The following is a 576,716-nucleotide window of genomic DNA, read 5'->3' as shown; positions in this document are numbered from 1 at the left end:
CTCGTGTACCCACACCTGGAAAACCAGGCAGATAACAGTGTTAGCATGCACCAAAAAAAAAAAAAAAAAAAAGGGGGTAAAGAAAATATCTCCACTGCATTTTTTCCCCTTAGCAAGGTCTCATTTTACCAGTTTGTCATGGGGATATTCAGTAGATTTCAGAGAAACAAAGTGGGGAAATTTGGAAGAAAAGATACAATCCAAAGGCAAGCAAATAAAATAATAAATATTCTCAGCAGCAATGAATGCTGAAGACATATAAATACATTTGACCCATGACTTGAATGTTAAATTCAAATTTATACACGAGTAGTTTTGCAGAAACACCTTTAGTTTTACTTCCAGGGAAGCACAGATCTTCAGAACTGCTTACTAAAGAATACGCAAAATAAAGGAACATAAAGAATAAAGCTGTATGATTATTTACTTTACATTATAGAAATTCCACAGATGTAGCAAACTACAGGAAGCCTTATAAACAGAATTTTGAATTTTTATTGTCATGAAACATGTAAGTTGTACACAATCTATTTGGTGTCAATAGGGGAAGAAAATAAATGATACAAACTGCTGCAGGTTAGAGTAACTACTGCAGAAAGGTATACTCCCTGTCATCTTAGAAACAAGAGTATTTTGAAATTCCCTAAGACTGAAAACTACTGAAATGCAATCAATCAGAAAGGTTCTTAAAGTAAACATGAAGCAATCTTGGGTAAGATTACAACCAGATTTTCTACAAAATCATCTGAGCATATTTTCCAACTAAGGCAATATTTTTCTTTGACAAGGCACTTCATACTGTCTACTTACATTGTTTTTATCTCAAATCTGCTCTAATTTATAGAGAAACCTAACTCTATTTGGTAATGCAGAGGAAAAAAACAAAACAAAAACAAACAAACAAACAAACCAACCCCACAAAACCTTGGTAGATTTAGACTTGCTTATTCTTTCCGTCACAGCCTGCTGGTTTACAAAACTGAGCACAATACTTTACAGAAATATTTGAAAATATCTCATAATTACCTACAGAATACAGCATACAATTACTACATCCTTAACTAATTTGTAAAATGGTCATCATAGGTCCACACCAAATTGAAACAAAATTGTCTGTTAATTCATTTTTGAAGGTCATAAGCAAGCCTGTAAATTGGGGGGAAAAAAAAATCATACTTTCCCTTACATAGTTGTATAAATATGTAGGTGGGAAAAGCCTAAGTCTCACTGATAGGTACAAGAAACCACTTAACTCTGCTGTACTGAAATTCGTTACCATATGCAAATTTAAAAATTAAGTTGTCTTTTATTAACATTTTCTCCTTTTTACTGCCTGCATGATTTAGTCTAATGCACAAAATAGAGGAGTCTTAATTTAAGTCCAGAGGCTTAGTACTTCAGAGGTAGAACAGAGGCAATTTTAGCCTGGTTTATTCTTCATATCCGTTCAATTAACCTCTGAGAGCTTTAGAACAAAAGTCAGCATGATAAGTGCCATTTGAATTGAACAAATGCCATATAGCTGTCAAAGTATTGACTTAAATCAGCCACTCCAAGCCAAGACCAGGATTTGAAATGAGATGGACAAACTACGAGGCATTGCGAGCTAATTGTTGGTATTTCAGAAACCTTATTTCAAGACTACAAGAAGCTTGGCATTTGACAAGCTCTTCCAGCTCGTCTGAAGCTATAACTCTTAATATGCCCAATGTTATTTATAAAATAATTATTTTACTAATTTGTCCCCATTTTTGGGGGACAGCACCTTGCTCTAGTGATGGGCTTTGGTAGTTCTTAACTGAGCAGAATAGTCCTTGCTTCATGTTCAAGGCATCTACGTGTACCAGACAGCAGGAACACCCAACAGTGGCTTTGTGAGTTATTTTCTATTCACCATTTTTGCCTTTGCCTGTGCAGTATTTCACCTGAAACCAAACGAGGACAGTTTTGTCATCAACAGAGTGTGACATTTCTTATCTTCTTCTTGCAGGGGAGAAGACAATTTAATATAGACTTTTGGATTCACCTGTTTCTAATACACAAATGATAATCAAAAGTTAATTTGTACCAGAAATCAATGGTAAGGCTCACATTTAGTCCAAGAGGACTAGGATTTCAGTTTTTCTATTTCGTCATTTAAGGTTCTGGAAGTAGTACGTCCTCTTATGTGGTGTCTCAAAAATTCTTGTATCTGGCACGAAATATGCATGAAAATGCTCTAGACTCCCTAGCTTCTTCATGACTTTCTGCTAGGGACAAGAAGTGGGAATAACACAAACCACAGTGGATCACCTCCAAAGTCCATCTCCATCATTCCCAGCACTGTCAGTGGGCAGTATGAAGTGCTCGGAGAAAGTGGCAAGAAAATCAATAAGGGAAACATTGTCACATGGTGAGATTAAAAACACGATTAAAAAGACCTAACAAACTATTTCACTTTTCCCCTCATTCTTCTCATATTTTTTCTTCTACAAAAAAGTACATATACGGCTATGCAAAAATCAAAATCCTATCAAGCTTGTCCTAGACAGGGAGCAGCAGGAGTGAGGTATGTTAGAGGGGAAGGAAAACTAGGAACTGAGGTAGGCAGGGACAGTCCCCTTCATGAAGAAGGGAACAGTCCCATAGGATCTGAGCAAGAAGAGAAGAAGAGGTTTAAGAATGATAACTGGGGTCAGCCAAGAGTCCAGATCTCCAGAAAAGCCCATAGCAATGAGTTAGGCCCAAGTTAAGCCAAGAAGTCAAGTAGCTCTGTGAAAGTCTGGCTTTGATCCAGCAGTGGGAGAACAGGTAAGACGGAGTCCCCACAGCCATCAGATACACACCTAGTAAGAAAATAAGGCCAAGAATCAGTGGTTCCAAAGTCATCCCCCAGTTCTTTCTGACACAGCTTTTTCACAGCACTCAGATCCAAGGTTTCATGGCTGTGCCTTAGACAGAGGCGCTCAAATGCCCAGAGAAAGTGCTGTCAGGGCCATGACAGGTCCCAGCACTCCCTCAGGGCATGTAAGTTACTAGCTCTTTCTAAGTAAAGTGGAGCTGAGGTTTTTCTATTTTGAAATCTGTTTTTCTTTCTATTCCACATGAGCATGATTTAGAAGAAAGTGTTTAAGCTTTATTTTTATAAGGTTTTGATACTATCGGGTGCTTTTTATGTCTCTCAGATTGGTCAACCAAACTGAGGCATACAGAATTATCTATTAGTTTGGTTTCTCCTCATCTGTGAGCTGAAATACCACAGCTTTTTAAAAATCCCATCTTTTGCTAGCTCTGTGAGACAATTCACAAGACTGCCATAAAAGATGCTGTTGGTAATTATACTTTATGTATTCAACATCAGCAACAACCAGAATTCTGACTCTGAAAGTCTGAATAAAGAAAAAAAATGAATATTTGAGTTAGTGTAAAACTTGTACTTTCTTAAATGACAACTGTTTTTCTGTGTCTTTCCAAAGGATTGAAGGAGTTGAAATTCAAGTTAAAAGAAAGAAACTCATTTTCACTTCAAGACTTCAGAAAATTTGGACTTCACATCCAGAGCTTCTCTAAATGTCTTTGTAATGGAAATTCAAGAATAGTTTCCAACACAAAACAAAAAAAATGTCTCCACACAGAAAATCCCAATACACTGACAATGCCTCCTAGTAGGAAATTACATCCCAAATCTTTGTTCTGGAGTTATGAACAAAACTCTAGAGTTACTGAACTTCTTCCTGGAAACTAAAACTAGAGCTCCAGATACTAATACATTACAAAAGAAAAAAAAAAAAAAAAAGGGGTTGGTTTGGTTTTCATTTTGGTTTTCTTAAAATGTCACATCACGTCTACATTACAGCTGGTTATAGGTTTGTCTGTAACTTAAGAGGCGGAGGTAATTTCACCCTGTGAAGAGTTTTCCATTTCCAGACTTTTGGAATGTTAGACTTCAGCTGCTTGGAATAGTTGAAGCTTAACTAAAGCTTCAACAAAATGAAAATATTGATTCAAAATTTGTATGGAATAACACTGATAATTTTATTAACTAATTATTGGCATTTTGGTTTGAAAGTACATAGAATATCTGCTTGAAAAGGGACCACAAGGATCATCTAGTGCAACCTTTCTTGGCAAAAGCACGGTCTATACAAGATAGCCCAGCACCCTGACAAGACGAATCTTAAAAGAGTCCAGTGTTGGGGAATATACTACTGCCCTGGGGACATTATTCCAACGGCTGATTGTTGTCATTGTGAAAAATTTCCCTCTTGAGTCCAATCAAAATGTCCCAAGGATTAACTTGTACCCATTACACTCCATCTTTTCCTTGGGACTCCTTGTAAAAAGGGAGTATCCACCTTCTTTGTAGCCACCCTTTAAATACTGGAACACAGAGACAAGTTCTCCCCTAAGCCTTCTTTCCTCAAGGCTGAACAAGCCCAGTTCTGTCAGCCTTTCCTCATATGGCGGCTTCCCAGTCTTTGGATCATCTTTGTGGCCCTTCACTGGACCCTCTCCAGCCTGGCCGCATCTTTTTTGTATAGTGGGGATCAAAACTGAACACAGTATTCCAGGTGTGGCCTGACGAGCACTGAGTAGAGTGAGATAATGACTTATTTATCTCTGTGGGTGACGCCCTTGTTGAAGCAACCCATCATGTTCTGTGCCTTCTTTACTGCAGCAGCACTCTGTTCACTCATAGTGATCTTGTTGACCACAAGGACGCTCACGTCCCTTTCTACAGAACTGCTCCCTAGCCAGGTAGATCCCAGCCTGTGCTGTACTCCTGGATTATGTTTTTCCAGGTGCAAGACCTTACACTTGTCCCTTGTTGAACTTCATATGGTTCTTCTTGGCCCACTCCTTCAGCCTATCCAGGTCTTCCTGCAGGGTGGCTCTCTTTTCCAAAGTGTCCACTTCCCCCCTCAGTTTGTCACAGGCAAGCTTCACCAGGCATTAAGATATTAAATAATGTTGGGACCAATATTGATCCCTGGGGAATCCCACTGGTGACAGGCTGCCAGATTGAAAAGGAGCCATCTCCCACCACCCTCTGGCAACAGCCTGTCAGTCAATTCCCCACCCATTGCACAGACCACTTGTCTAGATCATAATGTATCAGTTTCTCTAAGAGGAAGCTATGAGAAACCATATCAAAAGCCTTGGAGAAATGCAGGTACACAACATCCACCACATCAAACGAGTAGGTTACTTTGTCATACAAGGTGGTCAGGTTTGTCATGCAAAATTTGCCAGTGGTGAATCCATGCTGGCTTTTCCTAATCACATGCTTCATTTGACTTGTGACTGCCTCCGGAAAGATTAATGTCATTACTTTGGCAGGGACTGAAGCAAGACTGATGTGCCTATAATTACCTGGATCGTGCTTTAAGCTCTTTTTGTAGATGGAGGTTACTTTAGCCTTCTTCCAGTCTTCCAGGATGTCTCCCAAACTCCACAACTCCTCGAAGACTATGGCAAGTGGCCTCTCAATGACAGTGGCCAACTCCCTTAACACCCTCTTATTGTCACGGTGATCAATTTGTAGGGGTCAAGCTCCTGTAATAGTTCCCTTACCAGCTCTTCCTTCACTGATGGTGGGTTTGCATTAGCATCAACTGAGACTTCTGTTCCTTGGGCCTGGGGCCCAACAGTGCTGGAAAAGACAGAGGTGAACAAATTGTTGAGAACCTCTGCCTTTTTGGTGTTGGTGACTACTTTACCTCTGCTATTTAACAGCAGGCCAACATTTTTATATAAAGTACCTTAAAGCATCAAAGTAATTTAAAAGATTAGATTCATTATACTTCTATTTGTAAGCTATCTTCTCTTGAAATCAAATGAATATAGAGTAAATGATGCTTATTAACAGGAAATGTTCTGACACTACTTGAGGTTCATGTCTTTATTAATTTTGAAACTGACATCAGAATCAATTTGTTTGACCCTATATTAATTTGTCATTATAGGAATTTAACTTGCACCTTCTTTCCACTGAAGTGAAAAGTGACAGCCTCCATGTAAAGAAAAATGCTATTTTCATTCCTTCTGATTTTGAAAACACCAATGCTTCATACATATATTTTGTAAAAATAGTCGTTATTGTACAAATATTGCAGAATAAAGTGATAAAGCTTGGCTGAAAATTATGCTAATGTTAGAAATGTATGTAGAAATGCAGCAATAGGTCATACCATAGCACACAATGTGTATGAAAGGAGGACAGCACTATAAATGCCCTTTTATTTCAAATTGTCATTAATTAATCTGGAGAGTAAATGCAGGGTCATTTATAAGTGAAGAAATTACTACATAGTTGCCCTTTGTTTACAGAAGAAGCACAGAAATCCCTGAAGAGATTTCCTGTTAACATGTAGTACTCCATCTGTGTAAACAGACAAATAGAGCTTGAGAGTCTAGCATTCAATTATAAAGAACAAATAAGAAGATTCACATTCAGGGAGTGAAGACCAAAAATGCATATTTAAATGAAGTGAACTTGCTGCAAAGATAAATTCAAGTTCTATAATTTGGAATGCTTTGTTCACATAAATTATATTAATTATTCCTAATATTGTTTATTTCCAGCCTGTTTAGAATTAAGGTACAGGTGCTACAATTTTCAAGAGCAGGGGTCACTGTTTGGATGTTGTTATGAGTCTCAATGCCAGGTAAATGTGCCCAGAACACTAAGAACAGTGCAAACAGGTTTGTGACTGCAAAATAGTTTCCTTCAGTTCCAATTTGGCTTGCTTAGGATATTCCTACTAATTAAAATTCATATTGATAGATTTACTTTATCAAGCAAAGAAGTCCATAAATTAGTTTTATCCATTGATTACTCAGTATGCCATATTTTTCAAATATCTTTTTTTTTTCTTTCTTTCTTTGTCCTCCTCCCCATCACCTAAATCTCAGCTTCCAAAATTTGGCCTTCAAATACCATAAGCTTTGCCACTGAGACCTCACAGGAACCCCTGGGAGAATTGCAAGTTATTGATTAAGTATAATTCATTACTGTAATTTGAGCCAGTAACTGTGCGCATGCGTTTGAAATCACGAGTGGAGGAAAAACTGCCATTGAACATGATAAGCAGGTTATTGCTGATGAGAACAGGTGAGGGAAATGCTTTCCAGAGAAACAGACAGATGTTTGCCAGAGGTTGGAACTCTCCAAACAAGACTCATGGTGCTCGTTGGGTTTTAGAACATAGGACTGTTGTTTCTGCCTCATCATGGTTACCCTGCAATGACAGCTAAAACAAACACTATTCAGGGTCTATGCTTGAAATTGAACATTTCATGAAAACTATTCCTGCAAGCTCATGGGAAATTCGTTCTGCTGCCAAGGTCCAAGCAAACACAGCAAGACAGAAAGTAACACTCTGGATGGAAATATGAGATTGGACCCATGTGCAAGAACTTGTTTCATTTTCTGTTATGGATGCCTGCAGCATGTGAATTCTGTAAAGAAGGTAGGAAAGAGAACTGTCAGTACACGAACAAAACAACAAGGAAAGCCAGATTTTCAGAAGTCGTTGCTCTTTTTATGCTTCTGAGTGAAAAGCAGTCTGTTTCTACTTTTTTTTTTTAGTGTTTTTGATCTTTCACAACAGAATTACTCTACTTAATTGTTTGTTTGATTAATTTTCCTGCAGATATAGAAGCCATTGCAAAATCAATAAGAAATTTTGGCCTGTGTGAAAGATTTAAGTAACTGTAGAAATCTTCAAAATATAAGGTAACACAAAAAAAGAGAAGATATATAACAATAAAATTAGATTAATTGTTGCCATATCTGCAGTGCAGCATTTTACAATTCAATAACCATAATTTTATTACAAAAGTGCAGAACAGTGAAGGTACAAATTTTCCAAATAATGTTTAAATTACTATCCTTGCATCAAATAAGAAAAAAGATCAAAATGCATTGAAACTTCTAATATGACTTTTGCTATTCATTACTCCACTGATTTCTGAACACAGTCTCAGTGCTCAGCCTCTTGTCCCCTCACTTTTCCCTCCTTCTAGATAAAAATGGTCTGAAAACATGTTCTTACTCTGAACCTTAATGCCTTCTAAAAAGAGGAGGCAGATCTCATAATATGATAACATTTTTCTTCTGTTTAAATTATTTGCCCCCCAAAGATATACTTCCTGTGCATATCAGAATGGAGATAATTCAGAAAATACGAACACTTCTCTACTTAGTTAACACCAAACTTCTACTATCTCGTAATTTGTTAATTTTTTGAAAGAGGACAATTTTGACTCTTAACTAGATGTTTAAAAGAGGCAGTTTAATGCCATTTTCAGCTAATTGGATATCTCCTCTGTAAGGAGACTGTGGTGGAGGTGGAGCAATTTGCTTGCTGGCAGGCTTTTTTGAACCTGAAAAATTATCCCACACTCAAAATATGTTGTCTACCAGAAAGGATGAAAGTTTCTAAGGAAAATTTGAGGAAAAGTCTATAGAAAAAGGATATGGAGGTCTTTGGATGGTGTTACATGTTTTAGGAAGTGGGTATTTGAGGTCTTTAAGTATAGAGAATGCTCTTTTTTTCAACTGAAAACTACGAAAGCCTACGTAGTTTCTGAAATCCTTGGAAAGTGCACTTCCAGTCTAGTTATCTATCATGGAGTAAAAATCTGTTTGTGCAATTTAAGGATGTATATCTTTAATATGGCTTTCTTGCTGTGCTCCTACCCTTCCATGAAAAATGACAATGGGGGAAAAAAAAAATCACTGGAACCTTCTGCATCCTTGATGAAGAGATTGACTGTTCTAGAAGCACCCACTAGCTGTTTTTCTCTATTCTCTTTCTCCATTTGTCATGGTTTGATCGCGGGGAGACAATCAAAAACGGCGGCAGATGTATTTTCCTTAACCCTCTTCCCCCCTCCCGTTTTCTGCCCACCCCCCGCCCCTTGCCCCTTTTTCACTAAGGACAGGCGATTTTGAGAGGAAAGGAAAAGAAGGACAGCGAGAAGAAAGCTGGAAAATTTGAAAACATTTTACTAACGCTACTAAATAAATAAAGAGAAAAATAAAGCAGATTACAGAATTACAGAACCAGTCTTGCAATTCCCAGCAGCTCAGTCCGGCAGGAACCTTCGGCCAACCAGAACTAGATTCAGTCTTTCACGAGGCCTCAGGTTGCAGGGATGGCAGAAAAGAAAGCAGAGACAAAGCAAAGCAGCAGGAGACCCAGCAGAAGAGAGAGAGAGTGCTTCTCGTCCACCTTTTATATCCAGGAAGCCGCAAATGGGATGGAATATTCCATTTGGTCAATCCGCGGTCACCTGATTCAGACCACCTCCTCTCGTTGCTCCCCGCAATGACCCAGGGCACCATTCCATGTCTGAATATTGAGCTACCCTAAGGCGGATGAAGGGACAAGAAGCTGCTAGCAGGGTTACTTCATGTTGCTTGCCAGACATGTCCTACAATGTACAATACTCCAGCAAATGCCTGGGATGGAGGCACAGGTAAAATTACTTGTTGTTAGCTGTTTCAGGGATCATCCACTAAACTAACCTCTTCATCCACTATACTAACCTCTGTGGTGTAATTATAGCTGAAAAACTGTGCAGCCATATCTGTATTAAGCCATATCTTTTGTCCTTGTTTGGAAAGACAACTGGGAGAACTGAAAACTGTGTTATCTTTTGAGTTGGGCTAGTCTGATAAATTTATCCAGTAAAGTTCCTCTCTGAGGCTGGATTGAAGGAGGATATGAACTTTATAGGAATGTTGACATACTCCAAATTAAGATTCTCACTCAGTCATTTTAAGTTCAGAAACTAAAATCATGATTTAATGTAATAATTAATACATTCTAAAAACACATTTGTGCATGTTTTTGCCACATAATTTTGCAATTTTTTTTTTCTTTTTTTTTTTTTTTCCTTTGGGAGCATTAATACAGACCAATAGTGACATGGATAAGAGATTTCCAAAGAATCACAGAATGATTGGGGTTGGGACCTCTGCAGATCATATAGTCCAACCCACCTGCTAAAGCACGTCCACCAGAGCAGATCACGCAGGAATGTGTCCAGGTGGATTTAAATGTCTCCAGAGAAGGAGACTCCACAACCTCTCTGGGCAGCCTGTTCCAGTGTCTGGCACCTTCAAAGTAAAGAAGTTTCTCCTCATATTCAGATGGAACCTCCTGTGCTTCAGTCTGTGCTCATTGCCCCTCATCCTATCATTGGGCACCACTGAAAGGAGTCTGGTCCATCCTCTTGACACCCACCCTTGAGATATTTATAAAGATTGATGAGACACCCTCTCAGCTCTTCTCCAGGCTGAACAGACCAGCTCTCTCAGTCTCTATTCATAAGAAAGATGTTTCAGAAATACAAAACCACTACAGACATACTGTGTGGCTTTGCCAATAATGCACGTGTACAACCAGAAAAAAGTACTTATGCATCTCTGTTGATTGTTTTTATGGTTTTGGGTTCTTATGTTTCAACAATATGCCTGGCATGGCAAAAAATTACTATGCTTCTGTTCCTGCCTGTCTTTTTTTTCTTCTTCTTTTTTTTTTTTTTTTAATATTTTCCTTTCATGAGTTATGGGATTCAGTTGCAGGTTTTCACAGCAATAGTGCAAAGAGATAACTTCAAAGAAAACTCTGCACCTTAAGGGTTAATATCAAGCAGAAAAAAAATATAAAATCTAATTTCTGTTTCAACTTATTTTTAGCAGTGCATGTCTTGCTGATGCTGAGCTTTGATTTCTACACAACCCCTTCACCAGTCAGTTTATTTTTATTCTGGTTCTCATGGTAATTCAATGTTAGAAGGGGTTTTTTGTTAAGTGGAATATTTGTAAGAATTGGCTTATAAAAAATCTATTATTACGGAAGAGCCTCAACTTCTTTTCTGCACAGTTGGTGCAAAAGAAATGTAGAACAGTGCTGGAATATGAATCATTTTAGCAGTTGAAAACTTTACTGCAGAACAGTAACAGTGGAGGTTAGCCTGCTCTGGTTTCTGCTGAATTTACATTTATTCTGCAAAAAGAAAGGAATTTACAACACATTCTTCTTTGAGAGGGACTTCAAATCTGAGGTGATTTGTGTGAGAATACTCTTATGATCATGCGCTGCAGGATGTGGTAGCTTCTGGAATATTTCTTCCCTTTTTCTTTCACTTTCTGAATGCTTAAAATGATGATATAAAGATATGACTGTCTTATGCATCCTCTCTCATCTCAGAATATCTAGCTAAATTACTCACTTTGATGGTGCCATGTTCGTGATGTGTTTATGTGACACCGCTTGAACATACTTACGTAGACCATATTCATATTATTCTTACAATGCAGAAATGCTGTATCTTTTTAATAAGACTCTGCATACTTAAGTAAGGAGATGGATACATACACTGTGAATATAAAACTGTTGTTTGCTTGTGTATTGACAAATGCACCTTACCTTCAGGTTCCCCCACCCAAGGCTTAATGCATTGCAATTTCAGATAATTGAATACTTGTATTTATATATTTTGAAATATATTTCTGAAGATGTGACTGTTTAGCAAACTTTCTATTTTACTTGCAGCTCTAATATTTTTCTACTCTATGCCCAGATGTGATGACAATTGCAGTGATAAGCTGCATTGTAAAAATGTTCATGGGTTTTAACAATTACTTAAGCTATTCTGATTCAATAGTTTTATTTAAGCAGTGCTTCTTGGGCTCACAAACAGTATTTATCAAAGCTATAAAATAACATCTACGGTCAGCATCTAAAAATGAATCTCTGAAAAAAAAATTTTATTTTCCAATCTCTCTGATCTCAATCTGAAAAGACAACCCTGTTTTTAAGTATTCTGTTTTACTTCAATAAGATTTTTTTATATAAAGAGAATTTAATTGTATCAAAGCCATATTTAGAACTAGAAACAAGTAACAAGGTAAAGTCCTAGAAAGATGCTTTGCCTCCCAAACATTTAAAATGCTTTCTTATTGTCCCAGAAGTATGCAGAAACCTGGCTCTTTTACTTCACCTAGAACTGCAGACAAGTATATTCAATTCTAAATTCATGCTTGGTCATAAAGGGTTCTTTTGTCTTTGAGGTTTGAGGGTTTTTGTTACAGATTAAGATAACACAGCATTTTAGTTGTGTGTAATTTAGCAGATAAAATGCAATGCATCATGATCCAGTTTTATATCCCCTGAACTTCACTTAAGCTTTGTGGCACTTTGTGAACAATTGCCTGTGTTAGGGCTCTCAGAGTTTTTCAGGCAGAAATACATGAACAGTTCAGATGATCGTCACATTTACACTAATTGGGTTGTACTGCACACATCAACTTTACAGTGAGTCAGTATAGAGCACTTGCCTTAAATCAGAGGCAAGCTGAACACGATGCCCCTATGGAGCCTGTGATTGCCAACACAGCATATATGATAACAGTGCATATTGTAGTGCTAGCTGTATCTAGGATTGCCTGGAGTAATTGATAAACTTTGTAACATAGGCAAATCTTGGGTAAATATCTGAAGATTTCGGACTCTACTCAGAGATAATTTCTGAAGGTAGAGGGCTTGTCCAGGAAAAAATAACACTGTAAGTACCTCTGTGTGCCACGGTAAATCCAACAAATCAGATTTTCCATCTCTTTGTTGCCTGTGAATGTGTGGCTTTCTAATGGAAATTGCTGCCTCCACTTATGCCATAGTGGTGATAGTGAAAAGAAAGATAGGAAGGGTTCCTTACATTTTAATCCCCCTCAGAGAAATCTGACAATTTAATTAACGTATTTTAAAATCAGAATAAGGGTTAATAACATCAAAGAGTAAGAAGAGTGAGTTCATACTAATTTTGCTATTCAGTTGTGGGTTTTTTTCCCCATTCTGATCTTAATACATAGTATTGCACTAAGAAAGGAGATTAGGTCTGCAAACTCTGAGCTAAGGGAGCTGAATAGAATGACTACTAAAATTTACATATGAGTGAGGGGGTGAGTGACTGACAGCAACAAATTCAGTGTTCCTATTTTGTAAGTGTGTGGAAATATGTCTAGTGCCTATAATGATTTCCTGAGTGAGCCAATGAGAGAACACTTTGACTTGGGCATTTTAATTTTTCCCATTCTGTGCACTCACTTCAAACTTCCAAGTATCTAGGAGCTACATTTTTCCATAATTGCAAGTGGAAGAAACTAATTTCTGTGTTTATCATATTATAAACAGCTGAAAGATGAGTGATGATTATATTCTTAATTTGTGAATGAGTTGCTTTGGATTTGACTAGAATTTTAATCTCCAATGATTTACCCTTAAAACCTTGCCCATTGAGTTTGTTTCCTGGTTATGTTCTACACAGGAGAAAGTGTGCCTATTCTTCATCACCAGATCTGCCAAAGCATGCGGAGTAATTTCCAGCAAGGAAATTCATGTTCACCAGAAACTTGAGAGTTGTCAGATATATTAATGATTATTTTAACCCTTATATGAAACTTTTTCAGTTCATCACCATGAAAGTTATTTTAGTGCCATTGAGGTATTGTCATACAGTGCTATCCTCTAGGCTTATTGAGTCAAATAAGGACTTTTGGTACAAAATTTTTACCACCTTTTATCCCTGTTGACTCTGCATAGTTGTGTGTTAACTCAGGTCTTTCTTCCAAGTGTAGGAGTACTCTTGCAGCCTTTTGCTCAATCAGAAGGAACTTCAGTGAGAAAGAGTTTCTAAAGTAACCTTTTTTTGGGCAAAGCATGATGAAGTAAAGCAGACTTTATCTCTCCCAGTTCTGATTGCAGGTGAATAATCCATGTAGACTTTTTTTTAAAAAAATCTAAACGACAGGATCTTGTTTACTAAATTTCAATTCAGACTCTCAATATCAAAGTGAACATATAAATAAAATGCTCTGCTCATTTTTACCAATAAAGAAATCTCTCTTTCTGGAAGGTAGTTCTATGTGCACTTTCTCATTCATAGCTAGAAGAGCCCTGGATGAGTTACTCTCATTGAAAAGTTATGATCTTTAATTATTTCTGTTACAGAAAAGCACTAACAGATCCCAAGCAATTGGGTTTTTTTTCTGGAGTTTTTTCAAACCAATCTATTTCAAGACATGCTTGTATCTCATGATGACATAATATCATTCTGCAACTTAATTGTACTTATAATATGTACTTTTGCTGAGCAAAAATCCTCTTAAATGGGTGATACAACTGTAAGACAGAAATGCATAGTATATAATGGAAAAGAATAGCAACTTTTTTTACGAATAAGGCAGTAGGAAACAAAGTGGGCACTGGATTTTTGTCAGAATAATTTGCGTTTCTGATCAATCAAGCCAGTAAATGGATATGTCTGAACCTTTTATAAATGTGTATGCCATGGGGAAATGTGCATTTGGGTATTGAGGAACAGTATTCAGAGGAAGGGTAAAATTAAGGAAAATGCAGGCAGTTGAAGACGGAAGATTGGACAAATGTCTTCTTGGGGAAGAAGGTGGACAGAGTGGGAATGGAAATGCTGTGTGAATAACTGAAGACAAAGACAAATCACCAGTTGTGAAACCTTGAAAATGGCCATGCAAGACAAACAGGAACAGCAATTCAAGAGTAAAAGAATGTCTTCCTTACATTCAGTTCTTGTTGTCACATTTCCAGAATATGTACGGTCTAACTTTTTTGGTGACTTAAACCAGAATAGAAATGTAATTTTTCAGACACAGAAATGAAGTCTTGAAGATAGTGTCATAAAAAGAGGATGAAAAAGTGAAGAGGGATGAGGAGCAAGGAAGGTATTTCCAGATTCTGGCTAAACTAGACTAGACTTGTGGTTAGGCTGGTTTACATTGAGTTACAGGGTCTTTTATCCCTTTCACCAGAGTCTCTAGGATACCAAGTGGACTTCTGCCTTCACTCAAAATCTGCTTAGAGTGTTGAAGGTTCACTGAAATGTAATCCATATTGCTGGAAACCTGATGGATTTCAGATCTGCATGAACTTCCAAGTCTAAATCATTTTCTGATAGTCACGTTTCTGAGCTGGTCTTAACTTTGACACTGATTGCAATACGGTTAGGTTTGCAAACACAACCATTTGTGTTGCTTTATTTGTTTAAGCACGTCAAGCAGTTCAGAAAAGTTAGTTGAAAGTCTGAGGAGGGAAAGCATAAATAAGTATTGATATTCATTTGATTATAATTTGGACAAAATGCTGTTTACAGTAAAAAGATTATTGTTCTATTCACTAGAATTGCTACTTGATTGTTAGTTATTAATTATTAATAAGTATCATTAATGATTAATAATTTACTAAATTATTAAATGAATAATGTTGTATTTAAGAAATATCATTATTTTCTTTGTATTTCCATAGCTAAAGTTTAAATTAAAGCAAGCATATAATTTTATTTCAAAAAATTAATCTACGTTGTATTTAGGTCCAAGTTCAGACAGTATTTTTCCTCTGACTATACCTCACTATGTCTTGGATAGAAGAATAGAATGCTACAAGATAGAAGAATAGATGCTACAAGAAAGGTTGCTGTCGTAATAATTCTGGCAACAGTAGATGGAAAAGGGAATAGAAATCTCACAGACTTTTATTGTGGAAAATCTGCTGCAGCCTGTGCAAATCTTATAAACTTCAAGGAATTAGTTGGTAGTAGTTTAACACAGTATTACATATGCACAGCAGAATTACTTATACAGATCGTTAGATTGGTGTCATGAATTTCTATTCATAATTTAATAGTCTTACGTAAAATGAATATGGAGCTATTTTTACAGAAACCACTCTGCACATCTTAACATCTGCAGTTAGCTAATAAAAAATGGCATTTCCTATTTAATACTTACTAGTGTCAATATACGTAAAGTATTTTTATATTACTATTAACACTGAATAACAACAAGTGAATTAAAAACATTTATTCTGAAATTTTAACTTTAGTTGTAGTTTCATAAGAAAATGCAGTCATGTAAGATGCAATTATTATAAGTAGTAATTGTTTTGAAATGATAGGCCATAGCTGATAATTATTTGGAATCAGAAGCTACATAAATTCTTTGAGGGTGCAACTTCGTTTGTTTGTTTGTTTTTTTTCCCAGAAGGAAGGGTGTTTTCTAGTGTGAATATTCTATGTTTTATTGCAATGATGATTTGCACCACTTTTGAAATTTATGCAAGATTTTTTTTTTCTGAAAGCTATTTTAAATTACTAAGATGTTAAAGAAATACCATGGAATATATAATACAAGAGTTTCAAGTTTCTTTATTGAGAATCCGTAATGAAAGAAATTGCAGAGTATGGGAAAGAGTAAAAGGGACTAGAGTTGTATGGGTGTTTGACAGAAGACGGAAAAATAACGAACAACAATTGCTTATACCTTGAGAGTCTTGGATCGAAGTTTTTACCTATTCATTTTATTAAGGTAAAGATGGTTATAAATTTCACGATGTTGCTACCCAAAAAATGAAGTAACGTAGCATTGCCTTTATTAAATATTAGTTATTGTTCCCAAGTACTGTTAATAATAAATTTATGTTTATTTGAAAATTCACAATATATAAAATATTTCCCAGTCTTTCTAATAAAGATTCCTACTGTATGGGCTTTAAGGCAATGTTTGACAACATTAAACTCTTCCAGCAGAATATATAAGTACATAAAGCTTTACTTCACATTTAACTTTCTTTTCACTAAAATAGTTTAGGAGTTTTGATTAAATGTTATATTCCATTAAAGTTTAACGTGTGTGATCAATGCCTGGAAAAAGCTAAGAACCTCAGAAAACAATCAAGGTAAGAAGTATTTAATCTCTGCTTAAGACTTTCAGCTCAGTAAATATCAAATTGGACGTGTTTCTAGTTTTATCCAAAGCCAATTTTTCATTTATTGGTAAACTAACTCTTCAGAATTCAGTAGTTAAAAGTTTGTGTTTTATTGGAACACAAGGTTTGAGGTTTTTACCTTTGAATACAAGTGTTCTATTCAGATCTCTTTTTTAGGATCTGAGCTTTGAGATTAATGGGTGTCAGTATGGAAAAGTCCTTGTACAAATCCAATAATTTGTTGTAAGTAGAGACATTCAGAAAAGAATGGATTCAGGTAAGGTGATTTTTTTGTTTGTTTTGGTTTGTTGTGGTGGTTTTTGTTTGTTTTTTGTTTGATTTTGGGGTTTTTTTGTTTGTTTTGGTTTTGTTTGTTTGTTTGTTTGTTGTTTTGTTTTGTTGTTTTCTCAGTCAGATCAAGAAAACACCAAGATAAAAACGTTCCCAACGTCAATTCCAAGCATTTATTTAACCAGTTTGAGATTCTCTGTGATACACACAATGTAACTCCTAACTTTACAATGTCAGAACTTGAGCTTTTATAATTTCAGTAGCAGATGTTTCAAGAGAATGGAAGTGCTATGTCAAAATCACAGATTTTCATAAGGCTTTGCCCCAGCTTCTAAACTGAAGGAGTTTAGGAGATAAGGATTTAAATTTGTCAGGTCACAGTAAAGGGTTTCAGTTTTCTGAGTGTTAATTTACATCTCCTGATGTTAAGTCACACGCTACTTATAAAATAAGTAATCTGTGAATTTGATTTTGTCCCCATTCCAGTAAGCTACCTATACTTAAGTGTGCTATTATTATTAATGTCTTCAGAATTAGAGGCTTGTTTCCTCTACACAATACTTTCTTTCATTTCTGTTTGCTATTTACTTAGAGAAATGAGAAAACTGCTTGGGAAATGTAAGACTAGGATTAGGAAGGGAGCAATCTTGTTTTCATACACTCTTCTATACTGTATGAAAGAATTAAAATATGCGTCTTGCTTGGCTGGTTTTAAAATTATTTTTTCTCATCCTTTTATTAGTGCAATGGGCGGATCGTGACAACACCTTTAGGTCTCAAATATGCTATTTAATGTGTACAGAGAATATTTTGAATAGTTTTTGCTCATGTTACAGGAAATGTCACAGTATTTTAGCTAATATTTCAACTTTTTACTTAAGTCACTTTCTGAAAATTGTCAGAACTTCCATCTTCTCAGATGTACCTAGAGTTAAAATCCTTTTTGAATTAATTCAAACAAAGTTAATTCAATATTAAAGCCTGAGTTACTTCTTTAGAATTACCTCTTACCTCTTTAGAGTTACCTCTTTAGACTCTTATCTCTTCAGACTTCAAGTTGGTATTGCAGTGGTAAAAGGTGTGAAATGGAAAGAATACAAGTTATTCCCTCATTTTCTGCAGGTGAAAAAATAAGGCTTTGCATCTTTAAGCATTCAAGCTTGCAGTCTGTTTTTATTATTTTATTTCACTTATATATAATGAAAAGGCTTCTATTCCTAGACCTGAATAGAACATATCTTTAATTAATTGTTTTAATATGCTGCTTCTTTCCTTCAGGAAATCTGTTATTCTCTGAATAACTGTTCAATCTGCTAAAACGATTGGGTGCAAACATCAGCATATAAGACGAAATAAAATTGCAAATAAAGTGCTTGTTTAAAAGCAGTTTCTTAATCAAACTTGTCTGTCCTCCTGCTTGCTTGGAGTATACTGACTGTAACTTCAAATCATTTTAAGATTTGGGATGCTTTCAAGTCTTACTTTTGTGCTGAATATTTGGCCAAGTGCTGTATGTGTTTTGTTCCAACTTGGTGAACCAAGCAGATGAATCAATGCAATTAATCTTAAAGTAACTGAAAGGGCAGAGTGTAGCCACAAACAATAACACAGCATTGCTTTCCTAACTGCATGATAATGAAGTATTTCCACATGTGTACTATTTCAGGTTCTAATGAGACTGATAACTCCTGAGTTTCCAGGAATAGAGAATGAGTCTCTGTAAATGAAGGTCCATGTTGACACTGTCTACAGTTCAGAATTGCCATGTTACATTAAGCAGCATTGTGCTGTTGTACCTTATTAATTATGGAGCCTCTCACTGACTCTGATAGTTTTTTCTCCAATGTAGCTCTTCTTTCAAAAAAAAATCTGTCACACTGAAAGCAGCTCATTAACTTTGGTCTTCCTCTCTATTTGATATGACAGACTTCCCTAACTAACTTTAAATGTGAGCTAATAAAGTTTTATCTCTTTTCATACTTATTCAAGACAGCTCATCATGCACTTCACTTGCAGACAGAAAGCTGAACAGAAATGAGCACATCAGGAATCCTCTGTACATCAAATGCCCACAAAATTCTAATTTGAATGAGGAAAATTACTTTGATAAAAACTCAAAAAATGCTCATATTGTTTAGAGATAACAGGATTTTTCTGCCACCATCCCCCAATCTTCTCAATTTGGAAGGGCTGAAATTTTATGTCCTGCTTTTTTTTTTAGCTCTTTCCATGCTCATTACACATGAGGCTGGACATGTCTGCAGGAGGCATCATGTTAGACAGAGAGAAGGTCATGGTGTATTCCCATAACTTTAAGAATAGGCTGTTCCCAAGGGTGTGGTGTAGTGAATAAAAGATTAATTAAGCAAAGAAGGAAGTTTTGTATTTCTCAATTTTTTTTTTTTTAAGTGTAGATTGAAATAGCATTAGAGCCTTATTTGGCTGTTTTCCTTAGTGAGTTTTGTTTCAGAGAAGTAGTGCAGCTTTAACCAAGTCACCTTATTGATTCCATTTATTAAACGGTGTTTTGGACCTCAGTGTTTAGCACAGGTGAGCAGTGTTCATTTTGGAAAAAATTCAGTCAACAGCTTTGCTTCAGAAGCATATCAAGGCGCTGCTTACAGCTTGACATGTTGGTCAAAAGATAGGTATGCCGTCTAGTATATATCCAACAGCACACAACAACAGAAGGGTGTCATTCAAAGTTCCCTTGACATTCAGAAATGGTTCCCATGCAATATGAAGAGTCAAATGTTGTGTATATCCCCCTAGCTGCTAGTTACCATAAGCATTTATCTGCTCTTGCAGCTTTCTCCCGCTTCTTCATCTTCCATCTAGGCTGCAGGTCTTCCCTGTTCTTATTCTACCTTCATTGCTGCCCTTTTTTTCAGAAGTACTTATATCTCTGATTGAAGGATAAATGGATTACTGGTCCTCTGTTTTTCAGTTTCCTCCTTCTAAGCTTAACCTTGTGCCCGGGCACTAGTTATCCCTAGATTAAGAAAGAAAATATTCAGAGAAGCTGCCTCAAGACCCAAAATTATAACATCATTCACTAATCTCTACCATGAGAGAACTAGAAGATTTTAGGCAGGGAGGTGTCTTAATAGCACCATCATGAGATTTTTTAAGGTTGTTCCAGCTGCGGGCAGTTCTCTTGTGTTTCATGGTAATGCTTTGTAAAACCTGATATGATGAAGGTGGTGATCCTGAACTAGAGCAACAACAGTTTCAGAGTAACCATGACTTACCCACATGTACTATACAGAGTTTTCAGGCAGAAGTGCATTACTGAGTCAGCCTTGTGTTTGGCTTCTGTGCTTCTGTCTCTTGATGCTGATATCTCCATACGGCATACCCTGTGATTTCACTGCAAGAGGCAATATGGTGGCAGTTGCCCACAATCCTTTATCCTACCTCTGTGCAGGCAGGGAGAAGAGTTTGCTGAAGAAGATTCATCTGGAGAGGAAGAAGCAGCCTCTCAGAACGTGGCATTTCCAGGAGAGGAAGATTAAATGAACAGAGTTGTTGTGGCTGTTGTCAAAAGGCTCCTCCAGGATGCTCAAGAGAGCTGGCAGTAGTTCTGGGATAACCAAGATACCCATCTGGCAGAGGCTGAGGAGCAGGAGGCTCTGGGAAGCTGACAGAACCCACACTCCTGCAAGAGACTCCTTACCCTGCTCTGAGGTGCCAAGCCTTGTTCATCAGTAGAGAGTTGTGGAGTCCAAAGAAAGACAAGGGTCAGTGGCTCCTAAGGGAGAGCCCTCAGCTGCCCAGTAACTGATGCAATCCCAGTATGGGTAATCATCATCCAGGTGTCTACAAGTACTGCGCCCGACACTTTGACTAGCCCCTGTTAGCCTTGCTAGACCTGAAGCAGCTAATTTAAAGGATCACAGAGTTTTCCGTCCATCTACATGTATAATGTCTAAGTTTTTTGCAATTTTCAGGCTCTGATTGAGTTAAAGTTTAGGACAAAATCTCGGAACAGTCCTATTAATTTGGTGAGAACAGGTTCAAAAAATGCCCTACATTTTCCTAAATACCACTACTCCTAATAAAGGCCTCCTACTCAGTTTTACAAAATCATATTGGGCCCACAAGAGAATTATCCTCACCCCACACCTTTTCCTGAGCATCTTGAAGAATGGGGACCACACTGACCATGTAAATGACCACAAAATTCTATTTTTTCAATATTTTCAGTGCTCCATTGTTATTTAGCCATTCTATTAGTTTAGAATTCCTTCCATTCGTCTTCTTTGTCATTGCCTGAAAATACACTTTTTTAAGAATCAGAAAAGGAAAAAAATAGAGTTTACATGTTGTGGCCATGTATAAGGTTCTACTTACTCCTTGAATAACACCTTTTGAGGGAAAACATTTACAACAAGAGTTCATTTTTTGATTACTTCTTGTGGAGAGGAGCAGAGACAGTTTCTGAGATGGAAGAAACCCTCTCAAGCATCAAAGAGTTGGCCATAGAGTGTGGCCATGGTGAGGCTGCAAATTTCTGCCAGCTCTGAACAAAGGGCTCGAGGATGGACAGGCTCAGGATGAGGACACATGGGTGGGTTATCTTGAGAGTGGAAAAGAGGAGATAAGAGTTATATAGAAAGTGATCAATGATTTGGGGATTTGAAACAGAGATTCCTTTCTGTGCTCAATGGTTTACATGCAATTAAAAAATGCTTTTTCTGTAAACAGAAAGTAAAAGCTGAAAGAGTAATGGACTAAAGCATTTGCTTGATGTGTCAAGTCTTTGTCCTGATAATCAAAATATACCATATGAAACAGTTCAAAAGACACAGAGAGTAGGCATGGTCTTCTTTGCACTCTACTATGGGTCTTTAAACCAAGAGGCCTCTCTGGCTGGTAGACGACTGCAGCAAGCTACTCTTTGCAGAGGACACAGAGTAAGAACTTTTTCATCTATAAAGAACATTTCTCTCCAACAAATTTTACGTAGGCAATTTGATTTTACTTCAATTATTTTCCTGAGGCACGAAACCTGCTTCAGAAAAGAATCCAGATGTAGTTGGAATTATTTTTGTAAATAACACATGGTGCAATTTATTCTTTTTCTATCAAATTGGCATTATTACAAAGTGCTGCAAGCTTTCCAAATTATGTGACAACTTTTCTGATGCTTGGAAATAAAGACCTCTTTTCTCTAGGAATATGAAATAGTTTATATCAACCAGGAAAATAGATAGCTTTTACATTGGGCTACCATGCCCACTACCTTGCTTATGGGTGTATACACCAGGGCAAAAAAATGTATTATATACTATTTTTGAATTACTGTTTGTGATCCAATTTAGCTTGGAATAGGCCAGCATGCCCTATGCCTATGGGAAATGCCCTGTTATTTTCAATCTGTTCCATTTAACAAATTGGCACTCTGTGGGAAAGCTAGTTTGATCGTTCCTTACATGTTGCTAATTTGCATAAAGATGAAATGTCCCTTTGTAAGTCTTTTGAAGGGTGTTGGTTTTCTCCCTGTTCAGTGCTAGAATATCGTCAAGCATTATAATCCTGCACCACATTATCTCTCTGGACTTTTATTATCTTTTCTTGCTGTTTGAATGCTTCCTTATGCTATAAGGAAAGGAAGTAATAAATAAGTATGTGTTCTTAATGAAACTTTTTTTTCTGTTAAAGTATATACAGCTGTCATAAAATGAATAAAAATTCAAGTATCTTGCAAACAAAACAGGCATTCTTACAAATAACACAAATCATTCTATTTCTGTATTTTTCACAAAAATTACTATCACTTCTCTAAAATTTTGCAGTCTGGTATCATGTGACTGTATGAGAAGGCTTGCTTCTGGAGACTGAATAAATACTGCTTTAATCTTGTTAAACTAAACTCAGATGTGGTGGTCTTCAAGCAGCAATAAATACGGTCACAAACATTATAGGGAATAAAGTCTAAAAAGAGCAGCAAACATTTTTTCTGTGACATAATGCCTCCTAAGAAAGAAGACACTCTGTAGATCAACACATTATTTGGAAATTAGATAGTAGCCTGAATGTAACATCTAAACAGCAGATTGGGCAAACAACTACAAAGGGCCACAAAGATAATCAAAGGATGGGCAAGTCACCATACAAGGAAAGGCTGAGAGAACAGGACTTGTTCAGCCTTGAGAAAAGAAGGCTTAGGGGAGACCTTGTCCGCATGTTCCAATATTTAAAGAGTGGCTACAAAGAAGATGGAGAATCTGAAAGGAAGAAGCAAGGAAAAGGAGGAGCTGAGGGAGAACTACTTACTGTTAAGATGCAATAGTTAAGTGAAAGGCTGGGATATCCTATAATAAGTAGAAAAAGACAGGGGAAGTACATACATGCTGTGCAAGAACTAGGCAAAACAATTCAACCCATCAGGGAAAGGCAGTAGGTGTTATACATCTGTTTTTAACAATAAGGGCAATTTTCAGTTTCTAATGTCTTGCTTGATTTCCATTATTATGTGTGGATTTTTATTCCTGTGAGAAGTATAAGCCGCTGTAATTCTTGACAAAGTTGTTCATACGACTTTGCCTGAGTTAACTTCAGCAGAGTTCAGCTTGTACTTCCACTCTAGGTTGTAATGATCTGCCAATCAAAATGTTGAAAATATCTATTCTGATACAAAACATCACTGTGTAAATCAAAGACTTCTGGAAATTTCTATGCAGTTCTCACAGCTTAATAGTATAACTAGCACATAAACTAAACTTTCACTCTAAATTCTTATATTTCTGTATCTCTAGATCTTCTTCAAAATTAAAAGCACGGATGCATTTGATAAGTGTATGACTGCTATTGAGCTTTCCTTTAGTCTAGTTGACAGATGAGACTAAGACTTATAATAATAAAAGGTTCTTCAGGTTTGCAATTTCAACATCATGGATCATACTTCCAACAGATGTGACTGTACCATATTCAAAATTCTGTTGCTTTAAAAATAGCAACATCTATTTCATATTTCATATGACCATGAGTTGTTCAAAATACTGAATGGTGCTAAAGAAGCTCCATATTGTTATACCATAAAAGCAAAGAAATAATTTTGCTATTTAGACATATAATAAAATTTCCCTTCTTGTTCAGATTCATCTTTTCATTGTGAGTGGCAGCCCTAAGATTTTTAACTTAGGTCTGTCTCAGTTGAGCCTTATGTTCATTAACATAAGTTCATTTGAAACTCCACAGCTCTATGGATGGTGGACATAGCAGGAATTTACTATTTTTGTCTCACTTCCTTGCAGATTAGCTATATATATATATGTATTTTTATTTTTTTTTTTTTCCATTCCTGGTGATCCTTTGTACACAGTAATAGAATCTGCTGATTTCATATATTTGCTTTTGGAAATCCAAAGTACTTACAAAATCTCAGTTCATCAGATACATATCTCATTATCCATTAGATGAAAAAATTTCATCAGAAATAGTATCTGAAACTTATCATGGTATTTGATAACAATCAGTATAAGTAGGAAAAATATTCCTCCTGTTTACAAAGGATAAGTGTTAAATTTCAAATTGATCATCTCTATACTAATGTGCCCTGTCAACGTGCTAGTTATTTTTCAATAAGTAAGGCTGGTTATTAACTTTGGCTGTGGCTAAGGGTACTTTGAAGGATGAAAGGAAATATTACTGCCCCTTACTTTCTAGGAAATGTAGTCTATTCTCTTGGTTGTACACAAAATTATACACAGGGCACAGTCATTATTGTTTCACCCTGTTTAACAGGTTATTGACTAAGTGAATAGTGGCATAATTTCTCTGTCTCATTTGTGAATCGTGCCTAAGAGTACTCAAAAATAACTTGTACAGGGAAGCAGATTACTGAACATGGCTCCTCACCTGGCTGCTTTCATCTGTCAGCAATATTGAGGTTAAACTGTAATGCTGAGCATCAGATGAGAAGTCCCGATGAGAACAAAATATTCATGCAGTCTGAAAGAAAAATTCTTATTTTAATTTCTTCAACAGTTCCTTTGCCTTGCTGCACCTATTTAATTTTTCAGGTCTGTTGCAGATGTGTAGGAAGGAAGGACTATGCCTACCATGTTTTTAGCTTTGTGTGCAGCTACTTCATACCTTAAAAAAACAAAGAAACAAACAAACAAACAAACAAAACATCATGTAGCTAATCTTCTGCTTGCGATGAGTTGAAGTGTTGAAGTGAGATTCTCAACATCATACTCTCATTGTAGATTTAGAAGATCCATTGCATGACTTCTGTTGTAAACCTGCTGGTATAAGCAGGAAAAAAAACAATGCTGCTATTACAGTATGTGAAAAAAAATACACAGATAAATATTCTTATTAAAGAGAACTTATTGTCATTAAAATATACCTTTCACTTTTCGGCTTTAAGAAAAGATAACAATATATTTGGAACCATATTTTCCCAGAAGATTAAATTACACTGAAAATAGGACAGGGTTTTGACCAATGTTCATTTGTGTCCTCTTCGACATTTTTATTGACCAAAACAGGCAGCGCTAAAAGAAACTATGAGAGGATTCCCCTAACAGGACATTCGACTTCCTTCCTCTGGCTTGAAGAGATGAATGCTTTGCAGACAGCCATCAAGAGAACTGCTCTTCACTCCAGCTGGGTAAGCATTCCTAAGCTTCCTGCTTTATACAGAATAGAAGGGATGCTCTACTACTGGCATGTTCTCAAGAGCCCTGCATTGATCTGCATCACAGCACCACAGCCTCCACAAGCATCCAGGGGAAAAGTTCATTTTGTGTGCGAATTCATCTACTAGGACAAACTTTTCACACTATCTGAAGGCATATCCTGCAGCACTACAGCTACCTTTGGATTTCCTCAAGGGACTTCAATAACCATTTTTAAAGAAAGCTGAACCTATAGCAGCCTTTAGATGAGGCTTTTTCATGATTCACATCCTCAAAGAATTCCCCAGGCCATTTTCTCCTTTTCTAGATGGGAAACCAATGAGTTGGAAATTATATGAGCACACCTAATTTTCAAACATTTCAACCTTGTGCTTTTTATTGCTCCAGTAAGAATTTGAATAAATTAATCATCTTCTCTAATATTGAGATTTCTGGGCACATTTCACACTAAAACTACTCTAATCCTTCAAGTTGACCTTTCAAGTTATGTATTAAAGTTGATTGTATTTTGTGTCGCATCAAGCAAATTAATTCAGTCAAGGTAAGAACATTTTTTTGAATCTTTTTTCATTGCTTCCATGGATTCAAATTTCAAACTTGGAAGGGGGGGATGCTCAAGGCTCAATAATACACTTGTTAAGGTTCTGTTTCTCCCTGTTTACCAAGAAAGGCAGACTATGCTGAGATTGTACAGTGTATTAGACCAACAGGGACATCTGAGACTTAAAAATTTTAGACTTAAAAATTAATGTGTATTTCAGATATTTTTCCTCTAAAAGCAATATTTTGTGGCATATCTGGATCATCTGAAATTGCGTAACAAAATGTTATTCTGTCACACGTTTCCTATCATGTCTCATTTTACAGCTTTCCTCCAAAATTATGCCAAACACCAAAACAAAAAATAAAATAGGTAGGAAGGTCCAGAACCCAAAAGTTCTACTAAGGGTTAAAGAAACTCCCTTACCGAGAGAGGGAATGAAAATGCACAAAGATGGGTAAAAAAATCACATATTAGGAAACAAAAGAACATGAGGACATTGAGTCTGTTTCTCACAAATGCATGTGAGTATTCAGTTTTTACAGTACTGAAGAACTATGTGGTTTAATTAATATGCTACTCATTGAATATTTGACTAAATTAGAGTTACGGCATATTCTGAATTCTCATGCAAACACAAGCATTGAAGTGATGTGTTCGTCACAATCAGTTACAAGCTTTATTTAATCCATACTTGTAATATATCTGTTTCAATAATTAACAACACTATAGCTTAAAGCCTTAACACCACTGTAACCTGGCAGGTACAAGTAGTAAATATTGACCAGCTACTGGCAATGTGCAAAGAAATGGCTGAGTAGGAAAACTTTAAGGCAAACAGTGGAGGAACTGCCAAAGTTTTAAAAGCAAACTTTCTATGGCTTTCAGGTTCCTGTAAAGGACAGTATAAAAAAATAAGAAATTTTCCATAGTATTAAAATACTAATAAACTGAGAAAGGTCAGCTGTCTTCCAAGAAAACTGAAGACCAGAAGGATTCTCTAGCAATAAGCCTACCCAAATAGTCCATGTGTGACCATCTGTATAAGCAAGTGTATATATTTATATAGATATTTATTTTATCTCTCATTAACTTAGGAGTTCACCATAAACAAGACTGGTTTTTCTTGATTGTATATGTCCCTCTAAATTTTATACATAAAACAGAAAGGTAACATCTTTCTTCTTTTGTCTTTTGTCTTCAGATTAATCTTTGTCATGTGGAAAGAGAGTCCCAACAGTTTTATTTTGGTTAGTAGTTTTTCCTTCACCTTCATGGTTACAATGTACTCTCTTTTGATAGTTATGGAAACCCATAATGACAGTGTGAAAGCAGCATTGTTCAGGTTTGTTTTGTTCTTGTTTTGTTTTGTTGGTTTTATTTTAATCAGCTTCATATTGTCATGCCATAGCACCCTTTTCTGTTCTTACATCTTTTAGACCAAAATGATGAGTGCTTTTCTCAGAATCACTCTAAGATCATTAACTCTTAATAATTAACAATAATCTGAATCAGATGTTGTGTTTAACTGCAGGTTCACAGTGAAATCAGTGGGTTTTGTATCATTAGCCTGTTAGTCCTTTTCTGCACTACTAACATTAAATGAGTCAGGATCAGAAATAAAAGGGACTGAGCAGTTTGTCACAAAATAAACACCCATCCTTGGGAAAGTTTGGGGAGTAGATGAAGTATCAGCAAATAATTATTCATCATTCGTGTTCACACATTGTTTGGAAATAGTCATCTGCATACTCAGCTAATACAGATAGCTGCATATAGTTTAAATAATATGTAGGCAATGTAGTCTAAAACATATTTTTTTACAAATAACAACAATTACATACACTGTTTACTGGATTCTATATGAATCCACTAATCACCATCTAAGTAACTACTGAAATTTGTGCTAAGTTATATTGATATCTCCTTTAAGTATGTTCTTGTCAACCAGAAAGCATATGGTTACAAGGAAATGCTTTTCAACTGTCTTTCAATAACAAGTTGCTACAAAACAAAAACAAATCCAAAACAAAACAGAAGCTAAAAATAAAATACGGACAAGCAAAAGGGAAGTTCACTTTATTCCCCTGTCTCTGTCACCTCCTTGGGAAGAAAAAAGAAAAAAAAAAAAAAAAAGAGAATGGTAAAGTACTGATAAACTGAAATTTTACACATAGCTAGTTTCTAGGCAAAATAAAGTAAATTGAACTCCTTGATGCACTCGTTGCATCCTTACTCTTCTGCATAATCTCTTTAGACAGGACTTCCCTTGTAGGTGGAACTTCTGCCTGAGGCATCCCCAGCATCAGCTCTGTTGGTTCTGAATGTCAGACCCTGCAAATAGCAAAGCTCCATCTTTAGCTCACTAATAAATCCAGTTCTCTTCATACAGCGGTGCACCTTTGTACTTTAAGTTACTAGTTTAAATTGATTCATCTTGATGCATATCACATTTTCACACCCATTTAATGAAATGATTTACTGTTATCCATAGGTCAAAGTCTCACACGCCAAAAAAAAAAAAAAAAAAAAAATAGATTGTGTGACTATTGATCTTTAGTACTAGAAGAACTGGGTGGTCACATACCAGACTGCTGCTAAAAGAAAATGGTCTAGTACTTAATGAGTCTCTAATGGCTACTCTGAAATCCAGCATGAGACTCCAGTCCATTCTTCTCAGTGCAGATGAAAGATACGACAATTCCAAAATATTAACATAGAAACAGCTTCCTGGAATGTTCAGTGCTACGATATCAGGCAGTTTAATTTTTACTACAAAGTCTTCTTGTTTAATAGCTCAAACAAATCAGCTGGGTGGGCTACTATAAACACTGGAAAGAGAAACAGATTTTAGGAGAGGTAACCTTGACAAATTAACTCTTCACCAAGTTTGAATATTAACCTGTATTAGATTACTCCAGGTCAGACTGTATAGTAAATAAATGACCAAAAGTTCATGATACTGTAGCAGTAGCTTTTCATTGTTTAATACGATGCAACACCTTCCATCACACACCATGTGATTTTTAGCTTTCATTTTTCATTTAGACAGGAAACTTTCAGGTCCTGTTATTATGTGCATACCTTTCAGCATGTTTTCATTTAATGTCTAGTCTTAACATGTTTTCATCACTCAAATATAGCTTCATCACAGTGAAAAAGTAGGAATAATATTTGATGAGAATAACTTTACATACTATTGGGGTTTGGTCTTCAAGGCATTGCTGTCATTTAAAATAATTTCTGTGCTTCAGTAGGATAGCATAAATCTTACTCTCTTCTTCGCAGAAGTAGCATGTTCTTCTCTTCCTAAATATTTCCCCCCAATGCACCTCCAAGAATCTGAGTAAGGAATCATCTCCTTTGTAGAAGAGTTTTGTGGTGGTTTCAGGGTTTACTTTCTCCAGAAGTTCATGGGGAAGAAAGCTACCAGAAAATGTTGTCTTACTGGATAGCTTATCCTTTTACAATTAAGGACTGTATTGATGGTTCTGAGTGCATAAATGGTTTTATATCTCATTGTAAACTGAAAATTCAATTCATAAGTTATCTTCAGCATTTGATGATGGTCCTTCTGGACCCAAATAAATTTAGAACATTTGTAAAAGTAAATTTATTCCTATAAAGATTAACAGAGGGAGAAGTAATCTCATTACTCTATTGTATTGTGTTGACACAGGAAAAAGGAGGACAAACTTTAGACCTACTTGTTACTCATGTCAAAACAAAATCTTTCATAACTGTTGATTATGAGTGGGCAATGAATATATTGTGTGTTCATGAGTTTTGTGTATGTGTACAATTTAAGCTTCAGCTCCTTTATGATTCAGCTTCCCCATGTTATCCTTGCTGAGACTAAACAGAAGACCATATTGGAGTCACAGGAGTAAAAATCTTAAAGTTTTCCCTTACAAACATGTTCAGAGGTCAACAAAGAAAAGAACTACTGAGAAATGTGGCCAAGGATGGAGGGGATGGGAAGATGGAGGGATGGGAGAAGGTATTAAGCTTTGTTGACAACTAGGTAAAAAGGACAATAAAATGATTAATTTTGTCACATTTAGTCATATAAACCAAAGCTGGAGTCACCCATAGAGAGAATGCTTAGACTGGATAGAGAAGGTTAGATTTCAGATGCTGGTATCCTACAGGTACTTGCCCACTTTGTGAAACAAAATGTCCTGGACACACATTATAGTATAACTTTTTAAGGTGCAGAAAATATTCCACTGTGGTTTGGAGTTGTTCTTTGTCTGCTGCAGGGAAAACTCGAACTGTAACCACTCAGCAGTGGTAATTCCTGACTAAGAGTGATCTGACATGGATGGCAAGAAGGTCTGACTGCAGAAGGCATGAAACTGTCTGGAAGTGGGGATGCCAGGGAGAGAACAAACCCTGTTAGAGTTTGCTGGTAAGATAAGAAATGCCACTGTGATTTCTTGTAGCTATCAATCGTGCAATGTGAACACTCGGGGACCACATTTGGTCAGCAGACATAGTGCTGGTGGGTGAACCCAGCATTGGGCTGATGTGCCTGATGCCATTGCTGACATGATTGGTGCTGGTACAAGTGTATATAAGGAATCAGCTCGTGCAACATCTTATATAGATTGGCTTATGGTTGTAGGACTCTGTCAAATGCATTGTATTTAAACATGAATACGGCAAGACTGGGATATACAGAATACTAGGATGCCTTTGTTTCTAAGGAGGCAGTGTCTTGCTGGAACTCACTTGCCTGAACTTGCCAATATCCACTGGTGCTGAGGCTGAGATGTTTCATACTGGTATGTGTCCATCTCACAGTGGTCAAATGAAGGCAGGTCTGTTTGGGGATGCAGAAGGGAGCAACAAAAGTGAGCTGAAAAATGTAACTGCAAGAACCAGTATTTTCTTCCTGCTGAAAAACCTCTGCTAATGGAAATTCTTAAAACCGAGTTAAAGCATTCTGGAGTACCTGACTCCACCTTGGACACTCATCTACTCTCTTTAATCCATGTCTTAACAATATATTTCTATGAACAAAGCATGGAGAGCTCTTAGCTAAAAGGTAGACTTGTGAAAAATGACAGAAAGAGATAACACAATCCTTACCAGTCCAGATTGCCAGGGAGGCAAAGAAATCCAAGTGGGAATTTTAATGACAGTGAAAAAACAACATGATCAAATTCACACATTTGTAAGATAATTTTCATTATATATAAAAAGAAATTCTACTGAATAGACTAAAACTGTAAATATGGTTTTCAAACTGGTATAGAACAATTTTTTTTTTAAGTATTAAAGGATAATGTGACAAACACTAAAGGTAAAAGAAAAAAAAAAACAAAAGAATTCTCATTGCAAAAATCTTCCTTTTTGTATTACTGCAGTAACTCAGCATACTTCACTACACTCTTTGGACAATATTCACAAAATTACATTAGAAGAGCAGGTTAAATAGGCTAGGAGTTTCATTTACATAATACTTGACATTTAGCAAGCTCTTCCAATTAGTCAATCACTTAAGGCTTCTTGCATTGCAAAATGGCTTCCTGTAAAATTAGAAGTCTTAGTTGTCAAGCATTAGCTAAGTATAATTCAATTAACAAGTAATAAAACTACATTATCATATTAAATGAAATATGATGTGCATTTTTGCCAAGGTCACAAATTTTCATTCTTTAGAACTTGGTAGTGTGTGACTGTCAGATTTTTTTTTTTTTTAGTGTAGACAACATTTTAGTAGTTTGCATTTTCTAAAAGGAAATGTTCTGCCCTCTGCTAAAGCAACTGAACAAAGCCTGGCTATCTACTTAAGATTTTGTTTCTTAATGGCAAATTATGGTGGAGTCTGTTTTCTATTCTGCTATTAGAGGCTGCCAGGACAGCATCTTACTGCTCAGATGCCAGTGCATCAATGACCACACTTTGGAACCTGGATGTTTCACCATGGGAACGGGACCAGCTTTTGCATAACTTCAGGCTCTATTTCTGCCTCTCTAATTCTGCAATGGCTCTAGTTTTGAGTGTCCAAATAATTTGCCTGTATTATCCAGATGTTTATGACTCTCACATCCATTCATTTTTGAAGAAGAGGAGTATATTAGTTTGCTTAAAGGACACTCATTTTCAACAGAATAGTAGGAGATATCTCTGCAGACATTTACATTAGAAATTCAAATTACCTGCTTTTTCTATAGGACTTTCCTCTACTATAAAAGGCTATTGTTGATGATAATTTATATTTTGAATAGGCTGTCACATGACCATGTAAAATAAGCAACTAATTGGAAGAACAGAACATTCTGAGTGCCACAGGTACTAAATTAACATTTTTGTCTCAGAAGGCTGTATCAGAACAATATTTAGCAGATTCAAATAATTTATTTTTCTGCTCTGTTGCACACAACCTTTTAAAGTACATGGAGCACAGATATAGTTTTCTGTATGAATTGCAAATGACCTTTTAAAACTTCAAGCTGTAGCTTATCGGTAGCACACCTGCTGTAACATCTTTGCAAAGTTATAGAATTTTAAGCATGTTTCATCCACCTTTCATTAACTATTTGTTATTCTTTTAAAGTAACAGACCTACAAATCTGTGTATTTCAGAATGTTTCTTCTGTTCTAGGAAAAAACTTATCAGAAAAAAACAAACAAACAAAAAAATCCCCAATGGTGGCTTTAATGATTATTTTTCCAGTTTTACTTAAGTTTTTCATTCAAAAATAAATACTGTTAAAACAAATGGTACAAGACATCAAGTTTAGTTAGCACCTTTAGAGGGAAATTTGTGTAGTAAAAAAAAGGTACATCCCTCTTTCCAGATTCACTAGAGCTGATGAAGCCAAACTATGTAATTCTTAAGGGTTATTTCCACTTTCATACAAATACTGCCCATACAGAACTGTTTCTCTGTATTGCTCTTGGTAGTTTTGACTGGTGTCAGAGTTGAGCATCTAAATATTTTTTTAAAATTATTTTTAAAATTCAAGTGGCTATGCTCTAACGATGTTCACTTGACCAGGAAAATACTGAAATAAATTCTTCCTCAACACCACAGCAAAGAGTTGAAAAGAGTTGGGGGCAGGAGGTAATACCTTGAAGATTTTCAGCTGGTATGGCCTTTACATCCCTTGCTGAGGAGTTAAAACTGCACAAAGCACAAAACCTAACTCTGTCAACTATTTACCTATATTTTTTCTGCTGTGTATTGCTAATTAAGAAGTTCATATAAAGGACCTGATAGACCAACACTTTTGTGCAGCTGCAAAAGTGGCGAAGGACTGGAACTTAAGGACAAGTTTCAAGTTGCTTTCAGCCATCTAAAGATGAGAGGCTGCTCAGTGTTAGCATGTTTATAACAATATAAATGAGTGTATTTTTAATAAAGATACATCTCAAAGTAGTGATTCCATTTTCTTTAAACTTCCCCTGGAATGGCCAAGTTCTATTAGTACACTTCAGTTTCCTCCCAAAGCATTCCTGAAAAAGATTATAAGGACAGGAACAAAAAGCAACTGATTGCAGAGCAGCTCTGCAATCTTAATCATCAAACACTCAGTGTAGTAAGATTTTCAGGAAGACTTTGTGCAGCGCTCTAGAATAATGTGACCACTAAGTTAATGGCCAGATGCTCTCACCCTGTTATATGGGCATGAGATAATGTAGGTACACCTTATAGATACATCGTTAGACTTTCATATAAATGAAGGCCCCATCATGAATGGGGGAAATATATGGGGAAAGAGAAGGAGAAGGAGAAGCGGAAGGAGGAGGAGAAGAAGTATTAAAACTTGTTTCCTCTTCTGCTTCTGGAATTGTTGTTATCATCTGTAGCAAGAAGCAATCGAGGATCTTGTACAGCATTCTGAATAACCTGTATACTAATTAGATGATTTTGATTGAAAGTGGTCCCACAATGTAGGGAAATACTGTTTCATCCCTCCAAACATTCACCAATAACTACGCACGATATAATAAACTTATCTCCCATCTCTGCTTAGTAAATGATATGACAGTCACATCATAGCTCTTCAGTTCAGACTGTAAGAAACACTACATTTTTGTCAGAAAGCTATAAAATTAAGAAGTGTGTGGAATAAAAAAAGAAACCACTCATTCAATGACTACCTATACTATTTACTAGGAAAGACAAAAGAGAAATTGAGTTCAAATTTCTATATCTCTAGTCTATTCCATAATCACCTTTTCCTGCCAAATATAAAAATATTAGAGTTACAACTACCACCACTGCAAATAAAGCCATGACCTATAATCATATTACAGAAAGCAGGAAGAATGCTAAGGTGATAATATTCTAGTTCTTGCCAATAAAATATCATACTCTAGTTAAATTGCCTGCACCAGGAGCCTGAATATCAAGTAGCTCACTAAAACATGACTTTTCCAACAGTTTTTATATTTCCAAAAGACAAAGTTAATGCCTTTTGATAATGCCGAATATTTAGCATATTTAAGTAAAGATTGAATTCATCATCCATTTTAGTAATTGTGGGAAATTACATAATCTTGTTCAAAAAGGCAAAAAGACAGACAAGATATTTCTGATCTTCAGGTTCCAGAAATGGAGGCAAGGCATAAGACACAGCATGACCTATAAGCACAGAAGATAATGATTGCAATAAATCTGACTGTATGTTGAATAACTAATGTTAGTAGGGTTTACAAGGGCTTCCACTCCTCCCCTTTTCCTGATATGTAGTAGAAGCTGTTCTTTAGCAGTGTAGTAAAAGCAACGCAAAAGAAGAAAAACAAAATAAAAAATAAAATAAACTTTCCTGTATTTTATCATATTATGTTCACATTTAATGAAAGGGTAATGAGAAAATTTCTCATCCAATATTTTTCCTTTCTTTGAAGAACATTTTTCAAACTTACTAATGTTTAAGGAATTCTTACTTCGTTTTGGTATTGGATAGAAATTCTGTAGTTTTTACCACGAACTCTACATAATATTTGTTTCAGTTTTCAGTTTTCAAGTCAACATTTCCATTGTGAAGTTTTTGCTCTCATTCGAATTTCCTAAATCAGAGTGTTCTGTCTTCTATATTTTAGTAGGTTTTCCCTGTGTTTACTCATTATCTGTCTTTTCTTTCTTTCTTGGCCTTACATGTGGCATTCAGTTTTAATTTCCTTGTAAAATTTTGGTTGTCCAGAGTATGATTTACTTGATTTCACAACAGTAACAAAGCTCTAAAGAATGAATGAAACTGATTTTAAAGCCATAGAAATTATAGATGGACAAGGCTTTTTACATTGCCTGGTGAATTCCCACATTTTTGTAGGTCAAATGAATTTTTGAGTATATTTTTAAAATGATCTGCAGTGTGCCCTTTCTCAGAAAGACAAATGGTCATTTATCACTCGTCAGTTGTGTTCATCGTACCTAGTCATCAAATATGTGTTCAATAAAATTCAAAATATTAAAACTTTTTTCAGGTCTGTGACTATGAGGTGCTTCTACAAGGTGTCTTAGCAACACATTCCTCTAGCATCTGGTCTAAGAATGCAGGTCCCTGGTCAGGTCTCTGATCAGTTGTATGCATAATATGCCTAAGAGACATCATACTTAATTCTTCCCCCCACCTCTCCCTCCTCCTGCCCCAGTGGCAGTACTTTTCTCACTCCTTCTATATTTCATTGCCCTCTTATATCTCTGTCCTTATTCACAACTTCTCATTTTGCCACTTGGAGTAACCTTTGCCATGCCATAAAGATTATTGATGTTCTTATTTTCTGGAGACTAGGAGAAAAATCTCCAAATTCTTAAATCATCTTAGTCATTTTTCCAATTTATAAGTATAAGACACCTTCTTGGGAGTAGTTAAGAACTATCAGGTATTGCACTCAACTGCATTTTTTCTATACTAGAAATGGAAAAAGAGGAGTAGACTTTGTCCAATGGAAAACATAATAGCATGCAAAAATTAAAATATGTTGAGAAAATAAGGAAGGGAGTGAAAGAAGAATATGTAGTACATTAAACAGTACTTAAGAAAGTTACAGACTTACTTTCGTGTAGACAAATGGCCTGGAAGTTATCCTTTATAAGCAGCTAAAGTCTAACACTTTATTTCTTTATGGTAGTCTGGTTTCAATGAAGAGAGCTTAAATTTATGCAAGACTCATTATACCAAGAACTTGAAAATTAAATTTTAATTGAAAACTGGTAACGTCATTACCATGGTGAAAAAAGTTATACACTTATACATACAAAAACAAAACAACTCTCGCTCTTTAAAATGCGCATTAAAAACATATTATGGCCTCAAAATAGGTAATATGGGCCATTCTCTTTTGAGGAAAAATTTGGTTTTAATGATTATTCCTGGTTTTCAGCATAGCAATTTGTTGTAACATTTGTAATGAATTGTAAATTGAAAATGTCTCTCAACAATGGGAGGTAGAGAACAAGAAGTAGAGTCTGGCTGTGAGAAGAGCTTAATTTTCATTATACTAATACATCGTATGTGCATTATTGAGAGAGATGGAAGATCTTTGTAGGATTATATGTTGCTGATTTTATTGAAAAGCTGTGAATAGTGAATATTTCAGGCAGATATCTCATAAAGACAAGCCAAACCCGCTAAAGTTTTAGAAACTAGTTGAAATTGTGTATCTTTTCCATGTATATTTACAAAAGTCCTATTGGTATAATAGCGCATTTCAATTTTGCATACCAGTTCTGTTCAAGTTTCATAGAACATTTTGCAAATTCTGTAAACCTCAAAACAGCCCTATTGGAAAGATTTTTTCCACCATTTAAATGATAAAGGAACAACAGCACAAAGGGCTTCCAAAAGTAATGTCTAAATTTTTGTACCTTAGAAACAACATTAAAAATCAGAACAGCCTTAAAAACATTGTAGTAGCCCACTTGCCCATGAATACAGCAACCTTCATTACAAAATCAAAACTAGTGATCATATGACCTGTATGTTATTTGTATGTTTTTACTTCACCCTCTCTGGCACATATTGCCATTTGTTCTTGCACGCAGTGGCATGACTGTGTGGCTTTGCAATTGTGACCATTCTTTTGGGGCAGTTTCCAACTCCAAGCCTTTGTGCTATATAAGCACAAAACCATCTTTACTGTTACATATGAGAAAGTATCTTCCAGACGAAGCATCAAAAAATTATTTGTCTTTATGGTAAGATTTCTTTTGAAATATAAAGTATATGACCTTTATATTGCATCTGTTTTCAGTGCTGGTTTTTTTCCTTGAACTGGAAAATTGGAAAAGTGATGACAACTGAAATGATTCTTTTTGATCCTCTGTACTGTAGTTCTTATGCAAATCACTGGAATGTACTTTTATTGTGTCTCCCTTTATGTTCTCTTTAAAATAAACCAGCCATATCTTTTCAATCTCTCTTCAGAAAAGAGTTTTTGTGTTTAAGTCATTCTAATCATCTTCCTCTGGATGGTTACACTATTCTGATGTATCTTTTCAGAACTGGAATACACAGAATGATATTGCAGATAAGGGAAAAGTGACTGATTTATATTGTGACATTATATTTTCTGCTGGTTTCCCCATCTTGTTCCTCACACATCATTACATTTTGTTTATTTGTTTTTACTGCTGTTGTACATTGCCCAGACAATGGTGCCAATCCTAGACTATTAGATAGTTTCTCCCACAACATTTTGTTCACTTTATTATTCTTTCTTGATATTCCTGCAGTGTATATCTCTACTTTTTGTTTTTGTTGTTGTCAGTATTGTTCTTTCCTATCTCCAGAAAAATATGGAGTAATTAGTATCATTTTATTCAATTATTGCTATAACTTAGTACCTCTTTACATTTTTATATTTATTTGGTTATATTCAAACAAATAAGAAAGCAGCACCTTTAGGTTTTGTTTTTCTTATTTTAATGGATGTGCTTTATATTTTGTATAGTGTCCCATTGTGCTTAGGTGGCTAATAATTACAAATTGTACTTTGTCCAACAACTGTGTTTTCAAAAGAGTGTGTGTCCTAGAAGTTTCTTTTCCTTTTGCATGCCTATGAGTAAACCTGTTATACAACAGTCAAAAAGGAAAAGGTGCAAATCTCTGCCTCGTAGAACAGCTGTCAATGGAGTTTGAATATTAGTTGGTGACTAATGACTTCAAAAATAAAAAATATTTATATTTAGCTCATGTTGTATAGCAAAGAAATCTACCTGGGCCATGCATCAGATACTCTATTGCCAAGGCCTTGAAATGACTACTCTAGTCTCAACAAGATGAATCAGACTGTTATGAAACAATCAGATGAGATTGTCCCTTCCCTTTCAACATGTGAGGCAGAGGAAAAGGCAGAAGCAATACCTTCCCACTCTAAAATTGAGTGAGTTGCTTGCAATGCACTTAAGAGAATATTACCCCATTAAGGATAATGACAAAACTTTAAATGTCATGGTTTTGCAAGGAATTTCTTTATGCAGTCTTTATGAAGACTGCACTCACATGAAATTGAAAGAAGAAAAAAAGAACCTTCGTTTCTAGAGTGGCACATTTCCAAACAGTAACTTACTTTATGTAGAAAAGCACAACTGTGCAAACCCCAGATTTTCTTGCCTTCAACTCCCCTCTTTATCTAAATCTCTCTTCTGGGTGCTTTGTCTCTTTCTGGAGCAGAAGACTTGCTCCTTAGCACATCTCATTCTTGCCACCCTACCGTGAAAAATGCTAACTGTTTGCTTCGTATTTGTTTGACTGTGAAACTAAATTAAAGAACAATCCATATATGAAGTCAGCAAAGCATACTGACGCCTTTCTTGCCTCTGCCATCCTGTTGGCAGCATCTCAGTAAACATGCAATAAAAGACTTCGCATCTTCCTACTTGCTGCAGAGAGATGCCTGATATTGCTATTACTGTCACCATCCACAGAACATCCAGTTTTACAGCTAAGAGGTGCCAAAACCACTGAAGATTTTGGCAACCCAAAGTAACATTTTACATATTTGCACTGTGTTCATCACAGTGACAGCTGCTCAGACAGATTTCTGGGTCTTTTGCACCACTAGTGCACCATGTATTTCTGTCCTTGGCAATCCTTTCAAGAGAAGAAAATACCAGCTGTTACTCCTGGCCACCAGAGCAGCAACAGCCTTCTTTCCTCATCACCTCGAAATAAATAACTGAAGCAGGCAACTAAATCTAGACTGAGGAATGGCTTCCATTTCTAAATTGGACTGATAAAATGATATTAAGTCAATGGGGCTCTGTGAGTCTTCAATGAAAAAAACCCAGCAAAAATGAAAATTATGTAAATGATTGTGATTGGGGGTTTTGGGGTTTTTTGTTTCTCAAATTACTTTTAACAACCAATGTGCTTTTTCTCTCTCTCATATTGAATACTCACATAAAACACTGGTTCAACAATACCCCATATCTATGGAAGACATATAAAGATACATTTATACAGGGTCATCCAAAAAGATGACTGCAGATCCCAAAACCAATGGTTTCAAAATTCTGCAAATGTCCATGTCTTCTCTGTTGTGTATTTCAACAGGATATATTTTCTCCCTCCTTATTTTTCATTGTTCAGGTTACACAGTTGGACTACATCTGTACGTCATCACTTGCGTATTAAAGGTACTTGTAAAAGACACCTCAGAGGGTCAGTCACAAAACAGACACAACTAGAGGCGAAAGAGTTAATTTCCAAGTGTCCCCACATATAGCAGACAGAGAAAAGTAAAATCACATATCCATCACTTTCCTATTTTAATTCCGCCTTGAAGGTCCCTGGCTGGGATGGCAGGGATGTGTGGTCACAGTCTCAATTAGTTTGTTTCATCACTGATATCTATGTACTATGGGGCTGCTGTAAACCACTCTGTCATGATTATGCCCTTCTCCTCCTGGTGGATTTTAACCTTTGAGTTCTTCTTGTAACAGCTCAGGTATTTCAGATAGGACTTCTCATTCGTGACCTGTTTGCATGACAGTTTGCTCAAAAAGACCCTAACTTGACTACTAATTAGATTTTTGTAGTGGTTCCTATAAATATACTTTAATATTTGCTTTAGTAAGTATTTATTATTGCACCAATGTTTTTCATAGAAGATACTGTTAAGTCGATGACTATACTGATTCCAGTTACTGAATAAACAGGTGATATTAGTCCTGTTAAGACGTTAAACAGATTGGGGGGATAGTAGGGAAAATTATTAAGAGTGAATTTTGTTCAGTTAAGATACCTACTAACAGTAATTTTTAAAGTAGGCAATTAAACACCAGGAATCAGCAGAACCTCTACATATATGGCAGTAGTTACAAGAAGTGTGTCCTCCAAAGAGTCCAAGGGATAGTTTTTTAATATTACATATATCTGCTATTCCTGTAACAATAAAAAAAAAAAGGAAAGAAATCTCCTTATGCACGTAAGCTGAGTAGCAGGTTTTCTTCAGCTTGCAGTTCTGCAGCTCTTCTGGGATTAGAAACTAGCCCTGAAAATAAGAGCATGTCAGAAGTCTAAGTTACTATAAACCCTTCACGCATGAATAAACAATTCTTCTCCACTTTCTTCATCTCCCTTTTTCACAGCAATGTGACGTTCAGATCTTGAACCTATCTCCTGGCATTATACCCTTTACAGATTGTGATGTTAATGTATTGAATATTCAAATTGCCACTATTTGCTAAATCTTTTTTTTTTCTTTTTCTTTTTGTTTTTTCTGCATTACATATAATTCCTCAGAAACAGCTCACTCAGTCAAAACTTTTGGGTTGCAGGGCGTGAAGTTACTTTTTTATGCTGTTGGTAATAGAACAGGGGCAATACTTATCATAACATATAGAAGCTACACATTTGCAATACTTCTGCAGTGCTATCTGTTTATGTGAGCTTCCCATTATATCATAGGATATCATATCACTCAGTTCTGCCTTCCATAAAGAACTAAAGCATCACTAAATATTACCTGTTATCTGCCATCCAATACTCATTCAGAAACTGTGTGATTAAGCAGTCAATAAAACTGAACCATTTTTTCTTATTATTGGAGAGTAAGAATGGCTTTATAACAATTTTAAGACAGATGCAGGGAGACATAAAACTACCTAATTTTGAGTTTAATTTACAACAACAAATTCTGACTTTAACTATGTATACCATGTCTGCTCTAACAAATGCATAATGCTACTATTGTAAGAAAATATATATTAAAAAAAAGCAGTTTTAGAAAGAAGCAAAATATGCTTTTACACACTTTAAATGACTCTTCTGGCATTGTTTTGAGATAAATATTTTTATGCTTCAATTTCATTTCTTTGTAAGACCTTATTTTAAAATATAAAAATCTATGAAACCTTGGAGTGTAAGCAGGGAAAATAAATCCAAAATCTAACTTCCGATTTAGCTGCATTGTGTCCTACCACACAAGAGAGCCTTTTCTCTCAGGAGGTGAAAACCCAATGCGCAGGTATTAATAGCAAACTTCAACTGAGTTGCAGGGTTTCATGATATCTGTCTCTTGATACGCAAGATAACAGCAAACTGAAATGCCACAGAGATAATGTACTTTGTCAATGCAACCAGGAGCAGGAGACTGAATTTAAGAGGAAGCAACAAATCTTACAGATCATATCCTTTCCCAGGTGAGTGGATGATGTAATTAGTATTCAATAAGTCCTGGCAATGGAAGAATGCAGGAGAGAGATAACCAGTTGTTGCACTGATGGGTATCAAGTAGTTTCTAGATAGTGACTCTATGTAAAACATAGCTGAGGAGAGGGAAAGTCTTGTGAGCACCTGAAAGATACTGAGAAGTTTGATTCTTGGTTTTCATACAGCTAGTATAGTTCTTATACAGGACACAGCAAACACTTTGACACACTTAATAATTGGCTTTATTTGTCTTTATTTTAGTCATTTTCAGCAACTTTTCCAGTCAGTGAATTCACTGAGCATGGGGACTGAATTGACTCAGCCCTTGTAGATGTTCTCATCTTGGTTGTTAGGTCTTGGGCAAGTTTGCAGCCTGAATACTATAGATTTGGACCTAATAGAGACAGATCTGGTCACTCACTTGAGAGTGACCATAGAGGCTAAAAGATACACTTGCTGGGATTTATATACTAGTAGATGTCTATGCAGCAGTAGGATGTAGGGCTGATTCTTAAGAATAAACTGAAGGCTTTGACTTTTGTACTCCACAAAGATTCTACCAAATGTTGAGGTTGTATCACAGTATGAGTAAGAACAGTTGTTATTTATCACTAAATTTAGCACTTTCTGGCTTCTCGATTAAAACTTCATCTGAGCTTGATTTACATTTGCTGCTTATCTGGATCAGAACTCCCAGTTTGCCTCAAGTAGAGGGGCAGGGATTTGCATAGTCTCCTGCAGTTACTGTAATGACCCAGATTTTGACATAACACAGTAAAGATCATTTTAGAAATGCAAAGTTAAGCTGAAGTTAAACAGGGAACCAGAAAAGGCAGCCTAAACAGAAGTGCTTTTCCCAGAAAAATGAAGAAAGAATAAAAAAAAAAAATAAAAAAGGGAAAAAAATAATAGATCCTTCAAAGATCTGATAATATTATATATGTAAACTAGAATATCTGTCTTTTTTATTTTTATCACCAAAGCTATGGAGTTCTGTTCACAAATTTGAAATTGCATAGTATTTATACATATTTAATGTATGTTTTGTAGCTTTTTTGTGTGCCCAGCTTTCACATGATTTTTACAGGTAAAAATGGTTTTGTTTTTTTCTAGTGTGAAAGTACATGTTCTGCAAACACATCAGGTCCTTAGACTATTTTCTGACAAAAGAAATCCTAGAACTCCTTGATACAAACAGCTTTCACATTTGAAGAAATAACAGTTGTAATTTGAAAGAATTCACAGACAGGGCACATTTTATAGCAAAAAATCTGAGTTGCCAATATTTCAAGAAACAGAATTTGTTAACCAAAATTAACACTCTTTATATATGAGAAATGCCCGTAACTTCCATTAAAAGAGACATTTGATCATTTTTAGAAGCAATAACACAATCTTAGAATTTCTTCTTGTTAATTGTATGTTAGTCAACCTGTTGAATAACATCTAAGTTCTGCACTGCACTTTTGGAAACAAGAAAAAATGTTTTCTTTGTTTCATCGGTTGAAATCTCCTTTCAGATCATGAGAAACCTCTGAAGTTCCTATAGTGACCAGTTTTGCTGAAGTTCTAGGCACAGGATCTTTTAATGTTCTAAATCCGTAGTTGAACCTGTAGCTGAATTTTCAAAAGATGTGAGTTATAAACTACATATAGCTGATAAGTATAGGAAAAATCATATAAGATCCATTTGTATACAAAAATAGAATAAAAAGTCCTCCATATACTTTTGGAATTTCTTGAACAAGTGTGATCCCAAAAAAAACATAATAAAAGCAGTTATTTGACCGCATCTAGCTGATGTAACACACACACAAAAAATAATTCCTTTATTTTCAATGAGTTTGAATTTGGACAATAGTCCTAAGAGGCCTCGGTTTTTTTCTTTTCTTTTAAATTTTTTTTAAAGATCAGTAGAAAACAGATTTGGGATGACTGCAAAAACTAGAGCTGTGAGATTTGTAGAAGACCTAGCTGGTGAGCTATAAATTCTTGAAAATGAAAACAAAAAGTTGTCAAAGACCAATTAAGCCTACGGGGAGGAGGCTTAATTAGTTGGTGCAATCCCTGTGATGTTTGAAAGAAAGAAGAAAAATCCAAGCAAAGCTACCTTTTGGCAGACAATTCGGTATTTCTCTTTTTGGCACACAGCAGCATTTCACTGTTTCTCCTGTTTTTCCACTCTAAAGTGCTGAGAATAAAATAGAAATTTTTTGAAGCCTTATCTCTGCAACAATGGCGGCGTTCTGGGGTTGTCCTGCGCCGTGAGAAACTTCTTACATGTGGCTCATTGTGTGAGCAGGAGGAACTTGTTCCCAAACATTGGCACTTCGCGTTGCTATTTCTCACACTGATCTTTGTGGCTTCATGCAGAAACCACAGATCTCTCCAGACACTTAAAATTTTGGTAGCTTCTAAATGTTGGGTCAGGTTTCTAACTGCAAAATGGGAGACAATATAGAATTTTTTCTAACCAAAGGAATACTTCATTCCTTAAATTGTAAGCAGTCAGCGAAGGCACCATTCAGGATTTCGAAGTCTGTAAGAAAAAGGGCATGGCCCTACCACATATGTTAATCACGATTCAGAAGTACAGAAAAGAAACATTATTATCCATATTAAAGTACTAAAATTTATTTCCCCACTCCTAAATACTTTCTGGTTTTTGATATGTTGAGTCAGAAGCCTAGGAACAGAAAACAAAAAACAAACAAACAACAACAACAACAACACAAAAACCAACCAACCAACCAACCAACCAAAAAACCCACACACACATTAACTTACCTAGTTTAGGTAGTGCCTGCCTTTGATAAAATTTCACTATGAATTAGGTTTCTGCCTCCAGACAACACAAATAATGACTATCCAATATTTAATAACTGAATATTTCAGTAACAAGTTTTTACTTAACAGATTTTACAGGAAAACCTCCATTAACACGAACAAGTGCTTCTTTATTTTTTTTATCAAAATCACAGATCATTTTTCATCATCTGCATATGTTGTTACAGAATTCTGTTCACCTGAGCCTTAGACCTTAAGACACCTCCCTGACATTTTTAACCTAGTAATAGCAGTTTGACGTTCCTTGCTTTGAACAGAGGCTAATAATTTAAGGGATGCTGGAGAGTGCAAGAGTCTTTAAGCCCTCAGAGGCAAACACACATCTGAGCTATGACATGTTGGCAGATAGGCATAAAATGATGTCGCTGATTGGATTTTGTTAGGTAATTCACTGCCAAGGAACACAAGTTTTTGTGATATTGGCACAGAAATTATAGAGCATCTTTACAGAAAGTCTGAGAGACTGGTAGACTATGGCTAATGGTGAAGAGGTACATCTGTATTAATCAGGATGAGCACTGAGCAAAATAATGTTTTCTGTATTTCTCAGGCCATGACTATGTATTCCTCCACAGGGCAGTGACTGAGTATAAGAAGATAGAAAAAACTCTTTTGGGCATCCCCCACTGCTATCAGAGAGGGCTTCAAGGATGGAAGAGTCAAAAGAACAAAGTAATATAAGCCCTTCTGCCTGCCCTCTGTCAAAAATGACTAAGTTATTCAGTGTATTTTGTACCCAAGAATCAGGCAAAGCTCAAGAAAGTTCATTTTTGAATCAGCTATTTGGTAAGAAGGAAGTGATACAAATTTGAAACTGAAAATTTAGGACACGTGATTGTGTAACTGAAAAGAGCTGCCAGCTTTCATTTGTTTTATACAACCAGTTTACTGGAATAGAACTTTCAAAAGGAAGAGTATGAAGGATTCAAAACTTCACTAAGTGAAGACATTTCTCCAGAGTACCTCTGGTTGGAAAGCTTCCTTATCTCCTCTGAAAACACCAAGCAAATCATGAAATGTGAATTACATGGTTCATAGGAGATAGGATTTTCTCGAGTTTTTAGAAAATCTCGCCAATTTTCAATGAAGTTATTTATGGAAATACCAGTAATGTTTATGAGAGCTGAACTAGAACAAAAAATTACTATTATTAATTATTATTGTTACTTATTTGTATTATAACAGCACTGTCCAGACATGGAACTAAAAGATAACTTTGATCTTGATTATTTATCTCTCTTTGAGTAGGTAGTCTAATTAATTAATGTTGTGTTCTTCCAGATGTTCACACAATAGAATTAATTTTTAATCAGTGTTTTCACCTCTGTTTCAGCCAGGCCTAAAGTTATGCCTCAAATTACTGCTGTTCTGCTATCCCTACGGAACAAAGAGAAAGAAAAGCAGCCACAGTAGTTCATTAACATGGCAAAATAAAAGATTAAAAAAACCTTGTATGTGTATACTTAACATGCACTGCATTTAATATTAGATCCCATGCTGGGTAAAACACAATAATTCGCTGGTGTTTGAGTATCAAAGAGGTAACTCTACTTTTGTTTCGAACTCGGAAGACAAACAGCCTTGTACTGTGACAGAAACATCACATGAAGATCGTAGGCTGGAAAGTACTTGTTTGGTAGGTATCGGATGTCTGATAAAAATCTTGTCACTGCTTCAAGGAAAAAGAAACAAAAAGAAAATATCTGTTTGATAATGCAACTATAACAACTAAGCCATGATGACTATAGATAATGAATGATGGTAGTGCTGAACATGCAGCTGAAAGAACAAGATCGTACTGTGAAGTGCATGATTTGTCCTCATAACTTTCCTGTATCACTTTGAGTGCTGTCTGGTAAAAAACAGTATAGCAGTTCTACACGGTCATTTTGCTGATGTATAGCACTGAGTTTAAGATACTACAGCTTCCTCCCAGTCAAGCAGCTCAGCAATTTTTTTAAGTACCTTATTGTAAAGAAAATGAGTGCAATTGATGACGAAAGTCATATATATCAAGCTATTTCCTTGCACAGAGTTCCAGGTGTTATCTTCCCCATTGTTTGGAGTCAGGCTGAGGTTGAGAACAGAGTATTAATTCATCGATCTATTTTTTTATCTTCCTATAAAACTTTTTTTCCCAACAGATATAGATGCTACCAACATTTATTTCACTCTGTTCCTTGAGGAATCTCCTTTAAGAGTGAAATAATCCTTTCAACTGCTTCTGACATCCGATGAACCCAGCATTAAGAAAAAGAGTTTCTAATTCCTGCAAAGATATTGTACCAACTGTCAAGGTTTGATTGTAGGGTGACAATAAACCATGGCAGATGTATTGTTAGCCCTCCCTCCCCCCTTTTTCTCTTTTAGCCTCCCCTCTCCCCTTTTCCCACTAAGGACAGGTGATTGGAAGGCAAAAGAAGGACAGAGAGGAAGAGCTGGAAAAAATTAAAAGTGTTTTACTAATGTTACTAATAAAATACAGAAAATAATACAAAATATACAAAACCAATCTTGAAAGTTCGGGCAGCTGCTCCGGCAGATGTAGGGCCGGCACCCGAAGTCCTGGACTGGACTCTGCAGCCAACCGGAGCTGGATTCAGTCTGTCACTGGGCCTCAGTTCGCAGGGACGACTCACAGGGTCCTCTGCTAATGTCGACCATAGGGAAAAAGGACGAGATCCTCGTGATCCCCCACTTTTATATGACGTATCACGTCAATGGGATGGAATGCTTTAGTGTTTGGTCACCTGTTTCGGCTCACTGCTTGCCTCTCTCGTGGGATGTGCATCCTTAGCAGCAGCCTTGCACTCCACTGCTATGTCTACCAAAACATGTATCTAGCTTTCAGAAAAGCGCAGTTAGGAAGAAGACTTCAGCTGACAGGAAAACTAACCAAAAGAGAAACTTGTTTTTAACAAAACCAAGACACCAACAAACTACAAAAAAACATTCACAGTAAAACCAAATACACCTGTAAATGTAAATAAATGTAATGTTTTGGACTCATGCAGACATTTTCAGAGTTGTAAGCCCTTTTCAGCTTCTTTTGAAAAAACAATTTGCTGAAGGGACTTCATAGGTTGCAAATCAAAGGTTATGGCTTTGGATTCAAATAAAACTTCAAAATTTTGAATGTCAGAAAATATCTGCATAATTTATCAGTCCCATTAACCTCATTGAGGAAACCATAATTGTATTGAAGTGAATGGGAACTTTGTAATTAATTTTTAACAAGACAATATAATTAAGTGGGAACTACTGCAAAACCATGTACAGGAGAACAAGTTTGATCTGAATTTGAACCTCAGGTATTCATGCTTATACACTTTGGGAAACCAAAATAAGTCAGGGTTTTTTGGACCAGTGTTGTGTACTTTTTGACAGATAGGGAGAACATTGAAGTGTCTAGAATCATGTGTAAAGTAGTAACACTAAGAGATGACATGGATGCAATGGCAAAAAAATAAGGGTTTATGTGTTGAAAGGTGTTATCTTTGGTCTGGCAAGTAATCTACCCTTTATATGTGCAATGTGCTTAATAGTATATGTTTAGTCTTTGCTAACTTGTAAACAGAAATAGAAGCAAAATGAAATTAAAAGTTTTAGTGAGAAAAAAACAGTACTGCAAAAGTTTTCAAAATCTCGAGTCAGGGCAATAGAGGCAGAACAGCAGGGCAATGACTCGTCTTGCTATTGTAACTGTTTAACTTGTTGGACTTTAAGTTCATATCACTGAGCATGAATTCAGGAAGGAATTAAATGTTCATACGTGATTTTGTTATGTCAGGCAGGAAATGCCTTTCTTTGGTAATCAATATCAAAGACAGCAGCTCTGCCAAGGGAATGCAAATCCAAATCACCTACTCAGAGGTCATACCAGCAACACGACAATTTCAGGCTTCTAGCTTAGTGGTGACAGTATGTAGCAGTGCCTACTACCCTTGAGGGATTTAGTGGCATGTGACCTTAATGACAGAAGAGATATTGAAAGAGAGATTTGGCCAAGTATTTATTTAAATATAAACAGTGACACTGTTCATTATAAAGTAATTTATTTTCCTAAGTGTTCCTAGTGTGGGGTTAAGAAGAGAGATGCAATCGCCTCAGACAAAGGTTTTCAAGGAAAGTGTTATTTGAATCAGAAATGCTTAAGATGTATTATCTCATTGATAGATCAAGGGGTTTGCTTTTTCTACAGGTTAATTCTTTTCTCCCCAGCATATGTTCAAGAAGATTTTATTGTCCATGAAAGCGAAGGTCAGACCATACAGAGACCAGCTGAACACAGTTTAGGGAAATGAGATGCATAGTTAATGATGTACGTAATTCCCTGCACACTATGGTAGCGACAGGGAATCTCAGGTGTGAAAACACTCAACATCCCATCTGTTCCAAATGAACTCCTTTCCTGTAGGGAGGGGTACAGAAAAGTAAACAGGCCTTTAACTTTCAGTCCAAATCTACAGTGTCATTTTTGTTATAGAATTTCTTTTTTTAAAATGATGGAAATAGACTTTTTCGAGGACTATGAAATTGCAAAGAGACTAAGAGCAGCTCAGGATCCAAATTGTCCCCAGAGAGTGTTCTGTGCATTTAATTTTTTGAAGATTTCTAGAAGATCTCAGAAGCAGTGCTTATTATGGGAATAATATGTCTATCTGCATTGCATAGAAGGAAAGGCTGGTGCTTATTACTTGGCAAAACTTGGCCAAAGAGATCTGATTACTTGATGTCCCTTAGCCTATGACATCTATATGCAAGAGAGAAAAGAGTGATGCTGGACTTCAGTTATGTGTTGGCAACAGATTGTAATTGTAGGCAACTTACACATGCTTTTTATTTGAGCCCTTTGAACTAAAATGCCAGATCTTGTCCAAGAAATAACTTTGTATAATAAATAGATTGAATATCTTATTCAAACACTCTCAGCTGTTTCAGGTGCCATAAGAAGTACAGATATCTCACCATAACTACTTTGGTGCAGAACAGAAAAGTAGTAAGCAGATTATATTGATTTTCTACCCAAAAACCTCTAGAATATTAAAATTTGTGTTTGTCTTTTTTCCCTACCTAAGATTAGGTTTCAGTTGTACATTTTTTCTTATTGGGCTGTGGTTTAGAATGGATATTCTATCTATTTAATGTACTTTAAAGTATTTGTTTTAATTAGGTTTTCTCTTTTGGCCAAAATTCATTCAAAAATATTTTCTAGATGTTTTGTTTGTTAAATGTATCTGAACAGGGCTTTTTGCTGATGCCTAACCCCAGTCTGAGTTAGTTCTTGGTATACAAAAAATCTAGGTTATACTTGAAGGTATCTTATGAGTTGCTTATGTCTAGGATTGAGTGAACAGCAATCAATAGGTTTTTATTAGCAATAGAATCTGCAGTTCCTGATACAGAAATTTAGCTTCTATTTTAGGGTCTTGTCCAAGTTCTCAGCTAAGTTTCTAGTGACAGTCTGCAGCCTAAACGTCACCCTGCTTTTACTAAATTTGCTTCTCTCAGGTCTTTGAATAATAATGAACTTTTAAAGCATAAACTATGACGAAAGCTAGCATTTCAAATACACATCTACTCCTAATTAGTGTTTTTATCTCTCTGCCAAATGTTGGTCTAGAAGAATAGGAAGGAAAAATACATATTAAAAGCCATGAAAGGCTTTCATTTGCTATTTTTAAACACATCAGCAAGAATCTGGCTGCTTCTGCCACTTCAAGCATTTATAGATATTTTGTCTTCACTTAGAGATATGTTACAATTGTTTCTACAATTCTGCTTTGTGATTTTCTCAAAGGTATTTCAGGGTTTTTGTAAGACATCAATGGGATACCATTTTATAGTTCCATTTTTATGAAAAACGTACTAATATGAGATATGTATAAACACTCAGAGGAAAACTATCCATATTCAGAATTGAAGGACTCCTAAGTTAAATTTGGAGAATCAGAAGCAAACATCTTTTAAGTACTAGAGATACAATTCTTTTACAATTTTAGCTTGGCTCGAAGTCTGTCACATCCAGGAAAAGAGCCCATCTATCATATGATGCAATCCAGAGTTTAAACATAAACATTCTTTTCTCTCCCATTTGTCTTATTCATAACCCTTCTGTACATGAATAAAGCAGGAGTCCTAGGAAACAAAAATATGTCATCAAATAAGAAAAGGCTGTCTGTCAAGCTGGATTAAAAATGACAAACAAATCTCATTCTAGGATCTGAGGTCTTGCTGAACAACAGGAATCATGAACTATAGTAAATTAACACCACTATCTAATGTATTCCTAGTCTCTGACTGAGCGAATTTTCTTTTGGGCATAAGCACTTTTTGCCAGTCACTTTACCTGAATAACATTAACAACCATCTAGGAAACCACAGTCTTTAGAGGTCATGGTAGATGGGAAAGTTTAGAAACAAGAGAGTGCAATCACATTCTGAATTATACTGTTGAAACTAAGAAAAACATTTTGAAGCTTATTATAGAACATTTAAAGGCTTAAAGTGTTCTTTTTAACTTCATTAACATATCCGGAGAGATTTAAACAGCTTTTTCTGGTTTTGGTGGTTTAGGTTTTTGTTTCATTTTGTTTTGTTTTGTTTTTTCCAGAAATCTCTACATCTTATTTTCCTAGGAAAAATAAAAACAAAATAAAAAAATCTAAGCTGGGTCAAAGAGCATGTATTTTTTAACAGTAGGAAAAAAAGATGAAAATAGATGAAGTTTTCCAGAAAACCCTAGCAAAGTTTCTATAAAAAAACTTATTTGATGTTCTTGAAGAGTGGAGAAAATAAAACACTTGAACAAGTTACATCTCATTGATTATGTGCCTGACAATGGTTTACTGTGGTGTACTTAGCTGGCTACAATCTGCAAAAGATAATCTGATAACAGGAATGAAAATAAGTGTATCCTCAACACCTGTCTGACTGTCATCAGCACTTTTGTGTCTCTTGAGCTGCTATGATGATGACTTCAAACTATGAAGTAAAATTTGACTGAGAACAGTTTCTAAAAGAGGAAATCATCCAGCAGTCTTACATGCAGTAATCAGTGCAAAGGAAACTTATAGAAAAAGTTGAAATTGTATGCAATCTTTTAGAGTCTCAATATGAGTGCCAAGGAGATAAAAAGCTATGTTTTCCCAGATGTCTGTTATAAAAGCATTCTTAAAACTTATGAACATGGCTTACATGCACAAGTATGGCTATTTAAAGTAAAAATGTACATCTTTTGTATTTTCTCACTGGTCAACCCATATAAGAATTCTTTGAGTATGTAAAAGAATCTTGAGATAATAAATCTATGATTCTTTTATGAAAAAATGAAAAATAGTTGATATTCTTAACTTTGGATTATTAGCAACCTACCTTTTTACCTTTTTTTTTTTTTTTGGCTAAGCTCTTCTCAAGAAGTAGCTGTCTTTCACACTGCCGGTTTCTTCTGAAAAAATGGTGAATGGACATTTTGTGATTTGGAACAATTACTTGGCTGCATGCATTACTGTAACAGACACATTGCTTTAAACTAAGACTGCACCATCTGTTCTGCTTTCTAATTACAAATACAGATACAACATAATTCAGAGTTCTGCCTTGTAATATAAGTGATTTAAATCCATGCTTGTTCCTTTATGCAATAAATAAGATGTGCATCTGGTATATTTTTTTGCTTATAGTTTCAAAATTAAGAGAGAAATGTTTTCTAATAATATGGACAATATTCAATGGTTATAAGATTTCGAATTTAGAGGTTTATTTAACTATTACTTTCGAAAACAAGCTACGATAAAAGCAGAAATATACTAAGCATGTGTTCTCTTGTTTATTTAAACGGAGAAAGACATTCCAATAGTCCTAACCTTTAAGGTACTGGAAGAACTAGAAGATGGACTGATAAAACTTCCTTGTGATTGAAAGTCTTCAAAAGAGAAAAAGACAAAAGACTACAAGCTGGCTTTGAGTTAAATATTTTTGGAGGGGTATCTGTAAAGTTAATGTAATATTCACAGCAGTGAGGTGAGTCTTTTAAAAAAAAATGCAGAAAATAGGTGTAGTGCCATCAGGGATAAAGGTGCAGGGAAGAAGACCAGTAGGAGACATGGCCAGCTGGGAGGAGAAGCAGCAGTACATTGTCATTCTTGTAAGCACAGGCTGCTTTGTAAACTGCTATGCTCCAACTCACCCCATCAAGCAAAAGTTACTAACAGAATGTAACAAACTGGCACCATGTGGACAATTATTTAGATCCTCCTGAAACCCCTGATCATTAGCATGTCCCTCGGCCTGCTCCTACTCCATTTGTCATCTCTAAATCTGCATAACTACTGAAATGTAAAAAGTCTTCTTTTGTTCTTCTCCGATTTGCTCCTAGTTTCTGATTATTTTCATTATCTTCAACATTCACATGCTATTTAAGGACACCTGCAATGGTTAGTGATGTCTGGAAGATTATTCATAGCACCTTTATTAACCTCCCGCAGAATTCAAGCCTAAAAATAACTTCTGCAATATAATCAGTTTATCTTCTATCTAAATATCACTTATCTGTGGCTTAAAGAGGTGCTAGCCTCTACTTTTTGGTATAGTGAATGAATATTTACATTACTCATAACTGTTTTTCTGTATATTTTTTTAAAAAAATTAAAGATAATTTTTTCATAACTCGAACTGTCAAGTGTTAGTTACAAAACTGAGATTTGCTGTAAAGTAGGAAAAAGAGTGCTATTAGATACTGCCTGAAGTAGTCATCATAAGACATATCTGTAGGTATGCATAAAAATTAATCAATAAGTTGCAATACATGTTTATGTGCACAAGTATATATACAATTCATAACACCAAGTACACACAACCAAATTAACTTCTAGACCACAGAAACCAGACTTTCTCTATGGTTAATGAAGTTCATTGCTAGAAAACACAACATTAAAACAATAACACTGGGTAATATATAGCAAATCTTTATTAGCTCCTTTGATTTCCCATTAGAGCAGGACTAAACATTGAGTATTTCCCTATCATTGTATTCTGCCAAGAATACTACTACAGTAAAACAAAATGTTACTGCAGAAGCTGGGTAAAACATCCAGAGTTAAGAGCACAACAGCCAGCACTAAATCTGCTGAGACACAGCCAGAGCTTAAAAATACAGATCTTTAATGTTCCTACAAAAATTAGCAAATACCAGAGACATGGGCTTTGTGGGAGGGAGCAGGACTTACGTACAATTAACTCACATTTTGAACACAACCTCTGTCTAGCATCGAGCAGTCTCTTTCAGGCTGGTTATGGATAAAGAGGTATTGCAATTCAAACAAGTCCCTGACAGAGATAATTAGTCTCACAAATATACTAATTTTACTTAGCTAACTAGGTGACAGAGCTTAATAATAGAGGAGATTTCAATGCAGTGCGGTTTTGTAAGGCTTTAGAATGTGCTTTAGCAAGAATCAGGTTTTAGCCATTAGGAAAAAAAATAAAAAAATCAGTGACCACTTCTGTATAAAACAAAAAAAGACTGGAATTCTTCAAAGAGGGACTGTTATGCTAATTAAAATAAAGTAATTTTCAAATTCTAGGGTTGAGATTGTTTTATTAGTGATAGGTGATCTGAGAAAAGTTCAGCAATTCATTGTGTGATCAGAAACTCAAGAAAATGCCTTCTTGTTTTGGGGCCTTATATCCACCATCCTCTATATCTCAACAGAAAGCAACACCCCAATCTGTACAAAAGGGACATTGGAACACTTAAAAAATATCTGTCTCTCTCCTCTTCCACAGAAAAGCTCTGTCGTAGATATGGCAGGTATTTAGCCAGCTCTGGTTTCTATAATGCATTCTAAAATAAGTAAGAAGTACTTTAAGAAATGATTTTTTTCTGTATGAAATTCATTCTGGTCAAAAGTATGTTGTTGTTGTTGTTGTTGTTTTTCCTGAAATATTTGGAACTTTTTGTCATGTAGTATTTAAAAATGTCAGTGTCTTCTCTAGGATGTCTCTTAACAAGAACTAGAGAAGTCAAGAGTAAGAGGAACTTGTCAGGAGTTAAATGGATATCCAGGCAGGAAATGGAATAGAGTAAGAATAGGAATCTGAAAAAAAATAAACTTTGCGGGTGATTTTGCTTCGTGTGAACTAGCCATCCTTGTAAGCAAACAGAAAATAGAAGAGTACATATGGCAAAATGGCAAAAGCAGTCTAGAGGAGGTTTGGATGGATGTTGAAAGAGGCTGATGCTTAACTTTGTAAACCTTATTTTTCCCTTCTTATTTCACTATAGTTGTCTTAGGTTGCCATATTAATGCGCACCTACTATTTTTTAACTAAATATCATACCTATTATCAGCTTTACCAGGAGCCCGCCTCTCCGGATTTTATTTCAAGACTGAATCTCATTGGACATTGGGCAAATACTGCTATGACTCACTGAGGTGTAAGGGACAAAAACAAACCTCTAAAAAACTTAAAGTGTGTATCAGAATGGGGATGGCTTTTCTTCTTGCAACGAGTACAATAAAACCCACTACCAGGTGCACACAGGGCAGTCTTGTACAAAACTACAAGGAAACCTCCCTTAATCTTTCATTTTCTTAGACTTTGGACTTTTACTTTCTTCTCAAAATAGCAGAAATTAAGTAAATTTATAAGCTTATAATATAATGAATAGACTTCTGGTCAGTGGAGCACAAGGTGTGGTAGATGACCTCTTTTGGGTGCATATGCAGGGCACTCACGTATTTCTCTGTGCATGCAAAACTTTCTGCCTCTTCACATTTTCAAAATTGCAGCTTAGACCTAAGACACCTTCCCCAAAAAAATGCTGTCAAAACACAGCATGATGTTGCAAACCAGCGTTTCAGCAGAGCCTGTTTCATCACAAAATTCCAAACTAGTGCTCGTAAACAATCCTGTAATTTTTCATGGCATGTCAACGAGCAAAGGCTTTGATAATTTTATTTTGACAGCAAACAATAGTGAGGAATTAAGTTCATAAAACTCGACTTAATTGTGGATAAAACCCTGACATACAATTCTGCTACATTTCAGAAGCCAATTAAAGTGTTTACAGATTAGTCAACATCTATCCATCCAATTCACATCATCATTATGCAGTCTGCAAGGGAAATACTAAATAGAAATAAACAAATGCCTGTAATTTATAGTTACAGAAAGTTGTTATTTGCTTCCCTCAACTTAGTGGTCTGTCAAGATTTCTGTTCTAAACTATCATACTCAAGAAAGTTTACATATTGCCTTAGAATTTGTCTAGTCAAATATTTTTCTAAACATTATATCCTCGCAAAGACTGGAATGTCATTAAATAAAACAAAGACCTTCTCACACTTGGCCCATATCTACAAATCAAACTAGGTCATTTTCAATCTTTTTTTTGAGATTCTGAAGTGACCTGATACAAATACTTTTCACCTGACCATTCAAAAGGTCAGCTAGACCTTTCTATTCATAACGAAAAAGCAACAACTCATACAGCAAAATTTAAAGTCCAGAAATATAAAATCACTAACAGAAAGGAACTTGTCTGGAAAAAACACTTACTTTGCCATTAAACTTTAGTATTTTCTGGCATAAGATAAATTCTTAATAATATTATATAGTCCATAAAAGGATATTTTTGATGTTGAGTCAAATGAAATAAAAATTTTAATTTATTGTTATTGACATTTAAAATTACAAATTTTAAGTTAAATATTCTTTTAGTTCATCAGGTATTAGAACACCTACCTTAAATAGTGATTAGTTTATATTTTAATAAAGAGGAACAACTTTATTTCATTTCAGCACATAAAACAATTACTAATAGAAAACTTCTCTGATGATTGTATCATGATGTCCAATTTTTAGTCTTGGAGACAGGACACTAGTGTATCAGAATATGCTTGGTTTGGTCTGGGGTATCTTATCACAGCCCTGAGGCAATATTCTGTGAAAGCCAACTTATGGCAAAATAAAAACAGCAGAGCAATTTTGCTTATATTTTGGATATTTTTTTCTGCATAATAATCAGTTTTAAGTTTATTGACCTACAGTTTAACCTCCCTCTAATAATATATTAAAAGACAAGGAAAAATCCCAGCCTGCATGGCATAAAGACTTCAGGGTTTTTTTTTTGTGAAGATAAAAGTTGTTCTACCCTAAGAACATCAAATAATCAAAGTAACATGAGGATTCTTGAAAAGATTCAGCTTGTATTTTTACTTTGTATTGAACTGAAAACCCACACTCATATACCATATTCTCCTGTTTGTGGGAAAGAAATCAAAAAAAAAAAAAAAAAGAAAAACCAAAAGGGAAGTAAGCTGCATAGAATAGCAAACCATTGGCTTTTTATCAAGGTTTTTCCTGTGTTGAAAAGAGAAAATATTTCATAGATCTGCATGTAAAGAAAACTAAGAGGGCATGCCCCCTCTTTTTGTGAGTGAATGCATATTTCTACAAGCAAGAGATATGACGTGGTAAGAGACAACTTCATCTTCTCTATGCAAAGATACCACAAATGTGAGAGAAACACTTACATGTCCTGGGTATCCTCTGCTCACACTTCAGCCATGCCTCAGGTCCAGTACCAATAACAGCATGAGTTTCTAACTTTTCATAATCACTGCTATAGTGAACTGGCACTTCCCTGGAGCTGGAAAGGAGACTGCATCAGGGTAGCCAGAGTAAAACCAACAGGCTGGAGAGCTCATGGGGAAGGTAGGAGTTGAGGTTTTGCTTGTCCGACAACAGGAACTCAGCTGTTTCCTCTGGGGATAATAACCAGTTGCCTGTTAGCTTGATCCATTTTCTACAAATAAACAAGTTATTCATTGGGTCCAGTGGAAAACTGGATCCAGTTTAAAAATAAAGCTTATAAATCAGTTGAAGAACCAAAACAAATGGGGCTCAGTTTCAGGCCAGCCTTCCTGTACAACCCAGGAAATTTATATTATCTCATCCATATTTCAGTTCTCTATTGTTTCCTAAAAAAACAATGGTGATATTTCTCACATTTGTGTTATGAGATCTCCAGGGCACAGGCTCTCTTTTACTCTGAGATTGTGGAGCGCCCTACGTAAGGAGGCTCTTTCCAGCCTGGGACCTGTTGGTGTCACCATGACAAGAAAAGCAGTAGAGAGCAGAGGGTGGTTTTGTGGGACTTAACAAACATTTGCAGGCCATCTGGATTGGACTTCTCTCAATATATCTGGGAATCCTGTAGGAACCTCATAATTGATGCAAAGATGCAAGTATGGCTTATTAACTTCACTCAGGATATTAGGAAGTAGACTTGCTACAGCAGAGAGAAGCAGTAGAAAGAGAAAAAAGAAAGTGCTGGTAGTTTACATAGTATAATAGTTTAAATGGGTCAATATATGGATTTGTGCAAATAAATGAAGCAGTAGCCACCTCTCAAATTGCTCCCTTGAAGGAATAACACAACAGGATGATCACATAAAAAGCCCACAGGGCATTTGTCTCCTATTTTGCTGTAATTTACAGTTGAGAAAAAAAGGGTACTAAAGTCCACTGAAATGCTTTTAAGCTGGAATAATACCAAAAGAGAAGATCATAAGAAAACCTCTGAACTGGTAATGATAAAGTAATATTGATCTAAACACAACTATTTAAAAATAACAAATAGATGATGGATAATTCAAGAAGTCAATACACTTTGAAAAGTAACCTTTGAATCAGATCTATCTGTTGTTTTGGTTGGTTTTGGTTTTGTTTTTCTCTTCTTCCAGCTTTTGAACAGTACCACAGGATTTTTATATCAAAGAAAGAAATAACCAAAGCCACAAAATACGTAAATGCTTTGAAATATTACTGGAACAGGCTGCCTAGGGACGTGATTGTGTCATCATCCCTGGAGGTGTTTAAAAGATGTGTACATGAGGTTCTTAGGGACATGGTTTAGTGCCAAAGTCAAGTTAATGGTTGGACTTGATCTTGATGGTCTTTTCCAAGCAAAATGAGTCTATGATTCTGTGAACATATTATCAGGAGCACAATACAGTGTCCACATCTGTAAAAGAAATTGAGGATAAAAAGTAAAAAAAATTGTGACATCTAGGGGAAAAGTACACACTGGATAAGCCTATAATAATCACTGTGGACATCTCAAAATGCAGAATCCTTCACAGCTAAAGTGACCTCAATATATCTGCATGTCTTGTAAATAATGACAGGAAGGTTTAAAAAAATCAGATAATTAATGTATGTAACTCTTTCATTCTGTATTAAGGGGAAAGATCATTAATGCCTGATAGCAGAAAAGAAAGTATTATGTCATAAAGAAAATTTGGTTTCCAAGACCATTTTTAACTTTATTAGTCTTTTATAGTTTTTATTGGAATAATCTCTAAAAATTACACTGCCTCTGCAGATAATATGTAAATTAATTATTATTATCAGGAGAAAAGGGTTTTTTTTCTATCAATGACCAGAAGATTAAAGTCTGCCCTGTGTCAGACTTATTTTTTCACTTCTTGAAATCCTAAACTCAGAATTCATTTCTTGTGAGTTTTCTAATCCTATCTTCTAGAATATTTTACTAAAAACATTGCATTCAAAAGATTCTAATAAAACCATTCAGAAAAAAAAATAACCAAAAACAAATCCCAGAAAGTACACAAAAAATATTTCCTTGCAAGTATCCAGGAAATAAATATTTATTCTGGTAAGTATATGATTATATACCCTATGATATTTCTATTATCCCAAAATAATTGTGAATCAAAGCAAAATGCAGCCATTTAGAATTGCTGAAAATCATAGTACTGTATCTATTAATACTTTGCATATTTATCTTTCTCTAGTTACACACAAAAGTAACTCATGAGCATATTATGTTTTCTGCAGCTTTGGGTCATAATTAGTAGATCAACTAACTATAGATGAAAGTAGGAAATCACAGCCTGCTTTTAAATATCAAGGATGTATTTCATAAGCAATGTTACTCTTGTATAGTCAATATCTTAATAACCAAGATATTGGGTAGTGAAATGTCATTATTGCTCAGATTTGTGTTCTATTGTTGCTTAGATGGCCATCTTACAGTGACTATATGTCTGGATAAATCACTAGCAGAAAAAGAAATGATGCAAAAGCTTTAGGTTTAACTGAAGAGTGAGAAAAAAAAAATTGTGTGTAAACTTTTAGAAGGGGAAATTAAAAAATAGATTTCATGTTAATGTGTCGTAGTTCATTTTTGGAAGACATCAAAACATTCAGTGCTGTTCTTTATTGGTTGCAATAAGCTGTAAAACATTATTTATAAGACTTTTTATTTATAAATCACTACAGGATATATATTTCAGGCAAAAGTGTAGGATGTCATACTAAAATAATAGCTGGGGGGAGGGGAGGTTTTAGCTATCCTGTTTAAAATGTTGCTTAGTATAGATATTTTATTCATAAATGATGGTACAATCTCCTCATGACATTTTATGAAGTAGTAGTTCTGTCAACTTTTATCAAGAAGAAAGGTTTAGATTCAGCAAAATGCGTGCGAGAGTGGCTTTATAGCCTTCAGGTACCAGCAGCCACCTCAGAGGTGTTCCTTTCCCATTCAGCACGCACAAGCATCTTCAGGGAAAGAAACTGAAAACAGTGTTCCTTAAAAACAGATAAAGCTATCACTAAGTCATAAGACTCTATTAGGCAATTCTTATCCTTCCCCAGAGAGCTTTTGTGCGAGGAAAGTTTATTTTGGCTAGTGAGGTGGAATGGTTACTGACATGCTTCTCCAAAGACTACAAAAATTACCAGAATCTCCTGTGTTAACCACATTTTTCAGTGCATTCAATGCCCTTCCTGATTACTCACTAGCTTTTCTCGATGCAGATCCAAAATCAACTTCTGATTTTCCAGCACCTGGAAAAAATAAAATGAAAATATGTGTTTGAGATTGTAATTTTATCATAGAAAAAGAACATTAAGTTTCTCTCTTTTGCTTAATGCATATTCTGATGCCATGTCTGTTCATCATTTGCCAGATCTTTGGCACGTGTGTGAATACATCAATGTATCTTTAAACACAGGCAGAAAGCATACTTGGCAGAGGTCTGTTTTGTTTCTGGAAATAAAAGTATGACTTTCAGTTCAGCTTCCATTAGAAGTGTTTAACTTTCTACTAGTATTAGTTGATCAGACTGGAATCCACTGAAGGAATTATAATTTGTAAAACTTTCTCACTTTGTCTTTCTTTCTAACTTCTGTGATCTGTCCTGGCTTTTTCTCCATAGTTAGCTGACTTGTTAGTTACAACAGCTTATTTTATGTGGACTCTATTGCAATCACTCACATTTTACCATCTCAAAGCCTAGTTTACCAAGCGTTCAAATACAGTGCGTACAATTATAACCTTATTTTTGATGTTACATTAATCTATATTAAGATTAGGTTGCACCTGTGGAGAGTTACAGCAACAGATTCTACACTCTCATCTGTTCAAATTAAGACCATTTGTTGAATTTACTAAAATTTTAGTGGCAAAAAGAAAGAGAGGTCCAATACCTATTAATCGTTCCCTCATTTGATAAAAAAAGAGGTTTTGAAAAAAATGTAGTACTGATATTATGTTATTTCAGAAACTTGGTAAAATCTGTTTTGATGAGGTATAAGATGATTATTCTGGAAAAAAAAAAAAAAGCTGAAGATTTTATGCTACTTTAAAAGTGTATAGATCAAGATGCTAGTGATGAAGTCTAAGCAATCTGAGCCCTAATCCTCTAAAGGGCTGTTCCCTGTAATCACTTCTGCATTGGGTGTGATTACACACTATTTTTCAGGGCAGTATGAGCTAGCAGTACTTTATATTCCAGATCACAGGAACTCAAACGGGTTCTGAAGATAAACCAATCCTCAGCAGAACATACAGAAGCATTCCAAGCATCGTAATGAAATGGAGTCCACACATTATACCAAAAGCTGACACTTGGCTGTTTTGGGCAAGGCTTGCTTGCACCTACTCAAAATGTACTTGTTGTATGTTGTCATTTTTTGTTTTGACTCCCATACGGTTCCTCAGCAAACATCTTCTATAACGGTCTGCATCATCTAATCTGTAACAGTCCATACTGGGTGCAGTCAAGGTGAATAAGTGAAAAAATGTGTCAGCTCCTATTCCTAATGGTTACAGACTTCAGCTGTTGAAATTTTCTTCCCCAGAAATCTGAGTTTATTTTTTTTAATTATTATTATTACTATTACTTTTTACAAGTTTGCATGCTTCTGATAATAAATTAAGAGAAAAATCACCCTTTCCATTCATTACTAAAACTAATTTAGTCATTTTAGTGAAAAATTTCAATATTTCCTTGCCTGGAACACGTACTGAAACTAGGCAGAGAGATCTGAAGTAGATCTTGATAATTCACCACCAAAATCCATCCCTACATTACCTAGACTAATTCATTCCTTAAAGATGGTAAATACCCAGTAAAGTCATACTCCTTTGACAGACAAATTCTCATGTAATCCAAATTTAGAGGCAGTTAGCCTAAGTTTTCGACTTTCTACTATGCTTTTTTTTTCTGCAGCATTATGGACATTAGGCAATTTTACATTTCACATACATACAGTCCCTGTATGGCTATAGAAACCACCCAACAGAGTTGAGTTAGAAAAAAAAACAGGCATAGATTCTTCAAGGATTTAACGTGAGAGTACAGAAAAACTTAAGGGAATGAGAATGGAAAGAAACTTCTGAAGCATTTGGTTATTAAAAAACATTAAGCTTGAGGGTGCAGATGAATTTTTGTTTATGTTAATGAATTTGAGCATATTTAAGCCTGCTCTGAGGAAAAATAGGATCCAATATTTGTCAGATTTGCTTAGTAGAAATTACCAAAAACTCAGCATTTTCTTGAAATCTTATGAAGTCATTCTAAGTACCTGTCATAAGTCTTCTTTAGGGGTACATTAAACACAATCCTACATCACGCCATATTCAAGAACAAGGAGTGAACTACAGCAATTTGGGCTTTTTCAAATAATGATGTTAGTGAAACTGAAACAGCATTTTTGCACATTTTCTGTATGTAATCACTTTAGTTATTTTATGTAATACTTGCTCATATTTCATTTGTACCTCTTTGCAGAGGCATGAGCTGAAATGTACTAGGCACTTCTAATTTTTTCTAATGAAAAAAACACAATAATCGCATATTCCTTATCTCAACAGCCTTGCATTCAAAACGTATGGTAACAGACAATGGATTGAAAAATAAATAGTGAGTATTACATGAAGTATAAAATGACAATGAAGTGATTACAATGAAAAAAATATTGTGTCAGAACCAAAACCAGAACACTTGAATTGTGTTTATTTTGTTAAAACTACAAAAGTCATTTCCACACAGTACTATTGTAATATATTTTGACCATGAGGATATTCAGTGTTTCATGATGTTTTTGCTAAGACTAGATAGAGGTCAATACATTTTATTGTGTAATGAAACAATTCAGGAAATAATATTTACATTACAATGGATGAACTGGCACCCAATGCAGAGAAATACTCTGGTAAATCTTCTGCCCTAAAGTAAAATAATTTCAGTACTGCATTACTTCTTTTCTTTTCATGAGCTATGGATGTGTGACTGTTTCTTACTGCTGTAAATGGATTTTTTTAATCATAAACAGTTTTTCTTTCCAAGTGGTGTAATCAGAGGGAAGAAAAAAGGAAATAACACATTGAAGAACAGGTAAGTAGTGTTGGAGCAGACAATTTAAATTTAAATTCTTAGCTAATATGATATACCCAAACCAGTGTTTATGATGAAGAAAAGAATGAGATAAAGGTTTAAGGCAAAGTTATGCTGAGGTGAAGTCAGTGTTTATTTTCATAGCTGCTATGAAAATAGGTGTCAGAAAATGTGTCCTTCCTGACTGTAGCAGCTGATTTAATGTTCCAGCTCATAATTTTCTTTGTATATAATACCATGAAGTTCTGGTCCACAGTAAGACCTGTAAGCTCCATACTCTAATGAGTTTGTTTCAAATGGTGACTTAAGAGTGTAGCCTTGGATGTATGGTCTAGCCAGAAATCCAAGAAACAGGTAGGATGGTATTTGCAAAAAGTCAAAGCAATCTCAAGTGACACAAAATAACAGAAGGATGACTGTGTTCTGTTTGTGCTTGTTCATTGCTTACCTACAGGAAATGACTTTTCATCCAGAAGTATTTATTGGAATCTATATTGTTGTTGTCTGGGGAAAGTACAAGAGCAGTGTTCACAGAGTTCTACCTGAAAAGTTCCGCTTACTAAATGTTTTCCTTCTCCGCCCTTGAACGGAACTGTTCAGTAGTCCAGGTTTAAAGGAAGAGATAGTTAACTTACAGGCTGGTGAAAGGAGCAAGCCCTTTAAAAAAATAGGAAGCATGGCTTTGAACCTGCAAGCTCAGATAAAGGGATTCAGATGCTGACCTTTCCATCAGGCTGCAACTTCTTCTTTCTCATAAGTTTTAAAAGAAATTACAAATACTTCTCCATTCTTTTCGTGCTCAAAAATGATGGAATCCCCACTTCAAATCCTGAAGCAGGAATAGATTTCCAGTGCTTGATGTCTCCTGGTGAGGAGAGCTGGGAAATGTTCAATTTAAGTGATGTACTTAAAGCTTTGTGTATGTGAGCTGGTGGGAGCTATCTGAGGATGCAAGCCCAGACATCATGGTTTTGGCTTTGTTTGTTTGTTTGTTTGTTTGCTTGTTTTCCAAATCTACATATATATTCTTATTTAAAACTTTGTTATTTATGGTGGAGAGACCAATATTGTTATTCCTAATTTGTATTTAATGCAGTTCTGACTTACTTTATCACGTTCACCTCTTGCTAGTGTATGCAGACATCTGCACTGAAGTCTGTTCACAAATGAGGTATTTTGACAATGGCTTCTTTCTAGTCAGAGGTTTAAATAAGTGTTTTTAGTTAACTAGCATGCAACTGAGTGCTTAATTTCAAGGAAACTTTTCCTTAGCTGGTAGGATTATTTAAAACCTAAAATCTACAAAGCATTGATTATGAAACTGATACCAATTGAAGTGCTACTGTGCTTAAGTTAAGCATGTGTGTAAGCACTTTGACAGATTGGGTTCTGATCAAGAAAACAGTGAAAAGCACCATCTGTTCAGTGGCACTTCACAAGACAGTGAAAAAATCCTGAAGTCTGCTCTTCGGTGGAGATGAAAAAGAGATCTGTCCAGAGCAACAAGCTATCACAAAATTAATTTATCAGCAGAAACAAGCAATTCCTCCACAGTCCCAGTCTCTTCAGCTTCTTCACATTAATTTTGTAGATTATAAGAAAAATAAGTTATAATGTATCCCTGCTGCAGGCACAAAGCTCAGTGAGGATGAGAAAGATGTGCAATTTTTTTTTTTCCCATTCTGTGGTAATAGTGGTGAAAGAAATCAGAAATCTCATTTTATGTCTTATTTATGAGAGCCAGATCCAATCATTATTACTTTTTCTATAGTGAGAATGACATGACAGTAAGTTGCTGCTTTTTCTGATTAGTCAACCGTGTTTCTGAGAAACATCCATCCCACACACAGTCAGTTGTTCTTAGGGATGAAATCTATCTGACAAATTAAATGGTTGAGAGTTGAAAAAACTATGTATATATCCACACGTTGCCACATTTCTGTGGACCAAAATTAAATAAATAAAACCACCAGACTGGATTAATGGATTATATGAAAGACACCAGTGCTTGAAACTGAAAAAGGAATATGTTATCTGCTCCCACTCTCATCATGCACTAAAAAAAAAAAAAAAAAAAAGGCAAAAAAAAGCAAAGAATAAATATTATTCAATAGTCAGATGAAAAATATGACAAGTTGACAGAGATTGATCAATGTTATCAGGTTCAAAATCCTCCATTGTTGGTTAGCCTCTGGCCCAAACACTTTGCATTTTGCAAAAGCGGAAAGTTTCAGCAACCACAGAAGCAGAAACATACCAGCTGGAAATTGGCAGACAGTTAATTCCTGTGACTCACTGTGTCTGGCACCAAGTGTCACATGTAGAGTGGGAAAAAAAAACAAAAAAAGAAAAAGGGTGGTTTTTTTCTGGCATTTCTAGCCAACCAGGCTTGATTACAAGCCTTGTGTCATTCAAGATGTCAGCATAATATATCACTAATAGAATGAAATATGCACTGAAGTGTACAGAGCTTTATGACATATTATTCCTTACCTTAATGCACTGAATACCAGGCTATCACCTAAGGTATTTTTTCTGTTTCTATATATGCTTGGTCATCAAAGAGCTGTACTTAACAGCTCAGCTGGCATAACAGAGATCCAGAATAAATGATATTAATAAAATGAATGCGAGAATTCATGTCCTGCAGTAACTGCTTCTGATTGTCTGCTTGCTCAGGCAAACACCAATGAACCCTTTTCTTCTTCCATTCATAGCACAAAAGTTGTCTTCATGACTATGACTTCAGTGGCTATGAGCTGGAATCAGCTTGTTGAAATCAGCATTGGTAGGATTTACAACACTGAGTGATTTGTTCTTAGTTTTAAATGAAGGATTAGACTTCAAAACGCAGGATACCATGTGTCGTGAAAGCAAAATTCGGTCTTCTCCTGTCCCACTCCAAAATATGAGGTAACTCTGCTGAATCTCAGCTGAGGATATCCTAAAACCATTAAAACTGCACTTGCTTCATTACATTTATCCACCTAATGAGCAGTATTACTCTGTAGGTTGAAGAGCTGATATGAAAATAATCCACATAGCATCTTCATTTGCTAGCATACCAGTGATCCATCACAAATTATATAACAGTAGCTAGCTCATCCAAAATTAGGCAGAAAGGAGGAAATTTATGATGGATAAAATGTCTTTCAAGATGATGTACCTCACCTGTAATTATTACAGCAGGTCTTTAGCAGCTATAAGCCAACAAAACGCCTAAATTCAGTGAAGCTCTGTCCCTATTGACTCTGCTATTACAGATTTGTTACACTTGACTGGTGGAACAAAGTGTCAGGATAAGACCATTTAAGACTAATTATTTTGCAGCAGAACTGATTTAATGGTTCCCAGATTCCCACATTGTTCACCCTCTACTGCTGAGTTTGGATTTCAGGAGTTTGGAGTGGGAGCATTCACCACAGCTTCCTACACCAAGAAGGGTTTTGGATGGTGTACCAGCCCTCAGAAACCAATTTATATAGCAGCAAATGTGATACTCTCTTAAATTGTGCAGAAGGTCTGGCTCAGCACAAGACAGACTCTTTAATTGAACTATGCACTCCTCAACAACAACCTTATGTCCCTGCCTTGCCCACTTCAGCTAAAGAGGTCAAATAGTTTCTCCATCATTGCTTAGAGAACTGCCATTAGACTTGCTAACAAGCTAAGTGTCAGAGATATTTGAATATTGTCCAACTCATTGGATATCTGTCAGTAATAAATGTGTGACTAAGTCAAATCAAATTGAAAATAGAAAGTTTTTTAGAATATCAACTATTTGCTAACTTGACCAGCATCATTATATCTCATCAGCTGTAACCCTCAGCTAGTTGAAAAATGTTGCAATGTATATGTAGCTCAAAGAAAGATATGCAATAATATATTAATGTTTTTTTTACCATCTGGATATCTCTTAACCAATAAAGAAGCCTTTTGATTTTTCTGTTTGTTTTTTTTTTTAATCTTCTAAGATTTTAGTTGATATTGTACACTCATAAGTTTAGATTTCAAAAAGATTAATCACTGTCATCATTTTGTAAAGATACTATGTTTTCCCTGTATTAATTTAACCCTCTGACCCAAATATCTCTAAATACATGATCCCAGAATAACCCTCTAGCCTATATTAAAATGGCAGAATATTTTTTTTGTCATTATTACTGACTATAGCAGCGGCTATTTAGTGACAATTTTATCCTCCCCTTAACAAAATTAAACTTGCTGATATATATTTGGTTTTGCTATAGCTTCAAAAAGAAACAATATTCTTACATAAAGTTAGTGACCTCATGCAGCATATTAGCATTTTCTTATATGATGATTTAATGACAATAAATAGTTGGAAACTATTGTTTATAAGAATTCAATATTTTAAAGTTTTATGGATAAGTTAAAGCTTTCATATGTGACAGTGGGAATGAAATATCTTCAGTTTTTACAAAGTCTCGGATAGAAAACCAAAATCATGAAATACTAGTAACTTTCAAATCATGTTAGTGCTAAAGCTGACATATCTAATAAGCATGTTATATCATCAGTTACATATTAAAAAATGCAGATTTTTACTACTTTCACTCCCATATAAAGAGGATATAAAATCAGTTATGTTAGTGATGTGCGTTAAAATCACACTAGTTATCAATGCATGTCTCTATATGTTTCTAAACAGAATACACTTTGTTTATTCATTGTGATAGAATGCAAAAAGCTTTGCTTTATACAAAAGTTGCAAGAACAGTCCTTCATTCAGGATAGAGCCTCTATGAGCTGAGAATATCTCTTCCTCAAAAGGATGAAGAATAGACGGGAACATCATCAGATGACGCTTGGCACTAAGCCAGAGGCTGGTCACACATTCAGGGTGTACAGACCCTTTCCTTTCACTGCAATTTCCATTATAAGGGAGCTAGAAGGGATCATTGCTGGCTACGTGTAGAAATATGCTCTGTTGTCCTTCTCTCCCTCAAAATCCTAACCAACAGTTTTTCCCTATTTAACAAAATAGCAAAGGTACCTCGCAGTGGGGAGGAGCTCTTCCCATGCTCTTCCCAGACAGGATGGACTGGGCATCAGTGGGTGACAAGAATTACATAGTTGACAAATAATTTTTAATATTCTGGAAATATGTGAAGAATAGCTTGCTTTATAGCTACTTTCTAGCCTGCCTTGAGCTATTTATGAAAACATTCACAAATCCTCCAGGACCTATGAATTACATAATAAATTATTATCTGACCAAAAGCTTACACTAAAAGTGCAATATTAATTATTTACCACAAATCTATAGATTAAAATGTTGCCATCATCTAGTCCTGGGATACAAATAGTGTCACATGAGGTAGCAAATCTGAAATTGACAATTCCAGCCAGCGTACATTTGAAGTGAGCAGTATAAGGACAATCTACAAGGCTCAAATGCAATGTGTACTTCATAACGCTAAATAGATGAATATTACATAGTTCAAAATAGTTTCTGAACTACTTTTCATATATAATAGCATTGCCAAAATTGTTATTTCAGGGCCATGAAAGATACTGTGTGTAGTTCATGCTAATACGTTAAAGAGCAAGCTGGATGCCCCAAGTTGATGTGCTGGTTTGTGGGGAGAGTTTCTTTCTGCTGCCACTAGGTGCATCAGTTCCCAAGTGACACCAGAGGTCATCCTGAGAAATACTGCTGGGAATGAAAAATGAGTTGGGGCTGGGCACAGCTCTATGTGAGCTGCAGCTGGGGGCAGGGGACAAGCAATTTTGGGGCTGGCTCCAGGCACGGACCTTATACAACAAAAGCAGGGGACATCTGTGTCCACCAGAAGTGGTGGCATTGGCTCTCAGTCCCACCGCACAGCCTCTGAGCTGGTGGCTGTGTCACCCTGGATGAGGAGAACCTTCCTCCCAATGGGAATATGGGGATGGGGGTAATTTCTTGCAGAGGAACAATCTCCCATTATCAGCCCTGGGATGAGCACCAGGCAGAGCCTACCTTGTCCATGCTGAGCACCAGGAGGAGCCCACCTTGTGCATATCCTCTCAAACCATCATTAATAATTCAGCTATTAAAGAGGTTGTGCAGAGTCCCTTTTTTTATGGAGTAAAACTGTTGCAATATTCCAGAGTTCACTTATTTATCTCTTTAGAGAATAAATCTCTGTGATATATAATACTAAATGGAAATGACTGTCAGGAATTCAGGATTTATGTCTGGTTTCTCTGTTAACGATGTGACATGAAAACCACATGCATATCAAAATTTCAAGTACTCCATGTATTTTGGGCTTTTTTAGATTTTCAATTCAGAAATACAGGATATACACATCCCACAGTCTAAATAATGAATCTTTGTTTCTTCTAAGTTTATTATACTCCTTTTTTTTTTTTGAGTTCAGTTTGAACTATAGCTGGGAAAAAAAATCTCTTTACACAGAAAGCTCTGAAACTTGATTAACAAATAAAGATATTTGCATTTCATTTCAGTCATTCCGTATTTGAACAACACAATGCTTAAGTCATGTTACTTCCAGAAATGAGATTACAATGTCTGCTATTGATTGCAAGAATTTTTTTTTCTCTTTAAAAACGTAATTTGCATTTATAACTTATTAGTGTATTTTTTACTTCCTTAACTCTTTACACAAACTGTTTTTCACATTACATACATTCTTATTCTTAAACATATATTCACTACCTATACAAATTGTGTAGTTCAGCAGCTTAATTGAAGTTATCGATGCACAATTCACACTGTAGTTCAGAATTCAAGTGAATGGAGCTGTTTCAAATAATGAGTAAGGAAACGTTAGAGACGGCAAACTCTCTGCTTCACCTAAGCAGGGAAACTACCGTGCTGGTTCAGGACCATCAAGGAAAAGTAGCCATCATAAAGTTATATATCCTTACAGGGGATCTGAAAAGGGTTTGCATAATAACATGTTTTGAGAAAATATGATATAAAGGATGCTGATACTGATATTTAGATATATAGTATAATGTATTATATGTATATATGTATATAATTCCTACTTGTATGCCTCTTTTGACCCCTGTTCCTTAGCTAAAAGACAGGCTTGAATGCTGCTTCTCATGGCTTAGGTCTGACTGGCTGGTTGTAAAGCACAGGAGTGTGTAATCATGCAGAATAAGTTCCCCAGAATATGAGAAAACAAGCATTTTCCTTTTTGTTTTTCATAAATGCCTCACAAAGAGCAGCAAGAACACAGGGTCATACGCGCAAGCACTAAATATCCATGAATTTGTTTAAGTTCTCTGACTGGTAAACATTGACTATGAAACAATTTTAGCATAAATATTAATAAGTTAATAGAATTATTATTTCAAATTAAGTACTTCATCAGGGAGAGAATTTAGCAAGTAGTATTCCGGACCTGTTAATCCTCAAATATGTCTTCAAACATCAATATTTTTCAGCTAACACTATATACTAACCAACTGAATCTATATTAATTGTGCAGAGAAAAAGAATTGTAATAACAAGAAGTGTTTTCACACCCATATATATTTATTTATAGATGGCTACGTATTTGTATATGGATAGTTATAAGTATGTCTGGATATAAATTGAAATGCAAAACCAGAGAAGCTTCCTGAAACATACAAAGTTTAAGTTGTATTTCTTGTAAATATTCACCACTGTTAAGAACTGATTTGCTGTCTTCTTTTCCTCTTTTCTTTAAGCAATATAAAATGAGTGATACTATTCTTCCTGGAATTCTAGATAAGCTCTTTCAAAATTACCACTTGTAATTCTGCATGAGTCTCTAGATGTCTTAGTGAGATAAGGACAGCATTCTAGAACTTTTTAAAACACACTTCCATCATTTCATCACGTCTTATGTTTCATCTTAAGAAAAACAACTTTTTTGAGCAAATTAAGAGAAAGAATTTATTTTCACATTCATATATATATATATATATAAACAAAATGTGTCTTAAAATGATCTTAAACATGAAACACACAAAATTTGTACCTTGGAGTAGTTTGCCACAGTTCAGGAACCTTGATTTTTATACGGATCTTTTCAAACAGGTAATTGCTCAGCTCCCATAGACTGGACTAGTAAAACTGTATTATCTTCAAAATGAAATACAATTTATTTGAAAAAGCTTGAGCCAGTTCATGTTTAGCTTCTAACTGGGTATAAAGGGCTCAGATTTCTGTGGATACATTCCATAAATAATGACTTTCTCTTGTCATTTTTACAGCTTAGTCCTAAGGGTTAGAATTATGGTTTAATTTTACATTTTCTCAGATATAGGCACTTTCCAGAGACAATTTTGTGAAGGGTAACTAAGCAAATTTCACACAATAAAGTGTCTTTTCAAAATAATACCCAGATTGCCTAAGCAATTCTACCCTGTCATTTCTGTAAATGAAGGCATGGTCACAGCTCTTTTTACCAAATGGAGTAAAAATCATTTAGGAGCTGGCTTATAAATTTCTCTCTGCTGGTGCAAGTATGGAGAGTAGGGCAATTTAGTATTCTGGCAGATGTGCAGCTTTTTTCCTAGACCATTGTGAAAATATGTGATGAAAGAACAGCAGTTTTTACCAAATATGAGCCAGGTGAAACTGCAAGATGTCAAAAAGTAGTGGGAGCAAGCTGCTTGGAGAAGGACGGCAAAGTCAGCATTGCAGCAAGTACCTTTTTGGTAATACACAATTTCGTTGGATGAGAAAAAATGAGGAGTATTTTTCCTTTGAGTGGTGACTCTACCTCCCTAATTAACAGTCTTGAATTTAGTAGCTTTCCTGCCATTTATCTATCTGTCTAGGTATCTAGCTATATGCTTATTTATATAGAGATATAAAATTCAATTCCCATAACGAGGTGGTGGTCAGCACTTCCCTACCTCAAGCCAGGATCCAAGGACTGAAAAACTCTGCATGACTGTCTTTGTCCCTTGAACAAGTTAGTTCTTTAAAAAACTCCTCCTACTACAGAAATAGTCTTCAAATGTAAGTTCAAAGAACTTGATACACAAGAGAACTTAAAATATGGCTCTGACTCCACAGTAGTATAACACTGTCTCAGCTACTTTTAAACTAACTGACTTACGGACTAGCAGTAGTAGCTATGGTGCAACAGGGCTTAGTGTTATGCTACAGTGATTATTTCTAGTAAAAATTAGATGCATGCCTTTTCAAACATCAGGAAAATACTATCCCAATGTTTTCAGTTTTCACAAATGTTTTTGTAGGCAAAAATAAATACCATTAATTTAATTTATACATACAGTTTAATTTCCATTGCTGCCTTCTTTGCTGGATTTTTTTTCTTTCCCAAAACTACTAGAACTAGATTCAGGAAATCATATTTCACTGTTATAAAATTAGAAGTTCAGTGGAAATAAATTAAATTGCTGATCAGCATACCTGTAAATAAGAATGGGTAGGAAACACAAAAGACTTGCAAATTATAGCAAATTATATGGCAGAAAGTGTAACCTCAATCCTCACTGCTCTGGAATAACAACTACCTCTGTCTTTCCAGTAGTACCTCAGTATCCTTGTTCTCTCTCTATTTCAAAAGGTACAAAGTTTTCATTCTATCTCTTTTAGTATATGGCAAGTGTCAGGGTGAATTCCAGTCTACCAGAAATTCAGTCCACAGAGGGTTTTTCTAGGTAACTGACAATATCTGACTGATTTAAAGTTGGGTAGGACAATGTAAGGTGTATTACAATTTAATATACAGCCATATCTAAAATTACACAGGAAATACGTGTATAGGTGTATTTTTAAGTGATACAGTTAGAAATTACAATTATTATCTTTCAGGAAGGATACTACTAGTGCTACAAAGTTGGTGAAGGTTTTGGAGAGGAAGATGTATGAGGAGCAGCTCAAGTGATAGGGTTTGTTCAGCCTGGAGAAGAGGAGAATGAGGGCAGACCTCATGGCGGCTACAGCTTACTTATAAGGGGAGCAGGAAGGGCAGGCGCTGAACTCTTCTCTTTAGTGACCAATGACAGAAACTGATGGAATGGCAGGAAGATGTGCCAGGGGAGGGTCAGGGTGGACATTAGGAAAAGATTCTTCACCCAGAAGGTGCTGGATGCTGGAACAGGGTCCCTAGGGAGGTGTCACGGCCCCAAGCCTAGACAGTGTTCAAGAAGAAAGAAGAGACTGGGCAACATCCTCAGATACATGGTGTGAACTGTGGGGTTGTCCTGTGCAGGGACAGGAGTTGGACTCGATGATCCTTGTGGGTGCCTTCCAACTCAGGACATTCTATGTTTCTATGATTCTACAAATGTGCATGTGGATGTGTGTTTTGTTTGTCGGTAGGGATTTGAAAGCACTGTTTCCCAAAATGCTTAAATGTTGCAACTTCTTTCATTCATTGATTCTGTCACTTTTGTCCACACCTAAGAGTGTGTCAGTCCATCACTTGGCCTCAGTGTGGCTAAACTTGGAACCCTGAGGCACTTTCCAACTGCAGATGCATGCATTAGCCTCTCCAAATTTCATGGAGGGATCCGGATGTCCACCTGATCACTAGAGAAAACCTCTGCAGAAGAATAAGTTAATTGGAGTATATCCACTGCTCTGGATAACACAGACACTAAAAGGAATTTTATTTGGCATTTTAAAATATACAATATTACAGGATGTTTACCAAAAAAAAACCCCACCTATGGCACTGTGAAGCTGCATGAAGCTAAAAACAAGTCAGTAGAAAAAGGCACAGCATCTAAGACGTTTGACCTGAATTCACTTCGTGTTTAAGTTGGTAACTTCTATGAAAATAGTTTTAGAGCTGTTTTACTGTTGATTTTGACAATGTCACAATGAGAAAGCTGAAAATTCACTGTCTTCCCTGGGGAGGAAACAGAAGTAAAACAACTCTAATGTCAACAACAACAACAAAAACCTCTGTGGAGTTACTGGCTTTTTTAGAAATACATGTGCTGAATAATATGAAAGGAGTATCTCTGCAAACATATCTCCATAAACTCTGATGGTGTATGGATATAGTTTTAAACCTACACATTTACATAGTACCCTAGATGACCTAGATGGCAACTGAAAATCAGAGAATTAACATGGACTGCAAAAAGCGTGGGAAAGTTTTTTTGTAGAAGTTCTTGTAGACAGACAACTGGGCTGTTAAGTGTATAATGAGAAGTATCTTGAATCTTACCAAAAACTGCAGGGACTAGGAATGGCCCACATGAGAGAGAAATTCAACAGAAATGTGTATATGAACTGATCAAAGAAATGCCCACACCTAGAAAAAATTGTGAAACTTTTCATGTATTTTGAGATATCTCTAAAATCTCTCAAGATCATAAGTATTCTTCAGGGATTTTAATATATTTCTTAAACTAACCTTAGTTTCAAAGAACTTGGACTTCTAAGTCAAATGGCCAGGTTTTGGAAGGGTTTAGAAGTGTCTGGAGCATTGAGCTAGATGAAAATATCTAGTCAGGAGACTCCCACTTGCCAGATTTACAGCATCTTTGTGCTGTGAAAGAATCAATATATATGCTTGCTGTTATTAAAAATATTTGTTATTGTTTCCTACTGACACTTAAAATTCATGATGTGATTGCAAGAAAATATACTGAGAGTTGTATACACTGGACAATCCTGAGATACAAATAGCTATGCACAGAATCTTAAAACATTGCAATGACTCCCTACCTTGTCAAAAACTGTCCTTCCTATTTTCTTCAGAAGTCTACTGTTTTATAGTGTTCAATTACTGCACTTTAAACATTTCTGGTTTCAGTCTTAACTTCTCTGTGATATCTTCCTTTTGGTTTACTCCTACTGTTTGTTTTGGTTTGTTTTGTTTTGTTTTGTTTTGGTTTGGTTTGGTTTGGTTTGGTTTTGTTGTGGGGTTTTTTTTGGTAGCAATTTTTTTTCCATCTCTCTCTCTTTTTTTTTTTTTTTTTTTTTTTTTTTAATGATATAATAATTCTCCACTTCCCAAGGGTATTTTGAAGCTAAATTCATTAACGTGTATGAGGGGTTCCAACTATAGTGATAAGCACCACTGAGGCTGTATGTATGCATGTGTGTAGATATCTCTACAGAAACACATATCTACACACATATATTTAAATCAGTGTTTTTATCACTAACGGATTGTCAGAGTTTGATTGCAGGGCGACAATAAACTGTGGCAGATGCTTTGTTAACCCCCTTGCCTTTGCCCCTTCCCCAGCCCCCCCGCTCCACTAAGGAAAGGCAATAGGAGGGCAAAGAGAGGCAAAGAGAGAGAGGACTTGCAAGGTGGAAAAAGTTAAAAATGTTTTACTAATGCTACTAATAAAATAGAGAAAATAATACAAAATACACAAAACCAATCTTGAATTTCCCGGCAGCTCAGCACCGGCTGCTCCGGCAGCAGCAGCGCAGGCACCTGGAAGTCCTGGATTGGACTCTGCAGCAAACTGGAACTGGATTCAGAGATGCAGGGTCTGTCACTAGGCCTCAGATTGCAGGGACGGCAGACAGGGTCCTCCCCAGGTGCTGGCCGTAGTCGAAGAGAGCAAGACCCTCGTGATCTCCCACTTTTATATGAAGTATCACGTGGATGGGATGGAATACTTAGTTGGTCAGCTTTAGTCACCTATGCAGTTCGCTCCTCCTTGCCCCTCTCACTTACTGGACATGCATCCTTATCAGCGACCTTGCATTCCATTGCTATGTCTGTTTACAAAAATATGTAGCCTACTTCAGAAAAGTGCAGTTAGTTAGAAGAACTTAGCTGAAAGGAAAATTCACTAAAAGATAAACTGGTTTTGTTTTTGACAAAGCCAGGACACGGATATATATAACTCTGACATGAATATGTGAATACTTTGCATTTCCTCTGCATTGTTTTCTCCCACTCCTTGATCAAGGAGATACATCTGCTATTCAGTTGGCTGTGCTACATTTGTCACTGTTACTATTAGGCTGCATTGTTGAAGGTTATGTCTATGCAGAAATGTGGGAGCACTCCATAGCATAGCTCATACTCTTAATTCCTGAGACATTTCCACTGGCACCAGGGCCAGAGGTCATGGTGGTTCTTCTGCAGCCGGCCAACCATCCACCTTTTTTTTTTGTCTGGTTTTGGGTTTGTATTTTTTATTATTATTTTTGTGTGTGTGTTTGGGATTATTTTGTTATTTTGGTGGGTTTTGTTTGGTTTTGTTTGTTTGTTTGTTTGTTTCCATATTCACAAAGTATGTGACTCCATTGCATGTCTAGGGCTTGTTTCAATATGGAAAGTGCTAGACTGTTTACAAACCAAGAGTTAAGGACTCCCAAGCCCATAAATTTTTCATGTCTCTGATGAGTTTGGGTCTTGTTTTTCTCAGCATTATACAAATACAGAAGTCATAAGACATGCATAGTCTAAATATTAAGCATAGAATGTGAAACATGTGAATTTATACTTTCTCCTTCATAGACATGACTCTCTAGTTTTTTGACAGTAAAATTACTCAGATATTAATGTTATATATTCACTGTATTTTAGGTACAACTTCCTAATATTCAGACCTTCAGGCATGGCCCAGGATATAGTGGGCATCCAGGGCATGTTTGAGCTGAAGTGTATGCCTGTGCTTGCAGAGGTCTGTATCTGCCTGAAGCTCAGATGCCTCAGACACTGTTGTCACAGCTGTACTAAGCCACCACCACACGGCCAATACCATCCAGGCAAGAAAAATCTTGGATTTCAGACCAACCTAGACCTCACAAACTTTGGGCATTCTAGGCCTGACTTAAATACTGATTTCTAACCCAGAGCTACAGAAATCTCAAGCAAATTGAGCAGAGAAGCACCCACTGATATCTACGTCTTGTTAGGATTTGCATAAAAGATATCCTCATCTTCGCCATAGCTGCATCCACAGAATCCAGAATCATAGAACAGTTTGGGTGGAAAGGACCTCCAAAGCTCATCTAGTCCACCGCCCTGGTCATGAGGAAGGACATCCTCAAGTACAGCAGGTTGCTCAGAGCCCAGTCCAGCCTGGCCTGTGATGTCTCCAGGGATGGGACATCCACCACCTCTCTGGACAAGCTGGCCAGTGTTTCACCACCCTCAATGTAAAAAATTTCTTCCTCATCTCTAGCCTGAATCTCCCCTCCTTTAGTTTAAAACCACCACCCCTTGTCCTATCACTACAGCACCCGCTAAAAAGTCTGCCCCCATCCCTCTTATAGGCCCTTTTTAAGTACTGAAAGGCTGCAATAAGGTCTTCCAAGAGCCTTGTCTTCTCCAGGCTGAACAACACCAACTCTCTCAGCCTGTCAGCAGAGCTGTTCCAGCCCTCGCATCATCTTGGTGGTCTCCTCTGCCCCCTTCACCCTCGGCCAGGTCCACGTCTGTCCTGTGCTGAGGACCCCAGAGCTGGATGCAGCACTGCAGGGGGGTCTCACCAGAGTGGAGCAGAGGGTCAAATTCACCTCCCTCCACCTGCTGGCCATGCTCCTTGTGATGCAGCCCAAGATACAGCTGGTCTCCCAGGAGGTGGTGCAAGGATTTCCCATAAGTTCAATTTTGTGTGCTCGGTGCTCTCACTGGTCGTCAACCTGACTTCAGATCTGTAATTCCTCCAACAGACAGAAAAACACTTTTGTAGAAATCTACCTCTGTCTGACATGGCTCTGTATTTTTCCCTGTAGAAATGTAGCCTAAGTAGTCTGAATTACAACCTAGTTAACTAAAACAAACTTATTCTTTGTATCTGTACGCACACACCTCACCCTTGTTTCCTCCAGGTAGCTTAATACATATGTAAATTCAGAATTTTGACACTTACTTAGAACTTTAATAGAGAATAATTTTAATGTTACATTTTAAACAGAGAACTATGCACATTTTAATACTTGTTTTAAAGCACTATAGTTTGTTATAATGGTTGAAAAGAATCGTCTATACAGTAACATTACCAAGAATATTTTAATTATGTGTCAGAAATGTACCATTTGTTGTCATTCATCTGAAAAGTAATGAACTGAGAATTGTTTTGGAAGGTAAGACTGGCTTTTCCAATTATTTTTTTAAGTATAGTTATAAACTGAGGGCTGTTTATCTAGTAACTTTCTTTAAATGTTACACATTGTACATATAATGCATAAATTCAAGTCAGTACATTAGCTGTCAAATGCAATGGAAATTTTAAATGTAAGATTTTGATACTATAAGTCTGTATTATTATGAAAAGCAGTCTATTTATTAGTAATTCAAGGGGCCAGATGGACCACATTGATTTTTGTGGCTCACCTGAAGATCCAAAGTCTAATCTAAATTCCCATCCAAACAAGAAGTGGGTTGGTTGACACATCAAACCTCGTGATGCTGTGCATTTCTTCAAGTCTTGCAGTGACCTTTATGAATGAACAAAAATCGGAGAAGATGCTGAGGGAACTACAGAGAGGATCTGTGTACCTTGTAGAGAAATATTTTCATCACAGTGTGTATGAAAACATATTAAAGCTGAGGACCATAGAATTCATCCATTGACAGTACAAAAACAGTTTAATTTGCATTTGTAATCTTATTAATTTTTCAGTTGCTGACTCATTAGTAGCTGAAAATCTCTCACTCTATTACATTCTTTGTGAGTGAACTAGATATTCATATCTCTAGCTAAAGTAATGAAAAAATGTTACATTTAGAGCAGAAAGCCCGCTTCTGAATAGTCAGTATTTGTCTCCTGAAAAAAATCTGGAGCTTTAATGAGGTTCCTTTTTTTTTTTTTTTTTTGAGATCTCTTGAGATCATTATTTGTACTTCTAGATACTTTATGCAGCAAAATTGTACTTGAGTTCTAACCTAGTCTTTTCATAGACGTCCTACTACTATGTGTCATTTAAAATAAGATGATGCTTTACAAAGTATGGTATTTTCAGAGAAATATACTCACCTTAGAAGGCAGCAAAATATAACTGATGGTAGTTATTGTATTTCATATGACTAAATTCTCAAAGTGAATAATTTAAGCATATGTGGTCATAAGTAACTTAGTCACACGATTCAAGTTTTAGAGTTTATCCAAGTAGTGTCACCAAACAATGACAGCCACTGTCACTGAACAAAATACACCAGAAGTAGCCTGTGTCCCCTGCAATGGCTATGGCATAGAGATCTGGAAAGGAGGATAAAAGTAAGTAAGACATTGGAAGAATGAACTGTTGTTCTAGAGCAATTGTCTACATCCCTGCGCCTGGTCTCACAATGCAGCAGTCAACCATATCATATATTATATTCTTCAATTTATCAAGCTGCAAATTAAAGCTAGTTAGGGTTTTTGTAACTCTTTTGTCTGAAATGTAAGACCATATGTGTTGTTTTCAGACATGGGGTTCAGCTAGAATTCACTTTTTTTTTTTTTTTCTGTTCATAAATATCCTTCTCTCCAGAGGAAAAAACCCTTTGTTATCCTACAAGATCTATATATGCATTTTCTTCCTATTACTGAATGCCAGCCCATTTTATTTCTCTCTTTCCAAAAGCATTCAGTTCTTCATGTATCATTTTATAATCCTTCCTGCATGAATAGTTCTTCCCAATTTTGTGTCATTATGCAGGTTAGCTATGAAAACTCCAGTTTGTGTGCCAAAGTCTAAATGAACACGGTAAATAATGTCTAGTATTTACAGTCCTTGTGAAACTCACTTTGGTGTCCTTCAGCCACACTCTCCTTTCAACACAATCTGTTGCCAATCCTACTTTAATTTCTTCCCTAATTCACATATATTTGTACTCACAGTTCTTGTACTCATCATCTCTGTTTCAACAAGTAATTACCCAAGTGGTTTGTAAATATTAAATTTCTAATAGTGGCATAACTCCCTTCAATATTAATTGTCTGATATTATTGAAATAATTAGATCAAAACTTGAGAATTAGGAGCAGATTTATACATCACCAGCAGAAATTCTCACAATTCTCCCTAAAGAGTTTTAACTCAAAATGTTAAGGTTTCTATTACGTTTATTTAACTCATTCATGCATAATGTATATCATCATCTTTCCCTGGATGTGTTATACACATATTTCAAACCTAATTGGCATTTCAGTACTTCTCTGTTATCTTTCATCATACCTTCTACCAGGAACAAAAATGATTTCATTTAGTTTTCCAGCCTCACACAAATATCCCATTTGTTTCTCTGGTTTCACAAAGTTCATTAGGTTGATTAGTCCCCTAGGTGTCTTAGTTATTTATCCCCCCTGCTCCCATGAGTAATGACTTTGTCTTTATTGACCACTCGCAAGAGTTTTGGGAAGAATATAAGGCTGTTGTCAGAGGATGTAAGGAGGCAACTAGGAAAGCTAAGGTCTCCTTAGAGTTAAATCTGGCGAGAGGGGTCAAGGACAACAGAAAGAGCTTCTTCAAATATATGGCAGATAAAACTAACACCAGACGCAATGTAGGCCCACTGATGAATGGGGTGGGTGCTCTGGTGACAGAAGATACAGAGAAGGCAGAGTTACTGAATGCCTTCTTTGTCTCTGTCTACTCTGCCGGAGGCTGTCCTGAGGAGCCCCGTACCCCTGAGGCCCCAGAGGAAGGCAGGGCAATGGAGGAGTTTGCCTCAGTTGATGAGGACTGGGTTAGGGACCAGCTAAGCAATTTGGACATCCATAAATCCATGGGTCCAGATGGGATGCACCCGCGGGTGCTGAGGGAGCTGGCCAAAGTAATTGCTGGACCACTCTCCATCATCTTCGCCAAGTCTTGGGAAACGGGAGAGGTGCCTGAGGACTGGAGGAAAGCAAATGTCACTCCGGTCTTCAAAAAGGGCAAGAAGGAGGATCCGGGCAACTATAGACCGGTCAGCCTCACTTCCATCCCTGGGAAAGTGATGGAACTCCTTATCCTTGGTGCCATCTTAAGACATATCAAGGATAAGAGGGTCATCAGGGGCAGTCAACATGGCTTCACCAAGGGGAAGTCGTGTTTGACCAACCTCATAGCCTTTTATGAAGACATAACAAGGTGGATTGATGATGGCAGAGTGGTGGATGTGGACTACCTTGACTTCAGTAAAGCATTTGACACAGTCTCCCACAGCATCCTTGCTGCTAAACTGAAGAAGTATGGACTGGACGATCGGGTAGTGAGGTGGACCGCAAACTGGCTGAAGGAGAGAAGCCAGAGAGTCGTGGTCAATGGGGCAGAGTCTGGTTGGAGGCCTGTATCTAGTGGAGTGCCTCAAGGGTCAGTTCTGGGACCAGTGTTACTCTCATTCTCTCCTGAGGTGACTTTTTCCCTCACATTGTGAAAAAGAAACTAACCTTATAATCTTTCAGAACAGTACAGCAAAAAGACTGTGTTTTACCATAATACAACGAAACTTTACCACAAAGCTCTAACTACACACCAGTGGAGTCCCTCAAGGTACTAGGATCAGTATTATTCAATATATTCATCAGCAACTTGGATGAGGGAATTGAGTGAACTATCAGCAAGTTTGCTGATGACACCAAGCTGGCAGGAGTGGCTGACATGCCAGAAGGCTGTGCTGCCATCCAGTGAGACCTGGACAGGTAGGATAGGTGGGCGGGGAAAAATTTAATGAAACATAACAAGGGAAAATGTAGAGTGTTACATCTGGGCAGGAACAACCCCAGGTTCCAGTATAAGTTGGGGAATGACCTATTAGAGAGCAGTGTAGGGGAAAGGGACCTGGAGGTCCTGGTGGACAGCAGGATGACCATGAGCCAGCACTGGGCCCTTGCGGCCAAGAAGGCGAATGGAATCCTGGGGTGTATTAGAAGGGGGTAGTTAGTAGGTCAAGAGAGGTTCTCCTTCCCCTCCACTCTGCCCTGGTGAGACCACATCTGGAATATTGTGTCCAGTTCTGGGCCCCTCAGTTCCAGAAGGACAGGGAACTGCTGGAGAGAGTCCAGCACAGGGCCACAAAGATGATGAAGGGAGTGGAGCATCTCCCTTATGAGGAAAGGCTGAGAGAGCTGGGTCTCATGAGCTTGGAGAAGAGGAGACTGAGGGGTGACCTCATTAATGTTTATAAATATATAAAGGGTGGGTGTCACGAGGATGGAGCCAGGTTCTTCTTGGTGACAACCAACAGTAAGACAAGGGGTAATGGGTTCAAGCTGGAACACAAGAGGTTCCACTTAAATTTGAGAAGAAACTTCTTAGTGAGGGTGACGGAACACTGGAACAGGCTGCCTTCTCTGGAGACATTCAAAACCCGCCTAGACACCTTCCTGTGTAACCTCATCTGGGTGTACCTGCTCTGGCAGGGGGATTGGACTAGATGATCTTTTGAGGTCCCTTCCAACCCCTAACATTCTGTGATTCTGTGATTCTGTGACTCTCTTAATGAGAGAGGATTATTGATACTCAGCACCTTGCAGTATGCTCCATCTCTTGTTCCCTTGATGTGGTGGACCTGACAGCTCCCAGAGCAGAACTGCAGCATGTCTCCAGCTCTGTCTCCAGCTCCCTCTCCAGCTCCATGTCCTTCATATTACTCAGTAAGGGAGCTGGGGAACAGCTGACACTGACTGACAGTGTTGTCATCACTTAAAGGAATGAATCCTGTCTGCAGTTGATAACCTAAAGATATGTAAATCCTTTCAGTTTTAAGTCAGTCTTGGCATTAGCTTTAGCTTGATATTCCTGCTTGATTAGGGGCCAGTGATACGAGCTGGTCTTACTCAAACCAATTCTTCCCTTCTATGTCTATGATTATTTCTTTCATTGTTGCTGCAGGAAAGAAAGGGAAGAAGGGGAAGTAGTCTTTCTCTGTTGTTCTGACAAGTGCACAAAGTGCACACATTTATAAAAACAAAAGGAGACAAAAGAACATTGAGACGAAAGCCTGTATAGAGTTGTAAAAAAGTTAGTATTATTTAAAGTGTGAATTTCATCAAAATGTCTCCTTTAATAAACATGAGTAATTGGGGGTGTGTGAGAGCAAATTTGCACAGGAACTCCACAGCTGTATGTGCTGGAAGATTTGGTCTGCCTATGCAGTTTTTCATTTAAAACAAAACAAAACAAAACAAAAGTTTTAGCTGAATTCCTGTTTGGATAGAGGATCCATCTTCCTTCCAGAGACAGGCAGCAATGCTATCTGGAAACACTCCTGCTACCAAAGTGAATATCTGAAATTGGAGTTTTAAGTGAAAAAAATACAATCTAGCCAGGTCCTGTAAACAGCAAGTTCATTTTAGGGCTAGATTATCAAATCGCAAGTATAGGATTTTTGTTGCATTTTATATGCCAGCAAGTTACTATGTTATTTAGAAATGAACCTTAAGGACATAGAGAAAAGAATTACTGACATTTGAGGTTGGAATAACCAATCTCTAGACTCTATCCTTTAACTGTAGTTATAACAAATAAGACGTTCCAAATTCAAATTTTAAATTCTTCACTACACTGGATAACCTTGAAAATTGTGAAAAAAAGAAACAAATTCCACTTTTGTAGAGTTCCAAAATCTGAGAAATAATGGTGTATAAGGAAAGAGAAGACATTTTCTTGCCCTTAAAAAAAGTGAAATTGACTATCAAATATGCAGTCTTTTAAACTCATGTTGAGTAAAGTTCCTTGCTGTTGGTTTTTTTCATTGCTGATTTAAAATTTAAATTTGGCAAGACAACTTCAGTCACCTGCACCTGGGATGATCTGAGTGTTTGTCCTTAGTGACTGTCTTAGAAATTTGGATGCTGTTTTAACATCATTTCCATAATGCATAATAAAACAGAGCCAGAAAAAAAATGTATAATCTCCAGTCTCTTCTGCTCCCGAATACGTTTGCTGAAATCCATGTTGCAAGTAAGCTGAAATGACAGAAATAATTTAAGTTCCTACAAATACAAACGGGTTTTCTAAGTAATTAATTTTGAATCTTTATTTTAAAAAAATGAATTAAAATACTTTAAAAGGATGTATTTTCTTTTGAAGGATTTTAGAAGCGGTTGAAGTCTTGAAAATGAAACAAATACTTCCTTTCAGGTTGGTCATGTGTTTTCTGGTTTGATAAGGCAACCCAGAATTTTTTTCTGTTTATGACTCTATCTGTAGTACACTTGTTAGGATTTGTAGATTCTTTAGTTTTAGATGAGAGAATAAACGGCCTCATTTTAGTTACCTATGCCCTTATAATTAAGGGCAAACTCTACCTTATGGAATTTTTCCCTAGAATTTGCGGCCTATGTGAGGCGTGAGTTTCTCCAGAATTCTGTGAAGTAGATAAAAATTTTCAAATATACCACAATTTTTAATAGCACTTTTTCTAAGCTCTTTCCCTCAAAAAACCCCCACAGGTACTAGCTAACATTTTTTTTCCTCACTTTTGTTAACATGTGAAGAATTTCATTTTCTGGCTCAAAATTTTAGTTTCATTGACAACTGAGTCAAAAGATGTACCTCTGCATCCAGCTGCAGCTCTTCTAGAGTTAGGAAAAAAAGCAGTAAAATTATAAGAAAGCTTAAAAGGTAGAAAAAATACAACAGCAAATTCAAGAGCTGATTAAACAAGAGAACACAAACAGATCAATGAAGGATATGCAAGTTGGTTTGATATTCGTTTGCAAACCATGAAAACTAGTGTATGTTGTGTGAGATGGAGAGGTAAAATCAAGATCAAATGCAAGGGAATTACTTTAATTACACAAAACCTGATTAACCTGTGCCAAATTTTATGTCATAACTGAGAACAGGACTTTCGCAAATGAAAAAGCATATGGGCAATAAAAACTTCAACAAAAAAAACACGGTAAAACAGTGCACTTTCTCTTCCAGGCTAACATAAAGTGAGAGTGCTAAAGATCTACATTATAAAATGAGTCACTATAGTCCTACCTTACAAGCGAAAATGTAGTCCAATTAAATTCACACAGATTCTGCAAGATATGTGATCCAATACCAACGTGTGGCATAACATTTTTTTACAATTAATTTTAATTAATCAAATTAAAAGATATTTGAGCTTTTAACTATGTCTAGGTAAGTGAATGGTAATCATTATATATAAATTCCAATTAAATATAGTATACAATAGGATCTATTAAGTTAATATGATATAATAAAGCAGGCAATATCAAAATTTATATGAGTAGTTAATTTCTGATGTTCAGTAGATTCTAATAAATAATAGAAAGGAAGGTGATAATTATTTCCATGTGTTTTGAAATCTTGCTATTTTAATTCTCTGTTTTGCTAATTTTTTTGCTAATTCCTAACAGTTTTGCTAATTCATAGAGCAAAATGATGAAGACATATGATGCATGTCTTTTCTACTTTATCAGTACTATTGTGTCAACAACAAAATAACATGCAGCATGTGTTTGGGCTAATAATCTATACAGGAAAAGTCAGCTTTTGTGGTTGTGGCTGTAGATCTCCATGTTTTTGGCTGCAATGTATACACCAGTATGCATGTTTCTGATAGAGGAGAATTGTCTGAAGTATCTTCGGAGACTTTTGGGCTCTCAAATGACCAAAGTGTGGTTGTTTCCTATACTTAAGTTTTTTTGGACGGTACTATTAACTCCAAAAAGCCAAGAAGCTGCCAATGTGATGGAAGAGCAAAATATAAATCTTCAGAGACATTATTTGCATGTAACACTTAAGTTTAGGTCATTTTTTTTTTTTATAAAGGAAATATTTCAACTCTTTCTAAAGCATGTCCCATCACGGTGAAGAAATCTTTTCAGTTAGGGAAAAAAGGAACATATTAGTATAAATTTGTAGCATTGTAATGAATGCTTTCAAGAAAGATGCCTCTACAACTTATTAAAAATGCTAGCAGAGCAAAACCTGCCTGTAGTGTGGCACCAGGAAGAGCTTGAAACAATTTGCAGCACTACATTGAATATATCACCCACTGGAATTTAATCTGAGAGGTTATTCCTGCTTTTAGCAATCCATGTTGTACTGCTTTAATGTTGGAGATGTACAATTGTAGTCAATGTTGTTCTGAACAGGCTAAAACACAAGCTGTTATATGATTATGGCATATTTACCTTCCAGCAGAATGAGATACTAAAAAAGGTAGCACCTTCAGCAGTAAGATTTCTTATTTACTACTCTAGCAGTTTGCAGATTCTGGCAAAATTCACAACCAGGTTGAGTCTCCACCGTAGCTTGAGCTAATCTTATGAGGCACTGTAAAGCCAGACAGACCTTTGTAATCATTAATTGAAATAAATATCAGTTTACACGCTACCTTTGTTTACCTCATAAGATTCCATCTATAATCATTTTCTAAATAGCTCTGCATTGCTTATTGACTGTTCAGCATCTTTAGCTAATCTCTCAGTTAATGATGGAAACATGGAGTATTTCACCTCTTTGCTTGAAGTGCATCATCATGAGGGACCTTGCTGACTGACTGAAAGGTGTGTTGTTTAGGTTTTTTTTTTCATTCTGATTCAAAAATAAACAAAAATATGTGCCCATTTTCAATTTTGTGTGAGCTTATTCATTGGCTACAGTGGAAGTACTAAAGACCTTTGATCTAGGCAGATATTCCACTATATCGTGAGATATAAAAAAAGCTGTTCAGTGTTCAGTGAAGCCAATTAAATCCTTATGAGCATCGAAGTTATAACATTCAGATACTAACAGAAGCTTAATTTTTTTACAGATGCTTATAATTACTGCAAGTCTCCTTCTAGATATTTAAATAATACTCACTGCAAATACATAGTTTTTATCCCCTTAATTCATATCTCTCCTGTTTTGCTAAAATCTCAGAAATTAAATTATTTTCAGAATAAATAGTATTGTATTTTTTCTGTTTCTTTTTCAAATAAAAATACTCTCATTTAAAAAAATATGCAACTATTATCGATTTAAACCTAAGGAAATGTAAATATTTTGTGTGTTTTCAATGGAACTGAAAAGGCAGTGACTTTGATAGATGTGTACTCTTAAGAAAAGATTCCACAAAATTGAAAAAAGAGAGGGGTTTTGTGTTATACATTAGGAGACATATTCTTGCATGGATTGTCTATTTTTTGGCACCTGATTAAGATCAGATGGAACAAAAGCTGCAAACCCTGTTCTCACAAGAATCTGTACAGCTGACCTTACCCAGAAGTTTGGACATTGCTCTGGTAGAACAACACAGGAGCTGAGGAACTGAAAGTTTCCCTTCACCACCTGCATCCCATCAGGATTTTTAGTTCAGAGGTAATGGAGCTCTACAACACTCATATGAGATTGTTCAACTCAAGTTAATCAAGTAAGTTACAGAAACTTGCCCGTTCCTGAAAAAGCTTCTAAATTACAAGAAGGGATCGCAAAATCTTCAAATGAGTTTTAGTTCTTGGGAATTATGGAGTGGAAAAAATCAGTTTTATGAAAACATATTATTCATTAAAAAAGAAATACAGTAAAAAGTAATTCAGAAATACTGCATTTTTAGCAATTCTTGAGGCATTCGAGTTCAGAAAGCAGTCACTTTCACATAGGTTTCTCTGATTTTTTGTCACACTCCCTGATCACTACTTATTTTTGACAGCTCTAAAATGTTCAGCTCTACATAGCGAAGAAGAGGCTGTTCAGGCTGCCCTCCACCATGCTTCCCCTAATGATGTGAACTTGAGTGGGACACAATCAAATGACTTATATTTAATATTTCCCATTACTCTAACATGGAGTAGCATCTGATGTGTTGGGTACTGTCTAGAGAAGCAGGAAATGTGGTTTTGAAATTTTGCAGAGAAAAGAAAACAGGACTCATCTGACCCAGGTGATGGTCCTAGGAAAGGGTAGGATCTTCCTCTTTTTTCTGAAATAAAAGAACATTTAAGAAAAGTTTTAAGTTTGCCCAACTGAGATAGAAAAACTCAAGCTTTGGAGGCAGCTGGGATTTAAGAAGTGGTAATCCCTTTCCTCAGTATTTTTTACAGGTTGTCTAGGGCAGTTCTATTTTGCAGTCTGATTTTTATGATAACCGCTTTGAAGTGTCTAACGCCCCTGTATGTTGTGGAGGCAATACTTCAGAATCCTTATTCTGAAATTCCACCGAGGACCTAGTTATTGATCAGTTTGTTCAGAATCACAAACAGTGATAGGAGCAGGAAGCTAAGGCAGCACTCCCAAATCCCAAATCCCAAACCACTTTCACTTTGGCTTATATGCAGGAAAACTTTCATTCACCACAATCACAAACATAGTAATGAAAAATAATGAGGAACATGAACTAACATGCAGATGCGGAAAGATCAGTGATCCTCCCTTGACTTCTGTAGGGTACAGAGTATCAGTAAAGGAACAAAACTGTTAAGATATATTTCATGGTATACACATAGGAGTAGCGTTGTGAATGGCCTTGCTTCAGTTTTTCCTCCTTGTATTAGGAACGAATTACACAGGGGAATGTGAGCAAATGAGGAGATCTATCAGGCTGCCTCATGCTTTCCCTGTCAAAGCTGTAGCTCTGAAGAGTTGGCATGATTCATCAACACTGTTAGCACATTCCTTCATCTCCCTGCCTCTCTCTTGAACATGCAGAAGGAAGGTGATAATGCAATCCTTTCTGCACAGGTGAATATTTAAATCTCATGTCCTATGAATGTATCTTGTTTATATAGCTTCATCTCTGCCATCACATGCTGCATCAATTTTGTTCTGGTTGAGGAGAAGGTAGACTAACCTTCCCCTGCTGGTTTGTACTGCATAACCTCATTCTCTCCTGAGGTGACTTTTCCCCTCACATTGTGAAAAAGAAATTAACCTTATAATCTTTCAGAACAGTACAGCAAAAAGACTGTGTTTTACCATAACACAAAGAAACTTTACCACAAAGCTCTGACTACACACCAGTGGAGTCCCTCAAGGGTCAGTACTAGGACCAGTATTATTCAATATATTCATCAGCAACTTGGATGAGGGAATTGAGTGAACTATCAGCAAGTTTGCTGATGACACCAAGCTGGCAGGAGTGGCTGACATGCCAGAAGGCTGTGCTGCCATCCAGCAAGACCTGGACAGGCTGGAGAGGTGGGCGGGGAAAAATTTAAGGAAATATAACAAGGGAAAATGTAGAGTCTTGCATCTGGGCAGGAACAACCCCAGGTTCCAGTATAAGTTGGGGAATGACCTATTAGAGAGCAGTGTAGGGGAAAGGGACCTGGGGGTCCTGGTGGACAGCAGGATGACCATGAGCCAGCACTGGGCCCTTGCGGCCAAGAAGGCCAATGGCATCCTGGGGTGTATTAGAAGGGGGGTGGTTAGTAGGTCAAGAGAGGTTCTCCTTCCCCTCCACTCTACCCTGGTGAGACCGCATCTGGAATATTGTGTCCAGTTCTGGGCCCCTCAGTTCCAGAAGGACAGGGAGCTGCTGGAGAGAGTCCAGCGCAGGGCAACAAAGATGGTGAAGGCAGTGGAGCATCTCCCGTGTGAGGAAAGAATGACTGAGCTGGGGCTCTTGAGCTTGGAGAAGAGGAGACTGAGGGGTGACCTCATTAATGTTTATAAATATATAAAGGGTGAGTGTCACGAGGATGGAGCCAGGTTCTTCTCGGTGACAACCAACAGTAAGACAAGGGGTAATGGGTTCAAGCTGGAACACAAGAGGTTCCACTTAAATTTGAGAAGAAACTTCTCCTCAGTGAGGGTGACGGAACACTGGAACAGGCTGCCTAGGGAGGTTTGGTGTCTCCTTCTCTGGAGATGTTCAAAACCCGCCTGGACGCCTTCCTGTGTAACCTCACCTAGGTGTTCCTGCTCTGGCAGGGGGCTTGGACTAGATGATCTTTTGAGGTCCCTTCCAATCCCTAACATTCTATGATTCTGTGATTCTGTGATTTTCCACAGTATGCAGTGGGTCAAGTCTGTACAGTGACACAGATGACTTGGTTAGTGTGGACATGGACTTCTCACCTAAGAATCAGATCTTACAACTTTTAAAAAATTAATCATATCAGTGAGAATTGATGTATGCTGAAGAATGTTGCCTGGTATTCTACATGCCCCTCCTTCCCAAATCAACTGAACTATACCCTCTTAAATTTCATTCATCTAGTTTGCAAGAATGTTTTTCTTATATATGCTTTTGGAGACCTGGAACTTTAAAAATGAATTGCAATACTTTTATTTTTCCTGTGGCTATGGTTCTTGGCACCTCCCTGTTTCACTGCAGATATATAAAATCATGATTTTGGCTTTAGATACTGCAGTAATAGGGGCTATGTAAGTAATAACAAAAGATGTTTCATTTTTCCACGAGCATGTTGCCACTGAAATGAAGAAAACTTATTCAACTTAAATTCTGAATTAAATTTTGCTGCATAATGTATGTCTACTTTTACATATACACTTCCAGGTGATAAAATAACACAGAAATACACGTATCATGACGCAGTGATTACTAAAGCGGGCTTTAATATACCTCTTGGCGATAATCCCCATATCTCTGATGTAACCAGGCCTAGTTAATTTCCCTTGATTAGTGTCTGCAGAAGCACAGCTTTACTTCCGTCTTTGTCCTAATAGCAAAATTGGCATTTTGATACACACAGTTCTAATAAGTTTGGAAGCCAGTGCCCTTTTCCAAAATACCATATGCACCACAACCCTGTATCTCAGCTGAAAGTTAATTTTACTGTCTGGATAAATAAAAGCAGAATCAGTGGAGAAAAATGTGAATCTTGGGGTTGTCCAATGCAGGGGCTTGATTATCCTTGTGAGTCCCTTCCAACTCAGGACATTCTATGATTCTATGATACTTCAGAATATTATTTTAGAATCTGTGTGTGATTCAAATGATATTAGATTTAAATCAAAAAAAATGCAATGATATACATGTAGATAAAAGGAGTGTGCCTGTGCCCATATAAAGAGAAACAATATCATAGAAAGCAGTGTCTCTGAAAAGACTCAGACCATGGCAAGCAACATAAAAGGGTTCTTGTATTTTTCTGCTGGTCTAAGTTGATGTCACATGTGATTAACAAAGAGTAACACAGAAGTAATTTTGTCTCTCTTCATGGGGAAACTGACAGTGGATACTCTGTATATTCTGATGTGTGTGAATGTTCTTAAAAAAAAATGAAAAACTGGGCTGAGAACATCACAAATATTGTTGAAGATATTGCAGCTAGTCCTGCCAAACTGTCCTGCCTAAAACAGTCTGATGTTCTCCCTCGTTTCCCTCTTTGGCCTGGAGTATTTTTACCTTTGCAACTATTCTAAGAGGAATTTCAGCATGGAGGTGATAGTTTGATTACTTCAAGTAATTTGAAGTATTACTTCATATTTTCATTAAAAGGTGTTTTGTCTTGTTTTGTTTTGTTTTCTGGTTTAGAGTATCCAGTACCTGTCCTAAGTCTCTCAGCCTGGACCTTAAATCCTCACCAGTGCAAGCAACATTGATTTATGAGTCCATGATAATCTATTGGCATTCTTCATTTGCCCAAAAGATTATCTTTAGAGTTTCTTGTAAACATTGTTATAGATGTGGATGTACTAGGATTTGTGCTGAAAGATTTCGCAAAATGACTCTTAGTCTTCCCAGTGTTCAAAGAAGAGACTCTATGAAGGAGTGTTAAGGAGGATATGTATGCATGAAACAGCTTGAAAAAAGACGTCACTTTTCGCTCTTTTGAGACAAGCTGCTTGTAGGTCCAGTAGCTTATAAAACAGACAGGAAAGTGGGCAAGAAGCTTTGCTTTTATAAACTTTATGAAGAAATCCACAGAATCAGAAATAAATGTATGAATAATAGAGGGAAAAGAAAGAAGATATTTTAAGTCTGTTTTGTTTGTATTTAAAAATGAACTATAAACCGTAATGAAGTCCCCTCTGCATAGTATCTACAAACATTACACATCCTTGATTCTACATTCTTACTCAGAATGTCACAATTTACTAATTTTTTTAAATGATGAATATATTACACTGCGTGTAGGCTAGATGTCGTCAAGTGCTCATTGTGGAAAATAAAATAATTCAGTTTAACTATAGGAATATGGAAAAAATCCCAAGAATTTACCTTCTTGTGGCCCTGGAAACTGAGAATGCATATTAAAATTTAAGAAAGAAATTCTGTGAATCAGAGAGATCACTTGTAGCATGTGAAATATCAGTGTTTCTGAAAGCAATGCTGACAGACTATAACATATAATGGGTCTAGTGGGTGATTTTCTAATATGACTAATGTATAGATGCTGACTTTCCTGATGTCATTGAAAGTTCATTTCATTTCACATTTGCTGACATTTAAAGTACATATAGACAACAATCGATTTCTTTCAGCCTTCAAACAACTTTAAATAAAACTAGTGAAAATTGATTCTTTCTTGTTCCCTGGCATGTCTGTTTAAATTTGGTTATTGAACCAAACTCTTGAAAATTATCAGATACTTCAAAGAACATAAAAATAAATGTTTACCTCTAGAAGTTCTAAGGCATCTTTGAAAACTTATTAAAAGAATAAATAATAACACTAACTTCTGTATTCTGAAATGCAATTAGCTTATTGTAAAATGTCTGAATTTAAATGGTCTTATCCTGTGTTTCTTCAAGTGTTTTCTTTTGTTTCTCAGAATATTTGATAATACTCTGTACTGTGTATGCCTAAATTATGTTGCATCTAAGAAACAATACAATTTGTATTGGAAAAAAGTGAAAAATATGTGTCTATTGGCAGAAATAAGTATTACAGATATGGTTTTACTCCACAGACTTTATAAATACTATGTGTTACTGCAGGAAACTTTGTAACAGAAAACAGCTGAGTTTTAATCTACTTTTACTGACCTCTTAGGAAAAAAAAAAAAGAAAAAATTAAATGTTTTCAAATTCATTGAGCCAAACCTAGGAGCTTTAGCAGTTCTTTGTCATCAGGACAGCACAGGAGAGAAGCCAGATTCTCTTGGTGTGTTACACATTTGCAGAGGCTGTAGAACTTTCGTGTTACTCTGGCTTTGAACCTGTTCTCCTTCCAATCCAAGGAGGGACTTATGTTTCAATGGAAAGAAAATAAATCAATTGTTTCTGTATGATGCAATCAAAATTCAGTAGAACTACATGCCTCTTTTTTGTCTATACGGTCTAACACTTTCCAAAATTTACCTGTGACCTCCGAATACTCTGGACTCTGTTAAACACCAACTAAATGCAAAAAGTAATTCTGTAAAATATTATTAAACTATTATATACAGAAGATTAAAGCAATACTTTAAACAGAAAAGCAAGATGTAGCTGTAAATAATCTTTGCTTAAATGCTAGGTGTTCCCCATGCATAGATTGGTATTTACGAAATTACAGTTACAGCATTTTTTTAACACAGTGCTCATAGCTAAAGGTTTAGAATTCCATTTGCTATTTTTCTGCTTTATTTTGGTCCATTTCACTTGGAATCAAATTATTTTCAAAATTCCCAAGAAATAGTGACCTAAATTTTTAGCAGTCCAAAGTGGAGGTTTTTGGTGGCTTGGCTTATCTTACAATCAAATCTTTCACTGTATTAAATACCTAATGGGGTGTGTGGGTGTAAAGAAGATAGAGTAAATCATATCCAGGACAAGAGGCAATGGACACAAACTTAAATAAAAGAAAATCTACTTTAACATTAGAAATTTACTTTAAGAGAGAACAAATACTGAAGTGGATTGTTTGTAGAGCTTGGGGACTCTACGTTCTTGGAGATTTTCAAGCCCTAACTGGACATGGTCATGGGAAACATGCTCTAGCTTACCCTGTTTTAGCAGGACTGTTGGACTAAACATCTGTACATGTCTCTTCTAACCTCAACAATTCTATGATTCTAAGAATAATCCATTGAATCCTGCAAATAATTTGAGGTATGCAAATTTTTCAGTAAGGAAGATATTTAATCCTGTTTTAAAGATGACAAGAGCTGTCTTCATCCTTGGAAAGTTCTTATTTAGCTATTCTTGCTCTTTTTAATAAAAATATACTTTATTCCCAACCTACATTTCATAGAATCATTTTGGTTGGAAGGCAACCTCAGGATCATCGAGTCCAACCATAAGCTAACTCTAAGACTAACCCATGTCCCTAAGAACCTCGTCTGAATTCCTTTTAAACACCTCCAGGGATGGTGACTCCACCACTGCCCTGGGCAGCCTGTTCCAATGCCTGACAACCCTTTCCATGAAGAATTTTTTCCTGATATCCAGTCTGAACCTGCCCTGGTGCCACTTGAAGCCATTTCCTCTTGTTCAATCACTTGCTACTTGGGAGAAGAGACAAACACCCTCCATGTTACAACTTCCTTTCATGCAGTTGTACAGAGCAATAAGGTCTTCCCTCAGCTTCTTCTTCTCAAGGCTAAGCAGCCGCAGTTCTCTCAACCGCTCCTCATCAGACTTGTGCTCCAGGCCCCTCACCAGCTTTGTCGCCTCCTCTGCACTCTCTCTAGTGCTTCAATGTCCTTCTTATGATGAGGGGCCCAAAACTGAACACAGGATTCAAGGTGGGGCCTCACCAGTGCCGAGTACAGTGGAATAATTACTTCTCTAGTCCTGCTGGCCACACTATTCCTGATATAAGCCAGGATGTTGTTGTCCTTTCTGGCCACCTAGGCACACTGCTGGCTCCTATTCAGCCGCTGTCAACCAACACCCTCAGACCCTTTTCATCTAGTCAGCTTTCCAGCCAATTTCATTAACTTCAACTTTTAGGTACTTGATATTATAACTTATTTCAAGACATATTTGGGTATACTAATTATTACTACCAGCACTTTCAATAGAGTCCTGATATCATTCTAGGTTTCATGAAAAGAGACCAAAGTCCTGTCATTTCTCAATATATTCCAGATGGCTGGTCATGCAGTCCCATCAGTTTGTCCCATGAGAGATGTGAACAACAACCTCTGTCTTTGTACACACAAAATACAAGCATACGTGCAGAATACAGCAATATATGCAAGAAAATATATTGCATTTTATGGTTCAGTGGATAGCAGCTTCTCCTTGTTTTTGTAATACACCATGTACACACTCTGTCTTGACTAAGAACACAAATGATTTACTGTTGTCTCCCAACATTTTCAAAGTTAGGCTATCAAACTGGTGCAGTGGTTGGCTTTGGAACCACTAGGCTACTTGGTGCCATAATCAACACTGGATTTTGAATTCTGAGAATCAAAGACCATACATTTAAAGGTCATGTACATTCTGTCTCAACTCCACTCTATCAGGTTCCCTGAAATGCTTTAGTTCCTGGAATGGTAAGAAGTATATCCGTGCAATGTAGGAAGATGCAGCTTTTCAAGACCTTGGTTTTCTAACATAAATCACAACCATTAATAAAAGTTTTGTATTTACTATATAGTGGTGATGCATATAGACTATAAACTTGCATTCAAACAACTGACTGACTATATTTTGAATTTATTTTCTACACACAGATATTGCACAATGTTTTTGAGAATGTTAACTATGCTTTTTCCAATGGTACTTTTAAAATTTTCTTTTAAAGTTCATTATAAACTTATAAATTTATTTGTCGAAGTCCTATTACTATACAGAAATAAGATACAAATTAAAGAATACTTTGTAAAGATCAGCACTCAATTTTAACCTCTAGAGAGCTATACTAACCAAATTATCTTTCTTAATGGTGCTTATAAAACTCTTTATTTTTTCAAATTACTGTAGAAATATTAATCAACCAGTAGAGGAGTAATCTAGAAAGCAATTCAAGGTGGGCTTTTTTTTTTTTTAAGGGGAGAAAAAAAAGTTTGAATGTCATAGACAACATTTAAAATAATCCAGAATGAACTAGAAAAGCTTTTGGTAATGGAAAAAAACCCAACAACAAATAAAATTCTGCTGATGTAAATTCTTGTCACTATATTTCAGTTCAGAAAAACTGCAGCTTAGTACAGCTTCAAAAGAGCTACATTCTTATACAAAAGTGAGGAAAAACTGTGTCTGACTGCTACATTTCCTATTTACTTTTTTTCTCAGTCTCACATGACTTCTCATTAAACATTACTGTCCTGCTTTGGCTCTTAGTTGTGACAATAAGTAAGTAATATAGATAAAAAATTCATTTGTTAAGGATGAGAGATTCTCCTAATTGGAAAGGAACAGTCCAAAGAACAATGCTTTGTTGACATGGGCTTAATACCTGACTGGCTTGATAAGGTAAAAAAGACTCCAAAAAAATCTAAAAGGTGATAAAATGTAGACTTCACGAAGGATATGGTTGAATTCAGCTGAAGTCTATGAGACTCTATTTTTAATTTCTAGAAAAATACAACTATCCTTCAGTACATCAGATGTAATTGGCTGTAATCCACTCAAATGTTTAAGTATTGTTATGCTATTAAATGTATTTGCCATCATACATAGGTCTTTTGGGCTGCAGACCTTTCACTGTGTTCTTAAAATATGCAGTTACAGTTATAGCCGAATGGAATAGGTGAAATAAATGAACTAAATAAATAGGGTGGGGTTTGGGGTTTTTTTGGTAAATTATTTCTTGCTCTTTGGCCCAAAATTTTCTGAAGAACTATAAACCAGTGCAGATCAGAAGTTAAACTGTATGAGCTATAACATATCCTTGAGACTGAAACTGAATATTGAGGTTAGAAGTTTGAATGATTGCACATGTTTATGTCTGTGTGTGAAAGGAGAAGAAAATTGAGAGTTAAGGAAGAAGGAAAAGGGGGAAGAAATTCCTAGCAAATTTGAGAGAAACCCAAGAAGTATAAGCTACAGTTCCATATCCAAAGTCAGCAACAATGTAAACTTAAAGTACTGCATCATCTTTCTTAATGTGACTATTTCTCCATATTTCCCTACCGTACCTCCACCACAGTTGTAATGAAGAAGAGAAAGGGAAGAAGAGAAGCAATCATCGATTCAAAAACATCTATTTTTTTATACTTTATGAAACAAAAAATAGTTTCGCTTTTCCAAATGAATGACTGAAAAGGAAGACTTCTTTTCTGAAACTGCCTTCTGTTGATTTTTTTTTTAATGTGTTTCAGTCGATTTAACTTTGCACAGTCTAATGCAGTGTGGAGAATACCTGTGGAACTGAAATTTGGTAATATAGCCTTTTAATTTTCCACCATTATAGAATTATCTCATAGTCTTAGCTTTTAAATAGCTTTATATGTGAAGAGACTAAGTTATTGATGGTTCAGCTACATATTTTTAAAGTTTTGCTCTAAGTTTCTTTGCAAGCCTGTCTTCTAAACTGGAAATAAAACATAACTTTAAAATGTTAAACAATTAAAGCCAGAATTATTTTCAAAATACTTTATCCAAAAGCCAATAAGTTAAGAAATCACAGTATTCTAAATAATTCTTTTGTTTTAGGAATGGAAGGAAAAAAGAAAATGGGCTACAAGATCTAAATAAAATTTCTAAAGAATATTTCTTGTAATAAGTAACCAAGCTTTCCCAAAACAAAATAAGAAAGCTCAAGACATAGATCTCCATGCATAAGTACCTGATTACTAGATAAACATTATTAACCAAAAAGTACACATTTTAAAATGCAGGATCTTTGCAGATATCTCTAGCAGAATTTACAAAAACTTCAGGCCATTGGTGAAAATGAGAGTTGGAAGAGAAAAAAGATAAATCAGTAGCTTCAGCAGTGACCAAGAGTATCTTATTCCATGAATAAAGAACAAGAGAAATTAATTTGTTATCCTGCTGATCAAGGCAAATGAACAGGCAGGAATGTGTTTTGTGCTAGACATATAAGATACACAGACTCAAGTAATACAACTGTTGCTTTCCACACAAGTTGTAAAGCATGGCACTACAAGCTGACATTCATTTTTACAACACAGTTGTTTATCAATATGCTACGGTTTTGACGCATAATAAAATTCCTGATTTAAATCACTGGCGTGATTCTGAAGACCTGTGAAAGTGATTAAATAAATGCTTGTTCATCAAAACAGAGTGCCGACCACAGCCACAGAAACCAACCCTCAATAGACTGCAGGATTTGGAATTGATTGCTAGTGTTATGATTTATCCCACCGTTAATGAAAAAAATCTTCTAGAGTGGACTAAAGGGACATTTTTTCCCATAAATCCAGACTTAGAACTCACCACAGAATTGATTTTTTTTTTTCCAAAAAAAAAGCCAGTTTTCCTCTTGGCCCAATGTTTCACTCAATTACACAATTTGAGGCTTTTTTTTTTTCTTTTTCAAATGGTCTGTAGTCATAAAGAGGTCAGCAGATTAACTTTCTTTCACAGATGGAAAGTTATAATGTGTAATGATCTGAGAATGGCAATAAAAAGGAAGAAGACAGAGAAATTAGTGTTTTCATGGGTTAAACTCTATCACAAAGAGGTGGAACCCCCAAACTCCCTACAGCCTGTGGTGGCAGGGAGCACAGGTTTGCAGCTGGCATGTAGGACCTGGCTCAGTATGGCCCATGGCCAAGCAGGGCAGGGCTGTAGCATTTCACAGCATTTCCAGAGCATGGACTGCTTGTCCCACACTGGGACGAAACAAGGTCCTGGGCCATGGGCAGGGTACAGAGAGGTCCTGGGAGGCTGGACAGTGGTAGTGCCTCAGGATGTTACACATGGAGAGAGACAAGTCCTTGCAGAGGGGAATTCAAAACACCTAAATTAAGCTACTGCTCCCAGTTACCAGCCGGGACACCAATGCCTCTCTATGCAGTGCACAAGAGCTTAAAGCAGACTCACCACCTACAGTGTCTAATGTTATCCAACTATAAAATATTCCAGTCTATAAAATAGTCCAGTGTGACAAACAGCATCAGAGACAAAAAATATCAGCAGGAAGATAAGTGGACATGACGCTCAAGGCTTCAATATACTTCTAAGTGAAAGGCAGATATTTCACCATAAAATACACAGTGATAAGAAAAAATATTTATCCCAGAATAATTTCCCAAGGACCAGTTGCTGCTGGTGGTACCATGTCAGTTGCTGTATGGGACTCAGCTGTAGATACCTCTCCAAAAATGCTGAAGGGTGAGAGTTGGGAGTACTGGGAGAAGGGACTTCCCAAAGCAGGTTTTTGGTGGGCTTGGGAGACATAGGTGTCTGCTGTTTTGGCCACATGGCATTTTGCTTTCTGGCAAGTGCATTACAACAAAAAGCAAGTGCTTCACAAGTGAAATGCCTTGTTCAATCTGGGTTCATCCTGCCATCAGTGACTTTTCAGCCACTGTCCTCACCTTGAGACCAGAGTGCAGTTCTGTGTGGGCAGATGGTGGCCAGCAGAGAAGGCTGGGTTTGAGAGGTGACCATGCTGTAGAGGTTCTTTGAAACTAATGTTCAGTAAGGAAGGCCAAGTGGACATTCCCTGCTTGGTATGATTGTACTGATGTGGAAAGTCAGCTCGAGGTGGGTTTTTGAAAGTGACCCAGAGCCTCAAGACCTGGTTTGCTACTAGTTCTGCAAACCCTTTGTCTGCTTCGGGGTCTGCTTCAGAGTCTGCTTCAGATTCTGCAGCTTATCTTGGCTCAAAAGTAATGAATTAAATTTTCTTTTCATGACCTGCTGAACTTTTTTGGTTTTTAACATAGGTTATATTTACCTGTAGGACATTGAAACTAGAATCAGAGAAAGAGGCACACAGGAATAGTGTCCTCTTTGGGATTGGTACACTCTTGGGAGGGGACAGGTGGATAAGACCGAGGGTTGCGCAACAGTTGTAAGAGGTGGACATGCTGGATAAACTCAAGTTTATCAGTGCAATAAATTAAAGCCACATCTCTAAGGTCAGTTCTGTGGAATATTCATGCTTCCTTGACACAATGTCCTGGTCTGGTGCCAGTTCACCCTGAGAGGAATTAATGAAGAACTCGTGTGAAGACAGCTTCAGCTTGTGACCACACAAATGAACCAATTAAAAAGTGATACTAATGCATTGCCAAACTTGGGAATTTTTTTCTTTTCAGTTGTTTCTTTTATACTTAGCAACAGATATATCCAGAATCCTATCCTTGTAAAAAATCAACAGCAAAACCATAAAACAGCATGTCATTCCTCATCTTCAAAAGCTGAGGGACCATATAAGTGTTGTATGCTTCTTCTGGGCTGAGTGTTGATTTGGAGTAGGTGACTGTGCAAATGTTAGAAGATGTATGACTGATTTGGCAGCTACTAGTCTCTTGAATTGGTGGTTTGGGTACAGAAAAGTGTTACACTGTGTACATAACAAGCAGGATGCTGCTGAGCTTTTTAAGGCAACACACACACAAATGTCTGAGTGAAAACTGAGATTGTTTGAAAAGAATGGTTGCACTGAAGCCCAAAGCGAGTGATGCTAAACTGGTTAGGGTTAACAGATGGGCTAATGCTGTGGTTTGGGGGGGTTTTTTTGTCTGTATATTCAGGGTGTTTCTGGTTTCCTAGAATTAGTCTGTCTGCATCGGTTGTTGTTTGTTGGGTCTTTTTTACCTCATGTTCAGCAGGTTCAACAGTGGTATCAAAAGACACCTAAAAGATAGGTACCCTTTCCAGGAACAGAGAGAGGAAGAAGGTTACTACTCCCTCTTTCTGGGGAGAATAATGACCACAGCTGTAGTGCAGCTGCCTTAAATCACAGCATTCCCTCAGCAGAGGTGAAAAGCTACCAACTATGAAGTTTATTAGCAAAGTTCTCTTTGGTTTCTGTGGGACTGGAGGACAAGGCTTGGAGGAACTGAGAGCATCATAAAGAAGCATATTGCTCGATGTGTGAAGGGTCACTTGCCACCTTTCCTTTTAAGTAGAAAGTCTTTTTTTTTTCATTCTTTTCTTGTGTGAGTGCAGAGTGCGTTCCTGGATTGAAGGAAATCTGCCTGTTCTGTTGGTTTACATTAGTACTATGCATATTTTCATCGTGCTGGTGTTCTGTAAAGCTCAAGGTCCTTCATTTTCATCTGAGCAAATGACTTGACACTAATGTGAGATGCTTGCTTTTTCCAGAAGTGCAGCACCAGAGCACCTGCTTATGAAAGGCCGGTGTTGGTAGCAGAGTTCAAGCAGATCTCTAAGGTTCATAAGTGTTCAGCGAGGGCAAAGCATTAGAAAATAAATGAGTTGATGAACTTTTAGAGGTCTCCAATGCCTAATTATTTCAAATTATGTCCTTCTCGTAGGCTAACACTGGAAGAAGTTAACCATAGTTAATTAGCATGTACTTTGGCAATCTGCTCAGTTTAATTATTTTGCTACATTCTGTTAGGGCAGAGTATCCAGATAGTAATAATGATAAAAATGCCTTGTAAAAGTGCCTGCTTGGCTGAGGAACTCCATACTATTAATGAATGTTTTTGTGCCATCACTGCCGAGTGGTGTATTTTTAAATGTTACCTGAGCAGACTCAATTGCTAGAGCTGTAGCCAGACACCTAACTGTTGCGGGAAACTAAGGAGTTAAACAGTATTGGGATATATAACCAGAAATCTTACCTGATTGGGAGAGCCTCCTTAGAGTTAAACCTGGCAAGAGGGGTCAAGGACAACAGGAAGAGGTTCTTCAAATACATGGCAGATAAAACTAACACCAGAGGCAATGTAGGCCCACTGATGAACGGGGTGGGTGCCCTGGTGACAGAAGATACAGAGAAGGCAGAATTACTGAATGCCTTCTTTGTCTCTGTCTACTCTGCCGGAGGCTGTCCTGAGGAGCCCCGTACCCCTGAGGCCCCAGAGGAAGGCAGGACAATGGAGGAGTCTGCCTCAGTTGATGAGGACTGGGTTAGGGAGCAATTAAGCAATCTGGACATCCATAAATCCATGGGTCCAGATGGGATGCACCCGCGGGTGCTGAGGGAGCTGGCTGAAGTCATTGCTGGACCGCTCTCCATCATCTTTGCCAAGTCTTGGGAAACGGGAGAGGTGCCTGAGGACTGGAGGAAAGCAAATGTCACTCCGGTCTTCAAAAAGGGCAAGAAGGAGGACCCGGGCAACTATAGACCGGTCAGCCTCACCTCCATCCCTGGGAAAGTGATGGAACACCTTATCCTTGGTGCCATCTTAAGACATATCAAGGATAAGAGGGTCATCAGGGACAGTCAACATGGCTTCACCAAGGGGAAGTCGTGTTTGACCAACCTCATAGCCTTTTATGAAGACGTAACAAGGTGGATTGACGATGGCAGAGCAGTGGATGTGGTCTACCTTGACTTCAGCAAAGCATTTGACACCGTCTCCCACAGCATCCTCACGGCAAAACTGAGGAAGTGTGGACTGGATGATCGGGTAGTGAGGTGGACTGCAAACTGGCTGAAGGAGAGAAGCCAGAGAGTTGTGATCAATGGGGCGGAGTCTGGTTGGAGGCCTGTATCTAGTGGAGTGCCTCAAGGGTCAGTTCTGGGACCAATACTGTTCAATATATTCATCAATGACTTGGATGAGGGAATTGAGTGTACTATCAGCAAGTTTGCTGATGACACCAAGCTGGGAGGAGTGGCTGACACGCCAGAGGGCTGTGCTGCCATCCAGCGAGATCTGGACAGGCTGGAGAGTTGGGCGGGGAAAAATTTAATGAAATATAACAAGGGGAAATGTAGAGTCTTGCATCTGGGCAGGAACAACCCCAGGTTCCAGTACAGGTTGGGGAATGACCTATTAGAGAGCAGTGTAGGGGAAAGGGACCTGGGGGTCCTGGTGGACAGCAGGATGACCATGAGCCAGCACTGTGCCCTTGTGGCCAAGAAGGCCAATGGCATCCTGGGGTGTATTAGAAGGGGGGTGGTTAGTAGGTCCAGAGAGGTTCTCCTTCCCCTCTACTCTGCCCTGGTGAGACCTCATCTGGAATATTGTGTCCAGTTCTGGGCCCCTCAGTTCAAGAAGGACAGGGAACTGCTGGAGAGAGTCCAGCGCAGGGCCACGAAGATGATTAAGGGAGTGGAGCATCTCCCTTATGAGGAAAGGCTGAGGGAGCTGGGTCTCTTTAGCTTGGAGAAGAGGAGACTGAGGGGTGACCTCATTAATGTTTATAAATATATAAAGGGTGGGTGTCACGAGGATGGAGCTAGGCTCTTCTCGGTGACAACCAACAGTAAGACAAGGGGTAATGGGTTCAAGCTGGAACACAAGAGGTTCCACTTAAATGTGAGAAGAAACTTCTTCTCAGTGAGGGTGACAGAGCACTGGAACGGGCTGCCCAGGGGGGTTGTGGATTCTCCTTCTCTGGAGACATTCAAAACCCGCCTGGACGCCTTCCTGTGTAACCTCACCTAAGTTTTCCTGCTCTGGCAGGGGGATTGGACTAGATGATCTTTTGAGGTCCCTTCCAATCCCTAACATTCTGTGATTCTGTGATTCTGTGAAATAAACAAACAAACAAACACTTCAATATTTCATGTCTTGTGGTCTTTTAAAGTAAATAGAAGAAAAGACTTATGTTGTAATGACACGATACTCTAATTAGAGTTTCAGGAGATCCATTGGGCCAAGATCTTTCCTAGTTAGCATTTTTGCACCACTCAGAAGGGTATCATTTTTGGGAAAAAACAGAGTCTACATGTGGTATACTATGTGTATACAGCGGCATCTAATGCGGTTGTTAGAAAGGTATGAGCAATGTAAATCCCCGTTGTGGGTCTTTTTATGATATAAACTGAAATTCATCTTTTGAGTATGATTTTTGCATGAGGGTGCAAATTCAGACCAAGTACTTTTTCTGCTAGCCTTAGGAAAAAAACACTTGCATTTTTCTTTCACCTGTAAACAGCCCACAGAGAGTGCTTTTCAATAGTCAGCAATAATTGACATATGAGTATCAGTTTAGAAAGAAAAAACTTAAAATAAGGTAATTATGGTTCTTACCCATTTCCTTCTGCGTCATATTGTACAGGTTGTATAAAGCCAAGTTCCTGATTTCATTTTTACTGATGTAAATCAAAACCCTTGACATTTTAGACACACATTTGTAAGGTCAGAGAAGAACATCATGTACCTGAACACTCACCAGGCAGGCTGTTTCTGTGTTATGTGTCTATCAGGGCAGACAATGTCTTTGTGTACCAGTTGTGGATGCTCACTATTACCAGTACACATCTATTTAGACCAAAAAGACTGGAAGATTTTTGAAGAAGCTTGGTCTTCTGTAAACCTTGCCTGGCTGGATAAACACAATATCAAGCTTTTGGTCTCAGAGATTCAGTGTTCGTAGTAAAGTGTCGTTACTTAATTGCTTTTGTTTTCCAATGAGAAATGTAGAAATTTGTATTGAAAAGCTGTCTTGATTGTATATGTGGCTTTACTCAGTCTGTCTTGACAACCAAGCTGAAGTGACATTTTTTTTTCCCCTTGCTGATCTCTAAAACAAAATAAAAGAGTATAGCTAGGCAATATGTCCGCACATGTGACTTCGCGTGCAAGATTGAGGGCAGAATGCCAATTGGTGCTAAGATAAAGATGTTCTGTGTCATACGACAGTATTAATGGCAGGAAGGAAGTTAAACCTTTTGCAGTTGTCATGTTACAACCTTTCAGAGATGAGAAACCTGCACATTTAGTGGATGACGAAAGCAGTAGATTTGGATCAGAGGACAGATGATAGTGAAAAGATATTCACCACTGCATGGATCTGCCTTTATGAGATGATTTATTAGCATGGTCTGCAGCCATGAAGTCTAACACAGCTTTCATATTCAAAGATTCTCAGAGAAGGAAAGAAAAAGCTGTCAGAGAAGTAGTTTTACAACGGGTCAGTTGCACATCTCAGTGCTGAGGCAGGACATTACTTGAGATTACAAGGTCCTTCACCTTGGTTGGGGCAACCCCAAGAATCAACACAGGCTGGGGGATGAAGGGATTGAAAGCAGCCCTGCAGTGAAGGACCTGAGGGTGCTGTTGGATGTTAGATTGGACATGAGCTGACAATTAGCTCTTGCAGCCCGGAAGGCCAATTGTACTTTGGGCTGCATCAAAAGGAGCGTGGCCAGCAGGTAGAGGGAGGTGATTCTGCCCCTCTGCTCCGCTCTGCTGAGACCCCACCTGGAGTCCTGTGTCCAGCTCTGGAGCCCTCAGCACAGGACAGACATGGACCTGCTGGAGAGGGGCCAGAGGAGACCACAAAGTTGATCAGAGGGCTGGAACAGCTCTTCTGAGAGGACAGGCTGAGACAGTTGGGGTGTTCAGCCTGGAGAAGAAAAGGCTCTGGGGAGATGTTATTGCAGCCTTTCAGTACTTAAAAAGGGCCTATAAGAAAGACAGGGACAGACTTTTCAGCAGGAAATGCTGTGATAGGACAAGGGGTGATGGTTTTAAACTAAAGGAAGGAGAATCAGGCCAGACACAAGGAAGAATTTTTTTACAATGGGGATGATAAAACATTGGCCCAGATTGCCTAGAGAGGTGGTGGATGCCCCATCCCTGGAGACATCCCAGGCCAGGCTGGACGGGGCTCTGAGCAACCTGATCTGGGTGAAGATGTCCCTGCTCATGGCAGAAGGTTGGGCTAGATGAGCTTTGGAGGTACCTTCCAACCCAAACTACTCTATGATGCTTTTTTAATTTATTTGAGTAAAGTTTGAAACTGCACTTGGAAGAACTGACAGCAGTAAAGGCACAAAGAAGAATGACAGATGTTGATACAAAACTTGCTCCATCCCATGTTTGCTTCCTTGTATTTGCTTTGCTGAGTGTCTCTTGCTGGTCTACCTCTGAGTGGAGGGTTCACCCACCCCAGCGTAGGCTCACACAGGTATTTGCTTTCTGGCAATGATCTTGAGACTTTTGTCATTATTTCTGAAAGGATCAAATAAACAATAAATAACCTGATCAACACCTCTTAAGAAGCAATGAGGACACGTGTAGTCATGAAAAGTGAGGAAAAACACTGACATTTTCTGTTATATCATGAAACTTTACAAAAGCAAAGTGGTCAAGGCTGTGTCTTTTGAGAGCAGGGCTTCAAATCTAAAATCAGCAGATTTATGAGGTAAACTTTTATTTGGGAAGGCTTTTCTCATGCTATAAGAAATTTCTTAATTCAATTATAAAGTGATCCATGCTTTCTTTTCCATTCAAAAATATTATTTCAAAGGTCTCTGTCAGTGAAAATACAGAATCACAGAATCACAGAATCACAGAATGTTAGGGATTGGAAGGGACCTCGAAAGATCATCTAGTCCAATCCCCCTGCCAGAGCAGGAACACCTAGGTGAGGTTACACAGGAAGGCGTCCAGGCGGGTTTTGAATGTCTCCAGAGAAGGAGACTCCACAACCTCCATGGGCAGCCTGTTCCAGTGTTCCGTCACCCTCACTGAGAACAAGTTTCTTCTCAAATTTAAGTGGAACCTCTTGTGTTCCAGCTTGAACCCATTACCCCTTGTCTTACTGTTGGTTGTCACCGAGAAGAGCCTGGCTCCATCCTCGTGACACTCACCCTTTATATATTTATAAACATTAATGAGGTCACCCCTCAGTCTCCTCTTCTCCAAGCTAAAGAGACCCAGCTCCCTCAGCCTTTCCTCATAAGGGAGATGCTCCACTCCCTTCATCATCTTTGTGGCCCTGCGCTGGACTCTCTCCAGCAGTTCCCTGTCCTTCTGGAACTGAGGGGCCCAGAACTGGACACAATATTCCAGATGAGGTCTCACCAGGGTAGAGTGGAGGGGAAGGAGAACCTCTCTCGACCTACTAACCACCCCGCTTCTAATACACCCCAGGATGCCATTGGCCTTCTTGGCCACAAGGGCCCAGTGCTGGCTCATGGTCATCCTGCTGTCCACCAGGACCCCCAGGTCCCTTTCCCCTACACTGCTCTCTAATAGGTCATTCCCCAACCTGTACTGGAACCTGGGGTTGTTCCTGCCCAGATGCAAGACTCTACATTTTCCCTTGTTATATTTCATTAAATTTTTCCCCGCCCAACTCTCCAGCCTGTCCAGATCTCGCTGGATGGCAGCACAGCCCTCTGCTGTGTCAGCCACTCCTCCCAGCTTGGTGTCATCAGCAAACTTGCTGATAGTACACTCAATTCCCTCATCCAAGTCATTGATGAATATATTGAACAGTATTGTTTCCAGAACTGACCCTTGAGGCACTCCACTAGATACAGGCCTCCAGCCAGACTCTGCCCCATTGACCACGACTCTCTGGCTTCTCTCCTTCAGCCAGTTTGCAGTCCACCTCACTACCTGATCATCCAGTCCACACTTCCTCAGTTTTGCCGTGAGGATGCTGTGGGAGACGGTGTCAAATGCTTTGCTGAAGTCAAGGTAGACCACATCCACTGCTCTGCCATCGTCAATCCACCTTGTTACGTCTTCATAAAAGGCTATGAGGTTGGTCAAACACGACTTCCCCTTGGTGAAGCCATGTTGACTGTCCCTGATGACCCTCTTATCCTTGATATGTCTTAAGATGGCACCAAGGATAAGGAGTTCCATCACTTTCCCAGGGATGGAGGTGAGGCTGACTGGTCTATAGTTGCCCGGGTCCTCCTTCTTGCCCTTTTTGAAGACCGGAGTGACATTTGCTTTCCTCCAGTCCTCAGGCACCTCTCCCGTTTCCCAAGACTTGGCAAAGATGATGGAGAGCGGTCCAGCAATGACTTCAGCCAGCTCGCTCAGCACCCGTGGGTGCATCCCATCTGGACCCATGGATTTATGGGTGTCCAGATTGCTTAACTGGTCTCTAACCCAGTCCTCATCAACTGAGGCAAACTCCTCCATTGCCCTGCCTTCCTCTGCCTTCTTTCTGCTCTACAGAGCTTCTTGACATTCCCCACCAACCAAACATGTAGCAGCTAAAAGGATTTCTTTTGGAACATTTCCCATTAACTAGCCTGGGGATGCTTTTTGGTGGGTTTTGTTTGGCTGGTTGATTGGGTTTTTTTACTGTTTTTCAGAAATGAACTTCTCATCTCTCATTCTCACCCACAATGTCCTCACTGTTTTTTAGTTTTTACCTCAACAACAGGAATGTATTTTCTTTTTGTTCACACCATTTTTTTTCCATTTGGCATCCAATGTAATCTTATTTTCCTTGTTCTCCGTTAACAAAACAGGTTAGGAAAATCTGTTTATATTTTAGAGAACAGTATCAATTTACAAACTTCAATGGGAAAAAAAAAAAAAGATAAAATAATTTCCTTCAAGATGTCAGACTCTTTTGACACTGGGTTGAGTGACAACCTTGCTCTTCTCTAACAATTACATTCTAAAAATGCCTCACTGATTAGAACCTTATTCCTCCTAATTTTGATTTGAGACTGCCACACACCTCTTATTCAGTTTTTGCACTGGAGCCATAGAAAGCCTACAAAAATATCCTTGTAAGTGTAAGAAGAACATGCTTGTAAATTTCCTTTGGGTCAAAAAGATTAATTTGTTCTATTAATTAGCATTCAGACCACTGAGATTTAACTACAACTTGTACAACGCTAAGCAAAATAGTCTACCAGGATCTAATATCTACTTTGTTCTACTTGATTAAACACAACAGAAATGCCACTGGACCACTTGGAACTACATAGCATACTTTTATACCCAGATGTCCCAGTTTCTCCTTCATTTGCATTTACTTAGACTTTTAAACTACAGTACTTGCTATCAAATCTCCCATGCAGAGAGAAAGTCTGAAAGAAATGAACTTGCTTCAGCTGAGTGCTTTTTCCTTTTTTTTTTTTTTTTCTTTCCTCCCTTCATGGCATGAGCCTCAAATTAACTTCAGGGAGAACTTATAAGCTGTAGTGTGGTTTTATTTGTATCAAGAATGAAGGGTCAGATTTTGTCATGCTTGCTCATTCCAAGAGGTAGTTTAACTCCTTTGTAATAATAAGAGATTTTACAGGGAATAAGGTATCATTGAGAGCAAGTGTCATATAATCTGGTTCTTAAAATATAGTTCTAAAATAGTTACTTTGAAAAAGCATATCCGATGGATGTGAAACAGTGCTAGGATTTTGTATATTTATTTTTAGCATGGCATAGTAGTTAGATCCTCTTTAAAGATTGAAAGGGAAGACATATCACTTGTTTGAATTGAAAGACATCATCAATATCAGAATCATTTTAGAGTCAAACACTGGAATAATTGTTTGACCAAGTAAACTTACTTTTATCCCAATATTAATAATCTCTGAAAAGAGCTGAAGTTGTAGATATATGAAAATATTACTCATTAATATTCTTCAAGACCATAAGCTTTCATATAAGTAGCAGCCCAGAAATTAATATTAATTTCATATTAAATGTAGTTGTGGCAAGTCGCCAACAACCATATTACTAATAGGCCAGATGCAAAAGGTGGCACTGATCTGCCAAATCACAAATAAGAATAAGCAGTGCATCCAATTTTCTCCATCACTAAAAATGAACTCTCATGTGTTTCTTCAAAATGTGTCATCAAATAAGGAGTCAACATATCTGTATGAGAAATTCTTGACAGGGCTGTATTGTTCCATTAACAGGAGAAAGGTCAAAAAGTACCTAGACATGAAATAACGTCATTATTATAAAACACATATGTATGAAACCTTTTAGAAGACATTAATAAAAGAAGTATACTACAAAAGTACAATGTATCATCCCAATTAAATAGCTGAGCTATTGAAATCTTTTAGAAAATGTTTTTTTCCTAAAAATAAGTGAGATAACATTGTTAAGAACATTGATGAGCTTTGCAAGTAGAATATGAAATGTGACATAAGTTTTGCATTCATGATTTGAACTTTCCAGCTATGAATTTTGTACTTCTTTCCTGATGAAATGCAAGTATTTTTCTCTATATAACAAAATGGAGACTTTAATTGAAAATAAATTAAGGTTACAGTCATATGAGACCTGATTGATGCTGGAGATGAGAGCACTGGTTATCTATTCAACCACATTAACTTTTGAAGAACACACATCCCATAGTCCCTTGCCATGCTGTAAACATTTTATACTACTGAAAATGTAGCATTAAAGGACCTTTTTAAATAATATCTCATAAAACATTAAATAATTTTAAACTATGTGTTTCCTGTTTAAAACATATTTCAAAACCTAAACACATATGTTTGTGCCTAGGGAGGGACTTACATCATTCAATTCATTCATGAATGCAAGGAAGCCCAGTGAAACTCAAAAGTTGTGCAAAAAGCACTAAGACTTTCATGATTTAAAGAAAGCATTATACCTCTATAGACTGGAGACGTATGCTGTTTCTGTACCTCCTCAGACATAACAGCGAACATATTGCTTATTATGGAGATAAAGAGACTAGTAATATGTCCCAGTTCTCTTAGGTTTTGGTTTGTTTGTTTGATTGGAGTTGTGTATGTCTGCAAAGCCACAAGGAAATTATTACTTTGACTACCCCAAGAAAAAAAATAGAGAAGCAGAATGAGATAGAAAAGAAGTGTATGGGAAGTAAAGAGGTAATTGAGGAAGCACTGTATATGTTATAGTCTGTTCCTATGTTTCCTAACATCAGAAAGCCTTTCATTATTTTCCATTTATTTCTTTGAAAAAAATCAACATTTCACCTCAGATTCCCTGTCTTTCATGAGTATATAATATAGTCATTCAGTTGCATGGAGCTTTTGCTTGTAAGATCAGGCAACTCTTTTTTTTTTTTTTTTTTCCCCTCATGTTTCCAGCTGTTCTACCTACATAGCAGAAAATTCTGTCCTACCTTATTTAGACTGCTAAATCCAACATCATCTCTTTTTAACAGCTTGTGAAGGAATTCCTGGGAACACACAAAATAGGCCAATGATATAGGATGCGTCCCTGGCCAAGTAACTGAAATAATAAATTACAAAGGGCTGAGCTGGTGAGAACCTCCTTGCTGAAGCAAGGACCAGGATATGAGAAAATAGCTGTATATTTAGGAATGTTTCTGATGTTATAAAAACATCTTGTATTAGTATTTTGAGAGTGAAAAAAAGCCATTTGCTTATAAATTTGAGGAGCTTTGGAGCTTGTAGTTTTAAGGCTCTATTTGTACATTTTCATGGTCATATACATCAATCTACTACATAGAAAACACCTTCATGAATTATGTTCATTAAAAATATATTTTTTATTTTTGGCTTGCTAGTCATGATCCACAGTCTTGGAAAATGCAACTTATAATGTTACAGGAAAAAATATAATAATTAAATGCATGTAAATGGTCAAATAAAACTGAAATGTGAGCACCTCATCTACTGGAAACTGAACTTGTCAATGAAGGATGTAATCACTACTAAGTAATCTAGGTTTCCTATGTGTTAGAACATCCACAAAATTTCCATTATTTAATTATCAACTCATTCATGGCAGTCTGAATAGGAAGTAATTCAGAGAAAATTATAGTGTGCATATTTCATGGTTTGGTTTTGAATCTTAAGTGAAAATGGCCTTGGAAATGTACTCAAAAAGGCTTAATCTTAATGTTTTACTAGTTTCTAGATCTGGACAAGATCTTAGCTGATATGTATAGGTACAGCTCTACACTGTCCAGCTTGTGATTAAAAATTTTTGAAGATCTGAGAGAATAATACATTACCTTCCACAGAAGGATGCTTAAAATATCATTTGGGTGATCACATAAGAAAATCATATCATATTCACCAGAAAACAATATACCTCTGGTCTCTGGGAGTCATAAAATTTGCACAAACATGTTTGCTAGATGTAATATATTCTTGCAAAAAATAGAAGGAAATAAGAACACTTTAAGGATATTCCAATTTTTTCCAGCTGTCTGTATTTTGTGGATTTTCATTCTACCCATAGAAGCTTGATTAGTCTACTGATCTTTTCATTTCACATAGTAAAGCTATCAAAAACATGGAAACAGTGTTTATTGATGTATTACTATAGTTGCTGCAGTGGCAGCTTTAGTCATACTCTATCCTGAGAGAGTCATTAACCAAATGGAAATCTGAGGCCAGAAAACATTTCCAGTGTTCAACAAGATACCTCAGTTATTTGAAAAACAGTGTTCTTTTCATTACAAAAGTGTCAACTTCTTTCCAAGGATAATTTATTTCCAATCAAAACTTAAAAGCTATCTACACTTCCAAAAAACCAAGGTTTTAGAAATTAAAGTAGTGCTGCCCAGTCTTCTCATTGCTTCTCAATATTGAAATGGAATATGTTAGTATATTCTTTCCGTCCAGATCTCTACACCTGCAGGCAATATGTGAATACAAATCTGTGTTGCTTGGACACTGTCATATCCACTGTGTTCCAGTTCCACAGTCTGACATCAGTTCTATACATGTGCAACAGCAGACAGTCAACTGTAAAACATTACAGCCTGCTGTAATTCCCAGTGAAATTAGTTGGAAAAACTGTCACTGATTTAATGAGATTTTTTAAATTTGGTTTCAATATTGCTGTTAGTAAAGAATATCACCAGAGCATATGCTTTGGGAGAAGCATAATTAACAATCTATTGTGCTTACTACTATGTTGTTAAGTTGCATAAGACTAAAATTAATCTCTAAAAGAAATAGTCTCTTGACCTACTGTGCTGATGCAACCAATACACAATACCATATTGAGCCATATTGATAGTAAACTGACAGTTTTATTCCATTTTCTGAATATCTGAAAAATTATTTTTTTTTACCCCAGTAACTCCTGCCAGTTCGGTCTCCCTTCGCAAAACTGTATGTTTAAATATCATAACTTTTAATACCAAAATCCTGCCCTCCTTTTAGTCTAGCATTTTAATAAAACTGATCTTGAACACCATTGCTTGGCAATGGATTGTCTTTAGACAAAAATAAAAATACAAAGAAATAATAATAATAATAATAATAATAATAATAATAATAATAATAATAATAATAATAATACTTTACCAAAACAGTTCTCAGAGACCCATTGACTTTTAGATCCAAATTTAAAACAGAAACACTTTCTGATTTTCATTCTCCTTCAGTTATTCCCAAAACAATTTCTTCTTTTTCTTATCCAAATTTTCCTGTCAATTTTAATATCCTCACTAGAAGGAGTGTGAACATTTTGTCATTTTACTCCAAAAAATGTATGTATAACTTGTAGGTTTGTACTAAAGTAATTAGTGACCACAATTCCAACAATCTGACTGCTGGAGCTTGTATTTTGCATCAAAGTTAAAAAACAGTGTGTAAGTCTTCCTTTCTCCTTCAAACCAAATGTAGTAATTAAAGTGAAAACAGTCATTTGTATTCCCATACCAGGAATCCAAGAACACAGAAAACAGCATCTTTAAGTTGGTCAACATTACTCATGCTTTTCTTTCCCAGTTTCCTTGATATACTACATTCCTCAAATATCTTTTCCTTAGCTATGTATACATATATCTTTATTACCTGTCAGGAGTACTGAAGGATTGAGTTGTGATTATAAACTTTGCATCATTCTGCACTAGAAAGATATCAAGTTCACTGCACTCATTTCAGATGTTCATTAACCCAGATTATAAAACCTCCAGGATTTCTGGGGTGAGAGTCTAATGTGTTAATCCATTACAACACAGAGACTGCATGGAAAATTCTGATGAATTTTCAATACTGATGAAAAATTTCTCCCAAGGTGGCCTTCTGTCTAGTTCAGAAAATTCCAGGAACTTTATTTCAGACATATCCTTGGGCTTTCCAGTCATTTGCAAGAAGCATCATAGCATGATCTGTAGAAAATATTAACATTTCTATTAGAGCTCCTTAGCAAAACAGATTAAACACTAAAACATCAGTCAAAATAAGAAGCTTAGGGTCTTATCCAGTAGAAAGCAGATGTTGGTCTACAAAAGCTTAGGCTCTCACACTCCCAGGGCCCACTGCTCTTTCATACAGACTTATTGCTTTGACATTGATCATACAATACTGCACTGCTAGAGAAAGAAAACATTTTTCCCCAAGTGGTTCTTCCCATCTCACTTATGAGATGTACAAATGAATTTACACTTGTGAATGAAGTAAATTACATGCCATAATACACTAAGCTGCCAATACATGTTGGATGTCATGTATTTTTGCACTGGCATGACTTTAAATTCGTTTAAATGTGAAGCTTAATAACAGCTATCATAGGTCTGCAGACATAACTGGGGAAAATCTGAATGTGTCACCATCAAACCAGGAACCTGCTACTCCCTGCAGACACAAGACAGAACCTCCCCAACCCTCATTACCCAGTGTCACCCACCAAGACACCAGCCTAAACAAGAGCTTTGCTTTAAATGAATTGTGAAGCTTGGTGGCAGACTTCCATACCTTTCCTTTCTGACCTCAAAACCATTCATAAGCATGCTCTGGAGGAGATGACGCTGCAGATAACTGCTCAACACCACGTGGCAGGATCTATCTGTTGCCGTGAGTTGTTTAGTTTTCCAACATTGTGCCTGGTACCTAGTTTCTGTATTTAAATACTGGTCAATGCTTACGATACCTTGTTTCTTGGGTGATTTTTCCCTGAACTATTTTCCACCAGGTAAAAGCTTTCTAACACGAGAATCCCCATTTTATTACCGTCATCCATTTTCATAACTGTCACTTCCAAAAATAATTGAGGAAAATAAATAAACAGACTGCCAGAATGTATAATGTACAACTTTTGTGAATACATTTTAATCATTTTATGGAAAGAGGCAGTTTTTTACAGGTTACATTCACAAAATTAAATTAAGAGCTTTATATTTATAGTAGATTAAAAAAAATTAATTCACTGAAACTCTTACCAATTGTTAATTCACGGGTTTATATTAACCTACAAAATTGGTAAATGTTTGCTAGATTCTACTAGAAAATATTTTTAATGGAATGGTGTCATTTCTGTCAATATTGCTGAGCTATATATTGGAAACTTATTTTTGAAAAAAAAATATTGCTCTGCTATTAAAATAAATGTCAGGGTAAAATTTGGCAGGCATTTTCTTTGTCCATTAGTGAATTTCCTTTTAACATCGCTTACAATTGGCTTGCTTATTACATTACTTATATTTTATTAATGTTTAAAATGCTTTTGTTTTCCACAACAACAGAAAAGGCACATATGAAGTGCCAAAACCACCCTCAAAGAAAAGGTATGCAATCCTGCTGAATTCAGAAGTAGCTACAAAAAACAACTTGGCTAATTGTGGGCAAAATTAAACTTCCACATATCAAACAAACAAACAAAAAATCCTAGATTCTATTGGTAACAAGGTGGTACATTGGACAAGTTTGAAAGACGAACCCTGACACTGCCCAAGTATGTGCTTAAATTCACTGTTCTGAAATCCTTCCAGTGAAGACAAACAAGAATTTTGCTTCAGAATCACAAGCAGTTCCATATTGGCCACAGTTGCACATTTATTATCAAAGACAACTTAGCTTACAGAACTAGTATTCACCAAAATCTATCTAGTTTTTTGTTTCATTGGTTGTGGGTTTTTTTCAGGTTAGAGGTAGTATAAGGCTGAGTTTTTCTCATGTGACTAACGTCTCTGCCTGGGGATCTACAGGGAATCTCCAAGTGCAGAGATTTATGAAAATAAAAATTAATAAGAAAAAGTTAATTGAAGTATGGCAATCTCCAACAAAGGCTTGACCTGAATGAAGAAGTAAATGTTTGGGTCAGGCCAATCAATTTTTTTCTTAGATCTGTAGCACATTCACAGTGCTACTACTTAATCAGTCATCCCCTGACAAAGAACATTTTGAAATCTCTGATGAGGACAGAGATACAGTAGCTGTCAAATTAACATTCATCTATTTCTTCAGAATTCTCTAAAGCAGCAGCAGAGCACCTGAACAGCTCAGTTTGCAAATGTACACAATTTATATTGAAGATAAAGTTCACACATTATATGCTAAGCTCTGAGAGAGTGTAACCACATTGTGTTGACATGTTTATCCCAGTCCTGTCCAGAAAAGCAGGTCCCTTGCATCTTTTAGCATGCAGCTACATCTAAATGCTGGTGTCCCATCCTGCTGCTTCTCTCCAGGCACACCCCACAACAGTGACCTATTCCCCAGAGGTACATCATCATGCTTGCACTAATTATATAGCCAGGTGCAGCCCTGCCTGATCGCTGGGAGAAAGCAGCTCAACATGATTAGTTACAGGCTTCGTAGTACAAATCACAAAAATAATCTGCCAAGCCTAAAATGTTCTGACAGCAATATTATGTCTCAGGATGGATTTGTTTTTCTTCAGGAAATATAAGTAGAGGTCAGAGGCCTGAGTGCAACTTAAAAAAAAGGAAGTGGAAAAATAGTCCTATGAAAAGATGCAATGCAAAATAGTGACACCTCTCGGGCTATCAACATGAGAATGCTACCTCAAAATAACAGCTGGTCTGTTTTTCCCACACTTCTTTATCTCAAATTACTTTTTAAGGGCCCTGGGGATTTGCTGTAACACCATCAATTGCTGAAGCAGAAAGGAACCACTGTTATCTGTGTTTCATTCTCCCCTCCATCCAGAGCCCTTATAATTACTATGGATAGAAATGATATATGAAAGCATCTGTGACGGTCTTGAACATTTAAAGACCTTGCTACATAGAAGATACACTCCTGTGCCATAGTAGAACTATAAATCTTCTTTTGGGGGAATGCTTCATCATGCTTTACAATGACATTGTCAAAATTTGCTAGATCATTGGAAAGTTCTTCAAAGCAGAGTCCACCCAGGTTTTGAAGTTAAAAAAATGTTTAGCGCAAGAACTTCAGTTATCATTTAGTACTCAGTAAACTAATACATTTTAGAATGTATCACAAGAAAATAAAGGCTTTCAAAGTAATACAACTACTTAATAAAAATAATTAAAATATAATTTTAATTAATGAAACCAAACATACATTTACAATGAGATATTTTCATTAATTTATCTACTTTTAAAAATTTCACCATTAGTTACATCTCTTTGGAGTAATGTATGCATTTACATATAATAATTCAGAAACCATTGTCATTTTATATCCACTATTAACAGTGCATGATTTCCTCAGTCCTTAAGAAATTTCTAGGTAACCTGGTATGAACAGATTTTGTTCTCAGAAAGGGAATAAGAGGGAGTGAACTGGAGTGTGTTCAACAGTTTTCTAAAAGCAATATTTTTCCATAGCTCTTCAATTTAAGTGTAAGCTTAAACAGGGTAAAGTATTCAAAATGGACTCCAGAAAAAACATGTATACCTCATCAGAATTAAGTTCAGCGGAATGAAGATGGTCGGTCCCAAAGCCACAGACTCTTTGGCACAGCTAAGAACTATGGAGTCTTTCCAATAATCATAAAAGCAATAAAAGGCAAAGCTCATTTGACAGCTTAGCCACAAGAAGCTCTGGCTTTCTGCTGAATCCTACGCCCTCATTAAAGGACTTTTTAGCTTGAAATAAGCCTGGTTTCAGGGGTTCTGATAAACCACCTACCCAGTTAGAATGACACTTCACACCTGCAAGAAGATTAATGTTTGTCCTCTCTTATGTAGACAGTTAGTTAAGAAAACGTGCTGTACAGACTACAGAATGAGGGCCAGATCCTCTATCAGGCCTTTTATGGCAATAAGGCTTTTGTGAGAGTAGAACTTTTCTGAAGTAATGTATGTGAATCAGGTTTAGCTTTATACCTTTAAGGATGTGGCAAACATGTCTTTATTCTGCTACATGACTTAGGAAAAAAAAAAAAAAAGGAAAAGGGAAAAAACAAAGTTTTTCTATAACATTCGCTGCATTGAACAACAAGAAAAATATCTGCAGTTTACAAGTGTGGGGTTTTTTTTTTTTTAATTTACTTCTCATCCTAATCTTGACCTTTTTTCTTCTTCTTTCATACTGTGCTTTATGAGACTTTTTAAAGAAGAAAGGTTTTTATTACCAGCAGCAGGAGCTGGTCTAAGGCAATGAATCACAGGATATGATCTCCCGTAGTATCCAGTGTGTATGAAATGGAGTTTTAACGGGTGCTCCAACTGGGCTGAATTCTGAAGTCATGGAAAGTTTATCATACAGTTCAGCAGCAAATGCATATACAGAAGCTGAATCATTATGAAAATCCTGCAGCACATTAATTATATACAGTAAACTGAAGACTTTTATTTCTTGGACTGGGCATCTTTTTGCTTTGTATATGTGAATCACACATTAGGATCCCAGAAGTGGTTCCCTTGGTAAAACTATGATGGAACTAAATTCCTCTGCTAAGAACATAATCAAGATAATTTTATATTTTTGGAAAAAAAAAAAAAAAAGAAAGTCACTTTTCAGTAGTGCTATTTAGAACATCAAGAGGGACACAAACTTAAATTATCTGTACTGGAGGAATATATTGTACTTTAAACACTAATACCAAAAGAAAAATAATTTCAAAACATCAGCATATAGTCTGCAATCGTATTTGCAGAGTTCGAAGTATATAACAATGAAAGACATAATTATGTGTGTACTGAATTCTGATTATATACTCACACTTGAAGCCTTATTCCTTTTTATATTCTTACACTTATCAGCAGGGTGCTTTCCAAATCATACTTTTACAAACACAATACAGGGGAAAATCAAGGACATTTCAGATTATTTACTGTAAATGTTAGCAAAAGCTAGTTGCACCTATAAAATCCAGTACAAAATTCATCCAAAGCACATCATTCCTTCCTCTAAAGAATTAAGATACCACTGTGTGTCTTGTTGTGCCAAAGGAAAAACCAGTTACAAGTCAAATAACTCAAAAATGTTTATTTTCTTTAAGATTCACAAACTTTGAAGAAATTTGCTAATTTGTTAATAATGTGCAAAGATGTAGTTAGTTACAGTTGAAAGCTTAATATATTTTGTTTTATTTTCTTTTTGTAATAGCACACCCGAAACTGGAGGTTGTTTTGTTGTTTTTCGGGGTTTTTTTTCTTAGCTTACTCTCCAGAATTTCGGTATCCTGGAGAACAATTTGGAGGTTAACTTCAAGAGTTTTATACTAGAAATGACAAAGAATGTATTTCTGGATATTTAAATCATTGAAACATAGAACAAATAGTTGAATCTGAATATACATTTCTCAAAAGCATAATGTTACCAGAAGACTAGCATATTGCGGAAATAAAGGTGTCTTGCAATAGGTGGACCAATGGTCAAATTAGCACATTTTCAATTAGTCAATACTATTTTGCATTGCTTAACACATAGTATGCATAGTCTATGTAACTAATCACTCAGAAATTTTGCTTATCAGGACGTCTCAATCTGCGTTTTTCCTTATTTCAAGGTTTTGTCCAAAAAGTAACCATAAGTTCAGAGAAAAAGTTTAGAAAGAAAGTATGATTTTGCCCACAGCAGAAATTCCTGACATCATCTGAATCCAAAGAACTCCATTATTTGGGCAACAGGTGTATAACTACATGTGGAAAAAATTTAACCTCTGACCATATTGGAAGGCTGTAACTGTCGTAAATAAAATGTGTGTGTGTAATTTAATAATTAGCGGAAAAGAGCTGAACTGCCTGTGTTCAGTCTATGTTTACAGAATTAATAGCAGGAATTGATGCTTAAATTCAAGCAGACAATGTGTCCATACCTTCTCTACTATCTGTATAGCAGACTTGCACAACAGCAAGACATTTGGTGGCAGGTCCCAGCACACAAATTTTGTGAAATTTTACCTGCAGTGACCACGTTACAGATCTGGGTGTGATAATATAGCAGGACCTTCCCAGCTGCTGCTACTTGAAGCAGAAATGGGAGCTGAGAGCCTGTCCTTTCTTGCTTCCAATATTCTCCTGCTAAACCCAATCAGCATGAGATGGAGGAAGGTAAACAGGAATGAGGGGAGAAAAAATAATATCCTGGAACAGCAAAATATATGAGGCTTAGAAGAAAGACAGTTATCAAGTGAGGCTCTCTGCTGGTTACTGATGGGACTTAGTCACTTGGGAGGAAGAAATGAAGACAGCTGAGCAAAGAGGCTGGGAGTAAACATGCAGAAAGGAAATGGAGTCAAGTGGCACGAAACGAAAGATGATGTAAAATGGATTTGATTTGAGTGGACAATATTTCCATTTGAGTTACAAGTAAAAATAAGGTGTACGAAGATTAATTTGTGCTGACCTGAGACCCATCAGTGTATTCTCTACTTCTGAAATCTTCCTTTTCCTTTTAAATTACTGCAGGAAAAGTTATCATTCTGATATTTATATAAGCGAGCTGAGAACAGAAGGAGGATTTCTGAGGGTGGGATAATCATGCCTGAAGCACATTAGGAACTTAATTTTTTATTTCATTCCAAGCCATCATGCATTCATTTAAAATAAGCTATTTCTCATGGAAGAATATTCTGTAAAATAAAAAAAAACAATGTCAGAAGAAGTCCTAAAGCCAAATGGTTTTAATTCAACAAAGACATCAACAGAAGGAAACATTAATGCAAAACACTTTCAAGCAAATTTCATAGATGTTAAGGTTAGCAAATGTTGTTCTGACAATAGGTAAAATATCTCCAAACTTCACATTTAATATTGTAAAACAATCAAACAAACCTAACCACGTTTTACTGTGCTGGAGTCATCAATTCCAACTTTGAAACAAAGAGAAGAATCTCAGATCTGTAGACGAGCCCAGAGAAAGGGAACTTAAGAAGGATTTTCTAGATTTTATCTTCAGGGTTTTGACTGTCTGATAAATTAGAAAAGCAGTAAGAATTCAGTAATGATATAATGGCATTCAAAATTCAGCTTTCCTTTCCCTCTCTGGAACCGCTGTTTTCGTGGTGCTTTTTTTTGTTTGTTTCATTTTTCCTTTTGCCTTTGCTTCTGTATCTTCAGACACAAATTTTGGTAAACATATAAAGTTAGAGGGATGAGTTTTTTGTTTTAGGATCCTGTTCAAAGATTTCAAGGGAAGATATGCTAAACATCTGTTGAGTACTATTGGTTCTAAATGATTGATGTTTTTCTTTTAGACAGTATATCCCAAAGTTACAATCATGAAGAACATTTTGGGTCTGATTGGTTTTGAGACATTGAACATCTCTGGGAATTCATAAACTCCCTTGACTCCCAGTGACTACAGAGCTGGACCATGGTTTGTTTTATAGATTATTACATAGGGCTTGATCCCATCAAATCCCCATAAACTGAACAACAAAATCTCCCTGCCAATAATGGTCTTTAAATAGTCCTTTTGCCTGAGATTGCTAAAACAGATTGTAAAAAAACCAACCAACCAACCAACCAACCAAAAAACCAAAAAAAACCCCAAAACCAACCAACCAACCAAACAAAAAAAAACAAACAAAAAAAAAACCCTGAAGATTTTCCTTACAAAGTGCCTTTGGCATGCATTACTGAGATGAATATGACAACAATGAATATTTAGGGACTTTGCCAACGAGGAGAATTGACTCTGCAACATAGATAGAAATGCCCTGGAAATGGATTCACAGGAATTAGCAAGGATCTGCTCTGACTTATCAATAAGAAATGAGGAAAAGGTACATAAAAATATAAGAACGTCTTACTGTATCACATCAAATATAAAGAATAATGCCAAGGATGAGGTACAGAAATAGCTCATCGCACCTAACCTCATATCCTGTCTCTGATATTATAGTAGCCTGTCAGTGTTTCTTCAGAGGTAAACAGAATCAGGTCAGGCATACAAAGGGCTTAACCAGCTTTTAGCAGGACTAATTTTATGCTTTTTCTGAGACAAAGACAATATTACATCTTTGGTTTTAAATTGCTTTTAATGAACTTTTCATCTATGTATTTGCTCATGATTGTTTTTGTTGTAGGTGTACTTCGACAAGCTCTCTTCCTCTATTTCATCCTAGGGTTGTCTGGATCTGTTGCAGTTTGAAAAATGACATTGAAAAGCAAACAAAATGAGTGATGCTTTAATTTAAGATTCTGTGCACTGGGACTCACAGATAGTGTGATAACCTTATTGTCTGTCTCGAGTATAAAGTGACCTTGCTTATCAGTCAAATCTCCTAAGAGTAAGAGCACTAACTTGGGTTACAGAAACTTTAAGTCTATATGCACAGATATTTAATTTCATTTCTCATCACATATTTAGCAGCTAATAATCTGAAAACATCTGACAGATCAGCACTATCTCGGGAATTTTGCTGGCCATCAGGATTTCCTTTACTGCAGATGGTGAGAAAAAGGGAATAATTCATCTCATTCTTAATATAAAAGCTCATCTAACCCAGAGTAGGTTAGATGATTTAGGTGACTATGTTCTGCAAGGACCTATTTCTCTCCCTTAGCTGAAAAGGGGAATGTTCGTATCTGACATTGCAGGCTTATAAAGTTCTGGATGTTCCAGGGACAGTGAAATGAGGAAGAATGATCTATGTTTTGTATAAATCATGTTATTGCTAAAAACATTGTAAAGCTGATAAAAATAATGTGACCTATTGCCTTTTTCTGTCCGTGACCTTACATTTTTTTCATATATTTTTATATTTCTAGTTTAGTAAGCAGTTATTTCCATATATGCATGCACACAGACACACAGCTGTATATAAAAATTATTTATGGCAAAACCCACTGGTATGTAACTTTTTTTTTTTAAACAACTAGTGGTGTATTCTGAGAGTAGAGGAAAAAAAACCTTCCTCTCACATAAAAATCATTCTGATTTAGTGGCTCTAACATTGTAAGTTGCTATTTATTATATTTTCTGAACAAGGACAGTAGAGGGCTTTTTGGATTATTATAGGCTAGTTTTCTTCCCCAGATAGACTTCTGCAGGGGGACACATGCATGTAGGAGGATAATCTCCTCTAAATGTTATTAATAAATTTATTACCTTTCATTTATTATATCTCAGTTAAGATGATATCTGACAATTGAGTTTTGCTTCCAAAATCTATATCTTCTGTAAGCCATTATAAGTTGTTTTTTTTTTCCCCACAAGTAGAATGAGATATATTCACTTTTCTGAGCCAACTCATGAAAGGACCAAAGATTTGAGCAATTCAAAATCTGTCAGCCAAATAACTTTTACAATCCCAAATGAAAGCACACTGAAGTGAATCAGCATTGATTAAATGTATGTCAAAGAAGACAGAGAGAATACATGGAAGAAACTGAGCAAGGAAGAAACTTAAAGTTCCTATAAAGACTACAGAAGAAAAAGTGTTGGAAATATTAATTTGCAATAATTAAATAGTGTAACTAACTAGAAAAAAATCACTTAGGTAGGATTAGTTTAATAGGATATAAGATGTTTGATCCTGTTAAAAGGCTCTTTAACATTATGAAGTATATTATACAGAAAATATTTTTTATTATTACATTAAAAAAAATGTTAAGAGGAAAAACGTAAACAGAACACTGAAGAAATAAGGTTTTTCCATTATAAAGATTCCTGACCGTGGATAAATAAGGATGCGTTTATCACGCACACTGTAGGCAAATCTGTGATGTTATACCAGAACTGCTTGTGTTACTTAATTTAATTCATTTGGCATTAAATCCTCTATGCCTACAGTTTCAGCATTTAATGCAGACACACCCAAAAGTAAAATGTGATCTTAATTGGAGTTTGATTTTCTAGTGACATTTTAACTGGCATTTTAACTTCGTCCCAAAGTTTTTTATTAAACAGAGGCAGTGGATTTCTCGGGATCACAGCGTACAGACTGCTCCATGCAGTAAGTAAAAAAACTTCATTAACATCACTGAAAACTGAACTGAGATGTTGGATTACAATTTCTAGATCATATGCTACACTGAATGAAGTATAATTTTATTTAAAGCTATACCAACATATGTGTTAACAGATACGATAACTAAGCAAGGTTTTCTCATTTCTCAGGAAACAAGCCCTCCGTTACACTGTTCACTCATAAAGATAACACTCTTAGCTAGCATGCTATTTGGGCATTTATTTCACAAATAGTTTTCAGAACATACTTAATATCACAGCTATTATAAAGCAAGACTAATTTTGTTTTCGTTATCCTCAAGATATCCTCAGAAATAATTTATTCATGTTCCAAGGAAAGTGAACAGAGTGCTATAATGTATTTGAGAATTCCTTATCAAAGTCATTACTTCAAATTTGATACTAATAAAATATTGCCTTTCATAAAAGTTGTTTATTTCATTTCACTTTTAAAATCTATGTTATAGTCTGTCATGATTTTTGAAATCACATCCAGAGTCCTGACACTGCACAATCATGTTTCATCTTGAGAAGGGGTCTTTCCAAAACAGGGTAGATAGTAATAAAATTATATCAGACAGAACTTCTGCATCATTATACTACAGCAAAAAGGGAGTTTAACTTCCAGGATTGACAGAGTTTGTTTTTTTTTTTTTTTTTTTTATGTGGGTTCTGCTTGCAGTGCTCCTGAGAAAATGAAAACTGCATAAAAGAAGAATAAAAAAGTAAAAAGACATTTTTCCAGTAATCTCATGAAATTAAAAAAACCTCAAAGTATGAAACCTCATAAGTAGGCACTAGTAGTATGTTCCAGCATTTTTAGGTTGCTGAAATAACATTTATATTCCACTGCATATTTCAACAGAAAAAGAGCTGAAGCAGGACATTCTTGATGGTATAAGTTCATTTCAGGCTACCTTCAAAAATTACAATGTTATACTTCAGGAACTGAATTGGACTTTAATTGCAATTATTAAAAAATCAGCTACTTTCATATCAATTGACTTAACATTAACACTGGTGTGTACATTTAGCATTGTTTAGAGTTTAAACCACATCCATCTCTTTGACCCTCCTTGTGCTGAAGATTCCCAGAGATGATGTTAGCTAGTAAACTATTCAGGATTTCACTGGAAAGAGATCTGTGCCAAACCAGTTTCATTAAGTGTGTTCAAACTTTCTTCTTTAAGTGTATTCAATTGTTTTCAATAAATTTAAGAATGAAGTTTAAATATGCCTCTACAACTAAATAGCTATTCCTCCAGAAATATCAGTACAGCCTGTATTTCCCCTCCAAGACTGAAATTTGACTGAGGAAAACATGATTACCTATGTATTACAAAAGTAGCTAAATTAGTTCCAAAGCCACTTTCTAAATAAATTTCCTGAAAACAAGCAAACAAACAAACAAACACAAAACCAATAATGTTTAACAAAAACACAGTAGTCGAGGTTTTTAATACCAAAATTCATCATCTGTGGCAAAGGCCTAATCAAATTGTTTAAACTATCTGGCAGGTTGCGTTGTGAGCAATAGATAACTGGTCCTCATGAGTGTTTATGTGTTTGTGGACATGTATTATCAAAAACTGTCCCATCAAAAGTTCCATAAAAAATTACAATTTCATTTATGTTAAGCTACATAATTTAGAAAAAACATGATTAAAAAACGGATAGGCATAAAGACAATATTCTGGTTAGGTTTACCCAGACAGCAAGAGGATCATCTAGCATACTTATTTAATAAAAAAAGGATCAAATTGCTATTTCATAGTGACATAACAAAAAAAAATACACTCATACACAAAGTGTTCTATACCTGTAGCAAAAAAAAATTCTGAATATCACAAATGAACAGTAAATATTTAATTCTTCCTGAATTTCAATAAGAATTTTGTCTAAATTAACCATTCTTTTTCTGTCTTTTCCATTCTGTGTCTTCTCAGAAGATGTTAGTATCATATTAGCAGCTGTTAGGAAATTAGAAAAATTACTAAAAATTCAGATAAAATTAGTTATCTGAATTTTCTGTGAATGAGGAATAAGTGGGAAGGGAAGGGAAGGGAAGGGAAGGGAAGGGAAGGGAAGGGAAGGGAAGGGAAGGGAAGGGAAGGGAAGGGAAGGGAAGGGAAGGGAAGGGAAGGGAAGTTCACATTCTCTTTTCTTCTCTGGGGAGCCAGTTCCACTCTCTGACCAACATCTTGGTAAAGGAACTTTTTCTAACGCGAACTCTGAACCTCCCCTGATGCAGCTTTGAACCGTTCCTACACATCCTGTGCCTGGATTGCAGGGAGAACAGCTCAGCACCTCCCTCTCCACGTCCCCTCCTGAGGAAGGTGCAGAAAGCAATGATGTCACCCCTAAGCCTCCTTTGCCCCAAACGAGACCAAGCCAGAGCCCTCAACCGCTCCACACAGGGCAAGCCTTCCAGCCCTTCCACCACCTTTGTTACCCTCCTCTGGACACGTTCCAGAACCTTCACATCCTGCTTAAGCGATGGGGTGCAGAACAGCATAGAGAATAGCACACAACTCTCCTTTAGCCTTGCTGGAGTTTTGGGAGCTGCCAGTTTTGTCTAGGAAACCTTAAGCCTCCCAGCTGTGAAGGGGAACTAATGATACTGCTAAGCCATCTCTGTAAGATTCCTCAGACCTACGGCGCTTGCTCAGGGGAGAGCTGCACTCGCAGAGCACAGGTCCAGCATCAGGATAGTCCAACCAGGGCCACAAGTGTGTGCAGGAGCAGAGGAAGAAGCCCCAAATCGCTCTGCTAAGGATAATGAGAGGAAAGAGTGGGCACAGCCCCAAGAAAAGAAGGAGGAAGCAGCGTGAGTGGGGATAGCAACCCCAGCTGCACTGTTAGTAACACCGAGACTTTCTCTGCAGTTGTCAGGTCTTTATTTTCTTTTACTGCCTGATGATCACTCCCAGAGGGCCGGGAGCCCTAGAGGGCCAGCTCATGGCCCAGCTGCTGGCCCAGCCCTGGTTTTCGCAGCTCCTGGGGCGTTCTTCTAGTGCTGCCGGCGGGGCGGCCTCTTCGAGACTGGAGAAGAGGCCTCGGGGCTACCAGCCTTCCTCTTCAGGGCTTGCCGTGGCCTGGCAGAGGTGCGTTTTCTACCCCGGCTGGAAGAAGATGGACCTGGTCCAGCCTCGTCAGGCTCCCCTTGGGGCTCTGCCTGCAGCCCGGGGATAGGAATCGGGGCAGAAGGAGGGCTGGGGCTGCCGGGACTGCCCTGAAGGGCAGCTGCTGAGGTGCTGGGGAGGAGGTCCACGTTGGTGCCTTCAGAGCTGCTAGAGGAAGCTGGGCCAGGTGTGGGAGTTCCTCCTGGGGAGACAACGGGGCCAGGGGCAGCCACGGGGCTGCCTTCCCGCTCCCCGGCAGCATGGCCGTCCTCCAGGCCCAGCCGACGGTGAGCCTCCCTGCTGCAGAGTTGCATAGCGACGCCAATTAGCTGGTGCACAAAGGTCGCCGCGTGGTTTTGGAGAGTGGGCCCCAGCAGCTGCACCAGCTGATCTTCATCCAGCCCAAAGAGGACCAGCATGGCAGTGAGGAGTTCCTCCACTGTGCCTGCCCGGGAAGACCGTGTCCCAAAGAGCCGTCGCAGCTCCTGACGCGCCCAGCTCAGGACGGGCTGGAGGAGAGCTGGGTGGTCCCGGAAAAAAAATGCCCGGGTGCTGGGCCGGAGCCCACCCAGAGGAGCCCTGGCCACCATCCCCACAGGCTGTGCTTGTCTTGCTGCAGCTCTGCGGGCAGCTGCGTTTGCAGGAGCTCCTCCTGCCTGGTGGCCAACAACTGCTCCTGCCGCAGATGGTGGGATGACGTGCTCCTGGAAGTCGTCGTCCCCCCGCACCGAGTGCAAGATGGATGTCACCCTCCTCTTACAGAGAGGGCACTCAGGCTTGCTCTCAGCCCACCGTGCAATGCATGGGTAGCAGAATTGGTGGAGGCATGGCACCACGTAGCTGGCCTCCTCCCAGCTGTCCAGGCAGATGGCACAGCGTGTGTCCAGCTCCATGGCCATGGTCTCCACGTGCTTTGCTGGGCTGGCGGGAGCTGTGGGTGTTGAGCTGCTCCCTCTCACCGGCACTGCAGCACCCGCTGTCACGCTAGAAAAGGAAGACAGGCCACAGTCGTTGGCTGGCACGGGGACAGGTGGAAGAAAAGCCCAGGTGCCTCCAGAAGGAAAGCCTCCCAGCTCCCCAGGGTGAGCTGTCCCTGCCCAGCTCACCTCTGCTGCTGCGAGCGAGCCGCCTCCTGCCTGCCCCGCTGCCTGATCCTGGCAGGGCCCAGGAAAATCCTCCAATGGCTCTGGGGTTGAGCACAGAGAGGTGCAAGGAACAACTCCCCAGACACAACACCAGCACCGACAACAGCCTCACTCAACACTCCAAACCGCGCCAACTCACTCGGCTGGAGTGCAGTCACAAGACACCTGGGTGACGCTCAGCCCCCGGATATAAGCTGAGAGGGACGCCCGGTCACAATGGACTGCTCGGGAACGTCATAGGCCATCACGTCATGACATCAGAGCCTGCATCAGGAGAAATCTTAGAGGAAGACCAGCATCTTCTGTCCTGCATCTGGCTTCTGTTTGTCTGCACTGAGACATAAGACTCTGTGTATCTATCCATGCCTTTAAACCTCTTCTCGTTTGTAAGACAAAACGATCAATTTCCTGTTTCATACGTGACATCAAAAGAAAATCAAAAAATAAAAATATAGAACCCCCAACACCTGACTAGAAAGCTTTCTTTTCCTCTATCCCAAGAAAATCCTGAAAAACTCAAAGGCCCGGTAACCACTTAACTGCTCCTGATTTTCGGGAGGAATTATATCTAATAGAGCCCTTGTTATTCTGTCTTCTCCTTTCCCTGTCTTCTGAGTCACTAAGTGACACCACTGTCCATCTCTAGGGGATATAATGTCCTCTTGTAGACCAGGGTGTCCATAACCCTAGGCATAACTGTCACTAGCCCATGAAGGGATGCTTGCTCAAGTCCCAGAAATAATAATGTGGCCAGTGGGATCTTTTGCACAGGTTTACAAAGGTGCAACACCTTCCAGAAGCTGCAGTGTCAGGAGACCTTTGGTTCATCAGTTTCAGAAACAATGAGAAGAAAAAGAAAGAATGGGAAGGTATTGGGGGAAGGGGAGAAGAAAAGTAAATATATGAAGTCATCTGGTTCTCTCAAATGAAATATTATGAGACAATAACCCGTAAGCTTGAAAGACTCGTGATTTACTCAGCTGTGTAACTCATCTACCCTACTAAAAGAGGCTCAGTTCTGGCCACCCAGTGGAACTTCAAATCCATCTTAGAGAGCAACTTTGTCCAGAAGGTTGAGCAGATTTCTGGCAAACCACATGCGAGTGGGCTGATGCACCACAAAAATGATCATTGTGCTTGATTCCTAGACTGGATGCAGTCCTGCTTTGTTCAGTGAAGTGACATTGCACTTAGCATGATCTAAAAGCTTACATGAAGAGACAAGACATCTGCAAGGAAGACCAATATCTTCTGTCCTGTGTCTGTCTTTTATTTATGTGGACTAAGACATGAACATGTTTATATCTATCCATGCCTCTTTTCATTTCTGGTATTAACTTGTCTGTCTGAAGTTGCACAAGTAATCAGCAACAGGAGGCCCAAGGTACACTTTTACTAATAGATAATTTTCCTAAGAGAAACTTGGTACCCAATGGTGTCATTCTATATGTTATTTCTAGCACACATTTCCAAAATTATTTTAAAGGCCCTTGGCAGGAAATACTTTTAACTAAAGCACTATGCTGGGATGAGTTTGGCTGTGATGGAGTTGATTCTCTTCACAGCAGCCTCTATGGTGCAGAGTTACAGATTTGTGATTAAAGTAAGGTTGATAATGCACCAGTGTTTTGGATCTCACCAAGCAGCACTTGCACAACATCCAAGCTTTCTCTTTTTGACACTGGGGTTGGGCAAGAGGCTGGGATGAGACACAGCCTGGACAAGTGATCTAAACTGTTCCAAAGGGATATTCCATCCATATAACTTTGTGCTCAGCATTAAAAACTGAGGAAGGGTTTAGTCAGGGAGAGGGCTACTGGTCACAGACTGGCTGGACATCAGTCTGATTTTGGAAGGCAGTGAGTGATAGACTTTGTATCACTTGTATAGATTGTTAGGTTTTTACCTTTCTTTCTATTAAACTGTTTTTATTGCAACACATGATTCTTCTCGCTTTTGCTCTGCTTATTTTCTCCCCATCCCTCTGCAAAAGTCACTGAATGAGCATATATGTGGACTTCTCTGCTGACTGGTGTCAAACCCCCACACATAGGAAAGAGTCCATTCCTTTCTTGGCTTAAGAAGCAAAGGGAACTATGGTATTTCAGATGTTTATATGGAATCACTTCATATGCCCAGCATGGACTCTGTAGCCTAGATAGTATTTTTTTTTTCTCTTTATCCATAATTACAAGATGAAGAGTTTGGATCCAGTTCTGACTGTCAAAGGAGAGTGGATAAAATTCTGCTTTAAATACAGCTCTTACTCTTCTTAATGCATTTTAGCACACTATGAACTTACTCAATTGGCTAATTAACATTTCCCATGGAAAGTAATTAAGGTCTATTGGATACCCTTTATTTCTGCAGGCATAGGACGGAGTGGAATGGAAAGGAGGAAAAATCCTAATACAATGTACTCACTGTTCTCCAAAGCCATTCACTGGATATAGGAGGGTTCTCAATTTTTGCAGTCATAATGATAGTAAGAAAGACATCTGACCCATACCAGATTTTCTGCTTCACACAATAGCTTTTACTACTTAATTCTATCCCTTACTATGAAGATACCATTTGATCCCAAGATCAGGTGTAAGGGTATCAGTGTACCACAGTGTTTGAACAAATGGATTATTCTGAAGTGTTCATTAGCCCTAATTAATGGTTGTGCTTTTATTAGCTTGAACATTGCATCATACAGCCCATAGCAAGGCAGTGTGCTAGTGCTGTGTATTGCTTTCAGTTCGGGAACCAGGGTGGCCTCTTTCTAGCTTGCACATCTCCACAGTGGGATGTACTCTGTAAAAAGCAAAATGCTTTTGTGTTTGTCACAGCATTAAAATGCTTTCTCCAAGCAGAAGCCAGGACAGGCATATCTGGAGAAGAGCATCCCTACATCAGAGCTTTTTACAAGACCTGAGGTGTAAAGATCTTAGGAAGCACTTATTGCAAAAGTTGTATGGTTGTATATAAAAGAGCCTAGGACTCTACCGTATCATGTGGTTAATTTCTAAAGATTATTTCAGAGGGAAAAATAAGGAAGATTTTTAATTATTATTAAAAAGAACCTTCTTCTATAACTTACTTCTAATTATCAAAATGTCATGATCTAAATAGGAACAAATTGCAAATTAAAGCTGGAAGACACTGCCGTATCTTCTCTCTGTTCATTAAGAAATAGGAAAATAACTTACAGGACCTCTGTAAAACATTTAAAGTAAGTAATAGTAGTGTTTTGTCACTAAGATAATTTTCTGTTGCGTCCTGCACCACTGAAAATGCAGACATCAGTCTTTTACAATGTTTGTCCAAGTGACTTAGCTAAGTATCCTAAAGCTCCTGAGAGGGAAAAACACCTTAAACAATAAATACATATAAAATTGTTCCATAGAGACTACTTCAACCTCAAAGAGCAAGAAGCATCTGTTGTTCCAAAGTTCTCCTCCACAGAGTAAGAGGAGTAGAAGATATTCTGTTTAGCACTAGAAATACTAAGCCGTACAGTACTATTTTACCAAATCTCAGGAACAACTCCAAATTGCCTATTGAACTCTCAAATTAATGAGCAATTATTTCATGTGCTTGATAAGAGCAGTCTTTAACATATTTGATATTTCACTTTACAATATTAGGTGTTTACAGTTAACCTGAAACAAAATTAATTAGTAACAAGCCCTTCACATACAAAGCACTTCCTTCAATGAGCTTCATCCTCAAAGTTTTACTCAAAAGAGTAATTCCCTTTAAAGATAACTAAGCAATATTCCTAGGATTACAGCTAGGGATCAGGCTCTTTTCCTGCAGATATAAATACTGGCTGCTGTCTATATTTTCTTATACAGCAAAAGTAATGCCTCATTAGACTCTGACGTCAGTGAAGACATTTCCTTATCTAAGCACACTGAATTTTTAGAGGCCTGGGAATTGTTTTATAACCTGAGTAATAGAAATGCAGGTTTTAGAAAATATGTGTGACTCTCAATGAATTATTCAATGGTAAGAAAGAGCAGATAAGTTTTCCTACAGATAAGTTTAAGAAAACTTCTCATTTTTTTTCCCTATCAATGGCTTCCAGGTTGCATTAATTAATTGCTATTAAAAGCTTCTATAATCTTTTAATGTCTTCTACAGAGCTGGTATTTCTGCTTTTATTGAAAGGACGTAGACATTTTTCTTTGTTCACCTGGGAAGGGGATATGTCTTTATGTCCTTTTTGAGACTTTTGGGGGGACACACGGTTACATATGCTGAATCTGTCATATGGTGTGAACAGCGTTATATTTTCCTGATATTCCCTTTTGATTAAGCAGTATCCTTATAAAAAGTAATCACTGGTTTTCTTTGCTTTTATGGCAAGCATAGGTCTAGTATAAGAAAAAAACAAGTAAAAAGCTTTAAGTTTCCTTAAAGGAATCCATTTCCTTAAAGGAATCCAGAGGAAACCTGTAAAATAGGACAAAAAGGCATGATAAAACTAATGAAAATTAACGGTGTGAAACAGATTTCTGTACTAAAACTCTTTACACCATACATTTCAGTGGTTTATATGGTCCATGGGAGCATATAAAATAGAAGGTGCAACAGAGGGGACAAGGGGAAAGGGAAGGGAAAGGAGAAGGGAAAGGCAAAAGGACAATGTCAAACATAAAACCAAAGAGATTGAAGTGTCCTGTACTTTCTATACTGGAACATGGTGAATCTTTGCAGAAGTGTGCGTAAAAGATGAAGGGAAAAAGTGTGATGGCTCCGTCAGTATCTCTGACTGCACATACACAAACCCTGTCTTCAAATATGTGTAGTTCAGGTTGCCAGTTTTTCATACATCAGCAGAAGTCCAAGTAGCTCTACTTCAGCTCACAGGGGAGGGGGAAAAAAAAAAAAATTAACAAGAAAAACGCAAAACAAAGGCTGGAGGTTGAACATAAAGAAAACCAAGAGAATCCATGGTTCTTTAGTTTGTGTTCATATAGAAGATTACCAAATAATAATTACCAAATTCCTGAAAGAAGAATGTATAGTAGCCACTTGCCTTATCCACACTAATAAGTTGTTTCTGTGTTTCTCTGTTATGTGACAAAGTTTAATAATCACAAGCCAGATTAGTTTGCCATTTTAAAGCAGTGTATAATATTTTACCCTTTTGTTGTATTTTATGTATTTTTCCCAGAAACAACAAAACCTTTCAGAATGAGTGACCCTAATGAAGAACTATCAGTCCAAATCTATCATAGGCAATATCATGGTGAACAGTGTGAAGCATAATGACTATGAGGATCTCAGCAAAAGCTTCAGCATCATATTCTCAGATAAACAGTCCAGGTCTGACACAGAAACAATTTTAGTGCCAGCAGTGCTATGTATTTCATATCTCTATACCACAACCCCCTCAAAAAAACCCAAAGAAAACCCAAACAAACAAACTCATGTTTTGAGACTTTGAGTCACTTTATTGTATAAACCATTTAATTAATTTCCTTGCTCAAACAACTACATTTAAAGTGATAGAAAAATTTGTAGATTTCATACTTTGCACCATATTATTAACAATAGTTAATGAAGAATTGTTGCGTTCTCTTCCACCATATATTCAACAAATAGTGTACAAAATCCTTAATTGTTTTTACTTTCCAAAGTTGTTTAGCATGTTGTCTGCCTATTGGTTGGCAAGACATAACAAAGAACCTTAGAAAACATTAACTGAAAATATGTTAATCATACATATGCAGTTCGACAGAGAGTACGATATTGGTAGTAATTCATGAATCTGTCAACATACTCTTCTGTAAAAAGAAAAGTCACTCAAAGAGCACAGCCAACTTTTTAGCAAAGAGCTTACTTCATATTCCAAAGTATGGTTATAACCAGTAGCATCTTTATCCTACCAATAGTAAAAGATTCAAGAGTTTCACACTAAATTCAACCTAACATGCGAAGCATATTTCAAAGAAGCCGCTAACTGAGGATTAATGTTACTTAATTTCTCATTAGATATAAATATAGGTCCTTCTAATGTGACTCACTAGATGTTACTTTCAGTTCAGTATTTGACAATATTTACAATGTTTTTACTTTTTCTGCATCACCTCAATCTTCCTAATATTTTTACAATAAATATCTATGAGAAGGTAGTGCTACATTTCATTTAATGTAGCTTCTGAGAGTCTCCTACCTATCTATTACACTGTGAAGATCTTTGCCTGGTCAGGAATCAATCTAGTACCCATTTACAAAAAAAGAACAGGCACATAGAGGATGCATTTATTTTGTCCAGAGCAGGGTGATTTGAGAACATGCTATAGGACACTGCTCTTTCTGACCTTTATTGGTACTTCTGCACTTTACAGTAATGTGGACATTTCCATCATAATGGCTTCCAAGGACTGTGCAGGGTGACAAGCAGCATGTGGAGGTGACTGTTTTGTCCATCCTGTGTGGTGAAGTGATGTTCCTAGAAAACCCTCTGGGATATGTCATACCAGACTGTACCATCTGTACCTCAGGAGGGCACGTGTTGGGCTCTGTGCTCAGGTGCAGCACGACTTCCAGTGTGGCTTCTTTTTCCATCCATGAGGTAGCTCAGGTAGTTCGTGATTGCCACCTTAGCACACATGCAAGCAGCGCTGACCATCCCATTATGTGTGTGATGAACCATAAAACCTCACATAGAAACTCAGCATTAGTAACATTGGTCTCCAGCTTGTTTTCTAAATAGTGAACCAACTCACCTTCTGGAATTATGGTTCTCTTCTTGTAAATCACCTGTGTTAGAGACAGATTCTCATTAGAAACAACTAGATAGAAAAAATCTATACAGACTACTTTGAGGTGCAGAATTTCCAGACCTCCTCAGGGATCAGAGGGTGATGCATATATCACAGAATCACAGAATCACAGAATGTTAGGGATTGGAAGGGACCTTAAAAAATCATCTAGTCCAATCCCTCTGCTGGAGCAGGAACACCCAGATGAGGTTACACAGGAAGGCATCCAGGCAGGCAGTGTTAACATACTTATCTCCCATGTATCCAGCCATAACTGACAGAGTCGGGGTTGTTCAGCCTGGGGAAGAGAAGGCTTTGAGGGGACCTTATTGCGGCTTTTCAGTACTTAAAAGTGGCCTCTAAGAAGGATGGGAATTGCCCTTTTAGCAGGGCCCGTTGTGATAGGACAAGAGGTGATGGTTTTAAACTAAAGGAGAGGAGATTCAGACTGGATATGAGGAAGAAATTTTTTACAATGAAGCTGTTGAGACCGTGGCCCAGATCGCCTAGAGAGGTGGTGGATGCCCCATCCCTGGAGACATCCCAGGCCAGGCTGGACGGGGCTCTGAGCTACCTGAGCTGGTGAAGATGTCCCTGATCATGGAAGGCAGATTGGACTAGATGAGCTTTGAAGGTCCCTTCCAACCCAAACCATCTTATGATTCTATGACTTTGTAAGGTACAAGGAAAGAACAGTTTCTTAATTTACATCATGGAAGAGACTGTCAGAGTGTGAAGCAAGCAGAAGGAAGAGGCACAGGAATAAGGCATGGACAGCTTAAACACGTCCACTTCTGGGGTCTAGTACAAGCAAACAAAGTGAATCAGTTACAAATTAGCTCTAGAAAGATACTACAGTATATTGCAAGCCAAAAAAAAAAAAAAGATAACTGGAGGAGAACTTAAAATTTTTAAGATAAAATATTTACCTGGCTACATAAAGTGTTACCTAAAATATTAATATATGCATTTAAAGGGGATTAGTTATGTTGTTGTCTGAAAGTGCTCTGTGGTCCTTGAAGGCGGGTCTGTAATTGAGTTAATAAAGCAGGATGATGCTATCCTGGAAACAAAATAGGGAAAGTCTGAGCCAGAAAGCTAAGTTCCCAAGACCCTGTCTTCTGTGAAATACCTACGAAGAGAGAATCCTGCCTTTAAAAAAATATAAAATAAGTTAAAAAAAAAAAAAGCCCAAACCACAGAAAACACCCCAGAAACAACTAGTTTAGTAACCTAACAAAATATGCCGTTAATTTATTAGCATTACCTAAATGATTTCCATTTAAGAGACATTTTTGTTAAATGATACAGCTGGGAGATAAGCTATCTAAAATTTTCCTTCCTGTTGGTTTTAATTCAAAACTGTTCTTGAGCACCTGCAAGAGAATCAAAGAAGGTCCTGCAGACTGAAATTCTTTTATTATCCCTCCTGCAGCAGTTTCCACCACAGGAACCTGTGTACCTCAGCATTTCAGATATTTCAGGTATTATGGGAGTCTGTTTCACCTCAGTGTAACAATTCCCAACACATAATATTAGATACATGGAAAAGATTTTGTCGGGTAGATGAAGATCTCAGATAATTTACAGGCACTTCAGAGCGACTTATTTTCTTCCTTCCTTGACTTTTCACACATCTAAGAGCTAAAAGGTAGCAAGGATATTTTTTAAACAATTACATCCACTTAATTGTTTTCTTATGACTACAGCATAAACTAGCAGAAACTTACAGCCATTAGCCACTTCACCTGTAGTAAAGTATCCTTCAGGTGGACCATAATAACTGTTGGATGAGTAATTAGGTTTGATTGAGTTGGAAGTGTTCCTGATGAAGCATGGTTGGATTTTTTAAGATTGTTGTGGGAAGATCTTTTATTTCTAATTATTGTTGGAGACAAACAGAGTGTTTAAAAGGACAAACAATTCTTGTGTATAGATGAGGAGTTGATGATATATTGGAACGCAGCAGAACTGAGACTTTGACAAGATACAGTTGTAGGAAGCATATATTTGATCTTGAAAGTTTTAGCTGTTGATCAACACACCACGCAGTGCCCCTCTCTCTTCTGAATAGTTCGATTTTTACTGAACATTTTTTCTTAATTTTTTTTCTGTAAACTTTGTTCCTGTCTATCATGGTTTCATGGAAAAAGGGAAGATGCTGACCACACAAAATAAAGGAGACTAATGTGAACCTACAGGCATTGTTTTGCAAGTGCTAACTAGATATTTAGGTTTTAAAACAAATAAGACATAAGATTTCATAATGCTGTGTGGTTTTATAGCAGATGTTGAAGAATGTCTTTCTCTTTTATTAATATATTATATGTATGTCATAAGTATTCTCAATATTGTCTAGTGGAAATGAACTATGGTTTCCTACATTAAGTTTGCTTGTATTGTTTTTTAATGTGATTGAGTGCTCTGCACACATATTTTAACACCATGATGATAATTTGTGTGTGGATTAAGAGATGACAAGATATAGACATCTTATAGGAGATTATAGATCAACTATCGATCAATCAATCAGGCTGATAAAGGGCTGGCAAATCACAGGTGTTAGCAAATATACAATCTCTAATTCTTTCCCTTAGTGCAGGACTGTAGGAAAAGCTAATCTCCTGAGTTAATAAATCAGTGCATATTACTTAGGTAAAATCAGATTTTTGTTCTCCATTATTCCAGCTAAATTCTGTGGAACTGAATGAACAATAATCACCTGTGTTTAACTTCCAAGACAGAATTTTGATGTTTTGTTACTCAAATATCCATCTCTCCTTCTGAGGTTTGGTTTGCCTGAATACTTGTAATAATGCATATCTCTTTCTTGCAATCAACTGTGGAAGTATTTTTAAATTTCAGTGCTGGGAAAAAAAAATGAAGATGTTCCAAATTTATTTTCAGTTAAAAAAAAAATCTTTAATTTGAGAAAACTGGGGTTTTTTTCAGACAGCAAGCAAACACAATAATTGCTACTGTGTATGGTATAATATGTTTGAAAGATGTTTCTTCAAAACCTTACTCCTAAATGTTCATAGGACTCAAACTCACTAAATGGTGTTAAGTAACTTCTTTTCCTCACTTGTTTATTTGGACTGCTCTCATTAAATATTACAAACCATTAGAAAAGGATTGTAAATCACATTGCTCCTTGTACTGACTTTTTGGTGTAATAATGATTGATGTGAGTGAAATTCCTGAGGAATGACAGCCTTGTGTTCTTATTTATGAAGTTTCAGACTTTGTGAATTAATCTGATTACTGCACTGAAAATGAGTTACAGGAACAGTTCCTTGGTTCATAAGAAAGTACCTCATACTTTAGCTTCCCTTTTTCCCTTTTAGAAAAGCAAACCTGAATCAAAGAACAACATATAAACAGGAGATATCATCTTAAAATAATGAGCTCAAGGGGTTACTTTTATAAGTGGATGGAAAGAAGAGATGATAAAACCAAAAACCAAGCTGCAAACTGAATACAAAAAGCATTGGAAGTTTAGCCAGAATACTGCCTATGGACTCTAGCAAACGCTGGTCATCTGTGCTGTTACAATAGTATCTATCATTTTTATTAGAGATGATATCATCAACTTTATGTGTAATAGTTTTAGTCTTTAAAATTGCTAGCTAAATGTGTATTTCTTGCAAATGCCTCTCCTCCACTATAAAGCCACACTGAAGTACTATGAGGTCACCCCCCTTCTAATAATTTATCAATATTTCTCCTCTACACCACAGTATTTCAGTCTCTTTTAAATGACTTTATCTTCTCCCTTTCATTTCTCAGTCTTTCATAATGTTTCTAGTTCCTTTATGTGGTTTTCCAACTAAAAGGAACCTCTGATCTTTCTGCTTTTTGTTCTAGTTTCTCCATATTGGTTTGGTTTTGTTTTGCTTTTTTCTATAGACAAAGACCTCCTCACCCCTGTACTCTGATTATTCTGCATCTTCTCATCAGTGTGAACAACAGCTGCCCAAATCATGTGTGTGTGCCTTTCTGCCCATGGTGAGACCAGAGTGTCTTTATTTGGCAAATGATGTTCCAGTGTTTTGGGACATGCATCCATCTTTCAAACTCTCAAAGTTATTTTAAATGGTTCAAAAGAAAAATCCTGGAGTTACTGTGGAAGCACGGTCTTTCATAAGTCTCTGATCCAACAGTAAAATGGGCCAGGAAATATGGGTCTAAAGAATATCAAATAAGTGGTTCTTGCACCAAAAAAAAAAAAGGCAACCAAACACACAAACAAACAAAAAAACCCCAACCAACCAAACAAAAAAACAAAGCAAAACAAAACAAACCCAACTAAACAAACGAAAAAAGCTAAAGGCCAGAGGAATTTTGAAAGAACTAACCTATATTAAAAGACTAAAGCTTTGGATGACAGGGAATACTTCTAGGTAGGACTTGGAGACATTGAACTCCAGATTTTCCAAAACTTAACAAAGAAATTCTGTTTTCAATCCAAACTGAACAAGCTAAATTACATGGATTTTTTTTTTTCAACAATTGAAAGGAATTTCTTATTCAGATCATCATTGCTTCTAAATAATGTGAACTAGGCAGATGCAGCAAGTTTCTCTTGTACAGGTCACAGCATGGCAGTTCAGCTTTGGGAGGTTATAGTGGATCAAGTAAAGGTGCAATTTCCATTACCTCTGATGAATACCTGGTTCATTGCACCTCAGTGTAAAGGGTTTATTTTTCAACCTTATAATAAAACAGCAGCATCTGCAGATCCAAATAAACAGAAAAATGACAAAAAAATCTCTAAAGGATTGGTATGTTAGACCACTCCTTTGATCTCTAGGGACTTCAGTTGCCAGGAACAGGAATGATATGTGAATCAACAAATAGCATTTGTCATCGAAGTGCGACTCTTCTCTGTTCATCTAATAGAATCTGACTTTTCTTCAGGCTTGAAGGTCATATTTTTTTAATATATTTCAGATGATACAGTGTTCTTGTATTAATCTGAGGACTGTAAAAGCTAATTTAAACCTTGCCTAGGCTGGATAAATTGTTTTGGCCCAGAAAAAAATTTGAGTGTAAATGGGTCATTCTCACCTGAATGCATATACGTTCTTGAAAAGCTGGATTTTTAACCATCAGCTTGTCCAAGGTTAATTATCAAAATGCTTTTGTAAAGTCTATCTATGATATTTTTATCAGCTCCTGCCTTTTTTTTCTCTCCTCTCCCCATCATGAAAAGAAGGATTTTGACATTTAATATTCTTCCTCTCTATGGTTGTAGTGCTGCAATATTGGCTATTTGATTACCAAAGAGACAAAACCTTACTGTTGAACAGATGTTAGACTCTATTACATCTTTGGTGAGTAAGTATATGAGATTAGTTAGAGCCACCTTAATTTGCAAGATGCTAAAATATTTGGCTGCTTATATTAGAAAATAACTTGACAAATAATATTCCTCCATATTAGATCCATATATATTTTATAAGTGAATTTTATAGCAGTAATTAATCTTTGCTAGTTAGCCAACTGGAACCAGAGGACTTGAAAGAAAACTACCATTCTGAAAATTCTAATTCTTGAATACCACAGAAATATCTTTTATCACAGTCTTTGCTTTCATGTTCTTGTGTAAGAAATTCTCCTAAACAAGAAGCTTTTCTAGTTTGAGTAAAACAGGGACTGCAAATTGCCCTTTAAAGTTGTGTTCTTTCTTAAGATAAAAAATTCGCAATTACAAACATTAAACAAAGTTTTGATCTGACAAAACCACCACTCAGGGAGCACTTCAGGATATCTATGAGAAGTAAGTATAGTGTTATATATAAAAACTTTGGAAGAAAGAAAACATTTATGTGAAATATTTATATACTTTAATGTTATCAAGATTCATCCATAATATTAGAAAAGTTTAGTCATAATGCATTATAAATTCTGTTGAATAATATGTTCAATGTGCCTATCCAGTGATGACATAAACATTGTTTGTTCTAGGTGTCTATATTTAAGTATATCGTTGCTTTCTGAGATTCTCTTTATTTTCATTAAAGTAAATATTATTACTAATTATTACTATTGCTATTGATTTTACTATTATTAAAATTGACTGTTAGTGTAGTAAAACAGTACCACAGCAACCTTCTGCTCCAGGGAGAGGTGTCCTGATTTTGAACTCAAAAGATATGACGTTGCTGATGCTCTGGGACCTGCACAATCCTGAAGAGGTTTTCATGAGGATATAGATGTTAGACTTAGGACTGAAGGAGCTTTTAACTTGGACAACCCAGGTCATCTTTGAATTATTTCTTTCCTGAGATTCATATCCAATACAATTAATATCCCAAATAGAAAAAGAATGGCAAGGATAGATCTTATTTCGTCATAAAACTTTCATTTACTTATTCTTTTGCCATTCACTTGGTTTCTCTCATGTGCTTCATGGTTTTGGCTGTAATCTTAAGCTGGGAATCCTCCAGGGAAGGAGCTGTTATTGCTGCACCTTGGCACAGCCTCAAATACGTTGCAGCCTCAAAATGGTGCAGCCTCAACCCCAACCTCTACAACAGCTGTCTGGAAAATAAGTTTTGACTATCAATAGAGATAAAATCAAATGAGACAAAATGAAGATTTCTCAAAATTATCATGAGAACCAGAGTACTCATTGGAAAAGTGGAGTCCCCGAGGGAGAGGAAATAGTCAAGATATTTAACTGATATACCAGAAAGCCAGATGAAGCAGCTGTGTTGCCTGGATCAGAGTATGAGTAGGAATCACAGTATCTTGTGTCAGGCAAGTTTTCTGGCCGCTGTACCACTAACAATCTGAAAAGAAAAGATGATCTTGTGTCTCCTTTAGGTGAGTATGCTATTTTCCAACTTGCACAAATATGCTCTACCACTCATGAAAAACATTACCTTTCAGAAGTTTAACTGGAACTAGCACACCTCCCTTCCTCAACTTTTTTGTTGTTGTCTGGGAGGTTTTCGTTGGTTTGTTGGTTTGTTTGTTTGGTTGGTTTTGTGATGAGTATCAATTTCTAACACACATCTCTAGGTCTATTAAATAAAACAAACAAACAGATAAAAACACACAAAAAATCCCACATAAAACCAAGAACACTTAAAAATAATTTTATATGACAAGGAAAAGATGGCTCTGTCAGTTCACTGTAGTGGTATAAAAGTATTCCTAAAATCTGTCACATTGTCAAATTCCAACCTGAATGATTTACAAAAAGTCGTGATAGGTTGGCAGCTATCAGAAGATGAAAGAAAAAGTTTTGGTTAGTTGTCTTCTTGTTTCACACAAAGCCAATAATTGAAATCTATTAAGTGTATGTAATGTTGATTTGAAATGCATTCTACCATGAGAGACCAGGTGTCAAAAGTCTCCTGGCTCCAATAATGTTCTCTTTTTTTGACATCAAAGATCTTTGGCTCAGTTTGCAGTTAAGTCTCTGAAATGCAGATGGCACAACTCCATTAAATACTTTATTGTGATTTAATGGTTCCTCCCCTGGGTTCTGAAATTCAGCGTGAATGAGCTGTTAAAACTAATTGTGCAATATAAGTGCTGAAAGTAAGACAAAAGAATTTTTTAAATCATATTCCAAATCTTATCACTCGGAATAAAAAAATTAAGAACAAGTTAAAAAAAAAGAAAAAGAAAAAATTCTTCTTATTTATTGGAACAATCTGCAACAGCACATTTAGAGAAAAGCAGCCTCAAACACCATAAGAGCTACTTACAATTTAAACGGTTAAAACATATCCTGGCTAAGGTGAAAAATATCCTTTGTAGGTATCTAACATAAACTCTTTCACCAAGTTCACTTGTGGTGTTGTCCTTGGAATTCTATTATAAATAACAGTAGGATGCAGACCTTAGGGTAACACATTTAACTTTGCAAAATTGCAACTCTAGCATTTATGTAGCACTGAAGAAAAAAACAAAACAAAGCAAAACAGAACAAAACAAAACCAAACCACCACCTCGGTCATTATGGACTCTAAAGTAGGAACTTCAGATTTGCCTCTAAAAAGCTGTATTTGGAATGCTATCAGCTTTCAACTACCACAGCCCTTGTGTGTTTTGTACAAATTCAGCTTCAGCTTCATTTGATCAAGTGGTAGCAACACCAGGGAACACACATTTCAAAGCCTGCAACACATACCGCATGAGAATGAATCCTTCTAGCTTCTACAGACCTGTCTCACTGGGTTCCACTTTATGGATGTTTCTACAATGATTCAGAGTGCTACAAGGTCCAAGTATTGGGGGATGAGAGGAAAGGCAAACCTTGCTAGAGATTTCAAAGAACTGTTGCTCTCTTATCTCTAAACAGCTGTTTAGAATGATATATGTGCTTGATAATGACTTAATGTTCCCACTAACAATCTTGATTTAACTTTGCTATAAAAGGGACAACAGACAAGCAGGGCGGAACAATCTTTATTAGTGCAAGAGCTGAAAGTACTGCGGCAGCCAGCGCACAAGCGGAGAAAATAGGAATCACGCAGCAGCGGAGAGAGACACAAACTCTAAAAGGAGAAAGGTGTGTGTTAACTTGGTTTTGTAAGGAACTGAGGTCTGTTCAGTCAGATAGTCTGTCTTCCACTGACCAATTTCCTTTAAGTACACTTGTTTGCAGCTGGAAGCAGGACGCAGGCCATGAAGGGCACAGAAACATAATATCCGAGATGCCAATAAGACTCCTCCCCACTATTGAGTGCAAAAGCAGTTTATAAACTGATGCAGTTGGCAAAGTGTGGAGTTAAGCAGTGTCATGGACTCATCATCCTCTCAAGAACTGCAGGTACCCCATAGTCCTCTGATAGAGGGACTTGTGCTCACCAGAGAACAACAATCTCACAGCATCATCACCTCTTGGTGCAGGGTCTTGAGCAGAAAACAGTTTGTACCCATATCAGAAGACCAACTACTTTGTTTCCCCAAAAATAACACAGGGTCTTACATTAATTTTTGCTCCAAAAGATGCTTACATTTTTACATGTATAGCTTCCTGGACACTATTTAAATTGACTTTTTTTGATTAATTGTAACTAGGCCTTATTTTTGGAGTAGGGCTTCTGTTTCAAGCATCCTCAAAAATCCTGAAAAATCATGCTAGGGTTTATTTTCGGGGTAGGTCTTATTTTCGGGGAAACAGGGTATGTGCAGCTTCCTGCAAGTGATACTTCACAGGAGTGCATCATTGTCTTGTTACCTTAACATCAACAAAGCAGAGGAGAGACACTAATGTTTAACTCAGACCTCCCTATGTAGAAAGTAGAGGAACTGTGTCGTGTTGCTGGTGGACAGGTGTGTTAGTACTTAGCCTCTACACAGGTCTTACTGCTGCTGAAAGAACCACCGTTCACCATTACCGCAAATGCAAATTGATAACTTTCTTCCTTCCACTAGCGGGTAGGGAATAATTTCAGCTGAAATTAATTAGTATTGAGTCCCGTAGCTTCAATGGTGTGCAAAAAGATACGCAGAACAAAATGTGGGAATACCCCATTTCAGCGGTTCCTCTCATACCTTGGCCTGTGCACTCTTCCTCTCTTTTATGTTCTCAAGCACATTACACGTTCATATTATGGGTGGCAAAAGATTAATTTTAAAGCAGACATTTAGTCATTGCACAGGATTCTTAAATATCTGTCCTCTGTAGACAGTAAAGACTTATTTCCCAGATACAAGAAAGGAAATCAAACCATTTATGGCACTGATTTTGTTGCCTTCTTCCTATAAAGTAAAAAAAAACCACCACCACCACCAAAAAACGAAAAAAAACCACAAAAAAACCCCGCATCCATGCTACGGAAAAGAGAAAGTAAAAGTTGTAGGGGTTTTTTTGTTTTTTGGTTTTTTTTTTTTTTTTACATTGAGTTTGAGTGTTTCCTGTGTTGCACAGCCATTTCTCTCCCTTTTCTGTGATGCAGCATTACATGACACTTCTTTTGAACCAGAGAGGTTTGAGGGAAGCAGGATCTTCCATGCTTTACGCAACAAAACTCCACATTGACTTAACTGGAATCCTTGCACGTTCAAGAAGCGGGGAATCAGGGTCTGATCGGGAAGAGAAAAAAAGAATGAATTGTTTCCTTTTTCAGAGTCAGTGCCAACCAAAAGAATAATTCTGGCAGTGATGCCATAATGGTGATTGACAGATGTACTATCTTTTCCTTTCTCTGAGGCAAATACACGCTGATAACTTGCAGAATCAGAGTAGCCAGTTACGGTGAATGGTGTGTGACAAATCTCGACAAACAAAGAACGTACAATTAGAAAACATGGCAAGCTCTACCACTTGTGTGCAGCAGTGGCTTTTTATAGCTCTAATTGTAACTCAGATGGTAATACAATCTCCACCTGTACACCTTGAGCTCTGAGCTTGTCCTGATTTCTCACTTTAAGAAGGCTCAAATCTGGCCAGTGCTTTGATGGGAACCAGTGATAGAGCTAATCTCTGAAACAAAGCTGGTATCCAAGATACCCTAAAGGTGTTATACGGTAATTGACAGGTTACATTTATGTTTACTAGATGACTTTTAAAATTGGCAAGAGGTTGGCGAATAGTAAGGATAAGCTCCTACTCTTTTACCTTGCAGCACAGACTGGAGTTAGTTCACCATTTGTGTAACAAGTATTAGACTTTGTGTCACTGCTACTAAACATTAAGCATACTACTATTAAACATACTACTATTAAACATCGAACATCTATTTTTTATGCTAAAAAAACCTGTTCATTTTGTGCAGTTTTGTTGTTGCTGTTTCTTTACTGATGGCTTTTTATCTAGGAGCAATGTGACAAATGACATGGCTACCTACATTTCTGTTAGCGCTTTTTTTTCTGTTTGGTGCACTACAGGGCTTCAAAGGGTTAATTTGAACATTTGAGGTAAGGTAAGAAATAATGCAGACAAAAGTTGATGAAAAATAAGATGCTAATGAAAGCAAAATGAAGGAAAACATGGGGACACATGCACTTGTAGAATACCTCTTGCTCAGCATCAAAGAAATTAAAAATGTTGTGTTTTCCCTTTAAAAGGTGGCAGTTGACCTGTCTCTCTGCTCTACACTTTCCATTCCAGAAGATCAACAGAGATCCTTAGCCCAAGCATGGGGTGTTGCAGATGTAGACAGTTTCCACACTCTCTATCTGGTAATCCCATTAGGCAGAAAGTCCTAGTAAACAATGCTAATCATTTAGATGGAAGAACTTAAAGAAAGTGAATGCAAAGGAGTTCTTGACCCCGACTGATTAGTAAACAAATAAAATAAATAGTTGGATATTAGAGGGCACTTCGTTAAAATTCAGCAGAAATGTTCCTGAAGTGTGGAAACAATTTGGAAAATGAAAAGCAGTCTTTATGTCTACTGTTCATGCAATGGATGTCAGAAAAAGACAGATAGGATTAAGATCCAGGAGCTCTTGAACCCATTTCGGTATTAAATTTGAGAACACGAAGCACATCGTGAGTTCACATGATGGAAAGAAGAATTTTCTGTTACAGATAAATATCAAAATACAAATATAAAAATATAATATTTATATGTAGTACATAAATATTAAAATCCATATAAAAGGTGAGAATGTCAGCTTGAGCTGCAATGACTTGTGCCATTCCAGTCCCATTCCGTCCATATTTAAGTAAAGTTCCTTCACCACTGGGAAGTCATTAAGGATTTGCAGATATGTAAACAAATAAGGGAAAGAGAACCTTCAAGATGTCTTGAGTCCTGAGGTTTCCCATATGAAAATTATGTTTTCATACCTGCAGTACTCATAAATGGTAGCAGAGTCAGAAAGCAGTTCTTCCCACCATCAAGTGAGGCAGTTGCTTCAAGAAAGTTGTGTACAACAAATGGCAAAAATCCACCATTTCTGAACTTTAGAGGACGACGAAGGACACCAGGTCAGCGCCTTCACCAAGAAGGTCAGGTCAGGGATCCGTCACTGTAGGCCATAAACCCTGTGACATGACGAGACCACAACAACCCTAATGGCAGCGCTGATGATGTAGCACTGAAGAATTGTGGACCCACAGTACCATAGCAAGGGGAGACTTCGGTAAAACTTAAGGCTAGCACAGTAAATAGGATTCGCTTAGATGTACCAGAAAATATGTTTTAAGAAAACCTAGAAGCAAATAGTCACTACCTTTAGGCTGGGAGGAAGGAAGGGCCTGTACCTCAGAACCATTCTCACAGCACCGAGCTGGAGCAGGGTATTGCATTGCTCTGTGCTAAGAAAAATAATTTGGTTAGGAGGAAGGTGCTGGGTGCTCCCGCAGCATCCCTGAGTCAGAGTCCTTCCCAAAACACAGGGGATCAAGCAGGCAGAAGCAGCACCTGAAGAGGAGCCCAGCAGAGAGGGGCAGCAAGAAAACTGGAGGAACAGTCTGATTACTCTGGAGTGGAGGATAGATCTTGTTGAATAAAACTTATTCAAAATCTGAAAACAGAAAGGCATTGCACTTTAGGTAAGGAAGAAACATAAAAGCCTTTTGTTGTTTCATCCCTTTTGGCTGAATAAACAATGTCTGTCTTTGAAGAAGCTATTTCTGTGTCATTTTAATCAGCTGCTAGTCACAGGCTCTCAGTGGGAAAAGGCTTCCCAGTACCAAATGTGGTCAGGCCCTTTAGATTTATCCTAATTGGGGAAATAAAGGGGCTGCATTACAGGATTATTCCCTCAAGAAAAATAAAAAAAGGCAAGCCTGCCACTTGGGGGTGCAGGCATGCTGGGCTGCCACAGCAGCTAAAATGCAGCTTGCCTTGTAATTATGACAGCTGGATTCTTGGTTGTAAAACAGAGATAAGCAGTAAAATTAGTACTGTTGTGGAGAAACGATGCATTAATATCAGAAGCTTTGTTAAGGCTTCCTAAATTTTCGCTATCTCCATGTTAATAGTAAGGCAACACTCAAGGAGAAATAGAAGTATTTTCTTTCCAGAGGGTAGTTCTTTGGGGAGATCTCTGGCATGGAAACTGACATGTAAAATCCAACTTACTGCAGAAGTAGTGATGCAGTTGCAGAGTATGTCTGTGCAGCAAAACAAAGGCATGGCTGTAGCCCACGCAAGTGCTGCCAGCTGAATTACGTGAGCACACATCATAGTGAAGACAGTGAAAGTTTTAGTGAATGCTACCAGCTACTGCATGTCCAGAGAGATATGTTGGACTAAAGCCCATGGTAAATTATCTTCTCTGCTAGCATGGGCTTCATTAGTGTAGGGGAATATTTTTTTCTTTATCTGTCCTAACCTGCTGGATAATTTTGCTGAGTGCCACCAGAGAGGCTTGAACCTCCACAGTGGGTGAAGCATGTGCTTGGTGTGTGCACCTGTGCCCTGTATGCAAGCAGAAAATGCTCTGGGATTCTGGGTGTAAAACACTCTTTATCAGGGCATGTTACTTCTGGTAATTTCATAGCTTAACCAATGCAAAAAAAAACCCCCAATCTTTTAATTATTTCCTGACAAGGTAATGTGATGAATCTAAAATACTTTCAATGTCAGAGGAAAATGCGATTAATTGCAAGCTCAGATGTAAAACTAGAGCTTTAGGAAAGTGCTGTCACTCTGCCACTTACAGGCACTTAATAGTAGACAAAGGGCTTGTAAAATGAAATGCTGGAAACTATGGTGAGATGCTAGCCAAAGTAGCCACAGATTAGACTGCTTATCGGGTCATTTCCACTTTTAATTTCATGATATCTCGCCTTGTTGTCATGCAGCTAGCCCCAACATTCAGGTTGTATATATAGAAATGCTTCTCAACAGCCTAATGCTATTAAGTGCATTCTTCTCACTCAGCAATTGCATTAACATTTAATATAATATTAATAAAGGCTCTTTTACTACGAGGCCATGTAGAGGGGATGCAAATTACCAATGTAAAGTATCTGAAGAGCCTTTTGACTCCCACTGGGCAATTAGTACTTATTTCACTCTAGTAACTGTATATTTGCAGGTGGGGAAAAAAAAGAATGCGAGCAGTAGTCTGACACTGGACCTTCTCAACCTCCACCTTGGACTACTTCTGAAATTTCACCAAGTCTTTCGTTCTTGCTGTGATTGCCTTTCAGTAAGGGGCAGGATGACATCTTAGCTAGGGATGGAGGTGGAACATCTGTATTTCATGTAAGTTCCCCATCTGGATGTTCAAAAAGGATTTTAAATCGGCTGCTGAAGTGGCATTCAGCAAAGTGCAAGGCTTAGGCAACACCTACAAGATAAAAGTTTGCAGAGGGCAAAACTACCTCTGTGAATCGTGCCAGCCCGCGCATTGTGTTCCGGAATAGAAGAGGGCAGCTACCCACAGGGCCAACGACTAAACCGCGGCACGCTAAGGGAGACGCTGGCCAGGGGTACATTCGTGCGCCTGCTCCTGAGACCCGCGGTCCCTGCAAACTGGACAAGGGGGCAGAAGGGCAGGGGGAGGGTGCTGGTGAAAGGCTGGCAAAAGCTAGCGCCTGCCTCCCTGCCCTCCTCCCTCCCACCCTCCGCATTGTACATCATTTCACACCATCACCACCACCGCGCCGACCCCCGCATCCCACGCAGCGGCGCGGCCCGGGGGGCGGAGCAGGTGCCGGGGTGTGTCGGGCAGCACCGCCCGTGCCTCCCCCCAGAAGGAGCCGCTCGGAGCACAGGAGGAGGAGGAAGAGGAGGAGGAGGCGGCAGCGGGACGCACGGAGGCGGCCGGCCGGGCCATGCTGGAGGCGCGGCGGCACCTGGCGGGCGCGCAGAGCCGGCGGGCGGTGGGGCAGCCTTCTCGCCGCTGCTAGGGCGGCGGCAGCGGGAGCCGCGGCGGGGGCTGCTCTCGGCCGGGGGGGCCGCGGCGCTTCGGGAGAGACCTTTCGCATCACATCGCATCGCATCGCCGGGCGGAGGCGCCGCCGCCGCCCGCCGCCTCCTTCCTTCGGCAGAGGCGGCGCGGCCGCGGGAGGAAGAGGAGGATGAGCCGCGCGGTGCTGGCCTGGCTGGCGCTCTGCGGGAGCCTGGTGGCGCCGCGCCTCGCCCGAGGTGAGGGGACGGGGACTGGCGGGGACCGGGGGGTCGCGTTCGCGCCGGAGCTCTCACAAAGTCGGAGCCGAAGTGCGCGGGGGACCGGAGAGGCGCGACCGGCGGGCGGCTCCCAGCTGGGTGCCTCTGCCTGGGCTTGCTTTTTTGTTTTAATTAAAAAAAACCAACAACTTATCTTTACATTTTAAATAGAAGCCGACGAAAGATCCATCCTCAGACACATTCTGTTTTGAAACTACGCCTAATTAGAGGGGAAAGAAATGCCGTGAGAGCTTAAATGTAATCCAGATGAGCGGCTGAAAAGATTTAATAATATCCACAGAGCTGTCCACATCTCTTTCTCCCCCCCTCCCCCAAATCAGCAGTCTTCATTTTAATTTGAAGGCTGTTAGCTCAGAGCCAGAGATCCAGCTCCAGCAAACCGCGGAACAGTTTGCAAACACGTTCGGGGGCTTTAGCATCTCGGCAGCGATGAACGGCTCTTGTGAGGCGACCCTTTTCCTGCCTCCCTCTAACTAGGGCATCTCGATCTAAAACACCAACGGCGCCTTGCCTGTGTCTCATGCCACCCGCCCCCTTCAAAAAAAAAAAAAAAAAGAAAAAACAAAAAAGAAAAAACATACAACCCTACCCCAGCAAAATAACTTTAGAGCTCTTGGAGTTCTCTTTATTATTATTTAGAGTAATCATTTAGCGCAGGCAAGATGGGTTTTTCTTCCTCGCATTAAAAAAGTTGCCAGCGCTCATCTTGCAGCGAGCTGAACGTCGTGATGTGGTGGGAGTTGGGGAATACCGGTTCCACAGCAGCAGCTTTTGTGAAGGCGAAGGGGCCGGGGGTGGCCGGGCTGCCCGGGGTGGGGAAGATGGGAATTCACCTGCCGCCCGTTCCGGGCGCCCCCGCTGCCGCCCCGGTGCTCCCTCCCCGCCGAGGCAGCCGCAGCGCCGTCGGGGAAGGGGCTCAGCCCCCGGGACAGCTGTGGGTCCGCACCGTCACCACCCCCTCGCCCCACTGCACGAAATCCCCGTCCTTTGTGGCGGCGTTCAGCCCCCGGCAGAGCCTTTTCGCCCTCTGCGAACTCCAAACGTGCCCCTGTGCCGGGGCTGTTCCTGTCCCTCCGTGTAGCAGCATCTCTCGGGCTTGGAGACCTTCTCATCGTCCTAATTGTATCTTCCCGAAGCTTAGTAGAACAACTGTTATCCTAATGAGTAACAGAATGTTTCCATTGACTTTTAGACCTGTTCTAGTCATTATTCATGGTTTTTGTTTTCAAATGAAACCATTGTATCAGTAAAATTGCATATTTTATTAGTTCTTAAATTATTCAGAACCGTGGATTCTCAAAATCCAGTAACATTCACACAGTTGCAGCAAGCATGTGATAGCTTATGCAATATGTCCTTATACCTGCGGTTTATGCCCCAAGTCTTTTGAACAAAAGATAGTACCTGCCACAAAGTCTGGACTTGTCTTAAATACTTTGCATTGGGCTTCTGTAGGACTTCCGATAGCTCACATCTGAAACATTTTTTTTATTCAAGTCTATGGTCTTGCCATGTTTTTAGGGAACTTCAGAACAGAGAGAACTTCATAGATTTTTCTTGTAAAAGTGAAATAGAAAGGAAAAAATCCACTTACTCTGTGATTGTTTAAGCTGTAATTGCTCAGTTAAAGGTTTGCCCTTGGCTTTCAACATGAAAGAGAAGAAAATTATACAGTCTTTTTTTTTTTTTTTTTTTTTTTTTCTGAAACAAGGTTAAAATGCTGTTTGACAGGTCTGATATACTGGGTTAATTTTGCTCTCAAAGTTATGATGACTCTAAGTAACTGGAACTCTTCAGAGACCAGGTTTTGAACAGTACAAAACTTTTTTCTGCATTGTTTGAACATTATTTGCTGATTAGTCCATTTGTATAATGGTGTATAATGAAAACCTATGGCAGTGTCATCTATGCAGTGTCCAGTTCTTCCCTGTCTTTTGGGGTAAATTCCACCTGCAGATCGAAGTTAAGTCATATAGTTCATTACCAACCTGTATTTCAAGTCTACTATTAAAGAAAAATGCCAACTGTTTTTTTTACTGGACCTCTGAAAAGTAATGATGGAGATAAAAATCCCGTTTATTCACCGTATCTTAAAAACCTCTCTTGCTTTTTGCATTTGGAAAACATATGTAGTATATCGGCAAGTTTTTTTAATCTTTTTTTTCTAAAAGAAAAAGGGCGAGAGAAGGGGGAGAAAGATTGAGAGAGAGATGGTGATGTTGATGATGAAAATCATCCCAATGGAAGACCTGAATTTTCTTCTTTGTGTCCAGTCTGATAAATTTGCAATCTCATGCACTATAACAGGCGTCTGATCTCCAGAGATGTGTTTATATGCATGTATATGATGAAATTAGGCTTCAAGGGTGCAGTGACTTCTACTCCTTAGTTTGCAAGAAAGATGCAGATGCATTTTTAATAAGGAATGTCCTTTTATGCATATTTCGAAACAGTTCTAAGGTTTTACATTTGCTGTTGTTGCTGTTCCTTGGTCAAATTTGAAAGCGAGCCAATCTGGTGTTCTGCCTCGTAGTGGGCAGAAAGTAACTACAAGAGTGAGTATAGAGACTACGAGACATGTAATATAGGTTTCTGGGTCCCACTGTGTACTTTTTTAAGAACAAATAAGTCAATACTTTTCATAATAGTCAGTGAAGATTGGGATCAAATTAAAGGAAAATATAATTTAAAACTGCTGGCTGTCTTAGCCCCGTTTACCTCATGGAATGGGGTAAGCTGATCAGCTGCATTAATGGTACTGTAAGTTCCTAGCAAATCAGTATATTCCATGTCTACGTGTTAAATGTCTTTGCAACAGGATCATCTGAATAGTTACCATTTACATTGTCTTCGTTGTGAACTTACACTTAAACAGTATCACGCTTTTGCACTTAGCTTGTTGCTGAGTTTTAATGTATGGTTTGCCTAAAAATGATATTTACGTTACCAAAACCAGGCAAATCTAGTTAGTTATTTTATGACTGTGTCCTGTGAGCCTGAGATAAGTATTTTTGAATTTTCAAGGAAATGTTTCAAAGATGTTGATTTTTCTCCATTACAGTGGGAGCCTTCACTCTTTCTGAGGCTTAGAAGTTTCTATAAAACCTCTTTCTGCAGCTGGAATGAGCTGCAAGGGGTAAAAGCGCTGAGAAACAAGAGAGGTAAACTGTAGCTTTGTTCTCATGTAAGTATACCAAAAGACTGAAAAGATCACAGACACTTCTAAAGACCAAGGTTCCTCTGTTTTACCAAATGCCTTTGCATCTTTGGGCGGCATCTGCTTTTGTACAAACTGCTGACAGTGTGACCCTGCATAATGATTTTCACTGTTCTTTTAACAAATTACATTTGTATTCAAATTGATTTTCCATGACTGTTCATATAGCCTCCAGAAAGCATGTAGCAGATATACTATTGCATCCTGTATGTGTTTGGTCAGCCTAGGACAGAATTTAATGTCAAGCCATGCGTTGTTATAACTTGAATTAATAGTTCCGGTGGTATTCGTTGGGGTTTTTAAGTGCCCGGCTTTCTGTGCCCTTTATGTCATTATCCTTTATCCTTTATGTCCTTTTTCAAAGGGTATACTTCATAAAAGGTTGTGTATCAATGATAGAATAGTGAAAAGGGGCACTGTCTTATCTTCGCTCCTCCACATTTTTCCAATTACCATCTAGTTGAAAATCAAAGAAATTATCCACTTTGGAAGTTATTTCAAAAGACAATCCCTTTTCGTCAAGAGATTGATTTTTATGCCTTGAATTAGCTGTTTATACAGCACATGTCCATACAGCAGTAACAAACTCACAGCCTGATATCCCTTCAACTTAAGTAAAGACATCTGGAGAGGTGGCGAAGAGTCAGAAATAAATCTATGGTATTCTCAAATTTATTGTGAGTCACATAAATGTTAGCATGTTACTGTTTTCCTTTTTTTTTTAGGTTTTTACACAATTCAAAGTTATGTAAGCCACAGAGCCAGGAGTATTTCTGAAAACTTAAGAGGATGATCAGCATTGTAATCATCACTTGTAATAAGTGATACTGGGCTTTGTAGCATACTTGAAGGCTAGCTACCTTGAGTTTGAAAGAATATGGGCTGAACATCAAAACAGTATTAATTTATTTTAACTTTCAAAAGAGGTTCATGGTGAAAATATGAGTTTATTTTTTCTGGGTCAGATGGTACACTAGAAAATAAAAGATAGGTTAAAAGACTCAAACACAAATAAGGGTTGTAAGAACCTTACCATTTGCATACCTAAAAACCCCAGAAGATGTTGTCTCATATTGGAGGACCTACATACATTTTCCATTTAAAGGGAGTGAAGGGAGGAAGTAGGGGGAGAGACAACATCAGCCTAAATTCAATGTGTTACATCAGCTTGAGGAATAAGTGATTATGGGTCTAGATTTCCTTCTTTATATGAAACTTAGATTGTGCAAGATCTTATCTTAGAGGGAGTGGTACTCACAGTGTGTGGTGACAGTAGAGTATGGATAATTTTCTAGCAATACAGTGTGTAGGGAGTAAAGCAGCTTTTGTGCCATCTGTGTTGCCGAACCAGAGTGTGGACCTGTTCGAAAACAATAACTGTGACTCTGGACCTGTATGCTGGATATTACCAAATGCAGGAGCTGAGCTAGCAGCTGAAGTGTCTCAGAGATTTGGAGGTGCAGAATTTTGTGCATGTCTTCATGGTTTGGGATTTTATCAAATCTCAGTCTTGCTGTTGTGGGAATATACTTACAGGGTGTTTTCTGTTTGTTTGTGTGGTATTTTTTCTCTTTAATCAGCAAGCTGTGTTACCTTTCATCACAGTGGGGGTGTTCTTCTATTTTAAGTTTTAAAAGCTGAGAAATGAAACAGACCATGATTATCTAACAAAGTGTCTAGCTAATCTAGCTAATAATTACAGTATAGGGTGTGTGAGTGAATGCGTTATCATATGAAACACACATGAAAACAGCTTAATTTTACATATTATATAGTGGTTATATACATATATACCTACTATATTGTGGGTATATCCGCACTTGAGATAGTGTGCAGAAGAATTACATTTACTTACATGCCACACATCTGGCCTGCTACTTTCTAAAATTTGGGTAATGTTAGATAAGACTTGGTTGTTCTGTGAACTCAGGATCCAGATCTCTATATTTCAAGTCAAAATTTGTTACATTCAACAAAAGCAGTGAATGTCTAAGGCTGTTTTTTGAGACTCCTAATACTATTCCTCACTCTATCCCCCCAAAATTTTTAATAAGAGGCAACTTGTAGCAAAGGCTTTTTATGACTATAAGAGTTTGCCAAAGTTGCTTGAAAATACAGAAGAAAGTATTCACTCGTCTATGCCATTCAAACGGAGAATCCTGGAGTATCTTAATTATACCACTCGTGGCAGCAGAACATCAAATCTTCAGTTTTAGGAGTTAGGATTTTAACCATAATATTTAAAACAGTAAACTAAAGAATGTAGATGACAGCAGGGAGGAGCAGCAAATGGATAAGCAGGCTCAAGAAGATCTGCTCTCCTTCTGTGGAGCCTGGGCAGGAGCTTTGCACATCCCAATGGAAAAATAAAGGTCAAAAGCAAAAAAAGAGCAACTGCTTCAGTTTTGTGGGTCATGTCTGACCTTGGAGGCCACCCATGGAAGAGAGAGGGGATCTGGGCACTGTTGTCTTTCATGGGAAGAGGTGGGAGTTTTGGTGTGGGTGATCCCAGAGATCTAGAGGTGTAACCTGTCCAGTATGCAGTGTCCACATCAGTGGGACTCTTGGTTAAAGCTATCGAGAAATTTGCCAGCTTAATATACTTGATCAGAACACTGCAATTCTGTACATTTCAACCAGTAATCAGTCTTCCCTGTCATGCTTCAGTGTTTAGCTTGCTCACCTGGGGCATGGACAACATGGGTTCAAATTGACCATTGAGTGGTTCAGACTATGGATTTAAATCTGAGAGTTTAATCTTTTTTTATTTTAACACAGAGCAGGACTTTTTCTGTGTCCTGCAAATAATCTTCTTCTTCCTGTCCCAGTCCCCTTGCAACTTATTTTTTCCTTAATTGTTTTCAGTTTTAAACAACACAAGGCATTTGTACATAGCCAGATTGTGGCGCTACTGTAGGATAAAGCTACAGTTTAGACACAAAGGGCTGGCTTTTTTGTGTCTTTGTCTTTGAGTAGTCTCATAATAGTATCTTTTTGTCAAAGACAAAAAGAAAGAACTGAAAGAGATGATTGGTTTGCCAATTCTTAGCTGCAGTAATTTTATTTGCCATGCTTCTACGTAGGGAGGCTGACAAAATTTCTACAAAAACTGTTTTTTTCCTATCATTGTCAAGATGCTGTGTCAACCTGTATAATTATGGAGAGCTGTGACAGCAGTGTGTAAATAACAGTAATTTCTGCCATAAGATTACTCATGTCTTAGATTTCTACAACACTGAAGCTACAACAGACAATATAGGAAATACTGCTGTATAAACTTATATACTCTGTATGTGAGTGTGAAAAGCAGAAAATAAAAGACTTGTTTTATTTTGTTTTTAACATTTACATGTTTCAGTCTGTTTCTCCCTCATGTACGACAACCTCTATCATTGCTGGATATCATTGCACACAACCAGCTCCTTTAATCCAGGCTTCCTCTGTGATTCTTCTCTATTGCAATCCCACAGGCCATACTGCTTTAATCTGTTTGCCAGTTTTTTGTTTTGCTAGTTAAGTATTATGTTTGCAGACAACAGCCTGTAGTCTGAGACTGACTTTTTTTTTTTTTACCCACACTCTTTGCAGATTGGACTTTTGAAATAGACACGGAGAAAATATTATTTGCTATGTAACTTGTCAGATTCCTTACTTGTGTGAGGAATTGCACACGATTGCCTTACAAGGGCTTTTCTAGGTTAAAGTCAAAGAGCTAGTAGCTGAGTGCTTTCAGATACTATTCCAGAACTATTTTAAAACCACAGAACATCCATTTATTTGAACAATTTTAAGGAAAGATTAGATAAATACTGTGAATAGTGTACAGCGTGGATGAGGAAATTGTGTGCTGTTGTCATTGGAAGTAGCTAAAATGACCTAGTAGTTCTCTTCTGTGGTACATCCTATATATATTTCTTTAATGACGTTTTTGTTTAATTTCTTTGATGTCTTTTTTATGGCTTAGCTTCTGACCTCATACAAAATGATGCATCATTTATAGATTGTCCTTCAGGATAAAGATCAACCTCTTTGATAACACCTTTCATTTTCCTGCGTGTGATCAAGCCCATTCTGTTGTAATGTCTTCATGCACAAGGCTTCTCTTTAACCCAATGTCCTTGTTCAGGTGCATGTTTCATTTTAGAAACTTCTTTAAGAAATACTGCATTTTCTAGTGTTGCACACTTAGACTCTGGTTACCCACTTGCACATTTACACTCTAATTCCTTCTTATGGTGGTTTTAATTAACCCCAAACTCTTCTTCAAATGTGAGTCTTGCAGGTCAGCCCATTATTAAAGTTATAGTGGCCAACTAGAGATCAACAAAAAATGTTAATTGAAGCAATGCCAGACACACTTGGGAATGTAGTCTCAGAGGTGTATCTCTTCTTTTGTGAAATCTGTTGGAGAAAAACAAAAACAAAGCAACCTTCTGAGTAAGAACCCTGAAATCAGCTGGAGTAAAGTGTGGTTGACTGTATGTACTGGCTTAATATTAAGACTTCATCTTTATTGCTTCACACAGCAAGAGCAGTTGTTACTCTAGCATGCTTCTATCTTTTAGTATAGTTGAATAATTACTTACTGATATGCATTTAAAATAATGAGTGTGAGTAAAAGTAGGGTAGCAAAAGCTACAGCTCTGAATTGTGGGTCACAGCCTCTTGGCCACCTTGGGGGTGAAACAAGGGTTTTGTCTGTAGGAAACTTCTGAAGTCTCCGTAGTTTCTCACTGATAAATATGAGCTAAGATGAGCGACTCTGCCATGTGATATTTGAGAGTACAGCCAAACCTTTCTAATTGCTCTTTGCCACTGACTTTTCCCTAATTTCAGCACTGGTGGTGGTTTTATGCAGAACAATAAAACTTCATTTCTGTGCCATGCTAGTTTCTGGTAGTACAGCTTATTGGCATGACTTTGGGCAGGACCAGGCAAGACCCAGCGCTGGTACAATGAAGGGCCATGGGAAGAGGGAGGGAGGAGCCAGTGACATGGGGCTGTTGGAGACCAGATGTGTTCTCACTTGGTTCCTTCAGGAGGATGTTACAGATAGTCTTCTCGGTGACGACTTATTTGTTTTTTGCAAATAAATATGTTTCTGGACCTAGCACTCCAGGTGCTCACTGGCTCTCCATGTGTGAATGTCCTAAGTCTGTTTTTCAGTGCCAAACAGGTGAACTTCAACCATTTCGAGCAGGTAGACAAGCTCACTCTCTCCCCCACCCTACCCTAAGGCACTAAATGCCACATTTCTCACCTGCTTTGTGTATAGATATATATCATCCACTATGGAAACCAGGTACAGAAACCAGGTACAGAAACCAGGCCCATGAGGATGCAGTACAGGAAAGACATGGACCTGTTGGAAAGGGTCCAGAGAAGGCCACAAAAATGACCCGAGGACTGGAACAGCTCTGCTGTGAGGACAGGCTGAGAGAGTTGGGGTTGTTCAGCCTGGAGAAGAGAAGGCTCTGGGGACACCTTATAACGGCCTTTCCCTACTTAAAAGGGGCCTGTAAGAGAGATGGGGACAGGCTTTTTAGCAGGGCCTTTTGTGATAGGACAAGAGGAGATGGATTTAAACTAAAGGAGGAAGATTCAGGCTAGACATGAGGAAGAAATTTTTTACAATGCGTGTCATGAGACCCTGGCCCAGGTTGCCCAGAGAGGTGGTGGATGCAGCATCCCTGGAGACATCCCAGGCCAGGCTGGACGGGGCTCTGAGCAACCTGAGCTGGTGAAGATGTCCCTGCTCATGGCAGAGGAGTTGGACTAGATGAGCTTTGAAGGTCCCTTCCAATCCAAACCATTCTATGCATTGCATTCCTGTCTGCATTACCTTGGTGTGGCTCTAGCCAGAGAAATAAATTTTGTATTTCTACTGCCATCTCCCAGTCCTGAGTATTTGCATCCTGGGGCCAATCAAGTGTTGATTAACTAAACTATCCTTGTAGGTTATTTTGATGAAGACAGATTATAGTGTTTTTCTTCCCTAATTATTTTGCGCCAAATATTTATCTTATAGATAAAGACCAAACCTGGGCCATGCAGAGCAGGCGAGGCTCAGGAGCTCTCCACGTGCTCTCAGTAGTGCTGGAGGAGCTCTCTGTCTTATGAATTCTGTCCTGGATTATTTCTGCACAAGTGAACTGCTTTAAAACTACTGGTCAGTAGATGTGGTTCTGGCTTCTCCACTCAGACCAACTGAAGGCTGAGCAGGAAGAAAAAAAACACCAAAATGAATGAGTAAAGTCACTACAAGCTTCAGTTACTTCAGGAGGAAAAAGAGAAAACTCTTCAAAATGTTAATATAAAATTTTCTGGTTATTTGTTTCACAAGGGCTTCATGTGTACGTGTGCATGCTGAATATGGCAGCTGGATTCAGCTGGACAAAGCTGCATCTTTCAGCAAGTAAACAGCTTGACCAAGCAATATTGTGACCTTCCCAAGTGGCAGTGTCCGTTTAACTCAGCTTCACACACTGGCCCTATTGTAGCTGAGTCTCTTCCCCAGGTCTAACACTAGTGATTAACTAATTTTGTTCAATAAGTCTGCTGCTTGATTGGTTTTTTTAGTAGTCAAGTTCTCACAGAATCACAGATTTTTTTTTTTTTTAAATTTCCTGTAGAAAGGAATAAACAATTAAAAATAGGTGCACTGGTTTCTTTTCCAGCAATGAATTGCGCTATGAAATTGTACTTGTAGAAAAATCTGAACAGAGTTTTAAGTCCTAACTACATATTCCCTTTTAATGCAGAGGAGGGAAGAAGGAATATCCCAAAACTGTACCCAGCTCCACTGGAATAAATGCCAGTCCGATTTAACTATAATTAGTATTCAGAACTGAACATTTTCTCTACAGCAGTACTGTTTTCAGAGCTGAAGAACTGTAACAAGAAATACAAGAGATTTTCTTCTTTTATGTTTTTGGAGATTCAGGAAGCTACTTTCTCACCCTATAAATGTTCTACTCTGGCAGATAATCATAATGTCTTGTGATAGAATCTGTCATAGCATCTTTTGCCTCCAGTGTCACATCAAGCTTGTTTTGATTTGTTTTGTTTTGTTTTTTTTTCCTTTTATTTTTGAAGTGTGTGTACCTTCCAGATAATACAAAGAGCATCCCTGAAGTCTGAGAACAAAGGTCAATACATCACATAGAAAGGCTTCTACTTTTAAGAGGAATAATAAGATGTGATGAGTTATGTCTGCTAAAAGCTGTGATGTTAGGTCTGCTGTACTGCAAGCTCCTACGCTGTAAGCATTGCAGCTGCTTGCATATACATTTCATTCTGTGTGTGTGAGAAGTGCTAGCATACTGTTAATATTTACCCAAGGAGTTGCAGGGATCTGGCAAACAAGTAATCATCTGAAATTGCTGTTTCAGGAGAACTCTCAGTTAATGTTATTCGGTGTTCTCACTTTATTACCATATATGTAAGAAATTTTCATTTCTTTTCTGTTTTCAAAATGAGGTGTTAGAAGCTTTTAAAATTCAAATTGCAAATGCCTAGTCTGTTTACAGCATGGTATATGTATTCTGTAACATTTGGAGTAATTTTTAAAAGCCTTTAATATAAGATCTCTGAACAGATTTTCTGTAGAAAAAGCAGCTTCAGAAAGGGTATAGTTTTGTTCTACCCCATTTTCTTGTTAAGATACAGCAGTAAAATTACTGAAGATTTCAGACATATTACATCTGTTCTTTCAAACAGAACATCATAAAAGACATAAAATTACTGTTCTAGTAGATTACAAGCTGTAGTGTATATCTGCTGAAATTGGCTTTATGGAAGGTTCTTCTAAGTTGATGTAGTTTAAAAATAAAATACTGTCTTCTTTTGGATCATACCCTACCTGAGTAGTGGAGTAACTCTGTCAGCTCTGTTCTTAAGCCACACAGGCTTTGCCCAGAGTTCAGGCTTAGGGAAGCAGCCTGAAGGCCACAGATGGACATCACTCTACCAGTGACCGATCAAGGAGTAGGGTCAGTCCTATGTCATGTACTTTCTATTGCTGTCTGGATAGAAAGGAAAAATATTTTGTCTTGATGTTCTTTAAGGCATAATAGATCCTCTATTTTTCTCGTGGAACTGAGGACTCAGAAGAAATTATATCTGTATGGAGTTTGGGGTATATTGCGAGTGTTCCTGAAGCGGCATAGATGTGTCACCACGTGATCCTGTTGGAGTTCATGGATAGTCTGGGTATAAATGGCAGTGCCATGAATTGTAAGAGAGATGGATTAGCTGGGGATGATGAGGCATTACTGTACTATTGTGCAATTTTTGTGGTGGCTTTTGGCGTTTTCTAGCATAAGTACTAGCACAGGGTGGATCTTTCTACAGTATTTATGTTCTGCAGTATTCACCCCAAAATGAAGTGGTGATGAAATTTGTAGATGCAACAGGATTCTACACTCAGTACAGCTATCTCAGGCTTTCCAAAAGTTTTCTGGGAGTGTTTCCCTGGGTTAGAAATGACTGTATGTATTCTTGTTTCCTATGTAGCGACCTAGTTTGCTTATCACCAGCTACCTTGAATTTTTAGACTACATGCACTGTTGCCCTGTTATCTGGAAGAGTAAGTAGATCATTGGTTTTGTTTGCTTGTTTGTTTCTTTGTGGGGTTTTTGTCTGCTTTTTTAAAAAAAAATTAGAGATGGGGGAAGAGTGTTCTTCTGTTTACCTGCATTTTTAATTTCTTCGAGATTGAAGTTTTTATGAGATCCTACTTTCTTCTTTTGTGCAAAGGTTTTACATGGAATTTTTCTCTTTTCCTGGAACACTTTTGATAAATTGAATGCTTTCTAATAGTTCTGAGAATCAGCAGTGTTATTTGAAAGTGCTTTTCATGTTTAGGAATTATATTGTAATTTAAACCATTGCTTCTTTTCTCTGGACTATTATTTTATCCCTTTTTCTTTTATTTTTTTCCATTTGGGATGTTGAACGGACTTGAACTCCCAGATATTTTATGTTTTGGTTAATGGTTCAAAGACCAAGGGCCCTGGTAGATGTTAATCTGAATTTTATGTTGAAAGTAAGTTGCTTTTCATGTTTAACTCTTTCAGGAATATGGATTTTTGTGGTTTTGCTTGGTTTCAATAACGCAAAGAGATGTCTTGTGAGTACAGCAGAATAACATTACACGAGAGCTTCCTCTAGATTAGTATCTGCAGCTTTGCCAAAACTATTATCTGTATTGCAAGCTGTCACTTCATGTCCAAAATGACTAATTAAATCTTCAAATCAGATGTGCATTTTTTTATTATTATAAACATAGTTTAAGATTTTATGATTTTACAGAACTTTTGGGAAAGAGCTGCAGTACATCTCATTAGAGAATGGGCTAAAACCTATCTGAAATTTTGGGTTGTTATTTTGCATTTTCAGGTTTGGACTGCTGTCTCTCAGGAAAAAAAAATACAAACCTGCCAGTTCTGCATTAGGTGTGTTTGTGCCTTGATGACTAAAAGTCCTATTATGATCTGATCTGAGGCCTTTAATCTGGGTTGCTTGCCAGAAATTCTATACAACTCCTATCGACTTTTTTTTTATACTAGTGGTGAAATCATCCTTTTGCAATAAGCCAACTGAATAACACTATGTGTTTGTGAAGTGAACACTGCTGTCTTTCAAATGTAGCTGGTATAGGTGGCCATTTACTCTTGGGAGAACACGGTTCCTTTATGTTTGCGTTCCAAACAAGACTGCCTCTGGCATGGGCTTTACCAAATATCGTGGTAGATCAGAAACGTTGACCCAGATGAAAGGTACTGAGGGAGGATGCTGCTGTAGCATCCTCAGGCTGCAGAGAAGCCCAGGGTGGTGACAGTGACGGCTCTTGCCTGCTGAGGTGTGCTGCGTGCCATCAGACATGACAAACATGAGATTTACAGCATCTTGCAAAGATCCCACAAAGTCAGCAACTCAAGCCCTGCATTGCAAGGGAGGAGGGAAATCTAGAGGACCACCTCCCAATGAGTTCTGGATAGAAACTTCCATGATGGGGAAGCTAGAAGCTTGTCACTTCTGGCATCACATCACAGCCTCTTCTGCAGTTCTGCAGTTATAGTTACCAACCAAGTGACCAAGCTAATAAAAAAAAGGAGGGTGATAGCTAATGAAAACTCACCTGTGGGGAACAGAGGCAACTGTTTGCTGCCCTGACATCTTCTCTCGAGTGCTTAAATTTGGGATGCTGCAGAGAAACTGTGGCCAGTGATACTGCTGGGAAAGCCTGGCAGAGAAAATGTGTGGTTGTTGCTGAGTGGGTTGCGTGACAGCAGGCAAGAAGGCAGAGGAACTAAATACTGCTATTGCCACAGTCCTCCCCAGCCAGTCCTGCTAGACCTCTGTGCTTGGTGAGATGGAGCAAGCAGAGAAAAAAACAGCAGTGGGTGGTCATCAAGGTGGGATGGATGGAGACAACCTCACCCATAGGCCAATGGGACAAGACAGACTGCACCTGAGGGTGCTGAGGGCTGGCCAGTGTCCTTGGAGGGCGAGACATCTATAACCTCTGGGTGGTCATGGAGATCTGGGAAGGTCCCCAGTGACCAAAGAAAAGTAAATGTTACATCCATCTTCCAAAAGGACAAAAAGGTTAACTGAAGGGAAAACTCCAGGCTGGGAAGCCTTGTTTGGTCCTTGGGAAAATCATGGGCATGTGAAGGAAAGGGTGAATGGGAGCTGCCACCATAGGTTTAACAAGGGTAAATCACACCTGATGGCCTTCTGGGAAGAAATGATTGGTGTGTGGATGGGAGGAGAGTGGTGGGCATCATGTGCCTGGGTTGTAGCAAGGCTCTTGACACTGTTGTTGTTCTCACATCCAAGTTGGGACATGGTGGTTTGGATACATGGACAGAGAGACAGATAATAAACTGGTTGGATGATGGGACTCGGAGAACTGTGGTTAATGGGGCATATAGGCTCAGAACTTAACAAGTGGGGCACCACTGTGGTTCATCTGGGACCTCCAGTTCAGGACAGACCTGGATAAATGCGCGTAGGGTAAGGTCAGGGAGACCACTGTGTTGGTGGGGACTGCAGACCCTGTTCTGCAAACAGGGGGACCTGTGGGACCAGGGCTGTGTCTGCAGGCTGGGGGCAGCTTCACAGGGACAAGAGCAGCCCCCACTGCCTGTGGGAAGGGGGCTGAGGAGACAGAGACAGACCCCTCACAGCAATACACGGCAGGAGAGTGAGAGTCGTCTTCTCTGTAAATATGACCCTTACTGCGAGGGGTGGTGGAATGGAGTGTGAAGACTTGTGTCCCTTGTAAACCCCATTTTGAATAGCTGTGTGAGATTAAGAGTGCTGTTCAATTAACCATCTGCAGAAGAGCATTTTTGTTATTGCTCTTGTTTTGTTTTGTTTTCTTTTCAATGTAAAGAGTAGGATTGTATTTTATGTAGATGCTAGCAAAAATAAAATCTAAGACCTACAGAGTACATCTGGTGGTTTTTTATTTTATTTGCTTGTTTACTTTGTAATTGTTGCTTATCATTAATAAAGGAGACTAAGCAACATTAAACAAGCTGCAATTTTCAATGTTAAGTTTTTGTTTGGTTTTGGTTTGGTTTTTTTGCTATTTTTATTTTCTAGTCTTGCAGTTGTGTGGGTTGGCAATAAGAACCCAAAACCAAGGATTTACTTCCATTATTAAGATTCTTTTATATTTGTTTATGAAATAGAAAGGGAAAAAATGGGTAGCAATATGCAGAAATTATTCTTTAACATTTTCCTACTTGAGACGGTAATAATGGAAATGCCTAATTTCCAGATTGTGACAGAAACCACGGCTTTCAAGCATATTGGAATGAAGTTATGAGTTGGCGTTCTAAAATGCAATCTGGTTTTGACACAAGAAATCTCAGATGAAAACCTCCTGCTAAGATGATGATTTTCATAGGTGTAGGATTCAGTGATCATGCAAGGAGTTTAACAACTCTGCTGATATGAGTGTTAAGGGAAGAAATTAACATGAACTCAACTGACGATTCATTTTGGTTACACTCTGGGGGAAGAACAGACATTTTCAAATAATTAATTATCTAATTTAAAACCTCCTTATTTCTTGGCTGAGGTAAGAAATTAGATATTTTGTACAATAATCATCTGATCTTTAAAAGCAATGGAAAGTGCTGTTATATTTTTCAGGAAAACTATAGGCGCTTCAGTTCACTGGGCTCTGCCTCAAGAAATTAGTTTCAAGCAAATTAGCCAGTAAAATGAATGTACCCTGTGCTAGTTTATTAATAAAAGTGGTGTGTAAGCATAGCTGATCAGTATATGGCATTCTATATAAGAAGAGAAATGGAAGTATGCAGAAATTAAATGGTCTTGATTACTGACCATTGGTCATGAGCTATATTTCTCTTGGTTTGGCATGAAATGTATCTTTTGTTTGAAAAATGAAGACATGTCAGTCGAATAAGATGTGAAGCTTACATTGTCACTGCTTGCCTTACAAATTGAGAGTGTTCAATAGAATTTAGAATAAAAAGGCACAATCTTGCAGTGCTGTGGATTCTGGAAAACGTATGCCGAGATACAAACATTTCACTCCTTATCATCAAAGTCATAAACTGAGGATTACATTCAGGGATAACGTTCAGATTCTTGTATTTTTCGCTAATGCTTACACAAGTGCTCTCTCCCAGCCAAATGCACCACAGTGTGAGAGCCCCAAATTAAGGGCATGGTTTCCAGCTTAACTTTTTCACCAGAGTCCTGAAATAGTAACAGTCCTGCTGATACAACACTGGTGGCATAGTGCGTGCAGGATGCTCAGATGCAGCAGGACAGTCACTGATTTCTGTTACTCCTGTTTAGTGCCTTTGGCTGCAAGAATAAGGTGACTATGTTTTATTTTTGAGCCATTAGCTTGATGTGCAGTTGTGCAAGTATCCTGTTACTGCACCTATAATTTCTAATCTAGAGCATGAAATTGCTTTGAAAATATTAAGTGTCGTATTTGAAGTAAGTAGTATGTCTCTCTTTTTGTAAGAAAGTGTATTGAATTGCAGCCAAACCAGTGGCATGACAAAAGGTTTCATGGCAAGTCTTTGAAGACCATGGTTAAGTAAATCTGTCCAACTCTGTTTTCACATTGTCGAAGGACATACCGGCCGGCACCATGGCATTGTACGTAGCCAACCATACAAAAAAAAAAAAAAAATCCCCAAATTTTGCAGCCTCAGGATAAAAGAAAATGCTGATTGAACACAGGCCGAGCCTAATGAATGATGAGACTGTGATGGTCAAAGTGGCTATAGAGCTCGTGATCCCCTGGTGTAACTAAAGGTCAGCAATATGGTGTTGCAAGGAGAGTTTTAAGGACAGGTTTAGAGAAGATGAAAGGCAGCTTTGTTGAACTCAGAAATGTCTTTCCAGAGCTAAAGGGTGATGTGGGAGAGAATGAAACACAGGCTGCTTTGGTGATGAATTTTCAAATACATGGAAGGTTCAGCTGGACTTCTTGTTCCTAAGAGATGATGTGTTAAGAGATATCCTTTCAAAGTGCTTTGAAAATACAGAGCAGTGAACTACGTTGGATGTGATAGGAAAGGGTGAGAAAATGGAGGTATGAAATGACAGTAATGATCTAGTTAAAGTGAAAGGCTCATGTAATGCTCCACAATAGCATTTGGAAAGTCACCGTTCCGTTTCTGAAAGCATTAGTGAAAGACAATGAATTAATACATACTCAAGAAGATGAGAACTTGGGATGATTAGCTGTGCCAGTGGATAGGAAGGGATGTTTCTGAGAGGTATAATTAAGGAAAAAATTGGCAGAACGTCAGCCAGCTTAGCTCCTCACTCTCACCCTGTTTAGAATCAAGTGGCAAGCAAAGTAATAGTGGCCAGTATTGCCATATTATTTTGGTACCGTAACAGCTATTGTAGTTCAGGATCATTCATATACTGGCAGGAAATCAAGGTCACTGAGGACTTTGAGGGAGTAGTTTGCTTGCTAGTGTGCTTCTCAGAGAAGTTGAAGATTAAGGCTCAAATCTTTGTTCTTCTTTATTCAAATCTCTCTGTCCAGAAATTCCAGGACACATTAGGAAGAGCTCTTCTGTCTGCCTGTGGGCTGCAAATACATGAAATAAGTGGTGAAAAGGGGAAACCTATCCCTAACAAAGACTTTAAATCAGCTAGTGGAAGATGTCAAGCTGATTCTATTTGGCAGTGTTCAGAAGAAAAATCTGCATTGTAGCCACACTACTTGAACTGACAGAGTGAAAGTTTGAACAAGAGTCGATTAATTTGTTATAAGGATTTGGGGAATAAACCAAATTCATTCCAGTCTTAAGCTCTGATGAACATTTTTCTTAAAAAAAATACAGTATGCAGGAGAGTCTCTCTTTTCTAAAGTGAGACATGTGGAGAACTTCCAAGCTGCCAGACCCAAGCTGTGTGTACAAGCATTATATTACAGTGGGCTGAGATCTGAGACCCCTTTACTCTCCATACTACCACAGCCTCTTATTTGCACAGCTTTCCAAGGAAAGGAAAGCCAGATGTCACATCTAGTATGCTCTGTGATTACTCCAACCTAAACTGGGTTATTAGGGACTACAGTCTTGGGACAAGTCATGAAGTTAGTTAGGAGATCATTTCAGATTTTGTTTGTGAAGGTCAAAGTGTAAGTCATTTGGAAGGCAATGGTGAAAGAAAAAGGTATTTTTTAACATTACCAGTGCAAATCATATGTTACACAGAATAGAAGGGCTGCATAATTATTGCATGCAAGTCACACCAGTGCCATCAGCCTTCAAAAAGCAGTCTGGTGGATGATTTAATTGAACTGACTTAGAAAATTATTTACCTTAGGCAATATACACAAATGTTTTAGATGACCACGTGAAATGCTTCAATGAACTCGTTGGATACTGGAGCATGTTTCATGAGAGAAAGAGAGAGAGAAATTTGATTTTATGTTAGCCAACATTAGTCAGGTCCATTTTATCCTGCAGGAGGAGAAGTGCATCTCTGGAATAAGTTGTGATGAGCAGCAAATCTTGGTAGTTTGAGGCACTGACCTGCTAACTTAGGCCAAATAGATGTCATTGGTCCACATCTTGGATGTGGACTTGTTTGTTTGTTTCTTCTTTTTGTAACTATTATACTTGCAAAACTTCCTTTTTCCCTCCTTAGGAAAAGAAAAAAAAATGCTGTACAGCTCCTTTGGAACATGAAAGATGGAAAGTACTTACCAGCTGTTGAAACCATAGAAGAATATTTTTGTGAAAATAGATGTCTATCAATTTTGTAAGTGCAGAAGTCAGAATTGTCGAGTGTAAATCCAGACTTGTGAGTTAATTTGTTGTAGGACCTTACTTTCATTTGTGCTCTATTTGCAGAATCTGTGTGCTACCAAAAGAGGAGCTATCCATTTTTCTTGAGCTCCCACTTTAAAAATATTTTAGGTCTCTTGTACTTGAATAGTATTAACAAAACTGCATGTATTAACACTTAAAAATAGTGGAACATTGAGAAAGAGAGAATCTCCTTATGTTGTGTCCCTTAACTGCACAAACTGAGAAAGGGATAGTGTGCTTAAAGAACTGTACATTGATTAATTTTTATTTCCTCTTAAAGATAAAAATGAGTAGTCTTAAGTACAGCTAAAAATAAACCAGATTAAAATATTTATAATTTTCTACCTGGCTTTTTGGGGAAGGGTGATAAGGAGACCTGACTGAAACATAACAGTCCTTTTTTTCCCCCTAGACTTTTGGAATCTCAGATTGTAAAAAGATTTTATGTGTACATTATTTACTGTCAGAGCAAAATTGAATGGAAGACAGATCTTGCATAGGTTAACATTTTTGTTTAGTCCTACTGAAAAAATAAAATGTTAGAGTATCATTGTAGAAATAGTGATAGCAGAGTCTCAGAGGAAATGAGCCATAGAGGTAAAAGTAACTTAAGGTTGTTTATGCTTTTGTCCCCATAGCCTTTTGTCAGCAGTTGCTGTTTTCAGAAGGAGCCCTGCTTGCTTCTGGTTGAAAGCCAGAGCCTGGTTCTCAGGCAGTTTTGGAGCAGCTCTGTCTTCCACCAGCTGAGAGTTTGGCCCCAGGTTTTTGACAGAGAACAGCACCTTAAAGCATCTGCTGCTCCTTTCCTCTGTTCTCTTTTATGGACATCGATTGTGCAAAGTTTTGGTTGCTACACGAATAATGACTTGTACTTGCAGGAAAGTAGTGTTTTGCTACTGTTTGCTTCCCATAGCCATTTATACACTACCGTTTGTGAGCATCTGCCTAGCTCATGGATAACAGAAAAATATAGACAAATACTGTGTCCAAATAAACCCATGTAACCTTAAGAAAATAGGCTAGTGATAAGTTGAATAGCTGTAGAACATCAAGCAATACTATAATAAAACCAAAATGCGCTTGAGTGTGGTGATACTATGAAGTCTTACTGTATGAGTAATGGTTCAAGCATCTACATATGATATTTAATAGTATTAGCTTGCCTGGGGTGTTTCCTGCCCGGGCTGCATTCCTTGTATTTTTTATTGACTCTCTGCGTGCTTGCTTCTCTCTCTTCTAATAAAGTTACAGCTCAACTTGCTGTAACTCAAGTGCCAGGATACATTTGTCTGTGTCATTCACAGAAATTAGCAAAGCAAAGGTGAATTTTGATTTAGCAATAGAAGTGAGAAAAGCTGTAGCTTGTAATAAAATCTGCTTTGTGGGATTTTTTTTTTAATTTGTAAAAACTTATTTTAGTGGTAAATACACTCTGCTTAAAAATATCTTGGTTTTTAATCATATTTAAGGTGAATTATGTGTCTATGTTCTCACCGAGCAAGATGGAGCAACCTCTCATCAAGGTCATCTGTATTTTTGAGTTCATTAATGCTATCAGGATACAGAGTAAATGGTGATGACATGCAGCCAGGATCACATCAGAAAATGTCACCCCCTGTTTTACTGGTGATGCTTGTGCTGTGGTCACTGGAATGACCTTTGAGATGGTAGGAAGGATTAGAGCCATGGAGGAGGCACCTGTGGAGAGATTGAAGGGATTGTTTCTTGATCACCAAGATCAAAAGGTTTCAAATGTGTGTCCTTCAAAACTGGAGATTTTAAATACACTCCGTTGATTTCAGCTATGTTAAGGTTATTTTTAAGCCATTTCACTTTTCTTTCATTAACTTCCTAACTACTGAAGTTTTTAGGAGCAGGAAAGTAAATCATGCTGATAACGGGCTTCCATTAAACAGAAATAGTAATTTTCTGCACTAGAAATGTATGCATTTTTCGTTTTAAAATAATTAAATGTATATAGTGAGTCAGCTTAAAATTTTGCAGTTAAAACCACTGAGTAATATAATAGAAGAAATTTTTGAAGCAAATGAATTTCCAGGCTTCCACAACTATCTTGAGAAGAAAATGAATATATATAGTATGTATTTTCTTACAAAAAGATAAAGCTGTTGCTCTTCATAAAAGGCAGAAAGCAAAGAAAATATGAGAACATATATTTGATGCATCATAAGAATTAGGTATTTCTTGAATTCAGTGGCTAGTATCAGAAATGTTACAGTCTCTCACTAAGGTCTTCATGATTGTCAAAGTATTTAAAACATTTCATCAAGTAATGCAAACCTAAAATCTGAGTATATTTAATCTTAAAGGTAAATGCAAACATCCCTTCTCAGGTTTGTGAACATGCAGTCATTTCAGTATTCCCTTTGCTGTTTTTTAGATGGAAGCTGGATTTTTGGCTGTACTTCAACAGCAGCTTATTTAACTGGACAGTCTTCCATGTTTAGCAGTGATGTGGCTATCTGAAATGGGAATGATGTGTTTGCTTTCACTGGTGTTGCCACAAGAGGATTTAAATCATCTGGCAAAATATAAGTCAGGGACTATTCCAGCAGAAAAGCCTAAGGACAGCAGATTCATCAAAATCATAGACTAGGATAGAGAAGTCAAGGGAGAACTTAATGGTATAGACAATAATAATATAATTTTAGGCATTTAAAGATTAAGTCAAAAGTTTAACAAGCAAATGCAGTCCTTAAAATACCCATGCTGGATTTTTTTAGCTTTATCCAGAACCTATATCTGAGTTTGTGCGTAAGACACTCAGTAGGACTCCCCTGTGATACAAAGGATGCCTTCTCTTTGTTAATAGATCAGGTACCAGCAGGTGGGGCTGAAGGTTACACAGCTTTTATAGATTTTAGAAAAACTGTCCAGCGTGACTGCTTATGAAAATGGACTCTTATCTGAAAAACAGTGAAAAAAACTCTAGTGAAAGACTGGTTACATATTTGGGACATTTCACATTTGAATTGAAGTATTCAAACCAGGGTCACTGATGAAAATATTCTTTCCCTGGATGAGAATGGTATCCTGGGACTCTGTTTGCATCTGGGAATGCTTTTTGGTTTGCTTTGTAAAGCATTTGGCATGATGAAGACCTACTTCATGACTAGTAAGTTGTTTAGACATCTCATTACCCAGAGCAATGCATGTGTAGAAACTATCATGTGGTCCCCCTGGTTTGTCTAGGGATGATTGGTGCACATAGTTCTCAGGTCTTTGTTGCATACTAGTGACTTAGGGTCTGACCTTCAAGAATATAAAGTCTTGAATCTACCTATACATGTTGCATCCCTTGGTCCTAGTCAGTCTGCTGCTTTGTGCAGTCCCCAGCTTCTTGTGCAGCCACAGAAGAATTAGGTGGCTTTGAACTAGACTGAACTCAAGCTACCAGTGTAGGCATGTGGAAGTGCTAGGAGAATAAACCACAGTCAAAACCCTTTTCTTGAAAGACTCTGTCAAAGGTCTGCACAGAAAAGATTGACCTACACAAGGTAGGAATTTTCAGTCACAGCTGCTCAGTGCTGGCTGCAGGATGTCATGTAGCGGTACACCTGCAGTCAAAAAGTAGCACCATACCAACACAATGTACATTACAGTGTCCTTACTTCTTTCAGGGCAGGTGTGGGTTCTGTTGCCTATAGATCTGCCTGAGCAACTCTGGGCAGCACAGACCTGCTCTAAATAGTTTTTCTTGCCTGTTGCTTACATGTTTTTTTTTTTTTATTTGCTTAAAAAAAATTGCCCCCTGAAAACAGGAAGATAAATTGGAAAGTATAAATAACATTTTCTGTCTCTTAACTACACGTAACTACTAACATTATCTTATAAAACCTAAACAAATATTTGACTATAATTAACATGCTTTTCAACTTGTGCACAAGTTGCCTGTTATTTAGCCAATGGTATAGAAGACTGGAGTACTGCTGGAGGATCCATCACATCTGCAAAGGGTCTGTGTGGAGCAGGTCATTACCTAAAATAGAGAGCTGGACTGTCATGCTTGGCACAGATAGGGAACCTTGAGAAGCAGTTGGGTTTTTTCAGGGCTTTTGTTTGGTTGGTTGTTGCTTTGTTTTGGTTTGGTTTTAGCTAGTTTTGGGGGGTTTGATGGTTTTCTGTTTGTTTTTGTTGTTATTGTTGTGTTTTGCATTTTTTTTCTTTTTTAAATCAGGGTTTGCATGCATACATATGCACACTAAAGTGGACAAGACTATGTGTTACATGAGTTGAATAGGAAAGCTCTTTTCTCACAGCCCAGCATATGCTATGAGTGCAGAGCGAAGAGGCTGGATGCCTTTAGCCCCTCTGTGTTGCATCAGTCCAGCAGTGCTGGAGCAATAGGCAATGGTGCTCAGGAATGCATGTGCCAAAGGCAAACTGCACTTCCCTGGAGCAATGAGGTGATGCAGAGGACACAGTCTTATACAGGGTTATGTCATCTGCAAAAGGCATCTCAATGTTACTCTTAGCTCGAGGCTCTGCCTGAAGGCACAGACCAGTGCCAGGATTTTGTGTTCTGTACTTTCTGCTTTCTTGTCCCTTTTCTTCCTTTTTCCCTGGTTCCTTTTTCTTTCCTTTTTCATCACGTAAACACACACACCCTTGGTTTGGTAATGAAATGCGAAGGGTGTTTACTGGGACAGAAGGAGCTGGAATAGCATCCTGGGAGGAAATTTGAAAGCTGCCCTTTGCCAAGTACTTATAAGCTGTGAATCAGCAGGAGGCAGGGATTGTCATAAAAAGATCACCAGGCTGTTTCATCTGTGTAAAATCAGAGATGTTTGTCATATTACTGAACAGCCAAGTGTCTTTTGTTAATTCCTATAGTGTTTTGCTAGGTATTCTGTACGTAGAAACCTTACCAGAATATAAAATGTCTAAAGACCATCTATTTCTGTCTGAAAGTACCTTTTTCTCATTTGTTTAAATTGTCCGATTAGTAACTAGTAGGTTTTTTTTTTCCTTGTTTACAGCCATGTTTATAGTTATGAAAATTTAATCTCAACTGTTATTTCAAATTAGTTTCTTCATTTAGGAAAAAACACTGTATTAGATAAATACATTTGTGAATTATTTAGTTCTTCATAGTGGAATGATGATTTGTGTCTTTGTGAATATATAAGACTCCTTGTCTTATTCTTGCTTTTTCAGTAAACTGATAGTCTTGGTCACCTGAGGGTTAATGTGTCAAAAAATCAGAGGAATTTAATAGTCTGACTGTGCTTCTCGCACAATTCTCTAGTCACATGTGGGAGTATGTGAACCAAATAAAGTAAATACCCAGGAAAATTATGTCAGGCTTCAGAGAAGGTCTTTTAAAAGTCATTTCTGTGCTAACAGCATTCTGTCATTTTTTTTTTGGAGAGACTGAAGTTATTCTGAGAGCTGGAATTTTAGGAAGAGTACAAAACGCCTTGATATGAGTTGCTTTGTCATCAGTCCTTAAATTGAAAGGTTTACTTAAACCTTGTTTGTGAAGTTTAAGTAGCACACATGCCTGTATCTGTACTCCCATGCAACTGGAAAGGTAATGGTTAGGTCTGCTGTCCATACTATGATTAATTTTTTATGCGCCAAGAAATGTAAATGTATGCCTTTGATCAAAATCAGCTGTCTGAGAGAAGACTGAGAAGGTGATCAAGGTATACGTATTTAATTAGGCTGTTCATTCGAGTTGCAGACTGAACATGACATAGAGTTGTAGATAACTTGCGTAGAGTAACTCCACATTCTCCATGCTGTAACATGAGGACTGTAGTACCTGCATTGGACATGTTTCTCATTACATGGCTACCAGTTGCCTGATTAAGTTAATAAAACTGCTTGGGAGTAGAGGTTTTGAAGGCTTTTGCTTATAGAACTCCAAATGTAAGGCTTTATTATCTAAAACATTGGACCGTAATTTTGAACACACAGTAAATACAAGTTCAAGGTTTTTGGTTCCAGATCAGAACTTCCCAGCTCTGAAGCAAAATGATGCTCTGATACAAACCTTCTCCTTTTTCCAGTGTGTGTTTGATGTAAGTAGTATATCATTTGCTCTATCTAGCATAAGAGGAATACAGTCCTGCCTTCACTTAATTTGGTCAAAAAGTGTACTGACTGGTAATCCACCAGTTCATCAATCTATTAGTAATACCGGTAACGTCATTGAAGTAATATGTAAGCACCTTTTCCAATTTTCAGACTTTTATGTATGAATAATTTACATACATAAGTACTTGTTTCAGTAGTGATACTTTAAATGTGTAGGGAAAACATCAGGAAAGAACAGTGGCCAAAATTAATAGGAATGTTTTATGCTTTTGGTGTTGGTTTATCTAAAGAGTTATCCTGATTTCTGCATGTGTGATGAACTCTCTATTCCTCTGTGTGCTTTAATTCACTTTTCTTAGTGATCATGACTGTATATAATAATCCAGATGAGAGCTCACTGAGATCTCATAGAATGATACTCAGGTTTTTGCATTGCTGCCAGAAATACCAGATCTAATACCTCCTTATCACGCCACTTGCCTTTATCATGGAATGAGAACAGTATGGATTATATGATTGATTAGGTCTTTGAGCCTGCAGCTCAGAGTGACCCATTAATCCCTAGATATTGAGAACTGGTGTGTTGTTCTAGCAAATGCTATCCCATCTGTATTATTGCACTCCCTGAGTTCATCCAATTATTCCTCTGCTATACCAATCTGCCTCAGTATTGATAACATTTCTCAGCTTTGCATCACCAGTGAGATTGCTAACAGAAATACTAAAAGACCTATTCAATGACACATTTCAAAGGCAATGCTGGTCTTTGCCAGAGTTACTTTTTACATCATGCTCGTTATCCACATGAAGTGGATTCACCTTACATTTCCTCTCCTAATGATGCCTACAGGAGGGCCCGCTAATGCTGTGTTGGTGAATATAATTCCTCCAGCATGTTGTGTAAAACGTTGCAGTTACAACTAAATCATATGGAGAACAAAGATATAGTTGACCTGTTATGATAATGATGTATTTCTGGGTCTGCTGTGAAGGTGTTGGCTTGAGACATGCATTAGACTCATTACAATTTCACTGTGTAGTGTCTGAGTCCAGAAAAACGGCACTTCTAATTCAGCTGGTAGACACGGGCAGGATGTCTGTTGTCATGGACATCAGCAAACCTGTGACAGGTGGAGCGTGTGAGGTGAAACTGAGGGTTCCTGATCACTCTGGAGGAGACGGTATCCATAACATACGGGTGTGCCTCTAGGTGTCCTATGCAATTTTGATGCAAGCTTGAGAACTGGTAAGAAAAAAAGAGCAGTTCAATAGCTCATTAATGCTGTTGTCATCTACATATCAGTAGGGAATGGTATCAATACAAAATGTATTAACATAATAAAAGGTATTTTAGAAGTGGTTTCGAAGGCGTGTTGAAGACAGTGATACAATAGAATATCTTTCTAATTTTCAGCTTTCTTTTATTTTTAGATTTATCTATTAGTTTGTTGTTAAGAGAAGAAAAGTCCTGGATGGGGAGGAAGAAAAAAAACAATAGCGTTCCTTTTCCAAGTGGAAGCATAAAGAAATTTTTGTAGAAGGTGGTTATGAGCACAATAAAAGGCATCAGTTTGATAGAGTACTTAGGGAAGTGTCAGATGCTCAGTGGTCCTTCTTTAGATCATGTTGAGCCACCTTTTTGGTCGATGATAGAATTGTAAGGTTCAATTATATTTCATCAACAGCTCTGTCTTTTTAAAAGACACTTCTTTAGCGTAGGTGTTATCTAAACTGGCTTCTGCATAACATTCTCCATCATTCGTTATGGATATTTATCTCATTTGTTTCTTCTCTTTTTTTTCTTCCACGCCTACTCCTTATGCCTCCATCAGACATACTTGCAATACATTGTCAAATTTTATGTAAGGCTTTTTTTCCTCTTTTTGAAAGCATTTCTTCTGTTGTTCCTTGTCCTCCCAGTTCTAGTTTATGTTATGGCAACAAGCACACTTTAAACAATTCAAGTGCCATGAAAAACAACTGTTGAAAAACATCCGTTTAAAAACTTTGTAGAATGATTTGTCACTTTAAACCTAATCCTGAGTATACTCCTTATACTATAAGCAGTCTTGCTGATTTCAGTTAGCAAGACCTTCAAACATCAGGAAAAATTTACTGCTTTCAGGTGCTTACCACGATTTATTAAAGAAATAATCTCTTGCACTTTTTATTGCTTTGTAGGTCCAAAAGTTCAGAATAAATTAATAGTAGTGATAATGTTTTGTACTATACTGTGCTGGTTTAACTGAAAATGAGTTAATTTTCTTCATGCAGTTAGAAACCTTTCTTTTTCATAGCTAGCATGGTCGTTATTTGGACTTAGTTTGAGAAGAAGATAACACCCAGCACAGAGTTAAAGTTTTTAATTGCTCTGGTCTGAAAGCCAAGGACCTTCTAAGTTCTGCCCACAGGTGTGAGGCAGCTGGAAGGGGAACATGGATGGAGCAGAGCTTGACTGACATCCAGACTGATCAATAAGAGTATTCCATCCCATTAGCATCATGCTTCATATTTAAGGAGAGTCGGGATCTTCTGGTCTCTCTCTCTGTTTTTTTTTTGCCAGGAGTTCTGTTCAGGACTGTCGTTAGTTTGACCTTTTGCTATTGGAGGGGGCACCTGCCATCCTGCCATTTTCAGAGGCTTCTAGGCCTTTCTGCCTTTTTTTCTCTCTCTGGGATCAGCTGTTGGGACCAGGTGCTGCTTCCTGGGAGTGGCTGCTCAGTGTGGACAGAGTTAGTGAGGAATTGCATTGAGTATCTTTTATTTGATATTCTATTTCCATTTTATATAGATATATATTTACTAGTAGCGTATTGGTATGTTGTTATTTTATTAAACTGTGTTTATCTCAATGCAAGTTTCTCCTTTCCCTTTTGATTCTCTCCCCTGTTTGGGGGTGGGGAGGGGGATTAAGCAAGTGGCTGTCATGGTTGTATTGCTAGCTCAGGTTAAACCACGACATATACATGGAAATAATATTTAACCTAGTGGTCTACCTCTAACAGGTTTGAAGTAAAATAATCCTGTTTTTATTAGCTAAGGGAAGATTAACAAAAAACAGCAAAATACTCATAAAATTATGAGCGTGCCAGATTATTTTTTAAAAATTCAAAATTTGTATTAGCATTTGTGTGGCATTCCTGCATTTCACCAGATTTTGTTACTCATGCCATTGAAAAGGGAACTTGTCCTGTCACATCCTCTTTGACAACAAGTGTTATTACTCTAGAAAAAATAGTATATACAGCTGGTTTGATTTTACACGGAAGAGTCCACTGCTGGAATAATCAAAGCCCGGTCTAAAAATGAGCAATGAACATCTACAGGTGCATCTAAGAGGAAAGAAGGAATAACAATTTGTACAACAAAACATTACATTGTGCTCCTGGCTATCCCTATGAAATAGTCACAAGAGAACAAAATGTATTTTTGGTTTGCATATCCTCACTGCTTATCCTGAAGTGAGACATGCATCATTTACTGAAAGGAAAAGTAAGACAGAAATCAGGTAGTTGCGGTGTTTGAGTTAATAAACCTCTGAGAGCTCAAGGAGAGTGCCAGAGGGACACGCTGGCAGCACTTTTTGAGTTGCGAAGGACTGGTATTTGGCAGCTTGGAGGACAATCATGGAGTTTATATGTGTGTAAGCAAAAAATAATGTACTGTGTGGTTTAATGCACTCAAACCCTATGCACAAGGTAGAGGATATACTAACATTTATTAAAATGTACTATACACTTTTACATTAAAGGAAGTACTATTACAGATATTGAAATAAAGATATAACAGATGTCACATTATTCTTCATTAATCCGTCATATTTAACATAGGAAAAAAAGATATTTTGGACCCAAGGAGTCTATGGTCTAACAATACCTGTAAAATCTACGAACATAGATTTGTAGGTAATTTTATACATGCTTTTTTCGGTTCGTGTGTGAGTTTTGGTATTTCCAAGGCTGAAGTTTTCGAAATGCTGTGCTAAGGTATTCTAGGCTTTCAGTTGCAGGATTATAGACTCTGGCTCCCTACAGCCTCTTTATGAGCTGCAGAAGGAAATCACTTACCTCAGAAAGGGAACAACAGCTGTGAGTCTGGATTGGGGTCTTTCACATTTTATGTGAATTTTCAGATTTTTTTTTTTTCCTCCGGCTGTTTGTTTACATTGTACAGCATGGAGTTCAGAAAAGGTTCAGGAAATACAGCATGAAGTAGATGAACATAGACCTATCTTCCTCACTCGCATTTGTTTGAGTATACTTGAGCATACTCTTAAAATTATTTTTTACTCTTTTTTTTGTTGGTTTCTGGCTTTCTGTTGTGGGCTTTTTCATAATAAACCGTGATGCAGACCCTCACTCATATGACAGATTAAAGTGGCTAAAGCGATTGATGTAAAGTTGATGGACATATAAGCTTTTTAGTAGGCCACTAATGTTGGTTAGCTACTGAGTAAATGTTAGAAGATTCTTTTTCTTTTACTTGCACCTGCAAGGTCCACTGTTCCCTTCTGTAGCCGTGCACATTCAGCTGCTTTAGAAATGGTAATGTTGCTAAATTCTCTCAACTAGTCACTGAAACCTTTACTAGCCTCATCTGGTGTATTATGTAGTGATTCCTTGCAACAATTAACTTGGAAACTTTATCTCAGGAATTTTACCTGCTGAAACTGAACACATTTATTCTGCTAACTGTTCAGCTTAATCATCTAGCCCATATCGCTCTCACTGTTTAGGATTGTCTTCCTGCTGAACATGCATTAGTACTTAATGAGGTAACTAATTTCTAAAATTTAAATCATGTGGCTGCCACCGTTCCCCTTCAGAGACAGTTCCAAGGCTTGATGTCAGCAGAAGTCTTTTGATTTAGCTGTGAAAAGACTGGCAGGTTGAGAAAATCTGCTTCTGGTAATTGTAATAAAAATGAAGAGTGGATATTAAGAATTCCTGTATACCGTTTGGCTGGTGCTCCATAGACTATTTCAGAGAGATAGTAACTAGCTGCAGTATTTGGTTTGAGCTTGCATGGGGTTCAGTTCCTTTATTTAAAGATCAACAACGTATCTCCTTCCATTTAAATAACTACGTAATTTAAAAAAAAAAATTCGGATTTTGAATGTAAATAAATTATCTGGCTTTCCACCCCCTGTTTTTAACCAAGAGCTCGGTGTGCATTCTTCTGTGTCCCCACTGTAAATCACACTTGGCTTGTCAGAAAGGGTTCTAAAAATATTTGTTTAGGTAGTTTTCTTTCTTTTCTAATGATGTCTTTTCATTGTAAGAATAGATTTTAAGCAGTTACTAGTATTTAGCATATTTATAGCGTGAGCTGGCTGATACCTGATGATGGTAAGTGGGCTGCATATTTTGGTGTAGGGATGGGACTGGACGTTAAATAAGTTATTTATAGCCAGCTATTTTCACAAAACTCCTAAGAAGGTAACCATCTTTTTAGTTTCCCATTATTCTACTCAGGGAATTGATGCACATTTAAAAATTAATCCAATTAAATTGTATGCAAGGACATTTTCCAAGGACTCCACACGATCCAATATGAATTCAGCTGAAGCCGTTTATTACTTGTTACAATACTCCTTAAATATCTTTTTGCTCTGTCCACGCGCTTACAAGCTGCATGTCATTGGGTAATGGCTACTGTTCACGCTCTGCAAACTAACAAGGGATTGGATCTTAACAGTTAGCACGAGCTCTAACATTCAGCATTACTTCACTACAAAATTGCTGACTTGCTGACTCCTATTTTTTTCTTCCTCTTGTTCTCACTCAAGGCTGCTTGAAGTCACGTAAGGCAAGTAGACTGTTTTGCTCTCTTTTTGCTCACATAGGCCCCACAGGCCTGTCCAGTTCAGTTCAGTACAATGTCCATTCTTTTCAAGAAAATCCCTCAGATCTCCCACAATTGTATACAGCTTTTTGTTTAGGAAAGCAGACAAAAACAGTTCCTTGAAATCAGAGAGGTGCAGGGATGTCTGGCCAACCATACCAAAGAAGTGGGGTTATTTATTCCTTGGAAAGAAAACACCTGAGAGGAGTTGTAGGTCTGAAGTCTAAGTATTTGTGTGGGCAAGAGAAGTTGCGCAAGACACGGAACCAATTTTGTTCATGTTCCTCTTTCCTTTTTGCTTAGGAACTTTCCTGGAAGAGGTAGCTTGACCTGTGTAATGGTAAAAATGGGTCCAATATCCTTCTTCCTTTTTTAATGCTTCAGGGAGAAGGGCTATATCTGGAAGGAATATATATCTACAAGGTAGTTTAGCCCTGGGGCAAGACATGTGTGGAAGGAAGAGCTGAAGAGCCGTGGATGAAGAATCATAGAATAGTTTGGATTGGAAGGGACCTTCAAAGCTCATCCAATGCCACCCCTGCCATGAGCAGGGACATCTTCACCCAGATCAGGTTGCTCAGAGCCCCGTCCAGCCTGGCCTGGGATGTCTCCAGGGATGGGGCATCCACCACCTCTCTGGCCAACCTGGGCCAGGGTTTCACCACCCTCAGTGTCAAAAATGTATTCCTCATGTCTGATCTGAATCTCCCTTCCTTTAGTTTAAAACCATAAGATATAATAAGGATAAGGCTCTGCACCTCCCTGCCCACGCTCCCTCATACCTCACATGAGCAGCACTGCTTTCCCTCCCCCGCCCCACCTTCACACCACACCTCGTTCCTGTACAGCTTGATGTAAACTGTCCACTGGTACGTGTGCCAACTTCCTCTCTTTTCTTCCCAAAATTCCATGCGACATTTTCCTACACAATTGACTTCACAGTGTTAACGCCTATGCACTCACACTGGGCATGAGGACACCTTTCTGTAGCGTCGTCTGAGAAAAACCAACCAAATAAATAAACTCCACAAAAAATGGAAATCAAATCTGTCTTTTCCCCCAAGTGTGTTTGATGCAGGAAAATCATGAGAGAATCTTCCTTATGACCAGGGAGTTGTGCCAGGTCTACCCAAACTAAAGTTTTAATTTGGAAATTTATAGAGAAATTGTGCAATAAGGAAAACATTTCAAAGAGTTGGATCTGGGAGACCTGGGTTCAAGCTACTGCTCCTGCATAGCATAGCATAGCATAGAGTAGAATAGCATAGAGTAGAATAGCATAGAGTAGAATAGAATAGAATAGAATAGAATAGAATAGAATAGAATAGAATAGAATAGAATAGAATAGAATAGAATAGAATAGAATAGAATAATTCAGTTGGAAAGGACCTTCAATGATCATCTAGTCCAACTGTCACCTTCTTCTCAGTACCTTCTTCCCCCTTCTTTCTTTTCTGTCCCCACTTTTGTGTAACTCAGATAATACTGCTTGCTTAGTGCATAGTGATAATAGTGCTTCTTCAGTCTTGGATGCAAATAGGGCCAAGAACATTAAAGATTTTCTCTTACAGCAAAGAGGAGCATGGCTATGCTGGGGATAGATAAGTTCCTACACGTGTCTCCTGGTGATTAATATTTCACATCAGAATGGGAACAAGAAAAACTAATATTTTGGAGTCTGAGAATAGTTCTAACTATCTTTCTGTTAACTTCAAATTTGCCATTTGATACAGAATGCAATTACTTTCTTTCAGTGGCTGCAGGGAAAATCAGAGTTTAGAAATTCACTCTATTATTTAAAACGGCTTTGGGTGATAGTCAAAGGTTGTTTTCTCTTTCTGAACTGCTAAAGTTAATAGCAAATACCTTCACACAATTAGCAGATTAATAATCAAGGATTTTAAGACTACTCAAGATTAGGAATTTATCTCTAGGCTTTTTGAGTTCTCAAATGTAATCAGTTTAATTAGTTAGATTATGCCACCTTGAAGAATGTTAAAATTCATTGAGCATTGGACTGTTCCTACTTTCGACTTCAATTTGCTTTCCTTCAGAAATGTGTTCTCAGTTGAGTGCTTCATTCCCAGTGAGCCATGCAATAATAGTAAATTTTAGAGATTATTTTAATGATTTCTAAATATTAGTCTAAAGTTAAGGCTTACAGAAATAACTAAGTTCGGAAAGTGAGGAAGCTTTTAATTTGTTCTGTCCCTGGAAGAAAGCTTTGTGTTACTCAGTTTCCTAAATAAATATCTTCATTTTTTATATCTTTTTGCAATGTACGAGTTCATACATGTCCTCTTCTGTTCAGCTGCACCAGCTTGTGTGCTTAAGAAAAAAAACCAAAAAACCAATAAGTGCATGTGTCCAAAAATAATTATAAAGGAATATTAAGTTTGAAAAGTCAGGCAAGCAATACAGAGGATGGAAACACAAGAATTAATGTTGTCTGAATGGCTTTTATTTATGCCATCTTTGGCTTGTGTTGCAATACATGATTATGTACTGTTTTCTATGCTTCCGTAAAGGTGAGACTCTTCGTTGTGGCACAAGGCAGTAGTGGGTGTGTTCTTTAAGTAATACATCTCCTCATTCAGTAACAGGTGGCTCTTCAACAGCTTTTGAGCTATTATGCAATGATCTCAATGATAATGCAGAATTCTTTTGAAAAATGCGGATGATTTTATAATGAGTTGTTGTTCATTAGTTTGTTGAATTATTTTTGTATGACAGTGTTATTCGAGCCTAAAAAGACACTGTCAGAGAAACTGAGAGAGAAGTAACACAATGGCTAAACACAGAATATAGGATACAAGTCACATATAGAATTTACAAGCTGATATTTTTTCCTCATTATCTTTAAAATATGTGAGCGGATGTACCTGCTGTTCGGGTAAAGTGAAACTTTTTTGGTCAGTTCAGGGATTAAAAAAAATAAAAGTTCCTGAAGGTTTTTCTTGGATGGAAGATGATCAAAAGATTAAGCAAGGCTTAAAGATTTGCCAATAAAGACAGATATGTGCTAAGACAACAGAGTGGACTACATCATCTGTGTTGTGGGCACAAGTCTTGCTCATCTCTCCATGCTCTCAGATAAGGATAAGGTGGTCTCACCTTAAAGCAAACAGATGGAAGTACTTCTTAACCCAGTGTTTTGGTAAACATTGGAACTTTGCTGTGCTTTATTGCCACAGGTTTTGCTCACGTTCAAAAAGCAATATGGACATGCTCATAGAAGAAAATCCTTTGCAGGATTCTTCCTGTTGTGGAGGTGCCAACTCTCACCTGAGAAGTCTCTCATTGTAAATTGCTGGAGACTCCAAGTGTATAGCAGTACAGGATTGCTATTCACTGGTTTTGGAAACAACTGCTGTAAACTGCTGTTAATTCTGCTGAGCTCTTCCATCTGCAGCAGTATAACTGTTCTTACACATAATTCCCTGCTACCTAGGCGGTCATTTTTCAGCTCCCATCAAGAAACACTTCTCAGGCTGTACTTTGGACCATGCCGTCTGTGCAATTCTTGTTGGCAAACTTGGAAGATACAAGTCCAGAGCCCAAACCTGCATGAGAGTTGAGGGTTTTTCCCTGTTATTTATCCCAGAGAAGAGATACAGTTCAAAGTCTGTTTGCCTTGTAATCACAGCAGGGTTGAACATTATTTATTGCATTCTGTTCAAGACCTGCTCCTGAAATAGAATGATTAATTTCCTTGCAGGCTCATCAGTGTTCATCCTTGTAGAATCTTTGTGAGCTTCCTGAATGTGTCTGGATGCATTTCCATAACAACTCTCTGAAATGAGATGAAATAATTGTCTTTGCAGAAATAGGAAACTGAAGCAGGACACTCTGGCTATCTGATGCTGTCACGGTAGCCTGTTTCATTAAAGAGAATTTTAAAAGTCAGCTCATAGATCATACATTTATTGTAGATTTAAGTTCTTATCAGTTTTGCTTCTATTACCTGGAGCTCACAAAATGAGCAGCACAGGTAGCAGCCAGCCATGAGCAGTCTGGCTGAAACAGAAGATACTTCTGTGGTTTTGTTCCACTGTTTTAATTATGAGATCATTTCTCCTTTTCCTGTAATTACCTGTGTCAACCGTTATGTACCCTATAACTCTTCCAGTACATGAAAAAACAGTGATATATCCAATATCTTTCACTGTTCATTACTGACGTGACCTTTGTGAATAACCATTTTGCCAATCAAAATGGAGAAAAAAATTTCTTCCTTCAAAACAAAAATGTTTGTGCTTGTTTCCTGAAATAATACATTTTGTGGTTTTGGAGCATTTTTCACTTTGCTAAGGAAACCACAACAATCACATTTCAAAATGGAATTTTGTTTCCAGATACAAATCAAAAATACTTATGCTGTCTTGAAAACTTTCCCAGGTTTTTCTTTTGGGCGGCCAAACTATTCATGACATTCAATTGTAATTCACCACATGCAGCTCAAACTGTTATTTAATGAGTAGCTAATGTATTAATACAATATAGCTCAGCTTGCTCAACTCTGATGCACATCAGGTCCAGCCTGTATGCTTTCACTGTGGCTAAACATATTTTTCATTTGCCTCATTTGCGTATGTGACTTAAGTATTTTCTTAAGTATCATCTGACATAGAAAAGCTGGAAGACTTCAACAGAAAGTGAGGTTTTACAGTTGTGGATGAGTGGTTAATCTAGCCAAAGACAGCAGGATTGCTGGTTGGAGGTGTATAAACCCATATCGAACACTTAGTGTAGCTTTGTAGAACTGCTGTTAATGCAGACCCCAGAGGTTGCTTCCGCTATTCATTAAGCTATGTAAATGATTTTAGCATGGAGAATAATTGATGGGCTCACCTTCACGCTAAGTGCTTCAGCATTTCAAAGTTTGCAAACAACAACTCGTTAGTATCAGGGCATTAGGTTAAAGCCACAACATCTTACCATCTTATTCAGGTTCCTCTACCATATGTTTGCGACTTGTCTTACTTAAAATCTGGACCTATTTCCTTTTAAATATTAATTATGAGTGCTTGCTTGGCAGAAATCTGTAGTTTTTCAAGGTCTTTCCACAGACTGCTAGAATCAGCCTTTGGGCTAATGTGGTGATGAATGTTATCCACAGCTTTTAAAGCCAGTGGTTATATTGAGATTGCTGCCTCTCCCTGCTCTCATAGTGTGTTTCTTTGTGTTCCCATGAGACATTTCTGTCAAGAATCCCACATTTGAAGTGTAAATTGACTGTCTTGATGATCCAAAGTGTTTCAGGTAGTGGTACCATGTCTCGGAGGTATTGAGACAGCTCTGTTACACACCAGCTTCCAGATTAGGAGTGTTTCAGCAGACAGACCCAAACAACTCCAGAAGGTGAGTGTGCAAATTCCTACCTTTTCAGTCAGTTCAAAACATCGAACAGCTACAAAACAAGATCCCTACTGCAAATGGCAAGCTCCATCCAAATCTTGTATATGGAAGGTGGTTTGTGTTGCTTCGTCCATCTGGATGCATAAAAATTTCTAGTTTATCTTTCCATTTACCCAACTGAGAGAGCTGCTAAGTGTTTTATCTTGCAGAGACTGTGATCCCCATAATTATCTAGCTAGTGCCAGTGCAGTACTGGAAGACAGCTAATACACATTTTGATTATTTGACAGTGAATTAGCAGGAAGTATGAAGAGGTATTAGAATCTGTTCTTCTTTATGCACATTTGATTGTGATTAGTCTATAAAGGTAAATTTGGGGAATCCATATATTTGATACAAATATTTCTGCTCATAGTAAGTAGCTCTGCTGCCTAACTCCAGAAGTAAGAATGTATTTGTTGCAATATACTTTCTTTCTCCTAGCTGTATGCATGTAGATCTTCTATTCAAGTAGTACTAGAAGGGAACAAACCCCCATTTTTCAGTACAGAGAAGGTAAGCTATGTTTTCTATCCAACAGTGAGAAGAACTGGAGGGATAGCAGAAGAGCCCAACTGGTAACTGGGGTGCTGCAAAACTGGAACCTGTGGGTGCAGATTCTTTACAGAGAAGGACTTCTCATGTGATTTTTTTGTGCAAAGCTTCTAGAAACATCAGTGAAAACACAAATCCTAGAAAATTAACTGAGGACTGCTATTTCCAACCTTTTTGATTAATTTTACTGGATTTTTTTATTTTTATCAAATTGCATTTTACAATATATTCAACAAGACCAAGTAGTAAACAAAATGTATTTTCTGTATTTGCATAGCAGTATAGTTCTGCTTCATCCATTTAAAAAAGGCTATCTCACAGACTCAAGATGGACACATATTTATCTTATTAGCATCAAGGGACATTAAGTGTAAGAGTACAGAGACTAGGGCGAGGCTGTTCGTCTCCTCATGCTGAGGAGTTCTCTGTACACAAACTTTTATAGCAATAGCTCTTGCAAATTAATCTAAAATGGGTGAAAGTTCCCATGCATGGAGTTATCTGAGGATGCCTGTTACAATTAAACTCATGTGCTACTTAATTATGATAGACTTGCAAGTGTGGACAAACTGCAAGCTGTAGCAGAAGCACTGGATATGACAAGTGATCTCTTACAATATGAACGTGGTTAACATTGCAGGAAGGTGGTACACTGTGAAAAAGGCAGGTAATATTTAGATAGAGTAATCATGGGACAGTCTGGTTGCTTCATGAGTAAGTGGCAATCAGGACCCCATTTAATTCCCAGGTGGCAATTCAGAGTGTTGCCATAGCTATTAGCCATTCAAATGTGGGATGTACCCTGCTGTCTTTCTAATTTCTAAGAGATAAAGGCAGCTTCACTAATAATAATAATAATAATAATAGTAATAATAGAAGAAAATCCAAGAAGGCTTTCCGTTGAGAAGATGCCACTTTTAGAATGAAATTTATAGAGGACATCGTGGATGTCAGCCAGGATGAATTTACTCTCTTTGACTGGTCTGAGGCTCAGGATTGAAAGAATTTTGTGTGCACTACCAACACCACCAAAAAAAAAAAAAAAAGGAAATCAATTTTAGAGTCTCTGCAATGACAAACTTGAGCATAGATTTCCCTCGTAAAATAAAATGTGCAAAATGTAGCAAAAAATCTCATTTGTCTACTGGAGACAGGAAACGGGAAAAACAGTAAATATCTAGAAGCTTGAGCTGAGGTTTCCAATATAGATTTTGTGATAACCTCTAAGGTGGAGGACAAGTATTCCTTTACAAATGTACTTCTTTCTGAAAAACCTGGCAGGCAAGGGCAGAGCAAGTAATCTGAGGAAAAAGCTATGAAAGCATTTTCTGTCCCTCTAAGGATTTTGCTAGTGTCTGTTTCTCTCGAAGCAGATGTTTAAGGATTCAGTCAGGGGGGATGGAGAGATCTTACTCTGCACTCAATATTCTTTTTTCCCTGCACTGCTGAGATCTCTTTTTCCCTCATTGTTTTGTCTCTGAGGACAGTAGGTGCCCAGGCAGGAAACTAATGTACAACATGAGAATGACCATGGTTTTATTTATTTATTTTTTTAAATCAGGTTGCTTTACAAACATCTCCATTTGATAATTTATTTTCTTTCTCTTTCTGCCTTTTTTTTTTTTTTAATTTTTATTCTGTGTACACAGCAGTTATGTCCATCCCACCTAATAATCCAGTAGGAGGCATAGCAAGAAGGGTGGAAGCAAACTTCTTGTGCATAGCAGCAGGAATGGATCTGAGCACTTGCTTTTCTTAGTCTTATTCTCTGAAATGGGAGATCTGGGTAGTTCAGTGATCTATTATGTGGATAACTGTGCAGGGGTTTCAGAATTTGTTAGAATATAGACATGTGGCATACAAATAGGAAAAAGGGACAGGCAGCTTTGCAAGGGGCTACTGACTTTGAAGTGCAGTCTGTTTCTGTTTCACATCTTGAGACAATTACAAAGCTCAACAACCACTGATTCAAGAAGCTTTTAGAGAAATTTTTACTCAAGTCTTTTTTTCATCTGTCTTTAATGAATTTTTCATGGCACAGAACCAAGGATATTACTTTAATGTAGAGAACATTTCTAACAATATAATAATTCAGATAACACATTTAAATCTCAGATGTTTCAAAGTAAGGGAGCAGTGACTAAGCTATCTCAGTAAGATCTGCAGAGGAAAATGTTGATGACAAATAGAGAGTTCTCCATGGGTGGATACAGTTGTAAGTATGCATTTTTGACCACCTCAAGACAGAGACTAAGTTTCTGGCAGTGGTATCTTGATCCTAAAATCAATGCTTAAGTGTCTTAGAAGCTCTATTTTGGAGGACAGTCGAGTTACTGCATGTGGCAAAAAACTGTGATGAAAATATATGTTAGGCATTCAAACATTGTTTAGACAAGGCTAAGTGGCAAACAATAACACCATTTTTATGGTTTGAAACTTTTCATTTTCTTCAACACTGTCTTGCTTTCAGTTGCTAACCTGTGAAGAAATTGTAATGAATGGTCATATGCCCCACATCAAATGTTTTTGGTTTGTTTGGTTTTTTTTTCACCGGGAGTGGTTAAAAACCACAGAGATCAGCTCCTGAGCCCACAGTTGCCAAAGCCTTCACTAGTTGTATCTGTCTTTCTAATTTTTATCCTGAAGACATTGTATTTTAGTGGCATCCAGCACTGCATAGTTCCATCCTTCCTCAGTCTGGTGGAAAACTCTTGTTGTCTTCATACGAGCAGCTATTGGTACATAGCGATACTTCTAAAACTTTTAGCTAGACAGCTCTTAAAATGGAAAGTAGATCTGTCAGAAGACAGGATCAGCATGGATAGCAAAATAAAAGCTAGTGAAGTATATAATCAAATTTTTACCTAAAATAGACCACAGTTTCTTAAAAAACTGGAAGCAGTCATTGGTATTGTTATTCCTAGATTTCCATGATGGTAAAAATTAATCCACAGCCTCAGCATTCTTATAATTTTATTACTGGAAAACTGTGTAGGAGACCTAAAACATCCTGTCTGTTTGGATTTAGTATCTTGATATTAAGATGCTTGGCAATACGTTTGAATTTTCAAAGAAAAAGCAGATAACACAGGTTGGTTGTATGTGGATCTTTTAAAAATATTTGAGATTCTTACTGGTCTACCAACTGAGGAAGATTTTCAGAATAGAGGAAAAAGATTTCAAACTTTCAGCCTTGTCAAATGCTGTCTGGCAAACCTGAAATCATTTGTCTGTATTCTGCAAAGTGATTGTTCTACCCAGGCAAATGTTTCCACGGCTATATTTACAGGGTTGATCATCCTCATACATATCTCTGGTTTACAATTCTCGTGCTTTGGGTTGTCCTTCTGCTGCCCAATTATGTCTTTTTCTTACTACAGTCTTTTAACTTATTACCCATTTTCCCTACCCATCCTGATTCCCTGTGGTTTTGGTTGCCTTTTTTTTTTTTTTTCCCCCATGGGACTGGAGTTGCTGATATAAGTGACAAGCCATAGACAGTAAGACCAAGAAAGAGTAAATTATTTTACTATCAAGTATTGGACTTCTGCCCCTTGTTCAGTGGGTATGATGTGGACTAACCTTCTTCTCTCTAAAATCTTTTAACCTAAAGGGAATGTGGACCACTTCTTAAATGGCTGGTTGTTTGTTTTTTTTTTTTTTTCTTTCGTGGAGACAGAAATAGTACAAAATTGACTTACTTTCATTTCAGGAAAAGTAATTTTTGAAAGATGTCCTTAACTGTGCTGGAACGAGATGATTAGGAGAAAATCAGTGAGGGAAAGGTGAATCTGGTATAAATGTAATTCTAAAGAAACAGCAGTGGCAGAGAAACTGGGTTTAGTACATCGCTTGTAAAAATTACTTATCCGTGCAAATATGCCTACATTCGTAATAGTTTTGCATCTTTATTTCCTGTCCGCTGCTGTGGTCTCTATTACATATACTGTTCAACTGCCTTCAAGTGTTGCACATTTGTTGAACTGAAGGCATATTTAAATTTGAATTAATGTCACCAATGCATTAATAATTTCATCTACATGCAGTTTTAAATTATTGTCTATTTATATTTTCATGTTTTCTTAGAAATGGCATATTGAAACAGTGAAGTTAAATAGCAAGCATCACCTCAAGCTGCTTCTGCTGATTTGTATTAATATATGCTTCAACCAATCATCTGAAGACTATTACAAAAAGTAAAGTAACAGTGAAAATATTTTGTTGACATCACTGATAAAAAATAATTCAGTGGACAAATAAAATTTATTCGCTTTATAATAGATCCTCTACCAAGTACTGCAATCTCAATGCTGTTCCTGAAGGTATGGTTTGGATTTCTTATGCACCAAGCCATCCACTTGCATCCAGTGTTGGTTATTCGAAGTTACACTCGCAACATAATCTTCATATAAATGGATTTTTTTTTTTTTTTTTTTTAGATAGCAGCACCTGAAGGCTTATTTTGACTGGTAAAAACATTCCTGAGATGTCAAGGCAGTGTTGCTAATGTGGAGTTACACAGCTCTGAATCTGTTTTCTTGAGGAAGGTCAGACATGTCAGAATTTAATCGAGTGGGAATCTGTGCCAAGAGATAAAGTCTTCATGCATCCATTTTGAAACTAGGATTTTTGTTCATGTAAGGACAATTTTTTTTAGTAGACTTTTATTAGTTTCTGTTAGTAAAAGAATATTGGTTTTGCTTGTGCAGTCATACCCCCACACTCTTCTGTATGTTATAGAATCATAGAATCATTTCGGCTGGAGGAGACCCTCAAAATGATTGAGTCCAACCATAAACTAACTCTGACACTAAACCATGTCCCTAAGAACCTCATCTACATGTCTTTAAACACCTCCAGGGATGACTCCACCACTGCCCTGGGCAGTCTGTTCCAGTGCTTCACAACGCCTTCTGTAAAGAAATTTTTCCTAATATCCAACCTAAACCTCCCCTGGAGCAACTTGAGAACTTTTCCTCTCATCCTATTACTTACTACTTAGGAGAAGAGACCAACACACTCCATGCTATAACCTCTTTTCAGGTAGTTGTAGACAGCAATAAGATCTCCCCTTAGCCTCCTTTTCTGCAGGCTAAATAACCCCGGTTCCTTCAGCTGCTCCTCATAAGACTTGTTCTCTAGACCCCTCACCAGCTTCGTTGCCCTTCTCTGAATTGTCTCCAGGACCTCGATGTCTTTCCTGTTGCGAGGGGCCCAAAACTGAACACAGGATTCAAGGTGCAGCCTTACCACTCCTGAGTACAGTGGGATGATCACTGCTCTGGTCCTGCAGGCCACACTATTTCTGATACAAGCCAAGGTGGTGTTGGCCTTTTTGGCCACTTGGGCATACTGCTGGCTCATGTTCAGCTGGCTGTTGACCAACACTCCCAGGTCTTTTTCACCTGCCATCTTTCCAGCCACTCTTCCCCGAGCCTATAGCGCTGCTTGGGGTTGTTGTGACCCAAGTGCAGGACCTGGCACTTGGCCTTGTTAAACCTCATACAATTGGCCTCAACCCATCAATCCAGCTGGTCCAGATCCCTCTATAGAGCCTTTGTACGTTCAAGCAGATCAACGCTCCCACCCAATTTGGTGTTACCTGTAAACTTACTAAGGGTGCACTCAATCCCTTCATCCAAATCATTGATAAAGAGGTTAAACAGAACTGGCCCCAATCCTGATCCCCAGGGAACACCTCCTGTGACCAGCCGCCAACTGGATTTGGCTCTGTTCACCACAACTCTTTGGGCCCGGCCCTCCAGCCAGTTCTTTATCCATCAAAGAGTACACACATCCAGGCCATGAGCTGCCAGCTTCTCCAGGAGAATGGTGTGGGATACAATGTCAGAGGGTTTATTGAAGTCTATGTAAAAAACATCCACAGCCTTTCTCTCATCCACTGAGTGGGTCACCTTGTCATAGAAGGAGATTGGGTTGATCAAGCAGGACCTGTGTTTCATAAACCCATGTTGACTGGGTCTGATCGTTTGGTTGTCTTGTGTGTGCCGTGTGATGACACTCAGGGTGATCTGTTCCATGAGCTTTCGCAGCACTGATGTCAGCCTGATAGCCTTGTAATTCCCTGGATCCTCCTTCTGGCCCTTCTTGTAGATGGGCATCACATTTGCCAAAATCTAGCCAACTGGGATCTCCCCTGTTAGCCAAGACTGCTGATAAATAATTGGAAGTGGCTTGGTGAGCAGCTCCTTATTTAAAAAAATATATATGAACCTGAGATCTAGGCAAATCAATGTGAGAGTTAAAAGGAAGTAATCCATTTTAGAAGCTTTTCAAGATGACATTGATAACAACAATGAAATACATCAGCTAGACTGTATCTTCTTGGGGATTGGACTAGATGATCTTTCGAGGTCCCTTCCAATCCCTAACATTCTGTGATTCTGTGATTCTTATGGACCTGAGAAAGTGGTTATTACCTGAGGCAAGTCCTCTCAGATCTTCTGTAAGAGGTATGTAAGAAGGACTTGGAAGGCCCCAGATTTCATTTGAAGACATTGCCAATGTATTCCAGACCTCTCCAGTCTTTTCCATGTTCACACTTGCCCTTGCAGGTGCAAGGATGGCAAGCAGTGACTGGTACTGTGGAGCGAGTCCTCGTCTGCTCTTCTCCTTACCTACAATTTTTGGCCATGAAAAAGCAGGGGCAGGTTGATTTGTCTTAGGCGGTGTAGTGACTTATTTCCCTGGTGTAACTGAAACAAAACTATCCCATCAGTCCTTCCCGAAGCAGAGTTGTTACCACCATTTAAATCTTGATTTATCCCTGAATAATACCTAGTCCAAATAAACTCTATACAGTGCTATGTGGGAATTGCATTTACAATTGCATTTACAGATGGGAAAAAAAATGTGCAATATTATCCACCTAGGTAAAATGATGTTGTGTATACATTTTAAGAATAATTGTCTGTTTTTAAAGCTGACAAGTTGACACAGAATACAATCCAGCTGAATATCTCCTAATTAAGCTGATTTATGCAAGTCTGGATAGCTCCTAGGGAGTACTTGGTTAGAACTTGTGGAAAACTAAAAATAGGGACGTGAGTCCAATTTCATATATTTAACATGTTTAGGTATGGACAGGCATTGGTTCCAAGTAACTTGCGAATTTTGATTAGAGTACGTAATTATTATACCTCTATTTGAAATGGCCAAGCTAGTATAAATTTACCATATTTCCTATTCTAAGAGTAATCTAACATTTTAAAACATGTAACATAGGTATATTTTATATGCTAATATTTATATGGTGTCTAGGAATTACTGGTAGACAGATTTTTGGATGCAGTAATTTCTTATAATGCCCTGTTAAGTTTGGGGTTTTTGGTTTTTTGTTTGTTTGTTTGTTTGTGTGTTTGTTCTGTTTTTAAATATGCTTTTTGACATTAAAAACAGAAAAAAACCCTAAAACCAAAACCAAAACCGTTTATTGTCTAGTTAAGGTGAAATGTTCTCTTTATTTGCCATTCATCTGGCAGAACTCTCATAAAGTTCTTTCCCAAGATTTTATGATGGATTGGGTAGTAATTGTCGATGTCCACATCTTTCTCACTGTTCTTTCTCAGTATTCTTAGTGGCGTCTTAGTGGCATTTATCAAAACAGGAAAATTTGTCATATTCGGTTTATTCATAGGTAGCATGTTTGTATTCTCTGTTTCAATATTATTAGATATCTCAAAATTCAAATCTGGAGGTGGTTAATATTCATATGCTTTATATAAATCTCCGATTCAATATTCAGATCTTCAGTCACTTAACCTTTTACATCTTTTTCATTTCTTAGAATCTAGAAAGCACTGGTACAAAACAGCATGTACAGCTTACACGTTCAGTATTTGTTAAGCACCTTGCACCTGCTTTCATATCTGCATAGTATTTGTGTGTGTGAATGCAACTGCCCAAAGTGAGTTACACAAATGGATTTGGGGCAGCTACTTTAATAAATGTTAGTTTTCTAACTACAGAAAAAACAGGCAAAACTGAATCAAGGAACATTCAGTGTAATCTTTGGTTGTGTATATGATAACGTAGTGATTCCGTGATTTGATGAAATTCATTGTTGTATCTTCACAACTAAATGATTCTCACAAAGCTCAGAAAACCTCGTGGCCCGTATGTACTCAAGGTAAGTTATGCTTTTTGTCAGGTTGGCTGTTTTTAAGCGAGAGGGCATCACCGCCGGGGTGCTGGGTGCAGGAGGGCTGTGCTCTGCATAACATGCAGCAATTTACTTCTGCCTGTGGATTTTGTGAAAATTGTCAGACTTGCTCTCCTTTCTTAAAACAAGTTTTCATTTCAGCTGTTGAATGCAGATGGTAATTCCATGAACACACATCATAGACAGGACTTGATGTGATGAACTGCCATATTCATCTTTTTTTCTCATAGCTGGTTCTTGCCACCTTGTAGTGAGCTGGCTTATCTACAGCCAGATAACGAGGACAGCAATATGAAAAAATGTAATATGTGTTTTGTTGTTCTTCACAGTATCTGTGTTTTACTCTGAAACTGTTTTGGTGATAATGACTGGCCCTGAATAGTCACATAAAAAATCAAGCCAAAGAGGGAGCTTGAGACCAATGACTCCTTTTGCAAAGTCCTGATCCTGTTGTTGTTGTTGTTCTTCTGCTACCATATATAAAGAGTTCTAAGCAAAATTAAAGAAATGCTAAAAAAACCCCCGAAGTTTAATTAATAAATCAGTTACATTTTGTAGCCATTCTTTATTGCAAAATTTATCTGAGAACAGAAAATAGCCAGGTGATTAGCTGTAAACATTATAGCATTGGCTTCTGAGGTTAAGTGAGATGGATAACACCTTAATGTCATGATGAGGGGACTCTGCATGAACGCCAGGTTACTTTGCAGGAAAATCATGTAGCTCATTGAGTCATTATTGAAGGTGGGACTCTTAATAGCTGGCAAGCAATGTCATATGTGTTTTTGTACATCTGTTCCTAATTCCACTATGTGATAATGGTTCTTGATTCCATCAGAAAGCAACTGTAAGATGGACATAATATTTCAAGCAGAGTGATACGTTGGGAGAACTTGAAACAATGCTAGATTCTAGACTTTTGGAGAATTTTTTTGTGTTTCAAAAGACCTGGAAAATTGCTCACTAACAATGTTACACATTTTTAAGTTTTGTTGGGTGAATAACCACTTCTCTGATTATAATATTAAAATTACATCAGAAACCATCTAAAGAGAGGGTGAGACCATAAAGTTAGTCACAATCTTGAGCATCTGGATTTATATTTATCTGTCATTAAAAATGGTATTTTAACTATTGTCATAAGACATAGAACTTCAGATCAATTCTACATTTTGTACAAATAAGTTTAATGCTATTTTGAAAGGAACATGGAAGTTTTCAGATGAACTTGAGTAAATGTGTTTCTCCCTTCCCCACTGAATTTGAGAACAATAGATTCTCAACAACCATTTTCTGGGTTTCTTTGAACTGCTTAAATCCGTGCTTTAGTGACAGTTTCAAAGCCATGATTAAACACTTCTAATTAGAAAAAACTACTTAATTTTCTGAGACATTTTTAAAAATGGTGAGAGCTTGTACAAAAATAGCAAAAGTCAACGAGTGACATCTGTGGATTCTCCCGCATTATAGCGTGCAAAGTTCTGATGTTCTAGGTGGGGCTAGTTTCTTCATTCCCTTAAGGAGTAGCACCGTTATATAGATGTAGCTGTATGGATTCTGCTGTGTGTTTCTAACGAACATATTTTCCTTTTAGGAAGGTCTCTGAGATTGTTGATGCCATGCTTCAGTATTATGGTATGCTGAGATACCATGTTGAAAGTATCATGTTGATTTGTCAATATACTTCTTTTCTGTTTTGCTAGTTTTTTGTTCTTGCTCTTGGTTGTTTTGTTTGTTTTTCTTTTCTACTGTTTTGTTTTAAAAGAAGACACGTTAATAATTGAATTAATATTAATTACATATCAGCGTGGTAAGTTTTTCAGAAGACATTTTCTCCAGCCAACTCGCACTTGCACATTCCAGAATGTCTGTGGAAGTCTTCAGTTTGCAAAAATAACCCAAGATGTGGTATTTACAGCAGACATTTCAAAATTAATGCTGTATCATAGCATGAAATATACAGGATTCGTATTTGTGAGTAAGCTAACTTCATCATTAAACACACTGGTCCTTGAAATTCACTATAAGAAAATAGTTTTGCAAATGGGAAGATACAAACCTCAAAGCAAGCTGGCAAAAATTAGAATAGCTAAAAGCAGTCCAATTGAAATGTCTAGTGTGCAGAATGCTAAAATCCAGCCTATAAGTTTGAAGACTTGTCAAAACCTCACTAACTTTGATAAGACTTAAAATATGCATTTGACAAGACAGATTGTAGGGATGAGGCTCAAGTTAATACTCAGTTGTTTTATAACAACATTAATAACATTTATAGCATTAATCTTTTTGTGACCTGTTCGAACAGGTTATTTTGTGAAGAAGACAGGACTTCACTTTATTTTTTCAGTGGAGGAATTTTCGGCTTGCACCGGATGGCCCAAGGAAAATATGTCGGATTAACTCCATGGGGCTCATGGAGTCGTTTGTTTTGTCTCTATCTATGTGTGTGTGTGGTTGCACGGACGTGGGGCTTTCCTTCCTGGAGGACACAAAGGTGTCTCGTGTTGCCTTTGTGTCCTTTATCTTCTTTCCTACTGATTGGCTGCGTTATCATGAGTAGCATGCATGTTGAGAAATATGCTCTGTTTTTGTCCTTTGGAAATGAGAATTTTTTGCCACAGAGAATGCAGGTCATGTGAAATTGTCTCCCTCCTGCTGTTTGGCATGCTGTTGGCTCAGTCGGCTGGACCGCTCCGCACCATGCTTGTGTGTTTTTTTAAAAGATAAACGTGTGTTTCAGATAAGATTATTGTGTAGAAGCTTATACATTAATTGCATCACGTGACATGTGAAACAAGGTGATTGAATGAAGGATTCCACTTCTATTTTCTGTGAAATGAGTTCTATTTTTTTGCAGAAAGTCAAGTTTTATTTTATAGAAAGTCGATCTGCCTGATGTGTCTTTCAAAGCTGCTTCATCAACCAAAGTCTTCCAAGAAAGGTAGATAGAAAGGGATCACTGCAAATGAGGAAACAGAGAAGAGGAGGAAAACAGATTTCCAAATTATATTATGGCTATTCCTACATATATGGAAATAACAAAATTTAATTGACGTTATTTCCTCAGAAACTCTAGTAGCATTTGCTGGATAATTGATACCACCATATAATCAATTCCGAGAAGCCCGTTGTAGCTTTAGAGTAAAAGCAAATACGGGCCCTTTAAGGACCATGAATATAATACTTGGGAGTCAGGATGTGAACAACTCAATAATTCTGTTTTTTTCCATTGAGTTTTGATTTGGCCACTTTTGAAATCTCTGGTTGAAAATGAGAAGCGCTAACCTGAGTAACCCATCAGTGTGGCTGCTTGGGTGAAATGAGGGAATTGTCACAGCTGCTGACTGCAAACTATGTCTTGTGAGTTAGAAAGAACAGCCAGTAATTTAAGCATTACAAGAAGGATGACTCTCAATTATTTCATTTTAGTTCAATCATTTGTCTTTTTTCTTTCTTTCTTTTTTGGTTTTTTTTTTGATTGCCAACCCAGATTTTCCTGATCACTGACTGTAATGTTGATTTTTTTAGATTTTTTGATCTGAAGAGAGAAAGCAATGGGTTCTGCAGATATACATTACTTTCTTCTTTCTTCCCTAGTGCAGTTTCAGTAACATATTTGCATTGCATGTTCCATATGGCCTCTACATTTTAAAAATTTTTATTGTAAAAATATTAATTGCTGACTTGTTGTAAAGTAATTATTAAAAAGCAGGCACCCAGGAAGGCCTCCCTGTTGTGAGTGTTTATTGCTTGCTTGTTACAATGATTATTCTGTATGCTGTTCCTTGAAGCTGCTACTTAATGGGGATGGATGAGCTGTTAGATAAATTATATTGTTTGGGAAGTTGTTTTTTTATTTGACTCTTTGGGGCTTAGTAAATACAACAAGTAAATTTCACAGGTATTTGTCTCCAAAAAAAAAAACCCAAACTTTTAATTTTAAGTGTTTTGGTCGGGATCTTTTTTCTGACCCTTTGGTACATAACTACTGTCATACTGTTTCTTCTCTGAGTGTTTAATTAACACCAGAATAATTAAGTCTGTACATAATCCATTGTACATTACTAGTATCTCTGGTAAAAAATGAAATTATGATAGAATGGTATTCTCTAACCTAAAGTTAAGTTACGAGGTGGTCTTCTTATTCTGAAAAGCAGAGTTCTTTTAATGTACCCTTGGTATTCTTTAGGTATTTTTATTCTATTCATGATCATTTTTGTTCTCCAAATTCATATATAAGCTATAAAATCAATTTTATAAAGCAGGCTACCAGATCTGAGAGATCCACCTAATTCATTGTTTGTATTGAGGTATTTAAAGAATACACTAAAACCTTTAACATTTGGGTTGTCCATGCTTGGTGATGCTATTGTGGGAGAACAGTTGATAGCCACAGTATGCTTTCATTGTCTTGCTTGACAAAGAATTAAATCACATCCCTATTTTGGTTTTGTCAAGGTCGTGTTTGGAAGTTATCTTGTTTCTTTGTTTGTTTGATGATTACATTTTCTTAGGATGTAGCTTGGGTGTGGTGGGATTTTTTCTTTAATCCAACAGTACCATATTGCAGTTGTTCTGTAAAAGAATTGTTTTAAGAGGTTTGGCTTAAAGGGAAAGTTAAAACAGGCTCATCCTAAAACTCCTGTTAAATTTATATTAACCATGCAAATGCTTTTAGTGATACAATTATGTAAGAAAATACAATATAAACATACTACCATATTCTTGTCTGGAAGTATACATTGGGTAAGTGGACTGAGAAGAAAAAGATGATATTTCTGTTCCAATCTGTCTTTTAGGTTGAGTGGTGGTGGGCTAACATTAGAAGGGTTAGCAGGTTAGCATTAATAGTCCCCATATTGCAGGCATCATGGATTGTCAGCAAAAACCATCCACATGCAATAGATAACACAGGTTAGATTATTTCTTAACATGTCCTTGCTTGTCCCTTAAAAAAAACAAAACAAAACAAAACACAACACAACCAATCAAGCAGGAAACCTAGACCAGATAAGAGCTAACGTGCAAATTTAAATAAAGAGTTCTATACCTGTATCCACAAATCACAGTTGGGTGTGTTATGCAGAATTTCAAAGATTATAAGCCCATATGAAGTAGTATGAATATCTTAAAAATGTAGTTAATGCTGTGCTTTCATCTCACATATCAGGCTTTCATGGCAATCCTGGAGAGTTATGAATTTCATCATAAATTACTGTGATTCATCATACTAATCATATTTCAGCATAAATTACTGTGATCGTTCATTATTTCAGTTGCAGCTTATATGTTTTTTGGACTTCATAGGGGATGCAATTACAGAATGTTTGTTGTCACCCCTTATTGTATTAATGATAAATTAAATATTTGAGCCAATGCAGTTATTTGTCTGTACACTGGCCACTCTTTGCAGAACTGAGATCTGGGAACTTGAAAGTTCCTGTAGCCTAAATCAAAGCCAGAGGTTTGCATTCTCTAGGACCTTATTTGAATAGCTTAGACATAAGGCCAACATTTCTACATTCTAGGAAGTCATATAAGTATTTAGATACTACTAAAGTACTTAATTATGTCTTGAAGTGATGCTATTTCTGATAATATTCAGAGGTTATATTAATTTAAATGGTAAGGCAGTTAGATTCCTTGAAAATTATCCAAACAATTTTTTTTTTTAATTTATAATACTATTAAATTAAAAAAAAACCCTCTTGATTACTGTGACAATAAGCATTCTTTACACGCAAAGTGTGGTTTTCATTCAATGAATTACTCAGCAAGGTAATCATCTAACTAAATTGTTTTTCCATCTTCATTTTTTGTTATAATAGCTCTGAATCAATAACATCAAAACAAGTTTAGAGTGCGATTTTTTTTTTCCAAAACTGAAATATAGTAATGATAATTTAATGTCAGCTTTAAGGGAGAAACACTGTTTTCCAGGTCATTTCCATGTGGGACTTTATGCTGGCTGTGCGTGACGTATGTAGAGTAATATTGAATTAAAAAAAAAAAAAAAAGAAAATGTATCAGCCTAATGTACGTTATATTTAGTTTTATGTTGTGCTGTAAAAACATTCATAGCCAGGCCAATGCAAGATCTCAAAACAAGCTACCATTCTCTAATAATGACTTTTCCCACTAGGCTGTATGTAATAAACTTGTAGTTTGATCTTTCCTTTCCTTTCCTTTCCTTTCCTTTCCTTTCCTTTCCTTTCCTTTCCTTTCCTTTCCTTTCCTTTCCTTTCCTTTCCGCACCTCCCCGCACCTTCCCGCACCTTCCCTCTTTTTTTTCTTATTTTTTCTTTTTTTTTCTTTTTTTCTTTTTTTTTTTCCCTCTAAATAATCCTCATTGACCTTTTAAAGGAACAGAGAGAACAGCATGATCTAATTGCAAAAAGCAAACATTTTGGAATCTTTCCATAATTATGGGCCAGATAATCCTTTTTGATTTTTGCCATGGAAAAGTGACAATAACTGCAAAACTATTAAATGGCTAAAAATCTGTTAGTACTCAGAGTCTGGTTTATCTGATATTATCTTCTGCTGCCTCCTGGTTTTTTTTTTTTTTTCCACTTTTAATTTTTATGTGCTTGAAGAAAAATTGAGAATTCATATGGGACCAGAGATGAAAGAGATGTGTTACGGGTGAAAACGATGCTGTTGGCTCGTGACATGAGAAATATACAGGGATTATCCAAACAATATTTTTCATAGTTTAATATTCTGGCTGGCAAGTATTCTTGGAGGGACTGAAAATAATGACCAGGTGCATGTATGGTGAGATGGCAGCGTGACTGAGCCGGCACGGGAGGAATAGTTAATCAGGTAGGGAGTAGCCATGCAGAGCCCCTTCCAGAAAGTACTGAGAACTTCTTAATTAAGATAGTCTGTGTTTATTACCCTGTGTTTCCCAGCTCCTCTATCATGAAAACAAACATTGTTAAACAAATTTAGTTTTATGCCTGCTGCATAAATCCAGAAGGGTGACTTGGGTTATGTCTGGATATTTGCCTTCATCTAGCTTTTTTCTTTTTTTGTAAAAAATCAAATACCTGCCTTATTGTAATTGTTGGAAAAAAACCTTAAATGAGAGTGTGCATTACTCATGTAGGAGGGAGTGAGTGGCTTGTCTGTCATAGTAAACCCGAGTCAAAACCCAGGTTTTGTTACAAGTTTCTGTATTTGGCCAGGTATTGGGTTTATTTGCACTGAATATGTGCTTAGTTACACTAGCAAACATCTTGTTTTCTCCCTACTAAGAGAATGGGCTTAGTTATTTTCCTTACCTGACTTTTATTCCTATATCAACCCAGTGAGGTTAATGATTTTTTTCCACTTTATTTTGATAGACAGACAAAAATCAAGGCATGGGTAATTATGGAAAATGCTGTGTCTCTATACATTTTGAAAGAAAAAAAAGGATTTATATTGCACACTAGAAATGAGTTCTCCTTGAGTTTATTCTCAACCGAATAAACATCTTATTTATTACTTATGTTAATTAATTCATCAGGCTGTGGCTTGTAGACACCCACCTAAGGAATCACTAACATGTCAGCCTTTTTGTGTTATTTTTTTTAATACCTTTGGCCATGAAGTTGGAAGTAACAAGAGGCTTATAAGGCTATCATGTATAATCAGCACTTCCAGAATGTAGTAGCAACAGTGATAATTTTTTGTCATTTAACGTAAAAATATATGCCATTAATATTTATCATTATTGTAAAAAGTCTCACAAGAGTATCATTATTAATCAACAAGTTTCAGGAGAGTTCCACAAACTCTGCAGTCAGATTTTTAGTCTCATGAATAAGTAATAAAAACATAGGCACTGGCTTCTTACTACATTTCATATTTAGAAACTAAAATTATTATAACTTCTTCCAGTATTTTAACATGCTAATGATGAAATTGCAGGAAAGCCCTGGAGGAGAAAATGTTATTTCACACCTACTATCTCCTGCCTTGACAATGAGAAGTGACAGCATCCCTTTCACTATAACATGTACCTCTGGTTGCTGGTGGCTTGATGGTATGACCTGTGCACAGGACTCTATCCTTTGGGTCCCTGCTGAACACCAGGCAGCAGCAGACACAGAAACGGTCACTGGATACAGGATGCTTTGCTGGCATGTTTCACGGGACAATTCTATGCGTCATTTATCACACATTTTTGTGGAATATTTGCTCAGACCACTATGTATTCACTGCACGACAGAAAAGCGTTGTAAGTTAAAGATGGTCTGGAATTCTTTCACTAATGGGGTTTTCATGGGAAAATGACAGAAAATTAAAATATAAACTTTTTGTGGAAATACCGACATTGTGAAAAGGTTGACCACAGGGCAAGTTCCAAACTTGTTTGATTCAAGCTTAAATCCTGCATGAGGTTAGGCAAGAAATTATAACATTCAAAATCCACTTTGTGATATTGCAGGTGAAGTGTGAGATGTGTTACTTTTAAGGGAGCATGCAGCTGACACAATACTTAACTGTGCTATGTGGTTTCCACTTGGACTGGTGGGATATAAGAAGATAAGAAGAGCAGAACATAGGGAGAAGGATGAGAAAATGAATGTGTTCTCTCTGAGTAGCTTCAAACAGGAGCAGAGAGATGCTCTCAATTTAGACATACTGTAAACTACTAATCAATAATACTGCATTCTAGTTTGTTATTCCAGTACTATTTTCATTTTTTAAACTGAAGTTCACAATACAATCCATCTTAAAATAAGCAAAACATGCTAGCCACATAGATGTCTAAAGTAAATTTTGATACATCATGACAGGTTTGTTTTATTTAAAAATAAAAAATAAGGGGAAGCATGGAAGTAAGAGTAGTAGTTTGTTATTGAACATATGTGTACACATTTCTACACGCAAACAGTTGAGGAGGATACTGGCATTAGTTCAAGGTCCTGAATGCCAAAAAGATGATAAGTACTAAATTTCTGAAGAATTTTGAATTTCAGAACTAAAATTTGTCATGTGTATATAGAAGTGGTCTAATTTAGGAGTAGCTGTAATCCTAGCTTCCTTTTAATTTGGTGTTCAAGACCTGAAGCACAAAGCCTGCAAGCTGTTATGCACAGGGAGGCTGCTCTGTCTTTGAAAAGCCCCTTTGATATCTGTGGAACAGATTACACTCGAAGTCAAGTAAGTCTCTGAAATTTTAGGATTATCATAAGCCTTCCCGTTCAGAACCCAACATTTAATAATCACTTCTTTAGTCATAAACACTAGCGTATTTTATGAAGGTGCTGTGCAGACTTAGGATGATTTTCAGTCTGTGTAGAACTATTAGTAACAGTGATTATCACAAGGAAAAGCATTGACTGCTTGCCTGGTATGGTGGTTAGTCTTCAAGCAGTCCAAATTGTTTTCCTTTTTATGGGCCAAACTCTGGGGTCAACTGCTTAGGCATCTAAACCCATTGAAGTGGTCTTCCTCATAGCTGACTTCCAGGTTGTCCTTGAGCAGGATCTGAAATAGCATTCTTTGAATAACCATCTAGAATAATATGTGTTTGGTTGTTGTTAGTGTTTGTTTTGGTTTGGTTTTCTTTGTTGTTGTTTTTAAATTCTCTGTGAATTCTTATCCACTGATAAGATTGCTCTTTTCCTACTTGGATTGTAGGAGGGCAGTAGTGCATATCAAAGTGCATTGGCATGAAGGAGAATAGACATGGTAGACTGTCTTTTAGCTGTTAATCTTTTAATTCTAACAGATCTTGTATTTCCTCACCCTCTTAATCCCCCTTAGCAAAAAAAAAAAAAAAAAATTACTTGCTACTACTGCAAGTTCAGGCACTGTCAGTTCAAACTAAAGAATTCAGACTTTTACCAGGAGGAAATGAGGAGACACATAAGAGGTGCTCTAACCCACGCCCTGTAATTCCCTTTCCTTCTGCCTAATGACATCTTTTGGTCTTGCTTTGACGAAAGAAATCAACTGCTCAGATTCTCTCGTATAGTTTGTCATTGAACAGATGAGTGTTTGATACTTTTGCTTCTATATTATGTTCATCTGAAACTGAGACCTATGTGGCAACACTGAAGGACAGGCAAGAAAACCAAACCAAACCAAACCAAACCAAACCTAAACAAAACTAAACTAAACAAAACAAAACAAAATCAAACAAAAAAAAAATTAAAAAAGCAAGCCAACAGAAAACACCCACGCACTTGCCAAATTTGTTTAGCGAGGAAAAATTCACAGTTAAATCTCATTAAAATCTAGAGGTTTCATCATGTATAGCCTGGATAGCACGTCAAAAGTGTTTAATGCACTTATAGAAGAGGGATGCAAGGAGGATCAGTCAATTCCCTCTTCACCACAATAGCAGTAAGAAAAATTGGAGCTAGAATCATAGAGCATTTTCAGTTAAGACAGAGAGTTAGAGGTGGGATCCAGCTCCTCATAACTACCCTTTTCCTTTTGACCTTTTTATATCTCTGTTTTCATCTTTAGCAATGGAGGACAGAAGAACCAAACCTTCCTACAAGAGGGTCTCTTTCTGATGAAGTAGTTGTCATTATTCAGATGCTGATACCAGAGGAAAGGGGATTTTTGACGTCTGCAGAAAATGTGTCACTCATAGTAAAACAGGCCCATTATATAGAGCTGGACACAATCCCACAACAGCCCCTAGTGCTTAATTCTTGACCTTCTTTTCAGCATAGCTTTGAAGGATATCAGCTCTTGGACAACGCTCAGAGCAGTCTGTGGGATGGTGCGATTTAAAGACTTAGTTGTAGGCAGATTGGGTGAGTCACTTATGGGGAAAGAGATTTATGAGCTTTATTTTTTTTTTAAGATGATGCATTAACGTGTTGGATCTACACACCATTTTAAATAACCTATGTTTTGTTCTGTTTAGTCAAATTTGTACTGCAGTAAGAGCAGGATTTCTTACAAAAATCTAATCAATAAGCATTGAACTTGATCTATTAGAAAATGTCTGATTTATTTAGGACTAGGTATCTGATGGATTTATGAGACAGTAGATGATTAGGGAAGTAATAATAATTTTCCTGTTAAAAATAGAAGAAATACAGTACTCTGGGAAATGTAAGTTCATGCAAATTATAATTCATGCTACTGAATAGATAAGCATTTTCAGCAAATGCTTACAGCTACAGTTTTCAGCCAGTGATTTTGAAGATAAACACAGAGGTCTCTCCCACTGATAAATACTGTGCTTTCTATGTTTTTACTTTATTTTATCTACTTAACGATAATCGTTTTTACTCTAATTTACATGCTAATATGTTTTATCTGACAAGACCTGTTGTCTTCATTGCACTTCTGACAATGAAACCTACCCAATTTACTTCATGCTCACTTTTGTTTATTTATAGCATGTTTCAAGAAAATAAAAGATGTATTGGAGTGCAATATTCTCTGGCTTTGATCTATCATTATTCAAGATACTTTCTATTGTGATACCTTGTAGGTTGCTGTCAATAATTAAGATTTTTGGACAATGTTGTTAGAATTGCTTAGCAGCTAATGCAAGGGAAACATTCATATTGCATTGTTTTCCTTTCAATCACCTACCAGGGTAGATGTATAAAGAAGAACAGGGTTGCAAAATGCTGAAATTGTTGTTTGAAGTGACTTGTCTTGAACTGTGTGCAATATCCTGATACTTTGAATGCAGCTTTCATTACCTGAATTGTTTTATTTCTGAATAACATAGCAGGGGACTTTAGCAAATACCTTTGTCTAAGGTAATAAATGTCTGCCCACTTTTAGGCTTTTTTGTATAACACAAATACAAATAGAGAAAAACTATTTTTTACGGATTTCTCCACATTGTTATGCATGCTTCTTACGTGGTTGATTTAAGCAAGACTAGCAGGAGCCTTTGGCAACAATTTCCCACTCAGTAACCCAGCAATCAGGCATAATACTGAGAGAAAAAGCAGTATGCCACTAGAACACACTGAAGGGTTCGAAAGTTTCTAGACACTTCTTAAAATAATAGCTTTAAACTACTTAGCAAGGAAATTGTAACAGATAAGTAACAAGTGGAAAATCATAAAAGCCTGTATGGAAATTGAAAAGCAAATACTACCAAGTTCAAATAAAAATAAATATGGCTAAAAAAGCAAGAACTAATATGAAAATTATGAGAAACAGGAAATGTGGTTTAAACATTGCCAGATTAAAAAATAAATGAGACAAGAAATTAAAAATCAAACAAAATCCTAAGAAATTGTCTTAAAAATTGGGTTGGCGATACAACATAATTATGCAATGGAGAAAACAATTCAAATACTGCTTCTGTTGACAATATCAAACAGGAATAATGCCATCAAATAATGGAATTGTTCTGAACTTGCGCAAGACTGATGCAAGTAGCATTTGGATTTAAACTGATTCTGCTGATCTTGTTAGAAGTTGTTGTATAACAGCTCCTGATGTAGAGGTCCTGAGCACCAGACATCTGACCCAGCTTTTTTGGAAGAGTTTTGCTTTTAACTTCCCTAGGAGATTTATTAGGCCTTAAACCTGCAGGAATGCCAAGTGTTATGTAAATAATGCTTTTATCATTCAGGATGTTCAGCAGTGCCGTGTGTTATGTACTCTTTCTCTTCACCAGAAATGAGGCCATGTAATCAGGGGGAGCATTGCCTGTGCCTGGTTACAGGCCTTGCACACAACAGTGGCTCTGATGAGGAGAAAACCTAATTTAGAGGCAGGATAATGTCCTACCCCCATAGTGGCAAATAACTCAGGATGTAATTGCCTCATGGCTGGCAGTGGTCTGGGCCAGCTTTGTTTAAAAAAAAAAAAAAATCAGGAAGTTATTTTGAGGTCAAGATCAAAACAAAGAAATGGCAGCAGTTAACCCAGTATGATTCTGGTCTGTTGAATGGGTCCCTAGGCAATTAAGAGGCATGCACGGAGGTAGTGACAATAATTTTTGTTTGGAGAGGGATCAATACCTTTAAAAAAAAAAATATTAGCCTGTTCTCAGGGGAAAAAAAAAATAATAAATTAACAGTTCCAGTGGCAAATACTCAACTACAACTTGCACAAAATAACGAGTGATTCCTTTAATGAGGCCCACAAATAGAGGGGAAAGGAAAGCAATTCCCTAATGAGCCTCCAGGTTGTTGTTAATAGCTTCATTTGAGAAGATTACATTGAATTTCAGACTCCACTGTTACATTCTATTTATCAGTCTTTTTTATTATAGTCATTTTGTTTGTCAACATCAAGCAGTAACAATCTATTTGTGTACCCACAATAACTCTTTTATATTTCCTGTTGGTGAATAATGAGGCTTCTCTAATCACCTGTTTGTGCTGTAACTACCGTGTTCTTTGTTGTTGCCATAAATTACTGGATACCATTGGCAAATGATAAAAAATAATATTTGTGAGTTAGAGCATGGGACTGGAGTCAGGAAATGATCTGCATTTTGTGCTTGGGGAAAGAGAAAAAGAAAACGGATGAAGTTAATTGTATTAACAGATAAATAAGTTGATGTGGATGGACAGAAAGAAGTAGACCGGTGGTGATCTTGCAGTCACTGTGGATCAGCAAAATAAGATGCATTCAGTCCGCTGGATTTTTACTCTTGTATATAAAAAATTAATGCAGTCCTCCAAAGTGTACACTTTTACGCTTCAAGCTTTGTACTCTTATGTGCTTTATGTGCTTATTTTATGTAGGTGTCCAAACAGAAGAATTTATGGTGAATTGGAAGAGACTATTTTTAGGTACTTTCTATATTATAGACATGGCATGTGAGAAAAAGCAGCTGTTTTCATTAGAAGGCAGGCTTTATTTCTCAGGAGAATTCCATGAAACATTTTTGTGTAGGCAACACAAAATTTGATTTGTTGAAACTGGAAGGCTTTGTAGATGTGTAATCCTTCAATTTTAATTAGGATGTATTTTATTATCAAAATCAGAAATTCACATGTGTCACAACAAAGTGTACTGAATTTTCTTTTAAAATCATCTTTCAGATTAATCTTTTTTTGTAGAAACCAATTCAATAAGAAACACCATCAGCATTCCCTACTGCAATAGTTACCATAAATAATTACTGAGAACTGAATAATAAACTCAAATACAGTTGTGAATTTTATATTTGAAAATGTTAAACCCCCTCAAGCTCTTTCCAATAATGTTATTTCTGTATTTTGCGGTTTAAAAACTCTTCAGAGGTGAAAGAAAATCTAGAAATACCATCCATACCCTTAGAATTTAAACTAGTTCTCTCAATCTGAATTATTCTTTTCCTGATAGATCTGTTTCGTGTGCTACAACAATCCAATGACTTGAGAAGCTTTCCACAGTAGTATGGTAATCCTTTGTTTTAAAAAGCAATAAATCTAATCTACTTTTACTTCAGACTTAATTGAAAAGCAAAATCATCATTCTTTCATCTTTTCAACTTGAAGTTCTCTGAGGTTTTACAGAACAAAGTGGATTTTCCATTATTTTTTTTTCCATGAGAAACTGTACTCATATGAAGATTTCTGAGATAAAAGATATTCATGTCCATAAGTGTTTTCTATTCTGGATCCTTTATTTGTTTCTGAAGATGGTAGTGATCTAGAATTTTGTTTTGTATACCTTACATATAGACTTTTATGTACTTTAAATGCATATGTATATGTGTTTATATATGTAAATGTGTTTATATATGTAATACATGTGTTGTATTGGTCTACTGCTGTTTTCCACAAATAAGGTTCTTTACCTGGTATGCATGCATATGAGCCAAATTCTGCACACAGAGACAAGGTATTGATTTTATTACAGAGTTGTACAAGTCTGGATGCTAGCTCAAACTAGTATCCCAGCAGTATGAAAATCTCAATCATTTATACAAAACCCTACCAGTATATACATGCCCCCATGTAGGGCTGATGGGTTACAATATTTGCATACAAGTTATATAATGCTATTCCTACTATGCGTGCTCAGTGAGTAGAGGTCTTCTCCTGGAGGTGGGTAGCCTTTGACGAGGAGGTGGGGTTTTTGTATTAAAATGGTATTATGATAAGCAAAATTCACTTCAGGTTAAGCACATCAATGAAATTTGGTAATAATCACTAGATACTCAATAAACTCAATGGCTGAATTCTCAGTTCCAGAGTAGGTTTTGTTCTACAGTTGAAAGTTAATTACTGCTAGACATCTCATCTTTTATTAGTCTGATATAAACTTTTTGGTAGGCTTCATGGTCAGGTCTTTCGGCCTATCTAGCAACAGTGCTAACACCATACAAGTTCATTTAAAAACCTCATTCTTACTCTGAAAAAAAATAGTTTATGTTGTGGCACCTCATGTTTACAAATGGTAAGAGTCTGGAAAGTGGAAAAAGATCAGAAGGCATTGATGAACATGACAAAGGCTTAGAACTTCAATTGTACCTATTCAAATGTAATCACCTCCTTCTCTTTTTTCCTCTATGTTTGATGAAAAAAATACATTAATTTTTGTGGTTTTTACATATTATGTTTATTAATTATGCATATATTAATGAGATTTAGTATTTTCTCCTGCTTTTTAGTATTTTTCTCTTTCTTTGATATTTACTCTCTGCCTAGACTTGTGCTATACACACAGACTCAGGACTCTGTTAAGTGCCAAAGAACAGCAGTTGCATTTCAGACAGTACGTTGTGGACATCCTGTACATAATTAACCATGTTAACATTATCTGCATGCAGTTAATAAAGCAAATCTGTGGATAAACCAAAAAAACAATAGCAAACCAGTTAGGCAAAACTTGCTTTTTCTTTTTTTCTACTAATTTAGCCAGAGTGGGAGACCAGGTTTATTTTCAGGTCCTCTCAAGACATGCTGTTGAATCTGGGATGTATTTGGGATGTTGAAGGGCAGGTTAATCACTTGACCTTGAGACAAGAAGGAACTATAGGGTACTTCAGTTCTCCGGATCAGCTATTTTGGCTGTCTTGCAATGCCATACGACAGACCATTTGTTACAGGAACATTTGTCTATGTTCAGAAGCTGAAACAGAATAGTTATTTAGCTTAATATTCAAGGGTCTACATGTACCATTATTAAAATAACAGTTAAGGTCCCTCTTACAATATGATGTAACAAATGCACCACAGTCTCAGCCATTCCATTGGTGAATATGTTTCATTTATACTTTTTTCTTTCTCATCATTTTCCAATTACTATTCCTATTTCTTTATTTTCAAATCTTTCTTCCTACCAAGGAACAAGCACACTCAAGCCTGCCACCCATTTATGTTTAGGTTTGGTTAACAAATTACACTAGAAAATAAAAGTAAATTAAAAAAACACCACCGAGAATACAGTTCTTTAGTGCAGTGTGGCCACAGTGAGACAAGGTTTTGACATGCACAAACTCTTTTCTTGCTTAACATTCCTGTAAATCGTATAGTAAAGTGTCTTTTAAACTCTGAGGCAGTCCTTGCAGCACGGCTTTGAGTGCTTGGATGGCTGCATTGAAAGAAAAGCTGTGGAGAGCTGCAGAGCAGGGAGGGTAAGTGATTGGTTAAGGTCAGGGCTGTGCTGTGTGAGTGAATATGGTGCAGATGTCCGTGAAACAACTGTGGCCATCGAGCAGTTTTATGTAATTCAATTTACCACCTTAGCTAAAAGTCCTTGTTTTCAGTGTCTTTGTATCACATGCTGCTGCATGGAATAAGTGCTCTCAGAGGTTCATGTTCAGCTCTTGTCTGATGCCTTGAGTTAAAATGCACCTAACAGTATGTTGTTTCATCTGATTTTATATTGTATTTGGAGAAAATCTAGCGCTAGAAGAAACCTCTTTTACAAGTAACAGTATGCTATACAATCTATACAGGAGTCTTTATATGTACAAAACTTTCAGATTTTATTCTATTTTTGAACAAGTTTAAACAGATAAGGTGAAAATTGCATCTATTCATCTTTCCAGAGACCCTTAGCAAAAACTACTGGAAGAGTTTGCGTTGTTTGCCCAGAGAGCTTACATGTTGCTGCTAGCTGCATCATCCAAAACAAACAGAATCACTTCTTTATCATAGCTGACAGCTGTAATACCCTTATTATTTCACATCTTTCACAGGAGGGACACAGATCTTCATTATCTAATTATTATTCTGACTGCGATCAGCAACATCACCTTCCTGTAAAGTCAGAAAGAAAATGATGAAAAGCAGGAATATGGTTGTTTCTCTTTAGGTGACGTGTCTTTTTTGATGGTGGCAGAACTTTCATGGTGATAGATTTAAACATCTGTGTGGCCAAAAAACGCATGAAATGAATGCAGAAAGATCAGCTAATTATAACAACGGAAACTTACAGCTTTATTCTCTTTAGCTGCAGGGCTTGGTATAATAGAAGAGCTCAGTGTAGAAAAGGTTCATATAGGAAAGAGCGTTGAGTGCCAGCATGTTTGTTAAAATGGTCATCTAGCACGCCGGTGGGCTTTGGAAGTGAATCCCTTGGTTGTCTCCACACACTGTGGTCACTCTTCTTCTGCCTGCAGAGGCATTTTGATGGGTATGAGCTGGATCCATTCCCCAAGGATGTTGGACTAGAAGGTTTACTCAAGTACAGACCATAATGGTTACTTAAGAGTCTGAGCCAATAACTGGTCATTTGGGCACCTTCAAATCACATGGAGAGAACTGATTAAATCTGAAACAAAATCCACAGGCTTCATCTAGTGTAGATACAGAAGCCTGAGCGCTGTGTGCTCCGAATTACTGATCTGCTCACGTTGTGCCAGGCTGTTTTCTAATTTAAGCATAGCCAATGCTGGCTGCGTATTTTCAGATATGTTTTGCAGCTTGGAATACTGCTTGAAAGCAGAAAATATTCCTTCATTTTCCATATGCCTTCTGAAACTATTGGTATAGGTGAATGTGTGTGTATTTTTTCATAAATGTGTATGGGTTTGTATATATATATAGACATATATTTGTGGGATGCACTTTCAAAATTTTGAAAAATGAATTATAAATTTTGCATATTCTGTATTATAGATACTTAACTTGGGATATCAAATGCTGCCCATTTCTTCAATAGCATTGACAATATTGTGTCCAATGTGACCAAATTAGGTATTTAAGAGTGGTTATCCAAAAATAGAAGTAACCGGAGATTGATGGATACTTTTCAAAGTGTAATGAGAATATGTTTCAAATTCGTATTATTTTAAGGTATTTAATTTTGATGAAGTTAGGAGGATATCATGAAATGTAATTAGAGTTTTAAAAACTGATGATGATGACTTTTTAATTGCTCAGCTTTCAGATTTGGATTTACTTAGGATAGGAAAAGATAAATTCACAAGTGCTGAGATTAATAATTGCCTAGCAACTGGTGCCTGAGTATATCTAATACAAGGCAACCAAAGGGAAAACAAAACACTTTCATTTCCATTTATATAAAGTATTTATAAGTATGGAGCTAAATATACATATGTGTGTATATGTACACATAGACACATTTTGGTGCTTCCAAATTGCTAACCTCAAAAGTTACGGAGCATAAAAAAGAAGAAATTGAAGGGTAAATACTGAGGTGTAAAGTGTGGATGAAAACTGTGAATATTTATTTAAAAGTGATAATTTCACAGTAAATGTTTGGTTTGTTTTTTTTTTTTATAACCATCTTGCTTCACCAATGAAGTGAAAGTAGAAGCTGGAAAGATAATTGTCAAGACTGTGTGTACCTGAATGCTCAGTCTGTAAGGAAGAGTGTGAAGGAAGATATTACCTGTCTAAAGAAGGTCATAAACATGACTGTTTATTTTAAAGGACACACTTTGGACTGTGCTGCTGATTTGACTGGGTGCGTGGATTTTTCTCTTCATGGAAAGCAAGGGATGGGCAAGAGTTAGTCTGAGTTGTTTCCTGATCAGGAGGTCGAGGCATCTCCAGAGGCCAGGGAACAATTAGTACTTTGAAGAAAGATTTAGGAAGAGCTAATGATCTCAATTAGGCTCAATGTAGGTTAAGTCACATATGGAATGTAGATGCCTATGTTGACCATCTGATCATCATGGATATAGAAGGGGAAGCTATAGAAGTGGAAGCTATAGAAGTGGAAGCTATAGAAGTGGAGAAGCCTGCAGTAATTTCTAGCAAGAAATGTGAATATTTTTTTAACTGAGAAATTGCAAGTTAACTTACTGCTAAAAGTCTCCTGATCAGCTTTAAAAACAAAAGACAAGTGACTGGAAATGAAAATGTATTCCTGTCATGACTTGATACCTCTCTGAAAGTTTTAATTGAGCAAAACAACTTAATGGAGAGACAGTTTAGCTTAAGTGCCTTGTACAGAAAGTCTCAATTTAAGCCTTTATTCTTTCTCTTTGCATAAACTTCTCTCACCTCACAGAGCTGAATGGATGCAGAGATACAGATTGATTCACCTGAGTGTTAGTGAGCAGCAAATAATTGTATAAACATGACTGATGTGAATGACAGCTGAAATTAAATGAGTATGTACAAGGAGTGCCTACGTAATTTTTGCCAGCTTTGTTGAGCATGCAGAGAGAAAAGATGTTGTGGAAGGTTGTGTTGATAGGGATTAGGGCGTCTTCATTAAAGGCTTTTATCAGCTATCTCCCTGCTTTTGTAGGAAGCATCATTGCTGTTAGCTGAGGTACCATTGGTACCATCAGCTGATGAGTTTGAGGGAATATCTCTCTTTTCCTTTGATGAAACCATGTCTCAACTGATGACAGCTTTCCTTAAATCCTCATGACAGTGTGTGCATGAAAATTTTCCCGCAAGTTGTAAAAATACTCAGAAATGCATTATATAACCATATTTCTCCTTTAATCACTTTTGATCCATTTTTTACTAATAAAGATTTGAAGTGACAGGAATAGTTCATCTTTTTCCCTGCAGAGCCAGTCGGCATAGAAATGAACTCTCTGCAACCTATGAAAGAGAGAAGAGTACTTTTTAAGCTGTTTTTTGTTTCTACTTGTATTTCATATTGTCAAACATCAGATGCTTTAAAAGTCTGTAACACAGCAGGCTGAAGTACAGTGACCTGCTGCTCTTTCACATTCAAATGAGTAAAGTAGCTCATACTGTAGACCTCTAGAAAGGGAGGAGATTATAATTTTTTAAGGCAGAAGGGGATTTATTATGATAGAAATAAATCTCTGCAGACATTACTTTGGGGCTCTATTCTAGCCCTGAAAGTGGGGTCATACTTTTGCAGCATTGTACTATTAGACTAAATCCAAAGCTTAAGTCAGCACTTCATCTTCACCCAGGATTAATGTTTCAGTCTAGTCCCAGAGTGGTATTCGAATGAGAATTCTCTGCTTAGAATAATCTGATTTTCTTTTTGTAATATCATGTCAGGTTTTCAAAAGTCACTTGTTGCATCCCTTCACATTACAATAACAGAAAAAGTTAAATTTTAACAGATGTTTATATCTAGTTCACATGAGTATGATGCAGTTCTCCTTCGCAACTACAAGCTACATCTTAGGTGCATTCAGTCTCTTGATCCCAGAGATTTTCAGAAGCAGCAGGACTAAACCTCAGTATTCATGACATCTGTAATAAAATAATTAATTTATTATTCTGAGATTCATGTTCTCCTCTAAGTTTTCCCATTGAATTCACATGCAGACATTTAGAGTTTATATCAGTTTATTCATTTTCTAAAACCATTTAAACACTCTGCCACTAATATTCTAGTTAGAAAGTCAGCTGAACCTTCTACCTGCATAGTGAGCAAGTCAGCCTAGAAAACAAGCAGAAGGACATAGATGAGCTATTGTGATCTAGAAACTTGAACTTCCCTTTCAAATAAGAAGGGATAGAAGTTAATTATTCAACTGTCTTTTTACACTAGAATAAAACAAATTATCTGCCTCATCATTAAATCTGAAAAAAAAAAAGCTTACAAATTTCTTAAAAGAACTGCAGACCTCATCTGTTTTCATGTTCGCTTTTTGCATCTCTGCACAGATGTGTCTTCAATATGATTTATGGTTCTACTTCTCAGTCGTGGTTCAGCTGTGGAGAAATAGATTTGAACTTGGACACTGTACAGATGATTCTGTAAATCAGAAAGCTATTAAAGCTCTTTTTCTGAAAATTGATTTTAATGTGAAACTGCTACTGGTAGCAAGTACTTTCTCAGTCTTCTTCTGAAGTACAGTTGTTCTTCTGGGTTTCAGAACTGCAGCTTATTTTTACTATCCATAGACCAAATGTCTATTGACTGAGTATTTTCTTGGCTGTTTATTCTTTGGTGCCACCTGGAGATTTCTTCTTTGTAACAAGTTCTCTTCTCATAAAAGGAAATAGCTATTAATTTTACCTCTTTAGACAGAGCTTTTAAAATAAGCCATGTTCCACGTAGCAATATAGGAAATTTAATAAAAATATAGTTGCTCTTCTGGGTAGGACCTATGCTCCACCTCTTCCCACCAATGGTGAAACCAAATACTTGAGCTTCAAAGCACCCATGATATAGCATACCATTAAAGAGTATGGTCCACCTTAACAACTTGTGTGTCTAGCACTCTGAACTCATATGTCATTACATTTGCAACTGCTTACCTGTAGTTTTCACTATGCCTTTGTTTCAATGAGTGTCAGCATCTCCTTGGACTCCTACAGTTTCAGGATGTTTACCTCAATATCAACTTCCGTAAAATTCACTACATCAATATGTAATGCATACTCAATGTGTTCATATTTATATTTAATATACATTATATAAAAGAATAAACAACATTGAATTTTCCCATGCACTCTTTCTATTTCATGGAATACGCTCTACTCTTAAATTATAGAAAAATATATCCAAACATCCACTCCTTTCCTTCTGGTTTTGAAATCTTGTGAATCTGCACAATTTTTTTGAAGAATTTTTTTCTTTGTCATCAGTTCATTGTCTCGAGCAAATATCTCTTACAGTACCATTTCAGACAGAAATCATAACCATTCTATTTCTAGGTGTTATAAGATAGTTGAGGGAACTTGCATTCATTTCAGGCTAACAATTTTGTGCATGGGGGCTGAACTGCTTCTCCCATGCCCAATTCAGGATACTGTATCTTAGCTTTTGGCAGGTGGTCCTATCCCAGGAACTATAATGTTAAAGAGTAAATAATTTTAAGTCAGAGTATTTTATTTTATTGAAAAACATCAGTGAACTGCAAATTGATTTGCATATAGTAATGGTACCTGGCTGGTCTATGTGCTTTTACAACAAAGAGTGCTTTACGGAGTAGTGTGGGTAGGTGGCTGTGGATGGTACTTTCCTGTACGCATAGTGCATCTTCTTTAGCCTTCATATCACAAAAATTGTTTTCATAAGCTCTGTGAATTTCTGTTCTTGCAAGGATTGATGGGCTGTTACCATCATGGTGTGCTGCATTAATTACACAGAGCAGCTGACTTCCCTTTTTCAGGTTGTCCTTTGCTATCAAGCAAAGTATTGCACTCTTCAGTCAAGAATCAGGTAACATTTTGTGGGGTTTTACAGGATCAGAAAGTATGCAATACAAAAGTATAAAGTTTGACAAAGACTAAATTTATTATTTTTTACCCTGCTCCTTATCATTACCTGGTTGTGGAAAAAAGCAATAGCTGTACATTCAGTATTTGGTTGAAAAGGATATGGCTTAAGAGCAGTTATGTGAAGGTATGTCACAGAGCATGATGAATTTACGGAACAGTTCCTCACCAAGTGCTTTTAATAAAAGAAATCCAGGTTCACTGACTGAGTTTTTACTTTGGGCAAAAGCTGTCATAGTCTTAAAAAAAACACCTAATTGTTACTAGAGAGCAAATATCTCACCATTTTGAGTTTTGCTGTATGATTTTTTTCTGAGTTCAGAGAAGTAGAGAGGCTTCTTAACTAAAATTCTGAGTATTTATGGATCTCCACTTTAAATTCATTGGTTTTGTCTTGCCTTTATTTATTCTTAACCAAGCATTTTTTCCAAAGAAAAGATGGACAATTCTATCTGGGACTTATTTGACCTAAGAATGTTCTGAAGAAATTAAAGATGTGAGGAAAACCAAGTATACATATATCCCTCAAATTTAGTGTCCTCTAATCATGTAAATATTTTGTCTGCTCCTCAATATAGTATGGTCTGAGATAAGGTGGACTACATTTCTACCTTAATTCTTCCATGTATGTTCTTGTGTGAAAAGGAGGAAATATGAACTTGTATATACATACATGTTTTATATATATAAAATAAGCTACATATATAACATGGCTTCAAAGCAAGAGGGGTACGTGCAAAGTGGTCATGAGTTCTGGCAATTTGGGGTGGGGGGAGATGCATGTGAGCATATACTGTGCTGATTCTGTTTCACAGATCTTTGCACCAAATCATTGCTTGATGCAATGAGACTGTCTGAGATTTTTCTGAGAATGAAGTAAAGGCAACAACAGCTGTATTACGTATTTTATATACAGTCTTGAGACAAACTTTAATGCTTGACTAGCCACATAATGAAAAGTTCAGCTAGTCAGCCATAGTACAGAAAAACGTGAATTATTGTTTTTATTTCACACTCTTACTGGATCCCTTTCAGAACATTTTAATAAAAGTACAATATTAATTGTCTTTTGGTGGTGTTTCAAATAATGGAATTCCTCTTAGAGTATTTGTTTAATTTACAGAAATCAGTCAGATTGCGTAGTCTGTTGCACAAGCAGCGTATTACCTATTACTATGGAAAGTCAGCAGCACAGACCGCAGTGCTGTAAGGGTCACTGTAAAGGATATAGTTCTTTCTTTGGATTTGTTTTACTCTTCCAGTTTTACTCTTCCATTCACCATGACTCTAAGTTTAAATTCTAAACCTGCTGTTGTGTTAAAAGTTGTGTCATATGCAACACAGTAATTTAATAATAACAAATGTCTTACTCAGTTGTGTCAAGACAAAGTGCAAACATATAAGATTGCCTTATTAAGAAATCGACCTTTAAAATCAAAGTCTGTTCATCAAATTCAGTAGAATGTAGAACAAATTAGATTTCAATACTTTAACATGAATGGTCTCTCAAGAGGCACAAAATATAAATTGAGGGGAATATTGTTGATTCAAAGGTGACATTTATTTTATTCTGCACAATTTCGCAGACACTAAGTCATAAATAAGAGTGCTAACACTTTACATGGGCTTTACTAGTTTAATTATGCAAGTTTGCACAATAAGGTGTCTCGCTTGTGTCTGTGCAGTTGCTTATTTCTCTTACTGTATTGTATTTGATGTCATACCATGGTATTATTTTAACCGTTATTGTTCACAGTATTGATTTTCCCTCTTCGCTTCTCCTTAGCATTGTGTAATAAGATAAGCTAGACGTATTTTGTTGTTGTCATTGTTGTAGTATTTTGTCTTTTTTTTTTTTTTATTTTCTGTCTCATTTTCTTTAGAGGTGTGCTGTACTTGTTTTATTTCTGTGATGTGATACAAAGACAATTAAAAATTTACACCAGTGACTGGCAGTAGAATTTAGGCCAAGGTGGTGGGTCAAAAGAGCACTTAGTGAAATTATTTCCTGAACACAGAAATAAATGACTGTTGTAGAGGACAGCATCTGCTTTATTAGTCCCAAACTGTTGGTTGGGTCACTTTACTGTAGATTGGAAAAGCCAATATGAATTTTCAGACAAAAGAAAACTACACAGTTAAATATGCACACTTTGGTCATAGTAGGAGATTTCAGTTTCCAGAAATATAATGGAAAACTCAGAATGAATTCTGCTTGTCAGAAAATGGGAAACTTACAAATGGAAACTATATCTTGTCTTTTTATCTTTCTTTTTCTCTCTTGTATTGCATAACTGAAATCAGAAGAACAATGAACCAGGAAACACAAAGTAAAAATGTCTCCTCTTATTTTAATCAGAATATACATATGGATTTGCGTAAGTGTTCCTGCTCCAGATGCTATTTAGTTTATTAATTTAATTAAATGTATGGGAATACAGTTGTCAGAGTATTCAGTTAATAGTAGTCATTATTTCACAACGAAATGCCTAAGCCCTGGAAGTAAAAACAAGTATCATTTACTACCTTGCTACCCCAGTAATGTAACAAGTACTAAAAATGAGAAGACTTGACTTATTTAGATTCAGTTAGAAAGACAGATAGTGTTTAGTCATTAGACAGATAATGTCTTATGTCATTGACTCTTTTCAAATAGCTCCACTTCTCCGTCAACTGGACAATCTTCAAGACAAAACTGCTAATACCAAGTACGTAGACACATGACAGTTCCTTGTGCCATGAAGACAGCTTAAAGCTGACAGATTAAATTTTAAAATGACCCAACAAACTAACCCACAACTGGAGTTCTTTGCAATTGGTGCAGAGAATTCATAAATGCAGTTTTGTACATTGGCTAAATTTCTTAATTGGTCATTACATTGGAATGCTCACACCAGGCACTAATCTGAAATCTATGTACTAGAAAGGCATTGAAAACATTTTGACTTCCCTTTACCACCACTATAGTCCAAAATGTATTAAAATTTTAAAAAAAGTACTACCTTTAGAATAACATGGCAAAAGACTGGCAACTTCTCAATTTAAAAAAGCATATAAGATAATGTACCGATTTTTTAATAATAACCTGTCTGCAGATGTTGCTTTAAGTTGTATTTGAAAAATTTTGCAAACAAAACTGTTCTGCACAAATTATTTGTATTTGTAGAAACAATACTGAGCAATAGAGAACACAGAGCTGTCTTATAAGATGAAGCTTAAGGTACATAAAAAGTGCATATATATATATTTTATTATCTGATAAAAAAATATGAAATTGAAGCTGACCACAGCCTAGAGCATTCTATAATATTGCTTCCAGTTATCCCACTGGGAACAGGATGCAGTCCTGTATTTCCGTAGAACTGTGATAGGGTGGGGTTCCTTAAGGTTGTTAAAACTGAGGAGTCACAAGACTTGAACAGACACTCTGTTCTCTCTTTTATATCTTCTCCTGAAGGCCACTTCAAATAATATTGGATAGGAAATCACAAGAAAGTGTTGTATGCACTGTTAATATTGGAGACATGTTCAAGTTCCAAGCACATGCAGTAGCCCTGTGGTGCGTCTTTCAGAGTTTATGTCTCACTGCTGTTGATCACCTTGATGCTGATTGACTGAATAGAGTGTCTTCACCAAAGAGTAGTTGAAGGGCGAGCAAAATCTGTTTGTTTAGCATCATTTTAAAGCTACTCACTGTGTCAGTGCTTGCCCTGTATCCCAGGAAGTTTAGATGCATAGCTGGTTCATAGCATAGCATAGTTTTGAAGTAAAGCATAACTTTGGTTCTAATTGATTTGTTCTGATTCTGCAAACAAAATGAATTCTGGTAGAAGCTGACAAACTTCCCTGGGGAATAGAGTGGACTGTCGGGGACCCCTGAGGCCCCTTTAGCCTCCTTCCCTGCCGTGGAATTGTTGGATCACAAGTCATAGTGAAAGCCTCCCTGGGGGCACAGTGTGAACATACAGCAGCTCTGGTCATACGGCTCCACATCAAAAAGTATTGATAGGATGTAAACTTACCATTAGAATTAAATTTCTCAAAACACTTTAATGGTTTTAGTCTGTACTGGCAAACTTTATCCCAGAATCACGTATAATTCATCTTCATGTGGTTGACATATAGCCAATGCAGAAGCACACTGCTGGCCTGAATTTTGTGCTCTGTGTTTAGCAGAAACAAAGCTGTGTGCCAATGCCTGATCTAGATCAAATCTGTGCTGTTGAGTGATTTAAGAATGTATAAGTCTGGAGCATATGATGATGTGACTAGAGCAGTAGTTCTTTGCTTATGAACCAGGTGGTAATCCTAGAGCCTGAACTGAAACCACCATTCAGCTTTATGTTGAAGGGAACCTGGAGAGGTAAAATCCTGGGTAAATTCCTTTCCAAGTATATATCCTGAAGGACTTCAAATAAGTGAAATCTAAAAATTGTTTTTTTGTTAATTTTTATTGTCTTTTGCAAGTGAATAGCTATCCATGTGTCTAGGAGAATCACATCTAATGGAGTAGAAGACTAGGGGAAGATGACTACATAGAGGTGTGCTGTTAAATAGAAAATGGAATTAGGCAGAAGGTATCCACAGGACATAGAGGTCTTCATTTCTTTCCCTTCTTTCTTATCATCAATTTGCCATACTTAGAGCTTGTGCATAACTTTTGCAGAGTTTTATGCAGAATTTTTTTTTTTTCCTTTAACTCACAGGAGATGTGTGTGACTCCAACCCATGCAAAAATGGTGGCATCTGTCTGTCAGGGCTGAATGATGACTTCTACTCATGTGAGTGTCCTGAAGGCTTCACAGACCCCAATTGCTCTAGTATTGTGGAGGTTGGTAAGTGCAAACTTTAAATACTGGAATAATTGTTTGAGTATCCTGTTAGTCTGTGGCCAGCCAACCAGTCATTGTGTTCACAGCATTTTTTTATAGTGCTGCGGTCATTCTATTGTTCATTGTTGGTTTCTTAGCCTTATCTGTACATCATAGATGTCTAAATCATAATTAACAGTTCAAATAGTATCTGACATGTATCTGCAGAACATAATAACTCAGGGAAGTTCAGTGCTTGCATTCACAAAGAGAAAAGTTCATAGCTGTGACTTAAAGTGACCAACGTTTCTCAAAGATCAATGTAATCAGATATTTCTGTATATCCTGATGATCAGTGACCATTTAAAGCTTAGTTTCTGATAGTTTTATGCCTGGGTCCAGATTGAAGAGTAATTACTTAAGCCAAGTTACAGAAACAGAACAGGAGAAGCCTGAATATCACATAGTAGTCACTTTGAATTTCAAAACAATCACCCAGCTGGAGGTTGTGATTACTCATTATATGAGTGCATAGAGTGCAAGCCAAATGCACTGAAATTTTGTGATGTGAATTTAACACAGAGTAAATGTGAACTTGAGAAGTAACTCCAAAACTTCTGGCAGGTCAGGCCTCTGTCTTAAAAAAACTTAAGGAGAAAATGAAAGTGCAAGGGAAAAGAGTGTAGACAGTTCATTGTATCGCAAGCCATCCCACTATTTTTGATCGAACAAAGGAGCGGCAAGTTGACCAAAGTCTTCTATTATCCCAGAGACGGTATAAAAGTACGTATGGCAGAGCAAAGCAATAAATAGACACTACTGTTTAAATAGGTGCATTTTCTACCTATCTCTTCCATAGTATTGTGAGAATTAGGATAGGAGGGTAAAACATACAGAAAAACATCGATTTACAGAAGAGGCGGCAGTGTCTCATTTTGTTCGTATCAGGAAAATAAGCAAAGTACCTCTTACCTGAAGCTTTGCGTGCCCTGCCTGCATTTCTACTGCTGACAGCCGAAGTATTTGAAAGCAGTACGACCCTTCTGGTATTTCATATCATACATCCGTGTCTGCGATTCATCAGTCTGAGTTCCACTAACGTGCTTCAGCTGTGTGACAGCTGAGTAGTGCTCACGGGTTTTGCTTCTGCCAGTGGTGCTGTAGGACAGCAAGCTGGGGCAGAAAGGCAATGCCAACAGCCTTGGTTCTACAGACATCTCATTGAAACTGTCACAGCTAGGATCAGCACCTCCCTAACACTGCAACCAGCCTAAATCTGTGCAGTATTCATTCTTTAATAAATAAATAAATAAAGGCTACCCAAGCACAACCCAAATATGTGATTCTGGGGATTAAATATATCCCTCTCTATCATGAAATAAGGTGAGTAGAACTTAGTCCAGGAACCCAGGGTTGTTGGGTTTGTTGGTTTGGTTTTTTGGGGTTTTTTTCTGTTTTTCTTTTCTAAAAATAATGCTAATATTGCTCTGTGGATGAATTCTAAGACTCCACAATGCAATTTTAAGGGAATTTGAATTGAATTTGATTTCCCTGAAGATAAGTTTTCTGCAGGCAAATGAACTAGTTCCTGTGAGACCATGACCAACTTTGGTCAGACACCAAGTGCATTTTTTTCCAACTGTAAAATATCATGGTTATTACCTAACATTTGAGTTGCACAAGAAACTGCTTGTTCCCTTGGTGCAGCCACTAAAAAAGTCAGAAGATGTTGCCTCAGAATCCTGTTTTCCATTCCTTTCCCCACCATTTCTATATATGCTTGAAGAGTCTGAATTTATCCTACAGCTATATATCATGCTACCCTAAAATGACCTTGACATGGTTTTACTTCACGGGCTTTATCATGTGCTTGGTTCTCAGGAAATTGCATTGCTCATATCTGGGAGGATGCCAATCATGAGTGAATCTGAAATAAAAGCATATTGTGATAATTGCCACTGTAATTTACAACTAAATATTAAAAAGGCTTAAAAAAATACACAGCTACTTAACTAGATTCTTGTAACACTTCAGCAAAATCTCAGTTTGGTAATCAGAGTAAAGCATAAGCAAATAGAGTGCTTGAGAATATGTAGTAATCACAGAGCTTATGAAGGCAGAATATTGCATGTTTAGTTTGCAATCCAGAGGGAGTATCTACAGGACAACATTGGTTAAGTAAAGGACTTATTAATGTTCCTACGTTAACTAAAATCCAGACTGCTAATTTAATCTGTTTGTCCTGTGTGATTATGCTACATCTATGGGTTCAGAGACCAGCCATTACTTTTTCAAGACTTTAAAAATATTTTTTAAATAATCTTTTGTATTTTAGTAAAGGCTGCCTGAGGCTTTTCCAGCATTATATTCCCCTAAATAGAGTCATATAAGCCACTGAAAAAAATTCAAGATGATGTTTCGATTTTTCCTGTAAAAATGATGGTGAATAGTGTAAGCTATTAGTCAATTAGTCTCCATTAATTCAAACACTGAGTGTTTCAAGTAAAAGAATCAGTTGAAAGGGGAATCTGTGAGGAGCCCAAGACTGCAAGACCCCATGTGATCACTTTTACCAAGAGTATTTATTAGCAGATACAGGATTGTTGAAGGAATGCTAACAAAGGTTACTTATTCTTTGGCTTTTTAATGAGTTATTGCCCAAAAGCTATTTCTCTTAACCCTTAGTATCTCAACAAGTTTTCTTGACAATTTCCTGTGTAGTTGAAAACACTAAGCTGGTTGCAAATTAGGCACTTAGGATGTCAGGAGGGACTACGTAAGAAGAAAAGAGGAGGATAGAGTTAAAAATCAACACAGAGAAGAGCCTATGTCTGTCTGTCTCCCCTCTAAAGGGCTGCACAGCAGATTTTAAAAGTAGTTGAACATTCTGTGTGGCCCTCTCATTAGTTACCTTTCTATAGACTTTATTCAATCCCAGTGACAAGATACTGTTGATCTCTGGACACACACTGGAAAGTCACCAACTTCCAAGGAACACGCCTCAGACAGGAGGATTTCACAGTAAAAGGTAACAGGGATTTTACTTTATCACACATTGAAGTGGGTAAACAAAAAGCAATACCATACAGATAGGAAGTTATAAATTCATGTAAAGGAAAAAAGATAGATGCATAAAAGTACATAAAGGTAGGAAGATTAAATATTTATGCAGAAGTCTTACCTAAGTTGATCAACAAAGATTCAAGATGGTTAGAGAGCTGCATGAATATTTCAAGGACTCAAGAATGTAACTCCCTTTATTATGTTAATAAAACTAAGATGTAAAATAACACGGCATGATCACAGCACCTTATTTCAATCTCAGAATATTCATTATTGCTGTTTTTTTCTAAATTTACCTTTGGAAAATCCTGACTCCTCTGCCATTTGTCTCCACTATTTTCTCACCCTGCAACTTCATGTGTATGTAAACAAAAGTTTTGTTTGTAAGAGTAATTTATATATTTTAAATTATTAATCGTATTCTGATCCCACTCTTTCTCTAGTGGTAATCCTTCCTTATCTCCTGTGTTTCCTTATACTAAATACTATTCATACTCATACTAAAAGAGTTGAAGTTAGACAATACATCTATTAAAACACCCTGTTTATGCAGCCAGGTCATTTCAATGCTCTGTGTATCCTAGCAGATTCTAAATATCTGATGAATCGGCAGAGAATAAGATAGACGCAGACAGGCGAAAGTATATTTTGGTTCTTTTCAGTACAGCACATGCTCCAGTGAGGTATAATAGAAAAGGATTTAGCTAAACAGATAGAAGGTAATTATATCAAGCTTTGCAAACAGTAGTATGTTTTCCAAAGATAATAAGAACACTATGGCCTGAGTTACCTCTTCAGCAGACTTCAATCTATATCTTTGGAAACTTGAATTTTAACCTAGATTGAGGAAGATTCACATGTAATTAACATTGTTATTGGAATGCATTGCAGATGACAAGGTGACAGACTTTATATCATTTAAATAACTCACAAGTAATTCCCAGAAGCCATGCAAATTACAGAAATACCATAAACTACAACTGTTACATACAATTAATAGAAGTCTTTAATATATACATTCGGGAAAACTATTAACATGCCTTCTAATTAACATGGGTAGTTGATGAAAGACAAGTAGCTTAGTCATGGACAGTGCATGAGGGGAACAATGTCAGTGTGGTGATAGACATGGAAATAATACTGGGGATAATCTATTTTCACATGAAAACTTTCTGTTTTGTTTGGCATGTGCATAGGGGATATCAGGGAGAGAAATATGTGACAGAAGATAAAAACCGAAAGAGCAGACAAGTTTAGTATGCTGTAAGGCTATCACAATATGTAACATGAGTGACCACGTCGTTCACATTTGAAAAATGAGCAACTTACAGATATGCAGTTTTGATCTTCCAAATCTGAAATTCCCTAGCTGTCTGAGAGGATAAACTGGTGAACATGTTTAGTTTATGTAAGTGGAAAAATAAATGATGTATGATGACAAGGAGAGTAGAGAAGCTACGAGCACATTAAAGAAAAATGGGGAACACTCTTGAAAGCTGCATTCAAACAGAATATCAATACCCTTTTGGAAAGTGTCTTTACTTTATGCTCTCTTACATCAGCTCTCAATACTCACTGAGAGGAACTCCTTATTGAAAAACATAGTAAAAATATCTGTGTGCATTTTAGAAGGGTGGAAAGGCAAGTTAGTGATCTTATCACAGAATCACAGAATCACAGAAAGTTAGAGATTGGAAGGGACCTCAAAAGATCATCTAGTCCAATCCCCCTGCCAGGGCAGGAACACCCAGATGAGGTTACACAGGAAGGCGTCCAGGCGGGTTTTGAATGTCTCCAGAGAAGAAGACTCCACAACCTCCCTGGGCAGCCTGTTCCAGTGTTCCGTCATCCTGACTGAGATGAAGTTTCTTCTCAAATTTAAGTGGAACCTCTTGCGTTCCAGCTTGAACCCATTACCCCATGTCTTACTGTTGGTCATCACCGAGAAGAGCCTGGCTTCATCCTCGTGACACCCACCCTTTATATATTTATAACCATGAATGAGGTCACCCCTCAGTCTCCTCTTCTCCAAGCTAAAGAGCCCCAGCTCCCTCAGCCTTTCCTCATAAGGGAGATGCTCCACTCCCTTCATCATCTTTGTGGCCCTGCGCTGGACTCTCTCCAGCAGTTCCCTGTCCTTCTGGAACTGAGGGGCCCAGAACTGGACACAATATTCCAGATGAGGTCTCACCAGGGCAGAGTAGAGGGGCAGGAGAACCTCTCTCGACCTACTAACCACCCCCCTTCTAATACACCCCAGGATGCCATTGGCCTTCTTGGCCACAGGGGCCCAGTGCTGGCTCATGGTCATCCTGCTGTCCACCAGGACCCCCAGGTCCCTTTCCCCTACACTGCTCTCTAATAGGTCATCCCCCAACCTATACTGGAACCTGGGGTTGTTCCTGCCCAGATGTGAGACTCTGCATTTTCTCTTATTATATTTAATTAAATTTTTCCCTGCCCAACTCTCCAGCCTGTCCAGATCTCGCTGGATGGCAGCACAGCCCTCTGGCGTGTCAGCCACTCCTCCCAGCTTGGTGTCATCAGCAAACTTGCTAATAGTACACTCAATTCCCTCATCCAAGTCATTGATGAATATATTGAATAGTATTGGTCCCAGAACTGACCCTTGCGGCACTCCACTAGATACAGGCCTCCAACCAGACTCCGCCCCATTGATCACGACTCTCTGGCTTCTTTCCTTCAGCCAGTTCACAGTCCACCTCACTACCCAATCATCCAGTCCACACTTCTTCAGTTTAGCCTTGAGGATGCTGTGGGAGACGGTGTCAAATGCTTTACTGAAGTCAAGGTAGAGAACATCCACCGCTCTGCCTTCATCAATCCACCTTGTTATGTCTTCATAAAAGGCTATGAGGTTGGACAAGCATGACTTCCCCTTGGTGAAGCCATGTTGACTGCCCCTGATGACCCTCTTATCCTTGATGTGTCTTAAGATGGCACCAAGGTTAAGGTGTTCCATCACTTTCCCAGGGATGGAGGTGAGGCTGACCGGTCTGTAGTTGCCCGGGTCCTCCTTCTTGCCCTATACTCATAATACAAGAAATTTGGGTCTAAGCGCAGCATTGTGGCTGAGAGAAGGGAGGACATCTGAAAGGAAAAAAAAAAGATATGCCAGTTTTGCATTACACCTTTTATTCTGCCAAGTGATTAAAAAGAAATTGTGGGATTCATTGTTTTTCACATTGCAGTGTTTTCTGTATCAGTTTAGTCTTTCAGTATCCAAGGGAAACTATTTATTTGACAGCTACTCTCTCTGAGCCTAGGACACAGGAATCAGAGGGTTTCTTCCCTTTTCATGCTGTTGAATAAAAATGCAGTAAGATGGACTAGAACCAGCATTCCATGATCTGTTGGCTTTCTTCGCACAACCTAATTGTCTACCTTTGCTGTCCTGAACTCTACACTGACAGGGCTACAACTTGTCAAAAAAATTAAAAAGGATAAATTTCTGTCATTGTTCTCCAGTCAGTGTTACAGATGTTTTTTAATGCCTTGAGTGGAAATGATCGAATGTTTTCAAAGATATTTTTATAGTCCTAGAGTACATGTTTTTTTTAAGGAGGATTGTTTGCACCACACATTGAACTTATGTGCTACGGATTTTCTTTCTAAGGTAGAAATAATGAAATCCATTCTTACAAAAGAATTCTAATGGTTTAGTGTCATGTGTATCTAGTATGCAACTGATATGAATATAGCTGCCTTAACTCTAAATTAGGAAGCCTGAAATATTGCAAATTAAAGCACTGGCAATCACAAAATCAGAGTATTTGAGGATGGGAGGCACTTCTGGATGTCTCTAGTGTAACCGTGCTTCTCAAGGGATTATAAGGGGCACAGGTCTCTCGGAGCCACGTCTAGTTGGGTTTTGAATACTACCAAGGATGGAGACTTCACAGCTTCTCATGGCAATCTATAGCAGTGTTTAATTACATGGAAGGTGAAAACAAACAAACACACAACACCATAAAACCAAGCAAATGAACAAATCAACTAACTCAAACATCCAGATATATTTAAGCCATATTTTGTGAATTGTAGTTTCTTCCCATTTTCTCTTGTCATGTCACTGTGTACCACTGAGAATACCCCGGCTCTGTGGTCTTTATTTCTATGAGACTTCTCCAAGCTCAACAGTCCCAGCTCTCTTAGGTTCTCCTCATATGTCAAGTGCTCCAGTCCCTCAAGGATTTTAGGGAAATCATGTCCCTTAGCCTGCTAGCAGTATTCACCCTAGTACAATACAGAACTCAGTGCAGATTGCCCAGGATACTGGGAATCACAGAGTGGACTCCAAATTTCAGCATCTGTATTTACTGATGTATATGTAGCATCACCTAAACTGACTAAATCTACCTAAGTTACTTATTCACCATGTTTGCTATTGCCGACAGGAGATTTTACTATATCGCTGAGAGTTCTTCTTTGGTAAAGGGTTGTGTTTTGCTCGATCCTGATTTATTATTTGGAAAAACTGCAAATGAAGGGAGTGTCTGTTAATCTTCTTGTTCTTGAACATTGTTTCAATGGTTCTATTGATATAAAAGTGAAACAGCAGAATGCTGTGTTGGGCCTGTGTTTATTTGAATGTAGGAAATAAAATCAGGTTTCCTGGTTGAATGCTAGTCTCTTCTGGGAAAAAAAAAAAAAGTGAGATGGATTGGGAGAGTGAAGGTAGGAAACAAGTTCTTCCCTGCTGGGCTTTATCTACGATACCTGTTCGGATTCTGTGTTGATTTCTTTCCTTATGGGCAAAAAGGGTAAGTGCTAGTTTTCTTAAGCAACAGCTTATTGCTGCAGAGTTCTTAATAATGTCCAGGTTTCCACTTCTGAGGAATGAAAGAAGTTGTTAAGTGGAGCCCTATCAGCATGGCATCTGATTAAAATGAAGCTGATTTTGTGTGAATCTGATTTTTGTTTGTTTGGTTTTAGTGGGAAATATCCCCCAAGGTATTTGCTAAGCTATTTGAAGTGCCCTCTTGTATTACTTTCCTTATGATCAGAATTTGCAGTATGAATATGGAGTACTAAATTCCCTCTTAGTAAGGCTGTAGCAGTTGTACATTCAGTGTGTTGAGGACATTTCTCAGTGTACTGCTCTGAACTCTATAGCCTACAGTTTCACATCTCTATTACAGCAGTGTTGTATGTGGAATTCACAGTAAAACAGGTTTTTAAACAGGAACTGTCATATAATCAGGGCACTAGGCTTATTAGGAGAGGTTCTTAGAGTTTACAGAATTCTGTTGAAAGGCAATCAATAGATATTAATAAAAATAATTTGACAAATTAAGTCTTAATTTTCAGTTTCTGGGTAGCCTGAAGAGTGCATACTGCACAGAAATCCAAATTGAGTAGACTAAATATTAGTACATGTAAGTAGAATGGCTTAATAAACGGCACTAAATGCAATGCAGAAAATTTTGTGATAATTGTACGTTTATGCCAAAACAATTGCCTTTGGTGTTAATTACTATTAAATCCCTTGTGAAAATATGGGATCAAGTCAAAATTGGTGAGAATGCTAAAATATTTATATTCATAGAATTATAGAATACCACGTTGGAAGGGATCTCAAGGATCTACTTTCCACTCAGTTTGTCACAGGCAAACTTCACCAGGCATGAAGATATTAAACAGTGTTGGTCCAATGTCGATCCCTCGGGGACCTCACTGGTGATAGGTTGCCTGTTTGAAAAAGAGCCATTTCCCACCACCCTCTGGGAATGGTCTGTCAGCCAGTTCCCCACCCACCGTATAGACCACTTGTCTAGATCATAATGTATCAGTTTCTCTAGGATGAAGCAATGGGAAACCATATCAAAAGCGTTGGAGAAATCCAGGTACACAATACCCACCACTCACCCCACATCAACCAAGTAGGTTACTTTGTCATAGAAGGCGGTCAGGTTTGTTAAGCACAATTTGCCATTGCTGAATCCTTGCTGACTTTTCCCAATCACGTGCTTCATTTGACTTGTGATTGCCCCCATAGCTTTTGCAGGAACTGAAGTAAGAATGATGGGCCTACAATTTCCTGGATCCTCCTTTAAGCCCCTTTCATAGATAAGGGTGACATTAGCCTTCTTCAGTTATCCAGAGACATCCTTCAATGTCCACACCTTCTCAAAGATTATGTACAGCAGCCTTGCAATTATGTCAGCCAGCTCTTTTAACACCCTTGGGTGAGTATTGTCAGAGCGCATTGATTTGCAGGGGTCAACCTTCTGTAATAGTTCACATACCAGCTCTTCCTTCACTGATGATGGGTCTGCATTAGTATCAACTTGGATTTTTTTTTCCAAAGCCTGGGACTCAACAGTGCTGGAAAAGACAGAGGTGAAGAAAGTGTTGAGAACCTCTGCCTTTTCGGTGTTGTTGGTGACTATTTCATCTCTGCTGTTTAACAGTGGTCCAGTATTTTCCTTCTGTTTCTGCTTGTTGTTTATGTACCTGAAGAACTTTCTCTCACAGTTTTTAACATCTTTGATGAATTCCAATTCGAGCTGAGCTTTTGCTTTTCTAACTGCATCTCTGCACATGCTAGCAATCCCCTTGTAGCTCCCAAAAGATATTATTCTGTTTTCCACCTCAGCTACACTTCTCTTTTTGTTTTGAGCAGACTTAGAAGCTCGCAGTTAAGCCAAAGGTGTCTCTTGCTTCACCTACTTCCCTTATCTTTAAAGAGGATGAACAGGATTTTTGCTTCCAGGAGAGCATTCTTGAAAATCTCCCAGCACTCATTATCTACTTTATCATCTATGGAAGCTTCCCACAGAATCCCTCCCAACTGAGCTCTGAGCAAGCTGAAGTTTGCTCTTCTAAAATCTAAAAACTTGGTCTTAGTACTAACCTTCAGCATGCTCAGCAGGATCCCAAACTCCACAATATTGTGATCACTGCAGCCAAGGCTGTGACTAATCGAGATATTACAAAGCAGGTTTTCTCAGTTTGTGAGTATCAAGTCTAGGAGTGACTCATTCTTGGTTGACACATCTAACATTTATATGAGGAAGCAGTCCTTTATGCATTCCAGGAATCTGATGGGTGACATGTGAGCTGCTGTATTGTTCTTCCAACAAATGTCTGGGTAGTTGAGTTCATCTATAAGAACCAGGTTCTGTTGACCCGAAGCTTGCCTATGTAACCCAAATGTTGTTGGTCTTATTGTCTTGGTTCAGAGGTTGGTAACAGATGCGTACTGTAAGATCCCCCTTAGAGATGACCCCTCTGATCTTGACCAAGAGGCATCTGACAGGGCCATAGTTGACTTCTATACATTCACAGTTCTCCTTAACAAAAAGTGTGACTCCTGCTCCTCTTCTTCCTTGGCTGTCTTTATGAAACAACCTCCCTTGATCTGTTAGCAATGTTTTGCAAGATGCAGCCCAGGATGCTGTTGGCAATTGAAAAAAGGTGGTTAATATACTCCAGGATTTAATCAGAATGTATCTTTTACAAGGCATTTTGAAGGATATGACTAATCTTTAAAGTCTACTTAGTACTGTTGAGCTCAAGATGATGATCCACAATGTTTATAGGTAGTGGAAAGTTTAGTACCTTCGTGAAAAAATATCCTGTCAAACAAGCCCTATCCTGAAAATTGTATCACATTTGGGTTTTTTTCTATTTACAAATTTGTTATGTGAAAGTACAAACTGACAAAGAATGAGTAGTTGTGGTCACATACTAGGATGTTTGACAAAAGAGCAGTGGATGATCCTAAGGGAGGCTTTTTGCACTTTAGTCTGATTAAAGAGACAAATGAAAAACATACAGACTCTTGTTGCCAGAGCTACTTCTCAGGATGAGACCTTGCAAAGGTAAGTAAAGTTTGGGAGCATGAGTTGGTCTGAGAAACATACTCCTAGCTCCTGTTTTCTATCGGAGGGATGAAGCTTTCAGTAGTTTATCATGCTTTGACTAGAAGTTCCAACATCATTGTCAAGTCTTGAATACAAAAATGTTCAAAAAAGCATGCATGGAAGTAATTGACAACTATCACAAAATGTTGAGGTGCCATTTAGTTGGAAATTCCAACTACAGAGTCTACTAAAAGCATGGTGCTCTGGAAACAGGACTTGGCATGGTGAAGATCAGACCTGCCTGGGCTGTGTGTACTGGAAGGGAATCATCACCCCTGAGCCAGGTCCAGTTGCACTGGGTTCCTGTCTTCAGCTGACCAGGGTTTTTGCCCTACTTTAAGAGGTGAAGAGGAGATAGAAGAAGAAGCAGAAAAAAGTAAGAGTGGTTTCCCTAGTAGTGTGTTGTGTCTGTGGCCAGGTATGTTCTAAACTGACTTCAAACCAGTAGGTAGAATAAGTCAATTATGTTTTGCCAGATCTCCTGGTAAAATAGGCAGCACATAAAAATCCGTGGAGAGCTTATGTTAACAACCAATGGAAATTGCTCTTTGGATAGGTACTCTAAAATTGCCTGGAAAAAAGAAATTTGGAAATATTTCAACTACTTTGAAAGAAAGAGATCTTGGTGGACAACAGCTGTAGCAGATTAAAACAACTGAATCCAGTACGTGACATATTGAGATCTAATGAAATAAATATTCTGGTGCATAACCTTATGCACATTCACATCCATTAGTACATCTGAAGTAGTCCAGATGCCTGTGAGACTTGCTGACATTGTTGCTAGGGTATTCATAGTGAAGTTCCATATTATGCTGACTTTCGTTGTTCAGGGATTATTTTTGGCTGGTGAGGAAAATCCTGGTGATCTGTAGTCTCTTTGAGGCCACGCAAACATTGGTTAGAACAAGGGGGCATTTTCTGAAGAATCTCATATTGTGCTTCTCAGAGGCTCATCAGCTGCAGCACAGACTTTAGCCCTGTCCTAGACTCCTTGGTTCTGTATAAGCTTGAAGAGCTAAGTGTTTCATATAGGTGTCTCACCATCTTTTTATTATTATTCTTAGTAGTAGTATTTGTATTTTTGTGTTTAAAAACATATAAAATATACATGTTTTATTTTTAAAATTACTCATAGATTGTTATTGCCCTTAGGAGAGTTTCTTGTGTTAGATCATTTTTGTATGTACGCCATTATCTTTGCCAAATTCTAAATTAGAGATCCGTATGTTGTTGTCCAACTCTTAAGAAATGAAGAGTTGTAGAACTTTTTTTATAGTTTTAAAATACACCAATCATTAAGAATTATCAATAAGGGTCAGGGATGAATTAGTCTTCTGTTTTGCTGGAAATGGGGTGGTAGCTTTATAGATTCACTTTCTCGTTCCTTTAGTTTCTTGGCTAATGTAAAGTAAGTAGTTTTGATGTTTTTTAAGAAATCAAGTGACCTGATTTTTCATAAAACTTAGACTTCTATTTGCTTCTGTTTGTGATCCTATTTTATATAATATGGTGTTCTCCTGGATTTTTGTGCAGAAGGATATGACTCAACAGCATGGAAACAACTTACTAAAATAAAAATGCCAGAAGGAAGCTGAAAAGGCAAATTGATCTTTAATGAGATGATAATTCTGGCATCCTGGGAGATTCAGATTCAGATTAAAAGATTTTAGACTTCTTAGGCAAAAACGATCAGATGGAAAGTCTGGTGGTGTTCAGGTTAATGCAAGTTCTAAATGTAGTGCAGTTCCAGAGTAAAAGAAACAAAAATTAAAAGCTGAATACTGAAACCCAGAGACAGATGGACATTACTGTTGTTTCTTTCTTTTCTCCTCCAAGTTATTTTCCAGATGTTTTTTTCAAAACTATTTATAGAAAGGGCTCACTAAGCAGAGCAAAATGCAATATGATTTGGAATCACATTTACTTATATTTTCCTTCTCATGTATGTTTGCTTATATTTAAAATAATGAATTAGGGATATATTTTTTGATACTATAAAGAGATGCAATTGTTCATGGACCCTTTTCTTTTCTCCAGTAATAAATATTCTTCTTCTCAGAAGCAGAAGACTGCTTAATGTGTCTCTGAACAAATTCAATCTTTCTAACAGGAAAAGTTGCTGTTAGTAGCTTAGAAATTTCTTTTCACTCTGTAACTTTGTGGGATCTGATGTCTTTGTATGCTCATTCATTTTTAATTTAAAATCTTTGTTAAGTCATTTGCTTAAGGGTGCAAGATCTGATCTTTGCTGTTCAGCACGCCATTTCAGAAGTAACATTCTCTTAAGTGTTTAAATCAGTGTGGAATAATCGATCCACTCTACTCTCTAACCATTTTTTCTGTTCATTTCCAGAATACTAAATGAACTTGGTAAGATTTTAAATTGGAATGTATACGGCTAGTATTGTTTTGAATAAATATACCTTGTTTTTAAGTATGCTAAAGACTGAGAGCTGTTGGTATAAATAGACACAACTCTGAATGCAGAATTGTGCTGGTATGCACCAGGTGAGATTTTTATTTCACTTTTTTCAGCAAAAAAGTACCCACAGAATACTATTTTACCTGGATAAGGGGAATAACTGGATGCTTTAGCTCTCAATTGCTTGAGTTTGTTGTGTTGGTTGGTTGGGTTTTGGTTCTTTGTGTGTTTGTTTTCAAATATAGATGTAATTACAGTAACTTCCTAATAAGTTTATTGTTGAAAGTTCTTTCTTTTAGGCTACTGAATAAATGGATGGTTTATTGCAAGGAGTAAACTGGGTTTGTTCAGGCTTTAGAACTGAGGCTTAGGGAAGACCTTATTTCCATATTCCAGTATTTAAAGGGTGGCTACGAAGAAAATGGAGATTACCTTTTTACAAGGAGCCCCATGGAAAAGACAGGAGGCAATGCGTACGAGTTACTCCTGAGGAGATTCCAATTGGACATAAGAGGGAAATTTTTCATGTTGAGAACAATCAGCCATTGGAATAATGTCACCAGGAAAGTGGTGGATTCTCCAACATTGGACACTTTAAAGATTCATCTGGACAGTGCGCTGGGCCAACTTGTCTAGACTGTACTTTTACCAAGAAATTTTGGACCAGAAGATCTTTGAAGTCCCTTTCAACCTAGTATTCTGTGATTCTGTTGTTTGAAAGACCAAAGATCACTATTGAACTTCAGTGAAAATTATAAGTCAAAGTAACAGAAAGAAAGAAGTCCTTTAAGTTCTCAGAGAAACACTTTTATTTGATAACTCTTCAACATAAACTAATGAGATGTTGGGGTAATCTGCATAATGAATGAACTGAAATGATGCTGCTATATCCTGGCTCCAGCTGGTTCATAAAGAGCCACCTGAGAGGTGTCTTTACCATCCTTACCTCACATCAGGGTAAAGCCAGCTTTCTGTCTGGACTTGTTACTATTTTTTCACAGGTGCCTGAGCTGCATTAGCTCATGTCAGACGTTAATAACCAGGCTGAAGGACCTCCACTGTTTCCTCTCCTCTTTCTTCATTGACTTGCTAAATTATCTGGAATGATTGTTTTGGGGGTGAAAATCCACTATAAGTCACATGCTTATCTTCACGTGCACCCATGGATACTGGATCTTGGCACACATGGGGTGAGGTACAGCCACTCTGGTGTGGCACTGGTGTTATTCAGAATGGATTTTCACACTTCAGCTATTTAATGGCAAGATGATTCAGACATCCTTTTTCTTGACTTTTCAATTTGGCCCCAGAATGGGTAATGAGGACTTCAGTGAAATGCTGACTATACAAAGCAGATGAATAATTTCATTTAGAGGCACTGGGAGTTTTTCATATTGTATAACAGTTGTACAGCTTTCTCAATTTGTTGATGTTATAAAATAATGATTAATAATAATGATTCAGTCATATTTATGTTATAATATTAATGACCAAAATGATTAGGGCATGAGAGTTCGTGCTGAATTATGGTTCCAGAATTAATATTTCAAATGTATTACTTGAGCTGAACAGCTGTTTGAGCCTTGATATTGCACCATTAAGAGGGTCGATATATTATTTCCTAAATTTAAAAAAAAGTAATCAATGAGATTAAAATTTATATTTTCAGCTGGTCCTCTCTGGCTATATCTATACTGTTAGAATATTAATTTGAGGTACAAACTCTTCAGTCGTCCATACTGTCTTCATTTGAATCATGCACTGGACTGATTATGCTGTAAACCAGGCAATTCAGAAGTCTGAAGCATGTGCAAAGGGCTGACTTGTACATGAGCTTGATTTTTTTGTTGCTGAAGTTAGAACAGGTGAGGCAGAATTCGAGCTACATGCTCTCATGAAGATGCACTTCAGCTTCCTTGGTATTTATGATGCTATTCAGCTTCATGCATAATTGGTGCAAATACGCATAGTTCCACTCTTCCAATCTATGCTTTCAACAAATATCTAATTAAAATAGGCATGAATGCATGTAAAGCCATAACATTCTTTTTCAAATATGTAGGTATAAGATATGCATATATAATCTACTTTTTTTTAAATCTGTCTATATGTATAAAACTCTGATATCCAACACTTATTATCTCCTCCTTTCCTAATGGACTAACAGGGGCAGTCAAAATAGCCTGTAATATTTAGGTTTGCCATACGAGCATTTCCTACATGGAGAGTAGGATACAAATGCTCAGACTTCAAATCCTTGCAGAGATGCTTCAAAGATTGCATTTCAATTCATATACACCTCTTTCTTGCCCTCTGTTTCTATATTACTGCATCCACACAAACATATAGTGTTGAGGAAAGATGTGTAACTGTCATCTAGGTAATGCATTTGTTATTCCTTTTACCCACCAAAAGGAACATGGAAAGAAGTCCAAGTTGCAGCAATTTATCCCATGTAACATCCCTCACTCAAGAAGACAGTGTTGGGAGCCATCAGTGTGCACTTGCATGGATTCAGAGCTTCTATTTCAGAGGAAATGTCCAAGATATCTGTAAATGCTGGAGTCCTTTCTCTAAATCCCAGCTAGGATGTTTTGTAGTTCCTCATGGCTTTGGTGTAGGAAAAACTAGAGAGGAAAGAATAGCTGCTGCTGTGGTAACTGCCTTAAAGTTAATTTTTCTTCTAAACATACTCAACAGTTTTCATGGAGTCTGGTGCCTTTTATGGTGTTTCTCTTGTCTGTGGAGGTATCTATGTATCTAAGTAGAGTGATGCCCATGTTGTGCAAAGTGTTTCATGCTTCAGTATTATATCTGGAAGAAAAGGATTTGGCAGCACAAGGCAAACAAAATGCAAGCCAAAATTGAACTGATTCGCTAAACAAATCAATAAGACAGGTACTACTATAGTACATTACGGATTTGCTGGTATCTTCACTGTATCAGAGGAGGCCTAGATTTTAACCTAAGTTGCAACACTGCCAATTCAGTTAGCTATTAGTGGTCTGCCAAGGTGTTTGCATCCAGATATAAACTAGATCACGCAAATTATATTTTTCAAACACAAAGGAAAAATTTTTTTGAATGCAGTATGAGTCATTTCTAGTATATATTTATTAAGATTTTTGAAGTACAAACAATGGGAAACATGTTGAGAGAGTTATTAGAGACTATTAACAGAGGAAGCTACATGAATGGTCTGTTGTGAAAAGAGAATAGAGTCTGTATAATGAGATGCATGTAAAAGATCATCAAATAATGGAATAGAATGCCAAGTGTTAAAGATTATGTCTATATTCAAATATTTTTTGTTTCGTTTTGTGGGGGTCTTTGGTTGGTTTGGTTTTTTGTTTGTTTGGGTTTGGTCTTTTAATTGACTTCTGGGTTTGTAATGCACCCTTTAGGAATATTTACTAACAATGGCCTGATCTCATTTCAACCTTAGTCTGAAAGCAACTACAGCTTCAAATGTGTATTTAAGTCTAAATGTATTGGCTATGAATGAACAATTAATGTGCTTTATTAAACAAAACAGAACAAACAAACCAACTAAACAAAAAAACTGCAAACAACAACAACCAGCAAAAGAAAACAAAACAAAACCCAGCAAAGCAAGGTAGTCCCCAAACTGTCAGATGTGTTGTAGCAAAAGCCATCAATGGGGAAAAATATGACCAAGGTGTGTTCACATTCTCCTTTCTTTCTCTTCTCTGGGGAGTTGTGGAAGAGGTTCAATCCAGCCATATGAAGAAGGTGTTGCTGTGGGATCTCAGGCAAAGATAGCACTGCTTATCCAGTGAGAGAAAACAGAGGGTATGAAGGCTGGGACTAACCAGAACAGCCGACGCTCAGATGTTGGGATACTTAAACGAATCCTTCATGCAAATGTTTCTTAGCTTCATGCTTGATTTCACCAGAAAGAAGAGGCATGCACATATTTAGTTGTGCTCCTTCAGAAGTTTATTCTGCAGAAATACAGGGTGTTTTCAAAAAGAGGGACCCACTTTGAAATCACTATGTCTCTGAAATTGGCTCCATTGTTTTGAAACACACTCTGCCTGCCTTCCTACTGTAACTCATAAAGGATTAAAACTGTAATCAAAATCAGACTATATTATCTACTGAACTGGTCTTCTGGCCCCTGGCAGCTTGACACATTGTCCCATCTCCTGAAAAACGACAGAAGTGGAACACTACCTGCGAGGTTGCACTGAGGAGGCCAAAGAAAGTGTCTGCAAAGTTTTTCAGTCACAATGTCCAAATGCTGCTTCCCCTTGAGTATTTTGCTGTGTAGGTGTCACCAAAGCTTTTCACCAAGATGTGGTGAACAGCCGTGTGCTTTGACAGCATGTCAGATGGACAAAGACAGGGACGTGGTGATCCCAGAAATGGCATACCATGATATGCAATGAGTGGTAAGTACCAGGAAAGGGTGTAGCTGAGGAAAATGTAACGCATTATTAGAAGTGTGCCAGTACAAGAAAACTGAGATCTTTTATGTCCATTTCTTCTCCAACATGATAGTATCATATGCATTCATTAAAAAATGCTTATTTCCTAGTTTATTCACCAGCTGCAGTGACTAAAGACTTGGGAAGGATGAAAAGATCAGTTCCAAGATGTTCATGTGCAAACCAACAAGTTGCATTTAATTAAGGTGAAAATTACATTCTCAGTGAGAACTTAGAGTACAGACATCAGTATTTTCAGGCTCAGTGGAATATACTTGTCTAAGGATTAATGCTCTTTAAAAGGCATAATAAAACACAAAGCACACCATTTTCAGATATTTAAAACCACTTTTTGTGTTTAGTTCTGCTCATAAAAACCCTGTTCTCTTGGTAGATGAGTCCTTCCACTACATTAACCAGCTTTCTGCTGTTGGGAGAATATGAATCGATAACGTTCCCAGTCTGGCAAAGAGAGTTATTATCGTCCGTAGGGATTCTTAGATACACAGATATGACCAAGTAAATGTCCTAAGAAGTTGTTGCAGCCCGGTACTGGCATAAGATCTGTGTATGCACAGGCAGTGGTAAGATCAAGGCTTGTAAGAGAATTATGATTGCGTATCAGGCCTTAAAGCCCTGAGAAGCAAGAAAGAAAAATATTTTTTTAACAGCTAAAACTCAGTGTATTAGATTACTATTAACTAGAAATATAAAACACCATATCCAGTTCTGAATACGGCAAAGTAAAATTGAATTGGTATTAAACAAAAGGCATCCTTGAAGATGTCTTCTTGGGTTTGTCCATGTGTGAGTAAAGTGTGGGCAGTAAGGTTGTGAAATAGTATGAAGACAGAGACATGCCAATGTATTTAAGCACAAATGTACTCTTGTTGAAAGAGACAGAGAGGTTTGTCTTCATTAAAAATTCTTAATACTTTCCTCTCCTTGTTAGGCAGGTCACCTTTTTCAATCAATAGTTATGTTATTAATTATAAACAGTCTAATGAGGCCAGAATTTGGTCCTATAAGATTAATTTTTACAGGTAGGAAAACTTCATCGTCAGTGTCATTTGATTTATTCAAAAATATTACTGAATGGATTATGATTTGTAAGGGGAACTATAATGGTCATAAAAATAAAATATTTAATTTTGGCTTCTGCTTTTCCTGGTATGAAATAAGAAACATCTGCAGGAGTCATTAGCTCATAGCTGAACAATACATTAGCCTAAGTCAGCAACAAAAGTAAGCAGTGGATTAACTTTGTCCTTACTACTAGTGTCGTTGGGATGTCTTAGTTTTCTTAAAACAACACTCTGACCAATGTAGCATAAACAAATTAATTAAATCCATCAATCTGAATGCAAGTTGTGGATACTTTTAAAACATCAGTGTGTTCATCACTTGCGCTGTTGGGCTGGAAGAAAGGACCTGAGCACTTTCAAAGAATCAGAAATCCATAATTAAATAGATTAATTATGTTTCAAGTATTACAACTGAATTTATGAATGCCCAAAGACCATGAAATAAAGTTTTCTAAAATAAGGAATGTGAATATTAAATTAGCAGGCTATGAATCTTGATACCATTTAGAACTGGAATGTGTTAAGTATTTCTTTCATCCATCTTATGGCTAAATATAGAAGAATTAAATTACACAGTTCTCGTCTGGCCTTACTGAAATCAAACTGAGAGAAATACTTCTAGAGAAATATCCAACCCTTGTTTAGGAAAAGAAATAATCAAACTACAATAATCTGGTTAATCAAAATTGAATTAAGTATCATATTTTTTAAGATAATTTTGTTTGCCACTAAATTTAGTTTCATATTCTGTCTGTAATGATCTTATATCCATGTTTCTCATGAGCTGAGTTCATTCATGTTGGTCCATTGTAGCTCCGCTATTCTTCGACTTGGCAGAGCTAAATGACAGCCCTGTCTGTTGCCTACTATTTGCTTTTCTTTGCAAATTTTCTTGTCTACTTCAGCTCTATAGGGATGATTCTCCTGTGAGACATGTGATGTTACTGAATGACTTTGTCCTGACCAAGAAGAAAGCTGTATTTTCTGTGCTGAAGTCACTTAGCTTGGTGAGACAGGTCTTCCTGGAAACTGAGGAGTCTACTGGTTGGGTGGGAGAGGAGATGGGACTTGCGGGTGCAACTTAAATCTAGTTTGTTTGTACCTTTACAGTCTCTGCTACCATATTTGGACAGGAAGGAGATAATTTTGCTTTATAAACATGGATTTTTTTTCATGCCGTTGCTGAGCATGTGGCACATAAAACACGCTGGCAACAGTCTGTCTGGTGACAATCGGAGCCGCAAAGAGAATGTGATTAATAGAGAACCAGAGTGCCGTACAGTGAAATATAGTGGCAATGGCCTACCTGGTGAGAACAAAGAGATGAAGGGAACGTGATTAAAAGGAATCGAAATGGCCTAGCAAAGCAGCTGAGTAGTAGCACAAGAGAAGGGGAGAGAACTGTTTCCACAGTTCAAGTGAAAATTCAGGAAAATTAAGTTTTTCTGATTAGTGGGTGGCATGTGTAACCTGTAGGACTGCGTTGCCTGTAGAACTACACATTTACACACTTTGGGAATACAGAAAGTATTGCAGAACCTGGAGAAGGGTCCTCAAACCCATTTTCAGGGCAAAATGGTGACAGAGGAGGTGAGAATACAAGTGTCGTGCTTCAGAGAAAGTAGAAAAACTTGCTCAGTTTATGGGATTGTATGGTAAACAAAATCATGCCACACTATCTGTGTAACTACATTTACAAAAGAAACAGAACATTTAGTAAATCATGATTTGAGCATTTCCCAAAGAACTGGAGCAGATTCATAGTTTGTGGTTTGGTTTTTTTTTGTTTATTTGGTTGGGTTTTTTTAATATAAGTGCACTGTATCATTTTTAACAAGCATTCAGGGTCTGTTATTCACAATCCTGCAACTTGAATAGAATTGGATTTCTGATTGGCTATGCGGATTCATAAATGCTAGGATTGGAACAGTCCATTAGGAAACACAGTGTGACCTCTTGTAAATCATGGTGTATCATCACACCCAAATTTTGCTGCAAGATGAAAAAGCAGTCTAAAGCTTTGCATTTCTCAGAAAGCTTACAGATGTGACATACACAGAAAGAAGAGAGGATTTTAGAGTAGGGAATTTGATGAGGTGAGGGAAGCCCAGCTGATCTAGTTGGCGGTCTCTGCTCTAAAAGTAGATGGAAAATGCCATCGTTATGACTATGTGTATTTCAGGGTAGTTTACTTGAATTTACCTGACTACCACTGTGTTACAATACACAGTTACACCTTTGCCTAGAAACATCACTTCAGATTTTGAGGTCATCATCTCCAGCATGCTGTGTTTAAAAAGGAAACAGAAAGCTTTTCAGCATCAGATTTATTTTCTGTATGTAAATAGTGCTCAGGTGCTTCTATACTTATGTTTCCATCACCTGAGTAACGGAACACTCTAACCCTTATTTCTGATTATTTCTAGTGTTGCTTGTTCTGTAAAAACTTCTGAGGTGTGAATTTTCTCTTTCTTTGATATTTTCAATTGTTTGCTGAAAAGCAGACACAAGCACTAGATATCTTAATTTAAATCTGTTTTTACAGTGTTTTAAGAAGGAGCGAACTAATTTTATGGAGTTTTTGAAGATTTGTTATGTCTCTATAGCCAAGAATCTTATTTACTGTAATATTTACTCCTGATATTAAAAGGAGTGGGTGAGATCATGGAAAATGGACGATATGACAAACAGCAAAATAATCCTTTGATCAGTGGCTAAATATAGATTGCTGATGAGAAAGCCATAGAGCAAGAAAATATATTAATCTGGCGTGCAGTCACACAGAAGAATCATTGTCATGTAGGCAACTAGATATTGCAAGCTGTACATAGGACTGTGCATAGTATAACATCAACGTTGGTCCCAACTTGAAAGAGGAGGCAAGTGCAGGTTTGTACATTCATACTGAGTAAAAGTTGTGTAAGTCAATGTGATGAGCACCCAGAGAGAAACTGAATACAAAAATAAAGTACCCCATAAATATTCCAGTAGTAATGTTGATGAACGAAAGGATGAACAGTATGAAACCCCACGATATTTTGAAATACACCAGAACTGACCAGCAACTTAGCATTAGGGATAAACTGAGAGTTCTGCTTTTACTCCAGACAATTGCAGTAGTTATTTAAAACCAAATAATAGTACTGGCTGTTATCTAATATAGTGTGCCTTGAACAAAACTAGATTACAAGTGTAGAGTCCTCCACTGAGGGAGGAATAACCCTGGGCACCACTACAGGTTGGGGGTGGACCTGCTGGAAAGCAGCGTTGTGGAGAAGGACTTGGGAGTCCTAGTTGACAACAAGATGACCATGAGTCAGCAATGTGCCCTTGTGGCCAAGAAAGCCGAGGGTACCTGGGATGCTTTAAGAGTGTGACCAGCAGGTCAAGGCATGTTGTCCTCCACCTCTACTCTGCCCTGGTGAGGCTGCATCTGGAGTACTGCATCCAGTTCTGGGCTCCCCAGTTTAAGAAGGCCAAGGAATTACTGTAGGGAGTCCAGCAGAGAGCTTCAAAGGTGATTAAGGGACTGGAGCATCTGTCTTATGAAGAAAGGCTGAGAGACCTGGGTCTGTTCATCCTGGAGGAGAAAAGACTAAGAGGGGATCTTATTTATATTTGTAAGTATCTCAAGAATGGGCGTCAAGAGGATGGGACCAGACTCCTTTCAATGATGCCCAACGGTAGCATGAGGAGCATTGAACACAAACTGAAGCACAGGAGGTTCCATCTGAATATGAGGAGAAACTTTTGAGGGTGCCAGAGCCCTGGAACAGGCTGCCCAGAGAGGTTGTGGAGTCTCCTTCTCTGGAGACATTCAAACTCACCTGGACACATTCCTGTGCAATCTACTCTAGATTAGCAGGTGGGTTGAACTAGATGATCTCCAGAGGTCCCTTCCAACCCCAACCATTTTATGATTCTGTGAGAAATGATAAGTTCTTCTGGATTGTCTGACCATCTTCACCACGGTTTTGGAACATATTCCTGAACATGGACTCTTTGTGGGTCCAGATGTAACCTTGGTTAACATAACATCAGGTAAAACTAGCATTATGTCGGTTGCATTCTTACTGAAAAGACAGAGGAAAAAACATCCTATGACAATGACATGATGTGGTGGCAACCTGTAAATACAATTTTACTGCAGAGGAGCAGCAGATAACAGGCTTATACATGCAAGAGGTAACATGAAAGGGATAACCTTTTGAAAGGCCTATGAGAACATTATTCACCCTCTGGTTTGGTGTAGGAGAGCTGGAAGAAATTTGATATATGAACAACCTAAAGAATTAGTGTCAGAAGCATCATAAGTTGGAAATAAATCCCCATACCGCTGTAGTTATCCAAACAATTTGGCAGACTTATTCATGGAATATCACACTGGAAGACATACACAGTGTGCAAGAAAAAAAAACAAAACCACAACATTCTATCAAATAAAAAAAATCTAATTTATTTTCAAGATTTCCATCAGGAGTTTGTTTTGTTTTGTTTTGTTTTAAAGTAATTCGAACTTTTATTAAAAAAAATAAAGAGCATCCCTCTTGCCACTATGCAGTGCAGAACAAACAATACAGAAAACAGACAGAAAGTGCCTTTTAATGGCTTCAAAGTGACTAAGAAAGGCAAAAAGGACGTTTAGAATACAAAGGAGAGAAAACAAGGACAGAAAATGTTTTTATTTGCTTGTTTTCATTTTCCTGGTTCAATTTTTATGGATAACATGGATTTACTGTTAAATTATTTTGTCCTTACTGTTCCTAGGAAACAAATGATGTCTGCCATTCCTTAGTTTTTACTGAGTCCCTCAATCCACCAAAATGACTATCAGGTTTTGAGTTGCTTGATAAATCAGGTGTAAGACTATCTGAAGGAAAAGCAAGCTCATTAAACTGAGCTCTCCTCTCTCCTTGAGGAGCTCAGAAACTTCTGCCAGTATAAAAAAAAACAAAAACAAACCAACAAACCAAACAAAAACACAGGCAAAAGAAAAAAGAAAACAAAACAAAACACAAACAAAAAACCACAACAAACCTCTTTTGTTACCTGATTGACCACCTTGATGCATGGTAGCCAACCACAGACCTGCAACTACTGAACTTCCCCAGGCTTTTGAGGCCATGTGGGGAGTGAAGGCTGAAGATTTTTGCACTTTAATATGTTTTGGAAAAAAGCTGGAACCTCATTAAGCTTCTCACTCATTGAGGTGTGCATTTCTTGTGGTAAAATTGTAGCAAAATTTGCATGATCAATTTCTGCTGGGAAAGAATGACCTAATTACAGAGGAATTAATTATCCTGGTGTTGTAAGTGAAGATTTTGTCCTGGCTAGACTAAACTCCAGTGATTTCAGTGGAGTTTCTGTCTGCATTATATGGGTCTGAATTGGCCCTTCGTGGTGTGAAGGGCCGTTTAAAAATTCACAAACTGCAAGATAGTACAGCAAAAAAAAAGCAGAGCCATTGGAAGTTAGTATAAATGTGTATTTGATTGATTTACTCCAGGTCACCAGGAGACAACAAATTCAGTCAGTCATTTTTATATTTATAAAGTGTATCTCATGTACAGACCTTTGTGTGGTGCAAAGAATCAATAGGAAGATACATAAGTGAAGGAAATTCAGTCAAATATGGGCTGTTTCACTGTAGTCATTGACTGTAGAGAACAACTGGACATTTTGCTCTATCAGCCTACAGTAGAAGGGCACGTATGTATGTATGCATATGAGTGTGTGTATATTTTTTTACATATACAGTGTGTCATTTTGTTCTTTTAATGCAGAGTCATGGCCAAAATTCACTAGGTTAAAACATGGAATATTTATGAAGTAGAGGAATTTGCTCACCGGTGAATATTTCATGACGACTATTCTTTATGTCTCTTTCTTGAATATATCTTGCATTTAGTCATAATAATCTTCGATGTAGAAAGCTCATGTGGAATGTTATACATAGTAATTAACATAGACTTCAAAATACATGGTTTAATTTAAAATTTAATATTCTAGTGAATTTCCTTAAGGGGATTATTTTCTATTCAATGATGTCACCATAAATTTCCTAGTGAAAAAAAGGTTTTGAAGTGGAAAAAAATTAATTTTGTTTGACAAAATATTGTGGGATTAATTTTTTTCTTTTACTTAAGTCAATGAGTTATTTCAAGTTTACTTTGTTATTAGATACTAGTATTAGATACTATTTCATGTTGACATTAATAATGCAATATAAAATTGAGCAAATGAAAATGCAATAAAACTGCATCTGTTAGCATTATAGGCATTTAGATTGTCCTTCTTTAATCCTGAACCAACCAAGTAAAAAGCATTTTCAACATCTCAAGTGCCAAGGAGAGCAGATTAAATGAATAGTGATCTCTGGTTTTGTGATGGGCTGCAACGGCATGCAGTGGATATGCAAGTGTGTAGGAGTCCTCTAGACTCCATCAAACATCAGTTGGAAGGAGGTAATGCAAGGAGAGGTTTTGCCATCTCTTTAAAGCATTGAAGAGGGAAAATCAACAGAATGGAGGACACATTTTCTAGCATGGCTCGCCAGAGCCCAACAGCTCTTATTTCTCACAGCGGAAGGTGCTGGTTGGGTTTGGTTTTGAAGTGCAGCCACTGAAGAGGGTGCTAAGCATCCTCTGAAAACACAGAACTCTGCTTCTGAGGGAAGGTGCAAGGAAAATGAATAAATCTGCTCTGAGGAATGTATGGAAAAGTAGGCTTGAGGTGGGTTTCAGAAAATCCATATACTCAGGATGAAAAAACTCTTAAAAAAAAAAATACAAACCCAAAAAAGCTCAAAATCAATAGGCCTGATGCCTCCACTAATGGAAATTGAAAGGTGTGGAGGTGAACCAGAGTGCTGACTGATAGCTGCTGTGAAAATGCTTCTTATGGGGTTGAAGTCAGAGAGGCTGATAAACTTCTGACTTCTGGTGGTTTTATTCATTAACATAAAAGAAAAATAATTGTAAATTGTCTTCACTTGTTCATGAGAAGAAGCCTTGCATGCACAAGTTTTGATTATTTTCTGAAAAATTAAGAGTAGTATATAGATGGGAGGATACCAAGGGGGGAAATGTAGCTATTCTGAGAAGAATAAATCAACCTCATGCCAGGTATATTTTTTTATCTCATACCACTGTGTTCTCTCTTGCCTTGTTTCACTGCATATAGCAAAGCAATATTAGTGTCAGCAAGAGAGAAAAACACCTACTTTTACGCTTATGTTTAAGCCTGTTTCTCCTTTGGTATTTCTGTTCATTGAAATACAGCTGTCAGCAAAGAACTCTGCATGCTCAGTAAAACCAGTCTAGGGCACAGTGACTTGTTCAAACTGCCCTAGGTTTAAAGTAAGCTTCTTTGTCATTTGTATTTCAGGGTGGAACAATATGCAAGGTTTGAAAAGGTCCAGGTTCAGTATAGCCTCTGCAGATATCCTTAGATAAATTGACATTTTCTATTAGCAATTGTCACTGTTTTTAACGTAGACATATGGCAATAAATTCTTTGAGATCTAGATGAGGGCAGGGTTTTATTGAATCTGGACAGTATTAACGCTGTTTTGCCACAGTCTACATCATATACATTTTTCAACATGTATTTTTCAATATTGAACAATAATATAGGTATTTATTCCGGTTGTACTGTAGTTAAATATAAAGCCAAAATAAGCTACAAAAGCAATATTTTTGCAACCAAAATATTGTTTTATTAATTTAAAATATCTGCTTTGCACTTTTTTTTTTGCACAAGGACTCAAGTCTTTTCTGTACCCGTATTTATGCAATGTAGCTTTATGGTGGGATATTCCCTGTTCCTGATTCCTGAAGTTGCTGAAAAACAATTAATAACACATACCACACCAAAGTGATATGTCTCCCTGCATGGGACTCCTCTAATGCTACATCCTTCATTTCAGCTGCCATCTGCTCCTTTGAATTCTCCTCTTGGCACGTTACACAATTTGCAGTTCAGATTTTCTGTGATGAAGATTGTGTTGCATGGAAATTATCTCAGCAAAGCAGTATGCTGGCCCTCAGTCATGCTGAAAAGAGTACTATAGCTTGGATCAAAAAAAAAAAAAAGTTATTTTTGCTGTAGGGTTTATGAACCAAGCAAGCTATTTGAACTCAGACCTGTATGCCCCTGGTCTTATGCAGTTTTATTTAATATGTTGTAGACTATGTTCTGTGAAAAAGTGGTCATTAAATACTTTTCATTCTGTCTTGATGCAATCTAAAGACTTTTCTTATTATGATAAAATTTTTGTCTGTTTTTTGGTTTATACAGCTTCATTCCCCAGTTGGGATGGCAGTATAATCTTTGTAACTAGCAAATTAGAAAATTTGCCAAAACCCACTAAGTATTTGGAAAAGAACTAAAAATTTCAGGATACATATTTGCCCTGAAATTTTAGGGTTTGAAAGTTGTTGGTTTGTCCTTTGTGTTTATTGAACTTCCTAGTGTGTATTTAAGTGAGGCAAGCTGGTCAATCTGGATGTAATCTGCTGGCAGCAGGCTGTCTGGTTGAGGTTAGTCTGGGATAAGAAATGGCACTACAGTGTCACAAAAAGTTCACGCATTAAAGTTGTTAGCTGCTGTTACAGGACCATGTAGAGTTGGGGTTTATTGTCTTAACTGCTATTTTCCGCTGTGTTTTGAGCACTGTATATTGTGGTTTTGAATATATTAGATGTTGGATATTGGATATTGTCAAGTAGTATTGTAGTAATTCTATCGTCTTATTTCTGTTGGAAGACTCAGTGATGCTCAGACCCTGTTCAACATCTACTTATCTCAAACCAGCTTAGTTTCAGCCTGAATTTTTGTACCTTTGGGAAAGCCTTGCTCTCCTCCCTTGCACAGAGACCAAGTGCCAGAAGCTTCCCAGCTGTGAGTAAACTGTTCTCAAAAACAGATTAAACTACCCTCTCAGCCTCTGTTGTCTTTGTATTGAGATGCAACACATTTTCAGCCCATAATACAAAGGAATGGTACATCTGGCATGGCAACCAGGTGCCTTTGGCTTGGCCTGGATCAAGTACTAAGGTACACATCTGCAGTGACAGAGCTAATCCAGCCTCCTGTTGAGTCCAAAACCAGACTCAAACACACTGTGAGCATCTGAGTGGGCTTTTATTGTGTTTTGTTGTTTGTTTGTGGTTTTTGGTTGGTTGGTGGTTTGTTTTTTGTTGTTTTTGTTTGTTGGTTGGTTGGTTGGTTGGTTTTGGTTTTGTTTTCCAAGAGGAAGAATATCGATAAAATAAAAGTTACTATCATCATCATTATTACTTTGCAGGGTGATATATGATGTTATTTTAAAATTCTCTATTCACATAAAAATAGCTGATCAATTTTGCTTTAAAACACGAACCAGTCAAGTGAAAAAGCTTCAGACAAGTGACTGAAATATGAAAATATGAAATTGTTTGTCTTGCAAGGCAAGGCTTTCTGTGTGTAACTATGGGGACATCCTGGGTAGACTTTTGTATCCATAAGTGTAATAGACACTAGCAGATACCTGCTTAACCATAACTAAATTTTATAGCCTTTTTTAGTATTTAATTTTAAGATTATGCATTTAGATATTGGAGAACGCTGCTTGAAATTTAAAGAAGCCAATACTACTGTAGACTGATTTACTATTTTAGTCATTCAGCTATTTGAATACACTTGTTTTTGTACATAAAAGTACTAGGATATTTTCTGATTACATTCCTTGCTCTTTTGGAACACGCACATCTACTCAAGACTGCATATGGCAGTGTGTGTGTGTGTAAAATTTTGTGATCTTTCAAGTCATGACAGACTACTCCTGGTTTCAGAATTACAGCTTTAAGTACCGTTGTGCCTTTGGCAGCACTTGAAACCTTGGCAAGAACTGCAGCTGACTAAGAACTGAGTAATTGTTTTAAAACTAAATCTTTTTATGCTGTTTTCCTTAAGAAGAACATCCTGCCAAATAAGAGGCTCAGTAGGCATTCCATTGACTGCCTTGTTCCACAAAGTTTTGAATATAAAGGCACTAAACACAAAAATCACTGTTTAATCTTGTCTTCTGCAAAATATAGAATTTAATTTAAAAAAATCTTCTGTTTCATATTGAAACACATTCTCATTCAGTGCCAGGCCCTGATACTTAGCAAAAAAGGAAGACTAGTGAGAATGAATTAGCCACCTTTATTGGGTTTTCTAACAATGTCATTTTAAGGCGCTAGTATTCTAGATTTTAATAATACCTGAAATTTTGCTCAGATAGCCTTTTTTTATTAGCAATTTAATTCTTGAAATAAAATAATGAAGAGAAGAAAGAGTATGGTTTTCATAGGCTTTATGTGCTTAAGTGGATGTAAACCCATGAAGAGTGACAGGTTTCCTCTGTTAAGTGCCACAGGCATTTCTAGGGTTTCTTAATTAATAACTTTCTTTTCCATTAAGCATCTGTCAGCCAATCAGAGTTCTATCAGTTCATAGTGAGTCATCGCTGGCATGCACTAAGGAGTGGACTGGTGTCTTCCTTCTTGTTTTGCTTTGTTTAATTTACAAAAATAGCTGCAAACACAATTTAGCCATCTGAAGCTAGAAGGAGGCTCTGCTGCTCCTAAGGGCCTGTGAATGGTGAAGGATGTGCTAGTGTCCCAGTAATACAATTACAATTAACACACCGTAACAGAACAAATGTAACCTCACTGTACAACTGTGAGATAACAACCTCTTACTCACACTAACAGATGTATCTTTGACCAGCACCAATTCATGGTGCATTTTCCAGATTCATCAGATTCACACATCTTGAAAACAGTCTGGTTTTGTTAGGATTTACTCCTCCTCTTTATAACTAGGGGTGACAATTATTTATATGACTTGTTGCAATGGCAGCAAGTCAAGTTGGTTGGGTTAGTTGGTGAGACAGCATTAAACACCTGATCTATGACTTGGAGGTGTTTTTAGCATATTTAACCTGACGATATGGGATGGAATGAGTTTGAATTCAATGGGGGCTTGGGTGGGAACAAGGTTTGTATCTCTGCTTGAGGATGGTTTGCCTCACCAGTCGTGCCAATACTGCCCACAGGGCCAGGTTGAGAACTAAAGAAGATCGAGCCAGTTCATTGAAAAAATGAACTGAAGTCTGCCTAATGTGGAGCGGGTGAAAAGGTAGACTTCTTAAGCGCATAATTTCAATGAAACACCTGAGCATTAATATAACATTCTTACTGACTGATGCTGAGTTTTTGGGAAGTCAGTCAGTCAGTCTTCATAGCATGCAGGTCCTCTGAGATCCTGAGTTTTGATGCTGAGCACAACATAATTTATTTTTGGCATTGCAATCAGAAAATGTTATTTGCTTTTGGATCCTACTGTTCACAGATGTTCATTTGGATAATTTTGTAGAGCGCTTCCATAGCCATCCATGCAGATAATGTCATATATCTAAGTCTATTATTTATACATAAGTCTTACGTTTTATTGGAATGTGAAAGGCGAACATATTTCACATTAATATAAAATTAACACAAGCCTTAATATAAACACAAAACTAGTGCATTGTGTCATAATACATAATGCAGTATAGCACAGTGTTACACTGAACCTACCTCCCTCAAGTTACCTATGCTTCAAAGTTCAGATTTTTCCCAGACCTCTCAAGGCTTCTACCATTGTAACAGAAACAATCAGAAGTTTGGCATAGGTATTTAGATACTGTCCAAGCATTGTCTTCTTACATTATCTTTCTTAAGCTAATATATTGTGGACAATATGTATTCCGGTATATGCTTTCCAAATTTGCCCATGTCTTCTAGTTTTTTCCACTCCTGACTAATATCATGCAGTTATCCACCCCTAAGGAAAGCATGATTAAGTTTTCCCAACTGAACATCAGATTTTCTCTAAGGAAATAAAAACTAATGTTTGTTCTGCCACATGTCTTATGATATTTTGTCAATGATGTATTAAAAGAAGAAAAATGTTCTTGAAAATGCTTTAAGGCTGCAGAGTAGTTTACAGTTCAAAGTCACGCGATGCTGTTATCAGACCATGACTTGGGGATGTCTGTGAGTGTTTTGGGGGCTTTTATGTCAAATACCTGGCCCCTCTGTGCTAGTCTTGCTGCTCTGAAGTTGGAAGGAGAAACCCAGACTTATGGTGATCCACCATTCAGCGTAGTGAGTCACCAGCTTGTGCCAGCTCAGTTGAGCAAGGCAATTCCAGCTTACTCCCTCTCCACCCCTCTGAAATAAGTAAAGAAAGTAAATTACAGATAATTACCGTGGAGATGAGTCACTGTATAAACAGCATTTTAAAATAACTTCAAGTTTTAAATCACTGCTGATGGAAAAAAGAATGTAGTGTTGTTTAGGAAATTTTTGGTGCAGTAATTTAGTGCTTTTATTTAACAAGTGGAAAGCAGAGTGCTGACATTGCATTTGAGCTGGTATGATAAAGTAAAAAATAGTCTATTCTTTGAGTATTCAATAGTTTATTAAAGGCTGTTTTTTAAACATGGTCTATCAAGCTATGAGGGGTGAAAGAAGTCCTGGCACATATAGCAAGAGATTAAGTTCATTTGATTTTTAAAAAAAGTATGCATTAAGTACAAATGGGTTCATATCTGTATCTTCATATGTATTATTAATATGCATCTGTAATTTCTGTTGAAGGTTGAGAAATACAGTATTGACAAGTAGAAATAGGTCTTTTGCATTTTACAGAAGCAGTTCTCACTAACTCTAGTATAACCCAGACAAGAATCAACATAGTCTATTCCTGAAGGAGCCTAAAACAGCAATCAAATAGTCAAAATTAATTAAATAAACAGGAAAGTAATGTTATTGGCATAGCTGTCTTGTCATCTGAGTAATTTATTTCAGCTGAGATTCAGCTCTCCGATTTTGTTTAGACTTGTACCTAAGTGCAGAGCGATTCCACTGAAACAACCATCAGAGTAATAACAGAATCTAGTTTTGAATTGCTAATGCTGGTATTCATCCCAGTAATTAAGTCTAAAAATGTTATTCACATAGCAATCTCAAAAAAAAGTTACTGGAATTAATATTCTTTGTGTAATTGATGATTTTGTTTAACCAGATTCAATGCACAGTCACTAGTATTTTAATTATTTGTTGCTCAAGCAATAGTTGAGCTTGCAGCTAGTACAGATTTTGGCACTTGTAAAATATAGTAATGGAACTTCTAACTAACTTTCATGTTCTATTCTATTTGTGTAGTCCTCTCTGCCATTGGTACCTTGAGAAATTACAACATGCTTGATTGACTTGGTTTTGTAGTTTATTTCTTTACTTCTGATTCTGTTTTTCTTAAGGTTTCAATACTCAGGTTTTTTTTTTTCTGGAATCAGCTGCCATGTCGTTATTGAACTAATCATGTATCTGATTAGTTCAATTTAAAACCAATAGAGTGGTATTTTCCCTTCTTTCTTTCATTGGACTCTTACAAACACATTTAATTTAAATTCAGAAATTATTCAGTAAAAGCATATGTTATTGCAATATTTAAAATCTTCATGTGATCTTTACATATGTACACCTCACAAGGGATTAATCTAGTTTCAAAGTACACATCTAGACACCAAATGAGAAGTTACAAAAGGGAAGAGTTAACCTGTTAAATACCTGATTCAGGCCAATGAGGATTGTGTTTCGTAATGTCTCTTCTTGTAATGTCTTAATTGTTTATCTGAACACTAAGCTGTATAAAGAAAAATCACCTAGTTACCTCAGGAAACGTTAGTTCAAGACAAGATGGTTGGCTGGTGCTTCAGACAGTAATTCATTATTTTCTATTGATTGAATTTGACAGCCTCCAAAAGGACACCATGCTACTCTGCAATTAGAAATACCTCATATGTCCAGCATTAATTGTCACATACAGTCACATATAGAATATTGTACTGAATTAACCAAGTTTTTTCACTGGTCTCAAATGCAGTTAGTGTCTGTTGAAAAGGTCTCTGCTATCTCTGACAAAGTTTCACTAAAAAGAGGAAAGATCTGCCTGCTCCTTTCCTAATTTCTCCCAGCATAATACATGGAGTGATGTTGAAGGCAAATAAGTCAATTTACCAAGCATGGCACTGATCTTTGAGAAAATGTTTGAAAACTTTATACATGCCAAATGCAACCTCTGCAGCCTTCAGGGAGGATCAATGTTTGCTGTGGCTGTAGGAGCATTGTTTTATGGAACTGATTCTGCAAGAAATCAAACAGGAGCTTCCATTTCACCTAGTAGAAAAGACTCCTTAAAAGAGAAAAAATGAAAGTAAGAATATCTGTGTTTAGTATCTTAAGAGGGTCTCTATATCACATTTATGGAGAATCCTCTCAGGTTTCTACGTGCTTTTAGAATATCCAAGTGAGAAACACTTGATTGCTACTTTTTCTGTCATGGAAAATTTTGCAAGAGTGTGAGAAGACCATTTTTGTGATGCATGTGTATAAAAAACATACTGACTGCAAGGAGATGAAGAACTAGGTCACTGATGTACTTTTAAAATACAGTTTTACTGTGAATCCATCTGTTTCGTTATTTTGAATGAATGGGTAATAGATAGTCTACAGTCAAAGGTGCTTTCTGATGGTGATTCAAGGCAATTTAATGGTTATCTATCACCGAAAGGGAAATGGTCTACTATGAAGATATGAATTTCTATTGCTTTCCTCAGACACTAAACATCTGGAGTGAAGAGTCCAGTGGGCAACTACCCATCCTTGCTTCCCTCCCAAAACAAAAAAACAAACCCCCAAACCACCATTTTTGCTCCCTAACTACTTAATTTCAGGATCATTAATTCATTATTACCAGCAGTAAGTTGGGGGAAAGTGAAGGAAACAGAAGGGGCGGGGGGTGGCGTGATGGGAAAAACGTGTGGAACGTGCCTCTCATTAACAGCTAATCAGCATCTGGCTGAGTTGTGTCATCAGACAACAGCCTTCATTAGATTACCAAATACTTGGGCCCTGTGGTCGATTTTTTAGAAGGCTTTACCTTAAGAACTGCTGCTTTTTAGTGCTGCAACAGCTGGCAGTGAATTTGACTGCACAGAATTTGACACAAACTCTTCTGTTGAGCATTACTATTGCAGTATTGGGCCTGTCTCACCAGCTAAATTAGAGATAAAGGTTATGAGTGTAACATTTTAAATGTAAGCGAAGATCTTAACTCATTTTAGTTTAGTTCTCCACTAAGATCTGTTATTCACATTGATCAAACTATTTAGCCTAAAGTTTTTCATGATGTCTTATTGCTCATATATTAAGAAAATGCAAATAATATAACAGTTAAGACTATATGGATTTCTTCATCTATATTTCTCTCTCTCTCTTCTCTTTCCTTCCCCTTCCCTGTCCCCACCCCTACTCCCTTTTTGCACAGCCTCGATTGAAGAGGAACCAACTTCAGCAGGTATGAATAATTTATGATTACATCTGCATTGTGGTAACCATTCATTCACTGCTTTCTCTAAAATCATTTTAACCTGGTTTATTTTGGGTATAACACATACTAAATAGCCATATCAGTGTTGGGTTCTTTTCTCTTCTGTTTGCTCCCCCTCCTCTTTTTTCTTTTTCCCCCCCACCCTTAATTTGGAGTCAGTAGGAGGTACACTCCTCCAGTAGTAGTTTAAAATCTTATTTGCCACATGTGCCTTCCTTTTTGCTTCTTCCTTTTTTTAAGCTGGCACATTGGACTTCACACAAGAAACCAGGTCAAAAGCAATCAGGAGTTCAAAAAATAGTTTATTCTAGCTTTTTATCTCTCTTTATGCTGGCGAAGCTCAATCATCCGCATGACCCCCAAAACTGGCATGCTTAAAGACAGTGCAGCCTGGGAACAAGCAGTGAAGGAAGGGAAGGACAGCAGGTGCAGAAACATCCTGCTCAAAGAAAACATTCTGCAGACTATGGCCTGAATATCTGCTCAGCGAACTTTTATTTCCGTTGACAGGCTGCCAAGTAGTGAGAACCATTAACAACACAGTCATAAAAATTAGTTTAGGAGCTCCCCAAGAGACACAAACACGTAGTGTTTATTCTATTGCAAAGATTAACTATTTCTAATTAATTGGCAATCCATTAGCTTGGGAGTATTTAAAGAAAAAGAAGACAACGTACCAAAGAAAAATGCCGCTAAACAGCTTAACATATTTGAAATGGCATTGAGTTGTATAAACTCAGTGAGCTAAAACATCAAATGGGTAGGGAGTCACTTTATAGTGGCTTGTTAAAAGAAGTAAAAGTCTCCAGAGGACCAAAGGAGAAAAGGTAAGGAAAGTGAATGAAGAAAAGATGGCAAGAAAGGATTGAACACTGTTTACAACACTAACCTACAACTTGGGAGCAATATAAGTCATTAGGGTACGGTGGAGAATAATAAATGAAAGGATGGAGAACAAGCCTAGAGTAGAATGTGAGAGGAGGAGAATAGTTAAGACTAGCACTGAACACAGAAAGAAGGAAAAGAGAGCTTTTAACATGAAGATAGTAGTGGAATGGAAAGAAAGCATGACTGAGGTGAGAAAAAACTGAGAAATATATGAACTGAGAAACAAAGGAAGAGTTTGAGAAGGAACTGTAGAGTACTAACACACTCCTGAGGAGTATATGTAAAAATTATTAAGCATCAACCTTCAACTGTTTCTTGAGAGATCTGTCAGTCTTGAAATGTTAATGGAAAATATCTTAATAGAAACCTAATGCAGCTGTTCAATAGAAGTATCAGTTACAAAACCAGATTTTTTTTATTTTTTTTTATTTTTTTTTTTTAGATGAGAAAGAAAAAAAAAACAACAACACCTTTTTTTTCCTTTATGGAATTAGTTTCAGTATGCACATTTTGTAGAAACAGAGTTTAGAATCATATACGGATACACTGCGGTAATGTTCAAGACAATCTTGCTAGGGTTGTGCATTGTAAAACCATCACTCCTGGTGCAACCAGTGGATTGTCTCACGAAGATATGGCCTCCCTCTTTGCATTTTGAACATCACCACCGTTTTTGTGAAAGCCTATAACTGTGAGCTGGCCAAGCTAACCAGATGCATCAGCTGACAATAGCTAAATAGAGGAAATGGAATTTATAAGTCAGCTATATGGGCTCCACTACAGGTCTCTGTTCGACTTACCAGCTGAAATTTCAATAATTTCATGAAAGTCTGCAGATTCTTTATTCTACTCCTCGGGAGCCCTTGCCTTTTGGAGTGTCAGGTGACATGATTTGCTTCTGTATTCATTTAAATTTTTTGGTTTTAATAACTTCTGACTGCTTTCTTTTACTCGGCCCTACTATCATTGCTTTGTTTATTTCCCCACATAATTCTTCTGTTCAACAAAGCTCAGCCAATAATTTATAATGAACATCTGTGAGCATTGCTCCATCACAGGATATTCCTAAATGTACATAATTTTTTTTAATTCACTCATTACCAATAACATTTTTTACACCAGTATTTTTTCAAATATTTCCCGCAAGACTTGATCAGATATGTTTCAAACGGAAATCATCTACTTACTCGTTGGTTAAGTGAGCTGCACCTAATTTTTAGGCATCGTTTTTATCGTTATAGTTTCAGGGTTTGTTGGCATCTAAAAATGTGCCACAATTAGTTATGCAGTAATCAGCTATACCAGTTTAACTTTCTGCTTGAAAACTCTTAATGGAAAGAATGGTGACCTTTTCATGTTTGTTACTGCATGAGAGAATGCCATTTGCAGTGAAAGTATACATGTGAGAGACCCACTGATACAGCAATACAGATAGATATTCCCACACAGACAAATCAACAGCTAGAAGTACACAAATATACAGCACCAGAGTGTTTTTGTTCTTTGCTTTAGACAGATTAACAATGCCTCTGGCATAAATGGTAAATGGTAGATTTCCAATATGAGACAACATATTCGTAAACATTTGTGCAAATAAATCTCAACTGCTCAGAAATTATATTACAAGAGAACATGACTAAATATCTGCAAAATTAAGCTAATTAATGAAGCAGTAATACTTTCTAGTATTTAATCTGTTTCTAGGACATTGATACTTCACATGGTAATATTCTTCTGGAATCATTTTTGAAAGAAATGTTTTCTTGGGAAATATTTTGATTAATTTGAAGCTTTTTTGCCAGGTTTAATTTGACTAAACTTCTCCAGGCCCAGAATGCTGGTTTTGTTTTTGTTTTGTTTTTCTATTCAAATGAAAATTTCCACCTCTGGGAAAACAGTTTCAGTCTTTGCTTTGAGTAACAAACTTTGGATCTTAAACTGTTCTGCTGGATATTAATAGAGTATAACTCAACTCTACATTTGCATGGAATATGACTATGATCAAAATAAGCTATATTTAATATGGAGACAATTTTTTAGAAATTCCATAAGATGAAACAGTAATTTTCTGCACAGGTGTACGCAGGTTGTTTTGGATCTTCCTCATCAAAGTGGTGAAGTACGAAGTTAGTATTTGAATAGTCGATGCATAGTAAACCTATTGTCTTTGTGTCATGTGTTTAAGCATGTGTTTTCTAGATTGGAGCTCAAATTAGGTGCAGTGGAAGTGCAGCCTAGAAGCTCAATACAGATTTTAATAAAAAGTGTACTATGTCGCTCCTGAGGTGGGGTGAAACTCAAAACCAGACATTTGCATTAAGAGCAGGAAAAAAGTTTCAAATTTAGTGATGAAGGGCATGCATGTGAAAATTAAGCAATTTCTAAAACTTCATTATAAAGATATTACTTGTTCTAGATTTTCCAGGGGAAAATCTATGGATAAAGTGCAATTATGCTTTACCTAAGATTAATTTATGTCTTAAAATTTAATAAGCAATAGTATCTCTTCAGAATCTTTATAATTTTTGGGTTTTATTGATTTTGTTTTAAGGTATGACCAGATGCTGTTCTTGCTTTGAAAGTAACAAATGAGTGCGTTCTTAGGCGATTGTTTTAATACAACTCATTTCTCTGATTGTATTGACATTACAAAGCTGTGTGTTCTGCCTCAGGCAGATACCTCTTCCTCAGAGCATAAAGGCAGTCATGCAGTCTGAAGGATGCAGGGGTGCTGAAAAATAAATAGAAATTGCACCTGAAGCCTCTTGCAGTCACCAAGAGTGTGTCACAGTAATTTCAGTGGGATGCACCTTGTTCAGGCAGAAAGCAAGTTCTATCAGCCACCAGATTTTGTGCTTCTCAAAAAAAGCAGCAAGTTTCCTCAAGTTTGTGACATTTATCTTAGTGGAGTGTAATTAACCTCCTGATTCTAGTGCTGATCCAGTGGTGTTGGGGAGGAGGTGTGCACACGCTTCCAGCTGCAAGGTCCAGTAGTCATCAGTTAGCATTCAAAACTGTTAAAAGTATCTTATGATTGTCTTCTAAACACTCTGAGGTAAGAGAGTGTGTTTAGTGTTACCACTGCAGGGGAGGAAAGATGAGATTAACTAGAAGGCAACATAATATTTTTCCAAACAATACTTATTAAAGAATATGAAGTACTACAAGTTGCAGCTAATACATTAATTTTGTGAGGATTATAAACATTATTTGAGCATTTTGTGAAAGTTATATGCTTTTAGTTGACCTGTGATCGAGAATGAAATTAGAATTTCTTTTTCTATTTAATCAAAGGGGCAAAACAATACTATTTCCCAGGCCTACGTGCTAAACATTACTGAAGTTTAGATTTTAAAAAAGTATGCAGTCTTGTGTTAGCTATAAGTAGATTTTTTTTTCAATTTTCTGGTGAAATTACTGGTTCTTCAGAAATAATTGTTTATGGGACATGGTGAGCTTAAACAAACAAACAGAATAGAATTTGTATTGTAAAAATATGAGCCACATTTTTTGAAAAAAAATAAGTGCTTTTGCTTGCTCTACATACCCCTGCATCTAAAAATTCACTGAATTATCGTTTTCCATAGATTTAAAACAGTAGACATAAAATAATTAAAATCCCGAGTTTTCTCTTGTTCCAGTCTATTTTGAGGTAAATTCATAAATCAAATTTTTAAGATTTTGACTTTTCATAACTATTTATGGTGGAAGGTAGGAAGGTTCTAGTCAGCACCATCTTAGGTAGCTTTATATTAGATAGATTATAATAGTTTGATATTAGTTTAGAACGTAGGCAGATTCAGACTGAACATAAGAAAGAAATTTTTCATGATGAGGGTGGTGAGGCCCTGACACAGGCTTCACAGAGAAGCTGCGGATGCCCCATCCCTGGCAGTGTTCAAGGTCAGGTTGGGTGGGAATTTGAGCAACCTGATCTAGTTGAACGTGTCCCTGTGCATGACAGGGAGTTTGAGCTAGATGATCTTTAAAGGTCTCTTCCAAACAAAACCATTCCGTGATTTTGTGACTGAAATTTTAGATAGGTCTTTTGTTTGGACAGAGGAATATTGTAACCACTTTTTCATTGTCTTTCTTTCCATCATGTCAGCAAATGCCTTTACCTTTTGGTGTTGCACTGCTCATCAAAGAGCAGAAGATAACCAGTTGGTTAAAGTGCTGGCAACCTGTTGTTGATCCTCAGAGAACTACATTATGAGTTCAAATGGAAAACACTTGAGATCTTACTGAGATTAGTATTTACACAGGGATTATCCTTGTATCCTTATATTCTAGCTGTACTATATCTTTCACCTAAAAATACTTACCTGATTGTGGGTATGAAATTAGTTTTCACAAAAGGTATCTCTTCTTCCTGAAAATAATGTCCTAATGATTGCAAGAAGTTCAAATTGTAACTGCTTTAATGATGATCAGAAAAGAAAAAAAGAAAATAAACACATTTCCCTAGCTTATTGAAATAAAACTTTCCAAAAAGTTCAGGAGACATTTAATCTTCTTACTTTCTCACCCTCAAAACCTCAAAGATGCATCTAGTGTAGTCTCAAGGACTTCAATTTACTGCCTGCTGTACAGCAGCATGCTAAGTGTTGTTTTGTGAGAGCATTCCCTCAGGCTGCCTTTTGGGGCACAATAATTTTGCTGTGGAACGCAAAGCTATTCTGTTTCACACATTTTGAAGAGGAAAAGCATCTTTCCATTTCATTCTAAGGTAAAGGAATTGCTGTTCCCTCAGGGTTTGTAATAGAGATTTACTCTCTCGCTTAACTTGGTTTACGCATTTGTACTAATTCCTTTTGTTTTTCTTCTTGAAATGCATATTTTACTTTTCAGTGCCTGAAGCTAACTTGTTAATTACTTTTACATATACTCCAAGAAAAATGTAGACTAAATCAGAACATTATAGAAAGGTCATGTTGAACCTTATTCTGATGTAAATGAGGCTTATGCAGTGGAAATAGCTCTAGATTCCAGGTGGCACTGAAGGCTATTAGAGTAGGCTGTAACATTTAAAAGCTGAAAATCTTGCTTAGGTCAAGAATGGAAATTAATTAGTATTTTCAGACTATCCCTTAGTGAATGTTTGTCCATATATCATAAAAACAGCTCAGTTTGGCAAAATTGCTTGCTTCTTTTCAGGATTAGACAGAAAGGGTGCTAAAAGGCTGAGATTAGCCTGCAGTGCCTGCAACTATCTGAGAAAATCATACATGGGCAAAATTTTTAAATAATCTGCATAAAGAGTGATATTTGTGGTGACTATACAACCTTCATCACCATATACCAATAAAAGTGGAAGTGGAAGATCACATAGTGTCCCTTAAACCAGCTATTGCTTTATGTCATGAACATTTTCTTTTGGTTGCTTATCACTCTCTCACCTGAACTTGAGACAGAAATTTCCCATCTGCCTCAGGCTGAAGTCAGCTCAAATCGCTTCACTGTTTCTCATAATGAGGTTAAGGAAAAATGGTGTTCTGCTGCTCCTTTTTATTCTCAAAGCTGTTCTACTGAGAAACCTGTCTGCACCAATACTCCAGAGCTGGGACAAGCAATTTCACAGTGAAGTATCAGAGGTTGCTTTTCTTACTGCCATGGAAAAGTCCACAGAGTGAGCCAAGGAGTTAGGCCTAGTTCACACTCCATTAGCAGAGGCAGGTCCTAACCTAACAAAGTTGAGAAGTCAGTTTTAAGGAAGCCAGCAGTTTGTGCTGCTGTCTGAAAGTGGATGAAATCAAGTCTGCCATGACAACTACCAATGCATCTCTGTAGCAAGGAGAGCAGGGAGCAGAACAGATGGAGATGTCACCCTGGAAGGGAAAGACAACACCTTTGTCTCAGGCTCCAGCAATGTCAGCACTGTCTGCTGATACCAGGTCTGCATAAACAGGATAGCTTTATTTTGGTGCTTTTCTGTCTAGTAAGGAATATTCCCCAAGAAGAAGCTTTGCAGCTGCCTAGACTTTGCTTGGAAAAATACAAAGATCAGAGCTAGCAGTTAAGACAGGGTTATGCGAATAAAATAGTCAAAAATTATCATTTTATACTGATTGCTTCAACCTCTGAAGATGGAGCAAGAACAAACATGACGAAGAAGAACAAACCTATTTTTAGAAAGGGTAGAAAGGAGGAGTGCAAGAACTGCTGACCTGTCGGCCACACCTCTGTGCCTGGGAAGATCGTGGAACAGATCTTCCTAGAAGCTGTGCTAAGGCACATGGAGGACCAGGAGGTGATTTGAGACAGCAGGGTGAACCCTGTTGCGGCCTTTCAATACTTAAAAGAGGCAGATAAGAAAGATGAGGACAGGCTTTTTAGCAGGGCCTGTTGCAATAGGACAAAAGGTGATGGTTGCAACCTAAAGGAGGGGAGATTCAGGCTAGACATGAAGAAGAAATTTTTCACAATGAGGGTGGTGAGACCTTGTCCCAGGTTGCCCAGAGAGGTGGTGGATGCCCCATCCCTGGAGACATCCCAGGCCAGGCTGGACGGGGCTCTGAGCAACCTGAGCTGGTGAAGATGTCCCTGCTCATGGCAGGGGTGGCACTGGATGAGCTTGGAAGGTCCCTTTCAACCTAAACTTTTCTATGATTCTATGAAACTACTGTTCTTGTTGCTCCGGAGATCTCAGTGTACTCTATTGCTCTTTGTGTTGTCTGTACTTCCAAGAAGTAGAGCTGAAGCGCAGGAGAAAATATGGCAAAAGACTAACCATGGCAGAGAACAGATAACAAAATCCTCTCCTGTTAGAGCAGACAGATTTTCATCTGAGAAGTGACGGAAACTGAGACAAGAAATTGCAGAGGGAGAAGGGAGTTTACAGGCAAAGAAATGAGATTAATGAATTGTACGTGGGCACAGAGTGAGCGGAGCCAAATATGTGCACACAAAGGGAAAGGCTGCAGTGGGATTATCCATGTTGGGTTCTCTGCTGCTGGAAGAGTTGTCTCCTTCATGCAGGCCATCTATTTCTAATTTCTTCTTCCAACTTACTCCTGCTTTCTTACTCTCTCTTTTGGGCTTGTCCTGACAATTGTACAGCTACATCATGTACAGCTGCATCATGTGGCTGTTCCAGCTGAAAGTATCCTCTTCCCTAATGCAATTTCCCTGATATAGTTAGTGTTCATTTGGTTCAGCTCCTTGATCTGACTTGCCATGTAGTGACATGCGTGCTGTCAGTGGGAAGGGGAATTTGGTGGAAATATGTAGTGAAAGCTATAGCAAAGAAAAAAGAAGTGTCTCATTTTTTGTGAGCTACTGTAATTAAATTGCATTAAAGCAGTCAAAGATTTCAATCCAGGCATTAAATGCATGGAAAGGGGAAAAAAAAGGAAAAAAAAAAAAAAAAAAAAAAACAACAATGAAAGTAAAACAAGGAGGAGTACTGGTTGGTTCAGGATTTGAAAGGAGGTTAAAAAGCCTGATGAAAAAGGCTCTGTTAAAAATAGCATCCCAAAGAGGCTTATTTTGTGCCTATTTTCATTTTAAGCTGTCTTATGACCATCTTTAAAACACTGGATTGGCAGTGAAAATATAAGAGTACTGAGGAAGATATTTTACTCATTTTCTGTTCAGTGCAAATTTAAGTGGTTTTTAGTTAGAAAGGCTTTGGATTACATATTTATTCAGGAGGATAAAGAAGTATTGAATAATGACCCATTTGCAGGATGACTGATCCTGTAGAAAGATAGTACATGATAGCAAAGTTAAGGGCTATAAAGTAAGCGTGCTGTTAAAGATGCTAAGTATAGTTTGTATGGGCAACGAACCAGATCATTCCATGACAATTCTTGTAAGCCAAATAATATTCATTAGTGTAAAGTTTTAGTGGTGTCACATATATTATGAGAGTCAGTTCTTGCATACGTATGAATCTGAAATCGTGACTGCTGGCAGTTGTGCATTTGACACTAAATTGTGCCAAGACTATTTGGGCAGTAGTCATTTTGGACATCAGTGCAGAAACAGTATGGGTAGATGTCATCTCATGCTGATTTCCTTTCAAAGAGTGAAGAGTTCAATCTAGGTCCATTTTGCAGTCAAAGAAAAGAAACAGAAACCTGTGGAGGACAAGTCATTTCAGTAAGTTAGATATTTAAAACAAAGAAAGTAGTTATTCCTTCCATTTTCTTCATTTACTACAGAAGGAGTGTACATAGCTCATGTCAATTAGGGAGAAACTCTGAATTTAAGTAAATCCCTTTTTCTGGTTAGTATAGGAAAGACCCACAAGTGGACCTTGATGTTATGTAGCCCAGAATCGTGGTGTGTATTCACATATAAGTATGCACACATTTATGATTATTCTCCTGAGGTTTTAGGACCTCACCTTGTAAAGCTGTTGATTTATGTTGTCATTCATTTTTCTTCATATTCACTTAGGATATCTCCTTCCAGGATATACATTTAGCACATTTAATGTTCTGTGCTTCAAAGATTTTGAGCCTACAAAAAGCTAAATCCATGTATAACTGCACTGATGCAAGTTTATAAAGATCAGGCTTCAAATAATTATAGTTATAAAAAATAAATAAAAGTTGCTGTCATAAGGTTTCCTGAAATCTAATGATCTTTGAGGTATAAGTTGTACATGCTTGGTGCTGACTACTTCAAGATAACATTTGTAAATTCTGAGCAAAGTTAACCAGTATGAATTTTACAAGTACTATGTACTATTGGTATGATTGTAATGCACCAGTGTCATGTTGGAGGAAGGGTACCAGAAAAGCCTTAATTTGAGAGTATTGTGAAATCAATAGATAACAAAACAGTAGAAAAATTAATCGTAATACAAAGCAATAGAAAAGTGTAAGTGTTGCAGGCTCACACTATGTACTGTCCACTCCTAGGTTTTTTGGTGTAATAAGCAAGAGAAGGAAGGAAAGCAAAAATATATTTTAAGATTAAAACCAAGAACAAATTGCCCCACTGTGTTATTATTATTGCTTCCCATGCTATGATGTTTAATAACAGAATGAATGGGAAATATTATTCTCTAATAACTTTCCTAGGAATGACTCTAAAGCATAATTTCTACATTTTTACAAGTTGGCTGATATGCTGAAAGAGCCAAGGAGAGCCTTTAACAGTAAGGATAAGTTCAATCATTTATCTTGCAAATCTGCTGTTCTAGTAAGCATTCCTTTCACTTTGTATATCTTGTTTTTAAATAAATACACATATTTTTATCCATAACTCTTGTTTAGTAAAAAGCAAGTAAACAAACAAAAGTGTACTGTGATTCTTGGTAATCTATGCTGGTTCTTGGTAATCTTGCACAATAAAAAAATTATTCTTACTACCAGAATCCTTGTTTTACCTTTTGAGTAATTCATACCATATTATGTAAGGGTATTAAAGAACTTATAGATGTGCCTAGGCTTAAGCAGGTTGGATAGCTGCTAAAGCAAGTAAGAAGGAAGTGCCAAGAAAAACTCACAGGCATGTGGCAAAGGAGCAGAGAGCATGCCTGAGCTGAAAGAATATGGTACTTCTGTTTAATTCACTCCCCTTTGCAACTGATTTTATAATCAAGGAAAGATGTGACTTTTAGGATTCTGATGTAGGTTGCATAGGTTGCAGAAAGGCTATAACGAGGAACTGTTTGTAGATACAAGTAGCATATTTTATTGAACCAGCTGATAGGCGAAATGAACAGGCATTCAGGCACGTGTGTTTTTCTTCATGTCTGAAGCAGCAGTATTTTATCAATTGTTATCACGGATATGCATAATACTATTACATTGCTGTGGATTTGTGGTGCATCAAAGACCAGGAAGTGTTAAAACTGACAGATAATGGGATTATCTGCAAATGGAATTAAGTGCCCTGGAGGATCGAGCACAGGGTTTAAAATAGAGCTGAGGTGAGTCATTTTCTTCCATCTAGTCTTTCTTATTATGAATCTCTGTCTCATCAGCTACTGATGTGATGTCCAGTTACCATCCAAATGAGTTTCTTCCTGCATTGCTGTGCTGGTTTGACTGAAAATGAGTTAATTTTCTTCATGCAGTTAGAAACCTTTCTTTTTCATAGTTACCATGCTCATTATTTGGACTTAGTTTGAGAACAAGAAATAGCACCCCAGGACAGAGTTGATGTTTTTAATTGCTCTAGTCTGAGAGCCAAGGACCTTCTGAGTTCTTCCCACAGGTGTGAGGCATCGAGGAAGGGAGGCATGGATGGGGCAGAGCTTGACTGACATCCAGACTGATCAGTAAGAGTATTGCATACCATTAGCGTCATGCTTATTATTTAAGGAGAGTTGGGATCTTCTGGTTTCTCTCTCACTTCTTCACCTTCTTTGGTCTTTTTGTCAGAGCCAGGGGAGTTCTGTTTGGGATGTTTAGTTTGGCCTTTTGCCTTTTTGCAGAGGCCTCTTGGCCTTTCTGCCTTTCTTCCTTTTTTTCTCTCTCAGGAATTGGCTGTTCGGGACCAGGTGCTGCTTTCTGGGACTGACTGCTTGGTATGGAGGGAGTTAGTGAGGAATTGCATTTAGTATCTTTTATTTTATGTTCTATTTCCTTTATATATATATATATTTATTAGTAGTGTATTAGTATTTTGTTATTTTATTAAACTGTGTTTATCTCAATCTAAGTTTCTGCCTTCCCTTTTGATTTTCTGCCCTATTTGGGGAGTGGAGAGGCGGGGTGAGCAGACAGCTATCATGGTTGTATTACTAGCTCTGGTTAAACCATGACAATTGCACTGTTAACTGTTCTTCTGCCTATTACCAATCCTCACAAAACCCCTACCAAGCAAAAAAAGCCCAGCTATCCCAAACTGCCTTGACTCTGGCTTCAGTAAGGGGTCAGCTAACTGGACTCTCTGAGTAGCTGTGTCACTGAGGGGTTAAGAAGATCTTATCTTGAACGGGGAAAATAATGTTGAAGGAAGATTTGGCATTTATATTTTAATAAACAGTTGCAGGTTGTCTGCCATTAACACTGACCAAGACAAAGCAGGCCCCTTCAAAATGTATATTTGAAGGAACATTACAAGTGAAATCTGGATGTTCTTTTCTTAAAGAGAACATAATTTGATTTATGAGCATAAAAATGTCAAGCAAAGGCTTAACCAAGTTCACTCAGACAGAGATGTAAGTATTTCTGCATACATGCAGCAACTTTTTAGACCATTTCTTGCAGTAACGAGTATCTGCCACTTCTTTCATACCTACTGATTCTCATTGTTGCTCTGACAGATTGACTTTCCATATGCTAATGACCATTTGCCAGAGCCAAGACTCCGTTTTCTCTTTTGTCTTAGAAACTGAATAAATTATTTTTTATTGTATTTCCTTCTTAAACCTTTACTGCTGCAACTAAAATGCCTATCACTTTTTCCCTTTTCAAGTCTTTTATATAAACGGTATTTTACCTCAGAGCATGAATGTCCATTATTAGGCTTAAAGAAAGAATGACATGTAATATTCAGCTATCTTCTGCTGTATCGTGTAATCTTATCTATACAACTGTGGTGTTTCAAAAAATTATTTTGGAAACAACTATTTTTTTTTTTAAATTTTTTTCCACTTAGATAAAACTGTTGACTTCAGTAGTACTCCTTGTGAGTAATTACTATCTGACTTCAAAATTGTGGCAAAGATATTTACATAAGACCCAAAGTACTGTAAAGTAATAAACTGCCAGATGAAAATTATCAGTATGACTGGAGATAAGTAAAAGTATGGAAGCGTTCACAGTCCAGTCCAAAAGTATGTATTCATTACTTGTTCAAGACACAACTTCCACTAGCTGCAATGAGAGTTGTGGCTGTATGACAGCTGTTCTGAAAAAATAACAAGGCTGAAAATGTAACATGCTCCCATGAATGCCTATTTGTCTGTTACTAAAAAATGTTAAAACGAGTTATACCATTATAAACTTTAGAAGTTATTTGAACTGTGTCAAATAAACTGAGAAAAGACTTACAATTCATAAAGTTTTATTGAAAAGGCTAGCTAAAATGAAGAAGCCATAGTCCAAGAACAAAAATTTCTGGATATAGATTCATATATTCAATTTGCCTGCAGTACTATACTTTAACATTTACTTGAAAGCATGAATTAACATTCTACAACATTATTGCAAGTCTTTGTTGCAGCTATTAATGAAATTCATTAGTTTCAAGTTTTCTACAGTGTTTTGTCCTGTTAAGACTGCACAACACTATGTACTGATTAACATACGCTAATAGAATGGGTGACAATATTTCAATATCTGACTCTTAATCTTTCCACATCAACTGTGAATTTCTCAGTTTTCTTTTTCTTAATACAGTCTCCTAGATGAGAAACCATTCTAACAATTTTCTTTGCAAAACAATAATGCTGGACATTTTTTGAAACAAAATACAAGTCAATGATCCTGTCAGGTCAGTGTTCTGCTTTAGCCTCCTGTGAACAGGGGCAGGGACAGAAGATATAATGTAATGTATTTGTCATGAAGTTTTGTTTCTATCTAAAAGTTTCATAGCAGACCACAGGCAATGTGTTGCAACCTCTTAAGAAATTCCAAATAAATACTTTCATGCAGATTGCTTAAGTCATGTAGCTAGGGATATCCTTGATGAAAGGGCACATTATATTAGTAAAGTTGTGGGTTTGTTTCATAACCTGCTGGTCTTTTTCTTGTCATTTGGAGCCTAAATCCAGCATCCACATTTTTGAGCCAGATGAACTTCTCTGTGCCTGACTCCATTCCATCGACAGATGAATAACATTATGAACTCCCTTTCAGGAACCATATCCAGCTAACGATTAGACTAGATTGGAAAGAGACTATTAACATGCACTCAGGTTGTCTATCCTGAGGTGAGGGGAAGTTAATTATGTCTAGTTCGTGCCCTCATCATTTGAAATCACTCATGAATATGGCCGTCATGATGCCTGTGCACAGATCTGCAGATCTTGCAAACCGGAGGAAAGTTGGATGTGTCTGACAAGATACCCATGCCACAGCTAACAATGGACATCAGAAAAGTGTGTGTGGCTCCAGAGGAAGTCTGCCGTGACATTCCCTAAAAGAATATGTTTGTGGCCTTGGGAGTGCTGCAGATTATGCTCCAGCCCTTGCACAAGGCTCTGCTGAAGGCAAAATTTACCTGTGCAGAGAACTGTACTTGAACAACGACACTTGCATTGTGTGTAATAACACAAAATAGAATTTTGAGTTAAAGCATTGTTTATCAGAAGAAAAACTAATCTCCAGTATCGCTTTGCAGGAATTACTACTATTGCCTGCAAAAATAGGTCAGTGTTTTCATCTATGTACAACTAACTGCATGTGAATCACAGTAATCAAGAGCAATTAATTTGTATTTGTGTTGTGCATGTAGTTGCTGCAAAAGAAGCGGACATCCAGTGATTTTACTGTGTGTCTTAAAAACTGAAGGGATATACAAGAGAGAGAATTTTTTTTACGCTGAGGATAGTAAAACACTGGCCCACGTTGCCCACAGAGGCAGTGGATGCCCCATCCTTGGAGACATCCCAGGCCAGGCTGGACGGGGCTCTGAGCAACCTGAGCTGGGTGAGGATGTCCCTGCTCATGGCGGGGGTGGCACTGGGGGAGCTTTGAAGGTCCCTTCCAACCTATTGTATGATTCCAAACTATTGTATGATTCTATAACTGCAAATATGATTTGTGGTTTTAAGTTGAGATGGTTACGCAGTGTGTGGGTTTCTGAGTTGGAAAGAGATCAATACGAAGCACGAATGGTGTCTGAGGAGAAAAGAGAATGATGATCTTGCTAAGGAGGGAGTAAGAGTTGGAGAACAGTGACAGGATCTGGAATTCAAAAGGTTAGGGTAGTGTACATGAAATCAGAAGTGTTTGATGACAGCTGAAAAAAAAATGTAAAGTGGAAAGGACATATTTCCTCTGTCCTACATCCTAAGGGAAATAGCTGACTGGAGTGCAAGTCTTGTTTATTTCCCTTGGTTTCTGCTGTGGACAATTTTATGCCTTTTTGGACTATATATATTTTACATTTAGTAATTCTCTTTCATCACTTTTTAATAATATTTCATGTCCTAAGGATAACCACCCTGTGAGATTCTCTTCTGCTCTTTCTGTGTCATTAATGCAACACTAGTAATGAGACTTGACTCATACAAATATGAATAGCATAAGTTTAGACTGTTGCATTTTTTAGTTCCCACTGGAATGCTCAGCAGGAGGACTAACTGGATTTTAATCTATTTGCTGTTATAATTAGGGTCCAAATAATATTTCCAGTTTGTTGGTTTTGGCTTTTTTTTTCCATTTTCCCATTATTAGCGGAACATAGTGAAAAAGGATAAAGTTACAATCACTGACAGTTTAAAGTGCGGTGAAACAGTGAAAACTGACATCTTCATATATGATGACAAGAATAACAATATAAAAATAGCACTGATGCACAGAAATGCCAATTGACTGTGAGGTTCTGTGTTAGGTAATTATGCATAGTTTCCTTGTTACTGGGTATATTTTACTCAAGCAACAGACCAATGCAGTAAATACAGAGATGGATTTGTTTCAACTATGTAAAGAATGGATTTTGAGAGTTTATTTTAATGTAGAACCTGTAGACATCAGTGTTGTCAGAACATGATAAGCCTCCAAGTCTCTGATTATTATAACATACAAAATTATTTGCAGTCCCTCAGCAAAATTTTTACAACATAGAAGATTTTCTGTCGTTGCAGAGGTTTTTCTGTTTGATGTAAACCAACATCAATGGAGAATATTTCTAACATAAAATGGAAAATTAATCTGGATTTAATAGTGAGAAAAGTAAACCACAAAAAAATAGAGTGTAGCAACCAAGGCCCTACACTTGGGCCAGCCGGAGTGTGAGAAGTCAGTGACCGAAACAGTATAATCCAGGCAAAAATAATGCTGCTGCTTCCTGAGTGTGAAGTTAGAGGAAGAGAAGGAAGAGGCCTTGAACCTGGATTTTCTGTAAACAAAGCATGTATTCTTTGGGAAGATAAAATCCTCCTGTGAAAGGTCTTGAAGTGATGCAGCAAAAGTCTTGCATTAACTTGCTGCAGTAGTTTTATGAGATGACTGGTGGGGGAAGAACACTGTGGGCTTTATATAGAAACACGAATGTAGCTGATGAAGGGTATAAGGAACTGAAAAACAGCACTGGAAATGGGAAAGAAAGTTCTCTAGCTTTGAAGCTGAGGCATATGAGCAGCAATAATGAGAAAGAAGTTGCGGAAAATGTCTTATAAAGCACTGAACGCATTCTCCAGCTTTTGGAGCATTTTCAGGTCTCAGCCTGTGTAGCATCACTGTATTGCCTATTCTGATGACCACATCTCAAATTTGGGTATAATCTGTCGTTCTCATTCAATGGAAGGGTTAGGTGAGAAGCTTAAGACTATTTATTAATGAAAAGCACTGTATAGCCATCAAGTTTAAATATCATTTTATCAGAAAATATTCTGGTTACTCAGTTAAAAAAAGATTGGAAGATGGCTGGACAATCAGTTTAAATTTATTCTCCATAATAAAAATCCACAGAACAGGACTAGAGGGAAATGTGCAGAAATGACCTAAAGCATTTTGCACTGGAGGAGTGAACCTTAGCTTTTGCTGCATCCAGATGGAGACACCTTGATCATTATAATCAGCACGCTCCATTTGCTGCGTTAAAAACAAGATAAATATTTAATCACAGTGCAATTAAGTCTGGATCAGTGCCATTGGTTTATAATGAATGTATAGTTAGATAGAATCTAATACAGTACTAAGTCACTCATGAGCCAGGCTGAACAGATTTTTTTTCTTTTTTTAAAGCTGATATTTTGAAAATGTTCATGAGATGAAAGCATGTGTAACTGCTAATTATTTTTACCACTTTCATGCGTTAACTGGAATAACATATAATAGTCAATTAATATTATCAGTATTCCGCATAAACTGTGAATGGTGTTCTGCAAAGCCCATTCTTTTCAGGTTAAAATAACCAGACAAATAACAAGCTGTAGGTATAATAAATAGTTGTTGCTACAAAATTCATTCATAACCTAAAGCAAAATAGAATTAACAGTGCCAAATTCCAAAAGGAAATCAAATGAAATGTATTGATCTATAGGACCTATTGTGTTTTTTCTGGTTTTATTTTTGTTTTCTCTTTGTTTTACAAATATTAAAGTATGCTGGGCAAGCAAGAATTCATTACACTTCAGAAGTCTTGAAGGATGAGGTAGTTCAAAATACATAAAGTTCAACTTCCTTGGGTTTTAGTTGAACTGAGACACTATTTTCTTTGAGTTGTGTCATGATGCACCAATATAGTGGGAGCTGGGCCCTAAAATTTTTAGATGTTTATGTAAATTTTGAACCCATAATGACTTTTAAGGGCAAAAAAAAAATCTGTAAGAAAGAGCAAATACTGGACTACGACATATTCATTTGTTACTGAAGATGCTTCATACTTAATTGGCAGAATGAGCATGTTGACTAGAAGAACTCATTTTCATGATTACAGCCCCTTCTGGCAGCAGGTCAATAGCACATCTGCTGAGAACGCTCTTCAAATGTCCTCAAAACTGTGCACTGCTGAGCAGGCAGCTGAGATGTAGCTGTAGTTTTAAGTAGTGATCAAACATGCTGTTCTTTGGACCCAGCTGCATCCAGAATGTTCTTGGGAAAATCAAATTTTCCTCTAAATACAGGTGAAATCTACAAAATACTTGAGCAGAAGCTTAGCCTTAACCACAAAGATGTTGCAGAGGCTCAAAGCACGGGTATGAGACATAATTCCTTGTCCTGCCTTGCCGGAATGGTTATGTCATGCTTGTGTGCTTGACCCTATAGATAGGCTGATAGATAAGTATGTATTTTGATATGATTAATGATCCTCAGAACTCAGCAAATGCAGGATAATTTCTGTCGAGTTGTTAAAATGGTCTATGAAGTATCATGACTCCCACACAGACACACAGCTGGGGGCATTCAAAACCAGCCTCTGTGTCAGGTAAGCCTTGCACAATCATATTAAATTAACAGGCAAAATGGTAAATGTGAGGAAGATCAAGAGACCCTCAGAAGCTTTTGTTATTTCCTGCCTTTTTTATGCAACAAAGCAGTTTTCTGTCATAACCTGTTGAGACATTCCTGCTGGATTTGAATGCTCATTTATGTATTTCTGTGGATGATGGTCTCTTTTGAATAGGATTATGTTATATTTTGGACCTGTGTCTGCTGAACTTTGAAATCTATAACTCACATTTGAAGGGTCACACCTTCCAAAAAAGTTTTTAAAAGGATGATGAGGAAAGAAAAAGGTCAATATACTTCTGAAAAAGAGGACGTCTCTCATTTGTGCATTTATAGGTCGTATAAACATAATTTCTAACTGTAAGGAGAAAACATACATATTAGTTATAAAAAGAAGGATGTGAAATCTAAAAATTCAGAGATTAAGCTCATCTCAAATCTTTGTAAGATATCTAATGCAGATTTTTAATTAGTCTCACTGCTGGATTCTTCAGCTTTCTTCTCAGGTTGCAGGAACTGATGAGAAGTAGGGATGGGGTTGAATTACGTGGACACTGAGCCTAATTCAGTGTGATAATCCTTAACTTCCTCACCATGGGAAGCCTGTGCTATTCTGCTAGCTCCAGCAGCAAGGAGATTAATTCTTTTCTTCCCCAAAATATGAGAGAAGTCATACGTACCACTGTTTTCTTTTACACATGTTCATTTGAAACTATAAGAGCTCTTTCTAAGTAAGCTCTGTCACAGCTTATTTTGAGGACTTTGCTTTGGCAGAAGCATCATCTAAAGTGTTATATATCATCAAAACATAGGCAAAGGGAAGACTTCAAACAACGGATGTTAAAACTTTGCAAGAAATCTCTGATGAACATTTTGACTTACCAGAGGGGAGAAAAAAACAAAACAAAACGAAACTATTTGGCATATATGTAGAACCAAGAGGAAGTTAAGAAAGGCTAGTGGTATGAAGGCAATGAACTAGACAGTATTCTTCTTTTACAATGAACTGTAAAATCATTTGATACTTTTTATTAGTTTGATGATAACTCCAATATTTTTTTTGATGGGATTCGGAGCTTCCTATATTATCAGAGTAACATTATCTATTAATCCTACTTCAGTAATATTCCACAAAATAAATGAAGCAATTAGCTTTGTAGCTAACAGTATCTTCATCTTGATGTATATCAAGGTCAATATCTAATTTAGTATTTTTCATTAAAGTTGCATTATTTCTATGTGAAGAAAAGATGGATAGATACCATCAAAAGTGTTAATATTTATATTGCACTGCCTTTAATTTTACTTTTTAAAAATCTGATTATTTGGCTTGTGTCACTCCATTAGAGTATATTTTTCTTTTTAGTTTTTCTCTTTACATTTTTCATATTCCTCATTTAATCCTGTCTTAGTAAGAAATGATGGTTTATGATTTTTGATTTTCTTGTTTTAGCACAGCAGCAAGCACACTTTTGAGTGTGGGGAATCAGACATTGAGGAAGATGTGACTAACGTACAGTTCTTGCTTAACTACCTCACCTGTAACTGCGTGGTATTTTTTAATGTCTTTCCCACCAAAGCAGTAGCAGATTTTATATTTGGCCAAAAAAAAAATACACTGTTTGGTGGAAGCATGAGAAAAAGCTTGTTTTACAGATGACTGTCACTGATTCAGGGAGTGGTATGGGAGTCATAGAATGGGGGTTGATTGTTTTTTCTTCTTGTTATGGCTGCTATTTAACTTCTTTCTGATTTATTAGGTTTTACTAAGCTAATGTCTACACCGTTAGCCACTGTACTTCCAAGTTTGCCTGTGTCATATTTTAAGTCCAAGGTCAAGATTTATCAGAAAAATATCTGGCAAAGCATCTGGAGGCTTCTTGACAGTGCAACATCAATGCATCATACAAAATGTGTCCATTGTGTCACTGGACATCTGCACGGCTGCCCTTTCAGACAGGCTGTCCCTGATGAAGTTTGCACTGGCACTGCCAATCACTGCAAATGAGCTCATGCATGGCTCTTGCTGTCCTCGCTTGGGTGAGGACTGGGAGGGCTGCCGTACTTCATCAGCAATGCACTGGAAACATTTTTGTTTTCCCTAAATTCTAATGCATCCTGGACACTTAGAAGGGACAGTAGTTAGTGTCATACCTCACAGGTTCAGATGCAAACCTGAGCAGATGAAAAGCATTGACAGAAGATAGAGTTAGTCTACCACCAGAGTGACTCTACTACCCCCTTCTCAGAAGGGACACTTTGTGGGCATCAGGTCCTCAGCACCAGCCCTCTTGCTCTTCAATCCATTCCCATTGTACCATGTACCTTGCTCATGTAGATACAGTCTGTAGTAAAACTAAAGAATTGGTTTGAGAACAATCACAATTTTAGGTAATGACATTCACATACACATGTTTAAATGTGCTTTACAACTCTCAAAGTTTCTATGCTTTTTTGCTTGTTTATTTGTTTGCTTTTTTTCTCAAAAATGGAAGACCATGCAAAAAGAAGTAGCTCAAAATAAGACCAGGTATTTTAAGAAATACATTTCCTCCAGAGTCTCAGGGTAAAGATGTAGAAAGGTATTTGAACACTTCTTTCTGTTACTTCAAAAGAATTTGAATATCATACAAGACAAAATGAAGAGTTTTCCTAAATAGGCTAACTCACTCTTTGTACATTATCATTCTCAATAATTGCATTCTTATTGGTGAAATGATGCTTTCCAGGCTTTTCTTGCTGTAGACAAACTAAGTTTTCCTTATGTAATTACCACTTCAGTACTACATTATGCAAGATTTTATTTTTATGAAGTTTTAGTTGACTGTACTTGTCAAAGAAGAAACCATAACAAGGTTCTGCCTTGAGCCCCTTTGCAACCCTACTGAGGATGCATTTGTTTGATTTGTCCATCTATAAAAATCTCAGATTTTAGTAAAAGCATCTAAATATTTCACACCTACTATGCTTTAACTTTCATTTTTTTTTTCAAAAGTAGTGTGGGATTTCAATTGAATAACAGAATAATATGTTTTGGACTATACTTACTATGTTGGCTAATATGACTGAAACTGCACAAAGTAGAACTCAAAAGAGCCGCAAAGTGAATAGATCTATTACTTTGAGTGCACAATTAATCTTGTTGACATTATTTTATATGAATATGGATAAAAATGCCTGGAAAGCATACCATTGTATTCCATTGCTCATTAATATTGATGAAATGTTGTTGTTCTCTTTGTGTTAGAAACCACTTAAAGATTACCCACAAAAGTATTATAGTGCTATTGATTAAAAAACAAAACCAACCAAACAAACAATAAACCCACCATCAAAACGACCTCTGAAGTCCACTTTTTTTTGAAAATCAGTTGACAAGTTTGGTTGTTGGTGGTTTGTTTTTTTTTTGGTAAAGAGCAATATTTTTTAATTTGCTGTTATAGATCTGATTAACCAACAATATTAATGAGATTGTCAGGGAATTAATTATCCACCATTCAATATAGTGCTATTTGAAAGTCTATAGAGCCCTATGGAAGTTAGCTGGGACCCCTCATCATCTGACAGCAGTGCTTAAATCATACATACCATTTTTGATACTTAAATGGAATGATGGCAGAATTAGGGCTCAGAACCTTCAAGACACTCAAACTTACATAACATACCTCAGGCATCCTGTAGACTGAGGGAGGGGGAAAAAAAAAAAAGAGGATCATATACTTGAAGATTCATGCACTTTAAATATCCTGGAGGTGTGTAAACTGGAGTATGGTCCTCTGGAGAATTAGGAGAAACAAGGTAGGTTGATATAGGCTTTTTAAAGTTTCAATCATCCATTATTTTAGAATGCAGATGAGTCTAACCCATGTCCTTTTTAGAAACTTATTGTTAACTAGTGAAAATTAGATGATTGTTGTTTACTAGTTTCAGTGCATTTAATTAGGATGTTTCATTGCTCTCAAAATAATTTTCGAACTACCAGTTTCTATTAACAACAACAAAACCAAACAAAAACATGAACAAACACAAAACTAAAACAAAAGTACACAACATTCAGATTGCAAATACTGCTGTTGTATGTCTGTGACCAAACAACAACCGTTATCAGGCAAAAAGAAAAAAAAGTGTTCATACTGTTGGTATCGGTTGTTTGGTTGGTTAGTTGGTTGTTTTCAGTAGGAGGACATCGTAGAAGACTGACGTTAGTTAGAAATGCTGGCTTGAACCACTACATTTATTACTGTGCACCTCAAGCGACCTTTTAAGACTTTGTACTCTGGACTGATCTGAGAAAATGCAAAATCTAAAGAAAATCAATGGAAGTATGCTGAACATGTGCTTAACAAGCCATATGGAGAAAGCAGCAAGCAAAATGAGAAAGTAATTATTAAAAGATTTATTGTTCTTGGAAGATTAGAGATCCTCTTGCATAGAAATAATTAACATATCAGGCTACCTGCAGGTACTCCTCAAACTGCAGCACTGTGATAGAGATTTGAAAAAAAGATACACAGCTCATATTCATTGGGAGACCAAAAGTGCAAATTATTGAACATATTCCCAAAATATTAAAGAGGAGAAGTAACATGAACACAGTCTGTGATAGTTGAAAGCCATGAGTCTTCCTAGAACAGTTAAAGGAATGATATATGTTGTTTGGAATTAAGAATGTAGTGTATCGTTACATCTAATGTACAGAGTGGATGAGGAAAGGCAAAAAAGGCAACAGCCAGTCTCCTCCTTTTCATCTTAATGATTTTTGCCTTTTCTTTTACTACTAATTGCATTTAGAATAAGCTGCTGTATATTCATGTAATCTATTTATTGGGTTCAGTGAGACATATACCATGTTTAATGATGCACACAAGCATAACTTCTGGAGGATTTTGTCCTAGAATAGGTTGATGAAATAAGTTGTAATAGGAATGTGTACATGGATATTTTCTCAAATTGCTATTATATGACCACCCGGGCAATTATAACTGGGGAATGTGTTCTGACATCACTGTCATTCTGTTAATTTTTATCTTTTGCAAATTCATATTTTCTTTGAGAGAGCAGTTTTTACTAGTGTGATGTTCTGAATGAATGCTGTTGCTTTGAACGCCTGTCAGATGTTGGGTTTGTAATTCAAAACATAAACTAACAGACAGACCCTCAAAAACCTTAAACTTAGAGCTCTTCTAAGTCTAAATCATTGAATTCCCAGTGCTGATTGTCAGTAAATTATGCTGTAGAAAGAAGTTCTTTTCTCTTTTGTTTTCTGTTTTGTCTGTTTTTATGCAATTTTAATTGGGTGAATAATTATGACATTGCATTTCAATAAGCAAAGATTAATTTATTTCTGTGTACATGGAAAAGGTTGAAAATAACATACTTTATATTGAATTCATGAATCTTTTCACACACAAACTTGCATGTGAGGCCTTTCAAACGGTGATTACCAGTTCTTTAAAGTGAGATTGGAAAAAAAAAAAATCATCAAAATGCTGAAGTATTTTCTTCTGGTAGAAGGTATATTACAGGTAGTATTATTAATGTAATAAAATGTAAAAGACTTTTAACACATGCCATTAAATGAACAAACTTTAGACTTCAGTTCAAAACACGCTGTTATTTAAAGCTATATATAGTCATTCCAAACCAGACAAATTAGACCTCACTGCTGAAATTTTAGTTATCCTAGCATGTGGTTAGTTGGGAAAAAAAAAATTAGCCAGAAGACCTTTGTGAAATCAACTTGAAGAGGATGTGCTAAAAAGGCACTTGAAGGAAAAAAAAAAAAATTAGTTTGTTTAGTAGCTGCTAGCTGCTGGCCAAGGTAGTCACATATTCAGAAGGTCACCCAAAGACATAGCAGATATCTCCTCAAACTACTAACATGACATATAGTGATTATTCAGGGATATTGTACATGTCACTCTGTGCATGATAAGCACATTTGATTAATACATATTTCCTCAGTGGTATAAAAGTTAGAATGCCTGTTATCTTTAATAGGAGGGCAAGATTTAGCTTCTCTGTCTCCTGTCTTCTCCTACATTAAAAAATAATGTTGTGATTAATGATTAGTGACATGCTTCATATTTTTTCTTATTCATAAAAATCCGTGCTGGCAAGTTATCTGAACTAAGTGAAGAGTATATTTTAGTGGGTTTGTGGAATAAGAAGGTCTACATAAGGGATTTTGTTTCTTTAATGAATGCATATAAATGACTGAAATTATTATGGTTGTTAATATGTATCTATATATACTTCTTTTTTTTTTTTTTTCCCCTCTCTCAGGACCCTGCCTTCCTAATCCATGTCATAATGGTGGGATATGTGCAATTAGTGAAGCGTACCGAGGTGACACATTCATAGGATATGTTTGTAAATGTCCAGAGGGTTTTAATGGGATTCACTGCCAGCACAGTAAGTTCCACATGGTAACTTTTATTGTATTTATAGATAGGAGCTTTTTTATTGCTTACAGTGTTGAGTATTAATATTGGATCTGGTTTTCTGAATTATGTCAGTCTGTGGCGTTTATATTATGAGCAAGTTAATACCACTGCATACTACTACTACCTTCAGAAAATGACCTTACTTCCAACTTGCTGGACAAAAGAGTGCATCATTTGCTACTCACATTCTAGAGCATGGTAAGGAAAGGTAACCACATTTAGCATGGATTTAATGGAAAAGCATATTTGAAATAGTGGGGAATCTTGGAATTGTTTGTGAGTTTGTTTTGGTTAATGCTAAGCAAAAGTGGAAAGAATAACTGAAAAGAAATTTGTGAATAAATATTCTAGATGTTTCTTTACATATGCATTTATAAATTATGAAGATACGTATTGAATCACGATACTTAAATTCAAGATTAGAAGTTCCAGATTAAAATCAGATATACATTTAATCCTGTTTAAAATACAGTATCTGGACCTCTTTCTAAACATTATCATTTTTTTGAAGAGGTTTTCCAGGTTTCAGGTCAGATTGGAACAGCAGGTCGGTATAGTAGTCTTAAGAGTGTTTAGTTACTGAACTGACAAGTAGTCACATGGAAAAAAGAATCTTGAGATTTCAATAATATCTCATGCAGGGATTATATAGTAAGATCTACACTTCACCAATGAAAATTTTTAAGAAGTAGATAGATGTTATATTTTTTGTACTCATACTGAAAATCACAGGTCTGTTTTTCTCCAATTAATATTATCAGAATTTCTGCATGATAAAAACCAATTAGTAAGAGCTATGCATGTTCTTCTACAAGTGACTGATCAGATCATGTTCTCACCTATAAACATAATCTGCATTATCTTGTTTTGTTTGGGTTTTTTGGTTTTTGCTTTTTTTATTCATATGGAAAATGCATTTAGAGCGAGTGCTTGCCTAAGGAGAAAATCATGTGCCAAATTCATTTTATTTTGTGCAATAAAGCACAGTATGGTTCTTAAAATCTCATGTTATTCATGCATTTGGAAGCCAACCATTACCCAGTTAGGAGGTTAAAAACTCAAACAAACCATCAAGAATCCAGTTCCATTTGCACATAAAATATAAATCCACTCATTCAAATCAGAGTGAATAAGCACTGAATCCAGTCTACCTTAATTAAGTGCTCCATTTAGATATTTGTATATAATTTGAAGTGTCAGGAACCAATACAGTGCAGCTCAAATAACTACTTATGTTCATTATGTCCCTTATATGCTCAGTGGAAAGTGTCTTCAAAGACCTGAATATAGATATTTAATTTCATTAAGTTTTGCCACACTCTCAGTTAATTATTAAGGTAAAATATGCAGTCCCACTAATTTAATCTAGTTAAATTATGTGTCTAACCCTTCCACTGGGAGCATGGAAATGTTGGATATTATCCACTCCCTTGGGATCTGTTCCATCTAGCCCTGATTCTTGGAATGACCATCTATTGGAGCTGACTGTCAGCAACAGTCCTACTGACTTTATTTTGTTTTAATCATCATATCATGAGAGTACTCAGTCAAGATGGGAGACTGAGTTCATCATGTAACCATGATGGCAAAGGATAGTAATTGCCAGACTTTAAACCATATAGCCAGGAGTTCAAGAGTCTGAAGACCAGGAGAGCAGACAAGATTATGTCTACCTGTACCTCAAAAGTTATATCAGCTTAAAAATTGTACCTGGGCTAAACTGTGGCTGTGGTACCTTGTGGTTCCCAATCCTGTTCCTTCCAATTGAATGCATTTTACATGAGTCTGCCACCTCATAAGTGAAGCAAAAGTCATTAAATAGTGGAAAGATAAGAAGCTGTACCTTCATCCTCATGGCTGTTGTACATGAGGGTACAGATAGACCACTTCTGTAGGCCATTGATGTCCAATCCTATGGAGGAGCTGACGTGAAAACATGTGGTCTAATCTTCTCGGGCACACTCCATCGTGAGACAAATCATGCAGTCAACATATGACACACAACGCTTCTCCTTCCATTACATGTCAAAGAGGTGAGCTCTGTTAAGAACACAACAAAGTGAATAACACCACAATTTTTTATCAAGCAAGACGCATGCTGAACGTGCACTGTCTGGAAAGTAACACGTCTTTTTACCTAACACATGAAAAAAACATACTGTAGTGCATTATGGAGTGATTCAACATAGTTGTTTCCTGGGCCCCCAGTGTCCTTTTAAAAACATTCAGGTATGTAACAGTTAGCTAATGATCCTGATAATCAGCAAAGTGTGTTTATACAAATTTCAGAATAAAGTAGAGCTCTCACATGGGTGATTCAGATTGACTGTGGGGAGACTAGAACTCAAGAAGGCATCTAAAGTGATCTGAGATAAAACAAGTTTATGTGAACAGTTACTCTTTTGGGGAGAATAAAATTCAGGCCTTTTCAGATAATCTGATTTAAGATGTGATAATAAATCATATATAATATATAGCTGTTCAGAGGGTCTCTAGAGATGTCAGCTATGAGAAACAGCAGATGAGATTTCTGCAATCAGGAAGAAGTATGGGACTTCCAGTGGTGGACTTAATATAACTCTTTTATATGATATCCCTTTAGCTCAATTCATAAAGTTCCTTTAATACAAATTCCTCTGCTTCATAAAGTTTAGCAATTCAATTCTGAACTTGCTGTAAATCAAGTAAGAAGTCTATCATAGTAGTTCCATCATAAAAAGGTAAATTAAAATGACCTCATTGCAAGACACGTATCTTCATCTAAACTGCTAAGATTTCAAAAAATTACATTATATTTCTCTTCTACAAGATTGTGGGGGGGTTTTTTGGTCTTGTTTTTTTTTTTTTTTCATGTCTAATATTCTGTCTCTAAATAAATCAAGCTAGATGATTGATTTTGCAGTCAAGATAGATTCCAAAGCTGGTATTTTGTCATTTTGCATCAACAAACATCCTGTCAATATTTCTGAGATTCTTTGACCTTTTACCCATGTAAATAATTCATATGTGTTTATAAAAAAACATCATTAGCAATTTCACTGATTTTATATTCTAGATTTATTGCAAAACTGATATTAGTTGGCAGTGGTTGTCTGAAGAGGTTCCAATTCCTCAGTGGCAAAAAAGGAAACAAAGTTTCCCATTTCAAGGCTCATAAACTAACCAATGTTTGGATGGGAAAGTCTACCTCAGTCGCAAACCTGGGCAGCTTTTTGTGGTGATACCCAAGAACAAAATGTTCTTTAGATATCCCTCTGTTATTTAAGAGGAATTTACTCATCTACTTGGTATGAAGATTCTTCCCAAACCCTGTCCAGGTTGCAATTTGTCATGCTATTAATGTGTGGTGATCTGGCTCTCAAATGTGCTATAGATAGTATCTAGTGACAAGGAGAGAGGAGTTGTTTGCAAAAGCTATCTTGAGGCGAGTCTCCCTACAGTCTTACTACACTGAGTAAGCAGCTCTTCCAGAGACTAACTTAGAGCACTTTAATTTCTGAAAATAGCATACAATTAATGCTCAGGAAGATTAAGGTGTACTCTGTGGTGGTGATGCTCATTCTTAAGAGCAGAAAATCATTTTTTTCCTTCAAGATCACTTTGACTGAAAGCCATGTAAGTACATGTCCTAGCCATTCACCAGAAAGAAGCATGTAATCATTGGCTGCATTATAATTAACACTTCTTTAACCATGGATTTCAGGAAAGTCAATCTTCTGAGACCTTTCTGGCTTTAATTGAAAAAGACCTACTGCTATTTGTGAACAAGCATCTGTTGTTACACCGTTATCAACCTCATTTATCACTCTTCATATGCCAAATGAAAATGATGGACAAATAGTCACTGTTCAGATAACTAATGCCTTCATCTACATATAGAGGGATTATTCTGTTACCTGTTAAAACAGCCTAGAAATACAGTTTGCAGAACAAGTCAAGATCCATGGAAATATCCAGAAGACTGAAATGGACAGTTTTTCCACAAAAAAAAAAAAAAAAAAGATACATATAATTGAGATATATTGATAATATGAATTACTGTGATCTTCAGATAGAGATTGCCTGCTTAAAAAATAGGAAACTGAGACAAATAAATATCTTGGCTCAAGCAGTAGGTGACTGAGCTAAGACAACCTGAAGTCCAGAGAGAAAAAGCATTAAATCTCAGGTGACAGACCAACACTGGGTACTTCTCAGAAAGGGTCAAGACACCCTCATCATGAAAAGATGGGGGCATAACTTGAAGATTTTGTTTTATTCTGTAATAGCCAGAGATTGGCTTAAAATCTCAGGTAGGAAGTATAATATCCCCTCCAATTTTGTTTCAGTCTTGTTGGCATTTGCTTATACAGCATTGTTTATTCTTCTCTTTCAACACACTTCCAATAGCTTTTTTTTTTTCTTCTTGAGTTCCTGACCTTAACGATTTCCTGATGCATTGAGTTTCATAGTCTAATTATACCGTATGTTGAAAAAACTTCATTTTCAATTTCAAACCTGCTATCTTTCAGCATCTTAAAATATTTCTTTGTGTATTATAAGGCTAGAAGAAAAGCAGCTTTTGAGTACCTCCTGTATGCCACTTATATTTTGCATACATTTGTTATGCTTCTTCTTATTTTTCCAAGGCAAACAGTTGAAATTTTTTCCTTTTCTGTTTCACATGAGAGTTTTTCCAGGACATTTAAATGGTTTCTCAGTAGTCTTCTCAAAATCTTTTTTGTTCTGTGGTGTATTTTACTGTGACAGTGACCTATACTGAAGACAAATTCCTGCCATTTGTTTGGTAGAAGATCCCCACAGTACTTTACATATTCTTTAAGCAGCATTTTGTTGGAAGTTTCAAGTTTTCCTGTTTTAACCAGAACTGGATGCTGAGCTGAGGTTTTTATTAAGCTGCCTTCTTTGATGCCTAAATTTCTTCCATAAGACATCCTAGTGGGAGGAATTAGATCTTCCCGATTGCTTTTGGGTTTTATGGGGATATTGAACAGAAGGGAGGATTTCTTATGACCAGTACACTGACTGAACTATACAATGAATAGTACTTTCAAGAAGATGTGTGTTTCTATGGTTTAAAAGTCACTTAGGTTGCCAATAGCCATTATAAACATATTTTGTAGGAGGATTAATCTCTCTTCCCCTAATTACTGTCTTTCTTAAAGGTTAGTATTATTTTACTGTGGAAATTAATGTTCCAAAAATACATGAATTGCTGTTTGATTGCCAAATAGATTAAATTTGTTCATGTTCTGCATTAAAAAGATAACAAATGGAGATAATCTGCACATACAAGTTATTCTATTTGAAGTAGAATAAATACTGAGTTTAAAATTATTTCTTTAAATTCAATAATAGTTATCCCATTGTAATGTCAACTTCACACATTCCTTCTTTTATAACGTAAATATTATAATATGCCTTTTCAGTAGATTTCCTCAGAATGAGAATAACTATTTATATTCCTGAATACATTACACAAAAAACTAGCAGAGTCTTGCAAATGCTGCGTGAACACTTTACAAAAAAACCCTACAAAGATTCCCTTGTAGGTGTTTAATAACTAGATGGCTTTTTTGAAAGCAATGTGTAAATGATCTTACATGGCTTTGTGAAATGACAATGTGAAAGAATATACGGATTATGCCGCTACAGTTATTTTGTAACAGATAAATATTGTAAGAAAACAACGAGTAGTTTCAGGACTTACAAGAGGTTCTTCACTAACAGACAGGGAACTGGACACTGATTACCCTGCTCTCTTCCACCTGTATTTTCATGGGTTGTTTTTTTTTTTTTTCTTAAGCTATCATACCAGAGTTTGCAGTATGTATTTCTTACATGCAATATCTCTTAAACAGATAGAGTATTTCAGATGAAGGCATGATGACACACTCATCATTCAAACCTCAGCTTACGTCAATATGAGGTTTTCTTGGATAAGAGCCGCAACGAGTTCAGTATTTCTTGACATGTTACGTTCATTCTTTATCACTTAATACTGCATTATTCCGTGCAGTATCTACTATAAAAATATTTTCAGTTTTCTTCAAAATTATGCATTCACCAAGCAAAAGCTCTTATCTAGGATCCCGATTTCATTTATTCTTTTGTGTTCTCCTTTTTCAGGTTCCCTTTCGTTTCAATTCTGTTACAAAAAGTGGTACAGGGTTGTTTTCTTCACTGGAAAAGTTCATTTTGTCATATCTAAATGCTATTATTTCCGTCCCTTTTCAGAACTTCACTTCATAAAATAGGTATTTCATACTGTTTTCTTTCTGAATTTCATTTCCAAAATTCAATATTCTGGTTTTGGCAGTTTTCCAGAAGTGTGAAGGCTGTCCATTTTCTTTTTGTTCAGTCTTAGCCTTCTGCACAGGAATGTTCTCAGTGTTCTCTTTGCAAGGATTTGACATAGAAAGGCTCTGCAAATTAAAGCAGACTTTAATTGGAATAACAGTGATTGGAAGACATAAACTCACCTTGTTTGTTAGTGTGGACCTTTAAGTAGCTCTACTGATCCTAACTGATGTGTTATTGTAAAATTTTACCTTCATATTTGTCATTTTAACAAGGAATACACTTTGTAAATGAGCCTGCTTTCCATCCCTTTATATGACTCCACCTTTCTCACAGGCAAAGAATGCTTGTTATTGAGAGCAATGTCCTTAGCTTTCTGTGAGGTCATAAGCTCTTTTCTTAAAGCTTTGAACATGAGTTTCTTTGACACAGCCTTGAGATTCTAAGTGACTTGTAATATTGAGCTGCTCCTAAACTGTCATTTAAACAACTATTCTTCAAGAAAATGCATCAAGAAGAAAACCTAAAGACAATGTATTAACCACATTATTACATCAGTACAGAATTAGTGTTGTTGGATATATTAGTATTTGAAACTCTGACACAGTAGGTTATGTAGTTTGTATTAGAATAATAGAATCGCAGAATGGCTTGGATTAGAAGGGACCTTCAAGGATCATCTAGCCCAACCCAACCACCATGGACAAGGACATCTTTCACTAGATCAGGTTGCTCAAAGCCCCATCCAACTGACCTTGAACACTTCCAATGATGGGGCATCCACAACTTCCCTGGGCCACCTGTTCCATTGCCTCACCACCCTCATCATAAAAAAGTTCTTATGTCCAATCTAAACCTACACTCCTTCAGTTTAAAACCATTGCCTCTTGTCCTGTCACTACGGGCCTTGGTCGAAAGTTTCTCTCCATCTTTCTTATAAGACCCCTTTTTAAATTGAAAGGCTATAATATGGTCTTCCTGGAGGCTTCTCTTCTCAAGGTTGAACAACCCCAGCCCGCTGAGACTTTCTCCAAAGGAGAGGTGCTTCAGCCCTCTGACCATTCTCATAGCCCTCTTGTGGAGGAGGATCCACTCTAACAGGTCCATGTCTTTCTTGTACTGGGGACCCCATAGCTGGGTGCAGTACTCCAGGTGGGATCTCATAAGAGTGTAGGGAGATAATCACCTCCCTTGACCAGCTACCCAGGTTTCTTTTTATGTAGCCCAGAGTAAGACCGGCTTTCTGGGTTGACTGCCATTGCACATTGCCGGCTCATGTCCAATCTTTCATCTTTCATCCACTAGTTCCCCCAAGTCCTTCTCGGCAGGGCTACTCTCAATCCCTTCATCCCCAGCCTGGATTGATACCGAGGGTTGCCCAGACCCATGTGCAGAACCTTGCACTTGGCCTTGTTGAACCTCCTGTTTTTCGCATGGGCCCACTCCTTGAGCTTGTCCAGGTCCCTCTGGATGGCATCCCATTCCTCAGACATGTCAACTGCACCACTCATCTTGGTGTCATTTGCAAATCTGCTGAGGGTGCTCTCAATCCCACACAAGAAAACAATCAATAAATAATACTAGAATTATGGATGATTAGATGAAGAACATCGGAAGACTGGAGCTGAATAAAGCATCTGTTTTCTGCTACCTCTCCCGACTTTTTATGCCCATTTAGGTAAACACAGAAAATTATAAGACAATTTCAGCCTCTGTGATGGTTTAGGATCAACAGAGCCACACTACAGCTTTAAAGAAAGGATTGCTTTCAGTCATTGTTGTGCACACGGATTCATTACAGATATAGCAACACATTTCTGTGAGGAAGATAGCGAAGATAAATGATATCTGGAAATGAAATCTCACTATTTAATGAGACAAAACTTATCATTTAGAATTTTGTGACACAGTGGCACAGTCTGATCCGTGTAGGAAGCAGCTGTTAGAAACAAGATGAGTTTTGTAATTTAGATCTTTTTCTTGTTTTTTTTTTTTTATTGTTTTGCTGCTGTAAGGACTACTGTGCTAAACTGTCTGTGTGTGTAGGTGTGTCAAGGATGCAGAATTAAAATATTTTATTTGTGTTATGAATTCATGCTGGCACATGGCTATGCAGTTCTCTATTACTATATAGAATATTAGTATTTCCATTGTTCATTGAACTAGTTGAAAATTATATGACTGAATTTAATGTTTGAAACAGTTCACATGGCAATTTTTCTAAAAATCAAAGAAAGAAAACAATTTAGTTGTCAGGTGTGTTTTTATACTACAGACCCAGTGAACAGTTTGAAGAAGCTGAACAACTTTCTGGAAGTAAGATCCAGAAATGTATTCAGTATTCCAGCTACCCTTTTGAAATTATAAGAAGTATTTATTCATGTGGATGCACTTTTGAGATCAGTGGGTTTATTTGTAAGTAAGCGGTACATAGAGAGAAGGATATAGCGTCAGACTAATTGCTTATGTGTGCAAAACTTTAAAAACCAGTACTTGGACTTGAAGTTCAATATAATGAGATAATAGTCTGATAGTATATACCAATCTGCATTACAAATGTATTCCTTTTGTATTCATAAAATATCTCAAGCAAAACTCATGGTGCTGTCACATTTGCATATGAATGCCCAGGATATTATTTTAGCTTGCATTTATTCCGATGTGTTAAATAACATATAATTATTTCTATGGGACATCTGGATGAGTGTTTTAGTTTGAATCAGGAGTGCATTTTTAAAGAAAATCTCTTGATCACCTCCACTTACTGTAATTTTCTTCCTGTGACGGCAGTCTCAGAGCACAAAAACTGGATCCCTTTGAGATTTAAATAACCTAAAAGAAAACAGTCTGGTAGTCTAAAATTCCTCATGTACACATTCTAGTAGATAAATGGGCATTCTGTCCATGCAGCCAGCCTAGAACTTGTACAGATAAAATGTCTCTGAGATATGTGTGGGGTCGTGCACACGTTGTGTCCTCAGCTCTGATCATTTCACTCTACAGCTATAATTCTGTAAGACAACACTACTTATAAATAATCTGTCTGTGCCTATGCTTTTCTCCGAGTACAATGAAAACAATGAATAGATCTTGTTTATCTTCCTTTTCCTATGACTTGTTAATGATTGACATCATGAGGCACTTGGTTTTCTGTAGTCTCATGATCCAGCCTGAATTTTCTGAATTCTCTGGTATGATTGACTGATACTGCCAAAACTGATGATGTGCATCTTCCCTGATAATATATTTCCATCAGACTTCAGTATGAATCATCTCACCAGGCTTGTCTGCAAGTGTACAAACTAACCACAAGATGGGACTTTTGGTGGGATCGGGTCTCTGAAAGGTATCCAATGCTAGGTCCTGGAGAAGTGGAGAGAAAGAAACTTGCAGAGGAGCATAAAAGGTGGAATTGGCAGCTCTGCATTTCTAACAGATTAGATATAATGCTGAAACTGATACATTCCCTTCTGGTAACTGCTGTTAATAAAAACATAGATACTCCTATGGCTTTCCAGATGAGTTTGTTAGTTCTCACAATGACACTTTTCTGCCCAAGTGCACAGAGCTTCAGTAGTTGCTTATCATCCCAGAAGGACTTCTGCTGGGAACTGTGCTTGGCCATGAATGAGCATTCAGAAATTGTCCCATTAAAACAAAGCATGGGCAGTGAGTTGATGTTCCATGGTCCAGATACACATGCATTACACCACCAAAGAGAATTTAAATTGTTATTTACCTGCAAATAATGGTTTAGTTTTGTAATCTTGTCAGGTTCCATTTCATAGTCTATAGAAGTCAATAGGGCATCTGGTTCTGAAAATGTATTCTCTGTGATCCTTTCGTGTATCTAGTAGAATTGTTTATGCATGCAATCATTACTCTCATGTAGTTTGTGGAGTTTATTTAAAAGTAATATTCTCTTCCATGCCAGTAGTTTTCCTTGTTAGAGAGAAATTAGTCTGTTCTTTTCTCATCTTTTCTGGTTTTATTATCAGTTATACTTAATATTTAAGGGAGCTTCAGAATAACACTGCAGAAGACATACCAAAATTAGGAAAAAAATGTGAAAGGTGAAAAGAACCTTTGCCTGAATCTAAAATCCAGAGTTTACAGTATTTGTCTCTGACTTCATTATTTCAGTGCTCTAACAGAGAGAGAACCTGCTCCCGTTTCTCAGCAAATTAACCCTTTTTACTGCAATCATACAGGAATGGTACAGATGCGTATAGACTGGAAGGCAATTCTTTAGCTGCTAAACATAGTTCTGGAAAAATGCACAAGCCTGTTTAGATAGGTCTTATTTGATGTGAACATCAAGTGAAGGTGACATTGTCTGAGCCAGCTGCCATAAATAAAAGTTCCAGTTCTGAGAGATGTTTGCAGTGCGCGACATATAACTCTGTGAGTCATGAAGAGCAACCAGGGTGTATGTGTCCTCGGATAATAGAGCTGTCAGTCAGATGGAGGCAGAAGTCACTGCAATAAATATTTCCCTTCCTCTCTCAAACAGTCATAGGTAATGTGAGGTATACTTCATATACATTGTGGATCTTTTATGGGGGAGGGACATGTGGTCTTTTTCACCTTTGCAGAGGAGATGTGGAAATTACCATAGTCCAAAACACAAAATGGTTGATAAGTGGTTCGCAAATAAGTGTATTTGCCACAGATAATACATACTATATACATGGCATTTATACCATCTACATATATCACAGAATTGTTTAATTGTTTGTTTTGGAAGTGACCTCTGGAGATCACATAATCCAACCCCCATCCTCAAGCAGCATCAGCCAGAGCAGGTTGCCCAGGATCATGTCCAGTCATGTTTAGAATATTTGCCCACACGGAGTCTCCACAAGATCTCTCCAGTGTTTGGCCACTCTCACTATGAGAAAGTGTGTTCAGATGCAGTTTCCTGTATTTTAAGTGGAGATTTTATCCAGCACCTTCTCGGGGACTGAGGTGAGGATGTCCAGCTTGTATTTCCCCAGGTACTTCCTCCTGCTCTTCTGTTTGTGTACATATACGATAAAGGAATATATATGTTTTTTAGGACTAAGGACATAACTATGGTTATAATAAACATAGTGATTTGCTATAGTGAGTAAGAGATAGTTGGTTAATCATGTATTAAGCCATGCATTCATTAACCCTCCATAACTCTCAAATGATTTATAAATGTTTTTAACCTGTGTCCATATATGTTAAAAGTAATAAAATGTGATAACTCTACAGCAACTAGAGGGGAAAAAAGGGTTAGAGAACTGTGCCAAAAGATCTAACCTGTTCTGCTATTTACAGTACTGGATTTAAGAATAGGATTCATAAACAGTAACACACGCATACATTTATGAGCAAATAGGAATATGAATTTGAAGGGTATTAGCAAAGCATAGAAATGATATTTATGTGCACTTATGCAACATAAGTGCACTGAAGACCCATACACAACTTTTTATGAGAGCTTAAATGAAATGTATATAGATTGGCCATAAAGGAATACACTTCACCCCATGTATATCAAATACAGACGTGAACAAATATAACCATCTGTTGTAGACACTTTAAAACATCCATCATCATATCCTCTAGGACCTGTTGGTCTAACAACTTTTTTCAAAACACATGCCATAACTTTACTCATGTGAAAAAGATAATTCCCTACACTCACTCTATTCTGAAGTGCGTAAACAACTGCATTTTGAAAAAATACAATTACTCTGGGGTGCGTGACAGGAAATACATTAATTTACTGATCTGAGTTCAGACTTGCTTTGAAAATAATTGGACTTCTTGCCATGAGCCCACCTACGCTATTTTAACAAGTAATCCAGTTAGAGGTTACAGTCTAATGACGGATAATTTCAGTTTACTTGCGAAATTGAGATTTTTGGAGTGTGGTTGTAATAAAAACTGATTCACAACTTGATTCACTTTTTAATAAGATTTCTTTCTTATCAACTACAGTCAAAATGATTTGTCAAATGCTTGTTATATAAATAGCCAATTATTTTATTAAGGTTCTTTGGAAACTGTAAGAATTGTTGCCCTGAAGACATGCTTCTACAGTGTAAAATTATGTGGTAATTTACTTAATGGGATGAAGGTTTACATGCCAGTATACATTAAAAGTAACTGAAAATGAGAGATCTACTTCAATTTATATAAAAACTTTTCAAGTAATGATTCTTTTCAAACTAATAAGAAAGGTCCTTGGAATGCTATTCCAAATTTCTGTTAGGTTACCTCAGATGAAAAGGCATTAAATACGCATTTAAACAGGTAAATAGAAATCAGGAAATACTGACATAGTCAAGTGTTGGAAGTGTGGCTCCACAGAGAAAACTATAACTTTTCAGTGACTATAACTAAAAGCTAAAAATTTTGCAAGACAGGCAGTAAGCACCTATATGGATTCAGATTTCACTGTATCATCAGAACAATAGTGAGTTTTCTCATGTATTTTATGGGAGTTTTTGAAATATGAATTAAAAGTACTTCTCGAAATACACAAAAAATATGAAAATAAAGCCACAAATATTGTTGTGAGTGCAACAATATGTGTAGTTACTGCAGTGAAGATTCCTGTAGAGTCCTCCTTTGTTTAGAATCTGCTCAATGTCCTTTGAAGTCAACAGACACCTTTATACTCTCTCTAGAAGCTGCCATTAGACTTTCATGAAATTCATTCTGTGATCTTGCCATTCTTTTACATAATTTTCAATATTTTCTAAGAAAAACAGTAGAAAACAACTTTCGGTGTGTAAAAACACTGAAATAATTAATATTTTTTCTCTTACTAGAAAACCTGGACATTATAAAATGTGCATAGCACAAAAAATGTTAAAAGTGTGTATATTGAAGTAATGCATAAACTCTGCACTGTTCATAGAGATTGTCCAGGTATGTTCCTAGCAACGCTTTTTGTTTTTTTCCTTCTGCTTTGAATTCAAAGTGCTAAAAGAAGAACAGTATTCTGCAAAATTGGATCTTTTTCTTGATATTTTTAGTATTATAATTTTTATAATTGGTTCTACAGTTAAATCTTAACATTCTGAAAATCAGTTATAGTTAGTGGTGTAGAGAAATTTATTCATAAATTACTTGAAAACTGAACTGATTTTTTGTTAAAGTGAGGGTTGCATAGAGGAAATATCATTTCTTCAGAACATGAAGAAAGCTACAAAAATGCTGTAGATAATATATCTGATTTTAAATGTTATTTTATAGATGAATGCTACAACTGATTCCCTGATACTGTAACACAAATACTTTGAACAGAGGTGTAAGTTATAGGCTGAAAACATGAGAAATGAACTGCTAGGAAATAAATGTCATTAACAAAATGCTGGTTTGTCAAAATTAAAGGTCTTACTTGCCATATCAAATTTAAGAAAATGTCATTAAAAAAACTTCAAAATAATCTTTCATTTCAAGTATCTCAGAACTTGCATTTCTTTACAAATCAAAGTGAACTCAGAAGCATGCTGTTTGTTGAAATTTTTCTTGCAACAAGTTGGCCTAAAATTACTGCAGAAACAACTACAAGGGGAAATAACATTTGAATTTTTCCAAACTAAGGAAAAAGGGTTTGGTTTTGATTTTTTTTTTTTTTTTTTTTTGAAAAGGCTTGTTGCAGTGGCACAATGAAAAAAAAGAAAAAAAGGTATAAATTAGCCTAAAGAAACCCAAGATGACATAAAATTGCTTTGAAAGGCAAGCACGTTATAGCCTGTTATATCAGGAAGGATGTTTAAGAGTCACTTTCTGACAGAACCCTTGAGAGTAGCAACTGAAGTCTTCCCAAAATTGTTTTTGTTATGTGTTTAGATGTTAAGGTAATTGCTGGTTATGAGGGTATCTCTAACTTTGATGCATAGTCTAGCCAAAAGTTCTAATTTATGTCTAGATTTTATTTTTATTTCACTGGCTTGCTTATTTGGAATGCCTCTTTTGGCTTCAGAACGCTACCTTAGTAACTCTCTTCTTAACAGAATAATACTATCTGAAATATTTGTACTGAGTGGTTCAGGAAAAGTTCTAATACACAGCTCTTTGATGGATTATTCTGGAAGATATTTACCACAATATGTTGTACCAAATACTTGCAGGAGAAGCAAAGCTTTAAATAGAATAGTGAGAGTAGGGTAACATGATGTTTACCTTCTAAAGAGTGTGGAGCAGGAGGCTTGTACTTTTTCGTCTCAAGTGTAAAGCTGTTTTCTAGTCTTTTTGAAGATCAGATAATAAGGATATCTGAACAGCGGATCACTTCAGTATGACATTATAGCTGAAGTTTCCTGCAGGTTACTTGGCGCACCACTTTTAGAGCCTTCTGTGGTCAGGAAACTAGCTTTGGAAAAGCAATCAAACCACTGAGTTTTAACAGATGTCTATCTTTTGTCAAATATGCATTGAATATATCCAGATTTATATTAAATTTCCAAATTTCATGGGAATGTTCTCCAGTTCTTCTTAAAGGTTTCACACCAGGATTGTGCCAGTAATGTATTAGTGTTTGTTTTTGTATAATCCTGGTTAAATCAAGGAACAGTTATAGCTGAAGATACAGCTTATTTTTTGTTTATACTAAATATAGCCAAAAACTTCAGAAACAGGTTAAAAACTTTCTTAAACCTATAATTAACAATAATAAATTTAATTATTATAATGATAATTATGTATTTCTTCTGTATATTTTAACCAAAAATTGAAGGTGATCTACCTGTGCTTGCAAACACTTGGTGATCCTTATTTATTCTGTTTCAATACAAATTTTTAATTTTTTTAAACTTTTTAGAACAAAAAGGTTGTCTTGACTTAGGAGAGGTTGTCTTCATTTAGGAGACCTTTTACAATTTAGGTTTGTTTTAGTAAACAACAAGAATATGGGAAATAACATTTTCATGACTTTGGAAGGTGAGGAGGGGTAAATATTTTACCAAAAGTCTCCTGCTCTTACAGAAGATGTGTCCTTCTATAGATGAATTGCTATAATCCTTGAAATTTTGCCATTTAACTGAGTAGCTCGCTGTTAAGATAGCCATATGATATTCTATTGATACTTGAGTCAGATTCTTTATGAAGTAAAACAGCTATACTTTTATTCTTTTCAATGGAGCTTTACCATTGAATGTCTCATAAAAAATACGGTTCTTGAGTGAATTGGTACAAATCTGTAATAACAAAAAAAGAGTATATAATCTGACTGTAATGGTATTTGTTAGGAAAGTAATAATGAAAATTTGAACATCTGAAAGTTCATGTTTAAACAATAACAGATATTACAAAGTTCTGCAAGCAATATCATACACTTTGTGTAGCCTTAATGATATAGTGCTTATTTGTGTGTTTCAATCAGGATCGATATACATTAAAAAAAATACAGAGAACCACCAAGCAACTACAAGAAAAGCCTAGAGTAATCTCTAGCTAAAAGACAGTTATTCCATACTACATGCTTTTCCACTTTATGCCTTATCAGTTTCCAAACGTAAATGTATTTGAACACATTGTTAGTTATCAATAACTTTTATTTTGAAATAGAACTGGGTAGGGAAGTTTCTAATTTTTTTAGTTTCCTTAAAAAAAAAATGGGAGGTGGTTTGGGATGGGGTCCTGTTTCTCAAATCATGACTTGATCTTTATCCAGTGTGTGGTTTGATCTTCATAGAAGACAGTGATGATACAGAGGTTATAACCAGTTGATCTTCTGTTCCTATCTGGTTTTTACATACTACATTAACTTTATTATGAAAAAAATATTTACAATATTAGTAAGGTTTAACTGGATTTTGTCTAATCAATGCTTTTAACAAGGGCCAAGCTGATTCCAGTATGGACACTTGAACATAGATGTTGTGGCTGTGATGGACCAATCATTCTATCAAGATAGAAGACTGATTAACAATATGACTTAGAGATGAGCAGACCAAGTGTGATCAGGAAGCCAAAATAAGTATGAAATCAAAGGATAAGGAAAAAATGTGCCTGTCAGCAGGAGGGAACTTCAGGAAGTCTGTACTTCAATAGGTAGACCTGGATCTGAAACAAGGATTCAGGTGGCAGGAATAAGGAATTTGGGCTGTGTAAAGAACAAGCAAGTAGGGGACAGGAACAAGGTACTGGTGTGCATTTGCAGCCAAAATGCAAGTTGAATTGGCAAAAAACAACCGATGGAGCTTATCAGTCCCTTCATCACAAAAAGTCAAGTTTACACCACGTAGCTTGCTGAAGAACTCAATTTACTGAAAGTAATAGTTAAATTTTTGATTATACATTTACATCATTTATATACTCATTTCATGTAGGGTAATTTTTCAGAAAAACACAGGTAGAGTCCAAAATGGGGATTATGTATTTTTAATTATATTATGTTTGCAAGTACAGTATTGGTTTTTATTCATGTTTTATTAAATACATAGAGGATTAAATATATATATAATCCAGCAAAGAAAGACAAAAACACAGGACTCTGCCTCAAGATGATTCTCCAAATCACGATGTAATACAGTGACGTTTTTTCTTCCTCACCCAGTTTCTGACAACGTGCTTCCGTTCCAGGGTGCATGATGACTGTGCCTCCAACAGAAGTGCACTTAATAGCTTTGTAGTAATGGTTTCTCTTAGAAGGTATGAAATGTAAATTTAGTCAGGATAAAAAGAAGCCTTAGCATAGCATTTACTTCCTAATCAAGTGTCTTAGCCCTTCAAGCCATTATTCAAGGAACAATCTATTTTCAGAAAATGGTCAGTGTTTGCTTATTCCTGTAACACAATTCATTTCAGAATCCACCTTCAGTAGAGATATCTTGGGGGACTGGCCATGAGGTGGCAGATGTTGGTTTCTTTGGGTTTGGATATTTCTGTTGGTTTTATTTTGTTTTCTCTGAATTCTCCATTAGTGCGTATCTATCTGTGTTTTAGTTACTACAATGCATAAGACTGCTATGTGAACTACACTTTTAATTAAATATTCTACATCTGCATATTCAATCAAATGAAATAATTAATACTACATTTAATAATTCCGTAGAACTTATGCTTCTTTCTTCAGCACAGTTCAGTTCATTATCTTTCCAACTAAAGGATAGATAGACGGTGGATAGATTATGGCAAAGCAATGGATGTGGTCTATCTTGATTTCCATAAAGCATTTGACACAGTCTCCCACAGCATCCTTGCTGCTAAACTGAGGAAGTGTGATCTGGATGATCGGGTAGTGAGGTGGACTGTGAACTGGCTGAAGGAAGGAAGCCAGAGAGTCATGGTCAATGGGGCAGAGTCTAGTTGGAGGCCTGTATCTAGTGGAGTGCCTCAAGGGTCGGTACTGGGGTCAGTACTATTCAATATATTCATCAATGACTTGGATGAGGGAATTGAGTGTACTATCAGCAAGTTTGCTGATGACACCAAGCTGGGAGGAGTGGCTGACATGCCAGAAGGCTGTGCTGCCATCCAGCGAGATCTGGACAGGCTGGAGAGTTGGGCAGGGAAAAATTTAATTAAATATAACAAGGGCAAGTGTAGAGTCTTACATCTGGGCAGGAACAACCCCAGGTTCCAGTATAGGTTGGGGAACAACCTATTAGAGAGCAGTGTAGGGGAAAGGGACCTGGGGGTCCTGGTGGACAGCAGGATGACCATGAGCCAGCACTGGGCCCTTGTGGCCAGGAAGGCCAATGGTACCTGGGGTGGATTAGAAGCGGGGTGGTTAGTAGGTCAAGAGAGGTTCTCCTTCCCCTCTACTCTGCCCTGGTGAGACCTCATCTGGAATATTGTGTCCAGTTCTGGGCCTCTCAGTTCAAGAAGAACAGGGAGCTGCTTGAGAGAGTCCAGTGCAGGGCAATGAAGATGATTAAGCCTCCCTTTATAAGGAAAGGCTGAGGGAGCTGGGTCTCTTTAGCTTGGAGAAGAGGAGACTGAGGGGTGACCTCATTCATGGTTATCAATATGGAAAGGGTGAGTGTCACGAGGATGGAGCCAGGCTCTTCTCGATAACAACCAATGACAGGGCAAGGGGCAAGGGGTACAAACTGGAACACAGAAGGTTCCACTTAAATATGAGAAGAAACTTCTTCATGGTGAAGGTGATGGAGTACTGGAACAGGCTGCCCAGGGAAGTTGTGGAGTCTCCTTCCCTGGAGACATTCAAGACCTGCTTGGACGACTTCCTTTGTAACCTCAGCTAGATGCTCCAGCAGGGGGATTGGACTAGATGATCTTTCGAGGTCCATTCCAATCCCTAACATTCTGTGATTCTATAAATGTCTGTTCTGGTATCAAACATGATGCTACAGTGAGCTAGTCTTCCCTCATTCATCAAATATGACATATTTGTTTGAACTGATGGGACTAAAGGTTCTCAAAGTATTGGAAAAAAAAATCACTGTAGGATTCAAGTATCAAAGATAATAATAAAACCTTCCATCTTCCTGTACTGATAATTGCTAATTGCTCCATAGGGACAGAATATGAAAATAGCTTTAAAATTATCTGATACTTAAGGTTCAGTCTATTTTCTACATCATCACATAGACAATATGAAATATCCTGGAAATTTGTGCATTTTTCCTACATATTTCAATATGAATGGCAAATTAGAAAAAAATAAATATCTTGAGGAGATATCATCTTTACACAGAAAAGCTTTTGTGAGAATAAATTCCTACCTTTATTTCACCAAATAAGAGGTAGTTCATATGTTCACTCAATGTTTTTTAGTTCATGGTGACCTTGATATTTTTTTCCCACAAATGTGTTAGCCTGTATTACAATGACGAATAACCTCATGAAAACGTAAGGTTAATGGGCTTTGCTTAAAAAGGCAAATAGGGAGCTGAAGAATCTTGTTAAATTTTATATGTACATATAAATAATTTCATTTAGAATTAAGCAGGTCTGTTCTTTGATCATTTCCCTTGGTAGGTTTTATTTCTCGTACACTAAGCTATTACTCTTGTTCTTCTTCTTTAATAGACAGAAATTCAGCTGTGAGTTTTTATTAGTCCAGTACATGATATCTTTATAGGCAACAAATAGTAAGACAAAAAGGATTAAAAAGAAGCTCAGAGATAGTAACCGTCATCAATTTCAGTAGAAAAATCTGAATTTTTACTACTTCAAAGAGCTGAAACTAGACTCCACATTTATCTGAAGGTCTGTCCTTGTATTTTTGTTTACAGCAATGTGAAGATTATCACAGATTCACAGTTGGGTTAAGGGTAAAAGAGACCTCTTTAGGTCATCTGGTCCACCCCTTTCTGCTCAAGCAGGGCCACGTAGAGCAGGTTGCCCAGGACTATATCCAAATGGTGTTTTAATATCTCCAAGGATGAAGGCTCCGCAAATGCCTTGGGAAACCTATGTCACTGCCTAGTCACCCTCACAGTAAAAAAGTGCTTTCCGATGTTGAGACAGAAAGTCTTGTGTTTTAGTTTGTGTCCACTGCCTCTTGTCCTGGCCAAAACTGAAAAGAGCCTGACTCTATCTTCTTTGAACTGTCCCTTCAGGTATTTATATTTGTTGATGAGTTTCCTCCTGACTCTCCTCTTCTTTAAGCTAAACGTGCCAGCTCTCTCAACCTTTCCTCATGGGCAAGGTGGTCCAGTCCCTTAATTATTTCAGTGGCCCTTTGTTGAACTCTCTCCAGTATGTCCATGTCTCTCTTATACTGGAGAGCCCAGAAATGACTGCAAAACTCTAGGTGTGGCCTCACAAGTGCTGAGTACTGGGGAAGAATCACCTTCCTCAACCTGCTGGCAGTGCTCTGCCTAATGCAGCCCAGGAGGCTGTTGGCCTTCTTTGCCTTGAGAGTGCATTGGTGTCTCATGGTCAACTTGTTGTCCACCAGGACCCCCAGGTCCTTTTCCACCAGCCTGCTTTCCAGCTGGTCAGTTTGCCAACGTGTACTGGTGCCTCTACTCAAGGGCAGAGGCAGGACTTTGCAATTCTCCTTCTTGATCTTCATGAGGTTGCTGTTCAGCCCATCGTTCCAGCCTGTAAATGTAAAAAATCAAATTAAAAGTAGAAAAGTTACATGCTGAACTACCAGAAATCAAGCAGCTTTGTTGACAGAGCTGAATTCTACTTCTTCTGCACAGGCCTTATTGCATTGAGTTTAGGCACCTGTGTAGCATCTTGTGTTTGTATAGTCCAGTGCAAAGTGGGTTTGCATTTTGGGGACAAAAGCAGATTCAACAGAACAGTGAAGAGTATTACTTCAATTCAGAGGTCATTTTACCCACCAATGAATGCAACTAGTTCATGTCAGTGAAGTGTCTTCTCATTTGAACTTATTTCTCTGCTATGCATGTGCGCGCTTTATCGGCAACTGTATCCAAAATTCACATGCGCTTAATCAAAACTGGGTGAAGTAAAATTATAGAACAAGCTAAAGACTGCTTCTCTGTTTGTGGTTTATAGTGTCAAACACAACAAGACTTCAAATCTTAGTGAAGCTAGGACAGACTGCCATCTTTTAAATATTTAACTGTATGCATCAATGCAGCCCTTTGAGACAATAATGTATAAAATCCATATAGCATTTCTACTCCATACAGAGTAAATGTAAATGCAGAGATGGAGAATTTTGATTATGAGATATCCTTATCCTTAATCTGCCTATTTGTGATGACTGAAAAATACTCTATTGCATTTGAGAGAAAGAATCTGATATCGTACTTGAAGGTTACTACACTGGAAAACACGGGGGAGAATTATTCTTGCAGCATTTGATACAATGTACTGGAAAAGGGAAACTCGAAAATAAACACCTTTTCTGTCTTTTGAATTTAATAAAATTTGCAAGCTTCTAGATCAAGCAATTAGTTTCAGTTTGCCCACTAACTCATGCACAGAAAGGAAATTTTTTAGAGAGTTAAACAAGCTTGTCAATTAGATGTTTAATGAATTAAGAAAAACTGAGAGACATTCTTACTTGGCATCTGTTGATAAAGAAGTAGCTACATTTCTTGAAGCTGTAAGGATCACTAATGAGTAGCCTATTAGAACTAACTGAATTTGTTTATTGAAGGTGAAACTGTAGTCTAGTTGTTGTATCCCAAACTATGGCCCTGATTTCCTCTGGAAGGCAGAGGGAAAGTCCCTGAGCAAAACTTAAAACCCTGTTTTATGACAGAACATAGTAAAACTTTAGTAGGTATATGAAAGTAGCTAAATTTATATGAGATTGCTTTGGTTTTTTTCCTACAGCATGCCCTGTTTAATCACATCCCTTACTGAGCATGTTTGCTGGGCAAAAGAATGTATATCTTCTAACATCTATTGTACAAATATGTTGTGTTTTACTGCTGTAAAATGTGCATATCAGAAAATTACAGAATCACAGAATGATTAGCGTTGGAAGGGACCTCTGGAGACCATCTGGTCCAACCCACCTGCTAAAGCAGGTACACCTAGAATAGATTGCACAGGAATGTGTCAAGGCAGATTTTGAATATCTCCAGAGAAGGAGACTCCACAACCTCTCTGGGCAGCCTGTTCCAGTGTTCTGTCACCCTCAAAGTAAAGAAGTTTCTCCTTGTATTCAGATGGAACCTTCTACGTTTCAGTCTGTGCCTGTTGCCCCTCATCCTATCATTGGGCACCACTGAAAGGAGTCTGGTCCATCCTCTTGACATCCACCCTTGAGATACTTATAAACATTGATGAGATCCCCTCTCAGCTTCTCTTTCCAGGCTGAACAGACACAGCTCTCTAAGTCTCATGAGAAAGACGCTCCATGCCCCTAATCATCCTTGTAGCTCTTCACTGGAATCCCTCAAGTAATTCCTTGGCCTTCTTAAACTGGGGAGCCCAGAACTGGACGTGGTACACCAGGTGTGGCGTCAACAGGGCAGAGTAGAGAGGGAGGAACAACCTCCCTCGACCTGCTGGTCACACTCTTAATGCACCACAGGATACCGTTGGCCTTCTTGGACACAAGGGCATACTGTTGACTCATGGTCAACCTATTGTTGACCAGAACCCCCAAGTCCTTCTCTGCAGAGCTGCTTTCCAGCAGGTCTGCCCCAACCTGTAGTGGTGCCTGGGGTTATTCCTCCACAGGTGTAGGACCCTACACTTGCCCTTGTTATTGCTTTCAAAACTATTACTTTCACAATTTCTCTTTGCTGATCCTGACATTATCTTGTGTACTTCCTGCAGATGTAAATGAATGCGAAGCTGAACCCTGCAAGAATGGTGGAATCTGTACAGACCTTGTTGCCAACTATTCTTGTGAATGTCCAGGCGAATTTATGGGAAGAAACTGCCAGCAGAGTAAGTATTGCATGTTTTTACATCTAATTTTTAATAAAATAAATCAATATTTTCTTACACAGAAGCGACTACGAAAATATTTCTCTAGTCTACAAATACACAATGCTTAAAATATCCATCTTATTCTTTTCAAAATGGGGGAAATTTAAGACAGCAAATCTGTTATGCATTCACATAAAGCATGTGATGGTGAAAACATTTGAAAAGTGCAAAATTATTATCTAAGAGTCAAATGAGAAGGAGTAAATAATGTAAAGTAGAAAAATACAAAACCTGATTCAGGCTAGGGATTCATCTCACCAAGTCTTGTCTTCACAGTAATTATTAGCAGATATTAACAAGTAGAGGAGCAGGCCAAAAATATATGTTACTTTCCCTGACATGTCTCCAGCCTCTGAAAGTGGGAATAATGTTTTTCAGAGAAGTCATTGGCGGAGTTCCTCCAGGATCTGTCCTGGGAACGATATTGCATGATTTTACTGGTAGCATTGACTGTGAATGCACTATAAAGGTCTGATTCCTAAAGCTGTAACTACAGAGGAGTTCTTCACATGTGAAAGACTAGGTAATCTTAAAGACTAAAATAGCAAAAATAGAATAAATGGCTATGGTACAAAATGCAGTATACCTGAACTGTTAATAACAAATGTTAGAGGCTCATGGTAGAGAAGAAAGCCTGTGTGTTTAAGTAAGACAATGTTAATTTGATGGTGTTGTGGAAAAAGCTAATCTAGTCCCAAGGTATTTCAAGCCTGGTACCTTAAGCAGAGAATTGAAAGTAGTTGTGTATTAGCATTTGTAGTATTAGACACCACATTCAAGAAAGTAAATTTGTAGTTCAGGAAAGATCTGCTACGTGGAGCAGGCAAAAAAAAATATGTTGCAAATTGAATACTATGTAAATGAAACCATAACAAAGTTGAACAATATGGTTCATCTTTCTGTGTTCTATTGTGGATACATGGGGAAGAAGGGAGGAAAAAAACAACATGGACCAATAACCATAAATGACAAGCTCGGAATTTTTTCAGGTAACCTCACTGAATTCCCAGATTTATATATGCAACAGGCAAAAGATTTGAGACATCCAATGCAATGTGTATACAATTCTAAAAAGAAATCAAAGTTTAAGATTTGTTTTGAGGAATTTTACAGTCCTATATGGCTGCCTTAAAGAACTTGTAAAAAATGAACATCTATTGAAGTTTGCTGTACAAATTGCTGGTGAAACACTTCATGTAGGTTATAAGGTGCAATTAAATTACCATTTGCAGTTCTACCAGGAATCTCATCCATCTCTTCACAGTTAATTCCTTCTGTGTTTTCGGCTGCATCATGAACATTGCTCAGATTATAGAACACATAAGAGTAATCTCCTGCTTTGCTAGAGGTGGGGTAGTAGGAGCCATGACTTGAAGCTGTCATTGCATTTTCCAGATCATTATGTGTTATTTCATATTTCTTTTTATTTTTATAGATATATATGTAATTATGTGTAAATATACATTTTATGTGTAAAGTACTTCGTCTGGGTAGGGACCTGCATATGGAAGTACCAGCAATCTGGTGTGTGCGGGATGGTACCAGTGAGGAGTGTGAAATCGGATGTGTTTTGAGGACTTAAGAGAAAAGTAATAATGTACTTAAATCAGTAATTAGAAAAGGCTATGCAATGTAAATATTTTAATACTTCCATTATACCACTCTCTATATGAATGTCATTCAGCTAAGTGTATGAAGAGTTATCAATAATTAACAGATAATTAAGGATGGGAATAATGCTTGTACTGACTGTAGTCACTGAACTACCCCTGTTCAGGAAAGTCAACACATTCTTCTAGTACTATGGCACAGTTCACAAACTTTTAGCATTCATCTACTTTTGATCTATCTTCAGCACAGCTGGCATTAAAATGGTAACTTTTCGTACCACCAACATAATTGTGTGCTATACCAGCTCCTATAGCTGCGCTTGTAAATATCCTTCTTTTTTACGAGAAGTTTAGTATGTCATCATACCTAATTATGTAATTACAAGTAGTAATTACGTATTCTAATTATACCATTAGAGACTAACACATATTTACAGTAATCACATAATTAAATACTGTTTTGCTAATTATGTAAATTACTGATTGCTGTCTCTGAATTAGCTCACAAAGCTCAAAGATTGCTAATCCACATCACAGAATAACCTAGATTGAGAATAAAAAGGGAAAAAATATATCATGGAGTCTACTGTTATTGCAAGCTTATTCTCCAGGATGCATTTTCTAGTAGTATATCTAGTCACTATATCCCAAATATCAGTACTTTGTGCTGCTCACTTGTCGTGTAACTCATCAGCTTGAAATAGTTTGTCAGGCTGTTTTTCCTAATGCTCCAAATAAGTTTTCTTTTTTCTTTTTTTTTTTTTTTAATTCCTGTATTTCATTCCACCAAAATTAATTTCTCTTAGTTAATCTCCTAAACAATTCCTTTCCGTTTTATCTCATGTGTAGCACTGTTCAGGTGTGAGACAGCTGTTGTATTACACCTGGGTCCTGCAAGACTTGTGGGACACTCACCCCAAATCCTTCTGAATAGTCTCAAGAGTCTCCGCTACTAATTAGTGCAGCTGAAGTAAGAGGTGAAGACTTGTCTGGAACTGAGTATTAAAATAGCACTAAAATGCCTTATGAGCTTGGAAATGTGTTTTGACCACTTTGACCATCTGGCATGGATGATGTTTGGAGTTGCTTTCTAGGGGCTCAGCTGTGAAGTAAAGTTCTCAGAAAACATGGAGGTGATCTGTGGCCATTTGACATGCTTCACACCTCAACAATGCTTCTGCTCTTTTGGGGCCTTCTGTTTTATCTACATATTCTGACCCCCTTTTTTTTTTTTTCTTTTCTAGACAGACTTAAATTCAGTCTTATTTTTTCTTATTAGCTACTGATATCTTTAGCCATTCAGGCATTTGTGATACTTAAACCAGCTGCTTCTCATTGCTGGAAAGCACAAGATGAGGTGAAGTCAAAGTAATGCGGAGTACAAGTGCACTGAGGGCTTCAAAACATTTCAATGTTCTGGAATAAGCTTAGCAACCTGTTAAGAGATACTTCACTGAGCATATGGTATTTACAAAATTTGCCTGCAGATGTTTAGTAAACACTGAACGGAGAGAGAGTACCTTTTCCCATGCTCTGAAAGCAAAATCTAAATTATATTAATTTCTTATTACTTTCCAGATTTCTTAAGCCCTCAACATTTCCTTTTGTTCTTGCACTCTCTGAACCTATTTCTTGCTTCTGTGCTGAATTCAAGCTATCAATTATTATTACCTCCATTAAGCTTTCCTTAGTCTTGGAGTCTCTATAAATAAGTACTGCTTCCAAGAGAGATTCTCCTGGGTTTGAGCGTTTTACTTTCTGGATCACAAAAATTTTCTTGCAGGCAACAGGGAGCCACTTTCATCAGTGTCAGACTGTTTGCATTATTCAGGATAAATCCGTATCGTTAAAATCTCCCATCAGCAATGTAGATTGTGAATTGCAATAATTTGTGAATTCCACAGGTAATTTTTGATCACTTTTTTTTTTTTCCTTCAGTGTAGCAGATGGTAGTACACAGTGGACATGTTACAATTTCACCGTTGTGCATTTTGGAGCTGTATTTTGCTGATTGCCAGGAGTTGCTGCCATTAAAGCATATGGCAATTTTTCTCATGCTTTTTCTTTGAAGATAGAGATCAAATTAGTCACTGTAAATATTTTTTACATATACTATGGCCTCTTCACCTCCTTTTCTGCATATTTCACGTGCCCATATGTAGGAGGACTATATTCGGAGCAAGTACACCAATTTGATTTGTCTAGCATGTCAGAAATATTGCTAAGCAGTGTACGTTCACATTATTTTCATTTGTTTCCTGTGCTTTATGTTTTAGTACACTAATGTTTTTGTGCTGCACTTGGTCATCTTCTGCCTTCCTCTCTGTGGAAATCAAAGTGGCATTTTTTAATTTAAATGAAAATGCCCATTCTTTCAATGTCATTTTTACTTTAAAATTATCTAAAGATCTGACAGATATAGACATAAAGAGAGTTTCAAGACTTCTGCTTACACAAAACCTTATACTCCCAGGCTGGATAGTGTCATCCTAAGAATTCTGAAGCACTGTGATTTTAGAATTTTCTTTCTTTTAAAATCGTTCCCAGGAATACAGCACACCTGCAACTTGCATGATTTGTAGCACAGGAGAAATAACTGGTTTCACAGTATTTTTTGAGCAGACTATATTACTTCTTTTGGTGTCTTCTGTATTTCACTTGTAAGTGTGTTTTCAAGGCAGCATCCTCAGTTGTTGGGGCTTTTTGGCTTCAGTTGCTTGTCCTTTGAAATCCTCTGCTCAGTGCTCACAGCCTTCGATGAGTCTTGGATACCTCTGTCTTCCCCAGCTCCAGCTCTCACCAGCCCTGGCTCAGCAGGGTTCAAGCTTCAGAAAGACTCCATGCTTAGGCTCAGAAAAACCCTACACAAAACAAACATCACCGAATGACAGCACAAGAAGTGCTCAGGCAAAATAAAACAGATAAAAGTTATGTTTCAGGGCGAAGCATTACATCTGTTATTTTCCAAGAAGTCTGTGTTTTCAAAATATGGATAGGAATCAGAACTTAACCATTTTCTTAAATGAATAAACCTGGTAACAGGCTTTCTGGTAAATTCATCTTATGAAAATGCCCTGTTAAAATTAAGCTGTTAAGCATTGGACTGTTGTTGAATGGTAAACCTGATCCCATTACAAGAACAGGTTGCCTGCTAGTGAACTTAGCTTTTAAGGCATGAGATTTTTTTAAGCAGTGCCAGTTGGCAATATGGTTTGGCTTGCAGCTTGTAGTAAGCCACTGTGAAACACTTTCCTTGACAGGAATCAACATGGACTTGAGTTCCGTAAATCACTGATTACAATTAAAATCTCTTTGAATGAGATTTAGGAGAATCTAACTTTCCCTACAGCTCAAAATATCAGTTTGACAAATTCTGTGACTAATTCAATACGGAGTTTGGTTTTAAGTATATCTTTGATTGTTTTGAATATCTGACTAGTTTATGATCACAAATACTGGTGTTATGTGAAATATAGCAAATTCCTGTAAAACAAAACTGGCCATACTAATTTTTCTTGTGTGTTCTTGGAATTGCTCTGTAGTTCAAGATGTAAATGATTTATGTTCATATCTACTAATCTTTCATTTTTTATTAGTTGATGCATGTTTTCCACTTTCATTAGGTAAAACAATGAACTCTAGAAAGAAATGTAGTTTCCAGAACTACAGACTCCGGGATTTAAATTAAGTGTGGTATAATCATCTGCAAAAGAAAAAGATACGCATTCATTGGTACAAAAATAATTTTCTTTTTTATGTTGGAGTTTCTGTTCCATTTTCATTCATTTTGCCAGTATGTATTGGAAATTCTGTTGTCACATGCTAAACCTGCAAGATTTCCAGATGACCTGTAGATTATTACCTTAAATTGCATCAGGACAGGTTTCCTGTTGTTCTCTTTCCACTTTATTAAATAGATAAGCTCTTGTAATTGCCTTCGATATCCAGAAATATTCAAAGAAAATTTCTAGTTTTGTCAGGGAATTGGAACAAAAATCCCCTACCCCTGTTTTTCGTTGCATCATGCTGTAAAGTAGCAATTCCTTGAAAATTGACATATACCAGCCATGTTATTGCATGAAGGAGACTTGCTTTAGCACATCTTTGCCCATCTTGCTGCTTTTGTGTCTGCTTGTTCTGGGCTGCTATTTTACTTGTTTGCCTTGTCCTGGCAAAAACTCATAGGGCAATAAAAAAGGTAATTAATGAACCAGATCAGTTGTTTGATCCAATGAACTTCACAGCCACACAAATGCTGGGCTGGTACAAAGAAATGGCAGGGGAGAGAGCCTGGGCATAAAATCAAGCCTTAACACCAGTTAAAAATTTTAATCAAGCCACAGTCTAATGAAAAGAGCAGAAATCATTCCTTAACTCATGTTTAAGGCAAAGATAAGAATATATTTTAATTTTTGTTCTATTTTTTGTTTGTCTCTCTTCAAAGATCATAAAATTTAAAAGCTAGAATTCTCAGCTCATTTGCCAAGGATAGAACAAACAAAAATACAGTAAATATATACATTCCTGTTTGTCGTTATTTAGATGACAAGTTCAGGACTTGCATGGAAAAATTAAGGATATTTTATAGTTCTGTGTGTAAGTGCATATGTGTAGGTATATGTGTACACAAATATTACCCCTAGAGAAAATAATTCACTTTTTTAATGTACTCAGGGTAGTTAACTTAGTGATATGATGTAATTGCTGGTTTAGGGAATAATGCATCATTAATCTCAAACAAAAGGAAGAGTAGAAAAAGTTTTGTACCTAAAAGAAAAATATCAATTTAATATGAAGTTACTGGTAATACTTGATTTGTGACCTCCCTGAATTACAGAAATATTTTAGAATAGAAACAGATTAGGAATGTATTTTGAATGTGCAAGAGGGAAAATTTTATTTATTAAATGTGAATTTAAACAATATCATTAACTAAATCTAGGTAATTTGTCATGTTCTTTTTTGAACATGCTATAAAAATAAAAACATAAATTATTTAGAAGTTAAATAAATGCTGAGAGACAGGCTAAATGTGCCAATAGTAAGGGTGATGCTTTATATACATTTTTACTTATTTCAGATTATCATGGATGGAACACAATTTCTATATTTGCATTGGACAAAATCCATCTTGATTCTCTTGCTGAAACTAATTAAGGTTTGCTGAGGCTATGCCGTTCTGGGAATATTTTCTGGCTAGCATTTCTGTGTAGTGTATTGGTATGAAATTGCAAAGACACAGAAAATGTTATAGAAATGACAGAACACATTGTTAAAATTGAAATATTCTCCCGGACATGTAAATGACCTAGTGAGAAACATTAATCAACTCTAACACTAGTAATATTGAGTCTTCAGAAAAAAAGCACACTCTGCCCCTTCCACTGCAGACATTCTTTGCGCAGGCATCTTGTGTAAGGCACAAAATTAGGCTTAACAGGTCAGAATTGTAGTTCTTCCTTTCAACACAACAGGAAAATGAGACTGATCTCTCAGTGTTTGATGTTGAAACAAACTCCTCAGCACTATGCCTTTGGGTACATTTTCATCTTGCTGCAGTTGTACTGTACAGCAATGTCTCCCTTTGAAAATTCATTTCTCAATATTACTTTGATTAGGCAGTAGAGGATACAATCTTTACTCAGACACCTGACAGAAACCCATTGTAAAATATTCGGATAAGCCCTTAGGACCCAACAGGCTTATTTTACACATTTAATCAACTCCTTAATACAAGAGTCACTTAGTGCAATAGTAGCTTTTGGGTTGTGTCAATAACTACAATATGAACTCAACCTTATTTTAAGGCTTCTGCAACTTGACTTTGTAACATCTCATTTTAGCTTGAACCACCTTGTTGTGGCAATTTTCTTGCCTTGCTTTCTTAATTAAACCTACTTATCTGCTTTTCTCAGGTGCTGTGTCATTCTTTACTCATGGTCCCCCTCAATTACCCTCAGTAAGGAGGCAGGAAGGTTCTAGTGGGGTCAGGGATCCCTTCTTCTACCTGTCTTCTGCCTGTCTGTTCTTCCTACTGATGGAGCAATATGACCCTACCTTTTTAGTAATACAGACTCATAGACATTCACAAAAAGTAGAGGATAAAAAATACTTATCTTAAAAATAAAATCCACTATTCCTGTGTTGGAAGAACTTTTATGTGCATTTTTATGTATGGCAAAGCCTATGATAATGCATATTTCAGCATTAAAAGAAAAATTATAGCACACTGTTATTCTCAAAGTAGCCTCTATAGCTCTTAAGTTCCTAGTCTGGTCAATAATACACATTCTTTTTTATATCCTCACAGAAATGAAAAAATAATTTGCAAGTAAGGAATTCATACTACAAAAGAAATAAAATCCAGACTGTAGCCAGTAGAAGCAAGTTGAAAACAAATCACTGGTTATTATGACCAGAAAACACCATTAAAATTATGGAAAAACACTGTCAATAAAAGCACTAATGATTATATATATATAAAAAGAAAAATTTACAGCTGCAGTAGGCTCAACTAAGTTCCCAATAGCCAAGTCACAGGAACATTTTTTCTGTTTCAGGTACTACTCCAATTGGAAAATACCTTATTTCAAGGCTTCATATGTATAAGATATAGGCCATTAATTTCAAAATAGACTAATCATGGAGCGTGGCTTGCCATCTGAGTCAGCCTGGTCTCGTCTAGGGCTACTGTTTGGTGGGCACAGAAACGAGCAGTAAGAGAAAAATCATCTTTAGAGCCATGCAAACTCCTCATAATGAAACTGCCATGAGGTTTGCAGCAGTTAACAAACTGAGCACAGAGTAGAATTACAGGTGCATATGGCATAAACCTTGCAAAAGTTGGAGATTTGAAAGTTGATTCACATTTTGGAGATTCATCTGGGTTTGGAATTCAAGCCAAGCTATGAAAAGTGAAAATCCATGTGAACTACACAGAAAATGGAATAGAACATAGTTACAGAGCCTTAAAAGAAATCAAATCTCCAGGCTTGGCACAGCTCCCACCTGCAGTTTTCAGAAGGAAAAGGAAATGTATTATGTTCAGTGATCAGCTTCCTGCTGAGGCAAGATTCACATCTCCTGCTGCTTTTGACAGGCGGAGAGTCCAACAAAGCCCCTGTGCCAGTCATTGGTACGGTGATGTCTAAGATACACAGGAGGGGAATAAGCAATGCTAGTAGGTGACATCTATTTTAGTCCCAGACCACCACCATGCTAATTTGTTCAATTCCATTAGATGATCCAAGGACTAACAAGAAACTCAGAATACCTACAGTGCCTTACTGCTGGTTGTGTTAGAAGGAAAAGCAGTGTGCTGTTCATCACAACTGAGTTTGCTTTCCAGCTTCTTCAGAGTTCAGCGGGGGAATGGTAAACATTCATCGCCTATCAGATCAGAGGCAAATAGCATGTCTCCATGCCACCAGCCCACAAGCCACCCCATGTGGACGCACCCCTGCAGCCTGGAGGATCAGCAGCCACCATGTCACTTACTCAAGGGTGTCTCTGCTTCAAAATAAATGAGGAGACAGGCAGTTATGAAAAATTTGGCAGTGATGCAGTACTGAGAGAGAAAAGCTTCATGTCTTTCTGTCATGGTGTACAAAAATTGGGACTTGGAATGGCGCAAGTGAGGTTTTGGAATGAAGTAGAGTTAAAACTGTAAAAATTCACACTTTGCCAAGAAAAGCTGATGGAATTACTCTTAGTCCAAATGTTTTTCCTTTGTATCAATGATTGTTTTCTAGTATTAATGATAAATGTGGTTTGACCTGCCCTTGGTTTGGTGTAGTTACTTAGAAATTTTGTTTGCAGAAAAGTACCACACAAAACTTTTAACCTTTAAAACTGATGGACACATTAATATCCACTACTGATCCAGAAAAATCTGTTTGTTAGAGATAACCCGTATGGTTTTCCTTTGTTGGAAAATCTGTACAGTTGATGGTAGCATTGCATGCCTTCACTGATTAGTATCAATTCCTATTTATACTCCTATTGCTGAAACCTATTTTCATAATTACTCTGTTCCTATTTTTATACAATTCATTTTTACCTGTGAAATTTCAGCCTAGACACAGCATCAAAGTAACCATGTTGTAATTCATTACATCAAAGTTAGAGAAAAGCAAATATTGCTGGGAAAAAGTAGTCCCCAGTATTCTTTTTAACTTTGAAAGCAAATTTGAGTCCTTACATCTACTGTGCGCAAATACGATTCTTTCTTTTTCTTCAATGCTTCTAAAAGGTTTCTCTTCTATTCTGGATAGCAATATAATGTCTGTACAGGAAGCTGAATATGGATTTTACTGAAATCTCTTCTTCTTCTTTTTTCTTACCTCCTGGTCTTTCCACAATTATTTTCACAATACCTTTAACTTTTCCATCAGGTGCAAATCTGAGTGAGTATTGGGGTTTTTTCTTGATAAAAAGTGTCAGGTGGAAAATCTTCAATAATTAAATTATTTTCCTAAAGCACATGATGGAATCCACTCAGCCTCTTCTCATCTCTGCTGAAAGTGGTGGTGGGTCTCCCACTGAGATGTCCACAGGCAAGATGGGGCACAAGTTTTGTGATGTCCTTTAAAAGCTAACCTTTAGTCTTCAACATGCAAATACAACTGCTGGACATAAAATGTGATTTATTAATGAAGTATAGTGTGTTTCTCCTCTTCACCTAAGAAGTTATATTTCTCTAGCAATAATTGCTCATTGATTTAAAGATTGAAACAGTAGGGGGTTTATGCTGTTCATTATTAGTATTTAATGATGAAGAATTCTAGTTACAGACACCTTAATATACTTTACAAGTGGTGTTTGATTCAATATGGAAAACCTAATTGTTAGTCATCATCTAGCCTAGTGACATCTGTGTCACCTTTGCGATGTCTGCAAAGTACAAGGAGATGAAATTCACCAGGACAGGTTACTGTTTAGGGAGTTTGATAAGTTAGCCACTAGGAACAGTTGAAAAAAAGTTAATTTTTGTGAACAGCAAAAACTGCACCTGCCAAGAGTGCCCCTGTGTAAGGGGCATAGTGCAGAAGAGTATTTGCTCTTGGGAAAGCAGAGATGTCACTGTGCTGTTGTCTGACTGAAGAAGGAGCCTAAGGAAAAGCAGATTCTGATCTCTGATGTAATCAGCATCTTTTATGCATGGTGGAGCACCTTCAGAAGACAATGTGAGAGTCACAACCCGTAATTCCCAGTGTACCAGAGGCTAGAGTATGAATAATGTGATTTCAAATTTGATCAATAAAGGAGGAATTTCATTCTCTTCTAAGTAGATACTAGTCTTGTTCACTCAAACTTTACAACTCCTGAAAGACATATAAACCTTCAACTCAAGCTGCTCCATTTTCCAAACTGAAGTTCATTCTTATTCATATTATTAGATGCAAATGCATGCCTGCTGAAGGGATATTGTAGTTAAGTGGACACACTCCTCCTTGTTGTGAATTTTGCAGAGATTAGGTCTTCTTGTGCAAGACAAGAAGCTGAAAAACAAATTCCCCTGCTCTGCAATCTGACTGCAGTTAAGTTAGCCGATCAGCACCCAATACCGCAATGCTGTAGTCCATGTTAAGCCAAAAGGATTTGAAGTCATAAGAAACTCTACATAGGGGGATTTAGACAAAAAAGACATTAGGAAGGTTCAAGGACTCTGTGAGCTTTTTGCACTGGCACTGAGGCCCTGGGATTAAGAGGTTATTGGGAACTGAAACTGAGATAGGTAAATTTTTATAACATAGTGTTAAAGTTTTTTGATAAGTCATTAGGGATAAATAATAGCAGAGTTTAGTGCTATTGCTACTTTATTGAATCAAAAGAGTCAAACAATTTGGCTGTAGTAATTACACTGTGATTTTGTCTTGTGCAACTTTATTTGGAATTTCTTAACACAGACATTTTCAGCACAGTGGGGTCTCCTGGCTTATAGTCAGCCACCAGAGTCTAATGCATTAAGATGAATTTGTAAACAGAGTTGTGCTCGGTTATGTATTACTGACAGGCAACTTCCCATTTGCCTTTTGTTATAAAGTTTTGTCAATAGTTCTTTTTACATAGTTATAAGTGAAAGTTACTAAGTCAATTTATATATTTTCAAATGTGTAGGCATTTTGTAAAGAACGTGAGAGGATTTTATCCACAATAAATTCAAATATTTATCTATGCTTTATTTATTAAAGAAAAATGCTAAAATATTTTTATTTTAGTGACTAGATTATGTTTTCTAATACTAATACCTTCCATCTCTTCTCTAAGCACCTGGAATGAAAAAGTCACAGCTATCTAGTGGCTTCATTGACTATGTTTATTTTGGGAGAATTTCAGGAAAAGTGATATTATTTCTTAGTTTGTCAGCTTAGGAATACAACTCTCTTCTTGGTTAATCCTCTAACAATTTTTTTTTCTTTCCTGTATAATATTAAATTATTGGATTATTAGGCTTCCTACAGAATACTGAGTAAGGGCCTATTTACGATATTAAAAGGACATGCGTTCTGAAATAGTAGCTTTGTAAAGTCTAGTTTCTATTCTTAATTGAAATGTTGTAGTTACTCATTCTGTATGCAGTGTTTTTTTCATGGGGAGATGTTTTTAAATAGACTATTTACATGAATAACATAATGGATTCTTAGCTAAATTTCACTACCATTTTATTGGTAATTTCTTAAGAACACAAAAAACCCCGTCATATTGAATCAGATAGTTCAACAGTCTGGTTGGCTTACCATGATGTCTCTGACTGTGGCAATGACAAACATCATTTAAGGAGAGAACATAGGCTTGGGCAGTTTCTGTCATTTCTTCCTGTCATATCTCCCCTAGGTCTTCAGTTCCTGTAGGGATATTAGAGGGTACACCCCTCGTCACCCTCTTTAGTATCGTCTATGGACCTATTATGCCTGAATTTGTCTAATTCCTTTTTGAACCTGTAGATCCTATATCTACTTCTAGAAGGCTCCAGAAGATCACTACCCGCTGTGCAAGCAAGTGCTTTCTTTTACATGTGTTAAGCTGATTTCCAGTGAATTTCAATGGGTGCTCTTTATTTTCAGTAACGTAGATTTGATGAACAGTATTATATTCATCTTGTCTATGTTTATGTAAAGTTAAGTCATATCTCTCCTCAACCTTTTCCTCTCCAACTTGAAAAATCCTAGGTTTTTATTCCCCTTTCCTTTGATATCTGCTTTGTCCCTTTAATCATTTGAACTGTTGTTCTATATATTTTCTTTAGTTCCACATCTTCTTGGGATGTGGAGACCTGAGAAACGCATGATGTGTGGTCACACCAGAGTTTCATATACCTATGAAGTAATACTCTATGTCTTCTTCTCAATGCCTAACTTTTCGCTTTTTTGGCTGCCACTGACTTCAGAGAACTGATAGTGACTCTCAGATTTCTACTTGCAGTGGTAATGCTCACTTCCAAGTTCAGTATCATGTAGCCATATTTTTGTTTTGTTTTGTTTTCATAGATGTAGTATCTTCTATTTATGTACATTGAGGTTCATCTGTCACCCTTTTGACCACTCATTCAGTTTTCTATGTCCTTCTGGAGCTGCTCATCATCAGCCTGGCATTTTATCAAGAGAGCTTATTAGCTTCAAAGTGAACCATTTCCCCAATCATACTTTCCTCCAGGTTGATGAGTAAAATTGACTCCAGCAATGACCCTTGGGGGATCCCACTGCCAATATTTCATCCTGAAAAGCTGCTTCCCATTCTTTAATTTGACTTCTGTCTACAGTGAGACCTTTTCCCCATTCCCTGGCAAGAGCCTTTCATATGGAACTTTATCATGTGCTTTCTGAAAATCCAGATATACCGTTTCCACTGTATTACTTTTATCTCTACACACACTGTCACCATTAAAGAACTTCATCGTGAGCCAGGACTGCTATTTACAGAAATCATGTTGGCTCTTTTCCAACAGATTGTCTTTATCCAGGTATTTAGCAATCTTAATTATAGACTTTGTAGCTTACAAAGTGCTGAAGTAGACTGACCTGCCTATAGTTCCCACAGTGCAACCTAGAGATGTTTTCTGTAGATGGTGGTGAAGTGCCAATGAGAGTGCAGATATGTAGTCCCTATATCCAGCTTCTTCATCTAAGCACAATTTCTAAAAACACTACTTCATAAAATCATATTACCACTAGAAAAAGCAAGTCATTATTAGACGCTGAAAGAACTCTAAAATTCTTTTGCTTCCATTTCTTAAAATCCTCAGACTATGTAAGAGGTCCCTAACTTTGTTTTCAGTCTGTGTCCTCGGCATGGAGCTTGTAGAGCAAGTAAAGGCCAAAAGTGAATTTTACAACCTTACTATAAAAGTATGAAGAGAGGACTTGCTAATGGAAGTGCATGATAGTCACTTGGCAGTAATGGCACTGTTGAGAAATAGAACATAACATCCAATTTATTTATATTTGATTAGTTCTGCTAACCATTGCTTACACACATGAACCATGTTGACCAGCATGATAACAGAATAATGCACTGATGTTGGCTGAGATGCTACATCAGCATAAAAAGCATGTAATCTCTTTGGACATATGGGCAAATAGGTAGCAATTCTTCCCATTACTGTCTGAAAAGCTATCTTCTGTTGCATGGAATGTAACTAATCACTTCATTTTCATGTTACCTCCTAAAGACTTGAAGCTTAACACTTCATTTGAAAAAGCTTGCTTGTCTGAAAAGTGTCTGTTTGCTCATTAGCTGCTACTGATGCAAATTGGTAAAGATGTCACCTTTGACATACAGTATTTTATGTGAAGACATGAAACAAGATTAAGCATATTCTTCAACTCAGTGCTTGCAGTACCACATTGGCTACTAACATACTTGGAATCACACTTCAGAAATCAGAGTAATTAAAATGTTAATAGGTCAATAAAATTCATTTTGTTTTGTTTTGTTTTAAATATGTGAAAAAGACTTATGGAGATAAATGCCTCCTGGTATTCAGATTTCAAAGCTGAATGGCTCTATAGAATTACCAGGGCCAGGCAAAAATGTGCTATTCCATTATACACTTAGGAGTCACCTGGAAGTTATAGAACCTGCGACTTTTATTTTTCTTCTAGTAATAGAGAAAAACTATCTGACTTTGTGTGTTCTCTAAGCATACTGAAATGCAAATTGGGGGTTTGTAAATTCTATTTTGTGGTTTCATTTTCTATTGCAATGGACTAGAAAGAGGAACACATGATCTGTTACCTTGTCTCAGTGGAAGTGCTGATTAAATTCCTTCAATGGGAACAAGAACATTGATTTCGTCTTGCCTGTAGGTTTAGTCTCCAGAACAACAATTAACATAAGTTGCTACAACCAAGTTACTCTGTCACTCAGATCAGAACGTGGATTATAGATAAAACACTTGAGCTACACAAAGTAAGCAAACAATTTGGTTAGCTGCAGAATGATTGGAATAGCCAACAGCTAAAATGTGTGAAGCTCGGCTTGTGTTCTGTAGCTGCGTGTCCCCATGTTATGCTCACCAGCAAACTCCAGCCCATATGAGAGGTTGAATATCTCAAGTCCAAAACACTGTTGCAGTTAAGCTAGAGATTTTTTATTGATGGGTAAAGGTCTGATTCATATTAGAGATCTGCAGAGTTTTAAAATTTAAAAAGTCAGTGTTCCATACACAGACCTTGTACAACATAGAATTCATTCCAAGCGAAAATCTGCCTCTGTGTGGGAGGGACTGTAGAGGGTACAGACTTTGCTTGTACTTAAAAGTGATGTTTTAAGACATGACATAAGGAGCAATAGCTGCTAGTGGGGGAAAAAAAAAAGCTGGGCATGATCTGGAGAGCAGAAGAGATGGCAGTAAGAATGTGCTTGACAAAAAAAAAGGAGTTCAATACATTAAAAATGTGTATGTAGGAATATACCTACTGTGTCTGTGTAATCTCCAGCTGTACAAGTACACTGTGATCAATGCTTTTGGATCACTGAAGCCAAGCCATGAGACAGTTAATTGGATAATGAGCTGGGATATGTGACTCTCCTTCACAATAGTTCCACACAATATGTATGCTCTGTGCAAGTATGACTGAAGTAAATTGATTGTACAAAGCCCAAGTACTCCCAGTTACTTAAGATTTTAGCCCTTCTTCAGTCTGTCATAGTGTGTGTTTACACATATGGTCTACATACATATTCAAAGATAGCATCTTCTAGAAAATGAAAAGTTTCTTTGGGCCTCTACCTTCTCCTGGAAATTAAAATATACAATTAGAAATTCTTCTGCTTTTGAAAATATACTTATTGTCTATGCAGCTGACAGTAAAAATTTGATTTGGTATAGCTAAACAAAATTTTTTAATGTCAGATATCATTCTGTCAGATTGTGACTGGTTTGGGCTGAAATGTATTCATACTTAATTTTATCAAAAGAATTTGGACTGTGAATATATTTGTAAAAAGTGTTCTTCTTATGAATGGCTCCAAAGAAGAAAAACATGCTAATGAATGAATTAGTAGTAGTAGTAGTAGTAGTAGTAGTAGTAGTAGTAGTAGTAGCAGCAGCAGCAGCAGCAGCAGCAGCGGTAGTCATAGTGACATTTCGTGTGGCACTGTGTAATACTGGCTAAATGAACTACTTAAGGTGAAATCCTCACCCATTGTAAATCAATAACACTTCAAAGGCAACAGAACAATGTCAGATTGTTCCTACTCAGGAAGGGCGCCTCTGTGCTGGTTTGGCACTACGATTTACCAGTCTGTGAGCACTAAGCTGAAAAGAACCTGGAGTTAGAACTATTTGGAATTAGAGCATCACAGAAAGGTTGAGATTGGCAGGGTCTTCTAGAGGTCGTCTAGTCCAACCTCCCTGCTCAAGCAGGGCCACCTAGAGCCACTTGCCCAGGGCTATGTCTACTCAGGTTTTTAATTTGTCCACAGATGGGGCTCCACAACCTCACTGAACAACTCGTTCCGGTGTTTGACCATTCTCACAGTAAAAATCAAATCAAACCAAACCAAACCAAACAAAGAATCACAGAATCATTTGGGACCACATAGAATCACTCGAACCACAAAACTTTTTTTTCTTGTGTTCATATTGAATTTCCTGTGTTTTAATTTGTTCCCATTGCCTCTTGTCCTGTCAGTGGCCACCACTGAGGAGTCTAGCTCCTTGGTATACATTCCCTCCCATTAGACATTTATATAAACTGATAAGATGCCCTTGAGCTATCTCCTCTGCAGGCTGAGCAGTCCCAGGTCTCTCAGGTCAGATGCTCCAATCCCTTAGTCATCATGGCCCGGCACTTACTCCAGTAAGTAAGCTCATGTATTTTTAATAGTTGGGAGCCCAGCACTGGACACAGCACCCCAGACGTGTCTCCCCAATGCTGAGGCGAGAGGAAGGATCACCTACCTCAACCTGCTGACAGTGCTCTGCCTAATGCAGCCCAGGAGGCTGTTGGCCTTCTTTGCCATGAAAGTGCTTTGGTGTCTGATGGTCAACTTGTCCACCAGGACCCCCAGGTCCTTGTCTGCCAAGCTGCTTTCCAGCTGTTAGACACCCAGCATGTACTGGTGCATGGGACTGTTTCTCCTCAGAAGGCAGGACTTTGCACTTTCCCTTGTTGAACTTCATGAGGCTCCCATTCAGCGCATTTCTCCAGCCTATGGAGGTCCCTCTGGATAGCAGCACACCCATCTGGTGTACCAACAACTTCTCACAGATTTGTACCATCTGCCAAGTTGGTGAGGGTGCACTCTGTCCTCGTGTCTGAGTCATTAATGAAGACATTGAACAGTGTTGGCCTCTCTATTAACCCCTGAGATTCACCACCAGTGACATTAAATGTAATACAGACAGAATGGTATTTCTATGGCAAATAGCTTTCTGAGGTTTTACGTGGCTATTTCAACTTGAATAACTTGATAATTCCAATTCCAAAGTCACATCAATCTTTTTGTGATCATCATGTTGAAGTCTGAGAAGGCGCTGGTTTGCTATTATGCTCCACTCTTCCTTGGCATCTGTTTTTAAAATAACTTTTTCCATAAAGCCCAAATACATTAACTGTCTAGTAAATCTAGCTTTGCAGAAAAATATATCATCATGTATTTTTGAAGTGATGTCTTTTCAGTGTTTTTAAAACTCATCAGATTCAGTTCACTTAATTTTAGCCTCTTAAACCTGGGCACTATGTTGAAGGTAGTGTTCTAGTCTTGTCCTCTGGTCAGTAGACACACACACACACACAAAAAAGGTAATTACATCTGGCTTAAACACTTCTTAATAAATGATGGAATAATGGAAATCGTGATTTAGAGTTGCCTGTTTCTTCCCACAGATGATGGAAAGAGCCTAAGCAGCTGCTTCAGGGTAGATGAGTAACTCTTAGATGGGTCACTTGGTTTGCATCCCTTATGTTCGCTTTGTTTGGTTAGATATTTCTTAATATACACACTTCAGAATAATATCTTTTTTATAGTGAAAAGATATATTGATAAGGAAAGGTAAAGGGATATTAAAAAAAGTGTATGTTTAAAATACACCATGGAGTCGCAAGTATAACATCACATTTTACCACACTGCTGTAGTAATGAAAGACTTCTTTTACTACGCATATACAAAGATAACTTTCTGGATCTTCTTTCTGAATTTTTTCCACTCTAATAAAAGTCCATGACCTTTAAATTAACTCCGTATTTTTAACAGGGCTTCAAGGCCTGATCTTTAAAGCTGCTTTACATGAATATGTTATACCTACATCAAATAGCTTCCAGGAACAAGATCTAAATGCCAATATCTAAATTTCCAGTTATTAAAAAGTTAGAGGTATTGTAGAAGAAGGTGGAAACAGTTTAGAGACCATACGAACTGCTGTTTCTGTGTTGTAAATTAAGTAACAGCCATTTGCATGCAGTTTGTACTATGGATATAGCTCATATTTAGTATATCACTTTAGCACTATATTGTAGGATATTGCCATCTTTTTTCTTCTTGCTGAAGAACATGTATTCCATTATAATGTAGAATTCATATTATTGTTGCTAGTAGTTTTTAAACAATTTCAATGAATAAGTCTTGTAATGAGTAACACTGACATTTCTAGGAAGAGCTGCTGTTCTTATGGGAAAAGAAAAAAAAAATAAAACAACAACACGCCAAACAACAAAGACAGAAAGAATGTCTCTAGGCAGCAAAATGAGATTTGCCACTTGAAAAGCGCATACTCTTCTCCTGGCAAATGAACATTCTCATTGTCAGGCTGGCTTGCAGGAATGCTAATTAGATTGATGTTGTAATCCCGCTGATTTCCGTTGTAGACCTTCTATAAAAAAAGCAGATTGTTTTTCAGTGTAACTGAAAGTTTTACTTCCAAGAGAAAGTTTGGGTTTGTTGTATTTTGCTTGGTTTTGGTTTTTTTTTCAAAATTGCTTTTTGGAACAGGCAGATTTTGAGAAGAAGAAATCATAGATACAAATATCATGAGCTCCCTCCAAATAGGCAATAGTTGGTTAGCACTTTAAAAAAAAAAAAAAAAGTGGTATCATCATCTAGTTCCTGTAACTGATTCAGAGAATTAGGCAGAGCTTCAAAACAGTCAGCTGCTCAGAATCCAGGTATTCCACTTCTCCTGATAAGATTTAACAAAAGTTAAGGAAATCTGTGAGATTTCCTGTTCAACTAGAACTTCTGAAATTAGCCTTCCCACCAGCCAGCACGACTGTGAGTGTGCATTTGTGTCAGCAGGTCACTCCAGGCAGAATATGAACTTTCCAAGTAGTTAACACTATTCTGCAGCACTGGTATGAATATTCTTGAGCTTGTACCTTTTTTTTTTTTTTTTTTTTTAACCTCGGAGTGCTGACAGCCTCTGGAAATTATAATATTAATAGTTATATTAATCCACTCTATGTTAAAGTTACTAGTTTTTCTAGTACAAATGTTGCCCTGTAACAGAAAAAAAAAAAGTCCTTTGGAATGAGTTTAGGGAGAAGAGAGGATACACTACAATACAATGCATTCGCCACATAGGTAGAGTTTTTATCTGCGTTACAGTCTTCACAAACAAACAAACAAACAGCTACATGTCACTTAAGACAGATGAATGTAAATACAAAAACCAGGAACTCTGAAAACAAGTTGTATCTAGCTATCCTGACATCTGACTGAAATTTCTCAGAACAGTGTCTCATTAACATATTTCCTAAGATAGCTGGTAAGATGCTGAGTTTTCTTGTATTCTTCCAAGAAATATTTCAATACCCAAGGAGGGGAGAAGTGCATGGATTGCACAAGGTTCAGCAGTAGCAAATAAAAAAATATTCTTTTTAAATCCAGCGGTGTTACTAATTTCATTTTTACACATCCAAGTTATGCTTAAATAGTTAATTGGCTGTTCTGTCTGTCATTTACAACAAGCTAGAAGCAAAGGAGGTAATTAATAAATCTAGAACAGGACAAATTTCTACCCACAGCTGCCTAAGTCCAGATACACCAAAAAATCTTGTGACTGGTAAATAGAACTTGTAATCACATATCTTTTCATGTCATTGCAACCTAAGATAATCATAGTAATCAAGCACTCCTATGCAGCAGTTAGAGGCTGTGGTTTCTGTGTCTACCATTCCTTAAGCATGGAAGCATGACCACATTAGTTATTTTGTAGTGCAACTTGAAAGCTCCTATGGCTTTAACTTATACAATATGAATTTAGTTTAATTCTTGTGTGGAAGTTTTTTAGCGTTAGTCCATAATTTCTACATTATTCAGATTAATTTTACTGGTGTTTAAGTGGCTATGAACTATTTAAAACTGGTTAATGTTGCTACTCAAACATGGTAGAAATGTTATTTTTCACAGTGTCAACTTGAAATGTAAAAATCATTTTTCACATAAAGATTAATATTATTCCATTTGAGAACTCAGCAGAGGATTTTGAGAAACTAAACTCCTTACTGCAATATAATTTAATCTTAAAAAAAAGTCATAATTGCTGCTTGAAAACAAAACAAAAATAGTGTCAGTGAAGTGTTGAATGCTTTAACTTGAATAATGGTATAAACTCAGAGGAAGCGTTTTGTATTTGGTAGTTAGACAATGGTGCTTCTCCTTTCTGAAGTCACCATGGAGTAATAGTGGTTTTCTCCTCTGGCTGTAAATTTGCCATATGGTGCATCCTGGTCAAGGTTCAGCTGATCATTTTTCTGAGTTCTAAACTGCCCCCTGGATTTTAGATTATGCCTCCAGTCAGTCCAGTAACACAAACAGCAAGGGCAGCTGTGCTCCTTCACACTTTGTGCTATACTGTGTGCTTGGTGTAAATTGTGATTATTTGGCATCCCCAGGTAGAAAAAAGAATAGGAGAGGACATATATACACTAAAAGCTATTTTAAGAAAAAGACATTCTTGTCCACGTTCATAGAATCGGGACAAGAAATAAATGGAATAAGAAAAATTCAAGTTGGATTTCAATCAAACACCAAATAGCATTGTTGAATCTTCCCTATTGGAGCTTTTTAAAAAACGCATTCAGCAAATATTTGTCAGGAATGCTGTGGCTATGATGTAGTTGGTGTGTCTTGGGACAGAGACTTTTCCAGATCATTTGAAGCTGTGGTTTTCTCTGACACGGATCCACAAAGAGCATGTCTTCATTCTGGAAGTCATCTTCCCAGGCCGTTTCCATTAAAAGCATTTTGAACGTGACTAGAGATGTTGTCAATAACATTGATGGGATGGAGTACAGCACAAAATGTAGCAGGAACAATCACTTGAGGGAAAAATACTAAAAAAAAGTTATTTTTTCTGATTACAGCTTTGCAGATATGAGATTTTACCTGTACTCTTCTTTTTAAGCATAAGAATAACCATGCCTGGTCCGATGATAGTCAAATAGTCCTGACTTAGACAGTGATCTGAAGTGAATCCTCAATGAATGAGTATAAGAAAAAGGATGAGTTATGGTTCTCTCATTGTATTTTCCCAGCTTCCAGCAGCCTTCAGTTTAGGGAGCTCCTAAATCAGAATGTATATCTTCCTTTAACTTTATTCCTGTTGGATAGGTCACCTCTTCAACTATGTTGTATGTTGCAGTTCCCCAAATGTTAATCCCTATGCCTTTTGTGGGGAATTTACAATCCTATCCATTCTACTCCAAGAGTAGAATGAAGAAATCATAAAACAAGAACTAAGCAAATCAGTCCTGAATGACAACCCTCCATTTCAAACACAGCACTATATAGAAAAAGACCTAATCTGCTTTCAGTGTCTGAGCCTTTGTCTCCATATGTTCCTGTGCTCTGCTGAACGTATAAGTCTTTGCAGACTTGCTCAGTGTAGAAAATCCCTCTGGATGACCATCAGAGGAATCTGAATCCCAGTCTGGGTACTGCAAGGCCAGTGTGGGAAAATGCTTACAGGCAGAGGGCTAAAGTCTCCGTGTCAAGGAACAAGAAGAAATGGGAGGCTGAAGCACAGATTACATGCTGGGGAGTTTATTCATGTACCAGCATTAATTACTGCAATACCAGAGGTCATCTGTAATCCCATTGAGGAATGGTGAAGTTGGCAACTGGGGACTATTGTGTCACTAAAATCATGATAGAGTCCGCTGACGCCTTTAGTAGGAAGGGAAGCTATGTCTCCCAGTGACCTCTCTGCCAAAGCATTTTACATAATATTTGTAAAGAAGAGAAGATTTTATCGTTATCGTGTCATGGTTGTGAAAAAAAAAGGCCTACAGGAGCAACGTTTCGTACATTGCATATGGATAGGCACTTCAATAGCAGACTGCTAAATGATTGTCTCTATCAATTGAACCAGCTCCTATAAAAACAAATTTAGCGTTAGCTGAATAGAGCTCTCCTTGGCAGAACAAGCTGGACAAGAATGTGTGGATCGCAGGGGGAACAAGAAGAAGAAATAGGAGGCTGAAGCCTAGATTGCATGTTGGAGGGCTTATGTATGTATCAGCATTAATTATTGCAATATCAGAGGTCATCTGTAGTTCCATTGTCAGAGTTTGTGTTCGGCACAATTACCGTGCTATGCTAAGTACAGCCACAGCAACCTCATTCCAGAAAATGAGGTGCTTGGAGAAAGACAGGATTGCAGATGTCTAAAGCAGATTTGTTTTCTGCATGCCTTCAATTTTGCATCTGTTTGTTTTGATGATGTTAGCTAGAGACAAACCAAGAGAGGAAATGAAAGCTATATATTCATGCTGCAAATCAGGCATGTTTCATCGTCAATAATAAGAAATCTTTTTCTTCTATTTGCAGAGGCATAATCCTCACATTTTCAAGCAATTTTTAGAACATTTGGAGATTTTGCTTAATTTGTGGGCTGACATAAATGTAGAAGTCCCAATTAGATATACTCAAGTAACATGTTTCCCCATTGCTTTCTGCTTATTATATCCTACTGTAGTAATTCTTTATCTTAAAATGGTTTGTCCTTCCCCTATTAGAGGAGGAATATGTTACATATTTCCCTATTCTAATTTAATTGTGAAGAGTTATCAATGTAAGAGACAGTAAGCTATCTGTCGTCTTCTTCTCTTTCCTTTTGCACAGATATTTTTGTTCAGCTGGAGGGATTTATTGTTGTAAGAGATAAGGGTGGAAAGAAGTACTCATATTTTGCCTAAGGAGATATATGATCCCCATACACTTTTCTACAAGTGAAATCTGGACTAATGATCATTTGCTTTGTGATGCAAAATGGTACATAACATTTCAGATCTAGTTAAGTTTGAGATTGTAAAAGAAGTTTTATAACCATGCCATCTTCACGTGAGTTGGTGGGGATTCTTAGAACTGAAAACATGTAAATGAATTCTTTACTTTTTCTGTGTTGCTGATTTTTCCCATCCTTCATTGGATCCATTCCCAGTCATGTAGCTTATTGGCACACCTTTGCAACTTTTCATCTTCATGGAAAATGGGGCATTGTGGGCATAGGTTTGTGTCTGATAAAAGCAAGATAAGTATCAATAGGGTTTCATTTAGTGCATACCAATTGTCACCGTAGGATTAAAACCAGTATTGCTTGATTTAGTATTTTGCTGTATAATGACACTGAAATAACAGCTCCAGATGACAAAACCTTCCTTGTGAATCTGTATCATGAACCTGTCAAGCAGATTTTTAATTGCTGGTTTTGGTTTTTTTTGGTTTTTTTTTTACTTTCTTGCATCAGGCTGATTGCCATATCCCAGTGTGTCAGCATTAACTAATACAAATGGTTTTCTGTTTAATGACTGATGTTGACCAGACTGAATTGTACAGTCACTGTAGTGATATTACTCCCTTGGAGACGGCAGTTTACCAAGCTGGCATGACTTTTTCGAATGAACCATGGATTTAATAGAAGCAGATGTATAACAACAAAATATAGTACATCTTCTACTTGTTCTGCAAAATACGTATCCCAGTTTTATTTAAAAGACAAACAGTCTCCAAAATCTACATTTGCTTATTTCGTTCATTGCTAGTAATCCATGGCATACCATAGCCATTAAACACTAAAGAAAAAAAAAAAAAAAGATATCTTAACTTGATGGAAAGTATTTTTTGTGTCTCAAATTGAATATCTTGCACAGCTGCCAGTCTCTAACCAGCCCTTTACTAATATAAGATGTTTGGTGGAACCAGTGGTAGATCATTCAGCTGAGGCTTTTCAAGAAAAGTAAATTTATTAGGACTTTAGAGAGTAATAGCCCCATTAGAGCTTTTGTAAGGAGAATGTATGATTCACAAATCTATTGGATTATTTGGAAGAAATTAATGAGCATATGGCTAAGGGAAGTCCATTAACTGTGCAGTATTTGACTATCCAACAATGTGTTCAACTATTTCCTTTCAACTGATAAAAGTAAATGGAAAGGTTTTCTTGTAGAATAATGTCCAATTAAAAGTAAAGAACAAAAGGATGGGTAAATCTGCCGTTTTAAAAGTGGAAGGAGATTACTCAGAGGGTCCTAACAAATCTTCTGCTGAAGTCCAGACTGTTTGATAAATGAGAAAAACAGCAAAATGTTCTGATAATTTAAGAAATGTACCTGGCGATACTAAAATGGACTGAAGAGTGTAAAAAATATTTTTAAATAAAGATTGACCTGGCTATGCAACAGAAGGTTAAATACAATGTGGTGAAGTTCAAGGTAAGACTGCTAAAAACAAAAAACCCTCACGATGCACATGGAGTTATCTTAAATCTCAGGAAGAGATAGTCCTGGGTGAGCTTCCTCAAGGCCCATCTGCCAGGCCTGTTCCTAGGAAATTGCTCAATTCATCAGAACTGCTATGATCAGACTAAGATTGCATTGCAAATTCTGTCAGGTGGACCTGCAAGCAGGTCTCAAGCAGGATTGAGCTTTAGCTTAATCCAAGCTTCCCATCTCATGAATTACGTCCTTCAGGGCAGTGAAAAAAGAAGATCTTCTAAAGACAGATCTCAATGGCGTGTACATATATTATGTTGTAAGGATAATATCATTTAGAAATCATCATCCAGTCTCATATGTGCTACGCATCTCATGTCATTATGCTTGAACTGAACACCAAAGTAGAAACTATCCTTAATGTTGTAGTTTTAGGAGTGGTAAATTTTGTGTTTAAATCACATTGAAAAACTGACAAACATGACAACCAAGACTGGAACTGCAAGTAAAATAAGAAGCCTGTACAATGAAATACATATTCCCAAAGGTAAAGATTTGCTTTGCATTTCAGGAATAATCCTCCTAAAGCTAAGGTAGATACATCTGACCATATATGGTCATTACTGACAGACGTAAGTGTGGTACTTGGTAATTTAACTGCCTTCAATGAAGAAAGGAAAATTCACCTTTTTCCTGCAAGGAAGTCACATGTATTTCAAATACCATTTGAAATTCAAAAACCATTCAAATACCATACCTTAAACAGAGGCTCATAAGCAAAAAAAAATGGACATCCACATCCCTTCCAAGTCTGCCAAAGCTGGGATATTTATAGGAGATCAAGGATCATCAAATACATGTTCTTTTTGTGAAAATTATCATCTACTGACGCCAAATACCATTATCTGGACCTCACTCAAAACTGGCCTTGACACACAGTGGGACCCTGACCTCATGCACACATTTTTCCCATTAGGTCACTGAATAACGCTAGCGGGGCTGGCAGGTGTCTTCGTCCCTGTTCTCACCATGAAAGGAGTATATATATATATATATATATATATACACAAAATATAGCTATATGTTATTATATTAAAACACCTGCCATGCCTCCACTCCTCCATTTTCAGCTCCTCTTGGAAACCTCTCTTCTGTTTGCTCACATCTTTCTTTTTAAATACTTATCAATCTATACCAGCTGTTAGGAGCAGTTAATTTCATGATAAGATGGAATCAGTCCTGTATGTACATGTGTGAGTATGTGAGTTACACACACATACAGACAAACTTGTGTGCACTTTCTTGTTATGAAACATCAATGATATTTTAATAAGTAAATGTAAGAAACTTTTGAAAATATGCAGTTTTCTTAGTAAAGTAGAGTAGTATACCTCTGGCTTGCAAGCAGATATGGCCGTTTATACACCAAAGGAATTTATTCTGATTAGATGAGAAGATTTCATAAACAGAGCTGAGATTTGAACAGGTCTTTCAATCTGTAAGTAACACATGATAACACAATGAAAAATAACATTTTTCCAACATACGTGGGTTTTTTAGTACATCCTGTATTGTGACTGCCTATGCTGTTGACAAATAATTTGTTTTCTTCTGGCACTACTACGCAGCTGGCACAGCAGCAAGAGAGATCCATGTTTTGTTATATTTTGTGCATCATGATCGGAGTTATTGGTCAAGTGCTGAATGCTCTGCCTTTATTGTTGGGTGCTACATTACACAGAACTGTAGAACTAGAGCTTTAGATTCTAGCTGAGTTTCGTGGATAGTTAAAAACGTGGATGAAATCATCAGATGTTGCAAGTCAGTTAGTTTCAATGGGGCCAGGATTTCATTTAGAATCATAGAATCATTTAAACGTATCTTTAAAGTAAATCACTTTTTACATTTAAGAAGTAACACACTTGAACCCCAGCTGTGTGGGGGTTTTAGTTTCTTTTTCAGTGCACAAGCATATGCTTGTCCATGGCCCTTGCTCCATAAACAACTTAAAACTGAAATTTTGTTTGTATTTGTCTCCATTATCAGTGACACACAATACCCAGGGATTGTATCGCAATGACTCCCAGCACTGTCTCTCTGCCTCAGCTTCTGCTTAAAGAAGCAAATTGCACTGGTCACTTTTTATTTTCTGTGTCTTTAAGTTAATGAGGAATTAAATTATTGGTGACTTTGTGCCCGTGTGGTGTAAGGTTTTCATAGCAGTACCATTTCAGAGTTCACCCTCTGGTACTGCTTAAGGTGAAACACTGCCAGGCTTCTGAGGAAACCTAAAGTGTAAGTAAATGTCTGCTCTATCCTGTTGTGTTCAAAATTGCTGAATGGCAGTTGACCTACAAAGCAGATCTTTTTGGCAGCTGAGCAAGATCAGCTGCTACAGTATTTCCTGTTCTCTTCATACTCTGCATCAAAATTGGGCTGAGAAAAAATAATTTCAAAGTGGTTGGGGGTATTCAATAGAATTCAAAAGACTGCCAATCATTTATATATAATAAATTTTCAAGTTTTTCTCTGTTTGTATTGCTCATAATAATTTGATGCACTTGTTCCTGTACCCAAATGGAGTACCTTCAGAAAACAATGTATACAGAAATGTCTTGACTTTTAAAAAAGATTACATCTACAAGTATTTCAGGTGAATAAATTGATGATGAATGTCACACATAAAATTATGAACATTTGAACATTACAGTTAAATATATTCTTTGTGGTTTGCTTATTAGATGTAAAAGACCTTTAACTATTTTTAATGTAACTGAACAATATAATTGTCTAGTTTCATATTTCTGAAGATAACTCCAATAACAATAGATAGCATATTGGCTAAATGCTAACCTCTATTGCAAGAGCAGCAACATGCTACTTTGCAGTAATTACAGAATTTTAAATTTGCATTTAGCAACTATTTCAATATTTGCATCTGAGGATAATTTTCTTTCATCGTATCTATAAAGACAAACTCGCAACTCTTCAGATAGTATGAACAAAAAGAAATCGAAAGCTTAAACTGTTTCATTAATTTTGCAATGCGAATAGTTACTTACGAGCAATATTTTTGTACTTTTTTATTTCTGAAAAAAAAATATGCTACTCAAGTGTTTTAAATCTCTTGTAATAACATATTTGACACAACATTTTGGATCTATTTGCATGCTATTTGCAATTACAGCCACTTAGGACTCAGAAGATTCGATCATTTCAGTTGCATTAATTTATTTTCTTGTTTCCATTCGCAGGATGCTCTGGCCCACTAGGGATAGAAGGAGGAATTGTGTCAAACCAACAAATTACTGCGTCATCCACTCATCGAGCTCTTTTTGGACTCCAGAAATGGTACCCATACTATGCACGACTTAATAAGAAGGGTCTTGTGAATGCTTGGACTGCTGCAGAAAATGACAGATGGCCATGGATTCAGGTAACAGATGGAGCTGAGGAGGAAAAAAAATCTCCTTGACTCAGTTGCCAGAGTCACTTAAGAAACTGATAAAGACAAGTGGTAAACTAACAGCTAGGTTCTTATTCACTCTCAGAAGTGTAACCTAGACTAAAGGAGACTATTTAGTGGCAAAACAGTAATAATCTTGACTTTTTAAAAGGCACAAATTTTAAAAAAAAAAAAAGTATGCATATGTTCCATCGTGTCTCTAAACCGTGGAAGCAAATTTGTAAAGACTCTTTCCAATGAAGTTGTTTTCCACATATGTTACACTTGTTCATTAGGTGCTTAGAAGCATTTTACAGCAGTATCTCATGGTGGAGATACTTTGACACATGCGGCCTTCCTTGGGCATCATTCTAGAGTGCTTTAATGTGATTTTGGCTGTACCAGAGCCTGCAGGAATATTTTGTCCTCCCTGCTCAGCTGCCCTGGCCATACAGGTTAAGCATTGTGTTCATATGTTGGAAGTAACAAGAACTTTTTTAATTAAAATTAAAATAGCTTTTAGTTCAACCACATCCATGGGGCTGAAAATACACATTTATTTTTTCATTTCCACTCAAGGATGTTATTGCTAGAATGATTCAAATCGCAGTGCCCTCTTTTGTGGACTGGATTTCTTTGTACCCAGCAAATGACTTCAATAAAAGTCAGGAAGCTGTAGCTCTTTACATTTATGGTCTTCTCTTTTCATGATATGTGAATTGGGCTAAGCTTTAGCATTTTCAGCTGTCAATAAGGTGATGTTAGATATGTATGGGACAACCTGTTGTACTGATCAGTGCAGTCAATATGTGAAGACGGTTCTTCCCTCCCAGTGAACCCACCAGAGGAGTAGCAAAAGATGGTACTTGAGCATCTTGTCTACCAGCGCTAAGTTGAACCATCTGTATGTCCCTTGGGTGTGTCAGACACAGTCTTCTTGAAGTTACCTTCATGTACATGGCATAATTTTTGTTCATATTCAAGTTTTTGTACTGACTACCATTTGTGATTTTTCTGAGCAGTTGCCATCTGTTTGGGGAAAAAGTGAGCAGGTTTACCTGTTCATTTTTCTTGTCTGGAAAGCAGGCACAAAGCGCTGTTTGATAAAGTTTTCTGAAACTGGTGTGGTGAGGGTGCTGGATTTTGTCAGTTCTGAAAAATGAAGCCAATGTTGCTGTTTGTTATTCACTGCAGAGTGAAAACACAAAGGCCCTTCAATGCATCTTAAGTCAGTTTTCTTCCATAAACAGCAGAGGGGTTAGGTAGTCTGTAAAATTTACACATTGAAAAAGAGCTGGCAAGAATAATGCTAAGGGACTTGGGCAGAATTATTTTCACAGGAGTAGGAAACTAATGCAACTTTAATGGATAAAGAGAAAGTCTGTGTTACAGTACCTTTTGGGCTGCATTAAAGTGTGAGCTTTATTAAATGAGCTGGAGAAAAAGATCAAAATCATTTAGCACTGGCCCCCTAGATGTGTCTTTACCAGGAGATGAACTGGATGGGGATGGATAATGGTCTGTTGCTTCCACGTTTGTGCTTGTCAAAGCCACCACCCGCTATGGTGGCAGCTGTGCCCAGACCAGAGGTAATTCTGCCTTGGACTTTGCTCCCAGGGAAGTCTTCCCTTTGCTCTTACCTGGAAGGAAGGTCAAACAAACGGAGGAAAAGTGTCTACAAATCTCAGCCCAAGGTACCATGTTTGAACAATTTTTCTTTTTTGGAGTTAGTGACCTAGGTAATGCAAAATCCCATGCAGGTTATTCTGTAATTTTGGCAGCCACAGTATGTAAGGACTTTTCTAGAAGCTAATTAAGTGATATGATTAATGTGTACTAAACACCTAGCATTCCCTTCTTTTTCTTCTCATTTTTCTTTGAAAATAAAGTTTGGTCTATAATTTTCACAAAACTTTCCAAGTATTCTATTTCTCTTTTTAGTTCAGACTAAAAATAAAAATACTCTGTAATTTAAAACCAGAAGTTTTAATCTTGAGAGAACTTTCTTTTTTTTTTTTTCCTTTTCTGAAGACTTTTCTCCTTAAAACACCTGGGAACAGAAAATCTAAATGTGTCGGGGAGATGATACTTGTAGAGAAAAACTGCTTTTTAGTCTTCTGCAGAAACCCTGATTTGATTTGGCAAGGATACAGACCTCCACAAACTCACACTTTATGCACTGCATAGCAGTTCTTTACATCAGTGTACTGCCTTGTTCTTCAAGCATGAAATGCACTCTTGAGACAGACACTGCCTGACCCTTATATGGGTGAACAGTTTCTGTTGAGAGGAGAAGCAGAAATCTCATATCTTATTTTTGCACCGCTCCTATAACGGCCAAGGAGATACTTCATGAGCATTTGTAGAAGGTTACAAAAAGTCAGCCCACTCTGATTTGTGCCAAGTTTCTGTCTACCTTCCTTCTGGTCTTGTCAGAAAAATCCTCCCTGTAACAATAGCCTACTCTTAGTTGTTAGTTCTGTTATTGTATCACCAGCTTCTTCCCGCATCCTAATTCGTGGGATCTGTATATGGGACCTTTTCCATTCTGGTCTGAGTGACAAAGCAGCTGGTCCAGAAGATGGCTCCTGAAAAACACTGTGAATGTTTGGCAGAGATTAAGTGGAAAGTTACAAAGCCAGAAACACCATTTTTAGGAAATGTAAATTAACATTCTGCGAAGTGAACCTTGAGCAGTAGCCTGTTATCCTCTTATAGTTTCTAATGCTAGATAAATTCTAAAGGAAGCTGTGTGTAATGAGCAAAATCCTCCAAAGTATAAGTACATACAGGCCTGTAGCTATTTTTTCCATGTTCCATCATTATCAATTTTCTTTGTCATTTAATTTCTTTATTTATATGCAGCTTGGCAAACGAAAGGTTTGAGTGCTTTGCTTATAACTCACTTGTAATGAGTCTAGAGTTTTTTTGTCTAATCTTTCAGGTGTCTGACACATATGAACTAATTAGTATGCAATTTCATTTTCCTGCATTCTCCCAATGAACTGAAAATTGAAATTGCCGTTTTAAATTTACACTCTCAGCATGTAATTAGTAATGGCACTACAATGCTTGTAATTGGCTCATGATTTAAAGGGTCAGTGACCATGTTTTTGAAGGCAAATTAAAGTCAGAGTAAGTCATATCTCCATTTTAAATTTCTGCTGACCTCTATGTCTCCTTGTAGGTTGACTATGATAAAATAGCACGTGCTTACCACTTTATTAGTGACACTACCTTTTGATGTTTCCAAATGCAATGAGGAAAAAATCCCACGCTTCTATTTTTCATTAATTGTTCGAGATATAACCCAAATGGTCACTTTGCCTGTTCTGTTAACCAGCCTTTAATGTCAAAACTTTTTTTAAGAAAGCACTGATTTCTCTTTTCCCTTTATTTTTTTTGTCCTTTACATTCATGGCTGCAAAATAATCCGTTTCTTTTTATTCTTATTCCACTGTCTCTCTTACTCCATCGCTACTGCTTTCTTACACATATCTATATTATTCTATTCATTATACATTTTCTTAGAGCAGTATGAATCAGAGTATAGATGATCATAGGCAGGACAGTTGTTTCTATTCTCTCTGTTCCGTATCCAAAGCCATAATTGCTGTTAAAGTTTAACACAGGACTTTCTAAATGTTACTCCTCTCTAGTGATTTCTAACCTAGGGATTCATGCCTATACCCTGACATTTCTTCTCTCCCAGTTTCACAACCCAAACCTAATATTTCTTAACTCATTTTGCACCTATTCATGGCTGTTTTCCCTTTCTTCTATAAAATATTGTCCTTTTTTTATATCGCTACAGTTACTATTCCTGTAATACACAAAGACCTCAGCAGTGGTGAATATACCAAAAATGCAGAAACTGGAATGTCATAAAGAAAACTGTAAGATGAGATTTGGTATAATTAGCAATGTAAGGACTAGTCTACAGTACCAAAATCCTAAGTCATGCAATTAAAATGTGTAAGTAACTAGCAGAAAGATGTTCTCTCAGGGATGAGAGAGCAAGGTAGCTGAATATTGTCCCGTAAGATAATAGTCTTGCTTCTTTAGACTTTCAGAGTAGATATGGTCTTTTTGTTCTACAAATAATGCAAGTCCTCAGTCCATAGATGAACCTTCCTAAAAGTTAATTTTCCCGACAACAGTAAGAATTATACTACTTACATCAAGAAGCCTGGAGTGGAGAAGGAGCTCACAGCTGAACTTCAGTGGTTCCTACCACTGCATCACAGAGCGGGCTGGGCTGGGACCCCTAAGAATATCAACCTCAGAAATACATGACAGTCTTAGAACAAAGCAAGAAGGTGGGTAAAGACATAGAAGAGGTATAGGGTAAGTGGTATCAGATTTAAGGCTAGACAGCAGTGAAGTCTGGTAGGAAGTTATCAGGCAGCAGACATGGGTACAGTTGGCAAAAGTGATGTTTCATGTCAGAAAGGGTCAGGGATAGTTTTAGTTAAGCAAAGGATGGGCTAAATTTGATTTTCTTGTCCTGGCTGTAGCCAGTCAAAAAAGAAGGAGAAGAAAAGATCAATGCCTGCTGGTTCCCATTCAATAGTTGCTGTTGCACCATGACCGAGATATTACATCTAAGAACAAGAGATTCCTTAATTTCTGCCCATCTCCTGATTGTGATTGTGAAGAGGATCCCTGTGAGGAAAGTACCTGATGATGCAATAATATGAGTGGTATACAAGGGACTACCAGCTCTTTTTAAAGTGCTCTATGGTCTTTTAGCTATGGAATTTTTACGAGGCCAGTATTAACCCACAGCCACCAAGAGCAGATTTGGGCATACATTACATCTGAAGAATATAAACTAATTACTAAGTATCATACCACTGAGTGGGAACTATGATTGAACAGCTGAATTGCTGCTGTAGACTGTTGTATATACACGTAAGTTATTAAAGAGAAAAAAAAAAAGCTATTTTGTTATCCCTCATTAAAGTATTAGGAAGCATTCATACAGAGACATCAGTATGGTTACCAATTGGCTGTTAAATAAAATATTCAAATATTTAATTTTATTATTGCAAAACAGCTAGACTGCTTGACTTGGTTGCAGAATCAAGAAATGGGAAATAAAGTTGTTCAGGTTGAATAGTTAGCTTTTCCCCCTAGTTCTTATTTCACACAAATTGTCCAAAATATTTCTTTAGGTTTTTTTCCTCTTCAAATAATGCATCTTTTTGCATCAATTTTTATATTTTTATTCTTTTTTGGATCAATTTTTGAATGTCAAATGTCATTTCAAAATGGAAAATCTAGAATTCTTGTTTAGAATATATGAAAAGAGCATTCTAATTCTAACATTTTTCTAATTTCTTCTCTAAATGGCTTTTCTGATGCTATACGCCTAAGTAAAGATGAAACTCCATATTTTGAGATAGAAGAGTTTGATTAAAAAGGTGCCCAACTCCTAACTGGTAGTTTGAATATATTAGCCTAAATTCTAGACTAAATTAAAATACATTTGGTTTATTTACTTCTACCTTCTCAGTACATGTGTTTTAAATACTACTTTTTTATTTTTTAGTAACTGCGCAGTTCTAAAAAAACCTCTTCATTATATTTCTTAAAAGTATGAGCAGGTACGCTTCCTTTAGAGACCTGTGAGGGAAAGGAATCTACCCCAGCAGATTCAGGGTAAAATTTTCCAAGGCCCTCATATATTATAATTTAGAATTTTAAGGTCAACTAAGTCCGCTTAGACCCACAAAAATATAGTTCTTACAAAGCTTGTTCCCACAGCAGAAATCAGAGTGATGAATTAGGGACCAATACATTGGGCATCCCATGAAATGCATGGAAATGTCCAGTGCAGGGCCGGCGTGCTGAATGGCTGATCAGCGTGTTCATCCAGAGAAAAAGGAGCACAAAAGTCTTCCTTAAGTATTGCCCATGCACCGCATTCACTGAAAATATATCTGAGGACTAAGTAGTGTATTGATGTGTTCTTGGGTATGATGTAGTAAGGTGGTTTAAATTCAGTGGGGTAAGACAAGAATTGTGCAGCACAATGACTAGGATACTTGTTTAAGACAATCTAAATTCTAGTTTCTACTCCAGCAGACATGTTGATTCTTTATTTAGCAATTACGGAGAATGTGTTTTGGTTGCTTTTTCTATCTAAATATATTGGAATATTGTATCTGGAAGGTAGAACCTATGTTTTTATTTGTGGCTTAATTTGTTTTTTACACAAGTGTCTCCCACACAACCTGTGGTTTCAACCCCATCTCTGGTTCTCAGCTTCACATTTTGGGGCCTTGCAGTCCCTAATACTGGCCTAGTTAGTTGTGTGTCTGTGAATCTTACAAACCTAATCATAACTATTCTGACACACAAAAAGTGTACTTGTAATAAAGACTTTCTAAGTTCCATAATTCTTATCTGCAAGCAGGAATCAATAAAGTGTTGGGGTTTTTTTCTCCACGAAATACAGGGAAAAGAATTACCAGCTTCCACATCAAGAACTTCCAAAGAGCAAGTATACACCAGGTGACAGCTATTTGCTAATAAAATGTTAAAACCCAAAATACACAGAGGTCTTGCAGAACACTCATTCAAACATCTGTTAGTAAGAGCTCTAAGCAAACTACCATCTGTCAAACCATTCATTTTGTCAAAGTTCATTTCCTCATTCATGAGTACTGTTGTATCAGCTTCCAAAAATACCTGTCATCATAGATTAAATATTTAATATTACTTAATATAGCTCCCAGTTTAGTATAATGTGACCAAGTGAACCTTAAAAAATACAATCTCAGAGCCATCATGTAAGGTGACTCAAACCATATAGGAAGACTTAATCTGCTGAATTAAATGCTGAAAAAACTATTAAAGTTCTGCATTTCTTTTGTCAGTAATCCAAAACTTTACTTAATGTCATGGGAGGATTTCCTCGGGGGTGGTTGAAAAGTGGTAGTAAGTACATGAAAGCCCTTGTCAGGAAAGAACAGAAGCTAATAAACAAAATGCAGTTGAATTCTCTCAAAACTATCCCATGTAGGACCTTCACACTGCAGGAATCAGAAGACGTAATCAGCTGATGAAAGTCTGCCATAAGTTCTCTGGCTTCAGTGAACTCAATATCAATGTCTGCTGGCTACAGATTTCCTTCAACAACTATATATTTAGTTTACAGGTAAAAATATAATTTATGCACTCAAAACAGACAAGAAAATAGAAGGACTGGGAGCCTATTTGTTAGTTTAATCAACCAGATACTCCCTTGTGTCCCATAACTTAGTGTCTATTTGATATCATCTTATACTTCCTAGTTTCATTCCTTGTAGACACAAACACCCACACACAGACATATTCAAACAACTTTTGATTGAGGTTTCAGATACACAAAAGCAGTCAGTTCAGAGTTAGCATCCCCATGGCAACAGAAACTTGATGCTTTTATAAACACTATCCATAACATGCTCTGTCAGCCTGCGTGCCAGCTTTCCTTAATTACTCTATATAATATGGCTGAACGACTGAAGCAACAGTACTTTTAAATGCATTGTTTCATGCATCTATAGCACCACCTATTTTGATTTAATGCTTTTTCACGTTTATCATCCTATATTAAAAGTAATCAAACCAGCAAGTGGTGACACACTGAAATGAGCAAATTTGTGTCCATCTGGTTTCTCGTATCAATCATATGTTGCATGTGGAGGTGCCCCAGCACTTACGTGTCGGCTCACCGACTGTAATGGAGTGATGGATGGGCATCACAGTCCTCCTTTGGGGAGGACAGCATCTAATTCTGTAAAATGATACTGTGCCGATGTGCAATAGTCAAACAACTTGTATTTTGTGTTGTAAACATGCTCTTTCAAAACCAGGAAAGCTAATGTTCCTCACTTGTAGTTACTCTCGTGCAAGGCTTGACTTCCAGAAAAAAAAAAAACTGTTTCAAGTTATTTCATTACAACTAAGATTCAGGAAATAAAGTTCAAGAAAATGTAAAATTACATGCCAATATATTAAGATTTTTTGTTATGGTAGAGAGGCATGCATATACACTTACCTCTGTGTTGTTGGCCCCAGAGCCGTATATGCTGAGTTCATATATGTGTAGGTAGGTAACATAAGTGCAGAGCAGTCTGCAGGGTGTAAATATACGCAAAGCCTTGGTACAGCTCTCGCTGTAGAAAAGCACTCATACAGTTCCTGGCTGCACCTCTATATTTCTCTGTGATTTTACAGCTGGTGGGGAAAAATTGCTGTTTTATACAGGCTGTTGGAAGTACAGGAGGTAAACAGCACCATGACAGTACAGCAGAAAACAAGGGCTACAGTAAATTCACACTCCTTGACCTCCTCTGGAAATGATGATGTGTGCGTGTCATCTCAAAGACTTTTTAATTTCAGTCGAACATCAATTCTGTGGACTGAAAAACAGAGTGTATTTTACTCTTGCACTCTTAAAACCTTCTTATTCCGTGAGTGGTTAAGATAAAGAGACATAGTTCAAGTCTTGAGTCGTTCAATGAGACTTTTCAGATTTTGAGGGCTTTTTCTATGTCTACTGCAAAATCAAGCAACTTTTAATGTTTTTAATCTAATCTATTGCATGTCAGCTTTTGCAGAGGAAAAAGTATTTTGGGGAAAAATGCAGAGATAATTAAAATGATTGTCTCACAGAAGTGTAACTTTCTAACGTTTATATATCAACTTTTTTTGTCTATTGGTTAATTTCAAGAGATAATGAAAAATATATTGTGAGTGTATTTGTTGTGATTCAACCAAGATTCAGCCAATTTCTTTCGGTTCAGGCAGGATTAATCGTTAGAGTCGCCTTTTCATTTTCTGTAGTAGCATTTGTGGGTGAAGAAATCATTTGAGTGGTAAAGTCTTTTCATCAGTTACAAAGCCATCTGTCCCCTATGTGCTTACTAATCTACTTCTTTACTCCACTTGTGTCCGTCTAAAACCTTGGCCTCTCTCCCTACACAACCAGTCTCATAGCAACCAACAGATTATTTTCCAAGATGACAATATATGGGAGGGATTGCTTTCACATACTCATATTTTCCAATTTGTCTTTCTCCCACAAATTTTGTTATGAAGTGAACACAGTCTAACAGTTGCTGTAACTATCAGCAGCATTACCGGATCAGTCAGAAGTCCTAGTTACAGCTGGAATTTCAACATGCTTTAGGTTCTGTATAATCTGACAACTAAAAAGACTCTGCGCTAACTAGACAAGGCATTTTCAGATGGGAAGAGCAAAAGGATGGTATGGTTGGCATGATAGGCAGCATAAAGCCAGCTATGGCTGCCAGACTCATTGAAATATAAAGTTTTAAGTACATATATGACGATTAAGATTATCTTTATCAAGGAAGAAAGGGGGTAAATGTGTATTTTATGAACTGTGTTTCATTACTGTTCTGCATGTTATTACTGACTGAGGAAGGGTTGCTAAAGTGTGGTAGCATGAGAAGTGGCTGCTCACAAGGAGTCTGCAAACACAGATCTACTGTGTCGCTTGTTCCTTGTGGACTCCTTGCAGAAAATCTAGACCTGGTTTGAACTGTGGGATTTTCAGCATCTCTCAAGGCTGACATAGCCAAGATTGCACAGGAAAGGAAATCTGACCATTGCACAGCCCATTACCATCCTGTCCTGTGCAATTACATTTTCGGTCAACTCTTGCCCTTCCTTGGCAGTCATAATAAGTTTAATTTCTATAGACAAGCTGCATAAAAGTGTAGTAAACTATGGTTAAGAAGTGGTCCCCGCACAGGTTGTTTGTGCACCATTTGATAGCACTATTAGTACTTACTGGTTTTATTCTGGTGGAAGAAATAAGTAGCTCTAGTTGTCGTTAAAATTGTGTTGTGTTAAAATAAGCTGGGAATGTGCAATGATCACAACACCGTAGTAGGGATATCACAGTGCCAGGGAAGTCTAACCTCCTGCATGTTTGAGTTTTTCCTTTAGCTTCCATCTTTCAATGGATGGGCTTAATTCCATGTTCAGCTTTAATATTCAAAGATAATGAAGATAATTCCTTTATCTGGGCAACACATATAATTTTCTAGCACATTTCTTTCTTGCTTAACATTTCTTGGTCTGAGAAGATACATAGGACCTAGACAAAGCCCACTGTAGTCAGAGTGGGAATTCATCCCAGTTGTCCTTGTTGTGTGTCAGGGCAGGTCTGGGTAACTCTGATAACTCTGGTTGTCAGAATTTTTACTAACAAAGTGCTTTCAAAACAAAAGGAAAAAATGCGATAGAAAGTACCTTTGATATTTGCAATGGGCACATTAAGAATCTTTCCTGAATATGTTTTCACGGTGATTTTAGTATTCTATCTTTTGAATTTATTTCTTTTCTCTAAATAAAAGGGTCTTCATGTAGGATTAAAAGAAAAGTGCATGTTTGTTTCTGTGACCTGTCCTATCTTCTAACCTCTACAAGCTATTGATCAAAGCTATTTTACAAGTGGAAATAGATATAGATATTTTCTGTGACATTTTTATTTACTCATTCTTTGACTGGTACTTTAAGAAGTGTTCTAGACATTTTGGGGAAGTTCTTTCTGGGAGGTATTAGCATGCCAAAGACAGGAAGAGTATTCACAAGTTCAAGGTGTATAAAGGAATTGATAGTAGCAGTGAACAACTTTAGTAGTTTTTAGCTAACCTTAAATTGCAAGTAGTTAATAGCCATTCGATCAATACTTTGTAAGTGGGATGAAATGTTACAGAGCTACAAACCTCTGTGAGATTGATAATGGGTCTTTTCTTGAGATGACAGTCTAAACATGCCAGTATTTTAATGCTTCATATCATGCAGTTAATGGCATTCATAACAACGACATCTGGGACTAAAATAATGACTTAATAATAAGAAGAAACAGACCAAGCAAGTTTTTTGTCTGCCTAAACATGTAAACTCACTGAGACATAAAGTGAAAGCTCTCAACAAAAACCAAATGGAGTGCTTTTTGGTAATATTCATAATATATGCTCCTCCATACTAGTATTACATGGGCCAAATGATCCCTGTATTTATGTTTTTCATACAAGCAGAGTTTAACCTATATTCTGATCTTTTCACAGAAAGACAAATTAAATTATTGGGTCAATTTGTGTCCCTGATTCAGCATGCCTAACTTGAAGGATATCAGTAGCCTAGCTGAAGATAGCAAAGGTGATGAGTTGCTTTTACATGGTTGGCTGGGGCTAAGCTGTGAGTACAGGGAAGACATGAGAGATGTTTGTTGTTACTGTAAGGTATGATAGACTGGCGAGGCACTCTGGAAACAACAGTATTGGGAGGGTGAGATTGCAGAGGATTTAGTAGCAAAGTTATGAAGAGGCTTTGCTGGATCTGCATCCATGCGAGTGAAACAAAAAGGGCCTGAGATTAGAAATAACTGAGTATTTAATTGGTTTATCTGCAAGGTACAATCCCACAATCATGTTAGGAGTTATTATTTGTAAAGTGACCTGCAGCAAATGAACATGTTAGTTCTTCTGGACTATCAGTTATAAGATAAAATATGTTGGCGTTTCTCCACGTAATAAACCTCCTTCCAGAACAGCAGCAACAGCTGGAGTGCTCCTGTGGATAAATCACTGTGTTACCTAATCTGGATGCTGGTTAAAACACACATCACTGCTACTATGCTGACTGCATTAATGCCCTCAGCTAAATCTGGAGAAGCTCTGCTGACAGTGCTGATTAGGAGAGTAACAAAAAGCCACAGACAGGCAAGATGTATGAGCACCTTATACCCAGGTGCCAGTGATGCTTTGCAATGGGGAAGATAATAGTAACTGACCTGTTCCAACCTTCCTGAACCTCATCACACGCCGAGCCCTGCTCTGCAATCGCTTGCCCTTGACGTGACATCAAGGTGAAGCAGTAATGTTCAGTCGTGTTCAGGGCCTCCAATGCTGGAAGACAGAAAAGGAAGCATGGGAGGGAAATTTCAGTCTCACTAAATTTCCCAGTGTTGAGGGAATCATGCCGGGTTACTCCTTTCCTGAGTTTATTACAAACATTCCCATTGGCAAGTGTATCTGTTTTTCATCAGAAAATGTTTCTGTGGGTGCTTTCTATCTAGCTTTATTAGAATTATGACTCAAAAAAACCCCAAGAAAATTAGATTTTAATCCTTCAAAAACTGATGAAATCAGCAGGGAAGGGTTGCTGTAATAAATCTTTGAATGCCGGTATAACCTTGATCTCCTATTCAACCCTATTTTAATATGAGCAATATAGAGCATTAGTAAAAATTCATATACTTAGCACTAGAAAAGGTGGAGAATTATTTATAGCCATGTTATTTTATTTCATAACTGAAACAAGTAAACACCATAGTTCTCCATAAATGGCATTTCTGTTTATGAATAACGACTCATGTAAAACTACATTTACACTCTCAAAGATCGAACATTTTGTGAAGGCTTTCATCTGAGCATTTCTTGGGAGCTTACTTTTAAGGTATACTTCAGACAAACCTATTCTATATGAAATGTTAGTGTTATTGCTAACACTGCAACAACAAATGAGGTGAATATGGTTATGTATTCTGGCCGGGAGCATGACATATGGTGTCTTCCTAAAGTCACTCCATCTTTTCATCCCTCTTCTCCTCTCCTACGTATAATGATGCAGACAAGACTGATGCAACTGATTTTTTAAGTTTGTGGGGGTTTTTTTGTCAAGTACATAGCTTGTGCACACTGGATATACTAATAGTTGATCACAAATTGAAGAGGAATATGAACTTCTTCCACTTGTGCTGTGCCTAATCTCTGCTATTACATTGACCTATTATGACTATGACTTCTAGTCTTTTTCCTACAATTCTAAGGTTTGTTAAGCATGCCAGGAAGTTAGTTTTGGTCTTTGTTTTGTGGAGTCCTTTGGACTGTTAATTGAATACCCTCCCGTTTTTATGGGAAACAAGCATCTAGAGGAACTTCTAAAATTACCTTGCTCGTATTGCCACTTTCTCTTGTGAAAATATTCATTTGTTTTATTTCCTTTTGTATATGGATTTTTCTGAGTTCCAGTAAAATCTTCATTGGCTATGTCATCATCAGTGTAGGCAGTTGAATGATTTAGCATCTTACAACAGATTTGTGTGAGTCGTTGCATTCAAAAACATATATTACACCAATGAAAATTGTTTAACCGGTAATTACTCACACAGAATCAGTGCTGAGAGCAAGAAACATGGCACGCTGGTTACTTTTTCCCCTCCTCTTGAAAGAGGCCATGACTCTATAACCTTCTGTGATGATAAAAGTGGAATCATGGAAACAGGATGATTGTGGTAGTTGAAATGAACAAGGTTAAAAGACATTTCAAGGAGTGCTGCGAACTTTTTAAACTGATAAAGTCAATTTTATTCCCCAGCCCTTGAGCATACACTGTAGTCGAGGGAGTATGCCTTGAGTGATTTTGTTTTTACTTACTTTTGGCTATACGACATGGTATAGAAGGCATCGAGAAACTGGCAGTACATTAATTCATCCTTGGACAGCATATACCGTACTGACTCTCAGTATTATATCTTGTGCCTGGACACTGTCTATTAACATGAGCTGGCTGCCATACCTGTCCTCTAGCTGAGCTTTTTGTAATATCAGCACGGTGAGTTTGCACCACTCACCATCTGTGGTGCACCCATAATCTATTTCTTGTAGCATCAGGTTTAAATGAATTGATGTCAGACTACTGGCTTTCTCTTACACACAGTTTTACCTGAGTGATTCAGCATTCATCATTTATTCCAGCCCCAGAAAACTTCGTTATTGAATTGCAAAACCTGTTTGAGGCAGATTCTATTGCCTGTAGGTGTTACATGGCACCTTACCCAAGTTTCGTGAAATGCTTCATGCCATGATGCCATGCAATGGGCATCTTGGGATCTGCCTGTGAACATTGCAGCCAAATCCCTGATGTGTGTTGAGTGATTTAGGTCCCATGGAAGTTGCTGGACCCAGAAGCCCTCTCAAAGCTACGACTGAATGCAGCTCTATGGACAGGGTCTGTGTCAAGTCTGAATCTGCTACTCTCAAAATAATCTATAAACTTAAGTAGGGCTGGTAGAACAGATCAGTCTCTTTTTTTTTTTTTTTTTTTTCCTGACTTTAAGTAGTTTCCCCAAATTTCTGTGCAAGTATCTTCTTCTTGCAAGGTCTTTACTGTGCAATAGTTCTTAAATTATGAAGGTAAATCCCTCAAAATTCTATTGGTCTTCTATCATCCTTGATTTTTTCCCATTAATCAAGGAAATGGTAAGGGGTTCTTCATAACCAAATATGTTATTGTCTTTTAAAAAAATAAGTGTTAGATTCCTGTTCTTATCCTGGTGACTTTCACCTCTTTTTTATTTGTTTTAAAACACAGTCACCCATGTAATTAGCATATATAACATTCTGTCCTGGATCTGAATCTACAAAGTAGAGCTTCTTAAGCTGTTTTTCTTCACAATTACCACAGAAAAATGCCTTTGAAGATGCTTTTAGTGCTGAGATAGTTCACATTTCACATTGGGAACTTTGCTTCCTACTGAAGTACATTAAGTAAGAAAGATTTCAGCACCTGCTTCATTATAGTCATTGCACAGTTGTAATATTTTGAGTTTTGCTAAGCTCTGGCTTGAAAGAAAATAAAATAGATAAGAGAACCCAGACAAGAAGGGCAAATTAATTCCTAGTGTATCCATATGCATTGAAAGGAGCTACCACAGGCATGATGTAGCCCCATGGGGATTTTGTGTGTAAAAAAGCTGCAGGGATTTGAAGGCTGTTTTTTTCCCTTTTATTGAGATTTTCCTGCAAACATTGACAGAATATGTAGACCTAATTGCAAAACACAGTATCTGTTTTGTATTTCCTGTATTATATCAAGCTCAATATTGCTTAAAGCCGAAGCTCACTTTGTGACTCAGAGTATGGATAGTGACCAAGAAAGCCTCTAAAAGAAAAAATTCTGTCTGTTAAAACAAAGAAGCAAATGAAATTGTATATTTTATACATACAGATACCCAGATAAGGCTATAGAGCAGTCTGATGTATAGCAGAGCAAAGGCAGGCTTTTTACCTCCTGAAACTCAAAGAAGATGCATTAAACAGTGTTGATATTAAATGAGTATTTAAAAAATAAATTATTTTTATTTGATTTTTATGATTTTCTGACCAAATCTTCCCTTCATTCAGTAGGACTTTTTTAAAAGTTTGATTTTTCTACCACAGTATTAAACTATTTGGCAGATTACTTTTGGGTGGATTTTTTTATGTTGTTTTGCTTCTTGAAGTCCAGTGGTTGATTTATTGTGCATTAGAAGTGGAGGCTGGAGCATGGATAGGAGCCAGTGTGGGAATATAATATCCTGTGGTTAAAGCTATGGTTTCATTAGAAACTACTCTTTCTGAGTAAACAGGGGAAAATAATACACACAAATTCTCATCCAAAAAAGCTCTCTTAGACTATTATCCAGAAAAAAAGAAAAATCAGGAATGAAGCTGGAAGAATATTAGGTGCATGCATAACTGGATCAAAGAAAGCATATTTTGTATTGGATTATATATTCCTTTTCCCAAACGGTGAAATGTGAAGATACTTAGTACATGTAGAAGACAAATAATCAATGATTGGTTTCTGTTTGACTGTGCTAATTTGTTTTTGGAGATGACTTTCACTTAGTAGCAACTTGGTAAATATAGGAAAAATAGTTTTACTTATGTGTTTATTAATATTCATACGTTCCATATGGAGAGTGAAATCTGCATAAGAGACTTTCAGAACCTTTATGTCTGACTGATCACTATTATATGTTAACTATATTTTCAAATGTAGTGAGTGGGCTGATAATAGTGTCTGGAGCTGCCCTCTAACCTGGAATGGAGTAAAAGAAGGTTTATGAAGACTGTAAAAAGGCCTGAATCTCTTCTCCTTTATACCTGTCTAAATTGCTGGTGTCGGTCCATTCTCCTCATGGCAATTGTGAATGTTTCTGAGTTTTCCTGATATAAGTGAGAAAGATCTTGTAAAAAATCTGATGTTTTATAGGCAACTTTCTCCTCTCTCAGTGGGTCTAAACCTCTGAAAACCCTCTGTTATTCTAAAGGTGTGTGAGTGCCTCTTAATTACTTATACAGAGAACCATGGTAAAACTACACTGAAATTTATTTTGCCTCAAGAAGAAAAATATTAGAAGCCCAACTATTTCAGATAAGTAGCAGAGAGATAACTAGACCCCCTCAAAAGAACATCAATAAAATTCTGTCCTCCTCCACTTTCCCATTGTGTACACTGTAGATATTGAAACACTGATCTCCTTACATTCTTAGTAGAGGCTAGGTTATGTTACCGAGTGTGAGAAAATCTTGAGACCACACTGTAAAGAACAAAGTGATTAAAGTATTTGGGCAGCAGATATTTGATCTATCTCTGACTCCCCATATTCCTGTACCTGGGCTACTATCCCAAACAGTAGGGAGTACAGCTCCAATAACTGGGAAGCAGAGATAAGATTCATCTGGAGGAAGCAAGTCCTAATGTAGTTTAATATATTATTCACATTGTCCCGGTTGTTTACTCTCTAGTATTTCCTTTCATCTCCTTTTATCACACATCTGCCTACACCTTCATGCAATTCTCACAGTATGACAGCTCTTTGTTAAGCTTCATTTGATGCAAAAGTTACAGACTTCAGCTGCCTACCAGCAAGAGTGTGTGAGTGCAATTGTCACAGGTCGCTTCATGATTTACTTCATTGCAAGGACCAAGCTCACGATGCTGGCATTGTTTGATTTGAATATCACGTTCTGAATTTTGTGAGAATGTATTTAATTTTCCCATATCGTAGATGGATAAAGAAGGCAGAATTAAGGTTGGCTGAATAGTGTTGGATTCTCTGTACATCTTTTGTACTTCAGGGTGTTGAGATCAACTCAGACAAGTACACAGGGAGTGTTCATGTCCATTAATAGACATAGACATTTTGTTATTGACTGTTTTGGGATTAGCATTTCAACCATGAACTTCAGATATATGAATTTTCAGTGAAAATCAAGCAAACATCTGTTTGTTTGCTTTACAGAACATCCATGTATTTTTACTTCCACAAATAATTTTAACAGGTAACAGGTAACAGGTTCTTTGTATGGGATTACAAATCGGCTTTTAATAGAACAGAAGATTCAGCCTTTGGTAAACTATGGCACTGTTGCATTTCTTTTTTAAGAAGGAAATATATAGCAGTAATCCTATATACCAGTAATATGCTATATCCCAGTAATACCCAATACATCAACGATATATATGGATTTGTGTGTACACATACATATGAAGACATAAGAATAGTACAGCTTTTTAGTTCAAGCTTTTCATTTATTTGTGTGCATATGTGTATGAAATGAATGAAAGATAAAATTAATTAATGCAAGTGTAAAGACAGTAGTTTAAATGCTAAAGCTGCATTTTTTTCCTTGCTGCCATTAAAAAAAAAAAAAGTAATCAGAGGAACCTGGAATCAGAATCGTGTCCTTCAGATGGTTATCGGTAATATTGTACTGTTATTTCAGATAAACCTGCAGAAGAAGATGCGAGTCACTGGAGTTATAACTCAAGGTGCCAAGAGGATTGGAAGTCCAGAATATGTAAAATCTTACAAAGTTGCATACAGCAATGATGGGAAGTCGTGGACAATGTACAAAGTAAAAGGCACAAATGAAGATATGGTAAGATTAAGTTGTCTGTATATGAATACATCTTATGGTTTAGCTACCTTAGAGGTATGATGTATCTATAAATATGATGATGTATCTGTAGATATGCATAATTGCCTGACAGTGTGATATAGGTTGCCTTGTAGAAATTTTTCTCAGAAAAAAAAAAAATCAATAAATTTGCACTTTCTGTCTGCTAAGAATTTCTTATACTTTAATTGATGGTCGTATAAATACTGTTTCCCAAGGCTAGAATAATCCTGTTTATTACACTTAACTGGTTTTCGTTTTAATTAGTTTACCAGTAATTACTCATTACTCTGTTTTCAATTTAGTTTTATTACATTGGCAGATTAGTGTTAACTCTTAAAAGCACAGGACTCATTCATCAATGCTAATCTCTGTACTGCACAAACAGTATCATCCTGTGGGAAGCATGTGTTTACAGTTTATACTTACCGCTTATTTTTTACAGAGCTGTGCATACAAAGCAGCAAAAATCCCTTTACTCTGTAAGTTAAGATAGAACTAAGGCACTTCGCAGCATTAGACACAGTTTCTCTGTTAAGGAAATTAAAATACTGTGTGAAGGGGTATATAATGAGGGAACAAAACAAAGTATGACCATATCTCGCTAGAGTGAGGAGTGAGCAGAAGAATGCTTATGGGTTTATTTCAGCTCCCAGTGCGATCAATGGGAGGGTTGCCGTGCACTTCAATGGGTGTTGGATCAGGTTCTTGAGCTAGAGAGAAAAAAATAAATGTCAATCAGTATAAATAATTGCAGGCTAAATTGAATTGGGACTATGTAATGTACTAATTTGAAAAGAAGACATAATTTAGTTGCATTAGTACCTTCGGTTTCTAGGAATCACAAGCTAGAAATCCTGATTCAGTGCAGGTGGAAAACACATGCTGACACAAGCCAATGGCAGTATGTTTTCCTTAGGAACTTGTATTTTTGGCACTAGCAATGGAAAAACAGCCTCTATTTAGGACAAACTTGTAGACAAATGTGCAGGGATGGTCAGAAGAACAACGCAGATATTTTTGAGATAGGGAAATCAACTGAACCCCTAGTAATCCTCGTGGCATGTTTTTATGAGTGTGTCATTTTATCACAGGTGTTTCGTGGAAACGTGGACAACAACACCCCATATGCTAACTCCTTCACTCCTCCAATTAAGTCTCAGTACATACGGCTGTATCCCCAGGTGTGCAGAAGACACTGCACGTTGAGAATGGAACTAATTGGCTGCGAACTGTCAGGTGGGTTTTCTGCAGTCTCCACGTCTCAGAAACCAGCCATCAAGCAGCACATTTTTGTGCCCAGGGTCTAAACCATGAGCATTTTGTTCCTGGTGAAATGCAGTCGACAGGGCTGAGTTTATCCAGACAGTTACTTATCTCTTTTAATGTAAATTATTAAAACAGCAACATGTACCTAAATGATGTGACAATAGTTGCTTGCAGCAAGGCAGCAATAGTAGTAGGGAAATGTGCTAGCAACCTAATAACACATAGTAGATCTTTCTGTGCACATTGGACTCCAATTACATGTGACCTAGAAAAGGTCATTTATAGCAGTTTTTGTAAGTACCAACAGCTATCAGGACCCAGTATGTCACATATAAGCAGACCATGAGAGAGAGTTTCTAACTCAACAGTTGCACTCAGCACAGCCCAAACTAAGTCCTGAAAACAATTTCTGAGAGCCAAAGCTCTTTATGCAGAGCTGTACAGCAGAGTCACAGCAGCAGCAGGTGTCAAAGCTGATTTGGGTAATTTCTCCTGGCTGCTGGGTGGCCATACTGATGTGCTGTGTGACATCCTCAGGAGGATGAAGGTGCTTCAGCTGCCGTTGACGGCTACTCAGAGTGCAGCAGGATAGATTTTGCTGGACTGCTTAAGTCAAGATTTCGGTTTAGATTTGTTTTGTGGATTTCTGGCAGAAGTAGGCATTGTGTCTCATAGCAAAAAGTAAATGGACAAGTGGAGTCAATATAAACCCTCTTAACGTTTGTAGTAGCAGAAGTTATGGCTCGTAAATGTAAAGCCTGACCTCTAGCCACTCTCTGCAAGAACCACATTCCCTTAGAAGTTCAGTAAAGCATGTAAATTTTTTATCTCTTTCAAGAGATCAACCCTTTACCAGTGGGAGCGCTCCACTGAATTCATTTAAAATTGTTTTTGTGTGGCTGCCTCCTTACTGTACAAACAACAGTCATCCAGTTCACGAATGATATATCAAAACAGCTGGAGTTAAATAATTCTTAGTCCTCTAGTGGCATCAAAACCAGATTCAGAAATGAAAAGTTAATGCATTAATCTCACTGTAGCCCTTTTCCAATATAGATAGGTTTGAGAGTAAATAGAAAATTCTGTCTAGCTGCTTTAGTCTATTAGATTTTTTCTTTTTTATGTCTTCCATTTGTGGAACCACAATTTAGAGTAAGTTCTTGCCAGAATGGCCAGGAATTGTTTTGCTCAAAGAACTGTGAAAGCTAGTGAAGTGAATTCATTCCAGTGGTCTCCTCGCAGTTTCAAGGTCATCATTCCTAAGAACTGCAGGCAGCCAAGGCTCAGCAAAACAATTTCTTCTGAAAGAAGAGTGCAATTATACATAACAACACACTAATTCACTCTAATTCCAGGTGGTCTGTCTTAGGCAGAAAAACGCTTTGAGAGGTCTGACTTCTCTAACAAGTCCTGGTGCTAGAGAAGAGGGTCACTACTGAAGGGAGGGAGACTGTCTCACAGCACCAGATCATCATGAAAACTAATTCTTTCTTAGAACAAACTCCAGCAAAATGTTAAATATGATCTGCTCTAGACTCATAAATAACTTTATGCACCAGGACCCATGATTGGATCTTATTTAAAACCATGATCAACACTTGTGGAGTTGGCCATCAATAAATCAGGCATTATTTTTCATGGCCTTGTGTTTCTGCATTACTCGTGTTTTGCACATCTCCGTGTTGTAAATTCCCTTCCTGTTATAGAGTACTGGTGTGGGAGGAGAAACAGATCACAGCTGCTGCTTATTAGAATGCCTTTGTTCATTAAACTGTTATTAATAGTAGCATCAAGCTGTTGTTTTAAAAAACAGATTAAGTGTCCGCACAACACAGTCAGTTACTCATCCATCTCACTCACATATTCAAGACATCTGCACGTATCAGGCTCTACTCTTGCACATGGTCCATGTCACACATTGTTGATTCTCGTGTATGTTGGTGGCTGTGTACCAATTCAGCAAATTCTTGGTGTTCTGAGTTTGTCAGACTTGCAGGAGGATGCCGGTCCCCAGAACTTAACCATTCTTTTGAGACTTATATTTTCTTCTGGGCATGTAATATTCCTCTTCTTGGCATGTTGTTCTCTGGTAACTATTTCTCTATCCTAACAGTACCTGTCAATATCATTCACACAAACTCACAGACAAGGGGACTTTGTAACATTTGCATTTAGTACTAGATTCCCCCCCTCTTGTTTGTCTTTAGCACTGTCTAATCTGGAAAGGAATCCTATGCTCATTAATAGGAAGAAAATTTTTAAAATCCCTTAATTTTCAGAAAAGAAAAATATCACTGTTAATCAAAACAAAATCACCTTTGTCCTCAAATAATTGGCATATGTTGCTTTTACTAACACTGCATGAATCCTGGCCCAAGATAAGACTCATGTAGACCTTTGCATGCAGATCTATTTGCCCTCACTGACTTTAACAAGTCATAAAAATGGGTAGGGAGATTGAATCCTTTCACAGGAACATTGCAAAACAAATTTTAATAAAAAACAGTGCGGTGAAGAGGAGATGCCCTAGGGAGTCATGAGCATTATTAAGAATATACTTCTGTGAGGGATGACTGTCTACAGACACAAAGTTTTGTACTAGTTTGATGATTCTGGCCTTTGCGCTCTAGGTCATAGATCACCTATCAAAATAAATAGTCCTTATCTTCTGTCATTGCAGCAGGGTGCCACGGGACCTGGGAAGAGACTGGGTCTGCTGTTGCTCCCTGTGGCATGGCCCTGAGACAATGCTCTGCCACCCATGTGCCTCATGTTCATCTTTTCTGATTCTCATTGTTCTTCTCACTTTCTCCTGTTACCTTTAACAACTGTCTTCCTCCGCCCTTTGGGGCAGTGGGGAAGGAAGGCAAGTATAAAATCCCATTAATGCACGAATGCAAGCACAAGCACGCCAGCAGACACATCTGTCGTTTCATAAATCAATAATAATACAAAGAAAAGATGGAACTATTTTTTGATGGATTGGGCCAGCACTGAAAAACAGTTTTGACAACCCATGTTTTTGTGTCAGGAACCTCCCTCAGACTCCTCAGATGAAACATTGCTGCTGACAGCGCTTGTGATCCTGGAGTGATACTTCAGAATTGAATAATAAGCAAAGTCTTTCTCTAAAGCAACAAATGAGTCTCTTTCATTTGTGCTATCAATTGCTCACTCCTACTCTGAGAAAAATTGTTTTGTTGTTGTTTTGAACTAGATAGCTCATTCTACAGACAAGGCTGTGCAATTTCCATTTGTGCACTGAGAATCAATTCTGAAAATCTGGGTTCTTTTCAAAGATTAACTCTGAGTTTGGTTTATTTTTCATTGAATATGAAACATGTCAGTATTTCAAATTTTAAATACAGTTGTTACTACACTAAAGGGCATATTATTATTGTCTGTCTCTGGTAACATGTATTTGCTCCTGCTGTTAGACCCCCCACAAAGGCCCTGGTCTTACCTTCCTGATTTGAATCCCTAATAATTTGACTTAATTCTGTGTGTTTAACCTACAGGAGAAACAGAAAGTAGAATCTGACTGCAAGGGCTTTGCTAATAATAGCAAAGAAACTAAAAAGTAATCAGGTCTTTAAATCTGGGTAAATATACTGTAGAGGAAAAGAGAACCAGCTTTGATATCTAGCTCAAATAAAGTGAAAAACAGAATAAAAATCTAAGAGGTATTTTAAGTGGTCGCACAGAATTCTGGCTCTATCAAGTGACACCAGCTGTGCAGGGTCATGGTCCCAGCACAAAAGCCTTCACAGCTTGTGTGTGTGTTTTAAAAAACACAGCTGGTGACTCAGCAGATGATTACCTGACAGGAACCAGCTCAGCAATGTGGGGTGTGAGTGTCAGGTGGAAAAACAGTGTCTTCCCTATGACACATAAATTTAAGGTTCTGTGCATTCACAGTGATGATGCACTCCTTGCAAAACCATGTATGTTAGATCACACTCCTATGTTAAAACATTATTTGCAATCTGACTCTCTTAAGTCAGCTACTGAATGAAGTATGATCACCAAATTTGTGAAGTAAAAATTTGGAGACAACTGCATGTATGCAGTTTTTGACAGCTGGGGCAGAGAAGAAATGAGAAAACTTATTTTTTTATCTTCCCATCTCCTTCTTTCACGTTTTCCTCAACCAATCGTCATTATTCCACCCAGCCATATATCTACCTTTCCTAACCTCTTAGCAGCTGTCTTGCTCTTAGTCACTTTACTTGCCTCTCTTTTCCTTATTTTTTTAAAAATCTTAAAAGCAAGCAGCTCATCTACCTCCCTTGGCTTTCAGCACTGTTGTTACAGTGCTGCTATCGAAGGGTATCTCTTATTTTTCAGTTTGCTGCTTCCCTCTTCTGGGTCCAAAGTACCTCCTGTGTTCCCAGTGTAAAAGAGTAAGGCAGAGAAACCTAGATTCACTTATTAATTTGTTTGTTTGCTTGGTTTGTTTTGTTTTCATGGACACCCAACAGAGAAAGGAGAATCCCAAGACCTAACATTTGCTACACTTAATGATATGGGGCATTCACTTGGTTCAAACAAATAAGCCTTTAACACTTGATTTCTTCTAAGTGGTTATTTCCTACTATTCACCCTCCTTCACAATTGTTTTTCTGCAGTTTTCCATCATCAGTGGGTGTTGGGAGTTTCAAAGATTTTGGCTAGGGTCAAGTGATTCAAAAGGCTAGAAGACTCAGTGCTTGTTGACATTTTTCTTCATTAGTGGCTTTAAGAAAAATTAACGTTTCCACAGTAGGCAAACACGTTTGATGTGATGTGGCATAAAAGCATGATAAAATAAAACTGAATAGGAGAGACAATAGCAAGCTGCTGGACAGGAAAATAAAACCAAGATAAGAAGAGCCGGAAGTTACTTTTTCTGTTTGTTTGCCTTCATAAATTTATGCCAGGATAAAATACGTCCTCTGCCTTTTTATTCTTCTGAGGTAGTGTTGAAATAAAGTGCCTTGAATTGGCTATTTTTCATTTGTTTGTTTGCAAGTTCCTCCAACAATTGTCTTGATTAAAGCCTTTTCTTCATGAATTGCTAGTTTTCTTTTAAGTAACAGAAAACTTAAACCACTTACAGAGATAAGCAGGTAGTGTCAGAGATCTTATTTTGCTGTTCCAGGTTGCTCTGAACCCCTGGGGATGAAATCAGGACATATACAGGACTACCAAATCACTGCCTCCAGTGTCTTCCGGACACTCAACATGGACATGTTCACTTGGGAGCCCAGGAAAGCCCGGCTGGACAAGCAAGGCAAAGTTAATGCCTGGACCTCAGGCCACAATGACCAGTCACAATGGCTGCAGGTAAAGTTTCACATATGTTTTCCCAAATGTTTGCCTTCTTTATGTTTCAGGTATGGGGAAGGTTGATTGGTTGAGGATTATACTCATATTCTTCAGCTTCTGAGTGTAACCATCCTGAATCTGCCACATGTACGTGATGAAGCTGTGAAACCCCACACAGATCTTCATGTCTTTGGGACCCAACTTGCAGAGAACCCTGCTCAGGGAAACCTTCACCTCCTCTAGCCAAACCTTATGAGGTGCCCAGCAGCCATGAATGTTCCTTTGCTAATGGACACAAGTAGTAGTTGCAGATCTGTTTCACTGGCTTCTCCTCTTTTGTTGAGAGACACGATTTTTTTCCCCTTTTGTCCTTCCAGAGCTCCCTGGAAAATCATATTTACTTCAGTCTTGTGCACATTAACAAATTTGGCCTACAGAAATTATCTTTGTTGAATTGAGACTGCTCAAAATTACCTTCTGACATCTCTCTGAAGCTAACAAACAGATTCAGCGCTTGAATTCATTATAAAGCTGTGCACAGGGGTTGTTTTCAGCCTGGGAGTGATTCATACAAGTCAGTAGTATTCCGATGTGAAAGATTGCAATAAATCACCATTATGGAAGCCTATTTGACCGGTTGGTGACACATTTACATTTTTTGAACTGTTGAAAATAGCAACGTATTGAGCCAGCTGCCAGTTTACAGTGCAGTTCTCAGTGGGAAGCCTCAATAGCACTGGACGTGGCTACTAATCCCCTGCAATATTTTCACATATAAATTATGACATATTAGCTTTTTACCTACAGTTGCTAAACAATTTAGCCATACAATTACTATCTTTTCTCCAAGTTTACACAGGTAATGAAATGGAGCAGTTGCCTTGTCTGTTTAATTTTTGAGTAACTAAAGATCCTGGGATTTGCTGAAAGTTTTTTAGAGCAGCTTGTTGAAACAGCAGTTAGTAACTTCTGGAGAAGATGAAGTTTTTATTGCTGTGTTTTACAGTAGAGAAGCAAATAAAAATATTTCAGCACATAAAAGAGAGACAGATGTATCATATTTAGTCCCATCCATGATACCAAGAAACAGAGGGTGTGCAGAGAATTCACAGAAATGTCTTGTGGTATTTTATTCCTCCTGTGGATGATAGTGGATTTTCAATTAACTACTGGTAGCAAGGGGCTGCAGAGTTAATTCTTAGATTCTAAAATATTCCATTCTGTTCTATGTCTTGCTATACTTCAATCAATCATAAGATACAAATTGAATCTGACCACTTGCACAGTCTCTGCAAGTCCTTGAAGTATCGGGCATACTTTATTTTTAATCTGGCCAAAAGAAAGTTGAGAAGAAATATTAGTCTTTTATTTCATTTGTCATATGGCTATGATGTGAGTTTAGTAACTTGATAAGAATATGACCAATTTACCCTTTCCTGAAAGTCATTATACTTCTGATATTTTTCCAAGAGAGTATGATAACTTTTCTTGTTTGAAAAAACAAAAATAAAAAAAAAACAAAACCTAAACCTGAACAAAAGAAAACAAAGCAAACGAAACAAAACAAAGCAAAAAAATAGGTGGAATTAAAACCACTTTTTTTTCAGTGCTTAAACTGGTCCTTAACTCCTGTTACAGGCTGATTGTTTTGGATTAATTCACAAGTAGAGATGGGGTCACATGCGTCCAGCCTAAGTAATGATTCTGTAAGAAAGACATGCCTGTCATTTAAATCCACCCATTCATTGTTGTTCTATTTGCTGTTTTTTCTTTAAAATGCAGAGTATTGTATTGTAACCTTTTAACACACTGACTGCATTTTTATCGTCATGCTGTTTTCACAGAGTTTAGTCAAAACATATTTGTAAGAAAAAGTGTGTGAAAACAAAGTTATTTGTATGCCCTTGTCCCTCAGCAATCACATATTACAAGGAAAGATCCCAATAGGAATTCCATGGTAGCCTAAAACAGGTTTAAAGTAAGACATACATTTCTGGATTTTGCTAAAGTAGCTAGCCTACCAATGCAATATTTCACAGTGTTAACTTTCCGTGCCTTTTGAATTTTCTCCACATGCCTTATTTGGTTTATTTCTTACAATTTTCATTAAAATGTCCTATAAAATTGAGTAAGTGCTTACTGAATGCCTTTAAAAATTATCATTGTAGTAGATGGTATGTGGATGACTTGAACAGATTTGTTCTGACTTACCGTTATTTTGGGCGATCTATGACCCAATGCCATTGATATCAACTGTTCCTCTGTTTAAAAGCTTGTGTGCTGACGTACCTCAGAGCACCTGCTGTGATAATGGTTGCTCAGAGGCGATGTTTGCATCATGTGCTTAAATGCTACTTGCTACTAATGGGCAGCTCGCAGTACTTTTGGATGAACCCTAGAGATAAATTCTTCTCTGTCATTGTCCCGTCCCAACAGATGGGATGAGGGATGAGTTAACTCTGAACGCGACATGCACCCTGACTCAACAGAAGAGACCAGGTGTGAGTTAACTCTGGGTTAATTCTGTGCAGTTATGTGAAGAGAAGACAATCACTCCAGGGGTCCAATTCAATTATGAGTTTACGAAAAGCACGTGTTGGAATACTACTTACAGTGAATAGTGGCTTGGCAAATGTATAACAGCAAAAGTCCTTCTACAAGTGATGTATTGGCAACCATTAGTAGCTATAATACAAAATTTCACAAGAACCCAACAGCAGAGCTTAAGATGATGTTACTCTTATATGTTCAAAAGGAAAAGAGAGAAAGAGAGTGGTAGAGAAGGAAGGAAAACTAAGGTATAAGAGAGAAAGAGTAAGATATCACCACTGACAGAAGGAGAGGCAAAGAAATAGGCATATAGAAGAAAAAAGAGAGAAGGAAAGAGCAGAGAGAAAGGAAGAAAGAAAAGGTGAGGGATCCAGCCACTCTTGCAGCTCCGCAGTGTGGATGACGAGACTTGTCTGATGATGTATGGTTTCCAGTGTCCCGCGGTGAGGATGCTGGGGTTTGTAGTTCAGGAGCGCAGCGTCCTCTGGTGTCTGGTCCAGTTTTCGTGGCGAGGCTGCTGGGCGGAGGGTCCTCAGGGTGGTGGGTTTCCTGCGGTGCTGTTTTAGGTGAGCGTTTTTATAGCCCTCCGAGTAGAGGAAGGTCTGGGGGGAAGGGGTGATTGCGAAAGGTTGACAAGTCTCGACAAGTCTCGGGCCAAGTTGAAGGGTCTCAGCTTTTCCCCTCTGTGTGCCAAGCTGGGCATATCAGAAGATGGAGCTGTGGGTCCTCCGACACGTCCCCCATCTCCGGTATTGGCCAGCCGTCCTGGGCTGTGGCTCGTTAGCTTGTCATTGATATGTAAATCGCAGTTCACCCTATATTGAATGCACCTTCTCCTGCTACAATGTTTGAGGCATGATTCCTTTTAGCCTTTGACAATCCTGGGTCTGGAGGAACTAGTTTTGCCACAATATTTCAGCCATTATCCTTATCAGTACACGACAGTCATGAGCTGGGGTTGTTCTATTCGGTTTTATCTCAGAAATGAAAATGCTGAAACTTCTATGTATTTAACAATGCAGCTGTGTATTTAACAAGTATGATCTTTGTTTTAAAGTGTTCTGGATTGCTGTGTCCATAACTTAGCTTCAGTGGGCAGAAATATGAAGTATTATTTTGCTCAGCATACAGACTGTGCATTTTCAGGATAAAAAGGAGACTCACCTTATTGGTACTGCCATTGTTGAAAATCTGTTGTGATCTAGACTTTAATCACTTACAAGCTCCAGGTTCCGCACACAACACCCCTTTGCACCAAACACAATTGTTAGTAATGGAAGAAAGTATTTTTGTGATGTGGGAGAAAAGCCGACGAGATTAGGTGACCCAAATCATACTTTTCCAGCTCGGTCATAATCTGGGTCTGAATTCCCCCACATGCTTGCTCAAGGGCCGTCTTGCCACTCCTTCAAAGGTTATACTGCGGAAGACACATGAGTTACCTGGCCTAATTCACAGCACAGAAGTTTCCACTAACTCAGGTAACCTGCCTCTTTAGTGTCCAAATACTCATCACAGTTGACATCTCTGCAGCTTGGTGATACAGAACAACATAGCTGTTCAGGTTTGGTACCAAATCTAATGCAAATAATCAGTTCTAGCAACTCTCTCTACTCCTGTATGCTTTCCTTTAAGGGTTCTCTTCCTTTTTGGAGGCAACCCCGTGAAATTATCTGAGTAACAGTAAAATTAAAGACTGGGGGAAGGTGAGGAAGTGAAATTAAAAAAAAAAAAAAAAAAAGTAATGGTTTGCTTCCCATAATTATGTATAAACTTAGCATAAACTAGGCGAGGTAAATCATTTCAGGTTAATTACTGAGAAAAGAAAGAAAAGCCTAAACTTCATTTTCCTTCAAGGCAGTTGCTCTCCCTCATTACTTTGATCTGCTTCTCAGCATCTTTTGCTCCCTTGAACCAGTTCGCAGGCTTTTCCCAGGATCTTTTGCTGAACTACTGAGACCAGGCTGCTCTGCCAGTTTGGGGAGTGCTTCAGTTCCTCCTGGACACAGTCCAGGACTGTCATTCCAGCTGGTCACCCCACTTCTCATTTGTTCAGTTCTTTGAAATTAAAGGAAGAGTTAAAGTATTTACTGCCTTATGCCCAGAACAGGGCACTGAGGCTATAAAGATCATTGAAAATTTTTCCTACTGATCTTTCAGGTGTTTTGGGACTGCTCTTGTAAACAGATTTTCACCATTCTGTGTCTCATTTTCCTAGCCGAGACTATAATTCAAAAGAACTAACGTTTTCCTTAAAATCCATTCCCACTCTACTACTAATTTTCTGCAGTTATAAATTATGAAATCAGGCCAGCAGCTTAAAGTCCCTTTTCTCTATTTACTGTTAGTTAAGTTTTGGTTTTTTAAAATATTTCTCTTTTTTTTTTTTGCTAGATCGTCAGATGACATATCCATCATTGTATTGATTTCCCACTCTCTGTCACTGCCTAATGAGGACAGCAACACCTTGCACTTTAATGCCTTTGTCCATTTGTCCTTTGCCTGGTGCTTCAGCAAGTAATTTCCCTGATGCTGTTTCTCTCATCTACCATCCTCTGCAATATTCCTTGGAGCTGAGCTATCTCAGTTCATTTCGTGTCACCTAATAGCTGGAGCTTTCTTCTTCCCCCATACCATCTCCTTTGCATAAATTGTTTTGTGTGTTGTCCTAGTTCTAACTTTCTTATTGTACATGGGTGTTGGTAGTATTTTATCTTAAAACTGGTGATATGCTGGGTTTTCTGAAGGCCTTTATCTCTAACAGAGCACAGCTGGATGAAAAGGATGCCCATCTTGGAAGCCTGCTGAGGTTCCTTTTGTATTTCCATATTATCTTCAGGTCACCAGCAGCACTGCAATAGCTTTATGTTTGTACTTGAAACTTTAAAACCTTATTTTACTCACTGCAAAAATTACTTTCATCTGGTTGCTTAGCTTGTATTTTGCTGCAAAGCTGGTGGAAGCTTCTGCAGCTTGATGTGCATGAATGAAAACCTGATATAATTTATCCACGGTTCTTTTATATAGTTACCATTGAGCTCATATGATTTGCAAAAATCATATTTTCCTTAAATAGTAATGACAAGCAATGTCTTACTCTAATGCTTCTCTTGTTGGTTGTATGTAATGGAGTCAGACAAGCACTATTAGGGAAAAAAAAGTTGCTGATAAAGACAGCATATTGTTTTGAGACTGGCAAAACAACTCTTGTATATATACCCACACATTTTTAAAATGTGATGATTGCCAGTAGTATAATACATTTGAGTTGGGTATTTTCCTGTCATTCTCATCTCCAGTATTAGACAATATTACTGAGATTTTTCATCAACACTGCTAGAATAGAATTGTCTCAGTGCTGCAATTGATGTATTCTTTCAGTTCAATACATGACCATCTTTTTTACATCACAAAGTCTCTTGTCTGGAAAAAAAGACAAATTTGTATTCCAAATAATTATCCACTTTTTGTTATTATATATATATACAGAAACATCTCTGTCTACAAAGTCTCATGCCATCATAGGATCTACTTATATTCATTTTCTAACATGTTTTATGGTGTTTAAGCTTCTAAGTGATCAAATGAAAGAGTTGTTATTCAAAGGCTAAACCAGGCACAGCTTATACTCAGTTTTTCTTATAGAGTTCTCTTATAGAAAGTAGACTTTATGCTGTTTCTCCAATATTTACAAAAGTTGACATTGGTACATGTTGTGCATCGCACTACCAACACAAGTCATCTCAAATTATCTAAATGGTAACAAAAGTCACGATTAAGAGAAGACAGAGGGTAACCATGCCTAATGCTATGTCAGCCCCAGCAGCCTCATGCAAAGCACAGCTAATGTGAGCCTAGAGAGAAAGCGCAGACCTTGTTTTGCATTTCACCAAGCTATTGGATATATGCAAAGGGACTAAACTAAAACAATTTTCAATTTTCTGTTTCTATATATAAAATTTAAATATGCAATTTACAGATATTTTAAAATATCTCTTTCTAATTAGTTGTTTAGGGTCCTTTTATAGTAAAGGGAAAGAAGACAACACTGTCATAATTCATCCTACCCTAAGCAGGAATCCCCCTGGAGATGTGTCTTTACTCTGTTAGCCACAGAGAGAGATAGACAGTTAGCTTAAACCAGAAGATGAATTTTTGAATAATGAAAGTTACATGAAATGAATTCTTCCTTTTTTTAATATGGGAAGACAATATTATTTTTCATTTCATACTGGTTACCTGAGCTTATTTTAACATTGGTATTCATTCTGTCACTAAAAAAAAAAAAAAAGGAATGCTGTTTCCTGTCTCTTGTGTTATATTTGCTTCTCATCTATTATTGCACCTGCCTCTTTCTGCCCTTTTTTGTAGTATTTACTTGTTTATTTGTAATTAATTCAACAGAGGCTTACTAGATAGGAAATCACTATACTGTAGCATTTCCTAAATGCTGAAAACAACTCATAAGGAGAAAATTGTGTGGATCGTTTAGTTATCTTTTAAATTGTGTTGTTAACAAAGAAAGGATTAATACCAATACTGGCTAAAGTAGCCAAATAAGTGGTTTCTTTCTGTCCACCAGCTTAAATATTTTATTTTAACACACACACTCTGGAAAAAAAGAAAATGCTCGGCAACATCTTAATTAAATAAGGACTTGAAAGACCCGAAATTGGACTAGGATATAATGTCAGCTTAAGACCAATCTAGTAATTAACATAATGAGGAAATTACATGACTTCTAGCGTCTTGGACTGCTAAGCTGTGTTATGAGACTGGTCTTTGAAAGATACAGTATTCTATGGCAATTGTAAGCTTAATTATAGCACATTATCAATGAAGGGCACCTATCTTTCTCTGCAACTTCAATAAAACACAGCCATCACCAACAGATCAGGAAAGGAAGCAAAGTCCTTTACATGTACAGCAACAAAGGGTCTCATTCTTGAGATACAAAACTGGTGCTGTTTTTTAATTATAATTTCTCACAAGCAGAAAAGGGAGTTCTCAGATCTCAGATGGCAAAAGACAAGTTGTACAGAGATCAGTAGTCACCCCAATGAAAAGCATGTCATGCGGAAAGGGATATTGGGATACTGAAAGATATTTACAGCCAATATTGGTCATTTTATCCTTTTGAATCAAAACCATCTTTTTTCTTTTCTTGTGATTATTGGCAAGGCAGCTGTGATTGCCTGCTTGAAGGACTTGACTTGAACACTCAGCCTTGGCACCTCCTTTGTCTTATGCATAGCTTGGATGAGGAGCTTCACAGAATGTTGAGATTAAATTATTAATATGGATCTTTCCTTTCCCATATTTTGCCAGAAACTCACTACAGGTAAATTTCCCTATAAAAAGCAGCCAGCAGTAGATTACAGTAGTAATAGACAAGTAGTTTTGAGGGATCTAGTAAAAGACAAAAGCAGATAAAGAGAGATACCCACTTCAAAACTTCACACTGTTGAATTTACCTATTTTTCACTGCCTAGGCTAGAATGCCAAACAGGTCACTTTACTGGCTTCTTCACTTGCCTGTAAACCACAGACTTAGGTTTGCAACTAGATGATCACTGTTTGCTTTCAGGACAGTGTGTAGCTCGATGTCACTGCTTAATGCTGGGCCAGGACTCAAAATAGACAACAGATGTTCTCTATTATTGGTTTTATCTTAGCCAAAACCAAGACATTTGCAGTAAGCTTTTTTCTTTGATTTTGTTTTTTAAGTCTGATATCTCTGTATGTTGCCAATACTTTTTTAACACTACTAACAAACACACAGCTTAGACAAATGGTATTTAAAGGTATGCTTTGATTTCCTAGTTGCAGTTACCTGCCAGAGAATATTTGATAGCCATTCCAGAGGTCAGGCTCTAACCCAGTTTTTCCCCAAATCATTTCAAGTTAAATGCATTATTCACATTAATAATGCCACTAAATTGCGCATTTCAGCATTGCCCTTCCTAAATTGCTTTTGACTTTGCAAAGCTTTCTTCTTCGATTCATTTTATGGAAATGTTTATAGTGGTAATTGAATTTAAGCCTTGAAATTAAATAAGGCAGCATGAAATCTCAGTTTATTTTGCCTTTTCAATGCTGTATTTAGGCTGCATTTTATCATTTAGGTAGCATTATCTAGAGCCTTGGTAGAATAATCAATTTTACTCTGGCCAAGTACAAGGAGATTGTTAGAAAGAGAGGCAGAATACAGAAGCAAGGTATCCAGGAAATAGGCAATAAATAGATACAGCATGATTATTTCCTGGGATGAAGTTTGTATGACAACACCTTCATAAACAGGTACTGAGAGTCCATCTGAAATGTAAATTTGCTATGGTTAAGATTTTATAGGAGAAAAACATTTAATTGCACAAAATCCTACTCTGTTCGGTGAATTATATTCCCTACTCTCTCTGTTAAGTCTTCAGTAAGAAAGGAGAGGTTAATTCGGTGTTCCAGATCTTATCTCTGAAACATGAAAAAGTCATCACCACTAACAAAAATTACTTGAGAAATTTCTGTAAACAGTCGAATCATGTCTGACTCTAAAGCATTGCAAGAGAGTACTGTCAGTTCCCTTACTGCCTTGTAGTTTTGCTCTGTGTATAACTCCCCTGCAGTTGAAAGTTAAATTGAATAATGACCCATTTCCTATTACAATAACAGTTTTTGATCTTGCTTCAAAGAATCTGGGAGTGTAAGCAAAAACTCTCTGGTTATTCTGAATTTTGATGTACATAGCATCTGAGTCTGAAGTACTTTTTACTACTGTATATTTACAGTGTAAATTTTGCTTTTACTTGATGCCAATAGCATCACCTTCTGAAAATGGCATGCATTAAATCTTAGTGGAAATATATTAGGTTTTCATTGTTTTCAATTATTGACTGTTTTACCTAGCTATCCTTTCCACTGATTTGAAATAATGTTCTGTCTCTATTAGTGAAACAAAATTGTATTTTTCTTGCCCTCTCTTAAAATAGCAAAATGGCTACAAAATTGGCGAGGCAAGAATACGGAAGAAAAGGATGCAAATGTATTTATTTATGCCTTCTTCTTCCATGCAGACTTTCAAAATAGCATCCACTTTTTTATAATAAAACGGTTCATTGTTTTTGTAGTTACATCTGGATTAGTCTTAGTCTCAAGCACAATTAGACACAGTTGTTGTCCCAAAATACTTTCAGTCCTGGCAAGACAAAACAGTGATAAAGAAGATACAGATGAGGGAGAGATACAAAGTGACCTTGCAGGGTCAAGTATCTTTAGGCAGCAAAAGAATACCTGATGTAAAAACAGATGAGACGAAAGCCAGTGCAGGATGAAAGCAAAAGAATGGAGTGGAACTGGGTCTAATTCTATTTTCTGATAGCTCGGTGCTTTATTAACTGGACTGTGCTGTTTTTATTAGCCCTGCACATTTGTTCCCAAGTGGTACTTCTTGACTAAGCAAGACACTTATATTTTCTTCATTTATCTGTCAAGATCTTATGAGTAAAATATACAAAGGTCTTGAAATCTCTTCTTCACTGAATAGGTTTCTCAGTTCTCTTCCCTATCATTTTAGTCTTTACACCACTTTAAAAATTATGTGAAGCTGTATTACAAGATGCTAGTTGACTTCAGAACATGTTTGTTCAAAATCTACTCTTCATTTTCTTATTCTGTTCCCTACATAAAATAGATAGGAACAGATCAGTTCCCAGCTTGGCACACGGTGAACTGAGATTGTATCTTTTTTGCTAAGTAAATAATGAAATTGAGACACAAACACAAAGCAGTGGTGGCAAAGGAACCTCAAATTAATCTAAATTATACAGCAACAAACTGCCTTGCAGCTTTCTTCAGAGGAGGCAGCAACATGCTTAACCAGGCTGACATTTACGTAGCAGTAAGCAGAAAAATGAAACAGTCCTATCTCAGCATGTTAAAGCATCACATAAAGTAGATATGCACATTTGTCTTGCTGTTTCTGAATCTTAGGCTATTCATTGGTTTCATCATGTATTTTTTCCCAATAACATCCCAATCATAGTTTAGTGTTTGTCTCAGCAGAATACTTTATATCTTGGCTTTTTTTTGTTTGTTTTTGGTTTCCATGTTAATTCAGGTGTGTCTATATAGTAATGTATTGTGCAAGACCCTCTTTCCACTCAGCTTAGTAACATTCATCCTGCTTGATCCTCAAGGAATGCAAGAGCAGTTTCCCTGCCAGAAAACATGACACAAGAAAAAAATCTTAGCAGAAAAGGTGAGAAAGAGAGAAGGAGAATATGAAAGAGAAATCACAGCAGGCAAAAAAATACTGCAAGTTCTTCAATTATCTGGGTCTTGTTCAAGAGCACCTTGAGACTTGTAATATAGAGTGTCAGAGCAGGCTCTCATTGGAATTTTCTCACTGATTCTGGGCTGCATCTCTGTGTACATCTCCTCACAGGAGCTGAGACTTACTCAACAGTCATAGAGATAGAAATAGAGGCAAACTTTCTCAGAGCACAGCCATTTTTTTTTAATCTATAATTCATGTTTGACATCAGGATAGAGCTGAGCTGATATCTGAGTTGACAGTACTTATGCTTATGTTTAATAGTTTTCTCTAAAATATGTCAGATAATAGGTTACTTTAAAGGAATTAATACTTTTAAAAAGTTAGTCCTTGGGATTACAAGAACTTCCTGCCTAATTATGTCCTATACACAACCAAGTCTTAATTGCTTTTGTTGTTGGAGTGATCTCCTTAGAATCTTCATGTTTAATTAACTACAAGATATATTAATCCTGTTTCAACCCAGCCTTCCTTTGTTGTATAATTAAGCAGAAAAATACTTTTGCAATTATAAGTTAATTCTATACATAGCTAGTAAAAAGAAAACACCGCTATTAAAAAACACAGATCTGTTATCTCTAATGGCAAAAGTAAAAATGTTCAGACCTATTTTAATAGATCATCTTTGTTAAAAGGTAATAAGAAATATAATAAGCTAAGAAAAGAAGAAAACTATCAGAATGGTTTTTTAAAGGCCTTATTGCAGGTGGTTAACAATCTCCCTTTGGCAACATCAGAAATACTATAAAGCTATAATACTGTATTTATAAATATAGGAACAGTACCTCACTGTATATTTCTTCATCTGAATTTATTTTTATTGACTTCACTTCTGGATGTTCCTCAGTTTGTCTTATTAATACTTCAGTTACTTGTAACTCAAACACTGCCACTGTATACCAGAGATACAAATAATGTGGATTCGGTTCTGTGTTTTTCTACATAATGTTGAACTTTTACAAACCTCAGTAGCACATTGGAGGAGTAGCTCAGGCTTGCTTTTTTAAATAAGTACCAGACAGCTTCAGCTGATGTTGCTTCACAGAACCAAAGAATAAAAGTACGAGATTTTTAGGAGGTGGTTTATCGGCCCACCAGCTAACTTATATGGTGATGTTGAGACTATAAAACCCAGTGATCAACTGAATTGGAAAAGCATGGATGCCTCCAAACTCAATAAGGGCCTCAGAGTGTAGCAGTCACATAACTGAGAGTGGCACACAAACCCACCACAGAAGAAAACCATATTGTTTTTTGAGTGTCTGTCACTGAGCCTGTGAAAATTCTTCACCCACCTCAATATGATCTCTGGAAATACCATTCTTTTCTTCCCTGTGTAAATATGCGTTGCATGCTAATACATGTACAGTGAATGGAGAGACCTTCAACTAAAGCATGTGGACATCACAACAATGGATCGCACATTAGGAGAACATGAGCGAAATCTGAGTGATAGCCTGACCATCAGTAGAGAGGTACCTGCTGACTAACAAATGAATAATACATACATTTTGCTCCTTAATCTTGCCTGTTTCCTGCCCCTAGATCTATCTCCACTGGGAGGACTGCTTTCCTCAAAATAAACCTCAGGGCTGCTTTGAAACAGCTGCCAGTTTAGTTATTAGTGTCTGACCATTTTTCACAGCATCTGCCACCAAACTGTTTATTCTTTTCTTTTCCCCCAAATACATATCAATATAAATTGCAGGACAACAGTAGGATTTACTTTGTGTTCCAAAATATATCAGAGGGGTTGTTTTTATTTGAGAGAAGCTTAAAAGTCTTTTTTTCCAGGGTTCACAGCAATAATTCATAGTCCTAGAAAATCTTTTGATATTAAAAATTAAATCTCTGGTTTATGAGAATTTAAGAGTTATTTGGGGTTATTATCAGAGAGTTTTAACATGGTTCCCTTTATTTTCTTTATTCCCTATCCTATTGTATGTAACTTTGTGTTGATAAGGCAGTCTGACTCTATCCATATGAGCAAAACATTCTAAGATAATTTTGCATTTAAAATACACATCATAAATAAAACACAAGAGAATGGAGGAAAGGTGTTTTGAGAACTTTGCATGTCTGAGTTACTTTACATCTCTTCAGATGCATATGGGGAGGGTGCAATCTTTCTCTTTTTTCCACTATAATTTTTAAAAATTTCCGATGGCATTCCACTTCTACAGTAAAATGTCATGTAACGTTATCTGGTATTATTTCTAATGAAGTAATAATGGCACCCACTATCAGGGCAAGAGAGGATAGCAAGAGGTAGCAAAGGACCACATTGTTGTAATTTTTGACCCTCTGAAAAGTCAAACTTCAAAGGGAATAATAGCATTCTGGAAAAAAATGGAGAAATTGGAAAGAAATGTTGTCATGTTGAGTAACATCTAACACTGTGATTTTAAAAAGTCTGTCATCTATTATGGAAGCTTACTTGGAAGGTGGGAATTGTGGCTAATCAATTAACATCGCAGTCTTCCCACATTGCATGAGCCTTTCCACTTTGTTTTGACTAAAACAAGAAATGAATACTGGGAATTAGATTTTATTTCTTGCATTAAAACTTATAAGCAAGTTAAATTTTAATGCAGAAGAAAATATATGAAAACATTACAATTAATTATTGAAATTTAATCTGTTCCTCAGTTTTAGAGATAACTGTAAATCTCATTTGAGCATTGCACTTCAGCTATTTAGGCAAAGTAGTCTTTAAAACTGGAATAGAGACTTTGTATGGGGAGCTTTCCACACATCATCTGTCACTTTGCGTTGTATCACCCCATTATTTCACAGAATAAAGAGGAATGCATAAAAAGATAATGCCATGATTCTAGAAAGGCATTGTTTATAAAATTCAGATCTCTTCACTGAACTGCATTTGATTTTAATTGTCATGTAACAGGGCAATGTAACAAGCAAAGGCAGACAGTTCTGTTATTTTGTTATATTAGTTTAGCACACTGACTTTAGGACCACATTGCTCACAAAAGACTGTAGGAGCTATTTGGGAGGATTTTTACAGCTCAGGAACTGCCATTAACTAACCTACTACAGTAATGTAGTTTATTTTTTTTCCTTATATCTGATAAATCCTCTATGTGTGTGTCTTCATCTTTCGATTTTTATATATTTCATCTCCGTGAATACACTGTACTATATTTCACATTGTATTGCTGAAATACCTTCACTTTACAATGAATTACTTACATGAGCAATTAAGCAAGTAGCCAGGAGAAGACACATTTTATGTTATTACTTGATTGTTTCATTATCCATATTTATAAACTCTTAAATTAGCATTATATGTCATAGTGCCAAGCAATCTTCACAATATTGTTTCTTTTATTAAGTAAAATTGCACAGAGGAATTTACACTTCATAAAAGAATAGAAGAGCTATTGTATAAACGGACAAAAGATGTTTTTCCACAGAAGAATTCTTCGGTGTTACTGATGGCCAATCGAATTTTAATGATAGTAACAGTAACTTTGATTTGTATGAATGACAATATTTTTCAGCCTGATTAAATAAATGACTGGAGGATAGTCAAGATGCTGACAGCAAGCTATGTACAAAAAGCTTAATTTATTGCAACATGCAAACATGTTTGTGGAACATTGAAGAGTAAGCAGTCAAGGCATAGAATATAATTAGCTAAGCCCACCATAAATGTTACCATAGGGGAGGGGGGGAAAGATATTTGAAATCTGATTACTCCAGTCTGCATGACTTTCTTAGTATCAAAACCACCATTAGTAAACGCACCTGCTTTAATAGTACTCCTAAGATGTCACTGTCAGAACACACTATGCAAATAAGGATGACACGCAGAATTTAGTGTTGAATTACAAATATCCCAGGAAGCATAGCTGAGTGAATAGAAAAGTGTGATCACTGTAACTTCATGCAACAAGAGCTTCAGGGTTTTTTGAGAGAACTCATAAGAATCTCTTGCGCATACAGAAGCTGAAAGATTTTTCACTCTGCTGTGTTTCACTCTGACTGAGGTGAAATCGCTTTGTATTAGCTGAAGCTCACAGTAGCAAAAATGTGTGATTTAGGCCAAGATGTTATGAGGAAACACCGAATGCTTGACACTGTGTTGTAACAATATAAGCTGCTATGGTATAATACTTATGGAGGAAGCTCATGAGGAGGAGGAGGAGAGGCAGTAGGAAATTGATGTGGAAATAAGAGCTTGTCCATCCAACAAAGAACAAGCAGGTGTTCATATATTTTCTGTTCTTGTCATCAAAAGCTACCTACAAGATGTATTTTTTTCTAGATGTTTGGGGTTTTTTAGCTGGGATGATGGGTTTGATTTGTACAGAGCATCAAAGGATATTGCATGGATGCTGCAAATTAGTGTTTGAAGACTTGTTTAGATACCTTAATTTATATTTTAATCTTTTCATCATATTTATTTTGTGTCAGTTGTTGTACATGTTTCCAAATCAGCACATATTTGTTCAAATATACAAACTTTCAACAAATATAGACATATTTATAAATTATTTAACCTTTCATAATAACATTTGCTTCTTTTTTTACTAAGTTTTATGCATATTCAAAAGTAATTGCATTGTCCATCCCACATACTGAATAATCTCTAGCAGTGACTGAGCTTCCTTTTGGTTTTGTGTGAGTATCAGTGCTCACAAGTGTCACCGCAAACAAGCTCTCCAGGATCTTTTAGGTAAGTCTGCCTTTCTGAGAGCACCTGAATCTGAGGAGGCTGCTGTCTGGAATTTCAGATATCTGCGGAATGACCTGGTGAGGTACTCACAGCCCTCAGCAAAAGCTGCATTACCTACTTTTCACCAGCTTTGCAGGCTGAAGTCTGTCCTCATTCTGCTAGCAACCCCTCTGTAAGAAAGGTGTCTTGCCTGTTTCCCTGGCTGGAGAATTAAGTTTTCGGGGTCCAAATTTCCTTTCAGAAGCTCCAAGTGGCTGATGCTGGGTTCCTCTGGGGATGAGGAAGTCGTTGCAAGGCCTGACGAGCTGTTTTTGATTAGCTGCATCACAAGGGATGAAGTGGTGACTGTTGTTTTTTGCAGAAGGCATCAAAAGCCAGATTCATTGTTCAGATTCATTGATTTGATGCATCATGTTAGATTGCATGATACATTGCAGACACACACTGGTCACACTGCCAGTATAGAAATTAAATCAGAATTACCCTGCTGAGGTGGGGAAAAATGTTGTCACTAATGACATCTGTATTTATTTTCAAATTTGTGGAGAGATTTTGCTCAATAGCTGTAATCCACATCTTTGCACTCTGTCTACCATGCCAAAATTGTGGGATTTAGAAGACAGATAAAGGTATTCTGAAGTGCATATTGATTTTATAATGTTTGTCACTTCCAAGACAAAAAAGGGCAGAATCCTTTAAACATTTCACCAACGAAAAGTAACACAGGTGCTAGACTCGTGTTAAAAGTAACGTCAGCCTTACTACAGAAAAATCCAATACGATCTACCTGCCTTGAAAAATAATTCATAGTAAGATAACCAATTTGCCTTGAAACAGCAGTAGCCTGAGTCATGTTGCAACGTCCTGCTACAATTTTCTTGTGGATGCTTCACCCCTTATAATAAGCAAAGATTTGCATTTTTATGCCTTTACCACCTGTCCTCTTGCCTCCTGTCCTTTCATCCATCTCGGCCTGGCCAACATTTAGTGCAGGCTCCTCATCACTGTGTTTGTCAAAGCCTGCACGAGTGGCCGTGCTGGAAGCCGTGAAGTGAGGTTGGTTATCTGCCTCCTCCTCTCCATATGCCTCTACGTATGGATGGTAACTCCATGCAGAGGCCACCACCTTGCTGCTGGACATCTCTTTTCTAGACAGGTATCTGGTATATCTGTGGCACCGATGTTCTTCTACTGCAGCATTTCCCAAGTCCTTCCACTCCTTCCATGATGATTCCTGAAGAGCATGGTCACCTACTTACTGAAAGCAGGGGGAAGATATTTCATTTTAATAACAAGAGTTGCTGCATTATATTGGGAAGATACAATATCTAGGGTGTGGTAGTTTGGAAGGAGTGCTCAAGGCATCCATGGCAGTGGAGTCATCTATCGCTAATTCATATTTATCACTGCAGCTAGCCAAACAACCTGCAAGGTTTTGTCTCTTTTTGCATGTATACAGTCACAAAGCGGCCAAATGCCAAGATTCCAAACCAGCCATGCTGCATATACTGTGACTGTTCTGCACTGATATGCATCTAATGCTTATATTTCGAAAGAGGAGCAAAACAATGAAACTAGAGAAGTCTGAGCATTCATTAGTCCCACACAGATAACTTGGGAAAAATATTTGATTTTAAAATAATCAGTTTAGTGTCAGGGAAACCAATTACAGCATGTTACATCATAACTGATTTCTCTTTTACTGCATGTAAATTTGTTGCCTTAACAATTAAATGCAGTTATATGTATCTAATCTCTGGTTATGTTAACATATTTCTAGTCTGTACTTAAATGCAAGTGTGTGCTGTAATAATCAGATCTTGGCAGGAGGGTTTATGGTGGTGAGCTTGTTACAAGTAACACATGTTAAGTGATAAGTCAAAAATAGTGAACATCACTTTTTAAATAATTTCCTTTAAGGATATTGCTGCTTCTACTCCTCAGTGGGCAAAAAACCCACAGTTTAATTTTTAACATAATTAAGCAGGTTGCAATATGCACGAAGAGAACTAGGTTTTTACATTGCTACATTTCACTGGTAAAAATGGTTTGGAAACAAATTACAACACAAATAGAGAGTCTGACGAGAATACTCCGAATTGAGCAGCTGTGGGAGCTAAATCTTTATTTTGTGCCTGTCACAGTGTTGTAGCTGCTACAACAGGTCCCAGCTTTGTGTCAGACTGTAGCAGTGGAACAAGAGACATGCAAGGCTAATCGGTGTGCTTTTGGGAACTGAGAGTAAGACATGACATATTCCCTTTTGGAGCCCATGAATACTGCACTAATTTACCTGCAAAAGGCAGAAGAAGGTGCATGTCTCACTGTTCCTTGCATGAGCTTGCAGATAAGAGACAAACTTAAGCATAGTTGATATACATACAGTTTTGAAGTGCTGCTTTTTTTTTATTTTGCCTTGGATAAAAGAATGATTTCTTAGGATATTCCAGCAACATATGTCAACTAGGGCTGGACTGTCTGCTTAGCTATGAGTCTTGTTTGCATGTGTGCAGAAACACCCTTAGAACAATTGGTGTAGAACTTGGTGAAGATAAAATTATCAGCGCTTAGGGAGAGAGAAAGGTATGTTGTATCCCTTCTTATTGACTTGCTTTTCTGTTTAAAAAAAGAATTAGTTCTTCCAGGAGTTCGTGCAGATAAAAATATATATTACAGAGCTCTGCAGTAAGTAGTACATAAAAATACTGGCAAGTCCCATCCCATTTATTTTGGGTCAGCACTTTCTTCTCAAAAAGGTTAGTTCCATATTTCTCCAGGATCATTACATTTCATCTGCTCTATAGAAACAAACCTAATTTATCTGATATGCAGCTTGAGAAACTGTGAACACTATGAACAATTAAATGCAATCCGTATGGTACTCATAACATTTCTTATTGTTGTAGTGGTAAATTTAAGATGCACATGATACAAGTTACGTGTAACAATGCACTTTTCAACAGATTAAATGCATTTTCAGTGCCTGGTAAAATTTTATGAAGCCTTTTTTTGTCTGATTCTTGCCTAAAGTTTTTTTGTTCATTTTCATAGAAGTCAGAGTGGATTGAATAAGAGTAAGTGCATGTAAACTGGTGCAGAAAGCAATGATAAAAGGATATTCCTACAATATTCCAAAAATATTTGAAGAAGCACCAAAGCGTATAATGAATAACATATCATTTGCATGCATCAGCAAGAACGTAGCTGAGGCAAGGTTTGCAGATGAAATAGATGTTCCTTATGTAGCCAACTGATATATTTACTATCATTAACAGGAAAATCATGTTCTTAATTTTGTCGGTAATCCCTACTTCCAAGGAATACCAAAGCATTCCTGGTTATATCTAATGGGCCAGCACAAGAGTAAGTGTATCCTGTTGCTCTTAGATTTTCTCTGAAGGACTTCCGCAGGCTAAAAATGAAAATAATTTAGAAAATGAGAAAACGGAGCTGCACTGACAAGTGATCGTTGGTTTCTAATGATATCGAACAGTAAACTTGTAGAATAGTTTTAACTTGTCTGGTAAGGTTTCAGCTGTCTGCTGGCTCCATGTGCTGTCACTATGGGTGCTCAGGGGTAGGAGCTGTCATCACAAATGTTCTCCATAGGATGCCTTCCACACTGAAGCTCTAAGGGTCAGTTATTCATCCCAGTATTGACAAATACTGGAATGCAAAAAGGGCTTGTGCCTGTGCGAAGTATTTCATCCTATGTGATTCCATGTTTTGTTCAGACCAAGCACCAGCAGCTACATTAAACCTTCTAAATGCAACTGCATTGTTTTCTGATGATATATGGCTATGGCATCCAGAGCCTGTGAAGGAAACAAAAATATAGACTAAGGAAAAATAATGTAAATATGTGGTTTTAATTTTTCACATGGTTCCAGTGAAAAATATTAGGGAGTTAATACCATCCAATATCCATCTCGTTGACATGATAAAGAAAATGAAACTTTCTCAAGCTATGCCTGTGAGATCTTAGGTACAATAGCCCCAGCTAGAACAGCCACACAATCCTGCCGGGTTTTATTGTGATTTTTTTCCCTAGATCACCTGCATTATATCTCCTGGTATTTCATTTCCTGTGCTTCAAGAAATTCACTTTTTCTACTTGCTTTCAGCATCGTTTTTCTGTTTTAAATTTGGTGATTCTTTCATGTGTGCTTAGAGCTGATCACAGTCAAATTTACCATAGATAAACAAACAAATAAATAAATAGTCATATATCTTACATAGGTACAAAGAATATTGCAATAAGGATTAGTCTCAGTGGACAAATAATTCAGAATTTTGATGGAAAAATGAATTAAGAAGTATCTTTGAGAGTATGCTTGTGTAACCCAAATAGCAATTACACAGATTAGGAAATGTGAAAATTGTTAAGAAAAATGCAGTATATTTTGAATAGATACATATCTGTGTGTGTAAGTATACATACATGTGTGTGTATATATATGAGTTTTTCTATAATGGAAGAACATTTTGGCTAAAAAGAGCTTTCAGCACACAAAAAAGAACTTGCCAAATGCATGCAAATGCACTCAAAGAGTTTCCTTATTAAAAAACTAGGTGGTGTTTCAAAACCTGGTATGGAATTTCTTTTAGAGTTCTCAGTAGGCCTTCCATGATCCATTTGTGTAGGGTCAGAAGTGAGTCGCATTCCTTGCTACCTCATGCATCTGTGATGTTTTGCCATGCTCTGCTGAGCTTCAGCCAGCAAAAGAGTCCCTCTACAGGCTGCTCCTCCCACCTGCTGTCTAGAGGTGCCATCTTAACCACATTTCAAATAAAAGCTCTTTCAACATCCTGCCACTGTAAAGACTCCGTTTGGTTTCTGAGCAATCAAAATGCAGCCAGACTTCTGCTTGCAGATAATTTCACTACCATCTCAGTCAATAAGGCTTTCATGAAGTGTGTGAAGTCCCAAGAAAATGGAAGGCATTGTGTGGAGTTTCTTTGGTTGCTTTCTAAATGGCCATTGTCCATTTCAAATGTGCATTATTTGGACAAGTACAATAAAACTGCTTTTCTTTAAGGTTCCTTTTCCAGTTTTATATGTAACCAAAACAAGAAGTAAAGAAATGCAGAGAAGATAACTTTAAAAGCTCAGATGCTCTGTTCTGATTTAGCCTCTGATCTTTATGCTGTTGTTCACCAGCATAATTACAGACATACCTACCAAGTGCCTCTTTCAAACTAAAGTACAAAGTGTGCTATCAGCATAGGATCATCATCTCAACCTCAGAAACAAATTACTGGATAGAGCGGATAGTATCAAGGTGCATACAACTTGATTGCATTTGTAATTCTGGAAATACTGGGAATTAATATATTGGCTTTTTTGTTTTTAATTTAGGAATTACAGATTGTTTCAAAAGGATGGACCCAATTTGAAATCACTATATCTTTGCAATTGGGTCCATCTTTTTGAAACACCCTTTATTTGTTTTATCCGCAATACTACAAGCAAAACCCCTGCTGTGAAAAAGAAGTGTCCACTCTATATTACGAAAATCAAACTTTTTGTAGTAGATAACTTCCTCTCTCTTTTTTTTTTTTTTTTTTCCCAGTCTTCCCTGTTACTCTCACTCAGGATAGAGTATGGACCCTTTACCATGGAGAGACACAAAATACTTTTAAATAAGAGTAACCCCCAAGTGTCTATGTGAATGCCTTTGCTTTCTGTTAGGGAAGGTCCTTCTAAAATCAGAAGTATGTATAGGAAGAGCTTCATCTGCCTCATGAATGTCTTTACGATTTAAAATGACTGAATTATCTAACCTCAATAGTCTTGGGGCTGATCTGTAGTTTTTGGGTGAGACCCGTGGCGTGTGATATTAAGAAGGTCAAGTTCACTGAGCTAGTCATTTCTCGTGAACTGAAGATCTCTAATGACTGTACCTGTGTACAGTGCCTATAGCCAAGATTTTCATTGAATCTTAGGGAGATAAGAGCATTAGTACACACAAAGGAGGTTAATTAGACCCTTTTTTACATGTTTTGGGACTAACACAAGGCACCATTTAATCCCAACTGAAATGCAGTGCAGTACTTGCTCCAAGCAGGATATTCTCACCCATTTCCTCAAAGCCTTTAAATCTGGTCAGTTTGACATGACATTTGGGAAAAACATGGCAGTTATATACAGGGTGGGTATAACCTTAGGAGGGTCTTTTTCACCTTACCTTGGCTGGACCTTTCTGTGAAGACTTGCTGGGAATTAATCAGTGAGGAAAAGTACTTCAGATGCTGTTGCTCTAAAAAAATATATACTTTCTATTAAGGCCTGTATTTTTTGAAATACAGTTTACTATGAAAAAAATTAATATTTTCCCTATTGGATACCACAGCAACTTTGAAAATCATGTTCTCTTACAGAGTCATCTGATATAAGCACAATAATCTGTTGCAAGTCAGTACACAAATTACTGCTGATTTGCATTATAATAATAGATGTATATTTTCTGCTGCCTGCAGAGCAAATAGTTAGGAAACAGTCCACTGCATGGAATCACAATGCACGAGTGAGAAACATCTACTTACAATCAGAGGAGAAAAATCTGTAAAATGTACAAGGGTAATTTTTTACTTGAATTCTTGATAGAAAACCCTACTTAGCAGATAGCCCCCCTGCCATGATAAGCCAAAGATCTTTTATTTCTGTCTGCCAGCCAATGTAATGCTTTGCTTTCTAGTGGAAGTCAATGTACATTATGATATGTTTTTATCTTGAGTTTTTCCTAGTAGATGCAATTGGTAGATGTTCAAGTTTACTTCTCTGAATCATATGTTTAAAATTATTTTTTAACCACCAAAGTGTGAAAGTGAATGTGTCACAACATCTCCCACGTGCTTGAAGTTGACTGAAAAATTCTGGTTTTGTCAAGCCTTCCTCAAACGTGCAGATTCCTCGACAGTGAACACTGGGCTTTAATAAATTAGGCTTATACACACCTGACAGAGCAAGGGCTGCAGGAACAATTTAAAAGATTAATCTTTGAGAAGAGAGCATTGGGAACACAAGGGAAAAAACAAAAAAAGCAAGAAATATCTGATGGATGTACAAGGAAAACACATTGCCTAGAGCTGAAGATATGTCCTTTTTTTTTAATGTTGTGATTTCACTGCCTTCTTTGTGTGTTGGTGCTCAAAACTTTTAAGTTAAGGCGTTGACTTCATTAATAATTGATAATCTCCTATCTTTCTGCTGTTTTATGGCAGACCAGACTTCATCTTCTGTGGTATATGTGCAGCTTTTTGTTAGCTGTAACAGATGTCAGTAGGGGTATTCTGCTTCAGATATTACTTTCTTTGGGATCCAGCCTTGTTTATTACAGAAAAGAGTTATGTTTTTGAGAGGTCTGTGTTTTCTTTTCCAGTCTTAGCTGTACATTTCTCTCCTGCTATCTTTGGTTCAAAAAACTGTTGTTTTCTTCCTTTTCAAAAATGTTGGTTGTAATTAGTTGTAGTCAAAGTACTTCCAGGGAGTTTTGGCACTTGATTTCTCTTCATATATTGAAAAATTACTCGAATGTTTTTACTAACTTGCTCAGTGTGAATGTGACATAATGTTTCTTGTCTAAACCTTTAATATGTTAAGCATGGAAACAAATAAGCATATAAAAAAATTGTGCATGTGATTTCTTTGTAGTTTTCTTCAGTGGAAGTACTGTAGAATGTACTGAATAATCTGTTGGAGGTCAGTGGGTAAAAAAGACCCAGCAGGCTCAGAAAATCTGTGTGCTCACTCCCAGAATGTCCATTTCATCTAGTTCGACCCTTGAATGGTGAAGGTTCTCATTACTACCTGACCACTGGTGGCACCTGGGGATATCAAAAGAAGGGCTCCAGCTGCAGATCCCTTTCTGTAACCCTGGAAGTGTTTTGTCCAGTGTTCTCTGTGGGGAACCATCAGTTTTTAAATTGTTTCCAGTCAGGTAGATCCTAGCTTTCTTAACCTTAGAAATTTTTTTTACATCCTGTTATAGTGTTGGATGAGAGCCTGAGATGGATATATTTACACGCCAACATTCCGCATTATGTTCTTCTTAGGGTTAAGGTGAAAAAGTAAGAGCATTTTCATTTTATAAATCTAAAGAGAAATAATTAAATAATTATATTATTCAGGGCTAAGTTGAGTTGTAGGGGCCAGTCACAGACAGTCATTTTCCTAAGGAATATGGTCTATTGAGACATAAGGAGAGATACTCAATTACAAAATAGAAATAACTTCAAGTGCAAAGATCCATGTCCACAGGCCTCCAGTCTTCTGTATCATTTTCAATCTGAGAAGAGTGTGGATAAGCTTAGGAAACAATTTGTCTGTATTGATTTGTCTTTTTGCCTATGCATCAAATTGTCAGTACCCCTTTGATTATTTATTTAGCTACACAAAGGATGGAATAGCCATGAACTTTCTAAAAAATGCAAAATCTTTCAAAAATTGAGATGCTCTTTCAATTTCTATGAAAAGATATGAAAAACATTCTAAGTGAAAAGGCAGTATTTTATTTTTTGTTATTAAATTAAATTTAAAATCTTTTGGAGTTCATAGTTTTATACCTGTTCTTATGAAAATGAAACATCTTCATAGATAATTTTTAACTGTGCCAATGGAAATTTATACCACTATTAAAATGGTCAAACCTTTAATCTTATGAAAACTATCATTCAAATTTCAGAGACAAATCAATTTTTTATTACTTCCAAATAGTAAAGCTCTGGTTTCTGACCAGCTTTACTTAATATTTAATTTAATACAGTGCAGTTTGAATTAACTGCTACTGTACCTTGTGGGTTCCAGTTTAAAATCAGGATTTGATCAGTTTTCAAATCCATTTAATCCAAATTCCCTGTTCAAAATTCTTATGGTATTTCTCAGTCAACAAATTTTTGTGGAACTTCCATCACAAAAGCTCTATAATGGAATATATGACAAAAATGTTAAAAGTTATTCAATTGTTACTTTTATCTGAAATCTGTGAGTCCCTTCTATGATCCTTCATTTCCTTACCCGAGTCAGAAACCGAACCTGGACCAGGCAAGCCTAATGGCCAGATACTGACCATTTATTTCAAAAGCATACTTTTTCATCTTACATCTCTCAGGATGTTTTGGGGGGTTTTTTTGTGCTTTTCCATTTCTGACAGTGCAAAGTGATTTGTTTATTTTTTTTTAAACTTTAGAGGAACAGGAAAATATTTTTCCCATATAACTCTAGGCTTGGTCAACACTTTTATTGAGGTATTAATCCCTTATATCAGTCATGCCTTGTGCTTTCCTCACACTCCACAGTAGGTGAAGAGCTGATAAGCGTTACAGGGTGTTTTGAAAGCCAAGAAAATATGTCTGTGTCAGATCAAACGCAGAACTGAGTCCCAGGGTTGAATATGTCCTGCCAGTAGCCTAGTCTTATTTTGACCAGAGGTCTATTTATGAAGCTCTGTAATAGGGGCTCCAGGGTGTCCTTTTGACTAATAACAGATAATCTTTCTTATGTCCTGGAGAATGAAGATTAATAGACCTTTTAATTGTATTCAAGCCAGTACATTACAAGATTATTGCCTTAGAAATTCCAAGCCATTTAGTCTAAAAGGAAAGAGAAACCTAATTTCTTTTGTAAACCTGAAAAAAACACTTCTCTAGATAAAAAAGCCAAAGCCAACTCCTATATTGTAATGTAACAATTTAATTTTATTTCCACTGGTCACTCACAATGCATCACTGGTAACAAAAGCCTGTCATAACATTTTGGGGAGAAGACACACACACACACAAACACACGCGCTTACTGTTGTTTTCAAAGTCTGGTAGCACAATTTTGACATTTTAGTTTGCAGCATTGTATCTGTATGAAACAGGTTATGCATAATAATCCTGGATGACAGATGGGCAAAGCCTTTCTGAAAAAGAATGGCTCAATGATGCTGTCTTGGCTGCATTTGCTATGAAAATAAAAGTCATGCCCTCAGAGCTTTTGCATACAAGGAGGGACTTTCAGCTTAAACCCCACTTATCCACTTACCTTCTAGGCAGATTTAATTCTGCTTACAGGTAGGTTTTTGTTAGTATTTCAACAGTTCAGTAGTTATATTAATTATTAGTCACTTTGCAGTATCTTGTGTGCAAGCTTACTTCATTTTACTTGTTGATCTATAGCCCACATACTCATACATTATTGGGACATTTTTAGGTACTGCAGAAAATATTTGCAACGTTATTAATTGCCTGAGAAGAACTGACCAGGTGAATAATGAACTTCCATATTATCACCATTATTTTTCATTTTAAAAATAAAATTAGCTGCTCATGCATAGGTGAGTTCATTTATGATCCCAACATTTTTACAAAAAATATTTATCAGTTCTCCAACAAAAGGAGCACCAGCATCTCCTTCCTATACTTTAGTATCTTATTTACTTTCCCTACAAAAACCAGGCAGAAGTTGCATTACTTCATTTGTGGGGAAGGATTTTGCTTTCCCAGGAATTGCTTCACCAGCCTTTGATTTCAGTTTAAAACCCATAATGCACCAGAAACCTAAGACAAATGAAATCTGAGATACTTAAATTTCTCCTGACTGCAGTTCAAAGCTGACTACTATTTCAAAGTGCTGGTAGAAAATTTTAACTTCTTCACTCTTCACGTTTCTGGTTATCAAGTGTTAGTCTGAAATTTATAGTTAAATAGACCACATTTTCCTGGCTTAAAATCTAAGTTTTCTTTTATGTGTGTTTGCCAGTATTTTGCTGCTGTTTTACCCACTTCAGCACCTGAAATTCCCTGCAATGATGTTTAACCAGAAAACTAGGGAACCTGCACTGGGACAGACCCCACAGCACTTGCATGCAAATTACTTATAAATTTGTTCATCAACGTGTGGTATATTTTAGTAAAGTGAGAAGCGATAATAGAATTAATTTCTTGCTGTTCTCACAAGCTAAAGAGAGTGAAGCACGCTCAACTCGCATTTCAGGACGATCTGTTCCTTATTAATAGATTAGAGAAAAGACAACCAGAAACGGAAATGGTTGATATTTTTCATAACTTTTTTTTTTCTTTTTTGATAAGTGTTCTTTTCCGTGTTTTATTTTCATCTTCAGTCATAATCAAAAGCTTTTGATCAAAAGTTATCGGCATCATTATTTTTAGTACAGCAATAATCGTTTTAAATTATATGTTCCAGGAACTACACTCCTGAAAGCTACTTCTTATTATCATCCAGTTTCATGCAATTTGTGCTTTTTAAAGGCATGCACCATTACGTAAAGAACTGAATGTAAATTATTTTTTTTGCTTATTTCCATATTGATTTCTAGCCATAACTAGGTGCTGGGATCAGCAAATTGTACTACAGTCACTGCTTGCAGTAGTGTTCAGCTGAAGACATTGACAGAAGTGTCTAATAATACACCATCAGTGTGTTGTATCATGAACTACTCACAATCATATTCTTGGGGTTTTTTTATCTTTTTTTTTTTTTTAATAGCAATGTATTGTTTTGTCCTTGGCTTTCCCACAAGAACTCCAATTCATTGATCTAACACAGAATGGTATTACAGATTTTATGAGCTCTTCAAGCGTACTAATGCAGCTCAAAAGCTGCTTCTAACTCCACCAGATGTCTAAGTCTTCTTAATCACTGGTAATTTAATGGACTATTTTTAAATATTTCAGCATCATCAAGGACTGATAAGCTTCGAATATTCTATAACATATAGAGAGACTATTGCTATTTTATTAGTGTTTTCTTGACTGTTGGTGACCAATGCAATCATCTATATCATCTCTCCTAAAGTCCTTTAATCACATTTACAGTAAAAATACTCCCATACACATGTGTGAAATATTCAATGTTAGGAGAAAAGGTTGCAGATTTAATCACCATTGATGTTATAATTTCAAAATACTTTTTTTTTTTTTTTTTACTTCAGACTATGTTCACACTGGAAACACTGGGTACAGCCATTTCCCATGAGGACATGAATACTCCCTGATAAGTTGTGGGAGTTACCAGCACTCACAGAAGCCATTCAAGTTTGCAGAATCAGTATGAAAACAGTATTATCTTGTGTGTGCTGCAGGCAGGATTTACCAGTGTGCTGATACTACGACCGCAGAACATCAACTGCCTTGCATTCCCATGAGAAATGAATAGCAACTCCCTTTGGTGCTTTTGAAAATCCAGATCCTATGGCTAAAATTTCCTGCTTTTTTTTTCCTTTTTTACATATTAGGTTTGAGATAGCAATAAAATGAGATTAGTCATGGTTTAGTAAAGTGTGGTTATAAAAAGTTTCTCTGTAAGAAATAGATGCTGCTTTTAAAATGGCTATGCAGCTTATCAAATACATCTGATTTAGCTGAATTTTTACTAAAATGCTGAAAAAAATCGATAGCAATTCAGGTGGGTTTTTTTCTTTTTCCTTTTTTTCTTTTTTTGCTTTTTCTTTTTTCTTTTTTTTTCCTATAATACCTAGATAACTGTTATTACTAAGTACATAAATACATTAACGAAGGATTCACACAGTTTGTGCTGTTTAAGAAGTAGATGCTCCTTGAGAAGTTTCTCATGCAAGTCAAGCGACCTATGAGCTTGTGTGTTTGTTTCACATTAAAAATTTCAGAATAATGGCCTGAGATGTATTTTGACAGTCCATGCAGATTTAACATCCCAGTTTATTGAAACTGTACTGAGGACAGGTGACAGTACCTGGTATTCTTTCTAACTTGTTTGTTATATGCAGTTGCTGCAGTCATAAAGGGATTCAGAGGGAAATGAGTAAATAAGCCTAGAAGAACACAGACAGTACATATATTGTGGCATGATGTTAAAATAATGTTGAAGGTCAAAGCTTAAACTGGAAAAGAAGCAAGCAAAACAAATCCCCCACTTTTAAAGAAGAAAAAAAATGGCAATCCAATCTTTATTTCATCTGAAAACGACCCATCTCTATCTGGGTTCATGAGAAGAAGTTTAATTTTAAACACATGCTAGATAATACAGACTTAATTAAATATAAATACATTTTATTTTATTTTAAAAGATTGAAAATCCTTTTCCATGGAACATTTAACAAAATGTTCTCAAGTTCTTCTTCCTCTAAATCATTGTGTCTTCTTCTAGAGCGTTTCTTTTTGTCTCATAACTAATTTTCTCACTGTAATTTTTTTCAGGTTTTATTAATAAGTATTTACCCTAATAGTGTACATTTAAGTGACTATATTAAAAACACGATGCTACATATGGTGCTGCAATACAAATTAGATTTTTTTACCAAGAATGTATAGTTGCTTGGTTGGTTTTTTCCTTTAAAGATTTTAGACGCAACTAGGCCTGATGGATTATAGCTGCTTCTTTTTTCTTTTTTTTTTTTTTTTAATATAAGCCTTTGGAAAACAGCGTGAAATGCTAAGCTTCATAGTTTGTGAACAAGAAATGGTACTGAAATGTTATTAGAAACATATAGATTTTGCACATCTGTGGCATGTGTACTGTACCATCACCAGTTTTCCTTTTATATCCAGTGTTTGGGCATGGAGGAGAATGTTAAGTGCCTGCATCTGATGCAATAGGATAAGGAGAGCTGCAGTTCTGCCTTTATGCTGTAGACACTGCAAGCCTGTCCCTCCTCTTCTTAGGCTTGGGTGCAGTTAGCAAGTCTCTGAGTGTGCCACTTTACCCAGCGAAAATCATGGGAGTCACAAGTTTTTAAATGAAGATTAAATAACTATGAGTGCATGAGGCTGTCTTGGTGGGATTCAGGTGCCCAACCATGAGTCTCTATCATTACATTAAGCATCTCAAAATATCTGAGACCTCTTTACAAGAGTAGCAGATCACAGAATCACAGAATCACAGAATGTTAGGGATTGGAAGGGACCTCAAAAGATCATCTAGTCCAATCCCCCTGCCAGAGCAGGAAAACTTAGGTGAGGTTACACAGGAAGGCGTCCAGGCGGGTTTTGAATGTCTCCAGAGAAGGAGAATCCACAACCCCCCTGGGCAGCCCGTTCCAGTGCTCTGTCACCCTCACTGAGAAGAAGTTTCTTCTCACATTTAAGTGGAACCTCTTGTGTTCCAGCTTGAACCCATTACCCCTTGTCTTACTGTTGGTTGTCACCGAGAAGAGCCTGGCTCCATCCTCGTGACACCCACCCTTTACATATTTATAAACATTAATGAGGTCACCCCTCAGTCTCCTCTTCTCCAAGCTAAAGAGACCCAGCTCCCTCAGCCTTTCCTCATAAGGGAGATGCTCCACTCCCTTAATCATCTTTGTGGCCCTGCGCTGGACTCTCTCCAGCAGTTCCCTGTCCTTCTTGAACTGAGGGGCCCAGAACTGGACACAATATTCCAGATGAGGTCTCACCAGGGCAGAGTAGAGGGGAAGGAGAACCTCTCTGGACCTACTAACCACCCCCCTTCTAATACACCCCAGGATGCCATTGGCCTTCTTGGCCACAAGGGCACAGTGCTGGCTCATGGTCATCCTGCTGTCCACCAGGACCCCCAGGTCCCTTTCCCCTACACTGCTCTCTAATAGGTCATTCCCCAACCTGTACTGGAACCTGGGGTTGTTCCTGCCCAGATGCAAGACTCTACATTTCCCCTTGTTATATTTCATTAAATTTTTCCCCGCCCAACTCTCCAGCCTGTCCAGATCTCGCTGGATGGCAGCACAGCCCTCTGGCGTGTCAGCCACTCCTCCCAGCTTGGTGTCATCAGCAAACTTGCTGATAGTACACTCAATTCCCTCATCCAAGTCATTGATGAATATATTGAACAGTATTGGTCCCAGAACTGACCCTTGAGGCACTCCACTAGATACAGGCCTCCAACCAGACTCCGCCCCATTGATCACAACTCTCTGGCTTCTCTCCTTCAGCCAGTTTGCAGTCCACCTCACTACCCGATCATCCAGTCCACACTTCCTCAGTTTTGCCGTGAGGATGCTGTGGGAGACGGTGTCAAATGCTTTGCTGAAGTCAAGGTAGACCACATCCACTGCTCTGCCATCGTCAATCCACCTTGTTACGTCTTCATAAAAGGCTATGAGGTTGGTCAAACACGACTTCCCCTTGGTGAAGCCATGTTGACTGTCCCTGATGACCCTCTTATCCTTGATATGTCTTAAGATGGCACCAAGGATAAGGTGTTCCATCACTTTCCCAGGGATGGAGGTGAGGCTGACCGGTCTATAGTTGCCCGGGTCCTCCTTCTTGCCCTTTTTGAAGACCGGAGTGACATTTGCTTTCCTCCAGTCCTCAGGCACCTCTCCCGTTTCCCAAGACTTGGCAAAGATGATGGAGAGCGGTCCAGCAATGACTTCAGCCAGCTCCCTCAGCACCCGCGGGTGCATCCCATCTGGACCCATGGATTTATGGATGTCCAGATTGCTTAATTGCTCCCTAACCCAGTCCTCATCAACTGAGGCAGACTCCTCCATTGCCCTGCCTTCCTCTGGGGCCTCAGGGGTACGGGGCTCCTCAGGACAGCCTCCGGCAGAGTAGACAGAGACAAAGAAGGCATTCAGTAATTCTGCCTTCTCTGTATCTTCTGTCACCAGGGCACCCACCCCGTTCATCAGTGGGCCTACATTGCCTCTGGTGTTAGTTTTATCTGCCATGTATTTGAAGAACCTCTTCCTGTTGTCCTTGACCCCTCTCGCCAGGTTTAACTCTAAGGAGGCCTTAGCTTTCCTAGTTGCCTCCCTACATCCTCTGACAACAGCCTTATATTCTTCCCAAGTGGCCAGCCCCTCCTTCCATGATTTGTAAACCCTCCTCTTCCACTTGAGCCTACCCAGCAGTTCCCTGTTTAACCACGCAGGTCTCCTGGCTCCCTTCCTTGACTTCCTGCGCGTCGGGATGCACTGATCTTGAGCTTGGTAGAAGCAGTCCCTGAATGTTAACCAGCTATCTTGGGCGCCTTTACCTTCAAGCAGCCTTGCCCACGGGATTCCCTCCAGCAACTGTTTGAAAAGGCCAAAGTCGGCCCTGCTGAAGTCCAGGGTTGCAATTCTGCTTGGTATTCTGCTCCCACCACAGGAGATTCTGAACTCCACCATCTCATGGTCACTGCAACCAAGGCAGCCCCCCACCTTTACTGCTTCGACCAGACCCTCCTTGTTAGCGAGGACGAGATCCAGCAGCGCACCTCTCCTAGTCGGCTCCTCCACCATTTGCATCAGAAAGTTATCGTCAATGCACTGGAGGAACCTCCTAGACTGAGGCTGGCTGGCTGAGTAGTCCTTCCAGCAAACATCAGGGTAGTTAAAATCCCCCATAACAACCAGAGCCTGTGACTGTGAGGCCACGCTCAGCTGCCCATAGAAGGCCTCATCAACTTCCTCACCCTGATCTGGTGGCCTGTAATAGACTCCCACAACAGTGTCACCCCTGCCAGCCTGCCCCTTAATTCTCACCCACAGACTCTCAACTCGCTCCTCAACCGCACCTGGACAGTACTCTATACATTGCAGTTGCTCTCTCACATAAAGAGCAACTCCACCACCTCACCTGGCTGGCCTGTCTTTCCTGAAAAGGGCATAGCCATCCATGACCACATTCCAGTCATGTGAGCTGTCCCACCATGTCTCTGTAATTGCCACCAGATCATAATCTCCTGACCGAACGCAGGTTTCTAACTCCTCCTGCTTATTCCCCATGCTGCGCGCATTGGTGTACAGGCATTTCAGGGAGCGAGCCGAGTACACCGATTTCACCCTAGGGGCCTGGGGGGCCTCCCGGTCTTTATGGATTCCAGTGTGCTGCCCCACTGATGCAAGCCCAGCTACAACCCCATCCCCCTTCAAATCTAGTTTAAAGCCCTGCAAATGAGCCCTGCTAATTCCTGTCCCAGCATCTTTTTACCCCTGTGGGATAAACCTTTCCCACATATCACTGACCGGACTGGTGTCTTATAAAACCAGCCGTTATCAAAGAACCCAAAGCCCTGCCTGTAACACCAGTCCCGAAGCCAATCATTTACGGACTCAATTTTTCTATTCCGTCCCACATCATCATCCGAAAATGGAAGGAGGGAAGAGAAGATAACTTGAGCCCCAGACTCTTTCACCATTTGTCCCAAGGCCTTGAAGTCTCTCTTCATTCCCCTCAGACTACGGGATGCCGCTTCCTCCCCATCTGTCTGGAAGATCAGTAGGGGATAATAGTCCGTTGGGCGCACCAGTTTGGGGAGGGCCCTGGCGATGTCCCTGATCCGAGCTCCAGGTAGGCTACAAACTTCCCGATGCTGAGGGTCAGCTCTGCATATCGGGCCTTCTGTCCCTCTCAGAAGGGAATTGCCTACCACAATTACCCTTCTTTCTTTTTTATCGGAAGCAGTCTTGAGGCGTGGAGTCGATCGCCTCTTCCTATGTGACTTCGTAGGCGGCCCTTGCACCACGTCCCCACCTACATCTTCTTCAATATCCAGGGCCTCAAACCTATTACGGAGGGGCACCTGGGGAAGCAAAGCAGGTAGGGAGGGGGGTTGCCCGCGACGCCTAACTGGAACTCGCTTCCAACCCTCCTCAGCTGTTTGGCCCCCTACTTCTGCCCGACAGTGACAGGGCAGGGGCTCTCTCAAATCCTCCCTCTCTGCCCGACAGGGCAGGGGGTCCATCACCTTTTGGGGGGTTCCCCCTTGGGGCCTTCCTGCCTGGCACGCCAGGGAGTTACTCCACCAGTCAATCTCCCTTTCACACTCCCTGATGGACCTCAGCGTCTCAATCTCCTCCTTAAGCTTTGCAACCATGACGAGCAGATCTTGCACCTGCTCACACCTCACACAGGCTGAATGCTCATCTCCCTCCCCCGGCAGCAGCAGGCTCTGGCACTCCCTGCAGCCGGACACCTGGACAGCCACGGTTCGAGGCAGTAGCTCCGTCTGAGTCGACACAGTCTTCTTTAAGCAAGCTCTCTTCCTGGAGGAGACCATGGTTGGCAACAGTCAGGGACACTGGCAGTAGGTAAGAAGGTCTAACAAGCGAGGAGTGATAACGAGCGAGAGATGTGATAACGAGCGAGAGATGTGATAGCAGATCTGCACCGTGGTGAAATAGCAGCTGGAGACTACACAGACCTTCTTTTTTCTGTCCTTTAAGGGTAAGGACTGCTCCACCTTGGCAGTGCTTCCCTCTTCCTCTCACCGTTGTTGGATCCAGGTTTCTTTCTTCTTGATCCCTGGTGCTTTTAGTTCAAGGGACTCTTTTATTTTCCAAATAGAGCAGGACTACCCAGAATTTCATCAGCATTATCTAGTGATTAAAAAAAAAAAAAAGAAAGAAAAGAGAAGAAAAGAAAAGAAAAGAAAAGAAAAGAAAAGAAAAGAAAAGAAGAGAGAAGGAAAGAAAAGAGAAAATAAAAAAGTACAAAACCACAAAGGTAAATAAAAGAAAATTTGTCAGAAAAAAATGACATCTCTAAAATTACAAAAAAAGCCATGCTGGGAACAGAAATAGAAGGGGACAAAAATGAACATTTTAAATAATTATTTAAAAGCATTATTGGGCTAACCTTAACTCTCAGCACACCTTACACCTCAACTATCTCCTTTGCGTCTTTGAATTGAAGCTGAGATTGTACGCCCTGAGAGGATGAGATCCACAGCTGAAGGTCAAGTGAGCCATCTTATCGTTATCTTCATCATGAAATAGGACCTGGTGTCCTCTGCATTCTGAGAATTCTTTGTTCTCCTTACAGTGTAGATAGGGAGTGTGTTATTTTCACAAACTGTCTTCACTTTTCATGCTTTGGTTCACATGATGGAGTATCCTCACGGAGCATGAAATGCATTCCTTACAGATGAAATTAAGCCAAAAGACATGCTTCAAAAGTTGGCCAAGAGTAGCTGAAAGTAAAAACCCTGCAGCACACACTGTGTAGACATCCTGTTCTCCACATCAGCTGCTTTGCCTTACAGGTCTGTGCTCATTGCACTGTGCTGCTTGTCAGTGTAAAGGCAGCCTGCCTGTGCTTATTGGCTTACCTGTCTCCAATGCTTCCACACACTGATCTCACAAAACCTACCCACTTGTATGAGGTTTAACAAGGCCAAGTGCCGGGTCCTGCACTTGGGTCACAGGAACTGCAGGCAGTGCTACGGGCTGAGCAGAGTGGCTGGAAAGGGATCTGGGGATGTTGATTGACAGTGGCTGAACATGACCCAGCGTGTGCCCAGGTGGCCAAAAAGGCCAACAGCATCCTGGCTTGTGTCAGGAATGGTGTGGCCAGCAGGACTAGAGAAGTGATTGTGCCACTGTACTCAGCACTGGTGAGGCTGCGCCTTGAATCCTGTGTTCAGTTTTGGGCCCTAAAACTCATGTGCTAGAGAGAGTGCAGAGGAGGTGATGAAGCCTGGAGCACTGGTCTGATGAGGAGCGGCTGAGGCAACTGGGGCTGTTCAGCCTGGATAAAAGGAGGCTGAGGGGAGACCTTGTCGCTGTCTGCAACTACCTGAAAGGAGGTTGGAGCACGGAGGGTGTTGGTCTCTTCTCCCAAGCAGCAAGTGATAGGACAAGGGGAAATGGCCTGAAGTTGTGCCAGGGGAGGTTTAGATTGAATATTAGGAAAAAATTCTAGAAACCCTAGAAAGGGTTGTCAGGCATTGGAGCAGGCTGCCCGCAAAAGTGGTGGAGTCACCATCCCTGGAGGGGTTTAAAAGACATTTAGATGAGGTTTCCAAGGAAATGGTTTAGTGCTAGAGTTAGGTTAGGTTACGGTTGGACTCGATGATCCTGAGGGTCTCTTCCAACCAAAATGATTCTATGATTCCTCTGCTGAGTCCTGTCCACATATGGCTTATCATTCCCATGTTGTCCTGCCTTCTTACTAGTCACAGCAAATGCCTGGAACTTAATTTGTTTCCATCAAGGATATAGAAGAGGGAAAAGATGTGTTGGGAGTGAGGAAAGAATGTTCAGAAAGTTATGGTTGATATTTCATGGTGCATCTACTCAACTTGTACTGAGCTTCCTCATGTAACGGAGACCCAAGTCAGTAGATTGTGGTAGTCAATGCGTCACCATGAGGACTATCGAGTCCAGAAGCAGCTTAGCTGTGCTCAGGCACGCAAACACAGTTGTACTGCTTGCAGATCCCAACTTGTTTATGGGCAGCTGTCCCAAACATCTAGAAGTGTCCCATCTTTACATTCCTGCTCTTGGGAGAATTGAATGTTGCCAGATAGAAGGTCTCTGCATCTGTAAGTTGCGGTTCTCAAGGAGTTTGCATGCAAAGGTGGCTATATGAAGAATGGGCACATCTGCATAGTCAGATGCTGAGAGTTGAGGTTTATTGGCTTCAGACTACTCAGAACAAGGACAGACTGTGCATGTGACTTTTCTCTTGATCAAGTAGACGTACTTACAGTACGAGTCACTCCACATTTAACTGAACACTGACACACAGTTCATGCTGTGCATCTGTGCCGTGGTTCATTAAAAACGTTTCCTATTCAGGTGGATTTATCTTTGTGTTTTTCTTAAATTAATTCTCCTCCAAATCACACTGAATCGTCTTTAACATCTGAAGAAAGGTGGGAAAGAGATATGTGCGAAGGGAGTATAGCCCAAGAGAGTTCTTTCAGACACAAGATGTTAAACTGCTTTTTGATCAGCTGCTTGTAGAAATGTACATTAAACTGTAAACCATGGCTCTTCTTGTAACCAGCTAATGATCCTATCAGTTGCAGACTAATTGCCTCTACTTCATTCTAAATTCTGCTGCACTGAAAAAGCCAAAGTCACATTCTGATCCTGTTAATCACATTCAGCTTTGAAGAGTACGTGGTGGTTGTGTGTTAATTCAACTTCTCTCCCTGGTAATTTATTTGATTGCCTGTTACTTGCAATCTGCACTAACTGAATAAATGTGTTCTGCATCCTGATGGGAAGTTATGACTTGTGTTTAAGCTACTTTAGTGCAGATGTTTTGCCTAGAGATTGGGACAAATTATTTTCACCTTTCTGCTCTAAAGCACTTTCAATAGGAAGAATGAAAAGCAAGGGTGTTAACCCTTTGTAGAAGGTTATAAAGGAACAGATCAAAAGCAACATTTCTTTAATGCTAAGTTAATAGCAATCTTCATTTCCTGAAGGCTTCTTGCCAGCTTATGAATAAATAAGTAAATAAGATACTAAAGTATGAGAAGGAGATGCTGGTGCTATATCCTTTTATTCTTTTCCTCCAGCAATATGTATCATCTGTATTGTCAAGACCAAGAACAGAGTCTGTCTATTCATTACTTCTTTTATTTTTATTATTTTAAATATAATACACACACACAAACACACACATATATTCTATCTACATAGTGCTACGTAAGTCTTTCAGAAAAAGACTGAACATATGCCAAATTACCTTTCAGCTTCCCTCATCATTTTTGTGAGCAAGAGTACAAGGCCACTGGATATGTCCTATAAGCACAAAACAATTGTTCCTAGGACATTTTTATTAACACTGGATCTGTGTGATAATAAAGATTCATTGTGATTTTACCTTTTAAATCCTCTGAATCTTAATGAGAATGTTTACTCCCTGTTCTGAATTTCAATGAGAAATACTCTGAGTGTCATGGCCATGTTAAATATTTGTGAAATCCTTTTAGATTACTTTCAACATTTTAAAAATAAATAAGTTTTTATGGAGCCATTTTTTTTCAAGTTAACAGAAGATACTTTAACTTTAGTATAAGTATCATTCTCTGCTAAAAAGAGGTTACACTTGGAAAATGCTTATGTTAAAACTATTTATCACCTAAAGTTGACTCCAAAATATTTAGTTCAAATGTTGCCTGGAATTGTGGATCAATTAGTGATTCCTCAGCAGATCAGCCTTTTTGAAAAACAGACCATTCATTTAGACTCCAAAATATTTAGAAGGAAGGTCTGGAGACATGGTGTTTATTAATTCAAGAAAAACTTATACTAATTGGCAGTGTTCATTCCCAAGAGGCCTGCTTAAGCTACAGAAGCAAACGCTCCTGCACTCCTCACAGAAGAAAAGTCCCTTCAAGCAGTGCATGAGAGCATCCAAAGTGGACTCCTCCTCTGAGTGATCATTGATTCGGTCTCTCTCTCTCTCTCCATTGGCCAAAGAGAAAACAAAAAGAAAGTGTTTTGCCTCCCAGAGATACTTTTCTCATATTCCAGGGTGCTCCTCTGAGCAACGTTGCTGCTATCAGTCAGAAATACATTAGTTCATTCTAGTAGAACCAAAACTCTTGAACCATCTGCAAAAAGGATATTTTCTCCTTACTGTCATAGTGTTTCCATGTTGAAGCTTTTAAGTTATTCTTTTTCTTAAAATAATTTGTTACTCATTATTTGCTACTTGTCTTCAAATGTTGAGGCAGGGGTCTCCAGTCTTCCTTGTCTATTTGCTCTAAAGACTTATTTTTCCTATATAAATGTACTCCTAAGCTTTTCTGTGTTTTCTTCTTTGTACAATCCAAACCGTAGTGTCTATCTTTCAAAGGCTTCAGCCTGGACTAGCTGACTTCTTATGCTTGTTTATTTTAGCTTCTCATTCTTCTTATTCTTGTGTCACATCTGTTCTTCTCTCCTTCCCTACATTCCAGTCAAAATCTAGTTTGCTCAGAGGGGCTCAGCTTCCCAAAATCACAAGACTGGATCTTCAGCATTTCATCAGCCAGAGATCCTTTATTTCTTCAACTTCTGTTTTTAAATTTTTGCTGTAAAAACATGTCACTCATCTTCTCATGGAGTTCAGCACTTCTCTCATTTTACTGTAATATTTTCTAGTATTAGTCTCTCTTGCCTGATTTAACGGACATTATAAAAAATGCCAACTGCTTCACAGCCATTTATTGTTTGAAATAAATCTACCTTTTTTCTTTTTTTTACTGGCTCACCACATTGCTGGACGACACAGAATGAAGCATCAATTTTACCTTCACATTTCAAGAAAATGTCAATTTTGGTTGGGAATTCAGCTCCTTCATTCTTCCTCTAAAAATACATTATTAGGTCAATTTGCTTCTGTTATTGTACTGTATTCCTTGATCATTTTAATCCAAGACATCTGGCCCAAATCTGTTATATTCAGTGCCGGGTTCTGGTTCAAAAGAACTGATCACAGATGTGCTGACCCATGTTAAAGCCACTTGAAAACTCAGATTTTACTAGGCTTTAAGATTCCTGCCTTGCATTTTTTAAAGTCTTGTGCTAAGATTATAAAATAAAGAAATGAAAAAAAAATCAAAGAATGAAGTCAGAGCTTTAGGGCTAGAAAAAGAAATAAAGGTTTAAAGAAAGAAGAAAGTTCAGCAAGAAAAGAATTGTGGTAGCAAATGTTTTAAAAGACTTAGTAAAGCACAAACTTCATCACTGTGAAGGAAATGGAAAGGCACTTGCAGAATCAGCCTTTGGCATATTGAATTCTGATTATTAGAAGCACATGGAAAGACTTTTTTGGCTACAAATTATTTGCAGTGGAGACAGTGTATGGTACCTAGCACAATGGATATGGTTGAAGATTAGCCCTGTTGTGCTGTTAGGTGGTATAAACAACAAGTAACAAAGAGAAAACAAAAGTAAATTGATTTGGAGCTTGCAGAATGAAAAGTTACTGTCAACAGTGTCAGCATGTGGTGGTCACGGTTGCAACGCTGTGCAAAGCCACTTCTTGGGCTGGGTCATCTCTCACCGTGCACTAAGGGGCTTCTTAACAACCCTGGATTTTCCTCTACCCAAGAGCTGTCTGCAATGTGTGACATGCTGCACTACTTTGCTTTACTGTGGTATTATTTAGACGGCAAACCAAAACTGTTCTAATTACATCCTCTTGTGTTTCATTTCTCTTTTGCTTAGGTTGACCTACTTGTCCCTACAAAAATCACTGGCATAATCACCCAAGGAGCTAAGGATTTTGGTCACGTCCAGTTTGTGGGGTCCTACAAGCTTGCTTACAGCAATGATGGGGAGCACTGGATCATATATCAAGATGAAAAACAGAAGAAGGATAAGGTAAAACAAAGGGAAAACTGATATTTCAGTTGCATTTACAGAGGACTAGATCTGTAGTAGCTCCAGTACTGGAAGCCTGTAGATTATTGCATGCTGCTTGCTTTATAGGGTTCCATATGCATAGGATCCCAAAGAAAAAAATCAAGATGAATAAAAAAGAGTCATATAACACAATGACAATCATAGTGCAGTAGTGTCATACCTATCAGTGCAATGCACCTGATTTAATGCTATTGAATATGGGACATAAAACTTTACAGTTCTCCATTTATTTCTTCCTTTAGCTCTAGAGGAAAAGGTATATAAATAGTGGTTTATTTGTGTATTCAAAAGCAGTATCTCGGTGCATATTTTGATAAGTATGCACTATTTTCTGTAATTTTTTGTAAAGCACTTCTTTAGTGTATCTCATTACCTAGCCATTTTGGATTGATTTTTTTTTTCTGGAAATTAATCACTACGGTTCCAAATACCCAATGGAAAGATTATTTTTTTTATTACACTATTAAATGAATACAAAACATAAAAACTTTGACAACTTCCTTTCCAAATGTTGAATGAGAGGCTTAGAGAAAGTGTAGGTTTGCTGATTGATTTACCTGGAAGCATTTAACTTTTCTCTTGTTATTTAGGACGTTATTCATTATACATTTTCTTTAAACTGTATAACACTTCCATACTGCAAATACCTGGGTTAATAATATCATCTGTTAAGAAAGAGATTACAGCATATGCATTGCTTAAGGGAAACATTAAGCAAGCCAACAAAATGTGAATTATTTATTAAATATCTTAGTGGGATTATGTCTGATTGAAACAAAAGATACATTAATAAAAATACCAGATGGATGAGATGTCTGATAATGCATGTCTCAAATCTGGTGGTTTTAACATCTGTATTCAGGGTGGTAAATTTTCCCAGTTGTATTTATTTTTCCTACAGTAAACAAAAATTCTTCGGCAAAAAATTAATACCCTTCATATAGGTCTATTCAATTCATTTGTTTGAATTAACGAGAAAGCTTTTGATCTGTATTGATAGATATGTGTTGTATGAGTAAAGATAGATCTATTGATGAGGGTTTAGACAACTGCATTTCTTAAATGTCATTGATTTTAAATGGTTGATCAAATGGACACCCATTTATTAAAAGGTGTCCTAAATTACTGGAGTAAATACGTACATAACTTTATTGTGCATAGACATATAAGATTATTATCCAAAGGTGACGCTGCAAAGTCCCACTCTTAAAAGCCAAATGGCAGTTCACTGTGATTTTATCCTGATTATATCACTGATATATTTCCCCATCAAATTCTAAAGGATTTTAGCTAGGGAAAACAAAATCAGTTGTTTTAGCCATCCAACTGAGAAGGTCCTGACACCAATGATTATGGATGTGTCTAGTATAACTGGTTGTCAGATAAAAACTGGAAACAAACCACTTGCCTTTTGTAGATGTACCATAAATGCATTCAATATAAATGACAGATAGTCACTTCAGTGCTCTGTACACATCCCATTTTTAATCTTGGCATTTAAAAACAGAAGCTAAAGATCTATTGTGAAAGAAATGTCTTCTCCAGGCCAAACTTCTATTAGCGAACTGTTGCATTCATTTTACTGAAAAAGGGAATGAACATGTGTTCAAGTCTCTGGTGAGCGCCACAGTAACAGTTGCAAGCAAATCTAAAAGAAAATGCATTCTCTCTTTACAGCATTGTTCCAATCCACACTTGTTTATACCATTTGCCAAGGCTATTAAATGATTTTTGCTTTCATCATCAGTTGGATTGTTAGTTGTTGTATGCATAGTCCATTAGGAACAATGCAAAACTCTTAATCATTGTCTTATTAAAACATCTCACATACCGTATTACTTCACATTTTCAAGAAAAAATTAGATGCATCTTATTATGATTCTTTAACAAATCAAGAGCAATTAAAAGCAGAGTGAGATCTAATACACTTAGCTAGAAATTAGAAGTTATAACTTCTGAATTTAAATTTGTACGAAATCAACAAACAAGATCATTTGATGCAAGTCTAGACCTCAGTCCTTGATACACAAACATTAATCTAAAATACCTTTATTATTTTTAATTTTTTCCATATGACAATAGTCTAGAAAAGTCAAAAGTCAGATGGCAGAGTCTGACATTACAGAAATGCCAGGTGTCAATCAGTGAACTAGGAAAAACTTTATAAGAGGTAGGACTCAGCAGAAAAAGGGATTTGACAACGCCCAAGTCCCTTCCTGACACCATAGCAGTAGGTGCAAACAGTTTATTGTTAGAAGTGAGGCCTAATTCATCCACCTGTCCATCGCCTCATACAATGCTCATATCCTGTGCCATTCCACATCAGATTATTACTTAATATGTTTGTAGAAACAGCCAGTTATTAAAATTCTAGTATATAAGCAGTCTGTTACAGTGTTTAAATATCCTTAATGGTGGAAAGGTTGCCTAACCCCCTCCCTGCAATATATCCACCTTGTCCTCAGAGGACACAAAAACCTGATTTTATCTTCCTTTTTTCAGACAGTTTGGTTTGGTTAAAACATGTTAACTTATTTCTTCTCAATTTCTTTTTGGGGAAAAAAGTAGTCTTCATTCTTTCAGACTTTCCTCAAGGAGTATGTTTTCTCAACATCGAATCATTGTGCTTGAACCAGCTCTTCCTGAATCATGGTTTCCTAAGCTTGTTGCAGTGTCACGATCTTTAGCATAGAACTACTGTCTGCTCCACTATTTTCCATATTGTACCTGAGAACTTGGTTATATTCATTATTGAGAATACATAAATTGCATTCAGCCTGTGGCATGGAGTGTCATCCAGTGAAACCTTCCAGTTTGACATCAAATCCTTCATCACCGCTCCAGCTGTGTCGATGCAGTGTGCCCTGATGGGATTTGCTCACTGCATGTGTACAGCACCAGAAATACTGGCCATATTCTGACCTGTGTGCAGTGGAACAAAAATACAGATGAAAAAAACAAAACAAAACAAAACACAAACAAACAAACACAAACACAAAAAAAACAAACCCAAACAAACAAACAGCTAAATAAAAAACAATGCTGAACCTCATCCATGGGGAGCAAAAGAGAAATGGTGTCATTGGTCCAGTAGCATCTTTGCACAGGATCTACAACAATGTCCTTTGTTTAAGTTAAGATACAAGATTTGGCGCAAATTTTACCCTCATTTTTATTACCCATAATTTACCCTCATTTTACTTATTAACTGAACATCTTGATATCTTCTATGAATGATATAATATATATATTTCTTATTACCTCTGCAGATGATTTACTCATCTTTACTCATCCTGTGATCCTTGTAAAATCTTCCAATAATTTAGGAGAAAAATGGTTCCAAAAACTTTCAGGGAAAGAAAGACAGGATAAAAGAAAAATAACTACTTTCAAAGTCCTAACAAAATACGTCATTTTACATTCTGGAAAAAGCAAAGATAAAAAGAACATCTCAGACATATAAATTATGGAGATATTGATAGGCTGATAATAATGATTTATGGATTAATATTATGGCTTTAAAACACCTTGAAGTAAGAGCTGAGAGCTTAATCCTGCCTGATACTGAATATCTCACTGTTCAGCAGCCTACAGGTTGAGTTCTTGTGTATCAGTGGATCTCAGTGAATTTCTGAAGCTATTCACTTCTGCTTCGATATTTGTCAAGTTATTTTGAAAAGGAAAAAAAATATTAGTATCTTGTAATCACAAGTGCACTATGTGCAGCCTGTATCTTTGACCAATCTGCAGCAAATTAGTTGTTTCAAACAGAAGGAAATATGGTGTTCAGTTTTCTTTGCAACATTTCTAATAAAAGAGCCGTTCCAAGAACAGTGGATCCTGCAGCTCCTGTTTGGCTTCTGCTATTTTAACAACCAGTCATTTGAGTTCACATCTGCGATGAACTTCTATAAATGCAGACAAAAAGGTACTGGGGGAAAAAAAAATCATCTTCTCTTTAAAACATGAAGCCTTTCTCTTTTATTTAAAATAGTTTGAATTAGTTCGCTGGAAAATATGAAAGCTTTTCCTGTTGTCCTCAGAAAGCAAAATAACTTACTTTGCAGGCTGGCAAACAGGAGAAAAAATACATTTTAGAAAAAGGACCAGAGCTAATAGCTATCTTGTTTTTCTCAACTAGAGGTCAGTAGCTCTCTATGCCTCCAAAGCTAAGGACCTCCAAACCAAATTTGACCTTATTTTTTCTTAATCACATTCCACATGTGATTTATAAATTGCACAGCCTGTGTTAGATAACTCAAGGCCAGCTGCAATATCAAATGACATTTTAGACGCTGTTTTTTAAAATAAGATGAGTACATTTGAAAGTAGCCTAAAGGAATCTTAACAGTCTGCAGCACTGTCCGTCATTATTAGCCATCAGCAGTGCAATTAACTGCAGGTAGACAATGTCCAGTATGCAAATGTCCACTGGATTTGTGCACAAAATTATGAACTAGTTGTAAGTTATGTGATTTGCATATCTAGTTAATTGCCATAGCAACAGAAGACAGGAACCTACTTATAAATGAAGAGTTAGACCACGTCAGGTTAAAAATCTTTCTGCTAGATTTGCTAACAATTTTTCTGTATGGTGTTTAATTATTGTAACATCTAGCTTACACTGACAAATTAAATTCCTACATGTAGTATACATACTTCGCAGAGTTAAATAACGTTTTTAGTAGCGTTATATTCATTATTATTATTTAATACTATGATTTAAAATCATATTTGATGGTGATTTTTTTTTCTGCACTGGTTTAAATTATGGGTGGCTTCTTCTACTTTCAGCTGAGTTAATATTATCTGTATCAGAGTAAGATCTAGGTATACTCATTCTCGGTTGTGCGTCCAGCACGCATATCTCTCTCCCTCATACTACAATAAGAGCTGAAGGAAGACACTGGACACAATATTCCAGATACGGTCTCACCAGGGCAGAGTAGAGGGGAAGGAGAACCTCTCTTGATCTACTAACTACCCCCCTTCTAATACACCCCAGGATGCCATTGGCCTTCCTGGCCACAAGGACACGGTGGTGGCTCATGGTCATCCTGCTGTCCACCAGGACCCCCAGATCCCTTTCCCCTACACTGCTCTCTGACAGGTCATTCCCCAACTTATACTGGTAACTGGAGTTGTTCCTGCCCAGATGAAAGACTCTACACTTGCCCTTGTTATATTTCATTAAATTTTTCCCCACCCAACTCTCCAGCCTGTCCAGGTCTCGCTGGATGGCAGCACAGCCTTCTGGTGTGTCAGCCACTCTTCCCAGTTTGGTGTCATCAGCAAACTTGCTGACAGTGCACTCTACTCCCTCATCTAAGTCATTGATGAATATATTGAATAGTATTGGTCCCAGTACTGACCCTTGAGGCACTCCACTAGATACAGCCCTCCAACTAGACTCTGCCCCATTGACCGCAATCCTCTGGCTTCTTTCCTTCAGCCAGTTCACAGTCCACCTTGCTACCTGATCATCCAGTCCACACTTCCTCAGTTTAGCCATGAGGATGCTGTGGGAGACTGTGTCAAATGCTTTGCTGAAGTCAAGATAGACCACATCCACTGCTTTGCCATCATCTATCCACCTAGTTTTGTCCTCATAAAAGGCTATGAGTTTGGTTAAGCATGACTTCCCCTCGGTGAAGCCATGTTGACTGCCCTTAATGACCCTCTTATCCTCGATATGCCTTGAGATGGCACCAAGGATAAGTTGTTCCATCACTTTCCCAGGGATGGAGGTGAGGCTGACTCATCTATAGTTACCCAGGTCCTCCTTCTTGCCCTTTTTGAAGACTGGAGTGACATTTGCTTTCCTCCAGTCCTCAGGCACCTCTACCATTTCCCACAACTTAGCAAAGATGATGGAGAGTGGCCCAGCAATGACCTCAGCCAGCTCCCTCAGCACCCATGGGTGCATTCCATCTGGACCCATGGATTTATGGATGTCCAGATTGCTTAACTGCTCCCTAACCCAGTCCTCATCAACCAAGCCATACTCCATTGTCCTGACTTCCTCTGGGGCCTCAAGGGTATGGGGCAAGTCCCAAGAAAATTGGGTAGTGAAGAAGAAGAAAAGAGGGTGGCTAAGATCAGAAGTGAAAAATTGACACCCACCCACAGAGATTTTATGTATACCAACTGAAAAGAATGTCTTTTTTTCTCCCCTCAATCACTCCAAAACCATGTTTGAATACACACATGTGCATATGTGTTTACATATGTATCCGTATATACTAAAAAAAAACCAAACACAGTCTTTTATACTGAAAAGCATCTTCCACAGGGCTGATTATGCCTATGAACAGCAGCTCTATTTCAAGACAACTTTCACCATCTTTTACCTGATGTTGTTCACTTCACCATGAACAAAAAAACTTCAAAGCAAGTAAACGGTCTGTTCAAATCTGCAAATTCCCTCTCTTGCTTAAGCAAGTCTTCTTCAGTGAATAGTAAGAAAGAAATGAAATGTTTCCAAAATTAAAGAATATGACTGAAAAAAATTACTTTTCATGCAGCTTATTTTTTTTAGATTTTATATGAACAGTGCCCCTTTTTTTTGCCCAAACACTGAGATGTTCTGCAGTGAAGGAAACTCCAAAAAGAAGCTAGGTCTGGCTCTGCTTTTAAAATAATCTGCCTGTAATATGAGCAGGATTAAGTGCTCCATGAAATAACGTCTTTAAAATATTCTGCTCAGAATAAAATATGTGGTCAAGATACAGCAGGCAACACAGTGACTTTACCATTTGAGGCTTGAATATTAAAGTCTCAACTCTCAGCCATTATCATAAATAGCAGAAACCAATAATGCTATGGCCAATGCAGACTTTTCATGCAATTTTTCTGCAAGACATGAGATCCAGAAAGATTCTCCGTGGAGAGAATTTTCATCCTCTTCACACTTCCATTGACCCAGCGCCACAAACAATCTTTCCCGCTGCAGCCACATGTTAATGAATGTGCTCTAAAACCTGTTTTCCACCTCTACATTTGGAACAAAACAAACATCACTTGTAATAAATTCCACTTTTCCCAAGCTATTCTTCTTGAGATATTTCTTCTAAATTATTCTATCATGAAACAAACAATAGTTTTCTTTTTAAAATATGAATCAATTTTCATTGTCATTATTAGGATTTGCTGCTCATGCCATAGAACACTTAGTTCTATTGAAAACTCTTAGTGAATGTTTGAAGGTGAGACATCCAAATAGTTTGCTGGACACAATTATAAACAAGACTTGTTTATATTTCAGAAATATTTTTTGCGGAGAATATGAGTACATATTTTTGAGGTTTTCTTTACCTTTTGCATGAACTGATCACAAAATGAATTATCATACCTAAAAGTATAACAGCATGCATTTTCTACTTTTTATTTTAATAGCAGTTGTAAGAGAGTAAGTTGCAGAGGAGCAACACATATGTGTGTGGGGTGTGTATGTGTAAACTTGCTGAAGCTGCTGAGCAAATGTTTTAGCAAATTACACCTTTTCAGCATGCAGACTGACATAAATAGATATATGCACTGTAAATTCTCTAATGTTTTATGACTAGATTGTCAAAACACAGGAGCTTCGGTCCACTTTTACCAACACAGGAACCTGGCAATGTGGGAGACACTGGGCTGGGTGAGGCTGAAGCTCTGTCCAAGGGAGGGAGCATCCTGCAGCAGATGACTAGAGAAATAAAAAAATATGGCTGTTATTCTTCCCCAGTACACCATCCCAGCCTCTGGCTTTCTTCGATCTGTATTTTGAACAGCCCCTGCTGATTTTGCCCCTAACAGTCTACCTGATTTTAACAGTAGTTAAAGGCTGTGGAAACTGTGCCACAGTTTAATTCTGTGTTGCACGGGGAACCGTGACCTTTAGATGGCTCAGGACATGCCTTGTCCCCTCGTGGCTCTGGTAAGGGGACAGCACAATATTGCTTGTTATTGATTTTTTCCATGCCACTTATAATTTTATAGACATCTCTCATATCTTGTTTCAAGCTGAAGAGACTTAGTCCATTTAATAATTTGCAAAAGGATGTTCTTCTGTGCTTGTGGCCATCTTTTCACTTCATTCTGAGTATTTGCTATTTTAGATAAGGCAGAAGCAGATGGGCACCCACCTAGAACTCAAACTGAAATATGCACTGGCTTTATGCACTGACATGTTAATAACACACTCTGTTCTTTATTCCTTGACCACTAATCAGCTTGGGTTTTATTGTCATTGGGCATTTTTTTTCATCTGAAAAATGACCAATGGCATATGTATTATAACTCAAACCTCAGCTTTTTGAATGCTAATAAGTCATTACAGTCTTCAGAGGTGTTGTAATACTGAAACAAACTTCTCAGAAAAAAAAATGTGAGGAGTGAATATTTACGGTATGAGGCTACCAGCTCTTAAAGAGCTTTTAATTGTGTAGGTGGTTCATTTAGTATTGACTGGTTGGGCATAAAGCAACAGGTAATTAAAGAAAAAATTACATTTAGTTACAGAAACGGCTTTCTTCTACTGATGAGTCAGATGTACAGTTTTTGTCCTTTGTCCTGCCTTCTGTTTCCAAGTTTCTTCACTCCATTAGTGAACCTAGGCTGAACTAAAATGAACAGTGATAAAGAATGTATTTTTCCCCTAAGAAATTTACCATGGATCCATGGCAAAAGCATCCATAAAATTTGCTCTTCGAATATTATATTTCATGCAAGTCACATTTGTGGATGCTGACAAAGCTTACCTCACTTTCTGATAAATTTATTTCCCTAAAATCCTTTCTCTGATACAGCAAATTTAGTTAATTTCTTGAAATTGGATCTTGAATTTTGAGGGAAGGTGAATTTCAGATTTGTATCAATTGATCTCTGAAACAGATGAGTTTGACTTCAAATGCTAATAAAATCATATACACATTAGAAATAAAATTTAATTCTTGTTTTCCTACCTTATTCAGCTGTATTTGTTGCTAGGTTTGCATCACATGCTTTTATTTACTTTGCATAGTCATACGTGGATACAAATACTGAGTCTGTAGATGGGTTCTTCTGGTAAACAACGTTTCTTGTTCTAAACTGTCATCTAAATGTTACGTCTGAAATACGTCTTCTGCAGGGAAAATAAAATAGAGAGTAAGAGAATTTTCCAGTAGTTCCGCAGCAAGAATTGTCTACAGTTCTGCATTGTTTATCATCTGGCTTGGTAAAAAATATCAACAGATATATTGCATGCATGTGGAAGAAATAAAAGGAAAAAAAATGTACTTTTCAGCATTCCTAGCTACATATTGTACATTGGGGAGTGCCACTCTGTAACCTTAATAATAACCTTACTGCTTTTTATTATATGCTGTATTACCACAAATGAAACTCAAATTCAGGAACAATCTTGTTATCCCCAGCTCCAGCTGATTTTATGTAATAAACATTGCATTTGGGTTGCAATATTTCCTGTGGTAAATACATTTTTTTTTCCCTTAGACTCACAGCACTGTTGTTTCTGTGCCCAGTCTGTCTGTGATTTTATCCATCTACCTAAACTCCTGGGTGCTTTAATGCTCTCATCTCTGTGTTAGTGAGATGCCAGATGAGAAGGGAAATTTATCACTTGTGAAAGAGCATTACTTTTGGAGGACACATGTTTTGTTCGAGATGTGAAATTGATAGCAGTTGAGAGAAGCTTTTGAAATTCAAAGAAAAAGTGCAGCATAGAGACCAAAAAGTGAAAGTTTTCCTATAGCGCTTTGTAAACATGTCATGAAAGAACCAGCTTGAGAGGTAAAACAGTGGATCAGCCTCTTCTAAATTCAACCTCTGACATTTTTCCTAAGAATTTCCAGGAAACTTGTCATTTTGCACTGATTCAGTCATGTAAACACTTCTTCAGAAGGTCCGTATTCCTTGTCTGCATGTTACAAGTGAAACTCATTCATTGCAAGTCGAAAAGCCATCACATACAGTTTTTACAAATGAAGAGTGAATTAGCTGACATTTTAAGAGAATGAACATTTCCCATAAAAACCGAAAATATCCCAAGAGAATAATCTGATCATTTTGCCAAAAAGTGGTGCTGTGGCCTTTGAATTTAAATAGCGGCTGTCAAGGGAAAAATCCAATGTTGTTTTAATGCAGACAGAATTTTGGGAGCTCACTTTTGTATTGGTTAACTCATACTAGCGGAAATATAATAAGATCATAACATGCACTGCACCATGGAAGGATTTTTTAATGTGATCACAAACTGATGCCCTTAATTCAAATACTGACTTTTGTTTGACAGAAGATAGTATCTTTGATAGTCACTGACTTTACAAGGTGTTACACAGTTGCATCCAAGCTGAATTCATAAGTGATATAATAAACACTCTTCTTAACTTTAATTATTGATGTTATTTTGTTGCAAACAATAACAGGATCTTGTGGGATTAATTTGACGTGATACAAATGCCAAGTAAAAAGACATTTAATTTTTTTAAATGTTAATGATTTTTATGTAGATTTTAGAGCAAGGCCCTGAGTGTTGGCAGAACAGCAGATTAAGCTTTGAATCAAAGGCTAAACCTGTACTGGGGCTGAGTGTGCCACACTCACACCAATCTTCAAGGTCTCTGGCATGCAATGAAATCCCCAGGTCTTAGCAAAGGCAGGTGCTGCTTGCAGCATCAGTTGGGTGCTCAGACGATCAAAATTCAGCCTGGAGATCAGGAAGGTGCCCAGGGACATCAGGGGTGTACCACAGCTCTTCCTTCAGTCACATAGGCTTAAATCTTCTCATTCCTTGCCCTTCAGGTGTTCCAGGGAAATTTTGACAACGACACTCACCGTAAGAACGTCATCGACCCTCCGATCTACGCCCGGCATGTCCGCATCCTCCCATGGTCGTGGTACGGTAGGATCACCCTGCGGTCAGAGCTGCTGGGCTGCACGGCGGAGGACTGAGAAGGAGGATCCCTGTTAAGCTTCGCAGCTCTTGGTGTAGCTAAAAGTCCCTCCGTAGAAGAAACTTTGCAAAGCCTGTAGGATGCTGAGTGGGTTTTTCATGACCAAATGCTCATTATATGGTAGGCCGCTAATTGTCTTTCGCAAGGAGGTCTAAGCCTGCCCTTTAAATGATCCAATCCAATTTTGTCCTTGAAATCTGTTAGTGTTGTCCCTTCTGCTGTGGAATTATCTTTCTAGTTCTCCTTTGAGTTGTTCACACTAGTTGAAACGTGTTAGGGAAAGACAGCAGCATCCTTTTTACAAGGGAAGAGAAATAGCATGACAAAGCTCATTTGTAGCTTTAGAAATATTGGGCTGACGAGTTCTCCATAAATCATACTGTCATCTTACTTGCAAAAAGTGATACTGCAGCTTTTAGCAATAAGTTTTCTTGGGGATGACTGCATTATAGTAATTGTGCCTATCAAACTCTGTCAGTATTTATGACATATTTTGGAAGATACTCTGTGGTACTGTAAAATGCAGTACCTGTGTTATTACGAGCTACCTTTCATCACTTTCATCTGAACAGCAGAGTCCATGCACCTAAACAATTTTCCTAACTAACCCCATTTTCCTTGTCTATTTTGCATGCTATAGACATGACATCCATCTTTTCTGTTTAGTATCACCACTAATGTTATTTTCCTTGAAAGTGGTGAGCTGTTTGTATAGGGAACAAGATCTGCTATTGGTATATTATGAAGTTAGTGAATTTGCCAAAGTTTATTAATTCTGCTTGAGATGTGCTTTTTCAAGGAGGCTGAGATGAGATTCCAGGACACTTGTGACACCTCATCTTAATTACCCAGATAGGTAAAGGCACAAAGCACATCAGAAATCCTCAGCCCATTTTATGACTTCCCAGGGGTGAGCACAAACCCTAGATGGAGCTGCCTTCCCAGTTACTTCTTTCAGAAACCTTTTTAATTTCTGTGAGGGGGTAAATGTAAGGTGAGAGAATCAGGCGCTAAAAGATACATAGGAGGCATTACTCCCTTACTGCCAGGAAACCCTCTCAGTGGGCTTTTTCTTATGGTGGTGGTCACAGTCTTTCTCCCAGGTATGAAGGCAAGAGGTGTCATAGAAACTCACCAGAGCTGGTCCCTTGGCACCTTCCACTCCCAACTATGTCTTTTCATACATATGCCATACATATGAGTAGGTGATTTTTGTCATGCCTCATATACAGAAATGCTTCATACATGCTATGTTTGTTGTTTGTTGGGTTTTTTTTAACAGCATGGTAGCCAGAGACGACCTCAGTTTATAAAGTAGGTTTGGGGAGGAAAATGGAGCGGTAGGGGGGACATTCTCCCTTGTGCCTCAGTTTCACCTGATGATGGAGATAATGATACCAACCTTTGTAGAGCACTCCAAGTTTCCTCGGAATAAAGTGCTCTATTAATGTTAGAGTAGCACCTAAGTCTAAAAAAATCCCAGGAGAAAGGAGCGAGGGGATGTTTTATCTGTTACCTAAAAGAGCAGCATGTGGGATTACTGCCACTCTTTTAATTTCATAACATGCTGATGTGGAGAGAGATAGATAGATATACAGCTGCATGTTTTAGCAAATGCCACTGAACTTATATTTTTGTCACTGTTACATTCTCATCAAAACTCTGAAGTATGAACCTGGGTGCTGCTTCCCAGGAAAACAGCTATTTGGCCCACAGTCTGCAAAGGGCAAGGTTTACTTTGGAAACAAAATGGTTTGGATTTAAAAAACCTGCATTTACTCACACATTCTCCACCACAGACAAAATATATTATCCATTGAACTGTGAAAGACTCTAGAATAGCAGCCAGGCATTTTACATACAAGAATTGGGGATATATTGGTGGCGGTTTTCTGATAGTGTCACTTAAACTGTCACATTTTAACAAACAGAACACCCTGCCTCTATAAAATGACTTAATTCTTAAACTGTATTTATACAAGTATTTATTTTATAAGGCTTAGACATTTAAAGACTTCTAAAAAAAGAGTCTTGTAAAGGTAAAAGTATGTGTAAGAGATGTTGAGGTCCTGTGCAACACTGCTAAGTTTGTTCTTTATTTTTTACTTTGTGCTGCATAACAAAAGCCACTAGACTGTTACTGTCTTGTCTGTAACTGTGTTAACAGCATTCCTTAATGATGTATATATGGAGGGGTCTTCAAGCATAGTGAGTGATTTTAAAGAGAAAGTCAACCATGATGGTACTTCTAAAGGGAAAAAATGCTGAATAATGGAGGACAAGTGTATTCCTAAATTACCTACTGCCCATGTTTTGTACTTTAGGCTCTACAAAGGAAACAACAACCAAAAATAGTAATATTTTTATCTTTAGGGCACATAAAATATTTAAAGAGGTCCAAAAACCTTTTCTTGTTGTGGGAGAGCAATTGATCCTGAAATGAATTACAGATATGAAGAACAGCATGTAGTTATTTCATTAGTCAACTGTACCTAAAAAACGGAAGACCATTTCAGAAAATTAGGTTCCCTAGTTTACCAACTTGTTTTAATGTTATTTTAAAATAATGTTCTGTCTTCTTGAGTGATTTTTTTTGCAACTAATCTTTTTTGATTTACTAATTTAATTGTTATCCATTCCTTTTCATATAAAAATAGCATTGCCATGATACCTAACATAGTAATTTTATTTTGCATTAATTTAGTGTTGAGTATTTTCATCCTTATGTCCTTTGTCAGCTTTCATCTGCCAGCAGTCTTCACAACCTGCAAAGAAAGCTCCATACATTGCGATAACACTCTGTGATAATGTATAAAAAAATCATATATGTGATGCCCTTACAATTTCAACCAACATATTGGGGCTTTTTCTAATGAAATTATTCCTTATCTACCAAGAAGCTTTATTTAAATGACACTGTGCAGCCATAGTACCAAATTCTGCTCCCAGTGTCAGCACTATAAGTCTGAAATAACTCTTGATTTCTGCAGAATACTTCAGATTTAACAAAACAGATGAGAATCAGATTGTGGTTTAGAGTTAAACTTGTTCCCTTCAATCTTATTTTCTTGCCTTGGTGAACACCATTGTCATGGGAGACAAGTTATAAATTAACACAAAGGTACTCTCTCAGTGCAAGCAACTGGCACCCTCAAACCAGAAGAAAATAGTGCATGACAGGATATGTCCCTTTATGAAGGGATGGAGAAACACTCTGAAATGATCCTTGACTTCTGTATTAATTGTAACAATGGTATTGAACAAGTCTGTAAATGTTCTCCTAATTAAATTTCACCCTGAACCAGTTAAGTATTTGTAGGCAGACTTCACCTTTCTGTAGCTCTGTAATGACGTGCTACGTTTATAGCCTAGGAAATAAAGCACCGGCACGAGGCTCTGTTTTATCTGTGTTCTGCTAAGGGCTTATCACGTTAACTGGCTCTGGTTTTGAGGTTGACTTTCTCTTTTGGGATGGCTGCATACAAATTAGTGTCAGTTTTGAAGACTAAGGATACTAAATGAGTGTATCTTTGCTATACAACAAATATGAACTATAATATTCAGTGCTGGCTTCTGATGTGTCAGTAAGTACAGAATTATCTCGGACACAATGACCTTTGCAACCTTTCAAGCTGTGTAATATTCAAATGGTTTTGTATATACTTAAATCATGTAGAATGATGTAAAACCAGTATGACCTTGTCTAGTCTTCAAACTTAACAATAAAACTTTTGAAAAATGAGGTCATTTTTGAAGCACTTATGTTGCAATACCTTGAAGGAGATACAGCTTATCTCAGCCTCACTGGTGGCAAATGTGGAGCAGAGATATGATGTGGCATTTTCCTGGATTTATTCACCAGGTCTTTGTGGTAGGTAAGTTTGTTTCTGGCAAAATTAACTGCGGCGCTGCACTCTCTTCAGAGTGTTCCCTTTGTTCTTTCAGATAAAAAAGCAAAGGTTTGAACGAGTCTAAAAATATTTTTTCTATTTTACTGCTCTCTGAATGAGCACCAGAAATGTAAACTGACAATTTCATTTCCTTTAAGTCAAATTTCTTGGGATATTTATCAGTCCTTATCCTCTCTTCTCCACTCCTGCATAGGCAAATTAATTTTCGAAAAGATAAACAGTGGCTGCAGCACAGACCTGCTATGAGGCTTCCAGTGGAGATGCCAGTGCTTGCTCAGGCCCTTGCCTCTCTTGATTCTATTTGTTGTGCAGCCTGTTCCCCAAAATTCCTTGGTTTAATTAACTGTATCATTTCAATTTCTGAAGAAGCCTAGAGGTTCAAGTAAGTGCATGGAAAAGCCATTCGCTCCTGATTTTAAACAAAGAGACTTTAAAAAAATTTTAAAGTTTTGGGTATTTATGAGAGATAGAGTTTCACTTGTTTACTACATATTGATCCAGAATAAGCCCACAGATATATATGTTCTTTTTATATATCCATTTCAACTCATGTCTTTTCACTAAAAATTGTCTTTTAGAGCTAAAGACCATCCACGACTATGCAGTGATGACAGGTACCTTGTCTGAACAACATGTCATCTTTCAACAGAAAAGTCACAAATATGTTGCATTTTTTTCTAATTGCATATCACTACCAGTCATAAAAATGAGAATATAATGGTGTATACAAAAAGAGAATTAGTTTTGGTAAATGATGGCCCAATATTAGCACTTCAATCATAAATTTCTGAAAACATACATCTTGAATCTTTCTGACTTTTAATTATAAATTGCAACTCTCTCCTTTCTGACTTTTAATTATAAATTGCAACTCTCTCCTGAAACACAATGCCTGTTCCTGAAGAAATGAAAAGTGATTTTTTTTCTCTCATTCTTCATAATGTAGATCCCCAGTAACTCTAATGAAGACAATGAGATAAAATAATGAGTAATTCTCCTCAGAAGAGCAACTATTTATCAATGTCCATCCTCTTGTACCTGTTACTAATGAGCTCAAGGGATTAATATGCATATCAACACCATACATCATTATGAAATATGTAGTCTGTGATACTTCTGTGGCAAATATAAAAGCATTTACTTCGTACCTCAGATTCAAATAACAGGAGGGTAATCTGTTCACTTAGTGATCACTAAGTGACCTGTGATCACACAGCCATATAAAATAAAATAGGAAAACAGAAGATAATTTTACAGCACAAACACTTTATTTTCTTAATTTTAAATTTGAATAATTTTCTTAATAGAGAAATACACTTTAGGATGCAAAAGAGTGCTTTAGACTAAGAATAAAAAATATAAAAGGCTTTGTTGCTTAGCTTTATAACTGCATTTACAGCAAATTATCTTTCAGTATCAGCATTTGAGGAGCTGTAAATACATATATTTAAATGTCTCTGAACATACGAACATGGAAACATGCCTTGTTAAGAGTGCAGGAAAATATATTTTACCAGTATATGTTAGTAACAATACCAGTTATGTTTTGATATAGAATATATCAATCTAGAAGTAGGCTCCACAGGTATGGGAATGTGTGGGAAGCATGAATACCCTGGTAAATACAGGCAGGGCACAAAAAATTGAGGCAATGATTGGAGCACAGCCTGTTCATCACAATAATGTTTCTCATGCTGCTTGCTCACTGGTTTACAAGCTGATTCATTGTGGTTATCTGAGGTTGCACATCAGATGATAGGTCAGCAGGCACATTTCTGATGGCCACACGACTAGGTGAAGGATATCAACCTTCAAAATATGGTAGGAAAGGTTACTAAATATTTGCATCAGACTGGAAAATCAAAAGCAGACTAAATGAACATCTTGAAATATATAGGTTTTCTGGGATGCTGCAAGAGGTCAGTAGGAGCTGTGGAGAAATGTATAGTATTGTCTTGACCATAAAAAATAAAATTAAGTACATAGACCGTGGAGCATAAAATATATATGTGATGCATTGAAGCAGGATCGAAGGCCCGTTAAAAATGATACAACACGTTCTTGTGGAAGTCTCAGACAATGTCATGTAGAAGGTACGGACTGATACGCTACTGACTTTTGTACTAGGTCTGGCTGGGCTGGATTTACCATTCTTCAATGCTGGGAAGAGGCTTTAGGGGGACTGGCTGGGCACTGGTTTGCTTGTGGGAAGTGGCGATTGATTGCTTTTGCATCACTTAGTGGCTTTGTATGGGTGAGGGTTCCCCCTCTTTCTTTCAGTCATTAAACTTTTTATCTCAGCCCCTGAGCTTTCTCACTTTTGGTGTTTCTATTCTCTACCCTGTCCCATTGATGGAAGAGGGTGATCCAGCAGCTGTGTGGGCCTTAGCTGATGTTTGGAGTTGGCCCACCACAACTTTAAATGCAAAATATGAATCATATCTGAAAATATGCACACTGAATTGTATAGAAAAATACTTTGTCTGAATCTTCTTTCCTCACATTTTATATCTGTCCTATTTTCCTCTTGAATGGTGTTGCCTTCACTATTTTTGACTTAGAGAAGTTCATTTATTACATGTGACTCATGTTACTATAGCAGGTTCGCAGTTTCTTCAGAAGAGGCACTCATGGAGAATTTTTGGAAAAGCAATTAAAGCATGCATTGCTTATGCGGATATGTTGTGTACACTTTTTTTAATACAGACACATATATGTGCATTTTCACAAAATCACAGAATGGCTGGAGTTGGAAGGGACCTCTGGAAATCATCTAGTCCAACCCATCTGCCAAAGTATGTTCACCTGGAGGAGATGGCATAGGAATGTGTCCAGGTGGATTTGAATGTTTCCAGAGAAGGAGACTCCACAACCTCTCTGGGCAGCCTGTTCCAGGGCTCTGGCACCTCAAAGTAAAGAAGTTTCTCCTCATATTTGGATGGAACTTCCTGTGCTTCAGCCTGTGCCCGTTGCCCCTCATCCCATCTTTCGGCAGCACAGGCCAGCATCACATATGTCATATGGGAACAGAGAGAGCAAAGAGGAAGCAGAAGGGTGATATGCTTTCTATATCATTGCAATACCTGTCACTCTGTAATATTTATAGAAGTGCCAGGATAAATCCAGTGTGCATCAGGAGACTCATTAGTAAGCCTAAGAGTTAATTTCATTTCTAGTGACCATTTGATATGGGTAAGATCAGTGACGGTTTACGTATATCGCCCCTTCACTCACTATTTTATTCCATTTCTCACAGAACAGTCTGGAGAAATGAGGATTTGTTATATGGGAGCCCTACCTGTTAGAGGTCCTGTTTCTGTTTCCAGGATTTGTGGGTCGTTTATAATTTGGGGAGTAATTTCCTGTTATGCACACACAGCATCATAGAATTACAGAATGGTTTGGGTTGGAAGGGATCTTCAAAGATCCTCTGGCCCAACCTCGCTGCCATGAGCAGGGACATCTTGCACTAGATCGGGTTGCTCAGAGCCCCATTCCAGCCTGACCCTGAACACTTCCAGGGATGGTAATCCACAGCTTCTCTGGGCAGCTTGTTCCAGTGTCTTACAGTGTTCTTCCTTATATCCAATCTAAATCTGCCCTTTTTCAGTTTAAAACCATTGTCCTTTGTCCTGTCACTACAGGACCTGGTAAAATGTCTCTCTCCATCTTTCTTATAAGCCTACTTTAAGTATTGAAAGGCTGCAATAAGGTCTTCCTGGAGACTTCTCTTTTCCAGGCTGGACAGCCCCAATCTACTCAGCCTTTCTGTACAGGAGAGGGGCTCCAGCCCTCTGATCATTCTCGTAGCCCTTCTGTGGAGGAGGGCCCATTCAAACAGGTCTATGTCTTTCTTAAAGTGGGGATCTGATAGCTGGACACAGCACTGCAGGTGGGGTCTCCCAAGAGCTGTGTAGGGGGGAAAATCACCTCCCTCAGCTTGTTGGCCATGGTCCTTTTGATGGAGCCCAGGACACAGTTCGCTTTCTGGGCTGCAAGCGCACATTACTGGCTCAAATGCAGTTTTCCATCTGCCAGTATCCCCAAATACTTCTCTGTAGGACTGCCGTCACTCTATTCTTTTCCCAGTCTGTACTAATATTGGAGGTTGCCCCAACCTAAGTGCAGGATCACGCACTTGGTCTTGTTGATCTTCATGAGATTCACATCGGCCCACTCCATCAGCCTGTCAAGGTTCCTGTGGATGGCATCTTGTCCCCCAAGTACATTGACTGCGTCAAACAGCTTCTTGTCATCTGAAAATTTGCCAAGGGTGCACTCAATCCCACTGTCTATGTCATCGATGAAGATATTAAACTGGTCCCAGTACAGACTCTCGATGGACACCACTGGTTACTGGTTTCCATTAGGACACTGAACCATTGACTGCGACTCTTTGGATGTCGCCATCCAGCCAATTCCTTATCCATCAAACCCATTTCTTCTTTAGTGGTAAGAATGTTGTGGGGAACTGTATCAAAGGCCTTACAGAAGTCCAAGTAGAAGATATCTGTAGCTCTTCCTTTGTTCTCTGAAGCAGTCACTCCACTGTAGAAGGCCACTAGATTAGTCAGGCATAATTTGCTCTTGGTGAAGCCATGTTGGCTGTCCCTGATGACCTCCCTGGCTTCCATATGTTTTGACATATGTTCCAGAAGTATCTGTCCTATGATATTACTGGGCACAGAGGTGAGGCTGAACGGTCAGTAAACACAGTCAGTACAAATTTTTCTATCTAAATGGCAGGGAGAAGCAGGACTAGCGGCATTGTCTATAGTAAGTTGTCTACATCCAGGTCTGTATAGTTTTCCCTGAACATTAAAAATCCCAAAACTGAAATATGCAGTGCTACTCTCTACTTAAGGTTCAATTTGGCATTGAGTAGCCTTCATCACAGGGATGTGCCCCATGAAAATTATGCTATTTTTCCCAAGCATACACATAGATTGGATACGTATATACCTTCACAGTACCTTTTTCTCTTACACTATTTCAAGATGTCTGTTCTTGCACTCATACAGGAAATAAAGGAGCAGCAGCATAGTTATACTCCCAAGGCTGAAAAATGCACTTTTCTATGAACTGAAGGTGACATTTGTTTCACAAATACTGCCATTGAGACCCAGCCTATGTGAGGGACAAAGTCTTCTGCTCTGAGAGTATGGAGAGAATAAAAATGATCAAAGAGAAATGAAAACTGCAGACTGATGAGGTTAGACTAGGATGAAGAAATAATTTGGGAAAGGATAAAGAGGAGGACAGGGGCTTTGGGTTAAGAGGGCTGCTGAGGACCAGATGAAGAACATTAATTAGAAAGGTAGTTAGTGTATATGAACCATCTTGAATTTGCAGCACACTGTCCTTGATATTTCTCCAAAAGTAATCTTTTCAGGAAACTAAACAACCCCCATTGCAACCAATACAGTGCAAAATTTTGCAGAAGTCACACTGGAAACTCCCATGTCAAGAGGATGAAAGGTCTGCTGCTGCACTGTGGAAGAGCCACAATTTCTTCTAGCATAGCACCCAAGCCTACAACCTTGGTACAACCCATCCCTGAAGCTGATCCGTGCTTCCCAAGGCAGCCAGTTGCGGTGGTGTAAGGCACCCAAGCACATTGGTCCAGGTCTGTGGATGATGTGATGCAAGTCAGGGCAAAGCCTTAAGTCAAGGCAGAGGGAGTATCTCTGTCTCCTTGGAAAGATGAAGCAGAGCACACATATCACTGAAATTGCATGTTTTTCCTCATGGTAAAAGCCCCAGTGAGCTCCCACAGACGGACACCAGCAAAACAAGACAAGTACCTGATTTGTAGTTGTTGATTTATACCAGCTGTGGCTCCAGACGTGCGTATTCATCTGTGTGATTAGTCTTCTCTTCTAATTTTGTTACTCTTTAACATTATAGAACTAGTGTTTCAAGAATGCTAATTAAGTTCATCAACCTAATCTAGCTGTTCATTATATGTATGCTGATATAATTTTCTTCCATTTAAGAAAAACAAGTGGGGATGGGAGGACAGTGTTTGTTTGTGGGTATTTTATTTATGTTCCTGGTTTGTTTAATTATCTTGGCTTAGAGGCTTACACAGAAGTTGAGTTTCCTACACATGGGAGGAGGCAGCATTACTTGAAAGTCGGAAGCATTTCTTTGTTTTAAAGCTATTTTTCCCTTTAATGAGTGATTTGCAGGTATTTTATTAAAAAAGCCATCACTGACCATTGACGAGAATATGTAAGAAGGTTTTCTTGTTCAGAAAGAAATTAAATTACCAGATAGGAGTCAAAGTGGCTTCCAGAGGAATCTGACCCAATATTTATATAATATACGTATATAGCACATGTCACTCACCACTTGCATTGGCTGCTCCGCCTTTCCATTTCTTTCCAGTTTCTGAGCTGTAATAGAAAGAGTTGTTTAGCTGTGGGAATGAGACCATCTATTCACAAATGGCTTTTCACTAAGAACACTTTTTAACTGTAACGGTCACATTCCCCAAATATTTCTGGGAGCTTAAAGTCAGACTTCCAAACCGGAGCAGCCCAGGATCTAGGTGTGATGTGGTGAAGGAAAATTTGCCCAGTCTCAGTGCTACTGCTGCGCTGACTGAATGGCATGCACAGTTTACATGTGTAAACACAAAGTGGGTAACAGGAATGGCTCAGTAAACATGTCCCAGTTAATCCCCTCGTGGTATAAAAGACTGCACTTCAACAAAAACAGTATGGATATTTTTAAACATTTAGCAAACTTTTCCCTAGCCTTTACCACAAGCATTCCTATGGCTTGCAAAAAAATGCATTTGTGGTTAATTTCTTCTCCAATGCGTTACATTTTATTGAGATTAATGTCTGAAATGCATTTAGACTGCCTGAATGAATGAACATGTTCCCGAAGTCAGATAATGGACTGCTAGAAGTCCACAATGAGTGTTATGGTACTAGTTTACCATCCTCATCATACCAAATGAACAGGCTGCTCGAGGCATCCTTGATGCCAACAGCCCAGTAAATAGCCATATGAGTCAAAACCTGGATTTCAAGCAAACTCATCACAGATGTAAGGACTTAAGTTGAAGGAGAGTGAAATGTGCCAATTGTGTTCCAGTACAATTAGTAATGTGCTTTCTGATGAGTGCCATGCTCCTTTCAGGCACCCAGGCAACAGCTCAATATTACCAGGGCTCAAACAAACACTGCTTAGTTCTTACCTGATATTTCTCATGAATGACTATGAAATCGTCTTGCACTGTCTTGTGAAAAATCTCCATTGGTACACAGTTTGTTGTTAAATTACTGAGAACTCTGTCATAGCTGCCTTTTTTCCTTATTTTGAGCCCTATCTACACACTGATGATCCTTTTGGTTGTATTCTGATGTCACAGTGAATCAACTGAATGTATTGACACTTTTGAAGTCCAAATCATCTCCTGAAATGCAGCAAAGTAGTGTTTTGATTGAGGAACTGGCAAAGGCTCATTAGCATTCGTTTACTGTCTCAAGAGAGCCCGGACAAGAGAGAGTATACCTTGGGCTGTCCTGAGGAGGAGCACTTTGATGAACATCCCTTTTTTTCATTCATTATCCCCCCAAGTAAGAGTTGACTCCTTTTGCCCTACAGTAAAAATGTTGGTGAGACCAGTCCCCAGTCCCAGTGGTTCTTACACAGATCGTTGTGCTTCCATTTCAGCACTGGAAAATGGCAACATTACTGATGAGAGCTCTCATCAGCAATACTCCTGGCACAGTTTTTAGCTGGTAAAGTCCTATTGAAGGTGGCTGCAGCTCCCACTTTGCCCTTTACCCTTCTCCACTCTGGAGCACATAGGAACTGGAATAAAGGTGGAGGGGGAGGATTTGAGTGTGGCCCCTGCAGGATGCTAGTCAGACCATGAGACTCTATGAACTGTGAGCATCACTGCCATAAACAGCACAGATGGTCAGCACCTTCCATTAAAAAAAATGTGTTTCAAGTCTGTGCAGCATAGAATTATCTTACATATTTTCTCCTCTCAATTTATTGGGACTGAATATTCACTATAGAGGGATTGGAGGGGAAAAGGGTAGATATTGATCTGAACTTACCTCCTCAGCACATCTGTGACTCTTCAGGTCTTCCAGTCTCTAAGATATAGAATCATAGAATAGTTGGGGTTTGAAGGGACCTTCAAAGGTCATCTAGTCCAACCCCTGCCATGAGCAGGGACATCTTCATCCAGATCAGGTTGCTCAGAGCCCTGTCCAGCCTGGCCTTGAATGTCTTCAGGGACGAAGCATCTACCACCTCTCTCAGCAATCTCTGACAGTATTTTTCCACCCTCATTGTAAAAAATTTCTTCCTCATATCTTCTAAGTGTGGTCTGGCTCTGAACAGTTGCGTTACCCTTAAGATTAATTTTATGACCAACCTGATTGAAAGACTAATTCATATGACACAATTACAGCTAAAATAATTTCAAATGTCAAAGTTGTCTTAATACACATCTTAACCATTTCACAGGGGCTTCTTCTTCATCTGTTTTCATCTTGAGACAGCCTAATTGCATGCAGTGGAATTAGTTACTTTGAGAAGAGGAAAGATCATACTCATGAATACCAATCCGCAGCCTTTATTATACTGAAGTTAAAGAATGGGGGTGGGGTGAGGAGGAAGAGAAAAGCAGTGCTTGAAAATGCAAGCCAGAATTTGAGGTATATTTGCACAAGTGAGAGGAACAAACCTGCAAGAGGAACCTTTTCTCTGTGCGCTCCTCAGGTGTTATAAGGACAGTAGAGCACCACACGTGTGTGCACATGTAATTGACCTTAATTGTGGCTAGATGCACAGATTGGAATGGGACTGCTACACTGACTGTAATATGCAAAAGCAGAAACATCTTCATGACTGGCATCTTTGCATAAGTCTTCACTATAACCTGTTTCTATTCCTGTTGCATTAAAGTCTCTTTAACTGATTATGCAGGATCTCAGCCTGCTATGTGATCCTGTTACCTTCAGGCATAATTGCAAATGAGACAAGAAATCTCAGCTGTATTGCTCCTTATAATGATATTCATTTTTTTTCCAATGTTAATTATTCCGTGTAGTTGACAATGAAGTACAAAGACCAAAGAGTTGATTTTCAGTGTAATGAAAAAACAGTACATGCTAATATGTTCCATGTTACTTTGCTTATTTACCTAGAAAAGCACTATTTTGTTTTCCTCTATAAATACTTAAAAGCCAGGCACTAAATAAATGGTGAGAACAAAAGACACATAGAAAAACATCAGATTTGTTTGCAAACCAAAAAGGACGTGCCACAAACTGTGCTCAGAGAAAGCAGTAACTGAGTAGAAACATCATAGGTTTTCTTTTGTAGCTTTGATGGTGCCTTTCCCCCTGTGGCACAGAGTATTTGCCACCACACCATGCAGCACAGCAGTGTAGGTGTGCAACTGACCTGACAGACAGGAGAGAGGATGGAGACCCCCTCATGAACCCCGTCCTAACCCTCCCCAACAGCCATGGCAGAGGGAAGAAGGAGATCTGCCATGGAGACTCCTCCTTCTCACTGGAAGGTCTGCAGAGGGCTGCAAGTGGAGCACCCTCTTGACACTGGGGCTGTTCAGCCTGGAGAACAGGAGGCTGAGGGGAGACCTTATCGCTGTCTACAACTACCTGAAAGGAGGTCGTAGCATGGAGGGTGTTGGTCTCTCCTCCCAAGTAACAAGCAATAGGACAAGAGGGAATGGCCTCAAGTTGTGCCATGGAAGGTTTAGATTGGACATTAGGAAAAATGTCTTCATGGAAATGGTTGTCAGGTGTTGGAACAGGCTGCCCAGGGCAGTGGTGGAGTCACCATCCCTGGAGGTGTTTAAAAGACACATAGATGAGTTTCTTAGGGACATGGTTTGGTGCCAGTTTTAGGCTGATGCTTGGGCTCAATGATTTTGAGGGTCTCTTCCAACTAAAACAATTCTATGATTCTATGACACTGGGGAGACCCAAAGGAAAACCATCAGGACTTACTGCAAAATAAGTCTCTCGGTGTCAGTGAAGCTGTGAGCAGGATCCAGCCCATCAGATAAGGAACAAGGACAAAAGTTATTCCACCTGTTCACTGTGGTACCTGTCTTGCTCTCATACGCATACGCAAATGAAAAGTTCAATTCATCATCTAAAACTCAACTTGATGCTGCAATATACCCAAATGTGTATTTTGTACTTTTGTATGTGTTCCTTATGCTTGGACTTCACCATCAAAATCGAAGACAATATTCAGTTTTTCTCTATTTATACATTATTCAGCTAAGGATTTTTGCTGGACCTAGGGTTCCCTCAAAGACATACAGGATGGTTTTTTTTTCCCATCATCCTCTATAGTGAATTCAGCTCTGTGTTCATCTGTTGATACAGTGGTTTGTTTTGTCCTGGTTTGTGTTCTGTTTAAATTCCATTAACTTGCACAGGACTTGTGTGTTGTCTGATGTTCAGTATGTTGAAGTGTTTTAACATATTGTGGTCCCTAAAAAGCATTTGTTTTTCTTAATCAAAATAAGTGCGTAGTGAGGGGGTAGAATTATGAAGTAGAAAATACGGTATCACCATATTTTTTTTTCTGAGAATATTGCCTAGAACTGATGCATCATTCAAATTTATTAATAAAAAATTTAATGTGGATCTAATTCCAATCTTCCATTTACTTTCAGTGATGCAGTTTTAAATTCATAAAGTCCAATATTTGCCAGTCAAATATTATGCAGACAGCTGACACATTTTATTTAGAGGATGACTCTTACAATTTTGTGGAATTCCATATGATATTTGAGAATATTTGAGAATAAGGCTTTCCCTCTTATTGAAACCATTCCTTTTCTTACATCCTTCTGCAGCCATATTTTGAGAGGAAAAATGAATGTGGTAAATGCAGCAACCAATTACCATCAGGAGAGAGGTTATGCCTTACCCTCGCTGCCTGAAGGCAGGCAATGAATGCTGAACACCTTGGCCTTTTTGTAGTTCAAGTCTCTAATCAAGGCAGTATTTTGTTCTTTATATGTGAAATGCAGCTCATCATAAAATGATACTCATTATTTAATTTAAAAAAAAAAAAAAAAAGAAATAACCTATACATGATCAAAAGCACTTAAAAGGTAAGATCTGCTCATGCTTAATTTCTCTCCATGTATGTTCTGCATCATTAATATTAGGAAGCTCAGGGACAAGCTTTATTAAATTCAGATTATTATTTCCCCCTTGTAATCATAATTCTTAATTGCATAAATTTTCACAGGTGCCTGAGTCTGGCTATTTCACCTAAAAATACTGGCACTTCCTTTGGAGAAAGTATTTGAAATAATGGGATGGGGATACAGATGTGATGACTTTTTTTCTGCAAGATGCCTCCACGGATTCCTCATTCTGTGGAAGTTATGTCATTGCCCTCTAAAATGAGCAATCATGGCTAAATTTGTTTCCTTGGCTTCTTACCATGGGAATGAAGGTGAAAGTCCCATCTAACCAGCAACCTCATGACCAGGTCGACATTCAACAACATGGATCCATATTCTTATCTACTTGGTAACTGTGATTTAAACTGGTATCTCAACTGGAAACACATCACCAGCTCACAGCTTCCTTCAGTGTAGTAGTGAAAGTTTCTCTTGTGCTGCAATCACCTGTTGTACTTCTGCTTTGAGTGCGGAATAATTATAACAGCTTAAAACAATGCGATACCATCTTTTAGGAAGTTACCACAGAGACCACCTGCCGTCTTGTTTTTGCAGGGAGTGGAGATTTCCCGTCTTAAGTCATTAGGGCTGTTCTCCTTAATGTCCTCTGGGACATAACAAACAGAAGTAATCAGGGCCTACATTTAAGGACACGTGATTCTCTTGTAAGAACAAACATATTGTTTAAAAAATAATTAATAGTATGTTGTTAAAAAATAGTTGAGGTATATTTATTGAGTTTATGTGTCCTTGGCTTCTCAGATTTGACACAAAGGAAATCTGACACGATACAGATATCTGAGCTTGGTGTCAGCGTGAAGTCTTTTCTACTCGTTTCAAATGTCTTTTAAAACAAGCAATATCCCATTTCACTAAACTCAGTGTCTGCCTAAATAGTAGTGGAGCGTATATTTTACAGGTTTATTTGTTAGTATTTAGCTTCTTTTCACAATGTATTATTCTGGAGTCACAGGGAACAAACCTCCTCAGAAGAGTAGCTTAACCCAGAAACTGTCAGCATGTATTAATCTTCATTATTTCAAATCTTAGACACCTTTTTTTTATGAAATATTGAAGCATTCCCACATGGCTGGCTAAAAATGTTTCCCTCCAAAGCATAGCAAATACCTACCATCATTTACTTAACATTTTCATGCACACTGGCACTTTCACAAATATGCACATAAACTCAGGGGTAGGCAGGGTCAGAAACTCATCTGTTGTAAAATGAACAATTTGCGAAGGCTGTGGGACTCTCAAACAAATAGGGATTTATTAAGCAAACAAAACCACAGTCTGGTCATTAGGAAAATGTTCTCAGCAACAGGACTGATTAGACTGTGTGGGCATGACAAGGCCCAGGTACAGAGATCTATATCTGTCTGTATAGTTGAAAGTGAAGTCTCTATTGGCCATCGTACCAATCTGTTGGTTTGGTTTTGGGGAGAACACAAATGTCACTTCAAGAGGAAGACCAAAACTCAACCCACACAGGGCAGGCAGATCCTTTGCTCTGTCACGGGCAGACATACAGCAGCCTTGGACCCTTTTTGGTAAGAAAATTGCCGTATGATCAGCTATCCAGCAGCAGACCCATTTGTTGATTAATTTACATAGCAGCCGTAATTATTGGTGAAAGGCAGTTAAGCTGTGTTTCTTCAGAGGATTTCATAGAATCATAGAATCACAGAATCATTTTGGTTGGAAGAGACCCTCATGATCATTGAGTCCAGCCATTAACCCAAAACTGGCAGTAAGCCATGTCCCTAAGAACCTCATCTACATGTCTTTTAAACCCTTCCAGGGATGGTGACTCCACCACTGCCCTGGGCAGCCTGTTCCAATGCCTGACAATCCTTTCCATGAAGAAATTTTTCCTAATGTCCAATCTAAACTTTCTGTGGCACAACTTGAGGCCATTTCCTCTCATCTTATCACTTGCTACTTGGGAGAAGAGACCAACACCCTCCATGCTCCAACGTCCTTTCAGGTAGTTGTGGACAGCGATAAGGTCTCCGCTCAGATTCCTTTTCTCCAGGCTAAACACTTCCTGTTCCCTGAGCTGCTCCTCATAAGACTTGTGCTGCAGACTCTTCTTCAGCTTCATTGCCCTTCTCTGAACTCCCTTTTCATTCAAAAGTAAACCAAACTACATCCCAGGTGCTTCCACTTCACCCTTCTGAGCACACAGAATGGAGAGTGTGTTCCATTTTCCCACGGCACATCAGACCGTCAGGCTCTCTGAAGCACCAGGCAGGTTGCCATTATGCTTAGCTTGGACTGCTAGTAATTAGAATGACCCAGGATTTCTCAGAACTACTACATCTTAAGAAATACAGCTTTACCTCCGTTAACCTTCTCTGCAGATGCCGGACTGAACAAGCATTGTGGGACTAAAAGCGTAAATTAACTTAGTGACTCCTTCAAAACACTGTTGATTCAGAAAGTGCAATAATAGACAACTGCTTCCTCAAAACCTGCATTCAGTTCAAGTCATTGAGCAAATGTATAGGAGATTATTAATTCAGTGGGTTTTATAATGTGATTTAACTAATGTAACAGAGACTTAAGCCAGGATATTTCAAACATATTCAATACAGTATGAAAAGAAGTGCTTTAAAAAAGGGTAGAGATTTGTATTTCATGTCATTGTGACATTTTTTTCTAGCCCTTTTCTTTTCTAAAAAGTACATTCTTTCATTCTGAAAAAAAACCAAAGTTTAGTACAAAAGCAAACTGCATAAAGTAAAGTGAGTGAATAGATTGCGACGTCAGAAGGACAATCAAAACACATACCAATTTATTGAATATCATGGTTTTCTGAAAGATCTGTGTATTCTAAATGTGAGAATACTTTGGACTGATAGTTACATGTCGCCTTTGATGTACAACCAATGAAACTGGTTTTTTAAATAATATTAATCATGCAAAGGTTTAATTACTCACTCTGGCCAACTTACCTGTTTTAGACAATGTATTTGCACCTTCAGACTTTTCCTAATTACTGGAAGTTTTTGAAATGTATAGCTTCAGTGCACTTAACATTATACACATGGTATTGTCCAAATATAGTTACCTACAAATGGTGAGATTATAAATCTTGTTAAACTGGCTGTATAAAAACAGAGCAGCTCAAGGTTAGCCCCTGCAAAACAAGTATGTTTGTTCTTTACAAGACCTTCCTTCAAAAATATCCATATTAATATCTAGATTCATCACCTCTGCCTTTTCCCACGTCTTGTGTTAGCACAGAGTCTTCAACCCAACAGGCTCTGGGAGGCAAATTGTCAAGCTGCTGACAACACTGTCACCCTGAACTCTGTGACAAACCACCCCCAAAGTACAATGGACTTCTCCAGCACAGGCAAGAAGAAGTGACCTTCATGCATAATGCAGGATGCTGACACACATCTGCTGCCCGTGTGCCTGCAAGTTTCCAGCTATGTGTGGAGTTCTTAAAATATCAGCAGTAGGAACTTCTGTCAGCTTGAGAGAAATATTATATTGTAGTTGAGTTACTGTGGAAGCCGTGGGAGGTTGGGACTGGTGTGTACCTGTCAATATCCCATGCTGGCACTGCAGAGCCACCGGCATCAGTTAGTGAAAACGGAGCTTCTTCCAGTGTTTTGAAAGTATCGATTTTTATAGTCCCTTAACTTGGATTAGTTTTACACCAGGGTCACCTGAACAGGCTTCAATTTCATTACTTTGATGTTATGCTGATAGGAGCCAGGAAACATTCTGATACTTCCCTTTTCTTGACAAGAACATCCAGATGTAAAATGTCTGTGCGGGTAGCGGAGAGAAGAATAGGGGCAGGTTTTTGTTTGACTGCTTTTGTTTTAGTGAGATTGCATTTCTGATTTGGAAAATTGATTAGTTTTGCTTGATCTTTCCCGAGTAATTGTGAGGATAACTGCTAAATATGTGTACCTTGAAACCTTTATGGTATTAAGGTTCACACATCTTTATACTCTCCAGTCCCCAAAGACAGTGAGCTCAGAGGACATACAATGTACTACTTACTCTTTGAGAAAGAAATAATGTAGCACAACTTGAAAAACACTAGTAGAAGAGATGCAATTCAAGAGATCCTTTCAATTGTCAATATGATCTCCTTTATATGAATATATTATGCCTTTAAAATCTTTCTGGGAGATAAGTATACAATTTAGAACTACAGGCAACTATACACAGAGAAAAATAAAAGTAAAGGAGGTGAGGGCGAATGCTGGAAATCCAATATAGTGGGATTTTGAACAATAGCAATGATACATTTGGATCCACGGGTTTACCACTAAAATTATGCTGGAAATAGTCAAAGTCTATGACATGAGGATAAAAAATGTCACTTTCCAGTTCATTTCCTTAGCTTACATGTCATTTATATCTTTTATGTATATATATATATATGCTTTTTATTTTCCATTATCAAAAGGAACAGCTTTCTGTATTTTTTTTCTGCATGCCGGAAAAGATACAAAAAATGTCACTGTGTATTTAGCCTAAGCAATAAAAAAGAGTCCTGCATGCACAAGTCAGTTGTATCCACAAACTATATTTAACTCTATTTCATACTAGTCTTTTAATAAGATATTTTCTGAATATTCTTTTTTTTTTTAACATATATTTAATAAAAATACATGAAGATGGCTTCTCTCTTGGGACACAGCTCCTAACTGCATGCAAAGCACCATTTTTACTGTTGGCACATATTTTTCATATATTTATATTCAAAGACTATATTTAAAATCTCAACTACTGACACTCTGAGATTGTAACTCCTCTGAGGAACAAGTGAGAGCAGTTCTGTCCTCCCCTGGGCAGCAGGATTGCTGGAGTTGACACTGGGAGGGCTTTGCTTTTAGTAACCTTCACCTCTCATGGTAAGGATAGACATGAACTGCACTTCCCGGGTGCAGACGTACCAGCTGAGTTTGTGTGCTTAAGCAACAGGATTGCTTGCGTGCCTGCACCTTTATTCAGGTTTGCCAAGGGGTAGCATCCCACCAGCCTACATTGTGTTTTTCTTGGGCACAAGCGAAGATCATGGAGGCAGCTGCAGTGCAGTGCTCTTGACAGCTGAAAATGGGAGCTCATAAAGGGTCAGTAAATTCACTTAGAAAAACTCCAGCGCTACCACTCCAGCTGAGCTTCTTGTCCACTGCAGATGAGAAACAGAAAAACGTTAACTTACAGTAAGAGACAGCCAGGAAGGATCAGCAGGTTGGCTTCTGTTTTCTGCTGGAGCTCATCATAACATGTGGCATCATTTTTTTCACGTACAGGGAGGACTGGGGGAGCTGAGATCTTGTGTGTATCTGCTCACAGGTTTACTGCCTCAGTGACACTTTGCAATATGCCAGACCATTGAACTCCTGTAAACCTACTGCAACGCTTGACTGCGTCAATAACAATGCTGTAAAATGTGTATACTTTTCTGCAAAGCCCTTTTAATCTTAGTCGTGATGAAGGATGAATCAAAAATCTAGACATTTTAACAGCTCTCTCACATGTTAGTAAATGCTGGCATTACAAGCATAGCATGGGCACCAGGAGGTACAGGACCTGCTTGGGCACTCAACCTCCCAACACACTCCCATACAGTGGCAGCTGAAGAGACAGCAGAAAATAGGGCAATCCTACAAATAGCATTAGGCCTTGTTGTTGCCAACTGTGAACCATCTCCTTTGCTGCTTGCCCACCTGCTTAAAACTATTTTCCACTGCACACTTTATTAGTAGTTTCTGTAGCAGGTCAGCACAGAATCTGGTGTAAAGCTCCTCTATTATCCTGTTGCAGCATGAAAATGAAAAGGCTGCTGGCCATGATTATTTTCTACAACTTGAATATGTGGGTGAAAGAAATTTAAGAAACAGTGCTGACAGCACCTCAGATGATGAGAAATAACCATACTTCAGTAAAATTATTCTTGGGTGTGCAGATCCCTCTCCAATTATTAGCAAGGAGGACAAAAGAAAAACTTAGATTAACCAAACAGTTACATAAGAAATTGAAGATTAAAAGAGAAGTCTACATTGAATCAAAAGGTTAATGATCCCGCAAGCAGCACAATGACTGCTGCTTTGCAGTGTGGAGAGACTAGGTTTTGATGTCAATCATGCAACACTAGAAATGACTCACCATCTTTTTTTATAATTCCTTCTTTAATTAGTAGGACTTAACCTATGTATCATACACACATGAAAATCACCTGTCTATCCATCTGTCTGAATATCTGTCTACTTCAAACCTCTTCTTCCTTTGTTATTATTCACAGCTGTCCCTAAGGGTACCATTGAAGCAGAACATCGCTGAGTAAATCGATATATTTTAAGGATGAGCTTTCATGCAAGTGACACTAATTATCACAAAATAACGAAGCTGTGTCTTAAAACCACCTGACCATATATACTGTACTGTCTTATGTTCCACCATCCTTTGAGTGCCTCTGCTGGTTCCAGTGGGTGGGGTTTTTTTTCATCCCTGTTCCTACCAGCTAAAATTAAACTGTCTCAGTCTGAGAGGAATTATAAAATCTGCAGTAATGGATAATCAGTCCTTTCAGACAGAAGCAGTCATAGGGACTTTTTAAAACTTTCAAAATTGTCACTTTCCAGCTGTGGTGACTTCTTCTTGATTTACTCATGAAGGAAACCAGCAAAGTGTACCTGCTCGGTTTTCACACGTAATCCCACGAGATCAGAATATTGTTAGAAGCAGATGCTTATTTTTAGCTTTATTGTCAGAGTCAAAGACAAAACTTCAATATTACAAAGGAGAGGGTAGTCTTCACTGATGGCACTGTGCTAATTGCTGTCAAAATCATGTTCTTGGCAGACAAAAGTAGCTTCAGAAGGAAAATAAATGTGAAGTCAGGTTTATTGATAAATCACTGCCAAGTCAAATGGTTTACTTTCTTTGGACAGTACCCTCCAGTCCCTGGAAAGGCTTTGTTATGCTCTTTATCATGGCAGAATTTACTGTATGAAGACTGCAGGAAAACAAACAAACAAACAAACAAACACGTAGAAGCTTGTAAGGGAACACAGTGCATGGTTTTACAAAGTTTGGAGTGCCTTTAGAGATGTTTGACAATAAATAAACAACTTGTATTCCCAGAAGCAGGAGGGGAGAAGGGGTGTGCAAGAGCAGCTGCAGCTTTGAACCTCAGTGTGCCCAAGAAAAGACAAACCATGGCACTACATCCAAGTACTACATTAGAAAATGTCCCTCCTTGTATGTATGAGTCTCATCACCTTGATGAAGGCTGAGAAGCAGAGAATTACCTTACCTGTAAGATGCACTTTGCCTGCCTTAATCACACAAAGACATAGCTCAGCAACTATTAGCTTTGCAAACCTCACCCTACTTCCTACCCATTATGTGCAGGAGTATTACACACCCTTCCTTGTGCAAAGACACAGGAGAAGAAATGGTGGAAGACAAGATTTTGCAGACTATACATGCAAAAGTCAACAACACAGACCTTCTGATTGTCTCATTTTACAGACCACAGGTATGATGTAGTAATGTGGTAGCAGTTCATGGGCCAATCCATCTTGGCAAGTCACCTATCTATTCACTGGTGCTAACAGTGAACTGCCACAGTAGGAAGTGTTCTCCTGGTCTAAATAATCTTCTTAGAGTTGTAAAGCAACACAAAAGCTAAATAGACCTTGGTGAATGTCAGGAACAGCAATGAGGACGCTGTCAGTGCACAGAGGGCATCTTTCACTGCCCTCTCTGCCAGCAGCAAAAGCACAGACACTGCAGCATCCCACACAAGGTGTGTGCCTATTTGTCTATGTGTGTGTGTCCACAAGTGCTTGTCTAGGATTTCATATGGCCTCTGCGTAAAGTATTTTGGGAATGTGAGCTATGCAGATGGTTTCACAGCTACAGCCTTCCCCACTGCCATCTCACCGACCTGCAGAAGAAACATATATCCTGCCTGTCCGATGACTTCTGACATGCCTGTCACCTATTCACCCTCCCTTAGCTTTAGCTGTTGACAGCAAAGTAGTCATAATGACATTCACCAACAGGATGGTAAGAAGCATAGAATGAGCTTTATTTTTCCTTAGAAAAGCTGATATCCCTAAAATATTAGTATGTAAAATACAGAAGTGTTTATGTTTGCAGGCTCCTCTGACTCACAGGTCTAACCATAAAATGTTACTTTATGGGTTTTATGCCAGAGGGACTGACACTGAGTGTTAACTCAGAATCACTTATAAATTTAATAAATGTGTTTTCATATTTTTATTTCAGGCAATTAATTCAGTTATTATATGAAACCAAAATTATTGTTAATCCTTTTGATATCCAAACAGCAGCCTTCCAACATCTTAGCATATTACTGTTTATCATGATACTTTTTAACGATCATCTGGTAATTTTCCCTTTGTGTTTTTCTCAATTGACCCGAATTAATTTTTTCAGGTCAAATTTTATGAGCCATTATATGAGATGCTTCACTAAAATCTTTACAGAAAATCATATTATACACTTCTTTGCATTATTGAATTCTGCAGTTCCTAATGCACAGATTTTCTTGTACTTGCTTGCTCATTGTCCATCCGTGACTAATCTCCCACTTTCGGATAGAGACTAAAAAAAAAAAAAACCCCACTGTCCTTATAAATTTCAAAAAAAGCAACAAAAGAATAAAATAAATTAAGTGCAAGTAGGTCATTTCCTTTTCTTTAGGAGTGAGTACATGAAGTAATTTTCCTTTAATGTCATGTAGCTAACTTACAGTGCAACCACTTAGTTGTGCACCCCACCCCAGGTTTGTCCATACTGCAACTGCAGACAGAATTACATCATAGGCATTTTATTCTAGCAATAATGTGCAATAACAGCAGGGAAAGCTGGGGGCTATGATGCCCCACATAAGCCTATACACACATACCTAGTGTTTTGCCACCCAGGCTGGAGTGCATTTTGCTGCATGGTCCCCATGACTATCAGCTCCCACAGGCTTAAGCACACACAAACCACTTAGAGGTGGTGCATTGCAGAGGAGTGTGTTAAGTGCTCTCATTCCCCACATATCTTAAAAGCTGCAGCATGTAGCAGTTATGATCTCACTAAGCAGAATATCACTGATGCCCTCCTAAATCTCCTATAAGTCACAAGTTACATTTAACATCAGTGCTCATAGTCTGGTCTTCAGCAAATATAATGTGGTGCTGAGGATATTTATATTGCCTGAATAGCCAGTTACAATAGTGACTTTAGTTGATTTCTGTTTCCTACTGCACAGTGTGTTATATTGAAGAATGTTCATGCTCTTCATCCTCACAAGTAGATGAAATTTATTTATTGAAATACAGGTGTGCATGTAGGGCTGTACTAGTCAAAAAAAGTTTTGCTTGATGAAGAAAATGTTGGAGAAGACTGAGAGTACCACAAATACCTGTAGTGAAGGGCTGCTTCCCTCCTGCAGGTTTTCACAGGGTCCGGCACTAATAACTATCACTAGATTTCATAATCAAACAAACCAGAAATAACCATAAAGCTATTACTAACTTCCTGGATGCTAAGTAAGATGATATACAACCTTTCAAAGAAAACAGTGACTGGCATCTTCATGACTTCATGTTTTATACCTGGACTGGCCAGGACTCAGGGCAGTGCTCGGTAGGAAACAAATCTGCCACAAGAGAGAAATGAGCTAAAGGTCACAACAGATATGCCTTGTATTTTATGGCTTGTATTTTATGCCTATAATTCTTTGGGTTTTTTCTTATTACGCAAGTGATTGTTTTTATCTATATCTCTGAATAGGAACAAAGGAGAATTCTTATAGCTATTTTACTGACTTTTTCTCTAAGCATTTCCAAAGAATATTTTGCTGAAAGTACTGAACACCAATACAATAGCAAGTGACCAGTGTTTTCTAGATTGTCATATACAGTTTTGACTTCCTCAGCTCCCTGGAGGTAATTCATCACTAACAGTGTCTTACTGTGATGTGCCTGAAATTCAGGTGAACTTATCACCAAGGTGATATTGCTGTACTGAAAACATCCTGAAAGATATCGCATACATAAATTTTTAAAATTCCAAAGGGAATGAATGTATGTGACACACAGCTCAGGTGGCTAGAAGTTTAAAAGCTATTACTTTCCATCATTAGCAATCCCTGGGGCTAGAGCATTCAGCTGTGAAGACTGCTTTGTATTTGCAGTGGCACAAGGTCATCATAAAGAGATTATTTCCTGTGGTGCTTAGCTGGACTATCTTTCCTCAAATGACTTCAACAGCTACAGGTAACCATGTCCTTAGCACCAGAAAACAAACACAAAACAAACAAAATAATCTGGGCCCAAACTCCTGTATCTTTGCAGAACACTGAATGTCAAGAGTTTAAACTTCTCAAGAAGTACAGATTTCTGAATTTCCATTCTGCAAAAGCCACTTATAAATATGCAGTATAATGTATTTATAAGCGTATGTGAAATACTTCAGCAGATATAAAGAAATTGCCTATTATGTACCAATTTACTAGTTCATTTCACATTAGTCCGTGATTTATATCACATAGCTTCAATGGAATGACAGAATAGAAGCAGTAAGATGATGAGATTAAAGCTTTAAAATGTATTATGAAGTGGACCAAAATAATAGTATTTAAAAGATGACTTTAAAAATATCTTCCAGTCCCAATGCAAAGAAAATTGAAAGGTAAAAAAAGTATAATTGTAATTTTTTATTTTCAACTTGATTTTCCTTGTTTGCATTCTCCTCCAGTACCACTCTGTTCAGTACTTATTCTCATGACAGATAACAGCAAAAGGACTGCAAATTTGATATTATTATTGGCCATTGCTCAGGTAACTACAGTGTCTTGGAAATTTAAAGTTTTACAGAATTTCAGCTTTTGTTTTCTTTCCAACTACAGCTATTGTGAAAAGCAATGCTTTTGTTATCCTGGTGAAATTTATAAGTGCACATCTATAAATCATAATCACAATACTGTTAATAATGCCAGCCTGGAGTGTCCCAGGTACAGAGATCACTTTTGTGTTCAGTCAGCATGCAAGGCTCTAGCAAAAATAATAAATGCTAATGAAGTACAATTTTACACAACTTTATGGGAATACTGGCAGAGGATGGAGCAGCTGCAGAGACCACGACCAATGTTGAAATCTTGAAAAATCAGAAACCTTTCAGTGGTCATTCAAGTTGTTATACTGACAAAGAATCTGTGTTTCTTTCAGAATAATTACTGAACTGACACCTAGTGAGATGCTGGTGGGTAGAGCAGGAGAGGATTTGCATCGAGGATACACAGAGTGCAACCTGCTGGCAGTGATGCACAATGTCCATGCAGAGGGACATGGCAAGAGGAGCCCAAGGGGAACAGGGAAATATACGCAGGGGGAAAGTACAGAGGCATGGATTTTCCTCCTTCCTGTGGTTCTCTTTGAGATCCTTCTTGGTCTTGACCAGCCCCATGAGACTTTCACTTTTTTGACATGCCAAAATTTTGCAATTAGTGCAAGTAAAACGCAGCCACAAACTTGTACATGTAAATGTGATTAAAAGCAACCGTTCTTTTGAAACTATATTTTTCCAAGGTATTTTGTCCTTTGCAGACTTCTTTACCACAGAAAGCTGTCAGGGACACAATCCATTACACTACTCGTTTATTCCACATTTTACTATTTTCTTACATGGTATTTTACCTCCTACACGGTCAGCAATTACACTGCATCGTGTTAAATCCTGCTAAATGGTTAACATCAATTGTTGTCAAAAAAAACATTAACAGAGACCACTAGTGAAGTCTTTGACACTATAAAATATATGAGTGCGCATGCATTTATCAAAAATTAAATGTCTTGTGGAATATTTCTAACAGAATATTTCACTAAGGAATAGCTATTTGTCTTAGTGTACTTGGGTTCTGATAAAACACTAGAAAAAAAGTGTATCTTTGCTAAAAAGGAATTTTAAGTATTAATAGATCTTTTCTGCTACTGCCTTCCTCCTACCCCCAGCTCCTACGTTATCAGTTTCTCTTTGGCTAGAAATGTAAAGGAATAAAACATATAATTTTAAATACCTAGGCCCAGAGCAGTGGATACTGACTTCAGTCTATTTTCCACTGAGAGTACTTTTTTAAGAATAAGAAATACAAGATGAAATTATTTATAAGCAGTTGGAATGGCTAATGCTGTAAACACAACATACACCCACTGAAAACAAATTTCAAGACTGACAAATACCTCAGTCTTTTGGTGGTCAACTACACAGGAGTGAATTTCACTCAACTCATGTGCACAGGAGAAGAATATCCTTCATTTTCAGATGCTCAGTAGAGCACTCAAAATCCTTAGGAAGAAAAAAATACCCCTTATAAATATTTTTAAATTGCTTTCCTCAATGGAAGAATATGAAGGAAACCCTCCCTTTTGCTTTTTTGGGGTCATTGAATAAATATACACATAACTTATACAAATTATGATAGATAAAATTTTCAATATCCATTTAGAGTTATTAACAATTATTACTAGGACTTGATAACACAAAGCAAGAAGCATCACTCTAAAGGTGTTTGAAGTATTTTGTATTTTGCAGTCAACCATAGAAAAATGAATTTTAATTGGATGTTAAAAGTGTTTTATAAAAGAAAACAAGAAAGTAACAAAGTTGCTATGTTTTAACAGCCTACTTCCATTCTTCGACAGGATTTTAAATGAGGTGATTTTGCATTACTGGGCATTTGGGCCAAGGCTAGGAATAATCCTAGCAGTGTTGATTGGAAACCAGTGTGATTTCCAAGCCCATTGCTGCAGTTACCTCAGCATATCCAGGTGTTAATAATCTTTACAAGACGTGTATCTTACACAGAAGTATATCTTAGAGAAGTTGTGCAGAAAATTCTGTAAGTCAAATTTTAAGGTAAAGTTTGAGTTAAATATAATTACTCCCCTCTAGGCATAGAAGTAGCCGCTACTACTTCCTGAAGGCAATAATTAATATGAAATTAATGCGTAATGAAAATTCATTTGTATTAATGAATGGTACATTAAGCAGGCATTAATATTACATTCATTTTAGATTTTAAAAATCAGATAGTATGAAACTTAAGAATATAACCTGTCCTTTATTTCTTCATAAAGGTCTGTGGGACTCTAGATAAAAAATATGCAAGCTATTCCTATTTGAACAAGAGGCATAATCATGTCTCCAAAGGGCTCCAATGGTATAATAATTGACCATTACAAGACAAAAAGAAAGGGAAGATTAACATGGGTAAAAACTGGTAGAATAGTAGTGAAATTAATGATAACCAATATCGTTTTCTAGAAAGTGGATTTTGTAAAATCTGGTCTCTGATATGGAAACTCAAACTGATCAAGGTGCCTAGGCTGACATAATATCCTTCAACACCACTAAGGAATGGGCTGTATGACAAAGTGCAATAACGTGATAAATATCCAGTCCAGTATTACGATAGTTTAATGGATTAATGCTAGAGCTCAGAAAACACTTCTGAAAAACAATCATTGCTTTATTCTGCAGTGTTAGTGGAGTCCTGGAAGAATGAAATGTGGCTCAATGGAGGTGTTCATATCATAGAATCACAGAATCACAGAATCATTGAATAATAGGGACATCTCAACTAGATCAGGCTGCTCAGAGCCCCGTCCAGCCTGGCCTGGGATGTCTGCAGGGATAGGGCATCTACAGGTTCTCCAGGCAACCTGTTCCGGGGCCTCACCACCCTCATGTGGAAGAATTTCTTCCTTATATCTAATCTAAATCTACCCTCTTAAAACCATTTCCTCTTGTCCCATCACTATAGACCTTTCTAAAAAGTCCGTCCCCATCTTTCTCATAAGCCTCTTTTAAGTACTGAAAGGCCAAAATAAGGTCTCCCTGGAGTCTTCTCCATGCTGAACAACCCCAATTCTCTCAGCCTGTCCTCATAGGAGAGGTGTTCCATCCCTCTGATCATCTTGGTGGTTACTCTGGCCCTTCTCCAACAGGTCCATGTCTGTCCTGTGCTCATGACTCCAGAGCTGGATGCAGGACTCCAGGTAGAGTGTCAATTAGTAGTTGTGGCCACCTGAGCAGGCAGTAAGTCCTGGTCTCCAGATGAAGCAGTGTGAAGGCTTGTGCTCATGCTCCTCATTGGGTATAGACTCTGGTTTACAATCTTCTATTTGTTCCTTGGGTTTCACCAGCCAGAGACATAATTTGCTTATTCCATATAGGAGCAGATCTAACTGACTGATAGATGAGGACTGTGGAAATAAGTAACAAGGCAACTTGATAAATGCACCTGGCATCTTCAGCAATGCTTATGAAAAAAAAAATGCATATATATATATATAAAAAAGAGAGTAACACTGATATCAAAACAAGGAACAGCAATCGTGAAGTGGAAAAGAGTATCTCAATGAATTTGGATCACCTGGTGTCTTTGTGCAACATGTATTATGTCTCATTAAGGGCAGGAAACTCTCTCCTGCAACAAAGTGACCCTGCAGCAGACCTGTGGATTGCATTAGCAGCAGACCACAGCTACAGACATTATTCTCAGAGCCCAAAGGGGCAAACAGTACCCTGTCTGATTAATAAGCAAGGAGAAAGTTTGTACAAGAAAACAGAAATTTTTTAGCTCTGTGTGTGACTTTATGTTGAGATCAGCCTCGCTGTGAAAAAAAAGACAGATGATTGGGAAGAATGATTGAAAAGTTTGGAAAAGATTCAGATAATTAAAATGTGTAATACAAAATCTGGAAAGAACACTTCAAAAGAGCTTACTGCTAAATGAAGTTTAAGTGAAGGCTGAAAAGAGACTTGGTCATGGTTTATTTATAAAAAAAACCATAATTATACTTTCGTAAGTGAAAGACCCATATGTCTACTATAGAAGAATATTTTGTGGTTGAAGGAGCACAACAGGCAAATGCAGGAAGGAGAAAGGGCTACTGATGAATTTCTAATATATAACTGCTAGAAAATATAGAAATGTCACCATTCACTTACAAAGATATATATTCAGAGTGTTAACTGGGGCATAATTAAGTAATGTGCTTAATTAGGAGGGTCCAACCTGCTCTTAGCTCTGCAAAGAAACACAGGAGTCATGAAGGCAGGTCATTCAGCAAAGCAATACCACAATATGAACTGGAATATGGATTTGAAATGTGAGGTTTGCTACATGGTTTTTGAAAAACAAACCTGAATTGTAAGCCCTTGGAAAGCCGTGGTTGGAAGTTTTTCATAGCCATAAATGGGTTAGAAGTTACTCTGACCTTGACGAAATCTAATCTTTGAAATATACATTATTTTAAAACCAGGGCATTGGACTCCTACTCACTCCTAAATTATTCTAAAGTACTCTACTTAAACTCCACCTAAACTCTAAGTCTATTTTATGGTTAAAAAATGCCAATTTATTTGACTCAGACAAAATTTGGCCTGTATGAATTCTGTGTTAAGGTTGAGGTTAGTCTCACGGAAGGGCAGAGGGACAGGAGCTGGAGCTGAGCACCAGATGAACAACCTCCATGCGTAGTTCTGACAGCTCTGACCATATATTCTCATTTTTTATGCCACTCAGTGTTGGCCTCACTCAGCTTCCACTGAAGTCAATAATAAAACTTTCACTGATTTCAGAGGGAGCAATCTGAGGCCAGTACTTAGTGCTTTTAAATGCTTTCTGCTTGACTATTTTTCTTTTCTTTCTTTTTTTTTTTTTTTTTTAATTACTGCCCAGATATTTAATCATGTCCAGTACAGGCTGCTTTTTTGTTTTTATTTTTTCCCTGCAGAGGTAAATACAGAAGTACATAGAAAATTGCACTGTGTTCTTCTAAAAAATATTTTATAGTGTTTAGCTCAGTATGACAGCTGGGATTTTTAGGCTTAGCCAAAAAACAAAAGACATGAAAGCAGGAGCATTTTCTCTTGCAACTATCAATTGTATGGAATAAATATACTCTACAAAAATACCTTTTAAGCCACTGGAAAATAACTTTAATATATAACTTCTTCGACAAAAGACCATTCATTTAGCTGAGATGTTTTGCTGCATTTTATACAAATAAAATAAGAGGGGATATTTTTCAATATTTGTAATTAAACCCTTTGCTCACAACCGCCACATAAGTAATCAGAAAAAAAAACGCAGGTATTCTTCGAATGGCAAGAATACAGTAATTTTTATTATCAATATTCTATTACAGGGGAATATATTTCTTACCAAAACAAACAAACCACACACACACACACACAATATACAAATCAGCTAAAATAGTGTTAATTGAGTTATCAGTCACAAGAAAGTCTGTAAGTTACTGAGAGTGGGATATTGTGTGGATACCACTCCCCACTCCAGTACAGTCAACTATCCATCTCAATAACACAATATACAACTCCTGGGAAGACCTTACTAGATGTGTTGAACCATCTCTCCAGTCCACCTAAAGGCAGTTTGGATTCATGTGAATATTTAAGGAGTTAAAAAGTAGGAACAAATCAATCAACACTTTTGTTTAGTTTGAAGTACCAAGGTAGAGAAAGAAGCAATTTCCACTACAGGGACACTTCACTGAAGACTCTTTTCACAGAATCACAGAATCACAGAATGTTAGGGATTGGAAGGGACCTCAAAAGATCATCTAGTCCAATCCCCCTGCCAGAGCAGGAACACCTAGGTGAGGTTACACAGGAAGGCGTCCAGGCGGGTTTTGAATGTCTCCAGAGAAGAAGACTCCACAACCTCCCTGGGCAGGCTGTTCCAGTGTTCCGTCACCCTGACTGAGAAGAAGTTTCTTCTCAAATTTAAGCGGAACCTCTTGTGTTCCAGCTTGAACCCATTACCCCTTGTCTTACTGTTGGTTGTCACCGAGAAGAGCCTGGCTCCATCCTCGTGACACCCACCCTTTATATATTTATAAACATTGATGAGGTCACTCCTCAGTCTCCTCTTCTCCAGGCTAAAGAGACCCAGCTCCCTCAGCCTTTCCTCACACGGGAGATGCTCCACTCCCTTCATCATCTTTGTGGCCCTGCGCTGGACTCTCTCCAGCAGTTCCCTATCCTTCTTGAACTGAGGGGCCCAGAACTGGACACAATATTCCAGATGAGGTCTCACCAGGGCAGAGTAGAGGGGAAGGAGAACCTCTCTCAACCTACTAACCACCCCCCTTCTAATACACCCCAGGATGCCATTGGCCTTCTTGGCCACAAGGGCACAGTGCTGGCTCATGGTCATCCTGCTGTCCACCAGGACCCCCAGGTCCCTTTCCCCTACACTGCTTTCTAATAGGTCATCCCCCAACCTATACTGGAACCTGGGGTTGTTCCTGCCCAGATGTAAGACTCTGCATTTTCCCTTATTATATTTCATTAAATTTTTCCCCACCCAACTCTCTAGCCTGTCCAGATCTCGCTGGCTGGCAGCACAGCCCTCTGGCGTGTCAGCCACTCCTCCCAGCTTGGTGTCATCAGTAAACTTGCTGATAGTACACTCAATTCCCTCATCCAAGTCATTGATGAACATATTGAATAGTATTGGTCCCAGAACTGACCCTTGAGGCACTCCACTAGATACAGGCCTCCAACCAGACTCTGCCCCATTGACCACGACTCTCTGGCTTCTTTCCTTCAGCCAGTTTGCAGTCCACCTCACTACCCGATCGTCCAGTCCACACTTCTTCAGTTTAGTCTTGAGGGTGCTGTGGGAGATGGTGTCAAATGCTTTGCTGAAGTCAAGGTAGACCACATCCACTGCTCTGCCATCGTCAATCCACCTTGTTACGCCTTCATAAAAGGCTATGAGGTTGGTCAAACACGACTTCCCCTTGGTGAAGCCATTTTGACTGTCCCTGAAGACCCTCTTATCCTTGATATGTCTTAAGATGTCACCAAGGATAAGGTGTTCCATCACTTTCCCAGGGATGGAGGTGAGGCTGACCGGTCCATAGTTGCCCGGGTCCTCCTTCTTGCCCTTTTTGAAGACCAGAGTGACATTTGCTTTCCTCCAGTCCTCAGGCACCTCTCCCGTTTCCCAAGACTTGGCAAAGATGATGGAGAGCGGTCCAGCAATGACTTCAGCCAGCTCCCTCAGCACCCGCGGGTGCATCCCATCTGGACCCATGGATTTATGGATGTCCAGATTGCTTAACTGGTCCCTAACCCAGTCCTCATCAACCAAGCCAAACTCCTCCATTGTCCTGCCTTCCTCTGGGGCCTCAGGGATATGGGGCTCTTCAGGACAGCCTCCGGCAGAGTAGACAGAGGCAAAGAAGGCATTCAGTAATTCTGCCTTCTCTATATCTTCTGTCACCAGGGCACCCAGCCCATTCATCAGTGGGCCTGCATTGCCTCTGGTGTTAGTTTTATCTGCCATGTATTTGAAGAAGCTCTTTCTGTTGTCCTTGACCCCTCTTGCCAGGTTTAACTCTAAGGAGGCCTTAGCTTTCCTAGTTGCCTCCCTACATCCTCTGACAACAGCCTTATATTCTTCCCAAGTGGCCAGCCCCTCCTTCCATGATTTGTAAACTCTCCTCTTCCACTTGAGTTTGCCCAGCAGTTCCCTGTTTAACCACGCAGGTCTCCTGGCTCCCCTCCTTGACTTCCTGCGCATTGGGATGCACTGATCTTGGGAACTAAGACAATAGTTCCAAAGCAAATTTCTAGAAGTTGTGAATCTTCTTAGGAGTTTGTTGATGATAAGCCATAAAACATAAAATCAATGAAAAATTGTTAAGTACATGACTTGTACTGAATTCATCCACTAATTAAAAGCTTCATTACATTACAGTGTACATATGGGACCTCAGCTAAGACCAGGTGCACTTCAATGTTTTTAGTATCTCAGGAATATTTGGTTACAGAAAAAGATAACAGCACAGTGCACCTGAGATTGGCCTCGATCTAATTTCACTGATTGGAGAGAGTTGAATGTGCTTCTGGAAAGCAGTAAAACTGCTGCATCAGTGCAAGTGATTTTAGAACTCCGTTCTGATTGCCAATGGAGGCCACTTCAGATCTGACAGCTAGAAATATTTTCAAAAATTACTTACCTAAGAAACCATTTTTTTAGTAATAGCTTTTGAATTTTGTAAAAAAAAAAAAAAAAAGACCACATTTTTATCAAAATACTACCCGCGTTTAGATATCCTCCTTGCTTTTCCTATGCACCAAACAGTAATAGAATACAAGGCACTTTAAGCTGCTTCTTAACTGTAAATGTCTGAAATATTCTGAGTTTAAATAAACAACAAACTAATTTCCTTACAGTTGCAGCCCATGTTTTTAGAAAAAAAAAACAAAAAACACAAAATCAAAACCAAACAAAAAAAACCCAAAACAAACAACAACAACAAAAAAAACCCCACCACCACCACCAAAACACAAAAAAACTCCACTTAGTTCTGTATTTTATTTAGGACACTGTTCTCTGCTATATTTTAAGGCATTCTCCCACTATGTCCAGGAAGATGGCTAGTCACACTGTGGGAATTGAAAGATATTTAGATCTCAGTTTTTCACTCCTTTGCTCTCCCAGAATACATTCCAATTCTGAACTACTAGATGTCAAAACATTTATTTCATACCAGTACATACTTCTCTGTCCCTACCCCGTCTCTACTGCATGGTTTACACTAGTCTTCCAGCAGCAGTATTCCAAATAGTCATCTGACACATGTAATTTCTTCTTATCAGGTAAATATGTCCTTGCAATTTTGCCCTTCATAGTTGTCATGGTTTATCCCCAGGCAGCAACTAAGACCACAATAACGACTTGCTCACTCCACCCACTCTCTGGGTGAGATAGGGAAGAGAACCAAAAGAGAAGGGAGAAACTCATGGGTTGAGAAAAAACCCAGTTTAATAAGACAATTAAATTATGATGATATACTACTACTATTAATCATATAAATTAATCAAATCAAATCAAACTCAGTATAATCCTTCATGGAACTCCAGTTGCATTGAACAGCCAGTGCTGGAGAGGAGAGCACCCTGGTCCTGAACAGCCAATCCCAGCAAGACACTAAAAAGGCAGGAAAGCCCCAAGGCCACCTCAAAATGGCAGAATGGCAAGAGGCCAAATTAACACCAAACTCCAAACAGAACAGAACCCTAACAGAACTAATCAAACTAACTAGCTGGAAAAGTCAGTTCCAGTGATACACCGAGCATGGCATTAATGGTAGGTGTTAAAGAAGTTCCTTTTCCCTAGACATTTGGGCATGGATTGCAGAAATTCTTCTTAAATAAGCAATTTATTTTCAAGTTACAGCATAGAGAAGCTTGAGTTGATGCCTCTCAAAAAGGGACCCCCACCCAAAAAGAGTTGGACAATTACATCCCCACAATCCAAGCCCCCACACCCTGCACATCACTCTGGGTCAATTGCAAAAGTAGGGTCTGGAGTCTCCCTGTTATTCATTGGATCTCTTAATTTTCATCAGGCAGGCCACCAATCAAAGTCCTGACCTTCAGTTGCTATTTTGCCCCTGCAGCTGTAGAAAAATAAGTTCTTGTCAATGAACAAAAACATTCTCTGTTTCATCTTCTTTTTGAAGCCATTCTGTTCCATTACTTATCTCCAGGGACACAGCTCACCTTATCTTCTAGTTTGAAGACTGTGAGGGCTATTTTTCTTAACAAGGCAAAAATTTCAAAAGTTCACAGATTGTAAAATTTATGCTAAAGTTACTTATGCTAAGCGAATTGTGTATAACCAGTTTCTAAACAAGTTCTACAAGAAGCAGTACACCAAATAATACAATAAGCTACAGCAGTCTGTTCCCTAAGACTCCTCCCTTTGTTTTTGTTAAGCATCCCTGCTAATATGTGAAGTTCACAAAGTGTTTCTAAATACATTATCATCTTCCTAAGTTTCATATACAAAATTATTATTAGCAAGAGATACGGTAAGGCTAAACCTAGGAAAACTACTGCAGGGTGCAACATGCGGTTGTATATTCTGGTTGCTGTGAGTGACCACCCAAAAAGGGGTTCTCACCAATGGTGCTCTAAATTCTATTCCCTCACAGTAGGGAATACTTCATTGATCAAATTGGATGTTAATCTAGGTGTTGTCCCGTTATTCTCCTCTCAGCTGCTATCTTGCACCTGCAGCTGGACAGCTGAAAAAGTCCTTTGTTTCCTTGACAACAGCCAAGTTACATTATTTTCATACCAAATCCTAAACACTGGAAAGCTACTGGAAGAAAACACTAACTCTATCCCTGGGTGTTATCTCCTTATTTTAACATTAAATCCAAAACGAAAGGTCATGCTAGCTACTATGAAAAGATTCTAACTAAATGGAAATTTACCTCAATTTCAGCCAGCCCAGCACAACAGTTAAGAAGAAAATTTTATTACTTAAGAAAAATGCACTTTGGTGGATGTGGTATTGTCTTCCAGAGGTTGCTGAGTTGGAAACAGTAATTTCAAGATGCATATGCAGCATCACTCACCTGGAGGACTCCAGAAGCCAGAAGGCACTTTAAGAGGCAACATTATTAAGGTATTTCATTGCTGCATTGTAGCAGAAACATGTTACCAGCATGTACTCTCCCCAAAGCTTTCTTATATGCCAAAATCCTCAGCCACACTCCTCAACTGTCAAAATCTCCAACTTCTCATCTGAAACCTGCTGCAATTTAATTATTTATTTGTTATCGATACAACTTCTGCACCATCTCACTTTTATAACTGGAAGCACTACATAAAATGATCTGAGTTTACTTTAAAAATAAATGTATAAAATGAGTTAACAACAACAAATTCGTACAAAACAAAGTCATGTCATAAGTCATGTAGTAATCATGTCATAGTGAAAATAAGCAGTCTATTTTCCTACTGAGATTGATATTATGGAATCCAGATATACAAATATTTTTAATGATCTGACCCTCAGTGTATTCTCTGTGGTCTTAAGCATGAGCTTTAGAGCATTTTTGAGCTCAGGCAGCCTCAATTCAACTTCAGATTCAAACCAGGTAATAGTGCCATGTAGTAGCATCCATTGACATTTGTATACCAATTTCAAGTTTGCCTCAGTGTAGTTAACATACACTTTCTAGTAGTGTTTCACCTCTTCCTCTTCTTTTCTTTTTCCATCTTGTACCTTTTTTGCCCAAAAATGAAAGAGGGGAGAGAGGGGTGGGAGGTGGAACTGATTCATTTAATCATTGGCATGTCAGGGGAAAAGAAGCCATGTCTTTTTGCTATGAAAAATATAGTTATTCTTTGATTACTGACTGAAATCTCATAACTTTTGTGCCATGAGGCACGAAACTCATGCTGTCAAAAGAATAGCACCTTCAGTGTAGCATTACTAAATATTTATTTCAGTGGCAACATTCTGTAAAGCTTCAACTGCTTAGATTGAGTGCTACTCCCAGACCTTTTCCTTTTTTATTGATTATATTAACACTTTTAACACTCTACTTTCATAGTCACCAGAGACCATTCATTCAACACATAGAGAAACACTTTTGCATTGAGTAGCATTGTATTTGCATATGCATAAATCATATGAACTGTCTTTATGCAGTTGGGGTCACAGAGCATTCAGTTCACATGCTTGATACCAGCCAGTCCCTTGAGTGAACTCTTGAGGCAATAGATGTTTTTTCTGCCTTTCATAGAGCTATTTTAAAAGCCTTCCAAGATTTGCTGAAACTTTTGTTCCAGGACCATCTAAAAAGTAAAAGTAAGGATATAGATGAAACCTTCTGGGAAAAAAAAATGTGCTCAACACAGCTGCTTGCCAGGAAATATGCCCACTTTAAAAGACAAGATAATTCTGTCTGTGGTAGATGAAATATTTTCAACATGATGAAATTTTATGGACCCAAGTAATTCCATAGGCAGATCAACAAGGATCACAAAGTTTAAGGAAGATGGGAAAGATAGACCTCCTGAATCTACCTTAGGATGCAAGTTTCTCATGGACATATTTAGCATGAGTTGTGAGGAAAAACTTTGCATGAACAATATCAAAGCCTTAAGCATGTCTCTCTCATTTCTGTGACCTGTGTCCTGATCACTAGTATGTAAGCACTCAAAGTAATTTTGATCAAATACCACCAAAAATGTACTTGTCCATCAAAAATGAACTTTTGACACACGTTAGACCTTATTTACCTTTATAACAAAAGCATTGGCAAGAGGTTGCCTTTGTAAAATGTGGAAGTAAAATAAATTCTGGGAGTTCATGAAAACCAGAATGAAGAAGGATTATTGCCCTCCAGGCAGCTCTAGAATTGAATGCCAGCCATGCCACATGGGGAAGCGTGTGGTTACATGAAGAAGTACAGACACAGGCCTTAGTTAAGGGCTTTTATTTAAGTAATGCATCAGCAATTCCTGACTGAGATCTGATTTAATGCCTTACAAGAAAAATTGCTCAAAACCTGAAATTGTCATGCCTGCTGTATCTGTGTGGCTGCCTTAGATAACCTTAGGGTCCACAGGATGGCACTGTGCCACAGTAGATGCAATCATCCTGAAGATGCTAAAATGAAGACTGGAAAGTACCTTATAGTCTCACCACAGCACTACAAACTCAGCTTACAATGAGAATCATTCCACTTACAAATACCAAAATAGAGAATTTCTTCTTGAGTCATAATGCTTTCCTTTCTAGTGCTAAGAAGTCCAGAATATAGAATGGAACAGGCAGACCCAGCTGATCAACTTGTGGTTCCAAGGCTGGTGTCATCGATGGAACTTTGGGTTTCTCAACCATCGGACTGACATGCGATGGGATGTACCTCTCTCAGAAAAGGAAAGGAGTGTTTGATCAGGAGCTAGCAGGGCTGATTGATAGAGCTTTAAACTAGACTGGAAGGAAGCAGTACCAGGCCAGTCAGTGATGAGCAACAGGGTGGCATACCAAAGCTCAAGGAGCTGTGAGCTAGTGAGTTTCTTCAGACTGCACCATGAGGTGAAGGACACAGTGAACTACACTTGAAGTGCTTCTACACTAATGCACACAGCATGTGGAAAAGCAAGATGAACTAGAAGCCTTGGCTCAGCCCCAGGGATATGATATCATTGGCATTAGTGAAACTTGGTGAGACGAGTCCTGTGACTGGTGTGCCATGATGGATGGTTACAGGTTCTTCAGAAGACATAGGCAGGTCAGGAGCATGTACAGCATTATATATAGCTGAGGGACCAGATCACGTGGAGCTTACCATTGGTGACAGCAAAGTTGACAACCTCTGGATAAGGGTTAAGGGACAGACAAATAAAGTGGATGTCGTCGCAGGAGTTTGCTATAGGCCACCCAGCTAGGGTGATGACACTGATGAGTTATTTTTTAAGGAAGTAAGGGAAGACTCCAAGTCATCTGCCCTTGTTCTTATGGGGGACTTCATCTTGCCAGATGTCAACTGGGAATATCATACAACTGGTACAAACAGGTTCCAAAGATTCCTAAACCATCTGGACAACAACTTCTTAGTACAGGTACTAAGGGAACTGACCCAGAAAGGTGCCTTCCTAGATTTGTTGCTCACTAACAGAGAGGGTCTTGTGGCTGAAGTGGTGATTGGTGGCTGCCTTGGCCACAGCGACCATGAAGCAGTCAGGTTTAAAATCTATGCTGACAGGAGGAAAACCGCCAGCACGACCTTAACTCTGGATATGAGGAGAGCAGACTTCAGGTTGCTCAGAGAACTACTTAGTAAGGTACCCTGGGAAAAGGGTGCTGGGGTGCTGGGGTCCATCAGTGCTGGTCGTCCCGCTCTGGTCTGCACTGGTGCGGCCTCACCTGGAGCACTGTGTGCAGGTCTGGGTACCACACTGTAAAAATGATATAAAGCTACTGGAGAGTGTCCAGAGAAGGGCCATGAAGTTGGTGAAGGGTTTCCCACCAAAGGAATGTCAGGAAGATGTGCCAGGAGAGGTTTAGGTTGGACATTAGGAAAAGGTTCTTCACCAAGAGGGTGCTGGGGCACTGGAACAGGCTCCCCAGGGAGGTGTCACGGCCCCAAGCCTGACAGTGTTCAAGAAGAGACTGGACAACGTCCTCAGACACACGGTGTGAACTGTGGGGTTCACCTGTGTAGGGACAGGAGTTGGACTCAATGGTCCTTGTGAGTCCCTTCCAACTCAGGATATTGTATAGTTCTATGATTCTATGTAATACGTTTTTGGCACATTATGTGATAGAAATTGTCATTGAATGTGATAGTCCACTTTTTATCCATTGTCCTTGGCTAGCAGTGTTTAAATCAAAGCAATGAGAACTTAAGATTGTGAGAATACATCTACAAAATAAAGAGTGTCACAAGGATGGGTGATATTTTAAAACTCTGGAAAAAAGTAAATGAAGTGTCTTCTACAGCAGTCAAGATAGGCTTTTATGCTCAAAAGGCTGGTCTACAAAGTGTACAGATTAGAAGCACTTTAGAAAAGCTCTTGTTCTTATACTGGCTAATTCAACCCAGTTATTTATTTGTCTATAAACAGTATTTCCAAGGTCTGGGTTTTGTTCCAAAGCAGAGCAAAACAAAGCTTTCTCTGGGGCCTGTTCAGATAAATCAGGCCTAATGATAAGAATGAGCTCTGAACCCTCCTTGAGAAAGTCCTCATGAATTAAATATGTCCATATAATCTCTCCACTTCTCTGGACACAAATGTGCTGCTGCTTTCAAGAAGACTAAATATTTCTGGAAATGCTTAGTATGCTGCTGTTCAATATGTATTTTCATGCCTTACCCGTGTCAAGATTGTTCTCCTTGAAACTTACGGCTTCTCAGATGAAACGGGTTCTTCGTCATTTTACAGACCATTCATAAGGGCTTGTTTAGAACATAAAATGTAATTCAAGTCATTTCTAGTTAAAAATAAGGTTAGCTCCAGTTGGAACTGTATGGGGAAGGACTACCAGAATTATAACAGGAGTGCGTAACTTTCCTTACGGGGATAACAAAAGTGCATCTGAAACCCGGAAATGAAAATTAAAGGGAATAAGATTAATCACTGAATCCTTGTATAAAGCGGTTATAAACTGATCATGAACATTCTAACCATGAGAAAAGTAGTGTTTGGGTACAAACGTTAAACTAGTCGTTTGGAGCAAGAAATCTACACTATAGCAAAATCGAGTTTGAGAAATATATGTGTGGAAGTGACAGCAGGAAAAGCATTCTGCACCTTTCAATATACTCACAATATGACTTCTAAGCTGTTTGTCGTTAAATATTTTTGGTTTTAAGCTTAGGTTGACTGCCTTTGGGACAATTCTCCCTTTTCACAGACAAATTCTAGAGATTTTTTCACTATGGATATCATACCTAGACTTAGAGTTTATCCTCTGGATGAGTTGCTGCACTCCCCCAGTTTGGAAAAATTTTCTCATGTGTGATTCCTGTGCCTCATTTATGCACTCAAAATTAAATCGTTCAACAACTTTTGGGATTCGGAAGAAATTCTCAACATTAGAATAAAACACTTTGAAAATTTTTGTCCTGTTCTGCAATTTACTTCCTCTCTTTGACTCTCTCCTAGCCTTACTTTGAAATTTTTGAGGCCTTCAGACTTTATATTTTGCTAGGTTTTTATACCATGTTGGTTTCAGGATGTTTGTAGCAGAAAGGATGTGAGGCAGAAAGGATGTTCTTTAGAAACACTACGATTTTATTTTTTACTTTATTACCAATTAATTATTGCCTGCAGTAATGAAGAACAGAGACTTAATACCTTTACACATTACCTTCCTCTTGGGAAAATGCCCAAACTTAGTATAACATTTCTGTAGCAACAACATACTGTTCTACCTGTCTCAGTGGCCACCCTGCACTGTCAGGACATCACTTTCCATGGGACACAATCTAGCTTGTGCATTTCTCCACAGGGCTCTCTGTTTAAGTTTATTGCCATTGATTAAGGTGTCTTAATTGGTTTGTTTATAAGCAGAGAGTAATTCACAACTCCTCTGTATTTCTTCAGGTCCAATCTATGTGGGCTAAGCAGACCAATTTACTCACAAGAATGCTTTTAATTCCTTCCTTTAAATCCACTCATGTATTTCCCTCACCCAGTTTTATGTTGTTTCTCTTCCCCAAATGCTCCCTCTTATTATTTGCTAATTGCAGGGAGGAGTCCCGGCCATGAATCAGGACACTACAATTCTCAGAGCTAGTCAAATGCCAAACAAAAAAGGCAGCCTGCAAAGAAGAAATTACTGAAACTTCCTATCTAGAGTTTTATCACGAACTTTTGTTCATGTGTGGATATCAGCCTAAATTTGAGAAGAAAGCTGGTGTTCATCTGCTACCATTCAGGTATATATCCTCACCACCTCTAAGGGGGCATTCCTCTTCACATGTCCCAAGACTCATAAAATCCACTTTCAAAAACCACCTCTTCATTCCACTTTGGCATGTAGAATTTTCCAAAATTTCCAGAGACAGAAATACAGAAGTCCAGATCATGTCTTGGTGGTGAGTTCTCACGTCGTTCTCACACATCTCATAACTTTGGTAAAGAGCTTCCTCTATGGAGAAGAAATAGTGGTCTCTCTCCCATTAAATTTTCAAAGAACTCAAAGTTGACAATGTCTAATGAGTTGCTAATTAATTAATCTGGTGATTATTCATGAATGAAGAGGTTAAATAAGAAAGTTACAAGCAAAATCAATCTGCTGCAAAACAAGTAGCTGAATTTTTTATTTTCTTTTAACTACTATGAAGCTGTTCAACTTCTTCCACCTCCTACTGTTATCCTTTCTCCACCATCTCCAAGAGCTCTTCTCTTTCTCCATTTCTGTTATTCTGTTAACTAAAAATTATAAGCCCTTATTGTTAACAAGACCCCAGACCACAAAATACAGCCACATGTAGTCCTTTTTTTGCTGATGAGCTTGCAGGGTGGGTTCCTCTAATTTTTACATGGTTCTCCATTTCCTACCTTGTTTGTGCTAGGCTTTTCTTTCCATTAAGCTTGTAGTCTGAAATTTTAATACTATTAGCATCTGATTATATTTTAATGTCTTTGTCATGGGGATATCGAAGAAAAATGGGTTTCTGTTTGCTCTTATCTTCTTTCCTGAAAACAATTTGCATCTGCAGTGTCTTGTTTTTGTCACAGTATGAATCACACCCTTGTTTATGCATTGTCTCATAACTATTCGCTCCCTACATCCTATCCACAGTAATTAGGGTTGAATTGAATCTATCCCTCTTTGTGTTGCTGATTAACTGGGCAGGATAAGAAAAAAGAGAAAGAATGCAGTACGTGATCTGTTCATTTGAGTAAAATGGAGGCTATATATACAAAATGACATTACTTAGACTATTCCCAGAAATGGCTATTTCCTTAAAGAACACAATTCTCCCAGACAGATGGTAGTTACAGGCAAAGGGAGAAAATGCACTTCCCGAAGAGCCAGATGCTCTCTGCAGCTGAAATGCGAGGGGAGGGCTGGACCTGGAGCAAATTGTAGTTTTGTGCACAGACCCTACAAACCTTGCATAAAAGATATCAAAGCAGAGAGTCTTTCCATTCTCAGCGTATGTTTTCGGCTGGTGGCATTGCAATGGCCCTCCTGATCGGCATAGACTCCCCACAGAACCCAATTTTAATTTGAAAGAACTGGGTTCTTTTGTAACAGTTTGTTCATGGCTCTGGGACCCACGGTTAGCAAGAAAAGCAATGAACATTTTTCTTCACCATGTCTCAGTAAATTTCCCTAGTTTCCTGGCTTTTTGCAGAGCAATCCAAGAGAAAGGCAATGTTCCTACTGCCCTCTGCACTGGTGCTCTCAGGTGTAACAGCCTTGGGTGTTACAACCCTCTAAGACTAGAAATCTATAAGTAAGAGAAATAGAACCAACATGGCAAGTACATGGGCTATTTAAATTATATTTCCATTCATGTTCTAATTATTCTTAGAATTGGTGGTAACTATAAATTCATAGAAATATGAAGTCCACCACATGGGGCATGATTCACTCACCCTTTCTATGAAAATAGCCCATATATTATGTGGGCACAAAACCTAGTCCAGCTTATGTCACTGATTCTCAAAATATTGCAATGTGCAAAAAAGGAATTCAATGGTATATAAAATCAAGAATTTATTGTCAGGATACATAAAACCTTAATAGCCTAATCAAAGAGCTGTTATTAGTCCAGATATAATTATTCTTAAAAAAATAAAATTTAAAAAAATACTGTTACCAAAAAAAGTCTCAGTAATAATAACATAATTTAATTGTATACCCATTTCTAGATTCTACCCCTTTTCCAGGTGTTTTGCTTATGCTTTCACTACTCTCTGGGTTCCTAATGGTAGTGTCATCAGTCTGGCAAGAAACACAGTAAGTTGCCAGCATTTCAGGTAATTTGCTTAAAGCAGCATGGTGATGATGAGAGTTTCTTCTTCCTTACTCTAGGATCTACTTTGGGATTATTTTATGTTTCCTAACATGAGTCTTTCTTCATCACTCTCTCAGTCCGCATTACATCCAAATTTAAAATATACATGGGGCCTTTTTCACATTAGATACTTGTTCTTTGTTCCTTTTTTTCATCCCTAAGATGACTTTACCCAGCCCTGGGTCTGTATTTGTTTAAGTGATCAATGATCAGTTGTTTATAGCTGCAGGCTCTCCAGTGCTGGCCTATGCCTTGCTTCTTATCACCCCATGACTGCTCATCTCCTGCACATTCCACATCCCCACTTCTCAAGGGCTCTGTTATCCCACCAGGCCTGTATTCCTCTACACTATGTCACCATGTTATAAATACATCGTTCTACACAGAACAATGGCTTGTTACAGCTACCTACATAAAAACTATGGTTGTACTACACAAAGATAAGCAAAAGTAAACTAAATTAGGTATAGCAATCTGTCTTTAGAGAAAATAATGCTGAGGTTAAACCATGAAAAAAACAAAGCTCCACGCAGTCCAAGAAAGGTTCAGACAAAATTAGCCTAAGAAGCCTCAGTCTTGAGGTCTTGCAAACTCACTGTAACACCTGTGGCATATTAATAACAATGACAGTACTGTACTCCCTGGGCTACAGAGCTACAGGTAAACTATAAACAAATGGTCCAATGCCCTAACACATTAGTAACTGTTAATGAGTGTGCAATTAGTAATGCATCACACAAGTGTCTAAATTTTTGGTTCAAATCATTTTGTATTACCAAAGACTGTACAGGACATCACAGTTATACCACAACAAAGAACTGAGTCTCCAAAAAAGAGCTGTGCATCCCAACAGCACCTGACAGAGGAAATAAAGTAAGTGGACTCCGTCACAGCAGCCAGTCTGTGGAAAGAACTCTTCAGTTTTCAAGGCTGCTACTCCTGCACTGCTCTCGAGCACTGCATCAATTCTTTTGCAGAATGCATACACCGTTTTGAAGCTGGTGAATGTGCAGATAATGAGAGCTAATCCTTTGCATTTTATTACTTGTGGGGAAAAAACATACCTTAAAAGATCTAATTATTTACTTAGTAAAAGTGGTTAGTTTATTGCGTTGCAAAGACCCACGCTACATTTTGACTGGAAATGGAGAACAAGTGGTAAGAAACAGTCACTACCGGAAATTAATGAATTAGACACAAATATGCTGCTAGTGGGAGGCTTCAGGGATTTGAAGTTCCCTAGCAAAGTAAGGTATTTTCAGTAAAGCTGCTGCTAGCTCTTGTTTTTTGTTTTTTGGGGTTTTTTTATCAAAACCTCACCTCTTTTAGCACTAAAGGCAAAAGAAAACTCCCACTTATTCCAAGTCTGAAAGATTCAACACATAGTAATGAAACACTCCCTGTTGCCCTGGGCAAGATTAAACAAATGACCCAAAATTATATTTGTACAGAATATAAGCTCTAAAACTGAAATCCTGAAAACCCAGCTCACCTCTAATTATCTTGAAGAAACCTAATGTTGGCCATGTTGGACATCATTAGGATGCAAACAAACACTCTCAATTAGATTGCGGATGCTGCACATCTTCTTCAGCCTCATCTCTCACTCAGGGCAATGAGTCTTCTCAGGGTGTGAGACAGGGAGAAAATCCAGAAAGAAAATTTTCCTAGTGCAACTAAGAGGTATTTTGCTATCGGAATTATTGGAAAGAGGTCAATATAATGATGAAACAACATATGGACTTTTGAGCTTTCCAAAATCTCATAGTACTTTTTTAATGTTAACTTTCGTTGATTTTCATTTCAAAACCATTATTTTTTGTTAAAAGTTGAACAACACATGAAGGGAATAAAAGATTACATAATGCAAAAAAAAAAAAAACCACCACCTTTTTCTGTTGAACAAAATATCTCAGGTTGACTCAACTTTTGGTTTTGTGGTACTTAGTTTACCAAAATGTTGAAAAAAGCCTGCTTTGTTTTGCCGATATGAAAGTTTTCTCAAGGTTTTAATCCATTCGCAAAATTTGAAAAACTCTTTATTTTCAAGTTTTTCTCGAATAACAAACCATATATGTTGAACTTTCTGTCTTCCTTTATTCCCAGTGTTTCATCTATATCTTTGCTTCCCTGAAGTGGTTCGATTATAAATAATTCTGATGTGCTAGCCAAGTTAGTTACTTAAAATCTTACAAGCTCAGATGGTTCAATGTATATTCACCAACCTGTGTATTAAGAGCACCATTTGTATGGTATTAATACATCATCTGCTGATGAAGAGAGTGATAACACTATCTGGGCAACCCAGTACAAAGTAGTATTTCAAAAACATGTCTGTATATCAGCAGCTAATATTACATCAGACAGATTTACATCAGCAGAAGGCTCATAAATTCAAACAGCAATCAAATTAACTATCAAGACTGTTGGGTTATTGGCAATCCCCTTGGGGTATGTCTACACTCCACAGAAGCTTTGGTGAGTAAAGCAGTTCATTAAATACAGACTTCGTGCTAAGTTGGAGGCTTTGGAGGCTCCAGCTCGGAAAGATGATGCCAAATGGATGTGGCTCGTTAGAGGAACTTGGTCCTAGCTCTAACGAGCTACGAATCCATCCTGTCAGCTCTTGGGCAAACAAGCAGAGTAGAGGCAGGAAACCCAGCCAAGTACAGCTGGCTAATAAGGTATGTAATTGCCTTGTTTCTTTGCATTCGCTTTCCAAATCTAGCAACTATGTTGTTGACTTTGCCCTTTAGTAGTTTAAAATTCATTTTGTTTTCCATCAAAATCTTGTGTTATGTTCACAGTGACCTAACTGAAGGCAAAACAGACTTGTGGCCAGTGTGTCTCTCACGAATTCTAGTACCCAAGGTCAAGAAGTCTCATTCTACTAAGCTGCAAGGGCTTGATATGAAGTGCTGATCATGAGTCTTAAATGCTAGAGGGGAAACTCCCTTTATTAAATGTTGGAGACTTTGTGGCCTGCAGCAAAGCGGCAGCAAAGGAAGCTACGTTTTCATAGTCAGAGGGCCACCTCTTTCTCCTGAAGCACCTCTGGTCAAGGAGATGATACCACCCTTCTACTCAGTACTGAAGGAAAGGACTAACCTCCCAGCCCAAACGAAGATGAGCTGTGCCAAGACCTAATGGTCTTGCTGTGAGTAGCACCTACATCTGAGGAACGGTCAGGTTTCAGACTCAACCTGACCACATGTACCATCCAGCTTCCCTGCTCAGTAGTCTGTCTGGTTTGCATCCTTTCCTGACATCTCCCCACAAACTGCTTTAGGAAATCAGTCACTTGGAATTTCACTCTAGGTAGAAGCCACCTAAAAATTACATGTGACAACACTCAGCATCACAATACCTGAATCCTTTTTTGGAACAGATTTTTTTTTTAATTTAGTATGTAATATCTATCCTTCTCAGAAGAAGAGAGCAAAAGGGTGGTTCCTGTTAGGAATTAAATTTGCATTATGTTCTTTGGGAAGCAAAAGCACACCAAATATTATTGCCTTTCTGGATGCTAGAACAGTAGCAGAACATGCCCGCAACATGCAACTTGATTCAGTCTTTTTCTCAACTAACAATGAAAATGTGTAGCTCCAGTTATGTATCAAACTACATAGCTGCAAGGAAAAACTAAGAGAAATCTTTCCCTTTTTAAGATTTAACTTGAATCTACAGCATATAGTTTTTGTTCTTTTTCACTGTATTAGCTCACATTTGAAAAACGCACTGAAATAAAAGCTTTCCTTCACTCTTCAGCCAGTAACTCCACTAAAATCAAGACCTTGTTAACTGAGGACATCAGATTCTTGCTGCTGTTGAAATGGTTAATATTACAACAGAATGCACACTTTATTAAAAAAATCTGATTTGGCTGACAGCTGTGGAGTAAAGCAAGTAGAATTATTGCCATTTAAGTTTTATATCCCACTGGAACAACTGTTTAGTGCAGAAGCTGCTTCAGACATAGGGATTATTGTTTAGTTAAAAATAATTAAGGGAAGAGCTGAGAGCAAAACTAATTCCTAGGGACAGAGTCTATATCATAGTAGCCACTGCACTGATAAATATGACTCTGATAATCTTATGATTAAAACGGTCTCAAGCAGACCTTGAAAAAATAAACTGCAATAGTTTTAAAGAAAATGTAGATGTAGAAAAAAATAAAAGTAAAAAAGACTCTTCACAAATAAGTGCCCCATTAGAACACAGATTGTAATGGCACCAGGAGCTTATACGAAAACACATGGCCACTGTGTCCTGATTTATATAAGTGCTGTGATTCTCCCTATTTTTTTTTTTCTACTTTCTTTACACCTTTTTTTTTTTTCCTGAAAGGAAAAAGAGAAACTCTCACTCAACTTCAACTACAGTATTTTAGAGTAACATTGAAGCTTTGACTTAGGCTGACAAATGACCTCCCCATAGGGATCTCTTTCTCTGCACAGAACTGGCCATTGAAAAATATTGTAATCAGACATGGTGGTGATTTATTGGAATAAGCTTATTCATTCCTGTTGGCTGTCAAGCAAGTTTCTGCATGAACCATTTATAAAAAAATCAATGGGAGGCTTTTGAATATCATTTTTCTTGAAAACGTATAGAAATAGCTAAGCTTCATAAATGTATTGATGTGTATCCCTGTGTGGGTGGGTGAGTGAAATGAAACTGTGTCTGGACAATGAAAAACAATAAGGAGCTCTGAAGTTCTCCTAAATGAGGTCCCATTGTGGCAAGGAAATCCCAGAAAAAACTCTCCATCAAGTAGGGACACTCTGTAGAGATTTCCAAGAGCAAAGGAACAAATAAATGAGCAAAATGACTTTCAGAAATGTGAAATGTAAGATAATTGTGGGTGATAAAAAATGAATAATGCTCCCAAAGAGTTTCTAAAGCTCAGATTGCATCCTGCAAAAAGAGACATTCTCATCATGTCCTGTTCTTGCTGGATTACCTGATTTGAGCAGCTGCTACAGACCACTATCAAGAAAATTGATATGAAATAAACAGACTTCTGTTCTAATGTACTAGACTCATTCGTATTTTTCATATATAAAACAGTAAAGAAGCATTTATATAATTTAAATATATGTTAACAAACTCCAATTATACAGATAGAAATCAGAAAAAAAAGTTAGCATTCATAGTACATATATGGAGATAAATTTGCTCCATGAGATTCTCTGATATTCCAAAAGGCATATCGAATCAGAAGTTTCCACTATTTTCTTTAAGCTGTCATTACCCCTCATCACAGAGCTATTGTTTCAAATATCATGGGAATCTGTTTATTCTGATAACTCGGTCCTGCAACCATGAGCAGAACAGGCTTTGTCTGATGAGCAATGCCTCTGGTCAACCCCAGCCCACTGAAGGACTTCAGCCATTGGACCATTTTGACAATACTTATTGTTAATTATCTTCATCTTGATCACGAATTCCACCATAAAGGAAAAATACAGGACATCTGGAGCATTATGACCTCAGGATCAGAAAGAGAAATAAATGCTAGGTCTGCTTGGACCTACTCCATTATCCACTACTATGTTCACATTTTCCTCTAGTGTACATATGAAGACACATCTGAGCTCAAACACAGCCCAGTATCATTTTGTTGAGACTCACCCAAAAATTGTTTTCGTAAAAATATATGGAGGGACACATAGTGTGTAAACAGAATAAGCATACTAACATGGGTGGTGGTATCTCATTTGTAATGTGTATAAAACAGGAAGGTAATTTTATGCAAACACGCATGGAAAATTAGATGTCCAGAGAAAGAAAGGAGATCTCACAACAGTCCTTTCAAATAATACGAGGTGTGTAGAGAAAGATTGCCTCATTTCCGTGTGTCTTGCATGTGTGAGCATGTGTCTTGCATGTGTCCCCCCCACGGGGGACAAAGCTTCACAGGAGACCTCACCTTAAGCAATGTGCATTTTACCTCAATTTGAGGCTTCTGTTAATGTTTCAAAGCGAGTAGCCGAGAGATATGTTTCCCAGTATTCCCACCTTAAACACTGAATTATTTTCCATCTGTGGATGATAAATGATCATAGACATTTCATTTGATTTGCCAACTGAGAACTGTGAAATGTGGTGTGTCAATAAGAGAGAAAACATTCCTGAAATAGATTTGGATCTGCTTAAAACACTGGAGAACTTTAAAAGTACTCTGATGTCAGTAACATATTTTTTTAAAGTTCTGCATATTATGTATGAATGTGGATGAGATGGACACATGGATGGAGAAAAAGACCATTGTGATCCCTAACTAAAATTATAAGAGATAAATTACTAATGTTTGGAAGTAAAGGTTACCAAACCAAAAAGGATTAACGTGATGTAACTGTAATAGAGAACATTGAATAAAGCCATTTGTTTCAGCATGACAGTGATAAAAAGACAAAGAATTACACATGAAAATTAAAAAGAAAAGGAAGTTAATAAGGGCTTCAGGAAGCATTTTTCATGCAAGGAATCTTAATACTCCAGCCTGCATTCAAGAGCAAATTGTAAGACAAAAGTGTGTGATAATTCAAAAAAGAGATATGTAAAATGTCATGGTGTTATGCTGATTATTGCCTAGATATCTGATATAATCTTCACAAATTACAATATATAGACTGGAGAGGTGGAATAGACATTCTTTCTAAAACTTAATCACTTTCTAGCATCGAAAAGCTACAAGGTGATTCTTCAGAGATCAAAAATGTAACCTGCAGAAGCCTTTTTTTTGTGTGTGTGTGTGTGTGTGTGTAAGCTTAATCTTATTAAGAGGAAACTGGAGTATTCAAATCCATCTGAGACCACCAAAATACAGTAATAGCAGAATAAGTTACTCTCATGCTCGAGCTGCCAAAAGCAAAAATATTCTTTGTATATAGAAACAAAATCATGAAATTAAATCAGAATGTTTTTCCCTTGTTTGTGGAGAAAATAAAATTGATTAGAATAGCAGGTCACATCTATACTAATGTACCATTCAGTAGCTGACATCATCTCTCTGTCTTTGAAATGAACACCAGCTCATAAAACTCACTTACATACCTTTTAATTACTTTGCTTTGTAGCCAGAAAATGGACAGCTAACTCATTAACCTTCATTGTCTTTCAAGAAGGTGTTTTTTTCTTAATGTTTATGCCTATTTGGACCTGCAGTTATTCCCACAGGCTGCAGAGGTACCTATTAGCAATCCTGGTCAACTGCAAGTTCTCTTTCATTGCTTAATCTATTCAGCAGTGTGTTCTTCATGATTCAAACCCATATTCCAGTCTTATTAGTAAATAGAAATTTCATAGATTATTTTTCTTATTTCTAGCTGCGAAGCAGTTTTTGCAAATGCTAAAACTATTCTATAGATTGTTTTGTTGATGGCAGATGATTAAGAAACGATCTAATACACAATTATATAAATCACTGTTTTAAAACCAAGACATTTTACTTGCAACAAGAATTTCTTACATATGAGTAATGACTCCTATTTAATGCATTGTTAATGACTTCCTAAAGCAGAAGCATCAATGTGCCAGGAAGAAAAGAGAAATAGATTTCCTGAGGATTATTGTAGAATTTCTCAAAGTCAGGACTACAGAATGGGATAAAGACAAAGAAACAGAAATTAGCAAGGAATCATCAGAAAGCAATAATTCTGCTGCCGTTAGAGAGTTTTGTTTATTTTCCTATAAGAAGACCTAAAAAAATAAGAGAAGCCTATAATATAAATTTGTCCAGAAAACTAAGACACCTTCGCACCTTTCTGCAGGTTGGAGATGCGTTAAGGTAACATCATGGGTGTGGAAAAAACTTAAATAATTAGAATTTGTTTAGTCCTCCCCCACCCGTAGAAACAAAAATGCGTAGTCATTTAAAGGGGACCATACAAGAGTGTGACCACATCCAATTTTGGTAAGAAGCTGTGATAAACACAAGGGAGCAATTCTGCGCTTCAAAGGAAGTTTAAGTCATAATAGGTTAAAATCGTCTTTGTCTAATCAGTTATTTAAACACTACTAATCATCTGGGCTATGTGCCCAACTCAACACCTTTAATTTGAGGGTCCTAAATCTTACAAACGGTCACCTCATACTCAGATCAGTGATTTTTATGTGCTTGCAAGTTATACAAATGGACTCCAAGAAAAGCTCACAAGTTTACAACTTCTATACCTGAAAAAGGGGTTACACACTGAATAGGTAAATTGTGTGTCTAAAAAAATATAACATCACATTTTAAGTAAGCTACAAGCAGGGGGAAAATAGCCTGAAGCCAGGAATGAAACAATTAAGGTATGTAGTAGAAATGTTAATTGAAAGTTATTACACAGGAGGACAGAAGGAAATTACTTAATTCAACGGACATAAGGCCACAGCAGTAATTCTGCATTAGTCTCTCCGCCTGCCTCTTTGACACCCATCTGCACCTTTTGTGTTGTCTCCTCTGCTGTACCTGCACATCTGCCTGCACACCTGAGCAAGTCTGGAATATGGAAACTTCCTGATCTGAAAAATAACCCTTTTTTCTTATTTATTCTGAAATAAATTCTGCTAACTGATCAGTTCCATGGCCTAGCTCACCACATGAGGGTACAAGCAGTTGGACAGTAGCAGAAAATTAAGACCTGGAAAAAAAATAAATTCTTTATGTTGATTCACATATTACTGCTGCATACCAGAGGTTAAGAAATGAGGAAGCTGAACTCCTATTAGGAGAGAATAAAGACCTTTGTCATTTCATTCCAGTGTAGAGAAACAGGTGAAGATTGAGTGCACCAGCACCAGTGACTACCTTTAATAAAAGCAGCAGAAAGATGTGGGTTGGGAACCGAGAGTATACGATGGCCCTGGGGCAGTTTGCGGGAACTAATCAGCCATTCTCACAAGAAAGGTGAGGCTGTGGGCCCAGTAAAACAGAAGGGTAAGCCTAATAATGGTCTCTGCTGTTTTATCATCTGCAACATTCTCCTATTTTTGTCAAAGCCTTTTTACAGAAAATACAGAAAGGCAAAGACTGGCGTTTCCTACAACTGAGCCTTCTGCAGAAACTGCAAGAGTTTGGGGGATAATCCACCAGTGATGATGAAGAACTGAGTATAAAGAGGTAACAAAGCTGCCAGGATAAGATTCAAAGACAAATTCCTAAACATCCGGAGATCTTATTGCTCTCCTAGTGATTGCGTTATCATGACACATGCTTACAGTGGTGTAACCCCAAAGACTGTCAGCAGGATGCAGAGATGAGTCAATCTCAAAGCCTGAGCTCCTCAAAAGGATATGCCTAACATCCTGCAGTTTAGGCTCCAGATTTTATTGTTGCTGAATCTTCTATGATGATACTTGCTATTTCTCATTCTCAGAGCACCCTATGCAATCAAATATTAATGATTAAAATACATTGCTATTCCCAGCAGGAGGGAACAACTAGCAATACCTATCACAATGCTAGCCCACTCCTGAAACTAGGGTGCTAGAAATTATCATCATGCAAGAATCAGTAGTAATTACAACATATCCTGTATCCTCACACGAAGCACATCAAATGTGCAAAATGCTGCATGTGCTTTCTGCTACCATATTAGCTATTTCTTTCTACTAACTTCTCGCAAGAACACTGTTATATTGTTCCGAGGGTGCTCAACAGTCACCTCTTTCATAGCTGCATGATGCTTTTAGTTAAAAAGTGAATACTGTATGAGATTGTACCAGGAAGTCACACCGACAGCACACATAGGTTGGGTAACAGCTTTCTTGTGATGGTAACAATGGTGAACTTACATGAAATTGTTGATTGACAGCTGGCTGAATAGGAGCCAGCAGTGTGCCCAGGTGGCCAAAAAGGTCAACAGCATCCTGGCTTGTGTCAGGAACAGTGTGGCCAGCAGGACTAGGGAAGTGATTGTGCCACTGTACTCAGCACTGGTGAGGCCCCACCTTGAATCCTGTGTTCAGTTTTGGGACCCTCATCATAAGAAGGACATTGAAATACTAGAGAGAGTGCGGAGGAGGTGACAAAGCTGGTGAGGGGCCTGGAGCACGAGTCTGATTGGGAGCAGTTGAGGGAACTGCGGCTGCTTAGCTTGGAGAAAAGGAGCTGAGGGGAGACCTTATCACTGTCTGCAACTACTTGAAAGGAGGTTGTAGCATGGAGGGTGTTGGTCTGTTCTCCTAAGTAGCAAGTGATAGGACAAGAGGAAATGGCCTCAGGTTGCGCCAGGGGAGGTTTAGATTGGATATTAGGAAAAAGTTCTTCACAGAAAGGGTTGTCAGGCATTGGAACAGGCTGTCCAGGGCAGTGGTGGAGTCATTATCCCTGGAGGGGTTTAAAAGGCATTTAGACAAGGTTCTTAGGGACATGGTTTAGTGCTAGAGTTAGGTTAGGTTATGGTTGGACTTGATGATCCTGAGGGTCTCTTCCAACCAAAATGATTCTATGATTCTACGAAACGCCAGTAGTAGTAAAAACAAACCATGACATAAGAAAAAATAAATGTCTTATAATCTTTTGAGGGCAAAAATAAGGTTTGGATCATAGAAGATAACAGAAACTCCAGGAAAATCCAGTGGAGTGTTGTGCAGCAAGAGACAGCTCATTTGAGAGCTGACGAAGATGCAACTCATTAATTTGCTGTGCTTTGAGAACCAGGAAAGAAATTCTGTTTCACATCCAGCTAGGAAATCAAAACTAATGTCAAAATTGATGCTAAGGCAAATAGAGCAGAAGGATAGTACAGTGACATACTCCAGGAGGGGACGAAGAAGGGATGTTAGAAGCAACAGCAGGGCTCAACCCAAACTGGTTTTGTCATTGCATTGGTATCTGAATATTAAGACTGTTACTGTGAGAATCTGGCTTAACTGTGGCTATGTAGTAGTGAAGACTGGAGAGCCCGATGATGTAGCTTTTTCATTCCTTTGAATGATGAACTTTTATTTTATTGATCATCTGTGAATTACACTAAAGGACCTTTTTGCAGTAGCCTGTAGTGAACTGAGTAATGACCTTCCACTAGAATTTATTTATAAAGAATGTATCATGTATCATTCCCTTGACCATTTCTACAACCAAAGGCTTTGCCCAACATGCTTGACAAGGGGTTTATTTTTCTTGGGGATATCACAATGGCTTCTCTACTTGTGTTTTAGCATATTCGTCTGCTTTGCTGTGTCCTTCTGGAGTCTCATTGCTTCCTCTTATAGGTGCACACCCATATGCCTCTACCCATGTCCTGGCTCTGCTTTCACTCTATCATTCATCACGGAATAATCTAGCTGTCTAGTCAACCTTCTGAACCTCCTGCTGAAAACCTCTCTCTTGATCAGGGATGTGAATGTGGTTTCTTCAGCAGTCTGATTTCCTCTTCCTTTTTTTTTTTTAGCCATTTCGAAAGTGTCTGTGTTACAGTTATTAGACACATATAACTTAACTGGAGAGAGGAGTTTTAGCGGTTTTAGTGGCTTAAACATCTATATTCCTCTCCCACTAAACTGAATAACTTTCTCTCTGTGACTAAGCAGTAGTCGAATATTTTTGTACTTTGTATAGAAATTCAACAATGATGATGATGGCTTTGACATTAAATAATGACTGTGTTGAAATTACTTTAGATGACAGAATCAGAATTCAAAATTATATCAACCAAGAAATTTTCCAAAATCAAGGAGGAAATTCAGCCTGGCAGAGGACACTGGATTCACAAATATCAAAAGAGGGTTAAGCAACTACCATAAGCCAAGTGGAAGAAAAGGTCCCAGGGGTTATAGAAAGACCACAAATTTTAAATTATATTTTATATTAATACTGCACTGTTTTATGGAAGATACACAGAAAAATTACTGTGCTCTACAGTGATTAGTAAACACTTAGCTGGGATGCTGTCTGTTGTATCATCATGCCTTAAAGGAGAGGTAGACCCATCTCAGAGTACGAACCACTACACTGTGGCAGGGAAATACCTGTTTTGGGAGGCTTAAATAAGTTTAGATAAACTCAGTGCCTGTTAATAGATTGTTTGTCTTCTTGAACTCCTTTTCAGCCCTTTTTAGACTTGAAATTATACACTGTAAATTTAGAGAAACTAAAGGTAGGGCAAAATGTTCTTACAAACCAGTATTTTAGCCATGGCTCAACTGCTTCAGGATAAGCCCTGACAGATGATAAGTCTTATGGTGTTGAATTTTAACCTCTATACCTGTGTGTGGTTTCAGAGGTGGCAGGCTAAGAGAATGCCTCCTTCTCTCTCATGGTCCACAGCTGTAATTCATATCAGTGGAGACAGTTCAAAATAAATACAGGATCTACAGACTGTCTCCTACGATAGTCCGCATAACTCTAATATCTTAACGCTTTAGGTAAGATGCCAGGTCCATCTATTTTGCCATTCACTGAGGTGGGGCAGGTGCAAGGCTGGACTGAGTTGACTTTTCTTGCCTTCAGTAGGGACTGTGTGACTTTTCTGACTGCTATGAAGAGGCCTTTTATAACTATGATGGCTGAAGCATATATTTATTTGGTGTCAGGAGAATTTCATTCACAAGGTATGTATAGCTAAGTTCCTGAGAAACACAGTTTATCATATAAAATCTGAATAAATAGACATTAAAAGCAGGCCAGTGTTCTGCACTAATTGAATTTTGTTGCATATTCTTTAAGGAGACCCCTGACACTGAAGTACATTTGGTCAGCCTTGGAGTACAGTATGAGAATGAATTAATTATTTTTAAGAGCTATACACACACTTAACTTTTTGATAATGAAGGTCATACAGGTTTTTCATAAAAGAGAAAGCTTAAGCCGTGGAAGAAAAAGTGACCTCACCTTAAAAAAAAAAAAATCAAAAAAGTTAATCCAGGAATATGATTGTTACCATTTATTTCCTTATCTCTGTAGCTGAAATCAGAGACTGGCTATTTAAGTATCAACAAGAATGAGTATTATTCTAGGCCATTATTCTCATCTTGATGCAGAAGACTCAATCATTCAATCACAATGATAAACATCCATTAAGTACTGCAAAATCACGCCACACATTATTTGCAAAACTATACGACCTCTATATGAAGTTTAAATGAATTTATTCTGATCAGCTTTAATCAACCATCAAATTAATTCATAATGTTTGGAGTAGTATTACTATACTCCTAGAAACTGAGTTCACTGAACAATGTCACATAGACATTACTTTCTGAAGCATAATGAAACCTAAAGTGCTAGGAAATTATATACGATTATAATGGTGACAGAAGTTGATACTTTCCTCTCCAAAGAAACTACTGCAAATACACAAATCTGTTCTTTATTGCCTAGGAATCTTTTTCCATTGCTAGAGAGAATTTTTTTTATTTGCCTCTGTTTGCCAGTGAAGCTGCAGCAACGAGGGCTGACACATTACCTTGAGCGAACGGCTGCAACATCCCCTCCTCTGTCCGAGCTGCCATCCCCATGACAGAACCTGCAGAAGAGCGAGCACACCTGCATCTCAGATGTTCCTCTCCCCATAAACCCACCTCCATGGATGCTGGATCCTTTTAACCAGCTCTGCAATGAGGTTAACATTTTTAGAAGACTGGTAGGGCAGGACAGGTGACAGCAGTAACATCCATAACCTCTGGAGCAAGATTTTGCCTGGAAAATAAATGCTAGAGGATGTCTGTTTTCTGCCTTATGTTCCTTCCAACCTATGGAGTAGATTATCAGAGAATCTGTGTATTCACCTTCCCAGAGCTGGTAACACACACAAGCTGATGTGGCAGCAGAAGTTGGTGAAGGAGGATGCTATTGCCTGCCACTTGTTATCACATTCTGGGTACTACCATGGCAAGGAAAATCTAGGGAAGGCGTGAAAAGGCCCCTTGTATGAGAAGAGATATGCAACTTTTTTTTTCATTTAACTTGGTCTCCTGAACTATATGTCGATTTAAATCTGCTAGCTTAATTGTTTCATCTAAGAACAAGATCAGGTGGTGAGACATTAGAAAACATCCTAGAAATGATGCATCAAAATATGTCCCCAGAGTAGTGCTACATTTTTAAGTTTTCTAAATTTTACTATTCAAAAAACTGCTTAAGCAGCTTGCTGATTTGTTCCAGGAAATGAAAAATGAGTACTATTTCATTGGATCCGAGAGGCTTATTTTCTGGCTTTACGCATAATTATTTTTTTATTATTGTTTTTCACTCAGAAACAGCACAATATTTTAGGCCTAACCAAGCACATTGTCCCATCAAGCTGACTTTCCGGAGGCTGCCTTTTAGTTTACTCTGGCTGAGCAGGTCTTAAAAGCATTCAGGACCGCCACATCATGAATCACAGGATAGGAAGTTTTACTCATTAGCACAACGCGGACAGCCAGCTCTAGCTTTCCCTGTAGACTAGGAACTCAGGAACACTGTCAAGATATGACATTTTTGTCACATTTACTCTTAAAATGTCAGTTCACACTCAGATTTGAACACAGCAAAGGGGTGAGAGTTTGCTGGCCTCTTCCTTTTTCTGCCTCTGTTTGATGTGAAATTACACACTAATACGTGCAGCCACAAGAAATTTCAAGATGAAATATTTTTCAGCAACATGAAAAGCAGGAAAGGTCTGAAAAGTGTCATAATTTTCCAGACTTGTCAATGGAGTGCACAGTACATCTGATATAAGACTTTGCCTTGTGCATTTGTCGTGATACGAACGGCACTTCGTCCTCAGGGGACCTGCTGGGTATGTTCTAGCCCCTTTTGCCCAGAGATGAATTAGTGCATTTAAAGGAGAGCACAGAGGCTGCTTTCTGAGGCTTAGGCCTTACTTTGTTCTTGGTCACAGCTCAGCTCACAGAGAGCATCATTCACACACACACAGACACTCACAGGCCCAGGTTTATGATTAATCCTACCGCAGTGTGCTCACACACATATAACAAAAATGGTCCCTTTGTGGAACCTGATGGACTAAAACAAGGGAACAGTATATTCAGTCAGGTTTTTTTGACTACTAGGTAAAAAGTTCAAATTCAGCCAAAACTGAAGGATGACTCAAGTTTCATATTTGGACTTTCTGAAAATTTTCTCTAAAAACAGTATGTGTGAGAGAGTACACATGTACAGGAAAAAGTGATTACAGGAGATGAGGAGGTAAAGAAGGAGCATGTTCAAGAATTTGTAATGCATTTGCACTTCTGTTAGTAGCAGCACATGAAATGTCACTTGAATTCAGCATGTAATTGTTCTTTGCCTCTCTGATGCCTTAAGGGAATATTCCCTTTAGCGCCTTGCTTTTGTCTTCTCTAAGCTTAAAAATGTACTGGCACCAATAATCACCTAATCTGGTCCAGATATTGTAAGGTAAGGTGCATATTTGTTATACTGCGACAACAAATTAGAAATAAAATCTCCAGGAAGCAGTAAATCAAGGCTGCAAGAATTCTTCTCCAAGTGCCACACAGAGATTCCAGTTCGAGCATCCATAGTGCTGCTTTCCAGTCACTGCTCATGCTTGACCTACAGGGGGTTTCTCTTCCCACCCCTGTCTGGGAGCTGAGCACAGTGAATTTAAACTTCTGGTAATTTGCCCAGCCCCACACTGCCCTTCTCTCATTTTCCTGCCTCTTGATGGGAGTTGTTCTGCCCTTGGAGCAAGGAGAGCACTCCCCAGGCATCCTACATCCCCTCTCCATCCAAATGAGCTTGCAATGTGTGCATTGCAGCTCAGCCATGGGACGATCCTGTTAGGGGGGGCAAGATTTGTTCCATCGGCTACTTCTCACACTGGAAGCCCAGATAATCAGCTGCTCAAAGATTCAAAGATATTGCAATGGAACTGATGTTATTGATGGAGGAACCAACAGTAAGAAATCTGTGAATGCTTTACTGCATGAAGCTCATTATTGATGAGTTCAGCATCCAGTGTTAGAGTTTAAAAACTTTCATATTTGTACTTGGCAGCTGAAAACAGTTACTGCAGCATGACTCCCATGCTTTGCACCCCTACTACAAATACCAATGGGCTTATACATTGTGTTTTTAATTATGATGCTGAAGAGAAATGGATAATACGAGTATTTCAGGGAATATACACATGCCTGTTCATCTTCCCCAATCATTTCTCACATTGTGAACTGTCTTTGCTAAGATTATTATTGCTGTGATTAATAAGCTGCTAAACTAAGATCAGAGGTGTCAGTTCTTGAAAGAGAGAAGAACAAAACAATGACAGTGACAATTCACACTCGGCTTACATTTATGAAAATATAAGGTTACACTGAGAAAGACTTAAGTCAGAAAAGAACCAGAGAAATTGTAGAAAGCAAGCAAAATAACAGCATTGGATGGTGTATGGAAAACAGTAAGGATCATGCAACTTTATTTTTCAGCATTGCAAAGGAACAATTAAATGCTTAAATAGTTATTTCAGTGTCACCAGAAAGCCTTTAACTTCAGTGAAGCTGCAGCATGTGCTGAAAGAGATTTTTTTAACTAGGAAATAAGGTGCTTTATTCACAGAAGTTATAGCTGAGCACAAGCAACAAGGACTTGTTCTAAGGCTTAATTTGTACGTTCACTAAAAATAGCAGGTTCATTTTTTTGCCCACAGAGCTCCTATAAATTCAGCGGAATGCCACAGAACGACACCAGTTTATTATTATCTTAGCACAAAGTGATTCTGTCAGTTCAGTGTGTGTTTTTTGAGACACGCAGACGTTGACTTGTAATAGATCGGCAGAAGACTCAGATTTGATTCTTAACAATCTTATTTAGTACCTGACTATGACAGCATCAGTTTAGGTAACAGATTGTAAGGATCACGGCCATATCTTGTTGTTCTTTTGCACAGAAAATTCCTGTTGACTTCAGAGGAAGGTTTAGACCTAGAAAGACTGTAGACCTCAGTTCTCTTTGATTAGTGTCTCATAAGCATGGGTAGCCAAAACAATCTCTGCTACAACAAGTGTATCCCTGCTTTTGTCATTTATCTGTGTATGGATATCCCACTGATTTTGTCAGGATGCCTGTGTCTGAAAAGCTAGTATGGCTGCACCTAAAATAACCAGAGCTGTCTTCTTACAGTTTTTGTTCTGGGACTGGTCTTGAGTGGTAAATCTGCACCTCTGGTAGTGGATCAGATCCCACGGGTTTCCACAGCACTCCTTTCCAGGTTCATCTGAGATGAAGTGACAACCAAAATCTGGGATGGTGCTGTGTCTGTCTGGCCCTACAATGCTGAACTGATGCTTTTACACTATTCACAACGGACAGGAAAAAAACAGTGGCCTTGTGGTCATCATAGATATTCTGTTTCACACCTATAACCAAAGCTGACACATGGCTACTGTAGGATTAGACCAAAATGGGAAAAGGGGAAAAAAGCTACATAAGGATATTTTTTCACCATACCTGATAAATACAGGTTAACCTTCTGTCTGCAATAAAATCTGTACAGTTATATTTATATAATATAAGTTTCCTCAAAGCCCCAAGGATTATCCACTGAGGTTAGGAATTTCTGATGGACTTTTTTCCATAATCACTGGGATCCTAAAAACATTAATAAGGAGCACATAAGATTGTCTAAAAAAGGAACATGCTGTTCAGCTACCTTCAGAGGATTTCCAGTAGGTACTAACATAAAACTTCAGGAACCTGAAGACCTTGGTAAGAGAGGTCAGAGCCTTAAAGCAATGCTAAGGCTATATCTCCCAAGGAGAAGCAAGAGAAGATCAGAGATCAACCATCTTAAGTTATTTCCTTAGGCTTATGAATTCTTTGTAGTTACTCCATCACTCTTCAGCTCTGTAAAGAGACTTTCATTTTTTATCTATCAAAGGTCTGGGTACTTAGGCTTTTTCTCAATTAAAGATCAGATCTCAAAAGTTTTATTGATTTATGATTTTCAGCATTTTTTTTCTCTTTCAACTAGCAGTGGTTGAAAATATCATTCTACTATTATATACATTGATATGGCTAACAATTTTTTCCCCTACCTATCAAAATGCATTAAGGAAACATAAAAGAAAAAATCACCATCTCTTTCTTTCTCTGTGTCTGCAGCAACTTGAAAGAAAATGATGAATGGCAAAATGTTAGAGCAAAGGCTCCCAAAATGAAGGAAGTGGTATGATTAGGTTCTGTATTTTAAATTAGAAATACCTGCTCTGAATACAGAAGCAATCAGACATCCATTTATATCCTGGTTAGATTCTAAAGCTTCATTAATTGCAGTGGAATCACATACAAAATGAAGACTTCCTCCAAAAAGACAGGCTTATTCAAAGAAAAAATGTTTTATGATAGTATTTTCCACATTAGAGTTCTCATGGCTAAATCATTGTGGATAAACATATATATATTTAAACCGAGAAAGGATACACTCTTTTAGTCTAAAAACTGAGCCATAGAAAAACCACTAGGCTGAATACTGATTTTTCATATGAATCACTAGTCAAACAGAGGTAAGAACCAAAAAAATATGAGTTACTATTTCTATTTATAATGTTCAAGTTTGTGTGACATTTCTAAAGGCCTTTTTGACATACCCAGTTGCTCCATGTTGTTACACATAGAGATGAAAACTAGATCAAAGGATGGCCTGTGTTGCTAGTACTCACCCAGTAAACATCCAGTCTCCCTTTTCCTTTCAGTCATATCCTTTTTTACACTGAATAAATCTGGGGTGATTCCTGTGTTTTTACCATAATTTCCACTGCAGGATGCACCCAAATAAAGACAAACATGACGAATATTCAGCAAAACTGGATGAAATGCTGAATATCCCCCATTTCACATACAGAAGAAGTCAGCCCACTGAGATTTCCTGAAGGACTTTATCCATGCGACTGAAGGACCCAAGCCAGGAGTACTCACGTATGTAACAGTCATTCGTCTAAACAAAAATCACATCATGAGAGCACCCATAATTTACATGTCTACATTTTATAATCATTTTACAGGACTATTTCATATTCAAGAGAAACATGCACTTCTTATGACAAGTTATACAGTGTGATCGTTGCAGTAGTTCAGCTACAGAAAAAACGGGTTAAAAATAACAGGCACACTGCTAAACCATGTTAGCAATGAATGTGTGTTTTAACTTGAATCTTAAAGGAGTACAGTATTTCTTCCTTATAATCCTACCTGAAGTTTGCAGAGAATGATTTGTTCTCCACTTACCCATTTTTGCCATAGTCAGTTCGTTTCCTATTACAAATCCCACACAGTTTATCCAGGAACTCGGGAGGACCTAGACAACAAATAAGCACTATGAGGAAAGACAGAAATATTAGAAACGATGAACTCACAATAACAACAAAACACTCATCAAGTGAGAAGTCAGGCTTCTAATACATCTTCATTCACTTCTCCACCAGTGTTGATGTTTTTCTAAAAAAAAAAACCTGTGCATCACTAATGTTCTCAACTGCAGGAAACGTTTTCCTGTTTAACAAAAATCCTTTGAGTTCATGCTCCGTATATGCCCTTAATAAAAATAATCTTAAGATGAACATTCCGTGGCTCTCACTTTGCCCATTTTACTGTTTTGCTACCCTCTGCTGGCTTTCTTTCCTCTGTCACATTAAACAGAAGCTGTCGATTTTCACTTTGAAAGCCTTTCACAAGGCAACTTCAGGAACAGGGATTGGGGATGGGAAAAGGGTGGCACTGATTTCTTCCACCTCCACTGGCATGAACACGGATTTCCATCCAGATCACCAGTTTTGATGAAATTTCTTAAAATCAAGAACTCCCAGGAACACAGCCATTATGCATTGCTCAGCTTTCCTATGCAGTGCATATTCACTGAGTCCGATGCATAAAGATCGTAACTATTCTCATACTCCTGTCCTCTTCAGTAAAACTAAGAAAAACCTCCATGTGCCTTTGATCTCCACATTCCTCTGAATAATTTTTTCCCATTCATAATTTGTATGGATGTCAGGAAAACAAACAAACAAACAAACAAAACAGTGGACATATCATAGTAAATTGCATAATCTTGACAAAAAACAGACCTTCCAATGCAAAACTGCGGGGGAAAAATATAGATTGTAGCTGCAAATACATCACACGTGAAATCACAGGTAAAATAATTTCTCTACAGTGTGTGACTGTTCCCAGAAAATTGTGTTTAGCCCTGAGACTCTCATTATTGAGAAGAGTTGTAAATTGCAGAGAGGTCAGCGCAAAGCCACTGATATGATTAAAGTGGGCTGGAGGCATTGACTTATGAAGAAAGATGAAAAGACCTAAATAAACATGGTCTGGCTGTGGAATGCTTAAAAGGCATCAAGATAACCATTAACAAATAGCTGAAGGACGTGAAAACTAAGCAGAGAAAAGAGATATCTAAGGTAGCATAACGGAGAATAGCCAAAAGTAATGAGATGAAAATTAAGACAGGAAAATTTAAGCCAACTGTCTGGATAAACTCTTAGAAGTGGAATGCATGAAGCCATGGAGCACTCCCTGGGGTATAATGTCCTATCAGGTGGGACAAATAAAACTGAAGTTGTTGTAGGACAGATTTAAGCCTGCCTGTACAGAGAGGTATGCCAAAATGTACAAACAGGTCTTTATCATCTCTAATATCTCTGAATTACTGCTGAGATAAGTCGGCTGAGATAAGTCATTCCATTAATGGAATTCCCTTGTGAATGTAACTGCTAAGGCCTTGCAGAAAAATCATGAAGTCTACAAATGGCACAGTTTCAGAAGATGAAAACTATGCCCATGAATTGCTACCCTTCAGATGTACCAGACTTACAGAATATGCCCTGTACAACGGTGTTCACTGAGAACGAAACAGTGAAGCAAACCTGACATTTTCCAAGTCTGTTATAGTTACCTCAGTGGTGATTGCCAGGAGCTTTGTGCTCATTGTAGGTGACCATGCTACAGGACAGACAAGCAGTTCTGACTTGCTTAGACATTTGGAAACCTCAAACATTATTAGTCTGCACACAATCTGATTGACTTCTTAGGGCTACCAGGCATGGAGCGACTGCAGGCAAATTGATGAAGACTTTCAATTTTCCTGAGCAAAATTTTCAGGAGCAAAAGAGGATGTGCCTAAAAAAATCACATGTAAGATAACTCTTCCTGTGGCCACCAAGAAAATCAGAGCTAGGACAATTTTTACTTCTTCTATTTATTCCCAGTGGGAAGAGAAATGCGAGCAGCCCCTGTTTTCTGTTCATAATTTTACAGAGGCTAAGCAGGAAAAAATCTCATTGCCTTTCAGGTTTTGTGTTTTCAGCTGCAGACACTGACACCTCTAGCTACAACAGTTTTTATCCCTTTGGGAGACTTTACATGCTCAAAGGATGCAACTCTAACCTGATGTGATTGATAGGCTGGTGGTATAGGGACCCCAGCATCCACTGGAAGGGTGGCAAGTCCACACAGTACCAGAATGAAGATTACTGCATAAACCAAGGTCTGCTCATTCCAAATAGGCCAAGTCTCATTGCTGCTCCTACAGCAACAAAACACTCAGGAACTGACAGGCGTGCATGACAACCAAAGGAACATGCACTGCCCGTGCAGCAGTCTCAGATGTGGAACAGCAACATGACTTTTATCCTATTCACGCTTGAATAAGCTGAGCTTCCTCCTGCATATATAGGATTTACCTCAATTGTGATGTATTATTATCATCTCTCTTGTGATTCTGGGCAGCATTCCTACCTAACCACTCTTTATTATTTGTCTGCTTGATACTGCTGATGTTGTGCCGCTTGCTGTGTGCTGTGTACCCTGTCACAGGTCTGAGCCAGTTGCTGTGATTACAGCCACAACTGTGCTGAGACCCTGCCCTTGTCTTCCAAAAAGTAACTAATAAGGTACTTTTGCTTCAGTTAGCTAACTAGTCATTCTTCCTTGCATAAGACATCCACCATACTGGAGGAGACATTCATCGTTTCTGGTCAAATTGCAAATGTATCTGGACTGAGTCAATCTAGCAGGATGAAATTAGCATTTAGAAGTAAGACACTGTTACTCAGAAATATGACTCAGTTGCATATCTTTCCTTTTGCACTGTCTACCTAGGATTTAGTCCTTAAAAAACTTTAAGACCTTAATTTTATGTTTAAATAGTTCCATATTAAAAGCATAAGAAAGGAATGAGAAAGACTTTCAAGGAGAGATAAATTCTGTGATAAGTAAAATTTCTTATTGAACTTCCTAACAATAACCTTCCTCAGTTTGCATTTGTGTAGGTATTATTTTTATGCAATTGCACATAAACATAACATCAGCTTTGGCAAATCAGCTATAAAAAACTTTCTAGTCTGAAATTCTGTGAATAAAATTTCTGATACTGAATATTCTTTGTGCCAAGGCTTACCCTTTTATATTCTGTTTGCTTTAGTTCATTTTAACCCTTATTAGTTACCTTTTTGGCGCTACATTCAGCTCAACAAAACAAAATTACTCTCTTCCAAACACAGAGCTGCTGGAATAATACAGGCAGAATTAGCAAGAAAGATGCATAGAATCATAGAGTGGTTTGGTTTGAAGGGACCTCTAAAGATCACCTAGGTCCAACCCCCTGCCATGAGCAGGGACACCTTCCACTAGACCAGGTTGCTCAGAGCCCCGTCCAGCCTGGTCTTGATCACTGCCAGGGATGAGGCATCCACAGCTTCTCTGGGCAGCCTGTGCCAGGGCCTCAGCACCCTCCTGGGGAAGAATTTCTTCCTTACATCTAATCTAAATCTATCCTGTTGAAACCATTTTCCCTTGTCCTGTTGCTACAGACCTTTCTAAAAAGTCTGTCCCCATCTTTCTTATAGGCCCCTTTTAAGTATGGAAAGGCCACAATAAGGTCTCCCTGGAGCCTTCTCTTCTCCAGGCTGAGCAACCCCAACTCTCTCAGCCTGTCCTCATTGGAGACGTGTTCCAGTCCTCTGATCATCCTTGTGGCCCTAACAGGTTCAGGTCTGTCTTGTGCTGGGGACCCCAGAGCTGGAAGCAGCACTGCAAGGGGGTCTCACCAGAGCAGAGCAGAGGTACAGAATCACCTCCTTCCACCTGATGGTCATGCTGCTTTTGATGTACCCGAGGATACAATTGGTATTCTGTGTTGCAAGTGCACATTAACAGCTCATGTCCGTTTTTTCATCTGCTAGTATCCCCAATCCTTCTCTGCAGGGCTGCTCTCAATCCTTTCATCGCCCAGTCGCTACTAGTATTGGGGATTTTCCTGACCCAGGGGCAGGACATTGCACTTGGTCTTGTTGAACCTCATGAGGATTGCACAGGCCCAACTCCTCAAGTCTGTCCAGGTCCCTCTGGATGGCATCCCTTCCCTCAAGCATATCAGCTGCACCACTTGGCTTGATGTTGTCTGCAAACTTGCTAAGGATGCACTCAATCCTACTGTCCTTGTCATTGATGAAGATATTAAATAGTATTGAACTCAGTATGAACCATTGAGGGACGCTATTTGTTACTGGTTTGCACTTGGACACTGAGCCATTGACTGTAACTCTTTGGACACAGCCATCCGGCCAGTTCCTTATCTGTCTAACAGTCCATCCAGCAAACCCATTTATATCCAATTTAGATGTAAGAATGTTGTTGGGGACTGTATAAAAGGTCTTACAGAAGTCCAGGTAGAAATACCTACGCGGTACCAAGAAATACTCGTCCTGTGCTTAACGTTAAGACTCACCCCAACAGTAAATAACAGAGGGATGCAGACAACTGCCAGTGGCTTTATAATTAATCTTCTAAACACCCCAAACAGTGTTTAATGTGCTTACCTTCCTAACACTACTGAAGATATCATACATTTTTCAGGGTTTAGAGATACAAGAAGACTAAGACCTGTCTTTTAATAGAGGGCCTGCGAGCAATCTCTTCTCCCACATCCTTTCCTGGGGTCTTAGCTGCCTGTGTTCAAATTGGCTCCCACACGGCACAGCTGCACAGCCTGGAATGAGGCCGCTATGAAACGAGCTGCCAGAAAGCCCTCTGGGACACCCCATCTGGGGCCACCACCTCTGGCAGGAGCTGCGTTTCAGATCAGACCTCTGTGTTTAGTCCTGGCTAGAACTGTGATGTAGGCATGCCAGTGCCAAGCCTTCTGCTTCACGTCCTCACCTTGCTCATGGGACTTCCCAACTTTAACTCGGGCTGGCCCCATGGCCACAGACCAGTCTGTGTGGATATGGTGGGTCCTTGATGGTGAGCACACCGCCTAGCCCCACTGTCTCCTGCCTTGCTGATGATGCTGTGCTCTACTAGCTTAAAAGGAAGAAATAAGGTATTTCTCAAGACATGGATTCTATCCTTGCCCTACTGGTCACTTTGGTGGAAACAATGGACAGGTCGCAAAACTTTTCTGCGTAAAGGGCATTTTTGAGCTTTGGAGCACTTGGGCTCAAAAACTCATAGATATGCAGGACAAGTCCCAGTGTTTTCAGTTGGGTTGCGCCCTTTGAAAAGCCTGACTCATGTGAACTCCTCAAGCTCAGGTGTTCAGCCTACTTCAGAGTGAGAACTTGAAACTGAATCTCCCACGTCCTAACTCTCTGATGTATCCACTGGACTTCTCCGTCTTGAAAATGAAATATTATCTTGATGTGAGTCTCAAAATGTTCAGTTTAGTTTGCTTGTTACACACTACGACTGTCAAATTAAATTTTTAAAAACAGTGATGTGATATGAATCATAGCCTCCTAGTTACAGAAAATGACCCTTTGTGCTCTGATTAACTAAATGCCTACTCACTTTTTGATAGGATATCTGTTTTGGAAGCAATATGCTTCAAGTGCAGAATCATAAAGCGAAAGGGGAAAGGGGAAGATGGCAATCTGCCAAGTCAAAAAAAAAAAAAAGTCCTTATCTGTTATATACTGAAGTCATTAACTATTTTATAGCTATAAAAAGTACATTAAAATGTCCCGGTGTGCTCCTAGCAGGGTCGTGATTTGTTGATGCCTGAGAGGCCAGCACAGTGCAGTTTGACAGGTGTTTAGGTCAGGCTGAAATATGACATCTGTGCTCCCACTCAAGATCTGGTACCAGTTCTGGATGATTTGCCAAATGAAGATCTATTCAGAAGGTTTCAGTTTGACAGATAAATAGCCCATCCAAGATTTTTCAGTGCTAGGGCATGCAATAGATTGCCCCATTTATGGCACCTTGTGCAACCTACAGGCATTTTAATCAGCTCCACTGGCATTTTAACAAACTGAGACTGCCTTCAATATCCCAGATACCAAGATCTGTACACATCTTCAAAGAAGAATCCAAGAAGAGGAAAGAAAAGAGAAAATACAGTCCTGCAAATTTCCCACTGAGACAAAGTTATGCACAATGAAACTATCCCAAAGGCAGAAAAAAGGTAATGAGATCCTGCAGTGACCAACAAATTAATTAAAATTGTGTATATTCAGGATAGATTAAGATTTAAATATTTGTTCCTGGTGCACCTATGTTGATGAAGTCTATTCCCATCAGACTATCTGATCACACGCCTAGTCACGCCCCTGTCACCCATCTCTTAAATGTGACACCCTGAACGAAAGGTGGAAAGCTTTGAAAAAACATCATTCAGATTAGAAAGTACATGATTCAACACTTAGCTGAAATCCACAACTAAGTCATTGAAAGTGCATGTAGAGAATCTGTTGCTATAGTACAGCATGCACATGAAATGAAGCTTTCTCTCTATTCTTATAGGAACTGCCCTGATAATAAGAAAATGATGATACTTCTAATGACACAGGGTCATTTGCCATCGTGTTTGGGCACTGATCTCTTGCTGAAAGAGGAAATTATCTGCTACAAAAGATAGTCTTGCTTTGATTTTTTGTTTTTAATTAAGAATTTCAAAGTAGACATGAGGTTTAAGCTTACTTCCTAAGCATTCTGTGAAGAACAACTCACAGAGGGCTCTTTTAATCTCCGCTTCCATTTGGAATTATTGGTAGATGACCTGTAAATAAACTCAAACGTCTGCTCCCAGGAAAAATCACATCAGCTCTGGTGTATTAAATACCTCAGTTATAGTAGCAGAGTTAGAAACAAAAAAAAGACGGAAAAAGATTCTCAGTTGTGTTCTTGATTTTTATTTAGGGACTCATGGATTCTGTATTACCTCATCCCCCCTGTTCAGTGCCATCTGAAAACTTGATGGACAAGGACTCTGTGGTCTCCTCCAGCCAACTGATAAACGTGTACTGGCTTGGGCTGGGATACAGTTTAATTTGTATGGTTTTGTAGCTTATGTATGGAGCTATGGTTTGGATTTGTCCTGAAAACAATGTTGATAACACAGGCATTTTTCAGTTACTGCTGAGCAGGGCTTACACAGGGTCAAGGCCTTTTCTGTTTCACACACCATCAACCAGCAAGTGGGCCAGGGGTGCACAATGGGTTGGGAGGGGACACAGCTAGGACAGCTGACCCCAACTGACCAAAGAGATATTCCATACCATATGACATCATGCCCAGTATGTGAAGCTGGGAGAAGATGAAGGAAGGAAGTTTTCTCACTTTCATGTTCCGATTCTCCCTCCCATCCTACTGAAGGGAGGGAGTGACTGGCTGGTTTGGGCTGAGCTGCTGGCCAAGGTTAAACCACAACAGATGTTAAACAAGAGCAGTCCCAGACAGACGCCAGCTGTACCCCACTTATTACCAGGCTGATGTGATCCATTGACCACAGCCCTCTGAGTCCCATCATCCAACCAGTTTTCTGCCTCACTGTCCATCTATCCAAAACTCCATGGCCCAATTGGGTGTGAGAACAGCGGCAGTGTCAAGAGCCTTACTACAGCCCAGGTACATGACACCCACCACTCTCCCGCCATCCACACACCAGTCATTTCTTCCTAGAAAAGCCATCAGGTGGATCAGATGTGATTTACTCCTGGACCCATCTGACCAAGCACAGGGGTCTGGCTGGGGAGAACTGAGGCAAAGGCAGCATTTAGTACCTCTGCCTTCTGTGCCCGCTGTCACACCAAATCAATTAACATCTTAATCACAGCACCAGTAACTTAGCTACAGAACAAATGGGACCACAGCATGTTTATTTCTCCCTCAGAAACAGAGATTAACAATAATTAAAATGTTTCTTAATTAGGGAAACACCGCCTTTGGAATGGAAGCATGTTAGACTGTTTATTAGAAGTAGGCATGCATTAACAGTATGAACATACTCACTAAAACCACTAAATGGAGAAGATACAGATCTGAATAAATCCTGAACAATTTTTATCTTCCATTTACTCTATTTTGCAACTTCTGGGAAGATATTCCTCAACTATTGTCCTTGTATACTTGTCATACGCCTACTGAGCTGTGATTGCTGCATTGTGGAGCAAACCCGCCTGAGCCTGGCAGGAACCACTCAATCTGTGCACACAAAAAGCTTCAGGTACCACTGAAATCATTTCATTAACTTCTCACTTCAGAACACAGCTGATATCTAGTCTGGCTGAGTGAACCAAGATTATTTCTGAACTGACTTCAGTGATCTTCCTGTGTACTGACAGCTGGGTTGCTGCACACGAAGCTGAGCGATCAGTCAATTCTGACGAAAATTAAAGCCATACTTATGCAGAACATCTGGAGGGCACATCTCCAACATGCTGGAGTGGGAAGCTTCCATAGGTCTGAAAAACTGGGGCCTTTCTCTTCAAATCTTGACTGAATAAGCAGGTAAAATCAGGGGGTCTTGGAGAACATATCCATCAGATTCCTCTACTAAAATAAAAAATATCATTAATCAGTTGTTACTTAACATTTCCTGAACTTTTTTTCTCCTGTAAAAGTTCAAGCATATTGACTGTTTACAATCTTGCACCTCTTTTCCTAATTCGTGGATCGCGAGTAAGTTTTAGCTTTCACCTCAAGTGAGGCAACATTAATACCATGCCTTTTTAGTTAATGAAAGTTTGGGACAGTTATTGTACTGCACACATTACCTTTTTTTCATTGATTCAATTTTAAAATACACTCTTTTGCCTTTGAAATAGTACGTAAGTAGTTTTTCCACTCTCATTTAGTTTCTTCTACTGTAACACTTAAATCCTCTGAATTTGCAACATCCCTTTTATAAAATGAAAACAACACTTTTTCTTGTCAAATCAACCTTAATAAGCATAGGAGCTTAGCGACTTCATTTTATATCACTTGACTGACTTTTCTGATATAACTTTTTTTCAATTTTGTAAACATTTTCAGATTTACGGGCTAGCAGTACTTTTAACGTCATCTTGGCACGACAAATCCAAAGTAATTGAATTTATTGCAACTGACACTTGGCATACCACATTTGCCATGATCTGTCAGCACTATCTTATCTGTCCAAGAGAGACTCTGATCTTCAGATTACAAAAGTTGCTTTTTACTATTCATATGATTGCCTTCCATGCACAATCTACCATGTACAATCCAATAAACATTTATAAATACTAACTCTATCCTTCCTTTGTTAAGGGCACAGAACTACTTGTTTAAAACATGTAAAAGTTTAACAAACTTGTTTCCGTTTGATCACTTAATGTTGATATATTTAGACATTTTGAAACATCAAAGAAACATTCTGCCCCTAGCATTCACCACTTACTCTGTAAACTGGCATGTTCTTGCCCTTTCCTGACCTCCTCCCTGCCTCCAGGTCTTTATCTGCTATCTTCATTAGGATCTCTTTGGTTTGTGACAGCACTGGGAAGAAAAGATACATTGCCACTACTCTACGAGGTCTTCTAAAGAGTATCAAGTACATTGTGATGACACAAAGCAAAACTGGAAAGTCTTCAGTGAGCTTCTAATCTTTTTTCACTTGGGAAACTGGGACCATGGAAAAACTTCAGCTGCGCGTAAGTCAGAAGTTATTCAGAAAGAAAATATACTATCTTTACAACAACAGGTCACTCAAAATCACCAGATTAGGAGAAACAGCAGAAAGCAACCTTCTCTCCCCCTTCACCCCACCAAGATAAATGCAATGAAAGGAATTTGTGTGAGATGAAAGGTTCCAGAAATGCAAGCAACACTGCATATCTGGCTTTTGGTTCCTTCTGCAATAAAGATGGAGCAAGTCCAAAGCTACAACCAGCTGAGGTGGATCCAGTTCCCATGGGGTGTGCAGTTTCCACCTCTCATTCTTGCATCCTCTCATCCTGCGCAGTTCCCACCTCCCACCTATTGGGATGGCAGAGATGCAAAAGTTTAAGGGAAAGAAAAAAGCTCTCCCTGGACAGATGAAAAATGCTCATGATTATAGACAGTCATCTCCACCATAATCGTTCCTGAACGATACAGAAGGGAACAGCTTACACTTTTCCTCTCTATATTGAGAAACAATTACTTATAAATTTAGCTTTTATCCTCAGTATATGAGTACAGAATTCTGCCACACCTGTTTTCTGCAACATTACCCTTCTTCCCCTTGTTAGCGCAGGCCCTAGAGTGAAGTATTTAGCACCTTTCAATGCCTAACTCTTGATAATAGGAGCGAATGTTTTCCAACAAATTAACTGTGTGTACAAATATACCTTTTAGTGTGATGTAGGTCTGAGCAACAGAATAGTCTTTGCTCAAATCACTCCCTTAAGTAGCTTGCCACTATTCCAAGTAATATGCTAACAACAAAACATGTATTATGATATAGTCTTAAACATACACTAAGAAATAGCCCCAAAACAAGCACTCAGTAATAGGTACCACAGAAAACATCATGCACCATAAAGCTGAATACTGTAACATTCAGCCTTGTTATGGCACAGGATGGATAATCCCTAAAACATTCTGAAGAGCAGTATAAATATTTCTCGTTATCCCTAGGTTTGACATCACTTTTTCCCAGTCGTAAGAGCCTTATTAAGCTGAATCTCCTCTGCTTTTTTTCTGGGACCTTCAAGACTGTAAAAACAACAGGAGGGGAACTGTATTCCCTGAAAGTCTGAACAGTGTATGTAGAGTTAACAGAAAGTGAGAGACAGCAGAGAGAAGTTTTAGCAGGAAGGGAGCTGACTCTCACTTTCATGTGGACAACGTCATCAGTCAAATGTTTGGTCATTCTGATTTCCCTGCTCTGAGAAAAGTAAGACATTCACCACGAAAAAGCTCTTCTTTCATTTTAGGAAAACACCAGCTGTTTCTGTTTTTTATTAATTTATTTTCCTGTGTGAATTATAAAAACATTTTGCTTTGGAATAAAAAAAAAAAAAAGGAGAAGACAGACTCATGAGCAGATGCAGATGCCATTTTGGAGTATTCCAGGCTGACGCACACTTCAGCAGTCTGAGAGATCTCCTGACAACACCAGAAATCCAGGGAGGAATTACAGAGAGCCGGGCAGGCAGCAGCGTAGCAGCTTTAGGGTTTCTGCACGCTCTTTACAAAAACCTGGAGGTCCATCTTGACTGCCAGAAACGCCACCTCACCGCTGCTGCCAATGCTGTGGCAGGTGAGTTCCAAAGGTCAGAATGATGGGGAGGGGATGTAAAATGGCTTCCCGTATCATTTTGGCATTTGTTGCCTTTTCATTTCATTAAGCATCCCTCAGTCCTCCTACAAATAGGGAAGTCTGAGCTCTCCCCATTGCTCCATCTTCTGTTTTTTTATACTATGGCCACAACTCCTCTGCACATCCAATAAAGCAGACTTTTCCCATTGTTTCAACCTTTCTTCATAAGAAAAATGGTCATACATCTCAAATAATGTGCTTTGTACTTGAATCTTTATTTAAGACAGAATGACCTTAATATATAGATTTTCTCTCACTTTTATTTATGATAGTGCTATGGGGAGTTAATACTTGTTCAAGCTTTAAGCACTATTTTTATGTAATAAAAACAAGGGTATAAATAAAAATAAAACTAGCTGTCATCTCTCACCTTAAAACCAAAGAAAAGATAGTCAATACCAAGCTTGTATACCTATATTTCCTGAAATACTGGAATTCTTGAAGCATTAAAATTCCTGAAGCATTAAGCACAGAAATAAAGATAATGCATCTATACAGATACAGTAATACTGCAATCTCAGTATCATTCTATATATATTTCCCTAATATTAATATAACCTGCTATCTTCTTTGCTTCTTTGACCACCATGGCACATTAAGCAGATGTTCTTACTGAGCTTTCCCCTGTGAGGCACAGGTCTTCCTCCAGAGTGATTACAGCTAATTTATAACCCATCAAGGTACATGAAAAATTCAGCTGGTTCCTCCCAGTGATAAGAGACGTTCCAGAAGCAAAGCCTGTGGAATTCATCTGAGATCAGAACTGGAACTATCTGATACTTCAGTACCACGTTGCCAGCAGCTGTTCAAGATTTTCATATATGCCATTTGCCCTCACTAGAGCAGCAGGCTTACACTTTGCTGCTGTAATTACACAGATGTATATTTTGCTTTTTAATTTCTCAAGGTCAGCCATTCTATCACAGGATCTGTTCAATCTACTACTAAACTGATGTCACTTCAGTACCTATTCACAGAGAGAAATTAAAACTGAGCCATTTAAAGTGTTGAGAGCCTTGTAACTAAATCTTAGGTCATTTTGAAGAAAGAAACCAAGTATTTAGATTCAGGTAAATTGCAGATATACAGCTATCAGGAAAAATATTGGAAACTATAGCATGAACTGTGTGGTGCCACACAGGATTCCTCTAGATTCACAAAGTGAAACAGATGTATTTATGAAATACCCAGTCATCTCCACAAAAATAGACATCTGTCTGGAAGAATTTCATTTTCAAAAAGACATGATTACTGTTATTAGTTCTGTATTTAAAAATGGCTCTGTTCCTTGAATAAGTACATGGAAGAAGGATTTCCAGAAATGGTTTCAGAAGAGCTGATGAGCATGCGCAACGCAAAATCCAGAGTTTGGAAGACAGGAGATGACAGGCAGGCAGTGATGGGCACCCCCCAGGAGAGCTCAGCAGATTGAGAAAGGACTTCTTGCCTGGCAGGTTTAGATCATCTTGTGTAGTGGGGAAAGAGGTTGAGACTGGTGCTCAGTGAAAGTTGAACTCGCGCATTGTGTCCTATTAGAAAATATGGCCTCAATTCACAGAGCTTTCACTCCCCACATCTAATCAACAGTTTAGTGACTGGTGGTTTCATCTAAGCTGCGGGTTAGAACAATTCAGTTTCCTCCTCTGCCTGTGAGAGACAAACCACTGTGCCATATCTGGAGCTCTGCCCTTCTTGCCATATCCATTTCATGCTGCATAATTAAACATCCACCAGGACAAACACCAGCACTCAGATGCTTCACTCAAATGCTGGGTGAGTAAGGTAAGTTTTCTCTCAATAATAACCGAGTGGAAAACAGAGGTGGCTTCACACCTGGCTGCACACTGTGTGCATGGGCGCAACTGGTTTTATCCATGCTCTCTGATTGTTCTGAAGCTGCAACGCTTCTCTCTTCCATAAAACACTTAAAACATTGAGAAAAGACAAGTGAATGTGTCAGCGGTGGCGAGAACACTTGCCTGAGAGGTGTGAAAGCTTAATTATTTATTCAAAGCAACAGAGTTTCAATGGGAGACCTGAGAAGATGCGTGTCCTGCCTCTTCCCTTTCCCAGGCACCCTATAGACATCATTAGAAAAATGCAGGTTCCTTCAGGAAATAAAAGAACTCCCGTTGTGCAGCTGCTCTAACCCAGCAGCACTTGAGTTATAAGTAAGTGACATCTCCATCTGTTGACCGTAACCTACATTTATTTTCTAAATTTTGTAAGTAATTTTTGCACTAAATAATATTATTTTGGGAGGGGGAAGCTGTTTTCTTCATGAAAAATGTTACAAATTATGGTTTAATTCACAATTACTTATTTTTTGCTCATACACACGTTTCAGAAGTCAGATTTAACTCTGCTTATTCCTCTTCCAGCCTCGTCCACTAAACTAGCAAAAGTGGCTTCAGATGTATTAGTCAAAACTGAAGTTTGCTAACATATCTGCTATACAATTTACAATCAAAGAAATAATTTTTAACTGAAGCAAGGTAGCCAAATAAGAAATTTGTGTGAAGAAGTAAGAACTTGTTCTTTACATGAAGCAGATGAACAAAACAGGGCAATCAGTGAATTCTGTGAGTTCAGCTGACAAAGTAAGGGGGAAAAAGTAGACTCAGTGTGAAAATCATTCCAAGTAACTGCAAAGCAGAATTCCAGGAACTGCAGAAAAGGTGGATAATGCCTGTGAAAAGCCTCAATGTATGCAAACATTAAATACCATTTTTTAACTGAAGTATAAACTAAGTGCTCCTTCTGTTCAATTTGGACATAAAATATTAGTAAAACAGCAGTGAGTGTGTGTGTGTCTGTGTGTGTGTGTGTGTGTGTGTTCAGTAATTCCAGTAATACTCAGTCTGCAAAAAACTTCACTTATTTCTGGAAAACTTCAACACTGTATCAAAACAAGACTTTATTACTTTGAAGGGAAACCAGCACAGAGAGAAATGACCTGGGAAAGTGACTAGGAAAGATTACGACTGGTGATCCAAAAAGACCCACATATATTTGAACATATTTTCTAAGAGGGAGTAACTACCTAAGGGAACAAAACAGACAAAAGATAATTGTAGGAAAATCACTCTGTCTGACAGCGAAATGCATCAAGTCGCTCACTCGTATTTCTCAGCATGCCCTCTAGGGTGAACCAAAGTCAGCATCCAAACTTAGAAAAATCTTAAACATTATTGTTTAAAGTTTGCTATTTAACACAAAGCAGAAGCTTAATTAGTAGAATTTCTCACAGAACACAGGAGCATTTTAAGCACTGGTGTTACACACTTGCACAGGGAAATTATACATCTTGTTTCACCTCACATCCTCCCAAACACTGTCCATACCCACGCCACTGACAGATGTCCCATGCTGCACTGTCTGCACTGTCTCATAACACACTCATTCAGATGCTGGAAGTAGCCTAAGCATAGAGTTACCTACAAGGTATAATTACCTCCACAACCTAGAGAAAGCTTAGATGGCATTTTGCTCGTTAAGAACAACTAGTTCAACTAAAGATGACTACCCAGAAGGACTAGCGCAACAATCATAGAATCATAGAACCAAAGAATCATTTTGGTTGGAAGAGACCCTCAGGATCATCATGTCCAAACATAACCTAACCTAAATCTAGCACTAAACCATGTCACTAAGAACCTCATATAAACGCCTTTCAAACACCTCCAGGGATGGTGACTCCACCACTTCCCTGGGCAGCCTGTTCCAATGCCTGACAACCCTTTCTGGGAAGAGTTTTTTCCTAATATCCAATCTAAACCTCCCCTGGCGCAACCTGAGGCCATTTCCTCTCGTTCTATCACTTGCTACTTGGGAGAAGAGACCAACACCCTCCACGCTACAACCTCCTTTCGGGCAGTTGTAGACAGTGATAAGGTCTCCCCTCAGCCTCCTTTTCTCCAGGCTGAACAGCCCCAGTTCCCTCAATCGCTCCTCATCAGACTTGTGCTCCAGGTCCCTCACCAGCTCCATCGCCTCCTCTGCACTCTCTCCAGCACCTCAATGTCCTTCTTATGATGAGGGGCCCAAAACTGAACACAGGATTCAAGGTGCAGCCTCACCAGTGCTGAGTACAGTGGCACAATCACTTCCCTAGTCCTGCTGGCCACACTATTCCTGACACAAGCCAGGATGCTGTTGACCTTTTTGGCCACCTGGGCACACTGCTGACTCACGTTCAGCTGCTGTCAATCAACACCCCCAGATCCCTCTCTGCCAGGCAGCTTTCCAGCCACTCTTCCCCGAGCCTGTAGCACTGCCTGGGGTATCTTCCCACCATACTGCAGTGTGGCTGCACCTTCATACCCATCAATGCTCACAAGTTCAGAAAGCAGCGCCTAATTTTACTCACTGCAAATGTAAAGTTTCAGCTTTCAGTGAGAGACATTCATTTGCTTCATGCTTCATCTTGAATTTTTTGCAACACCTCATTTCATATGAATTAACTCCACTGACGTCCATCAAAATAAATTCATGGTACTGAAATGCAAGAGGCTGCATTGCTTAACAATAAGTATGTCTCACGATTCACTAAATAATCTTCAGGAAAAAGTTTATCTGTTGAGAAAATATCACTCCTATTAGGAAGCCTGCATCGGTTTTCAGCTGTAGCATCCAGCTCCCTTTTGATCTTTATTTTTTTAAATCAAGTAACTCTTAATTTCTTACCTATAGTCCATAAATTTCTTGTAGCACATGGTTAAGACCAGATAATTACAGTAAGACAAATATTTTCCAATATGCAGAGATATTAGATATGGCTTTTTAATCAACGTGTGAATTTGATGGATTTTCTTTTAAAGTGCATTTAAGGCCACACATTGGAAACTTTATTCAGATTGAGTCTCTCTTATTCTGTGAAACTACTGAGTTCATTTGCTTGTGAAGTAAAGTCTTTTGGCATCAATACATTTTTCAGAATGTGAACCTATGTATCCAGCAAGAAAGGTAGATCTCACCAAAAATGTGAATACCGATCTAATCTTAGCCACCTTGTACCAATTGCTCTTTTTGTCTTGGAAAGCCTGGCACCAAAATTGTAACGTTTATAAACTTAGGTTGCATGGTATTTATCAGATATTTAAAAATAATAACAGCAGTCTGTCCATCATCTTAGAAAAACTCATCATATGAATAGGGGATACTTTATTCAGGATTAGATGGTAAAAACAAGATGCAAATCAATACTTTAAGTCCAAAAATAAAATACAGGTCAAATTCAAAACCAGGTGTCCTACATGCCTAATTCTAGTTTCTCGTACCACCATGTTCAACCCAGTACCCTCATGATGAATTTCTGCTGCCTAATTTAAGTGGCCTGGAAGGATCCCTCTCTGGATCACACCACAGAACATATAATTACATCTATTTAGGGTGCATTTCATTAGCTGTGTATTCTCAGGTTTATACCTGGCAGCAGAAACAGCTGGTTCTCTAAAATGGAAATTAATAAACAACTTCCTTGGTAACCTAGGAATTTTTTTTTTCATTACAGCTCTTTCTTTGTAGTTCTTAATATTGGAAAGCTGACACTGGTACCAGTAGGTATTCTGCCTATGGAAGGCAGGAGAAATTATTTTTATTTTATTATTACAGTAACATTGAGAATCCAAAATCCAATTCCCAGAAACCTACTTCTTTCAAACTGAGTTTCTGTCCAGTGGATTGGACAGATGCCTTAATCTGCATGGCTCTGAAGTCTGCTGATAGGAAGAAAATGACATAATTTAAATGATATTCACAAAATACTTAAAAATAAGGTAATGTTGCCCTCATTGTTCATCCTTGTTCTAAGAGCTTACTGTGACCATGAAATTTTTCACTGCTGGAAAGAAGGACAATTCCTTTCACAAATTACTTCAGTAATGCCTTACTGTTGCAAGGCACCTACAGAAAATGTTCAGAGGACTAAAAAAACCACATTTCCTCTTTTTTCACGCTATACAATACAATCATGCACAAAGAATTGGACAAAAAGATAACACTAGCTTCATCTGAAAACTAGTATACGACACAGAGAAGGACTAAAGAAGTTTCTTTTATTGACTATGGCATGTTTGAAAGAATTCTTCATTGGCAAGGACAGAAATACTGTCAGCTTTTTAAAAAAGACATGCACACATGTATACAATATACTTAGCAATTATTTTTAAAAGTACAAATGAAACAAAAATAAAAAATGTCTTTTTAGGTATTTTAGGAGTGCAAAATATTTGTGATGGTATGAAAACATCACTGTGACTATTCACTGCACTTTTTGACATAAAATAGTATAAAACCAACATTTTTTTTTTTTTTAAATCTAAGTTATTATAGCTTATCCTAGCTGGTCAGTTAAGTTGTTTATTTGCCTACTGCTTGTGATGAATGCTTAGTGGCTAAGCTTGAAAAAAGCAAAGGCTCTGAAGATAGGAAACTCTTTTCAAATACTCTGATCCTCTTTATATATCAGGGTAAGGGTCCCTATGACTGGAGTTCTGCAGGGTTATACCCTGAATTGCTATTTTAGTTTAAATCCTCCATAAATGATAGAAACCCTTTATTCATTCTGTCTTTTGGCCAGCAAGGCTTCATCAGATTTGTTTCTTTTTCCATTTTTCATGTCTTTACCTCTGCTGCACTTCTTCTAGCTGCTCGACCAAGAGCAGTGATGCACCTTTTAAATCAGATATATTCTCATATCATGAAGGATATATTTGCATTTGTTGCAGAAGTATGGGTAAAGTTGGGCTAAAATGAAAGACCATTACTGTGTAGTGCTTGATTTTTAGTAATGTGGCATAGCTGACAACTATAAAATTTCAGCATTCCAAAAACATTTGGCTCTCTTTCTCATATGAATGGTTTCATAGATTATTACTCAGAATTTATGCAGGTGAAGTTAATGTCAAACCTGGTGAATGAGATATTTCTCCCATTTAAATTTTTTTTCTAAAATATTCTTATTTAAAAATGAAAAAATCTTTGAATCTGGTCTCTTTAAGACTTTGTTTCTAACTATGCTCAGAAGACATATTTCCATATGAAAAGCTAAATCAAAGTTTTCTTATTATATTGATTTTCCACTTACAGTAACTGCAAATATTTTCAGTCCTCCTAAAAAGAACACATATCAAAGTCAACATATTTTTATAACTTGATGAATATTTTCCACATTGAATCATTCCACAAATGAAAAATAACAGCCTATAACATTTAAAATCAGGTTGAGAATACACTCCAGTGTACAAATGCTGCATTTCAAAATATTTAAAATTATTAAGTTCTTGGCAGCTGTATCTTCTGTTCTTATATGTGTAATACATTTAGGCTGACAGGGATTCCACTTTAAAATGCTTCACCCAGATAGGTATCAAAAGACAATATCGTAAATGATTCACTGGATCTTGTCACAAGTCAGACGAGGTTTTTGTCCCTCATGGCAAGTTCTCCAAGGATGAGTAAACAGGAAATGAGAATAACTACATCCAGCTTTCCCTCTTGTGTTAGTAGGTACAGCTACACTGATGAAGCCCTGCACAGAGGACCAGTAAAATTATCTGTGTGGGCATACACATATGGAAATAATGAGCATTAATTCCAGCACTTTCAAAAAATACTATGGAAGACACATACACAGGTAAAAACACTGCTATCAAAAAGGAGTATTCTATTACAACAGAACAGCAGGACAGAAAACTTCCTGCTGAAAATGATTTAATAGACTCAAAAGACAAAGTGAGTGATTTCTTTGTAGAGGATCATGTGATCCGTAACCTTACAATAGCACCGCAAATAAGTTCCACAGAGTGCTGTGCATGACAGCTGATACTGAATTGCCTGAAAAGCTCAACAAGTCATTCTTAAACTATTACCCCAGAAGTGTTGCATGTACAAACTGCCCCAAGACAATTCTTTAAAACAGAGAAACAAATGGCTGCCACGTTGTTCTCTTTCACCAGCTCATGACCATCCATCAGTCTGGAGAAAATATTCCTTGATAGCTAGGACACAAAAACATTAGTAGGTGTCAAGACAATGACCAGAAGTAGAGACTTTTAAACTACACAAATGGTGAAACCTCTCAAAATAGCTTTATCTCTCATAAAATATTTTTCAAATATTAACATCTTTCATTTGAGGCACATCCCGCAAGAAATCACAAAGCAGTACTTAAAGAAGTAAGAAAGTGGTATCAGAGCTTCACACGGTTATTAAAAGACATCCTAACTATTACTGAAGACAGGGAGCTACAATCAAGATGATCCTAATTAAAATAAACTAATGAGATTTGACAGAATATGAATTTAAGCCTAAATACCAACAGTGTCATGCTGCCAGCAAATGAAATATATTAACTGAAAACTGTTGCATTTGATTTAAGGCCCTATCATGCAAAATGAGAAAAGAGGTCACCCTGGACCTTCAGGGAATCTGTTATTACAGAAATTTTAATTTTGTTCACAACCCCTGGGAAGCAAAAATAATGAATTGCCTTCTCAGAGATGTAAGAGGTGTACCAGTCACACACTGGCAGCATTACAGTTCATATTACCTCATCTACCTACACGAAATATTCAGCTAAAATAGCAAGAATAATTGGGACTAGATAGTATGCTCCTTTACTCACACTAGAAATCCCACTTCAATGGAATTGCTGATCTGAGCAAGTGTTAATAATTTCCCAGAATAAGTGGTACACCATGCCTGTCTCTTGTTTCAGTCAGGTGCAGGAGGAATGGGTTTTGTATGTTTTAAAGTGTAATACAATAGCTCCTTACATAGCATGGAAGCTTTAAAATCAGGTAGAGTGAGCCATACATTCTTTAAAAAGGACTTTTCAGGTCAGTTACTGACAGCAAGCTGTAAATGCGGGTGTCTGAGCCTGTCCAGTTTTGGATGACAAAAATATTGACCTATCCAAACCTCAGACTGCATCTGTAAACCCAGGCAACAACATGTGCAAACAAAAAGTGACCCAAAACTGTGCGACACAGTTTCAGCCATACATGTTTCTGGGCCAGCTGGCCTCAGACTGTGAGCAAGCCAGCTTGAAGACTCAGCTCTCTGCCTTTGGACAGCAGCTGATTTTGCCCTGGTGTCTGCAGGCAAAGACACTTGTGCTGTATCTGCCACCTCTTCGACAGCCAAGTGGCTCTGGCTACTGGCTCCTGCACAGGCTTCATGACCTGAACTCTTCTAATGCAGAAATATTTAGAGGCACTATTATTTGAAGTTAGCTACAATTTCCCACATTTCCAAATGGCTCAGAAAACACCATTTATCACCAAGAAAAATGCACTGCAAAGTTGCAACTCCCTCAAGCAGAGTACCTGGAGGTACAGAGCAGGTCCCACGGCAAGTCAGGACTCGGCACCAGTTAACCAAGTTCACTCACATGCTCTCTACCTGCAAAACAGACACTTGAAAACACACCACTGGGAAGCTAAGCTGTCTCTTTTTATATCAATACAACCAAGTGGTTAAAAGCTGTAGTGAGATTGCTCAAAGGACATTTTGGAGACTGTCCAAAAGCTTCTCTTCAGCACTCCAATTCTGATAATTTGGGAGGATGTGCCACAGCAGGCAAAAAAAATCCTATTGCTAGTGGCTTGGACTTCCTAGTAGTTCAGTAATAGAAAGGTTTTTTCCTGTCTGAATGGTCTGAAAGATGACAGCACAATCAGGAGTGATGCTTCAGTTTAGCAACACTGAGTGAAAATGGCCTTAGTTTTCATGGGAGAAGGCCATTCTGTGGAGTCACTTCTTTTAGTTTTGAGAATAGAATTGCCTGAAATCATGTATTTCATCATATAAAATACCAAAGATCAGTCCTATTCATATGGATCGAAAAAATGTTACCTAGTCTCTGTGGGGGAGTATCTGTGATCTTTCTGGCATGATACATTCATCACACACAGAGAAATCACTGACTTTCCAACAGCCACAGTAGATGTTCATCGACTATTTCTGAGAATCAATTGACATTCCAGTCATATGTACTACTTTTAACAAATGAGTGTGGTAAAATCAAATCAATTTATGCATAGGAGCTGATGATTTTTTTCATCTTAATGGCTATCTAAATAATCAGCATTTAAGACAACCGAAGCTGACAGCTTAAAAAGTATCTTATCCACTACTGAACTTGGCAGTTCAAAGATTACCCCCAATATTTTCCTCTTCACTTCCTACGGCTTATTTCAAGGGTTGGTTTTCTTGTATCTAACAGCATAAAACTTGCTTATTTCTGGGATGTGCAGTGCATGAACACTTGTGAGACCCTGGAGATCTGCAGGAGGTATAGTGCAAGTGTAAAGTGTTTTGCTAACTTGCATGCTGATAGGAGAAAGCTTCCTGCTTCTGCTTATACATGACATTAGAAAGTCATCTGATCATTCTTCTTTCCTTTCTGCCTTCTTTGCTTCTTGATCACACTCTATTTCTGTCTCACCAATTCATCCACAGGGTCTCCCAGGAAAACAGAACCATCATTAAGAATGAAACCTACAGAACTCACAGAAGATGAGAGGAAAACACATAACTGGACTGGTGTGTTGAACAGACACAACTACTTGCGAGATACAGAATTAACATTAAAAGAGTTCTCGGAAAAGCCTGGAGCTGGCTCAAGTTTATAGTAAGTCTAATCAAATTCCATAGCAAAGATAACACAGATCAGAAGACAAAAGCAATGAATATTCTGGAGGGAAATGTGCAAAGATTGTGTGATGAAGTGCTAAGTCAAAAGTGTATTTCTAGGAAAATTATTCTCCTGATACTATCAGGCAAAATGAAGACCATGTAAATTCCTTTTATGAAGCCCATACAACTATCTTCAGAGAAACTGATGTTAGAAGTGATATAATTTGTACTCTTTTCATGAACTTTCTTAAGCAGTAGAAATGAGAATATTGTAAAAAGGCAAAGATTATGTAGCCATGGGTATTAAACAGCTATGAATTCCCAAACCTCTGTCTCATTAAAACCTGACAATTAGTCTGAAGAAAACAACCTCATACTGTAAAAAGCCTAACCTGTGAAAAGAAAGACAGAACACTGCAGTCTGAGAAACTATAAATAACCCCAAATGGAAAGCTGGCTGTTCAACTGGCAGAAAATAATTTATTTTCAGTCAGTTTGGAAAACTAATGTCTTAATATATTTCCTTTTGATTGTAATTTTATTTTGTACGGATGTTGCTTGATTTCTCCTCATGTCTGTATTTCTCTTCAGTGATTTTAATTTTTTCAGTAATAAATTTTCATTAATATGTAGGATTTATTTTAAAATGAGTATGTTCTGCTGCTTTTTTTCCTGTAGATTTCTGTAGCTTTATAATGGTGAGTCATAGCATCCATCCTGCTGAATTTTCCAAACAGAGGAAATGCATAACCCACATTCTTTCACCATATTATTAGATTTTACCTTACGTCTTCTTCCTCAGTGGGATCAAGTGTGCTTCATTTTTGCTGTCAAGCAGACTCCTTAGCAGCTTTCTCCTTCTCTAGCTTAAGGCTGAATATCTCACTGTACATGAATATATTATCAAAAGATAATCACTGTTAAGCTAAAGTTGCACAGTTACAACAGCTAAATTTGAACCCATTGAGAATTGAGGACAATAGCTAAGGTAAACAGAAAAATTTTTTAAGCACACAAAGATCACGCAAATCCTGTCAGGTTACTCCACTGAGTATTGCAGCATAAGATTAGCTGCCACATCCTTGGAGTTTCAGCTAGCCATTTATCATTCTTTAAAGAAAGTGATTCACAGTTATTAAGAGTGTCTTGCAAAAGAAGATCACTGTCACAGGAACTGGAAGGCGAGTGAACGACTGCAAACGAAAATCATGGTGAGAGGCAGTAAATAGAACTGAGGGAGCATCTGAAGGTGGTAGCATCTGGGATGCCTTTGGGACCGGTGTCATTAGCAGACCCATTACTGATGAGGAAGATACGTGTAAGAAGAATGAGACTGAAATTTGAAGAAGACTGAAAATAACGGAGCACAAAGAACAAAAAAAACCAGTTACATAACAAGAATGGACTATACTTTTATTGTAGGGCAATAATCTTCTTACAGGAAGGTGTCCCTGGCGCTGTTTGCTGACATCTTTTTGGCAAATCCTAAATGGACTACATTGCACCACTGAGGAAATCTAATTTTTACATCAGCTGTGTATGGTCATGGTTGCAACCCTCTCTCCCTCCATCCCCCTGCCCCAGAAAAAAACAGGCACCAACTACTGTGATTTGAAAATTCTAAGAATTTCAGGATGGCAGGACTTTTACATGCTCTAAAAGCGGGTAACTCAAGAACTGACCAACCCAAAACCAAGCAAGATTACGAAGTGACAAACCTGTTAAAAACAAACCAAAACAAAACGAAACCCTGGAACTCTTTCTTGCTTGGTTTGTCAGAAGTCTGTTTCTGCTGCTGTTTTCTCAGTATGCTTTTCCTCGAATCCTGAAAAATAGTCAGTTTTAAGTGGTATCAGTGGGAATTTTCAAATTCTTTTCAAAAGTGATGCAGTATAGCATCAATCACAATATTCACTTTTGCAGAAAATGCCATCTTTGAATCCATATTGAAAAAGCAAATTCAAAATCTTTGGTGCCTTGATACTGAACATTCATTTTTTGAGTTGTTGCCATGGTCTGAGGTGCTAGGAATAATAATCAGGGCGCCTATGAAGTTGCCTGTCATGACAACACTCCTAGGTAAAAGCAAACATAATATCCGTCCATCTTATCTGGGCTGGGTTTAAGCAAACAGCTTTCATTCTGCATGCTTTTATTGTCAGATACTAGGGAAAAAAAAATCTATAACTATGCTTGGATGAAAGAAAATGCTACACCATCACTATTATAGATGGGATCCTGAGGCGATTTAAGGTTCCCAAAGATGATGAATGTGCACGGAGCAGCGATCTGCATGTGGAACCACTCTTCAGCTGAAGTTAGCTGAGCACCTCTCTAAAACCCAATATGTTATTTATCGAGAAACATCACTATCAAGATACACAGGTTAAGCCTCCAAATGTGGCAGAACAATATGAAATCACTTCTTTTGTACCTTTGTCAAGCGCTAATCAGGTAAGTTCCTCTGAGACAGTCCACTGGAGCTCACGCTGTGCTGTGTATAGCTTTTTTTCTTTCTTTTTAAACCCAGGAGTCCTGCAACATCATGACTGTCTTCTCGAGCAACGCTTATAATTAACATTATGCTTATTTTGAACCTATATCTTTGCTCAACAAGGTGACAACATTGTGTTAGAATTTAATACATGGAAATCTTTTTAGAATTTAATACATGGAAACATTTGTATTGCCTCAAAACAATGTTACTCTAGCCCAGCATCTTGCCCAGCAACATCCTAGTAGTAGGGGGCTGAAGGACGACTATGAAAAAGACAGCATGAAAAAAATGAGCCTCCCACTGATACCTCCTCTCGGTATCCAGGGACTTCCTCAGCCCCAGATCGCTTCTGAGTAAATACCCTGCACTAGACTTTCAGCTACACATCCAGCTGCGATTACAAAACCCCATAAATCCAATAGAGCATTGCATGTGGATTTCCGGGTTTTAAAAATGTCATTTTATGAGCTAATTCGCTTCCATTTGTTTCAAATGTAGGTACTGATCTGATACTTTTCCATCAAAGATTCGAGGGGAAAAAAAACACTGCCTTAATTTTGTACCCACTCAAAGAGTGCTGTGGACTCCTCTAATGATGGAGCTGGGAGGAATTTCCACACGTCACTTTCTTTCCACTTTCCCATCCATTAGCGAAAGGATTTTTTTTGTTCACACTTTTTGTGGGCTTTATACAATATCCCAGCATTCTTACATGCTTTTAGATGCACAGGGATGGTGCATTTCAGCCCTACTCGGCCCACAAGCAGCTTACTGCCTCTGTAAATTATAAAAACCCATGTTGTGCTGATAATATTAATATTTAACACCATTTTATTAGCAATTCTTCAGAGGCCATAATGTGCCAGAATTAATTTTAAGATACACCCAAAGGCTTTTAAGTTAAGACTTTGTGGCATTTCATTCTTTAGTTACCTACATCTGACTTGTAATTGGAAAATACAGCAAAAATCCATACATATTCACTTTCCGCGATATTTCCGTTGTTTCTTTTGGTTTACTACTCTCTCATAAAGCAAAAACAGGGTCCCTAAAAGACTGGAATGTATCACCCCCCTGCAGCCAGCCCCGTCTAATTGCAGGAGCTTTACAGAGACATTTCAATTTCTCGGGCTCTTTTCCAGTGCTAGAGCTGGCGAGACCCTTTTAAGCTTACAAAGCATTTTGACTATTCCTAAAAAAAAAAAAAAAGGAAAGAAAAAAGAAAAACGGATTGTCGTGCACAGAGAGGAAAAAAAAAAAAAAAAAGGCAACCAACGACTCAAAATCCCCTACAAACAAAAGAAACAACCCGAAAGCCGAGGGCTGGGGAAGGAAACATCTTGAAATAAATCGGCAGTGGAAAAACTCGGCGAACGCCCGTTTCGGGTCACTTTCGCAGCGCTGCTCGGAACGGAGGGAGCTGCGGTACCCGCGCCTCCCCTCACATTCCGACAAAGGGCAGCAACACCGGGCTAGGGGAGAACGGTATCGCCGGGGCTGCGCCAGGCCCCGCCGGCTTCCCCGGGCAGCCACGACAGGGCGGGAACGGACTGAGGGGGAGAAACTGAGGCGCGGGAGAAACTGAGGCGGGGGAGAAACTGAGGCGGGGAAGAAACTGACGAGAAGCAGCCCCGAGCAGGGACAGGTCGGCGCCGCCTCACCCCGTATCCCTCCGCGCCGCGGCCCCCCTCGCTCCCCGCCGCCTCCCCGGCCCCTCGCCCCGCCGCCGCCGCCGGGGGTGTGTTTTCGCGCCGTGCCCCATCAAAGCCCCTTCTGTTATTGAAATATGAGGCCGCTTCCTCCCCGGCGGAGGCCGCTGGCGGGAGGCGGGGATCGGCGGGGCGGCATGGTCACCCGCTGCCCTGAAGAAACGTCTCTTTGTTCGGGCGGCAGTCTCGGTCCCGCCTCAGGCACGGGCAGCCCCGCGCACCACACCCGGGTCCCTCCGCCGCGGCCCCGAGGTGTGTGGGCAGCCCGGGCCCCCAGCCTGAGGTGCCGCCGTCCTGGGGTTCCCCCTCTGGCCGCCCCGACTGCGGGTCCCGGCTCTGGGCCGGCCCTGGGGGGGTGGGTCTGGGTCAGACAGCGGAGGGGACCCGACCCCCAGCCTCAGACACCCGAAATGCCTCGCTCGGGGCGACCTGCACCTCGTTATTTGACACGAGAAACGCACTGTGCCTCTTTTTTTTTTTTTTTTTTTTTTTTCCAATTTCAGTGATAATCACAAACCAATACACTGGTATTTCTCAGCAGGGTCCGGTTCGTTTGTTGTTTTGGTGCGTTTTTTGTTTGTTGTTGTGTTGTTTTTTTCCTTCCAGTGTATCTGCTTTGGCGCTCAGCAGCGGCTGACCCTGGCTTGGTGGCTCTGGTAAAACCAATGCCTTCAGACGTGCTTTTGCACCAGGACGTGTTAGGCTCTGGCATTTCCTGATTGAGTTAGGATTGATGAGCTGCAGCCTCTTTTGATGGTGGGAGTTTGACACCCACAATGATGAAAGCTTAGCAGGGTCCAGGCTGAGAAATGATGCTGGGGAGTTGCAGTGGATGTGACACAGTTACATTCTTCTGTTCAGCATTGGAGAAAGGGGGGGAAAAAGGGATAAAATGAATCTGCAAGACCAAGTTGCCTGGGTTACCTGCGTTTTCTGATCTAGGAGAATTTAGAGGCTGAGGGTTCAGGCATGCATTTCCTAGCACTGTTGGGAGACCAGGCATCAAGGACCTTATATCTTTTAAGTGGAGGAAGAACAACTACACCTGCTTTCAATTCAAGCAATATTATTTGGGCCCCAGTTTCCCAGCCTGTAGTACATCATCAAGTCTTGGATTCTTTTCCTTTTTAATTTGTTCTGTTGTTTGATTTTGGGTTTTGGTTTTGTGTGTTTGTTTGTTTTAAATAACAGACACATTTAGAGATACAACAACAGCAGCACCTTTTGTCTGCAGTTGTAAGAGGCGAGGTCTAATGCCTATGTTTTTCATGCCGAGGGTTTCAGGGGGTTAAAGCCAGATACTGCACAGATTTTAGCAGGCTCCTTTGGAGTTGTGTGTCTCCTGATGTGAAATGCACCATAATTCAGAGATTTTTGATGCTGGAGGAGCACTTTGGCCCGAGGTGGTGTTTAGAAATTGCGTAAAGACTTGAGGCCACCAGTTGGCTGTAGGGTTTTGTGATGACAGTGCAAGGCATGTTCTGTATTTGGGGTGTAATTAGAGAAGCTGGGCTTGTTTCCTGGATTGATAATTCAATTGGAAGTTGGGGGTAAAGCGAAAACACAATGGGATCCTGCTAGGTCCAGCTGTTTCCACCCCACTACACACCCCCGCCCTTCAGACATCACTTTCTCCCTGTCCGAAACCACATTTCCCACCTTCAGAGTTAATGGTAGGGCGGGGGGTAAATAAGGAACAGGGGCTGGGAGTGAGCAGGGGCAAGTGGTCAGAGGTGTCATATTTCTCAGGGTGTCACACTCCCTAAATCCCTAAATTAAACGATCCCTTCAGGAGGAACGCTACCAATTTCTTTTTTTTAAACTTTTTAATTTTTTTTTTTTTTTTTTTTTTTTTTTAGCCCCTTGTAGTCTTTAGCTCGGGACTTGTGTGCGTTGCAAGGACTTGTGTACTTTTTTAGGTGCGGATCTGGGAGGGGTGGACCTAAGGGGCGAGGACAGGGACCTGGAAGGACAGGGCAGTGTGCTGGGACAGAGAGGGTGGGTGTGGGTGTGTGTGAGAGGGAAACCGCGTGTGTGGGTTTATTTTTTCCTCTCATTCCTGGGGTCTGAATGGGAAGCACGTTGAGCTGTAATTAAGACATCTTGGAGGCGTACTTAACTCATGACGTGTTGCTTTTCTTTTCCTCTCGGTGAGAAAGTGGCTTTCTCTTCCCTGAATCAGGTCCTCTGCCACCCAGAGCCACAAAGAGACATTCGGGACATAGGCACACACACGCACACGCAGACTTAAGGTGAGCACCAAAAACTTCCTCTGCACTTCGCTGTCCTCTGTTTCAAACTGTGAGAGAGTTCTGAGAGCATCTCAACTCGGGAACTCTGCAAAAGGTAAAAAAAGTAACTGAACTTTTGGGAAAGTTTTTTACTCCTTTATTTCTCTTAAGTTGGATGGGGATCCAGTCAGCAGTGTCTGTGGCATCAGCTCCAGGGCTGCTCTGGAGGGATTTTCAAGCGATCTAATTTGGCAGCTGAGGCAGGGGGTGAGGGCGAAAGACGGATTGAAACCGGCTAACTTCGATGTGCTTGACTTTTAAGTGCTCTGTGTTACCAAACGACAGATCATATTGCAGCTGCAGATTCTGTCTGAAAGACAAAAAGTTGTATACTTCTGCTCTGTGGCTTCCTCCTATGGGATTATACATTTCACAGAAATTTGTCTTTCTAGAGGGATTTCTCCATCCAGTCAGAGGCTTTTGGAAGTTTTTAGGACGTAGGAAAAGGAGGACAGTAGGCTGAGCAGGAATTTCAGGGGCTGGAAGTACATTTGCATAAGTACCGACCATCCAGTTAGAGGAAAACAATTTCAATAAGATGTGATAAATTACATACTGATGTCATATTTGGCTATTTTTTGTCAGAGAAAGCCTGAATAACATTTGGCACATGTTTCTGTATTGTCTCTACTCACCAAGAAAGTTACGATGCCACAGCATTTTGAAGCTCTAGCTGCACATTAGCTAGTCCATGGCTATGATAACTGTATCATTTTACTGGCTGTTTGTTTGGGTTTTGGGGTCACATATATATAAATGTGTTGTTCAAAATGTTTTTCATAGCAAAACGACTTGTGTGGTAGGTTTAGATATAAAGGCTTGGAAAGCATTTGCATGTTTGAATTAAGGAGGTTTATTGCTATGTGTACATCATTAGAAAGGGGATTAATTACTGCTAGGATGTTCTAGGGCAGAAAATGTTGCCATGTATGTTGCTGTGTGATGTCATGTAACTGATACAACACCTTCAGGGGACTCTGGGAACTTGGCAGTGTGTACAAGAGAATCATGTAGATTGTTAACAGCAATGAGTTTGAATTAATGACTAGCAAGACTGTTTTAGTGCCTAAATGTGGAAAGGAGCCATCCGGAAAGATTAATATTATTTTGTTAGGAAAAACATTGTTAGGAATAAGTACGATGCGGTGGTTGAAAACGTAGATACAGTGAGGCTGTGTAACTATGGATACACATCCTTTCAATAAACACTGTTTCTGGAGACAGAGTATTTTCAGCACGTGGAGAAATGTGTCATAAACAGGGAAGATTATCGGCTCCTATGGCGAGGGAACCAGGAGTCAGCAGTCTCATGCCAAGGCGTGTCACACAGAATGGCAAATCCTCATGCTACAAAGAGACAGCTCACGCTTCCTTGGTTTTTCATATGTAATGGAGGCAGATCTTCAACTCCTGTAGAGCACAGCTAAATGGAGTTTCTCTGCATTATCTAAGGCCCTAACCCACACATACTTACCTGTATTACATTTAGTGACAAGGGGAAAGGGAGGAAGAACAAGTGCAGGGGGAAACAGAAAGAAATAAATAAGAAATGCTTTTCAACATAATAGTTAAAGCAAAATGGGAAAAACAATTTTGTAAAGAGCAGCTTTTTCAAGTTAAATAAAAAAGAAGTCAGTGTAATAATCAAGACACTGCTGGTCTGCACTCAAGTTCTGCAAAAAGACCTGTCTTCCTAGTCAGATTCCTGAATGTATAAGCAGATTCCAGTAAGAAAGAGAAAAAAAAGCCCTGTGTCATTATGAAGAAAGGCAACGTCCTCTTCAGAGACATGACTGACAGTGTAATTCACAGCAAAGCATCCTTTCATTATAAACTTAGCAGGTTCAGTTTCCTCTCATTTTCGGTTAGCATGGTTAAAACAACTAGCAGCTACTAAACAAAGCCTAAAATAGTACAAAGTCTTGGGGTTCGGGAGAGAGGTTTCAGAAAAGGGTGGAGGGTTTCTGTGGCATGCTGCAGTGCACCTTTGTGTTTACAGTTTGTAAAAGGATGAGAAAAGCATTTTCTGCTGCAGGTCCCAGCCTCTCTGGTTTTATGCTGATATGTGTCTAAAAGAAATATTTTTATCCCTTATTGGTCACAGTCTGGAGCCAAAGGAACTGTTATCAATACTTACTTGATCAAGTCACTTAACCTCCTTGCCTCTCAGTAGAAATCTGGAAACAATATTGACCAGCCTTTAAAAAGTGTTTTGAGATCTTCAAGTGAAGAGTGACTTTGCAATTGCTTATATTTAAATATATTCAGAGTTTTCCAGTTCACTGCAAGGATTAAATTCTGAGAACTGAAATTAATATTTTCTGCTTTTCATTTGCCTTTTCATTGGAGCAGTAGTTAAACTATTCTTGGAAGTTGAAATACTTTGCATTTCTGTTTCATTGTAAACCTGACAGTGTATTTCATTGCTTAAGAGTCTCTGAAAATGAAAAGTTTTGGAAAAAAATTATTTTCATATGACAAGCTGCTTCTGTTGCTTGTGAGGAAGTATTAGACATTCTGTCTCCGCTGTTAGGAACTGTAGCGTACAGTACTGCACTTGAAAAGGTAGCTTGTAACTGGTAGGTAACAAAATGTTCTTTGGGGTAAAAAAAAAAAAAAAGTCTGAATATACTTAGGATTTCAATCAATGGTGTTTAAGGAGGATTAGAGGAAACAGCTGGCTAAACAAATATTAGGTGTAGAGTGGATGCAGTGGTATAAATTAATAATGCAGTTCTTTATCTGCTGTATGAATGGGAGGTTTTGTGGAGATAAGACGACCTACACATGGTCACTGCATGCCACCTAGTGGAGACTGCAAAGAGTCAGAAGGGGTTTTTTTTTATTCAGAACATCTGTAACTAGTCCAGGTGCAACTTAACTGTAGGTGATTAGTTTTATTCGTTTTTAACCATTAAAAAGTATCAGCCAGCTTTTTTTCTTTTTTTTTTTTTTGGGGGGGGGGGGAGGTTCTTTCTGCTTTTTAAGTGCCTATTACATTTGATAAAAATCAGTATAGCTTGTATTTAATGTAATTAGCCACTAATATCTATTTCCAATGACTTGTTACATCATTGGTAACAAATATCCACAAATTAACACTTAGTTTGACATACTAAGCTGTTATTGTAAAAGTGAAGAGATTTCTGTACAAATAGTGTGGCAGGAGAAGCTATGTTCAGCAGGAAGGATTTCAAAGCTCCTTCCAAAACTCTTTATCACGTAGGAAGTGCTTTTGTTAAACCCCCTTTTATTTTATCCCTGAATATTTTGTTGATGATAGGCATAGAGAAAGAAAATGTCAAATTTTTTTTCTGGTGGCTCATAAAAGGTCATAAACTCTCTCCATCTTCTTTTTCTGTGCATGTCATTTATCTCTGCCTTCCTTAGGCCTCACACATGCTTACCTCTTGGGCTAGTCTTTCTCTTTGTTAGGGAAGGGAAAATTACTTTTTGGTCCACTGGATTATTTGTTCAGTAGTAGTTGTTCAGGTGCTGTCAGTTCTCATAGCTCTAAAGGATTCCATGAAATGACGAGGTTTTAAGCAGACGTACATCAATCCATACATACTTTGCGAGTGTTTTTGTGCTATGTGACCATCTTACATGCTTTTACTTCCTAAGCTTTTTTAGAACTTCACCATCATCACAGCTCCCACTTCAGTCATCTCCTAGGCACCTAAACCAAGTGATGAATCTATGGTTCTTATCCTGCATTTTTCAAGTAAGTGCCACAATGGCTACTGGAGCAAAGAAATATTAAAGTACTTGGCAAATCAAGCTCCCTGCGCTTTGCTTCCTCCTGATTTTCATCACCATCTGAACAGTAAATCAAATGGCAACACCACACTTAGCAGAACAACTTCCATGTCCTTCTCATTCACTTAACTTTGAAAACACTTTTTTTTGTTGTTTCCTTTTAATTAGTACAACATAATGGAAGTCTTGAACATGATCAATGGCTCTGAAAACAAACATTTAAAACATGCATTAAGAAATCACAGAGCAGTAATCTGCACTGACTACTTCAAAAACTTTTCTCAAGAGTTACGTGAAATATTGCCATAGGAGGTTGTTAACATGATGCAGGAGTTAATGCCCAAAGTAAGAAGGAAATCTGCCTTTCCAGTAATCAGGCAAAGTTTACAAATTAAAGTCTAGGAAGGTAAAATACTACAGCAGCAAATGGGCTAATTGATTTGATGGTATGTTTCATAGGTGGCTACCGTTATTTTTAGCTCTGCCTGGCCTGGTATTGTAAATCACAGGAACTGCTAATTGAATCAGGCCCAAACTGTATTAATGAGAGTCTTTGCCAGGCCACAAAGTCTCTCCCAGGACAAAGCTTTTCGCTGGTATCACTGGCATACAGAATCACTGCCATTTCCTAGAGCAGGTCACATCAGATATTACAGCAGAATCTACACTGTTAATTGTCTGACATAATAGAAATTAAATCATGAGACCAGAAGAATGTCCCTGGATGTATTCCTCTTGCTTCAAAAATGTCATCTTGGCATTTGTCTTATAGCAGAAGACCATTATCTTGAGACAGCTTTCCATTAATAATATCTCCTAATTACTTGAAATGCTTGCAGCCTACAAGGAACATATGGGCAATGGAGACAGGTTAGATTAGAAATGTGTTTGGCAGAAATCTAAGTAGTAGAAAACAAATGTTTCAAGCTACTCCAAGGGAAAAAGAAGGAAAAGTTACACAGAGGTTGTTCAAATTTGGGTTGGATCACTTTTGGTCTATGCTTTTGCAAGTGGATGTATTAAGTTTAGGTTTGTTTGAGGGGGTTTTTTTCCATGTCTTATGTTAATTTACACTGTTTATGTCATGGTACTTCATAACTCATAATCTAAAGTGTATCAATAAATATTAGTGCATTATACAATGAGGTATACCAACATCTATTGTGATTGACATTTCTTTACATTCAGAATTCCTTTCCTACAATAATGCCTATATACACAGATAAAAGGCAGTCTGTGTGCACCTATTCATATGTATGTGTGTATATAAATATATATATATATTCACATACCCTATTAGAATGTGTAATTTATTTTTTGGAGCCTGGTGATTGAAAATCAGTTGTGTAAAATGGCACACTGGTGTTGATTTATAGTTTTTAGAGTACAGGCTATTACCCTCCATTGTTTTAAAACCGGTGATTCATTATTCCACAGTGCTTGGCACTGTGTTTTGGAAGTTCATACACACAAAAGGCATAGTACAGCACCACTGTGCTGTGAGATTCTGATCCAGCAAAATGACATATAAGCAACTTTACTTACATTAGTAATTCAGTGAAATCAATAGAAACTCAGACAGGGCTCAGTGAATGAAACTATTAATCTCTTTGCAGAATGGCATCCATAATACTACACATGGCTGATCAAGAGGCATACATAAAGCTCCTATCCTGCAAATCTGTCTAGCTTTATAGACATAAGTACCTCAGTGATGTCAATAAAGTGTTAAGTAAAACTATACATATTGACAAAGAGCAGAGTAATGAGGACCTGTACCTATGGAATCTCTGTGTAGAAGAAGTACATGTTTAATGTAGGAAAAAGCTTTAACTGCTAAAGTAACTTTTCGAACTCTCCAATTGGAGGTGAGTAACTACACATCTATTTATTAAAATTTGAGAAAATACATGCTACAACCCAAAATATCTATGGGGTGGTGGTGGTGTTTTTTTTTTTCCATAAGCATATTTTCAAGCAAAATAAAACCCAGCCCTGAGTCACATACAAAAATACTGCCTAGAAATGGGAAAACTACATTGCAAATTTTCCTGGTTTGTAGTAGCTATGAAAACATTGTAGTGTTGGGCCCAACCAAGAGATTTATAATAATAATATCAGAGAAAAATAACATCACAGTAGATGTAGTAGTTCTTTTACTGAAATTGCAGTGGTATGTGTGTTGCAGCTACAGCAGACCGTGACGGTGCTGCCACCTTCTGAAACGTGCTGATTGTTGCCTAAGGTAATTTGCTCCTATTTTCAAACATCCAAGATGCTGTACATGCAGTAGTGAAGCTCTGCATTTTTAATTTCATGCATAACTTGAAAGATTAATGAGCACATTGCAATTTTCAGATAAACTATGTTTCTGGATTTCCAAATGTCTGAAGCAAAATTTGAAGTTTTGCTGAGTCTTTTTACCTCGATTCTTTAATAGATTTGATTATATAGATTTAAAATAGACGTACAAAGTGTGATTCAGCTTTTATTAGCAAGTCAAGCAGGCAGGCAGATTTTGTTTGGTTTGGTTTTTTGTTCAGATGTTGTTATATTTATTCTTTGATTGGTTTGATAGAGCACATTTTCACTGGTATACTGAAATAGACTACAGTTGGACTTAATGATCTTAAAGGTCTTTTCCAACCTAAATGATTCTAAAAATTGTATTAATGTAGTGACTTGTGTATTTGTCTGGTTGTGCAAGTGGTGATGTGTCTGGTCACACACATCATGTCATGCTGTTCTAATGCACTTTGGGGATTTATTGGCCATCTCTGTGAGCCAAGAACCAATGAGAGACAGTAAAGATGTTGATCTCAAACATTTTCTGGATTTTGCCCAGCTGAAACAGTGAATGGTGAAGATGGTAATTCAGATGTTATTACTGATAAAGTTAACTACAGACTACTTTTTACTCTTAAATATTGATTAAGGTGTGTGGTAAACCAGATTATAATCTGGCCACATTGTACTGCAGATCTGTTCTCTCAAACGTCATTGCAAATGAGAAAAGACACAGAAGTTGATAGATTAGGTTTAGGTCTGGCTAAAGAAGTCATCTCTCAACACATTTGAGTGACAGCCTAAGAGGCACCACATTCAGAGTCTTTTACGCAGTGGCTGGTGCCTGGGGTGGGACACTGGTTTGAAGTGACCTTGTCCCCTGTTCCTCATCACAAGGGAGCACATAGTAGGAGGCAGATAGAAGGACTTGGCTGCTGCAGGGGTTATTTGTCTTTCAACACAGCTCCTTTCAGCCTATAAGCCACGTGCCAGTGAAAAACCAGTTGCACTCCAGATGTGTGACATGCCAATCTCATTCTAACAACATCAAATATAAAAACCAGAAAAGAGCAGGTAGAAGTAGAACATCTGTACCAGAGCCAAAGGTGCTGTGCCATTAAATAAACAATGATATGTCCTGGGAAATCCAGCAGGAAAAAATGCAATTTTTAACCAAGAAATCTCTCAAAGTAGATCAAAAGAATAATAAAACATTTGTTGTTGTGTCTGAATGGTTCTCTTTAATACCAACATCTGGTCTTTTAGCCAATGAATGAGTTGTTGCATGCAGTTTCCAGGCATTTCATTCTGTTTTCCCCCGTGAGCAGGCAAATAGAAGCAAGCAACTATTAAATTTTTCTAAAGCAACCTCCATATCTGATTGCATCTGCATTTTATTGTCTGTTCCACTCTGATCAAATCAGACAATAAGAAAAGCTTTCAAATCTAGTAGGGCATTCCCCGGTAGGATGGAAGAATGATAGCAGCATGTATAACATCTTCATAAGCAAGCTAGAAAGATATTGTCATGATAAAACTAGTGTTACATGTTTTCAAAACTGGTTAGGAAATGGATAGCTCACTGTGAAAACAGAAGCACCTATCAAATGGGATTTTACCAGGGTTAGTCAGCTTTGGTACTCTTCAATGTTTGTCTTAGTAACCTGGATAATGGAATAGAAAATATGCTTAAGTTAGAAAACACAAAATAAGGAGGGATTTAATTATTTTGGAAGCTATGCTTTGAAGTTAAAATGTTCTTGCCTAACTGGAGAAAAAACTGGAAAAAGTTTTCAACACGTAGTGTGTGGTAAACTGAGGCAGGAAGAAAACAACCTACAAAGATGAGTAAGGTTTAAGGTCTTGTTTGAGGTTGTTCTGGTGCTAGGTACTGCATTTTGAGAGCTTTATAGTCAGCCAAAGAAAGTTATACAGAAAATAATAAAAATGATAGTTTAGGAAGCATGAATTGGAAGAACCAGCTGAAAAACTTAACCTAGCCTAAAGATGAATACATCGAAGGACAGGCGTAATAATAGTTTTTAAATCATAAAAAGATGCTACAAAGGGCGAGTGAATCATCCGCTCCGTATGTCTATAGCAGAGAAAAGGAGAAGCATTGGGTGCATATTGCAGGAAGAAATACTGGAGAAAGAGATTTCTGAAAGATGAGAAAGCTCAGGCCTGTGAAGTCCCATTGTTTCAGTTTTCAATACTGCATTAGACAAAATGGATAGAAGGTGGTGGCTTGTTTTGGTTCTCTGTTGGACAGCTTTTCTACAATTCTGCTGAATGAGATAGTTTTGTTTGGGAGAAATATTTTGAAAATTATTACTTGCTTCAGCATCTAAACAAGCAGAAGAGTATTTAACAAAGTCTAAATAGGTTAATGAGTTTTCACAGTTTGTGGCTCATGAAGATAAACTTTCTGTTCTTGAATGCATCTTTGCAGATATAGTTGAGTCCAGTCTGGTTTCAGATACCATCTGGGTAAATGGAGCTTGAGAATTACTTATTTTTAATCATGTACTGCAAATCTGAGATCAAAGAAGCTTCCCCACCTATGCATATCACTGCACTGAGTGATTCGTTTTAGGTACCAAGTTGACAGAAACTTTAGATTTACTGTTTTTCAAGAAATATCAAGCAGCAGAAAATACGCAGTCTTATGAGGTAATGTCACTTGAATAGAACATTGCCAAGGAATAATGGTCATCTATCAGAAAATTAAACCCACCACATTTATGGAGAACACTGTAAGTGTCAAGGGAAAGCACAAACATTTATTTCCAGACCAGGAGACATATATCCTGTCAAGTCATGTTGTGAGAGTGACTTATTTTTGGTGCATCTGATGATTGATGCACATTCTATTATTTTATCTGAGGAGTGTTGGTTCGGGACTGCACCATTACTGAATTACTGCAATTTGTTTGTTTGGACTTCAGCCTTCTTCTGACATTATATTGGGGAAATGTGACTTTTTATTTCTAGTCAATTATGAGTTTGAGCAAATCTGTATTTATTTCTATGACTTGCATTTTGCAAAACTGTCATATCAGAAAACAAACCTCCTTCTGCAGGCAATGTTATTCATTGATTCTTTGATTGGTTTTTGTTTTGTTTTGTTTTTAAATTATACCCAAAACTGCCAAGGAGCTATTGATTTATGGGTTTTATGCTTTTTATATATATATATATATATATATATATATATTAGTACCAACTGTCCAGTTTTTATTGAGTTTCTCACATAAAAGTTAAATAAAATCTTACAGATGTGGTGTCATAATGGAGCCCACATGTCAGAGGGCAAGAGCTCACCCTAACAAATACATCTAAAGAGAGTGAAATGAGGGTCTCCAATGTGGAGGCACACTGTCTTTGAGTTCCCCTGACACCAAATAGCCAATTTAGCATATTTCTTGTATCAGGCTTGAATATGCTCTAAACTGTGGCCCAAAGTCATTAGAAATCCAGGATCTTTGTTCAATACATTTTGGCTTTCTTCTAAGTCCACAGAAATGCCACCTATTAGCAACGGCTGTTCTGGCAGTGGAGTCACGGTCCCATTGTGTCTGCTTCATGGAAATTTATAGATAGTCTTTGTAGTCCAGAGGAAAACCAGAAGCAAGAATACGCCTCTTCTTTTGCAATTAAAGGTTTGTAAGTTACTGTGAAATGTGGAAATAAGTAAGAACAAAAGGGCAAATTAAACACTCTGCTGTAACTTTTTATTCACATGTTTTTAGGATGCATATTGTCATTTTAGGAAACCTTGCAGTTCTGAAAAAAAGTGTAAAAGGCCATTCTGGTTCTCTGTAAGGATGATATAACAGAAAGGAAATACATGTGGGCTTACCTCAGGGAGAATTTCGTTCATATTTCTCTGTCATAGAGCTTTAAATGTGGCAGATGGCCTAGAAAGCATAACAATCAACTTGTACAATTCTCATAACATTTTGTGGGTTTGTTTTATTAGGTCATCAGTTTTGAAGTCATAATATTAGATAAGAGTCTTGACTCCCACTAAGAAAAATCCTTTTGGTCTTTGTGCTCACAGTGGAAAGCCGGAACGCGTGAACCGCAGAAGTAAATTAGAGTCCTAACCACATGATTTAGTCTCGCAGTTCTCTGTATCGCTGGTTTGAGTGAGACTGAAAGGGGCATTCTCACCTCAGTGGTGCCCAAAGACACAAACAGCAGGCAAGGGACCTACGCAGAAATACAAGAAATCATGTTTAAACATAAGAGAAAACTGCAGGGGTGATTGAACACCAGAACAGGTTGCTCTGAGATGGTAGAAGTGTCTCCACAGGACATAGCCCTAAGCAGCCAGCTCTACCTGACCCGTCTGTGAGCAGAGCAGTTGGACTGAATGCCTACAGTCAAATTCATATTTGCTCACGTGTCATCTAAGACTCATGGTACTGAAGAGAAAAAGAGTCCTTGATTTTAGCTAAAAAGGGCTGTGGATTGCTTCTTGGCTGTTGGATATACAAAAGCACAAGAATAAAGAAGGACAAGATATAAAAAAAATCATGCCGAACCTTTCACTCTAGCAGCATTTTCTGATGCCATTCAAGGAAAGAGGAAGAAGGGCAAAAATAGTGGGAAAGAGAGTGGAAAATAACAAAATCGCAATGCTGCTTTTCCTCAGACAAAAACAGAGGTATCTCTGTGAAGAGGAAGCTCACTTCTTGTCTGCATGGTTATTACTTCTGTCAAATGTTGAACAGTCCTCTTAAAACTGTGTTTAGCTGAAGAAAGAAGCAAAGAAAGACAGCATGCAGAAAACATGAGGCTCATTTACGCTGTTTCCCAATTGATTCTTCAATTTCTTGTCATGCAGCCCTTAATTGCTCTTGGCTTTGACCTTTAATGCAATTCTCCAGCACTAAACTGGTCAGCATCTCTAGATTGACTCAGGAGGCTATGGGTGCATCATGGTTGATTCAGTGCTAGAAGAGCCTTTAGAAGTGTTATCTTTCATCTCAAAATGACTTCAAATATATTCGATGTAGTGTATTGCTTGGACAGTGAGGAATGAACCAACAGATTTGCCTATGATTTTGACCTTTGCTTTACTTCTGAAATAAAATCACAGTAGAGGATAGCCAAAGGTCCATAGCCACAAAATGGATCATTAGGGATAATTTAGTGCTTGTTGTATCCTTCTAATGTAGTTTATCATTTCACTGCTGCAGGAATTCTAGTATGATTACAAGTCAGGCAACTTTATTGAAAAACTGAAGACCAGGACCTTACTGCTTATATCTCCATGCCACTGAGACTGAGAATTTCTTGGTGCATAATCGAGAGCCCACAAAGGACTTAGAGGGAATTATTGCCATCTTAAATCCTTGCTGTTTGAAGGGAAGAACTGCAGTTGCTGTACTAGCAGAGAGAATGTAACACAGTATCAATTTGGGATTCAGGCATCTGAAAACATATTAATTGTTATATTTTAATTCTTTATTACTTGCAATAGGGAAGAAAGTATTACCTAGTAGTTAAGACATTTTACTGTAATGAAATTTTACTGTTGCCTGAGAAGCACGGTTTCAGTTCCCTGCTCAGACTTAAATCCCTGTGTGACCTTCAATAATTTGGAGGCTCTTAGTCCTTCATTCCTCCATCTATAGAAATGGGATGATAAAACTTCTCCTCTTCACAGGTATTCATGTAGGCAACCTCATCAGTTAATCTGGTAGTGGTACAGTGCCACCTATAAAATGTGGCTGTGCAACAAGTTCAGTCAAGCAAGGCATATTTATTACCTCCAGTCCAGTGCCATATATATTTCTTCTTGTGACATTATCCCTGAAAGTGTGTATCTGCCTTCATGCAAACTGATTTAATCCTGACCATCTCCCACGGCTTTGGGAGGGATTATAATGAAGGAAATCCAGAGGAACTGCATGGACAGTACATCTATATCATCAATTGTTGCTCAGTTGATACCACATCATTGTTTTTTATGCTAAACTCATGGTTCCAAAGGGCTTTATGAGCTTCCGTGCAACACTGAATCACAGCAAGCTAGTTACTGAGCCCAAAACAATAATTTCTCTAGAAGCTGGAATAGTTCTCGGCAGTCATATTGCTTGGGGCTCTCATCTTCTATAGTACTTCAGTCATTATTCCAGATAGAGATGCCTGCATGCTAAAAACTATAAGAAAGTAAGAAGATGTAAATGGGAGTGTATGTAAATAAAATAATTTAGATAGCCTGAGAGTACTGGGAATTGTATAGTTTAAAAAAAGACATCTTCTGCCCCAGAATTTTTTTCAATTTGCTTTTAGAAAAACTACAACAAACTACACTGAGAAGATGTCAAAACAACAACAGGAAGTTAAAAAAAAATCATGCAGCATGTCACTTATATCTATACACATTTTAGTGATCAAAGTTAAACTAAAAAATACATATAGTAATATAAATTGTGCACATTTTTCAGTGCAAGGGAACCCCCATTATTCACCTTGTTTAAGGTATATTTTCTGTGAATACTATGCATTTACTTTCTGAAGGTGTCTACATGAGAAGAAGGTCAAAATGCTTTGAGCAATGAGGTTATTGTTGCATATGAAGAAGACAGTTCTGGCTCATGCTTTGTTGAAAATATTGACTTTCCCTTGTTTGCTTTTCCAAAGGTTAATACAGCAGCCTAAAAATTGTTAAATAATTACAGTAAAGACTGCATATGCAAATGTCTGGCTCATTGACCTAGAGGCCAATAATACTCCTTTTGATTTTACAACTTCATACTCCCTTTAAAGTATACATAGCTTCTGAAATGATTCGTTTATCAATTTGTAGACTTAATGGGAATACTTTTAGATCTTTCCTACTGCATATTCAAAGCAGGTAAAATTATTTCATATGCTGGTCAGCAACATCATCTGTCATGTCAGTAATGTCTTCTATTCCATCCTAGCTCCTTGGGTTAGATGCATTGCTACTGTCGTAAAGGTTTTATTCCCCCATGTGCTGAAGGAAGGATTCAGTTATCAAAGTATGTGATCTTCTCTTTGTAAAAGCATTGGAAGGTGGCTAATTCAAGTTTGAGAAAGCTAAACTTGGGAAGCCAAGCTTCCTGTTGCACTAAGTTCTTGTCTAGTTATGCCACCTCTCAGACAATGACAGGCTGCAAACCCCACGCAGAGCTGTAGCCTTGGGCAGGACTGTGCCATCAATCTTTTCTCAAGCTGTGCTCCCTTCACAAAACCTCTTTGGCAAACAGTGCCATGGGTCTGACCAACGAAGACATGTCCAGGCGCCTGGGTTGACCCTCAGCCGGTATATCAGTCCTTGCTCTGTTGATTTCCTGATTATATTTCTGTGGGGTATGTGCTTGATAAAGATGTCGCAAAGTAAAGGTCACTTTTTTGTTCCTGACATCCTAGTCATGAAGGTTTACCACCATAAAGGAGGCAGTGGGTTTTGTCATTCCAAGGAGGAGAGTTCATGTTTTTTCTTGGCCAAGCATCTTTTACCACAGGGAAAGCATGGGAGACAGAACGGGAACAGAGAGCAGAGGGCCACAGGTATGGAGACCTCTCTCCTGGCCACTGGATGGAAAGCAGCAACAGGGAGAGGAACTGCTGCACCTGGGCAGGTGGGGCTGCCCTTCTTGGTCCTGTAACATCCATTGTTCCACTCGCTCTCTGAAGTGGAGACAGCATCAGCCTTTCCCTTGGGCTCTGGCATAGGCAAATAATGCATAGAGACCATGCCTGATCCAATAGACCTAGCAGCTGCCTGTTTGCACAAGCTGCCCTGAGCCACCTCTGGTAGCCTACGTATCAAAGAAGCTTGACTCTTTAACCACTGCATTAGAAGTGCATCTGACATCACCCGTGTCAAATCTTCCTGCGTTTTCCTCTTATTCAGCCCCGTCAGTGTAGCACATCTTGTGTGTATTAATTTCATATGGAACACTGGGCCAGGGCACCATTTTGCACACCATTAAGTGCACTCCCAAGATACTTTGATTTTGAAACCAGTTTCTATACACCACACTCACATTTTAAGCTGAGTATATATTGCATAAGAAGATTTCGGGGATTTTAGAGAATTTAGGATATTCAAGATTTTAGTGTGTGGGAGAGGATGTTTATGACCTTAGTTTTCCAGGAAAGGCAACATGAAATTGAGCAAACAGTAGTAAATGATGGTTTAAGAAGTGTGATGCCTAATCCTATCCTTGTTGTGGGTAGATACGATACATGCCACAGCGATGTGGCAGGAGTGGCACGTGGAACGTTTAACCCCAAATCTCTCAGCAGTTTGTATGTGCCCATCCGCCTGTTTGTAGTAGTTGACTTCAGTGAACTAGCTGAGTACTTCTGCTGAAACTGTTACCCATGAAAGCATTAATTGTATTGTGTTTAAATAGTAATTGCTACATTCCTGATATTATACTTTTAATTCTTTGAAACAAATAGGAGCTGTGGGTCCCTCTGGGAGATACTGTCCTAGGCAGAATACTGCAAGTTCAGCTAGGAACAACGGAGCTGCTTGCCACAAGCTCATTTTCAGGTTTTCTTTAGAACCATGAAAGTAGTACTTTGTCCTTACAAATCGCTTTTCATCCTCTTGTCTTAAATTGCATTACAAAGATGGCAGCTACTATCAAGTCATTGGGTAAAAGTGGAAGTGAAGTTAATTTTTTTTTTTTGATAACAACTTATGTTCTGGAACACATTTAGCTGTTTCAAAGCAAGAAGTCTTATGATTTTGCTTGCTTATAGACATCCGTTATGCAGAGAATCCTAAATATGCCAATATATACAGATGGTGACAAACTCCATTTACTCTATCTATGCAATGGCTGCATCCTGTGCACCGCTCTGAGATATTCTACAAAGTCATCATGAGACGCAAGTAACAGAGCAGCAAGGAGCACTTTGCCAGAAAAGATTTTCAGGTCAGGATATTGCCTTGGTTAGCTTGCACTGCTGAAAATGTTTACTGAATTTATAGCAGTAAGCTGTAGATGTCTCTTGTGAAATTAATAAACTTTGCTTCAGTGACCAAGAAGTATAGACAGTGTTGTTTAACCACTCATCTGGCATGCTAAAAACCAAACAATATTTGTCTTTGACAGTACCTACTACTTGGTTTTGCCAACTCCAAAAACTTAGATCACTTTTCCTTTTTTTCTGATGGCAAACGAAATGAAAGTTGTTCCTACACAGATATTATTGTCTTTTAAGAACCCAGTAGTCTCAAATACCTTCATACAGTTTTGAAAGGTTTACCTTAGATTTTTTTTGGTTGGTTCATTAATTTTTCGTAGGTATTTATTTTTTTCTTTTTTTTTTTTTTCTCTCTCCACATAGTGACATTGTTCTAGGTGTTTTAGGACATCTAGAGGATCTATTTCTAGATGCCCTACATAGTTAGATTTTCTTCTCTTATTTTCTTACCATGTAAACACAAGAAAGGAGAATTTTTAAACTGCAGGTGAACATTCAGGTGAAAGCACAGTAGAAAATGGTTACAGCTTTTCATGAAGGGAAGGAAGGCTTCTGAGTAGAATAAAAATATCCGAAAAGATACTTTGGATACAATCAGAATTGACCGACAAAGTGGAGGTGCTTTACAGCCACAAAAGTTTGAAGTGAGCACAGAGTGGCTGGATATTAAATCAAAGGATACTGAACTGTAGCCCTGCATGTTCTTTCTTCCTGGGATTTACTGTTTGTTATGCCATGGCACAGCAAGGAACTGCGCTCTATTGCTCACTGAGCAGCAAGTGTGAGGCATTTCACTGCAAACACATTTTTATTTCCTGTCTGAATAATATTATGGAAAAAGTTTCTCACAAAATTTTATGAAAAGGTAAATAAATAGTAAATAAATGGTAGAAGTGTTGAAGAATTATAGACAGAAATCAGCTAAAGTCCAAATATTGTTTCTGAATTCAGGGCACACTATGAAAGTCTGTGTTGTAGTCAAGGTGCTATTTATAGCTTGTACATTCGAAATTTACACTAGAAATGAGTTTATAACGGAAACTATGTTGGGTTACAAGTGTACCAGTATCTTTAGTCCAACAAAATCTAATTTGAGACGTTTAAACAGAGGTGTCTGCAGTAGAGGACTAGTGTTAAAGCTTTTTTTTCCTGTTCTTATGACCAATTTGAAGTCCTTCATAAAATATGTGTGCCAGTCCTTTTATAGTAAAAATGAAGGGAATTTCTCAGCTCTTAAATAGCATCTGGCTTTACAGCCTTTGATGTCCCAGTTTTAAAATAGAGGTCACCCACTAACTCACACAGTAACTGCAGGCGGTGCACAGCCACAGCACATTCTCAGTTCTTTCTGTGGTTTTGGTTTTCTCCTTCTGCTCTCACTCTGCTCCCAAGAGTTGCGATCTGTTGCAGTCACCCTCTGCTTTGTGCAGAATGGTCTGTCGACTGGCAGTTTGTGAGTATGAATGTCAGACTTGACGCAGTGGAGCTGGTGAGGGGTCGGGTCCACAAGTCTGACGAGGAGCAGCTGAGGGAACTGGGGCTGTTCAGCCTGGAGACAAGGAGCTGAGGGGAGACCTTATCACTCTTTACAACTACCTGAAAGGAGGTTGTAGCATGGAGGGTGTTGGTCTGTTCTCCCAAGTAGCAAGTGATAGGACAAGAGGAAATGGCCTCAAGTTGCATCAGGTTCAGATAGGATATTATGAAAAAGTTCTTCCCAGAAAGGGTTGTCAGGCATTGGAACAGGCTGTCCAGAGAAGCGGCAGAGTCACCATCCCTGGTTATGTTTAAAAGACATGTAGATGAGGTTCTTAGGGACATGGTTTAGTGCCAGAGTTAAGTTATGTTTGGACTTGATGACCTTGAGGGTCTCTTCCAACCAAAATGATGCTATGATTCTGTGATTCATTCTCCTCTGCTGTTCCCCAAGTTGTTTCACCAGACAACCTGCAATCCTTCCTGCAGTCATGCTTTTGCCATTACTGCTAAAGTCTAGACTACAATTTGCTTTGCTTAGTATAGCATTTATGCACTTACAGCTGCATTACAGCTGACCAAGTGCTGTCTTCCCTTGGGTGGGCCATGTAAAACACACCTAGAACTGAAGTCCTAATCAGATGCTCAGCCAAAAAGTGTTCCGCTCCCCCAGCTCCTCACCAATATTCTTGGAGAAAAAAAAAAAAACAACAAACTTGTTTCATTGCTGCAATTGCTCTCGCCTTCACATAGAAGAGAAAGTATCACGTTTCTTTAATTGCTTTACCATGCAGCACATCTGAGACACTGTCACTCCCTGAGACTAAAATGCCTCTGGTATCTAATGGCAGGAATTGTTCCATCTTGACATCAACTAAGATCAAAGCTAAATGCCGCAAGTTAGTCTAGAAGTGCAAGGAAAACGGTTCTTATTCTGTATTTATATAAAACAGATCCATGACTATGCCTCAAAAGATGTGTCACGTAAATTTCAGATGAAAATAGCAGAGTTCAAATGCATTAATTCTACATACAGTAATCTTTTAGTGTCATGTTGGAGGTGTGAAATTGTTCTTCATTAAATGCAGGCTTCGTATGCAGGCTTTTATGTCTATGTCAGATTTAATTAGAGCAATGACCCGATTTTTTAGGAATAGATTTCTAATGTCTACAGCATTTCCAGTGAGACTAGATTATTAAAAAGTTCATTTATTATATTTATGCTTTTCAGATTATTTCACTTCGAGGCTCATAAAAGTGCTTTTTAAATAGTATCCATTCCTCAAATTGACCAAAAGACAGGGTTATTTTATAAGGTTATTATGTGTCAGCCGATTAAAGCATGTTTTTTAATCTTCTGCTAATTTCAGTGGCATTTTCTTTACTATTTTTTGCTACGGTATTAGCTAGGGCCACTAAAATGATAGACTCGTCTCCCCTTGGGTGAGCAGTCCTTATGAGAATGTTAAATTAGCTGTTGTACATGAATAACCCCTTTTTGAAACAGATTAACCATTACACAAGTGTGAAGGAGGGGTGGGTATGGAGATTGCATCTGAGACCTACTCAGGTCCATCCCGTGAGTTTCCAGTCCCAGAGGACAGCAAGTTAATAATTTCTGAATAAGTATTCACTTTCTGCCTAGGATCTGTAATAACTACCTAAGTAGTCATTCTTTTTTTTTTCAGAGCAGATAATAATGTGATTTGATACTTCGAGAGTAAAAGAGAGAGACAAATTATTTTATTGCAGGCTTTGTGTTTGGTAATTTCTCTCCTTGTCTCAAGTAGACATCTCTAGAAAGAGGATGACAAAATTCCTGCATGCTGGTTTATCTTACCAGATTTTACTGGTGCAATCATGTCAGCCAGATGTCTTGCTTTATCAGAGTATGTTCAACAGCCAAATTTTGAATGGTCATCCATACATATGTACATATACATATACTTGTTCATGTACATATACATGTATACACATATATAAATATTTGTATTTATCTATGTAGCATTGTATATGTAGAAGGGGGGAATTTAAGATGGGTTTCACCTTTTTTCCTGTTGTGGCTCAGGCAGAGCATCTGCCCTCCAGTTCACGGTCATGGCAGCTACTGCAGCCCCATCATGGCCAAAATAGGGACATGTCTCTGGGCTGGTTCAAGCACACAAACCGAAGACTTTCTGCAATGTAGCCATGGCACAGGAGAGCAAGAATTGGGGTCTGTAGTTGCTCCACAGGTCACTTGTCCACTGTGTCATGTACCATTGGTACAGTTGTACACCTGTAAGAAAAACGTGTTTTCTGTAAGAGAGTTCACTTTTGCTCACCAACTGCTATCAATTATACTCTTGGAGGCGTTTTTTCCTCTTACAGCTATGCCTACATGAGGACTGACCTGTCAGCATTGCCAAACCTACCTAGCTAAATCAACAAACCTTCTCCAGTGTAGATTAAACTTAATTAGGGATTAGCACCGCTCCCAGTGTCTTGTTTGGCAGCCCTCAGGCTGGGAGGTGGAGCTCTGCTAGGGTTAGTTTATGGAGGCCTTCACAAGGATAGATTTACATGTTTTGGGCTTTTTTTTTCACCCCTGCTATTTCACTGTTTAAAACCCCTGTCTTGGCAAAACTGCCCGGCTTTTAGACTGCAAACCCTGACACTTGGGTGTAAGTGAATCTGTGTATTTGGCCTCTGAGAAAGACCTGAAACTGAACTGACTCTACAAGATTGAAAGTACTGGTAAGTGAGAGATCCTAGAACAGTGTTCCCATGCCCTGTGTTCTCTGCAGTTTCTGTGGCTTGGGAAATTTCTACAGCTCACTGAGATGAAAGTTGGCTTAAGTAGAAGCCAGTATCTGAGTTAGTTTATTTGATAATTTATGGTCCTAGCAGAAAATCACAACCTTAATTTTCAAAAGCAATACGTAATCCTTACTGATGCATGGCACAAATCTCTCATGCTTTGAAAAATACTTAAGGTAGGTGATGTTACACGTGCGGTGGAGGAAAATTAGTTATTCCATAGTACGGACTGTGGAGCACATGAGAAGAAAATAGTAGAAATACTGTTTTTCCAGAGCAATCTTTAGTAGATCCTCCTGTTCATCCTCTTCCCTGTGGGGCAATGGAGGCTTTGGCAACAACCCCTGCCATTAGCACACCAAAGGGAAAACCAATCCTTTTTTTCCTACTATCAGCACTTTGGGGCAGGGAGTCAGTTTTAGAGAGGAGTAAGCATTGTTTCCATTGCTTTTCAGTTCTTCACCTCAGGCCATGGTTTTAACACCCCTGTTTACAGTGAGCAGATCTTACTATGGAAATTTTCCTGTTATATTCACAAGCAGTTTGTTGCTGGACAGGTACTTGGTGTGAAAGTCCCAGCAAAGCTTTGGTAGCTGAAAAAAAAGGGCATGAGAAGGGCTATACTGTGTCAAGACAAAAGTCAGCCTTGCCCAGCGTCCAATGATCATCTGCCATAGTTGCTTAGGGAAAGACTATATATTAAAAAAAAAAAAAAAAAAAGGCAGGAATAGCACAGAACTGGCTCACATTTCCGATACCTTCATAAGAGATCCCTGTCTGTAGCATTTGACTGTTCCCAGGATTCCCACCACCCTTCGCAGTGTGACAAACCCTGCCCTGTAAGCACAGCTTCACTTCAGATGTGAGGATGTGGGTTGGGTAACACTGTTTGGAGGCTGTTCAAAGCCTCAACAAGTGCTATTCGAGAACTGGGAATCGTGTCTGTGAAGCTGAAACAGCCTGCATAATCCTGAGGACATTAAAGCACAAACAAAAGTCTTGCATTTATTCTGGGTGACTGTAGAAAAGCTGATCCCGGTAATTAGCTTGGGTGAGTGGCACTTGCAAAAAGTATGTGAATCCTATCAGTTTGCCATTATTTAAACTGGATATCCTACTTATCTATTTTTGAAAACCCATTCACTATCAGCCTACCAGTGTTGCAGTTATTATTGACAAAGCAAGGGTATGGCCTTGTCGGGCATGATCCAAATCAATACAGTTTCATTGTTAACTGAGTTTTCTAATTCACAGGTTTTCAAGAAAACATGTTGTTTTGTCTGTGGTTTTACTTCTGAAATCTGCACAGGTTTACTTTACCTGAAGGACTGACCAAAAGTCAGCAGATGTTGCTGGCAGCCCAAATGTCAGAATAGTTCAATTAACTGTGATATTGATTTTTTTTTTATATGTCTTCTGTTTCATGTCGTATCTCAACAAATTAAAACTCTCAGGCTTTTGCTCTTGCAATCTCGATCTTTGTGTATACTAAACTCAGCTCTGTGATGTCTGTGGCTTTCCACACATTCTTTTTCTTACTGTATGCTTATATGTTACTTAATTTTGTACTGCAAAATATAGGTGTTTCCTAGAGATAGATTCTTCACTCACGTCTTCCTACATCTGAATATATCTGAATCTAAAATATGATGTACTTTTGTTCTTGTACTAGGTGCACTAAACCACATACTCTGCAAGTTGTTTTGCTTATGCAACTTAAGAGAGTTTTATTTACCATAATATGTTCTACATTATGATTTTATCAAACAGTTGCAAATTATTCAGTTAATCTTAATTCTATATTTTACATTTGCTGAAATTTACTATTTCATTATGAGGATGTTAAACCAGGACAATGTGTTTGGAGAGGGTCCTGTATTCTTTTTCACGATACATTTTGATTTATAAGTAGGTGTTGAAATTATCTTTCTTTTGATTTATAAGTATGTGTTGAAATTATCTTTATTTTCTCAATATTGTGAGTCATTCTTCTTAGTTGTCCAGAGTGGAAATGGAACTGCCATTTTCCTTTATTTTTACATCATCCTAAACCTCAAAAGCATCACAGCTAAAATGCATGGTGGAAAGGTTGCATTGCCCTATGACACGTCTAGAACATAAGAGGTTTCTTCTTCGCATTTTGCATATAACCACTGCAGCAAACAGAGCCAAACCTTCCATATGACTGAGCATTGCAATAGTCAGGCCATTAAGCCAGCCACATGTGTCTCCATTTCATTTGCAGATACTTAATGATCTGTATCAGAGAGAACAACGTTGTTATGTAAAGCACAGAATCTACTTAGGAAATTACAGGAGTCAGATACCAAGTCAGAATATTAAAAGCTTCTGAGAGATATCTCTCATAAGAAGTCCCAATGATGAGAAAGGTGTTTTGCTGCCAGAGCTGAGTATTAGTGAGGGCAGGTTTGTAGCTGCATGTGGAGCAATAGGATGCCCCGTCTGAGTATATTTGATATCATTAATAGCAGTAGCCAGGAGAGCTTGGACCTGTCATAAAAGGAAAGATAAATCTGCTTGGTATAGGAATTGATTAACCTACTCAAACTGAGGCCTTTGCAAAAGTTAGGTGTACAAAAACAAATAGAAGGGACCCCTGTGTCATAACCTAGTCCTCTTCTATCCACCTCCCTGTTCATCCCAGGCAGTTTTTCATAGAGTAAGCAAGTTCTCATTTAAAACTAGTAGTGTTTCTTTCTTCCCTGCTAAAATGTCTTTAGGAAGACTGCGATTTTTTTTTAATCATTTAATTTCCAGTTTAACTTATTTATGGCCCTTATTTTTCTGTTCCTAAATTTTAGCTGGAATGTTATTTTCCTTCTCTGGCATTTACTCTGTGATATATTTATAGAGAGCAGTTATATCCTTGCTCAGCTGTGTTTTGCCAGACCAACCACAAGCTCTTTTGGTCTCCCTTTATAAAACAGGTTTTCCTTTCGTCTGGGCACCCCAATAAACCCTTGCCTGCATGTGTCCCATTTTAAATTACCACCCCCTAATTCCATGGGACCAGGGATGCAGGCAGTATTTCTGAAGGTGTTGCCAGTGGTGTGGACTTGGAAAGAGATTGCCCAGGTGATAGCGATACAAGGAGGGCAGTCCAGCTCTCCGATGCTCCCTGGCAGCTCTGTTGCCAAAACCTCTAGTTTCTATTGCAGCACTCATGGAGTCTATCTAGCCAACCGTCCACTTAATCCAGCCACCACGTGCTGATTCTGCACCAATGCCTTCGACATTTTTTCATCCACGGCTTAAAGTGGTATGTATTTACTTTCTGTGCCAGCTCATTATTTAAAATACTCCGTGTAATAAATCTGGTCCTGAGATTGCTCCTTGAACTCATTCGATGATGTCCTGTACCAAAATTTTGGGGTTTAGCACAACTGTAATATCATCTACTTTTCTTCAAATACTTTGCCTTCTTCTACTAGTCTCTTCCTTCTCTATCCTGAATAATAATTTCCCATGTTGAGTCACAACCTATGTTTTGATGCTTTTCTGGAAACCAAGTAGCATAATGGGATCAAGTTCTTATCGAGACACAGAACTAGTCTGGTGCGATCTACCTGTAGCAAAGCCTTTCTCCTTCACTGGCACAACATTTACTATTCACTTGTCACAAAGAACCATTTGGGCTTGCCAGATGTGTTTATTCAGGACTGCCAGTTTACAACTTTAGTTTTCAAATTATTATATTTTCCTCTTGAATCCAATAAATTATTTTCCTATTTCTTTCTAATGTTGCTGTTAACTTACTTAGTTCAAAGTGCAAAGCTGCAATCAGTGTTTGCCAATATCTGGAACTATTAGATATGCTGAGTCTGGACCTTTGAATAAAGACTAATTTTTTGCATCCTTCTCACATCTGACTGACCAAAGATGTCTGTGCAAGTCATTGTAAATGAGCAAAGAATTTTTTATTTTTTTAATAAATAATTGAGTCCTACATTTTTTGGACTCAAAAAGTAGCTTTCAGGCCATTGTTTGAATTTGTGGTATTCTTGTTATTACAAAAAATAATGTGTATGCATTATACTGAGGTGACACTGTTTAACAATAAAGCTTGAAAGTGTTGCCTTTATTGAGATAATTTGTCTTACAAATGTCCACCATCTTAAAAATGTTTATTATTTATTTTCAATAGAATTTACCTAACAGGAAGTTAACTAAACAATCATATGACTTGTGTTTTTCTGGTGCTCTCAGTCTTAAGATATCGCAATGAAAAGATATTTAAGAAAAGCGGGAGGAAACATGGTGCAAGTAGGCACCTACGTGTTTGTCTGCATGTGCACATATGGTCAGCTATCACACAGTGCTACACCGTGTGTACTGTTTTTAAGTGCCCCCCCTATGAAGAAGTCTCCTGTTCTAGGTACGGATGTGTCTCATTGCAGCAATGTGAGAGCTCCGTCTAACTACAAATACATTCACTTCCACAATACCCTGTGAGCAACAGAAAATGCTGTTACGCTGTGTTACCAATGGTGAGCTAAGATAATGAAAACCAATCCTCCCTACCACTTCCACGCTCCCCAAGGTCCCACATGAAGGGTAGAGAGGGCAGAGCTGAACTCATGTCCCCCGAAGTCTGAACTCATGCCCTAACCTCTAGACCTTCCTCCTCTTTGGAATCACTGATCTCAGTAGAAAGTATGTTTTGCCATTGATTGCTGATTAATTCAATTTAAAAAATTGTTGAAAGAATTGTGCTTTTACAAGTGATCCACATATGGCTTTGGTCTGGCTGCACCCACAGCTAATTCTTCATGACCGAATATCCAAACAAACCTTATATATCATTGCAGTAAGAAGCAGATGTTTGGTGAAAACAATGCTGTTGTAAAATTAAAGTGTTTACCTTCTTAGAAGCAATGATTCAATGGGGACTTGCACTGGCAATATGTAACAGCAATTTGAAAAATATGCAGGGCATTATATCACTGTTATTATTTATTTAGGAAACTGAGTAGCTTGTTAAAGTCATTCTCAATGACATTGAGAGTGCAGACAGTGCAATTCTCAGACCACAAAAAAGAGGCCGGACAGGACTAAGCAGTCATGGCTGGCTGGACAAGGAGTCACATTTTATGCTTTGCACTAAGATCCATGCCAAAAATGGTATATTGCTAGCTAATTCCTTACAGCAAGCTGGCATCAGCCTCCTAATCAGTAAGTCTGTCAGTGCATCTGTTCTCTCACATAGTGTGATCCTTCAAGACTGTGAAAGCACTGTTAATGTTTTTAATTTTTATTTTCATGTTGGTGGTACAGTCAGCTTAGCTGGGGGAAATGAAGGAGAACTCCACTGAATTAAATGTGGGACAGTCAGAATAGAGATGGTGCACCTCCCTTAGATGAAAAACATAGGATCTGGTCTATTTGCATATCTCGAGGTCTTATCATTATATAGACTGTTTCCTAACTTTACAATTCCAAAAACTTCCATCATATTTCCTAAGCGAAAAGTATGACTAAATTTTAGGTTGTGATTAGGTAATTTGGCTTGAGCGACTGGTGAAAAAGTTTGAATGAGTTTAGAAAGTTGCTGTCCACAGTGGCACAGAATTTCTACACACAGTATCAGTGTGTCATTTTTTTGGCATCTCTTGAGTTCATTTCTTTTTGCCATATTTCCAGAAAGGAAACTTCCTTGGTTTCTTTGTCCTTTTGTCCTTATAGGGGAATGTGTTTGGGTCTTTTTTTTTTTTTTTTATTTGGGGAAAGGGGTTGTGTTTTTTTGGTTGGTTTGTTTGTGGGGTTTTTGTGTTTTTTACATGTAATAACAGTTTTTCCACCAAGTTTACACTTGTCCTTGGTGGAAACTGGAGAAGACTTAGATCACATAAATACATCTTCTAGGTCTGCTTCAAAACCTGACCAGTTTTGGGGTGGCTGAGAGCACAGGAGAGCTCTTGGGGAGACATAGCATGGGTTGTAAGATGGATGCGCAACAACTCACCACAGAAAACATTGAAATGAGATCAGTATTTAGAAAATTTCTTATCATCCTGGGTCTTGCACCTGGCAGAGCTTCATGGCCAGGCAAGTTAGCAGTGCTGTTTTGGTGCTCAGTAACCTGAACATTACGAATGGAAACTAACTGTCCTATAGTCTCCCTACTCAAATGTCCCAATCTAATGCTAATTAATTAAATGTCAGAATGTCCACTCACTTGAATGGGCTTTGAGTAAAATCCTTTGCCTTTTCACTGTACACAAAAACCTCCAAAATACTGTCCGACTGCTTAGAAATGGTCCGTGGATTGGACTATACATTCACTTTCAAGCACAAGATCAAGCACTGCAAATTTAGATACAGAAAGGCTGTTCAAATTCCCAAATATGGCAATTGTAATAATAATTAATACTATAATCACATTATTATTTAGTATTATAAACAAGTGAAAAGAATGGTTTGTAAGAACCTGTCTAATGATATATCATATATAAGATTTTTTTTTTTAATGATCCAAAGAAGATAGGCATCTGGTTTTCATTCACCTTTGGTAAGGGAAGAGAGCCCTAGAAACTCAAGTCATTTATGCCCCTGTAAAAATCCAAGCATCCAAAAAAAGAACTGGCAGAACTGGAAGCATCAATAGGGCAAAGATTAAAGAAGCTGAAAAAACTCTGGCAGAACTTCCCAAAGTAAATGGCTTTGCAGAAGCTATGCAGGCAACTGGGAAGAAAAGCTGCAACCAAGAAAGCACCTAGAAGAAGAGGTATGGGTAATAGGAGGGGACCTGGGAAGCAGTGAGGGCCTGATGAAAAACCAGGTTTGTAAATACAAGCAAGAGGCAAGAAGAATAAGGGAGAGAGTTCAAGTTTTCTTGCTGACCTCCAGTGACTTCCAGGCTTGCATGCTCAAGGCTAAAAGGCTTTTTGATGAAGAATATGTCAGAATATAAGCACAATCTGGCTGGATAGCCAGCTCTCAAGCTGGATTGCAGAAATTCTTTTAAGACCACTGATATGTGGAGATCACACTACATACTTTCTCTAAAGGAAGGGACTGCAAACAAGTGGATTTGCTTTATGAAGCAAAAAAGCAGAGTTACCTTTCTATGGTATCATGCTATGTGTTATCAAAGAACATCCCATTGCCATACTTGAAGAGAAAAACATCCAGATTCCCGAAGTAAAGGCACATTTATATAGTCCATAATAAAGAACTAGAAAGAAAACTTCTCAAAGCACTGAGTGACCAGTATTCCATTAACGACAGACCTTAACTGCAGCACATTTGCCTTATCCATGTTCGCATTAAACCCAGAGTACCAAATTTTTTAACTTCTAATCATAAAGCCAGACCACATGACCTTGGCTATACTCTATGAATAATGTAAAAAATATTATTACCATTGTTACCCAGTGTATCTGGAATACATTTCATATCTAACACAAGGCTTCAAAGACTGTAAAGATATTTTCTTTCTCCCTGCAAGCAATTTACCGGCATTCTTCACAGGGAATTAATGGACTCTAGGGGATTCCAGATGTCTTTGAATGGTCATGCTGCTTTACCACTGAACCGTTCTGCCTATGGGTAGGGAGCTACTATGACAACCTGTTCTCCAGACATTGACCGTCTGGCACTTTAGATGGCCCCAAGACTCACACAGTATCACAAATTTCCAAATTGCCCTAACTAATGAAGTAGCATGGGAGGAGGTCTTGGAAAGCTTGCTCTGAGTCATTCTAATAGAGCATGTAAACATTATCATTCTTATGCCATCAATAGTTCTTTCTTTTTGCAATGGCATTGGCAAAATTTCCTTTGTGGGAAGAGTGTAGCTTGGGGTCTGCTAAAACTGTCTTGCCTTAATTCCATCAGCCTGGTGGGCTTTTACACTGAAAACAACCTGTCTTCTTAGCAAAATAAGTGAAAAGTAGAAGAGTAGGTGCTATAAGGGCGTATCAGGGCAAGAAATGCATTTTCATTTGATTTTACTAACTGAGGTCTTAAATCTGTAGTTGGAACTGAGTATTTTACTGTTGCCTTTGGAGAACAGAAGATCTTTGAAGGAGGCTGTAAATACTTATAATAAGCTAGGTGCCCTTCAAGGGTAAGGCTTACTTTGCTGTTGCCTACTTTAGATGCCGATGTTTGGCATCAGGACATGTGTTAGTGTTACCAGGATGAGTCAGAACACTTACCCTCCATCTGCAAACGATAGAGAGATGAGTGTTTGTTTCTTAAAGTGTTGCTTGCCATGCTGAGTGGGAAGCTGCCTAGAGCTAGCCAAAATAAATGATAATTACAAGAGGGACTCTGAATCCCCGCTTGAAAGGAGCCCCTGAGTCAGATCTGCACTTCAGGCACCTCTGTGCATTTCTGCCCCTTTAAAATCCTGAGTGATGAGTCCTTGACTAAATGAATTCACATCAGTTTGCAAAACAGCCTCCTGTTAGACCACTCAAAGAGGCTGTGCAAGGTGTGCCCTCCACTTCAGCATGCAGGTTTCAAGACCACAATTCCCACTTCTCCAGACAGGCCACGCCTAGATAGAGGAGGCACCTTAGGTCAACTAAACACACATGTGCCTTCCAGTGACCACATATAACCACAGTTATAAACTGACGGCAACAATATCTTGGACTCCTAAGTGAAATGTATACATTTTACATGCAGACACACTAACTTGGGTTTCCATAACCTGGAGCTGAGTTCCATCCTTATGGCTTGACTCGGTTGTTTAAACCTAGGTGTCTATACATATATATAAGGTATGATCTTTAGGAGACTAGGACCAGTCATTTGATACCAGAAATCTGACTAAACAGATCAAAGTATTATACTCCCCACTTCTTAGTTTTAGGAAAGGCTATTGAAGAGAGCATGCGAGAACTTCCTAGCCTGGTCTTCATCCTATTCTGTTATCTACCAGGGTAATCTAAGGGTAAGACACTGACAGATACGGAAGCTGACACCCTCTCCCAGAAAATACATAAATTTTGTTTAATTAATAGGTACTTCTCTCGTGCTTAGCACCCATTCCCAGATGAAACAGAGCTCCAAAGAGAAGGGGACTTGTAAAGACTTTTTTACAGTAGGTTTGTGCACAGATGTGATTAGTCCACAGATTTTGGGCTATTTCAACCCAAAATTGTTGAGATGGATTTTACTGATTCTGTTACCTGTTTTAGATATTGTTGATTACTGCCTTTACTTGCTGGGTCTATGTGTATTAAGTACATGAAACTCAACAGAAAGACAGAACCTTTTATTAAGAAGTCCTCTGAGTCTGCCCTAGGAGTTTGGTTTCCACATTGTGCCTGTGCACTAGTACCTCATCTCCTTCTTCCACAGTTACCTGCTTTTGGCCTCCTCTCCTCCTAAACCTTCTTTGCACCATGAAGTTACACACATGAGGAGATGGTGGAGTATGTCGTTGCAATACCCTCTTCTCAGAGGGTCCTGTGGATACCTGGGTAGCTGTGAGGTAATCACAGCAGCAGGGAAGTTTCCACAAAAGCAGCCAGACTTTTGCATGGGTCAGGGAAAACCTAGTTTGGGCGCCTGTCTTACTAGAATGACAGTGTCAGCAGCTGGGTCATAGGAGATAGTGGTTTTGTTACTGTATGCTCTTGAACCATTGTGGGTTCAGGCTTCCATAGGTCTCCTCTCAGGGAAACAAGCATTTGATATTGGACATCATCATATCTTAATACTGTATAAGACAAAAATTAAATCCTGTGAACAAAAGCATTCCCTAGGCTTTTAACTACTGTCAGAAAGAGAATATTGAGCTAGGTGGACCTTTGACTTTACACAGTGGATGCTCTGATGTTCTGTAGCTAGAAAGTAGTTGCAGTAGTAAAAAATATTTTATTAAAACCAGAGATTGGTATGTAACATTATTCTTCAGTACTCTGTTCTTCAGAGAAATACATGTTACTAATGCAGTTGAATTACTTGAAGGCATTCTTTTAATTTTCAGCATTATATTAAAATACAAACATCGGTCCTTTATAGTCTTTTAGATTTGCCAGTAGTATATGAATTATGGCTGGGTAAGTATGACAAAATGGTGATTAATATCAAAATTTCAAATTGTATCTGAGAAAGAACAGTTCTTGAGAATTTATGAACTGAATGTACAGTCCCCTTGGCCACTTCCCTGACCCTTGAGGTCTCCCTCTACAAAGTACTTTTCAGTTGCTTTGTGTGCCTGTCCAGGGAGATAGCAGATTCGTAAGCTGCAGTAATTGAAACCAGTGTGACTTTCTTGTGTGTGACTAATCATTACCATTTCTTACTGAAAATTCACTTACTCCCCGCCAAGATTTTATTAATTTTAATATGAAAACATCCACACCTATCATTTCTCCCCTGAGGTCTTCCTAGCCTGCTGCAGAAATGGAGTCTGACTTCTATTGCTTTGGCTAGAGTTGAGGATGTGAATTCCTCTGGCTAATTGCTTTTTGGATAACCTACAAAACACCAGGGGTCGGATTCTCGGTCTGATAATGTTGCTTTGCACTCCCCTGGCTCGATGCCACAGCTCCCATCATGGGGAATCCCTGGAGGAGAGTGGTATGAGGTTGGGGTGTTCCTGTCTTCAGATACCCACATTTTCTCAGCTGCTGCTGTGCATGGCAATAAAAGGAAGCAGCCTTAAAACTGCTCAGACTTAAATGGAGGGTTCAAATGCCCCCTAATGAGATGCTTCTGCCCAGCTAAAACTTTAAACTCAGTTGATTGGCTTCAACCATGAAGCATCTGGTGACTTAAGCAAAGATATGTCTAAAACTTTGACCAGGCACTTTTTCCCCTGGGATGTAGTTTTTAAGTTCTTGACAGTGTTATGCAGTTTGACAAACACAACTTAGCAGTGCGAATGAACATTACCAGAGTCAAAGAGAGCACAGACATGCACACACGTGCTATTTGTGTGTGTGGTCCTGCACACACAATGAACACTTTAGGCTGCCCTTTCTGTCTGTAGCAGTTAGGGAAAAACAGAAAGCCAGCCACTGTAAACTTTGACTATTAACAAAGCTAAAGCACCACCACCTTGGGTTTGTCCCTCCAAAACAAATGTTGATCTGTTAACCATAAGGTTGATTTTGTACTATGTCTGTGGCATGTGACATATGAAATTGTTCAGCTTCATCCAGGAAACCGAGGAAAAGGGAGAGCAGATGTCCAAGTCATTGTTGACCTGCCTCTTAGCCTGCTTGTATGATGCTATCACATAAAGTCTATAGAGTAACATGATATTTACCTGAAGATACAGAGAAATATTTCTAAAAGGTGTATCGTGCCTCCTCAGTGCACCAGGTTAATCCTGAAACTAGTGGTTCTGGCAATCATCACCTGATGATGCTGCATGGAGGACTTTCTCCCACCATATTATGGTGACCTTGATAAAGAGGGGGAGCATATATGGAGTTCTCCATCGATGTAACCAGAATGTAAATCTTCCTTATGCCACAATAGAATCCACAATCCCTGTGCACACAGAGTTTGGTATATATAGGGATGCTGTCCCCAAAAAAAGGTAACACCACCTATAATCTGATTATTTGGCTGTTTCTTTTCACTAGTGCCACAGAAAAGAACAGGTTTGTGGGAAGAGTTAGAGACAAAGTGTTAAGGTGCTCCTGGAGCAGGTCTGTAGAGCCCCTCTGGGCTTTACCGCCACTCACTGGGTCCAGAAGGTTTTACATCCAGCGTATGCTCCAAGCTGCATATTGAGGTAGGAATACTCTCCTAAACGTTGCCTTCAAAATCAAAGCTTCTTTGTTAACCAGACTATTTCTAAATCCATAACACTCTCTCCACCAATAAAAAAAGAAAGAATTGTCGGTTGTTAGTCATCAGATTTAAAACAAACAAACAAACCAGAAACAAACAAAGAAAACTGAAGGATTTTTCCCTCTTAGAGGAAATATATTGGTTGCCTGGTCTGGGATATGTGAGGGAAAGAGCAGTGTGGGTTTTACACAAGCGTTCCTTGCTCTGCCCTGCTCGGCAGTCCCGTCGTGCAGGAGGAGCACCTGGCTGGACCGGTGTGACCCCCGTGGTCAGCCCAGGCTGGGGCTGATGTGCTCGAGGCGGAGCCACATCTGTCCTTGCTCTGCGAATGGAGGTCATCAGCCTGCCAAGCTTTCCAGGAAAGAAGGAGTGGCCGGAGAGTCTTGAGGTACTGAGCGTGGACCACCTGGAAAATAGTGCGCAGCCAGCACTTGTCCTACCTCTAGACACTCCACAGTGAGGGATGCTGAATTGGCTTTGAAATCCACATCCCCTCCCCCCCCGCCCCAACTCGCTTTGAAGAGATGGAAGGGCAGGCAAGTAACATGCATGTTCTATTATCAAAAAATAGCAATAGCATTTCTGCATTTTAGTGTGTGGTAGAGATTGGTTTGGATTGCAGTATTTGGATCTAGACTTGAAACACATAAGTGTTTTGGTCAATGTGGGGACAGGGGCTGTTTGCAAAGCTTGGACCTTGACCCAGGTTCTGACTGAGAGTACCCTGCAACTTTGATGTGTTTCTAGCTCTGAGAAAAAAGAAAAAAAAATTCTCTGCATTACAGAGAAAGCATAATAATAATGCTGCCACTATCCAATGACTGGGGAAAAAAAAATCCTAGTCTCTTGAAAAGCAAAGTTGGGAAATAGCTGTCTTTTATTTCAAGAAATCAGGGTCATAAAAATTATAGTTGTTATAAACCACACAGCAGCCTGAACCCCCTACATAAAACCTCTTATATTTTATGCCTCCTTTTCTATTTCAGGTCTTAATTTGCCTAATTACTACTCAGAGGCTGGCAGAGATTTTCCCTGCAGCGCTCAGCTCTGCTGACTGCAGAGACCCTACCTGGCACACTAACTTGGTGCGTCAGCATTCTAGGTAGAAATGAATGAAAAATCAATCAGGGCAACTGCAGTGGTAACATATACAACTCTAACCTACTTTGTGTATGGTTTTGAACATTTCACTATGTATTTAGGCGTCTTTTAAAATGGTAAGTGGATCTGAAATAAAATAGACCTTTCTAGTCAGCTTAAGAAATGTTTTGTCATTTTTACTGCTTAGCTCAAGCAAACTTACCACCCTGACTGCTGAGTTAAATTGCAGTCTTGATTGAAACGCCAAAAACTTAAAAGAAGGTTGTTTTACTCTTGAAAATCTGTCACCAGCAGATTGCATAATGCAGTGGATATAGATATAGTGACAGCTTTGATTGTTTTAACTGTATTTACAGACCAAATCTAGAGTAGGTCTGGAAAAGCAGAAGTACACCAGAACCTTTTTTAAAACACAGGTGTTGCTTACCTATAGTCTTGCAAGGAGTTTGGTTTATGGATATTCGTGTATGTGCTTTAATTTTTTCATGCAGTATTTCTGGATGGGCAGAGTTAAGTATGGATTTGACAGTTTCATTTAATGAAAGACCATGACAAAAAGGTCCAGTCTTCATGCCTAAAAAATTAGTAGGTGTTGTAACTTTTTCAGCTGAGTGGGTTAAATATGTTATAGATCACTCATAAGATCGTTGCTGTAACAAGTTGTGCAGTGCGATATTGTAAAGATTTCCAAAAACTCACAAGCCTTTGTATGTGATGCCTTTACAGTAAAGAAGATTCTTTTGACTATAAAGATGAAGAGTCTACTTTTTCTGGTGCTGATTTCTGTCTGCTGGGCTGAACCTCACCCTAACAACTCAAGTCTGGAGCATGAAAGAATTATTCACATTCAAGGTAAGGAACTACGTGAGAAAATACCAGTATATTCAGAATGCTCAGGGAAACAGAATAGTGTGCTTAGTGATCCTTAATTTTTATTCTGCTGCACTGTTTTTAAAATGCTACTATTACTGGTGATCAAACCTTTTGTCATTCTGTTGTGTTATTATCAGTCCTAAGGAAAGTAAAAAAACCAAAACTTGCACTGTTAATAGCACTTAGTCACAACCTGGCAAAGATTAGGGAGTAAAGTACAGCATGATTTAAGATAAAGAAGAAAGCATGCGTCCTGCAGTAATAAGCAACTGTAATGGCTTGAAATACCTTTCGTTTATTGTGGAATATATTTGATTTTAAGAAGACTGTCATACATAGTCCTTCACATTACAGAAATTTATTGCTCTTTATTATTTTAAAAAGCTTAGCACATCTAAGATCATAATTGGGCAATTTAAACCAGAAAAAAAAAAAAGTAGCTTACCCCAAAAAGAAATGTGTCTTCTTCATACCTTTAATTCACTCTAAGTGTTATACTGGCCTTCTGCATAATCTTGTTTGGTTCATGGTTGAATCCTAGAGCTTATAGATGTGGCAGGATTTGAGCCTGCAGTACAATGCAGCTGTTTTTTCAGTCCTGGTTTCAGTTGTTGAGGGTCATCCTGTATAAGAAAAAACAGGGGATTTATGCAGTAAGGACAGGCAGAACTAACAGTGATTTTTCTGCTTTCATTTCTATGTTTCTTGAGGCTGGCTAAAATTAATCTTGCAAAATTAAGAAAAGCAGCATTATTGTTCTCTCTAAAGTTTTGATTCCTTTCTCTCAACAGCTGTCAGATTGTGTTATTTGAGTGGTTGTCTAAATACAAATTACCAAGTTAGGGCAGGTTACTAAGAAAGCCTGAACATATAGAAATTCACAGGAAAGTGACAGAACTTAAAGTTACCTTGCACCTATTAAAACAGGCACTTGGCTTGTCAAGGTCAAATAAGGAATAACAGATAGCTGGTTTCACTCTAAGGAAACTCACAGGATTAAGGTCATATGAATGTGTTATGTCAAAATGAAAACATATCACTGTTGTGAGATGATGAACATTCATTCCCCAGGGTGAATTTCAAATTTGATACCAATGTCTAATAAACACAGTTTGCCTTTCCTTGTGTAATGCAGTTTCTTATCTCTGAACTTTAGTTATCTTTTTGGAAGATTAAATTAGTGGAAATAATTAAACCAAATTGAAATTATTTTCCCTTAAGCTGTGTATGTTGAATTTGCTTAGTCAGCAGTTCAGTGTAATTTGCAAGTCATACATGTCACTTATTACTAATCCTTCAGCATGTGTACAGTGCAGTCTGTAAGTGCTAAGTTGTTCAAAGCCAATAAAAGTTTCAAGAGGGACCATTCTCCCCACCCATGAAAACTCGCTTGGTCCACGAGAGTTTATTCTTTCAAGGAAAGCTGAATAAAGCTGGACATTGAACTCAGCCATGGGCTTTGTACATCAACTGATTCAGGCTCTGAAATACACAGACTACAAATCAAAGAGAATAAAACTGCTTGGAACTTGTTATTTTTACTATTAATTTTTTTCCTTCCTCTCTGCATTGTGGAATCCCACCAGGGCTGGGATTCCGCTCTGCTCAATGCTGCATAAACGCATACAGTGATATACACCTGGAAATGAGCTGGAAATCAGGGAAGCCTGTGCAACATATGTGTTATAGCTTCATACAAAAGGTATTTTATATTACATTAAGGAGTGTAGCACCCTCCTCCACAGCTGAAATCCGAGAGATGTGTAGCTAAACTCCTCCTGGATTGTATCCTTTGGAATGCCTTGGAATTACAAAAGGTGCAGATAGATGTTGTGTAGTCAAGTACACAGACCTAAAAGGGATCTCCTGAGGCAATGAGCTAAACTGCCTTCTATTCCCCTTTCTTTACATCACATTATCTCCTGCAGGTTTTGTTTTCTAGAAAAGCTGAGTTTCAAATCTCTTTACTGCAAGATAGCTTTGGACCATTCTCCTAATACTCTGTTTATTCACAGCCATTGTATGGCCTTACGCTTCTCCTAGCATTCCTTAGCTTCAAATAACATTTTTTCTTCTTTGATGTTCACTTTAAAACATTAATAAGATAATACCATAGCCTTACAGCTATCATTTGAATAAACTTTTTCAAATTATTCTCTTAAGTGTATAACCACCAGTTACCTGCTGACGTTAGTACATCTCTACACTAGTTCTTGTTTGAATTCATACTTCTTGAGTGTGCCCAGCTGAGATTTTATTCCACATAAGATCTTAGGCTAGCATTAGTACTTTTGTTTTCCAGGTAGCAATGTTGGTTTTCTTCCAGACCTTGGACAAAATTTGTACTCTTCCCAGCCATGCTGTAGCTGATCAATAGTCCATTGTGACAGACAATATTTAGCAGTCATTCTCCCTCATTATCACTTGCAATTAACAAGTACAAGGTTTATATCAATAATTCTTCATACTAGGCCTTAAAAATCTAGAGTATGCATTTCATATTAGATGTTAGCATACTTTTCCCACCCTTCTTTCTTCTAACATTCTAAATATCCATTCTCCTTCCTTTCAGTAATGCTTAATATGCCATGCGAAAATTTTATTAATTCAAAAGTCACACTTACTTTAAAAGGCAAAGTTATTGGAAATAGTAGAGTCCCAGAAATTATACTTCAGACAGTTTGCTGGCCTTATTCTAGGTTAATCATTTATGTTTCAGCCCAACCAGTTGCACTTCCTCTGTATTTAGTTCTTAGACACTTAGCAAAATTTCTACCAAAACACCTATTTTCTCCATTCCATCCAATTTCATGTATTTCCCATATGACTCACTTTCCTGAGCTCCAAGCAATTGATGCATCACATTTCCCTTGTCTTATACATTTTTTATTATATAGTTGATATCAAATTAGTCTGACACCCTTTGGTAAGTAGCTACTGCATTTTATCCTTCTTTCTAATGACTCTGTTTCTTTTCTTCAAAAAATTGTTCTAAGGTTCTGTTTGCTGTTGAGGTCAGACTAATCAGCCTGTTAATGGTTAAATTACTTTCCTTACATATATTTGTTATTTTGCTGTTGTCCAGAAACATGTGGTACCATTTGTAAAGTGACAGATGAGCTAAAATATCTGCCATCAGGTTTGCCATACAAAGTGTCAGTGGTAACACCAGTACTTCAGGCTGTGAAGTTTTCTACAGTTTCCTTTGAACAGACTGTATTTTCTGAGTTCAGCTGTCATCTTTATGTTTCATTTCACATCAATGTACTCAGGTACTTTAAACAACGTCATACTTTCAGAGCATCAAAACCAACGTTATTAAAAAGAGATGATTTCTTAGTATTGCACTTGGGTCATTTCTCTGTTGTTTTCCAACTTTATCTGTGTAGTGACTCCATACTACAAAATGAACCTGTGCCTCTTTAAAACGCTTTTTCAATGCTACAGCAAGATCTTTTACAGTCCTTCCTGACATGCTTTTGATCCATGCTCTGTTTTGTCCTCAACATCATTTCTTGTTTCTTCACAGCCTGCTTTGTGCCACCTCATCACCTTCATCTTTCGTTTGGCCTTCCTAAAGAGCAGCCAGCTATTAATACTGTATTATGGTCTGACGGCTTTTTCAGCGTGCTTCTGACTCCCTTAACAACTCTGGAACAGAAGATCTAGTTACCCCATTTTGCTGCACCTCCGTTAGTAGAAAAACTCCTGCCATCTCTCTCAGACTCAGCCTTTGCTAACCAGAATGAACAGTATTTCATAAATAGTGTTGCTCTCTGATTATACTGATGGGTCATTGGTCTTAATGAACACAGAGCTCTGTCTTTCAAATGTCCACTCTCTTGAAACTCTGGATTTCTTTAGCTTTGCTAAACAGCAACCTCTTTAACATTGTGCTAGGCACAGATATGTTCTCTCTTAAATCTTTCATTTTTTCTTAGAAATGAGTTGCTGGCTTCATTAATATCTCTGTTCCTGCTTGCAGTGTCAGCTCAGGTTCCTGGTTCTCCCTTTGTTGGTTAATAGAGTGGAGCTGGACCTCAGACAAATTTCTCATCTCTTCGGCAGTTTTGCCTCCCTACTTTTACCAGTATTCCTTTCAGCTTCTTTCCTCTCACCCCGTCCTTTTGTTTATATGTTTTCTTCTTTGGTTTTATTTCAATGCCTATGAACAAAATTTATCAAATATATAAAGCCACATTTTATCTCTTCTGTGGCTTTATTTCCTTTCCTGAAGCCTGTGGTGGATTTCATGGTTTTGATCAGGCTACTTTGTTATCCCAGATTGCTTGACCCTATCACTTTCCTCTCTGGTAGTTTGTCTGCATACAATTGTCATTTTGTGGATAAAAGCAAATGAGAAAACTATAAATAAGGTCTGCTGTCCCTCTTGAGCCCCAGCCCTAGTAAACTGTGTGTGCCTTAGGGGATACCAATTTCGCTCTTTAGAAAAAATCATAATCCTAAATTTCATCATCTAGTGAGTGTTAAAATGGGGCAAAAGTATACCCTAGCAAAAACAATACTAATCTGAGCATATCAGTGTAATTGAAGACTAGGATTTTTCTCTGAAGTCACCATCTGCGAAGGACTCTGTGACCCATGAGAGAGGAAGATGATTCTTTTCAGTGCTCAGCTTGGTATATCTCTGTAATCTATTCATAGTGTTAGTTGCTGACCAATTATTCAAAGAAGCAAAGTACCCTTCAGAGATAAGAGCATTCTTCTCTGTGTAGCCATTGAACAGTTGAATAACCCATTACAGTAATTGCTAAGGTAATTACTTAAAGGTGGCAGGAGTCTTTAACATATGCCTCCAGTTTGTTCAGGTTTTAGAAATATGACAAGAAATGCCAGCAAAGAGAATACAAAGTTTGGCTCATCAACGTTTAACTTTTTAGCTTTTCCTTGAATTTATATTGTGCAGCATTTCTTTACCTTTCAGATACAGGAACGCACCCCTTTTCTTATCAAGATCTCTGCACAGATTTATTTATGCATACCAAGAAATATGTCAACATGGAATGAGTAGAAAACTTTCTAATATTGCTCTATTAAAAAAAAAAAAAAATTAATCAATAACAAAAGCAGAAGAAATCTTTGCCCAACTTATTCTGCATGATGAGTTTTATTTTCAGTCCACTTACTTTTCTTCCAAACAAGCCAGAAAATTTCTCACTAGTTTTGTTGTCATTGAGGACACATTAGATTATGTTGTGATCCATTTTTCAGTCTCTTCTTATAATTGAGCTGCTTCTTTTTCATCAACACAACTCGCTTTCCTCTTCAGAGCACGGCATGTAATAGAAATGTCAGCAAACAGCAACCTCACTTCCTGTTGACATGTTGGTTTCATTAAAGGCATTCAGGACTGCATATTCTGGGATAGACGTTAGATGATAGGTATTGGTATATTTGGGTTGTAAAAAATTATTGCAGAGGCAAAAGGATTCATATTAAACATAAATTTAAATTATTAATTTGCCTTTACTTGCTACAGCAGTCTAATTCCATATATATAGCATTTAAAGGTAATTAAAGAACTGGGAAAGCTCCTCACCAGTTCTCTGTGATATTTTGGTTTTGTCAAACAGTCTCAATGCCACCCACGAAGATTTCCTTCTGTGCAATACGGGTGCCAAGAAATTGTCATGATTTCTGTTCTGTTCTGCTCTATGAGGCTTAATCTTCATGCAGTTTCTTTATCTATACTGATGTAAACACATCCTTAAAGCTTATTTAAGGCAAAGGGTGGCAATATGTTAGGAGAGTGGAAGTTTATGATTTCCCTGATGGTTTTATGTGCCGTTAGGTCTCCTAGAAAGCTGAACTTGAGTTAATGTGGCCCCTCTTACTGGTTGCACATCAAAACTTAAAAGCAATTTGTAGCAAGTATTTTATCCTCTTAGTTTAGAGACAGGAACGCAGGAGTTTGGTGCTTGTATTTTCTTTCTCGTGCATAAACAAAACAACATTAATGCTTGGGCCAACTAAGAACAGCTTTTCCTAATCTTACAGCTGATACGCAAAAATTTTTAGATTTTTTTTCCAAAGGCAAAAGTAAAAAGGTAGTTAGTTAAAACATAGCTAGATAAAAAAGTAGTAGGAAAAATATAGGGAAAAAAGTGTGTGCATAACTCTTCCTCATGATTTTCCTTTTGGATTCTGTGTGTAATACACGCATATGTATGTATATCAATAAGGTACTTCCATAGATATTATTACAAGTTGGAATTATTGTTATCACAGAAATTATTTTTTAATTTTAAATAAACATGGTAGGATAACAAAATTATAGGAAAAGAGAGGCTATTTTAGCATTAGGGTTGTGCTTAGCTCCCTGGTAACACTACAGGAAAGCAAGAAACATTTCTGTGTTTATTTAAAGTAGGATGGCACATGGTGTTATTAGCCTAATGGCTTGCTAACAATGTGGAACATTTAGGCAATACATGGGTTTATCTGATAAAATGCATCTATGATGTGATCCCAGATTTATGACTTTTCCCTTTAAAAATGCCCATTTTTTTCTCCACAGTTGCTCTGTAAGTTGGTCCATCAAAATATGGGAATAATCAAGTTTCATAGCCAGGTCAGCATAAGCTTCTGGACAGTTCTGATGGATAAAGTGCATAAAGCTGTTTGCCAAGGGCCGTGGCGTGACTCATCCTCTCTGCCCCACATTATGTTCCTGGCGTTCCAAACCTGGCTTGCCATTACTCTTGGGTGCAGAAGCCAGTTGTGAGAGGAAAAATAAAAAGATAAAATTTTAAACAAACAAACCAAACCAAATAACAAAAACAACAAAAACACACACACAAAACCCCCTAAAACCTAAAAAACCAAACAAATCTGAATATGTGTCCAGAAGTAAAATTTGGAACTAAACCAATGAGCCATCAGGTGAGACTGAACTGAGACCTCTGACAGCATGAGCGCAAGTCCACGTACTGTCCTTGAAGTGGGAATCACACTGAAGTCGAGGTTAGATGCGTACAAAGTGATGATAACCAGAGCAGCAGTGCTAATTGCATCGCATTCAGACGAGGGACAACGAGAGGTGAAGAATAAAGCAGAGGCAGATAGAATGCTGCTGCCTGTGCCTTATTACTGCCTAAAGCAGCAAGATAACCTTTTCTCCCACGGTATATACCTGCTTGATTTGGCACTATTGAGATACAGGAAAGCCCATCTGAACAGCAGGCTCCCAGGTGAGGTTTCATTTGTGGCAGGCAGTCTTTCCCTACAGCTTGGAAAAGCAGCTCCCAGAGCTATGTGTTAACCCGGGCAGCTGGGCAGCTTCTGCAGCTGGGGCGAACTCATTTTTAGCCAGCTTAGCTGTTTCTGCATTGTGTCATCCATCTAATGGCAGCAAGAGGATTAACAAAAGGCCACAGCCTGTCAGAATCAATACTAGGGAAGCAGGAGTGGAAAAAAACATGGCAAATTAGTCACCGGCGGTGCCTGGTTCTGTACTAACAGCTAAGCTGCTGCCTGTCTTACAAGGCAAATTATACCTAGAAAAGTGAAAACCCCACCTAGCAAACCTTTCTCGTCCCATTTCTGACCTTGGAGCTGAGACCGGAACCAATAACCACGCTGTGGCCACCCCTGGTCCCACCAGAAGGAGCAGCTGGAGGTTGCCCAGCACGTTCCTCAGTGTTGGCCCATCGTCTGAGGCTGTTGAGTGGCCACGCATGTGGTCTGTCTTGTCTCCAGCAAGGATCCAAACTGTGCTGTTGCAGACAATTGTTTAGCAAGGGATTATCTGCGGTTTGCAGAGTTTATAGTTGTCTGGCCATTCACCTTACAAATTCTCTGATGGTACTTCTGGAGAAAGTAGTTCTGGGGAAAAAAGAAGTATTGTCTTCTTCAAGTAACATTCTGGATTGTGTAATAACACTCATGTGTCCCATATTTTTCCTTCTTGCAATTGTCTTTTAGATATTCCTGACATTTAGATGCAAAGATAATTTTATTCAGAAGGAGCAGCCTTGTCAGAAATTCCAGAAGGAAACCAGCCAGGGAGCCACTCTGACAAGCCTTTAAAGCAGTGTTTTAGTCCATCTTCCATGATCAGATCACCATTTCACAACAGATCGTTGCTTATTTCATTAAGGTAACCCAGGAAGATGGATTCATTCCTCATTCAAGCCAACTTCCGCAGCAGTGAGCTAGAATACTACATCCAGAGTGCTAAACATACTGTAAATGAAGGGATCTTGGTTTGCTCTGTGTTTGAGCATTTTTTGTTCGTTGTGTTTGTTGTTTGGTTTGGGGTTTTTTTAACTCCTTCTCTGTCAACTCCAGGAGGACTAAGACCATATATTTTTCCATGCTCCCAAAAATACACAGTTAAGTGAATTTGACCCTGGTTCTCACTGGCTGCTGGATAATACAGACCTCTTGGCTTTTTGCCAAACCCCTGTCATCTAATTTTTAATCCTGAATCCCTGCTGCCTGCATGTATCCTGCATGTCTTCTAGCCCAAAAAAGAAACTATGCAGTATCCCCCAATCTGACATCTGCTTTTCCTCGAAAGCCAGAGATTCTTCCTTCCTCTTCTCATAAGTCTGGGAGAAGCAGCAATGTAATTTTCTGCCCCACTGTCTCGCCAGATCACAAGGCACATCATCTTTTTTTTTTTTTTTTTTGTAAAAAAGAATTAGCTTTTAGAAAACTTGAGACTAGAGACATATTTAAAGCTTTGCATCTCCCTTTGAACATGCGGGGATGTAGGAGATGTTCCAAGCTGAGAAAGACCATGCTTTTCTGTCCCCTCCCAGTTTTCCATCCCCTCTGTTCTTTACCCTTACTGAGATATGAACTCAGGCAATGGCTGCTGCAAAGGGACAGAGTTTGGGAAGCAGCCAGGAGAGAGGTACAGCACTGCATTAGGATGCTAACACTGGAGTCAGAGGTGGCAGTACTCTGGGCAAGTCTCCAGGCCATGCTGGCACAGACAAGCTGTTGTTAGAAAGAGCGAGTTTTTACAGCCTGAGTCAGACTCCCCCTCCTGCCCCAGTCCTTTCTGCTAATATTTATTAACTTGACTATTTCAGTATTAAAGACCCAACATAGTTGAGCTCTGATTCAGATTTCTTGGTAATAACCACCCCAAAGCATAACATTTTTCCTCCCAAGGTGGACAGAAGTTTCTGGAACGTCTTTGTCCCTGAAGGAAGCAGGGAAATTTGCAAACAAACCATCCTGGCTGCCTTCACTTTCTTCTTTCTCCTCATCCTGTGGAAACAGTGCTAGCAACACTTTCCATGGTGCCTTGCCTCAAATCACCTCTCTCCTTGGATGCTCTCCTATGAAAGGGGGAAGATGGGTTATTGGAGCCTCTGCTTATCTCTGGCAAGAAGGGCAGTGAAGAAGAAAACCAATTCTATGGGGCTGCAGGTGATCTGCTCTGCAGTAATGATTTTTCACTACGTAGGAAGGTCTCTTATCCTGGTAAAGCAACTTGCAGCACTCAAGCTGGTTCATTCTTGAGGAAGCTGGTGCCCTAGCTAGTTTGGAGATAGTAGTGGAGATAGCAGCAATGCTCTGGACACAGCATCTCCTAACAAAGAACAAAACTTTTGGGATACTTGTTTTTCTTAAGCAGATGCACATTTGCAGTCAGCAAGCTTATCTTTGCAATTACCACCCCTGAACTTGTTTGCATAATCATAAAATGCTGCATACCCTGGGGTTTCTTCTGCTGTGTAGCTTAGCCAGTGTGGACAGATAGTGAAGCCAAGCTGAAAATGCAGTTTAGGTGAATATGTCATTTAGCTGCCAGACCCATCAGCAAGACTCAGTAGCCTAAAACCATCTGGAGACATTTGTGAGCTACAGATCCTGATGTCTCCCTGCACCTCCCGTGGCTGTGGATACACCACAGGTTTTTGGGGTGCAGTGAACAGACAGCTGGCTGTGTGAGATGCTCCTTGGTAGGCTCATAACTGAAAATTCTTCTGTCAGCCCATCTCCATCCCAGCCCTTCCCTTCTCCAGTCATCCACACCTCTCTCTGGGTGATGACGTTTTTGCACACATTGCTGTGGTTTTGTCCTATCAATCCGGATTCATTCCCACGGATGCTGGCAGAAAATTGCTGACAGCCTTCACAGGGTCATCAGCCCCTGCATTTGGGGATTTAGCATTGGCTTTCGCTGAAATTAAAGAGAGCCAGACTGAGCCTCAGAGTCAAGAATCACATTTTTAGGCTGTTACATTGACTTGCTGAAGACACACAGAGAGTTATGAAGTCTTTCTTCGCAATCTGTTATGTAGAGTGAGGTCGGTAATTCTTTCCCAGTGAGCAGAGTGCTGGTGATTCATTGCTGGTTTTGGTCGGTGTCTCAGTGATGGAGGACAGCAATATCTGCAGAAGCGCTGAGCTTGCTAAATCAATTTCGCAAACTGTGCATGAGAGGAGAGGCAAGAGGTACTGAAAGAAGGAAATATTTTTGGGTTTGAATACATCTGCTGACTGCCACCATGAAATCTGTGCTTTCCAGGGTTTTCCCCAGGCAGCAGCCTATCAAAGAAGCCCTAGAGGCTTAAGGTTGGAAGTGGGCACCTGTGCAAGCTGACTGCCCTAAATATAATGATTTCATAGAGCAACATCAGCCATAGTGAGCTACTATACAGAAAAGCAATCAGGGAGCCTGGGGTGAGGGGAAGGAGGAGAGGAGGCAGCCAGTTAAATACAGCTTTGTGTAAAAAGTGAGATCAAAATATTAAAGATAAAATAGTGATGAGTTTGAAGGAGATGAGGAAAACAGATGAGGAAGAAACAGATCGAGATGATCAGGAAAGGGGCCAGGACTTAGTTTTAAATTTGAAGGTAAATTTGACTTCAGTCGAAGTATGTCAGAAGAGGAACTTGAACTCAAATATTAGAAGAAAATACAAATAGAAAAAGACATTTTAGAATTATACTGACATTTTTCGTGTCAATATAAATAGTGGTATTTGATACAGTAATGTTTTTTCTGTTTTGTGAGCACGATTCACTGCATCCAAGATCATGATGGGCTTTGTATTCTGCTTCCTGAATAAGCTGAGTCCATACATAAAAACTGAATTATGAAAAAAAAATGCAGCATTGATGGACAGCTCTGGAACAACCCGCAGGGAAATACGGGATGTTTGTGTGGAGACTTTTATGGATGATGGCATTCATGTACCAGCTATACAACTGTGTCAATATACTGATACAACTCTATCTTCTTGACTATGAAGTATGTAGGATGGCCTCTGCCTTTATGGAGGGGCAGTGCTGTGAAATGGTTTGCCTCTCTGCCTGTCTGGGTGTCTACATACAGAGACATACTTACAGTTAAGTAAATAATTATATGTACCTGGCTTATACACCCTGCTACCAGATAGATACAAAATGATTGCAGGCAACTGATTCTGCAGACCTAATGTATAATATACCTGATGGTCATTGCGACATTTATCGTATTTATCCATTCTGTAAAATGCAGATTGCACACTACTAATTCTTGGTTGTGTTTTTCTCCTTGAATCCCAGCAGAAAATGGACCCCGTCTACTTGTGGTAGCAGAGCAAGCTAAAATCTTCTCACATCGGGGTGGCAATGTCACACTGCCATGTAAATTTTACCACGAACACACATCAACAGCTGGCTCAGGAACCCACAAAATCCGGGTCAAGTGGACCAAACTCACCTCAGATTACCTCAAAGAAGTGGACGTCTTTGTTGCAATGGGACACCACAGAAAGAGCTACGGAAACTACCAGGGCAGAGTGTTTCTGAGGGAAAACAGTGAAAATGATGCCTCTCTTATAATCACAAATATAATGCTGGAGGATTACGGAAGATACAAGTGCGAGGTGATTGAAGGATTAGAGGATGATACAGCAGTGGTAGCTCTGAATTTGGAAGGTAGGTAACACCTGAATTATACTTAAATTCACATTTGCACAGTGTTAAGGAATACCTGTTTTTTCTCCTAATACTACTGATATTGTATTATCAGTGATAACAGCAAGCCGAGAAGTGGGATTCATTGTGCTCTGGGGATCTTGGCCTGACAGCCCATGACAGCGATCATAAATTAGAAGATTAGGCCTTCTATAATTTATGCTAGCCTCCAGCGTATACAGCTCCCAGTGAGACCCGCTCTGAGGGGAGCCAAAAAAGAACGACCAAACATAGTATGAAGAAATCCATATGTTTTTAATTTGCTCCTGTCACTTTACAGAAGTCATTACATGTTTTTACAGAAGACTTAGGCAAAATTATATTAAATATTCCCCTAATAGTCATTTTACAGAACTTTAGGACATTTTATATTATCAAGCAAATACAAATCTTCTTACAAAGAGGACAAATGTTAGAGTAGTTTTACAGAGACAATAGTTTTGTTTTTTCCAGCCTCATAATTACATAGAATAGATCTATACCTTGCCTACCAAGACAACTCCTACGTGTAGTCTGTATTAATTTCCTTCAGCAGTATTCTTGAAAACAGTAGAGCAAAAAGCATTACAAAAAATAGTGAAACAGGTTTAAAGAGGAACAAAAATTCAGCTTTCCTTTACTGCTGTGAAATTCAGATACATTTTATGAGATCCAATGCATGTAACCAGCATTTGGCCTCTTCCCTATAGCGCTGCACTGAACTCAGCTGTAAACTAGAAGTTGCATGAAGATGTCTCCCTTACCCTTATACCTAAGAGCAAATGTGTGCCAGAGAGAACTTTGTAGAAGCCACGTTACCTGTGAAAACTAGTTAGGAATAACAAAGAAAAGAAGAAAATCAAACCCCTGTAGAGCTCTCACACCTGTAAATAGATTAAGTATATGACTCTTTCATTGAGGGTTATTGTACATTATGATGGTTTTATGGTTACCCTGCACAATAAGGCTGGCTGGCTTGGAAACACATAGATGTCATGGAATTAGCTTACTTCTTTACATCTATTTTTGCATTCCTGGTTGGAGGCTGCTGAAACCTTCTATTTCTGAGTGCAGAAGGTCCCTGCACAGTTTCCATCCCGCAAGATTTAGGTTGTTTCACCTCACATAATCCATCTTTAATAAGAATGCTCCCTGTTCTTTTCAAACTCAGAAGATAAGCAAAACCAGACATATACACATGTCCAGCTTAAGTTGTCTGAAACACTTTCGAACAAAGACAGAAATTAGTAGGAGGAAAAAGCATTATACTTTATTCTTCTCTGCTAGCTGAGGGCTCTTGTGTGTTCAGTCTCCTCTTTGCTTGGGCAGGCACTGCAGTGGTTGCTTGCTGCAGCTGCTATCATTGAGACGAGGCACTTAAAGCAGAGCAGCTTCTGCTTGGGATGCTCAGCTTTACCCAAGTGAAAGCAAGGCTCTGGTGGCTGCCCAGGCTGCAGGTTTGGGCTCTGTGGTTGGGAGACACATTACGAAGTGAGCAGCCCTGCAGGACAAGAGCGATCCACCTCACAGGATGGTTTCCAGACAGTAAGGATGCAAACAAACGTGTTAAGGTGTGGCTGTCTACTGCACATAAAGAATAGCAAGTACCACAATACAGGTCAGAAACATGCAGCATCTTTTTAGATGTTTTTGACCCCAGTACATCTCGTCTTCTTGCACGTTGCTGTGCAGATGTTCCTGGAGCTCATCCCTGGGTTGTGAGGATGCTCAATAATTAGATAATATTATTTTGACAGTCTCCTTACATCCTAAGTACATACCCTTATCAGGCTTGAGGTATTCCAGATACGTAACTGTGTAACTTCCCCATCAGATACTGGGATTTCCCTGCATTTTACAATACTATGTTTTTGACAATGTAAAAGGGTCAGAGCCAGTGTAAAATCTTCAAATGTTCATCACGCCACACACCTGGACCCAATACTTGTCTGGTACCACTTAGCACTGTGCCTCTGAAGCAAAAGTTCATCAGCTTTCTGCTATGAAAAGTGAGGATGCCCCAGTGCTGCTTTTTTCATTTCATCTGCAGCTTTATGTAGTGCTGCCTTTAATTTCTGTTTCATGTATTTCAGCAATGCAGAACAGATCAAGGAAAAAAAGTCAATCTTTGGACAAAAATAAAAATATGTCAGCCCATTCCAACATTCTACATCTGTTATGAATAATAAGGCTAATCTCACAGTGGGAAGGATTTGCATCAATAGCCTGATGTCCTGAGATGGTGGCCACAAGGATGTTAACAGGCAGCAAGACAAAACCATTTGTATCCAGGAATGCTCACTAGCAGTGGAAAGCAGCTGATCGCTCCAGTGTGAGCCCGCGCTACAAACAGTATAGCTTGGGCTAGGCGAAAGCATGTTAATATATCAATATGAAAATAGTCGACCTCTACCTCAATGGACCTTTTTTCTTCTCCAAATGTGGTAGTGTTTTATTCTTATTAGACTTAAAGGTCTCCTGGGATTGTCATTAAATAAACTGTTCAGATTAATTGGTTACTTTTAGCTTTGGAAAAAACAGTGGAATTAGGTTGAGTCTGTGTTTGTTACATACCTTATATGTTTTGTTTCGTTTTGTTTTGTTTTTTCACTATTATTTAATGCAGAACCCCACCATTTTCCCCCTACACTAGTGACACAGTGCTGCCTAGCAGCTGAAGCTCAGGACTAGGATTCACTGCAGTATTTCACAGCTTTAAGAACTATTCAGTCATGTTGTGATTATCATCCTGTTTGTAACCTTAAGTACAAGGACTGGTCTAAGGGCAGGAGGGTTGGGCAGGGCACGGTGGCTGCAGGAGATGTCAAGTCCTGCAGAGCGCAGGACACTTTTTAGGTTGCCCTTGTCACCAAAGCCATTTTCTCACTGAACTGGCCTTACTCTCCTCCTGCACGTAAAATACGGATCACGAGTTTTTACACTCTGTTGAAAGTTCTGAGTCAAAAACTTAACAAATTAAGAGGTCTCCTATGGCTGGTAGACATTGTTGCCTGAGTCATAAGCAAAGAAAGAATTCTCAGGTTACATTAAATTTTCTTTATGCTGGTGTTTTACTGTTCTACACTAAATTTTCTTTATGTTAGTTCTTTACTATTTTCCTTTCTTAGGAATACCATGCACTGTAGTGAATCTCACTGCATCAGGTTTGTGTGCTTCAGCTTCCCAGGCATGTGAAGGCTCCAGCACTGGCTCTCTGTTGTACTGCTCAGCCACGGATTTTGTGTTCTATTCCTTCGTGAGATTCATGGGCCAGGTGACAAAGAAAGTGGAAAAACACTAAACTGTCAAAGGCAGATTTTTACTCAATTAGAATTTTTTTTAATAGTTTCTGTCTTCAAGGAGAGGTGACAACTGAACATATTAGTTTTGCAGTACAGGCTATAAAATAATTACTTTGTACATTCAGCTGTACCAGAAATACACAGATGTAGATAAAACCATTTATAATCTCTGTAGAAAGCTTCTTCTAGATAGAAGCTAACTCTTTGGGTGGCTCAACATAAACAAAAAAAAAAAAATCAGGTTTTATGATCTTGTTTAGAGGTATGCTAGCCTTTATGTCCAAGATGGAGTTAGAAAAAGAACAGGCATCTCTTTCAAAAACAGACTTTATAGTTCTGAATAGATCAAACAAATCCATAAGCTTCATTTAAACAAATTCTTCCAAATTGTCAGAGCAATCATTTCCTAATCTAGTCATTTGCTCTTAAGCTGGATGTAAGCAATGGGGAATTCATAGCTGAAACCAATATGAAACAAACTCCATGCTCTCAACAGCAGGAGAAATCAGATTTAGTGTAATGCTGGATGTCATGTTTGTTCTTCTGTGTGTTGCTGTTACATTCATACACAAAAAGCTATTCTAAATATCCTTTGCATGACAATCTGTTGTACTCTCTACTATAAAACTCGTTTTATAGGCCACACTATTTGTGGGGTCGCTAAAAGAAAAATGTCTTGTAAAAGACAACAGGAGTTTGTCAAGAGTGAGTCATGACAGACCAATGTAATTCCTTTTGTGACAGGGTGACAGGTCATTGCAGACACATCTATGTTTGCAAGTGCTGTGAGAAACAGTATTTGAAAGATGCAGGTGAAGTAAAAAGTTCAAAATAGAGCAGCAGAAAGAAAAAATTATAAAAGAATTAGGAGTAATTAGCCTAAAGAGTGCAAGGAAAGACAGCAGTCCCAAATTTTGACAAAGGCTGGAGAAAAATAAAGAAATAATCTGCTCCCAGGCCAGGCAAGTCTAGTTCGTATGCCTGTATTTGTCAGAAATAAGCAAGGCCTCTGACAGCCTGGTTGTGGGATGCTGTGGGCTGGAGGGACACCATCTCAAGCTTCAGTTTAATTTTTTGGGAGATTGATACCTGCTGACATCCAGTGGCCCACCCATGGAGTCCATCAGGTATCTGACAGTCCTGACAGGCAGAGAAATGGAGATAGAGTCTCAAGGAAAATGAGGGACTTTTTACAGAATTTTAGAAATCCAGCATGGAAAATTTTGCCATCAAGTGGATGAACCTGCCAGCATTAAACTGTACCCTGCAGTACAGTATATAGGAAACCCTACTCTTACCCTGTGTTTATACTGGCTTCAAGAAAACTTTTCTGTTTGGGCTAGAACTCAAGGAAACCCATTTCTTTACTCTGGCTATAAAAAGACTTTTTTTTTTCCCATATGGGTCAACAAAAATTTGTGTTATTTTGTTCTATGTGTAAATACTCTTAAAACTGCTAATTGTGTATTACACTGGCTTAATAGACACTCATAAATTGTTACAGGAGTTGAGCTTTCTAGGATTGTTTCCTCAACTTGTTGTCTTGGATAACTGTTATATGTCCTTGCACTGACGTCTTGTACCGACTGAGTAATTGCAAAGCACTTGCTCTGAATTTCAAGGTTTATCTGCATATAAGACTCTGAAATACAAATCTCTTATAGAGGACACGCAAATATAATCTCTTTTGCATTCCCTAGAAACCATAATTACTGCGGGAAACTTGTACATTTGTGGAACTAGATGTAAGGCATTCATAGAAATGCAGGTGTGCATATGGGGCGGATATGTTATACATGCAGTTCTTATGCTCCGGTTTGGTAAAAATGCTAATTTCCATTGCAACAGTCATTTTCTGGAGTGTGACTGCATTGTGACAGGTGCATACAGCCAGCCTCACCCGTCCATCCTCTTTCACTAATGGGTTTATTCTCCACTGACTCAATGGGTCTCAGGTCCTTCCTCTCTTTCTTGGAGGAAATCAGGCACTTCCCTGGGGGTAGGACCTATTCCAGAGAACTGCATGTTTGGGAGAGGAGTTCACACTGTGAACACTATATTGTAAATTAATATCCCCCATTCAGGCTTCACAAAGGGCTCAGCTGCTTCCTTAGCGTAGGGACCCAAATCACTAAGGTCACGTTAAGGATCCTCAGCAAAATCTTCCCACAAACTAACCAGATTTTAACCATCTGAGGCTGGAAGTTTTTATCTTCCTCCATTTTTTTTAGGCTGAATTTGTTAACGTTTGGAACCGGGTGTTTTGTCTAGTGGTAAAACACAGGGCTGGAGTCAGGAGTTCAGATTTGGTCTGTAGTTTGGGAACAGTAACGGGCCTCAGGACAGCTTTTGTCCATTCGAGAGCAGATGGGATGGATTATCTTTTGACAGGTTATAAGATCCAAGACTGAATAAGATGCTTTGCAATTAACTAAAGTTTGGCACTGCTAAACTGCAACAAAAGGAAGATGAATAGCAGGATCTAACTACATTTGATAGGGAAATGAAGAAGAAAAAAAATTAACAAAGATGCAAGATAATGTAAAGCTACACAAAACACATACCCAGTCAATTTTGCTCTACAAAATCACCCATGGCCACCCCCATCTGCAGGGTGAAATTAATGCTAATCAGTTGCAGGCTTGCACTGCAGATGAACTCAAACAAAAAACAGCTCCCATGCAGTCTACCTGAATATAGCGCAAAACTAATATTACAGGTTTGTGCATATTTATGTTATTAAAACATTATATCCTGAACTGTCAAACTCAAATAGATTTGTAACAAATTTACATACATATTTCACCCCTTTTAAAATGTGATTTTGGAAACCTTAAGGAATCAAATCTGTTTGAATAGTTTGCAATTAATTGTTGCTCAGTTTTTGAATGTACATAACTATAGATCTTGACTAAAAAATACCACCTCAAATGATTTGAGGGGTTTTTTTTATATGTATACGCAAATCAGGCACATGTACTGGACAAAGAGTCAGTTGTCTGGGGAAGTGTTGTTCTGGAAAAATAATAAGTATTGGATTTCTAATAAAGTAATAAAGCTCAGACTCCTGACGTTTGCCACATTTTTATTACAACCAGTGATATTTCTATCCATTAGCACTGAGGAGCAAAAAATATTTTTTTTCGAAAAATAGGTGAGATGTACAAAGGAAAAACAGAGATCCAGAAAAATATGAAACATCTACAGGTTCTTGTTTGTGAATTTAATGGCACATGTTGTGTTACATTACTTTCATGTTTTATAGTTCAGAACAGCTAATCACTGAATTGCCCTTTGACAAAGGATTTACAAAAGGAAAGATCCTCTACAGGCTCTCTAGTTAATAGCCGAAGGAGAGGAAAATATTGTTTATTATTACCCTGCCAAGTTTACATTTTCATGCTTTATTTTCTTGGACCAAGTTGCTTAGGTTTAGTAAGAACAGAGATTTTTTTAACAAAAATAACACTTCTTGGACCCTGGATGGGTGAGGGAGAGAAGGGAAAGAAAGGAGACATTAAAATACCAGTGGATTAGACACTGAAGTGGGTTTGAATGCTTGGTAAAACAGAATGGCTTCATTGCATGGTGACAGTCTTGTATGGCCATAATGTAATTTGTCTATCCTATGCTACATTGTCCTGGAGGCAAGGAACTTATTATAGGTGCGAGAATTCATCAGCACAGAGAAAGTAAAAAGGAAGATGAGTGTTTATACCAGGGTAAAGTTTTCAGATCATCTCATATGTTATCTTGTGTCCAGTCCATCCGCATCCTACAGCACTTAGTTCTACAGAGATGTTTGAGAATAGGCATTCTGAGCTGGATCTTCTCTGATGCCATTTGATTTCTGCTGAGAAGAAGAGAGAGAAGAGACTGAGCTAAAGCCAACTGTAAAATTTAGATCTGGGTTAAGGTTCTAGGCCCTGCCAAAGATTAGGGTGGTCTGATCCAAACTTTTGTTTCAAGTGTCTGTCTTCTCTTTTATCAGAGCCACGTGGGGAGGTGGTTCTTCAGCATTTTCTGAAACATCTTTCATGCTTCAAGAAGTAATTTTTAACTGCAGATCTTTTTCATAGAACAAGCAGAAAATACACTGTGGAAAAATCTGTCAGATAAGGGCAATGACTTTGATTAAATGTTGCTGCTGAAAAATTCTAGAGGTGTCCCCACATTTCCCGTCTCCACTTGGATGTCCTCTGTTACGAGAAGGCCTCTCTGCCATACCTCTCTGCCATGAGTCAGCACCGATGGGCACAAGACTTGGCTTTTGGGTGGCCAGGTGGTCTTCGGGGTGGAAGGAAGCATTTGGTAGGTCCACGCTCCTTGCAGAGTGTCTCTCCACCAAGTGTCCTTTGGTTAAGCAGTGCTTTTGGCAGCCGTAGGGGTAGTGAGGGCAGATGGTGTCTCATATGGTTTCCTACTAGGGCTGTCTTGCGTTGGTGCATGCTATGTCCTACATGGCTCACCATCTGCAGTTGGGGAAACCTGTCTTCTGATCAAGGAACCGTGCTCCCTGATGCCCTCTGTGAGGAGCTCTCCCTCCTTGAGTGGTGACAAACTGCCAAAAAACAGCTGGAAAGTAGCTGAAAAGTCTCCCTAAAACCACACACAACTTCACTGATTGCATTTCCCTATAGATTTCCTACTTTAAGTCCTCAGGACACTGAAATTATGCCTCCTACCAGTCTAGCCTTGCAATGTTATTGAGCTGGGCATGAAATACCTTGCTGTTCCTAGGAGAATGTGAAATAAAATAAAAACAAATAAACAAAACCCCAACTGCATTGAACCTCTTGGCAAGGGTCCACGCAAAGAGCATAGCACTCTTTTATGTCAATCAAAACTTCATTTTAATGTCTGTGTGTAAAAAGAAGTAGTTCATATGCCTCTGTACTACAATTTTTTCTTTCTAAATGACTGCCAGAAAATCCCAAATCCTAGTCCACAAAAAAAAAAAAAGTGTGGGGAGGGAAACTAGACTAGGCTGGGGGTTAATTTTTTTTTTTTTTTTTTTTTTAAATGAGGAATTGATCTTACAGCTGAAAACTGGAATTTTCTGATGAAAAAACATGTATCTGCAAAATTTCAGCCAGCTCTGCTCATCTTCAAGCACTCTGAGAGTGCATGAGGCTTGAGATCACGGTGGGGAAACCAAAGCCGCAGATGGGAGCAATGTGCAGAGCTGGCAGGGTTCCCATTGGGAAAGGGATGAGGTTACAGGCAGAGGAGCCATCTAGGTGAGGCGACACTCTGATCCTCAAACCTAATGGCTGATGTGCTGACAGTGCCTTTTTCCCCAGAAATTAAACAACAGTCTGACACACATCGTGGAGTTAACGTTTATTTCTCTTTCTGGTGGCTGTAAATGCTGCTTCCCTTTCACAGAATCACAGAATGGTTGGGGTTGGAAGGGGCCTCTGGAGATCATCCAGTCCAACCCACCTGCTGAAGCAGGTTCACCAGAGCAGATCACACAGGAATGTGTCCAGGCGGGTTTGAATGTCTCCAGAGAAGGAGACTCCACAACCTCTCTGGGCAGCCTGTTCCAGGGCTCTGGCACCCTCAAAGTAAAGATGTTTCTCCTCATATTCAGATGGACCCTCCTGTGCTTCAGTCTGTGCCCATTGTCCCTCATCCTGTCATTGAGCACCACTGAGAGGAGTCTGGTCCATCCTCTTGACACCCACCTTTGAGATATTTATAAACATTGATGAGATCCTCTCTCAGTTTCTCTTCTCCAGGCTGAACAGACCCAGCTCTCTCCATCTCTCCTCGTAAGAAATGTGCTCCAGACCCCTGATCATTTTCATATCTCTCTGCTGGACTCTCTCCAGTAATTCCTTGTCCTTCTTAAACTGGGGAGCCCAGAACTGGACTCTCTTTCAGTGCCCAGTAACTCACCCTCTTTCTATTGCTCCAGGTGTTGTGTTCCCTTACTCTCCCCGTCTGGGTCGTTACAACTTGAACTTCCACGAGGCTCAGCGTGCGTGTCTGGACCAAGACTCTGTTATCGCCTCCTTTGACCAGCTCTACGATGCCTGGAGGTCCGGGCTGGACTGGTGCAACGCCGGCTGGCTCAGCGATGGCTCGGTGCAGTACCCCATCACCAAGCCCAGGGAGCCCTGCGGAGGAAAGAACACAGTGCCTGGCGTCAGGAATTACGGATTCTGGGATAAAGATAAGAGCCGATATGATGTTTTCTGTTTTACGTCAAACTTCAATGGTAAGAGTCTTTTTCACCCTTACCTTGTAGATGACTGTTTCTGTGCTTAGGAAAGAAACTCCTAGGCCAGCAAGTGATATTTGATTTGTCAAAGCTTATGTTAGGCTTGGAAAATGTTATTGTTGAATTTACAAGGACACATGCACAAAGTAAATTTGTCTTTGCCACATGCGCACGTAGATCATTTTTGCAACTTAGAACTTGTATTGGCAGGAGTTTCTAATATCTCCGCTTTCACCCTGTTAAAATTTATATGTACTCTTTTAATGCTGATATATGCCCGTTTATTTCAGTTAAAGCGATAAAGAAACCTGTGATTCATTAATTGGGCTTCCTATTGAATTAAATTAGAATTATGATGTTTTACAACTTAAATATATCAGCAAACCTGAAATCTGTTCCCTGCTTCATTTATGCTGTTGGGTCAAGCAGCTCTAGCTCACGTACATCTTATATGACTAATACTTCCTTATCAGCAAAGCTATTTCTAGCTTTTACGCCTAATAATTTAGATTCTTAATCTTAGTACACTGCCAAACCTCTGTTCACTTTTGCTCTGAGCAAAGCTCTAAACCTTATTTTGGTGACTGCAACCTTTTTGCTATTAGACATTACTTTAGGTATGAAATGACTTGATCTCAGCTTGCTATCATTTCAGTTTTAATCTAGTGGCAGAAAAGGATTTAGAAAGCATGGCTGTGAATGAGAGGAAAGCTGAAAGTGAACATGTGCAAAAGGATTCTACAATCCTCTACAATACCATACTTGTGGATAATTCCTACAGAACTTTGCACATGTTTGGCTTGCAGCCCACCCAGACCAAGGAGCATGCTCTGTTTTGGTTATGCCCAGATTGCTTATCTGCAATGAAGCATTTTTGTCCCAAAGCACACCAAAGATAAACATAAGCCTTGCTCTCAGAAGATATGCTCCAGTGCTATGTCTGCTCCACCATCTCAAAAAAACCCTAAATCCTCAAACCAACAGTATCAAAAATAGGCTGAGCGTAGTCTGAAACAAAAGTTCAGTTGATTTTTATCATACTGCATCATCTATCCAAGGCAAAAATCTATATGATCTCATGTCCTATGTGCAGATTTAACCCGATACTATAGAAATTGCACCGAGGAATAAAATAAAAAAGGAAAACTAATTAAAATGCAGTAGCTTCACTATTTAAAGTGCTTGCAGAGTAAATGACCAGCCTTTTCCACACTAGCAGCTGGACAGTATCTTTTAAGGAAAGAGAAGAATCATTTCTGAAAAAAAAAAAGTACGGACAGATAAATATTGTCTGTGCACTGTTACAGCAAGAGACGGGGGAGGGAGAAAGAGGGATGAGATAAGGTGAGGATAAGCTGTACAGGTAGTAGAGAAATCAAAGACACTAAAATGAATCTCGTCCTTCGTGAGTCCGTTAAACCGACCTGCAAGACGAAGTACTACAGAGCAGTAGGATGATGTATAGAGCTGAACACCATTTTTTCTAGTTCCCTACAGCTCAGTGCCACGCAAGCCTCCCAAGGTGTCAGCAGAAAATCCATTTACTTAACCAGCAGCTTACCAGCTTATGTTGTCCTCACACGTCCCTGGTATGTTCTGCACTGTCCATGTCCCAAGATTACCTTAATATCCACAATAAACCCAGTCACTCTCCCAAAATGCCAACTTCCTATTTTCAGCTCAACGCTTCAGATAGTTTATGTCTGCTTAGCAACATACATTAGCTTTCTCACTGCAAAGGAAAAAAAAAGCTTATAATAACCCGTTTTGTCACCAAGTTGTAGTTGCCAAAGATAGTGGCTACAGGCAAAGAGCTATTTCTGCAACACCCAATATTGATTCTCTCAGCTCAGGAGCAGCCAAGGAAAATGAGAAGTGGTTAGGACATCATGCACTTCCAGTGGTGCCAGTGACAGCTGGAATCTCCTGAGGATATGAAACAGAGAAGCCTTCAGCTGTATATAAGGGAGCTGGAAAAATGCCAAGGGTGCTGGGATCAGGGGAGGAGAAGGCAAGCTTAAAAAAAAGAAAAAAAATCTCAAAGACTATCAGTTGTGGGAGCTGCTATGAATAAGTGAGGTTTAGATTTCTGTTAACTGGGTTCTTTTTAGGGAAAGAAATACCCCAAATAAGATCTCAAGGACCATTAAAAAAAAAAAAAAGGTTCCCTTTTAAATAGTTCAACAACCAAAGCTAAAAAGTCTTTGTCTAAAATACATGCAAAGCTTGATTTTTACCTGAAGAAGAAAGGTAAAAACCAGCAAAATGACATTCAGTCATTAAGGTGAAAAAGGAAAACACAGCCATCAGTACAGTCAGTTCAAATCCAGGTTCAGTGTTTTCACTCTGGAAATACTGGGTCCCATCTATAATGAGCTGAATATGCCAAAAAATAAAGGGGTTTATACCATTAGTGAAGAATTCTACTTACATTCTTGTTACCTGCACAAGGAAAATGTTTTAGCAAAGTTTTTCTGCAATGAAATATAAAATAATCTTAGTACTTTATGAAATTACTCTCTGCAGTGTCTTTTCTTAGACTAGTGTAAGTGCAGTAATTGAACATTTTGTTCTGCCTATATAACTGCTTTGTACTCAATTCATTCTATTGGTTCATAGAAGAACTGTTCATGTTTTATCTCTGTGCAGGCAAAGCCAAAAACCTGAAAATGTTCCATACACCTTGTAAACAGTAGTACCAGCAATTTACCAGTTTATAAGAATATATAGTGATGTGTTTCATAAAACAATGCAAAGACTAACATTAGCATAATGCTATCCATTAAATCCATCAAAATATTGTGAAATAATGTATTTTTTTTTACTCTTTAGAGATAACTATTGGGTGGCAACATATTTCCCAAGCTTCTTTTACATTTCTCATGTTGAAAAAGGCTATTGAAAATGAATATGCAAAAGTGGGAAGTATCTAACTTAAACTTGGAAATTCCATGTTGGAATTTCCTGATGTCTGTGTGCTCAGCTCCACGTCCTCTCAGTGGATTTCTCCTCTGCTTTTCTTTCACAGTAGAGGACACTTTAGTCCACGTTCTCTTTAGAAAAGGTAAAAGTTGAGCCCAGATGCTGGCTGCACGTGGAAGCATCCTCTCTGGGCACCCCACCAGGAACCCTGTGTCAAAGGTGTTGCATTAACACTTGATACAGAAAATAGCGAACGGGGTGGTACTGCCTTTCTCTGCCTCTGAAGATGATGACCCACTGCCTGCTACACCCAGCCGCGATATAAAAACCATATAATAAATCTCCCAATTTAGAGCTGAGCTTGAAAAATTCTCCAAGGGTGGTGCATCCCTCAAACTCCTGTAGTCATGAGAGTGTAGGATATTTAGGTCAAGTGCTCAAGTTTTCCTCTTTAAGCTGTTCTGTTAAGTGCAAAATCTTCAAATAGCTATTACAGGTGGGGTTTGATTAGGTTTGCATAAACCCTCTGCCTCATGATTCAGATGTGAGAAGTCAAATCAAGCATGCTTATCCTCTGTAGGAGTGACCCAACTACCAGATATTAATGAGAGACAGTTAATGCCTCCCTCTCCTTCCACATCAATTAATAAATGCTGAGATTGAACACTTAGGAACCCTTCTAACCTATTAGCAGGGGAAAACCAGCAAATCTGTACTGAGTTTATTAGCAGAATTTTATTTAATCAGGCGTTCTGGATACACATTACACTCCTGTGGGTTTTACTATAAAAGTTCTCCTATTTAAGGAAGGGTCAGAGTATGGGAGTTTTTATTGCTGATGTCATATGTCAAAAGCCTGACCTTACTGCATATCCCTAGGAAATTACATTCCACAGACATGTGGTTTGAAGAGCAACTAATAAGCTAGGTGAAGTTTGCGTACTATCCATCCAAATCTCTGTTCCCCTAAGTCTGAAATCCTGTTTGCTTTAGGGAAACATACTAGGAACAGGTTTACACTTAATAAACATTCTCTTTAGTAACACCTTGTAAATGCTCTCAACTTGCTGAAATGGAGTTAAGCAAGCATTTTAAAAAGGGTTAGATTATCTTCTCTCAAGAGCTTTCTGTGGAAATAGTGTAAAGATTTTCTCTGATAGCAATGAAATTGTCTAAAAGTTTCTTCTCCACCACAGCTGCAATATAAGTGCCTTTTTAAATGTTCTTGTCATGGTGTACAATTTCCAACCTTTACATAAAGTTAGTTCGGTTATCTTTTTATTGTCATCTGACCTGACATTTCTTCACTTAGAAAAAAAGTGATGTGTTTTTGCAGGGATCTGGAGCTGACGTAACTCTTCCTCTTGCTCACCATGTTTTGTTCACCAAGAAAGTAATCTGAAACTGAGCAGATTTCTGTCTGTGTGTTTGCATGTTTTTATGAGGAAGAAAGAGGGTGTTATTCTGGAGTACATTCTTAATTAAGAAATAAAGCATGTGCTCTACAATTAGAAGATACCCACATGAATAAATTCCTTTGTTTTCCAGCTAATTTACCTCTTACAGGACAGTCATATTGAAAAATTGTGGATTTATTTGGAAATTATTATTCCTTCAAATAAACACTATGCAGTTCATTTCTACCTCACATTTGGCTAATTGTCAAATGAGTGATAAAGAACCCTAAGTATAATGAATGAAAGGCTTACAATGAATTTATATTGCCTTGATAAATGAAATTAATGTTAGTATTATTGCTGCTTATGGATTAGTAGGGGAGACTTCCTTTTCGAGCTTTGCTTGCTGGCATATATTTTCATTACCTTTAGACAGAGGCACATTTTTCTTAGCAGCACTATCAGTTCAATGCCGCCGTACGGTGAGGATATACCCTTTGAAGCCTAAAGAGAAACAGAGCTGCAGAACTGCTGCACGTGGTTTTGACACTGCTAATGAAGACTTACGATAAGCATGGTTTTGATCTACCACAGGCTCACAATCTGCTTTGGAGAAGCTGTGCAATATCTCGGCTTTCTTACAGGAAAAAAAAAAAAAAAGCTTGTACTAAATCAGAAACAAGGTCACTGCCTTGTCAGAGATTAAAACTGCGTGTGTCACCTCCAGCCACTCATACCCAAATGCTGTCAAAGGCCAGATCTTGCTATGCCATGCTTCTGAGAAGAAAACTCATAAGGGTTTTAAGAGAATGCTGGGACCATAATTTAGAAGTGCACTGCTTTGGATGTTTAACTAATTTCCGTTCTCTGACAGTAAGCTACAGCTGCATGAGATCTGCTTTGCCTGAAATCAGTGGTGTTCCTCAGACTTTTGACTGAGTTGTCATTGGCACCTTGTTGGTAAACGCATCTGGCACCATGAAGTCAGACGCAGAACAGGTGCCCTCCTCCAAGTCCCAAGGTGTCTTCCATCATCCCTCTTCCCTGACCTTTTTCCTGCTGTTTTTCTTCCTCTGTGGATGAACATCACAGAATCATAGAATAGTTTGGATTGGAAGGGACTTTCCAAGCTCGTCCAGTCCAACCCTTGCCATGAGCAGGGACATCTTCACACAGATCAGGTTGCTCAGAGCCCCGCCCAGCCTGGCCTGGGATGTCTCCAGAATATGCATTGCACTGAAGCAAGTGAGAGTGAGGATGCTGTGATGTGCTAAGTTCACAGAAATAAATATAGTACTACTTCTTTTTGTTCAAATAGTTTGTTTCCTCTACTTGCCTTTTTTTTTTTACTCATGATATTTATCAACTCACTATACAAATAATTAAGATATTTTTAACAGTGCTATGTACCAATTGCACAACTGCACCAACTGCACGATGCTGCCGAGGAACATTTCCATTTCTCCTCAAACCACCTTTGTAACATCATGTCATTTTAATCATGTCTCTAATGCCCCTTTTTCCTTCTTTCTCTTACTAGGTCGTTTCTACTACCTAATTCACCCGACCAAGCTGACCTATGACGAAGCTGTTCAGGCGTGCTTGAAGGATGGAGCTCAGATTGCTAAAGTTGGGCAGATATTTGCTGCCTGGAAGCTCCTGGGGTACGACCGCTGCGATGCTGGCTGGCTGGCTGACGGCAGCGTCCGCTACCCCATCTCCAGGCCACGGAAACGCTGCAGCCCTAACGAAGCAGCGGTTCGCTTTGTAGGCTTCCCTGATAAAAAGCACAAGCTGTATGGTGTCTACTGCTTCAGAGCATACATCTGAAAAATACCTAGAGCACAAAAGTTTTAAATTCATTAAGAACATGTGGAAGATTTCTTTTCGATATGAACTCATGCAAGTTACCAAAACTGTGATAAACCTTTTTTACTTACTGTAAAGAGTCATTTTCATAAACCAAACCCATTATTTTTTTTGTTTGTTTTAATATGTTTGTAAAAGTATCATTCCATAGATATTTTAAATTAATATAATTTAATGGAAGCTCTAGGTAAGGAAGTTTTAGAGGCAAATTCTTTAAGCTACATCATCCCAAGAAAATATACTTTTCATGAATGGGGCATGCAATAGAGCTTGACAATTGCTAGGGCACAATTATGGAATGTAAGGCTACTCAAAGCAGAAGCTTTTAAAAGCACAGATTTTACATATTTGTATCAGTTTGAGAAACACTGCAAATTGATTGTACTACAAATTTTGAAATAAAATAATTTTTTTGTTAATGGGGATCAGTGAGGTTTTGCAATAGAAACCTCACAACAACGTAGTTTAGAAAATTACTGTTGTAACTGTCTTCACATGGGAACAACACAGAGTTTAATAAAAGCAGCTGAAACAGTCCACAAGATAAAACTAGTTTTACAATTTAAAATCTTGCCTTTCTAAAAAATAAGCTCATGGTTCCATGCATAGGAACAAGCACAATTAGTTCTCCTGAACATTTCAATTGTGTTTTTGTTGTGTATAAATCATTGATGAGACAGTGAATAATTAACTAATGAGAAAAACCTATTTTCTTCTTAACTCCAATAAAAAATGCCTGAGAAGTGTTGTATTACCTTTGAGTAGCTTTACTGGGTTATTTTTAAACACTTAAAGGCCATTTGCTAAGCAGCATATAGCATCTACTCAGGGCAGTTGTATAAATGAACTGCTGGACAGAGAAATTGTAAACTTTAGCAGCTTGATTTTACATTAGCCTTTGAAACGTTATTGTCTTAATGAAAGAACATTACAATATTTAATATTTCTTACCTATTTACACATCACAAGAAATAAAAAATAGAAAAAAAAATAAAATTATTAAGGCTTAGAACAAGATTATTATATAAGATCTGAAACCAGCTATTAAAGTGTAGAAGAGAAAAAAGAACACTTATTTCCTTACATGTCATTTGTATCTAAAATTTACATCTGTTTTTTAAACTATCAATGAAAAAAAATAGTACCAGTAACCCTGAATTATTTAGTTAATCCTCCTTAGAGTTAACAGGAAAAAAATACCAAAATACTTATTTTCATCAAATCTGCAGTGGTCTAGGTGGAAGATGTTTACCTATATCTGCCAGTGTCAGAGATAAACACACTGTGCATGGTGCCTAGGATTTTCAGAGCGGCCTAAAGCACTAGGTCCTCCCTAAATACCAATTTGAGGGAATTTGGATTTCTGATGCAAACTTGTTTTGGATGCAGCAATTCTTGGTGCTCATCTTCAGATACCTTAATGCAATCAACTTTTCAGAGAGTGGGTGCTCAAGACTTTCTGAAAATGTACTCCACTTATGGTGTCTCAAGCTGGATATCCAAAAAAACAGAGAGGCCACTGATTAAAAATATCTTAGTCTCGAGTAATCTCTTCGGCAGTTTTGACATTCTCTATCCAGTAGTGGTTCTACCACTTAAAAATGGAGAACTCTTTTTTCCTACTCTATGCTTGCTGACTATGACAATTTCAGAGGACCAATATTTGTATTACACAAAGTTTTACAGCTTACCTTGGTTTCCGTATCTAAATAAGATACGGTGGTATTTATCCAAGTAGGACACAACTGGTATGCTTTCAGAAACAGTTTGGTGTAGTTATTTTCCCATGGATATGAGTAAATAAATCTCTTTCTTGGAGTGGTTGTGGTCCTGTTTTAAAACTCTGTGAACAAACCAAGAACAATATATGGTAGGATTGTAGTGGAACAATACCATAGCGTAAAAGGTATTTTATTGGAGTTTGTTCCCATCAAGTTCAGAGACAAATTTCCATCGTTCTGAGGCTATTTGTATCCACTGTGGATGTTTGCTCATACTCTATGGATGAAGTAATCTCAGTGCCAAAACTCCTCCCCCTTTTTTTTTTTTTTGTCCACTAAGAATTGGGTTTTCTTGAAACTCTATCACTTAGCTATAAATAAAGACTTATTACAGGTCAAGCCCCTAAGCCCATGTAATCGTTTTGAAAAGAGCCATTTTTAAAATCAGTATCCATTTTGTGCATTTTCTCAGGCCGTTCAGAATCTTTTCTGAACCCCTTGGAGAAAAAATGAAAATGGAAAGAGGAGTGGAAAATACCCGTACAAGATAAGGAATGGGGTATGCAAGACTGGACCATGATCAAGAGGAATACATGTTATTCCTCGATCCAACCTTCAGAAACATGGAAAAAGAGCCTGACCATTTCATAGTCTTTTCTGAAGCTTGGACAGGGAGGCTGTGAGATGGGAAAAGCTACAGGGAATATCCCAGTTGTTACCCCAGCTAGATCCAAAGTTGCTGTAAAGAGGGAAGCCCTTTACACAGCTGGCTGTATCCTCCCCAAAGATCTGCCAGATCTGGAGGAAAATGCGTGATTTTCCTATTGCACAGAGGTAAAGAGACCTTCATGATTTTTTTTAATTATTTTTTTTCTTTTTTTTTTACCTCTCCAGGGAAAACCCTTCAGAGGGTTTCACCCAGACAGACACATCTTTTTTGCAGGACTGGGGATTATATTTTGCCTGCATAAAAAATGTACACACCCAACCCACTCGTGGGGATGGCTAAAGTGCCCTCACTGCTAGACCAAAGGCACTGCGGGAAAGGCAAAAATTCAGCCTTTCACCAAACTTCGCAACGCTCTGGAGATGGCTGGTCAGGTCCTAAATCACAGCAATCTCAGGCTTGTGCTAGCTTATGCCTTCTGCATCCTTATCTCCGGGTTGCCGCTGTGACAGCCCGGGTGTAGCATCTCCCGCCCCCCAAAAAAAAAACACCCCTGCTTTTTGCATCACTCATAGTCCAGGCCGGTGGCTGAGCAGGCTCTGCACCACCCAGGTGATCCCTCAGCTCCAGGGAAAGCCCCAGAGCTCCCAGTTTGGCAGAACAAGGAGACCCACAGGGCAACAAGGAGTTAGGTCTCCAGAGAGATGCTGGGCTGGTGTGAGATCACAGATGGCCAGATTAATTGTTCAGCTACGCCTGCGAGTTCGCGTTGAAGATATTGCTTGCTAGGAATCATATGTTCATGTAATGGAGCTGCGTTCATCGTGTTACTTATGAAAAGCCCAATAGTCTAACTTGGGATCAGGCTAGATTTAGATCTTTGTATTGACATGCAACATTATGTATTATTGTAACAGATAAAGCTAATTGGGTAGTTTGATGAAAATACGTTTGTATGGAATAATTAGTTCTAATGTAAGCTGGTGTAAAAAACATCAAAAGTGTATAATTACCTGACAAATGGGCACAAATAGACAAAAAGACACGAATTATATTTATTTTTACAGCTACTGACTCCATTTACTTTTATAATGTCAAATGTCAGAACGTTTTCTTATTTTTGACTAAGCTAGCTAGGTGCTTGAATAAAAAATTTAAAAAGCAGCTTAAGAACTGGATAAAAGTCTGTGCTATTTTCTGTTCATGAGAGAACATTCTATCATTAGAATCAATTTTTGTTCTCTGTCATTATCTTGTATTTCACAATTTATCTGAATTTTAATGCCCATGAATTGACAACAATTAAATCATGTTGTTCTTTTCAGTCTGATGATTTCTCCTTATTGACTGGCCATTCTTCTATTCTTCTACTTCTGTACCAGAAAACAAAAAAAGCAAAAAGGAAAGGAAAAGATCTCACTTTGCCATAGTAAACAAAGCAATTAGAAGACCAGGGGGAAAAAAAAAACCAAACAAAAAACACACACACAAAAAAAACCAACAAAAAAACCCACAACAAACAAACAAACAAAAAAGCAAAACAAAAACCAACCAAACAAAAAAACAAAACCCAAAAAAACAAACTACTCTGTGAATATGACTTACAATGAAAATAATGAACACTGTATTCCAAAGCCTTTGGTTTTTGCTTCTTTGAAGCATTTTGAAAATAGAAATGCAACTACCAATTTCTTCTTTGTGTTTTCTGTCATCTTCTAAAATAAAATAAAGCATAAATAAGGAAGGCTTTTTTCTATATATATGTGGTTGGTGTTACACTCCACATATACATCACTAGAAATTGGATATAAAACAGTAATTTGTTTATGGGAAAATTTATGAAGTTATGTATATAATCTTATGGCCTTAGAAATTAAACCCAAACAAAAATCACTATTTGTAATGTGCAGCAAGAAAGATTTCTAGTGCCAAGCACTGAAATAGTTATTCAAAGCACTGGGCCAGGTTTTCAGCTTTTGTAATCACGCTATTTCTGCAGTCACACTACTTCTGCCTTGTTTTATTGATCTGTACTGGAAATTTAACCCTGAGAGTTACCTACACTGCACCACTTCGCTGAGAAATAGTAATCTTCCAGAAGCTTTTAGTATATCGGCCATGTTTGAAAATAGATGAAAACGAGCTTAGGAAAACTTGTCACTCAGAAAAAGGGAAATCTGTATTTCCATCGATACGTGATTGAGATAAGCATACTTTATTTTCTAACAATTTAGTTAAAAGAATTTTTAAATTAGTAGCTTTATCACTTTACAAAATTAAGCATAAAATTAAAACTGCCTTTACTAGAAAAGTTCCCTCAATAGCTAGGGTTTTCATTAATAGTAACAGCTTCCATTGGATGATATCTCAGTATTCAAACTAGAAACACCGTCTTCATGTTTGGGAGTGACTGGATTTAAGACTTGGTGGAACTACCACAAAATCAGAAATGTAGAGATTTTCACCTAAATACTTAGTGAACGAAGCAGAGTGTTCCATTTTATTTAGACATTCATTTACTCACAAAGGGTACCTTTCTGTTCAAAAACAGCAACTCATTGTTCTTCTTGAAGGTTTTAAGAAGCTGAATCTTACACATTTGTTACCCATTTTCTCCCTTTTTGAGAAGCAATTACAAAAGCTGAATAAATATGCTGCAGAGCAGTAAAATTCCGATGCCAGGTAATTTACTGTATAAAAGCATACAAGATCTATCTGGGTTTTAATTCAAAAATACTAAACTAAAAAATAGTCTTAATTTAAAGAGAAAGGCAAGGTGAACTGAAGAAAAATAATTACTACTGAAAAATAATTAATAATTACTAGTGATAAATTATTACTCTCCTTCCCATGCCATGAATAAGGATAGTCCCTTTAAAACAGGGGTGACCTGAAAGAGTCTTGGAGAAGAAAAAGATAACATAAAGCAATACTTCAACTCTTGGTCTTTCACACTGAATTTGCTATATTTTGCCCAGTAGTTATTAAGATGGAAATTTAAATGTCTAAATAATTAAAAAAAAAGAGTTTGGAAGGGATTTCTTCTTTTTCTTCATCAAGCTTCAAACTGGAAGTCGGAAATTCTCATTAGAAGTCCTTCGAGTCTAATATTTTTCCATTTTTGTCTGAGAATATCTCAATCTGTAAAGTCCATCTATTTCTTCAATACTGTGCCAGAGGCAAGCAACTGTTTGAATAATAACAACTGCCCTATTATAGGACTCAGCTAATTAATTATGCACTAGCATATTTTCCAATTTGTCCAGATATTTAATGTATTCTATTTTTTTTAAAGGACAGCAAACAAAGCCAAAATCGTATGCCTTGATACCAGTTGAATAAGTACAGTCTGGGTTTTGTCCTTTACTGAAAAGATATATTGTAAGGCATTTCATCTCCTTACTTCCTACACTGCTCTTTATTGTACTTATATGCATGATGCTATTTGTTTTCTGCTTAATTTCATCCCAATTTCTTTAATAGCTAAAACAAAATTAAGTTTCTGTATTTTATGCAGAAAAAAAGATCAGATTTCAAAATGTTGCAGTTCCAGCTCAAACACAAGATAGACTAATTAAGAAGCCTTCATTTCAGCAGAACTGGCTTTTGAATCAGTGGCTGCTTCTTGCAATGGCAAGCTTCAAAATTCCAGCGTAAAATGAATTTACGTTCCGCGTTATCAAATTTGAGCCATTGGTGACTATTCTTTTTCTTGATTTTCAAGGATGTGTTTTTGGAGGTTTTAGTTCTTTGTTAGTGCTCCTTTGGAAGGGTTTTTTTTTTTCCTTTTCACCAGCAATTAAAATAAAATTAACAAGAAAACCACCCCCCAAAAACCACACACGCAGACAAAAACAGAGGAAAAGGATGACAGTAAGAAGCCAGCAAAATAAGAACAGCGGATGAGAGTAATATCTTAATAATTATGCTGAAGTATGAAAAACAAAGGAATAATAATAAGTAATTTTGGTTCCTCATCTCGGAGAGTGACATTGCTGCCCTCAGTGCATGAACATCAGAGACAGGGACACTCACTTCCACATCAGGGTGTCCCACGCACTCAGGTGATTTCTATCATGTTGACTTTCATATTTATGTTATTAATAGTCTCTAATGGAAGAAATAAACTGCTCGCTCAACCCTGCTCAGACCCTTCTTTGAACTTAAACGTCTACTAGCTAAGTGTTTCTAAATTTGTGAATACAATTAAAATAACAATGATTTCTTTATTTAGATGACAGTTTAAATGCACATGGGTTAAGGTCACAGCTACATATGTCTGCATGTACATTAAGAAAAAAAATCAGTGCAATTAATTGAAGGCAGCTATGTGGTTTTGAAATGAATCTTCTGATCATCTGCACTTCTTGCCCTCTGGCTCATTTAGAGGGCAATTTTGATGTTCATGACTTGGCTTCCATTTGGGGGAAACTAAACTGAAAGCTCAAACTGAGGTGGACATCAAATGCACGCCAGCCACAAGGGGGACATAAAGGTCTGAACCAACTGTTGATCCTTCAGACATCTTCAAATCACGTCTATAATGCAGATTTTTGTTTCAGGGGCTGAACTAAAATCTATCCTGATGAAAAAATCCCAATAACTCACACTGCACAGGTGTAGATATCTCAGCACTAACTGCTCCAAACCTATTGAACCACTCCTGTTGCATTGAATTATTTGCCAATGCAGACAAAGCACAGATGGAGAAGCTGGAGTACTGTTTACAAGCATGTAGCCAAATGGACAGTGGCCTAAAAGTATTTCACAACAGGATTAGGTCTCAGCCACCAGGAGTATTGGATACAGCATGTTTATACCTGTGACACAGATCTCCTCCAGTTCCTGGTGCAGTCATTAAGGCTGCCATCATATCCAGCGAGGCTTAAGGAGGGTTTTGGCTTTACGTGTTTCTTTACACCCACAAGTACTTCGCGTGCAGAAGTTAATAATATTTTATCTTCTAAATGTCATTAAAATAACAAACTCAGTATTTTCTGTCATTAAAAACTGTATTTTCTGTCATTAGGAAAAATTTCTTCACAGAAAAGCGTTGTTGGACATTGGAACAGGCTGCCCAGGGCAGTGGTGGAGTCACCATCCCTGGAGGGATTTAAAAGATGTGTAGATGAGGTTCTTAGGGACATGGTCTAGTGACAATGTTAAGCTAATGGTCAGACTCCATGATCTTGAGGGTCTTTTCCAACCAAAATGATTCTATGATCCTATGATTCTATGATTCGAACTCAATATACACTGTTGTGTTTGAGCAGTGTGCCTGGCTGAAGACACATGCTGGATCTTCCTTTCTTCTTTGGGTCTTTCATACCCACTACAAGGGATGGAGTAGAAGGAGTGTCTGGCAGTGGTCAGTGCTGATTATCAGACAGTAAAAATTGGTGAAACCAAAGCCCACTCTCATTTTTGCAAGATATCTTGTAGGGATATGTCAGGTTCAAAATATGGTGGCAGCATTGGGGTCAATCTTGGACACCAGGCGTACCTCAGAGTGCATAGACATGAAGGAAGGATGCAGCAAGCTTTGCCTGACCTCCCCCAAGATGGACAAACAGCTCCCAAATACATTCTCAGATGTAGGCACTTTCAAAAATATGTTTTAGACTCTTTGTGCACAGCCTGTCAAAATGGCAATGCAAAAATAAGATTTGAGAGTAGCTTTCAGGCTTATCAGAGTGCATCCCGACCTGACAGCACTAAACTGGAATAATAGCTTTCATCAAGTCATTATAACCTAATCAGCTCCAAGAGATCCAGGTAATCTGATTTCTGCCCGTTGATTATAGAAAATGTCTTTGTTTAGTTATCAATGCAGCACAGCATTATTAGCATGCACTGAGTGTTGCTTGTGTGGAAAGCCAGCTAAAATAAGATTTTATGCTGTTGCTGACTGCAATCAAGTATAGCTCAGCTTTACTGCATCAGCTTGTCTCAGGGGAGTTTCTTGGGATATTTAGTTCTGAAAAATACAGTACTCGGCACAAAACTAACATTCAGGATATTTTTAACCCTTCTTTTCATTTCTCTGCTTCTTCTCTCTATAGTAGTATGTTCACCTCTATTACACCAAGAGATGACATCCTAATGCACAAAAATGGCCTCAGCTTGAAAACACAGAGCTATGAAAAGGTTTTCAATTCCCACAGCTTTTCCAAACATCAAATTATCTCCAAGATAATTATCATAAAAAGAGAGCATCAAGGATTTCACCAGGAAAGCCTGTCTTTCTGATGTTTAAAACACGACCTTCAAGGCTGAATACGCCCAGAAAAATTGTATCTACATTTAAAAATTTCTAGAGATAGCATATAAGTCTTAATCTTCTCTGGCAAAAGGAAAATAATTTGTACATAAACTCTAGAAAGGAAACACTCTACCAAAGAAAAATACTGTTTTTTATGAGAGTTCTCAATCCTAATTTTCATTAGTTAATTAGGTGTTCATTTTTCCAATGCATTTTTCAACACCGAAGTTTCCCCACTGATCCATAGTACAAATGAACTTGATCATTTTCAGCCAGTTCTATGATATATTCTTTAAAAAGACTTTTCTCAAGTATGTGTAAGCTGCAGTAGCAATGCAGCAATCAGCTGTTCAAGGTTAAATGTACATGGAATTGAATCAGGTTTTTTAGAGGGAATTTTTTATGTCTCATAGACGAGCAGATTTTTAAATAACACATACAATAGCACTAATTCGGAAACATGGAGGATCTATGTAATTAATAACGCAAATTTGTATTTAGATTGTCTGCTCTTCTAAAGTGCTGTTGGGTCTCTAAAATTAATTGTCCCATATAATGTTGAAGTAACAGCTGAGAAGCTAGAGATGGGGATCGGGGCACTTCCACGTGAGTTCTGCTGCCCCAGATGAGTAAGTGCCCAGCATGGGAACGAATACACCCAAACACCCTCTAACTGAGAAACTCAGTCCTCCAAACCTGCCTTACAATAACTGCATCCAAAGAGCAATAACCACGTCAGTTACAAAATGCTGAAGAGATGTTAGACAGCTTCATTACCAAAATATATATATATATATATATATATATCGAATTTAAACATACACATTTGTTTTGGATACAGATAGCTGAATTACTGCTTTTGCTTAAAATACAACTAAAGCAAGAAGAATGGTGTCAGTAAGGATGCAGTATTTCTCCATTCTAAAGTTTTTTCAAAGCCTGACCACCACTAGAGACTAAATTAGAAAAAAAAATCAAGCCAGTCAGCCCAGCCAACCTAATGGTATTTCCAGACATGCAGCGGTAGATGTGCAACACCTGTGTTGATTTTACCACAAACTGCTCCACTGGAGCTGTTTAAATGTAATCCTTTATGAACAAAGGCTTGTCTCTCAGTGTCCTTTAGTGTAAAGGCATAGCCGTAACTTAAGGCTTTGCAGCAAATCCTGATGAGTTAGTACATTACGTTAACACACTACATAAATTCAGATGAAACAGCTCACTAACAGAACACTGTGGCAGGATTCACATCGCCTGGAGTCACCTGCTCATCTGTTGTTGCTTGAACATGAAAATAAGTATTATTGGCCATTAACACAGACAACAACCCACAGGCGGGTCAGTGCCTGTATTGCAAAATGTATTGCAGTGTGCAAACTGAGTATACATGGTTCTGTCACCCCTTTCCACCAGTATGACATTGCAGCCCACACCATTCCCCTGCCTCTGTGACAGCACACCGGAGCTAAACTCAAACTGCATGTTGCAATGCTGAGTTTTGTTGTCTACCTTGGAGGCACACTGATTCCAGTTGAGCTCCTTGGCATTGAGTTAGGATGTCCGTCAACAACGTCTTCTGAAGAGGCAGCTGCCTAAACTCAGAGCTACTGAGAGGGAGAAGTGAGACCTAATCCAAGCTGCAGGAAACCAAGAAAACCACATTTGCAAGATGCTCAAAAATAAGTAAATAAATATGTAAATCAAATAACTTGTCACTCACCCAATCTGTCCTGTAGTGCAAGATATTTGTTTCAAAATTCCTCTATCACTGGATTTGGTGCTAAGATGTAACTTGATTTTTTTGTTTTTTCCTAAAAATGTCCCATCAGGAAAAAGAGAGCAAACGAAGTTGGAAGGGCTGTTACCCAGCATTAAGGGGACTAAGGGGACAAGGATGGAAGCTGTCAAGATTTAATTGCAAGGCAACAATAAACCGTGGCATATGCTCTCCCCTCACCCTCCCCGCATAGGAAAGATGATAAGGAGGAAGGGAGACTTTGCAAATTGGAAAAAAAGTTTTAAAATGCTTTACTAATGCTACTAATAAATAGAGAAAATAACACAAAATATACAAAACCAATCTTGAATATTCCGGGATAGCATCTTTGCCCTCTGCTTCAACAGAGGATGGAGTTGGCGTCACTCCACCAGCTGCAGGGCAGGCATCTGGATGTCCTGGGCTGGACTTCACAGCAAACCGGAACTGGATTCAGGGATGCAGGGTCTGGGACCAGGCCTTGTATTTGCAGGCACAACAGGCAGGGTCCTTGTCAGATGCCGGCCATTGTTGAAGAGAACAAGACCCTTGTGATCACCCTCTTTTATAGATTGTATGACATGAATGGGATGGAATACTCAGTTGGTCAGTTTTAGTCACCTGTTCTGTCCTCCCCTTCTTGCAAATATGCCCCTCTCAATTATGGGATGTTATCAGAATTCTTAGTTGTCATAGCAATAAATCTAAACATGAGCCTCTTCAGCATTCCATTGGTCACTCTTATCAGACCGAAGCACAGTGTTGGAAAAGCATGCAGTTACTTAGAAGGTATTTAGAATTTAGATGAAAGGAAAATTCACTAAAAGAGAATTGGTCTTGTTTTTAACGAAACCAAGACAGAGATGGATGGACGGATGGATGGATGGATGGATGGATGGATCTAAGTATGCATGCACATACTGACAGTGCAAGGGCTCTTTCTCCAGTGGTTGTACCTGGACAAAAGGCCTTGTTTAAAAACTTCTCCAAAGTCTTGGCTTAAGTCAGAACTCTGAGTGACATGAAGGCACCAGAAAAATGGCATTTTCCAAGTATTCACCAGTAAAAATATGTCAGCAGCTCAGCACACAGGACAGTCCAAGTCCATTGCTGACCCCACCAGTGGCCATACTGAAGAGTAGCAAGAGTCCCTTTCTTGACCAAGGGCAAAGACCACTTTAGAGATGGGGAGTACTGCCAAGAGGGAGAGCGAAGCAAAGACACAGCCTCCACTCAACTGCACCTTGGTTCATTACACAAACCAGCTGGCTTGTTAGACACTGAGAAACACAAGGCACATAAGTGTTGTGTGAACCTCAGTCGGTGCTAAAGGCTCATGGGTCCAGCAATTACACAGAGGTCTGCTATAGTGAAATCCAAGATATTCACTGCAATTTCAGGATATTTGTGGTCTTCCCCAGCAGCACATTCAGTTTATTCTAGGGACAAAATCAATCCTTCTCCATCACTTTTAGTGTTAGAAGATACTGACAGTTACAATGTTGAATTTGAGCTATGTTGAAAGGTTATTCTACAGGCAAGCACAATCTCTGTCTTGGCTTCCCAGCTGGAAGCAGATTCCAAGGTAAGTCTCAGAAAGGCTTAATAAAGCCTTATCCACACTTTTCTGAATAACCTTCCTCAGTTATGGAAGCATGAAGACAAGGCCTTGGGAAGAACATCAGTACTAAAAGGCAGCTTTGAGCAAATGTCCAGACCACCGCATTAAAAGATGTTAAAAGTCTTCTCAGACAGAAACACTGGAGATTTCCAATTACCTCTCCTCTCTGGCCCAAACCGCCTCACACTGCATTTTATCTGCAAAGCAAAAGTCTGGCTTGGCTGTCCAGCTTTACTGTTTTCTAAGCAGAGCAAGTATTGCAGCAGTGAAGTTGTGGCAGTGTAAGACCTGGTCTGCCAGTCACCTGAAATAAGTCTGGGATGGTTTAGGTGTATTCTGCTTCTAAAGGTAGCCATCAAAACCATCTTTGCACATCCATCCTAGGTCAGAAAGACGAAATAAATGAAATACTGTTTATAAAATCTGTATAAAACATTATAAACCATTCCCATCTATCTGCACATGAGCTGAAAATGCCTCTGCTCAGAGATCTATTTCAGAAGAAATTTTGAAAACTTGTACCCTACAAAACAGTGATTTACATGCATGTGGTAACAGTCCCCTTTGTGACTGCACTGGGGACAAAATTTATGTATTTCAGTACAAAGACAAGGCCATGACCGATTAGCAATCCATATCTACTCTTGCATAGTTTTCTAAACTTCATTTGCATTACAAATTAGGCAATAATTTTGGCTCAACTTTGAAGCAGAAGTCCCTCTAAGCCATATCCTAAAACATAAAGACTTTTATGAAAGTCTTTGCCTAAACCGTATTTAGCAGACTAAAAATTATATCCAGGAAATGTAACTTAGATTTATGAATGAGAACTCTGAGATCAAGCATCTCAACAGCACTGCTGAATATTTCCATCATGGCAAGGATTAGAAGTCCACATTAATAAACGCAGCACATTTCCCAAATGCAAAATAATGGTTTATTAATCAGAACTCCTTAGTAAAAATTTGTTGCAATGATTTGTCATAAAGCTATAAAGTTTGTTCTGCTGTTTAAAAGATTCCCTGCCGATTTGGTAAATGCCTATTTATAAGCATTAAAAATGCAAAGCAGTCAGTATATTTCATTGTTTCTTTCTCTGAGGCTGAGCTAACTTAATGAGTAAAAAAAACCCCAAACAAACAAACAAAAAAACCACCACCACAGCATTTCAGTTAACACAAGGACAAGGACTCTGAGATATTTCTGCCTCACCCAATTGTATTCCTGCACAAATTACCCAGACTTTTAGACCAGATGCATTGGAGTAAGTGGCCACTCAGCTTGGAGAAGGTCAGCAGATGAACCTGAGAGATGTTGCTTTTTATGGCAGCCACGAGAATGGGGCAGTAGCTAATTGCATAGGGAGGTACCCACAGCCCCTCCATCCCCTTCTCTGCAAATACTTGCTTGTCTGGCCTTCAAGGATGTACAGCCAGATGTATGTGCCCATCACCTCTTGCAGGTCAAGGCGTGAGGAGGCAATAAGCTTTGTGCACACCCACGGCTTGTGATCATGTGGGGACAGGCACCTCCAGCAAAGCCATGTGGGACAAGGAAGGCTGCCAAGTGATGTCCAAGCCTGCAAGGATCGCGTTGCAGAGTCTGGTTGTCCAGCAATAGCCCCAGGGTTACACTTTTCTCCTCAGTCACTCCTACTGGAGGCTCCTCTGGGTACTGGATGGATCATTGATTTTTGAGACAGAAAATGAAGTACTTAAGGTTTCAGTCCCCTAAAAGTAATATTATTAAGCTATATTGAACTAAACATAACCTCCTGACAACTCTTCCAGTATAACATCATGTTTCAGTCTTTTTCCAGGAGCCATGACGAGGACCTTTGGTTTGTTTCTTCAGATAACCATAATGCAGCTTCACAGGCTGCACAGAAGAGCTGGACAGAAACCTTCAGATAAAATAAAAGGTGTTACCTCTTCTGAGGACAACATTATGAGCATCCAAGTATTTAAGTAGCTTACAGAGAGCACTGATAGGAAAAGATCTTTCAAAGTTCGCTAACAGCAGCTAATCGGCTAATTACACAAAGTAATTTAGGCCTGACTGGCAGCAGATATGCTGAACTGCGGTTTCCTAATAGGAAGAGTAAACAAGATAACCGCAAAGTAGTACGTGCCTATAGCTCAGCAGAAGCAGATAATTTGGAGAAGGACTGGTGTTGTCCAATCCTCACCGCTCATCCAAAATGCCTCACATCTCATAAAGCTGTGGGTTTTGTTACAACTTTTCCTACAGTTTTGCTCTAATTATATAAGGCATTATAATTCTCGGTATTATATTCAATATACAAAATAGTATTTAAATCAAATTTGCAGATGGCCTACATAGACTGACTAAGTCGGTTTTGGACAAGCTCTTCTGTGACATGTGTCCACCTTATATGACCGCCATTAAAATAGCAACTTCAGTTATAATGGTGATGACTGGATGGGAAGAGATACCTTTTCTCCTTTACTCAGCACTTTCTCAAATGCTTAACCAGGAGTGGAAGCCCTTTGTAAGGATATCTCTAGTATCCCCACATGTACTGCACCTGTTGGGAATACAGAGAAATACAATGATTTCGAGAGACAGCAGAGACAAAATTTACTTTTTTAAAAGGATGATTCTGTTAACTTTCAGGTTAAAACGCATTGGCTTTGTGTTGTCTATTGCAAGCTGGATTAAAATCATTGTAATTAGGTAGCCAAGCAACCAGCTGCCATCCTTTATAAATTAAACTGGAATAGTAGAATGGGCTGCCTCCACATCCTTGCAAAAAGTGGTCTTTTCTTGACCTTCTGTATTTGTGACAGGGTGAGTGGTGGCCACAGCAAGGAGGATGAAGAGGAGTCTCAAGGGTTGCCTGCAGCAGGAAGGCTGTGCCCGGTGCAGTTATGCTGGGCACGTACCTGACCCCTGCCATCACACCACAGCCCAAAGAGGGGGAATGTTATCAGTGCTGATCCACAAGCATGACATGTACGTAAGGCAAATTCAGGGCAAAGTGGCCAAAGAGGATCGTTTTCCAGTTTCAGCTCTGTCTTTACGAGGCACTGAAGCCTCTAACTGAGTCACTTGGGAACGGGTCACTTGATAATTATGAGGCTTAATCTAACTCAACAAGTCAAAAAACAGGGACAAGTCCAAATTCAGTATTCAGCTCAGTACCATTCCCCAAGTACCAAATTGAGACCTGTTACTGGCTTTTCCCTTTGCTGGGTTACGAAGGGAAAGCATTGCAAGAGCTGGTTCAGCTGTGACAAACCAAGCAAATCTAAACCTTTAATCCTCTTACAAAAGGCTTCTATTTTTGAAAACAAAAGTTCTTGTCCTATGATACTTTTTACATCCCTTTTGTGTCTGCGATGCTGTGCAGTTTTCTTTTTTCCTTAGATAGGGTGTCCTTTCACTATTCTTCTGCTTTTCAGTGGGGAGGTAGAAAAGGACAGCAGGCTTATTTAGTGTTCTCTCCCAAGGCAGTAAAGCATTTCCTCCTTTCCTTTTCCAGTGGTTCGTGGGTAACAGAGACAGTTTGTGAAGATGTAGTCTAAAACTTCAGGGTTTTCTGTAGGGCCATTTGTTTGACTCAAACCCCACGATGTATGCCAAGCCCACGACATCATGTTCAGAGCCAGCAATTTAATGGAAATTGTTTTAAGTTTTTATTTCCTGCCACAGGCTTTCTGAAGCACTCTCAGAATTTTCCTTTCAGGTCACACTAAAGCTGTTCTGTATAAATATTTGTGTAAGGGTGTGAAGGGGGAATCACCTTCCGTGCTCCACCCAACAAAAATGTTGGAAAAAATGATGCATTTTTGGTAGTCCATTTTAAACATGTGGACAAGGGCAGTCTTTGACTCTATTTTACTTACTTGCTGGCTGGCATCCACTGCAGTCTTTGCCAAAATAAAAAAAAAATACAGAAAATATTATATTTTTTAGAAGCTAAAGAAGAAAATATTTTCCCTGACCTCTTTAAATTTTTTTTCTGAGTTTAAATGTACAGCTGTCTGTAGAAGTATGACTTTTGCTCAGGAAGTCAGATCTAGACATGAGTAAAACGCTGTCCCAATCAATTACAAGAAAAATGCCTTTTAATGAGGTTTCCACACCAGAAAAATAAAATAGGCTGGTTCTGTAACATGCTACAGCATGTTACAGAGCTTCCTTATTGCTTGTTTCTCTCTGATTTCCCAAAAAAGAACAGAGAGGAAGAGCTCACTGTTAGAGGTCAGCAGGTATTTTTTCTGGAAGGGGAGGAGAAATCAGGGACGAGTTTCTTTTTACTTCAGGTCTGGGGAATTTGGGATCCTGACATTTCTATCTCCATGTTTAGCTCCTCACCTGTTTTTCCTTCTACTTTTTTTAAGTTTACACCATCTTATTTGATTGACATCAGCTGGGGCTTACTTTGATACCCAACAAGCTGAGCAGTAAAAAGACTTGTGTTCCAGAAGTCCTCACCTAGATAAACATGAGTCCTTCAAAGCAAGGTCACTATGGGGCTCAGCACTATGACATCCCCCCCAAAGTGGTCTCAAAATTGTTTTTATTGCTCTTCTGTGGTTTACGGAAGGGGAATTTGGGAAGAAAAGCCTGATAATTGTGACCGCCACATGACACCACAGAGGTAAATGATTTCTGCCATGTCCCAGCACAACTTTGAAGCTTTATGTTTGCTGTTACTCCCTTTACCTTGACCATTGCATTGCACATTTTGATTTACTGATGTTTGGAATCTGTTGCTGAAATGTGAATTTTCTGAGACACATTGTCTTGTCACACTTAAACTGTCCATTGGTCAGAGCCATGATATAATCCTGTCACCTTCCTGAAGAACAGCAGAGTCGCAATCATTGCTCTGGTCTCTGTGTGCTACCAGACCTATTGTACACTCTGCACTTAGTCAGACAAATATGCACCGAGGCTAATGAATAAAAGAATGAATGAACATCGAATCAGGATGTGCCATTTAATTCCCACACATCATTAATTGCTATAATTTATTTTTGAACTCACACAGCTATAACTCCATGTCAGCTTATGCTCATAATGAGTTTAGATCAGTATTTAAGAGCCTCGCTTTGAACATACTTGAAACTCCCGTTAAGTTTATATTGAATTAGTGACCATCTTCTAACGTAAAATGTAATTATAATGAAAACTTGGCAGTACAAAACCATAGTTCCAGGGCAAAATTTTTTAAAAAAGTCTATTCTTTCTTCCATTACTCCCCCAAAGAATAAATATTATGCCAAACAAATTCTGAAGTATTGTTTTAGTCAGATTGACACCAATCAGCGTGATGGAATTTGTCATTTGTGGAACTTCTCCGTCGGTTTAATTTTGTATGCTTCAAATCAAGACCAGATGACTTCTTAACAAATAGCACTTAACAAAAAATTGAGATATGACTGGAAGTCACTAGATGAATTTTATGTTTTTGTGGAGTCCAAATTCTACATGAAAGATAAAGGA

At 38.0% G+C, this 576,716-nt stretch overlaps 2 protein-coding genes across 3 annotated transcripts; both read left to right on the top strand.

Moving 5' to 3' along the window:
- Positions 1–149,820: 149,820 nt before the first annotated feature.
- Positions 149,821–408,968, top strand: EDIL3 (EGF like repeats and discoidin domains 3). Of its 2 annotated transcripts, XM_065656135.1 has the most exons (11): positions 149,821–149,952; positions 221,811–221,939; positions 256,231–256,260; positions 280,491–280,619; positions 303,125–303,238; positions 331,302–331,483; positions 349,075–349,230; positions 350,343–350,487; positions 355,658–355,842; positions 395,240–395,395; positions 406,223–408,968. In XM_065656135.1, exons 1-11 carry the CDS (start codon positions 149,886–149,888, stop codon positions 406,370–406,372), a joined length of 1,443 nt encoding a protein of 480 aa, XP_065512207.1. In that variant the 5' UTR covers positions 149,821–149,885; the 3' UTR covers positions 406,373–408,968. The 2 variants fall into 2 exon arrangements, with proteins under 2 accessions (XP_065512207.1, XP_065512208.1); XM_065656136.1 differs by lacking the exon at positions 256,231–256,260.
- Positions 408,969–498,409: 89,441 nt separating this feature from the next.
- HAPLN1 (hyaluronan and proteoglycan link protein 1) lies at positions 498,410–559,306 on the top strand. The gene is made up of 5 exons (XM_065657031.1): positions 498,410–498,468; positions 531,424–531,549; positions 543,103–543,477; positions 552,721–553,023; positions 558,886–559,306. The coding sequence occupies exons 2-5, from the start codon at positions 531,450–531,452 to the stop codon at positions 559,173–559,175; spliced, it is 1,068 nt and encodes a 355-aa protein (XP_065513103.1). The 5' UTR covers positions 498,410–498,468; positions 531,424–531,449; the 3' UTR covers positions 559,176–559,306.
- The last annotated feature ends 17,410 nt before the right edge of the window (positions 559,307–576,716 follow it).

This window comes from Caloenas nicobarica, chromosome Z (genome assembly GCF_036013445.1).
Source record: "Caloenas nicobarica isolate bCalNic1 chromosome Z, bCalNic1.hap1, whole genome shotgun sequence".
In the NCBI taxonomy this organism is placed as follows: domain Eukaryota; kingdom Metazoa; phylum Chordata; class Aves; order Columbiformes; family Columbidae; genus Caloenas; species Caloenas nicobarica.
This window is presented reverse-complemented; position numbering and strand designations above follow the sequence as displayed.

Coding starts and splice junctions, on each gene's coding strand:
- EDIL3 (XM_065656135.1), top strand. CDS start 149,886: ATGAGCCGCGCGGTGCTGGCCTGGCTGGCGCTCTGCGGGAGCCTGGTG. Junction 221,940..256,230: donor CTCTAGTATTGTGGAGGTTG/GTAAGTGCAAAC, acceptor CTTTTTGCACAG/CCTCGATTGAAGAGGAACCA. Junction 355,843..395,239: donor ACCAGTCACAATGGCTGCAG/GTAAAGTTTCAC, acceptor TCTTTTGCTTAG/GTTGACCTACTTGTCCCTAC.
- HAPLN1 (XM_065657031.1), top strand. CDS start 531,450: ATGAAGAGTCTACTTTTTCTGGTGCTGATTTCTGTCTGCTGGGCTGAA. Junction 543,478..552,720: donor GGTAGCTCTGAATTTGGAAG/GTAGGTAACACC, acceptor CTATTGCTCCAG/GTGTTGTGTTCCCTTACTCT. Junction 553,024..558,885: donor TTTTACGTCAAACTTCAATG/GTAAGAGTCTTT, acceptor TTCTCTTACTAG/GTCGTTTCTACTACCTAATT.